Source organism: Phalacrocorax carbo, chromosome 5, assembly GCF_963921805.1.
Source record: "Phalacrocorax carbo chromosome 5, bPhaCar2.1, whole genome shotgun sequence".
Taxonomy (NCBI): Eukaryota; Metazoa; Chordata; class Aves; order Suliformes; family Phalacrocoracidae; genus Phalacrocorax; species Phalacrocorax carbo.
This window is the reverse complement of record NC_087517.1, coordinates 17941954-18479798: the sequence shown is the minus strand read 5'-3', so window position 1 is coordinate 18479798 and position 537845 is coordinate 17941954. Positions and strand designations below refer to the sequence as shown.

General features: G+C 56.0%; 29 protein-coding genes across 70 annotated transcripts in view; 13 read left to right on the top strand and 16 right to left on the bottom strand.

Moving 5' to 3' along the window:
* Positions 1–5882, top strand: part of IHH (Indian hedgehog signaling molecule) — a 13742-nt gene extending 7860 nt beyond the window's left edge. Inside the window, exons 2-3 of the mRNA XM_064451375.1 lie at positions 143–404; positions 3643–5882. Of these exons, the coding sequence (XP_064307445.1) occupies positions 143–404; positions 3643–4304 (924 nt within the window). The 3' untranslated portion in view covers positions 4305–5882. The remainder of the gene's footprint in view (positions 1–142; positions 405–3642) is intronic.
* Positions 5883–18615: 12733 nt separating this feature from the next.
* Positions 18616–27860, top strand: LOC135313678 (motor neuron and pancreas homeobox protein 1-like). Its single transcript, XM_064453314.1, has 3 exons — positions 18616–19222; positions 26601–26761; positions 27343–27860. Exons 1-3 carry the CDS (start codon positions 18796–18798, stop codon positions 27658–27660), a joined length of 906 nt encoding a protein of 301 aa, XP_064309384.1. The 5' UTR covers positions 18616–18795; the 3' UTR covers positions 27661–27860.
* A 4418-nt stretch (positions 27861–32278) lies between these two features.
* CFAP65 (cilia and flagella associated protein 65) lies at positions 32279–66401 on the top strand. The gene is given in 32 exon segments (XM_064451374.1): positions 32279–32503; positions 33052–33154; positions 34588–34754; positions 36175–36374; positions 37043–37191; positions 38269–38491; positions 38837–39102; positions 39595–39795; positions 40232–40594; positions 41601–41738; positions 42633–42878; positions 43292–43516; positions 44186–44338; positions 45242–45407; positions 46776–46904; positions 47778–48003; positions 48757–48885; positions 49205–49381; positions 50065–50131; positions 54005–54115; positions 54905–55096; positions 55862–56020; positions 57361–57504; positions 57987–58103; positions 58711–58848; positions 59391–59456; positions 61158–61372; positions 61754–61903; positions 62446–62733; positions 63415–63548; positions 64220–64299; positions 64302–66401. Coding segments are annotated over 32 exon segments (5361 nt in total). The 5' UTR covers positions 32279–32324; the 3' UTR covers positions 64362–66401.
* Positions 66402–80932: 14531 nt separating this feature from the next.
* On the top strand, positions 80933–83365 carry CRYBA2 (crystallin beta A2). Its single transcript, XM_064453313.1, has 4 exons — positions 80933–81118; positions 81545–81686; positions 82726–82868; positions 83150–83365. The coding sequence occupies exons 1-4, from the start codon at positions 80958–80960 to the stop codon at positions 83295–83297; spliced, it is 594 nt and encodes a 197-aa protein (XP_064309383.1). The 5' UTR covers positions 80933–80957; the 3' UTR covers positions 83298–83365.
* A 2395-nt stretch (positions 83366–85760) lies between these two features.
* Positions 85761–92723, top strand: FEV (FEV transcription factor, ETS family member). Of its 2 annotated transcripts, XM_064451373.1 has the most exons (3): positions 85761–87578; positions 88600–88674; positions 91081–92723. In XM_064451373.1, exons 1-3 carry the CDS (start codon positions 87527–87529, stop codon positions 91590–91592), a joined length of 639 nt encoding a protein of 212 aa, XP_064307443.1. In that variant the 5' UTR covers positions 85761–87526; the 3' UTR covers positions 91593–92723. The 2 variants fall into 2 exon arrangements, with proteins under 2 accessions (XP_064307443.1, XP_064307442.1); XM_064451372.1 differs by lacking the exon at positions 85761–87578 and having other exon boundaries at positions 87598–88674.
* A 6762-nt stretch (positions 92724–99485) lies between these two features.
* Positions 99486–100799, bottom strand: CDK5R2 (cyclin dependent kinase 5 regulatory subunit 2). Its single transcript, XM_064453312.1, has one exon. The coding sequence runs from the start codon at positions 100679–100681 to the stop codon at positions 99719–99721; it is 963 nt and encodes a 320-aa protein (XP_064309382.1). The 5' UTR covers positions 100682–100799; the 3' UTR covers positions 99486–99718.
* Positions 100800–131356: 30557 nt separating this feature from the next.
* Positions 131357–148305, bottom strand: WNT10A (Wnt family member 10A). Its single transcript, XM_064453311.1, has 4 exons — positions 147620–148305; positions 144513–144775; positions 136276–136652; positions 131357–131879 (listed from the first exon to the last, which is right to left on the bottom strand). The coding sequence occupies exons 1-4, from the start codon at positions 147676–147678 to the stop codon at positions 131412–131414; spliced, it is 1167 nt and encodes a 388-aa protein (XP_064309381.1). The 5' UTR covers positions 147679–148305; the 3' UTR covers positions 131357–131411.
* Positions 148306–158711: 10406 nt separating this feature from the next.
* On the bottom strand, positions 158712–171838 carry WNT6 (Wnt family member 6). The gene is made up of 4 exons (XM_064453310.1): positions 171685–171838; positions 163008–163228; positions 159759–160060; positions 158712–159454 (listed from the first exon to the last, which is right to left on the bottom strand). Exons 1-4 carry the CDS (start codon positions 171759–171761, stop codon positions 158993–158995), a joined length of 1062 nt encoding a protein of 353 aa, XP_064309380.1. The 5' UTR covers positions 171762–171838; the 3' UTR covers positions 158712–158992.
* A 12047-nt stretch (positions 171839–183885) lies between these two features.
* On the top strand, positions 183886–189399 carry LOC135313356 (sterol 26-hydroxylase, mitochondrial). The gene is made up of 9 exons (XM_064451363.1): positions 183886–184157; positions 186288–186478; positions 186743–186942; positions 187027–187224; positions 187363–187523; positions 187879–188045; positions 188363–188444; positions 188530–188730; positions 188827–189399. The coding sequence occupies exons 1-9, from the start codon at positions 183918–183920 to the stop codon at positions 188950–188952; spliced, it is 1566 nt and encodes a 521-aa protein (XP_064307433.1). The 5' UTR covers positions 183886–183917; the 3' UTR covers positions 188953–189399.
* An 817-nt stretch (positions 189400–190216) lies between these two features.
* PRKAG3 (protein kinase AMP-activated non-catalytic subunit gamma 3) lies at positions 190217–195692 on the bottom strand. Of its 7 annotated transcripts, none has more exons than XM_064451357.1 (12): positions 195616–195692; positions 194224–194790; positions 193912–194139; positions 193591–193636; positions 193407–193461; positions 193165–193291; positions 192888–193053; positions 192672–192709; positions 192293–192501; positions 192114–192207; positions 191367–191444; positions 190217–190847 (listed from the first exon to the last, which is right to left on the bottom strand). In XM_064451357.1, exons 2-12 carry the CDS (start codon positions 194692–194694, stop codon positions 190431–190433), a joined length of 1929 nt encoding a protein of 642 aa, XP_064307427.1. In that variant the 5' UTR covers positions 194695–194790; positions 195616–195692; the 3' UTR covers positions 190217–190430. The 7 variants fall into 7 exon arrangements, with proteins under 7 accessions (XP_064307427.1, XP_064307429.1, XP_064307430.1 ...); XM_064451360.1 differs by having other exon boundaries at positions 190695–190847; positions 192293–192439; XM_064451358.1 differs by having other exon boundaries at positions 190695–191444; positions 192293–192439; positions 193912–193970; positions 194058–194139.
* A 1577-nt stretch (positions 195693–197269) lies between these two features.
* Positions 197270–226477, bottom strand: TTLL4 (tubulin tyrosine ligase like 4). The gene is made up of 19 exons (XM_064451354.1): positions 226262–226477; positions 215890–217245; positions 215089–215198; positions 214588–214651; positions 212753–212877; positions 212240–212350; positions 211188–211264; positions 210064–210258; positions 209901–209983; positions 208678–208806; positions 207922–208044; positions 206286–206384; positions 205576–205710; positions 204723–204860; positions 202800–202902; positions 201990–202200; positions 199627–199697; positions 198985–199067; positions 197270–198164 (listed from the first exon to the last, which is right to left on the bottom strand). The coding sequence occupies exons 2-19, from the start codon at positions 217221–217223 to the stop codon at positions 198023–198025; spliced, it is 3333 nt and encodes a 1110-aa protein (XP_064307424.1). The 5' UTR covers positions 217224–217245; positions 226262–226477; the 3' UTR covers positions 197270–198022.
* On the bottom strand, positions 224684–240077 carry STK36 (serine/threonine kinase 36). Of its 2 annotated transcripts, XM_064451352.1 has the most exons (27): positions 240019–240077; positions 239630–239742; positions 238490–238630; positions 236880–236957; positions 236369–236499; positions 235877–236126; positions 235391–235484; positions 234955–235124; positions 234529–234728; positions 234323–234449; positions 234068–234211; positions 233620–233799; positions 233303–233400; positions 232841–232946; positions 232285–232426; positions 231868–231995; positions 231154–231258; positions 230837–230935; positions 230533–230627; positions 230150–230213; positions 229855–229965; positions 229638–229712; positions 229041–229218; positions 228490–228637; positions 228102–228261; positions 227070–227816; positions 224684–226980 (listed from the first exon to the last, which is right to left on the bottom strand). In XM_064451352.1, the coding sequence occupies exons 2-27, from the start codon at positions 239711–239713 to the stop codon at positions 226765–226767; spliced, it is 4071 nt and encodes a 1356-aa protein (XP_064307422.1). In that variant the 5' UTR covers positions 239714–239742; positions 240019–240077; the 3' UTR covers positions 224684–226764. The 2 variants fall into 2 exon arrangements, with proteins under 2 accessions (XP_064307422.1, XP_064307423.1); XM_064451353.1 differs by lacking the exon at positions 227070–227816.
* A 94-nt stretch (positions 240078–240171) lies between these two features.
* On the top strand, positions 240172–245923 carry RNF25 (ring finger protein 25). 2 transcript variants are annotated; one of them, XM_064451364.1, is made up of 10 exons: positions 240172–240251; positions 240331–240405; positions 240489–240591; positions 240670–240737; positions 241455–241524; positions 241651–241722; positions 242454–242594; positions 243397–243486; positions 243842–243976; positions 244093–245923. In XM_064451364.1, exons 1-10 carry the CDS (start codon positions 240172–240174, stop codon positions 244816–244818), a joined length of 1560 nt encoding a protein of 519 aa, XP_064307434.1. In that variant the 3' UTR covers positions 244819–245923. The 2 variants fall into 2 exon arrangements, with proteins under 2 accessions (XP_064307434.1, XP_064307435.1); XM_064451365.1 differs by lacking the exon at positions 241651–241722.
* A 2529-nt stretch (positions 245924–248452) lies between these two features.
* LOC104053547 (mitochondrial chaperone BCS1) lies at positions 248453–253485 on the bottom strand. 5 transcript variants are annotated; one of them, XM_064451370.1, is made up of 8 exons: positions 253306–253485; positions 252645–252735; positions 251714–251853; positions 251404–251598; positions 250980–251043; positions 250429–250598; positions 249856–249973; positions 248453–249166 (listed from the first exon to the last, which is right to left on the bottom strand). In XM_064451370.1, the coding sequence occupies exons 1-8, from the start codon at positions 253466–253468 to the stop codon at positions 248914–248916; spliced, it is 1194 nt and encodes a 397-aa protein (XP_064307440.1). In that variant the 5' UTR covers positions 253469–253485; the 3' UTR covers positions 248453–248913. The 5 variants fall into 5 exon arrangements, with proteins under 5 accessions (XP_064307440.1, XP_064307439.1, XP_064307438.1 ...); XM_064451369.1 differs by having other exon boundaries at positions 253368–253466; XM_064451368.1 differs by having other exon boundaries at positions 253264–253400.
* On the top strand, positions 253452–263881 carry ZNF142 (zinc finger protein 142). Of its 4 annotated transcripts, none has more exons than XM_064451349.1 (9): positions 253452–253529; positions 254062–254381; positions 255000–255638; positions 255905–256150; positions 256683–257495; positions 257726–257903; positions 258563–261797; positions 262753–262858; positions 263250–263881. In XM_064451349.1, the coding sequence occupies exons 2-9, from the start codon at positions 254099–254101 to the stop codon at positions 263747–263749; spliced, it is 6000 nt and encodes a 1999-aa protein (XP_064307419.1). In that variant the 5' UTR covers positions 253452–253529; positions 254062–254098; the 3' UTR covers positions 263750–263881. The 4 variants fall into 4 exon arrangements, with proteins under 4 accessions (XP_064307419.1, XP_064307420.1, XP_064307421.1 ...); XM_064451350.1 differs by having other exon boundaries at positions 253502–253697; XM_064451351.1 differs by having other exon boundaries at positions 253502–254381; positions 255908–256150.
* Positions 263882–266228: 2347 nt separating this feature from the next.
* PLCD4 (phospholipase C delta 4) lies at positions 266229–276440 on the bottom strand. Of its 4 annotated transcripts, none has more exons than XR_010372982.1 (16): positions 276348–276440; positions 273718–273770; positions 273213–273371; positions 272415–272643; positions 272070–272199; positions 271227–271458; positions 270620–270821; positions 270122–270266; positions 269510–269662; positions 269018–269158; positions 268494–268650; positions 267997–268113; positions 267533–267711; positions 267240–267375; positions 266998–267109; positions 266229–266876 (listed from the first exon to the last, which is right to left on the bottom strand). XR_010372982.1 is itself a non-coding variant. In XM_064451344.1 (16 exons), exons 2-16 carry the CDS (start codon positions 273740–273742, stop codon positions 266770–266772), a joined length of 2262 nt encoding a protein of 753 aa, XP_064307414.1. In that variant the 5' UTR covers positions 273743–273770; positions 276348–276440; the 3' UTR covers positions 266229–266769. The 4 variants fall into 4 exon arrangements, 3 of the variants coding, with proteins under 3 accessions (XP_064307414.1, XP_064307415.1, XP_064307416.1); XM_064451344.1 differs by having other exon boundaries at positions 266998–267147; XM_064451345.1 differs by having other exon boundaries at positions 266998–267147; positions 273718–273767; positions 276348–276436.
* Positions 276441–277064: 624 nt separating this feature from the next.
* CNOT9 (CCR4-NOT transcription complex subunit 9) lies at positions 277065–291184 on the bottom strand. The gene is made up of 8 exons (XM_064451343.1): positions 291027–291184; positions 286618–286797; positions 285379–285494; positions 283960–284069; positions 283057–283166; positions 282011–282109; positions 279437–279528; positions 277065–278727 (listed from the first exon to the last, which is right to left on the bottom strand). The coding sequence occupies exons 1-8, from the start codon at positions 291048–291050 to the stop codon at positions 278559–278561; spliced, it is 900 nt and encodes a 299-aa protein (XP_064307413.1). The 5' UTR covers positions 291051–291184; the 3' UTR covers positions 277065–278558.
* A 132-nt stretch (positions 291185–291316) lies between these two features.
* USP37 (ubiquitin specific peptidase 37) lies at positions 291317–328643 on the top strand. The gene is made up of 24 exons (XM_064451342.1): positions 291317–291476; positions 292297–292504; positions 295980–296151; positions 296702–296802; positions 297821–298002; positions 298369–298443; positions 299015–299112; positions 300617–300701; positions 301627–301788; positions 302096–302227; positions 304252–304375; positions 304646–304851; positions 305903–306020; positions 307244–307323; positions 308687–308851; positions 310290–310355; positions 311503–311653; positions 315459–315711; positions 318050–318216; positions 319989–320049; positions 322270–322385; positions 323646–323715; positions 324089–324227; positions 325036–328643. The coding sequence occupies exons 2-24, from the start codon at positions 292349–292351 to the stop codon at positions 325085–325087; spliced, it is 2931 nt and encodes a 976-aa protein (XP_064307412.1). The 5' UTR covers positions 291317–291476; positions 292297–292348; the 3' UTR covers positions 325088–328643.
* A 675-nt stretch (positions 328644–329318) lies between these two features.
* On the bottom strand, positions 329319–336994 carry VIL1 (villin 1). The gene is made up of 20 exons (XM_064451341.1): positions 336812–336994; positions 334960–335045; positions 334687–334761; positions 334364–334560; positions 333972–334080; positions 333550–333660; positions 333251–333453; positions 332654–332732; positions 332431–332529; positions 332179–332332; positions 331970–332070; positions 331719–331856; positions 331391–331549; positions 331122–331301; positions 330861–331006; positions 330596–330740; positions 330113–330301; positions 329885–329953; positions 329565–329702; positions 329319–329485 (listed from the first exon to the last, which is right to left on the bottom strand). Exons 2-20 carry the CDS (start codon positions 335032–335034, stop codon positions 329372–329374), a joined length of 2481 nt encoding a protein of 826 aa, XP_064307411.1. The 5' UTR covers positions 335035–335045; positions 336812–336994; the 3' UTR covers positions 329319–329371.
* A 1445-nt stretch (positions 336995–338439) lies between these two features.
* CTDSP1 (CTD small phosphatase 1) lies at positions 338440–344715 on the bottom strand. Its single transcript, XM_064451340.1, has 7 exons — positions 343718–344715; positions 342119–342261; positions 341787–341888; positions 341496–341552; positions 340885–340977; positions 340463–340648; positions 338440–340339 (listed from the first exon to the last, which is right to left on the bottom strand). The coding sequence occupies exons 1-7, from the start codon at positions 343782–343784 to the stop codon at positions 340211–340213; spliced, it is 777 nt and encodes a 258-aa protein (XP_064307410.1). The 5' UTR covers positions 343785–344715; the 3' UTR covers positions 338440–340210.
* Positions 344716–347576: 2861 nt separating this feature from the next.
* Positions 347577–354282, bottom strand: SLC11A1 (solute carrier family 11 member 1). Of its 6 annotated transcripts, XM_064451334.1 has the most exons (15): positions 354124–354275; positions 353403–353536; positions 352567–352689; positions 352125–352244; positions 351217–351323; positions 351051–351121; positions 350874–350941; positions 350585–350740; positions 350288–350446; positions 350026–350115; positions 349731–349850; positions 349055–349204; positions 348904–348977; positions 348294–348447; positions 348009–348206 (listed from the first exon to the last, which is right to left on the bottom strand). In XM_064451334.1, exons 1-15 carry the CDS (start codon positions 354230–354232, stop codon positions 348093–348095), a joined length of 1749 nt encoding a protein of 582 aa, XP_064307404.1. In that variant the 5' UTR covers positions 354233–354275; the 3' UTR covers positions 348009–348092. The 6 variants fall into 6 exon arrangements, with proteins under 6 accessions (XP_064307403.1, XP_064307407.1, XP_064307405.1 ...); XM_064451333.1 differs by lacking the exon at positions 348904–348977 and having other exon boundaries at positions 347577–348206; positions 354124–354278; XM_064451337.1 differs by lacking the exon at positions 348294–348447 and having other exon boundaries at positions 347577–348206; positions 354124–354277.
* Positions 354283–354862: 580 nt separating this feature from the next.
* Positions 354863–357793, bottom strand: CATIP (ciliogenesis associated TTC17 interacting protein). Of its 4 annotated transcripts, XM_064453308.1 has the most exons (9): positions 357573–357793; positions 357190–357402; positions 356996–357051; positions 356612–356698; positions 356291–356461; positions 356000–356124; positions 355834–355910; positions 355640–355728; positions 354863–355397 (listed from the first exon to the last, which is right to left on the bottom strand). In XM_064453308.1, the coding sequence occupies exons 1-9, from the start codon at positions 357646–357648 to the stop codon at positions 355158–355160; spliced, it is 1134 nt and encodes a 377-aa protein (XP_064309378.1). In that variant the 5' UTR covers positions 357649–357793; the 3' UTR covers positions 354863–355157. The 4 variants fall into 4 exon arrangements, with proteins under 4 accessions (XP_064309378.1, XP_064309377.1, XP_064309376.1 ...); XM_064453307.1 differs by having other exon boundaries at positions 356291–356698; XM_064453306.1 differs by having other exon boundaries at positions 355834–356124; positions 356291–356698.
* A 243-nt stretch (positions 357794–358036) lies between these two features.
* Positions 358037–370038, bottom strand: PNKD (PNKD metallo-beta-lactamase domain containing). 2 transcript variants are annotated; one of them, XM_064451330.1, is made up of 10 exons: positions 369905–370038; positions 369329–369548; positions 360725–360840; positions 360406–360518; positions 360092–360150; positions 359859–359951; positions 359440–359603; positions 359241–359327; positions 359018–359133; positions 358037–358820 (listed from the first exon to the last, which is right to left on the bottom strand). In XM_064451330.1, the coding sequence occupies exons 1-10, from the start codon at positions 369930–369932 to the stop codon at positions 358647–358649; spliced, it is 1170 nt and encodes a 389-aa protein (XP_064307400.1). In that variant the 5' UTR covers positions 369933–370038; the 3' UTR covers positions 358037–358646. The 2 variants fall into 2 exon arrangements, with proteins under 2 accessions (XP_064307400.1, XP_064307399.1); XM_064451329.1 differs by lacking the exons at positions 369329–369548; positions 369905–370038 and adding an exon at positions 362005–362164.
* TMBIM1 (transmembrane BAX inhibitor motif containing 1) lies at positions 362453–368562 on the top strand. Of its 2 annotated transcripts, XM_064451331.1 has the most exons (12): positions 362453–362632; positions 365612–365856; positions 365961–366043; positions 366114–366178; positions 366311–366364; positions 366503–366553; positions 366731–366770; positions 366944–366981; positions 367172–367259; positions 367371–367466; positions 367746–367799; positions 367885–368562. In XM_064451331.1, exons 2-12 carry the CDS (start codon positions 365640–365642, stop codon positions 368026–368028), a joined length of 930 nt encoding a protein of 309 aa, XP_064307401.1. In that variant the 5' UTR covers positions 362453–362632; positions 365612–365639; the 3' UTR covers positions 368029–368562. The 2 variants fall into 2 exon arrangements, with proteins under 2 accessions (XP_064307401.1, XP_064307402.1); XM_064451332.1 differs by lacking the exon at positions 362453–362632 and having other exon boundaries at positions 365021–365856.
* Positions 370039–370169: 131 nt separating the features above from the next.
* Positions 370170–374477, top strand: AAMP (angio associated migratory cell protein). Its single transcript, XM_064451327.1, has 11 exons — positions 370170–370311; positions 370627–370779; positions 371169–371288; positions 371445–371584; positions 371699–371843; positions 372001–372084; positions 372368–372483; positions 372833–372936; positions 373407–373497; positions 373779–373933; positions 374198–374477. Exons 1-11 carry the CDS (start codon positions 370224–370226, stop codon positions 374271–374273), a joined length of 1272 nt encoding a protein of 423 aa, XP_064307397.1. The 5' UTR covers positions 370170–370223; the 3' UTR covers positions 374274–374477.
* A 396-nt stretch (positions 374478–374873) lies between these two features.
* Positions 374874–394912, bottom strand: ARPC2 (actin related protein 2/3 complex subunit 2). Its single transcript, XM_064451328.1, has 10 exons — positions 394724–394912; positions 385418–385452; positions 384278–384390; positions 382064–382109; positions 381305–381491; positions 380799–380892; positions 378329–378455; positions 376796–376896; positions 376211–376311; positions 374874–375309 (listed from the first exon to the last, which is right to left on the bottom strand). Exons 1-10 carry the CDS (start codon positions 394795–394797, stop codon positions 375285–375287), a joined length of 903 nt encoding a protein of 300 aa, XP_064307398.1. The 5' UTR covers positions 394798–394912; the 3' UTR covers positions 374874–375284.
* Positions 394913–395115: 203 nt separating this feature from the next.
* Positions 395116–399839, top strand: LOC104051411 (C-X-C chemokine receptor type 2-like). The gene is made up of 2 exons (XM_064451326.1): positions 395116–396682; positions 398462–399839. The coding sequence occupies exons 1-2, from the start codon at positions 395809–395811 to the stop codon at positions 399535–399537; spliced, it is 1950 nt and encodes a 649-aa protein (XP_064307396.1). The 5' UTR covers positions 395116–395808; the 3' UTR covers positions 399538–399839.
* Positions 399840–400992: 1153 nt separating this feature from the next.
* On the bottom strand, positions 400993–407538 carry RUFY4 (RUN and FYVE domain containing 4). The gene is made up of 12 exons (XM_064453303.1): positions 407386–407538; positions 406990–407095; positions 405952–406014; positions 405474–405580; positions 405015–405140; positions 404637–404743; positions 404338–404481; positions 402589–403675; positions 402406–402512; positions 401693–401839; positions 401339–401470; positions 400993–401269 (listed from the first exon to the last, which is right to left on the bottom strand). The coding sequence occupies exons 3-12, from the start codon at positions 405995–405997 to the stop codon at positions 401167–401169; spliced, it is 2106 nt and encodes a 701-aa protein (XP_064309373.1). The 5' UTR covers positions 405998–406014; positions 406990–407095; positions 407386–407538; the 3' UTR covers positions 400993–401166.
* Positions 407539–412847: 5309 nt separating this feature from the next.
* TNS1 (tensin 1) lies at positions 412848–478868 on the top strand. Of its 13 annotated transcripts, none has more exons than XM_064451317.1 (32): positions 412848–412901; positions 416658–416772; positions 417980–418017; positions 433164–433202; positions 435350–435391; positions 437739–437788; positions 438119–438290; positions 438659–438709; positions 439234–439356; positions 439663–439727; positions 439849–439932; positions 440043–440155; positions 440822–440882; positions 442106–442181; positions 442319–442448; positions 442843–442908; positions 443468–443629; positions 452400–454097; positions 460334–460512; positions 460681–460819; positions 463130–463222; positions 467327–467501; positions 468137–469005; positions 470348–470434; positions 471084–471215; positions 471633–471725; positions 472150–472227; positions 472330–472401; positions 472481–472649; positions 472898–472966; positions 473318–473350; positions 474378–478868. In XM_064451317.1, exons 1-32 carry the CDS (start codon positions 412896–412898, stop codon positions 474520–474522), a joined length of 5424 nt encoding a protein of 1807 aa, XP_064307387.1. In that variant the 5' UTR covers positions 412848–412895; the 3' UTR covers positions 474523–478868. The 13 variants fall into 13 exon arrangements, with proteins under 13 accessions (XP_064307387.1, XP_064307384.1, XP_064307394.1 ...); XM_064451314.1 differs by lacking the exon at positions 412848–412901 and adding an exon at positions 413194–413263; XM_064451316.1 differs by lacking the exon at positions 412848–412901 and adding an exon at positions 413197–413308 and having other exon boundaries at positions 460681–460756.
* The last annotated feature ends 58977 nt before the right edge of the window (positions 478869–537845 follow it).

The window sequence follows — 537845 nt, the reverse complement described above, 5'->3', positions numbered from 1 at the left end:
ATCTTCCTCTGCTGGACCAGCCCCCAAAGGGTCTGGGGACCCAGAGGGGTTTCGTGGAAGAATGGTGGGATAGAACCTGCCAACCAGGCAGCTAACTCCCCCCTCCAAAAAGCTTTTACTGACTTTGCCCTTCTGCCCGCAGCGCTGCAAGGACCGCTTGAACTCCCTGGCCATCTCCGTCATGAATCAGTGGCCAGGGGTGAAGCTGCGGGTGACAGAGGGCTGGGATGAGGATGGGCACCACTCGGAGGAGTCGCTACATTACGAGGGCCGAGCTGTGGACATCACGACCTCAGACCGGGACCGCAACAAGTACGGCATGCTGGCTCGCCTGGCCGTGGAGGCTGGCTTCGACTGGGTCTACTATGAGTCCAAGGCGCACATCCACTGCTCCGTCAAGTCAGGTAAGGCCAGCGGGAGCAGTGAGAAGGGTGGGGGGCCAGCCCCCTGTTTGCAGCATTCCCGGGGAGCCTGGCTGGGTGGGTGGGGTGCTCCCGGGGGGTGCTGGCTCTCACAGCCTGATTTCCCTGTCTGGGGTGGACAGTCAGGTGGGGAGTGAGTCACACACCTGTGGCCAGCAGTGCCATGGGGCAAATTCCCCTTCTAGCTCCCTCGGACCTGCATCCTGACCCACCCTCTCTACCCCCATCCTTTTACCACGACATGTCCCATTCTCCCCTAGCCTGTCCTCTGTCCCCCAGTCTGCCCATCGCACCCGCCTCCCCTGCCTCTGCCCATGCAGTTCCTTAGTATCCAGCTGCCCACGCTCAGCACCATCCAGCCCTGCCCTCCTCCACTGCTGGCTGCTCCCGCTGCCACAGCAGCATCTGGCCAGGGCCAGGGCCAGGGCCAGGGCCAGGGCCAGGGCCACCCAGGCAGGGGCGGGCCGGGGTGCCCTGGGATCAGCTCTCCGCTGTGCTGCGTCTTCTGCGGAGGGGAGCAGAGCTGGGGGGCGCTAGGGGCAGAGGCAGCTGGACCGGAGTGAGGGGTCCTGTCGTCGCTGGTGGTGTTTGCTTCCCCCCGTGCGGTGCAGTGAGGGGGGGACGGCTGGTTTCACGCCCTGCCCGTGGCCGGGACGGGATTGCGTGAGTCGCAAGGCGCCCCGCAGCCCGGGGAGAAGCTGCCCTGCGCGGGAGGCTACAGCCCCGGGCCCCGCGCAGCTCCCGCCGGGGCGGCCGCACCCGCTGCGTGCGGCAGAGGGCAGCAGTGGCCCACGCACGGCACCGGCCACGCAGGGCCGCGCTCAGCCCCGGGGCCGGCCACTCCCCAACGAGGGGCGGCGGTGTTGCTGCTCGGGTGCGTGTGTGCCCATGTCGCGACAGGCTGGGAATGGCTCTGCCTGTGAGTGGGCTTGCGTGGGCGCAGGGGCAGCCTCGGCGGCTGCAAGCACACATACACCGTACTGGCACACGGCTGCCGTGCCGGAGAACTGTGCCCGCACCCAGAGCGCTTCCACATGCATGCACACGCACCGGGAGAGGGCTGTGGCTGCCCACACGTGCCCACACGTGTGCCCACCGTGCCACGGTGCTGCCGGGGCTGGTACACCAGCGCTGCCCGGCATCGCTGGTCCCCGGGCTCGGCTCCCACCGCGCTCTGCCTGTCCTACCGCCGTAGCCCGTGGCCAGCGGCCTGACACCCCCAGACGCCAGCCTGCCCCCCCGCGCTGACTCGCTCCCCCGTGCCGATGCCAGGACGGGCGCAACGCCGGCCAGCGATGGAGGTGGGGCAACCGCACCGCAGAGAGGGAGCGACGCGCCCCCGAAGAAGAGGGACAAAGTGTGGGCGAAGGACCCGGGCTCCCACGCCCCAGTGTGCTATGTGGGGCTGGCCAGAGGAGCGGGGCCAGGCTCCGAAGCAAGGACCATGACCCCAGAGCCTTGGGGCTGGCCAGAGGAGTGGGGCTGTGCCCCTGGAGAAGGACAGAGGCTCTTGAATCTTGGGATGCTCCCCTGGACCCACCGAAGAGGGATGCTGTTACCCAGGCAGCAGATCAGGGCTCCTGGGAGGGCTTCTGGAGGCTGGTCACAGCCCCCTTGCTCCACAGCAGCTTTCCAGGGCTCTGGGTCCCCCGTATTTATACCCGAGGCCATGGGGAGCCTGGGGGCACATGGTGGAGGCTGTGGGGTTCATACCCTGACCCCTCCCAGAGCTGTGTACACAGGGCAGCCGGGCTGCCCCTGCCTCTAAGTAAATGGTTTTTATTTTTGTACGGATGGCCGCATGGCCTGTTGTATGTATTGTGTCTCCTCGGGTCCCCCCCTGCACCTGCACACCCCTTCCTGCCCAGCACCTGTGCCCCCTGCTTCTGCTAGGTGCCCCTCTCGCCTTCCTGCCAGCCCCTCCCCACAGCTCTGCTGCCTGCCTAGGGAAGCAGGGTGCAGGATTTGGGACCTGGCCTCCAGGGCAGGCATGGGGTAGATGCTGCACCTCGTCTGAGCAATAAAAGGATTCTGTCCCAGAGATGGATGCCTCTCTTCATGGGCCTGGGGGCTGGGATTTCGTCTGCCCAAAGCTGGGGAGGGAAGGGGGACAGTGCCATCTGGGTGGGGACACTCAGGGATTTGATGGGGGAACTGGGAAAAGGTCCCAAGGGGGACTGAGGACTCGAATCTGGGACCATGCAGGGCCAGGAGCAGGACCCTAGATGAGCTGCAACTGACAGATGGTGGGAGGGCATCATATAGACACTAAGACGGGTTGCTCAGGCGTGGGGGATCAGGGCTGCTGTGGGAGCTGAGCACTGTTCCTTGGGAAGCCAGGGTTCCCCTGCTAGCGCTGAGCCCCTGATGCCAAGGTCTGGCTGGGTGGGCCCCTAGCAATACTGAGTGACTGCTGTATCTTTTCACCTGGGGAGGGGTAGGACCACCCCAGGGGACAAGCCCCAGAGAGTTTGGGTGCTTTACACTGTGACAACTGCTAGTGAAGCCATGCCCAGGAGGCTGGTGGCATTTGCCTGATGATGGCCACAGGTTGTGACATCTCCCTGCAGCTCTGAGAGGGGTTCAGCCAGCATCAGTGGTGCAGGGAGCACGGGGCAAGCAGGCAGGAGAAGGGAGGAGGGCTACAGTGCAGGGTGGAGGGTGCTGCAGTGCTGGGGGGAGGGTGCTGTAGCCTGCACTGTTCCTTGTAGCATCTTCCCTAGTGGTACCCAGGCCCAGGGCTGCAGGGGATCAGGATGCTGTGGGTATGCAAAGTGTGACCAGGTGCTCCGCTCCTCAGCCTGCCACTGGCTCAGGGCTCTGCCTCCCATCTTTCAAGCTTTGGGTGCCCCCTGGCACTGCTTTGCTCATTCAGGGCCGTGGCTGTGCCCCGCTTCCCAGGTCAGGCATGTTCTAGGACCTGGATCTGCACAGCAGTCCCAGCTCACTGGTGCCACAGCGGGGAGCAGGTGCTGCCATGCACAGCTTAAGCCCCAAGTGCCACCCCCACTGACATGGTAGCTGGGGGAGCAGGCACCCAGGGAGGCTGGATTAGTGGACGGGGGGTGTGTAGGGGACACATGCACATTGGTGATGCCAGCAGGGTCATCCCCAGGTGGGCAAAGCTGGGCAGCTTGGGAGGGTCTCTGTACATCGTGGAAGGGTGATGCCGGGGGTCTGGCAGATGGGTAACCCTCCTGTCCTCTCTCTCCCCGTGCAGAGCACTCGGCCGCTGCGAAGACAGGGGGCTGCTTCCCCGGGTGGGCGCTGGCGACGCTGGAGGATGGTGCCCGGACACCGTTGTGGGCACTGCGCCCGGGCCAGCGGGTGCTGGCAATGGATGGGGCGGGCAGGCCCACCTACAGCGACTTCTTGGCTTTCCTGGACAAGGAGCCCCGTGCCCTCACTTCCTTCCATGTCATTGAGACACGGGAGCCACCCCGGCGCCTGGCCCTGACTCCCACCCACCTGCTCTTCGTGGCTGAGAATGCCTCGGTGCCTGCTGCCCGCTTCCGTCCCACCTTTGCCAGTCGCGTGCGCCCTGGACATTTCGTGCTGGTGGTGGCAGGGGGGGGTGGCTTGCAGCCCGCCGAGGTGGTGGGGGTGCGGAACCGGAGGGACGTGGGAGCCTACGCCCCGCTGACGCGCCATGGGACGCTGGTGGTGGATGGCATGGTGGCCTCGTGCTTCGCCCTGGTGCAGGAGCAACATCTGGCACAGCTGGCCTTCTGGCCACTCCGGCTTTACCACAGCCTGGTGGGGTGGCCAGGGGCTCAGGGGGATGGCGTGCACTGGTACTCAGGGCTGCTCTACCGCCTGGGTAGGCTGCTTCTGCCCCCCGACAGCTTCCACCCACTGGGGGTACCCCAGGCAGATAGCTGAGGGTACGCCTCAGCCACAGCCGGCGCTGCTGGCAGAGGTGGTGGCTGCAGGGCGGCTCACCGGGGCCAGCACCCTCTCCCATAGCTGGGTGCCCATGGGGAGCTGCCTCCAGCCCTGCCTGCTCGGGGCATAGTCACCTGTCTGTTGTGGGGCACCAGTGCTCCCTGGTGTGCCTCCTCCATGCCCACCACCCCCTCCTCACTCTCTGTTCCTGGGGGCAGGGGGGAGGCATGAAGGGTCCCCCCCCCGGACATGGGGGTTCCCCCAGCTGGATCCACATGCTGCTATTTGTGTGTGTGTGTGTGTTGTGTGTGTGTGTGTGCAGAATTAGCAAATGACAGAGTCTGATAGACAAGGGGGAGCGGGGAGAGGAGAGAGTCCCTGGCTGCAGGCTGCTCCCACAGGGCTCCCAGCCTGCCTGCACCAGGTGGGAGGCTTTGGGAGAGGGGCCCCTAGGGCCCTTTGCTGGGCAGGCCAGGCAGGAGGGTGGGCGATGCCATTCCCACTCCTGAGACAAGGCAAATGGGAGGAGGGTGACCCAGGTACTGGGACTGTGCCTTGCCCTTAGCCCTGACTGCGGGTGCAGGGGGGCACCCAAAACCATCCCCTGTAAGCCTCGGGTGTCCAAGCATGGGCAGGGCTGGAGAAGGTGGCATGGCTCTGGCATGAGACCCCTGACCTGGTGACACAAGTGTTGCTAGAGTGAGGGACTGGGGAGTGGGACCCTGAGCTCTGCTCAAAGCCAGCACCATAGACACCTGGCCTGGCATGCCTGTGGGGACGCTGTGACAGCTCAGGCTTGCAAGAGGAAACCGCGGAGGCAGGTGTGTGGGCAGGAGGGTGTGAGTGCCAGCCAGTCATGGGCATGGGGGTGGGAGCAGGGGTGGGGAGAGCCGGGGCTGCAGCCCCAGCCTGCTGAGGATGGGAAGGGAAGTGGCTGGGGAGAAAGTGCTCACTTCCTGGCCTTCCCAGCATCCCACTCTGAGCTGGCTCAGCCCAAAGCCATGCCTTTCCCACCCCAAAGCTAAAAAAACTCCCCAAGCTCCAGACCCTGCCTGGCCTGACCTCCCCAACCCCCCAGCACCCCAAACCCTCAGGGTAACTCATTGCTGCTCACCTGCTCCCGGGACCCGGTGGGAGCCCCGTCAGAGCTGCAGCCACAGTCCCCCCACAAAATCCTAGCTAGAGCTTCAGCCTCCCCTAGCTCCACGTTAGCAGAGGTGAGGGGGCTGGGTGGAGCTGTGAGCCGCATCCCCCCCTGCAGCATCACACGTCTTTATTTATTTATCTGCTCTTTGTATGTACCATAGATGGGAGGCAGCGTGGGCACGTACAGGGTGAGATGGGAGCGGGCGGGGGGGGTAAAGCTCTTTGGGTGGGGGGGTGATTTTTTTTAAAAAAACAAAAAGCAAAAATTATTTAAAGAATATTTTAAAGCACAGTTTTTATGGTGATTGCTGTCCAGGGCAAAATGAGAGAGTGTGAACACAGCCAATGGCAGGGCTGTCTTTGTCTCTTCACTGGATGTACCTTTCCTGGTCGGGGACACAGCCCAATAAATCCATCATCTCCCAGGCAGGCACTCCGAGCTCTGGTGTGGGAAGGGCAGGCAGAGATCTAGGGTGCTTACTGCCATCATAAACAGGGCAGGCAGGGCTAGAGGGCATCTTGCCCTTTTCTAGGAGCAAGATTTGGCCACTCTGGTGCCCTGCACCAGCAAGGGTGAGCTCTCCCTCCCCGCTCCCCCGTACCCAGGGGAGGTGGGCAGCCAGAGGCTGTGGGAGTGACCCAACCTACATGGGACCAAGCTATCATCGGGGCCACCTGAAAACTAGGGCAAGTGGGGCAGAATGTAGGAGGCACAGCCACCATGGGACTGCCAGGGACACCACTCCATCCCAGTCTGGGCCCATCACCCCAGCACCCAGCCATGCTGGGATGCCCTTCCCTACCATCTCCATCACCACAACACCCACTAACCCAGTGTTCCTGGAGAAAATGGAACCCTACCCAGTACACTGTGTTTCCAATGACACTAGAGCTAGTCACTGCTGGCTCTGTCCCCTCGCCCCTTGCCAGCCCTGTCCCCCCCTTCACCCCATCCTCATGCCAGCAGAAGGGAAGACCACCAGCCAGCATTTCAGACAGCCTCCGCATACCTGACCCACCCACGCACCCCTCTGTGCACCCCCTGCTCCATGTCCAAGATGCCCTGCCCTAGTGTCCCTGGGTGGGGCTGGGAGGGGGGTCCTCCCAGCGCTTTCCCTGGACCCCACAGCATGGTGAGTGCAGAGCAATTCGGCAGCAGGCTGTCAGCAAGGGCCCTCATCACCACAGCTAATTTAAGGGCTCTGTGAGGCGGCTGAGCTAATTTAATTAGGTTCTTATTACAGAGAAGGACAAATTGGTCCCCAGGGGGGCCACGGGGTCAGGCATTCGAGAGGTGCTTTATGGAGTGAAATTTCAATCAGGCTGCCGTCACAGGCACGGCGGGGGGAGCTAGAGGCAGGGGATGCATGGGGAGAGGATGCACCCTTTGGGGTACCCCATGATGTTGTGGGCAGCCCATCTCCAGGCCCAAGTTTTTATGGTATCAGTGAGTACGGGGAGAACAGCCCTTTGCCTCATTAGGAGGATGCTGCAGGGTTTTAGGGGGACTGCTTTGGGGTGGAAGTAGGAAAAGTAGGGGGGTCCTTGTTCTGGGCCAGCCCCTGGGCAGCGAGTGGAAGGGAGGGACCCATAAATAAGATTCTGGGGTCTTTCGCCTCCTGAAACCCCATTAACTCCCCCATAGCCCCATAAAGCCCCATGGCAAGGATGGTGAGGACAAAATGATATCCAGCTGACAGGCAGGACTTATGGGGGGCTCTTCCTTCCCTGGATGCCCCCCCACCCCAATCACTCAGTCCCAGGAGAGCCAGGGGAACCTGGGGGCTGCCCCACTGCTCATGGGGACCTGAAGCAGCCCCATCTCCCAGGGTTCCAGCCCCAGGCGGGTGGGTACCCCACCAGGGTCCCCACTGGGTGGTGATGGATGGGGATGCTGGTGGGTGGCCAGCAGAAGGGCTGGGCTGGAGGGTACCACAATGGATGTCTCTCCATCAATTTGTGCTCATTAGCATGTGAATGGTGGGCGGGAGGGAGAGGAAGGGCATGTGGCTGCAGGAGAAACCCCCCACATGCTCCCATCTGGGGTAGTGTGCCCCCCTCCATCCCTCTGGCCCTGTCTGAGCGTGTTAAACCAGCGCCAACAACCCCCGGGCCCCAAATTCAGGGGAGGAGAGGTACCACCCCCTATTCAGAGCCTTGAAAAGGCTACAGGGTCCGTCGCTGTTAACAAGGGGGGACACTGTCCCCATCCCCGCCTCTCCCGTCTGTCCCTCGCACCCTGGCCTTCTGCCGTGGCAGCGCCAGCCAACCCCACTCCCAGCCCCAGGCTGGCATGTTGGGAACTGGGGTCCCATCAAGGGGTTTGCAGGGGACGCTGGGGCTTGGGGAGTGGGAACTGAGCATCCCGAAAGCATCTTCTGTTTGTGAGGAACTGCACCTTTGAGCAGTGTGGGCAGGAGATGACAGCAGGGTGGGGATCCTGTGGGACTCCAAGACCAAACCTTCCCCGTGCAGCGGGGTATATCTTGGGGCAAGGAGGTGGTTTGTCCCCACCATCCAGGAGCTCTGGGTCCAACCAGGTGCCCATGGCCTGGGCTATGACGGTGATGGGGTGGGGTGTCACCCTGAAATCTCTAGGTCTGAGAGCATCTGTACAGCAGGATGCAGAGATCCTCCTCTTGGCAAGGACAGACTGACCCATAGTTGCCCTGCCAAAAAAGCCCAGGAGAGGCTGCCCAGCCCAGCTCAGTCCCACATGCTGCCAGCCAGTGGGTGCCCGCAGAGGAAGCCTGTATCAGCCTCCCACTCTCACTTGCATTAGCTTAATTTAGCTTAATGGCTTTTTGTAGTACTGCTGCTCCGGGGGCAAGGGCAGGACCCTGCTCTCTGCAGCAGTGTTGGGGAGGGGGATGTCCCAGTGCCCTGGCCCTCATCCCACAGGAGCCCCAGGAATGTGTGTGGTGTGGGCTGTGGAACATATCCTGTGCCCCAAATGCCTCCACCACCTGCTCCTCTGCTACAAGCCCCCCACCTCCTGCCCCTCTCAACCATGGCACTTGTGTGGGGACAGCACTGGGACACCCCCCCCCCCCATTGCAGGGGCTGCCTGCCCCTCCCCAGACCCCTCTGCCCGCGCTTGGCAGCTTCCCCTGGGCAGGGATGGAGGTGCTTTAGCAGGCAGCATCCTCTGGGAGTCACACCACCACCCGCTGTGCCTGTACAGACATGGACAGACATGCGCACACATCCATCCCATACACGTACTTTTATTCCCTGGACAGACACATGCCCACCACCTCACTGGTTGGGCTTGGACACCCCCTGGCTCTCAGAATCGCCATCCAATCCCCCAGATTACTCTCTTTCCAGCCGGGATACTATATATCCCAGGCAGTGTCTGGAGCACCCAGGTGTCCCTGTGTTCCTGACCTCTCTCCCCTCTGGAGACAGGCCGGGGGACATGTACATGGCATGAGCACTGTGAGGATCACAGGACGTGGGCACCCCGGGGCAGTGCCCACCTCTGTAGCCATGCCCACCCCACATCTCCCAGGTGCAGAGAGCACCCTGGACCCATGGAGGGGGCTGACACCCTCTCCCCTCGCCCAGGGTGAGCCCTGCCAACCCTCCTGCTGGAGGGGCACCCTCCAGTTCCCTCTCCCACCGCATGGGGTACAGAGCTAATCACCAAAGCCTTTCCCTTCCTGTATCCCCTCCTTGGTCAGCAGGACCCACCCAGCACCCACTGTGGGTCCTCGCTGCAGGGCAGGGAGAGCACGGGCAATGCTGGTGGTCCCCCACTCTCAGTACAAGGGAAGGGCAGGCAGGGGTGGCTGGGGACCATGCAAGGGGTCTGGTGGCCGTCACCAGCCATTACCTCGTACACCATCCCAGTACGAGACGAGGGGTTCCCAGCACTGCAGGAGCAGGATGCAGCCCCTGGAGAAACCCCACTGCCATCTGGCACTGACCTTCCAGGAGTGGATCTGCGGTGCCCCGGGCATCCGGACTGGGGGTCTGTGAGTATGCGCCCTGGGGACAAGTAAGATTCTAATCAGGGTCCTTTTCCTTAATAAATCATTCGTCTTAATCCAACGCCCTCCTTCCTGCTCTAATAACTCCCAGCACTGGGCCCCACAGCCACAACAATGCGGCTAATGGAACTATTTATTTTCATAATGGTGCTGGTGGGGAGAAGGGGCGGCCAGGGTGGGGGCAGCACGCTCCGGGGCAGGAGTTTCTAATTAGTGAATGAAATTTGATGTAAGGCTGGAGGAAGATGGATTCGCTGCCTGACAAGGAGCCTTTCAGCTCATCAAAGTGTCCGAACAGGGAGGTAAATTAAATTATTTCTAATTCTTCACTAACCTCCAGGGAGTCACCCTTCCACCAGAAAAAGGTGGGTCCGTTCCTGAAATGAAGAGGCACTTGAAGGACTGAGATTAGGAGGAAGGGACTGGGCTCTGTAAAGGTACGGGGATGACAAGATTGGATGGGATGGGTTGGGGTGGGACAGCAGAGCGGGATAGGCTGTCACTGACTTTGCTGGAAGAATGGGGAGGGAGAAGGTAGCGATGGAGGGAAGAGTTGCAAATGGTCAATAAATAAACAACTCCAGGGACTAATGACTAATTTGCAGCAAGTTTTCCGTCCATGCCTGTCACCTAACCAGTCCCGGAGCAGCACTGAAATGCAGCTGGTGCTGGGGTGGAGCAGAGCAGCCCCACAGCGAGGAAAAGGAAATGGCATCCCAACCCTCAGGGGGTTTGAGCAGGTTGGTTTTGAAGGGGTGACTGATGCTGAAGCAGTCAAAGGGTCCAGTGCAAGGAAATGCTTCAGCAAACACCCTTGTTGTCATGGCTCTGTATGATTTGAGGCCAATGCCGGTGATGTCAATGCTTATGGCGTAAAAGCTGGTCTTGGGGTGTACAGTGTTTTTTTCTAAATCCCCAGCTCCTGGGTCCTGTGGTAAAGACTTAATTTTTACAGAGAACAAGTGCACTCCCTCCTAGCACTCCTGCTTGCAGAAGAACCTTGCACTGCCAACCTGCTACTAGCCCAGATGTCCCCAATACCAGAGTGCAAAGAAAAAGGCTTGGTGCTATGGGTCAAACCAGCCTCTGGCTCTCCCTGGAGCAGGGAACATTACAAGCTTCTCCAAAAGCACCAGAGGCTGTCTCACAGCCCCCCTCTCTGCAGGGCCAAGAAGGCCTGTTCAGGGGCAGCAGGCAGGTTCCCCAGGGACTTTCCTTACAAAATCATGGTCTTCATTTCCCACAAGATCTCCTGCCCATGCACTAACCACACTCAGCACTGCTGAGCATCTGTGATCGCAGCACAGCCCAGAGCGGGAAATAGGGGTGGTGCCTCTTATTGCAAGGGGCTGGGGCGGCATGGGGTGGCAGGGACCCTGCAGTAGTGTCAGGGGTTTGCTGCAGGCTGGGGAGCACAGTCCCCTCCCCACGGCTGAACTAGCTGCAGCTGGGACAGGCGCAGAGCCGGCTGTGCTTACCCAACACTCCAGGAATTTAATTTGTTTAATATATTCCCTGGGAAAGAAGAAAATAAATAAGTGGCACCTTGCATGCCCCCATGTCTCACTCTCGCAATGGAGGTGTCAGCTTAACGAGCCGAAGCCCTCAGCCTGATTAACCAGCCACTGTTCCGGCTAATAGGGAGCCGCTGAGCAGTGTGATTGATGTACGGAGAGCATTAGCCCCCACAGCCTGGCACTGGACTGCTGGGTGGGGGCACCATGCCTGCCTCAGCCCCCTTGCTTCTGCCCTCTGTACCCAGACCCAGGTCAAGGGCAAGTCAAAGGCTCCTTCTTGCCCTGGGGCAGATTGACCTGCCCCATTGCTCTGTGGCACGGGCCAGTTCACAGGGGAGATGGAGCTGGGGCTGCTTTTACCTCTAGAGGTAAGGCGGTGGCTTCCCACTGGCTGTGGGACTGTGTGACAGCTCCTCAAAATAGGAGCTGAGGGCCAGGGATGTGCAGAGGTTTTGTGCTTTGCTCTAGGTCTCAGCCACGCTCTTCCCCTTGGGCTGGGGTAGGGACACCTGGGCAAACTGAGGCACAGAGATGTGCTGGAGGCTACAGCAACAGCCCAGGGGGACCCCATGAGTCTTGGCAGCTCCGTCAAGGCTTTAATCCAGCAAGCCCTTACCATACTACCAGGAAGAAAATCCAAATGTCCTGATCCCACTTTGCCCCATCCATCCCTTGCTTGGTCCTTCTGCAGTTCTGCTTGTATGTCCCTCCATCTGTCTGTCCTCTCCATTATTGAGGTGTCCCTGGTTCTCACTGCAGAGAGGTCACCTGCTCCTGCCATCCTTGTCCCATGGCATCACCACCCCCTGCCCCCACCTTGGGAAAGGGTTAATCAGCAGCCAGGGAGACAGGGTAATAAACTGCCGTTATCTTGTTAATGAGCTGACATTAATTAGAGCCCAAGGTCCTGGGAGGAGCAGCTGATTTATCCAGTCACCCTGGGAGCAGGTTAGGAGCTGACTCCATGGAAAGGCCATTAACAGGGAAGAGGTGAGACTGTGCTGTTGGGGGGGCCAGCCCCCCCCAGCCATCCCTGCACTGCCCTTAGCCCAGCCCTGGCTCCCTCCCAGGGAGCAGCTTTTGGCCTGGGACAAGACCCAGTGAAGCAACAACAGAAGATCCTGGAGGTGACAGGAAAAAAGAGGGCTGGGGGATCCTCTGGTGTGCCCAGTGGTTGGGGTGCTGGTGGGAGGAGAGTCCAGCTGTACCAAGGACTTGTGGCACTGGATGCTATGTGCTGGGCAAGGGCTGTAGGTGCACAGGGAAGCAGCAGGAAGGGATGCTGTGTGTTCAGTCACTTCACTGCTTTCCTGGATAATGCTGGGCTGTGGGGGATGCTGGCTCTTTAGCATCTCCCCCCAAAAGCCAAGGCCTGGGGTGAGGATGGATGTTGAGGTTGAGCCCAGGTGCTGCTGGAGCTCATTTTGGAGGAGTAAGATGGAGCAGATCTCTGTGTGGGTGCTGTGGGCTCATAGTTTCAGGATCTAAGAGGAAAGGGGTCAGGGGCTAATGGGACTGGAAACGAAGCAGTCAGACCCTGGGTCCTTGTAAGAAATGGATCTGAGCTGACTGTGTGTCCCTGTCTCTCCAAGCCGTGCATTTACAATGGGACAAGCTGTCTGTCCCCAAGCCTGAGCACCTCTGTAGTATGTCTCTGCATGTCAGGAAGCCAAGCCAATGCTAACAGAGGGGAGACCTAGGGCATCCCCGCAGCTGTTATGGTCTGATCCTGCAGGATGCTGGTGCCCCAGCTCTTTGCAGTGGCTGTGTGCTGGGATCAGGTGTGACACTTTAGAGCTGTCCAGGCTGTTTCTTCTGGGGGCAGGTACCTTCACTGCCCTGCAAGCCTTCCTGTGCCGGTTTGCCATTCCCCTGCTCCAGGACAGGAGATGTTAATGTGTTTTTCTGCTCAGCCTTCCCATGCGCCATCAGAGATGAGGCTGCGTATTTGAGGAATTGCTTGGCTAAATAAACAGCTGCTCAGAAATCCCTGCAGGAGGCCTGTCTAGGAGGGACTGAGCTGTGTTTGCTTTGCCTGTTAACCCTTTCACTCAGGGCAGGTACCTGGGGCTCAGTGCAGAGGGACATGTGAAGGCTGGGTAAGGTGGGCAGGAGGAGGTGTGTACCCTACCAAGCCCATGCAGTGGCAGGGGGATGGAGGCATAGGGACTTCTGCCTTCCAGGACAGACCCCTGCCTGTCAGGCCAAGCAGCTGATGAGTCAGGATGCAGAAGGCCTCAGGAGCCTGTGGCTGGCTTGGAAGTCCCTGGGGTGGGCAGGAGCAGGCAGACTCACTCAGCAGCGGATGGAGGCAGGGACAGGGCATAGCAGTGACTGAGCAGAGCACCCCTGGAAGTAGGCAGTGAGGTGGCTTCAGAAGCTTGCCTGGCGCTTGTCTCCTGCCATCACCAGAGCAGGGGGAGACCCCTAAAGACAGATGAGGAGCCCTGTGAGTATTTCTGGGGGGCTCTGTGGGTAGCCACTCCACTCCCACAACAGTGGCGTGGATGCCTCTGCCAGTGTTTGTGCAGAGGGAACAGCTACCAAGCAGCCTGGGACCCCAGGGCTGGCTGTGTTAGGTCTGACACAAGCTGAGCTCAGCTCCCACCACTGCAGGGCTGATTAAGACCCATTATCTGGTTGGTTACAGGCCCTGGGCCACTCGCAGGTGACTTCAACTGTTCATTTAGCCACAAATCACTATGGGGTTGGCAGTTTATTTACTTTCCCCACCAGCCTCCTACAGCTTCCCAGACTCCAGAGATAGTGAGTGGCCCTGCTGCAAGGGGTAGGGGAAGGGCAACATCCTGCTGTGCGTGGTAGTCAGGGCTCCCACAAAACCCAGGACACCCCAAACTAGAGCAGACCAGGGCTGTTACACCCAGTGCTTTTCACCAGGAGCTCGGTCTGGTCTGGGCCAGAGGCTGCAGAGCACAGATGACGGTGGGGCACTTCTACAGCCCTTCTCATGGGGGAATGGCTGGGAAAACACCTGTAAGCAGGCTTACAGCCCATGTCTCCACCGTCAGTGATGCTTCTGGGCTGTATTTCTCCACTAGCTGGCTTGGGACTTTGGAGTGTTGCAAGATGACCTGAGGTGCCAGATGAACAAGATCCACTGCTTCCTGAAAGATGCTTTAAACAAGGTTGTTGCACTTTAGGTCTCCTACAGGGAAGTAATTTCTGAAGATGGAAAGCTCTGGGGGCTGTGACCTGGGGAGTGGTTAATGCTTAGCAAGTGGGTACTGCCGCGCTGGAGACAGGGAGCTCTTTCAGGGCTTAAAAGCTATAGCCTGGACAGGAATCAGGGTGCAGGCCACCTCTCTGGGATGGGCTAAGCATGATGGTTCCTGCACTGGTCCCTGTCTCAAAGGTAACGTCTATTGACTGAAGGCAGGAGGTGACCCAAACCCACTAGAAAAACCTGGTGCTAAACTGTGCATCTAAGAACAGCCCAAATGTCAGGTTAGGTGGAAATTAAGAGAAAGCCCCAGCATGGCTTATGTCTTCATCTGCCTGGGATATGGCTCGATCCTGGGAAAATGACAGTCTGGTCCCAGTCAGTAATTTTTTTATCAGGGTATGGATTTTCCTCGGCACCCTTGGCTTTGATCTTGGGGCAGTTGGGTTTGCCGAGGGATGCACGTTGCTTCCCAAGGTGACACTGAGGAAGTGGTGAGGCTGTAAAACTGAACTGTGCTCCCAAATACTACCTGTGACCCCCATGCCTCATTTCTGAGAACTCAGGCACTGTTGGTGACAGCTTGGGGAAGTCTGTGAACTACTGTAGGTAGTGTTGTGGGTCTCTACAGATGCTGAAAACCTATGTGCACCAGAGCTGGGTGTCTTTGGTGGCCATGTGGGTGTTTGCTCTTCTAGTTTTACTCCTGCTGCTTGACCTTGCATGGATAGAATTTGCATGGAGACAATCCATTTGACTATGGACACAGCAAAAAGAGCTCCAGTTGTCTAGCTAGGCACCTTCACATCAGCAATAAAAGGCTTTGCAGGGCTTGTGTACACCTGCCATGGATTCTGCTGTGACTGCTGCTTTCAGGTGGCTGAAGAAAGACCAGGGTGAATGTCCAGCTGAGGCACATCCAGAAAATCCCCCCAAAATGCCTGGGCAAATTAAAGAGTCCCAGGAAGCCCTGGGCTATGTGAACATTCCTGGTGCTGCCCATTGCCCAGTGAGATATGTTGTGATCATGGCCTTCCTAGAGAGGTGAGGTTGCTGAGGAACCTTGCTGCTGCCTGGGCAGCATGGACCTTCCACTGGTCTGCACTTACTGGACAGGAGTAGGCTAAGTGATTAAGTGTGGAGGTACCTTTAGGGTATGGTCAACATGAGGTGCATCAGGCAGGGGACAAATGGAGATGTTGATGGGGTGGGCTTGAGCAAGCAAGGGATGTGGAGATGAGAGAAGCACCCTGGCTGGTTCAGGGCTTTGAGCTGGTCCATCTAGCTCTGTATGGGGCTTAGGAGATCTGTCCTGGATGTGCCCAAGATCTTCCACAGCAGCAAGGTGGTGTTTGCTTGCCTGTTCACAGAGCTGGTTGCCTTGGGAGGGCTCTGCTATTACTGGGTGAGCAGATGAGGCCCTGTGGCAACAGCACAGGGTAAGCTGTGGGGGGAATAGGAGCAATATGGTGCTGACTGAAAACATCCCCCCATTAAACTCCACCTCCTCCTGAACTGGGGTGGTTTCCTGTGGCAGCTCCTGTCCATAGTGCCCTGCACCCCTAGGCCATGGGAATGAGCTGTCTCTTTGGCTGATATCCTGTGATCTATCTGTGGCTGACGTTTGGGGTTGCCTTAGATACTCTGTGGAGACCCTCCTATGGAGGAAGGATGCTAGGCAGAGGTAAGGGGCCAGGTCACAGTCATGTTCACTTATTACAATCCTCAGATCTAGTTAGCAACCAGGTGAGCTGTCACCAGAGAACCTGATGGATGGGGAAGAGAGTTCCCTCCTTCCTGAGGTGGGAAATGAAGCTAATCAGACCTCGGACACCTTAATCCAGCTCCGATCTGATTAATGACCCTGAAGACTGTGAACTCATCAGTACCCTGGCATCTATCACTGCCTGCATCCCACCCCTTCTGCCGGCCATGGCCCAGCACCGCTCTACTGTGTGCAGTGCTGCATGGCATGGGCTGTGTGCTGGCTGTTCCGGCCCTGCAGGGTCCCAGTATTTGGGTTTGACTCACCTGGAGGAGGGAACCCACCCCATGATTTTCCTAGATTTCTTTTTTGGGGTGTTTCTACCCAGGTTTTAATGCTGGTGTCTGCAAACATTTCTTGCTTGTGCAATTCAAAGGCTGCAGCTTGGCTGCCTGTACTTGCATTGCTCTGGGATCAGCGAACTGGGCACCAGCCTGGGCTGCTGAACGTTGGAAGACTTTCTTGTCTTTGGAGAGACTCCTTGGGTAGTGCAGGGGATTTCCATGAAGACAGTAAGGCTGTGACTCAATGCTGTGACCCAGACCCCCAAATGAGCCTCACTCAAGCTCTTCTTCCACTGCCTGAGCTACAGTGCGTACAGCCACAAATAGCCTCAGGGCTTGGCAGGGGTTATCCAGGCTCTCCTGGACTGGCTACCTGCCTGTCTGCCACCCCATGGTGGTCACTGTGGTGGTGACTTATCTGTTATGCCCCAGTGCAGCAACCCCAGTCTCTGCCCTGGGTCTCAAGGTACGTTCCCTATACAAAGCTAACAAGCCATTGCAATCCTTAGAGCCAGTCCTGGGGACTCAGATAAGGAAACAGTGGCCCCTTGCTGCTGTCGCCATTGCAGGCTGTTGACCTGCAGCAGAAGAGTTGTCCTATGTTTGCTGTGCCCTCTGTTCTTTGGATGCTTGTGGCAGTTTTCCCCCATGCTTGGGAGCCAGGCTGTTCCATTCTTTCCCAAATATTGACCTGCCCATGCCTGCTGCTTGCCAGGGCTGGCTACTCACATGGGGGGAGAGGGAAAGGGCTTGGTGTCCTTTTACTTGGCAGGGACATTGGCTTCTGTCCTGAGGGGGATGGACTTGGGATGGGGACGGGAGCCCTACAGCCTCCCTGATGGTGGAGAGAGGATACAGCAGCAGGAGCAGGGGTGCTGGAGGTGGAAAGACACTGTTCCACCTTCCCAAGTAGGGTGTGTTACAGTGGGGTAACATCCACCCCAGATCCCCTTCTGAGCAAATCCAGCTCTGGGCCGTCCATGGGGCTGACTTCTGCCCTCCTCCCTCCTGGGGAGGCAGCTGGAAAAGGGCTGTTTGCCTCTGTTCCCACACAAGTATTTGGGGCCATGCACTGAAACTTATAGGTGCTGGGCTCAGGCAATGGAAGGAGGAAGTTGTCACACACACACAGGACCTTTGGAGCTCCCTGCAGTGGGGTAATATGTGTGCAGGGAGGTCAGTAGGCTCCAGGTCAGGCTGGATGGGCACGGGGAAGAGAAGCCCCTGGGGTTACCAAGCAGAGAAAGCACAAGAGGCTGAGGAAGGCCCCATATGCCCCTGCCTGCCTCCTTCCCTGAGCATCTGCTTGCAGCCTCTGTGTGACACAGGATACAGTGGGGTAGACCATCTCTTGCTCAGGGAATACAGCAGTGCTGGAGATACTGAAAAGGGAAGAAATACAGGGAGAGGAGCTCCCTTTAGCCATGATAATATTTAGGCAGGGCAATAGCGGCTGCCTCACTTGCCTTCCAAAGAGCAGGACCTGTCATCAGACACAAACACTCTGTCTCACTGTGTAGCATGACACAAAAAGGTGGGACCCAGAGACAGACAGATGCAGACCCTTGATGCTAGGGACCGTAAATGGACTCACATGTACTCTGCCTCTCCCTGAAAGCCAGTGCTGGGGGTCTGGGCCAGCTCTGTTCCTGTTTACCCACATGTCCCAGACCAGCCAAGGCTTTCCTCTCTGCCCTTCCCTGGTGCGCCTCTCCAAGCTGTGTCTTGTCTGGGAAAGATAAAACTGGGCAAATGAGTAGTAATCTGCCTGTAGGCACCTGCTGTGTTGGCATCTTGGACAGACATGGGTGATGGAGGGTGGTGGCCCCTGTGTGTGTCCAGCTCAGGTCCACTGATCTCCCTGGCCCAGAGGGTTGCAATGGGAAGTGCATAGCTGGGCATTGCCAGTGATCCCTGGTGTGTGGGGCATGGAGGAGCCTGCTGGTGAGTGAGTGCCTCTCCTGCCCTCCCAGCCAGGCACTCTGCCCTCCCAAGTGCCTGGGGGCTCCGCAGAGCCACGGCAGCACTGAAGCCTACTTGGGCTTCACCTCGGTGTGCTGAAGTCCGTGTAGTCTCTCCAGATCTCCTCCAGCTGCCGCAACCATGGACCCACTTCCCCACCAAGGGGCTTTAAGGAAAGCAAGATCGGCTCTGGGTCAGGCCGGTGGGCTCAGCACCCTGGGCAACGGGTCCCGCAGGCTGGGGGGACACCCTGGATGGGGACAAGCACTGGGTTGTGAAGCTGGGGAAAGGGCAGAGCGGTCTGGGTCAGGCCCCGGCGTGTCCCCGCTGCTGTGGCCGGGGGATGAGGAAGCCGGAGGAGGAAGGCCGGCCGGCGGGGAGCCAATGGGGAGCTGGGGCAGGTGGAGGGGGGGGTTAAAACACCCCCCCCGGTACCGGCGGGGGAGCGAGTGCCCGGGAGGAGGAGCGGAGAGGAGGGCTGCCCCTGAGGGCAGCCCCGCGAAGCGCGGCGCGGCGGGGCCCCGCCGTTGGATGCCCGCCGGTGCCGGGGCTGGCCCGGGGCTGCCCGGCCGGGCTGTGCCCTGGCAGGGGAGCAGCGGGGTGCCGGGGGGCTCGGCAGCTCCGCACGGGGCCGGGCCATGCACAAGCCCATGGAGAAGTCCCAAAACTTCCGCATCGAGGCGCTCCTGGCCGAGGAGCCGGCGCGGAGCGCCTCCCCGCCGGGTCTGAGCCCCGCGGCGAGCCCCGGTCCCGCCGGGCGCTCCGACACCCCTTCGCCGCGGGCGTCCCCGGCCGCCGCGCCCCTCGCCCCGGCCGGCTTCGTCCCCAAGCCCGGCTTGCTGCACCTCCCCGGCCCCGGGCTCGGCGCCCTGCCTGCCCTCTACCCGCCCGCCGTGTACCCGCTCCCGGCCCTGGGGGGCCAGCACCCCGCTTTCGCCTATACCGGCATTCCCCACCTGCCGCCGCCCGGCGCGGAGCACCTAAAGGCGGCCGTGGCCAGCTCCTTCCCCTTGGAGCACTGGATCCGAGCCGGGATGCTGGTGCCGAGGCTCTCCGACTTCCACGGTGAGTGACCCTGGGACCGACCCTCCCGTCGGGCGGGACGCGGCTCTCGTCCCTTCCAACCCCGGGGCCCCCCGCCAGCACAACGGGGTGCAGGTCCTCTCGGGGACGGGGGACTGAGGCTCGCCCGGGCCGCCCCTTCGCCGCTCCCCGGCGGGTGCGGGGCCGGCGAGCCCTCGGGGCTGTCCCCAATGCGGGGATTTTGCTGCGCCCAGAGCTGCTCCGCAGCCAGGACACGTTTGGGGGTCCCATTGGCGGGGGGTGGGGGGGGGCAAGACCCGTTCTCTGAGGGTTGCGTGTCCCCAGCAAAATCTCGCCTTTCGCCGGCCCGGTGCTGCTGGACGGCCCCGAGGAGCGCTGCCCGCCCCGGTACCGGCAGAGCAGAGCCGCTCCCGGGCCGGGCCAGCCTTGCCGGCCCCAGCTACAGATCCCGCACGGCCGCCGCGGGCTCGTTGGGCTCCGCCGCGGCGGGAAGAAAACGAACATAACGAAGTGGCGGCAGGAACCGGCACCAGAAAACGAATAAATCCCGCCCGGTGCAGTTGGGAACGAAGCCGCCAGGGTCCCTGCGGCGAGGGCCGCCCGCCGGGGCTGGAGTACGGAGGGATGCGCGGCCGGATTCCGGGGGGCGAGCGGCCGGTGAGCCCGGTGCCGACGGGAGCTGCGGGAACCGGGCAGCTCGGCAGCGTGCTCGACTCCAGCCCAGCCCCGGCCCCTCCTGGCATGCAGGGAGGGCGCCGGCTCCGTGCGGAGCCCCTCGCGCGGTGGGCACGGCCAGGGCTGCGGGCAGGCGGCGGATCCTGCACCGCGATGGCGGATCACGGGTGGGGGGGCACGGACGGCACAAGGACCAACATCAGGCTCTTGTCACAGCGGGGGCTGTCACTGGCACCCCTGGCAGTGCGACCCGCACCCTGCCCTGTGCTTGGGGTAAGCAGGGGTCTGGTTGCTGCAAAAATGGGGAAGTGGGCAATAAACCAAGAGTGGCTTGATAATAGACCTCTGGCAAAATATCCAGATTTATTAGCTGAGTTTAGTGTCTTAATAACCTGGGAGCCCATTAACAAAAAATAAATAATAATAATAAAAAAGGGCAGATAAGTCAGTTAATTAATGAACTAGCTGGATGAATAACAGTGCAAAAATGGAGAACTAACATGAAACATCCTGTTCATTGCTCCTTCCTCAAATTGCACCTGGACAGGTTGAAGGGAAAGAGGCTGTTCCCTTCCCCAGGCTGTCTCCCTCTCCCTGGCTCTCCCTGGACTGTAGGATATGTCCAGCTGTGAAGTGGTGGTGGCACCTAAGGGTGTAGAATAAGCCTCCAGTGCTATGGGCTCTGTGCACTCTTCAAGTATGTCATTAAGGGGCAGGCGGGGACGGGACGGAAAAAAAATATTTGTTGGTTGGGTGGTGAAACTTTCCTGTTCCTCTGCAGAGGCCATGTTGTCCTTGCAGGGTCTGGATCTACCAGTGTATCTCAGCATCCAAGTAGTTTCATGCAGGGTTGTGTTTCACCAGAGTGGGATCACATGACTGCACCTACCCCTGTGGCCCTGCTTTGGCTCTCCAGGGCCCAATCCAGCAGATCTTGAGTCAGAGACAGGTGGGGGTGTAAGAAGGGTGCAGCAAAAGCTGCCAAAGCCATAGATTTTTAAATTTAAATCAGTGACCACTGCCCCAAACCATATCCTCAGTGAAAGGTGTTTGTTCCCAGTTCTGGGGAGCCCTTTGCAGTGGGGATTCTCACTCCCCAGATCTTCCAGTTTAGTACTTCAGCAGTTTTCCTGCTGTGAAACTTTTCTTCCTTCAGTTTGATCCCAGGATTTGTTACACCAAACACAGCAAATCACACTCCACTCTGCTTGCCTGGTGTGCACATGAGGAGGGTCTATAGACCCCTTTCAGCCCTCTCCTTTCCCCACTACACAGCTTGGCTGCTTCCATCTCCTCTGAGCCAGGTTTCCATCTTGACTGCTTTCACGGTTTTCTTCCAACTGTCCCCCTGTCTCAAAGCACAGGGACCAAGCTGGATGCAGAGCTTGAGCTGATGCCTCCCTGAAGCAGAAAGATGAAGCTTTGTGTGTTTGCAGCTGCTCTACCTGCCTGTACCTCCCCATGGACATCACTTCTGATGTGGGGGCTTATGCTTATCTTGGAGTCTGTTCTCCAATCCGTGCTTGCTCTCCCAGAGATCCTGCTCCCCTGGTCCTTGTCTCATGTTATTTTCACTGCCATGTAGGCTCTGTTGTCAGACGCTGTTGCTTGTGCCTCTTCAGCTCCTTGTTTCAGTCCATTGGGAACATTTTGGTTCTCAAGTGTGTCCTTGGGCTTTCCTCTTGTGGGCTCGCTGCAAGCTCCAAGAGCAGGTCTCCTTGCAGCATGCCTTGTCCCTGTCATCACCAGGACTGGCCCCACCTGCATGCTATGGCTGTGTCTTGGCTCATATTGTGCCAATGTGCTGGCTGTGGTGTGAGGATGGGGACAGTGGTGTGGGTACACAGGGACAGGAAGGGGCATCTTGCCTAGGACGTGCTGCCTGCCCAGCCCTTCCCCATTTCTCTGAGGAAGGTGGTGGGCTGGGCAGGAGCCTCCTGCTGTTGGCAGGGGTCTCCTGTGCTGCCTACGGTTCCTGGGTGCCCTGTCTCAACCCCTAGCCTAGACAGATGGATGGAGCTGCCTGGCTGAGGTTTCCAGAGTGACAGAGCACAAGTTTCCATGCGGCTGCTACTGGTCATGTTTAGCTCTCCAGGTAGGAGTGGGCAGATATTTCAGAGAGGTGCATGTGAAAGCCTCCTAGGACATGTTCTGGGGCATCCCAGAGGGAGGTCACCCTTGTGATTTATTTCTGGAAGATTCCAGAACTAAATCATTAATTCCTTCTTTAGCAGCCTGTGTAGAGGTGTTTTGTAGACAAGGTCTAGTTTGGTCTCCTGGGGACAGTAAGGGTGGGAGAAGGAACAGGACAGCCCCTGAACTGAAGCCACAAGCTTTGCAGGGATGCATTGCACAAGCTCACCCACTCTTAGCTGCATATGGGGGAGATGGGATGCTGAGGAGACGGTCTGAGGCAGTGGGTACCCTTAGGAACCTGGCCTGGGCTTGGCTGCCAGGTTTGTTCAGAGAAGTGCTCCTGCTGTGGTGCAAGCGGGTGCTGTGCCTTCCTTCCTAGCTGCCTCTGGGGAGCTGCAGCCAGTGCCTGGCTGCCTTTGCTGCAATGCAGAGTGAGAGGGCTGGGTGGGAAGGCCTGAGTGCAGGAGTAGGCATGCCCTCACTGCAGCCGGCGGGATGCTGCCTGCCTGGGCTCTGCTGCTCCCAGCCTGAGTCCCTGTCCTAGGGCTTTGAGCACCTCTGAACTGCACAGGTGGAGCATTTGGCACTGCGGTGCTGTGCATACCAGTATTTCTGGAAGCTGTGATTTATTTGCCCTGGCCAGCAGCCTGGAAATGCTGTGAGATGATGGGAGCCAAGTGTAGAGACTTGCCTGCTGCGGAGGAGAGTTGTAGGAGCAGAGCGGTGACATACAGCTATCTGCAGACTCTCAAGAAAAGCAAAGGATTCCCCACGGAGGACCTGGTGCTCAGACAGCTTTCCTGAGACACCACTTGTCTGCATCACCTGCTCACCACCCTGATGGCTGAGAGCCCAGGCCAGATGCTGCCCGCAGCAGTGGAGAGCTGGCTGATGGGCTGTGCTGGGCTAGGAGAGCTGGCAAGACAAGTCGTATCAAACTGCTTCAAAAAGCAACACCTTCCAAGGCTTCCTGGGTGCACAGTGGTCTGGCATCAGCAGTAAACATGGGCTGGAAAACAGCTGGCAAGCAGCAGTCTGGGGTCAACAGTGCAGCAAGCAAGGGGTTACCAGAGGTAGCAAGTGCCCTTATGCATGGTGCTCTGCAGACAATGGTCAGGGCTGCCGGCAGGCCAGGAGAAGCCACTGATGATGGCTGTTGCGCCAGTGAGACACCCTCCCAGCCCTGACATCTGGAGAAACACCTCCAAAGCAACCCAGGTGCTAATTTCCTCTCCTTTATCTGCTAGGCTACAAAGTTAAGTGAACTGTAGCTAAACAAACCAAATTAAAACAAGTGGGTTAATATCAACCTAGGATTACCCTTGTTATCTGGTAGATGGAACTGTATCAAATAAACCAGCGATTCTTTATAAGCTTTATCTAATTAGCCAGGAGGCATCTGCCTTGTAGAGCTCCTGGCCTCAGACTCAGAGGGCATTCCCGGCTCCAGGCCAAGCAATTTATTTACTGATATTGCAGCCAAATGCTGGCCACCCATCAGGGGGTCTGAGCCCTGCCAGGCTGAAGGGATATTGAGACAAGATCTGATTGTGGATGTAGGATTGGAGGAGATGACTGAGCAGATACGAAATCCTTTGGCAAGCAAAGGTGTGATGCTGAGGCTGTCGCTGGCCTTCTGGTAGGAGCTGGATAAGGGGGAGAGCTTTCCTGAAGGGCTGTTCTTTCTGTGGGGTGGTGGCTGTGATGGAGATGGGTTCATAGGCCAGCTGGCAGGGACTGGGGGAGGCAAGCCCTGGGGGATGATGTCTGTGTCCATGTGGTGGTCTGCCACAGGACCAGGGGAGGACAGGATTCCACCAAGCACACTGGCAGGACAGGCTGGAGCTACCAGCAGCCACAAGGCACCGTTTCCTCTTTTCATGGGAGACTGGAACATACCTCATACTGCCAGGCTCCATTTCCTCCTCCTACCTTTGCTCTTTCCCCAAAGAGAAGCTGAAGACCCTCTCCTCTCCATACTCTCCTCATGCAAAGGAGCCAGAGCCCTTCAGGAAAGCTGACAGCAGGTCTGAGGCCAGACATGTTGGTGGTTCAGGTCCATGCTGAGCTTCTGATGTGGGTGGCTGAAGGTCAGGTGGATCTTAAGGCTGTGCCAGTTTGTGCTCACCCCATCTCATCTGCAGGCAAAATCTTGAATGAGTCACAGTGGGTAGGAGTGGTGATGGGTAATAGTAGCTGCTGAAGGGTGTATTGTCAGCGGAGGTCACAGGTTAGGTGGCTAGCTATACCTGTGTACACTGGGCTTTGGGCTGCTGGTGGCTTGAACTGTATGACAACACCCTGGAAGGGTCTGAGGAATTTTTTGTTCAGCACTGGGGCAGGAAGCAGGGCAGACTTCCAGGGAAGTCAGGATCTGTACAAGGTTTGTAACGAACACCACTGCACTGAGCCTGAACTGGAGACACTGAGATGGAGAACCCGGGGCTGGCAGAGGGACTGTGCTCCAGCAGTTGGTCCCCTGCATTGGCAGTTATTTTGGATACATCACATTTGGATTTATCTGGCTTTTGGGCAAACTTTCTGTTCTTTTCCCTGCTAGACCAAGCAGCCCTCAACATCTTACCTGAGGAAAAGCGAGTCCCTTGTGGGGAGTGGTGTTAAAGCAAGTTGCCTTCTAGTCTCTGAATCTGGACAGATTGAACATGGCCAGCTTTTGGGGTTGAGACTGATTTCTGTGCCTCTGCTCTTCCCACATCTGCTTTTAGTCTGGCCACATCTGGCCTTGCAGAAGGAGGGGCACAGAGGAGCCTTTTGGGGTAGTCTGAAGGATTTCTGTGCTCCACAGAGATAGGATGCAGTGCCCTGGGCTCTCTACTTTGGGGTGGGGAATTCAGGCTGCAACATTATGTTTTTTTCACCCCTGGAAAAACAGTCTTCGGGTTCAAAAAGCACAGAAGTCCTGGACAACTGGATGCTGGGATGTGGGCACACCCTTTTCCCTTCTCTTTTCCTGAAGCATCCTCTGCAGATCATGCCCAGAAAGAGGGACCCTTCCCTGACCCAGTAGAGCCATCCTGTGCAGAGCAGCAGCCCCTGCTTCAGGGAGGGACTGAGGCACACAGTGTCCTGGTGCACCCTCCCATTTCTGGTGGCAAAGGGGTTGTTGGGTGCTGGAGCCCTTGTGCTGCAAGATGCTGCCTGGGGCTGCTTTGTGTTGTGCTCCATGTCAACATCGGATGAATAAATTTCCCCTCCAGTTCTTTGATGCACCTCTGGTCTTCACACCCAAGGAGCTGCAAGGGGTGTTGATTTGGACTGCCCCATTGCTGCAGATGCTGGTCCCCATGGCACCTCCTTTCCTTAGCTGAGGGGAGCCTTCCTGGGTCCATTTGGTCTCATGTCTCTGCTGAGGATTTGTACAGCCAGAGCGTCCATGGCCAGCCAGAGCCCAGATGGCAGCTGAGCTCTGCAGAGCTGAGCCATCTTTCATCTGACATTCATATTTGTCCCAGTAATCCTTTGAGTCTCTCATTTGGTGTTAGCCTTGAATATGTTTTGTGTGCAAAATAACATACCTTGTGCATGTCAGAGCCATTAGCACAGGGTGCCTCTATTCAGTCCATAGTTTAACTGGCCAGCAGCTACAAGCTGGGTCCCATGGGCTGTCTCTTCTGGCATTGTGGGGCTGCAGGTACAGGAGGGGTCATGTCCACCCCTGGTCCCAGGAGGAGTTTGCAGAGCCCTAGCCCAGCCTAGGCTCTGCCTGTTTGACCTGTCCCACCCAGCATCCAGGTACTTGGGATCAAACCTGGATCATGATCAGTTAATGCCCCCTTCATAAATTCCTGGCTCATGAGTCACCACTGTGTTTGTGAAGGGCTCAGTGGACACCTCAGGAGATGGGCAAGTTGAGATCAAAGCTGGAATCTGGGGGAGATAGCGCGGATGATGCCCCATGCCCTGTAAAGAGGGCAAGCTGGAGCAACCCTTGGCAAGCAGGGCACGTCTCTGGGGCCACGATGTTCTGTTTCACCCCCCCACCCCGAGACGCAGCAGCGGGGATGTGCCAAGGAACTTTCCCGTTAACGCCCCCTCCCCCGCCCCCGCACTGGCACTTCACTCCCAGCTGCGAACCTCTGGGTTTGATTGCTGCTGCGGTGCTGGGAGAAGCTGTAAAAGCTGAACCCCGGGGGGACAATAAAGCCAGCAGAGAGGAGATAAGCAGGGATCAAACACGGTGCGGCAGCCACCCCACACTGGACTCTCAAAGGTCCCTTTGTTCCCACTGCCTCCTGATTCAGCGCCGCGCTGCCTTCAAGGGCTGCGGTCACGATAGCGGGGCTCGCCGGCAGCCCTGCTGCCGCAGCCCCTGGCAGTTGGACAGCCACCTGCGTGGCCTGGCAATAAAAAAGGAGGGTTAATTTCAGTCACAGGACTGATCCCAGTTGCACACCGAGGCCCGATAACGTATCTTGCTCGTTCCTATCAGCCAGGCAATAAAGCCATTATTGGAGCGGGAGATGATAGAGAGATGCTCACCTTCCTCATCCCGGGCTTCCTAAGGGGATGCGCCCCGCAGCCCCCAGCCCCACTGTCCCCTGACCCCTGCCTGCTGTCTACCCCACAGCCACCCCGCAGTCTGGCTTGATGGGGAAGTGCCGTCGGCCCCGCACAGCCTTCACCAGCCAGCAGCTTCTGGAGCTGGAGAACCAATTCAAGCTCAACAAGTACCTGTCCAGGCCCAAGCGCTTTGAGGTGGCCACATCGCTGATGCTTACTGAGACGCAGGTACCTTCATCCTGGGGGGTTGGAGGATGGCCCCAGCTGGCTGCCAGGGAGGCAGGGGGCTGCACTGCAAGGTGGGAAGTCAAGGTCATGGGCAATGCTGATGCCCCTCTCTTTGGCTGCCATCAGTCCCATGCTCCACTGCCCCCATCAGCAACCCTTCCCAGGGCATCTCCTGCAGAGACCTGCCTGATGGGCTCCAGGCTCTTCTCTTGTGAAGGGCCTGCCAGAAATACTGCTCATTTTCATACCCACCACCCCCAACTTAGATTTCAGAGCCTTCCCATCCCTTCCCACACTGTAAGAAGGGGCTTTTTGTGGGGCTAAAGCTCCTCTTTTAATGTCCCCATGCAGATCCTTGGGCATCCTGTGGGATTGCTGGTCCCCTCTGTCCCTGCGCCACCCCCTGCAGAGCCTGCAGGCCCACCAGATACTCCTCTCCCTGTGACAGACCCACAGCACCATGGGATGCCCTAAAATAAAGAGGCTTTGGGGGGGGCCTCTATGCAGGGAAGGCAAAGGGGTTAGTGGGGACAGGATGGGGCAGGGGGACATGTTCTCCCCTGGGGTTTCTCCCTTGGCAGGTGAAGATCTGGTTCCAGAACCGCCGCATGAAGTGGAAGCGGAGCCGCAAAGCCAAGGAACAGGGGGCTCAGGCAGAGGCTGAGAAGCAACGAGGGCTCAGCAAAGCCTGCGAGAAGTTGCTGCCCAGCGAGAGCCAGGGACAAGCTGGAGAAAGCCCTGAGTTCATGGGGTGCAGCCCTGGCTCGGGCTTCCTGCACCACAGCTCCACTGAGCTGGGCTACGGCCCAGACTCCTCCTGCTCGGGGGGTGAGGAGGAAGAAGAAGAGGAGGAGGACGAGATGGGTGCCACGGAGAGGAAGATCAGCTCTGTGTTGTGAAAGGCAGATGGAGCTGCCGGGCTGCAGTGTCGGGAGTCTCTTTGCTGGCAGACACAGACTGTGCCTGGGCAGAGCGGTGGGGGCTGCAGGGCACCTGACCCCCCCTTTAACTTATGTGTATTTGGATCCTATTTAACTCGTAATTATTTCTCTGTGTGTATCCGGGGGAGTCCCCACATCCCTTCCCTATAAAGCTGTTATCCAGATGCCTGTACTCTTCCTTAGGGGATGGGAGGCTCTGCTCCCCCTCCTGCCATGGTGCTGCCCTGCTGGGGTCCGTGGGGAGCTGGGTGGGGACAGCAGACTCACACAGCTGGCAGCCCACTGGCACAGCTGGAGGGAAGAGACCCCAGACCTTCCTTCGACTGTGCACTGCCCCTTCTCTGCAGGTATGACAGTGCTTGGAGCAGCGCATCTCTGCATGATGCTGGCTGCCCTTCCCCTTGGTGGCATGAAGGGCAGGGAAGGAGGATGCCCAGGATGCATGCCTGCCTGTTTTGCCTCCATCCTGCATCCCTGGTGGGGCCTGAGCTTTGCTGGGCAAAATTAAGCTGCCCTCCAAAGCAGAGCTGATTAATTGTTTAATGCAGTGGTGCTGTTTTCCATGCTGCAATCAGCCTGGTTGCACTGGTATGGCACTACCCTGAAGTGAGGTGGGAATGGAGCCCTCCTGGGTTTAGGGTGGTGCTCAGGCTGTTTGTGAGAGCTCAGTTCTGTGGTGAGCCCCCTTTTCCCATGGTGATATCTAAACCCCACTCAGCCTGTTTCTGGGCTCATTCCATGATCCTCTAGGGGCCCTGCTCACTCTGGCTGGGCTCAGACCAACCCCTGATAGTGGGATGGCAACCATCACCCTCTTCCATGTCCCTGGAAGCACTAGGGTTAAGTCCTGACCCCCCTAAGTGAGCAGGCTGCCCTTGTCCTCAGGATGCTGGAGAATCCTGGCAGACCCTCTAGACCTCCCATACCTCCCGCACACATTCTGAGCCTTCCCATGGGGATGCTGAGATGCCCATGCAGGCAGAGACCAGCCCTGCAATGCCCAGCCTCTCCAGCGCCCCCTCAGCCCCAGGGGGCAGGCCTGCTTCACCACCCCAGTGCGTGTAGGGGTGCAGGGGCAGGGCAGGCTGGGATGCCCCGTCCTCAGGCAGCCCATGGCGTTTCCCTCCTGCCCCACATCCAGCTGTCCCCTCCTCTCTTGTCCTTGACCCTGCCTGGGGTGGCAGGGAGGGCTGCCTGCCCCCGGGACCTGCTGTGGAGGTGAGAACTCCGAGGGGCAGCAGTCCCCGGGGAGCCCTGGGTCATCTTTGCACCGGCCAGTGAGGGACGGGACAGGACAGGTAAGTGTTGGTGTGGGGCTGTCACACCTCGCAGGGCCGGGTAATGCCTGGCAGTGGCTGGGGCTGCTGTGGGATTGAGGGGTAACACCCAGGGCTGGGGGACAGATGTGATACTTTTGGGACAGAGGGGAGAATAGGGGAAGCAGGTGATGGGAAAGAGGAACACGGGGATAGATGGATGGATGGACAGACAAACGACAGTCCTGCATGGCATGACAGTGACGCACAGTGGCTGCTGGCAGCTCAGCAGCTTCTCCCCAGGTGTGTGGCATCCCCAGTGCTCAAGTCCCCCGTCCCCAAGCAACCCATCCCAGGGTACGGTGGGGCCCAGCCACCCATGCTGGGGGTGTCCGGACCCCTGGCACTGCCCTGGGGGGAGCTCTGGTCCTGAGGAGGGTGCAGCCCTTGCTCCAAGGGGGCAGATGTGAGCCAGGGCAGGAGTCAGGTGCCAGGAGCCTGTGACGGTTGGCATAACAGAGCAGGAGAGGAATAAATGTGGGGAAGGGGGGAAAAAAGACAGGGAAGAAAAAAAGAGGTGAGGATGGGGAAGTAGGAAAGGATGGTACCCAATTCCCACCATTGCCCTGGAGGAACAGCAGGGCAGGAAGACCCATTTTCCAAGGAGAGCTGTGCCCCTCCTCAGCAGGTACACAGGACCAGGCACGGAGATACTGGCAGATGCCAGCCCATGGCTGCAGGAGCCTCAGGGCCAAAGACATCTACCACCCAATGTACAACTCAGTCCTCCAGCAGCAGGGGAGCACTGAAAGGATCACAGGTTGGAGCTGGGCACACCAGGGTGGGGGTGAGATGGAGGGGACAGGGATGGCAAGGGCAGAGAGGGAAAGGAGAGGTAGAAAGCAACAAAAAAAAAGAGCGCCAGGAAGGAGGAGGGGAGCTGAATGGATGTCACAGACTTAAAATGTTCACCTTGATGGGCTGTGACAGGTTTAATTTCCAGAGTACAACCATTAAAGTGATGGATGGGAGGCGTTCATCTTGCGCCTGGTGCACACGGGCCCTCAGTGGCTGCAAGAGGGTTTGTTTTGTTGCTGTTATTTATGAGGTTGTTTCTACATGAGCCAGGCACTCATCCAGCGCTGGGGGGACAGGGGAGGGGACACAACTGATGCTGGGGGAGTTGGGGTGCTGATTTATGACTGGTTAGCCAGATGACTCATGTTGTAAACATCAACAAATGCCATTAAAGCTGCACCTCCTTCCTGCCTCTTCCCTGGCACCCTTCCCACACTGCGGGATGTGGCCAGCCCTGCTCTCTACAATGCTGCTGCCTGCGCACCCCAGAGGGGCTGTCTGGCCTTCCCCATCAGGGGCACAAGGGGTCCCCCCTCCTTGAGGGACATCCAGGGCCCTGGGAAGATGCAAAAGTGACTCACGGTGGCGGTGGTGCCCCATGGAAATGATACCTGGGACACCTGATGGGCTTGTGCAGCCAGGGCTCCCTGGCCTGTGTCCCTCTGACCCTTTGCCAGTCTTGGCCCCAAAACTGCTTCTGGCAATGGTCACCACTCGTTATTTGTGTCACCGATGCTCCAAGGAGCTCGGGGTGACCTGGATCCATTAAGGTGCCACCCCATCCCTACACCAGCACTCTCCAGCCTGCTGCACCCTATGCCCCGTTGCCCCCAACAGCATCCCCACCTCTTAGCCCCGCAACCTCCTCACCCACCCATCCCACACAACCATGTACTCCATGGCACCCCCTTTGCTGACTCAGCTTTGTGCTTGTCTCCCTCCCCTGTAACCATACCCACCGCCACCACCACCTAAGCTCTCCCTTGCACCCCTGCATCACTCCGTCTGCCACCTGCCCCCACCCCTGCCCCTGAACTCCCCCATCTCCCCCTGGTCCCATCTACCCCTGCCCTCCTTGCTCCCTCCCGCCTCCCCCTGGACCCCTCTATCTGCCCCTGACGCCCCCGGCCCCCCCATCTACACCCCTTCATCTGCCCCTGGAACGCCTGACACCCCATCTGCACCCCTCCATCTGACCCGGCCCCCCCCGGCTCCCCCATCTGCACCCCTGCATCTGCCCCTGCACCACCTCAGCCCCCCCATCTGCACCCCTCTATCTGCCTCTGTCCCCCCCGGCCCCTCCATCTGGCCCTGCTCCCACCGCCCCTCTGCCTGCCCCCCGCCCGCCCAGCTCCCCCACAGCCCCGCGCACACCCCCGCCGCCCCCTGGCGGCCGCCGCCGCCGCTCCCCGGGCGCGGATTGACCCGAGACGGCCGCCGTCGTTGCTCTGGGAGACGCCGCCGCGGCGTCCGGTCCCCATGGCAACACGGCCCGGGGTTTCGTGGCGCCGAGTCGCCGGGGCCGGGACCGGGACCGGGCCGGGACCCGAGGTGGCCCCGGACTCCTGGGGGTCGGGCTGGGCTGTGGGGCCCGGCTGTGCTGTAGGGAGCCGTGAAGGGCTTGAGGGGGCCGGGCTGGCCGTGCAATTCGGGGGGGGGGTAGTGGCGGCGGCGGCACCGGGTCCAGGCCCTGCTCCGGCGCCCTGGCAGGGCTATGGGGACCTCAGGGAGCTGGGCAGGCGCTTGCTGTAGGGAACAGAACCGTGACACCCTCGTCTGTGTAGGGTTTTAGGGAGCCAGGCAAGGCTACAGGGCAGGGCTTTGCTATACTGGTCTCTCTGGGGCTGTAGTGGGCTGGGCTGGTCTGGGCTATGAAGGCCCAAGGAGGGTTCTGCCACAGGGGGCTGAGCGGTGAGTGAGGTGGGGGTCGTGGGCTGTGCCAAGGGGACAGCGTGGTCTGTGAGAAGGGCTGGACTCAGCTGGCAAAATGGGGACACAACTGGGGACACTGCAGCCCCTGAAGGGAGGTGTACCACCCTGAGGCCGAGGAGGGGTGGTTGGATCTTTGGGAGCGCCCAGGTCTGGGCAGCAAAGACTGGTGCAGGAGCAGCGTGTGTGAGGACTTTTTCCTCCTGTTTTTCAGATGCTTGCTCAGGCGCATGGCGAGCCCCATAACTCTGACTGTTTTCACAAACTGTGCTGTGGCTGTGTCAGAAAGGTGAGTGGTGAAGCAAAGGGTGCCATTGTCGTGGATGGATTTACTGGCCGGGAAAGGAGAAAATAAGAAAAAACTTTAGCCTCTACTTCCCTCGTTCATGACATTTTTTAGTCCCTGTTGTTTGGGCTGTGGCCAGGAGATGTCCCCTCTCGACTCGTGGAGCAGGGCTTGTGGTGATTCCTGTAGCTTTGCCACAGGGTGGCTCCTCCCATCCTTTTGCGAGTCAGAGACTTTTAGCGTAGAGAAACGGCTGTTTGAGTGATTTCTCCTCCCTCCTTCTCAAAGTGCTAATGTCCCCGTTGCAACTTCCTAAGCAGCCTGCAAGAAAAGCAAAGAAGAAGAAAGGCACATTCTGGGGCATCGAGGTGGCTGAAACACTCAGGTGGCATGGCTGGGAACTCGGAAAAGAGATGATCAAACATCTGATCTTGAAAAATGTTCATAAGAAAACCCAGAAGCTGAGCTACAGGTGCGTGGGAAGTTTCTTTCTCCTTCATACTCCTCACACTCCCACTGCATCTTCATCCCTCCTGCTGTATCACTCACATTAGCACCTTTCCTCAGATGCCTCCTCTCCCCCTGGGCTGTGTGCTGGAGGCAGCACATGCACGCTTATGTAGCAGGACAGAAACCTGCTAGTTCAGAAGCACAGCCCTTGTTCCTGGCAGAAGTATTTTAAATTAAATGCCTTTTTTTTAAAATTCTGTTTTGCCGATACTTCTGCCTGTGAGACATTTCGCCCATGTTTTGCTTACGCTGTATGGCCTGGGAATGTAAAATATTGTTCATGGAAGGGGTAGGTGCTTAGAGCTGGAAATGGGTTTTCAGGGCACCTGGGTTCTGCCCCTGTTTCTGCTAATTTGCTACCAAGGTACCCTTGGGGTCAGGCGTGTAAATTAAAGTGCCTCTAAGTGTGGGGTCTGGAGGTTTTGATCCTTTATTCTCTTTTCTGCTGTCTAACTTAAACACAGCTGTATGCCCTCAGACAAAATATCTTGTTTTGATTTTATTGTCTAGATGTCCTTCCACGCGATTCTTCTTCACAGTTTTTCCACAGCCGATCACTCTGAGCCCTGGTATGTCCTTAACTCTGCCCATCGTTTTCCGGCCCACTGAAAAGGTAAAGCGGCACCATCAAAACTGCTCTCAGTGCTCAGGCTGGCTTCCTGGGGGGCAGTGGGCCTCTCTCTTGTCCTTTCTGATGTGTTTTCACTTGAATGAATGGGTCCTTAGGGAAGATTCTATCTTAGAAAGACTGGGCAGTGTGACCTTCCTGCTCTCCCCACGTCTTTATCACCTAAGGGAGCCCTAATCCCTGACTTCTCTGCAGAGTTTGCCAGTAGTTGTGAGAGGGATCTTCACAAAAAGCATTTCCAGTTTTTCACGTGCTCCTTCTGGCCATGAAATCAGTAAGATAAAGTGCTTGAACTGTCCACACCTGGTTTGATCCCAGGGAACCTCAGCTGTGTGGTTTTAGTGCAGAACCTTGGGCTGAATGACCCACTTTTTGCTTTCTTACAGGAAATTCCAAGCCTGTACATTGAAGGGCTACTGATTTTCTATAAGGGACATGTCAAGGGCCTCCCTTCTTTTCGATGGGGAAGGTTTCTTTAAGCTTTATTTTTAACAGCAATGATCCTTTTTACCCAGCCCCTTTTCTTGATTTTCAGCTTGTTCCTTGTGTCTGTCTTAGCTTTGAGTGTTGATATCTGGCTCTTGTCCACAGCTAGATGTTTTTGATGTGTATTCAGTCCTAGCCATAGAGTGTGATCATTGGGTAGATTCCCAGTAACCTGCTCTCTTAGTATCATGGTTTTCTGATGACTATTCAGTGTTCCCTTTATGAAATAAACTGCTGGCCTTGTCCGTTTTCAGCAAATAGACTGTCTGCACCACCTCAATCACTAAAGCAGGATGCTCCCTTTCTTAGAGAGGAAGCAAAGACTCTGTGGACTACAGTGCCTAAGGTCTCCTTTCCTGTATAAGTGGTACTCTGGAGAGGTGCCGACTGGGGAGCGTTGAAGACACATATCTTGCAATTCTTTCTATCTCTGCTGGTTAGCAGATGTCCTGGGGCTGTTTGTACACAGTGCTGTCAACACTGCAGCTTTAAGTTGTGTGTTATCCACTTAGGCCTCTAACTGACAAAGCACTTAGACAAAGACTAGCATTTCTGTGCTTGGTGGAGCTCAAGGAGAGGTTGTACTTGCTTCAGCTAAGCTGGATGGAGATCTTGAAAACACTGAAATAAATCCATCAGCATCAAAACAAATCAAGTGAAACAAATGTGGTCTTCAACTGCTTTCTCCGAGGGTGTCTATGTGTTCCCTGACAGACTGAGGGGTATGCCTGAGTATCTAACTCACTGCATGCCCTTTCCAAGTGTTTCATATGCTCTCTGTGCTGCACAGAGGCCTCCCCTGATGCCTCTGCTGCTGCTGTTTTTCCCCATGCTCTCACACAGATGAAGGTAATGAGGGTTCATGGGTGGAGCTGCAGTACCTGCAAGACGGAGCCTGTGTAACTGCTGTCTTCCCTTGCTTTTCTGTGCAGAGGGAGTATGAGGACAGCATCTGCTTTAAGAAGGCTGAGGGTGAGTTCTCTGTCACCCTGTGTGCTACACTTCCACGCCCCTGCCTGTCCTTCCCAGCTGCTGTCCAGTTGCCTGTCTGTGCTGTCCACAATGTCACAGAGACAACATTCCCTGTGCGTAACATCGGGTGAGTGAGATGTGGCTGGGAGGCCCTCTTTCTGTTTTGTCAGGTGTTTTGCCACCTCTTAGACTCTCTAATGAATGCAACTTATTTTAGTTTCTGCCTTACCAAGCAGGAGACCTGTGCCTCCTCTGAAGTCACAGCAGAAAAGGTAGTAGAGGTCAGGTCTTACTGTGGGCACACCTTGGCACCTCACATCTGTCTGTTCCCAGAATATGCTGAGAACCATTCATGCACAGGAAATAGTTGGAGACCAGCATGGTGGCCCACTGAGAAGATCCCACATCCACAGGAGAGGCCTGTGCTTCCCGCTAATCAAAGGCAGCCTTCCTACTGTGGGCAGGGAGAGATGAGCTACCAGCTGGAAACATTTTAGTCTTTCTGTGACTTGATCTTTCTTCACTCAGCACAGGAATGCTGTGGGGATGGCAGTGGAGTTGCTGGTGCTTGAGCTTACCTCTTTGATTCAGAAGCAGGCAATACAGAAGTTGGAGAGTCTCTCCAGGGCCTGCCTTTAGGTTCATGGAGCTGCCCAAAGGAGTGGTAGTATTCTGTGGCTTGGACTCATCATTTAGGAGCAAATTGTGCTCCCACTTACCAAGGACTGGGAAGGACAGTAATTCAGTCAGTATTGTAGACAGGAGTGCAGCAAAGAAGTTCCTAGGTAGGAAGGAGGTATGCTTCCAACCATTTACAGCAAGATCAAAATAACCTTTATTACTTGGAAAATGGCCTGTGCTCCCCAAAGCAGTCAGCTGATGAGGTAGGAGGGGGAAAGGACAGAGGGCACGTGTACCTTCAGAAGAGCAAGGTATCAGCCAGAAACCATTTCAAGTGATTCGTTCTCCCCTTAGAGAAATAATTTTTGCAGACTGAGGGGTCTAGGGTGGTGGAGTATATGGACGGTAAGTAACACACAGCTTGGAATCAATAAAATATAAAAAGCTGATGGTATGTCATGTTCTTTGCACAAATCAAACAAGCAGAGGGAGTTCTGGAGAGCTGAATGAGGTATTAGGGAAACTGCTCAGTGCTCTCTTCTCACCCGGGCATATAGCAGAAGAACAAATGTTCATTTGGAATTAAGTAGCAGCAAACTTAGATACGGTAAAAGCAAATACTTCATTGTGAAGATGATTTGTTTGCTGTCACATGATGAAGCTGAGAATTTTATGGTCATGAATAAAGTTCTCAGATGTAATAGCTAGGATTCATTAAAGTGCGAACAGAGCATTTGCAGAGACTAAGACAAATTTCTTCCCAGCATCACATGTTTGGCCAGATGCATTAGGGATTCTACCATTCGACATTGGTTGCTTCACATCCTAACTGAATAGCCCACTGCGGGGAAAGGTCCATCCTATGCATGATTCCATAGGCAGGAAAGAAACCATTTATCTACTTCAAACATATCTCTCTCTCCTAGTGATCTTGTTACTGTGTTTTCCTGGGAGACACCGAGCCCTTTCTACATGATTCCTGACTGTGGCATGCTGAACCCAGGTGCCGAGTGCATGGTCAAGGTGGTCTTCCAACCCAAGGTGGCTGTGGTGTATGAAGTGGCAGCAATATGCTGGTTTGGAGGTGAAGAGAAACAAAAGAGGACTATCCAACTAAAAGCCCTGGGTGAGTCTATCTTACATTTAACACTGAAAGAAATGTGTATCATCCTTAACTGTGGAATAACATTCCACAGAGAGGCTATGCCACAGTTGGCTCAAGGCACTGATGAGTGAGTGAAGTCACTCATCAAAGTGGCCTGTGAAATTCTCTAATATGCTATTGTCAGTTTGGAAGTGTAATCTGAAGAGACAGTAGAGTCAGTAGGGTCCAACATGCCCTGTGGCATGGTTTGGCCAGACTGGCATTCTGAAGCCTGCTTAAGCTGACAGAGGGGAAGAAATTAGATTGGTTCATTGGCAGAATGCAAAAACCTCCAGAAACTCCTGGTCTTGTCTACTCTCTCCTGTCTCTCCTGTCTGTCCCTGCTAGACAGAGAGCCGGAGGGAAATCTCTAAAGCTTTCTGGATGCAAGCTATAATAAGCAATGGTTTCATTAGCAAGTCTTTGCCTGAAGTGCCTTATATGGCTACTGACAGAAGATGTGACTCTGAGTTTAGCGAATTAGGCCTGGAAGGGAGCTAATTTGGTTCAAAACAGGGCCAGCTTTGAAGGTAGATCCAATGTCAGAGTTACCTGAGGTTGTTCAGAGGCTTGTCCCATTGAGCATCGAATATCCAAGGATGGAGATTCTACCTCTCTTTCTTAACCCAGTATATAATTCCCTTTAACAGCCAAATACCCCTACTTGCGGGTGAGTGTGACAGAGGAAGAGCATGAAGGTTCTGGAGAGCCTGGGAGGTTTCAGGATGTGCTATGCTTTGGATCAGTGCCAGTGGGGACAACTGTGGAGAAGTGTGTAGAAATCTTCAACATGTCTGTGGTACGTAGAGAGGGAGATTACTCTTGTGAGAAGTTAGCATGCTGTCATGTTTCTCAGGGGTATGTGGTCTTGAGTCTCCCTTAATGCTGTGAAAATAACCCACGGCAGAGTGTGAATAAAACAGAGCCTTCCCCTACCAACCAGGCCATTCATCCTTGCCTTCCAGCTACAGTGGTAGAAGCTTATCCATTTGCAGCATGGTATGGCAGTTCCTGCCTGCTTCCCACTCTGCTTGGTCCAGATCAGGCAGCCACTGTTGTCCTTCACATCCTGAAGCTCTCCTGTTCACCCTGGATTTGCCCATCAGTCCTGTGTGGCAGTTGTGGCAGTCCCAAACTGTCATGCATGTATCCCAGGCAGCTGATGGATTCACACCTGGTGAATGGCTCTCAAAATCAAGTGGGCAGCATTTGAGCACCTTGTTCTCTTTGCCACCTCAGCCCATCACAGCCCTGTTAAAAGTTGTATGTACTCAGAGGCTGCTGACATGGATGACAGCAGTGCTGGTTTGTCCACCGGCTCTGCAACTTGGGAGCCGCAGAGACATATTCATTTCTTGTACTCTTATTATTCACCCTACAGTGGTGCTTAGCATCTCCAGGCAAGGATTAGGACCTTCTTTAAGGGGTTTGAGGAAGATGTCAGAACATCAGTTGTCTTTTTGTGAAAAGAAAATCCCTGGACAAGGTGGGACTGTGGATGGAGGGAAATAAGTTATCTGCCTGCCAGTCCTCCAGGTCACAGCAGTCACTTAGGCTACTTTGGCCTTTGGAGACACCTTGAGCCATCCTCCCCCTACCAGGAGGGACACTCCAACCCCAAAGATCACCAGGACATTTTGCTGCAGCCCACTGACTTCAGAGCGTACGGTGGGAGCTTGCTGCCAGCAGTGCTCCAGCAGGACGGGGTAGCAGAGATTTGCACAGTATTTCTATGCTGGGCTGCAGTAGCCTTGGTGTTCTCGGTGGTGTTCAGCTCTGCTGAAAACTGCACTTCTTCACTGATTAGCGTCTAGCATTCAGAGCCATTCTGGCTCCTGTTTGCTCCTTTGTTAACCTATTTCTTTTCTGCATGCAGGTAGATGCACCATGTAGGATAGAAAAAGCTAAAGACCCTCTGGTTCGAGATCATGTTTTCTCCTGTGTTCTGTCTCATGGTGTTGTCCCTGCCAAAGGGAAGCTGGCTTTGTGCATACGATTTCACCCACAGACAGTAGGAGAGCACAGTACTGACTATTTCACTATTGTATCTGCTGGATGCCTCCTGCAGACTGTCCTGAAGGTGGTTGGCTCATGTAAAGGTACCAGAGTGAGCACCTGCCCTGTTTCTCCCTGTTTCTTCTTAGCACTGCAGGGGAAGGGAGAGTGCTTGGGGAAGGACTAGGGACTGTCACAGCCCTCAATCATATACTCGCCTTCTGCTGGGATCCAGGCTGTCCCTGGTGCACCGTTCGGGGTGTATACTTGCTTCAGACAGATGTGAGACTGCCAGAAGTGAATGTCTATCTGTTTGCTAGGACTGGGGGGTTTGCTGATGAGGTGATTCTGGTTTGGAAAGATCAGTTAAGTGCATCAATGGCTTGAGACATGTTGGCAGAAACAGCTATGACAGGTCCAGGATCTGTCTTGCATGTCGTTGTGCCTAGGTCCTTTGGTGTCCCTGCACCAATATTCTGTGAACTTCGACTGGGTCAATATTGGGGAAAGTTTGATGCAGATGCTGAAAATCAGCAACATCTCAGATGTCCCAGCATATTACCAGTTTGATATTGATGGCAGAGAGAGCGTCTTCTCCTTGGACCGCCCATGTGGAGTCTTGGAGGGCAAAACAACGCTAGCACTGAAGGTGACCTTTCGACCTACTCACCCCATCAGCTATCACCGCAGAGTGGTGTGCCTTGTCCACCATCAGGTATGAAATGCAAGGGGTGGTTTCACCAGTGTGATAGCTCAGAGGCCTCTTCCAATGTAACCCACCAGGGCTGGCCTCCCTCACTTAGTAGCTAGAAATCCCTTCCTACTGCATTTCCACTGATATGTGTCCTGGGCTCTTGCTGAGCAGAATCCCCATGGTGCAAGTTCCTATCAGTAGCAGGGGGCTGGTGTGGACAGACAAACTGTAATGCCTATGGGTGCGGTGAGGTGCATCCTCAGTAGCTCCTGTCCATTTAGGTCTCTGAGTTAAATTTAGCTGCACAGCTGTCATCCTGAGTGCCTTCAACTTTCATTCCAGTTTCAAGAAAGTTCCTGGGCCACAAGAAGACATAAAGTAAATGGCAGTCTAACATTGCAGGTGCTAAGTGTTTCCCAGGCATGGTTTTGGAAGGCAGGTACTAGGATGGCGTAACTCTCAAAGCAATCACAGAAGGATTATTTCTTATAATACTTTCTGGTGTTTTCCCAGGAACCCCTGTATGTGGACTTTTTTGGTACCTGTCATTCAGACACAGCTAAGCCAGCCATCCTTCAGGCAAGACACCTCTCCTGGTACCAAACCAACATGGCGAGGGGACTGACCTTCTACCCCCCTGATCTCCTGAGTGTGATGCTGAAGGATGGGAAGTTGCAGAGGGATGAAAAGGGAGCCCTCATGCTGCCCCCTGAGGTATGAGCTGCCCTCCCTGGAATCTAAGATACTCCCATGCTGTTCTCTGCAGATGTTGGGCTTCTGTTGCACAGGCCAGACAGAATTAGAAGGACTTGCAGGTGCCAGACTAATTTCTTTGGTATTTCTGCTGTTAATGTTCCCAGCACACACCAACACTATCTACATCAGTTGAGTCTTACCTAAGCTCAGCCAGTAAGCTGCTTTCTAGCTTTAACTTAATCATGGGGTCTTCTTTCGCTTCATGTAGCTTCAGATTGAGGACTGGCTTACAAATAGGAGCCTCCTTGAAGCCTAGACTTTGAGCTGTCCTGGGAACTGTTAGTGAAGGGCATCTTGCATGCCCTCTTGCTTGTGAAGCAGTCAGGACCTTAGTGCCTCGTGTCTCCCACAGGCACACTTTCCGTGTTCACACTGAGATGTTTCCATCCTGTAGATCACTGAGGACAACCCTCCCAAGGAATACTCTGAAGCCAACTCCATGGCTGAATATTTCTATGATGGTGTAAGCAGTGACCTGGCCTTGTTTCACCCTCATGTTAGTGTCAGCCCCAGGGAGTATGATTTTGGCTGCTGCGTGCCGTTTCACAAGGTAGAACAGCTTCCTCTCTGTGTGACCAACCACACCAAAGGCAAGATCACTGTTGCCTGGACTCTGAGGCATGGCAGTGCCTTCCGAGTGAGCCCTGAAATCTGCGACATCCCACCTTTGAAGTCTTCAGCCTTCCGTGTCCTTTTCCAGCCTGCTCAGCTCAACAGTCTCTATTCAGCCGAGCTGGAAGGTTTTGCCTTCTACAAGGTAAGAGTTACTAGAACCAGTTTCCAGAGAGGGCCTGGCAAGAGACTGCAGGCTAAAGGCTTTGTGGCAGTTAAAATTCAAAGGAAACTTTTTATTTTGAGTTTGGCTAACTTGCATCTTTACTGACTCCTTTGGCCACTGTTTTGATACACTTGTGGGTTAAAATTTCTCCTTCACCTGTGTCCTGGCAAAGGTAAATCTGCAAAGCAAGCCACAGCTTGTGCATATGGATGGTTACACTTGCTCTTACCACCAGTGAATGTGAAGTAAAGTACACCTTACTGAAGGAGGAATTGCTGTGAATTACTGCACTTATAAGCATAGATGGGAGCCTGAACAAGGATGGTTGTTGTGGCCTGGGTGATGGGTAGTAACTTGGGTTTTGTGTCTGGCCACAGTAAAGCTGCTGAGGGCACTGTACATCACAGCAGCCTCTCCTCCCATGTGATGTGGGATTCACATCACACAAGGCCGCAATTGCAGGAGTTTTAGCACCTGGAAACTTCCTGGTAGGTGAGAGAGATCTTCACTATGTTGTTGATCACTTTTCTTGCATTTTTTTCCCTTTTAAGCCAGTGTGGAAGATATCTGGGAGTAACCTTAAAGTCAGGAGCTTCTTAGGCTCACGTAAAGGATAGATGATTATTTTCAGTGACTCACTGTTAAGTGCTAACTTTAGCATCTGCAAGTATCTCAAAGTGCACTAGAGTGTCTGTAGACCCTCCGTCCCTAAGGCAGCTCTTGTAGTACCACGGAATAGCTTGGATAGATCCTTCTGCTTGAAAGTCACTCAGTGGTCTTTTGGGTGTGAAATTTAGCTATTTGGGAAAGCAGTATTCATGTTCCTCATCCAGCACTGGACAGTCCTTCTTCCTTGAAAAAGCCAAATCCTCAGCCCAAGGAATGTCATTGAAACAAACTGCTGCTTGTGATGGTATGTGCACTTGAGGGCACCTTGCCATACTCCCTTCCCACATACACTGTTTTGTCCCTTGTGTGTCTGTAGGTACTGAGACACTACAGCAATATTCAGGAGGATGCTACCATCTGTCCATCCTGGTGCCTAACTGTCAGGCTGAGAGCACATACGTATGAGGCAGAACGGGAGCATTTCATCCCACAGTACATCCTGGATGTCCCCAAGGTGTGTAACTCGTTGGCATTTGGATCTTTGCAGAGATGCTCAGTGTTCACCTCTGAAGTCTTTACCTTGTCTCCCATTGCACTGTCCTGAGATGTGGTATAGGTGGTTTCTGGTGGTGTGGAGACTCCTGCTTTGGTACAGAGGTAGGATGCTCTTTATCCTGCATTAGCTTCCCAGCCTTCAGTGTGTCAGGTTGCACTAGGCATCTCATTAGCTCTGAGAGGAAAGCTGTCTGAGAAGAAAGCTGTCTAAGTGGACATAGGCACTGACAGGGGTTCTTGGTCCCCTCCCAGGAGCCTCAGACACTCTGCATGCACTTAGGCAAATGGAGGGCAGCACACAGTATCCACACTTACTGAAGAGAAGTGGCTGCAAGGTAGAGTGGAAGTTTCTCTAACTCTTCCCGCTGTTTATGTAGCACAAGGAAGTATTGTTCCTATGAGGTAAAGTGAGATCTGACCCTAGGAAGTAAGAATAGCCTTGAGAACCATTTAGAAAATCTCCTCAGCTAGCTCAGGACACACAGCCTGTATCTGATATGCATGAGCTGGAGCAAATTCCAGTCTGTTGGAATTCTTAATCCAGGAGGTCACTATTCATGCAGAGACTACAGGCCCCAGCAAGCAGCTTGCTTATTGGATGAACAGAAAGCATTGTATGAGTAAAGTAGCTTCACTGGTCCAATGAACCTATGGAAGATGAAGGCCACTGTGGGAAGGGAAAAGACCATAATTTGTGTACCCTTGGGTGATTTCCTTTCTTTCCTTGAAGAGAAGCAGTTACGAAGTTCTCCATAGGATAGTGCTTATTGGAACGTGGAATTCGACATAGTGAAAGTTTTTTCTTTAAGCTGGTTTTCTAAACTCAGTGCAAACAACCCTCCTGTCTCCACAGACTTTTCCTCCTGTGGCTCCTAATACTGATACCTACTGCAGTATGCTGCTCTTGAACACGGGCACCTCATTGATAACCTTCAGTGTGAACCAAGCTGCTTGTCCCTCTGTTTTGATCAAGCCCCGCTCAGGACACATTGTTCCAGGAGGCCACCAGATTTTCTTTCTCTCCACTCACCCAGTTAACACAGTCTTGCAGCAGCATGTCCTGCTTTTGCAGCTGAACTCTTGTCCTGGATACACCAAGGTAGGGAGAGGGAAGTAGAAGGTGGTGAGAAAGGTTTGTTCCTTTGTAGTCTTCCCTTTTCACAGTGACTTGCACTATGACCCCTGTTACATCTCCTAATGGTTAGTTTGGATTTTTCCTTTTGGAAATAAGAATGAAATAACATTTTCAACATTTAAGGTGGGGTCAACATTGCAGATAGGAGGTGCTTGTGGTGCCAGACATCTTGTACCCTTTGTTCCCTTGTGTTTCCATCTCCTGGCATCACGCTATTCTTAGGGCCCTCCTTGAAAGCCCAACCTAAAGTCCTTCCACTTCTTGAGACCCATTTTTTCCTTGATTCTCTCTTAGAAGGAGCAACATCCTTGCAAGGTCCCTCCAGAGGTAGCAGAGACTTCTAGCTAATGCCTGTTACTTTTCCCTTAATTCCACAGGAGATTGCTCTCCGGAGTTGTGGGGAGTCCCTTCTTTTGCTCTTAGAAGGTGAAGGAAATCTATACTTCAAGCCTGCCTATATAGGGACCTCCTCTACACGAATGTATACCATAAAAAACTGCACAAGGCTACCAATGGTTTTCACATGGAAGATCAGTCAGTCTGACAGCAAGATCCTGTCTGTCAGCCCCACTGCAGGCATCCTCCAGCCCTATGAAGCCATGGCAAGTTCAAGTTCTACCAAAGTTGTATTTTTCTCTCTACAATACAGCTGTGGAGTGTTTAGAGCAGAAATGAGAGGGGTGCCAATTGTTATTAATGCCAAAGGTGGAGTATAGTAGTCAGTGTATTGCCTTGGGTTGCCAGCCAGCATCTGCAGTCGTGGTGGTTCCCATTATGTGGCTTTGCCTGAACGTGATGACATCCTCCTTGACTACATGACCAAATAAGTCTTAAACAGGCACTAGATAATGATACCCTGGATGGGACTGGGTGTTAACACAGCAGCAATTTTGTCATGCACCAGGAGGTGTTAATAGACAGAGGACAAATGAGAGCAAGAGAGGGTTTATGATGATATTCTTCTGTTCTCCTATCTGTAAATTCAGGTTCTAAACTTTTACTGTATTCCCTGAGGGCTTTTTGAGAGTAGTGAGGACTAGCATATCTCCGTAGCCTGGCTTTGAATACCTGAAGATGCATTCCCAATATGCTTTGCTACAGGCAGATATGGTGGAGGACTGAAGTGAGAGCGTCTCGAGAGTTGCTTGTAGTGGACTAGATTAGCTGTAATGGAGGGGGGGGCTGTGCATTGAATGCAACTGTTGTGGTGCATAGGCTTGGCTCTGGTCTGGAACTCCTGCGAGCGCTCTCCTTCCCTCTTGTGATTTCAGGCTCAGGCCTGGACTTTTACTCCTGACAAGGAGACCAAGTATCTGCTGAGAGCTATGGTGTTTGTGAGGAGGGAAAACTCAGACCCTGTGTCTCCCAAAAGTGTCCATTATGACTTAAGAATTGTTGGAGAGGGGGTACTGGGCACAATCAAGGTAAGGAACTGGGGCCCACTGGGTAGTAGGAGGGGCACTAGGGTGGGATGAGGGTCTTGGCCTTCCCCTTTTTGCACAATCTGTACTGGAGACAACCAATAAGGATTTACAGCTAAATTCCCAGACATTGCTTTTGGTGGAGATGACAGAGTTGATTCAGGCAGCCTAATGGCAACAGCATAATGTAAATGTCCTGCCTGTTCATATGTGACCTGCCTGAATCATCTGAGATAACTGCCAAATCCTCTGTTCCAGACTGAACTGAGCAAGCCGTTTGGCCCTTTGAGACTCAGCTCTCTCCTCCCATTCTGTCTGCTCTCCTTCTCCATTTGTTCTGCTGTCAGTCCAATTTCTAAGGGTAGTGGACCTGACTGTTAAAGTTGTGTGGCCACAATGTAGGTTTCCTCCTATTATCTGCAGATCTGTGCAGACACCTTCATTTTCAGGCAGGTTTCTTAAGGAATCAGAGCTAATAATATTTTGTAAGTCATTGTCAGTCTTGTTGGATAGGTGGGTAGAAAGGTCTCAGAGCTATTTAGTCACTATAAACTGCATGCGAGTGGATGACTAGCCAAAAGGGAGGGGACTCTTAATGCAGTCGTGGAAGAACAAACAGATAGAGCTCAGCCAAGTGCAACTGGCCAGCTAGTGTCCTTACAGCCCTGAACGTGCTGCATCTTACCCAGCAAGCAGGCTAAATAACAGTAGGAGAAAGCATTTGGAGGATGGATTGAGCCCCTTGCAACCCTGTTAGAACATCTCCCAGGACATGCCAGGTGCTACACAAAGTAGGGAGCCCTTTGCACTGCACTGTGCATGCCAAGGGGTCAGCTCATGGAGAGATAAGTGGTGGCTATGCTTGACGTGTAACAGTGACCTTTGCATGGCGGGTTTGAATTCCAGGCACAAAAGGAGCACCTGGACCTTGGAAACGTTCTGGTTGGTGACCTGCAAAGCTGCAGTGTTGTACTGCTAAATGATGGGATCTGTTCTTTGAAGTATGTCCTCAGCGTGGAACAACTGATCACCGGGCCTTGTGACCCTGAGGAGGTCCGCAGTGACCCACTGGGTACTGTAAGAAAATTAGCATGGGATGGGGCCTTGGCCTTCCTCTCTTTTCTGCAAAATCATTCTAGCATGAACTCAGAATTTGGGCTGCTTGCTGGCTACATTGTATGGATTAGCTTAAGTGCCTTAAGGTACCCATGTTTTATATGATAAAAGCATGCTTGAGAGACATGAGACAATCTCCGTGTGTGGGTACAGCAAAGCAGATTGTTTTGTGCTGTGCAAGTGGTAGAAACATTTCATTGTCATGCTAGCTTTGCAAAATCTTTATCTGGAAACATAGGTAGCTTCTGTTTCCCATCATTTCATCAAAAATATCTGTGCTGTTCTTTTTATCAAAGTTTATTTTTTGCATACATGTGTGTAAATTTGAGCAAAATCAAAGCAGCAAGGGTTTTGTACATTTATGAAGGACAGAAGAAAATTATTTTCATGGGCTAGGAGACTGTTTTATTTCAAAGATCCATCCTGAAGCACATACAATTAAGTAGGGCAAAACGGGAGTCTCTTCAGAGAGAATTTCCACTGCATGAGCTCTCCTTACAATCCAGTGGTAAAGAGGCTACCCAGACCCTGGGATGTAGAAACAAGATAGCCAGAAGTCAGAGGAAGTTATGCCACCAAGCACAGCACCGGTAAGATGGCAATTCTAATCCTGTGTTGGTGCTTGCACTTTGCAAGGGATGTGAAGGTGCTTTGTATGAGGGTGCACAGGCACGCAGAGGGCAGTTATCGAAATAATGCAGGCAGGGTGTGAACACCCTCACCCTGTGTGTGAGTGTGATTTTCCTCATCTTATGAGTGTGCTGAAGGAAGAGATCCCTCAATGATGGGGAAGTATCTGCTCCTTTGCTTAGGGATTTGCTACAGGTGACTCTTCTATCTTGCTGGAAAAATCACAACCCAGAGCCTGAAAATTGAAGTTAGACCAATTTGGACCTTGAAATAAGATGCAATTTCTCAGCAGAGAAGGGAGTTAAACAAAGGGGCTTCCCAGAAAAAATGGTGGAGTGCAACCCTTAGCTGCCTTTCCAGAGGACCTCATGTGGGGGAGTTCCCTGTTCTTTGCTGGCTGAAAGCAGACTGGGTACTCCCAATGAGCTGCCTACAGACCTAGTGTAGCAATCCCGACTTCAACACCTGAAGCTGGTCCTAACCATTAGGCATGGGGCGGAGCGGGGGCAGTGACTTGAATGCAGGTAGACTTGGGGAGCTGTGTGCTGAACACACATGTGGTTGTCATGGTTTTAGCTGGGATAGAGTTAATTTTCTTCACTATAGCTGGCATAGTGCTGTGCTTTGGACTATGACGTTGGCGTAAGAGAGACCAGTGATACCAAGAGCTCATGCCATCTCTTTTCTCCTACAGCTCTAGAGCTGGAACAGTCCAGAGGCACAATCCCCGCAAGGTCAAAAGCTTTTGTCCAAATAACAGTCAGGCCAGCCCGTCGACTGCATTACACTTGGTCAATCAAATATGCTATTTGCGCACCCACAGGTGAGAAATGGGTATTTGGGGAAAATCATTCCCTCCCAACCAGGCAGACCGTGCCATAACAGGCTCAGCTGCACAGTTCCCAGTCTGAGTCCTGCCTGAAGAAATCCCTGTGCTGAGTAATTCACCAGAGCCAGATCCTATGTTCTGTCTCCTTTTCACTGCACCTTTTGAGGTTAGATATGATTAAACCATAACACACAGGCAGGGAGAGTTCCAAGTTTCCTGCTGCTGTGGTCACAAGATTCCCTGCTCCTCTGCATGATCATGGACTTTTACAATGTGTCCTGAAACACATTCTGAGAGCTCTGTGCAACCAATCCTATGCAGCTGGAATCACTTTTGCAGATCTGGATTGGTCCCTGTATGAGAAAGAAGGCAGTTGAACTAGAAGAGGCATGGAGAGGGGCAACAGGGATGTTCAGAGGTGGGGAATGGTGTTTGTACAAGAAGAGACAAGAAGTTTCCAGCTTGGAAAGTGGAGAATGGCAATGCCGCATGAATGGCATGGAGAAGACAAGATATAAACAACTGTTTATGATTTTTCAGCATGAAGACAAGGGACACTTCATAAAATGACTAGGCTGTAGGCTTAAATCAAAAAAGGGAGTTTTCACATAGTGCAGAACTAAACTGCAAATACACTGCTTAAAAGCACGACATTCATAGTCTTTTGGTGACTTCTAAATGTGGAAGTCAAGGTACAACTAGAAATCAGTGGTTTAGAGGTTTTCAGAAGCTTACAAAGAAAAGACTGTGTGCAAGTCCTGTTTGTTCTTTCTTTGGTCTGGGTAGGGCCTCTCTTCATTTTGCTGTCCCAGACAGCTGCCCCTTAATGGTGCATGACTACTTTTTTGTGTTTCTTTCTCTCCTAAGCTACAGATCTTGCAAATACAGAAGAGGAGCAGCAGCCCCTCTGCTGCATTGTAGCGACAGGTGTCTATCCAACTTTCTGCATCACAGATGCCTGTTCAGCAGGGAGTGCCAGTGGTATCAGCAAGTTGTACCTCTGGAGGCTCTTTTCCTTGGACACACTGAATGAATACCTGGAGCGAGACCCAACTCCCAGAGAGCTCACCTACAGAGTTCCCACAAGGCACAGGTGAGACAAGGAGGTGGCTCAGAGGACCTTTCCGTCACTCACACAAGCCAGACAAAGATGCTGTGGCCATTGGCTTGTTTTGCAGCTCACTGCTGTGTGGCACTCTGTTTTTCTATCCTAGCCCCTGCTGACAGTTGCTTACCTCCACTTTCCTGCTTGCCCTCCCTACAGAGGAGCCACAGGAATGCATAGCAAGTCTCTGGTCTAACCCCTTGCTCAAAGCAGGGACAACTAGATCTGGTTGCTCAGGTCCTTGTCCAGTTCAATACTGAATACCTCCAAGGACAAAGAAACAACAGCTTGTTGGGCATCAGGTTCCAGTGTTGTTCCTAGTATCTAATCAGAATACTTTGCGTTGCAACTTATAGTTTCCTTCCCTGAGCCCTTGCTTCATAAGGCTGAACAAACCCAGATCTCTTATTCGGTCCTTGTAAGTAATGCGCTCCAGCCCTCAACCACCTTGGTGGCCCTCCACTGGACCTGCTCCAATATGTCAGTGACTTCCTTGCACTGGGGAGCTGAAAACAGGCCTCAGCTAAGGAGGACTCTTGGACCCTCCACGTATGCTACTTACTCTCATTTGGCATACATAAAAGATTGTTTGGATAAAATCCAAAAGCCTTCCTTATATCCAAAAGGGTCAAAGACATAAGGTCAGAGAAGAATTATAAAGAGAGACAGTGTAGAATGACCCTTTCTCCTGTCATGCCCTACCTCCTGTCTCAATTTAATCTCTCTCTCTCCTGTGACCAGCACATGCTTGATCCCTCGAGTGTACACCCCTCTCCTGCTGGATTTCAACTTTGGGGCTGCCTCGATAGGTTCAGAGCCTACCCTCGTGGTGCTCCTGCTGGCAAACAAGGGCGTGGTGCCTGTGGAGTGGTAAGAAGTGCTTGCTGGAATTCAGACTTCTTTCTGGGGTCTGTCTGGGAGGATGGAAATGCTCACAGGGGCCATGACATGTTTACAAATTAATAGGGTGGATTTTGTAGGTGTGGCTTGTGTTGTGGAGCTGCAACTGAGACCTATTGGTGGGTCTGGGTGGGAAAGCAAGCAAAGAATGGCACAGAGTTCTGCAGACCAGACCTGATGGAATGTAATGTGTCCCCCAGCTGGCTAAGCCTCGCTGGACTGAATATGCTGACCATGTCCCTGGGGAAGTTGTGTTCCCTGTTTTTTGACCAACTGACTGGTTCCCTAGGGCCTTCTTGTTTCCTTCTGATCAGAAGATGGACATGGAGCACTGGGCAGAGGATGCTGAGTTTAGCCCCCATGAGCTGCACCAGATGAGAATTCAGGATAACCAGCTCTTCAGTGTTTCTCCAAAGTCAGGGAAACTTCTTCCAGGACAGGAGGAATCTGTCCACCTCTCACACAGGTGATGGCAACTACCTGTACTTCAGAGCCTCATGCTGCATGCCAGGACATCACAGGCCATCAGAGTCCTCTCTGTTACCATGCCGGATCCTTTTCCCTCACATGCCCCTTGCCCAGCAGAGATTGGGCAAGTAAAAAGTCCCTGAGCATGTCCAGTTTCTGGACCCCACAAAGCTTGTCTTCCTCAAGGGAATATTGTTAAAGTCTTTTAACACTGCAGTGCAAGAGGCATTTAGCGTGACATGCTGGGACACTGGTCTGCCCTGGTGTGACAGCTGGGAAGATGAACAAGATGCTGCACTTCCTGTGGTTTTGATTATACAGTGGTATTCTTATTTTTGTTATCAACTAGAGCTGCTAGCCCTTGTGTGCCTGTGGAGGGTATGAAGAAAGCTGAACACTTCCCCTTTCACAGCAGACCTGATCTGAGAAGTACTGGCATTTCAAATGGCATTGGCCTAGAAACTTGGGTCCCTAAATCGGTGTGTGACTAAAAACAACATTGCATCGCTCGCTCCCACCTAAACACAACTGTCTCCTTCCCTCTCTCAGTGGTCCATATGCAACAGTGACTCTTTAGCTGGGAAGTGAATTGTCTCTAATGTACTGTGTGACCCTGATTCTATCGCCCTGGGCACAAGGCTGGTTTCTAACATTTTCTTCCCTCTCCTCTTTCACTGCTAGACATGATTTCGTTGGCACCGATTACCTCCCTGTCCTGCTGAAGGTTTCCTATGGCCATGAGATTCTGGTAAGATAGCAGGTATCTCTTGCTTCTGTTTGCAGAACAGCAGCAGGTAGGAACTGAATTACAAGGTGTTTCCCTAGAAGCTGGCCAGTGGGCAGGGGGCTGTGGCCTTCCCCTGGAATCTGCACTGGCCAGGTAGTAACACAGGGCTAAGCAGACACATAAAACCAGCATCCTGACAAACTCATGGTTCTAGCACAGTGTGATGTGGCATTGCACTGGCTAAACGGCCCTTGGATGTAGCATCTGCTGGTTTCCCCAGCAAGGGAATTTTTAAAATTGTTATTATTAACCTTTTTATTTTATTGGTGGTGTTAGTGCAGAATTGCTTCCTCGTCCAAGCCAACTCCAAGTCCAAAACAGCTCTCCTGGGTTTTGCAGTCCCTGCATGCTTTCCACACTCAAGTATATCTCAGGGACAGGATTTCTGTGCTTGCTTCCCTGCGTTTCACCTGCCTCACTGTGAGTTATTCCATGTAGCAATTCTGGTGGTCAGCTCTGCAGCCTCTCCAACTTCTCTCATATGCAGCTTTCCTGAATCTCTGCATCTTCTCAGCTCTCTATGCTCTTCAGAACCCCCTGGAATATGCTTTTTTCCAAAAGTACCACCTGCACTGGCTGCAGTGTGGGGACACACATGGTGGTACAGGGTTGGCAGAACATCCTTCAGCTCTGGAGTTATGGAGACAGCTGCTTCCCCAGGACCAGAAGGTACTCCCTGCTTTCCTGGTTGGCTGTTCCTGCTGCAGTCCTGATGTCTTTGTTCACCCACTTATTTCTTCTGCCAAAGGTGGAGGAGCTTCCTACTCATTCTCCCTGCTTTTCTTCTTGCTAAAGCATCACAGAGCTGATCTGCAGTGTATTTTCCCTGAGCATTTCCTCAGGCTTGGAACTAATTTCTCTCTCTCCCCTTCTCTCAAACTGTCAGTTAGAGTCAAAGTCACCTTGTGCTCTGCCAGGCACAGCTCATGCCCAGCTGAGCCTTCCTGTCTGTCTCTGAAGTTTCCTGTGAGACCATTGTGTTCACACATCTCTTTTAGTTTTCTTTTCTTTCAGGACTGTTGTCAACCCTGAAACCCTTTGACCAAGCTGTTCAAACAGTGGCTTAACTGTGCCTTCCCTCAAAGCCCTTGGACAGGCTCCCTGTGCTCTGCCTGCCTGGCACAATCCTGAGAGTGGATATGAGCATTTCACCAGGTGGCCAGTGAGGGAATAGGCTTTGGAGCACCAGCAGCATAAAGGGCACACATCCTCTCTTGCCACATAGCCAGTGGCTTTGGTGGCAGCCAGAAGCCACCACCTTACCTCATGCTGCCACTGCAGAACAGGCTGAAAAAGTGTGGGAGGCCCTGGGAATGCTAGCAGACCCCAGGTTGCATTGGAGCTCTGGCAATAGGAGGCCAATCCAGAGACCTGGAGCAGTGCAGGTGGTCACGACCTGCAGGGATGCACAGTGGCAGTACTGAACTGCTAATATCAGAAAGCAAAAATGGAAGAGGTTCCTCTTGCAGAGAGGACACTGAACACAGTGTGCCTCAGTTTAATTCATGGCATGAAGAGCGTGGAGCCACCAGGCCCTGTGGCAGAGCCTGCTCTAAGCATGCCTATGTGGCAGAGTTGAACAGATCCTCACCTGGGAATCTGGTGAAATGTGCATAACATATGCTGTCCTTAAGGGAAGCAAATACCATAATGTCACCCCAAAAGTTAAGCTTTGGAGATTTGAGATAGCAACAATAAGCTGTGGAGACCATAGGACTGTGGTAGTGCCTGGTTATTTTGTCAAATTCCAAATTGCCTGGCTTCAGAGAGGTGATGTTAGGCAGCTGCAAGATAATGCATGGATTTTTTGAGGGGCTCCAAACTCACCTCTGTGATGGCTTTACCCACATGGACAGATTTTGATCTCCCACTCCTGCTTCCCCAACTGAGTCTGTCTGATTCACCTTCAGGAGGAGCTGCCCCTCCATTAATCCTTCCCCACTCAGTGGCCACCTTTCAGTCCCGAGATGACTGAATTTACAGGTGCTCTGAAGAACCTAAACTGATTTCCTGTTGGCAATTTCTTCTGTAGGATGAAACTTCTGTAGACTTGTGTGTTACCTGTGTGTTACCCACTTCCTTGTGCAGGAGGGAAACGGGGCCTCCTGCTGCCTAACACTCTCACAGGTTGTCCTTTGCCTCATTGCCATAGCCTGCCTGTAGGAGTGCAGCTGTGACCTTGTTCTCAGAGCTCCAGGATAGTTTGGCCAGGCAGAATCTGCAGCCCTCAGCAGTTTTAGTAGGAAAAGCCCATCTGGCTGTAGGTGTTGCAGGATGAGGCTCCCAGAACTTGCTGAAAAGAAGGGCTGGATCCCAGGGAGAATCACTGAGCACACAGGATCCATCAACTGGAATTGTTTGGACATTGCTTCATAGCTGCTAATTAGGTATTGTGAGATGTTGTCACCTGCAGCACATGTTCTCCAGGCAGCTCTCCTCCCTGGGGAATCTGGCATCTCTGTAATGCTCTAAGTTATCACTGTGGGACAAAATCTGTGCACTCTGGAAGGACAGCTGATTGCAGCAGGTCTTCACTTTTCTCCATTTGTCTCCCTTTAACTGACAGTCCTGTAAATGGTGCATCCTCTGTCTATGGAATCTGATGACACTTCTTCCTTGGCAATTGTGGTCTGGTGGAATCCAAGGTGGCTTTTTGACTCAAGTAATATAAATGGGTGTTTCACTCCCAAAACTCAGGAAGGTTTCTGTCCTTTTTTCCCTTGCAGTTTGAGAGTGCCAGCTCTTGTCCTCCTCCTATTTTGCATTGCATCTGGCTTGCTGAGGACCTCAGGAGGCTGAATGCTCATGTAGTTCTTTGAAAAGGTCCCATGTGGGACTCTTTGTTAGCATTGTATTTCTAGTCTTCTCTCCCTTCTCTGTTTGCTTATGGAGCCAAACTGGAATGGGTTGTTTTAGAGGAATCGGCATCCTCTGCTCTTGTTTAAGCAACTGGCACAGTATCTCCTGCAGGTGTCTGTCCAAGGCATCCACCTGCCATTGCAAACATCCTGTCCATCTTCTGTATAGGAACTTAAAAAAATAGCCATACTTTAGGCTTAGCTGATTGTGAAATGCAGCAACTTAGTTCCCTTTGATCCATGCAGAGACATTACTAGTTCTGTGACTGCTTTACAACCTTTGTCTCTAGGTAGACGGCTCAGGGGTGCTTTGGAGTGATCCTGCAGGAAATCATGCGTCTTGACTCATCTCTATCTTGAGTGCAGTTTTCACAAAATGCAGAATACTGTGTCCTTCCCTTCCATGAAATAGCTTTATAAATCTCTCTGCTTGAAGTGCATGGTAGATGCTTTGCTAGCAGGATACTGTTGATCATTACTTGATTACTTAAAATTCAGCTGGGATCTTTTTGCAGCTTTTGGACTGTTAGACACATTCTTGGAGCAGGATGTCCTCCAGAGTGAGGACATCCAGATGGTCCTTTCCAAGAGGAGGCCATTACTTACCTAAAATCCTGTCTTCCCAAAGGATTTGGCTGTCACAGCTGCACACTCTCCTATGTATGGTCCAGACAATCATTCACAGAGAATTTTTGCCATATACTTGCAAAGAGAAGCACTGAGCCTGGTGCCTGACACAGCAGGGAGAAAAGTACCTTCTCTCTGAAACAAGATGTAAACTTTTCAGAGAAGAGCCAACAGCTGAGTTAGCTCTCCATCTCCTTGCTATTTTTTTTAAGACATTGTCCTGGTATTACCAACTTAAATCTGTAACTGTGTTGCGCTCAGCTTGCAAAGTCCTCCGGAGTTGTTGTGCTGTTGTTAGTGATAGGGCCAAGGCCCTGTGAGAAAGTGATTGCATTTCTCTCCACTGTAGCTGAACTTCAGTGGCGTAACGGTGGAACAGGACCAGCGGTACCTTCATTTTGCATCCACAAAGCACATCTTCACACCCATTGCTGTTGGAACCTCCCACCCCCCCAGACAGGTGAGCATCCTGGGGCTAAATGTAGCAGCAGCGGAGGGAAGGAGCTAGTGTTACTGTGTCCCAAGGACAGGCAGTGTCTGAGGCATTGCCCAGGAAACAGAATGGCCTCCACAGGAAAGCATCACAGCAGAACTTTGAGACTAGTACTAGGCAGAGCCTGGAAACGGCTGCTGGGATGGCAGCAAGGAAAGTACCTCTCACCATCTCCAGTTTGACAAGATTTGGCATTCACTCTAGCCAGAATGCTGATGAGGTGCGTTGGGCTGTTCAGCTATTGTCTTGCATTGGATCCAAGTGAAGACTTGTCTAGCTGCTCCAGGCACTCTGGAAATAAATCCTAATTATTTTTTTAGTAAATTAATTAAACTTCCATAAATACTTATTCAGCAAAAAAGAGAGCTTTGATTCTGTTCTGCCTGATTTACTTGGGAAATGAACAAGTCTGAATTGAATTAAGATTACTTTAATATGAGTGGTTTTTGCATTTCAAGTAATCCACTTTACAGTGATCCCTTTAGCTAATTTGTATTAATTTTCTCCTAGACTGAATTTGCAGGACACCACCTGGAGTGGCACTGTAGTTATCAATGCACGTATGCCGTGATAAACCTTCAGTGCAGTCTCCTGTCAGAGCCTCAGTGATAAGTCCTGACACTATGAGCTCTCCTCATTCTTAGGAGACAAGCTGACTAATTAATTATTAATGCTTATCAGAGTCCTCTGGGGAAGTGTTAACTAGTTTAACTTGTGCATGGTATGAAAAGCACTGCTCTCTCTGACTCACTTCAGATTTATGAACTCTACAATGGCGGCTCCATGCCTGTGATGTTTGAGGTTCAGCTGGACAACCTTGTGAGGATCCAGGAGGAGAATTTTCATCATCCTGTGTTTGTCTGCCTAACTCCTAGAGGAGAAATCCCCCCTGGCACAACAGGCCACATTGAGTGGATCTTCTCACCACTGGAAGCCAGAATGTACTTGGTAAGACTCTTCCCATGACTGCCAGAAAAATTTTCTCTTCTTTTCCTGTTGTGTGCCTAAAATTCTTTATATCTCTTATTAATGGTTGGTGCATATATGCTACAGCTGAATTGAGCTCCATTCCTCCAAGAAGCAGAGAGCTTTAGAGCAAATAAGCAGCTGGTCTGGTCAGGAAACGGAGCAGATGAATTATTATCTCAAACTTCTTCTTCCCAAAGAACACATTACTTCCACAACTAGAGTCATCCCAATATGTATTTCTCAAGCATCAAACAGTTACCAGGGGTATAAACAGTATCTGATCAGATTTTTGGTTCATTGTTGGCCTCCAATAACTCCCACCAAAGAGACTGAAGTTGGTGTCTTTTATCATTGCAGCGTACACTGCTGCAGCCCTCTGGAAACAGACTTCCCAAAGGCCTAGTCCTAGGCTGCAGCAGGTAGGCAGGGCCACAGCTGGAGCACTACCTATTGCCCCACTCTGTGGTAGATGAAAAAAATAAATAAATTGAATTTTAAAACTCCAACTTTTGCTCCAAGAGGGAGTCCCTGCCAATCTCATACAGTAACTGGCTAATTGACTCCTTGACCAACTTTCCTGAGTTAGCAGGGAAGGTCAAGGCCTGAGGGAGCAAAAGAGACTGGATTTCCCCTCACCCATGCATGTGGTACATTTAGACTAATCCGTTAGCAAGTATACTAGCTTCTTGCACATCTCTCTCAGATATGACTCTGGCCTTAATACTCTTGTCTTGTCCAAGGCAGGTTGATGTTCCCATCCACGTCCTGGGGGGTGAATCAGCTCTGATCACCTTTCAGGGAATAGGCTACAGTCCGAATACTGTAGGAGACACTGCCACATCCAGCAAAGTTCTGTCTACTTCAGTCTTTCCAGGTTCTACCAAGCTAACTGTGCCTGGGCAGGTAAGTCCAGGCATGCTGATATGAATAACATGGTTAGTCCAGAACTGTGTGAGAGAGACTGAAATATGGAAGCAGCCCCATCTAGCAGTAGCCTGTGTTGCCGGGGAGTTCATTGCCATGAGATAGAACAAGATATTTAAGATACTTCCCTTTCACTAGGTCATCTAGAGCCTAACTCATAAAAGCAGTTGTTCTGAAAGGTGCCTGCCTTCCAATTTGCTGCTTCCACTGCCATTAGAAATGAAAAGGGTTTAGGGTTTGCATGTTTTCTGAATTTTCTATTAAAAGTTACCCTCCATCACAGCTACCTTTATTATTTGCAGCTGAAACACCTTTTCTTTGGTAATTCATTCACAAAAACACTCCTGACGTACCCTGTCAGGGCTTGGCTGCCTCCGTTTCACAGCCAAACTCAGGTGATGCATAACCTGAATGTAGACTGCAGGATGGTTGCTAATTCAGGCATATCCTGAGGAATGCACTGTTTGACCTGTCACTGGCTCAGCACAAGGTTGTTTGGCCTGGCTAGAGCTGGCCTGCCAGCCTGGACAATCTGTTGTTAAACTCAGCCACGGATCCCAGTGTACTGAAACAGCATTAAGCAGTATCAGCAGAGGAATACTCCGGGCAGGAAAAGGACTCACCCTGTGTGACATTAACATGCCTACATTGGAGCCCAGCCACAGCTATGTATGCTCTTTGGCTTCCAGAGAAGCAATTGCATTCCTGGGTACAGCAAGGAGAAAGTGAATAAAAACCTGTCTCAGGCTGCCAACAAAGATGCCATTCCACAAGACTCTGTTGTCTGTAACCAAGACTCATCAGCTTCTCTAATGATCAGTGTAATTAATTAGAGTTTGCACTGTGCCTGGAGAATGGGAAAGACTAGTAGCATACCAGTAGCAAGGTGTGGTAGGGAGCAAGTACCCAAAACTCGCATTCGGGTTGATGAGGATTTTGCACAACTACCTACCTTGCATTTGCCAACCGAAGTGGGAAAAGGCCTGGATTGCAAGTGCTGCAGAGAGAATCTGGGTGCCACTGGTACTCTGTGCTCCTGAGATCCTCTTCTGCCCCAGCAGCAGCATTATGTTCTATTCATTGCTCACTCAATCCAACTGCAACAGGGCTATCTTCCTGCTGTAAAGAGTCGTTATAACCAGAACAAAAATGAGAGAAATATAACATCCCCCTCAAGTTTTTATTGTAAAGGTAACTGGCAAATATTATCTATGCATTGCTGGATAACTTAAAGATAGTTGTGTGACTGCCCTTCCCCAGTGGCCACATCCCATCTTCCCTCCCTGCTGTCCCTCCCGGTTTCATCTTGCTTCTTGCAGGCAGCCACCTTGTCACACCATAGGATTTGCCTTGGAAATATCCCAGACTGCACCAAAGTCAGTCGACTTGTCTTTCTCAACAATATCTCGGAGAACAAAGCTGTTGTGTTTGCCTGGCAGATAAGCACCTGTAAAGACAAGGGGGTGAGTCTTTCATTCTCTTTCCTCTACAGCCTTCTTGCCCATCTCTCTTGTGCCACAACAGGACCTTACAATTTCATGTTCAGCCAGACAATCAGAAACGATCTTAGGACTTGGCTTTTGTATTAGCCGATGAAAGGAAAGGGCAGAGAGAAGTGAAGACAAGGGTTAGGATAGAGGGGAAAGACAGGAATTCAGAAGGGGAATCTGAAGACTTCAATGAAGATACATGAACCTGGAACTACAGGGTGTGATAATAAACCTCAGGACCCTGTTTACCAGCAAAGACCATGGGTGTTCTTTGAATATATCAGCTGCATGTCTCTCATGCCACATACCTCTCAGAAGGGGAGAGGAGAGAATTCCCACAATCCTGTGTTTCCTGCAAAGAGAAGGCACATAGGAAAGTCCCAGGACAGTGAAACGGTTCCTCTGTGACTTGTTTTGGGTTGTTCTTTTGTTTGTTTGTTTGTTTCCCCCCCTAGATGTTGCACATTGCTCCAGATTCAGGGCTTGTGCAGCCTGGAGAGAGCATCCCTTGCTTTATCACCCTGCAACCTTCAGGGAGTGCTTCCTTCTACAACAAAGATCTGGTGTGTGAGGTGAGACCCAACAGGTACCTGTGTATTAGCATCACCTGGGCATGTCACTGCAGTTCCCAAATGGCTGGCCCCAGCAGTCAGCTGCCTGCTGCTTCCAGCTGAAGGAATCCTTTGCTCCATAATGCTGGCCAGAACTTCTCATTACTGAAGATATTGAGCTTCATCTCTCCTGATGCTTTAAGGGCCTCTCTGTCTGTGTGGCTCACTAGGTGAGGTGTAATTGTGCAACATGTGGCTTTGTGAGTTGAACCCAGCTACTAGAAGTCACAGTTTGAATGGGAGTGGCTTTTAATGAATGTCAGAGACTTAAAGATCTGTAAAAAGCAAGTCTTGCTTCTTTAGTATTAGTAGGGACACAGACTTGTGGTAGTGTCCCTCTGGATGCTTCCCTGGTGTCCTTTGGCAAGAGATTGTGTCTCCTCTGTGTAAGTCTCATAATAGCACTGTTCTCTCCCTTTTCTGCCACTGGAAGGCATGGAAAGGGAGTGGGCTTTGGCTGGGACATTCTGGAAGGGAGGAATGGGTGACAGACATGGAGTTGAGCCAGACACTGTTATTTGCAGCTCCTTTCTGGCCCTACTCCCTTCAATCATGGTTTCGTTCATAGGTCTACATCCAGGAGTCCCTGATTCAGTATGAGAAGGACCTGCAGGAGTGGGAAAGGGCAAAGGAACAGCAGGCGGTGGAGTTCACCATCACAGAGAAGGACCTTGAGACTAAGAAGAAGCCAAAGTCACCTGCAGAGGTAAGTGCTGCTAGAACTTTACACCAGTTTAGCTCAGCTCAGAAACAGCAGCCAGGTGTCAACAAGAAATGTTCTGTAAGAAAATGTAGGCAAGTCGATAACAGGACATGAGGCTGTCATCTACTCAGGATCTCATAGCTGGTCTGTGGATAGTGGAAAATGAGATCTTAGTTTCTAGCCAAGGATCCTCTTGCACTCTCTTTAACATTGAGAGAGGGGACAGCAGGTGGGGACCTTGGGATTAAGATTATTTTTCTGATTACCTTATAAACTCTGAATTTGCTAACAATCATCTGAAAGTTGGAAGTGCATGAGAAGCCTTAGGGGAAAAAAACCAAAACAGTGGCTCTGGAAACAGATGGTTGAATTTTTAACCATAAATAAACACAGGAGAAAAATGTGTACTAACAAGAATGTGGCCTGAGTGAAGAATGGGAGGATGTGATCATTGACTCTCAGCTGCAGTGAAGTAAATCTTAGAGTCTAGTTTTGCTCCATATCTTTCCTACACTCTGATTTCTCTTTTTTTTCTTTTTTTTTAGAGGTCATCAGATTCTGCTGAGACAGAAAATCTTCCTGAATCCTCAGCTGTGATCAGGAAATTCAAGGTAAGTCATGCCTGTCTCACCCATAGTAGAATCAAACTGACTGCTTTAGAAAAGAGGCAGATGCTGGATATCACAGCGTGTGAGCCTGGATGGAAAGCCCAGCAGGATTTGTAGCTTCAAGGCTTTGGGAGACAGACTGTTTGGAGGAGCCAAAAGAATCAGACTGTCTGGCTGTGTCCTGTGGGCAGTAACTTTCCAGCTGAGGTAAACAGGAAGTAAAATTGGAACCAAATGTGCACCTGTGACTGGAGAAAGGGGGAAAGTTTCGAATAAGCAGAAAAGATGCATACAGGCAGGGCAGTCAGTACCTAGACTGATTTCACACTGGGGCTGCAAGGGAATGTGTGCCACAACAGAAAGAGGCAGGACCCTAGCGTGACATGTTGTGGACTTTGTCCTTGCTGCTAAAAGAGCTGTGCTCTGTGCCTCAGGAGAAGCTGCAGGCAGGAACTGCCTTCATTTAAGTGCCTGGAAAGCTTTAAAGATCAATTTGCCTGGTTCATCTCTGTTCCCCCTCAAAATCACACAGGTGTGGCCACAGGCCCACATTAGCTGCTCTGAGTTGTAAAGACAGCTTTTCCAGCAGTGGTGGCACAGTGTGAACAAGATCCCAGTGAATGCTATGCAGAGCTGCCTGGGCCCAAAGGCAGAGCCACGCTGCGCCTACAGCCATGTGTTGTGGGAATGCCCGGGCTTGTGGAGAACCAGCCAACCTGAGATGTGGAAGGGTTAAGAGGAGCTGGTGTGATGTTGGGCCTGAGCAGATTCATTCAGCTAGGAGTCACAGCATGTTATCTCAGGACTGACACCATAGTAAGGCTGTAGCAGTGCTCCTGGGACCCTGCAAAGTGCCTCTGCGTGCCCCGCTCTATCCTGTGTGAAGGTATCGGCTCAGAGCAGCTCTAGCTTGAACTGTCTGCCCTGCACTGTTAGGTGTGATCAGTGATGCAGATTGAGGCATTCATTGGGATGAATATAAGGATGGTTGGGGAAAAGTAAAAGCAGTTTCCTATAGTCCTCCAGGGTTTTAGCTGCTAGTGACAATTTGGAGCCTGCAATGACCTGCTGTGTCTGTGTCAGGAGTGGTAAAGGCCTCTGGCCTCATTCCCAGAGGTTGGACAGCTATGTCTCAAAGGTCATTGAAGTCCTGTGATGCCTGAGGGCTTCTCCAGAGCTTGGTGATGTCCTTCTGGGCCCAGCTTCTGGACTACTCCTGCCCTAAGAAACTTCTCCCAAACTGACTGCTGGTAATACAACCCCAAACTGGCCCATGTTGCATGGCTGGAGTCAGTTCCTGGTTTCCTTCCAGGCTCGGGACAATTTCTGCATGCATTCCTGCACACCTCTTCTCCCATAGCATTCATGGTGTGTTCGGAAGAGCAGAGATGTCTCCCAGAGTTCCACAGGAACAGATTGGAGTACAACAGCCCCAAGTGCCCTGGGGAGACCCTGAAGCCCTGCTGATACTTGGGGCTGGAGTACTAGGCAGCAAAGAGGGAGCAGACCTGATTTCCAGCATGGCCACTCATGCCTGATAGCAGTACTGCCATGCCAAGATCATTCTGACACTTGTCTCCTGTCCAGAATCTGGTGGTTCTGACTGCTGGGCTTTCCAGTTCTCATGCCAGTGCTCACACCTACACCAGCCTGCCTGTGGCCAGAGAAGAAACCAAGTACCTGCCATTTCTTTCTCTCCAACAGACACTACCCCCTATTAAAAACCACCCTATGCCCAATCTGCCTGCTGGACACTTTCAGAGGAGGCTGCTGTTGGACAAAGAAGCCAGCCAGGTGTGGGTCAAACCAGAGTCCCCCAAGCCCATCTTCTTACACCTTGGTGTGACAGCCAGGTCCTACTCTATTGAAGAGTTCTTCAGCAACTTCACCTCGGAGTTCCCCAAATACTTCTTGTCCTGGTAAGACATCCAGCTTTTTGGATTGACATCTTCATCTGAGCCAGGGCTGCGCATGCTGTGAAACATACTGAATTTGGAGTTCTGCTCTACTCCCTCCAGTGCCTCAGTATTAGGTGGGAGGTGCCTTGCTTTCCCCAGTGTTAGCTGACATGACCTGTTTCTCTCCCTCCCCCAAAAGGGAGATGCTGTCAGATCTCAGTGCTCCTCTCTTATGACCGTGTCCCTGCTGCTGTCACAAGTGCAGGAGCTCCCACTCTTGCTGTGGCACCCTGCATCACTCCCTGCTTGCCTGCAGTGCTGCTGCTCAGCCAGGAGGATGCAGGTCTTTGCTAGTTTGGTTCAGTAGTGCTGCTGCTGCTGGAACAACTCCTTCTTTCCTAGCCCCTTCAGCAACTGGCCCTTGGAGAACAAGTTTGTGGACGGGAGTAGGGACAGAGACAGGATGGACATGGACCCCAAATGGCTGTCCCTGGCTGCTGCTTCCAAACAGGAGCTGCAGATAGTGACTGACATACTCACAGGTACCATCAGGTGCGTGTCCCTTCACCCTCAGCTGCTTTGGAGCCCCTGTCCTCCAGGGGTATGCATGCAGCACAGCTGGCCCCTTGCTAATCCCAGAGGAGTCTGTGCACTTGCATTGCCCCAGAACTGGAGATCCAGCCTGCCAAAGGCTGCCTTGGGGGCTATGAACTCAGCAGTCCTGATGTGACAGCCAGAGGCAGGGTCTTGCTCCCCAGCTAGGGGCTGGGCCCATGTCCGTATAGCGATCAGCGTCACTGCCCAGGAACCAGGGCACTCTGCCTGCCATGATCTTGGGAATAGGCTGCATTGGGATTCACCTGTTTTGTTTATCAGCTGCAGAAATGTAAAGAACCAGTGCTGGGGAGGCAAAGGTAGTTTCCGTAGCTCAAGCCATCTTGCTGCCTCCCTTATGCTCAGAAAGTAAGACGGGACAAACTAATAATTGACATCAGTTAGGGTCTTCCTCTGATTTGTACTGTCTTTTAATGATCCTCTGGGATCATACAGATATCTGATTTGCTGGGAATCATCCATTATTTTCTTCCTCTCAGAGGCCTCTTGGAGAACACCCGGTTCCATGATGCAGTGAGAAAATGCCTGGATGAGCCCATTCCGTATTTCTCCCAGTTCCGGTGTGAAGAATCAGCAGAGCTCCAGGACAGGAGACAGATCCCCTTCAGGGTCTCTGCTTCCCCAGATCTTTACCCTGAAAAGGATGGAGAGAGGAAAGAAACAAGGCAGGAAACCTCTCCCAACAATGATTTGCTGGAGCCTTGGGAGAGGATGAGTGAGATTTTGCACCACGAGCAGTTGAGGGAGCAAAAGGAGATGATGAGCAGGTGAGGAAGAGCTCACACAGAAAAGACAATAGCTGCATGGGCAGGAAAGCGATGGCAGCACATTACCTGGCCAGAAATACATTTCTGCTTCTGCCCTGCAGTGTTTCTGCTGGGGTGTTCTGTGTGCTGTGGGTGGAAATCAATGCTACCCTGCCTAGCCACCCTCTCCCAAGTGCAGTTTATGAAGAGTTCAGGTTTGCTGTGTCTTGGGGCTGAGTCCTGGCCAGTGCCAGGATGCTGGTGGTGAGTGAAGTCTGCTTTACACTCAGACAGGCCTGGTCATATTAGAGTTAGTGTGCAGTGGGTGCTTACCTTACCGTTTGTTTTTTACTGCAGTATTTCATCACCTTGCATTTGCTGTGGCTACACCCTTGCACACTGCTACAGGCCATGAGCATATGCACGAATACCAACTACAGCACAGCTTGGAGGGTGAAACCAGTAAAACCACAGTCACCCAGCTCTGTCCAAGGTCAGGGCCTGACACCAGCTGGTGGCAGTTCTGGGAGATGGGTCAGCACCCCATTGCTTTAGCCTTTGGTTTATTGGCCCCAGCGTGTAGGTAACAGTGTGTGCTCCGCTGCTGTGCCTGATGTGTCCTGGGAGGAGTCACAGCAAGCAGCCTGCCTTATCTGCTTTCTGATAGCTGTCCTCTGCCTGTACTTTTGCCCCTCCAGGCAGCCAGCCTTTGGGAACCTGGTGGAGCTGGTGCTGGAAAACACACTGCAGAATATCCTGATTGAAGCCAGCCGTGGGGAGGTGGTGCTGACAGCCCGGCCCAGGGTCATTTCTCTACCCCCCAGCCCTTCCCGAAGGTAGCAAAGTGTATCTGTGTTGTCACGGACTGGTCCTTAATATGTCAAGCTGAAGCACAGCACATTTTCTAGACCATGTGGATTAGCTGGATCACTGTGTGTTAATGCCAAGGCTGCCTGTGCAAAAAGGGGAATCCTCTCCCAAAGCCTCTGCCCTTTCTTTGGCTTATCCTGAGCCGCAGAGCAGAGGTGGTAATGTTACAGCCTTTCTGTGGACCTGAGACCATCATGCAGCTCTGGGGCAGGGCCCTGTGAGTGAGCAGCTGGCAGAAGGGACTGGCCTGAGGCACTGGAGAGCCTGCCCAGCACAAGGACACAGAGAGGGTATCTTAGGAAAAGGGGTCAAGGAGCAGGGGGCAAAGCTTTGGTAGTCTGAGGTGGTGTGTGACCTAGTTAGGCTGAGGGAATGGCCACTGGTAGGGAGGTAGATTTGGGGCTGAGGGCAAAGCATGAGGATTTGCCCCAGGTTGGGGAGGTGTGCAGGGAAATGGGATTGAGGGAGGATGGGAAGGGGGTTGTTGGATGGAGATGTAATCTCCAGAGCTGCAGGAGTCTTGTCTAGATAGATGAGGGCTGTTCCCTGTGATCCTTCAGGGAGGGATAATTTCCTGAGGGGGAGGCAGCAGCAGGCTGCACTCTCCCCACCCCAAAAGCAGTATCTTCTTCTTCAGAATCACCAATTCAGCACCACCACCCCCAAGAGCGTAGCTGCCAGGCACTGTGCTGCTTGAGGTCTTTAAGCACATCAACTGTCTCCACTCTTCATCCCATCCCTGTGATGTCCAGAGCAACTCTGACCCTCCCACACCATGACCTGAGCTCAGTATGCTGGCTGCCTCTGAGAAGGTATGTCCTGATTCTGTCCTCAGCTCCAATTTGAATCCTCTCGCAACTGCACAGCAGAGTTCATGAGATCTCCTCTCCCTGTGGCTGACCACATCATCGGAGAAGAACATCACTGCGCTACAGGAAGCACATGGACAACCTCTGTGACTTCCCACTGCCCCCAGTCTGTACCAGCTGGAAGAGGAGTGGAATCTACTTTGAAATGTAGCTGAGGAAGTACTGGCAGCTGGGCATTGAGGTGCTGAGCCCCTGTCAACATCAGTAGCGTGCAGATATTTATTCTTCCTCCCTTCCTTGCCCTAGTGGCTGCTGCAAGTCCCACGTCCAGAGACCCAGCCTGAGAGAGCAGCTGCAGCACCATCTAGCACACTCGGCAGTCCAATAAAAGGAGCTTGGCCTCTGGGCACACAGACACTGGCATGTAACATATGTAATCGATGCATCTGGGTTTGGGAACACCGTGGACAAGCTCTCCCCTTTTCAAACTGCAAAACTGTCACCTGGGGAAGGGGATGCTATGAGCCTTGGCCTGGCATTGGGGTCTGGCAGGCTACAGGAGTCACTGTGAAAGAGCGGGGTTTGTCACAGCCGAGAGGTGGCGGTGTTAGTTGTGAGAAACCCCAGGTGCCAGCGCAGAGCTGGGCTGGTGCTGGGCACCGGCTGCCTGTTCCCTGGCAGAGGCTGCAGGCCGGCCGTGTCAGGCAGCGGGGCTGGCTTTGCAGCATCTGCCCTCCTCTGCAGCCCTGCTATGGGCTTTGCTCTACAGGGCTCACCCAGCCACCCTCCTGTGGTGGGGATGCAGCTGATATCCCCCTCCAAACTCTCCTGCCTTGTTCCCAGTGCCAGCACCCAGCCAAGACCTTCTCCCCTTGCAGCTCAAGAGAAGACCATGCATGAGGAGCTGCAGAGGGCTTTGCTCGGCAGAGGGCAGATGTTTGCTGTGCCGGGGGGTGCTGCAGCACACCCAGCACAACCCCAGCGCTACACTCTGTGCGGGAGCCCTACGTGCGTAACCGTTGCTAAGCCCCAGGGCCGAGCTGTTCCTGTTTTTAAAGATATAGCAAAGGCACTGCCAGCTCCTGAGCTCAGCCTGGGTGCCTGGGGCCTTCCCATGGGTCCTGGGGCCTTCTCATGAGAAGTGCAGACCCTCTACTCCCTCCCCAACACCCTGGGTGCCAGGTCCACATCACAGCAGCTTCTCTGTCTTACTCTGGGCTTCAGCTGGTGCTGAACAAGCAATGGGGTACCACCTTCTTCCTCTCCAGCTCGAGGCAGCAGAGGCACCTGGCTGTTCAGTCCAGTTGGGGTGACTGCCTGGTCCAGGCTCTTCACTAGGATTTGCCCACTACAGATGCTCTGTAGTCCTGTGACAGGCGTCCTAAGTGGGTAACGCAGGCAGGAAGAGGAGCCTTGCCATTGTCCTAAAGCAGCTTGAATCCAGCTGCCTGCAGGAGTCTAAGGGCAGCCTGGAGCAGTGGAGACAGGATCGGTGAGTTTGCCCATCTTCAGACCTGCTGCGTGATCTGATGCTCTGGGCTGCATCACCATTAACTCCTCTGCCTTGTGGGACAGATGGGTCAACATGGGGAATGCTGTGTGTTAGTCTGGTGTAACAACCAAGGGTGAATGGATGGAGCCTGAGTGCAGACACATGCGCAGGGAGGTAGGGGTTTTTTTGTCATTAAAGCTCCTATCCTCCCCACTCTCCTGTGCTGAATGCAGTCTGGACCTGGGGGAAAAAGAACTCACACTGCGCTTTCCAGTTGGAGCACAGTCAGAGGTAAATTCACTTCTCTGATTAGTGTCTCTAGTAGGAAAGAGCCATGAGACAGTGCCTTCAGCAGTGGCTGAGTCAGGGAACCAGACGTTTTAGAGCTACCTACACATCTGAGAGATAAATCTTCCTTCCCTCGGCTCTTTGCAGGGGTGTGAGATTGTGGTGTGTGATGGTGGTGTGTCACCTCTATTCTAGGTCTTTGCTGGTGCCTGTCAACCGGAACCACTCAGTGTGCACTAAGCAAAGCCATTAAAAGCTGTCACATGCTTTTCTTCTTTTATCCTCATCCTAAGTTAAAAATACACCAGGGACAGCACCTTTCCCATGTTGTGAAAATTCCTGCTTCATCTTCTCAAGCTGGGAATGAGACCCTGGCCCTGATTTTGGAAAACACTCACATGTGTGACCAAGCGATGCTGCTGTCCCTTTGGCAAAGGGAGTGGGAGACAGCAGCACCCCCAGGCACTGCTCGGGGTGAGGCCTTCAGAGCGGGGAGCCTACAGCAATGCGCTCACATGGGGGCTTCAGTGCTTCCCTGCTGCTCCTCCCCACACTGGGATCTTGGGGGGCAGTGGTGAGGTGAAGGGTGGGCAAAGATGAACAGTGCTCATGGGAGGAATTGTCCCTTAGCAAGAGGCTTTGTTGCTACCCACTGCCAAGGGTGAAGGCAGTGAACTGTAGGACTGTAGTAGAGCCAGACCCACAGCCCAGGTCACAGAAAAGGGGAGAAGCCCTGTGTCTACTGACCACAACTGGGTCTCAGGCAGAAAGAAGTCTGAGCTTGTTGTATGGGCTTCCAGGGCTGGGTTTGGCCCCTGCCCCAACACCAGTGATGTTTCTAATGCACATCTCTCAAATGGGGTTATTGTATATACGGGCCCTGCTCCTTCGCACTGGTGTTTGGGTGGTGAAGTGGGGTGATGTTCCCAGGGGGTTGGGGTTGGTGGCTAGGCCAGCCAGGACAGGCTGCCTGAGGTATAGGGCCAGTGTGAGGATGGCTGAGAGTGAGCTTGCCAAGCTCATAGTGCTCCCCTCCTCCTTGTGCTAGTTATCAGGAGTGCTCAGTCATCAGGCAGTTAATGCAACACACAACAGGCCTTTTCTTCTTGGCTGTTAGTCCTGGCTCCTAGGGAGGGGTGAAATGGCCTTGGGGCAGGTGGGCAACAGAAGCTATCCTGAATCCCATTAAAACATTTAACACCTGCTGAATCGTGCCATTGTCTGGGAGATAAAGGGAAGGGAACAAAGCTGCTCTTGGTCTTTCCTGCCAGGGTGTTTGTAAGGTTCTGCTGTCCCATTGCAGCTGGGGAGCCCTCGTGGCCTGCAAAGACCCACTTGGCATGGCTCTGTGTCTATGTGGAGAAGATGGCAGTGTTAGGGGACAGTCCCCTGGGCCCCCTGTTGCAAGTGTGCACAGGTCGGAATCAGCCCCTTCTCCCCCCATACCGAGTGTTAGGTAGGAACCTGGAAAGGTCCTGCCCCAACTAGCCTGCAGTGTCAGCACAGGCAGGGCAAAGTCTGGAGAGCGAAAACGTGAAGGTAATCCTCCCAAAACCCTTGGCAGAGCTGGGCAGAGACCCTTCACCCCTGGCCTCCCACATCCGAGATACGGGGCTTTGCTGGCTCAGCTGTGTTACTTTGGTATTTGGGAATGGGGACTTTTTAGTCCATGCTCAGGTCAGACCAGGGCGCAGTGGTGGCTCCTGATGGACATGGAAGGTGCTCTGAGGTGAGCTAGTCAGTCCTCATGGGACGGAAAGGTAGCACAAACCCTTGGCTGCTGAGAGAGGAGGCTGAGCCTGCCTCTGCTGGGGCCAGTCCTGTTGAGTGCAAAAGCAAAAGCTTGGTCCCAGCGCTGCCTCCAGCCAGGGAAGAGCACAAGCCAGTGGATGCTGCCCTGGAGGTGCCAGGGCAGGTGGAAGGTGTTCCCCAGGACAGCTGTCCGGTGCAGGGCACTCTGTGAGCTGAAGGGACCTGCTTTTCTCCTGTTTTCCAGAGGGGTCCCTGCAAGGGCAGTCTTTGCTGTTATGTGGTGCATGGTGGGGTCCTGCCCTTGCAGGAGAGAGGTTGGGGTGAGAAAGCATTTCTGGCAGAGCACATAGCGCTGTCCTGGAGTTGTCTTCTGGAGCTACAGCAGCAACGGTGTGGTGTTTGGGGGTTTTCTGGCTTCAGAAAGCAAGGGGGCAGCCAGGCAGCCTATGCCAGGAGCTGTGGCTTTGCTCTGCTGGTGCGTGGCCCAGAAGGGAGAGGCAAGATCCTGTCCAGCCCGTTTCCCATGCTGGGAAAGGAAAAGTGGGCAAGCCTGGGCGTCAGGGCCTGTAGCGCATCAAAAGGAGAGGGAGCATCACAGTCCCTCTTAGCACCACAACCAGGGCAGCAGTGGTCCTGCATTTCCTTTGCTGGCAAAAAAACTACAGGAAAAGAGGCTCAGGGCAACCGAGTCCAGCCGGTTGGCATCACTCCAGCTCATCCCGGTGCCAGGCTTTGCTGGGCTGGGAGCCTGCAGCACCCAAACCCCACAGACAGCAGCAGGCAGGAGGGGTGGAGCCTGCCTTTCAAAATCCTGACTCTGAGAGGGACAAGTCTCCAAGGAAGAAGAGCTGGGTGGCAGTGGCTGATACGGATCTACAACTATCCGCTTATATTTGGGAATCCACTGCAAGAACACTTGAGCTCTGGAAGGGACCGTGGTGGCAGTTTCTAAAGCACACCCAGGACCAGGATACCTGGAGGTGTCCGTTGTGGGGGTTAAAGCAGTGTCACCCCCTTCCCCACCCGCAAACACACCCATCTACATAAACAAACACACCAGTGCACTTGCACAAAGGAGCTTCTCCTGCTACCGCAGCTGCACTTCATGCTCTGTTATCCAGGGAGTCGTGGGTGCCAGAGTAACCCAGAGAGATAGCCCAGCTCCTGCTGGCTCTGGCTGAGATCAGCTGAGGACTGTCAGGGCTGAGTAGCGTGGCTGGGTGCTACAGGAGTGTGTCTAAACTTCTTCTGGCCCCTTGGGCTCTGCATGCTGCCCCCAGAGCCAGCATGGGAGTGTCTGCACTGGTTACCCCACTGGCTGGTGACACAGCCGGGATGTGGGAGAGTGGTGTGACTCTGGGATGCAGTGACCCCAGAGGAAGGTACTCCATGTGCACATGGAGTGAAACACAACCTGTTCTTGTGGCTGAGTTGGGAGAGCTGGCTCGTGGCCCATGTGGCCGTGCTGGAAATGTTCCCAAAGGGAGCGAGCAGAGGTGGTTTTGTAAAGCTCTGCTATGCTGCCCAGCTCAGAGGTCTGTGGGTTTCTGTCAATGAAGTGTGCATTGCCCTGCTGTGCCCAAGGCGTCTTCAGCATGAGTGGGGGGATTGGGATGGGGGCAAGGGGGTTCTTGCCATCATTGGCATTCAGTGTCAGGCTGCTTAGGGTAGGCAGTAGTAGCTTTGCTTTCCAGGCCTGGGACCCTACTGCTCCCTCACTTTTCAGCAGCCTCAAGGGTTGCAAGCAAGCAGCCCCTACCCCAGAGCTGCCCAGGTAGGGTACCCCCACACCTGCCTCGCCTGGTCCCCCACTCTTGCCTCACTCCCAGCTGCAAAGTGAGCCAGGCAGGTGGGTGGAAAAGTGACAGCTGGTGTTGTTCCAGTGCAGGTTAATGAATGTCTCCTCCTCTCCCCCCTCCACCTCCTCCTCCTCCCCACCACCCGCCCCAGCACCCAGGCTCCTGGCTCCTGTCAGCCCATCAGGCTCCCATTAACAAAGGCAGCCCTGGAGAGTTTGCATAGAGACCTGCTCTGCCTCTAATCTAGGTGGGCTAATCGCCTCCCTTGCCCAGCCTGCCTTCCCTGGGTCAATATTTGCTCTGAGCAAACACAGAGCTGTGACAGGTGTGCTGGGGAGAAGGCTCGCCGCCGCCAGCCCAGCCCTCTCGCCTGTCTCTGCTCAGTCACATCTCTCCGGCCCCCCGATCATCGGCCAGCCAGCGCTATTTTTATCAGGGCTATAAAAGCCCCATCCAGCCAGCGTCACCCTCATTTTCTGCTCGTGAGCCGGTGGGGGAAAGCGAAGCCGCTCACCTGCCAGCTGCCAGCGTGTCACCGGAGGCAGGTGAGGTGCTGTAGCCTGGCACGCCTGGGCCAGGGTCCTGCCCGCCCAGCTGGGAGCAGGGTGCTGGGCATGGGGGACACCCTGGGGGCTCCCCCAGGACAAGTGCTGGGAGCCCAGTGGCACCTGCAAACTCCCAGGAGGGAAGCAGATGGACTCAGGGTCACCGTCCTGGCTGCCCCCTTCCCTTAACTCTTCCCTTCTCTCTCGCCTGTATTTTCTAATACTTTCTGTTCCCCTCTCCTCCATTTACTTTCTTCCTTTCTTCCTTCCCCACCCTCTCTCCCCACCCTGCTGTGCCAGTTTAACCCGCCTCTGCTCTGTTTGTCTTTCCCAGGCAGCAGGTGTCAAGCATCCAACCTTCCGGACTTTACCCCCGGAGGAGCATGTTCGGAGCAGCGGGTGCAGCAAGGACACCGGCTCTGAGCCTGGAGGGACCCGGCTCAGGAGGAAGGATGGGGAAGGCGCTGCCGGCAGCCTGTGGCAGAGCACCCCTCCAGCCCACGCCATCTGAGCCCGGAGCAACTCTGCACTTGCCTGGCGTCGAGCCCCACGTGCAAGACCTGACCTGAACGTTTTGTTCGTTCGGCTCGCGTTAGGCAGGTCCAGCCCGTCTGCAAGCGTGTGGCTGGTGCGCACACGTGCCGTACCACCCGCACACCGCTGCAGCCTGTCCTGCGCACCCGCGACCTGCAGCCCGCGTAGGGAGTGCACGCTTGCTTGCAACTCACACAGGACACGCAAGCTGCTTTGCAACACAAGTGGCAGGACGGACAAACAGCCTGGGTGCGGAGCGCACAAGGGACGTGCGCACAACTCACAATCTTCACCCAAACACATGCACGCAGTGTATGGCCTGTGCGTGGCACGTGCATGAAGCGATGGACAGGCAGTGCACACATGATACAATCTGCACGCAGCACGCACGAGCGTCATGGGACCCATGTGGCATTGGTACACATGGCATCTCTGACACCCAGCTTTGCAGGCTGTGACGTGCAAGACCCGTGTCCTTGTGCCCATGGCATGACAGGCATGTGTAATATACTAGGCACATGCATCCCGCCTGAATGGCTGACCACTGCCTGCAGCAGCTTGCTGGGGACGGGCAGCCTGGCCCTTGCGCCCTGGCAGCAATGCAGAGCCGTGGCAGACGCAGGGAGCCTTGGCACAGCGCTGGCCCAGGGTGGAGCTCGCCAGGCTCTGCCAAACGCACAGGTAGGTCTCAATGGTCTGCTGGCACCAAGGGAGCTTTAGCTGCTGACACAGTGCAGGCAGTGGGGAGGGAGGGCAGGAGCAGGCAGGGAGGAGCAGGGCAGGGGACGGGGGGATAAGGGACGGGGGCACGGGGGGCGGGGGTGTGTAGCACCCTTTCCCGCACACCTCTGCCCAGATTGGCTCCCAGCAGCTGCACTTCCTGGCCCTTGCAGGATCTGCCTGCCTGCGCACTGGGCTCCCAGGGCAGGTGTTGCCTGCTGCTCACCCTCACCCTGTGGGTCAGGTACCAGCTCCTGCTGGAGGCAATACCCCTGCCCAAGTTTGCTGTGGAAGGGTATGGGGGGGTGGACCTGACAAGCTCGGGGGGATCTCTTCCAGGACAGCCCTGCCCACTGCCTGCCCTGCTCTCAAAGTGCAGTGCAGTGCTTGACCTGGGCTCCTGTCCCATCCCGTGTCCTGTCCCATCCCTGTTCCCTCCTGCCCGCACAGAAACGGTCAGAGCCCGGGGACTGCTCCTAGCACCATGGAGACAGTAGGGAGTCCAGGAGAGCTACGAGAGGGGACAGCAGTGGACCTGCTTTCCTCCCACCCCAGGAGGTTCTCCGGGAGTGCAAAATGCCCCACACCCCCCTGCCTGGCCGTGTCTGCAATTTCTCTGACAGCCCCAAGCACGCTTCTGCCCTGCCCTAGGGATGCCGCACCTGGGCACTTCTCTTGTGGCACAGGTTCCAGCTCCAGCTGCACTGTGCTCAGGGATGCTCGAGTCTACACGTGGGTCCCGAACCCTTCCTGCAACCTCTCCACAAACACTACAAAGGCTGAGCCCAGCCCGACAGTGCAGATGGAGGAGAGGCTGGAGTTGAAGGAGTCCAGGATTGTGCCAAGGGACAGAACAATTCCTGCTGCTTTCCCTCGCCCCCATCCAATCCATGTGCAGGACAAGGCTCAGCAGCCTCTGCCCTGGAGCAGGAGAGCCCTGCTCCCTCCCTGGGATGCCCCTGCAAGGGATGGAGAAAAGGCTTCTCCTGGGCTGCCTGCCTGGGCAGAGGCTGGGAGTTTCCAACGGTGTGGGAAAGCATCAAAACGAAAGAGCATCTCCAGGGGTGCTGAGCTCCCTGTGTCTCTCCAGATGCAAGTGCCCATCCTGGCCTGGGAACAGCCACCACACAGTATAGTGACTGGCAATCACGGTGGCCACAGGCCCCTTCAGGCCATGTCTCTGGGCTCTGTCTCCTGCCACCAAGCCTAGCAAAGTTGAAAAGCCAAGAAAGCACAACACATCCCCTGAGCCACATAACCCCCTGCAGCTGCCCTGCTCAGGCTGGGATCAAACAGAGCACGATTAATAATGCTGAGGAAAGCCAGACCCTGCTGCCCATGCTGCTCCAGCCACCGCACGTGCGTCCCCGTGGGGGCAGAGCCTGGCAGAGATGGTATCTGGCAGAGCAGGGCTGCAGAGGTGCTGCTCAGCTGCCTCACTCTCCCTCCGTGACTCCACACACCGCCGGGCTGCCTTGTGCCCTAGCGTGACCCTGCACCCCATGGGACCCGTGTTTTACCCTGTAGATAGCCCAGGTCAGGTGCTCCAGAAAAGCATTTTTTTGGCTTTTCAGGATATCCGGGGCAGCAGCTGGGGAGCCAGACCCTGCACTGGCACCAGCACCAGGTCTATGCACAGGGCAGCATGTGTGTCCCAGCAGGACAAGGGGACAGCTGCAAGTGGCAGCACTAGAAATTACCGTGCCCCTCCACCATCCTCCCGGACTGCTGTCTATGTCCCAGCTCTGCCTGCCCAGTGGCACTGGGAAGCTGTGAGACCCCTCAAAGCGGGGGGGTCACTCCAGGAAGCCATATTGCCCTATGGGCCGTGTTGGCTGGGGAATGGCCCTTTGGCAGGATTTGCAGCCAAGGGTGAGCTGATCCCCAAGGCGGGCAAAGCCGGGGGCTTTAAACACCCGTATCTCCCACATCAGAGCCAGCACCGGCTCCAAGGCCTGTCCCAGGCTGGGGGTGCTGCTGCCTGCACTGTGCAGTGCTGTCCCCCGACCCCTCAGGCCCTGCATGGCCATTTGCATGGTGTTGGGGTCCTGGGGACCTGGGCTGGGGATTTGCATGGTGCAGCACTGCACAGGGGGGATTTGCATTGGGAGGGCAGGGTGCAGGGGGAGTGCTGGGGAGGTGTGAGTGCCGGTGTCTGCATTTGCATATAGGTGTAGTTGCCTAGAGGGATGTGTGCATATATGTGTGCGTTTGCATTTGCATGTATGTGTTCGTGTGTATGGCTGTGCATGTATCTGGGTTGGGCACGCAGTGAGGAGCTGGTGCATCTTGCTGCTCTATTCACTGCCCTGTGTGTGCGTGCTCCTGCTGAGCTAAACATGTGCACTGGCCATGCCCCTGCCATGCTTGCTGCTCCGTGTCCTGGTGTGTGTGCATCCTACGAAGGCACAGGTGTGAACAGAGGCGTGCACCATTGCTGGCTGCCTGAGAGGTGTCGCCTGTGGGCTGTGTGCCCTGCCCAGTCCGGATGGGGTGTGCCATCCTGGGCCAGGCACTGCTTTGCCCCAGGATGTGGCAGAGGCAACTGGTTAACCTCTGCGCCCCAGTGCCTTGGGAGGATCAACCCAGGGAGCTGCCACTACGCACAGGGCTGTGTGGGCACCCGAGGGGTGAGCACCAGGGTTATGTGGGCACCCCTAGACCCCAGGCGTGACTCTGCTGTGCCTGGAGGAGATGCCCAAGCTGAGCAGGGGCTCCTTGCCCCTGAGGGTCACTCTGTCCCAGCACTGCTGCAGGTACCCAGCCATCTTGCACAAAAAGACAGGCTGTTTGTGTCCCTGGGGCTGAGCTAATGTTGGAGGTCATGGTGCTGCTGAGTACCCCCTGGTTGTCTCCGGCCCCCCAGCCTGCTCCTGGCCAAGGCAAGGACCATGGCAGGGAGCATAAGGGACTGTCCTTGCTCTGTGCTGGGGTTCTGCCCTCCCCGTGCCAGGCTGTAGCTTCAGATACTGAAGGCAATGAGTCCGTCCCACATATTGCCCCCCAACTCAAGATGATGAGGGGAGGCAGCCTTCAGCCCAGCTGGCTCTGGGACAAGCTTATTGCTATTTGGCAGGCAGAGTGGAGGGGAGAGGTGGGTCCCAGGCATGGAGCTGCATCCTGCCATGGTGAAACAACAGGGAGCTCTACACACCCCCAGGAATTCCTGGCCATGGGGAGCATCGGGCGCAGGGTGGTACAGCCTGGCATCCTCCCCACTACACCCACAGGCCACTGGGGTGAGGGGACAAGTTTTTCCATTGCCCTGGGAGAGGGCTCTGAACCCCCATGAGCAAAGGGGATAATGGGGGGACCCTGCTGAAGAGGTGCTGGGGAGAAAAACACAGATCTTGCACTAGTCCTGCATCGTGGAGTGCATCAGCCCCATCCTCCAACAGGGCCTCCAGGGAAGGGGTGAGCAATAGGACTCCCCTCTCCCAGACCAGCCAGCGGCCCCGGGAAGCACGTGGTCACCCTGCCCAGGGGGTGGATGTTGAGCAGGGAGCCAGGGCCACTGCTCCTGGCCCAGCTGTTGCTGGCTTTGGAAGACCTGAGGCAGGCTGTCCTGTTCTTGCTGCAGTGCCTGGCTCAGCCCCCACCTGTGTTGCCTCCTCATAGCTGCTGGAGGAGGGAAGCTGCTGCTGCCAGGCTTTTCATCTGCCTCCTGGACCGCTGTCACCCTGGCTCAGGGCACCTGCCACTACAGATGTTGCCAACATGGTAGTGGAGGAGCACCAGGGTGGAGTGAGACCTTGGCCAGGCGTTGGCTGAGCTGGCATCCCCTGGCTGTGGGGCTGAGGGAGCTGGGGAGAGGAGGTCCAAGGACCCTGTCCTTGCACCTTGCACCCCTATGGCAACACCCCAGGTGCTATAGGTAAAGCTGGGGCCTTGGAAGTTGTGCTCACCCCATGGCGTCCCTCCAAACATGACACAAAATGCTGAAGGAGATGCGCCTGCAACTACATGCAGGATGGGCTGGGCAAGGGGGTTGGACATGCTCCCCCGTCTCCATCACCATGACTGGTCTGCACTGGGCACTGTGTATGGACCAGCATGTTTCTCCAGGACACTGTAGCTGTGGGGTGTCCTAGGGTGCCAGGCTGGGGTCATCTGGGGTAACAGGGAGGAGGTTGCAGTAGCTGGCACCAGTGGGCTCCATTAGGATCAGGATCTGGACCTGAGGACCAGATACCAGCTCCTCTGCCATGGTGCCCAGCATCCCCATCTGGGTAGGGTACGACAGGTCAGGTGGGGGGGCACCTGAGGCTGCAAGGGACCTGCCACACTGGGGCCCCTTCTGGAGCGGCCCAGCTGGGTTTTGTCCCACTGTCAATCCCATACCGGGGCTTGGCCAGCCTCGGGATGCAGCAGTTGCCACCTGCTCACACCCAGGCTGTAATCCACAGCAGGAGGTGAGCAGCTGGCGGAGCCTCCCTGACCTTCAGGTGGGATTAGTCCCCATGGGAACAGTGGGGAGCAGGCAGGTGAGGCCACAGCTTCCCCGGCAGCTCCTGGGGACTGAGCAAGGCTAGCAGAACTGGGGGACTCAGCACACCCCCCTCGCCAGGGGCAGCCCATAGCCACGGCCAGGCAGCATCTGTGCAGGGCAGGTCCTGGAGGGATGACAGGGGGGTGAGCATGTGTCCCTGGGAGTATCCTTGTCTTGGTGGGTCTTTGCGGGTGCATCTCCAGAGCTGTGGGTGCCAGAGGGCAGAGTGGGCACCCACAGTCCCACAGGGATGGGATGAGCAGCGTGCCCAGGTGTGGCCACAGGCTGGTAGGGGCAGGTGGTGGGCAGGTCTAGAGAGCTGGTCCCGGCGAAGGTTGTGTGGAGAGAAGGGAGGCTGGGGTGAGGGGTGCTGCATGGAAGACTATGTCAGCAGGCTGTTTTGAAAACCCAGCTGTGAGCAGGAACATGCGGGCACCCCTTGCACTGCAAGTGGCTGTGCCCTCCATCACATCCCTGCCCTTCTCCAGCCATTGGTGACAGTACCCAAAGACCAGTCAGCATCTTGGTCCCCAGTTCCCATCAGGGTTCCTCTCCCACTGCTTGCTCACCCTGAGGACTCATCCTGTCCTGGGTGCAGCAGGAGCTGGGGCAGGTACCCACCCAGCTCTGCCCCAGGGGAGCCTGAGTGGGGACCTCTCTGGGCACGGAACGGCTGGCAGCCCGCGGCATGCGTGTGTGCATAGGGGAGCTAATCCCAGCAACATCTGCCAGGCTTTTTTGCAATCCTGGGTGTTTCCGGCTGCAGGGAGGGGATGGCCGGGTACATGGGGGACACGTGTGTGCAGGGTGGCTGGCGTATGCCAGGGCCCCCTGTGCAAGGAGGCTTCTGTCATGAGTATGTGCCTACACACGTGTGTTCTCTGGGGCCAGCAAGGCCCCAGGAGGGGACAAGTGGCACTGAGGACCCCAGTGAGCCCCTCAGCTTTATGATTTGGGGGCCCAGGAGGTGGAAGTGGGGATTTTGGCCAGGGGAGATGCTTGGGGAGGGAAGGGGGGGTGTTTGCATCTTTGCCGAGGAGGATGATTTCCCAGGGAAATGAGGCTGGGGGAGAAAGTGGAGGAAAAAGAAGGAGTGGGGCTGGGTGGGGGGAACACACACTGCCCCTGATCTAATCAGCCAGACCCTGCAAATAAAAGCCACCTGTTTTGGCCCTGGCAGCAGGAAGCCATCCCCAGAACAAACAGAGCACCAGGCAACTGGGAGAAAGACAAACAGGGGCTGGCACCAGCTCCATCTGCTCCTGTTTGGCCCAGCCCCTGGACCTCCAGCCCCTTGGGGTGACCATACAGCCCCCAGCAGCATTGGGTGCAAGGAGAAAGGTGCTAGTGGGGCTTGGGGGTGGTGGTGGCCAGGGCTCAGCCCATGGCATCAGCTAGGTGCAGGACCGCACACAGCTGTGCTGGCTTGGTCAGCTAGTCCAGACAGCAGTGGGAAAGACAGCATGCTGCCATGAGACCCAGATGTGTCCCAGATGTGGTATCAATATCAGGATGACTGGGCAATGCCTGCCTCGTCTCCTGTGGGGCTGTCTTTCAGCCTGCTCAGCTCCCCAAGACATGCATCATTCCAGGACCAGCACCTGCACAAGGCTCGGGGTATAACCCCACGGCTGGGCACCATGGATGTCATGGTCTGGGCTTGGCATGGAGCAGTTGGGTGACCCCGGTTCTCCCACCATGTTCCTGGGGCTGCCGGCCACCCGCGCTGTGCCCGGTGGCATGGAGAAACCTGATCTGTTTTGCTAGTGCAAAGAACAGGCTGAGCTGGGAGAGACACAGGGGCCCTTATTAAATTAGCTTATGCAGGAGGCCCTAGGCAAACGCTAACCAGCTCTCCCAGAGCTGGTATTAGCAGCTGCCCTTGAGCAGAGTCGCTGCCTGCCCCCGCACCAGCCTCCCCCTGCCCATGTTCCCAGCCAGGCAGGTGTGGCTGGGGGCAGGCAGGTGACCCAGCCATGGGGATGCTGGTTCGTGACAGGGACTGCCCAGAGGCTCTGGGAGGCCAGGCTGTGTCAGCATCCTGGGGTTCAGTGGGGAAGGGCCCTCGGCATGGCCCCTCATGGGTGACCACCCTGATCCACTGTCCCGGGACGGGTCTGTGGCTCCCATGTGGATGCCTCGAATGTGCCAATCAGGGTGTGAGGCACACCCCAGTGCGTGGGACACGCTGAGAAGCGAGCAAGGGGCATAGCCTGCATCTGGGGGCAGGTTTCTCCCCTGCACCCCCCCCCAGTGCTTTTATCCAAAGGGTTGTATAGGGGTGACTGAGCTGCCTGCGTGCCCCTCGTCATGGCACAACACCAGTGCTCCACAGATCCTGTAGCACACTACGCGGTACTCTGCACACCCCATATGCACATCCCATAACAGCCCACAGCATCCCACATATCCTGTGGTGCCACATGCCCTGGGGCTCTGTAATACACCCCACAGTGCCCTGCACCCCATAGCAGCCCAAGCTAACCAGTGCCCCACATCTCTGTTCAGCCAGCCCAGGTGAGGGGCAGAAGTTGCATGGGGGGACCCTGCAATGCACCGGCTCTGCAACTTGCCCCACCTTCCCCAGGCTGTTGGCTTCCCTAAGGGCTGCCCAAACCTGTGCCCCAGCACTCTGAGGGATGCCCCAGGCCACCGGGCTGCATCCCAGGGGTCTGTTTACCCCCATGCATCCCCTTCCCTCGCTGGAGAGCATCCCCATCCTTCCCTCCATCCTTTGCTCCACTAGGCAGCTCCCAGGGGGTCTCCCCTGCTGCTACAAGCACCCAAGGCATCGCAGGCTGAGGGTCGTCTCCCCAGCGCCTGTCCCCGGCCAAGGGCCACCAACGTCCCTTAGCTGGAGCCAGCTCCAACCGCTGCCAGGCTGCACCCTCTGCTGGGACCTGCCGGCATCGGCGCAGCCCCGCACCGAGCCTCTGAGCAGGGAGGGAAATGCAGTGGGGGGAGACACGAAGAGGACCCACGAGTCCTGTCCCCAGCCCGTCTCTGCTGTCACCCCTCGGTCCTCAATTCTTGCTGAGAACGGGGCAGAGATGCCAGACATCCTAACACCAGCCCCAGCTGCCCGCGCTGCATCCTGGCACTGCCGGGCTCTCTTGGGATGCTGACCCTGTGCTCAAGACCCCCAGGAGGGCTGGGGTTTTCCTGGGAAAGTTTGGGGTGCTCTGGGCCAGGCCTTGCCCGGAGGCCAGTGTGGCTCCTGCCCAGCTGAAGGTGGGGAGTGCCTGGCCTCACCACAGGCTATGCAGGGATGCTGCAAGAAACGCTGCTGCCAAGAGACTAGGGATTTCATGGATCAGCAGGGCACTCTTCTCCCTTTCCAGCCTGTGTTGGCCTCATCCAGCCCCGGTGCTGGTGGGAGGCACTAGGGATGTGTGCATGGCACAGTGGAGTCCCAGGCAGGGATGGTCCTGCTGCCCAGGTGAAGGACACAGCTCTGCCCCAAAGCTGTTCCCCTCCTGCTGTGCACAGCATCCCCTACCAGGGTGGGAGGTGTGCAGGGAGCATAGGGAGCCCTTTGCCAGGCCAGGGGATGTGCCCAGGGCTTTGCAAGTGAGGAACATGTAACTACAGTTCATCAACACCTGGGCCAGAGCCAACACAGGAACCTCTGCAGGGTGTTGCACATCTCCCAGAGCATACACAGACCAAGCTGTAGCTGTGCCAACACCTCCTCCCCCACTGTCACTCACCCTAACCTTCTCACACCCCACACAGAGCCCTGTCCCTGCAGACTGAGTCTCTGCCCTGCCCCTGCCAGCTGGGGACGCGCAAGGCAGAGCCTGGCTGGAGGAGGGACCTGCAGTGGCATAGCCCCAGATGGAAGGGCAGATGCAGCCCTGGGTGAGCCCCACATCCCAGTGTGAGGACATCAGTGCCCCTCAGCTCCCAGCTGGTAAATCCCTGCTTTACCCTGGCACCTCCTTCCCACCAGCCGCAACCCTGGCAAAGGCTGCGGTTGCCCTGGGAAAGGCTGGGTCTCTAATCCCTGGGCCAAGCAGGGACATTGTCCAGGGGCGGAAAGGAAAGTGGCGCGTCAGGCCCTTTGCACATTGTGCCCTGAGCCCCTGCGCAAACACAGCCCAGCACTTTCATTGTCAGCCCCACGGGGTGCGGGGGGGCCGCTCTCGCCACATTGCCTAACTGGAATGGACAGCCAGAGTCTGGGGTGGATGCGCACCCCATCCCCCCCATCCCCTGCCTGCTGACACAGCGCCCTGCCTGCCTGCACCATCGGCACTTCGGTGCCCGCCTATAAAGACCGAGAGGAAAAGCCGGCGCCAGCACCGCCACCTTCGCCTCTGTGCGCTGCCGACCAAGTAAGTACCAGGCTGTGATCCCCCAAGCCCCCCCCACTGCACAGGCGCTGCCACGCTCCCTTCGCTCCCCACACCAAGCCACCCCACCCAGCGCACACTCTGGGGAAGGGCAAGCCACAGGGTGCTGCGTGGCTCAGCAGGGGTACTCTGTGTGTGGGCAGGAGGGGTGCTGGCATCCATCTTTGCAAGAGCCGGGCTGCTCTGCCCCTGGGCTGCACCCCACACCTGTGTCTGAGTCGGGGTCACTGCTACCTGCCCTGCACTGGGTGCAGTGCCACAGCACCCAGCCGACCCCAGAAGTCATCACAGGGAGCTTGGGAGGAGAGAAACTGAGGCAGCCCCGGGTACATCACGTGGAGAGCTGGATCATCACAAGTGCCCCCTGCGACCTGGGGGCCACCGGACAGAGATCTCTCAGCACCAAGGGAAGGGTAATGGGAAGCATCCCCAGTGCCAGCCTGGGAGGGCAAGGGGCCAGTGGCACGGGATGTGTGAGGGCAGCGCCACCGGCACTCCAGGCTCAGTGGCAGGCAGCAGGGTGGCTGGGGGCTGATGGTGGGCACCAGCCCAGGGTGATGCGTTGGGCTCTGCCAGCAGCCGAGTGACCTGCATGACCAGCAGCAAAGATATGGACGCCCTGGGGCATTACAAGATCACGGTGTGGGAGGAGGAGAGCTTCCAGGGCAAGCGCTGCGAGTTCCTCATGGAGTGCCCCAGCATCATGGAGCGCAGCTTCCGCAAGATCCGCTCCATCAAGGTGGAGTCTGGCCCGTAAGTGCCCCGCCAGCCCTGCAGCCCCTTGGCACACTCCGCTCCCGCAAACCCGCTGCTCCCAGGTGACTGTCGGAACCTGCCAGGGAGCCAGGACATCTGGGTCCTTCCTCGGCTCTGACACAGCCTCATCATGAGACCTTCCTCCCTCTGCTCCTTGCATGGTGCCTCAGTTTCCCCATCTGCAAAGCAAGGAGACCCTGCCGAGCCGAGGCGTGGGTCAGAGGCAACGGTGTGGCCCTGGGGAGAGGGGTAGCACTCTCAAAAGGGATGTCTGGTGCTAGCAAGGACCCCAACCTCCATGACAGACCCACACCCTTCCAGCACATCTCCGTCATCCCCTGCATGGGAGGGAGAAGCCGGCCCTGGGCTGAACCTGGGGGCTGTGCCACACATCCCTGAGGGCTTTCCTCCTCTCCCCTCCAGCTGGGTGGGCTTCGAGTACCCTGAGTACCAGGGGCAGCAGTTTATCCTGGAGAAGGGTGACTATCCCCGGTGGGAAGCCTGGAGTGGGAACAGCGGCTACCGAACTGACCACCTCCTCTCCTTCCGGCCCATCAAGTGTGCGGTGAGTTACGGGGATACCACCGCGGTGCGCTCGGGGCAGGCAGAGCCTCCCACCGGCAGTCCAGCACGGAGGCAGATGAGGGACAGACAGGAGGATGAGTTACATGGGATGTGAGATGGAGGGGTGAGGCACACACTGAGGTCCCATGGGGTGGAGGAGTGGCTGCGCCCACTGGCTCCCACTTCCCTGGGATGCTCTTTAGGGCTAAAATTTAGGCTGAAACGCCATCCCAGCTCCTTCTGCTTTGTGCATTGGAGAGCCACCTCCCAGGCTGGGGTCCCCAGGCCTTGTCCCCCCACCCCAGATACAGAGGGATGGGGTAAGCAGAGCCGAGCCGGCAGGACCACAAGGATGCTTAGGGTGCACGTCCATCCCCCTCCCACCTGGGGTACCCGAGCCATGCCCAGGCAGATGCAGCCTCTATCGCTCCATCTGCAGAGCCACTGGTGCTTGCAATAGTGGCACGTCTGCGCCTCCGAGCGGGGGGTCCCCCCCCAACTTTTAATAATCACCAGGCAGATATGCTTGGGCTTTAATAAAGGGGATGCGATAAGATCACTCCTTACTGGCAGGACTGCTCCTCGGTGCAGATAGATGTGTGTGGGGGCTGGGCATGGGGGACAGTGCCGCATTGCACAGTGTCCCAGCAATTAACCCCTCGGTGCCCAGCATCCACCAAAGCTCCATAGAGCAAGGGGCACCAGTCTTAGCAGTCTGTCTTGCCCTGCAACCCACCTGTGGCCTCAGGGAATGCAAGGATGTTGAGGGCAGGAGCCTGTGTGGGTGCAGAGGATGTGGCCACTGTCACCCTCACCAGCAGCTGTGCATTGGGACCACAGGGACATGAGAGCAGCATCCTCTGGGCAGCCCTGGGGTGTCCCGGCGAGGGGTTGCCAGGGTGAAGGGCATCCCCATGCCTTGCACCAAAGCTGGGCATGGCCCCAGGCCTCCCATGGTGCCTTTGTGCATGCCTCTCCCATTCACTATCCCTGCACAAGCCACCCCATCCCCACTGACCCCCAGCTCTCTCCCTCTAAAGAACCACAATGACAGCAAAGTCATCCTCTATGAGGCGGAGAACTTCCAGGGGCACAAGTTTGAGCTGAATGACGACTACCCCTCGCTGCAGGCCATGGGCTGGGGCAACAAGGAGGTGGCATCCATCAAAGTGAACGCTGGAGCGTGAGTTGTGCTGGTGGGGAGAGGGGTGGTGGGGGCTGAGAGTAGGGGTTCAGTGAACAGCTCGCTCCTACATAGCTCCAGGGATGGGCAAGGGGGACCCCAAAAAGGAGGGGTGCCTGCCTGCTCCCTTTCCCTTGAAAATCCAAGCTGTGGGGTGTTTTCTGTCCCTCCCTTCCCAGGGCAAGCAGAGATGGGATGGGATGGGATGGGATGGGATGGGATGGGATGGGATGGGATGGGGGGATTTGGCCTGGGGCTCTGAGCCAGGGGTCTGCCTACAGGTGGGTGGCATACCAATATCCGGGATACAGGGGCTACCAGTATGTGCTGGAGCGGGACAGACAGAACGGCGAGTTCAAGAAGTACACCGAATACAGCAACCAGGCCCATACCAACCAGATCCAATCCATCCGTCGCGTCCAGCACTGAGCAGGGGCAGGGCCATGTGCCCCGCAGCCTCCGGGCTGCTATGCAATAGACCTCTATCTGGTAGCAAATAAAGGCATTTGTCAAAAAAAAAAAAAAAGGGTATTCCTGCCTCTGCTCTGCTCCTTAGGGGGCTGCCAGGCCCAGGGGGATTCCCTGTGAGGTGGGAGGCAGGGTGTCTGCCCCAGCCCTGCTGCCCTCCAGCTCTCAGCAGCTGAAAGGGGTTTCCCCTTGCCCTGGTAGTTTTGGACCCATGGCTGTCTCCACCCTGGGCTGGGCTCACTGCACCCCACCTCTGGTCCATGCACAGCGACTGGAGGGGATGTAGAATGGTTCCCACCCCTGTGATGCTCCAGCTGGGGAAATGGGAACTTACTGGGAACTTACTAGCCTTACTGGGCAAGGAAGGGGCTGGAGCTGGGAGGGGACATCCATGGGGATTGTGCCCTGCGTCCTCCTCCCAGGCTCAGTGCCAGGGAAGGTGATTGCTACAAAGCCTGTGAACACAAGGTCCCCTCTCTCTGCACCCCAGTTTGGAAGGGGGGAGGGGGACCCTGCCTGCTGTGGGCCTGGGGAGGAGAAGGAGTGTTGGGGTCATCTGGGGCGGGGACGACAGTCTTCCACAAATGGGATGTCCACAGCTGGAGCACTCACTTATAGAGGGGGCATGCAGGGGTTGTGTGGGGGCGTCGGGGACAGTGGCAAAGGTCCTCAGGGCAGTGTCCCATAGCTGGCAGGGGGCTCAGCTCACTGCTCCCAGCATCCTTAGGGTCCCGGTCCCCTCACGCCCAGCCTGGCCACGCCAGCACACCCATGCCAGCATCCGGCTCCGGCTCCGCCCGGGCACACCAGGAGCCCCACCCAGCCTCCTCCTCCTCCAGCACCCTTTCCTGGACTCTTCCATCCTGCCCTGGCACGCCAACCCCTCCTGGGGTGCAGGCCTGTGGTCCCAAGGTGCTCCCCACACTCAGGACATCCCCTCTAAAGCTGCACGATGGTGGAACAGTGCTGGGTGGTTTGGATGCCTGGGTACCTGGAGGCTCACCCTGCTAGAAGCAGGCCTGGCCTTGGGCTGTGGGTACCCCAGAAGGATGCTGGCAGACTGGGAAAGACTGGGCTGGGGGTCAGTGCGTGCACGCCCTCTGCTCAGGGCTGCACAGAGACCCCAGCCCTGGCACATGTGTGAGTGGGTGCATGAGTGTGTGCACTGCACACACGAGCTTGCACCCGAGTGTGCCCATGCACGCCTTGCATGTTCCCGCTCCCTCTCCCCTTGCACCCCAATTTGTGCCATGCAAAAGCCCCAGCACCCTGTGCATCCCCATCCTGCAGGCTGTCCCTGCTGTGGGGCTGCACCCCAGGCCTCCCTTGTCTCCTCCATGTCCCCACTGGCCCCACCCAGCCACAGTCCCACGGCAGCTGGCCTCTCCCCCTGCACAAACACATTCCTGCACACCCGGCTGGGCTGCAGCCAGCCCAAGGCCACGTCAGCTCGGCTCTGCTCCACGCTGCCAGCACACAGGTGAAGTTGTCCTGGGCACCTGTGCATAGGGCTATAATGGGGAGGGGGGAGCTGTGGGGGTCACAGCATAATGTGGGGTCCTTATTGCTCCATCCTGGGGTGGGGGGAGAGCACTGGGTAGGGTGGTGGGGGGCAAGCTGCCTGCTTGCAGCCAGAGGGACCTTCTGCTGCTGCCAGCTGGGTGTTCCACGTGTCCAGGCTCTGTCCCCTGGAGCCCCACAGACCTGAACACTCATCTCCCAATCCCCCAGGGACCCGAAGCCCCATCCCCTGGCTCCCCCATGGACCTGGGCCCCTGTTACCTGGATTCCTCATGTACCCTGCCCCCCCATCCTCTGGGTCTGCCCCAGCTCCCCCATGTCCCAGCTCCCCCATGAGCCTGGGGTCATAACACTCAGGTCCCCAAACCTCTACATGGCCAGCCCCAAACTCCCTGCCCTTCTGCACCCCTCAGCCCCCAGGTCACCCATAGCCCCACAGTCCCTTCACACCCCACTGTAAGCCTCCCCACCCACTGGCTTTCCCAGGGACCCAGAAGTGGCCACCCCCAGTGCCCCCTGCAGCCCCCCCATCTTCAGCTGCCGCAGCCCTAAACCTGCTTCTCAGGCTGATCCCAAACTTCTCCCTCCACTCTGGGCTGGTGCAGTGTCTGTCGGCCCAGACCACCCCCCTCCATGTCCTCTGCCACGCAGGTCTGCTGGAGGAGGATTCCAGTCACCAGGGCTGCTGGGGGGAGAGGGGCTCGGTGGGTCTGGCCCCCTCCCACCTCAACCCGCTGTCTCCAGGGCTTGTTTTCCGTTGCCTGCGGTTTGTTCCAGTGACTCAGGCAGCGAAAGCAAGTCTGGGAGGCTGCGGAGCCGCTGCTGGGAGAGCTGCACTTGGGGGGCTGGGCAGGGAGAGGGATGGGGGCGATCAGCCGGGGCTGTTGGGCTGTACGGAGCTGGGACGCCCCGCTGTGGGGTTCAGGGGAGCTCAGCGGACAAGCTGGGTGAAGAGAAACTTTTTAAGGGCTGTTACACCCAAACAGAATTGGTGGGGAATTCGTGGGGGAGTACTGTGGGCTCGGCTCAGGTCTACCCCCCCCAGCATCCGCTCTCTGTCCCCGATGGAGCTGGGCAGCAGGGGTGGAGCACCCGGAGCCCAGCTCAGCACCCATGGGACCCCTTGTTTCCTAAACCCTTTGGACACCCCCACCCAGGGAGGAGCCACCAGCCTCATTGGGCTGTGACACCCCGACTAAGAGTTGCTCCCCGTGGGCTGCAGCTTGTTACGTGGAGCACATTTTGGCTGCAGTATAAATAATAACAGTGGGTCTGGAACAGCCATATCCTGGACTGGATTCACGTCTTGTGATAACCACTTCCAAGAAATTTGGCTAAGTCCAGTGTGAGAGCTCATCCTTTTACTAGACATCAATGAAACACATCAGGAGAGGTCATGGGCTTGGCTGTATGGGACTGGTCTTGTGGAGCAGAGCTGGTGCCTGCTACTAACACGCTGCCTGGCTGCCTCAAGCTTCGATGGCTCTGTCCCCCCAGCCAAGAACGGACCCTCTGCCGGCACCCTGCAGCTGCATGTAGCAGCTGGAGCGTGGGTGATGGGGAAAATCCTGGCTAGATACGTCTTTTGGGAGCTGAGATGACCCCAGACGCTTTCCCTGTTACAATTTTCTCCCCAAATTGCCCTCCCGTCTTCACAACACCCAGGGCTGGCCAGGACAAGCTGGTGGAGATGGGGCTGTGCAGATTTGGGTGGGTGTTGGGGGGTCACCCAGCTTCTACATGTCCTAATAAAGATGGGCAAGAGAGCGGGACAGGGCTGGGGACCCCAGGATGGTCACAGGCTTACCCTCCCTGAGGTAGGGACTGTCCGGAAGGACACAGAGAACCCAGGGAGGTGGCAGAGCTGTGGTACATCCTGGTGCCACCAACCACTGGAGGTGCACTTACCCACCCTGGCACTCTGGGCACCATAAAGGGACCTCAGCATTGGGGTCCCAGAGCTGGAGAGATGCAACGAGGACACAGCTGACCCACCCCAGGGCTCTGGGAGCTGCAAGGTGACCCCAGGACTGTGGCTGAGGACCCTGGAGATGGGGCAGGGGCAGGCAGGGAGCCCCACAGCTGGCAGCATGGGTGGCTCAGAGGAACGGAGGCAGGCGGGACGATGCCGTGTGGTGAGATGGAAAGGGCCCAGGCCATGCCAGCAGCGTGGGGACCGCCATGACCACTGGCCGGCCGTGGAGGTCAGGGAGTGGGGTGCTGGTGGCGGTGGTGGGAGGCCAGGCCCGGGCGGTCTCCAGGCAGTGTCCGAGCCCCGCTCGCAGCTGGGATGGCAGCGCCGTGTTTGCGAAGAGTTAAGGAGGCGGAAGAGGCAGGAAGCGGCCCGAGCTGCTCTCCATAGAAACCCGCGGCCGTGATTAAAGTCTGATGCGGACCGATAGCGGGGGGGGGGGGGGGGGGGGGGGGCGGGGGGGGCAGCGCCCGCTTTAATTACAGCAGAGGAAATTGCTGGAGCCGGGGCCCGAGCCCCTGCGAGTTGCCTGGAAACTCCCCCCCACCCCCGCCTCCCCCGTCCCCTGCCCGTCCCCTGCCCGTCCCGCTGCCATTTATTCGCCATCAGCTGCTCCCTGATAAAGTGGAATAATAATAATAATAATAGGGGCAGGAATATTAAAACATGCAGCCCGCGGGCCGCCCCCACAGCTGCCATGAGACACGGCGCCGGAGCGGTGCCACTGCTGCTCAACATGTACCTGCCAGGTACGGGCGGATCCCCCCAGCTGCTGCCCCACCGCAGCACCCTGCACTGCACAGCACCCCAGCCCCCGCCCGCCCTGACCCGTCGCTGCCCTGGGGCCCTTCTCTGCCCCGTCTCCCTCCAGCACCCACCCTGCCTTCCCCTCTCCTTCCATCCATTCTCCCTTCCTGCCTTCCAGCCCTGCAACCATCCCTTCCTCCTTCCTTCCAGCTGCCCTTGCAATGCTTCCACGCCCGCACACCCATCCTCCCCTTCATCCTTCATCTGCCAACTGTCCCCCTGTCCTTCCACCCCTCCATCCACCCTTCTGTCCTTCCAATCCATCCTTCCACCCACCCACCCTTCCCCTGTGCTTCCATCTATCCTTCCACTCCACCCACCTGTCCCTCCGTCCCGCTTTCCGTCCCCACTACCAGCCATCCCCTGCATCTGCCCTCTGTCCTTTCCATCAGCCCAGTCTTCCACTGTCTTACCCATTGCCTGCCCTTCCTTCTGCCCTTCCACCTCTCGCCCTTCCTTCCCTCCTTCTTCTTATCCTTCCTTCCATCTACCCATCCATCCACCCATCCTCCCTTCTGTCCTTCCATCCATCCACCCATTCCTTCTTCCTTCCTCCCTTCCTTCCATCTACATCTCCATCTACCTCTCCTTTTGCCAGCCATCCGCTCCCCAAACACCAACTCGTCCTTCCTTCCACCCGCTACTCCTGCCACCCACCCATCCACCCACCCCAACCGCCTCCTCTCCTCCTGCCCCACAGCTCGTTCCCTCTCTCCCTCTCTCCTCCCTACCCCAGCCCGCGGGATTTTCTATTCCTATTTAAAAGCTTCCCCGGCTCCGTCGGAAATCGGATTTCCTTTTTCCTGGACGCGTTTCCTGGCTTCGCCGCGGCGGCAGGGCAGGCGAGGGGGAGCGGCCGGGGGCTGCGGGGAGGCTGCCCGCGGGTGGGCGCCGGGGGGTCGCGGTCCCGCCTGGCCCCGGCCCCCCCTGCACCCCCACCCGCGCCCATTTTTCCCCTCCCAGATCCAGTCGGGGAAACTTTGTTCAAAGACGGCAAGAGCCAGGCGTGGGGGTCCCTCAGCCCCGGCGTGCAGAAAGGTAAGAGCGCCGCTGCCCCTTCCCCGGGACCGGCCCCACTCCCCCCGGCCCGCCCGGAGCGGGGACACCCCCGGAGCACATGCCACCCTCCCGCAGCCCTCGGGGACCCGTATCCGTCCATGTGCCGGGCGCTGCCCACGCGGGACGCGGCTACAGGGGAGCCCCGCTCCCTGCTGCTGCGGGCGGCTCGGGCCGGAGCGTCCCGCCGCCGAAACCCACCGGGAGAGCGGCCGAGCCCCGACGGCCGGGAGCCCCGTCCCGTTGCAGCGGAGGGGAGCGGGGTGCCCAGGGCCCCCGGCCCCCCCCGTGGAACCCCCGACGGGGAGGGAGCTGCCAGCCAGCCCAGGAGCTGGGGGGGCTAATCCGGGCTCGGGGGACCCGTGCCTGGGAGCGGGGGAATAAGGTGGGATACAGGCCGGCAGGGAGCTGTTGGTGCAGGGCTGGGGCTCCGGCAGGGCGGGAGTCGGCCGGGAGGTGGTGGGTCCCCGGGAGCCAGAGCCATCCGTCCGGGGATCCCTGGGATCTGCCAAGGGCTGGCCAGCGAGAAGCCTGGAGCCTGCTGGGGAGCGCAGCAGGGCTGGTCGTCGGGCAGATGCAGTGCCAGTGCTGTGGCATTTGGGCCATGTAGCTTGCCCGTCTGGCAAGGAGACAGGGCTCAAGGGGGTGCTCTGAGCAGGAAGAGGGGAGCCCTGGTTTAGGGGTGGGAGGGGGGGCAAAGCTGGGACCCGGGGGGGCCCTTTTCCCTCTGCACTGTGGACTCTGCCCCAGATGACCTCGGCGCCCTGCGCTGCGTTGAGAAGGACCTTTTTGGACTCCTGGAGGCTTCCTCAAGGAGCTGCCAGGCACTGCAGCATAGCACCCTGCGGCAGGCAGGATTGAACTGAGGCACCCCACCCAGCCGCACCCCCCCCCCCCCCCCCAACACCTCCCTGCCCTCCTTGCACGGGGTGGGCAACCCCGTGGGTGGGGGCTTGCAGGAGCCCAGGGTGGGGGCTGCGGGGATGGAGTAGAGGTGAGAGCTGCGGAGAGATCCCCCACCTCGGTCCCAGGGTGGGGGATTTGGAAGTACAGTACCTTGGACAGACCTGTGCTCGTCCGCCTGGGTCAGGATGTCTGAGCGAGGTTTGGTGGAATGGGGATAGATGGGAATGGCTGTTCCCTGCTTCTTCCAGAGCTAGAATTGGGTGGCACAAGATAAAATAGACAGGTGCAAAGCAAGCAGGACAGGTGGTTCTTTGTGGGGAACGGAGGTGAGCTGTGGGACTGCCTTCTGCAGGGGTTGTGGGTGCTTTAGCAAGCACCTTTAGACAAAATAGTGGCAGAAAAGCACAGGGAGGAGGATGAAATGTAAAGACACTGCGGTGGGAAGAGCCTGGGGTGCAAGGGCTGGGGTCAGGAGCAGGGATGTGCAGGGAGTGCTGTTTGGGAGGGAGTGGGGGGAGTAGGGGGTGGTCTAGACAAGTGCAGGGCCACTCCGTGGGATGACTGGATCCCAGCAGCAGGACTGTTCACCACCCTAAACTCCAGGGACCCTCTCCTCACATGACCTCTGGCCGGACTCAGTGGAGCCTGTCCTTGTGCCTCACCATGGGCGTGTCCAGGTGTGCCAAGCTCCTGTGTGTGTACAGCCTGGCACAGGGGCATCTCAGGCACCCACCAAGGGTGCTCCTCAGTGCAAGATGTGAGTGCAATGGCCACAGCTTAGAAAGGACAGTTTTCCTCTGGAAATAAGGAATACTGGTGCCTGATTCAAAGTCACAGCAGGTCCTGCCCCATCCTAGTCTCCCCTTCCCTATACCTGCCTGCACCTGCCAGGGGTGCAGGTCAGAGCAGTGTTGCACCCTGACTTCAGCTCACCATGGAGACATCCTTGCAGGGTACAGTGTCCCTAGAGATGGGCAGGGGCTGTGCTGTGACACCAGCCCAGTTTCAAGCAGAGGTGGCAATGGGGAATACTGGTGCTGGGATAGATCTGGGCACTGCCAAGATACCTCCTTCTTGGGGCTGCAGATCAAAAACCAGACCAGATCCTCACACCAAAGCAAATGAGCAGGTATTCATCTTCAGTGGGGTGTGAAAGAGGATGGGAGGGATGTGGGGAACCTGGATCCAGACCCACTGCAGTCTGTGTTGACCTCTGAACACTCCTACCCCTGTCCTGAGGTGCAGGGGTGTCCTCTCCTCCTCTTGCTTGGGGGACAGGTGGGGTAGGGATGCTGCAAAGGAGACACAACCTCATTACCGTCTTCTATGTCTCTAGAGCAGGGAAGATGCAATGAGGTGCATCTGAAACCTGGGTCCGGGAGGGGGCAACATAACGGGGGGTCGAGGAGACGGGGGCAAATCCTGCCCTGCTGCTTGTGCCCTGAGAGGGAGCTTTAACCTCTCCGGGGCTGGGCTTTGCAGGCAGCGGGCAGATCCAGCTGTGGCAGTTCCTGCTGGAGCTGCTTTCGGACCGAGCCAACCTGAACTGCATCGCCTGGGAAGGCACAAACGGAGAGTTCAAGCTGATCGACCCCGACGAGGTGGCACGGCGCTGGGGTGAGCGGAAGAGCAAACCCAACATGAATTATGACAAGCTGAGCCGGGCACTGCGCTACTACTACGACAAGAACATCATGACCAAGGTCCATGGCAAGCGCTATGCCTACAAGTTCGACTTCCACGGGCTGGCGCAGGTGTGCCAGCCAGCCACCCCTGATCACACCCTCTACAAATTTCAGGGCAACCTGGCCCCGCTGCCCTTCTCGGGCATCTCCAAACTCAATCTCATGACCTCGGGGGTGACGCCGGCCGGCTTCTCCTACTGGCCTGGCTCCAGCCCAACCCTCTACCCTGGGCATGGGCTCCAGCCCTCTGCCCCGTTCAGCGCCATGGCAGCATCTCACCTCAACAACATGAACAACCATTACCATTAGAGGCTCGGCCATACCAGGCGGACCTCCCCATCCCCAGCAGCGTAGGGCTGTGGACCTGGGGAGCTCAGCAGGGAGGGATGGGGGAGGGTGGGATCATGCTCTGCTCTCAGTTGCCCCCTTTTAGATTTGGAGAGTGGTGTGGGGGATGAGGGGGTTCTTGCAGGGTAGCTGGGTTGGTTCCCTGATGTGGGTGTCTGGAGGAGAGAAGCCACCTAAATTTAGGGTGAGGAGGGATCCATGATCCTAGAAATGGGCATGGATACCTAAAGCAGGGTGTGAATGGAAGGAAAAACCATGGGCTCCCCTCCTGGTAGGGACCGTGCGTCCCCTTTCCTTTGCAACATGCTGCCCAGCCCATGAAGGTTCTTAGCTCTGTCCCCAGCCTATGCCTGCCCTCCTCTCTCTCTGTAGAGAGGAGTCAGGAGGTGGGGCCCCAGGGCAGCTGTGTCCCATGAGGGTCCCCATGGCCAGGGACAGGGAAAGGGGACCCTCCTTCTTACTCCTTTGTCTCCAAAGCTTTCCTTTCCTCCATCCCTCCTACACCTCCTGCCAATGGTGGCTTCCTTCAGACTGCAGGAGAAGCCTTGGTCTGGAGAGCAGATGCCCTTCATGGGTTAACTCCTGCCCAGGGCAGGGCTCTGGGGTTGGAGGTGCCAGGGGCAGGTGTGGGGGGCACTGCCAGCCCTCAGGGCAAGGCCAGAACATAGAGGCACCAGAGTCTGGCCGCTGTAACTCTGCCCTCTCCCCAGTGCCCAAGGACCATGCCAGAGTGCGATGGTCCCCACGACCCTGTGAACGAACCCATGTCCTGCTGGTCACTTCCAAGTTTAATGTCCCAGTTTTACTGTGGCTTTAGGCCCTTGCAACCAGGTCTTGGTGGGACAACCTCCACAGGTGGGGACATCCCCAGGGAAAAGGTTGGGTAGAGGTGGAGCAGAGGAAGGGATGACAGCAGGGCTGGGAGTCCCACGCACAGAGGTGCAGCCCTGGGTCTCTCTGCCCAGGTCCAAGGAGATGCCCCCATCCTCTGGAGCAGGACTTTGGCCCAGTGGCTGCAGAAAAGCTGGGCATGCTGGGCTCTGTGCTGGCTGGGGGGAGGGATTGGTCTTTAATAAAACAGAGGTGCTGTGACCTGTGTCCTCTCACATCTGCAGGGGGATGGTAAGAGGGGAAACCACCCAGCAAATCCCCTCCCATCCGAGCCAGACCACCTGCAGGGCTGGGGTGGGGAAGATGCAGCCACCCTGCTGCAACACCTCTGGCTCTTACAGTGCCCAAGAGACAGGGCAGAGCTGGAAACCTCTGGGCTTCTTGAGACACTCCTCCAGGGAAGCCACATACCCTGTTCCCAAGCTGGGAAGGGGATGTGGCAGCTGGAGGCAAAGAGGAGATGCAGTTGTCCTGAGGGGATGTCTGCCATCCTGCCATCATCCAAGGCAATCTGGGATGCCAGGAGCCAGATCTCTTGTAACCCACAGAGCCCTGTGCAGCCAGCTCAGGGCAATGCACTGTGCCCAGAACAGCCTGATTCTGCAGCAGGTATCCCTGCAGGGCTGCGCTGTGCCAGGAGCAGGGAAGTCCCGAGCCATGGGGCCAGGCTCACGTGTGACAGTGATGCAAGGCTGAGTGGGGAAGCATTGCTTTCCTGGCTTTAGGGACATGCCCACAGATCCACTGGTGCCCACAGTAGCTGGTGGGGGGTCATGGGCTGCCCTTTGCCTGCACCCTCCTTGGGGCTGTGCTCCCCATCCCACCCCCATTGCAGGTCCAGGGTGCCAGGGCAGGGGGCCAGCCTTACGGCAGGGATCAGATTGGCCATGAAGGGGGTTCTGTGCAATTACCCAGCCCATGGAAGGGGTGGTCAGCTCCCAGACCCTCTCCCTGTGCCCCTCAGATCAGAGCAGCCCCCAGATCTATCTGGGGGCTCTCTGTTGCTTCTTCTGCATCCCTCCAGGGTCTGGTGACTCCCATGGCCTTGGTGGCATCTGCTCAGACACATCCTCACTGCCCTAATCAGCTTAAGGGAAGGGGATATGATGTCATCATCTCCTCTGGGGAAGGCTCAGGCTGTGGACTGGGGGGGCCTGATGCTGCCAGTGGGGAGCCCGTGTGTGGAAAAGGAGGTGAAAGGACTGGGTGCTTCCCTTCTGGGGGGGTCCCTCCCTCCAGGCTCCCTAAGCATTGCCCAGTCTGGTCCCCAAGGACAGCAGGAGGTGAAGTGGCGGGGAAAGGAGTAGTTACCCCCATGCAACCAGCACTCAGGCTGGAGACCACCCTCACCTCCCCAGCTTGTCCTTGCAAGGGCAAAATGGGGGGGCTGGCCACGGCTGGCTCCCTCAGAGCTGGGGCAGGGGGCCATGCCCCCAGCAGGGGAGCCTGCTTTGGGGCTTAGGTAACTGCATGACGCAGGGCAGGACATGGATTAAGGGATGTGGGTCACTAGTAGCTCCCCCCACACCATGCCGCTCCTATCCCTCTGCCAGTGACTGCACCAAGGAAGCCCAGGTGAGCCTACTTCCTTCCTCATTCCCTGCCCTGAAATCCAGGTCACTGCTGGATCGGAGGCTGAACTTGCTCGGGAAAGGGGAAAGTTATATTTCTGGGAGAGGGAAGACCACTGTACACACCCAGTGCAACAGGCTGCAGCTGAGGGCTTCGTTCCCTCTGCTCTGAGCTCACCTGGCACAATGCCCCTGTTCTGTCCCCAGAGCACCACCCCAAAGGCCAGGAACTAGCCATGCACCACCCAGGAATGGTAGCCAGGAGGGAAGGCGAGGGACACCTGTGCAGGACTGCACCAGTGATGCTCTCACCTGCCTGAGGATACAGCTGATATCACCATAGCAACTCGGGATGCTCCCATCCCCAGGACCCACTAGGACCAGCACCCCCACCCCATGTTGTGCTTATCAGAGGGGGGGACAGAGCATCGCCTCTCCCCCACCAGCCTCCCCCCCCCCCCGAGCCCCGTCTGACCCAACCTGCCAGCAGTGCTGCTTTCTTCAGTCACCAAAACTGCCAGCTCAGAGCAGACTGCAGCAAAATCCTGCCAATGGGTGAGCGGGGCTGAGCCCAGCACGGCTCCCAGCGGAGCATCATCCCTGGGCCTGGCCAGGGGTTCCAGGCTTGGGGGGCTGATGGGGCAGCACCGTCCCTGGCAGTGGGGTGCACCAGCTGGGTGGGGAGCTTGTCCTAGGTGGCTGGCAGCAGGGTGCATTGGCCCAGTGCACCCACATGCTCCAGACCTACCTGTGGGGAGTCCTCAGGTGCCCTGCCCAGGCTGAGATAGAGGAATGTGGTCCCAAAGGGCCCCAGCCTGCACTGGGAAGAATAAGGAGCAGCACACATGGCCTGGCAGCTTCTTCTGCTGCCTTGTGATTAAAGGCAGAAGGGGTTTTTTCCTACTTAAAAAAAAACACCACCAAAAAAACAACCCGCATTTTTGTCTCTGGCTTTGCTTCGCAGGCAAGAGCGCAGGATTGAACCCTGCCCTGGTATCAGCCTCCTGCCAGGATGGTGGGAGGACCCCTCCTGCTCCCCCAAATCCTACCAGCCCCACAGTAAGGGATCAGAGTGGGGCTGGAGTAGCCCCTCTCCTATTTTAGCAGAGCCATGTCACAACTTGCTTCATTTCTCATGCTGGGAAGAGCCTTTGCAGCACAGCTAGGTCACATCTGCGCCAGGGGACATGGGCTGCCTCCCTGCCCACCCCTGCTCCCCCTCCAGCTCTCCCAATTCCCACCTGTTTCCTCCTATCCACATCCCCGCTGTGGTGGGTCCTTAGCTCACCACCACCCCCAAACTGCTGACTCACATCCTCTCTCCAGATGCCACCTTCTCTTGGCCTGGCTCTGTGCAAAGTGCTTCATGACTTAGTGTGGCTCAGCTGGAGCCTGCAGGTGTAGACATTTGGGCTCTGAAACCCCTCTTAAAGCCTCTCCAAGGAACCAACCACAATGCTCCCAAAAGATGCTGCCTTCTCCCTTGCCAGTGTGCTTGGGACTGGGGCCGTGCTGCCACCATAAATCCCCATGGCCAGGACTTCTCCCAGGTCCTGGATGCACCTCGGGGAAGCTTTGTGCACTTTGGGTTTCTTCCCTGCTTGCTGCCCTCCCCCAACACAGGGATGCTCTGGATGGAGCACCAAACCTTGCCCCTGCTGCCACCTGCTCTCTGGTGTCCTGGTGCCACTCCTGCACAGCTGTACACTGTCTAGAACCCCTCGTGCTCTCCCTGCCATTTGCTGCTATCTCTCTGGGTCACTTGGTCCACATCTTCCCCCTAGACATCCCACCAGCAGCTGTGACCAAAGCGCCATGGAGCAGGGAGGGCACCAGAAACCTGCACCCGCAAGTCATCCCCAATCCAGCAGAGAAGCAACAGCCCGAAGCTGCAATGGAGCTGGTGTCCAAGTAGCTTCCACAGAGGCAGGAGAGAGACCTCCCACTTCCATCTGCCTTCAGGAACATGTTATCCATCATCCTCACAGCTGAATGGAGAAGGGCTTGTGTAGAAAACTGGGCTGAGGCAGGTCCTTCGCCAGCCACGTGGGCATTGGGTCTATATCATCCGGAGCAGTTTTCTCCTCACAGAGCACTCTGAGGGATGCTGCCAGCTCTTAATAGCAAGAGCACAGCTTCCCCACTGTTTGTCCAGCAGGAGGAGGCACATCTTGCCAGGCTGGCTGCTCCAGCTGCCCATCGCTCCTCCATGCCCCAGTGCCATGGCCAGCATGTCCAGTGCATGGATTTTGCTCTACAGACAGAGCAGCAGGGCAAGGGGAGTCCCCCAGAGCTGTTACTCCACCAGTTCTGGGCACAGACCCCCCATTTTACATGTGATTACACATCCTGGGGACTCACTGCCACCCAGCCCCATGCACCCTTGGGGAGCAAGAGAAGGATTATATGGCCTGAAGAGAGACCTCCCTGGGGCAGGAAGGGCTGAATCTACTGCAGGCTGCACCATGCAGCTTGTGCCCACCTCCCCTGCTGCAACATGGGGTGGAGCAGACGGCGCATCCACTGTGAGACAGAGAGAGATGTGTTGCTGCTGGAGAAATTTCAAACTAGGGAAATACTGGGATCCTTCACCAAGGCCCTGTGGCAATGGATCCTCGAGTTGGCCCTGCTGCTCTACCTCTGAGCCCCAAACCCAGTGTGAATGCCCCATCCCTGCAACCCCAGACACTGCTGGGCCCTGCGGTTGGCAGCAAGGGGGGCTTCCCAGCCCCTTCTGAGAGGGTCTCAGCCCCTCACTGCTCCTCAGGGAGTTCCACATGGCTGCAGGGATCACAAGTTTGGGGACAAGCTCCATCCATCTCCCTACTGCTGCCCCACAGCTGGCTCCTGAATCCAGACTCTCATGGCATTGGGCAGCAGCACAGGGGCCTGGAAGGTTAAAGCAAACAGCTTTTTGAGAGGGAAAAATTCCAAGCTCCAGGTCTCTCTGAGGAATCTCAACCTCAATATCCACCCTTGTGTCATCCCACATCTCCCCTTGGCCTTGGGAGGAGCAGGAAGCTCCCAGGCATGACAAGGTTAGTGTTCCCCCTACCCCACTCCCCATAGCAGCTGTACAAGGTCCCCTGGGGGAGGGAAAACCAGACATCCCTCCCCTCAGTAAGGCTCTGGCTGAGCCAATGATGCATATTTAAATGCACAGGAGCATCTAACCTCGTCTCTCATTCCTTGACATTTCCAGAGACTCCAAGCTGTCTTCAATTACCAGTCTGCAATTAGCTCTTCCTAAATCCCCCAATGAGGCCTAGCACTCTTAATCAATGAAGCACATGGGAGGAGGGGAAGGGCATGGCCTCGCTGCAGCTGGAAGCATTTTAAAAGCCTGGCTCTTGAGACTGGAAGGACCCTGAGAGCTTCCCCAAAAGGATCTGTAGGGTGGGAAACATCCTGGCAGGTTGTTCAGCTCTGGAGGTGAGACTCTACAAAGCCCCATGGCTGGGTAGGGGTCACTAGATAAACACCCCCAGCTCAGGGTGGAGACAGCCAGCACCTATGGCTTAGGTGCTACCCTGCAATGCTGCAGGCCCTTGCTAGATTGTGGCATGTTGCTTCAGTCTCTTCCTGCCTCAGTCTACCTCTCTGCAAAGCACTGACAGGGGAGAGTCAGGGCTCTCCCCGCATTCCTATAGGAGCTCTAAGGGTCCAGTTCCACCGTAGTTCAAGCCAGAGCAAGTCAGAGCTGCTACCTTCCCCAGGACAAGACATGGATAAGGCCAAATTTGCGGTGGGGGTGGGTTCTGAGTACATTTTGGCCCAGACAGCTAACTACAAGGTCACATGAATGTCAATCTAAAGGCAGGGACAAGAGCACCGATTAGGAAGGAGGCAAGCAGCATAGGTCTGGGTGGGGTTACACAGCCACAGAAAAGCCTTGCACAGCACCCTGCCAGGTCAGCCCCAGTCACAGGGACATCTGTGCTCTCTTCCTGGCAGCACAGCTTTGCCTGAATGAGCCAGATTGGGCCTAATTAGGAGCTCTGCTGATGCACACAAAGGTAGAGAGAATCCAGCTTACCCTCCATGACCTGCAGAGCCAGCACAGTTCTTCCTGGCTGAGGGGAGCCCAAGTGCCTGGCTTAGAGGGGCTGGGGAGCACTGGATACAGACCTCAATGGGAGAGTGTGTGCTGTGGATCCTGATAAAGCAGCCCTGGCAAATTCAGTGGCCTGAAGCACAGCAACCAGTTATGAGAAAGGCAAAGCCTTCCACTTCTCCACCCTACTTCCTGGGGGTCTGCGGAAGCACAGGTCTGGTAACTGGGCTAGCAACAGAGCCCCCACAGCCTGCTGCTGCCGAAGGGAGCCCAGCCCTGCAGAGGAGAGATAGGGGGAAGGAGGTGAGGGGAGTAGGTTTAGGGAAAAAAAAGGGAGGGGGGGATCCTAGTTAAATCCAGCACAGCACACAGGCATCAGACATTTCTGTCTGGAATGGAGGATGCCAGGAATGCTCACAGGGAGCCAAGGGGCACTTGGGTGGACCAGCACTGGCCTTGGGCACAACAAACGGGTGAGATTCTGATGCCCAACTCACACTGGGGAGTAAAACCCCCTCTGAGAATCAGCCCCCCAATCCCTCCTGGGGAGGAGAGGGGGCACGACTGGGACCTAGGGGTGCTCTCCCAATCACCCTTGCACCCCACAGCCCAGCAAGTCCAGGGAGCCACCACCAGGCCCATCCAGGCCGCCTCTTTATTCTCCAGTGAAGCAAAGCAAGAGAGGGGACACGCAACCCCCGCCCCCCACCCCGTAGCAGGCCCCTCACCCCACCGGGCTCCCTAGGCCTCCTGTGGCACAGACCCCTTTCTCCGCAGCAAGCCAAGGGGGAAGAAGGGGGGCGTTAACCCCATCGGGACTCCATTTCGAGGGGCGCACCAGGGAGCAGAGAGCTTACCAGTGGGGAGGGGGTGGGGGCGCCCCCCCTTCGAGCGGCTCAAACAAAGGGGCAAGCGGGCGGCTCCCACAGGGTGTGGGGCAGCGACGCCCGGGGGGGGGGGGGGCGTGTACCCCACGCGGCGGTGGAGAGGAAGGCAGGACCCGCGACACGAAAGCCCACGGCCCCCCCCGGCCTTGCCCGTCCCCCCGCCTTTGTCTGCTCGGCGGCGGCGGTTCCAGCACCACGGACAGCTCCGGGGCCGCCGGCGCGGGGCCCGGCCCGCCCAGCCCGAGGGGGGGGGCGTTCACATGCACCCCCTGCCTGGGGCCCCCCAGCGCCCAGCAGACCCCCACACCCACCTGCCCCGGACCCCCAGCTCCATTCCCCATCCCTTTTATTTTTTTTGACAAAACGCATCCAGGGGCCTCTGCCCTTCGGCAGCCCCACCCCCACCCCCCATCGCGCGGGCGGGAGGGACCCCCCCACCCATCCATCCCCCGGTCTTCGCCGTCTCGGTGTGCCGGAGCGCAGCCCCCAGCTGGGGTCGGAAGGCGGGGGGAGCGGCCGGATCCGGAGCAGGGAGGGTCCAGGCAGCGTCTCCGTGGAGAGACGGTGGGGAAGGCGGGGGGGGTGGGGGGGGGGGAGGTGTGTGTGAATCCGGCAGTCCTTCGCCTCCCCCGCCTCTCGGTGCGCGGCCCCTTCCGCCCCAGGCGCCGGGGGCCCGGTACCTCCCTAGCGGTCCAGGCTGATCGTCCAGTGCTTGGACCCGTCTCCGCCCTCGCCCTCGCTCTTGAGGTCCTGGAAGAGTTGCGTGAAGTAGTGCGGGTCTGCGTTGATTCGCAGCATCTTGGCGCTGAGGCGCTGGATGATACCCAGGCAGCGCTCCCAGAAGCGCCCCTTGTCGCCCTCCACCAGGAAGGGCTTGAGCGGGTAGGAGATCTCGTTGCCCATGTAAGAGTAGGCGAGATAGAGGCAGGTAAGGAAGGCGGCCTGCAGCTCGGCCTGGCTCCCGATGTCTTCGCCCCGCAGCGCTTCCCGGCACAGCAGGTAGACGAACACCAGGTTGGCCGGGGTGATGAAGCCCTGGTCCTGCCAGCCCTGCAGCAGCAGCGAGCGGTCCACGCTGCGGAACCAGGAGATGAGCTCGCCGGGGCTCAGCTCCTTCAGCCGGTAGCAGCGGCGGCAAACGAAGTCCCCCAAGCAGCGCAGCAGCTCGCCGGTGGACGCCTGTACCACCACGCGGCGCGGGGAGCCCGGGGCGCGGTTACCGGCCGGCGGCGGCGGCGGCTTGCCCCCGCCGGAGCCCGGGTGCAGCTCCTGCGGCGCCGAGGGCACGGTGGGCACCGGCACGGCCAGCGGGCCCTGCTTGGCGCCGTCGGCCGGCCCCACCACCGACTTCCGCAAGTTCTCCCGGTTGCGCTGCACCACCAGCGGGTCGGGCTGGCCCAGGGTCCCCCCCGGGACCCCGCCGCCGCCGGGCTTCGGCGTCACCTTCTTGGTGCTCTTCTTCTTCTTGGCCGAGGCGGCCACCAGCCGCTTCCAGGTGAGCGCCGAGATGAGCACGCTAGGGCGCTTCAGCCGGCTCTCGCCCTTCCCCGGCACCCTTCCCGGCGCCTTGTCGGCCAGCAGCCCCCCGCCACCGCCGCCGCCCTTGCCCGAGGAGGCGGCGGGGGAGAGGGAGAGCACCGTGCCCATGCTAACGCCGAGCGGGACGGGCGTGCGGGGGCCGGGGCACCGGCACCGCCCATAGGAGGCCGGGGGGTTGCGGGGGGAGGCGGCCGCCCGCACCGGGGCCGCGGTGCCCGAGGATGCTCCGCCGCGCCCGCTCTGGGCTCCGCGCCCGCCGCTGCAGCCAGCCGCGGCCCCGCCGCTCCCCGCCTCCCCGCCGCCAGCCAATCGCCACCGCACAAGCCCCCGCTACGGCCCGCCCCCTCGCCGGTGGGCGGCGGGGGAACCGGCGGCGGCGCGACCTTCACCGGCGGGGTGCTCGCCCAGTGCTCCCGCCGGGGCGGGGCCTGCCGTGCTCTCCCGGCCCTCTCTGTTAGGGACGTGGGGAGGTGGCAGGACCCCGCGCGGGGTGGGGGAGCCCGGGGAGGCTGGGAGTACAGGAAGGATCTGGGGGGCGTCTTCTGAACTTGGCTGCTCTTACTCGGATTCTGCTCTCTATTCTTAGGTACAAGGTGAGGGATGAACCTTCCCAGATCAGCACACACTTCCCCCGGCTCCCTGCCCCAAAATGGTGCTAGGGGGATACAGTGGGGAACAACAGCCCTGGGAAATGCCAGAGGGGAGGATGAGGAGAGGTGAAGGTCAGGAAGGCTGTGAGCATGTGCTGGAGGGGAAGCTGGAGAGGACTGGGGCTGGGGAAAGGCTGGCTGTGACTCGACAGCTGCCAGGAAGGGCCTAGCCTTGGTGGGAGAGCCCCAGCTCTCGTGAGAACCAGCCCGACCATGGGCACAGCTCTGTAGGGAGTCAGGAGGCACCTAGCCTGGGGGGGAGTACCCTCAGCACATGCTGGGCAAGCAGCGGGTTCCCCCATCTGCCCTGCCTCTTCCTGTTCAGCACAGAGGGGAGATCTACCACCACACTGACATTCACCAGTATCAGGCCAAAGTCGGGGATCTCAGAGAAAGGGGAAGGGGTCTCCTCCAGGTCCCCTAGGCAAGACCAGCCAGCCCTGGGCTCCCAGAGCTCTCGGGAGGAGGGAGGAGATGCTGCACTTCTGCATTGTTGCAAAATGGTATGCGATAAACCAGCCATGTGCACAGAGCCTGCTTCTCTCTCTCTGGACCCCAGCACACCACGGATGAAACCTGCACCCTCTGCTTGTTGCCTCCCTGCCCCTTGCAGGAAGATCCCTCTTGTATTTCTCACGAGCTGGAGGACAGATCCTGCAGCTATGATTGCTACAGCAGATGCCAGGCATCCATTAGGAACAAAACGCCCCAATTGCCAGGGCTGTCTCTGCATGTAAAGTGCTGGGAAAGGCAGTTGGGAAAGGTTTCAGGGAGAATGTCTCAATGATGTATTTTGATACAGCATTTTATGTGTGAAATGAACACATGTTGGTGCCAGGATGTAGCTGCTGCCGGATGGATCCGGGCTAACAGGCGGTAATGAATTATCAACCGGGAGGAGCTAAGCCGGCCCCCCTGCTTCCTCCTGCACTGCTGATGCTGGAGGTGTTTGCAATGAAAGCGCAGGCTCAGAGCTGTGTTTCAGACCTCCAGCCAGGCCCCCTGATGCCTGGGGCTGACGTGCCACATCTGGGGCCAGGGCAGAGGCCGTGGCCTCTGTGCCATGGCAGGGAAGAGGGGCAAAGTCCTATTCCTATATATCCTGCACTGTGGCCAGCCACATCTTGCTGCTTCCTTGCAGGAGGCTGCAGTGGGATCTGCAAAGAATATGCACATGTGCACACAGAGGAGTGGCCAGAATCAAACAGGATCTGGGCTAGCATCACCTACCCAAGGCCAGTTTAGACTGCACTGAAGTAACCAGCAGGATTTGGTAAAGGGGTACAAATACAGAGGGAGAAAATTAGGACAGGGTTCCTGATTAAGATTAAGCCAGCACCTTTAGATATACAGAGCTGGCTTCAACCTAGCTGAGAAGATGTAGGAGCCCTAGGGACGGGATGGGAAGGAGCTTGTGGTCTTTGCTCTCATTACATGTTTGATGATGGCCAGATTTTCTGGTGCACAAACATGGTCTCATCAGAAACCCACAGCTGAATTCTACAGGTGAGGAAGCAGAGGCCTTCCTGCATACCGCTTGCTCCTGCTGGAGTAAAATTACTCTCAGATTGCTTCATCTGAAACACATGAAACCACCCCCACCCTGATGACTTCTCCCAGATTGGCTTCCCCGGACTCATTAAGAAGGGCTATTTGTATTCGATAGCTATGAGCTGGGCTTTGCAGCCTTTTACACAGAGCACCGGGACAGAGACCTCCCCTGCCTCCCCCAGCTGGGCTTGTGGTTACCAGCACTGAGCGGCTCAATGTGTGTACATCTCCTACCGCTCCCAGGGGGCAGATTTGGCTGAAGCCTGTTTAAGAATCCAGCCCAGGGCTGTTCAGTGATGCAGCTTGAGGCCTCAGCTATGAGCAGCCGCTTATTCCCTTCTTGCCTGCAGCTGCCTGTGTCCTGCTGCAGGAGCAGCTCTGGGGTAGAGGAAGTCAGCCCACAGCCTGTCCCCAAGCCAGCACTGCTGGCAGTGGCAAGGGCTTCCTGCAAGCACTAGGGAATTACCCAAGCCCTACAAGAACAGCAGGATGTTTCTTATGCAGGTAAAGAAGCAGCTTTGCAGCTTACTTGGGAGGCAGCTGCTCTTCCACGTGAAAGAGGAGGATCTTTTTTCCCCCTCCTCTTCAGTTTTACCCTTCAGACTCCATCCCTGAGGATGGCAGGCAATGATACAGCACAAGCTATGTTCTTAGGGCCATCTCTGCTTGGCTCTTCCTTTAGGTCTTGGCTGTAAGTGGTCAGTTGGCAGGGAAAGACACAAAGCAGGAGGGCAGGGCAGCATTTTCCTTCCCCAGGGAACTGGGGTTCCCACTCCAGGCACCTAGAATGACATGCCCTTGGATGAGAGGGAAGAATGGAATAGGGCTCCAGGCATGGTCAGTCTCAAAGCTGCTCTCAGGCTCCTGCCCTTGGCCAGATCTTCAGCGCTGGTGGTGTGGCTTTGCCGGGATGCTGTTGGCATACACAGATCCCCTGCTACAAAGGGTCACTCTAGCCAGGACAACACATACCTTACCTACATGCCAGCGCCAACAAAGGGATGGTTTCTTGTCTAGGCTCCTAATTTGGGCTGTGTAAATGGATACTCCTGTCCTGATTCAGGGATATTCCTGATGGGGAGTTGGAGCACTCTTGTACCCAGCACAGCTGGGTGGGCTCCAGGGAAAGAGACAGGCAGGGAGACAGCAGCACCAGGGGAGAGAAGCAGGGGTAAAACCAGGCACTACTGTGCAGAGGCTCTAAAAGAGCTAGTGTTGACCTGCAGGAACCACACAGCTCCCTGTGGGTGCCTGGCAGCCAGTCTCCCGCTCTGCTCCACCCAAGTTGAGCCTCCCACTGCACAGAGCTGTGCCGCTCTGCCTGCCCAGCACAGGTGGGAATGTGGGGGCAGGTCAGGCCTTGGTGAAGCCCATGCCAACCCTTATGTCCTCTCCAAACTGTCTTTGCATGATGCTGCCATGCTAGGGATGTGGTTCAGAAATACACAAGCTCCCAGCCTGGGGCAGGGCAATTATCCCAGCACTGCCAGGACGTGAAAAGGCATTTTGGAGGGGTCCTGGGTCCCCATGTCTGATCTCAGCTCCCTCCAGGCTGCCAAGGTATTGGGCATGGGCTTTGTTGAGGGGTCCTGGTTGAAAGCAGCTGGAATGTCCTCCCGCCTGCTCCAGAATGATGAACGAGTGCGTGTTTGCTGGCTGGCTGGGGCTGTTCTTTAATAGCTCACTTGCTGTGCCGTGGTCTGTCTGCATTGGCAGAGACAGGCAGGAGAAAGGACTGTCTCCCTGGCAGCGGCTGGCCAGCCAGTTCCTGTGCTGTGCTGCTTTACCCGTGGACAGTCTGTACCGTGTACAGTCTTCATACATCTCTCAGTGAGCATGTCTGACAGCTCTGGTGCTCCCCCTCCCAAGTCCACACAGCAGGCAGTCAACCTCCAGCAGAGCTCCTGCCTAAGCTCCAGCCGTGGGGCTGGGAAGCCCCAGAGGACGTGGCTGGCAGGTTGTCCGCAGCACCCACAGAAGAGAAGCCTGCTTGTGCTTCTGAGTGTCCCAGCCCGGGCACCTCTCCATTCTCCATCCCTGGTCCCACCTCCATCTTTCCCCTTCCCAGTTCTGGAGGTAGAGGGGCTACAGCTGTGGCTCCATAGACACAGAAGCTGATCCAGGCTTGCCCTGTGGTACCCCCTTAGTGTGGCTCAGGGTGGGGGACAGTACCTGCTAAGGTGGCTGGAGGAGCTTGTGCAGTCGCTGCCCCAAGGTCAGCCCTAGGTTCATGCAGCAGAGCAGAGCACAGCCAAGTTGAACAGCCCTGTTGCAGCCCCTAGAGAGAAGCTATTTTGGTCCTGCCATTTGCTGAATGGCAGTGCTGGGAATGGCTTGGAGAGGCAGAGAAACACAGCTCCTCTGGGTGGAAACCATGCACAGCAGAGCCAAGCCTTGAATCAACATGGAAACACGTCTGCTTCCTGATCACTGGGCAGAGAGAGGGGTCCTGGAAATGGGCAGCCCCTGGCTTCTGGTGGGAAGGCAAATACCCCTTGCTGGCAGGAGGGTGAGGATGGGGATTACCATTTGGGCTGTTCTTACAGCCTATATCCCTCCTAGAACTGATGCCATTAAAGTCCATAAGGGAAGAAAGCCTTTGCTCTGAGTGTGACAGGAAGGTATAACTGGGAAGCCCAATTACAGCCGTGGACTGCTTAAATGCCTGCCAGCACATCCCTACGCTCTTGTGGCAGGAGGAAACCCGTACAGCCACAGGCTGGTAGAGGTTAATGAAGGAGCTAATTATCCACCCCCCGCAACCAATTAAGGCTCTATTAGGAGAGCTCTGTCAGCCCAGCATGGGGAGGTAGCGGGTGGTCTCTGCGTTGGAGTCCCTGGAGGGGAGGGGAGGGGTTGTGCGAGTCCCTGGGCTGGCGGCTCCGGGGAGGGCTCCGGGGTGCCGCCGGGCGGGTGCCCCGGGCGGGTGCCCCGGGCGGGTGCCGCCGGGCGGGTGCCGCCGGGCGGGTGCCGCCGGGCGGGTGCCCCGGGCGGGTGCCCCGGGAGGGTGCCCCGGGAGGGTGCCCCGGGAGGGTGCCCCGGGCCGGGGCTGTGCTGCCCTCTGGCGGCAGCCGCCCCCGGAGCGCCCCGCTGCTCGGGGTTCCCTCCCCTGCATCTCCAAGTTGTCTGGAGCTGGGCGCAGGCTTGCTCCAGCGGCTCCGCGCCCAGCCCATCACCGCAAATCTTTGCCCCTCCGCTTTGGGGAGACTCTCTCGCTGTCAGGAGCACTGGTGCAGCTGAAGGAAGCTGTCACTTGTCTGAGGGAAGGTGCCTGTTTGCTGTCCTGGTGGTGGTGGTTCCTCCCTGCTACCCATCGCTTGCCTGTGAAGACCTAGCAGCTCCCAACCTGGAGCGTGCGCAGAAGCGGGGGGCATCTTTGGGGCCTCCTGGCAGCAAATGGGCTGTGGGAGAAGGGGCTGAGCTGTCTCTGCTGGCATGGAAGGGGTGCCACAAGGTGCTGTGTGTGAGGAGCATCCCAGAGCAGGGAGAAGAGGGCAGAGGGAAGCACAGGACAAGAAAAGCATTTGTGCAAGTGCTCCTGCATGTCAGGCAGCAAGGATTTGTCCAGAATCATGTAGGATGATGGGTGCTGAACCCAGGACTCCCAGTTTCCAGGTCAGACTTGTCCCCACACTTCCCTGGCTGGCAGGAGCTGAGCAGTCCAGCCCCTCAGGATTGCTTCCATCTGGTAGGGAGGCAGCTCCTTTCATTTAACGTCCTCCTGCAGGCACATGGGAGCCTCATCTTGCAAAGGCTCTGCACCAGCTGTCCCAGCTGCGTGCGTATGGAGATGCATTTGTGTGTGTGCAGCAGTGTGTGCATCCACAAGCTGGTGCTGCCCCAGCATCCCTAAGTGCTGGAGCAGCCCAGACCCCGGGGTGAGGCTGCCATCCCCTGGCTCTGTTTCCTGGTGGTAACAGGGAAGGCAGGGCCATAGGCTCCAGCTCATGAGTCACCTTATCCCTGTTTGGTGGCCAAAGGGACCTGGTGACACTTGGGATGGCCTCGCTGCCCACCAGGTGGAGCTGCACCCTATGTTTTGCTGCTGCTGGGGTGGCCCTGGGCCAGCCCCGGTCTCCTGCTGCATTCCTCTGTCCTGGCAAGAGGGATCCTGGCCTTCCTCAGCCTGCCAGGTAGTGCACGTGTGAAGGACAAGCATGCACGTCCTGTACATGTGCTCTGGCAACAAGTGCTGACCCCCACTAGTCCCACCTGCCCAGCAGCATGGGGAAGTTGCCCACTTGTAGATAGACAGTGGCTATTGACACACTATTTTGGAAGCCTTCTCCCCAACAGACACGCAAGGGGAGACTCAGGAGATTGTCCTCAGTGGTGTTCTGGCCTCATGTTTTTCTGGTGCTTGGGACTGACTGCATTCACTGCCCAGATGAGGATGGAGTCAGTCCCAGCCCCTGCCAAGCTCTCCACATAAAGCAGATATTGCCTGTCCTAGCTGCGTGTGGGTCCTCAAGGACCCCTGACCCTCTGGAGCTGCTGCAGGCCATGCCACCAGCTCTGCTGTGGCTGTTGAGGGGATCCCAGGCTGTGTGCTCTGTGGTCCTGACCTTTGGGTGCATCTGCTCAAGCACTGCAGCCCTGTGAGATGGAAAGGAGGGCCATAAGGGTAAATCCTTTACCTGCCTTCACACTGTCTCTATGGGCCTTGGCAGCTGCCTGGGATCCAGCTGCCCTGTACCTTAGCTTGGACAGATCCAGGGGTAGCTGTTTCTGTGCTGATACCACACTAACTCCAGGGAGCCAGCCTGAGACCCACCAGCCTCCTCTCACAGCCTTAGACATATGTGCTCCATGAAGCTGGGGCCTAGAAGACCCTGTGGTTAAGCAATCCACCACCTTCTCTAGCCCTTTTTCTCCCCTGATGCTTGCCAGCCCCATGCAGGGGTCCCATCACAGACTGTCCCTCCTCTCCCCACAGCACCCCCAGTCTGTGACAGGCAGGGGAGAGGGGACCAGGCAGGCAGGGGGCTGGAGAGGGTCTCTCTGCCCTCAGCTGTGGCTGGGCTGGGGCTCTAAAGGAGGGTCTGCTCCTTGCATGGTGGGATGTTGTCAAGCCTGGTCTGCGGTGGAAGCGAGGGAGGCAGCTGTACAGGAAATAATCATAGCTTGTTCCAAGATTAAATCACTGGCGGGAGTGCGAGAGAGGATAAAAGGAGCCGTCTGTCGTTAGAGGGAATATTAACCCAGCAGCGGGCTGGGAGGGGAGTGAATTTTATTCCCTGCACTTGCTGGCTGCCAGGCCCGCTGTGCACACAGGACTTAGCACTGACAGCATCTCTCAGCGGGATGTGCGCCCTCCCTCCCCAGCTCAGCCCTCTTGGCATGGGCCCTTCTCCCTCCCCTGCTCAGGGAAGGAATGTTGCCATGAGCAGGGGCAGAAGAAGGATTTTCAGAGAAGTGGAGAAACTGAGGCGGGATTCTGCCATGTACCTGGCACTGCACAGAGGTATTGAACTGCTCAGTCCCTCCATGCATCACTCTTGCTCTGCCCAGGCAGGTCTTCACCCAGTTCCTCTGCATGAACTCAGTGTGGCACAAAAGGTTCTTGTTTGGTCTGGCTCTTATCAGGGACCTGCCTTGAGGTCCTTCAGCATGGGAGCCAGGCTGGAGCTGGAGCAGGTGGGGCCAAGGAGCAAGGGAGAGGGCAGAGGGAAAACAAGAGACCAGCTGCAAAGGGGTGAGCCCATGGGGAGATAAGATAGAGGGAGAAATGCAAAATATGATGGGTGGCAGGCGGGAGGGAATGTGGGAAAGTACAGGGCACCTTGGGTCAGCTCAGCTGGGAGAGACACTTAACGGGACAGATCCTTTGGGGGTGCCAGCGGCTGTGGTGACAAGCTCCCAGTACTGCTCATGGCCTCTTGCCCTTGGATCTGGGAGTAGCTGAGATGGGACCCCAAGACTGCTGTGCCCTGGTGACCCTCAGCTGCTCCAGGGATGCTGCGCAGGGACCGAGCGTGGTCCTGGAGAGCTGATGGGAGGAGAAGGGCTTGCTGCTGGCTCTTGAGGATGTGGAGATAGGGACACCTTCCCTACAGCACAGCTGGGTGGTGGCCATGAACCAGCCAGGCTTGGCAGCCGTGCCCAGGCAGTGGCCCACCTCCCTGCCCCTGCCAGCCTGTCCTAGCCCTGCAACCAGGGCTGCAGTGGGGAGGAAAGCCATGCTCTGCAGGCCAGCTCAGGGCTGTGGTTTATAGGCTCTCCCGTGCCAGGATAAACAGACCCATGGGGACCAGGCTTTGCAGCAAGCGGTTCATGAAAGCCTGCGGCCCTGTGCATAAGGCTTCCTTCCCTTTGATGGAAGGGTCCCAGCGGTTTCCCAGGCAAGATCCCGGCTCCTTCCCCCTCACCCCCTTTCTTCCCGCCACCCCCCTCCCCAGCCCATTCCCTCTCCAGCTGAGGCCTGGGCTGAGATAGGAAGATGAGCTATCCTTGGCTGCCTCTTCCAGCCTGGTGGTACCCCACAGAGCCAAGCCCTCCCCTCCATGCAGGATAAGGCCCCCAGTGCTCAGCCTTCCCACGTGGGGATGCCTGGCTGCATGCAAATTGCCTGAGTCTGGCCTGATTTTGCCCAAGCAATTTAGACCCTTCCCTGGAGAAGTAATTCGAGATTGGCCAGCACTGTTGGGAGCAGCCAAGGCAGTGATTTCTCCCACTGACACAGCTGATGGACCTGAGTGTGTGGAGAGACCAGACCCATTGCAGAAACACTTGTTGCATCCTTGGTATGCACAGCCACTGCTGTCACCACCAATGGGTGCTGCTGGTCACTGCCTGTCCCGTGGGCCCAGGGGTTTGCTGCACCTGCAGTTCCTCACTAAGGAAAGGCTCCCATGGGAGCAGCTCCATGGTACCAGGCGTGGGCTGAGATCTACACGTCCCCCAGTAGCTCCCATCCACTCCACTCCAGACAGAGATCCTGGAGGAGATAGAAATCCTCAAAGCCCTACCAGAGCCTGGAGATCTCTGCAGGCTGACACCCAGGGAAGGTCTGGCCCCGGCTGCACACAAACCCCAGCAAGCAGCCGTTGCCAGGATGCTGCGATTTCCAAGCCAACATCAAAAAGCATCTGGGGATTGGCTTGTGAACGCTCCCACACAGCACATCCTCTGTGTTTTATGAGTGATGTTTTACAACATAAGTGCTGCTATATTAAGCCACGCATCTAACTGGAAAAACAGGAGACGGCAAGGCAAGCACAGCTACCTCGGTGCTGGCTGCTTTAACGCTGTGTAAGCGAGTCCTTCTCCTGCTCGGGCTTTTTCCTACCTCTGTTCCCCTGCCTGGCCCTGCTCTGTGCAGGCAGGAGGCAGGCACAGGCACCCTGTGATGCACAGCTGTCCCTTGGGTGCTATGGTGGGGTGTTATCCCACCTGCTGTAGCCCCTATCCCTGCTCCTGGTGTAGGCAGGAACTGCAAAATGGGGCCAGTCCCCATCATCTCAGGCAAAATCCTTGCTAGCAGAAGGATACTAGGGGCTTTGTGGGGTGTTTGGCTTCAGCTGGGGCGTTTCAGTTGCTGAGCAAAGGGTGAATGTTTGAGGAAGGCCTCACCGCCAGGCAGACGGAGGGAGAAGGGGGGTCTCATTTCTGGCGGCCCCAGGAGAGGGTGCTCTGCGCCCGCAGCTGCGCCAGGCCTGCACAGGCCTCCCCGCAGCATCCCCGCACCCGGCTGTCTGGGGCGCTGCCCACTCCCCCCACGGCCCTGGGGTGCTGGGGGAAGCAGAAGACTTGGACCAAAATATTCTATGCCCCCTGGGCAGGCCCTGCTCTTACTCCTTCCCACCCCTCCGGGGTAAGGATTTGCACGGGGAGGCTGGGTTTTCGAGTGCGCCCATCACCAGACCCTGACCTGCATCCCTGTTCCTTGTCCACGGGGATGGATGCAAAGAGTGTGGTGGTGCTGTGCCCTACCTGGGGACAGCGGAGGGAGCAGCCCTTGGCAAGCCAGGACCCTTGCAAGAGAGCAGTGGAGTTGATTTATGCTCCTGACATTTCTCTCCCAGTCGGGCAGAGCTTTTAATAAAGAGTGAGTGATTTATGGCTCCTTTTAAGTGGGAAGGAATGTTACCTAAGGCAGTCTGCCCCTGACACCCCCGCCTCACTGTCTCACTGAACCCCCAGCATCTGGGCTAGCAGGAGGGGAGCAGAGACAATCTCTGCCCCCATCTTCCCCCTAAGGCCTCCCCACAGCTGAGGTGGCCCCAGCATCCTGCCCCATTCCCAGGAGCAGCAGCCCTGGCCCTGTTTGGGGATGTCCTGGCACCCTGCGGGGAGCGGTGCTGTATCCCCTCCAAACTGCCCCAGGCCTCGGCAGCAGGGCAATGCACAGCCCGCATGCCACCCTGCACGTAGCAGCGATTCAAGGAAAGCTTCTGCCCCAAGACCCATCTCTGAGGACCCCTGTGGTGGCTGGCCTGGGGACAGGATGACAGCTCCATGGCAGTTGTCATGGTTACTGGGTATTAATGGATGCGGGCATGAACGCTTCCCAGTGATGAACAGCTCCAGAAGGGAAGGGCTGCCCTCAGCCCATCCAGCTCCAGGCCTCCTGGGGAGAGCTTGATCATGTAGCCACCTCCATTCCCCTCCCCAGCCCCTCCAGACCCTGAACCAGTGCTGGCCAAAGCCAGCTCCAAACCCAGAGGTGGCAGCAGCTTGCAACAAAAGAGGCTTCTTGGGACCTAAAATGACTCTTGGGTCTCCCAGAGGAGATAAGAAAGGGCACCTATCCCCTCCCATCCTAGCCCTGCTGCCTGGAGCGGGCTGGAGAAGGCTGCAGGGCTGGGAGACATGGTGCCCAGCAGGAACTGGGACACAACAGAGCCAGAGGACCCTGCCAGCCAGTCCCTTCCTCCTCTGGAAAGGGCTAATGAGTGAGGACAGGGGATAAGAGCAGGGGCGGAGTGAGCATCGCCCAGACAAAAGCCGCCCCAAGAGGCTCCCAGCTGCTAATGAAGATAAAGTGCCCGGTTCCTTTTCTTCTCCCAGTGAAATCTGGTGGCTAAGGGGGAAAAAATGCTTTCAAGTGTATTCATCTATAACATGGCCTGGGAGGCAGGGATTCCAGCAGCCGGAGCAGTGGCCAGCTGAGACACTGATCTCACACTTCACACATGTGCATGTACACATGCATGTGCAAACACACACATATTTGTGCAAGCTGCACACAGTGTGTGTGAAATACCCGCAGAGCACATGCACACAGACATCAAAAGCCTGGTCTTTCTCTGCATCAAAACAGCAACCATAGATGAAGGCATGTGTTGAGCAAAACACCCCCTGCCCACGCAAAGTGCCTGTGCCCGGCTGCCAGATCCCACACGTGCCCTGAAATACACATGGCAAGCGCAGCACAAACACAGGCGCATGGCATGCCAAGGAGCCTGCCCAGCACTGGCACGTGCATGCATGCATGCACACACATGTGTGAGCGTCCTTCCCTCATCCTCAGGCCCGGCAGTTGTGCAAACGCAGCCTGTATTGTGCGGCCATGGTGGGAGAGGGCAAGTGATGCCCCGCAGGGTCGTGGGTTGGAAACCCTTTGGCATCACTGCGGTGTTTAAGTAAATATGTGAATAAACCTTGTTCTTATTGATGTATGGGGGAGACAGGTTGACGCGAGATAGGCCAGTGTTCTGTGCAGGGGATGGATGGATTCCCACCCCTTCCCACCCACAGGGTCTGTCCCAAGCCCTTCCCCTGCCTGCTGTCCAACAGTCCAGTCCCTGAAATTCTCCTTAACCTTCATCCCAGCCCTGACCTCACAAGATCTGCACTAAAGAGTCCCACTGCTGTCCCCTGCCTGGAGCTCCTCTACCCAGAGACCCTTCCACATGCCTGGAGCAGACATGCCAGGGTCAATGGGGATGTATTTCCACAGTGCCCATCACCAGGCTCTCTGGGAAGGACACTCTACAGCCCTACACTAAGATAAACAAACCCAGGGCTGTTCTCTGGCCCTGAGGACCTCTGCCACAGACCAGCCCACCTCCAGGCGGTGAAATGCATCCTTGCAAATTGGCAGCCTGTGTACCAAATCCTGCTGGGACTGTCCCTGACCCAAGCTAACTACGAAACCACAAGCAAAAATAGCCTGGATCAGTGTGAGCTGGCCCAAGCCAAAATCACACCTAATGCCTAAATTCCCATGGGGACTGTCCCACTGCTGTGCCTGGGAATACCCTGGGACTGTTTGTTTTACAAGTGCAGACAAAACCAGAGATTCCCCACTCCTTTCCTCTGGAGGCTTTGAATTAAGTGGCCCATTTACAGTGAGGCAGCTAGGGAATAGAAGGCATGTGGGAATGGAGAGCAGCTCCTCTCCAACACATCTGGCAGCTAAACGTACCCCCAGAACCACCAGAGACCCTCCAGGCAGCAAAGCATTTGCCTGCAGCTCCATGGGCAAATAGAGGTGCTGGATCCGGTCCTGCTGACAGCCTCCTGCCCTGTCTCAGGATCACATGGGGGCCATACCTGGCTAGACCCCACAGGCTTGCTGCAATCAGCTGCCATATCAGTTTGGCCTGAGGGCTGAGAAGAGGTGCCCCACACCTCTGGGTCAGGCTGGAGGGGAGCACAGCTGCTGAAGGCCACTCTAGCACCATTCAGCGTGACCAGCTTGGGCAGGTACAGTGCTGTCCTACTGCACCCAGCTGCTGGCAGCCAGCTCCTTGGTACCTCCTGGCTCCTGGTTATTGATTCATATGGATCTGCTTGACTGGGGCTGGGGGAAATAAAAGCTAGCTGGATAATTGCACATACAGCCCAAGCAAATAATGTGAAGGGGGAAAGAGAGGGACCCAGCTCAGTGAGAAACTAGGAAAGCTATGGGGAGGGAAACCTGGGAGCAGCAGGGAACTTCTCAGCATGGGGACAAGACCTCAGAGCCAGGGTCGGAGGACTGGGGCCAGAAAAGAGCACCCGGTGAGAACTGAGAGGTCGCATTATCCCTGCAGCGTGGAATGGAGGGAGGCAAAAACAGCTCCTCTCAAAGCTGCCTGTGCCCGTGGCCGGGGGCAGTGCCTGGCCCAGCCCCAGCCCCGCAGCGGCTCAGCCCCGGCGCCCGGAGCCCAGCCCCGGGTGAGCTGCCGGCGCTCCCTCAGCAGAGGGCAGTGGATGCACACGCACACGCCTGCACACCTGTGCTGCACACCCGTGCTGCGCACCCCTGTGTGCCCAGGACACAGGGACACAGCCGCAGGGACCGGCTCTCGGTGCTCCCGATGCTGCCGGCGTGTTGAAGAGCCTGGCACCCCTTGGGGGAGCAACGGGGCCCCAGGGACTGGCAGCCGAGCGGTCGCCGTGGGGTGAGTGCTGGCCCTGCAAAGCATCCCCAGGGTGGCCTGAGTGGGGGACTCGCTGACTGGTGAGGGTCTCTGCCTGCACGACCCCAGCGCTTCCCCATGCTCTGACCCACACTGCTCTGCTCACCCCTGCAGCTAGCTGCCAGATGGAGATCTCTGCTTGCCCTCCAAGGCTCCCCTTGCTCCCTGGGGATGCTGGATTTCTCCCCTGGCTTATTTTCATGGGGCATTTACCACAGCGCCCTGGGCAGCAGGGACGAGGCTATAAAAGCACCCCTGAGGTGTGGTCCACATGACACTGTGGGCTGTTAAAGTGGGACCCCATCTCTATCACTAGGCAGGCGACAGTGAAGAAGTGCCTACATGCATGTAGGCAGCCTCCCAGGTCAGAGTGGTCCCTGTCAGAGTATAAAGGGGTCCCCTATACCTGTGTAAGCTGGGGTCCTTACAGTTATATCAGGAAGGGCGCTATAGCCATATAAGCAGGACCACTATAGCAATGTAAGGCACATGACAGACAGCCACAGGATCTCCATCCAGCTGCAGGAGGGTCCCCGGTGCCAGCTCATCCCTGTGGGAGATAAAGCACCTGGTGCATCCCAGCCTCTCTCACTATCTCTGGACTCACCATCTCTGTGCTGCCTGGCCCAGATGTGCTGGGAAGAGGGAGGGGGCAGACCTGGCAGCTCTGGAGCATTCAGGCCAGATGTGGAAGGTACACTTTGCGACAGCAAGCCATGTGGAGACTGCTGAGCTGGAGGCCTGTACTTATCTGGCCGCGACATGGCACAGGAAGAAAGGACATTCCTCCCTTAGGAACAGCTTGTGCACATGGCGTCATCCCCTCGTTATTAGGAGGCAAGCCACAGAGAGGGTGTTCCCAGCCCCCAGCCCCACCATCCCCCCTCTGCAGGCCAGGCTGGCCCCAGGAAGGGCGGTGGGAGCTGGGCAGGGAGTGGGGGACTTGTGGGATGCTGCCTTTTCCATCCGATCCCCAACTTAGGGTTGCTCTCAACCTCTCGGCTTGCTGCAAGGGCAGGAGCCATCCTGGCCTGGATTCAGCCAACTCAGCACTTTGGGCTGAGCCTGGCTGTCACTGAGCCCAGGCTACGGCTGAGCATGCTGGAGCCTCACCAGATGCTGGGGTACATGTGTCTTCACTGGCCATCCCTTTGCAACTTTCCTGGGTGATGGGGAAGCTTGCAGCAGTGCCGGCTGGAAGAGATTCCCAACCCACCCTAACAGAGGCTGCCTCGCTGGGAGAGGCCTGGTTTGGGGAGCTTGGCTTAGCATCCCTTCCTTGGAAAACCCTCCCAAGAGAGTCCCCTGCCCTGGCCCAAGGCCCCAAGACCCTAGGTCAACGGAAGAGCCCCCAGTTTGGGCATGGCACTGGACCTTGCTCACTGCCCAGCAGAGCTCCTGCTAAGTCAGTGGGAGCTGGGCACATCCCAGTCCCCAGGGCCTGGCCCACCAGCCCAGCCCTGCAATGGGCACAGCCCACTCTGAGCATTCAAGAATTATTACCCTGCTAAGGGACCATGATACAGGGGAACTAAGCCACCCTGTCAGCCCTGCTCAGGATCCTCCTTCCCAGATCCTCCTCCTGCCCAGAGCTCATCCAGAGCCCTGCCATGAGATGGGGCATGGGGTGCCAGAGACACGACAGAATGGGTTGTCTTCAAAGCCGGGAATTAAAAGCTCAGAGAGATTTGCAGAGACCAGGGAAACCTGGAAAGCAGACCAGAGGGTTTGTTCCTGGTTCTGCTGAGGAAGGCTATCAGCTACCAGAGAAACAGCAGGAGGCAGACTCGGTGATTCAGAGCAACAACAGCTTGGGTATACGATGGGACTTGCCTAAAGCCAAAGGATGCTCTGGAGCGGTGGGACAGAGGGAAGGGCAGAGCATCACTGCTCCTTTGGAGCTGGTTGTGTCCTGTCCAGAGTAAAGCTGCCTTGCTAATCTTTGCAAAAACTCTGTGTTTGGTGTCTCATGACCTGTGTCCTGGAAAGGGCAAACCCTGAGCTGATACCCACCCATGGACTCCGAGGTCTCAGAGAGAAACCAACCCAACTCCCTGCCAGGGTTTCCAGCAACCACAAGCCAGCAGTGATGCCGGCTGTCGGGAAACATCAGAGCACGTGTCTCCTGTCCGCACGGGCGAGAGCGGCGTGTGGGCGTCAGGACACGCCTGGCCAGAAGAATCCCAGCAAATTATTTCTCCTTGATGTCTGCCGGTTCGTCATGGCAGAAACACGGCGTGTAAAGGGCTTGGTTTTGAAGGAGCGCCGAGGGATGCCGGAGCCGGGTTGCTGCCAACTCACCTGTCACTCCTTGCACGCTGCCCTCGGGCTTGCGGGCTGGGGGTAGGCAGGTGCTGGAGAGCCAGCTCGGCCATGGAGCTGTGGCTGAGGAAGCGAGCAGGTAGGGAGCTGCCTTTCCCAGGCTCCTTGCTTCTGCTCTGCCAGGTGGTATTTGGCTGCAGAAAGTGCAAGGCACTTCCAGCCTTGGATGTATTCTTTTTTTCCACCTGTGAATTTTATGGAGGGCTTTGGGGTGGTGTCAGTAGGGAGGTTGTCCTGATTTGGAAGTGCTCAGCATGGGCGAGCACAGGACTGTGGGGCTGGGGGAGATCTGCTCATCTCCTGCAGCCAGCATAAAAGCCAGGGGCTGGGTGTGTTGGGAAGGACCAGCAGGCAGGAGAGCTGCAGAGCAGCCTGTTCTGCTCAGGGGCCAGCTATGGGGGCCAGACAGAGATGAGCAGCAGGCAGTGAAGAGGCCAAGGGGCCATGCCTGCAGATGTGGGGATGGGCGGAGACCCTGGGGTCCATGGCAGTAGCTTGGGGAGGTGTCTGGATGCCAAGAGGTGCTGTGAAGCCTCTTGCAATCCATGAGGCCATTGCACAGTGCAAGCCAGACCCTTGTGCTACTCCTCCACTCTGTGTGAGCCAGGAAAGCCTCAGGGCTGGCAGGCTGGGACTCCCCTGCAGCCAAGCAAGGAGCCTGACTCAGGCTGGCTTTGAGCACAGGACCCTGATCAGCAGAAGAGCCCAGGAGCATCTCTCCTGCACTGGGACCTCCCCTGCTGTGCCTGCCTGCAGCTAAGAAGCAGATGGGGACTGGTGGGTACAGACCCAGGGTAAGAGAGGGGCCATGCTGCTGTGACCCTGAGCCCCAGCCTGGCTTGGCAGGGGTAAGTGTGTGAACTGGCCAGGTCCTTGCTTTTTTTTTGCAGGGTTTTAGTGCAGAGACACACGCTGTGTCTGGCTGGTGGCAGGGGATGTGCTGGGGATGGGTCAGAGTGGTGCTGGGGCTGTGCAGCTCAGGGAGGGAGATCAGCAAGGCAGAAAGCAGGGCAGTGTGGGCAGAGACATGCTGGCAAGTCCTGAAGACACTTGCCAGCTTGATTGAGGCACCGGCAAGCAAGGAGGTGGCATCACCGCCAACCAGGTTTGCAGGTGACGCACGGGCTGGAGCATGCTGATGGAGAGCAACACTGAGCCCGGCGATGTGGCTGAGTACAACATGTGTGAGGCTGCGCTGGGATGAGGACAAGGGCAGGTTATACCTGCAGGACAGGAGGCTCTGCTTTGGTGACGTGCAACGGTGGAAAGGGCTATGGGTGCCCAGGAGCCAGCTCTGCACAGTGGGCACCCCACTAGGAGCTGAGGCTGCCCATGGGGAACAGTTGTGCTTTAGTGCATAATCTGGGTGTCTGCTAGACCCCAGTGCCAGGGAGATTTAGCACAAGAGAGACCTGATCTGTTTGTTTCAGGCAGTGATGGGTCTTCCTTTCTTGGCTGGTAGCACTGCAGGCAGAAAAATCTTCCCCTGGCAGGAAGGGGCCATGCCCCAGCACCGTTAGCCATCAGGACATCATCTCTAGAGGCCATAGGCATGCACTTGGAGGCTTGAAGGCTAAAGGAGCTTGTCCCAGCAGCCAGGGCCTGTCTCCTGCCAGACCAGGGGCATCTCTTACCTGCTCAGTATCCTTCCAGGGGACAGTGGGGACTGTGGACTGGCCCAGCAGATGCTGTTAGCTCTCAGCAGCCCTGTGCCCTGGGTGTGAAGACAACGTGGACCAAAACTTCTGCCCCAGGTGGTGCTTTTACTGGTAGTCAGGACCATGATCAAGGTGAGGGGGTTACAGCCTCCAGCCCACTGCTGCTGGCCTCAGCCTGGCTTCCAGGCAAAGGCTGCCTAGGACATGGCCACGCTGTGACCACTGTCCCCCAGTTCAGACAGGGAGACTTCACATCCTCCATACACCCCACACCCCATGCTGCTCTCCCAATGGTTTTTGAGGCTGCTGCTTCACAGGGAGTTTGGCACCGGTGTTTGGGATGGACCTGAGGCACCCCGCCATGCCCCGCTTTCCTCGCCGCTGTGTCCTGCTGAGGCACGGCTGCTGGGGAGGGTTTTGCAAGGCTCCGCAAAGCAGCCGCCTGGCTCCCTGTCATCGGAGCAGCATGGGGTGGTACCTCCCAGCCACGAAACCCCGGGAAGATACTGAACAAAGCCTAACTTGTGTAAACCAAGCCAGCCCTGGTGAGGTGTCTGCTACCTCCCTGGCCTCCTGCCCTCCCCGCTCAGCCTATCTCAACCCACATTTAACAATTACCTCCTCTCCACATGGCTTCCCAAGTGCTCTGACTGATGCGGGCCAATTCCCCGCTGGCAACTCCCGGCTGCCTCCCAGGAGTTACGTCAGTGGGTAGTTGGACTATGCACATCCTCCACACAGCACCTGGCATTGTGGCAGCCAGCACCCCCCCTGGGCCTGCCATAGGTGACGCCAGGCATTGACAAGCACCCCCAGGAAGAATCAGCATCTTTTCTCCCCCACAAAAAATGGCAAAGTGGTGCCCTGCCCTTGAATAGCAGGGAAGGGGGTTCTGGCAGGTGCAGCTACCTGATCTGGAAGTGGTCCAGGGCAGTGGATTTAACTCCTTGGCTCTGGATGTAGGAGGCCATCAAGCCGTCAGGGCATAAGGCAGGGGTTTGCATCCAATGCTTCCAGTAACTGGTCAGTACCCTTGACAGAGTGTGCTGAGATAGTCTGACCCAGCCATAGTATGCCTGCCCCTGGCTAACAGCCTGGCACTGTGCAGAGAGTCAGCCTGAGGTACCTTGGAGCCACCACCTGTGTGCCTAGTGCTGTCCCCTTGCTGCCGGTATGCACAGCTCGGCATGTGGTAGCTGGGCATCATGGCCAGCAGAAATTGCTCCCACAAAACGAAGCGCCTCTCAAAGCATTGCCACTGCGTGTCCTGGGAAAGCCCTGCCTGGAGCTGTACCCGTCTGGCGTGCCATGGTGCTGGACTCACCAGTGCTCAGCGTGGCATTGCTGTGGGGTGACTGTGGCAGCACGGGCTGTTCAGTCCCTCCCTCTCGCTGCACAGAGCTGCGCTGGCACCATGGGAGAGAGCAGCACTCCTCCCCACACCGGCAGGACATGCGCCACCTCCTTCCCCAGAGGGACCCAGCTGCGCTGGGCTCGGTGCAGGAGGCTTCTGGTGACACCAGGCTGGGCGAGCAGCAGGGGCGGGGTGCAGAGGGGAGCCGAGGAGGTGCATGGTGATGGTGAGCCAGTGCTTGGGTAGAGGGGCCCAAAGCTCGGGAGCATCCGCACTCAGTGCTGCATATTGGGGAGCACTGGAGGGACTGGGAGGCGAGGCAGGGAGCGAGGGTCTCCTGCACCCACCTCTCCCAACCGGGTCAATCCTCCTTCACTCCATCACCTCTCCCAGCTCTCTTCCACCCACGCAGCCTCCCCAGCCCCTGCCCTTTGCTCCCCACACACGTCCTATCCTCCTCAGTGGTACCCAAGGGACCTCTGGGTAGGGCTGAGGGACAGGAGCAGGGGACAGGACCGGGGCACACTGCAGGGATGTAGCATCCTTATGCACCGAGTGGGACATCCTGCATGTGGTAGTCTGGGCTTACTCTGCAAAAAGTGAGATCACCAGGGATCTTCTGGTCACCTTTTCTTGTGGGCAGTCATACCTCTCTGGTCTCAAAGGGTGCCCATCACTGAGGTACCTAAGCACTTGCTCTTAGTCTGTTGGCTCTTGAGCAACCACAGCCCTGGAAGAAGCCATGTGAGAGAGCAAGATGGGTGGTGATGCGGCCCAGCCATCCCTTCATTCCTCTGACCACCAGCCCTTCTGGGCATGAGATGGGTCTTTTAGCTCCTGGATGGCTGGTGCCACCCCTGGCCCAGCTCTTTGAGCTTTTGTGTGCCCTCATCCACCCTGACGAGGGAGAGGGAGCCGGCAGCTGGCCCAGGGGCTGGGAAGGGCAAGGACACTCAGCTACCCACCAGGAGGTAGAAAATGGCCTGGAGCAGGCAGTGAAGCAAGGTGGGGTGTTGCTGGCTGCCAACTATTATTCCTGCCCTGCATCAAAAGGCTGAGATGAAAGTTTCCGGCCACAGCCCTTGCCACTGGTATCACTGCAACAATGTGGACCCCCCTTCTGAAATTACTGCTCCCCTAAAGGAGGTTGCTTTTGCCTGAGTGGCGGCAGAGAAAGCCATGTTTACACACCAGGTTTCAAGCATCGCTCGCCAGCTGGTTCACTGTAATTACAGTCGTTAGGAGGGGATGAGTTGCTGGGGCTTGGTGCTGGGGTGTTTGTTTGTTTGTTTGTTTGCAGCCCCAGCGTGGGGCAGCTGGTGAGGGAGGGCCGCTTTGCTGGCAGCTGGAGAGCAGGGCTCCTGCCGAGCCCAGCTGCCTGGCCAAGGGATGCTGTGGTCCTTGGTGAGCATGGAGACAGGCCAGCCCCAGGCTTTGCAGTGGCACAGGGAGAAAGGTGTCTGGTGGGAAAGGGCATCTCCCCAGAAGGGCAGGGGTGGACCTCATTCCCCAAATCCTAAAGTGCTGCGACTGTGACAACAGGAAACCTGCAGTGGGGACGGGGAGTCAGGAGGCTCTGTGAACCACAGCCACCATGGACCAATTGCAGCTGCAACTCTGCTCACAGCGTGAGCAACCCCTGAAGTGTGCATGGGCTGAGCAGAGACAACCTTCCTCTTTCATCCCCTCTCCATCTTCTGGTCCCCAAGTCAAGTGACAAAAGTGCCTCACATCCCTGCCTGCATTCAGCCTTGATTTAGTACTATGCTTCGCTGCAGGGCCCACCTGCCATGGGGGATTCACATCCTGAGATGCCTTCAGGGACATCTCTTCAAGGCATCTCCTCCAGCTTCCTCCAGCAGCAGCATCAGGCTACAGAGACAGCATGAGGACCAGGCTCCCTCTCAGGCTGGGTGACATGTGGCATGGAAGGGGCACCAGGAACAGGACTTCTGGGTTCTATTCCCAGCCTGGCTGCTTCTTGCTGAATTACCCACAGGAGCTCTTGTGCACTGGCACTGGAGCTGAAAGCATCCAACTTGCAGGCAGGTTGCAGGACTGAGCTGCCAGCTGCAAAGTTCTTCCAGGGAAAGACTGCTTGTTGTCCAGTACACCCCAGGTTTCCCATTGCTGCCAGGCTTCTCTTTCAGTCCAACCAACACCACCTGAAGGAAGCCCCTGCACTATCTGGGATATCTGCCCTGCAGCCACAGCTGCTGTCCACTGACCTTGCAGGAGTGGTTTTCACAGGCAGCCACATCAAAGCCAGTCCAGGATGCTCCGTCCCACCACAGGCTTCGGCATCCTTGAACAGTGAGCATGACACACCATGACAGCACAGATTGCTTCTCCTTGTAAGGCTGGGCAGGTGGTGTGTGCAGGGAGGGGATGTGAGGGAGCAACAACCATGCTGCCCCCTTCCACTTCACAGCCACTTTGGGTGTGCTCTGGGTCATACATCTGGAGGAACATGGCAGAAGTCTTCTGATTTTGCACCTCTCCTGTCACAGCCCCCAGTTCCTGAGGACAAATGTCCTCAAAGGTTACCAACCCACCGGGCTCCGATGCCTCCACCACTGCAGACTCCCCAGCACTGGCCAAAAGCGCTTCAGTGTTTTGGCTGTTGGAAATGTGCCTTCTTTCTAGCCCAAATGTACAGAGGGTGAACTCCCAGCCCTTGGCTGCCAGGAGGTCTGGAGCACACCTTTAGCCAGCATGGGAACACCAACACCAGTCCAGACCTGGCTTGGCTCCAAGGTGTCGTCGCTCAGCAAAAGCCCCTTCCTCCAGCAGGTGTTTACCTGAGCTGGTCATGGCACAGGATTTGCACTGGCAGTGTCATGGTGCAGTGTATCGTTATTATTAGGCAGCTGTTGCAAACAGCTGGAGACTTTGGCTTTGGCTTTTTTCCTCACTCTTTGCTTGGAGTCAGCCCTTTAGGGTGCCCTGGGCATATGTGCGTTGGTACCTGGGCAGAGAGCACAAGCGAGCAGATAGTCTGGGGTCCTCTTGGGATGACAGGTGCTCCTGGTCTGGTGCAAGCAGTGTGATCAATGGAGTGGTGGAGGGGTGCAGAGTGACCTGAGTCATAGGATCCTGTAGCAGCAGGGACACAGTGGGCTGTATGTGAACAGCAGGGATGAGGTTCACATGGACGTGTCCCCATGCATGTAACAAGCATGTTGTCCATGCAAGCAGCAAATGGAGCAAGTCCAGGCACCACTACTTGTGCTTCTTTTTTTTCTTTCACTGCCTTGCACATCTCCTGATTTCTTATCCTTGCCCAGCAGCTCCCTTGGCAATTCATTCAAGCAGAAATGTTAAGGCTGAAGAGACCCAGCGAGGCCACCCAGCCCACCCCCAGTCTCAAGCCAGGCTCACTCGCACCCCCTTTGCCAGGGAGAAAAGGGGTATTCCCCTCCACAAGACCCGTGTGCTACGTGCAGAGTGTGATGGGGAAGCGGGTCGCTGGCAGGGGGGAGCTCACCATTCACCAGCACGAGTGGGAGGGCGAACTGGAAAGAGCCTCCTCTCCCAGTGGAGCACCACCGCCCAGGCTTGACGAGGCGTGTGCTCCTGCGCCACTTGTACACGCCTTGGGTGCCTCTAACCGCCTGGGACAGGTATTCATGGTCCGGTGAAGCGTGCCCTATCATGCCTTCATGCCACGGTGCTCAGCAAGCGCCTCCCCTCCCTGCAGCTGCAGCTGTGCTGGAGCATTCCTCTGGGAAGGGCTGGCTTGTACTGGGAGGGATGGGGGGCTGCAGATAGCCATCCCCTGCTCCCCAAGTGCACAGGGCTTTTCTCTGCTGCAGCACCCTCATCACCTCTTCATCTCTGCCTCTGCAGCAAGAGCCCGCTACAGCCATGGAGGCAGCGCTCCCGGCCGGTGTGGGGAGATGTTCCCAGGAGCAATCTCAGGGCTGCTGTGCAGGTGTGGGGAGCACCTGGGATGGCTGCACCCCTTCTTTCATGTTTTTGTGGCTGAGGGTGGTGTGACCCTCCCCAACTGGTGGAGAGCCAGAGCCAAAGTGGCACGGACATGGACAGTGTATTAGGGCTGGGATATGGACAGTGTATTAGGGTTGGGATCAACTTGTCCCATGGAGAGTCTCCTTCCAGCTCCTTGCTGAGGGTGGATGCAACTGCGGGGAGGATGGGGTGGTGGTGGCTTCTGGAGGAAGTCAGACAATCTCCAGATGTAGCTGAAAAGATGGAGTTAGATGAGATCTCCCCAGAGGGGCAATACCTGTGGAGCTGACACCGCCCTGCTCCATGAGAGCCTTTGGAAGGGGAAGGCCCTACGGAATGCCAGGGGCTCAGAGGAACTCCCTGACCATGCTGCCAAGCACTGGTCCTCTTTTGTCTTGAAGGTGGGGTTGGGAAGAGGAAAAGCCCTGAGGCAGGAGGGTAAAACCAGCTTCTGGTGCTGCCCGAGCTCAGTCAGAGTCACTTTTATCTGAACCCACCAGATTTACATAGGCACACAAGAGAAGGTTGTCATGGGCAGAGCTGAGATGAGGAGGAAGGGAGGCATATGGAGGACCCGCCATGGGTGCCAGCTCTGCTGCCCCACCTGCCTCAAAGCTGAGAAGAAAGCCCATCATCCCTGCAGAGCCCAGCATGCCTGCAGTCAACAGTGGTGAACAAGAGACTGTTCAGCAGCAAGGTCACCTGCTATGGGAAAGAGCTCCCCTCCTGTGGCCTAAGCTGCGCACAGAGAACAGAGATATCCCAAGTCACAAGTGCCTTGGAGTGCTGCTTCAGTATCCGCTGTGGCCTGGGTTCTTGGTTTGCTTTTGAGCAGTAAAATAAGTGACCTAGTGACCCATCAGGACAGGTGCCAACTCCGTCTGCCAAGTCCTGCTGCATCCCTGGTACTCAGATGCAAGCCCAGCAGGCAAGAGGAGGGGTATGGCACTTGACTGGGGAAGTAGAGGAGAGGGACTGAGCCCCTATGGCCCCTGCACCCCCCCACCTTCATGCCCTCAGGGGGTGCACCTAAGGGGCTGGCCCTGTGCTGCGGCGGGTGCTGATTGATCCAGGCTCTCCCCAGCTCAACCCAGCTCTCGCCTGCATGTGTAATGACCTTGGAGCTCTGCCCATTGACAGGCCAGGCTCAACTCATTTCACCCTGCTCTGGACCACCTCTCCCCAAAGCAGAAGAGCCTGTGCCTGCTGGCTGGCCCTGACCCCGGTGGACTGCAGCATCCTGGAGCATGCTGTGTATCGGGGTTCCCCTGGACCCTGCGTGCACTGGGGCCTGGCAGGCGCTGGTTAAGTCATGTGTTTTGTGTTGGGTTTCTCCCCCTCCTGGAAAGTCCCAGTGCGGAGTGGTGGGGCTGAGCCGACCGCACACAGCTGCGGGCCACCACATGAGAGGAGCCAGCTCCCCAGGGATTACAGAGCCCCGGGAACCTAGGGAGGAGGCAGGAGCACCCGCGCCGTGGCCCTTTCATCTCTCCCCTGCCTCACTCCCCCTTTCATGTCTGCCTCTTTGGCCACACTCTCTTTTCCTCCACTGCCTTTGCTCTCTTGTACTTGGCCTCTTTCCCCTGCCTTCCCCCCAGCCCTTCCCACTGCACCTGGCTGTGCTGGCTGCCTCTGCACCACTCCTGCCACCCCTCCCCAGGACCCTGTGCTTTCATCCCCTGACTGCCATCCGCCTGCTCCCACCTCTCCTCCACTGGCGTCCTGCCCCCACACCAGTTCTGCCCCTCCATCCTCTCCCTCCCAAGCCCCAGACCTTCCATTTTCATAGGAGGGAGGGGAGGGGTGGCGCAAAGTCCCCCGAGCTGTTCTCCATCCATGTCCAAAAGCTTTTCCCGCTTTGTCCCATTGGTCCTGTTGTCCCCACCAGGCTGCTTCCAGGGTCACCCTCCTCCCTGGCTGTGCCCTGTGCTGTCACTGCCAGGCATCCTCTTGCCTCCTCCATCTGCCTCATGGAAGCAATGAGCTGGGGATGCTGGTGGACCTCAATGTCCCTTTCTGTCATTGGTACCCACCTTCCTGTTCTTCAGCTCCAGCTGGGGAACAGAGAAGAGGCACCCATTCATGCAGCAGCCAGGGTTGGACACTCCTTGTGAGAGGTCTCTAGTCAAGGGATGAAGGAAAGCGGTGGGTGCCCTATTCTCGTGGGTCACAGACCTGTGTCAGGGACCAGTGTCCCTCACATGCTCCCTCAGAGGCCTGGGGTGTCCCTGGTGTTTTCTGGGGCAGGGGACCACATGCAGGACGGAGATAGTAAAGAATATTTGGGTCCAAACCTACCCCAGTCATGGCAGCAGGGGGCACATCACAAGCAAGGTGGTCTAATGGTTAGAGCATTTCCTCTGAGTCCACAGGCTCCCTGGGGAGACTTGGTGACCATCTGCTTGGTGAAGAGCTCAACCACTGGGGTTTGGGCTGTGGAAGACCTCCACATCACCCCCTTCCCAGACACGCTATCAACCTCCTTTCTTGTGCGTCTCCCCTGCCTGCTCTCACACTGGTGCGTGCCCACCCTGCTCCTCTTCGCCCACTGCCTCTGCTCAGATCTTCTGCCTAAGGGGCTCAGTGCACCCCAAACTCTGCTCCTAGCTTGCTCAGCCCCTACCTTTCCCATCCCTTGTACAGCCTCCCCTGGGAGCTCTTCCTACCCCAGCCCTTAGAGTTGGCCTGGCTCCATCGCAGCCTTCAGCACAAGCCTTCCCACTGCTCTCCATCTCCACATCCCACCTATTTCCAGACACTGCTGGCCCTACTGCAGCCATGTGCAGCCCCGTGACCAAGGGTACCCAGCTATGGAGCACAAGGGCTGGTGCAGCTGCAGCTGAGCAAGGAGGCTGCAGTGCTCCCAGCGATCCCGCGGAGTTGGGCTGTTGCCGGCATGTCGGGTCGCTCAACGAGCTCAACACAGTGGTGGCTACAGCCTCCTCACCGGGTAGGTGACCCACCCCTCATCATGGAGGGCAATGCCACCAGGATGCTGTGCCAGGGCGTGGTGGGCAGGAGCTGGGCCAGGTGGGCAGAGCACAGGACTCCCAAGCTCCTCTCCTGAGCCAGCTGCTGCCTTGCTGTAGGTACTTTGCCTTGCCAAGCAGGTCAGTTAGGGCCAAACTTTTTTTTCTTTGTCGGGGGGTTGCACAGGTGCTGCTGCCAAGCATGACATGTTGGGGCTGAACTTCAGGAAAGCCTCAGAGCACTTCTCTGCAGCTCAGATTGCATCACGGTGCCAGCCAGGCTCTCAGGAAGGGTCTCAAGCCATGGCCACCTGCTTCTCAACCAGAGGAAGCATGAAGGCCAGTTGCCTAGACCAAGGCAAGGAATGGTCTGCCCTCTGCTCCCCTTGGACCAGCAGATGCAATGAGGCTTTGCCTTCCAGTGGCACCTGGTAGACCAGGTGCATCTGGCTGCTTTTGTGGGTCAGCAGCACACCAGGCTCTGCCAGCCAGCTCTGCCAGTCCTGCCCATGGCCATGCTCATGCCACCTCAGTGGGTGGGATGGACAGGGGGTGCCAGGGAACCGTCCCCTCGTGGCTCTGCTTCATGTTGGCTCTGCTGGGAGCAGGAATGGAATTTGGATGGGGCTGGGCGTTCCCATGTAGTGATTCCCCCGGGCAGGATCTGGCTCTGATGACTGTTCTGCGCGGGGAAGAAATACCAGAGGAGTTACTCACGGCTCATTGGGGCATGATGTAGCAACTCCTCACCAGCTCCCCCCACCCTCCAGCCAAAGTTCCTCCTGTGATCTCCTGGGGAAAGTCCCAGCCCCCCCACTCTCCCCCCCCCCACCACCCCCAGAGACCTTCCCCACCCTTGCTGGAGCTTTCCAGAAGCAGGAGATCAGCCGGGGCTTTGGGTGAGAGGAGAAAGGACCAGATCAACCTGCCACACTGGAGGGAATCTGCTGTTCCCTTGGTGATTCTGCACTGTGTCTGGTGATGGGCACAAGGCCAGGGTCTGAGAGAGCAGCAGCCTGGGGTACCCACATATGGACAGCCACACATCTGGCTTCAGACCTGGCAGAAATGCAAACCAATCGGGCCAGCTCAGGTCTCTCTATTGTCTTTTCGATGGTCACACTCAGGTCAGGTTTTCCCATCACTCTCCACAACCGCAGGGGCAAGAACTGAGATTTACTTTCAGTTTGCTGGAAGGAGCTGAGAAGCCCTCCTGCTCCTGAGACTGGGAAGTTCAAACTGAGAAAACCACTGGACTTCACACGGCTCCAGCATAGCCACCAGGCTGGTGGTCCCCCCTGCAGCAGTGTCCCTGGGGGATGGAGGAATCCCTAGAGATTGGGTGAAAATACTTGATGAAACTGAAGTAAATTCCACCTAGTTTTGCCAGCATGGACTTGCTGCCATCTTTAGAAGCCTTCACTGCCCTTTTCATGACATGCCATTTCTTTTTCAGTTTTGGAACTTCTTTAGCAGTTTGCTTCTGTGGGGAGATGATGGGAGAGCATTGGGAAAAATCTGGTCCCCTCTGCTGGAAACCACCTCCATCATCTGCCTGGGCTCTTCTATCCTGACAGTCATTCCTCTCTCTTGGGCGAAGCACCTTGAACCTTCCCATTTCAGCCCAGCCCCGTGTGTGGTGCCCCACAGGGTGGAGGTGTCCCTCACAGGGTAGGGGGGCCATCTACCAGAAGGTGCAAGGTTAGAGCAGCTCAACAGGATCATATAGTCCCTCCACATGAGGAAACATGACTCTTTGGTGGGACTGGGGCAGTTCCCACCTGTGGATCAGGAATAAAGTGAGGCAGACAGAGGGACATGGTAGGAGACAAGCCAGTTACACCGAGTGCCAAAGCCAAAGGAGTGTGAATCCAAGCCCCAGAAATCCTCCATGGCTCCAACCACACAAAGCCAGACATCACCCCTCTTCCCAGGCCCTAGCAAGGTATATGGAGCATTTCTTTCTTGGGGAAGGAGGGAGGCTTCACTCAGGCTCCATGGAATACGAGAGGTTTGGGATGCTCAGGCCCCAGGGAGCCAAGTCCTTGCTGGCAACAGGCTCTGGAGGCTTGGCAGTGGCTGTGGGGAGAGGAGGTGTCCTGCACACTCTCCATGCCCAGCGGTGCAGTTGTTAGGATGGATGCCCAGCAGCGGGTTCCCAGTTAGAGAAGTAAGGGGATACTGTCTTCATAACCACAGGCATGCTGGTGTCTTGCCTGGGGCTCTCAGACACTTGGTGAGGGAAGCCACAGAGCAGATCTTGAAGGCTGGTATTGCACTGGGAGGCAGCAGGCCTCAGGAGGGAATGAGCTCCTGTGACCAGGGAGCCTGTGCCCCAGAGCTGCCTGCACCCAGACCTCACTGCCTGCAGCTCAAAGTACCCTGCCACACCACACCCCTACAGCACAGCGCTTGCACCCCTGATGAAGCCACTGGCAGACCCAACAAGATCAAGGGATCTTGTTATGTTTTACTCTGGATGTCCAGACTCCCAAGTGCATATGGGGGTCTCTGGAGAACCAAACAGCACTGGGCACTGTGGCTTGACAGGCTCAATGCAGCAGGCTGTGCTGGGAGTCTCACCCCAGCTGTGTTGGCATTACTGGTGTGCCAGATGTGCCATTTCACAATGCTATGTTCTCAAATTGGGGGTGCAAGGGGAGAGCAAGCTGCAGTCTTTGTAGCCCCACGATGCTCAGAGGTTGTTCCCTTACTGGGAGATGTGAGATGTGCTTGGGGGCAACAGACCGGCCCTGCATCCCCTCTCTGCATCATCAAACACACCGTGTCCACACTCCGGTCCCCTCCCCAGCTCAGCCCAGCCAGAGGAGCTGTGTGCTGGGATGCAGCTGCTGCAGTGCAGGTGGCCTGGGATTGGCAAGCAGGGGAGAGAAGGGACCAGTGCAGCCTGGGGAGAACTCAGTGGTGAATCAGTCATCACCCCAGGCAGCCCTGAGATCACAGGCACCTGCAAAGAAGCCCCGGGGATGTGAGAAGCCAACGCTACCTACAAAGTGCTGAAGCACAACGGATTTGCAGAGCCCCACTGCTCTGGGCAGCACAGCCCTGGGGACACGGGGGTTTGGTCAGCTTGGGAGGGAGCGGGTTGATGAGGTAGCCAGGGGACATCAGAGGGTACAACTAGTGCCTGGAGTAAAAGGCAAAGGGCTTGGCGATTTGGAAAAAGGGTCCTGATATTGCAGATGAATATTGCTGGAGATGGAAAAGCAGGACCTTAGGAGGGAAAATGAACTGCTGGAGCATGCCCTGCCAGAGCAAACCCACTCTGCAGAAACACCACTGCTTTCACACCCCACAGAGTGAAGCCGGGTGCCCTGAGCCCCAAGCAAAGATCCTGTCTCTGCAAGGTCACCAGCCCCAGGTCTTTGCTGCTGAGAGCCACTGAGGTGGCTGCACGCCCCGCTGTCCCTGCTACACTGGCAGACAGAGCTGCACAGGTGCCACAAGGCCACATGCTTCCCTCTATCACCTCCAGCACCCTCCTCTTCTTCTCGGCCCCTAAAACACAGCTAGCTCCAGGGGCAAGGATGCCATCCACCCAGTCCTTCCTGGAGGGGCAAAGTCAGCTGTCCTGCCTGGGGGCACTGGAGGGCAAAGCATCCATCCCAGCTGACCCAGCTCCCTGCAGCTTTACAAAATGAGGCCACGGGGCGTCTCCCTTCTGGGCCCGGGGCGCTTGCTTCCTTCCAGCCTGGTATTTTCCTTCTCGATTTTTTTTTTATTAACTTTTTTTTTTTTTTTTTGCATAGCCCCGAGGGATGCGCAGCCGTTGGAGGAGCTGGGAAGTTATCAGCCAGGAGATACCAGCAGCATGATTCACTGCCTGGCCCCTGCAGGCTGCTGCAGCCAGATGGATGCCCTCCCTACCACCACAGCGAGGTACCGTTTACAGACCCCCACTGCCTGGCCCATCCTTGCTGCCTTCCCCTCTCTCTGCATTCTGGCCCCAGCATCCTTCCCCAGGAGGGCAGGGGACAGCAGCACAGTCCCCAGCCCTGGCATGGCCACAGGCATGGGGCCAACAGCCAGGATTCCCGCAGGATGGATGGGGTCCAGCATGCATCTAGCTGGGCAGGAGCCTCCCAGCAGCCACCTTGCAAGGGCTTGGGGTGCTTGTAGGTGGTCCCCACCTCCCGCCAGTCTGCAAACAGTTACTAGGACTGTTATTATGGGATGACAGCAGAGCACCAGGGAGAAAGTCTCGCACAAGTGGGTAGGCAGTACTGAGGGTCCCCCTCCATCCTTCTAGCCACCTGCAGGAGCGGAGAGCCCCAGGTAGCAGGAAGAGCAGGTTGCTGCACCCCAAAATACTCCATGCTGTCTCCAATCCACTTTTATTCACAATCACAAAATAACTTACCATACAATAACACAGGCACGCACAGCACAGCCCCGGGCACCCTCCCCTCTGGCCACGATGCTACGGCCCAAGCTCTGCCCTGGCAGAGGCAAGCTCCAGCGTGGGGAGCTGTGCCCCCTCTCCATCCCACGGGATGCTCCATCCCCATCCTGCTCAAAGTACAGCCTCGCAGGCGGCCAGAGGAACCTGTGCATGGTGCCAGTGCGTGTGTGTTCCCCGCCCCCCCACCCTGGGCTCCCCATGCCCTGCTGTCCCCCCACCCCACCCTGCCCTGCCCCGCTGGGTGCCAGCAGGTGCTCCCCCACCCCCGTGCCCACCCTCCGCGCCCCCGAGCAGTGCTGGTGTCGGCGGTCTGTACAGCATGGCTGTGTGCTCCCCGGAGCCACGAGCCTTGGTGCTCTCGTGTGGGGCCAGGCAGGCAGTGGGCAGCGGGCAGCCCTGCCCTCCCCGGGTGACGACAAAGTGCTGATTTTGGAGGGTGCCGAGCATCTCCTCTCCCACTCCCCCTAGAGTGGAGGGAAGCGGGTACCACGGCTCCATCTCCCCCCCAGCGCCGATCCCCATCTCCCTCCCCCCCTGCAGGCAGGTGTGCTTGTCCCTGGCACCCTGGGGTGGGCACCCATCCCTGCCCAGCTATTTGCAGACACTGACCCACTCGGTGATACGACACTCCTCACAGGCCACAAAGCAGCACCAGTGGAACTTGCAGTTGCAGCGCTCGCTGCGGGTCTGCCGCAGGATGTTGTGCCCACGGCCGCAGCACAGGCTCTCGCAGTTGTCCATGCCCGGGCTGGTCTTGTTGCACAGGCGCCCTTGGGTGCCCAAGGAGTCCAGGGCTGGTTCCCGCTCACAGAAGTCGGGTGACTTCTCAAAGTAAACCAGCTCGCTGATGCTGGCCCGGCGGCGATGCCGAGCGTGGCCCGGCTCCAGCTGCCCAGCATTGCGGTTGTGGGGTCGGATGAGGGTGGCCCCATAGAAGCGGTCCTTGAGCAGGGACCCCACCAGACGAAACTCGGGTGTCACCTGCCAGCAGGTCTTCAGTTGGCAGCTCCCCGAGGTGCCGTGGCATTTGCACTTCCTCCTCATGTTGTCCATCACCACCTGGGTGGGGAGGGGAGGACAGAGGGGTTAGCACTGAGGAGATGTCTTTTGTGGGCCGGAGAAGCCATCACAACTCTCTATATGGGTTGGCACTATGACAGTTGGCCAAGACAAGCAGCGATCAGAGCCCTGGAGCTGCAAAGCCAGCAAGGCTGCACCCTATTGCTGTGCCCAGGTTCACCTACGTCCCTCACCTTGTCCCTTCCCATTCTGGTAGGACCGAATGGCTTTTATACTCCAGTGAGGGACCAGCCCCTAAAGGAGTGGGTGAGCCACCCAGCCCTAGGGAGGACAAGGAGTCTGGCCCTCACCTTCAACCGCTGCTTGGCTCCAGCAGCATCAACCTGACCATGAACCCCAGTTGAAGCCGGCACAGCTGCATCTTTGCAGCCCTACTGGGGCTCCCAGCGCAGGGGTCCCCCCACACCTCACCACTCAGGAGCACTGCAAGCGGGGCACACAGGAGGGATGCTTTTCCCTCCCCAGAGCTTTCCTTCTTTAAAGCCCCAGCTCTGGAAGTCCCAGGAGCAGCTCTGCTTTTGGCTCTTGCCTGCTTTCCTGAGGGAGCCCTGGGTGCAGCACTGAGGGGCTGAGGTGCTGCCTCCTGCCATCACCCAAATGTCAAGCAGGGATCAGAGATGCTCACAAGTTTTGGAAGGCCACAGCAAGGCTAGTACCACATGTCCACCCACTGCGAGGGCCAGTGTGCGAGCTGGGCTGGGGCTTACAAAGACTATCAGAGACTGATCCCCCACCCAGCACCATGCACCAGGGTTCGGGGTGAGCCCAGGGGACATGTGGCCCTGTGCATGGTCCCATCCCATGATGCCAGCCCTACCCGGCTGCCCAGCTTCACGCCTGACACACGCTGCCTGTTCCTGCGCCCTCCCTGGAGGGAACGCATGTGCAAGGAGTGCCGAGTTTTGATAGGGGTGGGTAGTTTTTACTCCTTGTTTTCTTGTTTTTGAGTAAATCTCCCCGTTGCTAAGCAGTTATGGTAATGAAGGCAGGTCAGGGAAACACGCCTGGAGCTCAGGGCACACGGTGGAGAGGTCTGGGCTGGGCTGGAGTTTGGCTAGAGTCCTGTCTCCTCCTGGGAACAGCCTCCACCTTGCAGGTAACGAGCTGCCTGGCCTCTCTGCCGTGCCCTGGGTGTGCCAGCTGGGAACACCAGCTGTTCGCCACCATCCCTGCCACCATCCACAGGAACACACTGGCACCATGACTCCATCCTTTCCCATATTCCCTCCCTGCTCCCTTGGCTGGACCAGGGAAAATCTGCATATAGGGCTACGGCTGGGATGGTCACCGCCAGGGTGGAGGGGACAGTGGAGTGACAGCTGGACAGGGGCTCATCTGGGGCTATGGCTGGTCGCAGCAGGGGCTGGAGAAGGCAGTGTGTGTATGCCATCTCCGTCACCCAAGCCATCACCATTGAGCATCCCGACCCACAGCACCACAGCACCCATCCATCCCTGCCCAGGGATGGCTTGTTCTCCCTCCAGCATGGGCAGCACAGCGGGTACAGGATCCTGTCAGAACTGGGAGACCCAAGAAGGACCCAACTGAGCCTCAGCCTCATGCTTTTGCCATCAGATCTCCTCCATCCACCCCTACCCGGCCACATCCTTCTCCCATCTCACAGACACCCGGGTTCAGCACATGCCTGGACTTGCCGGTGCTTTCTTTCGCACATTCCCAGCTCCTCCCAGACACGCTCATAAGAGCTTTATCGTAGGTCTTTGTTGTGAGGGTAATGGGTAGTTCCTGGCTGCCTTTCATCCTCTCTTGCTCTCTGATCTGGCAGGTTAGGAGGACCTGCAAAGCCTCTTGCATGCTCCTGCTCCTCCTTGCTCCCTTCCAGGGCTGCAGGACACCCACCTTAGTCTTGAGTTGGAATAGGAATCCCTGGGGCAACCCTTTGTTGGTTGCCCCATGGCTTACTATTCCAACTCAAGACTAAGGTGACCACTGCCACTGTCAGAGGATGCTGCTCATCTCCTGCAGATGCAATCCCCTCCCCAGCTTTGTAGCTGGATGCAAAAGAGTTAAAAATCAGCGTGTGTCTGCCTGGTTTCAGACCAGGGACCTTCTGCATATCAGGCGAACGTGATAACCACTACACTACAGAAACCCACACCCATGGCCACTGGATGTGACCATTGCTGGGACTGTTACCTCTGCCTGGCATTGGAGGGTCTGAGCTGGGAGCCAGGCTTACCCATGTGCAGAGCACCCTTGGGACACACAGGGACCGTGAAGAGGATGCTCAGCGTCAGTGAGATGCTAGAGAGCCCTGGCTGCTGCAGCTGCTCAGTGCACGGAGAGGGATGGCGCATGGCAAGGCATGGCACATGGCGTGCTTGTCCATATCACTGCTTTGCTCAAGGGATTCAAGCCTCGGGACTTGGAAGAGAGGACCACAGAGCTGCTGCATCCAGTATGGCCACTCCTTTTTTGGGAAATCCCAGCAGATTGCTCCTTATTACAGGAGAAAGATGGTCCTAGGAGTGAGGAGGGCTTGGGTGGATGTGGGACCCACAGCATTGCTAAAAGAGCAGGCAGGGAGGTGGAGAACCCATCCCCAGGCAATGTGGACAGCAAGGTGCAGCCCTGGTAATAAGCATGGCACCGGCAAGCACAGACCAGGCACAGCATCGTCTCCTTGCTCCAATGCACGGCACCCACAACCTGACCTGCAGACGGGCTCACACCCTCATCTCAACAGGGTCCCTGAGCTGGGCAGCCTGTCCAGCCATTGCTTCCCTACCTGCTCTGGTACCATCCCCTCCTTTAGCTCTTGGGTCCTCCTCTGCCTCTGCTTCCAGCTCCCAGGCTTCTTCCATCAGTCCAGCTCTTGTCTCCGAAGCCACTAAAAGCTGACATTGCCAGTCCCATGCCTACCTGCCCTCGGGGACAGGCAGATCCCAGGTATTTTTCCTACTGCTGGATCCCACAGGCACCGCATGGTGACATCCCCCCTGAGCAAATATTCCTCTCTGACCTTCCTCTCCTTCTGCAGGGGGCTGTGGGGCTTCCCTTGGGAAACAGACAACACAGACCCCAAATTTCTGAGCACTGCCAAGAGTACTAGTGGTTTGGGGCAGGCAGAGCTGGAGGAAAGCCAGGATGAGCCCTGCAGCCAAAATTGGGATTGGGGGTCTTGCCTGGCGTAGAGCAGAGCAGCCTGCAGAGGATTTACCTGCCTAATGCTGAGCAAGCCTTCACCACATGCAAGCAAACAAAGCCAAACAAGCAAAAAGCTCTGGCTTTCCCCGGGCATTTACAGCTTGGCCAAACTGGGACGGCTTTTCAGGGTGGTAAAGCTCAGCTCCAGCACCAGGGCAGGGCACACATCAAGGTCCTGCTCTGCAGCGTCCCCATCTCACAGCTGGCTTTAAACTTGCTCAAAGCAAGAGGCACGTCCAAATGGCTGAGCCATCCCAGGGAAACACTCCCTGTAGAATTCTGATCTTTAATTACTTATTCCCACAGCCACTACACGCCCCTCTGCATGGCCCTGGCAGTGTGTCATTGGGGTCTTCAGGACAAATGCCCCTCTGGATCCATGGGATGGCATCTCCCTAGAACCTGCTGGGAGCAAAGCCAAGCAGAGAAATGCAGCCATCCTCCCAGCCCCTCCTGCCTGCACGCTTCTTGTCTCCAATGTCAGGCTGCTTTTAAACATCAGCTTCCAGACAGAGAGCGCTACTAATTAGCACCTTTAATGAGACCTGACATCATGAGAATGGAGGGGAGGCTGCACTGCTCGCCCAGGCAGGCTCCAGCACCCCCTTGGAGTTGGGGGATGAGGCTGTGGGATGTCACCTCTGCTCCCAAGGGGATGCTGCACTTCCCAGGTAGCACAGGCACCGGCTGCCTGACTCAGTCCTGCTTACATCTGTTTCCTCAGGGCACAGGCTCCCCCTCCAGAGGCAGAGCTGCAGAGGCTGTGCTGTGTCCCCTCACTGGGACAGTGCATTGCAGCATCTGCCTTCTCAGACCACAGCAGTGACCTTCTCCTCCCCAGCCACAGCTCCCTCACACTGCAGCTGCCCAATGCCAGTTCACCCAGTCCCTCAGTGGCAGGAGCGGGACTCATTGCTGTGCCATCCCCATAGCACCACAGGTGACAGTGGCCTGTGGAAGTGTCCTTTGTCAGAGGAACAGCAGCGATGCTTGGAGCTGCCCTCCCCAGCAGAGATGCTCAGCAGCAGGGCTGTGCCACTGCCTTTGCTCTGGGCAAAACTGGGCAGAGGGGTTGCCTTGGGGGCAATCCCATGCTCACACATGTCCCACCACAGCCAGCACGAGCCCTCACAGACCTCTTGTGTGTGTCCTGGGGACCCTGTCCCTGCCACCATCGACCCACACCCCTGCCCAGTGCCCTGCTTACCTGCCGGCCCACGCGGTTGTTGTGCAGCCTCATGCGGGAGTGGATGTCTCTGTAGGTTTCCCGGGAGTCGAGGAAATCCTTGGAAAACTTCTCCCCATAGTCCACGTCGGGGCTGCACCCTCCCCATTCCCAGGAGTCCTGGAGGCCGGGGGTCTCAGCCGGCATGTGCTCCATGTGCACCCCGTGCACCATGCCTTTGCCGCGGTTCATGGCCTCCAGCTGGAGACGATGCAGCTTGCGCCGAAAAGCCTCCTCATCGCCCCGCCGCTTCTGGTCGCAACCGCAGGCCTGCAGCTTGCCAAGGGCGCAGGCGTTGGAGACGGCGTGCACCACGCCGGCGGCTGCGATGGCGTAGGCGAAGGCGCTCTCCCGAAAGCCTGTGAGGAAGGAGAGAGCGGGACTCAGGCTGGGCAGTGTGATCCCTGCAGGGAGCTGGATGAGCCCAGCAGCTGCTGGGGTGTAGGCAGCTGGAGGTTTGGCTTGTGCCTTGCCTTGTCCTAATGCACCAGGTCTCACCTGGACCACGAGCGAATCCTCACTTCAGTGCTTTCCAGCCCCATCCCCACCAGGACACTCTGCTGCCCTGATGCCCAGCCCTGCTCTGGACGGGACCCCAGCTCCCACCATCACCCTGCTCTCACATGACCCTGGGAAATGCCACCATGGCATTGCTCATCAGAGCGTTATGGCTCTGATGGGAAAGGCAGCTTCTCCTCCCTCCCCTCCACTCAGTTTCCCACTATATTAAATATATTAAATATAATTCTGGCTGAGGAACACTTCTGCTGAGGAATGGGCCATTCCTGCTTACCCACAGGGTGCAGAATTAGGCAATAACAGGAGCAGGCAGCACTGCCTGTCCAGCCCCATCCATCTGCCCGTACCCCCTCCCTCCCCAAGCCCCGCCAGCTCCCGCAAGAAGCTCTAAATGTGATACCACAATGGAAAAATCAAGCATCCCTAGTTAGTTAGAGCATGCCGTGACCACACCACACACTGCCAGGGCTGGCAGCTGGTTGTCGTTAAACACCGGGGAGCAAGGACGTCCACAAGTGTCATTAGCTGGGGATGAGGCGGATGGGGAGAGGGATGGGTCCCACAGCATGGGCTCCACAGGGCTACGAGCGGGGTCTGCCTGAAGGCCACTTGGCTTCACAGCAGCCTGGGGAAGAGCCTCCCCTACCTGCGAATATGCAAAGTAATATTTTTATTTGTGGTTCCTGGGCCAAGTGGGAAGCCCGCAGTGCCCTTTGCTTCAGTGCGCAGTGACTGGCCCCAGCACATGGAGGGGAAGGAGGGAGAGCCAGATTTTGCGCCATGGCTTCACATATGACTAAATAAATAGCTGGAGTTCACCAGCCTCTCCCCCTCCATCGGACAAGAGCACCTTGATCAGCCCTGGCTTTGCTATGGCTGAACAGATGAGGGGTTTGGGGGCATTTTCTCCCAACAGAGCCATGCCACCAAATGGGGGTCTGGGGCGAGTACCCCAAAGCACAGATCCCGGGCAGGAGCTCTGCCAGCTCCCTGCATGCGCTGCAGAGTCATGAGAGGTGAAAGTACAACTGTTCCCTGTCGCCGTCGCCCATCCTGGGCAATGCTCCCCATCACACATGTCTCCTCGGTGGTTCGCTGCCGCCCGCCGAGCAAACACTATGATCTTATTAAAGGGAAATGAAACACAGCTCGGAAACCTGCATTTAAAGTCACGCTGCTCTTTTGTGTGTTAATTTGACACCGGTGCATTTAAAAAATTAACGAGGCGCTGCTTAAAAGCCAGCGGGAGCCTCTCCCAGCTTCCCCTCGGTGTGGGACAAGCTTGCTCTCAGCCTGCTTCTTTCCATGCACAAGTTGAACAACATTTTTCAGTGGGCAGGTAATGGGGCTGCTGGTGCGTACGCTGCGCAGCCTCCCTGGGGAGAGTGCTGGCAGGCAGCGCCTGCAACACACCCACATTGCTGTTAGAGCAGGACAGACCAAATTTGGGGAACTTCAGCCCCCACGTGAACAATCAGGATGGAGAAACAGCACAGGAAGGCCCCCAGGATCCCCAAATCCTCCCCATATCAGTTCTCTGTCCCCACAATCTGGGTCAGCTGCAGCCCTTCATGAGACAAACCCGGGCATGGTCCAAGAGCAGGGACTTGTCACTGCCACCTCACCCAGCATCCCTGGCTCCTTGCACAGCCAGTACCTGGGGACGGCGGCAGCAAATCCTCCACCTGACGCGACACTCTCCTCTTGGCCCTGCCTTTCCGTTAGCCTCTTTCTCACATATTTTTCCAGCCTAACCAATAATTTCCCATGTGGCATCTCCTTAAAATACCTTCTGGAGCCCAGACAGAAGCTCTACCCCACCCAGTTCGTCTAGCAAGCCTGTCTCCTTACAGGTAAAAAGTCTGGGTTCGTTTGGTGCCCTCCATGGCTTGGAAACCCTGGGTCAAGCCCCAGCCCTCCTTCCTCCACTGCTCTCCAGCCACGCACGAGCTGATGGATGAGGCACGGGTCCTTGTCCCTGGAGCTGCCATCCCCCAGGCTGCGGGCAGCGGATAGGCTTATTCTCAGGACTTGACACCCCAGTGCTCTGGGAGTCTTGTTGCCATCTCACCGTAGTCACTTCCCTGCACAGTATCACCCTGCCAAGCCCTGCTGCTCCTCCCTGCCTTCTCCCCTCCTTCCCTCACCTGCTTTCATGGGGCGCTGTGAGCAATGGGGAGGAGGGGGCCAGGGCAGCGTGAGGACCACAGCAGCCATTCCAGTGTGGTTCTGCTTGGAGGTCAGTTTACATTCCTCACTCTACCCCAGCCACACTAGAGCCCGGAGGATTGCAGCCAAGCAGCGAGCAACGTGGCTGCAGGCGACAACCACCAGCCTCACGGGCTTGGCGAGGGTGGGAGCTTCCACGAACCACAGCTGAGCGCGGCATGCGGCAGCCAGCCCCAAGCCCTTCAGAGGGAGGCTCTCCAGCTGCCCCAGCTACCTAAGACCTCAGTGGTGATGTCTGAGTCACCAGATCCCTCCACAGATCGCAGAAGAGGCTGTAGCTGTGGGAGGTGTGAGGGGAAGTATTGCATCCTGCAGGGAAGAGGGAATGGAGGACACCACCCTGACACCACCACCGGCATCCAGCCTGCAGTGTACTTAAAGCACTGTGCTGGACAAGGAGGATGGATCTGAAATCTCACTCCCAGGTCAGATCCCAAAGTGGCTTTCTTAGCAGGGGAAAACTTTCCCTGTCAAGTGCACCCAGGAGATGGGAGGCCATTCAGCAGGACCCCAAGCCCCAGCTGGCACTGGCTCTGCCATGGATGCTGCCATTTCTCCATCTCTTATGTGGATGCGGAACCAAGGCAACAGACCTAGCTCAGGCATGGCTGTGGACAACGTGGTCTGCTGGGGGAGGGAGAGCTGGAGTCATGGCCTTCCTCCCATGGCTCACCAACACATCTGGGCAGTGATGCCCTCCCAGTACCTGCCACCGCGGCACCCAGGTAGCATTGAGGGAGCAGGTGGGACAGCCTGGTCCTGGTGCACCCCAGGGATGCTCAGCAACCCCCTCCATGGGCAGCACCCCCCATAATGCCAGCAGCACATTGTCCCAGCCCCACTGGCTGGCAAGGTGGAGAAGAGCTTCTCCCGCCACCACCAGTCCCAACACGCTGCTTCTCCCCCAGCCCCGCTCCCTCCCCTCCCCTCTCCCTAATTAAACTGCAGGTGAACCTGCCAGGGTCTGGCCCCACGCCAGGTGCTAAACACCTCCCTACAGATCCTGACTTGCCTCCCTGCACCTCCTTGAGCATGCCGGGGACAGCCTGCAGCCCTCATTCCCCATCTGCCCACAGCACTCTGAGCCGGCAGCCCTCAGCACTCTGTGGGCTGCAGGGAGGCAGGCTCAACCCCGCACCTCCAGGGATGCTTCCCAGTCCCCAGGGTCTTGCTTACCACCATCAGCTGGGGGAAGGTCCAGGGAAAGAGGGCACCCACAGGGATGCAGCTGAGCATCTGAAGCACCCACGTGCACTTTGGGGCCAGGTGGGCAAAGCCCTTGGCTTGCCTGGGGGTACTGTAAACCTTGCCAGCAGCCCAGCTGCAGATGTGCCGGGCCAGGCGCTGCAGTCTGCGAGCACTGGAGGTTGGCTGGGGCTCTGCAGAGCTGGGCGCCAGGGTCTTGAGCTTGGCAGCGTCTCCCTGGATAGCCGTAACAGCACCTGCCTCCTTCCCTGCATGGCAAAGCCCCCCCAAGCTCTTGCTCACAGCTGGCTACGTCCCAGCACCTGGCGTTTCCAGCCTTGCAGGGAGTTCCCCGCTCCTTGCTGTACGAAATCAAGGTTTGGCCGTGGCTACACAGACCTGATGGCACCAGGGAGCCCTTCTAAGGAGGGCACAGGGCATGCAAGCATCACCTCCAAAGGCCACAGGAGGAACAGCAAGATGCTGCACTCCAGGGCCATGTCCCCTCCAGCCACGCACCCCTGGGGGCCTTCAAGAACACCCAGCCCCTCTGTGGGTGCCCCATTTCTTTCAGAGCTCCATATAGATGGGGTTGGGATGAGCAGAGGGGAATGCTCAGGGAAGAGGGATCCCTCAGCACACCTCAGCCAGCCCCTGCCTGGCAGCTGGACAGTCCCAGCCCTGCTGACATCGCACCCACCCATGGGTGCACACATACCAGAGAGGACAAGGGCTCGGTGGTCCACCACTATCCGCAGCTTCGTTTTTGACATGCACCCAAGCATGGTTTACCCCAGACAAGCCATACAGTGCCCAGCAGCCTACAGATGCTATGGGGGGATGACATACTGGGGGCAGCTGGCCACCCTCTCCAGCAAGATGGACACAATCGTGCTGGAGCAGGAGCAGGGGACCTCTCTCAGTTACTGGTGCAGATGCATCCACCTGCCTCCACCTCACTGCTCCATCCACCCATGTATGCCCCTGGGGCCAGAAGAGGATGTCTTTGCCAGCACTTGGAGGGAGAGGGAGAGACAGCAGAGAGGGGTAGGACCAGGGACAGGAGCGGAGGGTGCTGGCAGGGGTGACAGTGCTAGGGAATGGGCAGGAGGGTGTCAAGGACCTAGGCAGCTAACTGAGAAGCCAGGAAGGACATGAGGAGGATTTGCAATGGCATTGCTGTGCCTGGATGCACATGGAGGGGACATGGGCCAAGGAGGACTGGGGTTGTAGATGGCACTGGAGTCTCAGCAAGGGGTATAAGGGACACCCCACACCCCAAGGGTGCAGCATCCAAAGACAAAACTAGAAAAACCCACAGCCCATGGGGGTGTCTGAAAAAAAAAATTAGGCTCTGTGAGAGCGGGGGTAGTAAATTCCTGGGCACCCTGCCCCGCTCACCCTCTGCTAACCTGTTGTTGTGCCTTGCAGCCGCTGTGTCCTGCACCTCAGGCATGGCTGCATCTCCGTGCTCTGTCCAGGATGCTGTCAGGATCCCTGTCCCCAGCTATGCTGCCCAGATGCCCTGCCAGATTCCCAGCCCTGACCGATTGGAAGCCTCCCTGCTCCTTCCTGGCTCCCCAGGGCTTGCACTCAAACTTCTGGGATCAGACCAGCAGAATGGGGAGACAGGCACTCATTTGCCACTGTCCCCTGCTCTGTCCCCAGGGGATGAGTCCCCTGGCTCCACTGAGTGCCTGGATCCCAGGCAGAGCGTGGGACAAGCACCGTGTTGCACCCACAATGGCTCACGCCCATGCTAGGGAGGATGCGAGAGATGCAGGAGGACGGAGCGGAGGTGGGGAGCAGAGCCAAGCGGGGAGAATGGGAGGGAGAAGCCAGCTACAAATAATTTAAAGTGAGATTCACGCACGGCTGAACTGATGGCAGAAGAAGTGGGAAAAGGAATGAAAGATTAAAGGGGTCTGTCACTTCTGGTTACAAACAATGATCCTACAAGCACGTTGTGTTCCCAGGCAGGCAAGGATGGGGCAGGGCGCAGAGCAGAGACCTGGTCCCTGGGGATCAGATGCATTAATGCCTGTGGCATAGACCCTCCACCCCTCGCTTCCACTGCTAGCCTCTCCTCTGGCTCTGGGCTCAGGAAATGCACCCAGTTCTGATGGCTGTGTCCATAACAGCTGCAAGGCAGAGCTCAGAGCTCCAGCTCTGTTACTGAGGGACACGAATGGGCTGGAAGCAGGCCAGGGCACCAGCCTCAAGGCTTGCTTCATGCCAGAATGGCTCCAAGCAACCACACGGGATGGCTTGGGTGTTCAGGGCTCATCCTGCACCCTCTGATGCCAAAACAGGAGTGCCACAAGGTGCCCGTCTGCTCTGCTGCTCCAGCTCGACCTCCATCCTTCCCTGGTGCTGGGTGCTGCATCTCCATCTGAGAGAATGGGATCCCACTGGTGCTGGGAGCCTGGGCTGAGCCATACCCAAGAGCTCAGAACTGGCACAAGAGTCCAGGGGCTGTGGGAGTCCCCACACCCCTCGATCACAGCCCTGAGAGCAGGAAGAGTGTCTCAGGCGGCGGTGGCACCTGAGACACAAAAGAGCTGCAAGTCACCAGTCACCACCAGACCTGTTGGGCTGAGGGAGGGATGCAGAAGGTCAGTGCTCTCTGCTGCTGCAGCTTCTCACCCAGCCTGGTGGGACCTGGAGCAGGGAAGTTCGCCTGGGTGTGTGAGCGACTTGAGCCAGCAAGTAGTTGTCTCCTGCCGCCCGAGGAGACTAGAAGTGAACTGCATTCCTCAGAGGACCTGGAAATACCTCGATGCTTATCAGGGCTGACGGTCCCCACCCTCCCTGCCAGGCCCTAACCTGGGTGCTGCTCACAGATGGAAGAAACACTGCCCTCCTCCAGGCACCGCAGTCACTCCACGGCAGGACCGCAGCCCTGATGCCACGCATACTCCAAGGTAGCATCCCTTCCAGCAAGGTTCTGCCCATCTGCCCTGGACGTGAGGGACCTCCTGGCACCAAAACACTTCCGTGCTCCCCTCTGCAGCCATCTCCCCACCTGCTACAGCTGCCTGGGGGCTCCTGCCACCACAATCCCTCAAAGGCATGTAAGACTCAAGCTAGCAACCTCTCTGTGAGACTCTCCTCACAGCCCCAGGGAGAGATGTTGCAGGGTGTGGAAGGATGTTTGGGGAAGTGGGGACAGAGACACATCTCTGCTGGGCACCAGGCTAGGAGGCTTCCGAAGAGGGTAGGTGAGCAGCATCTTTAGTAGTCTTCTCCTTCCTCAGGAGATGGAGGAGTGATGTGCTTGCTGGGCACCTTGCCTGCCCTTAGCACCTGGCCTGCCTGCCACTGGCGCCACATAATTCTCTCCTGCCCACAGCCTGGGACAACAGGGCCTTTGGTGTGTGCCAAGGCCCAGGCTTCAGGAAGGGCACTTAGATGAGAAGATACAATCAAGTCCTACAGAAGGTCCCATCAGGTCACAACACTGATCTGCACTGTGCAGGACAAGCCCCTCTGCACCCCCAAGACTGCCCCTGAGAGGAAGGAGTATCAGCTGGGGAGTTTCTGATAGACACAGAGCCAGCCATACCTGCAAGGGAGACAAGGAGACCCTGCACCAGGGCTCAGCAGACTGTGGAGAGCTAGGAGAGCTCTCCCAGCAGCACAGGTTGGGGATCTGTGGGCAGGTGAGCTCCCAGCCCCACCATGCCACCATGCTCCATGGTCCCATAAAACAGACAGCCCTCAGCTCTCTGCACTGGGGAGCCAACACAAAGGCAGGACACCAGGGTGACAGGCTCACAGAGCTACGTCCCATTAGCTAGGGGCATTTCTGCGCACCATGATGCACTGAAACACCATCCCCAGATCAGGAATGTGCCAAGATGCTCACTGCATCCACCAAACTGAACCCCAGAACATGGCATCCACCTTCAGACTCACCCCACCCATGGCACTGCTCCAAACACCAGCCTACACCGCATGGGGGGAAGATGCCAGAAAGCGGTGGGGCCTGGAAGGAGCCTTGGGGGCAGCTGGGGCTGGGCAGGGAGGAGCAGCTCAGGACAAGGGCCAGCACAGGTACAAAGGTGCATGGAGAAGAGTCCAGCTTTGCCCCAGTGCAGTGCTGCTTGGTCTGAGAGACCCTGAGGTTTCTGAGGTTTCATCTGCCTTCGTCCACGGGGATGCTGAAGAGCTGGCCTGGTCCCCTGGGCCAGGGGAGAGCTGTGCAGGGGCCCATGGGAGCCTGTGAGGGCTCCAGAGAGGAGGGGCTGGTCAGAGGAAGAGGAAGGAGACTGTCCAGCACTTACCTCTGCTGAAGATGATGCTCTCATAGGGGATCTTGTTCTTGGTCTCGAGGCTGGAGCAGTTCCAGCGCTGGTCCCGGAACTGGTGCTGGCACTCATGGATAGCGATCTGGATGCCCTGGATGGCCGAGGCGGTGACGTCGGGGTGGCGCACGCACACCTCCAGCTGTCGCCGCGTCAGCCCGGGCAAGGTCAGGCACACCGTGTTGGCGTTCAGCACCGGCTCTGACGGCAGCTTCAGGCCCAGGATCTCATTGGAGCAGGAGCTGGGAAGAAAAGGGAAACCTGTGAGCTCAGAGCAAGCAACGTGCCAACCACCCACTGCACCTTTGGGGAGGGGGAAGAGCTTGGGGTGGACACCCATGGGGAGGGGAGATGCTCCTCAGCCCACACTGTACCCGCTGCTTATAGAGAAGGCTGGGAAACCCCTGGGCACAACAGCAGCTTAGCCAGGAGGAGATGCCCTGGCAGCACTGGGGCTGCAATCGTCTCAGCCATGACAGCACAGCCTGGACACCCCAGCAGCCTGTGCCCATGGGCAGACAAATTTGGCCTTCCTGCCTCTGTAGCCCAGCATCTGCTAGGGCTGCACCCCCTCTGTGTTCCCCCAGGGATCTGCCCTGGCCATTCAGTGCAGACTCTCGGGCACAGACTGCCCCAGCTCACCTTCCCCAGAGACCGTGCATTTCCCCCTGGGAGAATCCGGAGACCCCAGAGCAGGAGATCCATCCCAGGTCCAGCTTCATCCCTGTTGCAGGCTTATCCCCTCCCTGCATCTCCCATATCCCCTGGAACTGCTGGTCCTCACAAGGGAGGTAACCAGAGGGACCGGCCTTTTCCTGCTAGCTCAGCTGGGAAATTTGGAGCCAAGCACCCTGCTGAACACTGTCAAGCTCCAGCTCCCAGCAACAATCCCAAATCCACTGTCACATCGCAGCCCCACCAGACCTGATGCCTGCCACCACAGAAGCACGGAGACCAGCAGGTGGATGGGTGCAAGGGGAGACACACAGTCCATGGCAGGGCTGCAAGTACCTATACAAGTAAACATGCTGCCTGGGGAAACAGGGAGGTAGATGGGGTGTGGGGAGATGGACAAAGCATGTCCAGAGAGAGGTGCCTGGAGCCAAGACAATGGTACACAGGACACATAGATGGGGAGAGGGAGATGGAAGGGGAGGAAGTGTCTGCCCTGCTCCAGGGAATGGCTTGATGGATCCTGGGATCCATAGTGTCCAAGCATAGAACCTGCAAAGCGAGCAGTAGGCAGCGGGATGCCGAGGAGCATCCTGCAGCTTCCAGCAGGCTCCATCAGGAGCTCAGCACCGTCCTGTGCCTTGCTCAGAACAGCTTGGTCCCTGCTGCGAGCTCTCTCCAGGCAGGGCTCCCTCTTCCCTGGGATGGCCAAGAGCTGGGTCCCTGGGCGGAGCGGGGAGCTGCAGCCCTTTGAACCTTAATTACAAAATGAGACTTGGAGGAGGATGCTGGAGGAAAGACTGCAGCTGCCTTATGGAGCATCCTCCACTCCCCCAAATCCTGCAAGTCTGATGCAAGTACATGGACAGAAGCAGCTCTTGGGGACCAGGGACTGACTTCCCCAGCTCAGCGCTCTCTCGGCACTGGAGGAAGGGCTCAGCCCCAGGGTCCCTGCTGAATTACAGCTTGCTCACGGGGGAAGGGAAGCTGTCAGGGTCAGGCTTTCTCCAGCTTCACAAGGGGGTTATGCCCACCCCACCACTTCCACAAGTGATATGTGGGTCTGCCCCAGTGCAAATCTACAGTGACTCCAACAAGGAGACTTGGGGTGGAGGGAGCAGAGAGAAAGTGACTGGAAAGGGGTGCATCCCTCCAAAGCTCATACAGAGGAGGGGAAATCCTCTGCCCAGCTCCTGTGCTCATTCACACTGTCAAAGAGAGCCCTGGCTGAGAGGAGACAAGAAGCGGGTCTGCAGCTACCATCACCCCCAAGCTCCTGCCCCAAGCACTGCAGAGAGCTTGTCCCCTGCCTGTCCTGAGCCAGCCACAGTGCCTGCCACCTTCTCAGAGGGCATCCGGGGTGGCTGTTATGGCCCTTCTTCCCATTGCACAGCAGGGAAACTGAGGCAGGGTCCCTTGTCTAGGACCCCAGAGAGCAGAGGACAGGTCCTTCTGCCTCTTGCTCCACCCAGGGCTCAGGGAGGCCAGGGACGGCAAGGAGCTGTCACCGTCACCCTCCCTAGGAGGACACAGCGCTCCCCCAGCTCTCTTCCCCCTTGAAATCTGGATTTAAACTTGATTTCACGGTGACAAGCCCCCAGGTCACAGGCTGCAGCGGCTGCTGCTTTAATTAATACAACTCCCAACGTTAACAAATTATATTTAAAGGGGCTGGAGGGAGGGGGAAGGGCGGGCGACCCCCCCACTCACACCAGCACCAGGGTTAACCCCTGGCTGCCCGCAGTGCACAAATTTGGGAGCGGGTGGAGGGGAGCTGCTACCCACCCGGGGGAGATGGAGACGAACAGGGGTGGTGAGTGTTGAGGGGACCTTTTTCCGGAAGGCAGGGGGCCTCCTCTTGCCCCCCTCGCTTCAGGGATCGGTAGAGCCGGGGAGGGGGACACAGGTGGATCGCCCATCCCGGTGCGTGTCCCTGGGGTGCCGAGTCTGAAGGCACCCATCCCGTGGGCACCGTCCCCCAAGACAGTGGCATCCCCGCCGGCACCCCCCCCACCCCCGGACTCCGCGGTGCCCCGCGGCAGCGAGGCCCGTCCTCCGCGCGGAGAGAGCGGGGAAACTGAGGCAGGCTGGGCGGGCGCTGGGGCGGCTCCGGCCGGGGAGGGAACGGGACAACCTCCCGGAGCGGGGGGAGCCGCGCATCCCGCCGGCGCTCCGCCGAGTCGGGGGGAAGGCGGAGGGGGGGAGCAGCGGCCCTGACAGCGCCCCGAGCTGGGGGGGGGGGGGGCTGCAGCCGTGCGGGACCGGGCCGGGGCGGCGGGACCCCCCCCCAGAACCCCCCGGGCAGCCCGCCCCCAGCGCGGGGCTGGGCGCGGCGGCTTCCCGGCGCCCTCCCCGCGGGGCCGGGGCGCTCGGCGGCGGCGGCGGCGGGGCTGGGGAGGGGGGGCAGCTCCTACCTGGGTACCCAGAGGCTGAGCAGCAGCGAGCAGAGTCCGTGGGCCAGGGCCGGGCGCATCCTCGCTGGGGCAGCGGCTGTGCGGGCTGCGGGCGGGCGGGCGCCTTTGGGGCAGGGGCGGCGGGGCTCGGCGCTGCTCTCTGCCCGCTTTGTTTGTTGTGGGTTGTTTGCTTGTTTGTGTTTTCCCCTCTCCTCCCTCTCACTGGCTCCCTGCGCGCCGGGGCTCGGCTCGCCGGGGCGGCTCTGCCATCCTCCCGGGATGCCCCCCCCGCCTCCCGCCGCCCCGGCGCCCGCCGAGCCCGGCGAGGGCTGCGCGCCCCCCGCCCTGCCCGCCGCCGCCCCGCCGCGCTCAGCCCCCCGGCTCAGCCCCCCATGGCGGAACGCGCCGGGGGGCCGGGGGGGCCCTCGGCCCGCGGGGCGCGCTCCCCCGCCGCTCCCCAGGGCGCCCCGGGACTCCGGGGCCGCGGCGGGCGTGGGCAGGGCTCGCCGGGCGAGCGGCGCTGCGGCTCCCGCGGAGCCCGCAGGCACATGGGGAGCCGCGGCCCCCCCGCCGCCCCCCGGTGTCGCCGGGCCGCCGGCGGAGCGGGCAGGGTCGCGGCCGGAGCGCCCCGGGAGCGCTGGGCGCGGAGCGGCGGCGGCGGCGGCTCTGCCTGGGATCGCGCTGCGCCGAGCATTACTCAGCGCCCGGAGCCCGAGTCCCGACACGTCCAGACAGGAGCCCGCGGGGGAAGGACGGGGCAGAGGGTGGCAGCGGGGCGGGGAGCCGGCGTGTCGCACGCAGCCTGCCGGGGAGGGAGCGGGCGGCGGGGGGGCGAGCGCCGGCCAGGGGGAGCGGGCGCGACCGGCGGGGGAGTGGGCGCGGGGAGGGGGGGCGCGGCGTGGGGTGGGCACGGCGAGGGGGAGCGCGCACGGGGAGTAGAGGGGATGTGGGGGGAGCGGGTACGGCGTGGGGGAGCGCGCGCGGGGAGCAGGGGGAGTGTGCACAGCGTGGAGAGGTGTGTGCGGTGTGTGGGCACTGCGTGAAGGAGCGCGCACGGGGAGCAGGGTAAGTGCGTGGCGCGGGGAAGCGTGGTCAGCGTGGGGACTGAGTGTGGCGAGGGCTGAGCGTACGCGGCATGGGGGACTGCGTGGGGTGGGAGGTGGGTGTGCGTGGAGCAGAAGAATATTCACGGGGACTTGGGGGAGCGTGCAGAGTGTGGGAGCGTGCACAGGGCATGGGGCAGGGTGCTATGGACATGGGGCGAGTGTGCACAGGGTGCATAGGGTACGGGGTGAGTGTGCACAACGCAGGTAAGTGCATGGCATGTGATAAGTGTACACAAGGTGTGAATGAATGTGCACAGCATGAGCATGCTCAAAGTGTGTGTGACTGCACAGGGTGTGGGGTGATTGTGCGTGGCGTGGGGTGATTGTGCGTGGCATGGGTGAGTGTGCACAGCATGCATGAGTATGGGAGCGTGCACTGCGCGGTGAGTCTACACTGCATGGGGAGTGTGTGTGCAGGGTGAGCGCAAGGGGTGTGGGGTGAGCATGTGTGGCGTGGTTGAGTGTACGCTAGGTACGAAGCGAGAGTGCGAGACACAGGGTGGGTGACATGGTGCATGGATTGCACGTGGTGGGGGTGAGTGTGCATGGAGCGTGGGGTGACTGCACAGCCTGATGCAAGTGCGCGTGGGGTGTGAGGTGAGTGCAGTGTGGATGAGCGTGGATTGAGCGTGCTTGGGGCATAGGGTGCATATGCAGGGTGTAGGATGAGTGCACATGGCACCGGTAAGTATGCGTGGGACGTGGAGAGAATGTGCACGGTGTGGGGAGTGAGTGTGCATGGAGAGAATAAATACATGGAACATGGACTGAGCGTGCACAGGGAGAAGGGTGTGCATAGCGTGGGATACGTGGGGACTATGAGGAGTGGGGATGAGTGTGCCCATGGTGTGGGGTGCACACAGGAGTATCAGGGAACTTGCGCAGGGGCTCGGGGTGTCTGGCACAAGCTGGGGGTTTGCAGGAAAGTGTGTCTGCTGGTGTGAGGCACATGGGTGCCTGTCTGTGTGCGTGGCAGTGTGAGCGTGACTGGCACATGCTGGGGGTGTTACTCTGTGTGTGTGGGCAGGTGCAGCCCGTGGAGGCACCAGGCCCATTTTGGGCTCCCTCAGCCCCATGGCAGGGCTGGGAAAGCAGCATCACGGGGATGCTGCCTTTGGAGGAGCTGCAGCTGTGGCGCTGGCTTTCCTCGATGAAGCCACTGAGTGCCCCGTGCCTCAGTTTCCCCATGAGCCCTGCCGGGATGGACACCAAGGTCATGCCTGTGCCCTTGGCACCATCACCCCAATGCTCTGGTATCCCTTTCTCTTCTGCGGTCCCGCTGGGCAGGGGATCTCCCATGTGGGGGCTTGCAGGCTGTTTCTGTGTCCTGCTGCTGCTCCCTTGGGGACAGAAAGGTGGCCCTTGGAAAGCCGGGGTAACTCGGCAAACACCATCTGCCCCAATGCAGCCCCTTGCCATGGGGACACTGTCCCCTGAGTTTGGGTCCCCACCCTGGGGCTAGGGGGGCTCCTCTTAGACAGTGGTGGGGGGGAGATGGCAGGCAGTGCCCACACAGCTCCCTGTGTCCCCAGCCACCACAGCCCACGCCAAGCTGGCGTTCGCACTGTGAACATCCAGGCAGCAGCTGGCAAAGCACTCTCCCCCCGGGCGGGCACCGCGCGTCTCCGCGCTGGCAGAGCAACACTGGCGGGGGCTGCCAGCACCGATTGCGTGTCGGTTCCTGTTTGTACTGGGGAGGAAAATGCATTTCCTTTGGGAAATGAGTTACAATCTGGGGTTGGGCCCGAAGGCTGTGCTGTGCCCACTGGGGACTCTGGGTGCAGGGGGGTGGCATCCCCGCTGAGGTCCTCTTTGCAGTCCTGGGGGTGCTGGCTGCTCTCCTGCCCCCGGCTCTGCTCCTGAGCTGTGGGGAGGTGGGAGAACTGGCATGGGGCTGGCATTTACCCTGCAACTTCTCTGCCCACGCAGCTTGGCAAGAGTGGGGTTGCAGACCCTACTGTGTCTGAGGGTGCAGCGCGGTTCCTTGCACAGCATCCCCTCAGCATTGCTGCTCCCATAGCTGCTGCCCTCCTGAATCCCCCCCAGCACCCAGCGGGTGACATGAGGTGTCCCACAGGAGTTTGGTAGTGATGTCAGGACGCACCCCAGCCACACTGCCACCATAGGATACTTGTCCCATTGTTGCAGGCTTTGACTGATGGGAGGTGCGGTGTCTGGGCTGGGCAGAGCACACCAGGGGACGTGGAGCAGTGGCACTCTGAGGCAGGGGAGCAGCCCCCACGCCCAAGCAGCTCCCCGGCTTGGATGTCCCCAGCAGGTCACCACAACCCCTCCTTTCTCAGGCACCCCAGGGATTACACCCAGGCATGTACTGCTCTTGACCTGGACTCACTGGAGGGTGTCCTTGGGGCTCCTTTTGGGGTCCCCCGGTAAGAGTGGGGCTCCTTCCCACTGGAAGGCAACTCCCATGTCTCTGGGGACCCTGGCACCAGGGCTCCGGGAGCGCAGATGTTTGTGTGTTCATTAGGATCTTGCGCACAAATAAATGCCAAGGCAAATCAGAGGGGAAACTCTTTCATCCTCCTCCAGCCCTTAATGACATAATCACTTCCAAGAGCGGGTGTCTCACTCGCACACTCCTGCTGACTTGGGGAGGAGGCCGGCTGCTGCATCCCACCGTCTCAGCACTCACAGCAGGGGTAGGCAGGGGAGGACCTGTTTCCTCATGTCCCAGCAATGTCCCGGGGCTGAAGAAGAGCCAGGTGAGGCCTTTGCTCCAGTCTTCTGTGTCACACCAGCAAATCCCTTAAGCACAAGATTAAGCATCTATTGTGGCCCAGGGAACCGGGGGGGCCTACAGGACAGGATCTGGCCCCTCCAAGCAGGAATGAGCGCAGGCAGGCATGTGAGACTGGTGGAGGATACTCTGGTCCTGATGAGATCATCAATGCTCAGTGCAAAAGCTGGGCTTTCTGTGAGCACCTCATCTGTCCTTGTCACTGCTGCAGCCCCCTGGTTGGGGACACATGGCCATGGGGCTGTGGGACCTGCCACCTCCCAGCTTCTCTCCCATCTCCAGCACCCCTCAGCAGCCCCACACTGCAGAGGCCAGTCAGGGGTGTAGGAAGCAATTGGAGCTGGCACGAAGAGTGTTGCTCCCCAGAGCCAGGGCAGGAAAGGTGTGGGGGGGACGACCCAGCACAGGGCACCATGGGGAGATGTCTTGGAGCTCCCCTGGCCAGGCCAAAGCACCCAGGCAGTTCTTGTCCTTCAGCAGCTCATGGGGTACCCCAGCATGTGCTTTGTGCAGGTGACCAGGGAAGCATCCATTCCTCTTCCTTGCCATTGTCCCTTTCCTCCACCCTTCTATCCCTCTGTCCCTCCATCCCCCCTACCAGCCCTCTGGCCCTTCCCTCCATCTTGCCAACCTTTCATCTCTACAACCCCACATCCTCCTGCCCAGCCCCCAGGCTGCCTGCACTTTCCCTGCTCCTTTCCACTTCCCTCATGCAGGAGCAGGTCCTGCCAGCACCCAACACCGCAGGCTGCACACCCCCAGGAGAATGGGCCTGGCTTTTCTGTTGTCATCTCCCCCAGGACCCCTTTCCAGCACCTCTCCACTCAGCCCATGGCTGTCTGGCTTTGTTGCCTCCTTCCCTCCTGGCAGGTGCCCTTCTTTAGACCCTTCTGCCTTGGGATAAGCAACCTCCAAGCCCTGTGCCCTGGACAATCATGCAGTGGTTTTCATAGGCACTAGACTGAGGGTCCCTGGCACCTCCTTGGAGCCGCAGCTCATCACTCTGGGGCTTTGGGATGCCCAAGGATGACCCCCTAGGGACCCATGGCAGGGAAGGGCAGGGGCAAAGGTCTCTGTGCTTTATCATGCTGCTCTCACTTGATCTCACACACTGGCTGCAGGCCCATGGATGGGACCAGGGGACAGCACAGGGAGAGACCAGCCTGCTCCAGCCAAGCACAGTCCTGGCCATGCCGGAGCCTTGGAGGGCCTGATGGCCCGAGGACCGCCAGGTCCAGCTGCTTGGTGCAGGATGGGGCAGCTCTGCTAACACAGAGCAGTGGTGCAGGGGGAAGCACGGGGGAACCCCAAAACATTGTGGAACAGGAGGATGAACAGAGATGGAGAAGCACTAGGATAGGCACTCAGTCTGATGCCACTGGGACCTGGAGGCCAGAGGGGAAAGGTGCTGGGAGCTGTGTGGCTTGCAGTCTGAAGCAGGGCATGAAAGCCAGTAAGGAGGAGGAGGGAGAGGTTTGCTGGGAGCCCATGCAGCCAGCCACTCACCCAGCCTTCGCCGTCCTGCAGCACATCTTTCCTTGCTCCCCTGCCTGGCAGCACCCATGGGACTGGAGCGACAGCTGCGTGAGTCAGGCCTGGGCGTGGGGTCATGGCGACCCTGCCTTTTGCGGCAGCGTTAGTCACTGTGCCAAGCTGCCCCAGCCCAGCAGCACCGGAGCCCCCAGCATTGCTGCCCTCCTGCTGGCTCACACCCTGTGACCTGCCCGAGTCTGCTCACAGTGACTCAGGAGCCAACCACACGGCCACCCAGCCAGCCCGGCTAGTCCTCCTGGGTGCCCGGGGCTGGGGTGCTGGCAGGGCCCAGGGCAGTGGGTGCACGCCAGCCCAGCACTGGCACTTGGCCACGGTGCCCCTCGTGTCAGGGTGGAGAGGCAGGATCCAGCCGCCTCCAGCCATCCCCGGGAGCATCCTTGCAGTGAGGAAGAACTCCCATCCTTATCCTCCTCTTGGCACCCGGCATGGGGTGCCACAGTGGCAGCAGGGTGTGGGGAAGGAATTGAAGCCCCACTGTGGGTACCATCCTGCAGGAATGTCGGGGCTGGGGCCCCCCCAAAGCACGCCTCATCCCACCCCAGCAGAGGGGCACCGCAGAGACACCCCCCCCACTCCTGGGTCCTGTTTTTACCTACCAACACTTCACCTTATCCAAATCCCCTCCACCCCCACAGCCTTGTTACTCACCCTGTAATGAAGGCAGCGGCCATCCTCCATCTCTGGGGAGGGAGCTCTGACTATGCCTGCCCCGGAGGGGACAGCTGCGGGAGAAGGGGCCACTGAGGCAACCGCGTGACCTGCTCACCCGCATGGGGACCAGCACCCTCCACCTATCCCCGGGGCCGTGCAGCCCTCCCTATGGGGGAGAGGTGCTCATGGCAGCGCCACACAGATGCGCTTGGCCAGTCCTCATCCAGCCACCTTCCCACTGCACCAGCTGGTGGCTTGGCCCTCTGGGGATGCACTCTCCTTGCCAGAGGCAGTGCAAGGGCTGGGACCCCGCGTCCTGGTCACACCAGCACCCCAAACAGCTCGGAGGCTGCCATAGGGAGTCCCCCTGCACAGCCAGCCCCAGTGACATGGGGGAGGCGGTGTGGGTGCCCTAGCCCTGACATTCCTGCAGGATGGTACCCACAGTGGGGCTTCAATTCCTTCCCCACATCCTGCTGCGTGGACAGAGCAGTGGCCAGACACCAGAGGGGGTCAAGGAAGGGAAGGCTGGAGGGGCACAGAGTCCTTGCATACATGGGCAGCAGCTCCAAACAGCACGCCTGGGGGTCTTTGTGCACCCCATCTCCTGCCTGTTGAGGGCTCATGCCCACTGTCCGCACCCTGTTTTAGGTGCCCTGGGTCCCAGCACATCCTCTTGCCTGGGTGCTTGGAGATGCTGCAGCAAGGCTGGCCTGGACACCCCTCCCCATCACCCAGCTCCCTCCTGCCAGAAGCAGGCCATCACACACACCGGAGCTGTCCTGGGAATTGGGCAGAGCCAGGAGCCGGTAGCGGTGGACTGGAGTGGGTCAGCAGAGCCCCCACGGCAGGCAGGGGTGAGCTGGACCCTCCCGGGCAGGTCAGGGTGGATGTGACTCTGTGGCTGCATGGGTGACATCTGTCACTGGGAGCTGGAGTGGGGACAGAGGAGGACAGTTGCTGGCAGCTCCCTGGAGGGAGCAGCAGAGCTCCTGGAAGGAGCGTCAGAGGCCTTCAGGGAGAGAGATCAGGGCTGGGCAGGCAGGAGCCCTGGCCCGGACACAGCTCCACAGGCAGGGCAGCGCCCGGCTTGGCACCCAGCAACGAGCAGGCAGAGGGACTGCAGCCACAAGAAGGGGTTTGTCAGAGGGTTTGGGTGCTGCTGTCTGAGCCTTCCCTTGGATGAGCTGGTATCCAGGTTTCTCAACCTCCCACTCATAGGCCTATCTGCATTACTCCAAACTTTTTAGAAAAGCTTTTTTTTTTTCTTTTCAAAAACATTCTATTTTTGGTCTCAGTCCAGAGGGGTTTTTTTTTCAAGTTTGATTGAATTAATCTGTCCGTCTGTTTTCAACTTGGGCAATTGAAGGAAGAACTGTGCTCTTCCCATTTGAAAAAAATTAAAATGAAGCCATTAATGTTACAGAGGTTTGTGATTCTTCTTTTTTTTTTTTTTTTAACCCAAATATTATAAACTTCCTTTTTTTCCCTTGGGAATATCCTGCGAGTTTTGCAATTTAAACTGCCCAGCACCAGCGATCTGGGCTACAGATGCACGTGTATGGCTACGCCCCCAGACTCCACAGCTACACGTGGCACCCCCATGGACACCCTTGTGCACCCCTGGCTCACACCAGCCTCCCAGAGCTGGGTTCAGACTGAGCATGGGGCCAAGAGTTTGGGAGGGAATCGGGGGGGCTCATACATCCTCCCATGCACACTCCCATGCACTTTCTCCCAAGTACAATACCACATGCCGCCATACGCATACACCCCCATGCACACAAGTCCAGCCCTCCATGCACAGCCACCTGCATATCCCTGTGAAGCCCCACGAGTGCCTGTGCACCCCCGCCCCACTCATGCAGCCCCATGCACATTCCCCCATGCCCACCCCTTTATGCTCCCCACCATGCCCTCCCATACGCACCCCCAGGCAAATTTCCCGGACATCCACATGCCCCCCCATGCACACCCCCGTACAGCCTCCCCGTGCGCTCCCCCATGCCTCCCATGCACACACCCACCCCCGGACCCGCCCTGCCTACCCCCACGCACCCCCCCATGCCCTCTCTCTCTGTTCCCCAGGCACCTCCCCGTCTCCGCCCTACGCATCCCCATGCGTACTCCCCATGCCCGCTCCCCACGGTCCCCATGCACCCCTCCACGCCCCCCCGCATACTCCCCATGCCCCCCCCCGCCGCCCTCCTCCCGCGACACCCGCCCTCCCCCGCCGTCCCGTCACGCAGCTCCCCCTGGTGGCCTCCCGGCGCGCGCCGGCCGCCCCGCATCCTGGGTTGTCACGGCGACAGTGGGGATGCTGCGCCCCCGGCCTGGGAGTGGCGGGCTCCTGAGGGCTCCTGGGGGTCTGGATTGTTGGGGGACTACTCGGAATCTGGGGGATGGGTGGTCCCGGGGCAATGCTGGGGAGCTGGGGGATCACTAGGGGGAGGAGGGGCTCCTGGGGACTTCTGGGGTGCTTCTAGCAGACTGGGATGGGCTCCTGGAGGTCTGAGGAGCTGGGGGGACCCCTAGGGGGCTGGGGACTTGGGAGGTTGCTGACAGGGGAGGCCTCTGCTGGCTTGTTAGGCCCTCTCCAGATTGCTGGGCCAGGTCCAGACTCTGCCTGGATACCAGCACCATCTGCCAGTGCCAGGGCCTCTCTTGGCTATCACAGGAATTAAATTGGCTCTGCCAGCTCAGGGCCAGCAGGGAGCAGTGGCAGGGAGCTGGAAGCCCCCACAAGAGCTAACTCTCCTCCATAGGTGGGCAGGGCACTTGGAGATATCCTGGAGGTGCAGAGGAGTCACCGCACAGTCAGTGGGCATATGCCTCTCTCCAAGTGAGAACCTCTTGTCCCTACGCTAGCTCCATTTTCCTGCTTCTTCCAGCTCCACATTTTTTGCTTTTGCAGTCTCCAGCCTTCAGATTCTGTGATTTGGGGCATGGCAGAGAGGGCACAGGTCAGATCCCCTACTCACAAGAACTACTTATCTTCTCCAGGGTTAGTCCATGATCCAGACCTCCAGAGCCACGTCTATGCAGCCAGGAGCATGAAAACAGCCCATTGTGGGAAAACTGAGATAGACTCCAGAGAAGGAGGTTGGTGAAGGTTAGAGCTGGGAGAGAGCTCTACCAGGCTCAACCCGTGCACTCTGACATCTCAGAGAGATTCAGAATCACCCAGTATAACTGGCCTCAGCCTGGGATAGCTCCAGAGGAATGCAGAGGTGATCCAAAGTTTCACTGGACCTGCCTCAACTGAGCCCCCCTGATGGGCAGCCTAGGGCTTGAGGTGTGCTCCAGTGTTTCTAATTCAAAGGGACCTGCTCAGCTTATGAAATGGGTCTCCACATCTCCCAGCACCTCTGCGGCTCCCTTCCTGCAGGGCCCTCCTGCACCCATGTGGGGTGAAAGAGGATGTGTCCTCCCTGTCCCAGACACACCTGCACAAACAGAGTAAGACACGTGCAAACGAACATGCTCGCGCACAGGCACATGAGGACAGTGTCACCAGCGTGCGCACACACACGCTGACAATTTGCCACGTATTCATAGACATGCTTGAAGACACACAGGCCCGCTTGTTTGCACACCCACAAGGGGCTCACACAAGCTCACATGCACACCTATGGTCATGAACACGCACACACATGCACGCCGAGCTGCTTGCATGCACAGGTACCTTCATCCGCACCCAGCCCCGCTCACACCCACCCATGTGTTCCCACGGGCAGGCACGTGGCTGGGAGTTCCCGGGAGCCCTGTGTGCGTCCCCTCTCTCAGTGCCGCTGTGGGCAAGCCAGGAGGGAATTTCCAGCTGCAAAGCTGCAACTGACAGATTTAGACTCTCCCACCCCAGCACTTGCTGGGCCAAGTTAATGGTTCACCAACACCCTGCTTCCCCTGCCCTTCCCCTCTGGCTGCCTGGGGGTAGGTGAGGAGGGACCCACTGGTAGGCACCGCCAGCGTCCCACTGCAGCTCTCCTTGCCTTGCAGTGTGCCCAGTACTGCAAGCTCCACTCCTGCCCTGACTGCGCAGGGCATTGCTGCCTTGGCTGAGAGCCCTTGTAGCCCTTTTGCAGAGGGGTGGATAGGCAGGGCCTCTGTACCCTGCGTTGCTACAGTGTGGAGGGCAGGCATGGGAAGGTGGGCCTCTCTGCCCAGGCGCTGGCTCTGCTGACATCCCTCGGAGGCTCCTATGCCCAGTGCGGCATTGCCAGCCGAGTGGGCGCTGCACACACACGTTCCCCTCTGTAATTACCTAAACTCCCACACTGGGCAAGGCTGGAGAAACCCATTCCCTTGGGCTCCTTGCAGCATGGGAGGGACCCCCTCAGAGAGGGGTCTCTGCTTCCAGAGCAGAGGGGTGGCAGCCTGCCCTGCTGGGCAGCCAGGTGGGCTGCTCCTCGCCCTGTGTTTGCCCACAAGGGGCATGGGCTGATCAGGTTACCAAGACATGCCTGGCACCATGCAGGCCAGGTGAGGCTGCATGTGGCCCACGGCACGCCAAGCAAATGCCTTGCATGCCACGAAGCTAACAGTGTCTGTGCTGTGCAGGGCTTCTCCGTGCCAGGCCCTGCAGCGGGAACTGCAGCAACGGTGGCTGAGGATAGAGCGAAAAGAATAGAGGAAACCTTCAAGAAGTTCACAGTCCACCACTGTGGTGTCAGGTCTTCTAGCCGTACCTCCTCCATGAGGGGTAAACAGAGGGACTGTGGACTGCACATCACCACAAACATTACAGGCCAGTTGGCGGTGGCACACCATGTGGTATCCCCAAGCGATGATGGCCATGGATGACAGGAGGAGAGCACCAACCCAGCCTGGGGGCTGCAGAGCAGGGCAGGAGAGCACTTGCCCTCATCCACACTCACCTCCTGGCTCTACAACCACAGAAAAAAGCAGAGATTGAATACAATATAAGCCAGGCTCTGCCACGCGTCCCGGCTAGGCCAGCATGAACAGGAGGCTGGAGGAAGTCCAGCTGATCAGAACTCACAGCCACGGCGGGATGGCTCTCCGGCCAGTCCCATCCCAGTATGGTGGTCAGCGCTTCCCAGCCCTCCCCAGGAAGTACTGTGGCACACCGGCTTTAAATAGCTTTATTATTGGAAGCTCTGCACCCGCAGATCCCACTGCAGGGGCTGTGGGGATGCCAGAAAGCCTCACACTGTCCCCTGGGGAAGCCAGGACTCCTTGGGGTGCAGATATGGGCTTACCCACACCGTCCCTGCCACCGGCTCAGCCTGTCTCTGTCCCAGGGGGTGCACAGCGTGAGCCTGGTGCTGGCCCCCCAAATTGTCCTTGCCCGACCCCAGGCCTTCAGACGCAGAGGCTGAGCTCCTGACGGACAGAGCACTTGCGGCACTGCACAACGCAGCACCAGTGGAAGCGGCAAAGGCAGTTCTCCTCCAGCACCACCGTCTCGTCCCGGTGCCCTCGCCCACAGCACAGCAGGTCACACCCGCTCGTGTCCATGGCTGTGCTGTTGCAGATGCGGCCCCGGGTGCCCAGCGAGCCCGTCTTACGGTTAGCCGAGCAGAAGTCGGGTGAGTCGGCTGAGTAGATGAGGTCCTGCTTGTCGGGGGGCTTGATGTTGTCACCCACGGGGATGAGGGTTTTCCCATCATTGCCCCCCATCACCTTGAAAGCCCCGTTGAAGCGCTCCAGCAGGCGGTCCCCCACCTCGCGGAAATGGGGCATCTTCCGCCAGCAGGTCCGCAGGGTACAGGAGCCTGACAGCCCATGGCATTTGCACTCTGTCCTCATGTAGCTACGCACCGCCTGGGGAAGACGCATCAATGCTCAGCCCTCAGTTCCCCACCTCTCTGCCCAGCACCCCCAGCCAAAACCCTCTCTCTTTGTGCTGCCCAGGGCCAGGGAAGGGGAAGGATGCTGGGTGGGGGGGCGGAGGGGCAGCAGGGGTTTCCAAAGCACCTGCAAAGGACTCCTGAAAGGTGTTGGGTCCATATTTCACCCAAAGTTGGTGCAGGTACATGGCTTGGAGGACATAAAGGTGGAGGGTTGAGCTGGATAGGGGCATGGGGATGGTAATGCTTGCAGAGGGCAGGGAGCGCGGGGGCCTTACCAAGCGCCCAGCTTCGTTGTTGTGCAGGTCGATAAGAGCTCGGATGTCATTTTTGCCTTTCTTGCTCTTCGCATCCATGAACTGCTGGGATTTCTCATAGCCGAACTGCACATCGTCCCCGCAGCCCCCCCACTCCCAGGCTGTGCCCTCTGCGCCTGGACCCACTGTGGGTGAGGGGGGAGCCCGGCTCCGCGTCAGCTCACAGCCACACTGCAGCAGCTCACCCATGCTGCAGGCCTGTGTGATGGCATGGCTCACCCCAGCTGCTGTGATGGCATACACGAAGGCTGTCTCCCGGATATCTGCAGGGGAACAGCCAGGGATGGGATGCGGGGTCAGTTCTGGCAAAAGCTCTGCAAGCAAAGCATCCCCCCACCGACATCCCATGGGGGCTTGGACCTCCCCTTCTACCCCTTCATCTGTGCTTAGTGCAGTTCCCCGGGTGATGCAATCCCCCTAGCGCAGGCTGCCTGGGGCAGGAGCTGTCTCTTGCAAGCAGATATGCAGAATTTGGGGGATGGCCAGGCCCTGCCAGTGTTCCTCCACCCCAGATGAGGGTCCTAGGGGCAAGAAATCTCCTGACTCCCCTTGCAATGATGGGTGCTGCCCCATAGGAAAGAGGGAAGCTCAGAGAGCAGAGGGGGTCCTGGGTGAACAGGAGGTACCCACAGCTTCCTCACACTACACTGCAATGTCTCTCCAAGCAGTAAAGATCCCATCCTCAGCTGCAAGCTAGTACCTGGAGAGAAGTGCTGCAAGGGACACCGTGGGTGCCTCTCACCCCTCTGCAGGGTGGCAGCGATGAAGCTGTGCTGCCCACTCTCCCCCCATACTCGCTTTGCCACAGGGTGCTGCCTGCCCCCCTCCCTCTGCCGGCACAGCCTCCACCCTGCAGGATTATTTATTATTAGTATTTGCTCCTGTCTCTCTCTGCTCCGGGACACAAATTCCAAGCATCTTTCCCCTGCCCGGACCTGCCGCTCACAGCCGCAGCCAGCGGGGGATTCTGGCAGCGGGGCTGCGGCGCCCTGCTCAGGGGGCTCCTGCGCTCCCCCTGCCAGGTGAACCCCTGCACACCCCAATGCTAGGGCAGGGCTGGCCCAGGGTGGTGACATGCAGGAGGTGCCTGGGGCATGGGGACAGAGAGGAAGGTGTGTTTTGGGGACTGCCCCAGGTGGGGCACTCTGACTTGGGGAAGCTGTGGGAAGAGGGATTCCTGGGCACTGGCTCCACAAGTGGCTCCTCCACAAGCACATGCAGCACTTGATTCCCACTGGTGTTGGTAGGAACTGGGCACACCAGTGCCTTTCCAGCAGTACTACCCTGGGGACGGGTGTCCCCTGCCCTGGCCCTCCTGCCCCCCCTAAGCCACACCACCACCCGCCTGCTCCTGCCTGGGACTGGCAGAGCCCTTGGAGGGCAGCCCGCAGCTGGCAGCAGTCCCCATGCCACCCTGCCAGCCAGGGCCCCTGGGGGATGCTGCTCCTCTGACAGCTCCTCCAGACACGTGGCTGCCCCCAAGCCAGCCTGCCCTGGCATGCTGTGCCTGGCACAGGCGGCAGGGCAGGAAGGGAGGACAGCCGCGACTGTGCTGGGGAGGCCACAGCTGGGAACCAGAGCCCACAGCAGTATCTTTGAAAAGAGGCTGTTGGATGGGAGTGCCCATCGAAGGCAGCTGGGAACTCCAAAAATGATGGGATGGTTTATACAGTCCCTGCAGGCTTGCAGGGAGGCTGGTGCCTGCTGGCACCTCCCAGTGCAGGGCAAGCTTTCTGCTTCTGACAGCCATGATGCAGCCCTAGGGACCTCCATGCCTCTAGCTGGGATATCCCATGTCCTCAGGGTGCCAGGGACTCCCAAACTCACCACCACCCCCAGGACATTGTTCATCTCCACTGCCCCAGCAGCGAGGTTGGACCAATCAGAACATGGTGGCTCCTTCAGCATCCCCATGCCTGACGCCCCCACATCTCCTCCAACCCAAGATGACCCCAGGTACCTGACAGCTCATCCACCAGCATCACCCACTTGCCACCCGGTCTGGCCCTGGCATCCTGGCACCACCCTGCTTCCAGCCCAGCACCCTGCCTACCACAGATCCCACCTGCCTCTCTGCCAGGTTGGTGTGAAAATAGGTGACTGCAGAGGCAGGAGTATCCCCTGTGTGCTCTGGCTCTTTGGCCCTCAACTGAATACACACCCCTGTGTTGGGGGGAACCCACACTTGCAAACCAGCTTCTTAAACAAGCCTGCCCCCCCCCACACACTGGCCCATGTCTCCTTCAAGGCCCCAGCTCTGCTCCACAGTGGTACCCACAGCTGCCAGGTCCCCAGGGCACTCTGCCCTTGCCAACGCCCCCAGGGAGGCCACTCTGAACCCCCTGCAAGGCCCAAGGGCATGCCTGCTCTGCCTTGGCCTGGCAGGTGCAGCAAATATGATGGCCAAGGAGACGGGGACTTGCTCCAGCATCTTCACTTGCCCCGGCACAAGGACCAATGTGGGAACAGGGGCAGCACTAAACTCACCACCCACTAAGTGGCCCTACCAGCCCAAGGTGCTTTGAACATCCCTCCACTTCCCTATCCACCCCCCAGCCTGTCTCTCTAGGGAACATGGCAGGGCTTTCCCATCCCTTACAGACTCTGTGTGCCCCCTCGCTCTGCCCCTGCCCTGGTTTTGATGCAGCTGGGCTGGGCTTGGACCACTGTATCCACCTGGCTGGGACCTGCCCATCCCTCCCTGCCACCCTGCCCCTGCCCCTGCCCCTTGCAGTGACATCAGGGTGCCCACCCAGGGACACAGGGATGGTGGGCAAGCACTCCTCTCCTCTGTTGCCTGCAAGGCCAGGAGGAGGTACCTGCGGGGCACCCAAGGGGCGAGGGGCAGCTCCCAGTGGCTGCATACTGCCTCCCACCCAGGCCCCTTCCCCCAGCACACCTCGGGGTCTGGGGGGAGCAGCAGTAAATCACTGCCAGACGAGGATGCATTCTTGGGCTTTGTGAAGCCCCGTGCTGTCTGGGAGCATTGGTAATTGCTTCATTACAACACAGGGAGACATGTCCCGGCAGTAAAACCTCAGCGTGACTGCACCGGGGAGCACTGAGCAGCCCCCTACACACACACACACACGTACACACACAGAGGTTTGCACGCCCAGACTCTGCTCCAGGAGTCCCGGGGAGGAGGCGTGTGACTGGGCAGCTGGAAGCTTTTTGGGAGATGGGAGGCCAAGGAAGCGCTGGCCTTACCCTGCTGCAGGATCTTGCCAAAGTACTTGCTGTGGCTGGTGCAGTTCCAGCGGCGGAAACGGAATTGGTACTGGCACTCCCGGACGCCCAGCTTGGTGCCCTTGGCCACCTCCTGCACGATCTCTGGCTCCAGCTGGCACAGCTCCGCCTGCTTCCCCGCCAGCCGCTTCGTCTTGCGGCAGATGCTGTTGGGGTCCATGACCAGGGGGCTCCCCACTGCCCTGCAGGAGGGACAGGGAGCAGAGCAAAACCAGCACCCAAGCCTGGAGGGGACCAGGGTGGGGATGGGCATGGCCAGACCACCTCCCAGGACAGAGCAGGGCTGCAGAGTGGTGCCAGCTCAGCACTGAGCCTGGGTGACAAGGGGACAGGGAGGGGTATGCAGGGAGGGCAGGACAAAAGGTATGGGTGGCACCTGCATGCCAGCACCCAAGGAACACCTTGCCCTGCCCAGCCAGTCAGAGAATGGGAGAGATCCCCAACTCCAGGGCTGGCTGGAGGATGATGCTGCCACATGCCACTCCACACTCCGAAGCCCTGGGGGACATCCCCTGGGGCTGATGGTGGTGTCCCCAGTGGGAGTTGGCAGAGACGCTGTGCTGCCCAACACCTGCTCTTTAGGTCTGGTGCTGGCCTGGAACAACCCTGGCCTCGTGGTGCGACCAATGCCTGCTGCAGCTGCAGCTCCCAGAGCCCTGTGGGCACAGTGGGGAGCCCAGCCAGAGCTCTCATTGTGTCTTGCCCTCTCCAGGGGAGCTCGATGCTTTACCCCATGGGAGACGAGCCGACTGACCTTGCTGGCGATAAAGCCCCTTGGCTGCCGGCCAGGTTCCCATGCTCGCCTCCCCCTACCCAGGCACCAGCCCTGGAGGAACGGAACCATGGGCGGGCACGGGCACGCGAGGGAGGGATGCAGGTGGCATCGCCAGCCCTGCCAATGCCAGCACGGGAGGGCAAGTCTCATCTGGGCCCGTGCCAGAGGCGGTTCCTCCTCACCAGCACAGCTGGAGTGAGGTGCCTGGCTCTCCGGGCTGGGAGGCAAAGTCTGAGCATGACACTGTGCTCCCTGGTGTGCTGCTGGCTACAGAAACTCCTGTACTTTCCCCACACTTTTTGCCTGGAGTGCCCTCCGTGGCACGGCTCGTGCAGCTGCACAGCCCGCCAGTGCTGCATCCCGTGCCAGGGCAGGCGATGCTCCAGCTCTGCCCCGGGCAATGCCAGAGCAGCAGTGGGCAGAGGGCAGGCACGCCGCGCTGACGGCCTCCCGCCCACGCTGCCCATCCCATGGCACACAGACCGTGTAGCCATGGGCCACCCGAATTTAGCACGCCCCAAACACAGCCCCACTCACCCTTCCCTCTCCTCCAGCGCCACTCCTGTGGGCTCAGAGTGGGTCCTGCTCAATAACATGACTTTCCTGGCTGTCGACGCCCACAGGACCACAGGGCTGGACTCAGCATCCCAGAGCGCCTTGGGGTGCCTGAGAACTGCGAGGCCCTGAGAACTGTGAAGAGCAGCACCCGGGCGACCCGTGTTGCCGGCAGCCCCACTTACTGGGGAGCACCGGCTGTGCTGCAGCTTCCAAACCCAGATCTTTATAGTCTGGCCAAGCCCCAGGGGCTTGAAAATCACAAGCTGAATCTCAGTGTTTAACTATGTTCTGGGTTTCCTTTTTGCTCTTGCACAGCTGGGGGGCTGTGTTTGGGACACCAGGCTGCAGGACTTCACTTGCCATCCTGCCCCCAGTGCAAACCCCCTCTAAGCCCCTTGTTTTAAGCTTGAGGTCCTGCCACAGTTTCCCTGCCCCACGTCAGGCTTCCAAGATGCCCCATCTCCTGCCCACCAAACCCCAGCTGGGTTTGAAGAGGACAAGCCCTCTTGCACAGCCTGGAAAAGGAGCCCTTATGCTTTGGCTGGAGGTTTAAAGGGTTAAACAGCTCAACTGAGAGGCGCAGCCTGGAAAAGTGACCTCCAGCAGGAAAACTGAGTCAAGCCCACACTGCTGCTGGGGAGCACCCTTCTCCCTTTGCTCCCTGCATTTCGGTTTGCCTTTACGGTGCAATGCACGGGCATCTCTGCAAAGTGATGGGGCAGCTGGGAAAGCATCATGGGGCTGTGGCTGGACTGGCACAGGACCCCCATCAATGGGGAAACTAGGGCTCACATGGAAAGCCACCAGCGAGCTTGTCCAGTCCCACCCCATGATGACCACAGGGGGATTCAAGCCTCCATGCCAGGGTCCGAGCTCACCCTCCTTGGGGGCCGTGGGGTCCCAATATCCCCAACGGGACAGCGGAGGTTTGGCTGCCTGCTCCGGCAGGGTGGGGAAGAAGGGGAGCCAGGATGGGACTTTCATTAAGATACGACTCTTTGTACTCATATAAAAACGATGCGCCAGCCCCCCGGGGCTGTCAGATCAAATGCTGAACTGCGGCTCACCCCGTCCCACCGGATCAGGCCGGGAAGAAGAGATCAGCCCTGCGGGGCTGGGGGGCGACGGGCAGCTCGCCGGCACCGCGGGGGTCCCCACCCATGGCCCGGGCAGTGGCGAGGCCAGTGGGAGCACGCGGGATCTCACCAGCCATGCTGACAAGGCGTGGGGTGGGCTGCTTAAGTCCGCTGCAATATTAATTTCCGCTGGGCTCCACTTTCTGGTGCAGGGAGGCTGCCGGGAGCCCGAGAGCTGTTTTGCTTTGGACGGTTTGGGGGGGTGGTGCGGGGGGAGACAAGGGCAAGAAAAATGCTGCCAAACTGCTACCGCTTTGGCAAGGGCTCCGGCGCGGGGCCCAGATCTGCCTGAGCTTGTCCTGCTCCAAGGCCTCCCGCATCTACAATTAAGGTGCCCCACCTCTGCCGCTGGGCACTCCTCCCCCTGCCCTGGTGAAGGAACCAGGTCGCCAGCCCAGCTCCCCCCAACCCGCCCAGGGCACCCCAGCCCCCCACCACCTCCTGCCTGGCAGCCCCCGGCCAGGCTCAGCACCTCAGCAGCATCCTTCCCACATTGTGGCAGCCCCCGACGCCCTTCGCCTGCCGCCACGTCGCTGTCACCATGCCCCAAAAGGAGCCAGGATGATGAATCCTGCTTTGCTCCCTGATTCCCAGCACCCCTGTGCAAGGGAAACAACCCTTATTGCTGAAGGGGGAAACTAAACATGGAAGAGGAGCTGCAACACATTGTCAACCTGCTGCTGTCACCCCTTCGGCTGCCAGAGCTGCAGCCTTAGCCCGATCCAGGTGACACACAGGAAACAGGAGTCACTGAGGCTTCTGATGCAAACCCTGTTCTCTGGATGCAATCCCTGCTGCAACGTTGCCGGAGGCTCCTAAAAGCCATAATCACCAGCTTTTCCGGCTCAACTCAGGGTCACGGAGCATCCAGTATGTCCCAGTCCGGTTCCCAGCCAAAATCATAGGCCAAAGAGCCTGGCACGAGTCCCCATCTCCCCCTTGGACACGAGGATGGTGTGCCACAGGGCCTCTCCTCACTCCTGCCGGCGGCCCGTGATCAAGGGGAGACAGTGGAGTCCCAGTTTGCAGGGAGCCAATGGAGATGAGCTGGCAGAGCCATGTGGCAAGGAAGTGGATGGTCAACCTTTACAAACAGCATCCACATCTTGGGTGGAAAAATGTCTCCTTTGGTCCTGATGGCCCTGAAACCCTAAAGGAGAGCAGCAGTTGTGCCATGCCAGCTCCACATGGGACCGGCCAGGTCTGCACCCGTTGCATACTGCTACCTGGGTGTTCCTGTGTGTCAAGGCGACCCCGCTGTGGGGTAGCAAGGGCATGGCTTGCCTAGCATCCAGGTCTCCATCCCACCCCCTAGATGCCTTCAGGAGGAGGATGCAGGGTGCCAGCGTACCTGGCCCATCAACCCAAGCCCACAGGCACTTCTCTACCTGCTTGGAGAGGCAAGAGCTGCAAGATGCCAGCCCTGGAGAGCTGAGCTCCATGCCTGGGGGGACAGGTTACCCTGCATCCCACCCAGTGGTGTCACACTCAATGACAGCCCTGCAAGGAAAACAGACTCAACAGGAGCCTGTCTCTTTCCAAACAAGGCAAGCGGGGGACACACATGAATTTTCACCCATCCAGCTTTCCCTTCATCCCACGCAGGCACCCAGCGGGTACCCGGCCCCTCACCTGGGGCGATGCGTGGGTGCTGCCACTAACTGGGGCAGCCAGGTGTGGAAAGAGGAGCAGGAGATGTGCAGGGGGGTGAGTAAGCAGCAAGTCACTGCCCTGGGGCCACAGCCAGGGCTCTGCTGCTGAGCAGCACTCGGGGCACTGAGGGAGCGGGAAATGCCGTGGGCCAGGGAGAGCAGAGGGACCCCATACCCTGCCCTCCTCCTCACACCTCTTTGACAACGATGGGATGTAAGTAGCTGGGAAGCCACTCAAAGGAAAGGGGCTTTGGCGTGGTGTGGGATGATGTCAACCCACAGACCTGCTGGGTACAGGGTCACACCAAGGCTGGGTACTCACAAACAAGAGCTGCCCAAGCTTGTGCTGCAGGTACCAGGGTGAATGGAGGGAGCATGGGCCCACAGAGGTGGCCATCCCAAAGCCGTGTCCAAGCCCTGGAGGGACTGGTATGAGAAGAAAGGGGTCCACTCACCCCTGGTAATTGCATCCTTCCTCTGGGCACTCATGGAGACTGGAGCTGGGGTGGCATGAGAGCTGGGCCAGTGTATGGCGAAGTGTGGGTGCCACATGCGGTGGCAGGACCCTGTACGTCTGTGACCCACCTGAGTGAATATCAAGGAGCGCCCAGCTCTGCCCAGCACCCTCCTGCACGGGCACGGGGATTTGAAGGGGTCAAGCTTCTGATGCAAAGCCCGGCCGAGCCCTCCAGCTTGGGGCATATGCAGGGCAGGACTGGGCAGCCTGGGCGTCACCGCAGGAGAGTGGAGGTGACCAGGAGTAGGGATGAGTGATGGCATTGGGGAAAGCTCAGTTGTCTTTAGGGGAGGACACAAGTAGCCCAATTGAGCTCGTGCCATCTCAAACAGTGGAAGGTAAATATTTTCCCTTTGAAAAACTCAGTGGGTCAGTGGCGGCCCCAGATGGGACACAGGGAGACGCTGTGCGCAGGGGCACCCATGCTGTGAGGTGCCTTGCTGCCCACATGGCATGGCTCCGGGGGTGAAGGCATGTCTGGGATGGCCGGGCAGCCCAGCTTGCCAGGTGCTGGGGGGGAATGGTCTGTGTGAGGTGGCAGGTGTGGGTCAGCAGGCCCGGGGGGGTGACTCATGATGCTCACCCCAAGGCACACAGGCAGGGCCCTATAGCCCAGCAGCCTGCCCTTACAGGCTTAGCACAGTGTGGGTGCTGGTCAGGGTGGCAGAGGAAAAGGGGAGAACATCGGCCCATGAAAACCACCCGGATGTGTATGGCTTCAGGGGGGCACAGGGCTGGGACCCCCTTGAGCAGGGGTGCAGCCATGGGTGCAGCAGATGGGTTGTCCCTGTGCCAGTGTCTGTAGGAGCTGTACAGAGAGCTGGAGATGCACTGTCTGTGGGCACACATGGGAAGGGGACTCAGGGCAGGTGTCCGTCCCTCTGGGCCCCCTCAGACCCACAGCAGGAGCAGAGGACATCTCACCCGGGATGGTTTTCCCCCTTCCTCTCTCTTCCACTCCCCACGGAGAGCCAGTGGCGATTGGGGCACTGGGGAAGCCTGGCTTTGCTCGCCCCCATCCCCACAGTGCCTCCCACCCTTTGAGCACAGCCCAAACACAAACTGGCTCAGCTGAAATCCTGCCCTGAACCTGCCCAGGGCTCCTGAGACACTACATTTGCCTGCCCCATATCCCTGCACACTCCAAGCTAGTCTGGGAGCTCCAGGTGGTCCGTACCTGTCCTGCTCAGGAAGGAATCACTGTTGCACAAGGAGCCAGGTGAGAAACATGAAAAGCTCAAGGGAGGAGGAAGAAAGATTTTACAGGGCTGGTGGGAACAAGGCGAACCTGTTCCCTGCAGCCTGGCACTAACCAAGGGACTGTCAGCACCTGAATGACACATCTTCCCCATCAGCACTAACCATAGCTGGCTCCCTTCTGCCATTGGAAAGGTCTGTGTGTCTGCCTGTCTCCCTGTCCCTCTGCCTCTTCTTAGACACAAGGGCACAGTGGGTATTGGACAAGGATCATTATATCTCCAGTGAGCTCTCTGGGGACATCCCACCACAATAAGGATGCTCCTTCTCAGGCTATGCTGTCATCAGCATGATGTCACTGCTCAGATGTCACATCTGAACCTTTCCCTGTAGATGCAGCCATCTGCCAAGATCCCAACTGGCGCCGTTACCACCCATGAGCAGCCGATCCCTGTTGTGTGCCTGGGCTGGGGACCATGCCCCCCAGGACCCAGCCCCTCTGTGCCACGCTGTGCCACTCTCACAGATCAGTTTGCTTGTCACCAGCATGGGAAAAAATGCCTCAAACGGGCAGCCCCTGCATCCTCCACCACTACCCAGCCAGTGAACCCAGGGGTGGGATGGGGGTGGGGGGTAAAGACCTTCCTTTCCTGTCCTGGGGAACACACGCCCTTGGCTAAGCACTCACGGGTGTCCCAGGTGAGTGTGCAGAGATGCACATGAAAAGACATGGCATCAAGGTCCCTATGCATTGGTGAGAGGGACAGTAAGGATCAGCTCTGCTAATTCCACCAGCCCCAAGGCTTCTAGTCCTGGCACAGCACATGGCTGCACTCCTGAACCTCCTCCTCACCAAAAGCAAAACCCACAGACACCAGCGCTACCAGACACCGGACGGGTACCAGGAGCAGGCGTGTGGGAAGATGCTCATCTTGAGCTGGCTCGAAGGGCTGAGCAGCGCCTGGACCTCTCTCCCCCGCACGGAAAGGGCTCCCTGGAAATGAGGGATGATCTCAGCTGGGGGCTAGAGATCCCAAGCTGGGGGGGAAGCAGCTCATGAATCAGCTGGCTGCTCTGGTGCCCGTCCCAGAAAGCCCAACACATCCGTTTGGTGGTGCTGGTGGCCTCTATCCACACATCACCTCCTCCTGGCTCGCTGGCTCCAGGCTCCGGAGCAAAGCAGACTGCGTGCTGGTGATCCCCCTGCAGCCACTCTGCTGCCCGGCACATTTGGCTGCGCTGTGTGCAGCTGGGTTATTATTCTTAAATTAAAGGTTCCTTTCCTCCTTCTTTTTTAAGAGAAGAAAAACCAAGTTCGATCCTTTGCCCTTCTCTGCCAAATACTGCTAATCTCCCCAAGCCAGCACTGCCAGCACACACATGGCATGGTCACAGCACTAGCAGGATCTGGACTCAGTGGCGAGACACAGCTCTAAACAGCCGGGCCAGGAGGCAGCGGTACCCCACCACCCTGCCCTTGCTGGTGCCATCTGCCTGCCCCCCAAGTTGAAGGCAAAGAGAGCTCCTGCTTCACCCCTGTCCACTCCAGCCATGGTCTGGGTGTATTGATGCCCCTGGAGATGGGGTGAGGGGAACAAGCTTAGGGTTGAGGGCTCACTGGGTGGGTAGTGAGGATGGGGCAGAGAAAGTGGAGGGAGCTGAAGGGACAGCCTTGTGTGTGGAGCAGTAGTCTGAGAACTAGCCAACGGAAAACCAGCAGGACGGACCGTGCCCCAGCATGGCACAGCTACCCCGAGGCAGGTGGTGAGCAGCAGGGGAACCCTCAGCATGCACCCTGCCCTGTCCAGGGCTTGACCTACCTTGCTTTCCTCTCCCCTAGCAAAAAACCAAGATGAGCCCCTCTCAGACCTGCATTAACCCCTTTTCTGGCAATAAACACAGCACTTGGGCTCTGGGGCCAAACTCTCAGCTAGTGTAAAACCATCCATAACAGCACTGTTTATACCCACCCCACTTTTGCCCTGCACCCCTGGAGCCAGGGCTAGCAAAGGGGATGGAGCCGCGGAATAAATCACTGGTGGGCAGGCAGGGGACCGGGAGGGGAAAGGCTTATGGAGAGCTTTATTTTAGGGGTCAAAAGAGTGTGACAATGTGGAGACGAATAGCCTCAGATAATGAATGATAGCCTGGACGGCACGCCGGGGAGCTGGAATCTAAGCACTTAAAACCGGATAAAGACAGGCTGGGTGAAATTCTTAATAGATTTAAATAGTTCATGTTTCGACAGATACCTGGGCTTTCCGAGGCTGTGTCCCAGCTCTGCGCCTGTAATGAATCCCCCACCCCCTCTGGTATCCTGCAAGGCACTGTCTCTGCCTCTCTGCCTTTGATGAAGGCACTATTACAAACAGGGGTTTTGTCCCCGCCACGTCCAGGCCACTGCTCGGGAGGGGACACCATAGGGACCCTCCGGCTTTTAATTAAAGTTGACTTATTGGAGGGGTCTGGAGGCCCCTTGCCCACCCCACAGGCGCACAGCCCTCCCAGGCTGTGTGCTTGGGGTGTGGGGAGTCAGGCTGCAGCTCGCTCCATAGGACCTGGGTGCCCCGTACTTCCAGAGGTCCCCCAGCCTGCTGTCCCCAACATGCTTGTTCTCCTGAACCCCGACAGCGTGGGGGTGCCCCCGAGCTGGATCCACCTGGCCAGCGAGCAGTGGTCCCTACCCCGGGGGTGCCCCGGGCGTAGGGGACTCCGTCCCCAAGCTGGGGTGGGAGGAATGACCCCCAGAGAGCGAAGGACTCTGAGCGTCCTTCTGGCCCCCACCCCTGGATGTCCTACTCACCACCAGAGCCCGATGATGTTGGCGGGACAGAGGAGGATGAAGAAGAGCCCCAGCTGGGTCCGGGAGGAAGGCAGCATCCTGCCAGGGCTGGGGGGAGCGCCGAGCCCCCTCCGCGCCCCCCGCGGGGAGCCGGGCAGCCGGGCTCGCCGCCGGCCCGAGGGTCCGGCCGGGGCCCCGGCGGGTGGGTGCCCGCTGCCTCCCTCCGCCGGGCCGGGGCGGGCGGGCACCGCGGCCGGAGGGGCTGGGCTGGGCTGGGCTGGGCTGGGCAGGCACCTCCGGGCGGCTGGAGCGCGGCGCGGAGGCTGCTCCGGAGAAGGAGGAGGAGGGACGGGGCTGCGAAAGCATCTGCCTCCGACAGAGAAACCGGAGCCCGGGGGGACGGACAGGGCGGGCCGGGCGGGGGGGACTCTTGGGTGCCAAGCTCGACTCCCGGCGCGCTGCCACGGGCCACGGAGTGGGCACGGCTACGGCCACGGGCACCCTCCGGCAGCGGGACGGTGGCCGCAGCCTGCCCGGCCCCGCGTCCCACCACCGCGCTTGGACGCGCACCACCTGAGCGGGGTCTGAGCGGCACAGCCCTGTCCCCCGCAGCCCCGGGGATCTGGCACGGCCCCGCCTGGCACGGCCCGGCTCAGCGCTTGCGGGAGACCACCTGGCACAGGCCTGCCCGCCTCTGCTCGGGGTCTTGGAGCAGCTCTGCCAAACTTGCCCCGGCCTCGGGGTCCCCCCCCGGCACCTGCCCGTTGCTCTCCTGCCCGACCCTGACACCTCTCGCATAGCCTTGCCCAAACCTGGCACCCCTGCATTGCTCCCCAGCACAGCCCTGCCTGGCCCCTGTCCCTGTACTGGGTCCACATGGCCAGTCTGTCCTGCCTGGGGACACTGGAGGAGTGACCCCCCAAGCATCCCCAGTTCCTCTGGGGCGACATCCCTGGGGCAGGGACACACACAGATGCGTGACAGGAGCAAGCCACAGGAGCAGAGACCGGGAAAAGAGTGCAGGGAAGGCCGGCTTGTTTACGGTGACCTCATCTCAGGTGCAGCTGGGACCAGACAGCCCCCAGCAGCGGATCACAGCAGGCAGCAGGAGCTGCCTGGGGCAGGAGGAAGCCTGGGAGGTAGCAGGGGTGCCACATCAGAGCTGGGCAGCCGGGGAAAGGAGGACCTGGTGCCCATAGGCTGCCATCCCAATTTTCTCCCCCGTGTGTGCGCAGCCTCAGGAATGATTTCCCCAGGCTCATCCCAGGGCCCTGGGTCTCCACTTCCTCTTGCACCATACATGACTCACAGCAGAGCTTGGGGATGCAGCTCCCAGCCCTGCAGCATTGGGGCCATGGACCCTGGGGCTGGGAAGGGTGCCCTGGGGGTCCCTGATCCAGCTGAGCATCCATCCAGCCCACTGGGATGTCTGCCACCAGTGATGGGCAAAGCAGAGCACCCTCAATGCTGGTGAGCTCACCTCTCCCTCCAGGAAAGATCTGGGCTCTGTCCCCCTTCCTGGGAGGGTATCACACCCCATCCTCTGCCCATCTCTAGCCCCTGGCTTGCTCATCAGTGCTCCCCTTGCCCCCATCACTGGGACTTTTCCCCTTCACCCTGGCACATTCGCTCTCCTTCAGCAGCATTTGGTGGTGAATGACTCAGGTTTTATCTGCAGCTTGGCACAGTTCTCCTCTCCCTCCTGGGTGCAGGAGGTAAGAGACTCCCACCACCTCCGAAGGTTTCCCACCTGCTCCTTCCCTGCCCTCCCACACAGGGATTGGGCTCCCAGTCTGCACCCTTGGCATGGTGACCAAGGTTGAGCTGTCCTGGCCACAGCACAGGGACACAGGGAGCGTTCCTGAGCTGTGCACTACATCTGGGCTGCTGCATCATGTCCAGTCCTGTGGTCTTTTGGTTTCACCCACCAGCTTCCATCCTACCTGCCCCACAGGAACCCTATCACCTCGAATCTAGGGGAGGAGTCAGCAGCAGGCAGCTCTTGGTGGGGGGACATCCCTGCCAAGGCTGGGGACAGGCTGACACCATGCCCGGGGCCCCAGCCCCTGCAGGCAGAGCTCCACAGCAGCTTGCTGCAACACACTGCTCATGGGCTGGCGTGTTGAAAGTGCCTGTTGTCCCCCGCCCTGAGTACCGGCCTCCTCGCAACGGCAGCGCAGGGCAGGTGAGAAGCCTTTATCTGATTTCCTAAGGGCAGAAAAATCCCTTTGATTTTGTCCCGAAGAGGGGAGCGGGAGGAGGGGGAGCCCCATCCCAGTGAGCAGGTGCGGCTGGTGCACAGCGACTCGCTTTATCACGTCCCAGGCCCATGCGAGGCTGGAGGGGGATGGGGGTGGGCATGATGTCCCCAGCATCTACATGGGAACATCGCCTAGGTCCTGTGGTGAAACCGGCCAAGAGGGGAGAGGGCCTGCTGGTGGAATGGGCAGAGTCGGGCTCCTTGCCTTATGCTTGTAACAGGGGGGCTGGGACCAAGGGGGTGCCTAGAGTTCACCCCTGCCTCCCAGCTTTTCTCACAGTTGCATAAAAATCCCCCTTTAGCAAGAGGGAAATAGAGGCACAGAGCTGCTGAGACCTGCTTAACCAGCCAGGGTGTGATTGCCTGCTCCCCCAGCCCCATGAGTTTGCTCACCTCCCCCATTCTGCAACATGACCCAAAGGGCCACATCCTTCAGGGGACAAGGCCACAGTGGTGACACTGAGTCAGGCCTATGGGCGACGGGGATGCCACCGCCAGCCTAAAGCAGCCTTCTCTGCCACGGCTGATCCTTTGTCTCTGCCTTCCCTTGCCTCTCACAGCTCGCGCCCCCCACCCCCCCGGCTTTTGTGTTATTACAAATTATAAAACAATTTTTTCCTGCCGTCCTGCATTCTTCTGCCTCCTGCAAGAATTTTAATGTATTTATTTTTGCTATCAGGGGAAAGCGCCGTGTTCCTCAGCCACCCCCGGGCAGCCCCGGCCCTGCTTGGCCACTGATGGAAATTAATGATGGGGGATGCAGGGGGAGAGCAGGCACCCCTGCACCCCTGCAGCAGAGAGGCAGGGGAATGGGTGTCTCCCCAACCAGACGTGGTTTCCCCAGTGGCAACGTCTGAGTGTGGAGGATGGAGAACCGGGCTGCAGCAGGGAAGGGTGATGGGGTGGTAGAAGCTGATCCCCAGGAGATGCTGCTGGGTATGGGCTGGGGAGGGAACAGCTGTTGGGTGGCTGGGCAGGACCAAGGGGTGCTTTGGGGTCCAGCTGCAGGGTGCTGTGAAGGGGAACTGTGTCCCCACATAGCAGCATGGCTTTGGGCTTCCCCTGGGGAAGAGGAGACCTCTCCCAGACACGAACCCACCCTACCCATGTGACAGCATCCCCAGAAGTCCCCATCCTGCTCCTGGGACAAAGCACCCCTTGAGCGGTCCCCATCCTGCTTGGGGACACATTCCCCCCCACCCCTGATCCCCCTCTGCCCCTAAGTTTGTTCCCTGGTGCTCTGCTGAGTTCCAGCTCTCGTTCCCCACCACATGGCCCCAGAGGCAGGGATGGGGGTGCCCCGCTCCCCCAGCCCCCCTGCCCCACAGCCGCAAGGCTAGGGGGTCTCTGGCCGCTGAGAGGGAGCGGATGGGGGGGAGGAAGGAACGGGCCTTTCCCGCTGCGGGGAAAGCGTGGCGATTTCCAACCCAAACACCCCGGCGCTCAGCAGCCGCATACTTTCCCAGCGTCCCTCCCCTCCTTTATTCCCGAGGACATTGGCGATCAAACCCAGGTTGGCCCCATCTCCTGCTCCTGCAGTGAGGTCATCGAGCTGTGTTTGTGACATCCCGGCATCTCCATGGCAGCGCGCTGTGATGTCATAAGCCTGGGGTTGCGACCTCACGGCAGGAGGAGAATGATCTTATTAAAACAACATGGTCCCCATCCGCGGCCGGGGGGGACTCCGGTGCAGGTTAACAGCTGGCAGAAGGGCTGGTGGCAGCCGGGGGTGATGCTGGGGACAAAGCCCTCCCTGGGCTCACGTCACCAAGGGGAGCTGGTGGTGACACAGGACACAATCTGGTGCCCAGTGCAGAGGGCAGCCCCCAGGGCTGAGCTCTGTGACTGATGCAAACACACAAGCCCTATGGTGCTGGGGTGATGGTGAATTTGGGGACAGCCACGCCAGGCCTCACTGCTCGGGGGTCCGCCAGCCTCAGCTGCAGCACTGCCCACCTCCGGGGCTGAGCGTCTGGGGCCTTATCGGGGCACAGAGCCCTTTCATGTCAGGCCGGCGAGCGGCGAGCGGAGCTGATGAGGACCTGTCCCCAGATCAGAGCCGCCTGGCGCTGACAGCGGCCGCGGGGCCTGTTCTTAAATTAGATGTGTCCCCCGCCTCCCCCTGACCGGTGTTCCTGGCCCCTGCCCCACAGCTGGACACAGCCCATGGTGCTCCGCATGGCCAGCATGTCCCACACACACACACGGGCACACACCATATCCCCGAGGAGGGCTGTTCGGTGGCTGGGAATCACTCAGGCACCACCGGGTGGGTGATGGATGTATCGAGGGGTGAATGGGAGGATGGACAGACAGATGGGTGGGTGGCTACCTGGATGGACAGGCAGGCAGGTGTGAGGGGGATAGGTGGGAAGTGTGACGCACTTGTTTGTCGATGGATGGATGGGTGAGTGCCCAGGCAGCTCAGCAGATGGATGGAGAGATGGCTGTGGGATCGAAAGCTGTGTGCAAGTGTGGATGGATGGATGGATGGATGGATGGATGGATGGATGGATGGATGGATGGATGGATGGATGGATGGATGGATGGATGGATGGATGGATGGATGGATGGACGGAAGGACAGACAGATGGACGGACAGACGAGAGAAAGGATGGCCCTAGCACTCCTTAGTCAGCTCCTGTGGCTCTAGATATTGTTGTTCTTTCCCAAAAACCTCAGTTTCATGCAACAGCAGAAAAGGCCCAGCTCTGCTCTGGGAGAGAAGGGAACATCCATGTCCCAAGGGGAGAAAATTTGCCTTTCTCTCTGCACAACAGCTTTAGGGCCTGGCCTTGTGCCACTGCAGCAGTGCACCCTTGCTACTAGCACAGGATCTGCTCTCCACTGCTCAGAGGGGAAACTGAGGCCGGGGGGGACCAGCTTGCAATGCAGTGAAGCTGAAACCACCCCTCTCCAGGCAGGCATGGCATTGTGGCCGGCCCTGCTCCCTCCAGCTCCCCACACGTCCATCTGTCCAGCCATGGGAAGGACACACATTGCTTGGGCTGGGAGTGATGCCACCGGGAGGGGGTGTCCTTGGGCCCCCGCAGGCCGTAAACATGATGTCATGTGGCAGTGTACACAGCCCGCTCTGTGCACGGGTCCACGAATGGGCTTCACAAGTTCTGCGTGGGAGGCATCGACTGTGGCCCACAGCCAAGGGAACTGGAGTCAGGAGATAAAATCAGGTTTGCTTTGGGCTGGAGCAAACAGCCTTTTTCAGGAGGAGTAGGGGACAGAGAGAGAGTGGCTGGAAGGGGGGACACACCTCCTTGCCTCAGAGCACTTGGCGGGGAGCAGAGGTGATGCGGGACTCCCCAGCAAAGCCCGGCGCTGGTCTTGCCTGTCCCAGGTCAGCTCCCTTCGTGCCTACTTGACTTAGAATAACTCCATAGGCACTTGAAGTCACTAATCAGTCGGGACCACTTGAAAGCAGCCTGGGGCTGCCTCCTGTCTCCTGTGATAACAGGCTGCCAGCCCCGAGCTCGCTCCAGCGTCCTGCTCCCACGTCCTCAGGGAAAGGTCCTGGCCTGCCAGGATCCCATGGGTCGCAAAGCAGGGGGAGCCCGGAGCAGAGCTCACCGCCGGATGCTGAGGCCCACGGGTGTTTGTGGGGGGATTGTCATGTTGGTTGATTTACCTCTTGTTTCAGAACCTTTGTGCTGTCCCCAGGCCTCTGCTCAGGTCCAAGGTGTCAGACAGAGGGAAACAAGGGGATGGGGACCTTTGGGAGAGGGACAAGAGGGTCCCACTTGAACCCTATGTGATATTATGTGGGAGAAGAGCAGCTGTCTCCAGGCCTGGGATCTGTCCTGGTCCCTCAGGACCTCCCCATGTCCCCACTGTGCAGCCCCTCTGGCCCCAGCATGGTTCATGACTCAGGCAGTGACAGTGTGGTGACACACAGCTGGCGTGACAGACCATCTCCAGTTAAATGCTTTGGGCTGTTTACTGTCCCGGGGACCCTGAGCTCAGCCTTCTCACAGCCTGGGCTTTTCCTGGGGGTGAGTCAGGGGATGCCCTCCCCTGGGACCCCCTGCTCCCCCCCCATCTGTGGGAGGGCAAATGGGGGTTAGTGGATCAGCCCTGGGAAAAGTTTTCAGCTCCTGGGTGATACTGTACAAGTCACGTAAAGAAGCTGCCACGCCACCCCGGCAGCCACGGACCTCCATGTCAGGGGTAGCGCTCTATGAGCAGCGGGTGGTGGATGGGCTGAGGGGCAGAGCAGCAGCAGGGGGTCCCACAGTACCTGCCTCCTCACCCACAGGTCCCACCAGTGAGCTGAGGTCAGACCTGATGGTGCGGCTGTGGGATGAGTAACAGCATCCCTGCCGCAAAGGGACACACAGGGTGGGACCTGCCACCCCAAGCTCCCCATCCCCAAGGATAAACGCAGCATTTGCTCTCCTCCCTCTGCCCCATTTGTCACCAAGCTGGAGCCAGGGCTGGCCCTTCACTGGGGGACCTCCAGGGAGCTGGCGATGCCCCCGGCTCCCCACAGCATCCTTCGGCTGCGGATGTGTCATGGCCCAGCCGCTTCCCTTCGGAAGTCCCCACCGGGCGGCTCCTGGGGGCGGTCTGACTCACCCGACCGCCCCCTTCCCGCACGGTCCTCCCCGCCCCAGCCCCAGCAGCCGCCCCGGCGGAGCCCCCGCCGCCGCCGCCCGCGGTCCGAGGGCGGGGAGCACAGCCTAGCGGCGGCAGCTGGAAAGAGCCGGGATGCCGGGCCCCGGCCGGGGGGCGATGGCAAAGCCTGTCCTTCCGCAAGGCCAAGTGCGAGGTCCTGCTGGTCGGGGCAAGCCACGGTGCCAGCACAGGCTGGGGGAGGGATTGACGGGAGGGTGGGATGGGTGAGTGGGTGGGTGCATGGATGGGTGGATGGAGAGCAGCCCTGTGGAGGGGGATTTGGGGATCATGGTGGATGAAAAATTTAATATGAGCTGGCAATGTGCACTCACAGCCCAGAAAGTCGGTTGTATCCTAGGCTGCATAACAAGCATGGCCGGCAGGTCGAGGGAGGTGTTTCTTCCCATCCACCCTGCTCTGGTGAGAGCCTGCCTGGAGGACTGTGGCCAGCTCTGAGGCTCCCTCCACAAGAGAGACACGGACCTGTTGGAGCAGGTCCAGAGGAGGGCCACTGTGGTCAGAGGGCTGGAGCACCTCTCCCATGAAGAAAGGCTGAGAGTTGGGGTTATGCAAGCTGGTGAAGAGAAGGCTTGGGAGACCTTTTAGCAGCTTTCTAATATATAAAGCATTTTATATGAAAGATGGAGAGAGACTTTTTACCAGAGCCTGCAGTTTTTACTGTTTTTGCAAGGGACAACTGTTTTAAACTGAAAGCTGTAGTGGGATCCCACTCCCCAGCAAGGGGAAATGCAGCCTCAGCAGGCTGGGGGAGGCCGAGGCATCCCCTGCCATGGGGAGCGAGCTGCAGGGTCACTCGGTGCCAGGCTGGAAAGGCCAGGGCAGGGCTGGGGCCTGGGCTTCCCTGCTGCCCCGGCTCTGAGCTGGCTCAGGGCAAGCTGCAGAGCTGGCTGTGAACAGCCATGAGGTGGCGGCAGGCGCTCACGCTTGGCTGTCCCAGCTCGGGGTGCCTCACGGGTGTCTGCAGGCACAGGGGTGCCCGGATCCTGCACCGGCAGCCTCCGCAGCACTGGCAGGGAGCGTGTCAGGCACCACCAGCCTGGAGTCCAGCCTGGGACATCCCTTGTCCTCCAGTGAGGCAGAACCAGGAGCACAACAGCCACTCACAGGACTCTGAGAGGTCTGCCCAACCTGGGGACAAAACCGCCCCCTCCAAGACCTTGAACCCACCACCTGATAAGGATGGTTAATGATCAGTGGCTGAGATGTCCCAGGCAGATGCACGGTGCTGGCTGCCCCAGGAGTGACACCTGGGGAGAGCAGTACCCTGCCGCACAGCCCCAAGACCTGGTGGCAGTGCCAGGCTGGCCAGAGGAGATGTACACCACACCCATGGCCCCAGGCACTGCCACAACAGAGCCCTGCTTGTGGCTGGACAGCCTGGACTGCACCAGGTTGGGCAGGAGCTGGTGTCATGCTCTCCCTGGCATGAAGACAAACCAAAGCTGCCTCTGGCTCAGTTGCCAGCAGCCACCCTGGGCATGCTGAGGTCTCCCCATCTGGGATCCCAGAGGAAGCACTGAGAGAGGCCCTGGGACAGCTTGGACCCAGCTCCCTGGGGCATCGTCCTGCACTGCAAGGGGACAAGGCAGGGACAGGGGTATGACAGGCGGGATGGAGACAGGGCAGCAGGGCCTAGGCCAGGAGGGGCAGTGCCCTGAAGAGCCAGCCCAGTGGTGAGCCTGCGGGGTGTCCAGGGTCTGGGGTGTGGTTCACAGAATCACAGAATGACAGAATGGTAGGGGTTGGAAGGGACCTCTGGAGATCATCTTGTCCAACCCCCCTGCTTGAGCAGGGTGCACAGGAACACGTCCAGGCGGGTTTTGAATGTCTCCAGGGAAGGAGACTCCACAACATCTCTGGGCAGTCTGTTCTACTGCTCTGTCACCCTCACAGGAAAGAAGATTTTTTTCATATTTAAGGTGAACTTCCTGTGTTCCAACTTGTGCCCATTGCCCCCTGTCTTGTCGTTGGGCACTACTGAAAAGAGTCTATTCCCATCCTCTTGACACGCACCCTTTAGATATTTATAAGCATTGATAAGATCCGCCCTCAGTCTTCTCTTCTCCAGGCTGAACAAACCCAGGTCTCTCAGCCTTTCCTCATATGGGAGATGCTCCAGACCCCTGATCATCTTCATAGCTCTCCACTGGACTTGCTTGAGCAGTTCCTTGTCCTTGAACTGGGCGGCCCAAAACTGGACAGAGTAGAGGGGGAGGATAACCTCCCTCGACCTGCTGGCCACACTCCCTTTAATGCACCCCAGGATACCGTTGGCCTTCTTGGCCACAAGGGCACAGTGCTGGCTCATGGTCAGCTTGCTGTCCACCAGCACTCCCAGGTCCTTCTCAACAGAGCCACTTTCCAGGAGTTCAGCCCCCAGCCTGTACTGGTGCCTGGGGTTGTTCCTCCCCAGGTGCAGGACCTTGCACTTGCTCTTGTTGAATGTGATGCGGTTCCCCTCAGCCCAGCTCTCCAGCCTGTCCAGGTCTCGTTGGATGATGGCACAGCCTTCTGGCGTTATCAGCCACTCCTCACAGCTTGGTATCATCAGTGAACTTGTTGAGGGTACACTCTATTCCATCATCCAGGTTATTGATGAATATATTGAACAGGATTGGACCCAGTACAGACCCCTGGGGAACACCACTAGTGACAGGCCTCCATCCCGACTCTGCCCCATTGATCACAACCCTCTGAGTTCTGTTGATGAGCCAGTTCTCTATCCACCTCACTGTTTTCTCATCTAACCCACACATCCTCAGCTTGTCTATGAGGATGCTATGGGAGACAGTGTCGAATGCTTTACTGAAGTCAAGATAAACAACTCATTTATCTCCCTTCATCAACCCAGCCAGTCACACCATCACAGAAGGCTGTCAGGTTGGTCAAGCATGATCTCCCCTTGGTGAACCCATGTTGACTACTTCTGATAACCTTTTCCTCTACATGCCTGGAGATGACCTCCAGGATGAACTGCTGGATGAACACCTTTCTGGGGATGGAGGTGAGGCTGACTGGCCTATAGTTCCCCAGGTCCTCCTTCTTACCCTTTTTGAAGATGGGAGTGACATTTGCTGTCCTCCAGTCCTTGGGCACCTCTCCTGTCGTCCATGACCTTTCAAAGATGATGGAGAGTGGCTGAGCAAGAACATCCACCAGCTCCCTCAGCACTTGTGGTTGCATCCCATTGGGGCCTATGGATTTGTGGGTATCTAGTTTGCCTAGGCGATCTCTGACCCAGTCCTCCTCAACCAAGGGGAAGTCCTCCTTTCTCCAGATTTTTATTCCCTCTTCTGGGGGCTGAGATGCCCGAGGGCCAGCCTTAGCAGTAAAGACCAAGGCAAAGAAGGCATTCAGTAATTCTGCCTTCCCTGCATCCTGTGTCACCAGGGCCCCTTCCTTGTTCAGCAGAAGGTCCACTGTATCCCCAGGCTTCCTTTTACTGCTGATGTATTTAAAGAAGCCCTTCTTGTTATCTTTGACATGCATTGCCAGATTTAGCTCCAAGTGGTCCTTGGCCTTCCTCGTCACACCTCTGCACACCCTGACAACATTCTTATATTCCTCCCTTTTTCCACATATTGTGAACCTCCTTCTTCCATTTGAGTTTAATGAGAAGCTCTTTGATCATCCATGCAGGCCTCTTGGGTCCTCTGATTAATTTCTTCCTCCCAAGGTTGCACCAATCTTGAGCTCAGAGGAAGTGGTCCTTGAACATTGACCAGCTCTCTTGGACACCTCTGTCTTCTAGAGCCCTAGTCCATGGGATTCCTCCTAGCAGGTCTTTGAAGAGGCTAAAGTTGGCCCTCTTGAAGTCCAAGGTTGTAACCTGACTCATAGCCCTGCTTCTATCATGCAGGATCCTGAACTCCACCATCTCATGGTCACTGCAGCCAAGGCTACCCCCAAATCTCACATCCTCAGCCAGCCCTTCCTTGTTGGTCAGTATAAGGTCGAGCAGCACATCTCGCCTCACTGGCTCCTCCACCACCTGCATCAAAAGGTTATCCTTGATGCTCTGCAGGAACCTTCTGAATCATGCATGCCTTACCATGTTGCTTTTCCAGCAAATGTCAGTGTGGTTGAAGCTCCCCTTGAGGACCAGGGCCTGTGATTATGAGGCTACTTCCAGCTGCCTGTAGAAGGATTCATCAACTACCTATTCCTGATCAGGTGGCCTGTAGCAAACGCCTACAACAGTGTCACCCATATTTGCCTGCCCCTTAATTTTTTTACCCACAAGGTCTCAACTTGTTCTCCTTCCACTCGAAGGCAGAGCTCGATGCATTCCAGTTGCTCCCTCACATAAAGAGCAACTCCCCCACCTCAACTTGCTGGTCTGTCTTTCCTGAAAAGCCTGCAGCCATCCATGACCACATTCCAGTCATGTGAGCTGTCCCACCATGTGTCTGTGATTGCAATCAGGTCATGGCCCTGTGACTGCACACAGATCTCTAGTTCCTCCTTTTTATTTCCCATGCTGCGTGCGTTGGTGTACAGGCATGTCAGAAAGGTACTTGAGCACACAGGTTTCCCTGGAAGGGTGCACGAGGACCCACTATAGCCATGCACACCCTTGAGGTAGTTGGTCTCCTGGTTGCCACCGCATGAGGCAGCTAAGGCACCTTTGTCACTGCTCTGGTTGGCCTGGCTTATTCCCCCATTGTATGTGATGGCACTAGCATTGCCACTTTGGCCCCCAGCCCCCAAGTCCCAGTGCCAGAGCATGGCACCGGTGCTTGCACACAATGGCACACGGTGCCTGGTGCCTGACGAGCGGTGCCCAGTGCCCGCCGCCCGTGTGCAATGCCTAGTGTGCAGTACCTGGTGCTGGTACCTGTGCCACATGCTACATTGTGCCCAGGGTGCCGTACCTACCGTGCCGTGCACGTGCCACCCAATACATGGTATGTGGCACTGGGTTCTGCTGGTACCAGTTCCTGGTACCTAGCACCTGGTGCACGGTGTGTGGTGCTCGGTGTACGGTACTTGGTGTAGAGCACATGGTACCTGGTGTGCCAGCGCCAGCACCCGGCATGCCGTAGCCTGTATCCATGGCCTGGTAGCAGGTGTGCAGTAGCTGGCACAAGATGCCCGGTACGCGGTGCTCGGTCCCCGCCGCGCAGCACCCGGTACTCCATACCCAGCACGCAGCAGCAGCCGGTACCGGGTCCGGTACCCAGTGCGCAGCACCCGGTGCGCGATGCTTAGTTCCCGGTGCGCGGTGCCCGGTGCCGGTGCCCGGTTGCCGCCCCCGCGCCGCCCCCCGCACCGCCCCCCGTGCCGCCTCCCGCCTCCCCCGGTCCTTCCCGTACCGCACCGTCCCGTGCGCTGCCGACAGAGCATGGCGGGTCCGAGCGGCGGGGCCCGTCGGCCGCTGCTGCCGCTGCTCCTGCGCCCCCGCCCGCCGCCGCCGCCGCCGCGCAGCAGCCCGGGGCCGCCGCGCAGGACCGGGGGCTCGGCGGCGGCGGCGGCGGGGCCGGCGCGGCTGAAGGGACCGGAGGAGCTACCGGGGCCGGGGCTATTCCGGACTTTCGTCTGGCTCTTCCTGCGGGGCTACCTGCTGCACACGCACCGGCTCCAGGTGCGTCGGGGCAGCCCGGCCCGAGGGCTGCGGGGGGTGGGGGGCCGGGGCTGCGGGGTGCGGGGGGGGGGCCTGGGCATCCTGCACGGGTGCGAGGGCGTGAGGGGGCTGACAGGGGCGCGTGGGCTGGAGGGGGGTGCAGGGTGGGCGGCAGGGAGGGTGCTGTGCGGGAGGGGGGGCTTTGCAAGGGGGGAAGCGGCTGCGTGCTGGGGGCAGGGTGCGATGGGCTGGCGGGGGAGCAGCCTACAGGTGAGGGCAGGGGGAGCTGAGCGGGGGCAGCGGGGCAGGGGAGAGGGGGGCTGGGCGGCAGGGAGCCCTCCTGCACCGTGGGGTGACGCAGGGGCAAGCAGCACGGAGAGGGGCCCGCACAGAACCGGGTGGCCCCTGGAGGGTCCTGCCAGCCCAGGGCTGCTCCGGCATCCTCGAGCCAGCTGGGCAGCTGAGGGCAAAGGTTTGAGGGCGGCTCATGGGAGCCTGGCAATCCTGGGCAGCCCAAGCTGCCCCGGCCACGACCAGCCAAAGGAGCCGTGGTTTGGGGAGCAGGCAGCCAGGCAGAGGTTTGGGCAGATGGTACGCAGGCAGGCAGGGGAGGGATAGGCAAAGGTGTTTATTTTCTTCTGTCAACACTCCCTCATACGTCGAAGCAAGTGACAGCCACGAGCCAGGCAGCATCTTGCAGCGCCCTGGAGCTCTGACCAGCCAGGAGGAGTGTGTACGATCAGGCCTCCCCAGCACCACAGAGCACTGGGCACTGCTGTTTGGAGAAGGGGCTGTCGCCAGGCCGTGAGGTCTCTGGGTGCGGGCACGGGAGCTCCCTGTTGCTCCCTCCTGCCCTTGGGGTTCCAAGCACAGCCTGTCCTTGTGGGTAGATCCCCACATGCTCTGGAAGTGCCTTTCCCCAGATCCCAGCAGCTCTGGTTTCTCTCAGCCCTGCTCTCCCAGGCCTGTGCCACGCCAGGTCCTGGCTGCCAGCAGATGCCAATGGGCAGGCTTCAGCCCAGGCCACAGCTGCCCACGGCTGCACGCAGGGTGTTCACCCAGAGAGCCGCCTGCGGCACCTGGGTGGCAGTCCCTCCCCCTCCTTCTGCCACCACGCGTGAGGAACGTCTCCCCGCGGTGACGAATCCAGCTGAATCCGGGCACAGGCTGCGATGCAGTCAGTCACCAAGGGAGATTGTACCACGTGCATCCTCGCAGCTGCGGGGAATGGGGACCAGGGCTTCCCAGCAAGGTTCCCTGCAGCACCCCAGCCTTAGCCCCACTCTGCAGGGGCTATGGGAGTGCCTGGATGGGATGGAAGGCACCCCTTGGACGTGCCCCTGTGCATAACCACTTGCAAAGGGGTGCCCAACTGCCCCCGAGGGATGTGCTTGGGGTCACACTGCTCCCCAGCAGGGAGGCAGGCATGGTTCCCTTGGGTGCAGCCCAAGGGAGAAGAGAGATGTGACTGGCAGAGCCCAGAGTGGGGCTGATACTGGTGGATGTCCCCTGACTGGCTTGTGAGCCCGTGGCCCCAGGGCCATGCCCGGGGGGTGGCAGCCTGCTCTGGGAGCAGCCCAGTCCTGCCCCAGCCTGGTGCTTCCCTCCCAGCACTGATCATTAACCACCCTTATCAGGTGGCAGGTTCAAGGACTTGCATGAGGACTCTTGTCCCCAGGTTGAGCAAAGCATGGCTGGGGCCATGCTGGAAGCAGCACGGTTTGGACCTGCCAACAGCCTCTGCAATGGCCCTGCATCTCAGCAGAGCCCTGTGCTTGGCAGTTTTCCCTGTCCCCGCTGTCCCCTTTTGGTCTTGCCTCCCCCAAAAGACCCACCAGGCCCTCTGTGCATCTCTAGGGTGGGTGAGGGATGTGCCAGCCTGTGCCAGGGTTAGTGCCTGTTGTGCTTAGTGCTGGCAGAGGACATGTGCCTGGAGACACCAGCCTAAGCCATCTGCACAGCACTTCAAGGATCGTGCCAGTTTGGGGGGGTCAGAGGCAGGTGCTTGGGCCCAGCTGGTACTGAGGGGTCCCTGGGGTGGGTGCAGAGCATGCTGGACACATGCAGGTCAGGGTCGAGGCAGGGAGGGACTGATCCAGCCCCAGCGTTGCCCCTGTCCCATTGACCCTGCCGTGCTCTGGTGCATCGCAGCTGATGTCCCGGCGCATTTACGGCCCCATCTGGAAGTCGACCTTTGGGCATTATGAGAACATCAACATTGGGAGCCCAGTGGTGCTGGAGCAGCTTCTACGGCAGGAGGGCAAGTACCCCATGCGGAGCGACATGGCCCTGTGGAAGGAACACCGGGACACCCGGCGCCTGCCCTACGGACCCTTCACTGAGTGAGTCCTTCCCTGGCTGCACTCTGCAGGGCAGCAAGCAGCTCCTGTGCCTTCCTCAGGTGTAGGGTCCGGGTGGCAGCTTACATTGCTCCCTCTCCTGCAAGCAGTGTGTTCAAGCAGAAAGGCATGGCCATGGGGGGAGGAAAGACCCCTGGGGTGGTTCCAGCCCAGCACTGGGAAGATGCCACCGGGGATTAGGAAGTTGCTGACAGCCACTGCTCCTTGCCTGGCCATGCCCCGGCACTGAGCCCTGTCCCTGCACAGAGAAGGGGAGCGCTGGTACCGCCTGCGCCAGGTCCTCAACAAGCGGCTGCTGAAACCGTCCGAGGCGGTGCTGTATGCAGACGCCATCGGGGAGGTGGTGTCAGACCTGATGGTGCGCCTGCGGGAGGAGCGGAGCCGCAGCCCCTCAGGGGTGCTGGTGGGGGACGTGGCCAACCTGCTCTACCGCTTTGCCCTGGAAGGTAGGGGAGTTCTCCCCCTCACCCCTGCTCTGCCCTGCTCTTCCCATCCCCGCGGGGGTCTGGATGTGGCCTTTCCCCCTGCAGGGATCTCCTATATCCTCTTTGAGACCCGCATCGGGTGCCTGAAGCAGCAGGTCCCCGCTGACACCCAGCGCTTCATCGACTCCATCAACCTCATGTTCAAGAACTCCATCTTTGCTACCGTCCTGCCCAGATGGAGCCGCAAAGTGCTGCCCTTCTGGGACCGCTACCTGGACAGCTGGGACACCATCTTCGCCTTTGGTGAGTGGTGATGATTGGGGCCCAGCACAGTGGAATCGGACCCTATAAGGACCCTCAGAAGTGGGGCAGTCCCCACCCACATGTCCTTCTGGCCGCCCTCGCTCTGTCAGCACTGGGTCCTGCTCTCTGTCCCTGCAGGCAAGACCCTGATTGACAGAAAGATGGAGGAGTTGGAGGGGCAGGTGGAGCGGGGCAAGGAGGTGTCCGGCTACCTGAGCTATCTGCTGGCCAGCGGCAGGCTCAGCCTGGATGAGGTCTATGGCAGTGTCGCCGAGCTGCTGCTGGCTGGTGTGGACACGGTGAGAGCTGGGCAGCCACCGCTGGGGGATCCCTGCTGAGCTCCATGCTGGGGAAAGCATGAGGTCATGCTCAGGCATGTTCCCCAGCACCTGCGAGCTCAGGGCTCGTGGGCTGGGGGGCTGATGCCCCATAGGGCAAACCCTCAGGGATTGGTCAGTGCAGACCCTGTCCTCCGCTCTGCTCCCTGCCCTGCTCCCTGCCTCAGTTTCTCCCATGCTCGCTGCCCCTTACCCCTGATTTCCCTGCATGCTGGAGCAGGGGCTGCCTGCTGCCATACTAGTGCCATGCTTGGCACAAGGCTGCTTAGGTACTGGCCCTATCTCCCTCACTCCCCTCTGCGCTCTCCTCTCCCAGACCTCCAACACGCTGTCCTGGGCCCTGTACCACCTCTCCCGGGACCAGGGCATCCAGGAGACCCTGTACCAGGAGCTGAAAGCTGTTGTGCCAGCTCACCGGTTTCCTGGTGCTGAGGATATCACCAAGATGCCGATGCTTCGGGCCGTTATCAAGGAGACACTGAGGTACAGCCCAGCCCTGCCCCTGCCCCAGGGTCCTTGTCAACGGCCCCTTACCCAGGCTGGTGGCAGCCCTTACCCCCCCCCAGCCAGCGGATGCACCAGCCAGGGTGGCTGGTGATGGGGGACTTGGAGGCACAGGCCAGGCAGGGTGCAGGGCTGGATTTCAGTCCCTCAGGGCCACATCCATCCACGTCCTTCCTGGGGAGGGGGACAGAGCTGCTGAGCAGCAGGAAATGCTCCCCGTTGTCCTGCCTGTGGCTCTCCCCCTCTGGGATCCCCAAATGGGTCCTGCTTCCCCATGAGCTCTCCCCATATCCCAGGGTCTACCCCGTGGTGCCCACCAACGCAAGGGTCTTCTATGAGAAGGACATTGTCATCGGAGACTACCTCTTCCCCAAGAACGTGAGTGGGGGCCGTGCTGCGGGGACCCCCGCTGTGCTCGGGGGGGCCAGGTGCGGATCATTAAGCCCCGCTTCTGGCCCCGCAGACCCTCTTTGTCCTGGCACACTATGCCATGTCCCACGATGAGACCTACTTCCCTGAGCCTGAGCGGTTCCTGCCCCAACGCTGGCTCCGGGGCCACGGCTCCCCCCACCACCCTTTCAGCTCCATCCCCTTCGGCTATGGGGTCCGTGCCTGCGTCGGCCGCCGCATTGCTGAGCTGGAGATGCACCTGGCCCTCGCCAGGGTGAGTAGGGACCCCCCACCCCAGGAAACTCGCCATGAGCTGGGATGGGGGCCCCAGGCAGTCCCTGAGGTACTGCCACCCCCTCTTTCCCCACAGATTATCCAGGCGTTCGAGGTGCGGCCGGACCCCCGTGGCGTGGAGGTGACATCCGTGTCCCGCATCGTCCTAGTGGCTGACAAGCCCATCAACCTGGAGTTCATCGCTCGCCCAGAGGCCCCCTGACTGCGTGCTGACCCCCCAGCCCTGGGTGCCAAGCAGGGACCACCACTGCCCCACGAGGAGGGGCAGGAAGCCAAACTCACCCCAGCACCAACCCCCTGCCTGACCTGGGCAAGGGGGCCCTCAGCCCCACTGTAGGGAAGGTAGAGGGGGATGAGAGATGCCTCCAAATTGCCCCTGGGGCACTAGTGTCCCCCCTACCCCGAATCCGGGAGGCTTGGGGAACTGCTGTGCCTTTCACATGTTGCAAGGGGTTGTGTCCCCCCTCCTTCCCATGCCCAGCTGGGCTGCATCGGAACTGGGAGAGCTCTGCCGGGGTTGGGGGTGGTGCGGGGAGGGAGCTTGCAGCCATTCAGTGTCTCCTTCGTCCCGTCCTTGTGTAGCTGCGTGTGGATCTGTGCCTGGAGCCAGTACGTCTGGGTCCTCTCTGAACAGCTGACCTTGGCCTCAGCCATTTCTCTGTGCCTCAGTTTCCCCTCCAGCCTCCCTGGGGACAGTTGAGCTGCTGGCGGGGGTTTGGGGTTTGCACCTGACAGAGCCAGCCCTGGTCCCAGGCAAGGAGAGCAATAACACAGTATGTCCCCCGCAATGAGGAGGGGGCCTGTCACCACCCAGCGCTGGCACCGCATCTGCTGGCAGAGCCAGCCAGCACAGGGCGGGTGTGGAGCAGCCGGGACCTTTTGCTATCAGCCGTTGTTACACCAAGACGCTGATATGGGGGTACAGGAACAGGGGCAGGCCCGCTCCAGGCAAAGTAGCTGGGAGATCAGCTCAGCTCCCACAGTCCCCAAGAGGGGACACAGGGCTGACGCCCAGGGCTGTTACAGGGGCTCAGAGCTGGCAGCAGCCACAGGCAGGGGATGCACTGCCACTTGCCCGGGCTCCTGGAGGTCTGGGGTACAGGACACCCCCATGGTGAACCCCCCTCACTTTCCTGTTGCAAGGGAGCCCAGCTGGACTGAAGGGAAGCAGCAGGCAGAAACCTTGCTGCCGCCAAGGCTGCCATGCCCAGAGTGTCCCCAAGGGGACCTGTTAATCACTGTCGCAGTGGAGCCATCAGGGCTACATGACCAGTGGCAGGCCAAGGTCCCCCTCACCCTGGCTCTGCCCACAGGGCAGCGGTGCCACCCTCTACCCACACCACCCTTGCTGCAGCAGGTCCCTGTGGGCGTCCCAGGCTGGGCGCCCCAGCCCTGGTGAGAGCTGGCAGCCCGTACCCAGCCCGGCTCTCTCCAGAGGAGTCAAGCCCAGCTGCACCCCAGGAAGGTGAGGCAACAGTGCCTGGAGCAGGCTGCTTTATTACAAGGCTGAACAGACTAGCAAATAAATAAATACCCCCTGCCCACCCCAAAACGTGCACAGGGTCCCCATGCAAGTGCCCATCCTGGCACCAGCCCCGGTGCAGACTGTGCCTCTGCAACAGAGCTCCAGCCCCATGTGACCCTACAATAAACAAGCCTGTGTGTGCAGCAGAGTCTATGCTACCGGGCAGTGGGTGCAACCGGCAGGACTGTGCTCACCGAGCAGGGGGAGCCACAGCCAAAGCGCCAAATCCAGCAGCAGGATGGGAGCAGGGTGGCCATGCCGGTCCCTGCGCCCAGCTGCGGACATGACACGGCTCCTCGCAGCACGGTGCCCATCAAGCATCGCCATGTGCTCACTGGCGGGAGGCACCCCTGGGCCCTCTTTTCTCCGCTCCCTGCCTCCCCGAGGCTGGCAGGATCTGGCCCTGGACTCAAGACGAGCCCCAGGACTAAGGCAGGCAGGCAGGCTCTCCCCATGGAGAGCCTCCAGGGCCCAAGCCTCCTTCCATGGCCCCAGAGCCCCGCAAGAGACCCCCGAGCCAGATGAGACAACTGCACTTCCCTGGTGTCTTCAGAGTGAGGCTCGGTCGATGCCTGCAGAGCAAGAGAGCACATGAGGCAATAACCCCCCCAGAGGGCACCAGTGCTGGGCTGGGCACCCTGTGGCATGGCCCTCCGACCTGCCCCGGCAGCCACGGGCACAGCAGGGTCTTGCCTCCATCCCTTGCTTGGATGCAAGCCCTGGAGTAGGACGGGGGCGCTGGCCTGGAAGGGGCCATCCTGGTGCCCCCCTAGCAGCTCCTGGCACAGCCACGCCTGTGGGCACCAGGGATAGGGTGAGTGAAGGCACCGTGATGGGGAAATATGGGGATCCCATGTCTGGTGTCGTTAACACACACCACTCCCAGTCCCAGCAGCTGGGCACTGCTGGGGGAACTGGTGGGCTTGGGGCTGTCCCAAGACCATTCCCCATGACCATCACCCCAAAAAAAACATCATTGCCTTTGGGAAGCAGCTGGGCACCGGGGCCAGCCCCCCCTCCCCAGTTCACCCCTAAATGGGTGCCACAGTGGGTGCCAGCACCGTGCCCACCCATCACCAATGAGGACTCACCAGGCAGTGGGTGAGAGGAGCCAGGTGAAGGTGGCCGGGCCGTGTGCTCCCAGCGCGGCCCAGGAGTGAGCCCTGTCCCTGGAGCAAGAAGTTTTGGGGTCGCTGCAGGTGGAGGGGCTGGTGGGCTCTGCCAGCCATGGCTCATGGGCTGGCCATGCTATGCACATGGCTCGTGGTGGGCAGCATGTCCAGGGAATGCAAGTGGGGGTCTGTGCCCTCTGTGTCCCCCGGGAATGGCACTGGAGGGGGCTCAAGTCTCAGGGGGGCTTTGAAGTGAGGTCAAAAAAGGGCTTTTTTCTTGGGGTGCATCACACCCCAAAACCCTTACCCAAAGCACAGGGACCTGCAAAACCTGCATCCTGCCTGCTGCCTGGATGGAGATCTGGGGGTGTCTCCGTGGCAGGTTCCCCCATCCTCACATACACCAGCGATCAGGACCCCAGAAGGGATCCCCTGTGATCCTTGTATCCCCAGGGACAAGCAGCATCCAGGTCCTGCCATCCCCACCTGGGTACCCAGCGCTGCAGGACCCCAGCCCCAGCCTCCTCAGTCCCCCAGGGCCAGTTTGGCTGGGGTGGAGATGGGTAGCCTGAGCAGGGAGGTGACGAGGTGCAGGAGTGACCCAGCAGCAGGGAGGGGACAGGCGCGCTGTGGCAGGGGACGGCGCCTACCTGAAGTGGAGAGAAATGGAGGGTGCAAGTGGAGAAAGATGGAGCGTCGCGGGCTAAGAGTTAAGAGCATCGATACCTGCGGGAGTGAGCACAAGGGCCTGGAGGATGTCTGAGAGGGAGACGATGCCCCGTGGGTACTGGTTCTCGTCCACCAGAACAAGGCGATGGACCTGTGGGCACAGGCAGAGCATCACAGGCAGGTTGGGCAGTGAGTGGGAGGGTCTGGCGCTGGCATGAGGCACCCCGGCCACTCACCTGCTCCTTTGCAATGCGGTCGATGATGTCCTCCATGGTTTCATGGGGATAGCAGGTGAGGACCCCCTCCAGGCAGGTGGTGCGCTGCCGCAGTGCCTCCCGCACGCTGATGTCCAGGTTGTTGTAGGTCTTCTGGGCTGCCAGGTGCTGTGGGAGACGTGGCCCCGCTCAGTGCCCCCGACATGTCCTCGCACCCCATTGTGCTGGCACTGAGGAGGGAGCACCAAGCACCAGTGACACACGTGGCAGATCTGCACTGGCATGTGCATCAGTGCACGTGCGGTAGGTTTGCATGGGCACAGACATGTGTGAGTGCCCCACCAGCAGTGTGCAAGGGGCCCCAGTCATGCCCAGGTGTGCAAACACACAGTGTACTCACAATGACGTCGAACCGGGAGTAGAGGCCGACCACTTGCCCTGCAAGGAGAGACAACACAGGGGCTGGAAAGGGGGCCCTGAGGACCGCCTGCCATACTCCCTCTGCACCCCAAGAGCCAAGCTGGCAGGAAGGGAAATTTTTGGGTGAGGATGGGGCTGGGGCCAGAGCCACCAGCAGAGGAAGATGGTGGGGGGTCGCTGGTCCCCTCCCAGGTACCAGCATCATTGATGACAGGCAGGGCAGAGACGCGGCGGTCCACAAAGATCTCCAGGGCGGCATAGATGGGCGCAGTCTCAGGCACGACAGCCACGTCACGGAAGGTGCCGATGCACAGCTCCTGCACTGTTTTCTTCAGGAAGCGTGGCTTGGGGATGGTGGAGCCCTGTGGTGGGGCAAGGCAGAGCTAGGCTGGCACCTACACATCCCCCAACACTCTTGCTTGTACCCGTACACACCCACTGTGTGTGTGTGCACATGCAGCCCCAGCACTCACAAAGATGTGAAGGAACTTGAGGATGCGTTTGTGCGTCAGGATGTGAAGGACGTTGCCCGAGATGGGCTCGATGACAGGCAGGCGGTGGATCTTGTGCTTGATCAGGGAGTAGACAGCGTCGAAAAGGCTGTGAGTGATGGAGACACCGTGGAGCGGAGAACAGGGCTGCATCCCAGGCACACACACACACACACATCCCCCCCGCAGTGGGGTGTGCTCTCCCCCAGCAGGCAGGTGCTCACCTATCACTCGGGGAGATGTAGACCAGCGGCTTGAAGGAGCCCTGCAGGTACACCTCTGCCAAAGGAGAGAGGTGGGAGTGGGGGTCCCCCAGGCCCCTCATGCAGCCCCATATCTCTGGACCCTACCTCCATGCCCTGTGCAACATTCCCAGCCCAGCTACCCCAATTGCCCCCTGCTTTTTACCTCGCCAGGTCTCAATCTTGTGCTCCTCCACCTCGTAGATCTGAACCTGAGGGCAGGGAGATGCCCTGGTCATGGTGGCCCCATGGGGGACTGAGGGGGCTATGGCACTTTCCCCTTCCCTGGGCATCCCACCCCATTGCCCTGAGCACAGGGGTCATATGCTGAGTGCTGGGTAGAGTGGCACCAAGTGGATGCTGGGCTGGCCCAGAGCATCCTCCAGTCATGGTCTAGTGATGAAGTGGGGACCAGGAGAGGGAAGAGGGGCCCAGGAGAGGTGACCTGACCTGACCTTGACCCCCGTGCCCTCCCTGCCACACTCACCAGGGGCGAGCGGTAGTAGCGGTGGAGGATGTTGATGAAGTCGGTGATAGTCAGCATCCCTGCGGAGACACGTGGGGCTGGCAGCAATGCCCACACCCCTTGCAGGCAGGTAGGGGAAGGGGCCAGGCGGCACTGCTGGCACTCACCCACAAAGCTCTGCGTCTTGCTGTCCCAGAGTGGGGCAGCACGAACCCCATTGGCCACCAGTGCGACAAAGGCTTTCTTAATCTGCCAGTGGAGTGGGGAGTGGGGTCAGGGTGTCCCTGACCCTGCTTCCCCCCACCCGTCCCTGCTGACCTCCCACTTTGTCACCTCCAGAGAGATGTCGAAGACAACCAGCTTGCAGCTAGTGGGGATGGCATCGTAGCAGCAGTGGCTCCTCATGAAGTGCATGTAGACCTCAGCATCAGGGCTCTGAAACTCACTCTCCGGGCCCAGCCCCAGTATCTCGTTGCCCAGTGTAAAGGTGACAGGTCTTGGGCTCCTTTGCCTGTCCTCTTCCTCCTCCTCCTCCACCTCCTCCCTGGGGCACAAGGCCTCTGGGAACCCTGTAGGCAAACCTGCCCCAGTCCTGGCTGGTGAGCTGAGCTGTAAGGTCTCAGAGCCCTCCTTCCTGGGGGGAGTGGGGGTGCTCCCCACAGAACCCCCCATTCCCCACCCCACAGGGGCAGCACAGAGCACTGCTGCTCTCCAGCCTGGGGGCACTGGGAGCTGATGGGAAGGAGCTGATGAGTGGGGCAATGAGGGGTATGGGCAGGATGGCCAGAGAACCAATGCACTCATTGCACGAGTGAGCCAGCCACCCCCTCCTACACACCTAGGCCCTGCCTGCTACCCACCTTCTTCCTCGGGGCGGGCAGCAGCATCCAGCAGCGCCACCTGAGGGGTTACACAGAGAGCGGGGTTCAGCAGGAGCCAGCCCAGCCTCTCCCCCATCCATGGGTGCTGCCTGCACCCACCTGGCTGCTCTGCCCCTGCCAAGCCAGGCAGAGGGAATCACCCTTTCAGGGTGGGGATGCCCCATGGTGCCTCCAGCCCAGGACTCCCAGTTTGTGCCCCAATGCTGGGGGGACAGCGGGGGTCCTCGGGTCAGGGGAGGGGATGGCAGGGCCCCCTGGCTCCTCTCTCTGCTGTCAGAGCCGAGCACGCCCCACAGCAGCTCTGCACCTGACTTCTTCCTTCTCCAACCCCAAGGTGTAAATCCTGGTCCTGCTTCCTCCCATGCCGAGAGCCCTGCCAGCCCCACCTGCTCCCCCGGGGACCAGGTCTGCCCTGAGAGACCCTACAATAACAAGGGAGGCAGCCCCAGGCAGAAGGGAGGCGGGCACAGCTGGCTGGCTGACCCCATGCCCCCTGGTCCCCAGGAGATCCTACCATAACAAAGCAGCACACCTGGCAGGAAGAGCGACCACGAACCCGCTGGCAGAGCCAATGTTCTTGAGCCACCCTACAATAACAAAGGCACAGGGACTGCTCCCCAAGGAGCCCAGAGCCAACCCTGAGAAGGAGGCGACCCTATGCTGACATCCCCCAACCCTTCCCAGGGCCGGCAGGTGGGCTAGGCTGAGCTCTGTGGCCTTGTCCCCATGGCTGTCTGGCTGTGGGAAGGGGGTCACCGGCCCCCCAGGCTCCCCTCACCCCAGGGGTGGCTCAGACCCAAGTGGGGGGCTGTCAGGCCAGTCCCCTCACCCACCCCGGCAGTACCTGGGGCGCAGTGGGTCCGGGGAGTCGCTCCATGCTGACTGCAGGGCAGTGCTGCTATTCTGGGCCCGCGGCTGGCAGGGGCCTGGCAGATAGGGTGTCAGCGAGCAATGCCAGCCATGCCCCCCCCCCCCGCCACGGGGGGGGACACCACCGCCCGCAGGCACTGCGTCACCCCACAGCACCAGGCTGGAGGGGGTGGCTTTGGCCCCGGCAACAGTGCTGGCCCTGGACAACACGAAGAAGGGGGTGATGAAGATATGGCTGGGGGCAAAAAACCTGTCCTCCAACCCCACGGATCCCAGTCCTCCAGGACCGGTGCTCAGTGTCTGCCAGGATGTGGCCCTGCCCACCCAGGTGCTGCCCCCACCCCATCCTACAGCAGGAGCAGGCGGAGGCACAGCCCCCCGCTGCCCCGGGAATGCTGGAGGAGGGCCGGATCCATCCCCAGGCTGGGCAGCAGCCAGAGCAGCTGGGGACCCTGTTCCCCCCATGCCACCGTGGCCCTGCCTGCCCCTGCCCAGGGTCCTGCTGCGGGCCTGCCATCCCCGGCCACCCCAGGTCTCACGACAGCAGCAACCCACGCCTGCCGGGGAACCTCTTCCCTCGCCCGCAGGGCCACCCCCTCCAGCCTGCCCTCTGGTCGCTCCCAGCCCCATTTCTATTTCAGGAAGGTTCAAATAACTCCTTGGCCGTCTGCCGTGCCGGCCTGGGAGCAGCCGTGGGCGAGCGGGCTGGTAGCTGCCAGGCCAAAGGGACAAAGTGCCTCTGTCTGACTCCCAGGGGACAGCTGAACCCTGGCCTGTGGCAGGGTGCAAAGAGCAAAGTCCCTGTCCCCGGGGGCTACCCCAAGGCAGGGAGGAAGAGGAGGGATGAGGCAGGGAGCTCAGTGCTGGGGCCAGGACAGAAGGGCTGGGGTGACATGAGGACACAGTGGCTGCCCCAGTCCCGGTCCTGGGTGGCCCTTGCCCCACAGTGGTGCAGGGGGTGGGATGGGGCCGGGCGCTTACAGCTGCACTGAGCCAGGCAGCCTGGCTCCAGCCTGGCCACGGCCGGGTGCCGGCGGAGGGAAGGGAGCAGGCATCTCCACTTTCGGCAGCTATTTTCAGGTGCTGGAGAGAAGCCGAGGAGCAATGAGATTGTCACCAAGGAGACCGGAGAAACAGGGCCCAGCTCCGGGCAGCAGGGGGCTGCAGGGAGAGAAGGGCTTTCTGCAAGGCCCAGAGCCTGGAACTCACCACCTCCCAGGGTCCTGAGCAACCTGCCCAAGTGCCCAATGTCACCCCCCGCCAGGCTCGGGGGATACAACCCGAAGCGGGCAAGGGACACCTCAGGGGGCCCAATACTTCCTTCCCCTGCTACAGGTCTGGGCTGATCTGTCCCCCTTGGTTAATCATCTGTAGGAGAGACCCCAGGACATAAGGCAGACCCCAGAGCCCAGCAGCTATGCTGGAAGCTGGTCCCCCATGCAGGGGGGGCACACTTACGTGCTGTAGGGCAGCAGGAACCCCCAGCCCCGGGAACGACAGAGGAATGGTGGGGTGGTGGCACAAACCCTACCTGCACTGGAGCCCGTCGGAGTGCAGGGAGAGCCGAGCTGCCCTACGGACCCAAATGGGTGAGGGAAACAGAGGCAGATGCAGGCCAGGAGAGCAGCTGAGTGTTAAAAGTTTTATAGAAATCCTTGAGAAACAAAGGAAAAATACAAAGCAGAGCCCAGGAGAAGAGCACCAGTCTGCAGTCCCCACACGCACACTGCAGGTCACCTGCAAGAGCCGACAGCCTCAAGAAGATGCTCCCTCCCTGGCAGCCCCACGACAAACCAGAACCACACTGGTATCCATGGTCTCTCTCTCGAGCAGCGGATGTGGAAGCCCAAGGTTCTTCCCAGGCCCCGAGGCTGCGGGAGGGCAGGATGTTGGCCCAGGTGTTCAGAAAGGACAAAATCAGTCAGTGCAGGGTGGTGACTGGGGACCTTTCTCCATGGGACAGGCTGCGGGAGCAGACTCTGCTCCCAGTGGCTCAGGACAAACAAGCACAGACACGCAGGCGAGCAAGGGCTCAGCCTGTGCTGGTCAGGGACTGGAAGGCCAGGATGACTCCAAGCTCAGCCAGCTCCCACGCAGCAAAGAAACCACCACCACCATGTCAGGCTTTAAAAACAGCTTAGGACAAAGGCCAGACAAACTCAACTTCCCCTTTGGAAGGCACAGCCTTTGCCATTTGTTTTAAAAACAGAAGTCACACAGCTCTTGCCCAGTAAAACATCCCTCTCTAAAAACAGCCCCACAGGCAAGTGTGCAGCGCAGGGGGCTCCCACAGTCCACAGTCCTTGCTCTCCAGAGCCAGCTCCTGTCTATTCCTTTGAGGTAGGTTTAGGTGTCCCCAGGGAGGGACGGCAGCTGCCTGGTCACATCACCAGGGTGGTGCCCGAGAGGCAGCCAGCACATTTCTGGTTGGTTCCACCAGTGCACTTGTTGAGAGGTAAGCTCTGAGTAGGGCTGGGCTCCAGGCATCTCGTGAGGTCTTCACCAGCTGAAGGGAGGAGTGTGCTGCAGGAAAAAGGAGACCCCATGCTGTTTAGGGACAGTGATAAAGGATCAAAAGGGCCACAGAGCAACATTCACCTGAGGTATCATCATAGGCAGGCTCAGAGACAAGGCTACCAGGCTCACCTACTCCATCCCCCACCATGGGCAGTACCAGTCACCCCAACAGACAGCCAAGACAGTGACGGGACTTTAGGGTCACAGCTTGATCTCCCTGGCTGCACGCAAACCCCACCCCACCCTGGCCTGGGCACAGGAGCAGGTATGCCCTTTCCCTTAACACCAGGGGTGTGCCTGCCCTCCACTTTGGCCCGCCCATATGAACCCCAGTCCTCCACCTCTCTGCCAGGAGGCTGTCGGGGCCAGCAGCACCCATTTTGCAGCCCAGCTTTGCTCTGGGAAGCTGGCAGAGTGCAGCAGACTCAGAGGCCTCACTGCTCCCCCCAGCCCCATGCTGCAGCTGAGAGCCTCTGCTCACTGCTGGCCACATCAGAGACCACAGAAGTGGTATGGGTCCCTGTGGGGAACATCTTGTCAGTGTGTCCTGACCATGACAATCCCAAACATCACCAGTCTGGCTGGTTTGGGCCTCACTCCCATCTGAGCTGGGCAGACGGTGCCAAGGAGACATGCCCAGTCGCATAGACATCATGCCAGCCCCATCAGTTGGCTCTCCAGAGAGCGGAGGTTGGCTTCAGAGCCTGCAACCCAAGCTGTCCCCCATTAAACAAAGCTGCTTTCCCTGCTGCCAGTTCTCTCTCAGTACACCAGCCCTAAAGCCACACTGTAAACATCATGCACGTCACAGCCACTGTAAACTCACCCCAGTCTGACCAGTTCCAGTTTGCTGAAGCCATTTGATTGAATGCTGCTCTTCTGGAGAAAGAAAGACTTTGGCAACGACCACTGCAGGAGGAGAAAAGACAACCAAATGGCTATTAAGTTGTGGCAAAAATCCCTCAAGCCTGCTGGGCTCTGCTGTAGGCTGCCCTAGTGCGCTTCAGCTTGAACTGCTTCACACTGCTGTGCATCGTCACTGCCACCAGACTGTTCCCAGAATAGCAAACAGAGCAGTCTTTGCTCTCTGTTTTAATGAATCCCTCTGCTGTAAGTGGGAGCAGAGCATCTCAAGGTCAAAAGAGTGGGTTTCTTTCACTGGATTAGCCTGCTGTAAGGCACAGGAGTGACAGACGGAGATGGCTCCCTCACAGAGAGGAATAAAGGGCAGGTCAGGGCAGTGCAGGTCAGTGCACTCAAGGATATTCAGATGCAAAGTACTTGCAGATCTGATAGATGGTGGACTTCACGCTACAGAAGTATAGGGTTTTCCAGACTCCTAGAGGCCTTGGCAGAAAGAGAAGAAGAGAGCAAACAAGTAGGGTAGGAGCCACAGGAAGTGGAATAAGCAGGCTCTCTGCCCAAGCAAACAACCACCTCTCCCTAGCTTACCCACAGCCATACGCACCATCTGGGCTGAATCCATCCCTGCCCCAGTGTGGTACCCTTTGACACACCAGTTCTTCAGAAGCTCCAGCCCTAGGAAGTGACAGAAAAGAAGCGAGAACAAATGACCAAGTCTGCAGAGAGTTAAGCCTTCCCAGCTTGGGACACTCAAATATGCTGCACGGAGTGAACTGACAGCGTAGTACATGCTATGCAGTAACTAGCTGAACACGTGCCTGAGTCCCAGCAAACACGGGGTAAACCAAGGGCGTTCACCCTTTGTACGAGCAAACACCAGCAAGTGCCAGCATGTGGGCTGCCGCAGTGCCGGCCTTCCTCCCAGGGAGCCAGACGCGCCGTGCAGCAGGCTCAGTTAAGCAGGGAAACTGGGGCAACGCAGGATTTGCCGAATTAGACCAGACTGGCTGTCCCCCCGAGCCCGGTGCCTGCCAACAGCAGCACCTGATTTGTGCTGCACTGGTGAAAGTTCCTACAGTGCAAAAGTGGAGCAGCTTTGCTGTCGCCAGCCCCTTTCCCAGAGGAGGGCAGCTCAGGCAACCTCCTCCTTGCACAGCACCGATCAGCTGCAGCTTCCCAGTCCATCTTCTCTTCCCTGCACAGATCCAGCTGGAGCTCAATATGGGCCAAGACCTGGTCTCCATCCCTGGCAGAGGACAAGGCTGGCACAGACCGAGCTCACCAGCGGTGTGACTGGAAGGGACCATTCCTCCAGATGCACAAAAGATGTGCTGCTCCAGAGCACAAGGAGGTCACCCTGAAGCAGAGCCAGGTGTCTGACTGCACTGAACAGGCTCCACTTCCTCCAAGGCCTCCTCCTACCTCCTGCTAGCTGTCCCCACTACAGCCAAGTTCCCTGCTCTCTACTAATCCAGAGATCTTGAAAAATCCAAGGCTGCTACCTTCTAATTTTCTTTTTTTAAGAGCCTTAGAGCCACAGCACAAGCTAAGGTGCCTTGAGATTTAAGAACCAGCAGAGCAATGGCCAGGAACTTGATGCTGTTGATGCTGTCCAGCTGGGGTTACTGTGGTTTGCTATATGATACTAGGCCTGGCTATAGGACGAATCATTGCTGCCCAAACTCTGCTCCTCAGTGACCTTTCAGCAAGCCCCAGGACCTTTGAAAAAACACTCCAGGTGCTGGGGGCTGAGGGGATCAGCGCAGCTCGGCAGCCCTGTCCCGGCTCTGTGCACCAGCCCGGGCTTTGCACCTTGCTGGCCAAGGAGAGAGGAGAGCTGCGTGGAACATACATGAATGGGAAGGGGCCAGGGGAGGTTGGGTTTTACTCAGAAGTGAAGAGCAACGAGGGGGTAGAGCAAGTCTGCTTGCTGGGTTGATTCGAAGAAGCTGGAGCACTGAACCAGGACCCCGGCGTGAGCAGCAAAGTTCAGGGCAGCACTTCAGTGCAGATGATGACAGGATCTTTCTTCCAGCTGACAGCAGAGCATCTAGCAAAGGTATTAGCAAGGCAAAGGATGACACATGCTGACAAGTGCAGCTGGAGAGGGCTATGAGGTTACTGTCTTTCTGTGAAAGATTGTTAGCGACCCCTGTGATATTTGCTTTAACACCAATGAGAAGTGACAAAAGCATTTTTTCTTTTTCTTTGCATGACAGCCAGGCTAGGAGCACACATATGGTCGCCTCAGTGGAGGGCCAGCTCCTGCAGAAGCGTCTCCAGCTACAGCAGATGCTGGATGGAGAGCCCTGATCCACAGACTTTTTATGTCCTCTAACCCCTCACATTAGACCTCACTGGTTCTCTCTCCTAAATAGCCTCTACCGCAGCCCTGATAGAGATAGCCCTGGGTGAGAAGGAATTGGTCCAGCCCAGCTATGCCTCATTAAAGGATGCTTTTTATTAAACTGCAGAGTTGTGTCCTGGAAAGGTGGAAATGATAGCTAGATTTTTAGTGTTTAGGAAAAATTCCTCTGTGTGCACGCTAACTGTTTTTCATCAATTAGAAAGCATCAGGAGACCAGGGAGTAGGCCCAATTTTTCCTTCACAGGTCACCTGTAAGGAGCAAAGCCCAGTGACTCCCGTTGTTTCTTCCTCAAAAGAGGACAGAAAAATGCAATAACAGGCCAAAATTACAGGTTGAAGGTAGAATCCCAGCCTGCTTTAGCCCCTGGACACCTAGAAGTGTGGGTGCTGAGCTTACCAGAGCAGTCAGCACCTCTGATCAACTCAGAATAAGCTTTTAGTGACATTCAAAGCAGTCTGGGAGGGTAACACATTTCCTGTGGCTAGTGTGCAGGCAGACAACACTCCCTCAACATGCACAGCTCAGAAGTCTTCTGCAACTGCCGGCAGGCAGCCTGCCTGACTCAGGTGACTGTGCCAGGCTCTCAGATGGCAGTTACCTTTGTGTTTATTCAAGTAGTATTTGAGCTCCCACTGGGTCACCAGGATGTTGAAGTAACGAGGCTGCTCGAAGAAGCGCAGGTACCGCGTGGAGATGTGGGTGGGGAACACCCGCTCAAACTGCCCACGCCGGGAATACTCGTCCTCTGTCTCCACCAGGATGCGAACATCATCTGGGGTCAGGATGTCCAAGACAGAAGAATAAAAATCCTGCAGACAAGAGCAAACCCAGGGTCAGGGAGAACTCAACTACATTTTGTCAGTCCCCCTTCCCACCTCCCCACTCCTTAAACCCTCTCAGGCAGAGGTCTCCATGTGTCTGAGATCTTTGGGACACAGACAATTTGGAAAATAAAGAAATCTAGGCTCAGGGGTGACCTCAATGCTGTACAGAGCTGAGGAGATCCCCAATTCTGCAGCCCAACCTCTCTTACAGGCACTGCCAGGTGGCACACAAAGCAAACGTCCCTGCTACCTGCACAGGGTTGGCAGGCAAAGGCTATGAGAGCTATGCAGAGACACAAAGAGGAATGGGCAGTGCTCAGACTCTGTTTGGGGTCTGGTGGGTAATGTGCCCCTGAGCACGTGTCTATTTTAATGTAAAGATGAGCCAGTGCAGCAGTGGCTTAAGCAAACCCAATTTATTTCTGACCAGCTGTCTTGTAACCCACTGGAGCCCAAGTGCTCCCTGTCATCTGGCTGTCCCCACAGAGGGGCACAATCTGGAGAGGGACAAGGGACAGACGTGAGACTGCTTGGGACAGTGGCTTGGAAGGATGGCACAAGTCTCAGAGCTGATTGTGTCATACCTGGTCAGGCATATTCTGTGTCAAGTAGTAGGCTTTCTTCATCTTCTCTGCTATGAAATGCTCAGATGCTGGCTTGGGCTTCTCCTTCAAAGCACTGCTCAGACTGAGGACACAAGAACAGGCAGCAGAGCATTTAACCAGAGAAAACAGAGTCCTGTCATGGCAGAGCTGCTCCAGCAACTTCTGTGAGAGCAGTGACACCCTCAGGAAGATGCTGTGGAGGAGAGAACGCTTTGTCCAGGATTTCACTAGTTCCAAGATCAGTGATGCACCCACAGCCTCATGCATCAGCTCAGGCCCCAGGCAGGTGATGGGCAGAGGAACAGGGAGGGCCCTGCCAGCTCCTCGCTATGGCACTTCAGCGTTTCTTCATCCAAAAGGTGAACTATCACCTCACACTCAAAGGATGCAAGAGGGCAAAAGACACACTGTGACCCGACTCACAGCTCTTGAAGCCTGGTGGGATCTCATGTTTACATCCTGCTTGGAACACAGCTTCCTAACTGTAACAACAGGGCTAGGGGTATGAGTACTCAGTACTTATACTGTGCAAGGAAGGAGAGAACTCTCAGATCAAATACTTCCTCCTGCAACATCCAAGAACTCTCAAGACTCAAATTCAGCTCCAGCTTCACATGCCATGGGAAATCCTGGCCTTTTGTACGATCTGACCAGCAACCATCTAAACAATTCTAAGCACCCAACTGAACCATTTGGGAATGCCAGACTCTGGGAGATAGCTGTCCAGCACCTTTTAATGCTTATATTAACACAGCTAATTTGTTCTGCTGCTGCTGCAAAAATAATTAGTTGTGTGCAGATCCAAACAGGGAGAGCAGAGTCTCAAGGCTGTGCTGCATGGTGCTCGGGCAACATGCAAATCTACTGGAATTATGCCCATATATAAAAACCCCTTCCTATCCTTCCCAGGGCAGGAGATACGGTTAAGCAAGCTTGACCCTGGATGCAAGAACTCTGGTAATGCATCATCTGAACCACGTTCAGGATCCGCTTAATCCCCTGCAGGTCCCTCCGAGGCCACCTGCCCTTCAGCACCTCTGTTGCAAGCCATAAACGAGTGTGTGATCAAAGCACCGCAGATGAGCTGGCGAGAGGTCTCCGGCTGGAACGGGCCTGTGCTCCAAGCTTCTTCCTTTGCTGAAGGCACAGGGCAGGCGAAGGGCAAGAGTCCCATCTTTTGGCATGCCCATACATCACCGCATGCTGGTGCTCATCCCAGCGAGCTGCTCCTTCAGTGACAAACAGTCAGCAGCCACTATGCTGCAGGGAGCAGGACTGGTTTCCCCTGAACCATCAGGTTTGAAAACAGCATAAGCCCAAACTGTGGACAAACACGGAAGGAGCAGGGGCCTTGGTGGACACATGCCCAGTCATGTTAGCTGCAAGGTAAGACTGTGCACAACCCTGTCTATACGTCTACAGCCTCTGACACCTGCAGTCTTGCCTAAGGAACAGACGACTCCAGCCTTTGCAAAATAGCAGGTGCTCCTTTTGCTCAAGGCAGCAGCACATCAGCCCTGGGGTAGAGGGTAAGTGGATCCAGCCCCAATGCAGCCAGACAGCGCTCCAAGCAAATGGAGGCAGTGTGCCTCAGCATCACATTGGTTCTGGCAGGGGGAAGGAGGGTAGAGTACAACTCGGCTAACTGCAGAGCAAGCACAAATTACACTGGCCTCACTTCTAACATGGACCTGCAGAGAAGGCATAAATCCTTCTGCCTTGAAGAGACTGCAGAAACCAGACACCCCAGCAATGATGCAAGTCCCTCAGACCCATAGCTGAAGAACCAGCAAGCACAGGCTCTCAACAGCACAGAAAGCAGCCTTTCCTGGGCTGCAAGCAGCCCCCAGACTAAATCCCCCAAGAGAAAATCCTGCCCCTCTGACAGAAAAGGGGGCTGACCTGCAGCTAGAGCCGCTTCTTGCCTGTGGCTTTGAGGCCATGCTGTCCGTGCTGGGCAGAACGAAACCGGCGAGGTTGAGGAGGTCCCGGATCATCTGGCCCTTGATGCTCACATCCAGCGGGGAGTTGGAGTGGAGGCTGCGTGGTGGAAGCATCACAGCAGTCTGAGTGCTAGAATGGAGGTGCCAAACCCCACAGCCCTGAGATCAGTCCCTGGGTTAATACTGCCTGGGTTTCAAAAGCCAGTCTGTCCCTCGATTCATCACAAACAGCCATGAGACATTGAGAGAACAATCCTGACAACAGCACTTTGAATAGGGGCTCCCCACCAGAAATGGTTAATTTCTCCACCTCTTCCCAGATTTGCTGGAAACCCAGAGCCCCCCATCTGGGATCACAGTTCTGTGTCCAGCTCATCCCCATCCGCTCTCGCAGGCAGGAGAGGCCATGCACAGAAGGACCGCAGCTCCTGGCCCTGCCTGCACAGCCAACACTGTGCAGCTGGGTGCCGTCAGCAAGCACGAAACAGTGCACAAGGACCCGCTGATCGCTTCTGCCCACACAAAGAAGAAATCTGTGCCATCAACTGTTCCCTACATGACACATCCCTCCTCGCCCTTCCTTTTTTAACATACTCTTCCCTGGCTCTAGCTCGAGCATGCCCAGCAAAGCTTTCTGAGCTGCAGATAAATGTTGCTTTCGCAGACAGGGAGGACTTTGATTCCTGCAATCTGGAGAGGGAGGCTTCAAAGCCCACAGTCTTTCAGCACAGGGTGCCAGGGACATCATGAGCCAAATTCGCTTTGTGGTAAAAGAAAGGCCATTATCTGCTGTGGCTCAGAATCTGCTTTACCTTGGGGAAATGTTGACCTCTAAGATCCAGGGCTTGAGGTTTTCATCCAGCATGATATCAAACCCAAACAGCTCATGGCAACAATACGGCCGCCGCACATACATCTTCACCAGGCTGTTCACGTAGGGCTCAGATCTGCAAGCCAAGGGAAAAAATGCTTGTTTCCAACAGTCAGACAGCAGAACTCTGGCTGTTCACAGCACATGCTGCCAGTTCTGAGAGTGTTCTGAGAGTGTATACAGCCACATGGTGCGGGTGCAGCTGGGCTGAGAGACCGACACAGGCTTGTGAGCTACTGCTGCTGCACTGCGTATGGATCCAGCACTGCATCCTGAGCATCCCTGCTCTGTCAGGCAGGAGCCTCCCCTGAACGCAAGATCCATCCTGCACCAGGGGACCTTCCTTCTCAGGGACCCTGGTCAATCAGGGGAGTGGGTGACAAGCTGGGCAGAGTGTCGGGTGCACCGCACCTGCCTGGCCTCCGCCCCTGCACTGCAGGAAATATACGGTCTATATACCCACTGCAGCTACTGCAGCACGACCATAAGTAACAGGGTGAAAGGAAGGATCCAGAGAGAAATACTGATGCCAACAGCAGTGGCAGCATTTAGACTAAGAGCAAAAGGACCAGGCTGAGAGGGGACTGGAAAGCCAGAGGGGCCAGGGTGCACCCCGCAGCCAGGCACAGAGCAAGGGGTGACAGGACTCACGCAATGATGGTTTTGATAACGATGTCCTTAATCTTCTCCCAGATGGCCTCACTATTAACTCCCTTCTGGGCCAGGTAACTCCAGAGAGCTTTGAGTGCCCTGGGAGAGAGAAAACAAAGGAGGTAGCTCTGTAGCCCCTTGCTGCCCAGCCCTGCTAGGGGAGTGAAAGTGGCAGAGGGGAGCCTCAACAAAGCTTTTCCCTGGCAGGGCTATCCTTCTGCCATCCTCAAACCCCTCAGCTCCTGGTTGCTACCCTCTCCAGCATGGCCGCTCGTCTTGTAGGCCCAGGCTACTAGGAATATAAATCTGTCATAGACTTGTCCAAGCACTGGAGTAATAGGTCCCAAATTAGCACATGAGCAAGGTATGTCAGGCCCAGATCTTCTCTTCCCTCCCTCTCTGTGTCCTCAGCAAACCTCCCCTTCCTGCAGGCCATCCCCCGCAGAACTGCAAAGCAGCTCAGAGCAGGAATCCAGCAAGATCCCCATAAATCTTTTAGTAGAGCCATTTCACTGAGGCTTCGGGGGTGGATAAAAAAATTTTTTAAATTGTGGAGAACAAGATGGTAGGGGGGAGCGTCTCTGCTTTTATAGGAGTTTCCCACACCACATCGAGTGCTGAAAGCTACCCTGACACTGAGCCAAGGATGCTCAGATGTTGCTCAAGTGAGACCATGTGGCTAACAGCCAGGAATCCAAAGGTCACGCTTCCTGCTTACAAGATGGAGTGGATTACAGCCACTCTCATCTTTAACGTGGGAGCAGCCAGCTTTGACTTGAATGGCGGTACCGAAAACCCTCACAATCCCACCCCTGTGGAATTTCAGCTGCTGGGGGGACAGCAGACCCTTCTGAAAGTCCCTGTGGAGGAACAGACCACTGCACAGCAGGTCCAGCTTTGAGAAAGCAATCCTACCACAGCAAACCACCTTCCCCAGCTCCCTTTGAAGTGAAGTAGCCCTGCCCAGGCCCATGAATTGAAAACTCTATCCTGCACTATTTTTAAAAGAGTTCAAGCACCACTGTGGAATCAGAGATAAGTGCCTGGGGCCTTGGATCAGTCCACCCATGGGACAGCAGGGAACAGGAACTCCTGCAAGACTGCAGCCCTCTTCCAAATGCCTAGAAACGGCACCACTGCTCCTATTCGCTCTGAGTAGCACATAAATTGTCAGTTTGGCACCAGAACTGTCCCTTTCTCTGCGTCCACAAGTCAGGAGTGAGATGAGCAGAAGCTCCCATCTAGCCAATTTAAGCACCACAATTATCTATTCAAGTTCTAACAGCAAAATATCAGATTCTGCTTTAACCACATCCCATCACCCGCACAAGAGGGCAAGGGGGCAAATAAGCACAGATGAGAGCAGCGCTGGAAGCAGGGAATGGCACAGACACAGGCAGGATGAACTGCAACCACAGCCCAAGCAGTAGCAGCCAGGATGAGTCACAAGCCAGGGAGACCATCCGGATTCCATCAACATTAACTCATGCTAAAAAACACTCTGTTCTTCCAGTTTCCTCAAGTGGGAGCAGATAATACAGGAAGCACCTTCAAGTTTTGGGTAGGAATACTAAAAAAAAAGCTGACTTAACAGAGAATAGAAAGAGCTGCCCTGTGCCCTAAAAGCAGCACCTACCATTTGTGTCCCTGACAAGCAGTCTCATCTGAGTTGGACTTGTACTCCGTGTTCTTCTTGTTCACACTGTAGTTGGTCAAGTGCATAAATTTGTTGCTGAGGCTCTTCATCGAGGAGGAGTACCTGGAGGAGGCCATAGGAGCACAAGCAGTCTGAGCTTGAACTGACTGTCCCCAAGCCCATGGGGCAGCCAGAAACTCTGTTCTCATCTCATACCACTCTTGGCCACCCACCAGCCCTGCCACCTCCCATTCCCAGGCTGCCTGGACCTCTCTTTCCCCAACAGCCCAGAGCTGATGGGACAAAGCATGAGACACAGAGCAGGCTGCCTTGGGGCAGTGGGATGCAATCCCACGCTCACAGCATGTCCTTAAGAAAAGACCAGAGTGTCAGTGAGCAAAAGCACTGACGGAACTGCAGCAGCCCAAGGCAATTTAGTCAAAACTGGAAATAACATCTCAGTTTCTGGTATGCCAGCTCTTATGTAGTATGAAGTACAGACAGTGTATTTCAGGAACTGCTTTACACTGAGCTAATCTTGCCTTGGGAAAGGGGGATGAATGAAGCATCCTCTCACATTCCCTTTCAACAATGTCACCTGCAGTGACCCCATGTGTTTCCAGACTGCTTCTCAAGCAAGCAAGCGCCACCACATAGGGGATGACTCCCTCCTGCCTCTGCCAAGACAGGTACCACAGCCACATGTGCCTCAGTGCTGAGGCAGCCCCCACAGCACCACTCTCCTGCACAACCTACTTGCAGCTAGCAAAGCGAACCAATCCATCCTTGAACAGGTATACCCTGAGGGGATCGTAGCAAGTGACGTAAACGTAGATCCTCAGGTCAAACTTCTTCCCGCCAATGAGGTAGGGTTTGTGCAGATATCTGCAGAGGGAAGAAAGGACCGGGGGAGGATTATGATTTCCATGTGCAGGAACATCTCTAGCCCCCACCTCTGAAAGCTTGGCAAAACCATGGATCAATGCAGAAGCCCTTTTGCACAGCATATCCAAGTTAAGTGCATCACAGTCAAAATGAAAGAAAAAAGCTCTCCTATGCACGGGGAGATCCTGCAGCACATGAGCAGTATTTCCTTCTGCTCAGTTCCATTTTGATGAGATTCTCCCTGGCTCTGAGGCAGAGTAGGTCTTCCACACCCACAAGACTGATCACAATATCCAGGAACATCTAAGACATGCAGTGGGCCACAGATGGTTTGGTTCAGAGATCAGAAACAGTTGGAAATTTTCATCCAAATCATTTCGTTATTCACCCCCAAAGTTCAGGATTTTCCATAGGAAAGCTTATCACTTTGCACAGGAAGCAGAAAGGGAGAAGAGACAAGCCAACACAGCAATTCCCTGTCTGTCAAACACCAGACAGTTTTCTTGCCCTCACAAGAACCTTCCCAGAAAGCAGCCTCAGGCCAATATGAGCTATTCCATTTTTCTGCAAAAGGGGAAAGAGATTCTGAAAATCCTGTTATTTCAAGAAAACCCTTTGACCAACACCCACACACACAGAGGCTCTTATTGCCCATTCTAGCTTGGATAAAAACAAATCTTTGACAATTGCCACCTCTTCCCTGGCACTTCTCTCCCCACTGTGCTTGTGGGCACTGGATAAGGTTTGTTTGCCTCCAAAGATGCCAAACTCCAGAGTACAAAGCAGTGGGAGCAGGATCACAGCAGAGCTCAAGCTGATCACCTGCCGGACAGAAGCTCCAGAAAGCCCGTGGAGCCAGTTTCTACCTGAGACCTCAAAAATCTATGTAGAGACAGTAGCACTCTGTTAAGCACAGCTGCAGCTGACAGAGCCAGACTTTGAGCAGCAGCATTACACCCAGGCAGCTGAAAGTTTCTGGATGCAAATCAGGTGCTTCTGCTCTGCGACACAGTGACGGCGGCCCAGACCTGGCCAGAGGGACTCGACACTAGGAGGTCCCAGGCTATGTGTCAACCTTGCTTTCCTTCATTCACCTCTGTACCAGCAGCGGCCTCCTTTTGGGGAGCTGGCTCCATTTGTGGATGACCTGGATACCAATACCTCTTGCTGATGCTGGCTGCAAAACACAAACAAGGGATCAGATCTTCTCCCTGCAGCTACAGTGGAACAGAGAATTCAGCTCTGCTTTGCACTTACTGGTTTCACAATCCATTTCTGCCGGCTAGCTCCTTCCTCCCATGCTTTCCTGAGTAATTTGATGTCCTGGGGCAGGATGAAGGACTGTGGAAAGAAGTTAAACTCCTTCCTCCCACAGCGAGCCTGCATCTTCAACAGGTTGCGCCACAGACGGTCCTTTCTCCCAATTTGAAATGAACCAGGGAAGTGGTTTAGCTGTGAAGAAACCCAGATGCTGTGAGATCTCCCTGCTTCCCCACCTCCCTGCCCACCCCTTGCTGCTCCCTGGCCAGAGGATACATCCTTTCTGAACACAGTCCAAGGTAACGCTCTTTGCTCCCCTCCCAGGCTTGCATCAAGACAGGACCCACCTGCTCCTGAAGCTTTGCAGGGACAAACACCCACACGGTGACCCACACTGCTACAAAGCCAGCAGCTGCCAGCTCCTCCCTTCTGATGTCTGAGCAGCTGCAGGGCACTAGCCCTCAGCCTCTGAGCTTTCTCTGGCAGTATCCTCCACCCCAGAGGTTTCCCACTTGCTTCTAAACTGTATGCCAGAGTCTTGCCCGTGCGACACAAGCTCTGGGGACAGAAAGACCCTGCATCAGGACAGGAACAGGGCTGGAGGCTGCCAGCTTCCAAACCTGGATGCTGCCTCAAGACTGAGCAGTTTGGAGCATCATGGTTCTCCAGAACAAACATGTATGTGTGATAGACATCAAACCTCTGGTCCCTCACATGTTCCTCAAGCCACTGGCTACTTCTGACCTTTTTGTGATCTGAGTTAGGTACATCCCCTCTGGCTGTGCTGGCTGGGAGGGCACTGGCCCTTCCGCTCAGTTCTGCCAGAGGAATGGCTGCTTTAAGCAACAAAGGCAGAATTTAGATGAGCTCACAAGTGAACACAGCTTGGCTACAGCCTCAGTCTGTACAAGAGCCACCCTCACAGTGGGGATGCTCACCCAGCTATGCCTTGTGTTCTGGGCTCATCTGGCAGCACAGGAATTCCAGCTGCCATGCTCTGGAACGGACACTGCAGGGACAGCCTGCACAGCAAACGCCTGGCCCTGAAGAGAGGAGCACCCAAACTGCTCCCAATATGCTCTCCATGCATGTGAAGGAGGTCAGCCCTAAACATCCCCTACCTTTTGGTGCTCCCTGATAGCTCTGAAGCTAGGGGATTTCATGTGGTGGCCCCAGCAACCCAACCAGTCGTTGGTTTCTGCAGGAAAAACGGAAAAGTCCATGACCAAGTACCCTGCCACCCAAAATGCCCTCTCAGCCCATGAGTACTCCATCTTCTGGGGCGAGCAGAAGCACGGCAGGGATGCTTCACAGCAATAGCACAAAGCACTCATACTGGCTATGACAAAGCTGCCAAACCAAGAGTTGTGAGTGGGATCCAGTTAACCAGGAGGGTCATATCCTTGCAAACATGACTGTTGCAGGGATCTGAGCAGACATAGGGTCAAAGGAATGGCTTTAATCCCCCAGCACCCTGACTTCCCTGCTTTACAGCAGGTGAATGAAGCAGCTGGCTAAGCAGCACTGCACTGCAGAGGCACATGTAGGATTGCAAGACTTCCTAGGTCTTGCTCTGCCCTGCATGTCCCATTATAGCTCCAAAATGGTCTGTGCAGAGGTCTCCTGATAGATGCAGGAGCCCTGCTAAGTACTGCTGGGAGATCACACTCCAGGGTATGGATCATAGCTGCAAATGCTCAGTGCTTCCCCAGCCCTCTCCTACACATCTCTTACGCAAAAATATCCCAACCCTGAGAACTCTCTGGCTATGGTCAGAGAGGATGGCTTCTTCCTCAGCACATGGGGACAAGGGACAGCAGTGCTGCGGTTGGCACCAGATGAGTGCCAGCCTCCTCAGAGTGGCAGCACCATCTAGAGGCACAGCTCAAACAAGCCAGAGCACAGCTCTGCTGCCCCACAACTCCTGCCAACCCAGGAGTAAGTCCTTGTGGTCCATGCCAGGGGCAAGCCAAGAGGGAGATCAGGCCCTGCTAGGACCCAGAACTTGGATACTGCAGGTCAGACAGGTAGAAATGGGAACCCAGCATCCTGCAGTGCCAAGCCTGTATTGGTCCTGCTCTGCTCTTCGTGGGCAGTCTGCCTTCTCGTGCTCACAGGCTGGAGGCAAGGGAGGACTCGACGTGCTGGATGCTGCCAGCCTCCCAGAGCTTACTTGTGCTGACTCTGAAGTGGGACCTGCCAACAGTTTGCTTCACTATGTTTGGCGTGACTGTGCACATTTTCCATCGCAGCAGCTTCCTCTGCTCCCAAGGCAGCTTTTCCACTAGGAAGGCAAAAAAAGATAAGGACAGAAGGAAACAAACACAATACACAGATTTTCTACAGCTGCACCCAGGGAAATTCTTATGGTTTGCTGCACAGGAACCAGCCCTGCAGAGGAGGGTGCATAGCCACTTTTGCAGAACTAGCATGGAGCAGAAGGGTCCACAGCTGGGGGAGATCCAGGCTGCTGGAACATTTGGTAGCAGCCTGACTCATGCTCCAGGCTGCAGGAGCAGCCTTCATTTTACTCCAGCCCTTTGGACCTCACAGCAGTGCTGGGTCTCATCACGGGAAGGGTGAAGGGGAGCTGCTGTTGGCCAGCTCTTGGCTGTCTGTGGGCACCACTGCTTGCGAATAATGGGCTGGCTGCTCTCACCCTGCACGGCAGAAGACCCTGTCTCACCTCTCTCATCCCGAGTACTGAAGTAGATGGTTGGAGGCACATTAGGGAATAAACTGCAGACAAGAGCTGGTTTGAGCACTTTCTCCTGAGCCTCAGCCGGCTGGGCCAAGCACTCAATGCAATTCCTAGGAGAGATGAAGAGGTAGGCAGTTGGCTAAAGGTGAACAGTAGCACAGGGAGGAAGGAGGAAGCCGGAAGGAGCCTTGATCCTCGTATCGGGAATTTGCATCACTGCAATGTGGTGCAAGCAACGGGCGCTAAGATCACTAACCCAGTGTGCAGTGACGAGGGGTGAGCTTGCAATGAATGCCCATACCAAGTATTACAACCCCTGTAGGTTTTGTGTTTTGCCGGGGCAAGGGGTGGAGTTTGTTACATGACAAACCCTATAACCTAGTCCACAGGTACAAGGGGTGGAGGTTGTAATGCATATAGGATTCAGCTGTTGTAATCCTCTTGGCTTTGGTTTGTTGCAGGGAAGAGGGCTGGAGTTCTACCAACTGTACGTACACCTTACCACAGCAATCCCTAACACCTGGAAGGAAGGCTAGAATTTGTAACTTACCTATTACAGTTGTGATGATGTTAAAAGTAGAGTTTATAATGAACATATATTAAAATATATGCCACTGCAGCCAGTAGAAGAAGCCATGCTAGAACAACCTACTAAGGAACAAAGAGCAGCAGAAGAAAACTAGCCATAACACATTGACCCCAATCTCCCAGGCCACCCCTTGCCTCGCTGAAGGGACAGAGCGTAGCTTGCAATGAGGGGGTTGGAGACCAGGATGGGGGAGAAGAGGTGTTTCCGTAAACCCCTATATATATGTATTTTCTTTCAACATCAAAATTGTTAGTTTTGTTAATTGGCAATAAATTATATTGATTAACATTCCCTGGCACAAAACTGGTTTTGCCCACAACCATCTGAAGGCGGGAGACACCTGCAAAGGCTTCGAGGCCAGCCCAGTGCACAGCCTGCACAGAGAAGTGACCAACATCCCTCCCTCCTCGCTGCAGAAGGCATTTGGCGCCCAGTTGCTTCTTCCCCCCATCTGCTTCCAGAGGCCAGCTAGCCACATCCTGCCAGAAACAGGTACTGGTTCAATTTAAGTCACCTCTGCAGGACTTTCACAACCACATATGGACACCCAGAGCCCTGTAGCACCCTGAGGTTCAATACTTGCTACCCTCATCTCCCAGTTACGTCATGATGGAAAGCAGCAAGTTGTCAGGCAGACAGCAAAGCCCGAGGCAGCCCTAAGTGCAAGGGGCAGCACAGCTGCAAGGACCAGCTCTCTTTGCTGGACAGGCAAGAACAGGTCCCACAGAGGTCTGCCAGGAGTCATGGAGGCAGGACTCAGATAACCACAGGCTGACCTATCCTCCTCAGAGAAACCTCCTTCCAAAAGCTAAAGAAAAACCCAGGCTCCAGGACATGTTTCTAGGATGCAATGCTGAGACACAAGACCCCAAGAAGCTTTTGCAGTCTTTGGCCCAGGGCGCCATCACTGTACTTCATCTGCAAAGCAACAACACTGCAAGAGCACAATTTAATGCAGTAAATCTAATCCAGCACCTGGCAGTGGCAGTGAAATTAAGACCCCTGTTTTGCTGTGGTGGATGCACCCTCAGCACTTTGCAGGCTGCTCTTCGTAGCAAGAGAGGTAGCTTTGGTCTGCAGGGTAGCAAGGAAGCTCATTTTGGTCAGGAAGCCCGTTGCTACCTTTACTCCATTCCCCCACATACTACAGCTCTCCTGTCACCAGGGAGGGCAAAGATGGACAAGTTTGGACAAAGATGCCAAGTTCAATGCACTATACACAGATACTAACCTGGATACAAGAGCCACAGAGCCTCTGGGTGACATGCCAGTGACAGAGGAAGCATCTGAGTTACCTGCAGGAGGGGACAGATGCAAGTTTTGTCTCTGTGGGGAGTGAATGCACAGAGTTATGAAGGGAAAAGAGAAACCAAATGCTTCAGGGGACAGACCCTTCCCAGCTGCCCCAAATCCTTGGATCCTGGGGTTTGCCCGCTAATTGGTGATATAAAAGGCAGGGCAGGGGCTGGAGCTGACAGCCCTGCACAGATTGGAGATGGGTAAATTTTGGAGCAGGACAGCAGTGAACCCTAGCCTGCTCCTGAGGGGAACCCATGCAATTCCTCCTTGCTGCTACATTGCTTTTGGGTTCAGCATAATCTCTAGATCATCCTGAAATGACAGCATCAGTGTAAGACAGGAGGCAGGCGTGTCCACCCCCAGCTTCCAGACAGCCCCACACTCCCCACCTCAAGGCACAGAGCACAGCCCTCCCTGGGGAACCAGCACTCACTGTCCTCATCTTCTTCCTGACTGCACCTCTCATCCAGGCCATCAGGAAGTTCTTCCTCTGCTTCGTCCTGGGGATGGCTCAGCTCCAGCAGCAACTGATCAGCAGTAACACTGGGACAAAGGGAGGCACGTTAGGAGTGGCATGTGCATTCCAGGGCTAAAAGATCCAGAGGCCCACGAGGCGGCAGGCGGTAACACGGGCAGGGGAGTGACAGCACTGCCCTCCCTGGTGCTGATGTACAAGCATTCCTCCCAAGCTAGCAAGATGGAGAGGCCCCAGGGCACCCTGAGAGTGAAGATTTTCCAGAGCAGCCAGAAAAAAAAAGGCATGAGGACACCCCTGCCCAGCAGGAAAGCAGGAACAGGAGCTGCCCCATGTCGTGCATCAGCTCCATATTCCTTTAGGAACCCATGTGTCTGCCCAGGAAAGCCTTGCTGGACCTGGCTCAACAGCAGGCTTCACCCAAAGTATGTGCAGAGCCTGCCACAACAGATAGGGCCCCATGACTGTGTGGGGAGCGAGGCAGAAGTGCCACAAAGCAATTCAGCTACACCCTGTGGTTGAAGGAGAACATGGAAGGCCTCGGAGCCACCACACATGCCTGTGTCAAGCTGGGTGTGGCACGAAGGCTCCCCCTGCACCAGGATGCCACACATGGATTTTGGTCAGGGACGCAGCCCACGCTATCCTTACAGCCACCCCTGTAGTGCCCACAGTGCATCCTCTCCCAACACACACAGACAAAACACCTAGCCCAGCCCATTCTGCCAGAGCCTCCCTCCTCCTCCTGGCTCTACTTACTTGAGCTTTCCCCAGGGCACAGCCTGGACCTGTTCCTCCTCTTCCTCCAGTTGGATGGTGGACATCTGAGTTGCCACTTCAGAGACAGCAGTGAGGTGTGGAGGCTCTGCTCTCACCACCCGGTCCCCGCTGCATGGGCTCAACACACTTGCAGGCCGGCAGTCAGTGTTGTGGTCAGAAGAGCCAGCGTGCGAGGCCAACAGATGGACGCTGACACGCTTAGTGCCGACGATGGCACCATCGGTGCCTATAAGGCTCGAGTTACTGTTAAGGCGATGGCTACCCAGCTCCAAGTTCAGAGGAGCGATGGTTTCTTTCGGGGTGAGCTGCGCTATGATGTGCTGCCCCCACCTGCTGTTCCAGTTGGATAGGCTGCCCACGTTCGTAAGGCCAGAGCTTTCTATTTCACATGCAAAGCCATTGCATGGGGCGGTCTCTCCGGCTAGCTGCTGCACAGCCTCCGTGAGGCTGATCTCTGGTTCCTTCTCTTTTAGGCTGTGCGCTCTCCTCTCAGCGTCCTCCCTGAGGATGGCACTGCTGGGCACATGGGTCACGGAGGGGACCACGGTTTTCTCCAACACAAGGTCACTGCTTTTCACTGCTCCATTGACCAGGCTGCCAGGGAAGCTGTCTCCATCATCCTTAGAGTGGGGCCATGAGGCAGCGGGGAAGCTGTGGGTGGTTTTCACCTTCTTGATCTCCAGTGACTGCAGCAAAGGCACTTTAGCACTGCTTGGCCGTAGGAAGGAGTTGTTATTGAGCACTGGTCTGTAGGAGCTGGAAGCCTGCTGACCTGAGCTAACAGCAAAGCCTTTGACCCGAGTCCCAGACTGCTCCTCTGCCAGCGCAGGCAGCAGGCAGGGCTCCATCACCAAGGAAGACATCACCCTTCCTGTGGCAGACCTGGTGTCTGGAGGGCTTTGGAAAGAAAGCCCGTATGCCTTGGGTCTGAGGCAGGAGCGTCGGCAGAGCAGAGCGCTCCCGCCCAGGTCCAGGCAGGGCTGGGCCAAGGGCAGGCTCGGGAGGGCGTCGTCACTGGGCTGTGCGTGGCATCGCGATGGTGGTAACAAGAAGCAGGACTGCTGCAGAGGGATCCCTGAGGGCATCAGGCTGCGATCCTGGAAAGCACTCACATACTTCTTCTCTAAATTCCAGATGGGTTTTGCCTGCTGCTGAATGAGGTGCCAGGCCTGGCACGGCTGAGCTCTCCCTGCCAGAAGGGTGCCTGACTTGAGCCTGACACTCTTCTCCTGCTTGGGGCCCAGATTAGCACGTTCTGGTCCTGCAGAGGCCATGTAGACCCATAGCACATGAGGCAAAAGCAAACTGGTCATCTACAGCAGCATCTTTGCCGGCCTGAAACAAGACAACAGCATGAACAGCACTGTTATGCCGGCAGGGCAAAGCACCCAGCCAGTGCCCCAAGAGGGGAGCAGGGCGAGCTCCTTTTCCTGCAGGATGAAAAACCGTGTCTATATCTGCTGAGCAACCCGAGAGTCTCCTGGGACCAAGTCAAAGGAAGAGCCGGCGTCTCCCATGAAACAGAGGATGCAAAGGACAACTTAGAGAGGGCCTTGGGAAAAGTGCCGTCTGCTTGAAAGTTTATACCCTGCAAATGGCAGGGGTGCCTGGCTGCCAGCCAGGGCCGCAGGGCAGCAGCCCCAGCGCAGCAGCCACAGCTGCAAGGAGAGCCTGCCTGCCCTGAACCCAGCACAGCAGCCAGAGCCCAATATCATGGGTCTACATCTCCAAACTGCACTGTGCACTCCACCACCAGCTCTCCCGACTCCACTGCAAGCCCCAAAAGATCTGCTGCTTTTTCTTCTGCCCACTCCATACAGGTTCAGCTCCCAAAGTCATACAACTGGCAATAACCTCAGTCCTTCTTTTAAAAGGAACCAGTTTCTCACTTTTGTAACCCCTTGGAAAGCTCAGCGAGGGCTGAGGGCATCCTAAAGAGCTCAGGACTGAGAAGGCAGCAAGGAGCAAATGTGGGGCTGTTCTAACATAAGCACCTCAGTTTCCAGCAGAGACTGGCAGTACCACACACACATTCCTCCCCACTGTAGTTCTACAGAAAAGTTGCTTGTGAGGAGCAACTGGCAGACCACAGAGCAGCAGATGTAGGTGTCCTGAATCCTCCTCAAATGAACTACTGCACCATGCCTGTAAGATCCTCTTGCCTGGGGAGAAGGGAAACAGAAAAACAAGCCATGTGCCAGGTACTTGTCTTGCTTTAACACATGCCTGGAAGGCCCCTGGATACAGCCATGATAGGAATTTGTATGCCAAGCAGGCTGGGTGGGTTGCTCTTCTACCTTCCAGCTCTCACAAACTTGCATTTAAAAAAAAAAAGTATAAAAAGAAGGGTAAGCAAAGCATCAACCACCATCCTCTTAGTTTTCTTCCCATACACATACACACCCCTTTCTCACCTCAGCTGCAGCAGTTAGAGTGTAGCTAGGAGGCCCCAGGTTGCTCTGCAGCACTGTGACAGTGGCTCATACCCACCACAGGGCTGGGTCAGACAGACCTACACCCCACACAGACCTACACCTGCCAGACCTTCTCAACCTGTGAAGCAGGCCCCAGTCTCCAGCACACATCAGGTCAGCAGCACCCCAGCTGGAGGCCATATGAGGTTCCATGCAGGATCCCATAGGAGCTATACATCCTCAAGGAGAGCTGCTGCCCTGCCAAGCTCTGCAAGAAAGTATGGAAGGGGTCAGGTCCACTCCATGCCCGTGCCTGCACTGTTCACCAGTGCCTGTACAGTCACACTGAGCACTCCCAATGAGGATGGGGCAGCTGCGTCCCTCTGCGAGCTGCAGCCCAGAGGGGCTCGGAGTCTTGGGGAAAGGAACCCCACACGCCATACAGAACTGAGTTGTATCGCACTACCAGATCACTACTGGATCCATGCCCAGAAGCAAACCTGAACGTGCTGTGACATTCACAGCGATTAGCACAGAGCAAAGAGGCTGTGGCTCAGATGCCGCCACCCGCCCAGCTCAAGTTTCCCCCAGTAAACAAGCGAGCAAAGCTCAGCTTCCACATGCCATCCCCCCAGATGCACCTAGGTTGCAAGTGTGATCAAACCACAAAGCGACCCTAGCACACCAGCAAATGCAGACCTGAAAAAGCAAAATGAAAACCAAGGAGGTGAATAAAAGTGTCCCCCATGTCCCTACCTAGAGGGGACTGTCACTGCAGCATTGCTGCCAGCTTGGCCATTGCATATGCTCTCACCCAGCTGTGAACGACCTTGCACAACCAGCCCGCAGTGAAAGCCACCTGTGCCTCATCTCCACCTGGCTTTACAGCAATCAGTGGATCACCCTGCTATAAAAATAAAAGCAATTTAGCCTAATGAAGCTGTAACGAGGGACATGAATCCTACAGCCAGCTTAGACACGGGAGTGAGTATGCCATCAGAAGACCTGTGTGACCCTGCTCTGGAGTAAGTGATGACAGCAGCACAGCTGTAACCAGCACAGGCATGGGGGTACCACCCACAGCTGCAGCTGTCAGGGCAGGGGTCTGGCCATGGCACTGCCGTAGCTGCCACCGCCTGCTTGGCCAGGACTGCTCCCCAGCCCTGCAGCGGCTGAGGGGGAACGTGCTGAGGTTGCCCCTCTCTGGAGCGGTTTTGCCACAGAGCCGCAGAAGCAGCTGGGCTGGCACAGGGCTGGGGTGCACTGGAAGCAGTGGATGCAGAAGGAAGCAGCGGATGCAGAAGGAAGCAGCAGGGCCTTTTATACAGCTTCCAGGCAATGACTGCGCTGGGTGACAGCTAGTGACCACTGTAGAGACACAGGAGCTCAGAGATAAGGGCAGGAAGGATGAAAGGAAGAACATGCCCCCGCATGGTGCAGGTCAGGATGCATCCATAAGCTTGTCCCACCTCCTGCGTGCCAGCACAGCTACCTCTGATGTCTGCCTGCAGACTGGCTCCTGTCCTCGCTGCAAGGACAGCTCGGCAAAGCAGCTGCTGAACATCCAGGAGAACCGTTGGAGATGGAGGCAGCTTTGCATGTGAGGCTGTGGGCACAGCAGGACAGCAGCCACCACGTCCCCCTGGCTCTGGGCACAAACGATGTCACCTGCCCCAAGGTAAATCCCCACTGGTTACCTGTCAGGGAAGCTTCCCCTTTATATTTAACTTGGTCAGAATTTTGGGGTGGAGGAAGGTCACAGATTGATGCAATCCCTAGCTCTGCCAACCCAACCCTACGGCAAAGGAGCAGGAATCTGTTCTGCTGCTCACAACAGCAATAAAACTACAGTTGGAAATTTTATTGTAAAAACATGAGTTGGGAAAAGCCCACGGCGAACTGGCCGGGCTGGAAGTCAAACCCAAAACACCATTACTAGTAATTAATGGATTTTGGCATGGACTTATTGACACGCAATATAGAGGCCAAAGTTGTCACTGTTGGGAGTGACTGTACAGTTGCGCTCGCTTACAATTATTTCGCTAGTACCTTTTATTATCGCACAGCCTGCTCGCAAGCTTTAGGATGTCAGCTGGAGCCCTGCCACAGCCTGTACGAATGTCACATCACAGGGGCTACCGCGTGGCCCAGCCCAAGCGCACCCCACTAAGCATCAGTGGAAGTCCCTTCTTCCAGCCTGAGCCCCCCTGCAGCGTGCGCTCCCCTAACGGCAGCGTGGCAGCACCTCACAGACCTGCTTCTAATAGGAAAGGAGGTGACAGTAAGAGCCCGGGTGTGCACATCGTCCCTCCGTCATGTGAGTTTGGCTGGGGAGGTTATTTTAAACGCAGCTGTGGTGACACGCTTAAAATAACAAGAGCTTGCAAACGTATGAGCTGCAAGCTGACCTGATAATGTGCTGTCAGCCTCAGGCAGCCCAAAGTCACAATAGGGGGTGTGTGTCAGATACTGTGATTTGCTATTGTTTTCTGTGCCATTGCAGGGTGAAATTTCCGTTCTTTAGAATTAGAAAGGATAACATCTTTTTCTAAATGAGACTTAAGTTCACACCAAGTTCCTCACTCGCAGCAATGGGGCTTTTGATTAAAGCTTGAACATGCAAGTTAACAACAATGCACAATAAACAGATTTTTAAACCAATATACATTTCAAAATAAGGGTTCGTATCCCTTCAAAAAAATTAAAAAGCTTTCAACAAGATCAAGCATGTTGATCTAAAACCGATTGACTGAGAGTGCCTAAAGCTGCTCTTACACCTAGTAGCTAGGTACAAACTCTTGTGTTTCAACAGCACGGAAACAACCCTCACCTACATCAGCTCCAGGAAACAAGTGGCCTCAAGTGCAGTCACACACGGAGACAAAGCAGCACCCAAGGCAGCCTGGTGTGCTGCTTCACCATGCTGTTACGCATCGCTGGTCCCTCTCAGCTCCAGTATCATCCTGCAGAACCACTTTTTGGGTGGAAGACCGTATTTTGGGCGCAAAACCAGATGCACGGGATGATAATCAATTTCTCTCCTAATCCAGACACCAAGTTTTTGCCTGGCCACTCGGGTCAAAAAAAAGATACCAGTGAGAAACCACCCACCATGGGGATACATCAGCAAATTCCACCTGCATCCAGGATTATGTTTGTGCCTGGCATTTGCGCTAGGGCTAGTAATTTCAATTCAACAGCTGTGGTGCTGAACTCCACACTGAAGAGAGATGGCGTGAAAAGTGCACGGCTGCCCAAAACGATCTTTTCACTAAGCGGAGGGCTGCCCTGCAAGAGCAGCAGAGCAGCTCTGGCCCACATTCCCACTCCTGAGGTGGCAGGGAGGGAGGCAGGCAGAGCTTATGGGCAGCAGGGTGCCAGGCCAAGCCACAGAAGAGCTGGAATCCAGCTGCCGCCTCACTCTGCCGCAGCAAATGCCTCCCTCCACACACACACAGGCTGGGCTGGGGACGGAAGGCTTGTGGGTTCGAGTTCACAGAGGACTTTCTCACTGCTCTCAGGCACTGGAGCACACTATCGGACAAGGTGAGGGACTCCAGCATGGTTAGGCAGAAAATCCAGGGCTGCAGCTTTGCTACACGGAGCGTGCACTGGGGATGTCTAAATTAAAGGGCTGGCTCAGTGCTTGCCCCAGGCAGGCTGACCTGGCTGCGACCAGAGAGCGCCGGGGCCACACCAAAGGGCGAAAGGTCCCAAGCGTGGAGTCACCATCGCTACTGAAGAATATTGACTCTTCTGCCCTGACAGAGTCCCCAGGCGACCACAGGGGACCTGCCACACAGTGACAAGAGACCACACAGCTCTGTATTTCCCCAGCAATGAAGGTGGGAAGCCCCTGCTCTTGCTCCTGCCCCTGATTCTTACTTTCTCATTGTCTGGGCTATGGGAGCAGCTGTATTGCAGCATAAACTAGAGTAGGGAAATGAGCCTGGGTTAAAAGCAACCAGCTAAAGCAGGGGGAGGTCCTTTCAGTGAGGAGGTCTAAAGCACCTTCCTGCAGATCTGAGCAGGCAGCAAACCAAAGGGAGAGCATTCTCAGTTGAGCTTCATGATGGGAGAAAAGGTTCAGGACAATTACGCAGCAAGACCTGGGGAGAGCTTGGCTGCCAGCACAGGAACCAAGAGGTGGTCGGCACAGCTTGGTCTGGTTTTAGGCAGCCTTTGGCACAGAAATCACAGAATCACAGGTTGGAAGGGACCTCAGGGATCATCTAGTCCAACCTTTCTAGGAAGAGCACAGTCTAGACAAGATGGCCCAGCACCCTGTCCAAACTACTCTTGGAAGTGTCCAATGTGGCCGAGTCAACCACTTCCCTGGGGAGATTATTCCAATGGTTGATTGTCCTCACTGTGAAAAATTTCCCTCTCGTGTCCAATCGGAATCTCCCCAAGAGCAACTTGTGTCCATTCCCCCTTGTCCTCTCCACATGACTCCTTATAAAAAGGGAGTCTCCATCATCTTTGTAGCTGTCCCTTAAGTACTGGTACATGGTGATGAGATCCCCTCTAAACCTCCTTTTCTCAAGGCTGAACAAACCCAGTTCTCCCAGCCTATCCTCGTATGCCAGGCTTCCCAGTCCTTTGATCATCCTGGTGGCCCTTCTCTGGACCCCCTCCAGCCTGTCCACATCTTTTTTGTATAGCGGGGACCAGAACTGTACACAGGACTCCAGGTGTGGCCTGACAAGTGCTGAGTAGAGCAGGGTAATGATTTCTTTATCTCTGCTGGTGATGCCCTTTTTGATGCAACCCAACATCCTCTTGGCCTTCTTGCTGCAGCAGCACACTGTTTGCTCATGTTGAGCTTCCTGTCCACCAGGACCCCCAGGTCCCTTTCCACAGAGCTGCTCTCCAGCCAGGTGGATCCCAGTCTGTGCTGAACTCCTGGATTATGTTTTCCCAGGTGCATGACCTTACACTTGCCCTTGCTGAAATTCATAAGGTTCTTGCTGGCCCACTCTTCCAGCCTATCCAGATCTCCCTGCACAGCAGCTCTCCCTGCTGGAGTGTCTGCTTCTCCACTCAATTTGGTGCCATCCACAAACTTCATCAGGCTACACTTGATCCCATTATCCAGATGACTTGCAAAGATGTTGAATAACATTGGGCCCAATATCAATCCTTGGGGGACTCCACTGGTGACAGGTCGCCACTTGGAAAAGGAGCTATTTACCACCACCCTTTGGGTGCGGCCTGTCAGCCAGTTCTCCACCTACTGCACAGACCGCTTGTCTAGGCCATAATGCATTAATTCCTCCAGGAGGAGACTATGGGGGACCGTATTAAAGGCCTTGAAGAAGTCCAGGTAGGCAATGTCCACTGCCCGCCCCATGTCAACCAGGCAAGTCGCTTTCTTGTAGAAGGTCACCAGTCAAGCACGATCTGCCCTTAGTGAAGCCATGTTGGTTTTTCCCAATCACGTGCTTCAACTTGTGATGGCCCCCAGGAGGATTTGTTCCATAACTTTCCCAGGGATTGAAGTAAGGCTGATGGGCCTATAGTTACCTGCATCCTCCCTCGAGCCTTTCTTGTAGGTAGGGGTAACATTTGCCTTCCTCCAGTCCTCTGGGACATTCCCCGTTCTCCACAACTCCTCAAAGATTATGGAGAGTTGGAGAGTGGCCTTGCGATGATGTCAGCCAGCTCTCTCAACACCCTCGGGTGGATGGCGTCAGGGCCCATCCATTTGTAGGGGTCAAGCTCCTGTAATAATTCACGTACTAACTCTTCCTTCACTGATGGTGGGTCAGATCAACCAGCAATTTCATTCCCAAAGCCTGGGATCCTACAGGCTGTGTTGGTAAAGACAGAGGTGAAGAAAGTGTTGAGGACCTCTGCCTTTTCAGCATCATTGGTGACTGACTCTCCTATTCCGTTTAACAGTGGGCCTATGTTTTCCTTCTTTTTTCTGCTTATGGTTGACATACCAGAAAAAACCTTTCTTGTTATTTTTGACATCTACGGCCAGTTTCAATTTGAGCTGGGCTTTTGCTTTTCTAACTGCATCTCTGCACACTCTGGCAGTGCCCTTGTAGCTCTCGACGGATAATCCCCCACTTCTCCATCTCTGGTATGCTTCCCTTTTGGATCTGAGTAGACCCAGGAGGTCATGGTTGAGCCAAGGGGGCCTCTTGCTCTGCTTACTTCCCTTTCCTTTATAGGAGATAAACTGGTTGTGTGCTTCCCATAGAGTTCTCGAAGAACTCCCAGCACTCACTAGCTCCTTTGTCTTCCATGGAAGCATCCCATGGAATTCCTCCCAACTGAGCCCTGAGTGAAGTCAAGTTTGCTCTTCTAAAATCCAGAACCCAAATAAAATAAAGGTGAAAGACTCAGGGTGAGTGGAACAAGTATAAAATATCAATACGTAGCAAGGAGACAAGAAGTGCCCAATTAGTGCAAAACACAAATTCTTTTTCCATCCTCTTTTTTCTGAAACGCATCTGCAACTGGAAGGAAAAGGTCCCAGGTCTGTCATTCAGTATGTGATGAGGACCCTTCCATGCCTTGACCAGAGTGGGAAAGATTCCTCTGGAGGCACTGCAACCACCTTGCTCCATACAGCTGTCTCTTAGACCTTAGGAGCGGAGCAGAAATAGAGATTAAATTTGGGAAGATGCCACCAAATACTCCCAGACTTGCTGCATGGGAGGAACCCAGGAAATGCCAAGGCACGGCACCCAGCCAGGCCAGTATGGTGACCAGGCCAATATGGCAGCCAAACCTCTGATCTGCACTGGTGACACAACATCCCTGCGCAGACATCATTATCTGGGGACGGTGGCGTTTGGCCCCATCAGCGTCCTCCTCGCAATGCGACCCCTGCTATGCTGGGAAGGGCCCCAGGCATGACCGAAGAGTGGGAGGGGCCAATTTGTCACCAACAAAGTTTGCCTAATACAAAACTTAAGGACTGCAGCAAGAGAGCAACACAAGGACAGACAAGTGTCACTATCTGCTGCATAAAACCACTAAGAGTAAAGGAAAAATTATTAGGTAAAACTGTAATCAGACCAACAATTCACTGTTAATTCCCCCAAACCGCCCAGGAGCCACTAAACATCGCACACCCATTCAGTGGGGAGCACACAGCAATGAGAAAGAGAAGCCGCATCACAAGGAGTCATGGAGGGACAGGTTTGATGTGGAGCTGTGGGACTGCATTCTGCTGCCCATGAGATATCCGCAGTCCAGCCAGGCAGGGAGGCAGCACGCTGGCACAGCACTACTGGGCTTCCCCAGTCCTGCACCCCTCCTTCCCAGCCTGGACCCTGGAGGCATTCAGGAAACACTCCAGCTTTTCTCTCGTAGCTCTGCTGTTCACCTTTCAGACCCATCGGCTCCTTTTTACAACACCAGAGCCGCCAAGCCAAGACCCCAGTGGGAGGATTAACAGCCGGGCTGTCCCAGCACCCCGCTTGGGTCCAGCCAGCCCCAGCTCCATCCTCACTGCTGCTCCAAGTGCCGTTGGCAAGGCTCTCTGGGGAGCCAGCTCTTCCTCCTCCCTGGCGCTCGCACAGAGAACACGCTCTGGTTCCCATTTTTTCAGGTAAAAATCTTTGAGGCCAAAGGCACTACCGGGATGCCCGGTCCTGCCCCAGGAGCACTGGCCGGGACGCCGTCCCCAGTACGTCCCCCCAGCCCCACAGGGCCCGCTGCACCCCAAGAGGACACAGGGTAGGGCCACAGCGAGCCCCCGCAGGGAGGCCCGGGGATGGGCACGGTGCCTCCTCGGGGCCCAGGTACGGGCCGGGGGTGCTGGGGACACGGGGATGGGAGGCAGCGGGGGACCGAGGGCCCGACGCCCCTCGGACGGACCCCAGGGACAGCTCGCGGTCGGCGCGCACTCCCCACTGGGGGAAGAGCCCCGCTCCGGGGAGGGGAGATGAGGGGAGGCCCGCCCCTGCCGTACTCACCGCCGGCCTGGCGCCCCTGGGCCCCGTCGCTCCCCGCCGCCTAACCGCCAGCCGTTACCATAGAGATCCGGGGCGGCGCCGCCACGTGACTACACCTACCGGCAACCACCGCGCCAGCGGGCCGACATCGCCCGGTGTGGCGCGCTAGCGCCCTCTAGTGGCGTGGCGGAGCCCCGGGGCGTAGGAGGGGAGCCCCGGGGCGTAGGAGGGGAGCCCCGGGGCGTAGGAGGGGAGCCCCGGGGCGTAGGAGGGGAGCCCCGGGGCGTAGGAGGGGAGCCCCGGGGCGTAGGAGGGGAGCCCCGGGAGTCCTCTTAGAGGCGGTTTCTCGAGGTGTACAGGCACTTTTCGAGGAATGGCTTCCCACGGGGAGGGCCCCCGGGTGAAGCTGGCCGGGCAGGGTTCCACTCAGGGTGGGCAAAGTGAAAAATCCCCCTGGAAGGTCATAGCTGGAGCCCAAGGAAAATGATGAAACCATTTGTCCCGTCCTGCGAGAGGCCCAGCCCTCAGCACCGGGGCAGGGCAGCAGACTCTCCCGGATCTGGGGTGCCAGGGGTGGTTCCAGCCCCACTCCCACAGATGCCGTGCAGGGGTGCGAGGAGGCGGAGGAGCTTCTTGCAGTGGTGAGCAGACAACGGCCGGAGGCTGCCACCAGCAGCGGGTTGCAAGTCACCACCGGCCAGCGTGGCCAGCTTCTCAGCGGCTCTGAGGGACAGCAGGACCTGTGGAGCACGGAAAGGGACAGGAGTCACCCGCCAGCCTGGCCCCTTGTCCCCGCAGCACCATGGGAGCCAAGGTCCCCATGCAGTACCTGCCGTATCCCAGGGTGCTGACTGAGGGCCCGCAGTGCGGCAAGGGCTCCCTCCCGCACGCTCTCCCAGGGGTCCCGGCAGGCCACCTCCAGCAGGACGTGGGGGGCCCTGCTCTCGATCAGCAGGTCCCCCAGCTCCGCTGAGCACCGGCCCAGGTTGCCCAGGGCCAAGGCCGCATTGCAGCGCGTCCTGGCCTGCGTGTCACTCAACAGCTGCGTCAGCCTGGGCACGGCCCTGCCCAGGGTCCCAGCCGGGGAGGGTGTGTGGTAGGCAGCATTGCCCACCGCAAAGCTGGCTGCCTTGCGCACACTCTCCTCCTGGTCTGCCAGGCACCCCAGCAGGCCCTCCAGCAAGCTGGGCTGGCTCTGCAGTGCCTGAGGAAAGCCATGGCCATGTCGGAGCAGGTTGCCCAGCAGGTTGCAGGTTTTGGCCCGTATTGGGTGTTGCTGGTGGCCGAGCAGGTGGGTCAGTGGCTGTTTGGCCATGTCTGAGCCCCTCAGGATCCTCTGGAGAAAGGGCAGATGCTCTGGACAGGCCCGGGCCACATGGGTCAAGAGAGACAGGAGGTCGCTTGTGAGCACGAGGCTGTCTGTAAACAAGGCAGACGTCAAGAAGGCAACAATGTGCTCTGAGGCGGCGGCTACCCTCATCGTTTGGTCGATGACCAGCTCATCACACACAACAAGGTGGCACAAGAGGCTCATGGGGAGCTCGGTGTATGACAATGGCAGATGGTGAGAACAGACCTAAGGAGAAAGGAGAGGCAGCGACACTGAGCGTGCTGTCCTTGCGTGCAGGCCAGAGAGTGGCTGAAGCCTGACCCGTGGCAAGCTAAGCCGTGGCTGAAGGCTGCCAGCAGGTGGGTGCAGAGCTCAGGTGCCAGCCAAGCCGTTCCAAGGGCTGCACAGCACTTCTGTGGGCAGAAATCACCACCATGGTGTGATGCAGTGCCATGCACCAGGGGCTACAATCTGGGGAGGCGTCTCCCCACCCCAGTGTGAGGTGGAAGAGAAACAGAGCCATGAAGGTACCTGCAGCAGCTGGGCAGGGATCTGGGCATCTCTCACAGCCTCCATGACCAATGATAAGGTGTCTCCATCCACATCCAGGGCAAAAGGGAAACAGAGGAGCTGGCAGGCCTGGATCACCACAGCTGGGACAAGCTCAGGGTCCCCACCCTCTCCTGCTTGCCTGAATTTGTTAGAGAGAAAGTTTAATGTGATTAATAGAGGGGTGATTAGAAGAACATCAAGTCAAGAAGCAGAGAGCATTCCCCACAGCAGGTACTAAGGAGAGTCTCTGCAGGCGAGCTGTGCCCTGCAAGTGCCAGGTCAGTAACTTCTCAGCCCTCAGTGTGCTCGTGTCAAAGGCCTGTTCAGCAGCAGAGCTCGCCCGCTTCAGCCCTCCCCCACAACTCACGTCTGTGCCAGGCATGCCAGGAAGCCAGGGGACAGCAGCCTCTTCAACGTCACCATGAGGACACCGTGGGACTGGGTGAGCTGAGGCAGGCACTGGTGGGACTCGTGAGTGAAGACAAAGAGGGCCAGGCTGAGGAAGAGCAGGGTGCCTGCAGGGAGAACAGTGCAGCAGAGGGTCAAAGCTAGGGAAGGCTGAAAAGTCTGCTCTTGTCTGTACTGCCTCAAGGCTGCTCTAGGGTTGCTTCTGTGCTTCCCTGCCCAAGACCAGACCAGTCTCCACCCATGGTGGTCACATCTGCCAGGCCCAATGTTCCCCTGCAGCAGAGGTACCCTTTCTTGTTCCTCCACAGCCAGCTCAGCTGAGCTCCTGCCACCTGGGCACAGCCCAGTCCAGCCCTCTCTCCCAGAAAACAGCAGCAATTCTCAGGAAAAGCCACCTTGCCTCAGGGACTAATGGGGGACAGGCATGGGCAAGTCTGAGGGTAGGATGTAGAGCAGGGTCCAGGAGTCTGGGGGTCCAGGGCAGATGCCCTGCCATCCTGCAGCTCCTACCTTGAGGGGAGAGGAGGTTCCAGTCTGGCTCTGCCACGGCGTGACCTGCCCCTGAGGGGTCTCCCTCTCCATCCAGCACTGCCCTGTCGCTGCCCACATGAAGCACCACAGCAACACAATGCCACACCACGCTCCACAGCTCTGAGTCTGCAAAGCCCTGCTCCACGGCCATGTCCTCCTAAAGATGGGGAGACAGGCATTGCGGGGCATCGTGGCCCCCCACAGCTCCCCAGCGTTCTGGTCTGCATCCCCGCCAGCCCCATGGTCCTGGGGAAGTCAGGGCTGGACAGACATGGCCCATGGGCAGCTGGCAGCCCTGCTGCACTTGCTGACAGTGCCAGTCCCTGGGCATATCTGCCCTCTCTCACTCCAGTGTGCCCATGAATCACTCTCCCTGCCCACCACCCTCCCACCAACCCTCCAGAGTTTCACAGACAACCCAGGGACATTAGGTGACTTTCACAGGGTTGCATGGCTCAGCCAAAGCTGCCTGGTTCCCTGTTTTGACTCGGCCTCCATTTCTGTTCCACATTTGGGCCTTTTTGCCACCATACCTTTTGGTAGGGACCAGGCAAAGGGAGATAGGTAGGCCGGTACCTGGGCAAGGAGCTTCAGCAGGAGGAAAAAGATCCCATCATAGAGACCAGCACCCATTGGCAGGGGGAGCTGCAGCTGTAAGAGTAGGGGACAAGCTGGAGCTAGGTGGTGGGTCCGAGGCAGCAGCACTTGCACCCTTCTGACCCCATCTTTGACTGCACACCTCCTCAGTGGGGTGACAGTATGACTCCCCTGCTCCTCTGTCCCTATCCTGTACCTCAGCGTGCGCTGTCAGCACGTTTGTCACCACCGGTAGGATCTCTTCTCCCCTGAGCTCCAAGGCCATCCCATGCTGACTGAGCTGTGTCAGGAGGAATGCTGCAGCACCCTGTGGGACAGGGAGAGCTCAGCACCTTTGGTACCTTCCTAACTGCCTGCTCAATGCTGACTCTTCATCCCTCAGCCCAGGGCAGGTACAGCCAGGCTGTGCCTGCCCCCATCCCACCCTGAGCAAGGGACATGGGGCCCTGCAGGGCTCTCAGTGACAGCTCTGGCAGGGCAGGCAGCCTTACCACAAGGGAGATGACAGGAGACTGGGTGATGAGATCCATGGCCAGGGTAACCACCTCCTCAGGCCTGAAACACAGGGACCAGGGGAGAGGCACTACGTTCCCACAGCTTTACATCCCACAGAGCAGCAGCATCCAAATAGCCCCAGGGCTGGGAAACAGCCACCTTGCAGAAGGAGCGAGCCCTGGTTCACAACACCTCCTTCCCCATGCTGGGTCCTCATTGCATCACCAGCACCCACCCATGCTGCCCAGCACTCTCCTGATGTGTCTGGATTGGAGGGGTCACTGGGAGCAGAAGCCCAGCTCTAGGCAGGGTACAGCACAGAGGGCTGTTCAGGCAGGACATATTCCTCTCCCACCCATGAGTGAAAGCAGGTACTTACCTTGGAGGGGAGGCCTGGAGCTGCAGGGTGAGCAGGGCCAGCAGATACAGTGAGGCCTCACAGGCTGCCCCCTGGGCCACCCCCATCATGGGGACCTGCCATGGAAGCAAGAGTCACAGGGGCACAGCAAGGCTGGGAGGGGAGGAAGGGACATTTTTGGACCCTGCAGAACTTCACTCTCCAGACTAAGCTCCCCAGACTCTTCTCCCCACACATCCCCCAGCTTGGTCTGTGCAGCACTCAGAGGAATATGTCCTGCTTGTCCAGACTCCCACCCCACCACCAGGGCTGTGGTCAGGCCTACCTTGCCCTTTGAGAGCTGCATGAGGGAACCCCAGAATCGCTGGCTCCTTCCCAGGTGCTGGCACAGGCTCAGGCTGGCATGGCAGCCAGCGTAGAGTATCTGCGAGGCAGATGGGAGAGATGCATACCAGCCCCTGGGGACAGGGACGTGGTGACCAGGTCCATCCCAGTCACACCTCATTTATTCAACAACTGACACCAGGGAGATGGGAGTCATTGAGGGCTGAGCCCACAGTTCCCCCTTCCCCATGCTCCTAACCCCAAACCAAAGGTTCAGGTTCCTCTGGCAACAGCCAGATAAATTGACAGGGCCATTACCTTGAGCACTTTCAGGGAGCAGCTTGGGTCCTCCAGTCTCCCCAGCAGCTTCCCAAGCTGCTGGCTCTCTCCCTTCATAAGCTTTTCAGCTACCTCCTGTGCGACCTGCAGAAATCAGCCCGTTTTGCACCCTGGGCACACGAAGCACTGCACAGACTTAAGGAGTTTAATGCTAGCAACAAATTAGTAAAAGAAGGCATCTGCTTCCTATGTTGCCTGCGTTCACAAAAGGACACCCATCTGCCATGACCCAGTATGGCTTTGAGGCACAGTCCCACAGCTGAGATGAGCAAGGTGAGATTCCTCCTCTGCTTCCCTCCTTGTTGACTCAGAGTTGAGTTAAAGGATCAAATGTAAATCTATACTTTTGTTTTCCCTCTTATTTATTCTCCATTCAATTTCAGATTTCCTGCAGTTCATATCACTGTCATATAAGAATTCTTCAAGTTTTCTTTGCATTGCCTAATTCTTTACTTAGCCCATCCCCCAGTTCAGATTCTAAGTGTGAGTCTCTTAAGTGACTTAGGAGTCCTTAGACTCCAGAAGCTCAGCTGTTGGTTGGGAAGGGGCAGCCTGCAAACACCAGCCTTGCAGCCACCAAAGCTTGAGGACCCAAGCCCTCCGCTCTACTGCTGAAAAAGAGACCTTCCTGCAAAGGGTTGCTATCCCTGCGGGGACCACACCTCCTCACCCTGCAAAGAGAGCTGGTCTGACCTGCTGTTTGGCTTCCCAACAGCTGTTCCTCTCCAGGGGGACACTGCAGGCAGCAGCCAATGCAGCTGTGAAGAGGTCTGCCAAACGTAGGCTCTGGTCATGGGCTGACTTGGCCTCCATCACCGCACCTGCACAGGGACAGAGCTCAGGAGACATGTACTAAGGGTGAGGGATGCTGATGGGCAGCAGGAGGGGGCTGGAGGCCAAGAGAGGATAAGTCAGGCTTGTGACATGAGGAAGGTGAGATCTGGGATCGAGGCAGGAGAGCCCTGGCTAGAAGGAGTTTGGGCAGATAAGCTTCAGCCAATTCCTCTGGCCAACAGCACTGCAATAGCAGTCAGTGCTCCAAGGGAGTCGAAGTGCAGGAGGAAGAGGGGAAAGCCCAAGGAGAAGGTGGCGAGCTGCCACAACTACTACCTTGCAGAGCAGGCTGCTCTGAGATGGATCCCTGGAGGAGTCTGTTTAGCAGGGGCTGATGCTTCTCTCGCAGGCTGGCATAGAAGGGGGCAGAGACAGAAGGGCACGTCGCATCCAGGCTCTCACAGAGCAGGGTGAAGCACTGGGGGAGACGCAGGGAGGGTCATCACGCCAGATCAAGGGTGGAATGAGAGCAATGGGGAGGAGGATGGGGAGGGGCAGCAGAGATGGGAGAAGGACTCAAGTGCTGAAAGTTCAGGGACCTCCAAGTGTCCTCTCCAGCCAGTTTACTGCGTGGGAGCCAGTAACTCTGGCTGAGAGAGGGATACACATGGAGGCACAGCCAGGGAAGGTGCCCCCTCAGAGAGTTTGTCTCTGCATGTGATCCCCCCAAAACCCTCAGTGAGTGAGGCAGCCTGCCCTGACAAGAATGCATCAGACCACATGGCTTGGAGCAGGGTCCTCAGTCTGCACTCCCCCTGACATGGACAGGCAGCCCCACAGCTTCTGTCCCAGGGGGAGAGGGTGGGGAGAAAGGAGACAGGGGCACCCTTACCAGAAGGCTTTGCTGGCAGAGTCTCATCTCGCTGTCAGCTGGCTCAGCCAGCAGCTCTGGCAGCAGGGCTAGAAAGCAGCCAGCACACTCCTGGAAGGCCTGCAGACTGGAGGAGGCAGCAGGGGCAGAGGAGAGCAGAGAAACACAGGCCCTGACTGTGGGGACATTGTCTGGCCAGACCCAAATGGCCCTGGCTAATAGAGCAGGCAGCACACACTAGGACTGGGAGCCAGTGCCAGCAGGCAGCACAGCTGGACTCTAGTCAGCTGTGCCTTCCCTTTAATTAGTCCCACTCACGGAAAGCGCTCCTCTGTGAGCACAGCAATATGGCATGAAGCACTTAGTCTGTAATGCTTCCCCACAGAGACAGCTCCAGCCACAGAGTACGAACAACACCCTCCCACCTACACCAAGTCCCTGCAATGGCCAGAGAGACCTCAGAGCACAGAGGGTTGTCCCTACCTGTCCTTTTGCCCACTCTCCTCCAGGCTGCATTCACTGCTGAAATAAACTGTGGTCACCATGAAGAGGTCTGTCAGCACCGTGATACACCAGGGCTGCTGCAGGATCCAGAAAGAAACAGCAAGTGGGATTGTCTGATGGCCATCCCAACACCACTGCAGTGGGATCCTTTGCTGCTAGGACCTCCCCCTTCTCAAGGAGGCCTGTAAGAGGCACCGGTCCTGTGAGCCAGCTCCAGCAGTTCACCAGGGCCTCCCCAGCACCAGCACTCTGCAGGGCTGGAAGGAGCCCAGATTTCTCCAGGACCCTATACCCACCTGCTTGGTGCTACCACTCTCCAGGATCTGCTTGGCTAGACACAACAGGGACAGAGGCACATTCAGCTCTCGGCAGAAGTGGTCCAGCAGCTCAGAGTCGCACTGGGTAGCCAGGAGGTTGCCCATGACGCGGAGCACAGGACGGAGACGGGACGCTCCCTCCAGCATCCCTTCCAGCACCTGGATACAGAGAAGCCAGAAGCGCTCGTGGTCAGCAGCAGTTGTGGCCTCTCCATCAGTCACAGGACAGCCCTCAACCTCCTCAGGCAGGGGACAGCAGGGGAGCAGATGGCAAGCTAAGTGCATGAGACAGCTCTGGCACCTGAAGAAGCAGAGGATCTCCTTGCTGGCTGGACTGAGGACTCTTCCCATGCTCCTGACCCAATCTTGGGGAAGAAGGCAACATCCATGTCCCCAGTCATAGTTGTCTGAGCCAGCCATCACTCACCTGCTGAGCAGAGTCTGCCAGGCGGGTCTGGACACGGTGCCGGAAGGCCAGATCCCTCAGAAGGCTCAGCCATGTGCTCAGCTGCATGACCAAGGGCTCTGTGATCTCAGTCAGGTGCTGCCACTCCTCATCGCTCTCCAGCTCCTAGCCACAGAGGGGAGACGGCTGGTGCCACAGACCCTGCCTGCCCCAGGGTCTCTGTACCAGCACCTGGGGACTGGGCCCTGCTATCCTCACCACAAGACACCGTCTTACCTCACTCTCCAGGTCCATGGTCTCAATGCTGCACCTGCCCCGGGGCTCTGCTCTACAAATACCAGGCTGCAGAGGGGCCCCTGCTCCAGGAAACTCCCGCTCATAGTCTCCAGTGATGCTGTGCTCCCTGGCCAAGGAAACAGCACAATCAGTGAGCAACCCTGCCTTCCCCTCTTCCTCCTCTCCCAGTCCCAGCCCTCCCTCACCGTGGGTTGAGTGGAGGCTCCTCCAGCTCCCACTCTGCCATGATGCTCTTTCCTTGCAGGACACAGGGGTTGTTCTCTTTGGAGGCAGCCGGTGGATCACCCTCTGTGAGGGCTCCCTTCCCAGGAGCTGCTCTGGGTCTATGCCCTGGGCATCCTTTGCCAGAGTCCTTTGTAGTTGCATCACCTTCCTTCCGTTGTCCCTGGGTGATAGCAGAGATGTTTGGTCAGGGCAGGGTTACTCAGACAGACAGAGGAAGCCCCCCCTAGACCCCACCACACCAAGGACCCCACATCCTGCCTTGTACGTGGCTGTCTCCCCAGCCTGACCCACATTCCTTTTCTGTCTTTCCCACTAGGTCCCATTTCAGTGCCCCTCCTTTGCCCTGACTGTGGACACAGCCAGGGGAATCCTACACTTTTCTCCACCTTTTTCTGTGCCTCCTCAGCCATCTTCTGACGGGCCTTTCTCAGGATTCTGGACTGGCCGCTCCTGGGGGCCAGGGAATGGGCTTGATGCTCCTTCAGAGCCTGCAGCTCTGGGGACAGCTTGGTGGTGAAGGGGTTTGAGATCCCGTGCTCTTCTGTGTCATCGATCACTGGGGAGGCAAGGGGAGAACTTCATCAGCAGCTCTCACTTCATACACAGGGAGAGTGACCGGCTCTGGGATCCCAGGGGACCCAGAGCAAGCCCAGGGGCAGGAGCTAGGGGTCATTACTAGGGGTCAGTGCTTGTAGGAAGCTGAGAGGAGGGAGGCAAAGAACAGGGTAGTAAAAAAAGCAGGACAGGTTGGTCTTCCCAGCCTCCAGGCAGTAGTAGGAGGAAATGGACCTGGCCAGCATTGGAGAAAGAGATGGTACTCACCAGTAACCTGTCCAGCAATGAAGGGGTGAGAGAGCAGCTCTGGCCATGACAGCCGCTGGCGGGGATCCTTCATTAGTAGTCCCTGCAGGAAGCTCTGCAGGGCAGCACAGCACCAAGGTCACTGACACATGCTTGGCACCCTCCAGTGAGCAGTGTACCCACCAGTATCCCCCAGTGACAGCAGCCAGGAGGCCTGCATTCCCTGCCTGGTGCTGAGGAAGCAGTGGCTCTAGTCCTTAGGGCAAACAGGAAGACACTTCCCTTCCCAGCCCAGTAAATCTTTCCTCTGCTGTTGTCCCCAGCTTATAGAGGGACAGCAGTGGTAATGATCCCCCTCCCAGGAGGCCAATCTCTCATCCCTCCTCTATGTTCTGAAATCTGGTAGGGGGACATAAAACATAAGAGTGACCCACCAGGGCAGCAGACAAGGCCAAAGCTGCTGCTGCATTAACAGATCTCACCCCACAGACAGAGCCTTACCCTTACCTTGAAGACTGGGCTTATGGCCTCAGGCCATTTGATGGGGTCTTTGACAATGAGGTTGACAAGCTGGAAGATGCTGCTGGTGTAGAAGGGAGGAGTTCCCACAAACAGCTCATACAGGATGCAACCCACAGACCACAAGTCTGCCGTGTGGTCATATGGCCGCTCCTCCACCAGCTCGGGGGACATGTACAGCGGGGTGCCCTTGATGGAGGTCAGCACCATGGTGTGGATGCTCATGGCACGGGCAAACCTGCTCAGAGCAAAGCACAGATGGCCAGTTCAGGCTGAAACATCTATTGCAGCTCCTGGGGAGATCTCTACGAGTTTACCAACACCTCTCCCCTCTGGAGTTCAAAATCCCCCACCCCTGCTCAACCTCCAAATACACACAGAATCCAGGTCAACTTCCACACTGCCCCCCCACAGCACCCACGACACTCCTTGGCTGCCCCAAGCCCAAATGTCCCCCTCAAGCTGGTCCCCAGCACCGACCCAAAGTCACAGAGCTTGACGACGCCGTCTTTGCCCAGCAGGATGTTCTGGGGTTTCATGTCGCGGTGCAGGATGCGGTGGGAGTGCAGGTAATAGAGTGCAGAGACTAGCTGGGCAGCTATGGTCTGGACCTGCCAGAGACATGGGAGGCTCACCCTATGTCCCCTAGTGCCACCAGCCAGCATAACCATGGGGTACCCCACTACCCCCACATCTGCCCTTGCCCTGTTTGGGGCAGGGACCACCCCCAGCCATGGGCCAGAAGTTCCTCAGAGCAGGCTGAGAAAGTAACCTGGTGATGCTGTCCTTGGAGAGGGAACTGGGAAACTGTCCCCCAGTGCAACCTGCCCCCCTTTTCATCCCCTTCAGCAGCTCTGCCAGGTAAAGCCTCGGAGGCACCCTCACCCTCCTGAAGTCTCCTGGCCCAAGGCAGAGACCTGCTGCCTGCAGACAGACAAATCCTGTTCTCTCCATCCTGCAGCAAACACTGCGTAGCCACCATGACAGTCACCTGGTCCTCGGGCAAACTCCCATCATCCTCCAGGATCTGGAAGAGCTCCCCCTCTGCGTAGTCAGTCACTACCACCACCTGGAGGGAAAAGCAGTAGGGTGGGATCCGGCATTCAGCCAGCCACACCCCACCATGCCCTAGGTGTAAGAGACCGCCCACTTTGGAAAGTGGTATTTGGAAAGGGGTATTGTACATGATTAGTTAGCATGAATCTAGACTCCTTTCTTTTTGATCAAGCACTGTTTCATGTTTCAACATTTAACCTATGCTTATGGATAGGATATCTTGGCCATCAGCAATTACTCATTTAATCAAGGACAAGTACTCCCTTTAGAAGAAAATTAAGGAGAGTTGGCAAGAGAAAATAGCCTTAAATTGTCCTTGCGTAACATGAGACCATATATACAGATTAAAAGGGTTAGGGTACTTAATCTGTAAAGACCACCAAAGACCCCTGAAGAGAGGAGGCACGCGTAGAAGAATCTGAAGTGGAGCCAAGAAGCGTGACTTAATGCCATTATGCAACCTATGTAGATTAGAATGAATACATATTAGATAGGTAGAATATGTATGGACTTATTGTATAAATATAATGAGGTAGCCAGCTTTGGTGTGCTTGATTTGTGGAAAATCACTGAGCACCCAGGCTTGCGCAACCCTGAAATAAATAAGCAACGCCTCTCCTGAGTGTGTGATTATTGACTCAGTGCACACCGAGTGATGAATCCGCTTTTCAGACAACATAGGTACCAGGACAGAGCAGGGCAGTAATCAATGAGGGCGATGCTGGGGTGTCATCATGCACAGCCCATCAGCTTGAACCAGGACCTGGGGCAGGAGGGAGCTCCTGTGGCTGTGTTGCAGCAAGGGCCTGGCATTTAGCAGAGCCCTTGCGGCTGTCCTTATCTCAGACAGCCAGCAGAAACCAGGGAAGAGGGAAGGACAGGACAACCCCTGGATGGAATTTCTACACCCAGAGGGTAGAATAGCTCCCTTGAGTTTGTTTTGAATCTGCTGCATAATTACTTAATTTCATGCCCCCGTGTCCCATAGCATAATCTTCAATCCTCCTCTATCACACTCTCTCCATGACAGTTCAGGCCATTGAAAAGCCAGCCTCTGAAGACCCCACTCTCACCCTATGATCCCAAACCACTCTTCTGACACACACCCCCCACCCAGCTCCTTCACCTCTGTGTATGACCCAGTGCACCCACACAGCCCAGCCAGGTGCTGAATCCCCACACAACACACACTGGAGGGCTCTGAAAAATGCTGACCAGGCTGGCATCCCAGTCTCCTTTTTCAGGAAAACCCCCCCATAAGGTCCCTGTGTGTCCTCAGGGAGGGTGGGAATGCCTGGAGGACAGGGGACCTCAATGCAGCCATCTGAGGGAACGGAGTAGGCTGGCGGCAGGATGACAGCACTCAACACAAGCCAGGAAATGACTGGGAACAGAGCAAACCTGGCTGGCTGGAAGAACTGCTAGAGCCCTGGAAGGGTGTCACCAGCACCTCCTGAGAAAGAGGTCCCTGTGACAGCAGGGGCCAGCCCTTGTTCCCCTGCCCCAGTGAAGCAAAGGCATCTGCCCTGAGAAAGTCCCCCTCACCTCCTTGTCGGTTTCAAAGCTGTCAAGCATCTGGATGATGTTGGGGTGATGGAGGCCTCTCATGATCTCAATTTCCCGCTGCAGGTTCTTCAGCTCCTTCTCAGACCGCCCCACCTTGGGGATGAACTTCAAGGCCACCACCTTTCAAAGCAGGCAAAGCTGGGGTCAGACCAGGCTCCCCCCAGGCCTAGCAAAGTCTGCATTTAACCCAAATGGGACTCAGCATTTTCCAGCTGAGCACACCGAATGAGACATTTGTTCACTGGATCCCTTGAAGCTGGGGCTCCTCCCAGGCCCTTTCACATCGACACTAGTGCTCACAGTACTTTGCACGGTAGCACATAAAGCAAACAAATGTAATCAGTGAACACACACAAAACTGACAGAAACACAGGACAGGAGCTAGAGATGCCGGCAGACAGCAAGCTAAACACGAGACAGCAGTGTGCCCCGGCTGTGAGGAGCACAAGTAGTACCCTAGGCTGTACCAACAGGCAGAAGCTTGAGGGAAGTGATTATTTCCCTTAACTTGACGCTTGTTAGACTGCGTCAGCAATGCTATGGCTTGGTTTTGGCCCAGAAAGATAGGCTGGAGTGGGTATAGCAGATGCCACCAGGATGGCGAGGGTACACTAAAACACATGGTGTACAATGGAGGCTGAGGGAAACAGGCTTGGTTAGCCTAGAGAAAAAATGCTCAGGGAACCCAAATAGTAATCTTGTGATTCCCTAAAGGAGGTGTCTGAGAAGATGGAGCCAGGCTCTTTACAGATGTGTAAGGCGGGAGCATGAGACAGGGATCACAAACTGAAAAAGGTGAGCTCCCAACACGATATAAGGAAAAACCATTCACCCTGAGAACAGTCAAGCACTGGCCATGGGGTCTGTGTCCCTGTGGTTCTGCAGGATCTGAATTTAATGCTGACTCTGCTTTAACAGGGGATGGACTGGAGGCCTCCTGAGGTCCCTTGAACCTGAATGACTCCACACCAGCAGGAGCTGGCCAGGAACATCAGCAGAAAAGTGAAGAGTGCTGAGTCCTAAAGCCCTGGCAGGGCCCTGGATCCCACGAGCCACCAGAAGTCAGTCTGAGCACGACACAGAGACCCCGGCCCTCTCCCCTGTCGCCTATTTCCTCACCTGGGCGCTGTGTTTCCGCCGCCCCTTGTACACGCGCCCGAAGGAGCCTTCCCCGATCATTTCCAGGACGTGGTACCTCTGCATGGCGGGCGCTCGGGAAGGCGACCGCTGAGCTGCCGAGGCAAAGCGGCGGGTCAGGAGCTGCGCCTCGCACCCCCTCCCCTCCTCTTGCCCTCCGGCACCGGCAGCCGCGGGGCGCCGAACCCCGACTCCGGGCCACGACAGAGACGGGCTGTGCCATGCTGGGGAGGCAGGGCTGCACCCTCCGCCATCCCGCACCCAAAGGGCCGGGACCTCCCCACCGCCCTCTGCCCAGGGACAGTGTCCGCCGATGCCCCCCAACGAGCTCCACCCCTGCCCTCTGCCTCCACCCCCACCTCCACCTCCGCCTCCGCCTCCCCCGGGCAGGGCAGGGCAGGACCCGCAGCCTCTCGGGCGGGACGGCCCCCGCCCCGGCCCCGGCCCCGGCCCCGGCCCCCACAGCCTGGCCGCCCCCGGGCCCGCCGCCGCCGCGTCGCCTAGCAACATACACCCCTCCGCGCATGCTCCCCCCCTCCGCTTCCGCTTCCGGGGCGGGCGGAAAGATGGCGGCGGTCGGTGAGGAGGCAGAGGCGGCGGACTGGTAACACCCCCCCCACATCCCCTGTCCCGGCGCCCCGCACCCCTGGGGCCGCCGCCTCACCTTCGCCTGGTCCCCGCAGGGCGCTGCCGATGGAGGCGGAAGTGCTGGAGTCCATCTACCTGGAGGAACTGCGGGTGGTGCGGGGCCGTGGCAGGTAGGTACCGCGGCCGGAGGGTACCGCGGCCCGCATTCCCCCGGGCCCGGCCCCGGCGCCCCTCACCTCGGCCTGCCCCGCAGGTGGGAGCCCTGGGAGATCAGTATCACCCTGCATCCCGCCACGGCCCAGGACCAGGACTCCCAGTACGTCCGCTTCACCCTGGTGCTCTCCGTGCCCCCCCAGGTAGGCTGCCGGCCCCCGCCTCCCCTCCCTGCCGCCATTGTCGTGCTTTGTGTGATTACATTTTTTTTTCCCCCCTAGTATCCCAACAAAACTCCGGAAATCTCAATCAGGAATCCACGGGGGCTGTCAGATGAGCAAATTCAAAAGTGAGTGTCAGAAGGGAGGGGAGAGGGTGATGATTTTGTACAGAGATCCGGGGGGCAGAAGTGGTGGAAAAGCCTTCTCTCAAATTCTAGTGGCTCCCCATGTCCTGTTAATAGATGGATACAGGTTCCTAAATCACCTTGTGTTAAATCTCATAGGAGTCACTGGTGATAAGTTTGACACTGAGAAGTCTGCCTTATGGTTGTTCTCCTGTGGTCCCCTGAATTGTAATCTAAATCCCGTCAGCCTTTGAAGCTGTTGGTCCTGCTGTGACAGAGGTGGGACTGAACCGAGTCCTCAGGCAGCCTGTTGTTGCCTTTGTGCTCCTGTCCTTGGCGCAGTGGAGTGCGTGCAGAGACACCCTTGTACCTGCCGGCAGCACAGGAGTAACATGGCTCCCACAAGACTTGCTCAGGGGCTACGATCAGATAAACAAAGCCTGAGAGTCACCAAAACTGAAGGGTGCTGAGTGAGCTCAAGCCAAGGAGCCAAGCAAACCTACTCTTGCAAGCTCTCTGATCCTCTGAGGACAAAGGCACTGGCTTGTGAGGAGCATGTGAATATGTGGGTGCGCATGTGCCCGTCCCGTGCTGCAGGCAAAGCCTGAAGGCCAGTCTTCTATTTCTTCCTCCTGTCATTCTGGTGGGGTGACAGGTATGTGGGAGAGTGAAAAGGTGCGGCTAAGACTTGTGTTAAGTATTGCTGCTGCTTTGCTGTAGGATTTCCCAGTCCCTCAGAAGCATTGCTGAAGCCAGGCTGGGGACGGAGGTGCTCTACGAACTGATTGAGGTGAGAACTGGAGGAGATGAGGGGTGACCATCCACAGACACTGGTCCCTGACTGCCCGAGGGGTGGGATAGCCCTGCACCCGTGGGCAGGCCAGGCAGTAAAATGCTTGCTTTAATGCTTCTGCAGAAAGGAAAGGAGATTCTCACTGACAACAATATTCCTTATGGCCAGTGTGTGATCTGCCTCTATGGATTCCAGGTAGGAACATGTCCCCTGGCCCTGTGAGCTGGCTGCAAAGTGGGGCAAGAGAATAGGGAGCCTGGGGCTCAAAGTGGCATATTGGCCTGGAACTGCGGTGTGCCTCAGCAGCCCCCTGCTCCTCTGGTCTGTTGGTTGTCCTGCTCAGCACAGACCTTCCTAAGGCAGTATGTGCTACTCTCCCCATCAGCCTGAAGACAGCCATCTACAGAAAGAGGGCATAGGGACAATGAGTGATGCTGGAGCATCTCCAAGGTGGTGGGTAGGGTCTGGGGAGAGTTGCTGGTGTGTCTCAGCTTCCCTGTGTTGGTCACACCTCACCCGGAGTTCAGCACATAGGTGGTCAGGAGGGACTGCAACACATCCCTGTGGGTGCTGAGGTCTGCAGGGACAGGGGAGTTTGCCTTTTCTTGGTTGCAAGGTGAGGCGGTGCCTGCCTGGGAAGAACACATCAGGTGGGAAGATTGCTGCTTACACAGGGACATATGCAGATAAAAACTTTGCAGCTTGACATTAGGAGTATTTCTCACTCTCGGAACAGGGAGCAGTGTTCCAGTAAGAGCTGAGGAGGTAGAGATGAAGTCCAGCAGAATATGTTCTGTGTCCCTGCCAGCAACAGCGCTAGTTCCCCACTGCCAGCACTGACAAGGGAGTGAAAGGCCGCCTCAGCTGGGGAGGCTACACAACCCTGTGCTCAGAAACCCTTTAAAGCTGCCCTTTCTCCTCTACAGGAGAGAGAAGCCTTCACAAAGACCCAGTGCTACCACTACTTCCACTCCCACTGCCTGGCCCGCTATGCCCAGCACATGGAGGAGGAGATCCTCGCGCAACAGGAGGAGGCAGAGCAGCACCAGGCACCATCCTCCAAACAGGTACCAGGCCCTGGGCCCCTCCCACCAGCCCCCTACACAGGCCCTCGTGACATCTTTGTCACCCACTTTGGGATGTGGAGCAAGGGCAAGCCTGACCTGCCAGCATGGTCAGTGTTGTGCCCGTGCTGAGAATCAGAGCAGTGAATAGACCAAGTGATCTCTGAGGGCCCTTCCCAACCAAAATTATCTTGTGAGTTTTTAGTACCTTAGCAGTTGGTTTATTGGATCTCTGGGTTAGCACCTGCTGTGTGAGGGGACAGGGGAATTGGCAGCATTTTTGGACTTCTGGAACTATGGGACTTAGAAAAGGGAGCTCCTTCTCTAGTCCTCAAACTGCAGGGGTGTGCAGCAGGACAAACATGATCACCTGCATTCTGGGTTGATAAAACCTGCCTGAGCTGGTGTTGGCACAGTTGTCAGCCACAGAGCAAACAGCACAGCTGAGTGTGAAACAAGTCAAAGGTTCCTTCCTGCAAAACCCTTTCAAAGAGGCATGCCTGGATGACACGCTCCACTTTGGAGTGGAGATAAATAGATCCTAGGCTAAGGAGGACTGGAGCCATATGTGCTGACAGAGGTGGTTTGTATGGCAATCAGCCACTGGAGCACAAATACCGGTGTGCCTTGTGGTGCAGACACCTTTTGTAGCAGTTGTTGAGACACCAGGCTGCTTTCATGCTGCTGGAACCCCCCTGGGCTTCCTTTCCCTGGCACCCTATTCCACTTCCAGGCTGGAGATTGTCCGGCAGCATGTGGGCTGGGTCGTGGCTGTGGCTTGGCATCACCTCTTGCCTCCCCACAGGAAGTTGGTGTGCAGTGCCCTGTCTGCCGGGAGACCCTGGTCTACGATCTCTGTGCTCTGAAGGCAGCACCGCCCCCACAGCACCCACTGGTAAGAGAGGGGCTCCCCTGCCCTGCTGTGCCCGCTGGGTAGCTTCAACTGGGACAATATAATGGATGAATGAACACACACTGCATGCTTGCAGGTCCTCCTACACAGCCCATCCAAACAGTAGTTCATAAAACCTAGCAGGGTGTCTCCTGATTGCTAGATGTGTCTGCAAAGAGCAGGCTTAGTTATATAGCCCTGAGCTTTCTTCTCCTCTGTGAGCGGAGAATGAGCTCTGTGTCCAGTGTTCCTTGTGTGATCAAAGGAGGGTTTGGGGAGCAGCTCTTAGCACTGCCAGCTGCCTGCCCATGCCACAGATTGAGAGAGCCCTTACCCTGCCTCGCTTTCTGCCACTCAGGAGCCATACAGGCCAGATGCCAAAACGCTGCAACACCAAGAAGAACTGCGCTTAATTTTCAAGAGACAGCAACAGAAAGGGGGAATCATTGACCCTGAAGCAGAGAGGAACCGTTACTTCATCAGCCTTCAGGCGGTACGGCAACAGGGGCAGGGAGATGGTGAGGGGGGCCCTGGACTGCAGGACCACCCGCTGTCATCTGCTGTGGGGCTGCCCTGTCCCTTTCTTAACCAGTGGCTTCTTTGTTTCAGCCTCCAGCTGCTGTCAGTCCAAGCCAAGGGGCTGCTGCCTCTGAGCCACTGGTGAGTGCAAGTGCTGTGGGTGCACCCCAGCCACCCAGCCAAGCCTTGGCTCCAGAGCCAGCTGGGGCACTGGAGGCCAGGGCAGAACCCAGGCAGCCTGAGAGGCCTGCTGTGCCCAGGGAGCAGCAGAGCAAGAGGGAAAGGCATAGAGGGGAAAGGCCAGGCCCCAGAGGCCAGGGCAGGCAGTCATGCAGCAGCTTGCAGGAACCAGCGGAGGAAGCCTGTCATCTGCTCCACGGCTCAAGGGGGCCCAGGGGATTCAGCCGAAGACCTGAGCGGAGACCTGGTGGGAGGCACAGCCAGGAGTTTCCAAAGCCTCACAACAGAAGCAGGGCTGCCACCTTGGCTGAAAGAAAGGAGTTGTGCGCCGAAGACTCCTCACCAGCAACAGAGGCAGTGGACTTGAAAGAGGAGCACTGTGATGTGGAGAGATGGACCCCAAAGGAGGAGGCTGAGGCCCAGGGCAGGGAGAAGGAGAACCTGGCATTCAACCGCAGTGACCACAGAGCAGCCCCCAGCTGGCAGGGCCACCACAGGCCCTGGGATTGCGGGAGGTGGGAGAGGTCCAGGGTCCAGGAGCGTGGTTCCTACCCCAGAGCGCCGAGAGGGCGAGGGGCTTTCAGGCCCAGTGGACGTCGAGAAGCCCATCTCCTTGAGAAGGAGAATGGCTCCTAGCAGGAGTGGTGAGGGGCTGGGCTGGGGGAGGGAGGTGTGTTTCTGGGGGGAGCAGTGAAGGCTCTGGTGGAGCAGTAGCAAGCAGATGCTGTACCTGTTGGGAGGGAGGAGGCAGTTGGCATGTGCACAGCTTGAGACAGGCAGTGTCTCCAGGGTACATGCAGAGTGAAGCATCCTGGTGTGAGCGGCTGGCTGTCACCAGCGTTGGAGAAGCTGACTCCTGACAGATCATGTCAGCCTTGGTCTCGGAGGGCCCAGGGGACAGAGGAAGCCTTGACCAGGGACCTGCAGCCATCATCCCTGTATGTGAGCTGCCGAGAAATGCACATACCTACAGAGCAAATGGACTGAGCCCAGCTTGATGCGATAGCAGAGCCAGACTTGTGGCAGGACCTCCCCTGGAAGACAGCATCCCAGCAGAGCAGTGGTGGTGCCAAGAGATGAGGCTGTGCCAGTGCAGCAGCCTGGAGCTCAGCTTGCTGTGTCCCCAAGTCCTCAGAGTACTTTCTCAACTGCTGTCCCTGTCCCTTGGAGGCAACATTGCTTCTCCTGCAGCCCTGACTGCTGCTCAGCCGATGGGCTTCGCCAGGCAAGTCCTTTGTATGACAAGACACTTCCCAGTCCCAGGCAGGAGAGCTAAATTAAGGTTAAGGCAACACATTGGCAGGTCAGGGCTGTCTGGTGGCTGAGGCTTTGGGTTGGCTCCTGCTCCCCCAGGAAGCTTGAATCTAGCCAGAGCTCCTGCCCTGTCCTTCAGCTGCTTTTGTGCAGTCAGAAGCTGATGGGGGAGACCTAGGAGGAGCACTCTGCTCTGCGACCTGTATCTGCTGGGATCCCCCTCTAAGGCCAGGCTGTTTCTTGGAGCTCCTGACAGCCTGGAGTGAAGACACGCCCCAGTACTTTGGATAATCTTACCCTCCTTTCATCTTCAAGATGACCTTGCCCCAAAGAAATGAGGATTTGCTGTTTAAACTAACTTGGTGCAGTTCCTTCTGCTGCTGCTTCACAGATGTAAACAGTGTCCCGCTCCAGAACCCTGCCAGGTGATCCCAAGCCTCTGAAGTGGGACACTGCTATTAAATTTATTTGTTGGGTTTTCTCCAGAGCCTGCTCCCTTTGTTTTCTCTGCCCTCTTGCTCCGGTTCTTTGCTATTTGGAGCAAAGGTGTTGATCTCTGGAATTGGTCACTCCCCTCCCTGTTCCCTACACTGGGGGCCAGGGCAGAGACCTTCCCCTGGCACTCTGGGGAGGCAGGAGGGCTCCCTGGCCCCTGCTCAACCTGCCTCAGTGTAAGCTGTCTGCCTGACCCAGGCAGTACTGATTCCTTCACACTTGTTTGTGCCTTGTGCCCCCCACCTCTCTTTTGGCCACACATGGGTTGTTACAGTCTTCCTTGTGAGTGCTGAAGTGGCTGTGCTGCAACAGACAAGCCAGAGCTTCAGGTGAGATCCCTGGGAAACCAAGGGCTGCGTGTCAGCTGTGAGGACATTTGTGATGCATCTGCCTGACTGACTTTGGCATGCAAAGGGTGCACAAAAGCTGTTGAACTGGCCCTGACCTGTTGCCCTGCTCTCTCCACACCTGGCCTTGTCCTGAAGAGGTTGATCTAACCTGCTGCCCGAGAACCTTCTGTGCTTAGATTCCCCACACTGGTCTCTTTTCAACCCTAATGCTCTAAAATTACTTTTCCCCCTCCTTGGTCTGAGCCTACGCTACCTGTCCTGGGCTTGGGGATCTGAGAGCCAGATGTTGTGCCCTGCTGGGGATGAAGGCTGAGCACTCGCTCCCTGAAAGGAGCCCTAATTTTAATTCAGTGCTCACTCTGTCCTTGTTCCTGCTGCTTTCTGGGTGAACAGCCTGTCCGTGCTTCAGTGAAAAGGTGTAAACTTTATCTAATGTTGGTGCTTGTTCTGCTGCCTCCTGCCTTCACTTGTGAAATTGCTGTGCTCCAAGAATGGTGTTTGATCACATCCTGAAAGAAAGAAAAAGATCTCTGTCCCTCATAGCAGCTGAAGCTCCTTGGCTTCCTCCAGTGAGCCAGGCTTACTCTCAGCAAGAAAACTGCCATGCCCGGTGTTTGGAGCATGGGAATTCAGCCATGGAAATTGGAGTGTGTGAGGACTTGGGTGACTTCAATCAAATGCCAGATGTGTTAGGGGGAGGGTTTTTTCCTGGGAGTAGGGATGTAGGAAGGGCCCTCACCTTTCTGACTCGCTGCTGTCGGCCTGGAGCAGAGGACATTTTGCAACAGCATGTGGAAATGAATTTGGGCTAAAGAAAACAAACCTCCAGGTCAGAAGGGAGGAACAGAGCACCTGCATCCTGCCCTGGGGCTCCTTGCTTGGTTTCCACCTGTGCCACCCACCTACCACAGGGCTGTTGTGAGGCTTAACTTGGCAAAAGCACTCGGGCCAGGCAGAAGGGCACTGGTGGCATCTGTAGCATTAACACTATTAAAAGCAAGCAGTGACAAATATTGCCTGTGCTCTTGTGTAGTGGCAGTGTCCCCTCTGGCTCTCCCTCACCACTTCTCCCTCCTCCCAAAGTGCTGTGAAGTGTTTGTCAGTGGCTCACTGACCAGTTTTGACCCCCAGCCTTGTGAGACAAGGCTGGATCCCAGCAGCCAACCTTTGCCCGGCTGCCGAGCACAGGGTTTGAGATGCCAAGGCCAGCACCCTGCTCTGGGAGCCACCCTGAGGCACTAGAGACCACCCCCCACAGCCACAGGATCAACCCCTCATTTGCAAAAACATTTGTGCAAGTCTGGGGTTGGACCAAAGCAACGCCTGTTTGTGCTGAAATGCAGCCAGGTGGCATCAGCCGGACCCCTTTGTGTCCTCATATGCTCTCAGCTTTGCTCTTAGCCCCGCAGGGCAGAGCCAAGAGGAACCTGGAACCAGCTCCCCCAGCCCCATCAAGGTGATGCAGCCCCTGAAGCTGATTTCAGGACTCTGGAACAAGGACTGGGAAGGGGAGAGGCTCTGGCTGGCTCATTTTGTGGGTCAGCACGCACACACTGACCCCTGGCTCCATGGTGTTGGGAAGGAGGCACAGAACCTGCCCACTTCTTGATTGCATTTCAGGCACTTGTGGCTCTTCCAGCCCATCCAGGACTTTTGTTCCTGGCAGGAAGGAAGCCCAGCAACAGGGGAGAGTCAGCAAGACTGCCAGCAACTGGCCAAATCCCTCCTTCAGCCACACAGACCCTCTGCTGCTGGAAAGAGTTGTCACCTCCAACAGGCATTTCTGCACCTTGCACCAGACTGACCTAGCTGCAGAAATTCACATTGGGGTTAACATTAAGCTCTTAGGTGATATTCTGTAACCAGCCAAACCTTCTCACCTGCCACCACGCGCAGGCCTGCAGTAGCTGCAGGGCCCCACATCTCCTCTGCCAGGAGGGACAGTCATGCCCTCCCAGGAGCCATGTCCAAGCAGATCTGCAACTTGGTGTCACAGCCCAGCAGGGCAGGAACTGTGACACCAGCTTGCAGCCCGAGGGACAATGAGCTCTCTCTTGGGAGCCGTTTTTTTTCTGAAATGCTCTGAATTTGCTGTACTGGCCTTGCCAGGCCCTGGTCAGGAGGGTTCTGGACCAGCAGCTGGATAGTGGGATAACTAACAGACAAAGGGACCAGAGAGTCAAGAGCCATGTTGTGCACTTCACAGAGGATATTCAAAAACCAGTGAAGACCATTCTCCCTTCAAAGACCAGCATCTCTTTGGCAGGGCAGCACCCAATGTCCTGCCCTGGGGGAATGCCCTTCTGGGGCACCCCCAGGCTGCCTCCTGAGGAAGGGGATTCACCTCCAGGAGCTTTGGCAGCTTACAGCAATCCCAGCGGGAGGCACACGCTGGTGAATGGGGCCGGGGCCATAGCACCCAAGTCTGGGGAGTAGCAAGAGCTAATCCCCTCTCCCTGCAGCAAGGCTGGCAGCTCTGACTCTCCACCTGCTTTAAGAAAAGCCATAGCCTTGGAGGGGTAGAGATGAACAGAGACCTGGCCTGCGTGGCTGGGCAGCTCAATGACGTCCCCAGGATGGTCAAGTCCTTGTCCCAGTCCTTGCAGTGTAGCAGGGGAAAGCTGGCCCCTGGTCACAGCAGGATGGAGCGTATGTTTGCAATGGCTCCTTCAGGGTCCATCTTGTAGAGCATGAAGTGGCCCTGCACTTGGGCAGCGCTGATCTGCTCAGAGACCGCCAGTGCCTGCTCCGCAAACCGCTTGGCTGCAGCTGGGGGCTGCTCGGGGTAGAAGCGCTGGAACATGCGGGCAAGCTGCCAGTGGGAGCAATGGCCCACGTACTGCTTGAGATCCACACGACCGGGCCGCACCAGGGCTGGATCCAGCCTGTTGAGAGACATGGGTGCTTTGAAAACCCAATCAAAGTGTCTCTGCAGGGTGGGTCCTGCAGGAAGCCCCCCCTCCATACTAACACCACCAGTGTCCTATCTGCAAGGTGCTCTGCACTGTGGGATGGTAAAGGTGGGGAAGAGGTTTGTCCCTGGGGAGTTGAAGAGGGAAAATCAACCTAAAATAAATGAGAGCTGGGAAAGGGCTAGCTCTGGAGGAGAAGTCTGTCCTGGGAAACAGCTCTGCCCATCTCTGTCCCATGAGCAACCTGTGAACCCTCCAGGCCAGCTCAGTCTGGAGTGAGACAAGCCTGCCACAGGGCAGCATCTGGCCAGGTGCCATGAGGCCAGGCTGCACCCTGCTAACCCAACATGCTGCATGAGGGGCCAGTGTTTCACTCACAGCATGGCCACAACCCCAAAATCCACAGATCCCCACAGGCAGGAAGCCGGTACCACTCCTGAAGGGCACAGCCATGGCCTGAACAGCAAGGAAGCATCTGAGGCTCCAGCAAAGGGAATCCTGATTAACAATCAAGGGATTTGCATCCCAAGGGAGGATTCAGGAAACCTGAACCCCCCAGTCTTCACGCTGGAGGATGCAAATAGCCCTCCATAAAGGTTTTTCCTCCATAAAGGGTTTTCCCATGCCGCTCTCCCTGTTCCCTCCCAGAGGGCAGCTCTAACCTGTCCACGTAGTTGGTAGTCATGAAGACGATCCTGGCCTCCGTGGAGGCCACACCATCCAGGGCGTTGAGGAGGCCGCTGAAGGTCAGGCGCCCCATGCCTTGGTACAGAGCTGGGTCTGGGGACAGAGGCATCCTGATCATGTCAATCGGCCACTCACCCCGCGCAGTCCTGTGGGCCACCTCCCTATTGCCCAAGGCTTAAGCCAAGCTCCCTGCTCTCTCCTTCCCCTGAGGCTGACCCTCTGCCTCTCCCTGGCTGGCAGCACATTCACCTCTCCTGCCTGGCCGCACCCTGGGAACCCAGAAAGAGAATGAGGGGGAAAGACCACCTCTCCCTTATTCTGAAAATAGCTGGGCAGAAGTGTCTTTGCCTGAGGATCAAGGACCCAAATCTCCCCTTATATGGTCTAGCCAAGACCGGGCAAGGTCCACCTTGGGCCCTGAGGCCCCACAGAGCTGCCCACTCCTGGTCTCTGCTGGTGCGGCAGCACATCCCAGAGTCCAAACCAGCCCCCAGCACAGCCAGCAAACCTCCCTCCCACCACTGGCCCGGGAATGGGGCACCCCTCACTCTCAGCAGCAAGGTCCCGGCTGATGAAGGCAGCATCCACATCCTCCAGCAGGATGATGCTCTGCTGTGGTGCCACGCTCAGGAGGTGATTGAGCCGGTCATCGGAGAGGCTGTGGTCGCTGAGGCTCAGCAGGCAGATACTGTACTGCAGCTCCCCAGCCAGGGCTGTGCTGGGAAGGACACAAACCACAGGGGTGAATCACAGCAAGGAAGCCTGGAGCAGAGGGAGAACTGGATCTCCCTGCCCAGCAGCAGGGAAGAGGGCAGAAGCATCTTCCCCCCACAGGGATCAGATATTGGGGCAGGCGGGAGCCCCCGCTCAGCCCACTGGTGCCACGCAGTGCTGTGCAAAGCAAAGGTGAGAAGGGCTGGCTCATCACCCTGACCTGTCACAGTGCCAGCAGTGACTGCTGAACCAGGCATCACACAGGAGGCACAGCCCGCTCCTGCATTTCAAACACAAACTCATCCACGCCCTCTCACCAAGACTGCTGTGCCCCAGCGCAGGCAGCTGGCAGGAAAACTGCTGTCATCCAGCTGGCAATACTCACATGAAGCTGCTCTTCCCACAGCCGGGAGGACCATACAGCAGGTAGCCTCTTCGGTAGGGGATTCCTAGGAAGACAGCGTCCTTTTAGGAACCAGCTAGGTTGCTCTGAGCTCTCTTCCCCAGAGCTGTGGGGCTACATCAGAGGAAAGCAAGCAGCAGGACAAAGTTTCTCTGCAGCTGTCTCCAGAGAGGGCCACAAGCATCCTGCCTCACCCCACAGCAGCATCGCAGGAGCAATGAACTCTGTGGCTTATCCTGTTTCCAGAATTGGATTGAACTGTCTCTTTGCAGACCCAGGCTTGACCTCAGCACCTGGGCTTGCTCATTTGTGGGATGTGCCCAAGGTGGTGCCCCACAGCAGTGGCTGTGGGTGGGTAAGGAGCCACACTGGGCACAGTACAGAGGACACCACGCCAGAGCCTTGCCTCTCTCGCTGTACCACTTGGGGTTGTCGATGAACTCCTTCACGTCCTGGACCAGCCTCTCCGACACACCTTCCTCCAGCACCACTGAGCTGAGAGGCCGCCGCCGGCGGGGGAAGCCAAACTGCCGCCACTCTGCTCCCATGGCCGTGTACATGATCGTCCTCCCCTCCTGCTGCTGCAGTGCCAGCTCCCGGGCTGCGAAGAGAGGCACAGGGGACAGCTGGCAGGGAAAAGGATCTCCCATAAAGCCCTGGGCGTCTCCAGGGAGCAGGCTGTTCCCAGCAGGGCCACACGCTGCTCCACTACAGACCTTCCTGGAGGATACTAAAGAATATCTCCCTGTTGGTGCCCAGTGCAGTGAAGGTGATGGACTCCCAGGGGGTCCCCGTGTGCAGGTCAATCATCTGCTTCTCCCGGTTGCGCTCGATGCGAATCCACTTCCTGCGATACCTGGGCAGGAAGACAGGGTTGGGGGACGGTGGTCCAGCACCACTCAGCTGAGCCCAGCTTGGGTTGTGTGTCAAGGAAAACACTCATCTTCAGTACAGAAAACACTTCTCACCAGTGAATAGTCTCCTCTTGCTGCCCTCAATCTCCTGCCCTAATCCAGACCCAAGAAGCAGGCAGGATCCTCTCTGCTGCTTCCACGGGCCCTCCAAGTTGGAGTTTACTTGCTAAAATGAAGGTCAGCCCCCAGACTGCTTTCCCCTGCCCTCCCTTACCAGATAAAATGGTTCCCAGGGCTGGGGACAAAGTCGAACTTGGTGCTGACGCGCCCACTTTCATGCTGCAGGTAGGACGTCTGGACGCTGAGGTGCTGCGTGTGCTTGGCGTGGTGGGAGATCCAGTTCAGCAGCCAGTGGTAGCTCTTATCCTTACTGGGCACCTCCAAGGTGATCATGTAATGGCGCCTGAAAGCCACCAGCCCAAACTGGGCCCCTTTCCGGGCTAACGCCAGGGCTGTGCCCACCCCAACAAGGCCAAACCCAGCCCCAAAGTACGGGTTGTCCTTCAGTGCTAAGACCAAGTCCAAAAAGGGCATTGTGGGAGGTTAAGCAGCTCCTTTCCACAGCATCATTTCTGCACTCCGGAAACAAACCTTTGTGGAAAGAGAAGTACTGAATGGCAGTGGGGGACACAACGGACCATCCACATTTCCCTGGCCTTTATCATGGCCGGTTCTCAAGGTGAAAGGCTGCCTGGCACAGTCAGATCTCCCACATCTGTGCTTATCTTATTACCGGGGGCTCAGACAGCTGCTGGCCACAGGAGACTCCTCCCTCTCTACAGGCCACAGGGTGAGACAGGCAGGAGGGGACCAGGAGCTGGAGGCTGTTAAGCAAGCACAAGAGCATCTCATTTCTTCAGCCATGACAACAAACCCAGAGCTTTACACAGTTTTATTCCTTAAACTGCCAAAAATCATGATCACTAAAATTATTTATGGTTTATTGTTTGAAAAAGCTGAAGTGCATCCCAGGCTGAGCTGAGAGCTGGTTCTTTGCTGCTGGCAATGGGGGCACGACTGCAGCAGAAGCAGCACCTCCATGTCTAGATAAAGGGCAGCAGCTGCACACTCGGGGCTTGAAGTTTCTCCAGCTCCCTCAGCAGGGAGCTGTCAGATATAGGGGATGAGGGGGAGGCTCCCCTGACAGACAGGCACACGGATAGGCTCAGCACCCTCAGATAGGGTCCCACCTCCCCCAGAACACGGTCTGACCCCACCGCAAGGCCCGTTCCCAGGGCAGGACCTCCCCCGCCCCACAGCAAGGCCTTGGGCCCACGGCGGGGTCCCGGCCCCGCCCCACAGCGGGGCCCGCCCCGCCCCAACAGAGCCTCCGCCCCGCGGCAGGAGCCCACCTTCCCCCGCAGGAGCCCAGGGCCGGCCTCTGCTCCCCTCACCCCCAGGGCGAGCCCTCTCCGGCAGGAGCCTCCGCTCCGCTCCCGGTGCCGCTCCTCCGCACCTCCGCGCCGCACCGCTCTGGCCCGCGCTGCGCCGCTCTCTATAGTCCCGACCCCCACTTCCGCCCGGCGCCGCTTCCGGCCAGCTGCCGGCTCGCACCATAGAGCGGAGCCGGCGCTGGGCGGCAGGGCAGGGCGGAGTGGTTGTGCCAGCCGCACAAAGGGTGATGTTCCCTCCCGCCCGGCGCGTACCATAGAGATGGGCTGGGGTTGGTGGTGGCGGCACCGGGGCCCAGCTTAAGCCCCCGGTCCGGGGTGGCGGGGACAGGCCGGGGCTGCAGCGCCGTGCGGTGCTGGGGGGCTGGGGCGGCCCGGCCCTGCAGGGACTCGCGGTGAGCACCGCCTCGCAGGGGGTTGGGCCTTGATCTGGCGGGTTGGGTTCGGGTTTGGGCCCACCTGGGCTCGGGTCTGGGGACTAGGCCTGGCTCTGGGCCTGCCTGGGCCTGGGGAGCGGGCCCTGGATGTTGGGCTCAGGGAGAGGCCCCCGGGCATCTGTGGGGAGGGTATGGGGGTGCTTGCACCCCCATCTCCCCCGTGGCTCTGGGTTTTGCCAGTAGCCTGCATGGGGCATGGCAGAGGGGAGTCCATGTTGCAGTACTCAGCTTTATACTGGTGCTGTAGGCTGCCCCTCAAAATCCAGGAGGACCCTGTGGCTTTGGGGTTCTCCATCGTTTAAAGCACTTTCCTCTGTTTCAGACCGAGAGGCCTCCTGCCTGGCACGAAGCCGGCAGCAATGAGTGCAGAAGTGGCTGTTTCTGAGGGTACCAGTGGGGAGATGGAGCCCTTGTGCTCAGAGCTTCTCCTGCCCACACCGGGAGAGGCAGGAGCTGTAGGAAGCCCTGGTGTGGCCAGCACTGGCCTGTCTGGGACACCCCCGCTGACTGCCAGCCAGGACTTGGTGCTGGCGGAGGCATCAATGCCTGGGGAAGGGGCTCACGTTGAAGGAAGCAATGTAGAAATATTCATCGAAACTGTGGCTGGCAACGTGACGCTGAGCAACACAGCCAGTGCCACAGGTACGGGGCATGGGAAGGGTAGTGTGGGGCTTTTGGTGCTCAGCGGAGGGAGAGAGGTCCAGCTGGGGGTCCTGTCCCCTCCAGCTGGCACCCTGAGGACACTGCGGCGCCCTCATCTCTCTGACCCTGTGTGTGTCATGAGTCTGGAGCCATCATTCAGCGCAGACAAGGCATGAGCTGGGTGTGCAGGTGGGGAGGTGTGGCTGTGGGAGCCTTGGGTAGGGTGAGGGTGTTGCTCTGGGCTGTCAGCAGGGACAAGGTTGAGATCTCCACCTTGGAGGTGGCTGTCGCCCGCAGCATGCTTCTCACCTGGGTCCAGTGTAGGGGCATCCTGCTAGAAACAGGGCTGAGCCAGCCTTGCATTGCTGGGTGCCTTGGAGGTGCTACAGGACAGAGCTGGTCATCATGGTCACCTGGGTGAAGGTGTTCCCTACCTGATGGGTGCATGCATCCTGGGATCCTGGGATACCCCCGGAGGGGGAGGGCTGCGGCTCTCCAGACCGTAATTTGTGGCAACAGGGGTTTATTCTCCTTGTCTGGAACTGGAAGTGAACCACCAGTCCCAAGCCCTGGGCCTAGTGACAGCTCTTTCTAATGCTCACCCCTTGGTCTCTGCAGAGCTGCTGGTCAAAGTGGTGGAGCTCTATTTCTGCGAGAGGTGTGGCCAGAGCTTCCCGGAGGCCTCCCTGCTGTCCCAACACCAGTGCCTGCTGCTGGCCCCCAGCAGGCACTTGGAGCTCCCTGGGGCACTGTCAGCTTCTGCCAGCAAGGGCCAGAGTGAGCCAGGGGTCTCAGAGCTGCCTGGAGCCAGTGCGCAGGAGGGCTCGGCTCCCGAGCACCTGCTGTGCCCCGTCTGCCAGGAAGCATTTGTGCAGCCCAGCGAACTGAAGGAGCACTTCAAGACCCACCGCACCCCACCTGGAGCCCTGCCCTGCCCTGAGAAGGGCTGCCACTTTGCCACGGAGGACCGCAAGCAACTGCGTGGCCACCTGCGCCGCCTGCACGGGGCCTCTGCTGTGTCCTGTGCCTACCGTGCCTGCCCGCTGCTCTTCCCCAGCCGCCTGGCCATGGAGCAGCACCACCGCACCCACTTCCCCTTCCACTGCAGCCACTGCAACTTTGTCACAGCCAACGCCAAGCTCTTCTGGCAGCACAGGAAGGGCCACACTGTGGAGCCCCCCACAGAGACACCCGCAACAGGCAGCCTCCCTGGCTCAGCCCCCCATGGTCTCAAGCAGCACTGCGTCCCGCTGCCAGGTATGGCTGGGCAGAGGGTCAGGGCTTGTGGGTGCTGTGGAGGCTGCCTGGGTCCCAGTCACAACTGGGAGGAGTGGGGGTCAAGGCTGTGCTGCTGGAGAGCCAGAGAGCCCTGTGCTCTAGTGGCTCTCTGCAGCTTTCCTTCCTCCCTGTGGCACCGTTTGTGTCCCCCATCTCAATCAGGAGGGTTTTTTGCACGTGTGTGGGTAAGGGGGGTGGCTTCCTCTTGTCTGGAGCATGGTAATCTCTGTCTTTCCCCACTGAAGCAGCAGCAGAAGGGCAGGAGGAGGTGGGGAATTGCCACCCTGGCTGGGAAGACACCGCAGCAGAAGCCAGGCTGGCAAATCCCATGGGCCCCAGTGAGGGCTCCTTGGAGGGGCAGAAAGTATCAGCTGGAGAAGAGGAGTTGGACAGTGGTGGGGACGAGTCGCCAGAGGAGGAAGGCGAGGCCAAAGAAGACAGGAAGGCAGCTCCTGAGAAAGCCAAAGTGCCGCTGGCACAGCACTTCAAAGGTAGGATGCAGGGCACAGGGGTCTATACCAGGAGCTGCTTGGGCTTTGTGTTAACAACAAGCAGCATGGCCTCAAGACTGGCAGGGAAATGTGGGCCAGGCTGGTGGGGTGTGGCAGGTCCTGTGCTGTCCAGCAGCCTTTTTTCTCCTGCATGTACCAGTGCACTGTTCCTCCTTCCTCTGCCCTCTCCCCAAGCAACCATGTCCCTTCTTCTCCCGTTGCCTGTCCTCAGTTGCTGCCAGGCTCGGGCAAAAGCAGGCAAAAGTCTGCCTGGCTCTGGGGAGCGAGGGTGCGTGGGCAGGCCTGATTCAGGCTGTGCTGGATTGTCTTTGCCAGTGTTGAGCTGGAAAGAGCCCATCTGAACCATGCTCGTGGCTTGGGTGGGCACAGTCCCTCCAAGTAAATGGCTGCTATGTGACCACGTATATGATAAGCCCTCACCCTGGCACATCTGGATCAGGGAGAGAACATCTGCCTGTGCTCTCTTCTCTCTCTTCCTTGCTGACGGCTACCCCTCCTCTGCCTCTCACAGGGGATGTCGCGGAGGGCTCCGAGTACCTCTACAAAACCCACATGTGCCCTGAATGCAAGCGATGCTTCAAGAAACGGACACACCTGGTAGAGCACCTCCACTTGCACTTCCCTGACCCTAGCCTGCAGTGCCCCAACTGCCACAAGTACTTCACCAGCAAAAGCAAGCTGAAAATCCACATGATGCGTGAGACGGGCGAGAAGGCCCACCGCTGTCCGCTCTGCCACTACAGCTCGGTGGAGAAGAATGCCCTCAACCGCCACATGGCCAGCATGCACGAGGACATCTCCAACTTCTACTCTGATGTTTACTCCTGCCCTGTCTGTGAGGAGAAGTTTCGGCTCAGCCAGGCCCTCAAAGAGCACTTGAAGACTCACAAAGCTGAGCCCAAGAGGCTGAGCTGCTTCCAGGGGGGCTGCAGCTACTGTGCGGAGGACCGGAAGGAGTTTGTCCGTCACCTCAAGGATGCTCATGGCATCAAGGCAGTGGAGTGCAAGTACCACGCCTGCTCGCTGCTCTTTGGCACGGCCGAGGCCATGGAGGCTCACCGAAAAACACACTATGCCTTCCACTGCCAGCAGTGTGACTTCATCTGCTCCAACAAGCACGTTTTCCGCAAGCACAAGAAGCAGGGGCACCCGGGCAGCGAGCAGCTCCAGTGCAGCTTCTGCCCCTATGCCACTTTCAACCCCGTCGAGTTTCATGACCACGTGGGCAAGATGCATGCCAACGAGAAGATCCACAAGTGCACCGAGTGTGCCTTTGCCACTGCGCACAAGAGGGTGCTCATCCGGCACATGCTGCTGCACACCGGTGGGTGTCTGCTGAGGGGGTCCTGAGAGCCGAGCTGGGATGTGGGGGGTCGGGGCTCCCGGGTCCCATTAGTGGCTCTGCCACCCTAGCGTCACTTGGCTGAAGTTGTGGCGTGCCCTCATCCCTGCTGTTACCCCCAGCTCCTGCTGAGCTGGTTTCCTAACGTGGGAAGGCAGCCTGTGCTGCCTTATCTGGCTGTCATGCTGAGGGCGTTCCTGTGTTGCCTGCAGGAGAGAAACCTCACAAGTGTGAACTCTGCAACTTCACGTGCCGGGACGTGAGCTACCTGTCCAAGCACATGCTGACCCACTCCAATGACAAGAACTTCATGTGCACTGAGTGCGGGTACATCACCAAGTGGAAGCACTACTTGAACGTCCACATGCGCAAGCACACCGGAGATCTCCGGTATGACTCCCAACCCCGCTGACCTGGCAGCACAGTCAGGGCTCCCCAGATCCTGCTCCGGGGGCCTGCTGATCTGGGCTGCATAATGTGCCAGGCTCTCTCATGCCTAGGGGATGGTGACAGGCTGCTCTGTCTGGCACATAAGAAATGTAGTCTGTGAGTTTGCACATTGTTGCCAGTATGGTACTGTGGAAGCAAAGCTGTCTTTGGTGTCTCTGTGCCACCAAGGAGGTGTATTCCTGCATCAGCACAGCTCTGGGCTTGGGTTCATGGGCTCTATTGACGTTTGTGGGCCAAGGCCAGCTTGAGCACACCAAAATGTGTTTTTACCTCTGTATTGTCACCTCCTTTGGGTCTAGTCTGCCTCCAGGAATGCTGGAGGTGCTGCTGGTGTGATGCGTGTGTGTGATATTGGAATCTACCCTGGGATGCCCAGGGAATCTACCTCCCATCCCCAGGCCAGGCTGGGGGTGTAAAGCTGCAGCAGGGATGAATTGCTTGTGGTAAAGGCTACCTAGATGGCAAAGGTTAGACCTGGCAAACTGAACAGTATCTCTTCCCCATGTGTCCAGGACAGAGAAGCAGGGCTCAGCGTGTCTGGCGGGGCTCAGCCTGCCCTGGTCCCTCACACTTCCTGACCGATTCTGCTTTCCCTACAGGTACCAGTGCAACCAGTGCTCATACCGGTGCCACCGTGCTGACCAGCTGAGCAGCCACAAGCTGCGGCACCAAGGAAAGAGTCTGATCTGCGAGGTGTGTGGCTTTGCTTGCAAGCGCAAGTATGAGCTGCAGAAGCACATGCAGGCAAAGCACTCACAGAACTACCAGGTGCCCATCTTCCAGTGCCAGTACTGCACCTACCAGACCAAGTACAAGCAGGCACTGTTGAACCACGAGAACTGCAAGCACACCAAGCAGAAGGAGTTTCGCTGCGCCCTCTGCTCCTACTGCACCTTCAGCAATACCAGCCTCTTCTTCCACAAGCGCAAGATTCACGGCTACATCCCTGGCGACAAGGACTGGCTGGAAAACTACGCCAACAAGGAGCTGGAGATCAGCTCATCTGAGGCGCTCTTTGGCTACGAGCTCGGCACAGCCCTGCATGTGGATGCAAGCTCCCCCCTTGCTGGCAAGGAACAGTGGGCAAAGGCAAAGTCATCCCAGCTGGAGTCCCAGGGGAAAGAGGGCCACCAGCAAGCGCTCATGGTGCCTGTCCTTGGGCAGGGTGCTGCTCCACTGGAGAGCAGCAGCAGGGCAGAGGGAGGTGTGGGTGAGGGGGAGCAGAGCCGTCCCACTGCTGGTGATGCCCTGGGAGATGGCTGCGTGCAAGGAGATGCTGCCACCAGCTCAACTGAGCTCACTGCTTCTGAGGATGTGACAGAGACCTGCACATTGCATTTGGAGGCATTGAATGTCTCGTCTGACCCCCTTCTGGAGCATTTGACTGGGGAAGCCTGTGCAGCGCAGCCAGGGAGTATGGAAATGCTGTCCTGCAAGGAGCCTCCCGCAGCCTATGAGATGCTTGGCTCCCAGGGTGACCTTGGCTTGGAGGTCAATGACAATACGCTTGAAGACATCCCAGACTTAGAGGAAGAGGAGGCAGATGTACAGGAGGAGGAGGTGGTGAGGCTGGAGGACAGGGTAGTAGCAGGAGACAGCCAGGGAAAAAATTCCCTAAGGCAGGCCAGAGGCTACCTTGAGGGGTCATGCTTGGACCACCCCAAGCTGGTGGCAGACACTGAGATGAGAGGGACGAGCCAAGCCAAGCTGCCAGAGGCCTGGCTCAGCGTGCTGAAGACAGCTGACCAGAGCCACCCACCTGTCCCAGAAGACGCAGCCGCCTCCGATGACGATGCCAGAGGCGGCTCAGAGTTGGTGCTGAAGGCACTCCGGAAGCAGGACAAGGAGCAGGCGGAGACACTGGTGCTGGAGGGCAGGGTGCAGATGCTGGTGGTGCAGTCAGAAAGCCAGATCTTTAAGTGCGAGAAGTGCTCGTACATCACACGGAAGGAGAAGTCCATGTCCCTGCACTCCAAGGCCAGCTGCCAGAGCCGCCGGGCCCCGCTTGTGTGCCACGAGTGCGGTGCCAGCTTTAAGCAGCAAAGGGGCCTCAACACCCATCTCCTTAAGAAGTGCCCAGTCCTTCTGAAGAAGAACAAGATCCTCAGACCAGCTGGTCAGGAGCCACCTGGGTTGTGCCAACCTACTGACCAGCCTGGTGATAACAGTATGGAAACAGCAGGGAGTGAGAGGGGAGGCTCAGAGGGGTCTGGCCATGCTGAGAGCCCCTGGGAAGCTGAACTGCTACCTGACAAAATGCAGACGGCAGGCAGTCCTTTGGCTGGGGAACAGGCTTCAGGCTGTCCTGCCCCTGAGAAATCCCTGCTGGGTGACAGCACAGAGGTGGCGGAAAAGCCTCCCCAGCAAGGGGTTGGAGCTGAGCCACCTGGAGCTGCTTGTCCCCCCCAGCCTGGGAAACACTTGGAGAAATACCGGCTGGAGGGAGGGAAGCTGCACTGCAATGCCTGCTCCTTCGTGTGCTCCCGTGTCTCCACCATCACCTCCCACGTGGAGGACGGGTGCCGGAGCCTGGAGCAGTTCTGGTGCTCCCTCTGCCCTGAGGCCTTCCGCTCCAGGCGGGCCCTCAAGAGTCACTGTGCCGAGAAGCACATCGTGCATCCTGAGGAGGATGGACCCCAAAGCACTGAGCTCCCTGCAGGGGGCCTGGCCAGCGCTGAGGTGGGCCAGCCTGGTGAGCCTCCCCTGGATGCAGCCCCCCCAAAATCCACCCTGCCCAAGAGAAGGCGTTTCTCCTGCCCGACCTGCCCCTTTACCTGCCACCAAGAACGAGCTATGAAGACGCACAAGAAGAGGGGCTGCGTGGTGCTGGGTGAGTTTCGCTGCACCTCCTGTCCCTTCACCTCCAAGGTTGCCAAAGCCCTGCGGCTGCACCGCAAGCTGCACCGCAAGCATTACAGCAAGCGGCCGCAGCTGCAGTGTCGCCAGTGCGAGTTCACCTGCAAGCAGGCCCGCTGCCTGCGGCAACACATCCGCATCAAGCACGAGGGGGTGAAGCCACACAAATGCTGCTACTGCGAGTTCAGCACCACGCGGCGCTACCGCCTGGAGGCCCACCAGTCCCTGCACACCGGCGTGGGGCGCATCGCCTGCGGCATCTGCAGCCAGACCTTTGGCACCAACTCCAAGCTGCGCATCCACCGCCTGCGGGTGCATGAGAAGACACCCACCCACTTCTGCCCACTCTGTGACTACAGCAGCTACCTGCAGAATGACATCACCCGCCACGTCAACAGCTGCCACCGTGGTGAGCTCAACTTCAGCTGCCCCCGCTGCGAGGCTCGCTTCAGCTCCGAGACGGCCCTCAAGCAGCACGTCCTGCGGCAGCACGAGGAGAAGGTGTCCTACGGCTGTCCGCGCTGCGGCTTCATGTGCCACAGTGAGGCCACGCTCAAGTGCCACGTGCAGAAGCAGCACCCGCACCTGGAGTGCAGCACCTGCAAGGAGACCTTCCGCACCCGGGAGGCACTGGAGGAGCACAAGACACAGCATTTCAGCCACCGCTGTGAGCTGTGCAGCTTTGCAGCCAAGGAGCGGCAGCAGCTGGTGCGGCATTACGTGGAGAGCCACGAGCCAACTGCCCCCCAGGACAAACCCCTGCAGTGCCCCTTCTGCGACTTTGCCTGCCGCCACCAGCTCGTCTTTGACCAGCACATGAAGGGCCATGGGGGCACCCGTGTGTACAAGTGCTCAGACTGCGAGTACACCACGAAGAACAGGCAGAAGATCACGTGGCACATCCGCATCCACACTGGCGAGAAGCCTTACAAGTGCCACCTCTGTAAATATGCGTGTGCTGACCCCTCACGTCTCAAGGTGAGAGCCCTGCTTGGGGATGGGGGATATATCCTACTGCATCTACGTGGCTTGGGGGGGATCCAGACACAGCGATATGAGGAAGAAGAAACTCCCAAGGGGAAGTTTAGTCCTCTTTCTCTTCTTTGTGGCTCCTACAGGAATAGGAGGCGAGCAGGTAAAACTTCTGTGGGTACAATACATTTCTGACCTAAACCGTTCTCCCTGCTGTAGCAGATTAAGGTGAAGAGGGATTTGTAGCAAAGCAAGAAGGCGGGCAGCTGTCCAGGTTCAGTCCTCTTCCCACTGACATCTCTAGCATCCTCTGGGTGCAGCTGGCTGTGCCCCCATCATGGGGCAGCCTTGCACCATTCAAAGCCAAGTTTGGCTGCCCGCTGGCTAGCAGCATGCCCTGCAGCACCAGTTAGTCACATTGCAGGGAAGGCTCGGCTTCCCTGCAAACAGAGCCAGACCCTGCCCTCATTTCTGTCGATGATTAGCAACATTATGCACGGTAAAGGGCCTTTCCTAGAAAAGGAGGGCCAGGTGTGGGGTAATGGAGGGGAAAGTGGCCTGGTTTTGCTAAAAGAAATATTGACTTTTTTAATGGCCAGGCTGGGCTGGAGCCCTCTGAGGCCACCTGGGCGAGGCTGCGCTACGTGCACAGCTCAGGGCTAGCTCTGTTGGGCTGGGTTTTAACCTGGACTTTGCCCTAAATACCAAACAGGAGAGAAAAGCCGGTGCCCCTCCACAGGCTGGGACAGAGCAAGCTCGGCAGTACGGAGGTCTCATCCTGACCCCGCAGTGGCTCCCCCATGCCCATAGTCTGCCTGGCACGTAGACAGCCCTTCTTGCCCCATGCAGTTTGAGATGTCAGAGCTGTCCTTGAGCCCCTCGCTGCCACCCAGAGGCCTGCACATTTCCAGGGCAGGTGGCATGGCCTCATCCTGACCCTGCTCTCTTGCCCTGTGCCCAGTACCACATGCGGATCCACAAGGAGGAGCGGAAATACCTCTGCCCTGAGTGCGGCTACAAGTGCAAGTGGGTGAACCAGCTGAAGTACCACATGACGAAGCACACGGGTGAGTGCTACCCACCAGGGACAGGCCGTGGAGCACTGGGGAGGGCTCTGGGGCTGTGTGGACCCCAGCTCTGTACTTCCTTTGCTACCAGTGGCCCAGCTGGAAGCAGGGGAGGACCCCAGCAGTTGGGCGGCAGCATGGTCTTTTGTGCTGGTGCGATGGGGGCAGTGGTCCAGGGTGGGAGGGAAGGTGGGGTGGTACGAACCCCAGGGGCTGAGGCACATTGCCTTGGAAATTTGGGGTTTTGAGGTGCCTGCTGGCAGGCTGTGCCCTCCCAGCACAGAGGATGGTGCATAGGAGGTCCCTGGGCCTGATGCCATTACAGGGATAGTGAGATCCACAGGAGGGAAGGCACCATACCCCCATCCCAGTCCCTTCCTCATCACTGCAGGCGTGAAGCCGTACCGCTGTGACGAGTGCGAGTACCGCACCAACCGGGCGGACGCCCTGCGGGTGCACAAGGAGACACGGCATCGGGAGGCCCGCTCCTTCATCTGCGAGCAGTGCGGCAAGGCCTTCAAGACCCGCTTCCTCCTCAAGACCCACCTGAAGAAGCACAGCGAGGAGAAGCCCTATGTCTGCAATGCCTGCGGGCGGGCGTTCCGCTGGGCAGCCGGCCTGCGCCACCATTACCTGACCCACACCAACGAGCACCCCTTCTTCTGCCGCTACTGCCCCTACAAGGCCAAGCAGAAGTTCCAGGTCATCAAACACATCCAGCGGCATCACCCTGAGCGCGGGGCCGGTGACCCCAGCCAGGGGGTGGGCAAAGACCCCAGCACACCCACCGTCCACCTCCACGCTGTGCAGAGGGAGAGGCAGGCCCAGGGGCTCCCTGGGATGGAGCAGGAAGGAGGGTGCCCTGCGGAGAAGGACAGCGCTTCACAGTGAGGCCGAATCCTGACTGCTTTAAGGCCCCAGTGGCACAGGCCTGCTGTAGAGGTGTATGTGTGTGTATAGGCATATATGTATATGGGATGTAAAATATGCAGCTGTATAAAAGGAATCTCTCAGCTCACAGAACCACAGAATCACAGAATGGTAGGGGTTGGAAGGGACCTCTGGAGGTCATCTTGTCCAAACCCCCTGCTTGAGCAGGCACACCCAGAGCAGGGGGCACAGGAACGCGTCCAGGCGGGTTTTGAATGTCTCCAGGGAAGGAGACTCCACAGCCTCCCTGGGCAGCCTGTGCCACTGCTCTGGCACCCTCGCAGGAAAGTTTTTTTTTCTCATATTGAGGTGGAACTTCCTGTGTTCCAAGTTGTGCCCATTGCCCCTTGTCCTGTCATTGTGCACGAATGAAAAGAGCCTAGTCCCATCATCCTGACGCCCACCCTTTAGATATTTATAGGTATTTATGAAATCCCCCCTCAGTCTTCTCCAGGAAAAACAAACCCAAGTCTCTCAGCCTCTCCTCATATGGTAGATGCTCCAGACCCCTGATCATCTTCAGAGCTCTCCACTGGACTTGCTTAAGCAGTTCCCCATCCTTCTTAAACTGGGGGGCCCAAAACTGGACACAGGACTCCAAATGTGGTCTTACTAGGGCAGAGTGTAGAGGGGGAGGATAACCTCTCTCAATCTGCTGGCCACACTCCCTTTAATGCACCCCAGGATACTGTTGGCCTTCTTGGCCACAAGGGCACATTGCTGGCTCAGGGTCAGCTTGCTGTCCACCAGCACTCCCAGGTCCTTCTCAACAGAGCCACTTTCCAGGAGTTCAGCCCCCAGCCTGTACTGGTGCCTGGGGTCCCAGGTGCAGGACCTTGCACTTGCTCTTGTTGAATGTGATGCGGTTCCCCTCAGCCCAGCTCTCCAGCCTGTCCAGGTCTCATTGGATGATGGCACAGCCTTCTGGCGTTATCAGCCACTCCTCACAGCTTGGTATCATCAGTGAACTTGTTGAGGGTACACTCTATTCCATCATCCAGGTTATTGATGAATATATTGAACAGGATTGGACCCAGTACAGACCCCTGGGGAACACCACTAGTGACAGGCCTCCATCCCGACTCTGCCCCATTGATCACAACCCTCTGAGTTCTGTTGATGAGCCAGTTCTCTATCCACCTCACTGTTTTCTCATCTAACCCATACATCCTCAGCTTGTCTATGAGGATGCTATGGGAGACAGTGTCGAATGCTTTACTGAAGTCAAGATAAACAACTCATTTATCTCCCTTCATCAACCCAGCCAGTCACACCATCACAGAAGGCTGTCAGGTTGGTCAAGCATGATCTCCCCTTGGTGAACCCATGTTGACTACTTCTGATAACCTTCTTTTCCTCTACATGCCTGGAGATGACCTCCAGGATGAACTGCTCCATCACCTTTCTGGGGATGGAGGTGAGGCTGACTGGCCTATAGTTCCCTAGGTCCTCCTTCTTGCCCTTTTTGAAGATGGAAGTGACATTTGCTGTCCTCCAGTCCTTGGGCACCTCTCCTGTCGTCCATGACCTTTCAAAGATGATGGAGAGTGGCTGAGCAAGAACATCCACCAGCTCCCTCAGCACTTGTGGTTGCATCCCATTGGGGCCTATGGATTTGTGGGTATCTAGTTTGCCTAGGCGATCTCTGACCCAGTCCTTCTCAACTGATGGTAAGTCTTCCTTTGTCCCAATTTGTCCTCTCTTGTCTGGGGGCTGAGATGCCCGAGGGTCAGCCTTAGCAGTAAAGACCGAGGCAAAGAAGGCATTCAGTAATTCCGCCTTCCCTGCATCCTGTGTCACCGAGGCCCCTTCCTTGTTCAGCAGTGGGCCCACTGTATCCCCAGGCTTCCTTTTACTGCTGATGTATTTAAAGAAGCCCTTCTTGTTATCTTTGACATGCATTGCCAGATTTAGCTCCAAGTGGTCCTTGGCCTTCCTTGTCACACCTCTGCACACCCTGACAACATTCCTATATTCCCCCCTTTTTCCACATACTGTGAACCTCCTTCTTCCATTTGAGTTTTTCTAGAAGCTCTTTGGCATCCATGCAGGTCTTCTGGCTCCTCTGCCAGACTTCTTCCTCCTGGCGATGCACCGATCTTGAGCTCGGAGGAAGTGGTCCTTGAATACTGTCCAGCTCTTTTGGACACCCCCTGCCTTCCAGAGCCCTAGCCCATGGGATTCCTCCTACCAGGTCTTTGAAGAGGCCAAAGTTGGCCCTCTTGAAGTCCAAGGTTGTAACCTGACTCATAGCCCTGCTTCTACCACGCAGTATCCTAAACTCAACCATCTCATGGTCACTGCATCCTTTTAATCCTTTGAGCCGTTTGGAGCTCTGTGCAAGCCTTGGGGCAGATGCCTGTGGGGAGGCAGCGCAAGCAGAAGCCCAACTCCCCATCTCCATCCCCAGCACCACTGCACACAGACCCAAGCCTGCCTGTCACCAAACAATTTATTAAATTGCTTACAGAGAAAGGATATGGCAAGGGTTAGTAATGGGTGGTGCCCAGGAGCGGACCTGGGGGCTGTAGGAGCTGGGGGCTCTGCAGGGTCGGGGGCAGTGAGGACTGACTCCTCTCCCAGCTCTGCCCAGCCCTGGGGTTTGCTGGGCTCCAGCCTTGCTCGCCTGGCCAGGGGGAAACCAGCCCCTGTGGCAGAGCCGCAGTGCTGTGCACCATCTCTCCTCTTCTTCCTTGTGGCCCAGCCGTGACCGTGGGCCAGGGCAGGCTGCACATGGTGCACACAGGGGGCTGCATCAGTGCAGACCCAACACTCTTGGGGAGGCAGCATCCCAAACCTGGGAAGGGGAGATCAGTGCCTTTTCCCAGCCCCTGGAGGCCACTGCAGACAGGCACAGCAGTGACAACAACTCAGGGATGACACAAATGGCTCAACAAGAGGACGATGTGGTTGGCTGTGCAGCCCCAGCTGCCTGGGTCCAGCTCTATGGCTTCCATCCAGGTTCTGCTCATCTCATGGGCTCAGTCCTGCTCGGGGCCAGGCGGTTCAGTGATGCGGATGTGGACAAAGAGCGAAGAGGGTGGGATGCCGGTGCCATCCTTGGAAAGGAGATGGATGTGGCGGTAGCCTGCAGGGGAGACAATGAGGCTCTGGCTGATGGCTGCCCCTACCCTGTTCTCTCACACCCAGCTGAGCCCAGACACACCTGCGGAGCTGCCCTGGCCCAACACTGGGCAGCAGCCACTCACCGGGTTTGATGTTGGCAAAGGCCAAGGTGAACTGGCCCACGAAGTCGTTCCTGGAGGTCTTGTCATAATCCTCCACCACAAAGCGGACGAGGGCCAGCTCGGGCACATGGAGCTGGAACTGGAGTGTCTCATCCCAGCGGGGGTTAAACCCTGGGAAGGGAGAGCGGGTACTGGGAGGGCAAGGGAGGGCAGGGATGGCTGCCTGGGCACAGCAGGGTCCCTGGCACCACCATGGGACTCACCGTTGTTCTCAATGTACTTGGTCTCCTGGCGCGCCTGGTCGGCAGGGACCCCATGGATCTCCACGCGGACCAGCGGGTCGATGATGGCTCCGTCCTTGCTGTTGGCCACTTTGGGCAGCTGCTGCCCGCTGATCACCTGCGGGAAGGGGCAGTGAGCCTGTGAACTGTCAAACTGATCTGCTGGGAGGCTGCTCAGCAATGGCACTCTGCCTGGCAGCGTCCCCACCCAGCTGGGACCGACAGAACCCCAGGACACTGTCATGGGTCCCTGGGGTCTCTCCTCAGCCCTGTACCTGGATTGTCAGAGTGATGGGGCCAGGGCCCTCCCAGCTGCCAGGGTCACTGGGGTTGAAGAGAGTCTCCTCATCCCTCAGGAAGGGTGGCTTGAGCACATAGCCACAGCAACCATTCTGGCTGAAGAGCCCATCACACAGGTCCATCTCCATGCCAGCTGTCTGGAAGTTCAGGGCCACTGGGGGAAGGCAGTAGGGAAAGGGGTCAGGGCAGCTTGGAGACAGTGCCCTGCTTGGAGGTGAGAATCAGCCTCTCCCCATGGCCAGAGAGAAGTGGGGCCATACGGGGACAAGCCACGGATACCTGGGTACCCCCAGGCTCCTCAATGCAGGGCAAGAGCCTGCAGCCAGACCTGGTGCCAGCCAGGGTTGTAGCTGGTACCAACAGAGGTGTTGATGGTACCATTTGGCACGAGATGTGGGGCATCTCCCCGGCCCACAGGTCTGACACGCCCTAGCCATACCTATCTGACACCCCACGTTCCACATCTCCTGGGGGCTGTAGTTGGAGGAGTCGGTCCGCATCCCGCTGGGGTAGATGCGTGTCAACTGCCAGGTGTTGTGGCGGACAAACTCATTCCCTAGGGATGGAGCATCAGGGCCACTTGTAGGAGTCATTCCCTGGCCTGCACTGTCACCCACACCATGTGCTGTCCACCCATCCATCAACTCACCTGCTCATCCAGCTATCCAAACATCCATCCAGCTATTCATCCATCCACCTACCAATTCTCATCCCTCTCCCCTCCCAGGAACCCAGGCGTCCTGCCTCACTTTCTAAGCCAATAACCCCACCTCTCCCACCACAGCTAAAACCCAGGGAACAGCCCCGCTGGACCCTCTTTCTCCTGGACAGGGAGTGAACCCCAGTGTCTGGAGGATCTAGCTCTACACCTGAGGAAGCCCCATGATGCATCCTCCCTGGCCCACTCCCTGCATGCTGCTGCACCCTCTGCCTCACCTGCATCCCGGATGAGCTTCCTGGCCTTGGCCTCGGCGAGGGAGGATATCTCAGAGGGCCGGGAATGGCTGCGAGCCTCCTGGAAGCCCCGGAAGGACACATTCTTGCAGTAGACTACACAGTCGGACAACGCCTGTGCCAGGCTCTCCTTGTCTTTCTGCAAGGCAGAGCCATGTTAGGTCCACCCCGATGGGTGCACTGTCCCCCAGCACTCACCCAGGATGGGGGCAGTAGAGCCCAGGGTAGCTGAGAGCAGCCAGGAGGTGCTGGAAGTGGCAGCATCCCACCACAGGCAGCCTTCCTGCCAGGAACGGAGCAGGCAGGGGACCCCCAGCATGGTTCCACCACAGGGATGCTGTGCAAAGAGGAGGCTGGCATGTCCAGGAGCAGAAAGGGTTGTTCCCCCTCCCTGGTGACACCCCTGCAGTTTCTGCCTCTCCCCTCAGCACTGGGATGTCACCATGACCCATAGCTGTGTCTGGGGCCTCAGTGCTCCCAGCCGACCCCCAGCCTGGGCCACTCACCTTCATCCTCCTCTTCTCCTCCTCCACCTCTGCCCCGTTGTCATCGTCAGACACATCAGGTGCCTCATCCCCTGGCCCATCCAGCATGTCCTCCAGCCGCCCGATCTTCTTCCCTTTCAGCAGGATCTTGTGCTTCAGCTCCTGCAGGGTTGTGGATGGAGGGGTAGGCACCCTGGGATGCCCATCTCCTCCATGGGACCTGCTGTCCCCTGGGACCCTGCACTGCTGGAGCCAGCACCACCAGCTCCCTGCAGCACCAAGGCTCTACCCTGCTGTCCCTCTGGCTCTGCAGGGCATGGGGAGACAACCCTGGGGACAGCTTTGGGACCCCTGTGAACATGAGGGCACAGGGTCCCCAGGGTCCTCAAGTGCTCCAGCAGAGCAGGACAATGCTGGGACAGGGGTGGCCTTTCGTCTGGAGAGCAGAGCCACCTCCTCACCCCACTCCCAGGCAGAACAGCAATGCCCAGCACGGCCGTGCTCTGTCCCTACCTCCGGGGATGGGAGCTGGGTAGGGATGCGCCCATCAGTGGTGGCAGTGAGGAGCTGTTCCCCCAGGATGGCTTTGAGCTGCTGGGCCAGAATCTCCTGCTGCTCCATGCTGCAGTGGTTCTCCAGGGACAGGATTACCGGGTAGTCTGAGGTCTGGGGAGCAATGTGCAAAGCTGGAGATTAGCCTTGGTGGCATTGAGGAGCTCTCACAAGGGCTCTGCCCAGGCGTGATCAGTGCCAGGATGGTGCCCCTTGTGTGTCCTTGTATACCCCTGAGACCTTCATACCACTCCAAACCCCCAGCATCCCCCATATCCCATCTCACTACTGCATCTTCCAGGCCCCATCTCACCCCTGCACCCTCAGCAGACCATGTCTGCTTGAGCCCCCATCCCCTGGCATGGCACAGCACAGGGCTGTGGGTCAGACCGCCCAGTGCTGTCCCCCAGCAAGTGACACAGCCAACCCTCCTCCCCCGCAGTGGGGTCAGTCTTGCAGCAGCACCAGGCATGTGAGTCCCAGCACCACTCCGCCTCCAGAGACACATCACTGCTCCAAATTACAGCCACATCCCCACCCACAACAACCAGCATGCGGAGGAGGGTGCCCTACCTTGAAGGCGTACTTCCCCAGGGTGCTCACCACCTCCCGGAAGGGGATCTTGGATGTGAAGGTGTGGCCGTGGTACACCATGGGCTCCCCGTTCGGCCCATCCCAGCAATCCACCTCCAGGCACCGGCAGCCCCGTTTCAGAGCCCTACGGGTGGGTGGTCACCCCTAGGACCCCACACCCAGACAGGGCACCAGCACCCTGCCCTCCCCTCTGGCTGTGGGAGTCACCCCTTCAGGTACCAGGGGATAACAGCCAAAGGTGGAGACGCTGCTGCAGGAAGAGGGCAGTAAGAGCAGTGAGGGCAGGAAGAGCTGGGCTCAGCATCCCCAAAATGGACCCCCTTGCTGGGCAGCACATGGCACAGCCACAGGGGTGCTGGACCAGGAGGGGGCAAAGGAGCTTCTTCTCTTGGTGGGTTCTCCCCATGGAGCTGCCTGGGACACAGCACTGGGGCAGGAGGGTGCTGGGGGACAGCCAGGAGGATGCAGGCCCTTTACCTGATGTAGCCCTCGATGCTGCTCTGGCCCCGGATCTGGTCCTCGATCAGGTAGGTGTTGTGGGAGGAGGAGATGAAGTAGTGACAGAGTGGCTGGCTCATGTCCTGCCACAGCACCCGGTGCCGGGGGTTGAAGATGGAGCCCTCCGGGGAGCAGAGGTACATGAGGAACCCGTCAGCACTCAGCACATGGCGAGCCCGGGCTGCAGGCAGAGGGAAAGGCTCAGTGACAGCTGGGGACACGGCAGGGACAGGATCAGGACAAATGGGGCTGCTGGCAGCTCCTGGCATCTCCAACCCAGTGGTCATGGCTGCTGCCAGAGGCTGGGGCACACAGAGAGATGTCCCAGGGCAGCAGCTGTGGGAAGGTGGGCAGCATACCCCAAAGCCAGAGGTTGCGCCCCATGGCTGGTCAACCTTCTACACCAAAATGGCCCAGGAATGGACTGAAAAAGGGGAACTGCACCCAGATCACATCATGGTGAGCTTTCTCCCTGTGCCCACCAGCAGCAGGATGGGGCTGGGGGTGACCCTGCCATGGGGCTGTGGGTATTAGCCCCCTCCTTCACCCCACACAGAGCACAGCCCATGTCTAGGCTGGCTCTCACCTGTCTCCGACGGTTCATACTTGTCGATGAGCTCCATGGCCAGCTCCTCTGTGCCCTCATCCTCCAGCTGCTCCTGTCGCAGGAAATCCACCAGCTCCAGCAGTGTCAGCTTCTTCCCATCCTCAGAGAAGTCCTGGAAGAGGCTCAGCACCTCCTCACGCTTCGTGAGGGCCTTGTAGAAGAGCACAAACTCCTCCCCTTCCAGCGTCCCCGACTCTGACTTGTCAGCAGCCTGTAAGGGAGCTCACTCAGCACCCAGCTGGGGCAAAATGGGGTGCCCTGGCCACCCCATGGGGCTGCAGGGGGATTCATCCACCCACAGAAGAGGGCACAGAGACTCCATGCCAGCGGCAGTGGTAGGCATTGATCAAAGCGTGAATGGATGGATGGATGGGTTGGCTGATGGAAGACTGGTTGGGTGGACTGATAGATGGATGGGTCCGTGGATGGAGAGATGGACAAACAGATGGAGAGAAGGATGGATGGATGGATGGTTACGTACACGGATGGACGGACAGCTGGGGGGATGGTTGGATTGGTGGATAAATAAACAGATGGCTGGTTAGCTGGGTGGCCAGATAAGCAGCTGGGAGGACAAATGAATGGGAGAGAGCAATAGCTGCCTTGGCTGGTTGGGTTGAAAGATAAATGATCAGATGGATTTTTGTCGGGGTAAACAGGTAGTTTGGTGAACAAATAAATGGATGGATAGGTGGGTGGGTGGGTGGGTGGATGGATGGACAGACAACAGAAGAAAGTGACCACATCCTTCTGCAGAGGGTTGTAGTGCAGCTTGTTCCAGCCCCATCCCAGTCCCTCCAGGCCCTCAGGTGCAGTGCGTACCTGGAAGAGCCGCAGGGCATGATCCTCATTCATGTCCACGTTCATCATCTTAAGGAGACGCTGCACCTCCTTGAAGTTCATGCGCCCATCTTTATTCTTGTCAGCTTTCTGAAACCAGTCACGAATCCATGTGCAAGAAACCAGGGCAGATGTTAAGGGAAAGGACCTTGGCTAAGAGAGATGGAGCTGGGGAGCATCAGAGGGCTACTTTTCCTTTTTCTGTGGGCTCTCCCTGCCCTGATGCAGATGGTGAGACCCAGAAGAGCTAAGCACATGCTGGGGCAAGGCAGGAGGTCAGGGAAGGACTGAGTATGGAGGGCAGAGTGGTGCCAGCAGGAAGGATATTGGTCTATCTTCTCCCTTTGATCCATGCTGGTGGCCACCTCGATGAGCTGGCACAGGCCCTGGACCCAGCACTGCGCCTCTTCTGCTGAGCCCGCAATGAGGTCCAGGTTGCTCCGGCGGCCATAGAAGACAATGGTGAAGCAGCGCTCTGGGGGGAACTCCTCGGCCAGGCTCTGCAGCACCTCTGACTGGTGCCCTTCCCGCACTGTCTCCACATCGCTGATGGAGACTAGGGCAGAGGGAGGGGAGGCCTGTCTATGGGGACAAGGACTGCAGGGTGGGGGGCACCGCCCACAGACATCTGTCCTTCCAGCCACCCTTTCCTGCACTCATCCATCCATCAATCCACCCACTGAGCTACTCATCCATCCATCCATCCATCCATCCATCCATCCATCCATCCATCCATCCATCCATCCATCCATCCATCCATCCATCCATCCATCCATCCATCCATCCATCCATCCATCCATCCATCCATCCATCCATCCATCCATCGAGCTACTCATCCATCTGCATCGCTCTTTGTCTGCCTACCCCTCCACAGGCACACCACAGCTTCCACTTGTATCAGCTCAAATTTCTACTCAGCCCGTGTGACCCATGGGTCCTGCTGGGGGCAGGACGCTTCATGGAGAGGTGTGGGTGAGAAGAGCCCACACACTCACACAGACCCTCTCTTGAATGCCCCAGCACCCTTTGCTAGCATGGCTCCAAGAATCTCCACACATTCACACTCCTGTTCACTCTGAACACTACTGATGGCCCCATGAACAACACACAGCATCTGGTACTCACAGGCAGACTCAGTTTTGCCTGTCCTCTTGGAATGGTACCAAATGGTCATGCAGTCATCCTGCAACTTGAAGTAACGTTGCTTCTTCCAGCTCTTGGACTTGACTTTGCGCATCAGCGTCCCTTGCTGCATCTGCTTCAGCGTGTCTGTGAGCTGGATGCCTGGGGGAAGCATGGGCTGCATTACTGACGGCAGGGGTATCCAGCCACTGTGCTCTGCTACCTTGCTCCCTCCCACCACCCCTGGCACCCCACACGGTCCCTCTATTTGGGTTGGAGGAGGGGCAGACCCCAAACAAACTCCCTTCACCACAAGAGGGGCAGAAGGTAATTCCCCATCTTCCCACCTGCCCTCAGCACTGCCAAACCCGGTCCCAACGACCGCAGTGGGGTAGGGATGCTCCCGAGTGCAGCAAGGTGAGCTTGACCCACAGGTCAGATTTGCCTTGGTGTAAATCCAGATGGCCCAGTGCCCTGCCCCGCACCTCCCCTCCACCAGGGCACTCACGGGCATTGCACAGCAGCGATGCCATGGCTCTCCTTCTTCTGTGCTGGCAGCTGCTGGAGAGGGAAAAGAGAGCACAGCTGGAGGGATTGGGGCCAGAGCCCCAGACTGCACTTGGGTCCCACTGGCTGGGCTCCGGCCGTGCCCATGCATGTGCAAGCTGCTTGTGCTCCTGGCTGTGTGCAAGCACACCTGCGCCTGTCTCCTGCTGGGTCATTGCTTTCCTTAAGTGTCAGGTTCACCCTGCTATGCTCATGAAATATTAATTTGCATTACCAGGAAGCTGGAGCTCGAAAGGTGCGGGAGGAAAACAGAAAACTTGCGAGTGCAGCCGCCCCACAGCCCGGCAGGTACCAGAGCCCTGCTGCTCCCAGGTCACTGCCCCCAGGGGAGAAGCAGCCCCGGGAGCCATGAAAAACTGCCCTGGGGGTGCCCGGGAGAGCCAAGAACAAGCCCCACTACCTGGAAAATAGCCCCCCAGCCAGGAAATTTGGAAGTAAGGGAGACCCTTACTTGCTGTAAGAGCAAGGAAGGGGACGCAGAGCAGGACCCCCAGCTCGCCCAGCCCCTTCTCCCCAAGGAACGTCAGCACACCAGGGCTGCAACCACACTGGCAGCCCTATGGAGACCGCGCTGCGATGAGTGGGACTATAAATACAACTGGGCTGACAATAAGGCTTGGATTAGGCTTGTTAAGGCTTTAATTAGACTGACAAATCACTGGATGTGCCTCTCACCCAGCTGTTGGAGCTGGGCCCTCGAGGAGCAGGCGCCACAGCCAGTGGGCTGGGATTTGAGTGCAGGAGGGAACCCGGGGGTTGCTGGGGACAAGGTGCTCTGTGCTGGGGCACAGGGGTTGCAGCCATGCCCCAGGCCCCTGACTCAGCACAGGCACCACGGTGCGGGGCCAGGAATAGCCGGTGCCGTCAGCGTGCAAGTAGCTGCCAAGCCCAGCTGCCAGACCCTCACGGGCTCAGGCAGCCGTCCCCCTCTCAGTGTGGAGATGGGCAGGGCAGATCCCCAGCACAGCACTGGCTGGGGCTGTGGCCCTGCTCCTGGGGGACATGCCAGGTGTGGGGCTGGCAGTGGCCATTTGGCTGTCCCCAGGGCAAGTGGGGACTGCCTGCCCATGCTCTTGGGGACCTCACATGTTGCTGAAGACACAGAGCAGCAGCTGGGGTGCCATCCCAGCTGCCTCCCAGCAGTGCCCAGAACTGCATGTTCCCAGCACCAGCCCTTCTTGCAGGGCTCAGACCGCAAGGACTCATTGCAGTGCCTGCACCCACCCGCATCTGATGTGCTGGGGGGGCACCGATCCACCAGCCACAAACAGAAGGGAGGCACCACCGCTCCTCTCAGGCCCTGCAGAGGGAGTGCCCTGATGCCTGCTGGCTTGCACAGCCGCAGGAGTGCCCAGCATGCTCTCATCCCCCCTGCACCCCACAGACTACAGGGAACCAGTGGGGGGACAACCCCTGTCACCTGTCTGCCTGCACCCTCCTGCCTCCTGGCAGCAACCAGCCCAGTGTGGCTGCTTTGCAAGGACACAGCTCCAGGCACCCACCCAACCCGAGCCCCCTCCGCTGCAGTAGGTGAGGGGATAGAGACAGGGATGTTCTTGGGAAACCAGTGCGGAGGGAGAGGCAGCAAGACCGGAGGAGTGGAGAGAGATGCTGGCCTGGGACAGGGTGGGCTTGGTGCCACCATCAGGCCTGTACTCTCTGCACCCTGCCACACATGTGTGCAAGGAGGCAGCATGCAAGGGAGCTGCTTGCAGCCCCCAGGCCTGTAACCGTGCTGAGATTTTGGAGCTAAACTGAACTCCCCCCTTACAGGCTCCTGGCACAAGCCCATGTGTGCCCAGCCCTGTCCCAGCCGTGGAGCTGTGCCTTCCCTGCACACACAGCGAAGAAACGATCGCTTCCAGTGCAGGGAAGATCCCATAAGCATGGACACAAGGACATGCTGTTTGGCTCTCCCCGGTGTGTGAGCGATGCCCCGAGCCCAGTGCAGCCCAGCCCCATGCAGCCCCCCTCTCTCCTGTCTGAGTTAGACTTTTGAGGGGAGCGGGACAGGAGCCAGGGGCTGGAGAAACCCAACCCAAGGGCTTCCCGCAGGGCTGCTGCCTCCTGCCAGGGACAGCCCCAGCTCCCCCAGCACATGCTGAGCCACCGCAGCTTCCCTCCTGGAGGTGACAGTCCCAAAACAGAGCCGGAGGGGCCAGCGGGTGTGAGCGCTCCCCAGCCACTCCAGCACAGAGCCCTCCCGGGGCTGTCCCGGGGTCTGCTCAGCCCCGCGGCCCCGCACAGCCTTCCCACCTGCCCCAGGACACGATGCAGCACCCGGAGATGCAGCCTGGCCCACGCAGGGGGAGCAGCCGACGGGGTCAGAGGGACTCGGGGGCGGGGCGGGTCAGAGAAGGGGCTCCGGGATGGGGCAGCACAACCCGGGGGGTGCGGAGCTGGGGGTCAAGGGACACCTTAAAGCAGGGGAAACAAAACGGCCGGCACCTCTCCCCCCACACCACGCCACGCGTGTAGCCGCCTCTGGGAGGGCGCTGCCCAAGCCCGGGGGTCCCAGTCCGCCCCGCCGCCGCTCTCCCCCCGCGGGGGACCCGGCGCCCAGCCCCGTACCCGCTCTCCGGTCCCGCCGTGCCGCTCCGCTCCGCCGGTGCTCCACCGCCCGCGGCCGCACGGGGCCGGGGCTGCCCGGGCTGCCCGCCCCTCGGCAACGGCTGGGCGGCGAGCCCGCCCCCGCGGGACGCCCCCGGCCCCCGCCTCTCAAGGTCGCCTCGGATTAAGGTCACGCCGCTCCCGAGTGGGGTGGGAGCACCCACAGTCCGCCCCGCCTGGGGCTGAGCACCCCATTTCCACCTCCCAGCACAGGACTCTCCAGCTGGGAAGACATGCAGGACACGGCTGGAGCATCCCATAGCAAAACCCCCACGGGGATCCGAGCTGGGGCACCCTTGGGGCAGGCCGAGTTGGGTCCAGGGGCTGCAGGGCAGGAACGAAAGTTGAGGTGGTCGATGCTCCAACAGACCGGGACGCTGGGCCAGCGTGGCAGCACTTGCAAACACACCGCAGGAAGGCAGCGAGCATTCTCCCCAGCAGGCTCTGTATGGAGAACGCTTGCTGCCTTCCTGTGAAGCAAGACAGAGCAGCACCTCCTCCCCAAAATCGCGTCTGCATTACCTGCTCCCAGAGGGATGGGGTGCCACAGGGATGCAGCCAGCTTCCACCCAGAAAGGCCATGCACTCTCCCCAGCTCACATCCCCCCCTTCCTCCCACCTGCAATAAATTCCCCACTGCCACCGCCTGCCCTCCCCAAGAGATCAGACCAGAAGCAATTTGTGCTAGCTGGGGTTTTATTATTTATTAATCTGAACTTACAAAAAAAAAAAAAAAAAGAAAAATCAAACAGAAGCATTTTCACACCCTGTCAAGGTCAGGGTGGAGGGGAGAGAAAAGAGACAGTTATAAAACAGGACCACAGGGGCAAGGAAGAGGCCGTGCTCTGCCCTCGTTACGCAAGGCTGCGAGGGGAAGAGGGAAGGGCAACGAGATGGGATTTAAGACACTGTTGGCACAACACTGCAGATGATCAGCAAAATGGGCTACTTGAGAGGGAGAAATCGAGTGGCTGCCCAGGCTTGCCTGCAGCCAAGCACAGGCTCTGCTGCAGCAGTGCCCAGGAGCTCCTTGGCTGCTTCCAAGAGCTCACAGCAGCCACACTCACCCCTCAGCACAGGGAAGGCAGGGAAGCGGCTGCTGGTCCATTTTAATTGCAGTGGGGCCGAGGCAGATGCCAAGGCAGGTTTGAAAGCTGAAATGGATGCAGCCTGCTGGCAGAGATGAGTCGGTGGTGGGGCAGAACAGGGAGGGGGGCCAGGACCGAGACGCCTGGCAGGCAGCGGGTGCAGAAGCCAGCATACCTGGAGCCTGCAGGATGTCACTCCCAGCTGTCCTGCAGATGGGGATCATCGGTGGGTGGCCTGCCGACCACCACTGGGCAGGTTCCCTAATGCTGAGCCCCATTCGATGAGCCAGCCCACAGCCTTGCTGAATGGGAGGCCAGCACACATCAGCCCCCGGCCACTGGTTAGCTGCAGGAGCACACTTTTTACAGCATAAGAGCTGCAGCCCTGCTCTCTTCTCCTCCCCCAGAGCCCTGGGAAGCAAGCTTATGACGTGCGGGTTCATCGCAACTAATCCACCCCTCCTCCTAGGGCAAGCATCACGGTGGCCCAGCTCCAGACACTGCCTCCATGCCAAAGGAAAGGAAGAGAGAAGCTGACGACGCCAGCCCGATGCGGAGCCCAAGCAAGGATGTGCTGGCAGGGAAGAAAGCTGTCCCTGGGCTACTTGCAGCTGAGTAGCACTCTTAAGAGGGGACAGAACAACTGGATCAGCTTTTATTTAACTCACTCATCTAAACAGATGTGTAAACAAGAAGTGAGAAGGATCTGGAGGGATGTGGCGTGCGCACCCCATGTCACGCACCCACTTGGGTGGAGGCTAAACTAGCTTGAAGAGCAGACATCTGCACTAGCCCCTGCCCAGCAGTGGGGGGAGAGGCGCCAGCCAAGCCTGCTGGGGAGACAAGCATCTTTACAGATTGTTTTTATTGATTTTATTTTTTTAAGCTGTAGTATCAGCATTTGCTGGTGTTGCAATCCCCAGAGGCATGCTGCACTGCTACAGAGCAGCCCTTTAGCTGGGTGGGATGGTCTGCAGGGCAGCAGCCAGCTGGCATGCCCAGTTTGTTGTGGAAAAGGTCACCTGTTCCTGGTTCTTTGTAAACCTGAGCTGTTTCTTCCCTGATCCCCCACCTCCCCCAGCAGTCATTGTGGAGGAAGAGGGATGCCCCGTGGGTCAGTGACTTGACCCTCTTGCAGGTTCTTGACGAGCTGAGCCAGCCAGCGCTTTGTGGTGGTGTCGTCCTTCAGGACCTGGGCGAAGGTGGTGTCCTTCAGTTGGTCAGGAAGGCACTGCCTGAGAGCTTCACGTGCCCTACATCAAGAGACAAGAAACGGGGCCCAACAAATAAACTCACAGGGGCAAGAGGGGAGCAAACCCCACTGGGGTCACGACGCTCCTTTACCTGGGGGTCTCCCCAGCAGGGCCAGCCAAGGAAAGCACCAAGCAGCAGCACCGCAGCATGTGGCGCTTGGCCAGCCAGCGCTGCTCCCATCTGTCACGCTAGGTGCCACGAGGCCAAACCCTGTGCCCTGACACCTGTCAGCCAACAGCAACACTAGGAGAGACCAAGTCAACAAATACATACCCAGTGGCTTTGGGCAGGGCTGCTGATCAGCATGAAATCAGTTTGTATTCCCTCAACTAAATTTCATCCGTTGGCTTCTACTGCTACAGCCCACATGATGCAGAAGAGGGAGAGCATAGCGTACCTTCCACCTCAGTCCCTCCCTCGTACCTAGTTCAAGCTACGTTTAAGCTCAGGCAGAAGTAATCTGCACAGCTTGAATCTGCACGAGCCCCAAACAGTCACTGTTTCACCCATGTACCATAAAAGCTCCTGGGACTAGCAATAAACAAAAAACCCCAAACAGGCCCCAAACTCACCTGTTTTCCACACTGAGCTAAGGCTGATGTAAGGACAGAAGAGGAACCTTGACTCTCCCCACACAGGCACTGTGGATAGGAGCTGCACTTCCAAGGGAGTGGGAGAAGCCCCTGCCCAAACTCCTAAAATGTTTACCTGGGGTTATCGGAAAGGCGAAGGTAGCAGCGGACAACATGTTTCAGCAGCCGTGCCGATGGCTCCTTGGAGAGCTGCAGGACCATTTTACCCTGTTTGACAGAGGCCAGTGCCACCAGTTAGTCTTTGTAAGAACAACTTCACAATCAGCAGGGACTGGAAAAGACCATTAAATCACTCACTGTGGCTTCCCATGCATCACAGCCCATAACTTTTCATCTAGATACCCCTGCATGGAGCCCGGTGCTCTGCTTGCCAATGAGAATGCCTATGAGAAGAGCAGCAAGCCACGACTTGGAAAGGACTCTCTCAGCAGTTAGGGGAAAGCTTGCCTCATCTCTGTTGGTTTTTTTTTTACCTCCCCAGAACCGTTTAGTAGGTCCAGCTCTCTGCTAGATTGAAGAGAACCTGAGGTTTCCCCCTCATGGAGGAAGGCGAATGTATCCCAAATGCTTTGATAAGCTCAGGCTGAGTCACCCCATGAAGTGTGTTCCCAAGCTCTGTAACACTCCCTCTTCTCACCTGTGCTGTCTTCATTTCAACGCCCTTTAAAAATATTAACATGAGCCTGGGAAGCCACACCGAAGGACTGGGCTCACCCACACCACATATAGTAAGATCCACATCGGGTCTTATCACGCACCCGAGAGTTGTATTTTCTCTTTCTGCTACATCCCTCAATAAGCAATTACTGGGAAGCAAGACCAGGCAGATCTCCCTGGCCCAGCCTCCATTTCTCACGCTATGTAGGACGTTGCACCTCTGAATGCACCCAGCCTAGCGAACGGTGTGGATGCCTTCACACACCTGCTTTGAAGGAGTTTAACGGTCTGCTTCCTCATACTCACATTTGCCCAAGAAATTGGTGTTTTTTCCTGTAAAACTACATCGTCTAGCGCTAACCATTTTCCTCATTAGCCAAATTCACCTGCATTTGGATGTTCAGACAGTTAGCAATTAGCAGGTCCCCCTCATCTGCCCTTTTGCAAGCTCCCTGTTCTCAGCAGTTCCCCAGGATACCAATATTTCTTTATTTCAAAGAATAAGTCAGAGAGCTCCTCAGACAGCTCCTGGATAGGAAATACTTCCTCTTTTAAAAGCATGTAACACTTGCATAACATCTTACTCGGTTATCAGCAGACAAGGAAGTAAATCATCATCCTCATGAGACGGGAGTACACTATCCCAATAGAGAACACAAATGTCTATGAACATTTTCATCTTTCTCCGTAGCATTATGGAACATTAATCACGAGTGCTTCACCCAGTGGTGGGATTATACCACAGCTAGGATTTCTTCCACGTTAACACAGCTTTACATGCCCATATCTTTCCATGGTCATACCCTTCCCAGCCCCAAGTTCTTCTTTGGTCTCCTTCCCTCCCCTACCCCAGGGTTTCCAATTGCGTCCTTCACTTCACCTGTAGACCAGATGTACTTTCATCAAAGTTGATCCTTTTCATAAATGCAAAATCATGTCACATTGGACATTACGGACATCATCTCACAATTGTTCGTATTTTGCTGTTTGTGGGTGGATTAGGAGGTAACATTTTCTTTACATTTGGGAAAACAGACAAATATTGCCAATGAAAGCATCAACATTTAGGCACAGAACCAGCATTACAAAGCACTTCACTTAATGCTGCATTTTCTTCTCCTGAGACTGCTCTTTAAAAAGCAACCAAACACAAAACCACGACAATAGCTATTCCAGGGCAGGCATGTATTTGCCTCAGCAAGCCCTAAAGATAATAAAGCTCAAGTTGGGACTATTACTCCTGGGATGAATAAATTATGAGTACCCAGACTTCTCCTTCACCGGGGACAGGGAATGGACAAAAATTGTCTGCTCTCTCTGTGTTCCAACACAAGAATTAGAGTCATATGCAGCAGCTAGTAGGAGCCAAGTTCAAAGAGGAAAAAAAGGAGGTTGGCCCTCCAGGCAGCGAAGAGGAAACCTGTGACACTCCTTGGTAAAGGACACTGTGGATGCAAAAAGTTTGCACGGGTTCAAGGAGAGGACAGGACAAACTCTGGGGGTTACTGCATAGAAACCCCACAACTGGCCCCAGAAATCCAAAGCTGAAAATAGCTGGCAGCTGCAAGACTGTTATGAGGGCAATTATCATATATGCCTGCCCTGCTCTTACTCCTTTCCTCAACCTGCTGGCTCTTTCAACCTGTTGTGGGAGACATAGATGGGAAATGGATCCATGGCCTGAGCTGTGTGATCATTCTTACATAAAATTAAATCAGTTCACATTCAAATAACAACCCTGAAAACTCTTTCTTCTCTGGAGATGTTTACCTGGTTTATCTTGGGGACTTTGTATATTACAACAAATATGGGTTCTCTTGACATGCGAGCCACAGATATGCAAAGGAAACATGCAGAAAGCAGAGAGCTACAGTGTCACAAGCAGTGAGCCCAAGAACGATTTGCCTCCCTCATTCTGTGCTCCAGCCAGAGAGCAGTAAAGATGCTAAGAAGCAGTAAACCAGCTGAAGAAACTGGCTGCTAGAGCATATTTTTTTTCTTTTTTTTAAAGAGAAGAAACAAATAATCTTACCAGTATCATGGCAACATGGGAAAACCGCTCATAAGTCTGACAGATATATGCCAGCCCTGTGTCATCCAGGAGGATTTTCTGAAGAATAAATGTAGCAACCTAGAAAAGGGAGAAAGCAGAAAAGAAAGCATGTAAGCAACCTCTCTCTCCTGAAAAGGCTTTGTGCTGTGTTCTTTTCAAGGCAGTCCCAGAGCTGAATGGCCTTTCAGCAGGCAGCAAACGCTTTACTCAGTGAAAGTTTAAAGCCAAAATAAAATGCAGGACATTACACAATGCTTGGCATCTCTGGCCAAGGAAAGAGATGGACATAAAGCAGTGTGTACAAGGTGACTGGATACAGGTTGCATGAGACAGCAGCTACTGCAGGGCTGCTCAGGACTGCCTCGGGATTACAGCCACACCACTCTGGTCACAGACCAAGAAGCAGGAGAAGGATCTGCCCCTTGGCCCTGCCGTCTAGAGGACAAGCTGATTTTGGTTTTCTTCTTGAGCTCTACTGATTCATCATGAGAGGCGTGACTTTCTAGAAGAACCTCAGCCAGCTATCTCAGCTGGCTTCACCAGAGAAGCACACACAGACTAGAACCTATGGCCAGCCTACCTGGGTCATAGGACCAGCCTGACCACTGATCTGAGCTCATGGAGGACAGGGGAGACAGTTAAGGGAGGGACACAACAAACTGGTCCAGTGGGGTGAACACTTCCATAACCACCACTAACAACTGCCACCCAATCTCTGCACTGTGTAGCTACAGCATTTGTTCTTTCAGGCCAAGGGAAGCTGATCCTGAAAGTTACTCTGCAGGGCTGCAAAGGAGGGAACAGGTGTTGAGACCAGCAAGATCTTTCCCAGAAAAACTACCAAGCTCAGGAACTCCAGCTTAGTTTGCTGGTTTTGGCTTGTTGGGTTTTTGAGGAGGTAAAAACACCACCCAAAGTTGCCCCAGCATTTGCAACAGGACACAAGCCAACTCTGCAGGTTACTGTCTGCCTGGTCAGTTAGAGCTAAAACAACAAGTCTTATTTAAGACAAAAAGAGTAGGTACCGTTTTGGAGAGTTCACTGCCAGACTCCATAATGCGTAAGCACAGGGGGATAATTTCTGTTGTCAATAAGAAATTTATCACTTCTTGCTCATCAGTTTTCACCAAGGCCCCTTGAAGGAAAAACAAAACTCAAAATCAATAAATGATAAATCGTTTAAAAAAAAAATCTCACCTTTCAAAGAGGGCCTGTGCTGTGTCCTCTTCAGGAATCATTAAGTCTGAATGGCAAGCAGAGCAACTGTCATCCTAAATATGTTGCAGCACATGGCAGGAGAAGAAATCATTTTGGCATCATAAAAGTAATCAAGCTGGGTTTGGGGGTTATTCATTTTTCAGAAAGGGGATGCATTCTTGGCTCTCCCTCAGTGGTAACACAAGCACAAGGGGATGAAGCCACCCATAGCAACCTCTGGGAAGGAGAAATGTGTTTTAAGACCCCCCTATAGTTTATGCATGGAGAGAAGAATGTTTGGGGCAGAAATAAGAAAAAAAAAAAACCAGGATAAAGGGAAGACAGGGCAAATACACCCAAGTCAATCAACAACAAAAACCCAAAGAAAGCCCAGTCTGCACCCACTCATCCCAGTGTCAAGCTGGCCAGGCTGAGGGTGAAGGCACAACAAGCCTGCACATGCTTGTACTCACAGGAAACATATTTTGGGCAATGCACCCAGACTTCAGTGTTTTCTTATTAGTGAAAAGCCCAGTTCCTACACACTAAGAAGAACCTGCCTCCACAACTGATGGAAAAGGAGCAGCTCCTCCTGTTAATACTACAGGACTCAGAAGATCCCAATAAAGAGAGCTCCATGATTTTGGTCCTGCAGGTCTCTATACACACAGCATGAACTGCATCCAACTTGATAAAATAACCAGTGTTCCAGCATTAGCCTGGCTGCTTACCAATCACTCCAAGGCTCGTGAGCCGCAGGTACTCAAATGGACGTGTCTTGCTAACTGTGTGCAGGAAGGGGTACAGGAAGAGAGGGATATGAGCTGCCAGAAAAGCTGACCTGTAGGAAAGGCAGAACACCCGATGTTAGAGACAAGAAAAACAAAGCAATCACACAATCCAGCGGTGCCATGCAGAGCCTCAGACTATTCCTGACAGACACCGATGCTGCTGCTCCTCAAAAGTGCGTAACTGTTAGTTCTCTCATGGAATGATATGAAGTAAATTCTGCACTGGGCGCAGCACAAAACCTAACACCTAAACCGTCAGTTTTCAGCTGACCAGGAACAGAGTGTATCCTACTGTTTCTATTACCTCTTCCTGCCACCCAGACCCTCCGCTTCATAGATTCACTGTTGCATTTCACCTTGAAGGCTCCCACGGGCAGGGACAGTCAGCCACAACGCATGTGCAAAGCCTCTGCGTGACAGAAATCCAGACTGGCTGATCTCTAGGTATTACTACAGTTTAAATGTGCACAGCCACCTTTCCCCAAGAGTCCTCACACTGCCTTCTGATAATGGTGAAAAATACAGACTGCAGGGAGAAACCTGGAGAACACTCTGCTAGGAGAGGGAAGCTCTCTTGCACAATCATCTGACTTTCTTCCTCCATTTTCAGTTTTCAAACATTAAATGTAAAGGTGGGTGGTGTCAAACTACCCTACTTCTTTTTTATATCATCTCATGGAGGGTCGCTGTTTAATGCTACTTTGTGGCAGCTGAAAAATGGCTTCAGCTATGCAGCACTTTCTTCTCAGCAGGAACAGAAGCATGAGATCATGGACCTCTGGGTAGTTTTCTTCCAAGTTTTAGCTACTGATTTTGGCTGAGCCAACACCATCTTTCCCCCTGTTGACACGGGCTGGACACAAATTGAGAAAACCTGAAGTCAGGCGCTGGCTGAGGACTCCAGACATGGCTCTGCTATTGCTGCCTTGTCACACACCATCTCTGGGAAGGACAGTCCTGCTCAGTCCACCCTTTGGACAGCTGGTCTAAATAACTGTAAGCTGTTGGTCTAAATAACTGAAAGCTCATTAAAACAAGTATCCTGCACACAGCACTCAGCACAAAGGCACTCTTATTTCTGGCTGAGCTCCCAGGAGCTGCCACAACCCAGTGTTTTGGGAATTTGCAGGATCTCAGGATGATCCAGGGCATGCAATGCATTTAGGACCACGATAAAGCCGTCACCCTGATAATCCCTGCAAGCAAGTGAAAGCAGCAGGCAGCTGCCCATCTTCCAGCTCTGTCCTCTGTTCCACTTCTCTTGGTGAAAAAAAGAAAGGGGCGTACATGCTTCTGGAGTCAGAGTCTGAGCTGTCAACATCAACAGCTCAGAAAACTCATGCACCTGGAAATGCTTACCTCGTTTCAGGATGTGATGCAACACACTGTAGAAGGGCTAAAGCATTGCAGACTCTGTTGGACTGATGGGCTGTCAAAGTCGGAGGGTTGATTGATGGATAAATATTTACAATTTCCTAAAAATTAACAGATGAAGAAAAGTTAAAGGAGAAAAACATCAGAAAGCTGCACCAGAGCACATGCCCAGCAAGGAACTATGGTGGCAGGAGATAACAGTCTGCTTTCACCAAGCATCACTGTGAAGTTATGTGGCAGCCACCACACTGCCCAGGCAAGGGCAGAGCTGGGTCAGAGGTAATTTGACAAGGAGTCACAGGAATGCATTCAAACCTTAATTTCACTAAAAAAGGGTTAATTTCATTTCCTGGCTCTTTACTAGTATAGGGACTGCTTTGTTTTGAACTTCCAGATCGAAGAGGAGTGTTGTTCCTGTGCCTAAAGACAGAGCACACCCACTCTATTCGTACTGTAGCTGCTGGTACTTTTCTAGCTCAGTGCAGGGGAAGCAGCCAAGGGTGAAAAATCCAATTCAGAAATCTGCCTGCTTCCAACTATAGCCCCCTTCTAATTTTCTTCACTTGTTTCAGGGCCACTCCGAGAACAGTCTGACATTGCCAATCCTGCACTCTCTTCTTTCCCTCTTCTAAAAACATGACTAGATTTGGCACTGAGAGGCAGCCAGTCATCAGTTGTAGAGTAGTTTGCCTAGAGATAAGCTGAGCTGCTTGGTTTCACATGAAACACAAGGACATTCCCTTGCAAGGATCTCTGGAACAGTGAGCAGCATTCCCATATGCTGTCCTTCCAGCAGGCTCCATGCAAGGGCAACCTCCTGACCAGGAAGTGCTCAAGCTCATGCAAAATGAATAAAACCAGAAATCTGAGGTGTAAGACTGGTGTAAGACTGTTGTGGCTCTGCTATGACATTGTATGAAAACAAGCAGAACATGATCCACAGGGAGCTCATACACACAAATTGCCTGTTCCCCTTCCAACTACATAAGGCGCCTAATGAGAAATCTTAAAATTTCTGCACACATTGCCTTTCTAGTGATGATTAACAGCAAATGAGCTTCCCACCTCTGCTCCCCTCACCACACAATCCAGCATACACCGTACTCCCAGCCACGTTGATAAGGGACCCCACCAGCACCTCCCCAGATCTGCCCCATGGACGCCCAAGCTTTGCAACATGCTGTTGCTGTGCCACAGAATAAAGATGCTGCCAGTCCTACCCACCTGAAGGAGAGCAGCAATTGTGCCAAACGAATGCCACAGCATTGGGGCAAGGTCAGGCACAGACTCACGCTTCTTGCTCAGCTCCAGCAGTGCATTCTCCCGCGTCTCAGGGCTAGACAGCTCATTGATCCATTGGTAGATCTTTTCACGGTCAACCTGAGCCAGCGCTGTTGGCACAGGCTGGGAGGGAGACAAGAAAACTTCAGCCCAAACATTTTATCCAAGTCTCACCCAAACCCTTCCCACAACCTGGCAGGTAAGCAAAAAAAGGCTCAAGAAACTCCTGACTAGGGGAGGAACTAAAGCTGCATTAAGATGCTCTGGATATGGATCCCTTCCTTAGACTAGCCTTATTATTTCACCTGTCTGAAATGCAAAGGTTTTACTTTCTGGCCTGACTTGTTAGAACAGTTTTTCTTAATCTGCTTGTCAAGTAATACCCCGTAACTTCATTCAGCAACATAAGAGAGCCATGCTGCTGTCTGTGCCAGCAGAGCTCCTGGGGAGGTTGCACATACTTCAGAGAGCTATCAGTTGCTCCACCCGAAGTTAGCAAGCATTCATTTCAAGCTTCAAGCATAAGCTTCCACAAATTCAAAGTAATGCAGACGCTACCTTTTTCTCTCCAAAACCCTCTGTGACACTGGAGCCTGCCAATGGGATTCACCCAACATACATGAGAAAAATATTCCTACAAATACTATAAAAATTCTCACTACTCCAACATCAGCATGACACTGTCCACAGCCAGTAACACCTGTTGTTAGAGACATCTCATATTCATCCCATGTACCTTGTTTGCATGCATGGAGCTAAAAAGGAATTTTCCAAGACCGACTTTCTGCAAAAATTCCTGTTCAAAATAATCCCAGAGAAGCGAGGGTCTGTATTCACGGTCAAGGCACATTTTCTGCTACTCACGAGAAATGAAGGATTTCTCTTCTGCCTTTCTTGGAACATCAGGGAAAGAACAGCATCAAGCCCAACAACTGAGGGAGGGTTGGGAAGGAAAGGAAGAGAAATGTGGAACAGTAGCATAGTTTCTGTGGAAAGGGCAAAGAGCAAATCCTTCAGTGGAAGCTTTGTCTTATGCCACTGCTGGCACAGCAAGCACTCAAGGTGTAAACAAATGCTCAGCAGGCTTCCAGAAGAGATGGTTTGGGGATTCAGATCCAAAATGTTGAGCGAGACAAATACAGGCATTAAAACCCCTTGTGTGAATGCTTCCGAAAGCTAGTTCAGAATCTATAAAAACATTCTGCTGCAATGTTTACTATTCAAGTAAAGCACAGCCCTGTCTGTAGGCTGCTGCTCCTGAGCTAGCCTGCACACAACCAGCTCAGCATCCCCACGCATATGGCAGTCATGGCTGAGAGCAAAGAACCGACTGTATTTTTCTTGTTAAACCCAGGCTGAAACTCTTCATGCGCTCACCACAACAGATGTGAGCACTGCCTGTACCACACTGACAGCAGCACTACTGCTAAGCAGCTCTTTGTCGAGGAACCAAAGAGAATATAAAGGAGTTCGGGATTGAAAGTGGCTGGAACCAAACCTGAAACCCTATTCCAGAGGTAGGCTCCCAGAACTGCAGGAGGGATGAAGGGAGACTTCATAACCTTTGCCAGATACCTCCAGAGCTTTCCGTCTCTGTTTCTGCAAAGGTTTCCTTCCTCCATTCATCTGCATATTACATACGTAGTTATATCCAAAGAGATTCTTCCCCAGCTGTGGGATTTCTCTCTCCCCCAGCCACTTCCATCCTATTACTTAACTTAAATGGCTATGTATAAGCCAATGGGCTGTTATCAATCCCTGTACTCTAGGGCTCAATTACCTTTTTAGCTGTTCATCTTTACCCCATCCTCTTTTTTCTCACCTACTCTAAACTAGTAATCCTCACACTAAACTAGTAATCCTGACAAATTTATTGTGCTTTTACAGCTGGGAGTGCAATTACAATGGCAACTCCTACACTGGAGCTCTGAAAGAGAGGGAGAACGAACAGAGCTCATTTGTTTTTATTTGGGATGGTAGAGTGACAAGCAGTGCAGCAATAATATTATAATTGTGCTATCTAAAGCTTCCATCTATTTTTCTAGGCTCACTCGAAGTTTCAGTTCCTGTAAGCTTAAATACATCAACCCTTTAAAAGCACAATCATGTGCTTGTGATCCCTAGAGAACACTAAGTATATTTTCCACACAATTAAGTTTATGATGTCCAATATCTGTCTTAGCCAGAACCAACTGCTTTTCACAGGCTCTACAGTTGCTGCTCTCATTTTAGTTTAAATTGAAAGACATATTTTTTTCCAAATTCCTACTTTACTGTTGTTCCCCATTCTCCCTTTGAAACCTAGAATGCTGGGAAACCCTGAGAGCTACACTCAAATCCTGCAAGCTCCGAGACAGAACCCTGCCAGGCAGACTTTCTTTTGCACACAGGGAAAGCAAAAGTTATCAACAGTGTCTCAACACAGCACAAACTAGCCACCTCTGCATCATGAAAGATCTTGTAACACCATCCTCAAGATACACAGCATTACCCCAAACATCCATGCCTGATTACATCCCTAACAATCACATAATGAACTGGATTCAGGCAACTGGCTTTCTCTTCCTAACTGAGCAGTTGCTGCCAGGCACACTACTAAAAGTACTGGTCAACCAAAGCAGAACATTGACTAACTGGATACATATGCTTTCTAAACTGTTTTGATAGATCACCAACTCAAAAAATACCAAAATGACCTTTGAACTTCAATAGCAGTGAAGAGGCTGGTTTGAGTTGGGCTTTCAATGCCTTGCTGCTATTTACAGCTGTGTTTATTGTTTTTAGCCTGTTCTCGAGCCTCTAGTGTGTTATGCCATCTTCAGGTCTGAAATCAAAGCACCAGCTCTGCCACCAGCATCACTGTATGAAGACCAATGCTTTGGCTTACGACAGCATTCACACGCCCAAAGGGATTCTTGAGCCAATTCACGACCCTACTAAGAGGTAATGTTATTTACCACAGCTCCCAAGCACATCTCCAGAGCCAAACAGCCTTCCCTGCCACCTTTAGTCTAAGTATACTAACCAGCTGCGGTGGAAAATGTTTCAATACAGAAGTACCAGGTGGCATGAATTATATATAAGTTACATAGACATTCAAATGAGTCCCAAAATAAAGTTGATTTCTATTCCTGAAACATATTATTTTGTTTAAATTGCCTTTTAAAAAATCCTTTTATAGAGAAATGACAGGAACACAGAAAGAGGATTAATGGAACGACAGTCCCTCACACATTTTGACAAGTACTTCGGAATGACATTGCTATAAAAACATAAATGCTGATTAAGACAGTTCACTAAGATCTTGTACACCCTTTTATGCCCCAGAAAGCGTCACTTTACACCAGAAGTATTTGCCAGCACTCCATGAACTAATTTAAAATCACAAGCACTTCAAGTGGGAAGACTTAAAAAGCTCTCTCAACTCCTGCTCATAAGTACTTTACTCACTCTTGTTTGCTCGCTAGTTCAAGCAGATCCTTGAGCTAAGTTCATCTGAAAACAGCTCTACCTGCTGGTCTGGCAATACAACTCCCAAACCCAACACGCACCAGAGGCTCAAGCAACTCCAGGAAGTCTCCTGCACGCGTATTTGGAGAAGTGAAAACCAAAACACAAACCCGCTCAGACAGAAGATGCAATAACCACATCGCTCAAACTCAGCGCCCATTTCTAAGCCCTGCCAGGCAGAAGCACCCTTCCTCCCCCACCAGCCTGAACACCAGGCACCCCATCCCGCCGGGGCAGCTGCCTGCGGGCGAGCAGGGCGGGCTCCAGCTACGGACGGCGCTATGAGGTGCTGGGCAAGAGTGAGAAAAGGACAGGCAGCCTCTGCCTTTCCTCTCGCTTGCCTGCCGCCCTCGTGAACTTTTTGCTACTTTCTCTCTCTCTCTCTGCAGCCAAGGCCAGAAATAAAAGAGCTCTTCAGAGGACGGAGAAGGCGGCCGGTTGCTCAGGAGGGAAAACCCCAGGCGGTGCACGACGGGCGGAAGGCCCGTGGCGGGGACACCCACCAGGGGAGCCCCCGGCCGAGTCCCCCCCGGCCCCCCCAGCAGCAGAGCAGGACACGGCCGCCCGGGGGGCGCAGGGGCGTTCCCACGGGGGCAGCGGCAGCGAGGCAGCGCTCATCCACCGCCTCCCCTCTGCCAAAGGGACGCTCCGCCGCGCCAGCCGGCCACCGGGGCGCTCAGGGGCGGGAACGAACCGGGGCTCCGCGGCCTAAAACCCCTCCCCCCCCCGACGCCCCACAGAGGGGAAACGTCTCCTCGCAGCTTAGGCGGGCCCCGCTCCCGCCGCGGCCTGAGCGCAACGGGGTGGGGTGTGGTGTGGTGTGGTGTACCGTCCCGCCTCACCGCGGCTGTAGCCAGGCTGTGCATGGTGGGAACGGTGCCGGTGCCGGGCCCGCCTCAGGAGAAAGAGGAAGATGCCGCCATAGACGCGTACCCGCCCCGTCCCCTCACCCCGCCGCGAGGGAGGCTGGGGCGGGGGCGGGGCGCCAAAGGCTGCGCACATGCGCGGGGCGCTGGCGGGGCGGGGCCGCTAGAGGGGAGGGGGAGAACGGCCACACGGGGCGCTTGGGCGCATGCGCACTGTGGGCGGGCGGGGGTCGCGGGGTGAGCTGGGAAGGGCGCCGCCGCGCTGACGTGAGCGGGCGCGCGCGCGCAGTGTCTCGCGCTGCTGGCCGGTTCCCGCCATCCGCTGCCGCCGCCCCCCCTCCCCTTTTTCCCCCCTCCCCCTCCCCCTCCCCCCCCTTTTCCGGGCCTCAGCCTGCCCAGCGGCACCGGGGACGCGCCGGGACGCAGGTACCGGGCCTCACACCGCCCCCCTCCTTCCCCCCTCCGCCCAGCCGGGTCCTGTGTCCGTCTTCCCCCGCACCCCCTCGTGTTCCCTCCTGCGGCACCGCTTCCCCTCGCAGTGGGGAGGCCGTGGGGCGGTGGGGCGGGAGCCGCTGACTTCACACCCCACCCCACCCCCCCACCCCACCCCGGCTCTCTGCCCGGCCGGGCCCTGCCCGGGGGCGGCGGGGGTTGGAGGGGAGCGGGGACTGGTAGGGGCGGGGCGCGGGCGGCCGGGAGGTCCCCGCACCCCCCCAGGCGGCGCCTGTTTCATTCATTCCTTCTGGTTTTTACTTAAAATATGCCCTGCCTTGCGGGGGGGAGGGGGGCTGCTTCTCGTACCGCCGGGCCGGCGGCTTTTCCGGACGGGGGTCGGGAGGGGTCTCCCGGGGACCGACTGGGCCCCTGCCGGCCACCGGACCCCGCGTCCCCGCAGAAACCAGCTCTATTCCGCCCCACAACTTTGGTTTCCATCTTTTAGCGACTTCCCTCCGGCACTTTTTTTTCCCTAAATCTCTTGAAGTCGCTTTAGGGATTTGCAGGAAATTCTGTGTTCATGGACTGCGTCTGCTTGCCTTTCGGCAGTGAGGAATCGGAGCGTGGCTGCCCAGACCGGGAGAGGTTTTGTTAATCTAAGTTTCCTTCACTCGCATCGAACTCCTTCATCGTGTTTAAAAATACCAGCAAAACAGTTCTGCTGAACTTCTACAGATACTTTAAGCCACTCTTGTATCTTCCTGTAGAGATTATTTGGCCTGCCTATTTACAAATTTCTCATTTCTAACAGGTTTTTAAGGTGGAGTACGCTTACTCTCACTAGCTCTTTTCCATGAGAAAGCATGGCTCCGCTAAAGGTGCATGGGCCCGTCCGGATGCGCAGCATGCAGACTGGGATTACAAAATGGAAAGAAGGGAGCTTTGAAATTGTGGAAAAGGACAACAAAGTGAGTCTAGTTGTTCACTACAATGTTGGAGGAATCCCAAAGACGTTTCAGGTATGCCAAATATTAAGGTTTTTGTTCAAGCAGTGCATGGGTTATGCTGTTTTGTGAACAGCTGTCCTCTTCAAGGCTATTAAGTGTCTTGCAAACTTCCCTCTGTCACTGTTTTGTGTTCCTCATTTCCTGAACACTAATCCCTTTGTATAACTCTCCTGTAAATTATTCACGTGTATTGTTGAAGGATCTGCCAAGACCAACATCGAGATAACAGTGAATGGGAAGAACCAGAAAGCAGAGAAAAGTTACCAAAGTATTTAGCATTGTGGCTCACGTGTTCGGATTTTTGAAATGTTTCTGTTACCGGTGCATTTGCAGAATCCAGAGGTGAAGATCCTGAATATTTTGTACTGGCGGATTTCCCAGCTGAAGAGTAGCGGTATTAACACAATTGTAACCTTTTGCTTGTTTATACAAGACTCTGCTGAAGAACAACTCTTAGGTTTTAGGTTTTAAATATGCCAGGCAATGTGATTTCCTCACTGGGAGGCTGATGGCAATCACTGTTAAAGATTCTCTTGCAATATTCAGCCTAAATTGCCTCTTTTTTTCATTCTATAGTTGTTTTCAGCTTAGTCTCCCTAGTTTTTTTGTGCAAAATGCCCCAAATCAAAAGAATGCGGAGTGTTTTCTGTAAGAAACTTTTATCTGATTTAAAAATATGTAGAGAATATAAGAGCAGTTGGAAGGAAAAAAAGGTCCTATCTTATTTAGCAGCTTTGTAACAGCCTAAACTGTTACACTAACTAAACTAAATGTTAGCTTCTGCTTTTTTGTGCAGTTTTTCAGTGGTAGTGTTCACTTCTCTGAGCCATTTATTTCTGTGTGCGCACTCAGTGAAAAGAAAGATTATTTTTGAAAGATCAGGTTTTGCTGCATTACTGTGCTGAAAAATTTCAGCAAAGAATGTGGCCGCCTGTGTTGCCTTGGAATCAAGGTGCAGGGCAAATCATGAGCTGTGGATAGTTCCTACCTCTGTTACTGCAGACTCGAAAAGAACTGTCTGCCTTCTCATGTGCGATGCTGTGACTGCATGTCTGATTTAATCTAGTTTTGGACCATGTTGCTTCTGGGAAGAGTGGCCTCTTTTTACCCCCATACCTTCCCTGGGTGCTTGTTCTCACGTGCTCCTTTCTGCCTGGACAAGTTAACATGGTGTGGCAGTGACTCGAAAGGATGAGCCTGTCGAACAGCTAAGCTAAGCATGGCCTAAAGGGGCAGGTTTTTTCTCCCAGCCTCTCGCATCTGCTGGCTCTGGCTCTCGTCAGATCTCTCTAAGCTCAGTGGAGGGTTTTCACGTGAATTAATTTGGGCAGGGACCGAAGGTGGTATCTGATGGAGGGGGTGAGATGGCACCATGCAGCTAGGACCACAGCAGAGGAGGAGGCATATCTTTAGACCAATTATTTTTGTTTGGATGGTGGTTACTCTTCAGCGGGATCTGCTTTCTGGTCCTGTTCATCTTGAAGTGACAGAGGCATGGGCACAAGAGCATTGGTGGGAGCAGGCAGCAGGCAGGGAGAGCTGCCTGCCCCTTGAGCTGCAGGCTGGTGCTTGGGCGTAGGGGTTTTTTGTGTGAGCTGGCCCCAGTCTGTCACAGTGCTCTTGCATGCTGCTTCAGGCTGACCACTACCTGATAATTCTGCTTTAGAAGTAGCATTCCCTTTTATTGACAGGTTGCTCTGAGAGAACTGTGGGTGATATTCCTGCCTTTTTTATCTTTTTCTAATGGAACATTTAGATGGATCCAGGGTTATACTTATTTCTACAGTGACTGGTGCATCGTCAAATTTCTTATGTCAGATGATATGTTTTACTGATGTTTCAGAGCTTTGACTAAGTTGTCCTAGATGCTAGATATGTGCTAAGAGAAATACTTTGTTTACCCCACCTCCCAAGACTTTGTGACACTGATTGGATCATAGTAGGTGCATGGAGAGTACAGATGGAGCCTGCTCATGACAGCATTTAGAGTTCAAATAGGTTGGTTTGCACTGAGATGATGAAGGAACTGTAATCCCTTTGCACTGGGCTCAATATTTTAAGAGAGGATGAAAAATTTGGAGCCCCCCTTTTAATTCTAAAGTCTTTGAAGACATTTTTAGCTTATATTAAAACACAAGGAATAAGCACAAAGTATTTCAGAGGTGTAATTTTCCCAGCAAAATAAACCCTTAGTTTCCAATTGAGGTGGTTTTCCAGCCTCTCTTATAAACTGCTGTTGTGTCTAGTTTGGCTTTCCAAGAAGCTAGAGATCTGCATGGACAAAAAGAAATCTCACTGATGGATGTGGAGTGCCTTTTACTATCTCAGTCTTTTACGTACCCGAACTAATTTAAATAAAAATCAGGAATAATTTTTATTTTTAAACTTGTGTATAATTTGAAGGAGACAAGACAGGTTCCAGAGCAATGTACAGCGAAACTTTAGCTTTGGAGTGTAATTAGTGTTCATGTCTATTAATCCATCATCGTTATTTAGGTCAGTAGTGTGGCAGTGTGCAGGTCAGGCCAAATTAGAAGACTCCAATCTGATGGGCAGTGTCTTGTGTAGTGCCTCATGACCTTGGCCATGGTTTCCAATCTTGTATGAAGCATCAAGTATAGCAACATACTGGCATGGAGGTCATTGTGTAGCTAGTGCCTGATCTTAGGCAAGGCTAAAGAAGCGGCAGCAAAATGAAAAATTAAGCAAAAAAGGACAAGGGAATTGAAAATGAGAGTATGCTTAGGTATGTATTGTCAAACTTCCGTGCAGTCTGAAGATGTGATATGTTATTTTGCTTCCTCTGCTTTGTTTCCCTCAGCCTGCATGGATAGTAGAGCCTTTTCTGAACAGCCAGTCCTTATAGGTGGCTTAGCATAAAATAACAATTAAGTAATGGTATAATAAAGTAGCAGTGACATAATTAGGGAGCACAAATTCTTATTCAATTTATTTTTGTGCTTGACCATAATCCTGAAAGTTTTGTCACCCCTTAATTGTTATAATGTTGCATGTAGACTAAGCATGTTTCTTATTGACTTATTCCCTCAGTGAATTTTTTAAGCTGTGTCAAATCCGTCTTCCCTGAGAGCAAATTATGAAGTGAGTAGAAGTTTGTACTTAACATTTAAAACTTTCCCCCTCTTAAATTATATTTCAAACTTGACGTGGAAGTTTCAGGCAGCTAAATGGGACTGTATTGAAGCTCTTTACATTCAAAAATGTCACACTCGATAGCAAAGCAAGCTGTAGAAAGCTTATCCAGGACTATAGGGACTCTTGAGCTATTACAATACTGTCCTTTCGGTTCTGTCAGCTTCTAAGATCACAGATTGCATGAATTCTGTGATGCTTAATGTTTGCTTGAAATGGAGCAAGAAGTATTTCAGTGTGAGCACCTCTGTATGGGAAGTGTTTTGTTTGAATTTGTAAGTATTTTGTCCTTTTAAAAATGATTTTGTGTTTAAAGTCACTTTCTTGTTTTCAGCTAAGCCATAACATTAAAACTGTGACCTTACGACCAAACGGTAGAAAACTGTGCTGCCTGATGCTAACACTAAAAGATACCAGCTTCCTGACAATTGATAAGGTACCATTTAAAGACGCGAATGAAATGAGGATGTATTTGGATGCAGTCCATCAAGACAGGGTTCATACTGGTAAGTGCAGTTGTTGTAGATCATGTTAGTAACAGTTTGGGGTGGGGTCGGTGCTATGTTTTCTTTTTTTTCCATCTTTAGCTGTTTTGTCCTCCTTGTGTTTACTGACTTTCTTTGCATTTGTGTAAGTGCTTCTTTCTGGCCCTGAGCCCCAATTTGTGTTATATACCTTTCTCATAACGTGTTTTTGTCATGCTGAACAATAAGCAGAGATTAAACTTGTAGAAATTATGTTACAAGTATGTTGGTATTTGAAACATCTTCGTCTGTTTATCACACATGCCCAGCCTCTTTCCTTTTTATTGTACGTTTTATTTTATTTTGTTCTTTTTAAAGGTAGGAACCCTACTGCCAACTAAGTAAATGACCAATATGAGGGATATCCATAAACATGTGCTTGTCTGTGCATTCAGAATATTTTACTGTCTGTTGGCAAGAAATCTAGTGTGTCCCTTCCAAAATCAACTCCAGCTAAATAATGTCTTACAAATAAGAATGCCAATGAATTAAATGACAATCAAATCAGATGTTGTGTACTTTTTTCTGTCAGCTGGGAAACCCTCTCAGGGATCTGGCAGCTTTGGAGGTGTTCTGGGGAGCAGGACCACACAGAAGGAAGCTAATAGGCAATTCTCTTATATAGAGAACCAGGTTTGTTCAATTGTTCAAATTTTTCCTCTCCTTTAATTTTATTTCATTCATTTCCTCCTCTCATTCTGATATTGTGTTTTGTAATAGCACTGTAAATGCTGAAGACGTTATGGTCAGCATAGGCCTTAATGAGTTTGGCAGGCTTCAGCCAAATGTATATATTGAAAAGCTGCTGACCCAGTTTTGTATCAGAATAAAGTTACCAAATTTGTAGCGTTCGGCTTGGATTTTTCTGTAAATTTTGCAGACTTTTCCCCAAAAGTCATTTTCGCTCAAAATATTTTTTCTTCTTCCTCCCTGCATAACACAGATTTTGTGGTGTACCTACAGGCTTTAATTTAGTTTGTTATCTCTGCAAATATACTTATATTACCGCCCTGAGGGAGAATATTTTTGATGTTGTCCCAAACCAAATTTTACATGTTGCTTAAAGGCAATCTCACAGTAAAAACTCTAAGGCTGTGTATACAGTGGTAAGATTAGACATGTTTAGTTTTCGAGTCTAAAACTGACCAACATTCCTTAGTCAACCAGCTATTAGCTCTTTCCATTGCATTACATGTGGTGCTCGCTTGGCCCAAGGCTGTCAGGGCACTGTTCTAATTGTATGGGTTTTAATACGGTTGTGGTTTGGTGGGTTTTTTTTGTTTGTTTTAAATACCACCCAGGATTGTTCTGGGGATAGTTGGGAATCATGCCTCGGGTTTTTTTAATGTCAAAGCATGTAAAGGAGATTTTAAAAACTGAAGTTCAACTGACGTAGTGTTGGAAAACGAGAAGGGAAATAGGTAACTGCAGTAGAGTTTCATTTTTATGACTTGCATCAATACAGTCAGAATTTTACCTATGTCTATTTTATGTTAAACTCTCTTAATCTATTACAAGTAGCATTTTTCTGCTTTTGGATGCTACACTGTAGCAAGTAAAGCAGTGGTGTAAATGCTAGATTAGACTAAAGGGGGTTATGTTTTTCACTGTTCGGGTTGTCTCTATAACCTCCTCCGCTTGGGTTTTACAGACTCCTCCCAAAAGAGTGACCATGGAAAGTAAGGAGGAAAATCCGTTTCGCAAGGTGCTGGGTACCCCAGCGAGAGTGCCTATCAAGAGTTCCACTGGAACTGGAACACCTAGCAACAGGGTGAACATTTCAGCATCTCCTGCTTCATCAGTCCCTCACAGAACAGGCTTGTTGGAGAATCGGTAGGAGCCATTATCCTCCTCTTATGATACTGTTAACATTTAGCTCTTTGTAGAGCTGCAGGTGGAACTCAGCACACCTAGAAGTAAGAAGGGAACATGTTTCTTCCTCTGGTTTTGCTGTTACTTTTAACAGGATGTTAATAGATGCTTTTCTAGCCTCTGGCTGGTACTGGCACTAGAGCTTTATGAACAACTTAAGAGTTGGGCAGACCAAATTCTTCTCTGTATGCTATGTTATAAGAGTGGAGATTGTGGAAGATAGGTGCAAAATGCACAGAAAGCATTGAGGAGTTCTGTTCAGTTGGAAGAGGATCATTTGCTAGCCTTTCTGAAAGAATGACCACTTGAAAAATTTTCTGTCATCAGTGAAAAGAGGAAAAGAACGCAACCTCCTGGTTCAGAAATGAGTGAAGATTATCCCAAAGAGAATGATTCTTCAACGTAAGTAACCATTGTTTCTAGTTTCTGATCTTAAACTCTTCGTTCATTTGTAAAGGTAAATTTTTCTGAAAAGAATGTTAGGGTATTTCCTGTCTTGTCAACATGGTACAGGCCAGCCACTAGTCAACTTCTGAACACACTGGGTGCTTGAAATGGGGTTTGTGTTCAGGATCAATGAGGGAAAAATAACCTGCTCTAGCAGTAGATTTGCAAGAACTGGCACATCGTCATCTTTCTTTTGTCAGTTTAGTCAGGATTGTCATATGTGCTACATGTGTACAGCAATAGGTACCTTCTTTATTGATTTTGCTTTGACCCTTTTCAAAACAAAGTTCATAAATGGAAATTGCTATTTGGAGAATAAGCTCCAAGTGTTTGGAAATGCATTTGATCATAAGAAAGCTTGTTTAAATGAATTGGTTGAACTTACCAGCAAGTAAAGTTTAACTGTTCCATAGTCAAGTATTAAAGGTGGTAGGAGAGAAATGCTTCAAAACAAGTTGTAAATAGCAAGCAGGAATATCCTCTGTCTTCTATAACTGCGCTGACTTCCACTCTGGTTTATCTGTAGGAACAATAAAGCCTTGAGTGATCCAGCATGGAAGTACTTGAACAGTAGCAGGGAGAAACAGTTGAATCTGAAGCAGGCAGAGGAAAATAGGACATCAGGTAAAAAAAGAAAAGTAAAACCAGAAGATACCTGTCTTTGACCAGTATGATTTTACCCCTTTGATAATAATTTTGAAAGTTGCTGCAGAGGTGGTTTTCCTAATCTGCTTTCCCTGTGCCACTAACATTCTTGCTTCCTAGAGAGCCACATATGAGATGCAAACATTTTCAAAGCCTATCCTGCTCTAGTGTAACCCTGACCTTTATACCTGGGTGCTGATGCCAGTCCATGTGCTGGGTTGTTTGAAAATTCAAGAAGCAGCTTCAAACTTTGCTACAGGCTGCCCTTCCCCTTGGGAGGGGATTTCTGTAAACACCTAAGGATTTCCTTTTTCTTTTCTTTCTTTCTTATTTTTAAAGCTCTCCTTTGCTGTTAATGCCCATGTGAATTGTAGGCTTGTTTTTGTGCTGAAAATGTGTACTGTTTTACTTCCCTATCTCTTCCCCAGAATTTAGAGGGAGAACTTTTTGGGGCCGGTACTTTTGTTCTGTTTGTACCAAAGTTCTGTTGGATGCTGGTGGGTGACAAGGTTTTGTAGGCAATGTAGAAATATTGACAGTATGTACAAAAGCCAGTAAGCAGCACCATTCTTCAGTTTCGCTAATAAATACTGAGCCTCTTTCCTCATAAAGGGGAACTCACTCGAGGTCTTGTTTTTATGGGGAATGCTGCTGAATGCATTCTTTTTTTTAGTGCAGCTCTGATGGTGCAGACATGTTTTGCTGGAGGAGCCAGTAAGGTGAATGTTTATCTCTGAATGAAAGTCTGGTTTGCTCTTTAGAGTCAAAATCAGAATCCATGAGTATATACCTGCAAGTTCAGCTAACAGTATTGCAAAATTCCTTCATATGTCTGCATTTTCGAAAGTTGCATGGCTCAAATGTTTATTCATTATCCAAACTAAATTACGCTGTGATTCACTGTAATAGGTGGGTTTTTTGACTCTTGAGAGCATTTTTTTTTTAATGTGGCATCATCTGAGGCATTTGAGTCTGAGGATCTGACACAAAGCTATCAGAACAATGAAGCAATCTCATTATGCCGCAAGCATGTAGTAATTTGCTGTGGAATCTGGAGTGGGAAGAGAACCTGTTTTCACTTCTGCATATTTACCTTGAATTTTGGGAGCACTGTATTGGAAATCATTACTAAGTTTTCAGTTATGTGTATCTTGTATATTTGAACAAGAAGTGGATATTTATTATCTTTCAGATAGTTAAGGCCGTTCAATGACTTTTTAATGTTTTGTATCGCAGTTTGCGTTTGATGGAGATTATGGTATTAAATTCAATTAAAACTCCAGCATGTCTTTATTTATATATGATTAATATTCACATTAGTACTTCTAAGTATGTATGTTAGTACTTCCCCAACCAATTGTGAAAAACAGCATTTGAAGATTTGTTAGCCTTTTGACTAAATGCATTTAAACCAGTTGTATATTTTATATACAGCTGAGTTACCTGTAACAAAATAACCTGCCTCTCTTTCTGTTTTTTCAAGGTATTTTACCACTGCAGTCATCATCCTTTTATGGTAGCCGGTCTTCATCAAAAGAGTACTCCACTGGCAGTTCCACCCTGGACAGGTAGGACTGATTCACTAGCATGAACTGTAAATGATAGTTCTTTCCCAGGAATTAGGATCTTTAGTTTCCTGTGTGTTTATCACGTGCTATATAGCTCATACGCATAAAATGAGTATATATGTATATTTCCAACACCACCACCCCACCACCCCATCCCAGGTGTACAGTCTAGGTATTCAGTGTGGCTACAATTGCTCTACTTACCTCTACAAACTCCAGTTACTGCTTGCAATAGGTAGACTTTCTAAAATCAGGTCTGTTACGGTCATTGTGAATGACTGATCCAGATGATATCTAAGCTCCTAGATGCTTTAAATTCTATATAAACTCTGGAAGTTTAGACTGAATCCTTGCTTCATTTTTCCCCATGTAGATAAATGGCATGAAACACTATACTTTAACTGTGTTTTAGTAATACTAAATCCTGCTGAGGTTGAGATTCTTCTGAGTTAGGCACTGTGCAATCAAACTGTCAGTCTCTACCCTAGATAGATGAGGTACAAGATCAAGGAAGAAAAGCAGCATTGTCTATGCTTTACATGTGAGGGACTGAGGTCCAGAGTGGTTTAGGTTACAAGAACAAGAGGCTGAAAGTGAAGACTCTGGCCCAGATGTGATCTCATGCTGCACGATCATTCTTCCTCTCATCATACAGTGTGGGGAATTGTTAAATATCTTAAAGACAAAGGATTTGGTTACATTGCATGCACACGTGTGGATGTAAGGAAATTTTAACAAAAATATTTAAGTGTTCCGGAAAGTAGTTCTCTCTCACACCTCTTTTGCATTATGACACATGCCACTTATCTTGTGTGGCTTTACCAGTCCTTGTCTTCCATGACACTGGAATTGGATCAATATAGACTTCAGCTATTTAAGGAAGAGCATTAGAAACCTTACACTTCTAATCCTTTTATGCTTTCAGGTCTACTGTATCCAGCCAGACCCCTTCAACCAAAAGAAGCCTGGGATTTCTTTCTCAGCCTGCCCCTCTTTCTGTTAAAAAAATGAGATCTAATCAAGATTACACAGGGTGGAACAAACCCCGAGTGCCCCTTTCCACCCATCCTCAACAACAATTACAAGGGTAAATTTAATTTCCTTTATCTAGCATGTTCGCTTTGATCATCAGAATGTGCGTATTCTTGTTAAATTATATAATAATTAAAAAAAGAATCCTGAAATTAATGAACACTGAGACAGGGAACATTTTTCATAGTTTGGAAAACAGGTACTCTTAGATTAAGTTCCTGAGAATTTTAGAGATATAATAATTTCAGGTAATCCATGTTCCTTTGATACACTGGGGTGAATGTCCTACATGTTAGTAGTGCCATGTTTAACAGTGGTGTGTTTACACATCAACATACCATGTTTGATCTTCTTCTTTTCAGATTTTCAAACTTGGGAAACACCTGCTATATGAATGCCATTCTACAGTCCTTGTTTTCAATTCAGTCTTTTGCTAATGATTTGCTCAAGCAGGGTATCCCATGGAAAAAAATTCCACTCAATGCACTTATCAGGTAAAATTCACTTTCTGGGAAGGATATTTTCACTTTCGTTACTGAGAAACTAGCTTTGTAATACCGAAGCACTGTTGTAGAGGGTAATTTGCATGCGTAGATAATAAAATAAATCCTAGAGCTCCCTGTATTTTGCAGTTTTACTTTAGAAATAGGAAGTAGGCTCTTAAAAGCGGCAATGCTGAGTTACAGGCCATCTTTTATATCTTCTGTATTTCTAGTGGCAGAACGAAATGCTTCAGAAGAAAATGTAAGAAACTGCAAAATAAATAGATGCAGAATAACTGCTTTTTAAAACACTACCAGCTAGGGTTTAAGGTGGTCGCTAACCTCATCTGATATGTGAGGGCTTATGCCTTTTTGGAAAATGTCTGTCTTGTAGCTCCTGAGAGTGTTCAAGTTCTGCATACTTAATCTTTTTCTAAATTCAGTTGAACTCTTAAGTTCAGTCAAACCTCATGTCAAGAAACTCCAAAGGTTTCAGTAATATGCAAAACTCTCTTTTCCCTTTGAAATGTTTAATTCCTGTGCCACTCGTACTCCATGGTATGTCCATCAGAAAGACAAACTGCTGTTTGCTCTAGATACTGCACTTTCTGCCATTTGGGACTTTTATTATATATGCCCTTGCATACCTCGTTTCTTTTCTCACACTGAACAAGATTCAGGATTATCAGAACCATTTCTGTTTCCAATTCATAGCATTTTATATCTTTTGGTGTCATTTCTATTTTTGCTGTGCTTTCTTGAACTCTTCCTACACTACTCAGGATCAGAGGTTGTTCCACATACCTTTTCAAATGTCCTTTCCCTAATTTTTGTAGAAAGACCTCTGACGCTTGTGCCCTGTGTACCTAATGCTGAACTGTGTGGGTAGAGCTTGTGCCATAGCACCTCTGAAGGAGGGCAGTGTGTGATCCTGTACCTAAGTGCAACAAGTCAGAGTTGATACTCAGTAGCATCTACTTTGCCTTCTATTGGTTTGGGTATGGGCACTTGATTGAACATGATGAATGTTTTTCTGGTTGAAAAGTGATTACCTGTCAACTGCTTTGTGGTGTAAAAGGTGTGTTTCCTGACATGCTTTGCTGAGCAGTTGTAGAGGGTTAGGAGAGCGCACAGTGTTACTGTAGCTCAGCAGAATAGCAGAAGCTGTTGAGCTGCAGGAAACTGATCAGCTTCTTTGGGTAACTGAGTATTAGTTGTTGGTTTAGGGTAGGAGGGGATTGCACGTGTCTTGTCTGTCTTTAGTCTCTTTGTGTGTGTGTGTGTGTGTGATGGAATGTGACATCACCTTCCCAGATATGTACTATGACCAAAACTGTTGTGCTTGGAATATATTGGGTGTGTATTTCCCGTGAAATTGCAAAGTAATTGTAAAAGACAACTAAATCACAATAGCTGAGAGGCACAGAGAAAGTCAATTTCAAGTTTTTTAACAAAGTTACCAGTAACAACACTATATGTAGCCTGAACCAAGGAACTCCTCAGGGCTCTTTTTGTTACAGCTTTTTTCTACCCTGTTGTAATGTTTTGCTGCCAAAAGAAGTAGGGCTTGAAACTGAGTGGAAAGTTAAAAATTAAAAAATGAATAGAAACCAGTCTGACCATGCAAGTTGAATTTAATGATTTTTGTGTTGTTCGTTTTGGTGCCGTGTGATTTTTGTGTCCTATCAGTACAAATGTTTTCAAAAAGCATTGTGGGGTTTTTCCCCTCATTGTAAAAGATATAGCAGAAATAATTTTATGGAACTTTATAAGGCTCTTCTCTTTACCTTAAAAGATTGTGGAATTTTTTTTTGTTCATTTGGGTCCTGTTCCAATGATGGCCTCAAGTGAGATTTCAAAATACTTGAAATGGGAAAGGTTAATTATATATGAGATATTTTCATACAGAACCCCTAAACCACTTATCATAGGAGAAAAGCTTTTAGAGACTCTTAAAATTAGGTATCATGAGTTTTATTTTGTTTCTCTGAAGTCCTGGAAAGCCACTCAGTGTTTCATTGCATTGTCTTCTGCAGACGTTTTGCCCATCTGCTTGCTAAAAAGGATGTCTGCAGCCCTGAGGTTAAGAAAGAGCTGCTTAAGAAGGTGAAAAGTGCTATTTCAGCTACTGCAGAGAGATTTTCTGGGTACATGCAGAACGTAAGTACCATATTGTCTAGAAACAATTACATGTCATTTGTTCAGTGTCTGGACTACATTGAACTCCTGTCAAGCTTCAGCTCTATTCGTCAGTGACTTGAGCTTCTGATTGAATGGCAACGATTGCCTGCTGTTGCTTAGAGCAGAACTGCCTTGGAATTGCTGAATGCAATGAACTTAAACATAATTCCCCCAGTCCATGTGTGTTTGAGAGAAAGATGCTTAATGAAGTTGTACAAAATCGCTTTAATGAGTTTACCCCGTTTCTAGGATGCACATGAGTTCCTGAGCCAGTGTCTGGACCAGCTGAAGGAAGACATGGAGAAGTTAAACAAAACTTGGAAGAGTGAGCCAGTCCCTAATGAGGATAATTCACCTGGACGGGCTTCTGATGACCTCTCAGCCACCAAAGTTTATACATGTCCGGTTATCAGTAACTTGGAGTTTGAGGTTCAGCATTCTATCATTTGCAAAACGTAAGTGTGCTTGAGAGCTTTTCTCATACTTACCTTAAAAGACTGCGAAGCATTTCCATCTTACACGACTTCATCTGTGGGCTATAACTAGAACTATGTTTTTTCCAAAGCTAGATATTTAGAAAATACTCTGTGGTCTAGAAATGCTGTAAATCTCACAGCACGCTGTCCTCTGCTGCAGGCCTTTAAACAGCCTCATACCATCTAGTTCTTCATCACATATTCAGTGGAAAGCTTCTGTGCTTTGCTTTTTGTGTACAGGTTGTATGAGAATAGAGAGAAAGGCCTTCAGTCAAATAATGTTTCCTCTTAAAAAAAATGGGAAGCCATGTTTTTAATTTGTTCTTTCTAAGGGTTTCCAGGGAATGGCATTTTCTTCTGTCTATCTAGGTTATTGCAGAAAAAGATGTAAACCAGTATGTCTGGGCATTCGTTGTGTTTGACCTGTGCAGCAAATTCCCATATGGGATGCTTGCATTCCACAGAGTTTTCATGATTACAGATATTTGGGAATATTACTTTGTGTGTACTGCATTACTTCCCTAAAAGTAAGTTGCATGCAGGTAATAATTATTGAAGACAAATGACTGTAGGGTTGTTTCCCTCCCCCACAAAAAAAGCATAAGAACATAGAGATTTTTTTTTTGGTGGACGCTACTATTTTGTTTCTGAAAAGAGTTTGGAAGTATTTCAAGGCTTTTTCCCTTCTTCTGGGCTGTGCTCACTTTCCTCCTAAGAATGCTGAATGAAGAGGACGTGTTCAGCTACATAGCAGTCACTTTGATTTCCTGTACACCTGATCACCTGCCTCTCCAAAGCAGTCTGTGTTTTTTTTTGTTCTCACCCTTACACAAATGTTTCTTTCAACTTCTAAAGGATCAAAGTGAAATCCTAAAATCCAACTCGAAAGAGTTTCATTCTGATGCGTAAAAATAGATTGATCAAGAGGCATATATTTACTGGGAAGTTACTTTAATGAAAACTTACATTTTTTTAGGCTAATTTCAGGTGTATTTTTCATCAGACTTACGTAAGTGTGTTTCTTTCTTAGGTGTGGTGAAACAGTCACTAAACGAGAACAGTTTAATGACCTCTCCATTGACCTTCCTCGAAGAAAGAAATTGCTTCCTTCCCGATCCATCCAGGATTCCCTTGACCTCTTTTTTCGGGTACACAGTTTTTTGAGGGCGTTTTATTCACTGCGAATTATCTGTAGGTTATGTACCATATGGAAATTTGGATTGTATAGCTGATCGTTAGTTTCTATGGCAGTGATTGCAGGCATATGAAATAATTAACTTTGCGCTTTTTTGAGACTTCTCCATTAACAGTGTACAGGAGTATTTATTGTAAAATGCTGTGCAGAAATTAACTGATCCTTACAATATTGCTGTGAAATAGGTTAACTTCCCCATTTTGTGGTGGAAGAGTTGAAGCATAAACAAATACAAAGGAGGCTGTCAGATTGAGATAATCACTCAGGAATTGCTGCTTCCTCTCCTGGGCTAGGATGCTTCAGCAGCTTATGTACTGGCCTAAATTAACATGGAGGAAAAAGGTCAGACAGATGTAATAATTAAAAAAAGAAGTTGCGATAGGTGGATGCTCATCTTGTAAGTACAGCTTCAAGGTGAGGTTTCTGAAAGCTAAAAATGAGCCTATCGTCTGAGAATTAGTGTCGTATTTTATCATATCTTGAGACAGATCTGTGTCTTTTCTCCACTTACAGATAGTGTTTTCAACAGATAGAATAACTGTAGTGCTTATTCTCCTAAAAGCTGGTGGAGTTCTTGTAGTTATGATTTTAAAACATTCTTAAAATTATAGTGGTGTCATTTGACCTGGGGTAAAGAAAAGGGCTGTAGAAATGTTTGATGGCTAAGTCATGTAATTTCAGAGGTTATGCTTCGCCTTTTGCTGTCTGTTCAAAACTCTGCTCTGGTACAGCACATCCTTCACAAGTTTAGATGAGGATAGCTTTTCAGGAATGAAGGTGAGATTTCGAACCAGAGAGAGAAAACTTCATGGCAAATTATCCTCCACCAAAGGTTATTAGAAAAAAAGAAAACGGACTATGAGAGAGAAAACTGTAAACCTTGCAAGATTGCCCCCTCTCTTCAGAAGCTAATTTTTCTCAACTGTGGCTAATTCACTGGTCTGCAATAGACTTGCAGGACAAATTCCACCTGTATTAGTGAATATGTTGTCAAATTGCAAGCTCTGCTACCTGTCCTCTTATCAGATGCCCTCTTGTTAGGTCATGTTGAAGGTGGTTATAATTTTAAGTGTAACTGCTGTTTTGAAGAACTTCCTTGATGGCCAAAAGTGGTGTGCTTTCTTTTGAGATCTGTTTGATGTGTTCCACCAGTCATTTTTCTGTTCTCTGGAACAGGCAGAGGAGATTGAGTATTCCTGTGAGAAGTGCAACGGGAAGTCTGCTGTTGTCACACACAAGTTCAACAGGCTTCCCAGGTAAATGTTGGCATCTGCTCCTCTCTTTCCTGGAAGCACATGTTACAAAAGTACAAGCAAAAGTCCTTCAAAGAGTGAAGCTGGGAAAATGGGTAGGACAGCATGTACGGTGGTCAGCACATGAAAAAGATGCATGTGCAGACAGTAGTCTCTGTGCTGTTCTTCAGTTTCCCTCTAAAAAAAGCTCTCTTGGGCACCCTCTGCAGCACTTCTTTCTTTCTCCCTGTTGCTACACAAGGAGGGCTGAGTTTTCCCCTTCCCTTTTTCCTGGGGTTTCTGGGATGTGAGGGAAGTGGAACAGTAAATATATTCTGGAAGTTTAATATTTTGTGCTCAGCTGACCTGATTGGCAGGACCGAGTTGGAGGCATTAGTACCAGAAGGTATATAGAGGGTTTTGCTTTGATCAATTAATTCTTCCAGTGCTGACACCTGTCTTCTCTCTCAGTAAGCATGGCACTTTGAGGAAGACGGCAAACTCTTTGAGGGCTCATGGCATGCTCACTAGTTTCTGACCTCATGGTTGGGTTTAATTCGTTATTTAGAGTGGAAGTGCTTGGAGGTAGGGATCATTTTCTCATGGGATGTAGAGCAAAGTCTGTTGGATTACTTTATCTGGCCTGTGTTCTTGTCCCAGGTATACTCATACTGAACCCAGTAACTTGGTAGTTAGCTTGCATTTTGCTTAAATAGTGTATTTATGCTCGCACTGCAAAACCCTCATTGCGGTTTCTGAATATTAGCACAACATACGTGATGATACAGCTGTGTGATCTAAATAGACAATACAAAATACAGCATAAGGGAGAAGACTCAGTGTAAGGAGGCCTTTTCATGCGTTTTATACTGTTGTGATCAAAAGCTCTTTCAAAGAGAAAGTGTTGTGACAGATAAACTAAGTACACACCTTGTGCTGGGCACGGTTCCCCCTCAGTTTTGGGCAGCTGTGTGATCCCTCCATTACAGTCTTGAATATCTGGGAGTAATACACTAGCATTCTGGCCTGTAATGATAATATTTCAGTTGTTTCCTATCTCTCACTGCCCAGTAGAAACAGCTCTTTGGTAAGAGCTGTTTGCTTGTGCTTGACTAAAGAGCAAAGTGATGCAGATTAAAGCAGGAAGCTTCTTGAGTTAGCAGAGTCTGCGCTCTGTACCTTGCACAAAGTTGAGTGACAGACAGGAGAGTAATTACCTGTCTCTTGCCAGATAAGAGATGGATAGTGTTTCTTTACCACCCCAAAGTAATAATCTGTTTTATGGAGTCAGGTGAATGCAGTTTGTTAACAGGGCTTCTTGGATTTTGAATATGTTTTCTCTGACTTCTCTCTTGAGATTAACATTTGTCCTTCTGTCATCTCTCAGGGTCCTGATTCTTCATCTGAAACGATACAGCTTCAATGTAGCATTGTCTCTGAATCATAAAGTTGGGCAGCAGGTGGTTATTCCAAGATACTTGACCCTACTTTCACACTGTACAGAAAGCACTAGGCTGCCGCTGACGCTGGGATGGAGCATCCCTTCTGCAATGTAAGTGTACAACTTGTGATTGATTCATGCCACATTAAGCACGTGTGCCACAAGGTAGGCAGTTGTCAGATCTCCTCCAGATGTCTGGGCAAGGAAACATTAAAATTGTGCAGCTTTAGATGTGCACTGCTAGTTTGTAATGATGCCATCATGAGAACATATATGGAAAGGAAGCATAGAAGCAGCAGGATGAGTTGGTGCGGCACTATCTAGGGAATATTCGGTAAGATAATATTCTTCTGACTCCTTGAAAATAACTTTCTGTCCTTTTTAAGAGAGCTTCTGTTAGTAATTTCTAAAATTTATGGCTCTCGGTCCAAAATAATCTAGATTACCTTTTCCTTCACAGCACACTTAACTCTGCTTAGGAGACATATCATCCCACTTTTTTTTGCTAATTTCCACTTGTACCTCCTGTGCTATCATTCATTTTTCGGTCTTTCCTGTGCCCCTGTAGTATCTGAGCACTTCACATGCTGAAAATACTCTCTCCTTTTCCCTGTGACATTTATTTCTGTACAGCTGCTTGTCCTGAGACACAGATTAAATGTGCCAGTTGTCACATAGGAAGTCTGTGGCAGAATAAGGAACAAGAAACCCTCAGGTCTCTTGTGGTCCCTGCCTAGTGACATAACCGTGGTAGCCATAGTGAGTTAGGACACTTCTGGTATATAAGTTCAGGAGTATGGCGTGTCCCTCTGCTGAACGTTTAGTGGCGTTTGAGATTTTCTTGGATTTTTTCCAAGAGTTTGCTTTAACAAGAGAAATCTTAAGCACAACAAACAGCTTAAGCTAACCAGAGCAGAGGTACAAGTATGTTTGAAACAGCTTTCTTTAGTCATTGAAACCATTCTGATTGACCAGAGAGTAGAAGGGTAACTAGACTGGAGGGAAGCAGTCCTGGTTTGAGGGGGAAGATTAGAAAAGATTTCTGCATTGGCAGCCATCTGGTGGATAGACGTGTAGTGATAGTGACGGACTTTGAGGAGCCCGTGAAAGGATTAAATGGAACAGGAAGTTCAGAAGAATCTAGGTAAGGGAGGAGAAGCGGAGATGTGGGACATGCCAGAAAACCGGCTGATCCAGACACCAGCAGGAGACTGTGGTTTGGGAGCAGGAACTCAAGTGTTGGTGGGAATTAAAAATAAAGGAATGAGTTGTCTTGACATAGGAGCCCAAAGCCTTTAATTTATGAGCTTGTCCCTAAGGGTGCATCACTAAGAAGTGAATCAAGTTTAAAGGATTATGTATGGTTTTGAACAACTGTTGTATATTTATAGCATGATGGAGTTATTACTCTAAATCTAAGCAATTAGCAAGTACATAATGGTATTCTACTTGTTTCTTTGGTCATGGATTTGCGTGCATAGCAGACAAGTAAACACTTATTTTTTCAAAGACTGTAACTGCTGCAATAAATACTTTGCTTTTCTAATAGTTCCCGTCCATTGAAAGCCTCCCAAATGGTGAATTCCTGTACTATAAGCACTTCCACACCTTGTAGGTGAGTTATAGCTCGGAAATGCCCATGGCCTGGTGTTTCATGGGATAATTTTTAAGGCATTTTAAAATTTTCTAATTCTTCTTCTTCAGTCTTTCCACTTTTTGTTTTCTTTTCTATTTTTTCTGTTGTAGTAAATTATTTCAGCTACTGTTGTTTCATATCTGAGTTTTGTTGGTGTTACATGCTAGCTGAAATTAGTATCAATGTTACAATTTGCTTAGCTGACATCATCATCTTAGCATTTCTTTTGAGAACCTTTGGGAACTTGTAAGTAAACAGAGATTATTTTGTTTTTTCAGACAGAAGGCTGAGTATCAGAATAAGAACTGGATTTAATTTTTACGGATGACTTGTCAGTGCCAGATACCTTAAACTAGCTTGTGTTTGTAGTTGCAAGTCACATGTATAAGAAGCAAAATGGTTTCTAATTTTGCAGACTAGCCCTTTTCTCTGTTCTGACTCTATGGAGCCCCAGTGTGTGTTTTGGGAATAGGTGGTTAGTTCCTTCAGTTTATCTGCAAAGATGAGAGGGCATGGTTTTTATAGGCCGTTTTGATACAGTAAGAAATGTTGTGCCACACTGGATAGTTTTGCATTGTGGAATACTTAAAAACCAGATCTCATTGAGCAGAAGTCACGACTTCCCCAGACTCCCTTGTCTTCTCTTCTAAAGAAGCAAGAATTTGTCTTAATGAAAGAGCGAACAGGAAAGCTGAAAAACTTGTGCAGATTTGTGCTTTTTATATCCTAGTAATGTTGTGGGAAGTCCTGTGTCCAGCTTAGTAAACCTGAGAAGTCTGATGGTTTGTGCTGAGTTCTACGTGTTACTGTGGACTGAACTCAGATGAATACTGTCTGGGATTGCTGGATCATAAAATACAGAATTCTTGGCCTTAGAAACAAGAGCCACACACTTAGTAACTTTTAATGTTGTAAATTGCTGTTGCAGGCTTTAAGTAGGTATGTCAGTTAACCTAGTAAAATATTCCTTTTCTGAAAACCTGCCTGCTATGTTAATAAATTGTCATTGTCAATCATTGCAGTTTGTTCCCCAAATTGTACTGCCCTGCGATGTGGAAGTTGGGTGTAACACTTCTTTAACAGTTACAATGCCATGAAGTTTTATAGCCGTGTTTTTAATTTACAGAAAATACACTTTCAAATCAAAGAGCTCTGCAGCGCTCTATGTAGATTCTGACAGTGATGATGAGCCATTGAAACGCTCTGTTGCCCATAGCCAAAGGCTGTGTAACATACAGAGCAGAGATCAGCAACAACTGCAAGAAGAGCCAGAAAAGGTAAGGGAAGAAACCACAGACTTTTGTATACATGTATCCTATATGTGCCTGTGTCTGGGCTGTGCTTTTCTTAGCGTAGACTGTGAGTAAAATTGATGTAAGATAAGTTTTTGGTTTTTTTTTTCTCCTAATTAGCACTGCAGTGCTGGAAGGGAGTGCTCTGCTAATTGACCTCCCTGTGCATTTGTCTTGGGTTCCCAGTGGAACAGAAGTAATTGTGTTGCAACTGCACTTGAGTTTTCAGGTTATGTATACCAACTGCTTAGCAGTTTTATCAGTCCTTTGGGTAACTTTCACTAATTTTGTTCCCAGGCTGAAATATAATGGGCTGTCAATAATGAAATTATGCGGTAAAGCCCTTGATTAAATTAGATCCAGTACAAGTTGCGCAAAGCAAAATGTTCAATTGAGAAAACTTCTTGCACATTCAATCTGTGTTCCTTTCAAGTGTGGCTTTTTAAATACTTTTAGAAACTGAAGCTATTAAGCTTTGGAGGTGGACACATAGAAGTGTGTAGAGATCAAGTTCATTCGTGTAAAGGCACAGTTAACTTCAAATTGCCTTTGAGCTCTTCATTGTGACTAGGATTAATGTCATCAAGATATTTTTTGCCTCTATCAGGGCAGCATATTAGCAGGTAAATGAGTTGTATGGGAAGGAATGATGACCCAGTAGGGAAAACAAGAGGCTTAGAGGATTATCTTGCAATACCACTTTCTTCTATTAAGAGTGTTTCAGGCCTAGTGCTTAGGACAAGTGTCCTGTACCTCTGCTTCTCTAAAGTTTTTGACAATGTTCATGGGGTTATTTTGATCAAGCAGAGACATGTAGTCTTAATTATGACATTGAAGGACGGGCGTAATGCTGGCTGAATAGCAATAGGTGACAAGAGGAAGATATCTACAGTTTCTGATCTGGTAGGAAGATCAAACCAAGAGGGGGTCCTGATCCACTCAGTATTTAATGAATGATAAAATGTATAATGAGTATTAATTTTTCAGAAGACCCAGAGCTGGGAAGGGCTGCCAGTATGATGAAGCTCAGAACTATAGTTAAGAATGATCCTGACAAATCTGAGAGATTGCATAAAAATAGGAGGGGTTGTTCAGTAGCAACAGGCCAAAGGTGCTGATCTTAGCAGGACTAATCACCTGTAAGTGCGGAATGAGAAGAGCTGTGAAAGCAGTGGGCCTTCAGAAAGGGCGTGAAAGGTGACAGCCGGTCACAAAGACCAGCTGGTTGAAAACAGAAGCGTATAGACAGGCATAGCCTGCAGGTTGTGTGAAGTAACCCTCCTTTTTTCCTCAGCATGGAGTTTTAGCTGGAGACCTGTATCCAGCTGTGGGCTCTGGACTGAAAAGGGTTACAGATTAATTGGAGGGGGAGCAGAGGAGAGGAACATGAATGGTCAGAGGTCTAGAAAGGAAGATTTTTGAGGAAAGAGCAGGCAAGTGAACTTGGGTCTTTAGCTGAACAAGAAACCTAAGCAGGGCTTGCATCTTCAAGGAAGGGAAAGAAATTAATGGGAACACTTGAGCTGTTTTCCATGCTCATGATGGATAGACCAAGAAGTAATAGACTAAATTGCAGACAGTAATTTTTAGAATAAATATTAGGGAGAAGTTCCTGATGCTCAGGATGTCTAGGGATGGAATGGATTGCTTTAGGAGAAAGCAGAACACCCTTTGCTTAACATCTCGGGAACAGGGTAGGCAACTGCTGTCCTGCATGGCACATCTATAGCTGGTTGCGGGTGGAGGAAGGCAACTAGCTTGTCTTTGAAGTCCCTCTTATGTACAGAAAAAGTATTCCAAACTGTCCTAAATTATTCTTCCTCAAGTTTTGTTTGTGAGGAAGTGCAGGTAGTCTCTATCGCACAACCCCTGTGAGTGCAGAAATTGTGGGAATAAAGCTTATTAATTTGACTAGCAAATTAATTATAGGCTTTCCAGCCTGTTGGTGGGAAAGGCTGTGGTGGTGATGATTCCAGCTAAGTGACTTCATTCTTTGTGGCCATGCACATTGGCCACTCCTCAACCACAGGCCTGACCAGCCACCTGTTATCATTAACCAGATCCCCTGTCCTTCTCAGTGTTGTCCTGAGAGGTCCTGGTCCTTGGAAGTGACATTAGTGCTGCTGCACCATCTCCCTTGGTATGCTTCTCATAGCAGCTGCGGATGGGGTTGCATTAGGGGCTTGGCAGTCACTTCATACGGCTGGTGTGTCCCCTGCGGGGCACTGCTTGCCAAAGAGTGCTGCTGTGTGAGAGAACAGCTGGAACAGCGGGTGTAGATTACTCTGGGTTGTAGGGGCAAATAGCAGTTATCCAGCTAAAGTGGGCAGAGCTGCAATTTCTGAGATTTCTGCCTCTGCAGATGAAGTAGTATTTGAAGTACTTTTTAAATATACTTATTTAAAGCAGCTTGTCTTAGAGCCTAAGCTACTCAAAGTCTATGCAAATAATTGCAAATAGGCAAGTTGTGTTCAAATAATGCACAGATGCTGCCAAGTCTTTAAAGTCCAGCCACTGAATTAGTGGTAGCTGTTGGCAAAGTGCCTGGAACTAGGGCTTGCTGAAGAGCTAGACCAGTTTTGATGTTAGTAGCCTACAGGTACAGAGAGAGAAATCAGAAAGGTTTAAAAACAGATACTCTGCTTTCCTTATTCAGTGCATGAATAGATGTGAAGAGAGAGGTTTAAATTTGTCAGTTCTGCTGACATGGAGGGCATGATGTCTAGAACGAGCAATTTAGTTGGCTAATTCATTTGTTGATCTTGTTTGATAAGCCAGTTTTAATATAAAATGTTTGGTATATAAAACTAGTCTTGCTCATCAAAACCTTGCTATATTTAAGTAAAAAGCAGCAGTAGAAATATATTTGTGTTCATTTTAATTAAGTTCTGAGGTCCATCCAAATGCAGTTTGAAATAAGGCCTGGATAAGTACATTCTGATAGAAACTATTTTCCCCTTTTTAAAAATAATATAGGAAAAAAACCCTAAGTATATGGTAAGTAGTGTAATTGTGTAAATATGTATACTTGGAGGTTAACCTGCTGATTAACATTTAATATCAAAATGATTGAAATTTCTGTATTAGTTGCAAATCAGTATGGTGTAGGAGTTGATAAGCATCACTTTTAGGAAAGTAACTAACTAAAAAAGGAAAAATTCATATTAAGGTGAAAATATTTTTCCTTTCTTCCAACTTAAAGTCGTTCTGTTCTCCTGAGGAAAGAATAATTCCCCCTTTTCCCTAGTTAACTGTTTTCTTTCTTGGTTTGCAGAGCCCTGCCCAAGATTTTGTATGGCGAGTCTGCAGCATCAAACCTAATTTTAATTGCTCTTAATACCAGCCTGATTTCAGTTCCTATTCTGCCATCCCTGTGTTCAAGTTCAGTTACACTCATGTTGCAGCTTCAGCCTTTGTTAACAGACTTGGAACTTTGCTACTTGTGCCTCAGCACTACTTGCCAGAGGCTTGAGGATTCATCAGAACCTAAAGGTGGAGCACGTGTTGAAGGAAAGGCAGGAGAAGGGAAGAGTTGTCTTGTGTATGTTAACTCACAGGCCTGTAAAAACTGGTTGTAGTTGATATTTAAATATTATTCCTTGGAGCGAATGTAACTACAAAGGTTGTCTCTCCATGGAGTCTCATATGACTATCTGTTTAATGTTGACAGAGCCAAGCTCCCACTCCCTGGGGTTAGTAAAAATAAAAAAAAAAATCTCAGCAGAAATTTAAAGCTGATGTTATATACCTGTTTGTTCAAGCATTTAATCATAGCTCTATTCATCTCTAGGGTTCAAAAAGAAGTAAAATGGAGGGTGATAAACCTGAGCTGGGTAATGCTGGTTTTGATGGGATGAGCGAAGATGAGCTGCTAGCAGCTGTCTTAGAGATTAGCAAAAGGGAAGCTTCTGTGTCTCTGAGCCACGACGAAGACAAGCCCACAAGCAGCCCAGACACTGGTTTTGGAGACGACGAAATTCAGGATTTGCCAGAAAGCCTGGAATCTATGGAGATGGAGAAACCCAAAGCAGCATTAGACTCAGGTAAGGCAAATTAACCATTTTAGTCGTACTGTAGCGAGCTAAAGTGGGTTACTGATAGCAGCAGGTTAGTAACGCGTGGTGGCAGAATCTGGATGCAAGTGCACTCCTGGAACTGTGCGACTTCCTCAGAGTTTTGTTACAGTTTCCCTGTGTAGGAAATGTTTAATTCATTGAACTCTGAAAACGTATTTTCTTGTATGTGTGTGACCTCTCTGATAAAGGTGAGGTCATCTTCAGAGTTAATTTCCTTTTTTTTTTTTCCTCTCCTGATTAACACATGATTTCTCTGGTTCCCATACCAGACAATTCAATTTACTAAGATTTGACAGTGTCTGGAACTTAATCTTCCATAATCAGAAAGTATTTTCATCTCTGTAGCTGTTGCAGCCTGGGCAGCACGGTAGCTGTTCTTACGCTGCTGGTGTGCAAGAGTGATGCCTGGGGTGCATAAGGCTAGAATGCTTTCATAAATGCAGTTATTTTGTCACTAGTTACTAACGAATTTAGCTCTGTCTTTTCTCATATATTTTTTTTATGTGAGAGTAGACCCTTAAGCATAAGACTCAGCATGTAAATTAGGGTCTCTGACCCAGAAACACAGTTAAGTACAAGGAGCCTGAAGGAAATGTGTTTGTCATTTGTTGTGTGCTACATGCTTTCAGTCAGATTTTTAATTCCACTAGCCTGGAAAGACAGGCCACAATATGCTCCCCTTCCCTTTTAAGGGCAGGAGGTTAAATATTAACAAAAACCCCAATTCTATTACCAAAAATTATGCTTGTTTCAATGGACAACTCTTGATGGCTTTCATGTTGGAAGGCAGCGTATGAGGAAACGGAGTCTGTGGTCAGCCTCATTTGTGCCCTCCTTTGTGTACACTAATGATGCTTATGGCTGCGTGAGAGAGTTGTGAGAGTGTGGCCAGATAAACATGTGTGTCTCCAGGTTTTCTTTGGAAAGTATAATGTAGTTATTTGAAAACTGTTTTGGCACTTAAACAAAAAGTATGTTTAATAAAAGCTTCTGCATTTTCTGATTAAGAATTCAGTTGAACACTCAGCATGATGTTCAGCTTTCTATATTTGATGGTGTATGACTGAAAAATACAAGTACTACTCAAAGCATATGGTTTGGCATTCAGATGAGATATGTGTGTATGTTGAGTTACCAGCTATGGCAGCTGAACGTAACACACCATGAGTTCACAATCTATTTAAAGGAAACTTAATTGGAGAGGATGCTTTGCTATATCAGACAAGGTGATTCTAAACATGACGGATTTAACTTGGTCCATTTCTTTTTACCGCTAGTAATAATTTTTTTTGTAATCACTGAATAATTTGTGGTGCTTTCAAAAAAGGCTAATTTAGATGTGGCAGATTATGTCTTTTCTGCTATGTGATCCTCAATTAATGGTTGCATGAGTTGAGCGAGTATTTCTTTTTACGTTGGAAGTTGTCAAAGTGATGTAAGAAATTCTGTTTTGTTTTTCATCCGAAGAGGATTAGACTGATGATTATAGTTCTGATTCTGATGGTCTTGTGTTTAAGAGGTCACGGATACTGAGACTGCCTTGTAAAATCCTGGCTAATAACAAATGAGCAGATGTTGAAGTCTGCGTAGGGCAAAACTATAATTCCACATATTGCTGCATAGCTGTTGGAGTGGGTCCTGACTTTCTGAGCTGCGAACAAATGGGAGAATCAAAGCGTCCGGTAACTGCAGAAGGTGTATGCGGTGGTTGAATGAATGTTCATTCCAAAGTTTTGTGAAATACTACTGCCATAGTGTTCACTTTTCAGTTCACCTTTAAAGTTATAATCTTCTTGGACTTCTAAAGCTGTAGATAGTTTTCACAAGACTGAAGCTCTTACCTGGGGCAAAAAGTTGAAAATTTAAACAGTGCTTGAGATCTGTGCTTCCCTCTGTCTTACATATGATTGTAGCTTCACCTGTAGCACTTGAGGTATAATATGCAATGCAAATTTTTATAATCCATGGTTCCTTGTAGAGAAATTAAAATGTCAGCTTCATGGCTGGAGAAACCTAGTAGTGTGTGACATCTTCCTTTAGTTAAAGTTGCTGTTTCTGGGTAAATATAAAAGGCTAAGAAGAGAACAGGTTCAGGGATTAAATAAATGGTTCATCTTACACCTGTTAAAATAAGACTGTGTTTTGGAGCTTTCTCAATTTGACTCCTCTGTGGTTTTCTTATGGCTGGTGAGCTCTCCTTGTCAATAGATGTCACTGTGCTGCAAGGATTGTGGTGATTTAAAGAGGATTTAGCTGGTAACAAACAGAAGACCCAGGGAAGCATAACTGTACTTTGACTCCTCAGGTCCTGCCAATTTCACAGAGATAACTAAAGATTTTGATGAGAATAAGGAAAACAAAACTCCAGAAGGCTCCCAGGGGGAGGTTGACTGGCTGCAGCAGTACGATATGGAGAGAGAGAGGGAAGAACAAGAACTTCAGCAGGCACTGGCTCAAAGCCTTCAAGAGCAAGTAAGAAATAAAGTTTGCTTCCTTGAGTTATCTTCCCCAACACTGGAAACCTGGTGGCGAAAGGAAAAGCTTGTGTTCAGGTAGTAAACGCAAAGCGATTCTGAAAAAGGGTTTGGGTTTCTTCTAGCTCCAGTGTCAGTAGAGTGACAGCACTCCATACATCTGGGCACATTTTGTATGTGCTTTGGAAACCATATATCACATCACAGATCTGCAGATTTCTCAAAGCTTTCTGTGTACATTTATACACTGGCTTGTAACATTATGTGAAAATGATGATAAACCCAACTAAACTCTTACTATCTGTCACTGAGAACCAAGCCCACCTTTAGCTTCCTTGGCAGTCACTTTTTGCAACACGTCATGTCAAGACCGAAAGTGAAAGAGGCAGGTTTCAAAGCAAAGGCTAAGAACAGCCATGCCAGGTCAGGTTAAAGATCTGTCTGGTACAAGCAAGTAGGGGGTGCTTAGTTAAGAATATAGGAACTGAGCATTTATGTGATCCTTCCCTGTTAGTAAATTGGAAAAAGGATCCCCAATAATTTAATCTAAAACAAGTCCTTTAAATTAGACTTGGGCAGAATCAGTATCTCGAGTTGTGTGCTAACCATCTGTACTCCGCTTGAATTTCAAGACCTGTAACTGATTTCCACAAGTTTAACTGAGCTGCTGAGAGTGAAGCAAGTGCTTAGCCAGGTCTTTTTTTAAATAGGTGCCCTTGTCTGCTCTCTATTAATACTAAAGCTGTAATGGTTTTCCTTATGAGGTCTGATGTTTCCATGGCTCTTGGATTTTTCTCTCCCATTACTCATTATGAGGTGCTGGTTGGTATGTTCCATGCCAGATGTAGCTTTGATTCAACGATGTTGAGTAGTTTAACAAAGGTTCCCAAATGCTTTAGAAATAGTGAGATAAAAGGCCTCACGCTAATAATGTAAAACTGCCCTTTGAGTGTTCTGCTACAGTTCTGAAGTGAAAATCTGCTATTCTAATGATTCAGGCATGCAAATGCAGTAGCTGTGGTTATCTTGATTGAAATACATAGTTAGGGTTCTGTGTTCAGGTGCACTGAAAGCATTCAAAGCCTGAATTAAGAAGCCAGCTCATTAAATATTATTGACTGGCTTACTGTAACTCTGAACTTTCAAGAGTGGTGGGAGGAACAGGGGCATGATGTTATCCAAAGATTACAAGGGTTTGTTGAGTTGAGGTTTCTTTGCTACTTGTTCATGGTAATATTTTTAATACCTGTTGTTTAGTGGTGTCTTTTTGCATCCTACCTTTGTGAATTACATCTGTTACACAGAACCACTGGCTCTACTTTCAAATGGCTCAAAAATAATAAAATCTGCCAGGATTTATCGACTCTGTCCTCAGCTGGCTTTGGGCAGAAGAAGTCTGAATTTTGCCAAAGCGTGAGGAGCTTTGTGTGTAAGTGACAGCTTTCCTTAGCGAAGGGTTGCGAATTCATTTAGATGCTTTTCAAATTAGTGATCCAGAGAAAATGTTCGGTGTTACTAGAGACTCGCCCTGCTGCATACCAAACTTCAGGAGCTTTGACGAGCCTTAATGAAGGTTTGTCCCAGGTTCTGTTGCACGAGAACATTGGACTCTTGCTGGTTGCAAACATTCCTTCACACAGAACCTTTAATTTACAATGTCAGGTTTGTTGTAGAAACCACAGCAGCACAGTTCCAATGGAGAAAGAGCACCACAAGAATTTTAAACAGTGAAGTGTCTCAATGAGCTAAGTTTTGTTCTCTTCCCATCAGGAGGCACGAGAACAAAAAGAGGATGATGACCTTAAACGAGCCACGGAATTAAGTCTACAAGGTGAAACTTATTTAACTTCTTCCAGGATGTTGCTTTTGAGGGAAAATAGATCTGTATGTATGAGTGCAGCTCCTGAGTGTCCGTAAGACAGCTGGGACTTCGTGCTGTCTTCGTGTGTGCTTTGCTGTGTTTGGCTTTGCTCGGGTCGGCTTTTCTTGCTCTTGGTTGTGAAAGCAAATGCCAGAAAAAACTTAATGTGAAAACCAACTTATTTCATTCTCTTGAGTTTTTAATTAGATATAGACCTATATATATATATATATATGTAAAGAGAGATATATGTGTAATATATATTAAATTATAATAAACATTTAATATATAATATTGATACAGAGGGAGCAAAATGGACTTTGAAATTTTGCATTCCCAGCAAAAACCAGCATGCTAATGGCTCTAGTCAGAACATAAGGATTGTTTCTTACTTGCATTGATATTTTAGTGCTAATTAATGAATGCACTGGCCTTGCCCAGGAAAATGAGTAAGTGCTCTATCTGATACAGGATGGGAGGGAGACAGACCTCACTGCAAGGTATAGCTGTTGGGGGTGAAAAAAGAAACCCAGAATATGCTATCCGTCTTTTCCAAATCCACCCAGTGCGGTGAGCCTCAGGCGCTGTTTAACATTTATGTGAGGCTGGCATGCGAGTGATTTCATACAATCTGGCAGAGCAAAGCATAACCGAGAGAAAATTCCTGCTCCAAAGAGGAAGAGGGAGGGGTAATTAAGTATTGTGTTAAGATACTTGTAGTTGCTCAGACACCTTTAAAGGCCCTCGGGGATTACTGGATGGACCTGTGTCTGCTTCTGAAGAGGAGTAAGTTGAATGCTGCTTAAATGTCCCTCAGCCTGAGTCCTAGCCCCTGATGAGCTCTGGCAGACTCGGTTCCCAGTCCCTCTCAGGTCTTCCTTGATTTGTGGCCAGAAAGAGTTCAGCACTAGAAATTCTTCCTCCTCCTGATTTGCAGTCACTTGACTTAAACATGAGCATTGCCTTGTGCTTCTCAACTCGCTACCATGTCATTTTCAAGGCATCAACCAGTAGCTGTTCAAGGAGATGGTAATAATCTTGAGTGTGTATCTGGTAGTATTTCTCTTAGAAAGGTTCCCAGTGGTGCTGCAATCAAAGAACCACTAGTCATCTGAGGACCGTTGGTGAAGTGGCGTTTAGCAATACCTGTGGCAAGTGCTTCATGCAGAGACGTACCTACGTGGCTGCATTTCTTGGCTGTAGTCTAGCTTACAACAGCCCGAATAAGTGTGGAAAGTAGCAGTAAAATATTCTCAGTTAAAGGGACTCATCTATAAACCCCCCAAGAAGATTATGCTAATCCAGCATCTGATGGTTTAATATGGCAAGCAGAGCATCTCTTTGGCAAAACATCTCAATCAAAACTGGCACGATAGTGTCTTTAAGAAAAAAAATATATATATATATACTTAGCAGCGTCCTGCTAATCTCAACTTCACATCCGCCCGGGACTTCATAGCTTTAATTTAGTTGGTGGAAGCATAGCTACTTCTCCTAATGAATACTGTACTAAATCTTAAATTAGTCGGGTAGCTGCAGAATCCCAGGAAGTTTGGAACAGCGTGTACAGGGAGCAGTGGTGCCTTCCGGCTCTTTACAGAGAGCTGCCTGCATTTTGCTCAGCCAAGCAAACTGGAAGTTCCTGCAGTGAGCAGCCTTCTTACCACTGAAAACAATGGAAAGATGCCTGCTGCCAGCAGTAGCATTTTGATGCCAGTTTTAATTGAAAAAAAGCACTTTGTTAATTCAACTTATAGTTAAAACTGTAATTCGTAGCTTCTTGTTGCAGAAACTTACAGTGCACTGACCAGACTGGCCTGTACTTCTTTTAACATTGGCTCTGGCTGCAGATCCGCCAGTGCTCTGGAGCGAATTTGAGCATTTAACAGCTCTTTTGTCACCCAGCTGTCATTGCCATGGTGCCCTTTTGTGAAAGTATGAGAGAGATGATGCTAAAATTAATACTGTAGTCCAAGATATTTTTCTTAATTATCCCTTTGACAAGCGGAGGTGCAGGGGGAGAGAGTTTTTATTTGGGAATTCTAGTATCTCCTGCATTCCTTGGAAAGAAATCTTGAAACATTAGCATTTTATTGTGCTTGTTATGTGGGTAGATAAACCTCAACCTGTTGTGAATTCCTATGCGAGCCACGGCTTCTCACGTAGTATCATTGTCTCTATGCTATCTAGAGTTTAACAGCTCTCTCCTGGACAGCGTTGGTTCTGATGAAGACTCTGGGAATGAGGATGTTCTTGACATGGAGTATTCAGAAGCTGAAGCAGAAGAGCTGAAAAGAAATGCTGAGGTGTGATCCATGATTTCAAAAGCTAACTGGGAAATATACCCCCTCTTTACCATCAGTTTAGTGTTGGAGGTAGTTCTACAGAGCAGATATATTTGTTTAGTGTTAGAAAAGTCTTTTATGTTCATAAGTTAAAAGATAGACTTTCTCTATCTTTAAGGATCTGTCCTGCTGTGTTATTTTAATTTAAAAAAACCTAAACCAAAACAGCTGCAGAGACCTTCTGAGTTTCTCATAAGATGTGGGTAATGGTGAAAAGGACAACAGTAATTTTATACCAGAAATGTTCCAGTACATGTAAAGCAACAGGACTGAAATTTTTACTTATGGGGAGAGAGAACTTCAGCCAGCGTGGTGGTTTATTTGCAACACTATGGGCTTCTAGATCCTGTACCACCAGAACTGGGAAGTTGTGGCAAGATCTTATTCCCATTAGGTGAAATGTAACTGTAACCTAGGGTGTGCTGCGAGCTGCTAGTGCTCTCAGGCTCTGCACAGTGGTGTTGTGAAAGTTGCCTGCCCGCCTCAGTTGAAGGAATACTGTGTAGAGTGGAAAAGGCTAAATAATTGCAGTTTCCTTGAGCAGTTGTTTTCTTATGAATCTTTACCAATTTTCTTACCCTTAACCAGGAGTTGCATTTTAAGTGTTGTCAGTGAATCAGTAGCATTTCCTGGTCAGGGGAGTTTAAAAAATAATTCCTAAAAGCCAACTACCATGATTTAGTTTTATTGTCAGTGAATAGGCAGAGAATGTTTCCTGCATGCAAAAAGGGCTTTGCCTGCTGACGTTACAGGTGCAGGACAAGAGAGCAAGTCTGGCTACATATCTGTGCTTGACTATTAAATCCATATATGATTATCAAGGGTATTTCTTTGATATTTCCGAAGTAAGCGTGGTGTTCCCATTCTTGCTTTTCTATGTTTACTTGATGGATTAATTCTGACATCAGTGGAAGTCGCTCAGGAAATGGTTGTTTAGAAAACTTCGCCGTGTAGAGCTCATGTCAGCATCTGTTCTGAGGTCAGAGCGGCTCCTTTGCATGTTCATTGGCTTGCTGAAAGATTAAATTAAGATGGGAGGCTTTTTCCCAATTCTGGAAGGACGACTTGTTTGGTCTGAACCAGTCTGCTTCTGTAATCTTTGGGTTGCAGCTTTGAATACAGTAGCCAAAACCTGTATCTCAGGTGTATAAATCATCTTGTCCATAAACTACGTGGGACAAAAGTGAATGTCTAAAAGCTTTAATTGGGCTTTATTTTCAGACAGGAGAACTTCCTCACTCCTATCGCCTAATCAGCATCGTCAGCCATATTGGAAGCACATCATCTTCAGGTAAAACATACTCTATGTTATTCTTCGTCTCTTATCTAGCTTAAAAATCTGTGATACAGAACTACTGTAGCAGGATTATTTGCAGACAATTCCAGCAGCAGAGCAATTCTTTCATCATGGCTTGCTGGTAGGGGAGCAGGTTGAGGATGTCACGGTGCCTGACTCTGGCATGTTGACAAAGTTTTGCTTATGGGGTCCATGGAATTGCTTGTCCTCGTTACTGGCTTGTTGACCAGGAAGGATGGAGGGACCAGGATCTTAAGGGTCTTTTAGCATTTAAATCTGACACAGGTTGCTGGACCAGGACATCTAGCTAACCAGCTTACCGGTTGAACTGCAGCATGAAAAGAAAAGTGTGTTCTCTGTTTTTAAGGTCATTATATCAGTGATGTCTATGATATCAAGAAGCAGTCCTGGTTCACCTACAATGACCTGGAAGTGTCTAGAACTCTAGAGGCCACCGTTCAGTGTGACAGAGACCGAAGCGGCTACATCTTCTTCTACATGCACAAGTAGGTGTCTTGGGGATTTTGGTGCTAGTAATTACCTGCTGTTTGTGAGGAAGTGGGCTTCTCTTCTTCCTCTGGTCCTCTCTGCTGGGATGAAAAGTATCTCTATCTATTTGTCAGAAGAAATGGTAGTCAGAATTATATGGAAGAATGACAAAATTGGAGTGCTGTGGGTTCAGAGGCATGGAATTGTATGTCACTAATACATAGGGTTTTAACAAGATGCATTAAATCATCTTTTAAGAAGGGGATTTGCTGTCTCAGCTATGCATTCATTGCACCGGGAATCATAATGGAGCTTGGGTTTTTTACTTAAGTGTTGTGTTATTTGTAAATGCCCTTATCCCCACTCCTAGAGGTTGTGTTGTTGCAGCCACGGTTGTCTCAGGACACGGGCGAGGTGAAGTTTGTAGGTAGAAGTGATACCTTTCCAGGCACACAGAACTGAAGAAGGGGTTTTGCTCCCTCCTTCTGTCTTTGCTGGTTCCTCTAATAAAGGATATTACTTCATCCGTAGACTGTGTTCTGTGTTGCTTCTGATCCTTTTACCAACCAGGAGTTATTTTCACTACTGTTACTGTTCTCTGAGGTTTACCACTGACCATACTAATTGTGATAAATGGTGGGGGGGAAGCGCTGTGGGATGCAAGGGGCCTTGCTTAGAGATGACAGATAAGACACCTTTCTCTGGCAGGATCCATGACGCTTGAGTTTGTGGATTAAATCCAGTTGCCGATTCCATCAGGGCTGTCTTGTTTAGCAGTTTGTTGTTGTACCTATGCTTCACTATTGGTCTTTCCCTCTATTCTAGGGATATCTTTGATGAGTTACTAGAAACAGAAAAAAAATGCACAGCCACTTAGCATGGAAGCAGGAAGATCAGTTCATCGGCCTCTGAAGAGTAAAACACCTTGTTCCTCCTGAGGAACAAGGAAGATCCTGAACTTGTGCCAGACACACAGGAGTAACAAACAGCTCAGGGCTAAAACAAGAGGCAAAAGGTAGAAATATGGGACGCTCGGTTTGTTGAACCATCTGTGCAAATCCTGGGCCTGAACCACACGTTTAAACCTTGACATCCCAGAGCGATCCTCCTGTGGTGAAGTTTTTATTGTTCCTCAAGTAATTTTGTCAGCATGGAGCCTTAAAGAATTGCATCGAGCCGCAAGACTGCAGCTGCTCATAAACTAATTTAAAAAAAATAGTGCAAAAAGAGACTCGACTTTAAAAGCCCATTCACCTGTAAGACGTGGGTGGTGAAGATCTACATATCACTTGGCATTTTTTTTTTTTTTCCCTCCAAGAGCAATTTAAGCAATACATTCTGTAACCTGGCGTGTGTTGTGTTAGTAATATTCACTGGAAACCCAAATCACCGAGTACACTCTTGCCAGTCATCTCGCTAACAGGCGTTTTGGAATCCCTCACGCTGATGAGTTTTGACACTCATGGGTTTGTAAGCGCTCTGCTATTTACATGCGGTTCCAGAAAACAAACTGTTGGCGCTGTGGAATGTATTGCATACCTGGTGGCAGCTCTGTCGGGTTTTTTTATACCATTAACTGTCATCCTCCTTTAGACGTGAGAATTATATTTGTGATTTCTTTTGTTTTACAAGCTCTATTATTTGATTGCATTTTCTTCATAAGGCCGTTGCATATGTACCGTTTGGAGAGGAGAGGTCTCCCTCTGGGTGTGCAGTATTTTGCACTGAAGTTGCATTGCTTAGGGCTGCTTTATTGTAACTCTGGGGGCAGGTGAACACCTGGAGCAGACCGAGAGCAGTAGCAGGTGGTGAGCAGTGGACACTTGTCATCCTCTGGGAGGGAGAGAGCGTGCTAGCAGTACCCTTTCTGCACAGGCCTGGGCCATCATGAATTGGGAACAGCTATCTTGCAGATAGCGGCTGGCACTTGAATCACTCTTTGATTGAACCATGGTCTTGCCTTGGTTGTCTTGTATCCCAGAGTAAGAGGGTTTTTACTGCAGCTATGCCTCTGTTGTCCTTTCTGAAGAGTGCAGGGTGCTTAAACTGTGAAACTAAACCAGGTAGAAAGCTTTCAGAAAGCCCATGTTCAGCATTAACAGAACACAGTTAGGAAGAAGTGTTGCCTTTTATTGTATTTAGAGACACGATGCTCCTTCTATAGCTTGTTTCAGCAGTGGGGGAAAAGCCTAGTGACTTCATTTTTTCAGCACCTCATACTCATTTAGCAGGGGCAGATGTTTCCTTTCACTGGCATTTACTCATTTCAGATAAATTTTTGCTGTTAAGCAGAGTAGTTGCTTTTGGTTTGGCTTCTAATTCTGATTTTTGCAGCTTGAGTTTTAGATGTGAAATACTTCTTTTTACAAAAAAAAAAAAAACCATGAACAAAAAAACAACTTTTTTTGCTGTCTAGATAGTTTCTGGGTTTTTTTAAACTATTGTTAGGAGTTTCTCAGGAATAAATCAGCTGAAGCAAAGCAGATAAAACCATTGATTTAGGAGACAGCGGGCACCTCTATGAATTCATGGGCTCTTCTAAGCTAGAGTTTATCTTAGTGGGCTGGCACGGGGACGCTACCTCAGTGGCCTCTCCTCACCTCTGTGCAGCAGTGAGCAGCAGCTGGCAGTAGTCCTCCCCAAGCCAAGCGAGTACTCTGGGGACCCCAGTGTGGTGAAAAGACTTGACTGACCTCCCAGTCCACATGTCGGATGAGCCCGGTGGACCCGGTCAGGGTGACATCTTTCTGGTTTCTGAGGTAGGAGTGAACGTTTGGTTGTAAACATGACAGTGTGTTTATCTTGTGAGATGCAGCCCAAGTGGGTGTATGTGTTAATTTATTACAAAGCATTATACTTTTCTATTGTCGATACTAATTTTGGTAGAATTCTGGGTGATGGGAAGAGGCGGTGACGTGGGAGTTGTCCTTTGAACTGATCGCCCCTGCGAATGTCATGAAGGGACTGCTCCATCCAGAGGGCAAATCTGTTTTTCCCAAGCACACCCTATGCTAGTGCTGTAAATACCTGGTATTGCTGTAGTATCAGAAGTCAGCTCTGCTTTTTTGGGTGGCAAGGTTGTTTTTGCAAGGCGCTGCACTCCAGTTAATTTATAATAAAAGCAAACATTGCCTGACTTTTCAGTGCAGTAACTTTTGTTTAAAACTGGTTTTTGTTTGGATCAAGGTATGAAAGGTGATGCTTGAAACCAGCGTTCCTTGTTTTTTGAAAAGTTCTTGTTTATTATTCTAGCCATTAAGAATTTGCGGATATCAATTAATTTAAGCGTTTTTGTGTGGTGTACGGCAGCTCAGTTGCACCTTCACGCTGGCAAGAGTGTCTGAGGAGACCCTTCCTTGCAGAAGCCAGCTTTCTCCCTGTCCAAGAGCAGCAGGGAGCAAGACAGGTGTGTAACCCTCACAGGGTGTGCTGCCCACCGGCTGTAATGTTCCCACCGCTCATGCTGTTGCAGCAGCGAGTTCAGCAAGGTCTTCCCCTCCAGGTGGGATACCCGTCCTGGGGTATAGGTAGGTGGAGAAGTCCAGCTGGGGACCCTGAACATGTGCAGGCTCTTCCCCAGGTGTACAGAGTCACAGTTAAACATTTACCCGCTCCTGAATCAGCCTAGTTTAGTCCAAGTGTGATTCAGCATATAAATGCAAGGAACTCCCATCTTGCCACTCCTCTTGCCCCTTCGTTGTTTGACTGCGATAATTTGTTCTTGATTTACTCCCCTACTCTGAGAGGTGCAAAACTGTTCATGTCAATGAACCGAGGCTTGTGTGCACGGGTCCCTGGGGAGCCCCGGCCAGCAGGGCTGCACAAAGAGCCTTTGCAAAGCAAGGACTGGTTTCCCAACTGGAGCAGCAGCCTGAGACGGGTGCGAGGAGCTGAGGAGGAGCAGGACTCTCTGCCTGTGGCCATGGCATCGCCTTCCACCTCCTGCTCAGCACAGCACAGATAACCATCACCTGTGCATCTTCCTTCCTGTCCCGCATCCCGAGGAAGGGCCCAGCACTTCCTGCTGCGGTTCACCCTGACACAGGGCATGTGGGGATTGCCATGCCTGGGGTGGGGGGACAACGGGGAATAACTCATCTGCTTTGTTTTCTTTCTAATAGCGCTCATTATCCCTGTAACTGCCCACCAAAGAGATAAAAAGGGGTGTGGGACCCCTGGCAGCTGCTGTTCATGTAGCTCTGCTGCTGGACTCTAGCCTTGCCTGTCACAGGGTGGCCGCTGCCGGTTTCTGCCTGCACCCTGACTTTCTGGTTCTTTACACTGTTGATGTGGAGCAGCACTTTTCTCTGTGTTTTAGCAGACCTGTTCCTTTCTATCCTTTACAGTTTTTGCTCTTGGGTTCCCCCTGCCCCTTTTTAAATGATGTGTAGATAGATTTTTGTGAAAATAAAACCTCTTTATTAACCCTCTCAGTTTGGCATCTTATTTCCATGCTGCCTGGGCTGCTGCCTCTTGGACACTGCAGATGATGGGCACTGCACCTCTGCCCCTGCATTTGGCATTGGGACTTTGCTTGCTTGCCCAGGAACATGTGTGTATGTGTTCAGTGCCTCCTGGCACAAGCAAATCCCAGCCCACCCTCCCAGAGAGGTGTTGCTGCGGAGGACCCTCCAGCCCCTTTCCAGGTCCCCACGGTTCCCAGGGGACAGGGGGATACCTTCCTCCGCTCCCAGGGCAAGGACAAGTGATCCCTGGTGTCTGTCCCCAGCAGGTGCTGTCCCCACACGTGTGCCATCCTGTCAGCCTAGGGCTTGTTGCTTTTACCTTTGGTACCACACATATTTACTGAGGTTCTTGCGATAACAGAGGGAGCGGCTCCAGCTGTATATGGGACCTTTAGCCCCAAGCTGCAGCTCTCAGCGTGGGACTGGGGAGCCCTGGCTCCTTGGTGGGGGCAGCTTGTGCATCACGTCTGAGCGCAGGGGGGGTAAAGGAAGGACCCAGGGAAAAGGAGCTGAGGGTCCCTCTCTGTCCTGTCTCAGTGCCCAGTCAAGACCCATGTCCCCCTGCATGCCATCTCTGCCAAATAATCCCCACACCTGGGCTGAGCCCAGAGGTCAGGGGGAAGACACAGCCCAGCTCTCTGAATCCACTTTATTTAATAAAAATAACAAGCTGGTGTTGTCCCTGTGCTCCTGCCCTAGAAGAGTCCTTTGTCCTTCTTCAGCTTCTGTTGTTTCCACAAAGGCAGGTTGCTGAAGGTGGAGCGGCTCATGCCAAAAACAGCCTGGAAGTCCTGGTCGGAGAGGTGGTACTGAGGGAGGAGAGAGGAGGAAGAGATAATGCCAGGAGCTCCGCACAGTCCCCACAGCAGCCCCCCTGTCCCATCTTACCTCCTTCCTGCTGGGATCCACACCCTGTGGCAGGTCCTCAGCTGAGGTGTTCACCAGCACGTCGAGGGGCAGAGTCTCCAGTTTGTCAGGGAGGAGCGGGGTGGTGGTGGTGAAGACCTGCTGCCTGGATGTGAACTCCTGGATGGGAGGGACAGGGTCACATCAGGGGCTGCTCCAGGGTTGGAGTCACCAGGCTGGCTCCAGGTGTCCCCTCAGCAGAGGACATGTCCTTGCAGCTCCTCATGCCACCTGCCGAGGGGCCAGAGGGGCCTTCTGTGCCCACTTCTACCCCAGCCACCCCCTTTCCCTATGCCACTTACTGAGGTGAGCTGCTTGAGGCTGCCCTCATCCCCCAGCTCAGCTTTCAGCGCCTCATAGGATTTCTTGTCCTGGGAAGGGGACAAAAGCACTCAGCCCGTCGGCACAGGCAGGCATCAGGCGAACTGCTGCCCACACCCCAGAGATGTTGGCTGGGGCAAGATCCACATCTGGTCCCATCTGCAAAGGGCCCCCCCCTTGGCCTTTCCAGCCCCCCCCCAGTGACTCACAGCCCATTTGAGAGGGTCCCAGGCCAGGAACCAGCCCGTGAAGGTGGGGGGCTCATGGCCCTGCTTCACCACGATGATGGGGGTGTCAAGGTCTCTCCCGCTGGGGTCGCTCCGCAGGTACTCCTGCGCCATCACCGCTGCCGCCTCCTTCTCCGACTCATTGGCATCTTTCCCAATCCAGAAGAAAACCTGCAACGAGGCCGCTGTGTCCGCCACTGGGGTGAGACAGGGCCCTCTGGGGCCATGCCCAACCTGTGTTGGGGGCACACAGCGTCTGTCCACAGGGAAGGGCACCAAGAGTCCATCCTCAGCTATCCCTGGAGCACACGGGCTTTGAAAAAAAAAATAGTGTGGGGCCAGGGACATGGGGGTTTCCAGCCTCCCACCCCACCACCTCTGGCTGCTGCAGGTCCTCCATCCTGCCTGGGGACATCACCTTGTTGGATCAGAGGTGTCCCCCTGCCATGTGCCCCTACAGCTGACCTGGTCCCAGGTGTCAAGCAGATAAACATCATGTTCTTCTAGGTCATCCTGGGTGAAGTCTACAATCTCCGTGGCCAAGAAGGTGCCTGTCTTGTTGGAGCACTCAAAGAGTCGGGGGGACACAGAGGCATTCTCCTCCTGCAGCCTGGCAGGGGGCAAGACGACAGTGGTGGTGGGAACAGGGCTCATCCCGCTTGGGAACTGGTGGCCCATCTTACCCCCGAGGGTGGGTAGGGACAAGGGAGCCCCGGGCATAGGGCTGTACCTCTTGGTGTCAGCATACTGGGACTTGCCCCCCAGGGCCACCCAGAACTCAGGCGGTTCCTGTCCTTCTGCGATCACTAACTTCTCTGTCTTGGAGATGATGTCAGCCACTGATTTGCCCATCTCACGCTCATCCCCGCTGCAGCCCTGCCAAGCAAACATGGCTGCTCCATCACCAGACCCAGCCGAGGAGGAGGAAGAGGAGGTGGGAACATTTCTCTTGGGGGTGGCAGCACCCACACCAGTGCCCGGTGGTACCCACCTTCCCACACCACAGGTAGCAGCGGGTGGGAGTCTTGAGCACGAAGACATCATTGGAGTTGAGGGATGAGGCGCGGATGGGCACCTCGAAGGCCTTGGTGTTGTACTCATTGGTGCCACGCACTTGGAAGAGGCGGGTGGATGGTGTGGGCTCCTCGTTGCCCACCCGCAAGGTGCCACCCTGGGGGACAGGTAGAGACAGGAGGTCACCACCAGTGCCACAGCTACACCCACCTGCCTGCTCCCCACCCCGGGCAGCCCCACACTCACCATGTACACCACCATCTTGCCCTTGAAGATGGCCATCAGGTGGGCTGGCTCCTTGCCCATGGTGACACGGACCTGCACGGGCTCATTGTTGTACTTCTGGTCCAGGGCGACGGCTTGGTAGGCAGAGGCAGCCAGCTCATCCGTGCTGGCTTGGAGGCCCTAGGCAGGGTGGAAGGGGCTCAGCACCCACCACAGCCCCCTTGTCCCTCTTGGGAAGAGGGAACCCTCGTGCTGTTCCCATGGGGGTCACACACAGGGCCAGAGCACCCCCAGTCGGGGAAGGTGCCCCTGTGTCCCACCCCACAAGTCAGTGATCTGGGTTTCTCACCTGCCAGAGGTAGATGATGCGGTTCACCTTGGGCCCCACGAAATAAGTGTAAAGCACCAAGTAGCAGTCCCCACCGTAGAAATGGCCCAGCCACCTCTTCTCCACGGGTGTGAGCTCGAGGTTCTCCACACGCCAGACCTGGTGGGACAGGGATGGGGATGGGGACATGCTGCTGCCAGGGCTGGTGCATCCCCCAGTACAGCCCAGGGGATGCCCCAAGGGGGTTCCACATTCTGCCCTGGCCACCCTACCTCCACCTCCCCAGATCCGTCATCCACCATCTTCTGCTGGGCAGCCATCTGGGGTTTGGCGTGCAGCGTGGTGGCGTCAAACTTCACCTGCTCCACCTTGGCTGCAGGGAAGGGCAGAGGGCTGAGGACCATCCTGCTGGCTGTGGAGGACCCCACAGCTCCCCCATCCCAAACCAAGGAGTCCTGAAGCATCAGAAGGGGACACTCACCCACTTTACCCACGGTGTTGGTCTTGCCCAACCCTCTGGTCTGGTTGGGGACAGTCCATTTCTGGAAGAGCTGCCTGAATATGGTTGACTCGGACCCATCATTCTCTGTCTCCACGCTGGTGCTCTCTGGGTAGTTCTTGGCTTTGATGAAACCCTGGGGGGGGATTCGGACCCAGAGCATGGGCATGGGGTGCCTGGCACCCTGGGGAACAGTCAGGCCACCCCATAACCAACCCCTAACCCATCACCCACCAGTGCCCTGCTCATCGCCTGCTGCTTCTCCTCCTTGTTGGCATTCTTGCCCTTCCACACAAAGATCTTGAGACCTCCTTGATCAAGGATGTAGCAGTCCTTGGAGGAGGGGGACAATAGCAGAAGTTAGGCCTTTTGGCAGCTTTAACCCTTCAAAAGCTGATTTGGTGGGTGAAGCTGCCAAGGAAATTGGGCACCCCCAAGCATCCCATGGGTGACACACCTCATGCAGGAGCATATCTTGAGTCAGGGGTCGAGTTGCCACCTCCTGTATGACCAGGTTCCCACTGGCATTGGAGATGCTGGCAGTGGAAAAGAGAGGAGGAGGAGGAATTAGAAACAGGGCTGGAAAACTCCATCCCCATCCCCATCTTGGGGTGGCAGGGTTGGGTGCAGGTGTCCCCTCCCCATCCCCTTCCCCACCCTGATCATGGTAGAGGTGGCACTCTTGCCTTGCCATGGTGGCAACCTGGTTTGCAGCTTTGCCCTGCCATGCAGCTCACTCATGGCCATGAAGAGGGACAACAGGGTATCAGACATGATGGGGGTCACCCAGGGACATTGCCACTGTGTCCAAAGGTCACACTTGCACAAGCATCTTTCCATCATGTACCAACCCTGTTGGCACCAGGGACTCCCTTGCTCCCCCGGCATCCAAGGGACATGTCCCCACCCCTGTGGTGGCCTTGACCCCTCTTGGTGGCTCTTCATGGCGATGGGAGTTGTGGAACATAGCAGAGCTGAGTGCTGCGTCTCTCTGGTATCCTGTGAGATGCCTCTGTGGGCAACCCACCCCCACCCCCCCCCCCCCGCAACTCACTGGTAGAGCTTGAGGGATGACTTGAGTTTCTGGTCCACTTTGTCATCAGGGGTGGCTGCCTTGATGTCCCCCTTCTCACCCAGCACGTGCGTGAGGACCTGCATGAGCTCTGGCGAGGCACCCTCGTTCTCACCATCCACTACGCCCACCTTGGCACGGCCCCCACGCTCCCGGTCCCGGATGTCCTTGGCCAGGATCATTGCCTGCACCCAGAAGAGAAAGGGTCAGCCCAAATTGGGGAGGGGGTGGCCAGTCACCCCCTTCCTCCAGAGGGGGACCCTGGGACCCCCCAGCTGTACCTTCAGCCTCTCATTTTGGTTGCTCTCAGGGCCGTTCCACTGGATGATAAGCTGGCCCAGGTCTAGCAGGAACACGTCCCCCTGGTTGAAGCTTTTCCAGCTCATCTCCACCTGCAGTGGCATGGGATAGGGTGGGGTGGGGGGGTGGTCAAGCTGCAGGACACCTGGGTCCCTCTGGATCCTCAGCCTCCACCTGCCCTGGCTCAGTGCTAATGCCTCCAGCCTGTATTCCTCCTCCCTATCCCAAGAAGGTCTTTCTGGGGTGAGGTTGCTCCTGAGGTGAGGTGGCATGGTCCCACAACCACTCTGTCCTCTGCTTGAGGGCAAGTGTGTCTGGGAGGGGTTCTGGACTGATCTTGACCCCAGAGAGTGTCTCTACAGAGAGGTTGGTGGCTGGGGACCCCCTACACCCCATAACTCACCTCTCCTGCCACCACATTCTTCTTGCCCTTCACATGCAGCAGGCGCTGGACGTTGTAGGTGTTTGTCTCCACATGCTTCATGCCTGAGGCCACCCCACCCTTCTTATAGCTGGGGGGGGACAGACACGGTGTCAGCCCTGGGGCCCCCCTTCTTGCTGAAACAAGGTCCCCCTCCCACCTCTGTGCACAGGGAAGCCTTTGGGGACCCCCGTGCACCCACATAGATGGTAGATGGAGCGAGACCAGCTCCAGATCATCGTCCTCCTTCCCACACCCCACTGGGACAGGGCTGTCCCCGTCCCCACTGGGGATGTCCCCATGGGGGGCATGCAGAGGACTCCTCCCCACTGTTACCCACTGTGGGAGCAGGTTCCCAGGGGTGACCAACGTACATGAGTCCCTGCTTGAAGTAGGTGCGGAAGGTCTCACTCTCGTGGCCCTGCACCTCGCGATACTGCACGGCCACTGTGCCCAGGTGGTCATCCATCAGGGTGGTGTAGATGGCGGCTGCCCCCTGCTCATCCTGGCTTGACTCCTTGCCCAGCCAGTAGTGGATGTTGTAGCTGAAGCTGCTCCCAGTCTTGCGTGTCTGCAGGACACAGGTCCCCACTAGAAGAGCCCCCATGTCCCCAGGCCATCCTGGCCAGGGACACCACTCCCTGCACCCCAGCCTGCCTGGGGCAGAGCCCATCCCCGCAATCCCAGGCTGCCCTACCAACAGCAGGATGTAGCAATCCCCCTCGTAGAAGTTGCCATAGCTTTTGGTGGGCACTGGCACCATCTCCATGTTCTGCAGAAGGAAGGGAGACATCAGGACTGGTGGGAACCCCCCCACCCCAGCCCCAGCCACTCCGCTGCCCCCAGCCCCAAAACCTGGGCACGTTTAACCCTGGGTACTGCACTGAGGACACAAATAGGGGTAGTTTCCCTCCTGCATCCCCCCCCCAGAGAGCCCAGTGATGGGTGCCCAGGCTGTGCCCATCCCCACCTCGATTCGCCATATCTGGATGCCCGGCGTGGTCTTGTTGAGTGTCCTGCTGACTCTGGTGCTGAGCTCCACCATGGTGACGGGTGCTGCAGGCAAGAGGACCTGCTGGGGCATCGGCAACACCCTCAATAATGGCAGGCAGTATCATTAAGAGCTGGGAGGGAACCAGCCTGCTGTGCCATCTGCTGCCCTGCCCGGTCTGCAGCCAACCAGGCCATAAACTCCCCATCCAGGGCCACACAGGGGAAGGGGACACCCGGGGGCCAGGGCTGCAGGCATGCAAGTGGGGCTGCCATCCCCCTTGGCCTGGCTGGCACTGTGGCTAATGGGGGTTGTGCCAGGGTCTGTGGTGGGCAGGAGTGGGGTCTCCTGAGAACCCCGGTGCCCCGCCCGGTGCCCTGGCACGGGGCAGGGCTGTACAGGGCATTCCCAGCCCAGCAGCCACAGCTGGGTGACACCACTGCGCAGTGGCCTGCTCCTCCCCAGCACCAGCAGGAACCAGCCCTGCTCAGCCTGGTCCCATCACGGCTTGGCACAACATGGAGCAGCATAGCGTGGCCACTGCTGGCGGCCTTGCACACACATGCGTGTGCACACACCGACACGTGCACGCGTGTGCAAGCACATTCTGCCTGCTTCAGCCCCTGCCATTCCCAACCCCACCTCTGGATCCATCCCCCCCCAGACAGGGCACAACCCAGCCCCACAGAGGTGTTGAGTGTGCCAGGGCTCAGTCCGGTGCTGTCAGTGTTGCCCGCAGCCATCCCTGCTAGGCTGGCAGTGCTCACCAGCAAGCGGGCAGGGGGAGTCAGGCAGCTGACATTGAGCAAAGCCCCCCATGTACCCTGGCAGGGGGCTGGCAGGGAGAGCCAGCAGTGCCCAGTGGAGAGATCTCTGCTCCTCCAGACCCGCAAGACCCTGGCTGGTCCCGCTATGCTGCCCTGAAAGCACCCGCATCCCATCCCTCAGCTCCAGGGGGGTGATGTCCCCCCAGCGCAGCCCCAAGGTGGGGCACGGGTGGGCCCCAAGCCCCCTCCCCAGGCCACTGTAGTGCCAGGAGCAGTGGTGGCTGTAGGATGTGCTGCCCCTCCCATGCCCACCCTCCAGCCCCCCACCCCAGCTCAGCTCCTCACCTTCCCTGCGGACCTGGGCACAGGTGAGTGTACCTAGGCAAAGTGCTCAGGTGCCAGCACCCAGCAGGAGACCTTTGTCCCCTCCTGTGCCAGCCTATGTTCACCATATAAGGGCAGGAACAACCCAGAGTCAAGGTCCCCACGGCCCTCCAAGGCTTCACGGCGCCTGAAGAGCCCCGTTACTCATGGGGTGATTGCCTCCTATCAAGTGCTATTGCAGCACAGGGCAACCCTGGGCACCCTGTCCGCATGCTTGCTGTGCCCAGGGTAGTACCTGCTGCCCTTCCCAGGCCTGCTCCCCTCTTGGCCCTTGACACTGAGCCCGTGGTGATGGGGTTTGATGCCTGCCCCCCTCCAAAAGCTTTCCCAAAGTGACAGCAATGGGCTGAACCAGGCCGGGGGTGGGGTGAATGGTGTTAGCCACAAACATGGAGGTGCCCTGATGCCACAGGGCTGGGCTCTGCCACTGCCCTCTGCTCCCCAGAGCCCCAAACCCCCAAACCCTCCCAGCCATGGAGCACTAAACCCCACAAAATGTTTCCCAAAGTGTCAGCAACAGGCTGATGCCACAGGGCTGGGCTATGCTGTTGCCCCCCACTCCCCCAGTCCCATGGTGACGGGGTTTTTGGTGCTACCAGCTCAGAGCCACCAGCAATGCAGCATCATCTTCCAGGGACATCCCCTTCCCACCCCACATGTCATCATGTCCCACCGCCTACCTGGCACATCACTTCTCTGCCCATGGGACGGTCCCAAGGCTGTGCCACTCCCCCAGCTGGAGGCCAGACCCCTGCTCACTACCCAATGGGCTTTGCCTCCCCGTGTTGGGGGGTCTCTGTAGCCCCAGTCTTGAAGATGGGATGGGGCACGGGGCTGGGGTTTGGGGGCATGGGCCAGGGCATAGGATGGTGGCACGGCTAAGCCCTATGCCCTGTCCTATGCCCCTAAGCCCCAGCCCCCAGCAGTGGTACCTGATGGTGCCCTTGGTGCTGGTGGAGATGAGAGGGCACTGGAGTCCTTGCCCAGTGGCTCCCAGCCCCAAAGATGGTTTTGGGGGATGACCAGTGGGTACCTAAATCTGGGAGGTGAGGGTTTGCAGCAGCAGGCAGGCCCCAGGGCTCCCTGTCCCACTCTTATCTCCTCCCCAGCCCTGCAGGATTGCCGCAGCCTTATCTTGTCTGCCCTGCTGAGCCAGCAGCCCTGGCCACGAGCAAGGCAGGCATCACACACCCCGGCCACCACCCGGTGCCAGGCCTGGGCTGCAGTGAGCCCCAAGTCCTGCCTGCACTCCCCCAACCAAGGATCCCTGAAGTGACAACAATGGGCTGAAGCAGGGCGGGGGGGGGTATCAGCCACAAACACGAAGGTGCCCTGATGCCATGGGGCTGGGCTGTGTTGCTGCCCTCCACTCCCCTGGCTCCCAAAACCCTCCTAACCATGCCACCCAGCTCCCATCCCCTGTACGCCACGCCAGTGTCCCCTGTGGGACCCTTACCTGGGTGCAGAGGCCCCGGCAAGGGTGTTAGGCTGAGTTTTGGGTGGGGTGTGACACCCTGGTGGCCGCTCTCTGCTCAGTGCCTGTGTCCCAGGGATGAGCCTGCTGGTGTGGCACACGGGGTGTGGACCCTATGCCAGCCCCAGAGGGCTCGCCCCCTCCCTGGGCCCCCCAGATGGACATGCTGAGCTACTAACGAACTCAGTAATTAGTGTAGCTATTAGGGATGACAGACTTCATTAATGAGGGGAGGCACAGGGCCAATGAGGGCATGGGGAGGGGGCAGCTAAGAGACACACAGACACCCCCCACCGCCTGCATGCTGGCAGCAGGCTGCCCGGGGGGGTGTCACAAATCCCACACACCCCCCATGACCCCCAGTCTATGCAGGGGTGGCTGACAGCTTATTTGGAAGAAACTGAGGAGAAATAGAGTATCTGTAACCCCCACCTCCCCAAGCCGGGGGGGGGCAGTCCACATGGTAAATTCAGCCCACCCTGTGTTAAGGGGCAGGATACCCATCCCTGTGGCATTGGTGTCCTTTTCCCAGGAGGAGGGGGAAGGGGTTAGGATGGGGGTGCCAGGGCAGCCAGGGGGTGGGGGGCCTCCTCTGGAGTGTGAGGGTATCCCCTTAGCACCAGGCAAGGGGTGATCCCCCCCAACCCTGCAGCCCAGGGTACACCCCCAGCACTGACCTGCAGAATCTGCCCTTCCCAGGGGGATTTAGGGGTTCCGAGGACTCTTCACCCCCCCCACCCCCCCCAACACTCTGCACAGCTACTAGTGCCACACAAGTGGCACATGTCTATGCCCACGCATGCACACCCCCCCACACAGGACTACCCTTTCCAAGATGGTTTGACAGCTTTAATCACATGAAGGCACTTGGATCTGGTCCCCCAGCCCTCCCCAGCCCCCCCCAATGCTGCCTCTGGATGCCCGTGGACCCCCCTAAAGGTGTCCAGCGCAGGGGCTGTGCTCCTCAGGTGCTGCAGCACCCATAGGTCCTTGCTGGGCAGCGGGCTTCGCTGGTGCCGTTTGACTTGTCTAATATAAAGTGCTGAGTTCAACCCTCCTGGAGGGGCAGCATCAGGCCTGGGGCAGGCAGGGGTCCAGGGGGTTGGGTGTGCCACAGCGTCCTGCATCCCACCCTCCCTGCCATGGGGCAAGGCCTGGAGGCAGGGATGCAGGCAGGTCTGGGGGGACCCCTGCCTGTCCCTGGCACCCAGCGCTGGGAGAAAGGCAGTGCCGGCAGGACCCGGCCAGACAGCATCGGAGAGCTAAAACCCCTCACATCCCTCCCCCAAATACTGTCCCCCCCCACCTTCCCTGGCACAGCGGTAAAAAGGCACCCATGATTTTTTGGGAAACCGTTGCTTTTCCCCCTAAAAAGATATGAGACATTGTCCATATTGCGACGCTAAAAAAGGCCTGTTGATCTCAGCCGCCCCTCCCCTCCCCACCAAAACCCCTCCCTGAGAGCCCCCAGCCCCTCAAGGCCGGGGGACACCCTGGCACAAGCCCAACCCCCCAGGGGTCAGGGTAACCCCAGGCTGCAGGGAGGGGAGGCCTGCCGTGCCACCCACCCCTGCCCCAGCTGGGGGGCTGGGACAAGGCTGGCGGGGGGGCACACCAAGGCTGATATGGCAGTCCCTCCACCCCTAGGACTTGCAGCCTTTGGTGAAAAGTTGCATATGGATGGGGAGAGGGGTGCGTACCCCCGGCCCCCCCCGAAGGAGGGGACGCTCCTGTTGGTGACTGGAGTGGCTCCCACTGACACAGTGTAACTGGAGGGGGGCGGGGAGGCCACCAGACCCCCCCCTCCATGGGAAGAAACCGAGGTTGGAGGGGGTAAGTTAAAAGCACCCCCAGGCACACCCCTTGCAGGGCTGGGGTGGGTATGGAGACGTGGTGTCCCAAGGCACGTGGAGCGGGGCATTTGCGGCCAGGGCCTCAGCCCTGAGGCCAGGCTGCCCCCAAAACACACCCCCTAGGCGGGGGGCAGCAGAAGGCACGAAGGAGGGGTAGGGACATGTCCCCCCCCAAGGTGATGAGCTGCACCAAGGGCAGAGGTAAGGGTACAGTGGCGGCCCCATGCAGCAAGGCCAGTAAGAACCCCTGCATTTTTTGGGGGTTGTAAGGAGTTAACCCTTCTTGTGCCCTCCTGCAGAAAGGGGCCAAGGGGCACCAGCCCCCCCAGCAGGCAGAGTCTGGATGGGGGGGGTCCAGTCCCCCCCCAAAGGCAGTGGAAAGCAGCAGCTGCTGACCCCCCCCCCATCCCCACTCGGGGGGACACAGAGGGGAGAAGGACCTGAGAACTGTTTTGGGGAGGGGAAACGCAGACTGGGCAGGATGGGACAGTGGGGGAGGACCCCCCAACAGGTCCCCAGCACAGCAAGGCAGCGGGTCACCCACAGCCCCTCCTCCTCCGCAGGAAGGGGGACACCCAGTTCCCTGGTGGGGGCACCCACATCTCCCACCACCAGCAGGCAGGGAGCACCCGCGCCCAGCGGGGCTGTGGAGGCCGATAGGGGGGGCACACCAGGCCCCCCCCAAAACAAGGCACCCGGCTGCCACGGCAGTGCCCCCCACCCCGGCAGCACCCGGTGGGGTGGGGGGGCCACTAGCTGTTAGTCCGCTGCTTCTTGAGCACTGCGTACACGTCTTCCACCTTGCTGAGCCTCTCGAAGAAGGGCAGCAGGTCCAGCAGCTCTGTGTCCGCCATGTTATCGAACCAGGAGGCCACCGGCACCTGCGGGCAGCGCAGCCGGCAGTGTCTGAGGGGGGGCCCTGCCACCTCCCCTCCATCCCCTCTGTCCCCCCCCGCCCCTCCCCTACATGCCCCCCTCCCCAGCCTCACCGCAGGGGTACGTACAGCGTTATCGGGGTGGAAAATGTAGGATGCGGGCGAGTTGTCGACAATGATGATGCGGCGCAGGTCACGGCCCAGGCGGCTCAGGTCCTTCACGTAGTTGCCGCGGTGGAAGACACAGGATTCCCGGAAAAGCCGCGCTCGGAAAGCCCCCCATTTATCCAGCAGGTCGGCCACAGGGTCTGCATACTGCAGGCACGGGTGGGGGGGTCACTGGGTGCCCACCCCACGGTGACGATGGCACCCAGCTCTCCACCCACGCCACCTCACCCCGTGCCTCAGTCTCCCTGGCCAGCGCCTTGGAGGCTCAGGCAAAGGACAAGGGGCCAGTGATGCCCATGGGTGGAGCAGGCACGGGGAGTTGTGCCACCCCAGGGGTGGCCGGGAAAGGGAGGGCATTGGTGGGGGGTGGTGGTGGCACCCACCTTGGCCAGGCTGGCGGTGAAGAGCACACACTCGAAGAGCTCGCCCATGCGCTGCAGGAACTCATCCACGTGTGGCCGCTTGAGCACATACACCTGCAGGCATGGGGCAGAGGGCAGCGCACCGCCGGCAGCAGCGACCCAGCCCCCAGCCAGCACGCCTATACACCCACCCCGGGGGACCCTCGTGCCCCTGGTCCCACCCAGTGGCTCCCTGCTGGGCAAGGGGGGCAGAGGGCTGCCCGTGCCCTGTGCGTGGGGGCCGCCCCACGTGGGATGCGAGATGCCACGGCCCTGCCGGCACGTGCCGGGCGAAGCATTCAGCCAGCTCCGGAGCCAAGTAACCGAGAACAGGCTGACTGCCCAGACCACAGCCTATCCTGGATTACTTGAACCCAGGGCCGACCACTGCAGGAGTGCACTGTGCCAGGGCCCCTCCACACCTGCCCACCCCATTGGGAAGAGGGGCACCCACCTCTGCCCCCCACGGTGCCAGCCCCGGCACCCTGACGCCCCCGACTGCCCCTCGGTGCAAAGTGCTGGAATGGCTCCCAGTTCCCAGCAAGGGGGCAGAGGGGGCCATACCCCCCGCCCACCAGGCCCCCCCCCATTACCTGGTGCATGATGCCATCAATTTCCACGGGAATGATGAAGTCGGCGTTGTTCACCGGCTGGGGAGGGCACAGCAGGGTCAGTGCCAGGCAGGCACCTCCTGCCCAAACGCTGCCTGCCCTCCGCCCACTCTGCACCCCCTGCCCCCTAGCAGGAACCCCCCCCGTGTGCTCCTGCTGGGAACCAGCAGGGTGCTGGTTACGGGTGCCCGGGTGCTGGGCAGCACTTGGCGGGGGGGGAGAGGCAGAGTGGGTGGGGGGTGTGGGGCAGGAGAGGGCCGGGGTGTCCCCCACCTTGAAGGAGCTGTGCACCAGCGTCTCGTCCAGGTCGATGACCACGCACAGCTTACTGGCGTCCTGCGGCTTTATCTCAGGCAGGAGGTGTTTGACAGCAGCCTGCAGGGAAGGGGGTGTGGGGGGGGGGGGCACAGGCAAAGCCAGGGGTCAGCAGGGTGGCGAGGGGCACCCCCTCTCCTCCTGCCCACCCAGAGGAGGGATGGGGGTGCGGGACCCTCTTTCACTCCCCATCCTGGCACAGGGGAAGCACTGGGGATGGGCAGCTCAGCCCCCCCCCCAGCCCCGATGCCAGGCTGGAGGTGTGGGGGGTGCCTGGGGGCGGGGGGTACCTTGGGCAGGGCCCCATTCTCCTCCACCAGCAGCGGGGCGCCGGTGGTGCCAGTGCAGGGCTCCCCCTCATCGCGGCACAGGCAGCAGAAGAGGGACTGGAGGATGCTACGGCTCCGCGGCTTCTTGGTGGGGGCCTGGGTACCTGGGAGGGGTGGAAATAGAGGTTAGAGGGCAGGGGCACCCCCGGTGATCCCCCCCACCCCAGCACAGTGGGGAGGGCGGGTGAGCCGGGTTCAGGGCCTTGGTGCCGGACATGGGAGGTGCTGGGGGGCTCCCATGGAGCCCCCCACGCCCTTATCATCCCCCAGCACCCGTCTGGCCGCCCTTCCTGCCCCGCCAAGCGCTGGCGCCAGGGCAGCGCCACCGACGCGAGTGTCTGGAGACCACCCACAGCCCCTCGCCCGGGTGTGTCTCTCCTACCCCCACGGGTGACCCCTGTGGGCCCCCTGCCACGCTGCCAGAGACCCTACAATAACAAAGCGGGTCCTGCCCCGGGTGGGAGCCGGGGACACTGTGGCACCGCCCGGGGGGGTCGTGGACCCCCGGCTCGTCCCGCTGTCCCACCGCGGGGGGCACAGACCCACACGGGTGGGTGGCCCTGTGGGCGTGGCCTCGCCGGAAAGGCGGGGCTTACAGCCTTCTTTTCCCCGCCCCCAGCCTGGTCCTCTTTTCATTGGCCAGCTCGAGCGTACCGGAGGCGAGAAACCAATCAAGACGAAGTGCCCACCCCTGAGCGCCGTTCCCGCAGCTCCCATTGGTGGAACTGGGGGAAACTGAGGCAGAGGGGCAGCTCCTGCCCGCCCCGGGCGCCGGGGGCAGCGCGGCGGCTCCAGCCCTTTTCCCACCGGCCCCGCGGGCTGGATCCTTCCCTGGAGCGGGAGGGGGGCTGGCCTGGGCCCGCAGCCGCAGCTCCCCCCCGGTTGTGCCTCCCAGCAGCCTTGCGGGGGGCGCCCCATGGAGGGAGCCCGTAGGGCAGGAGCTCCCCATGGGGGCCCACGCTTGTCGCGTCCCCCGTGTGTCCCCCCCCGCCCCGGCCCTGACAGCTCCCCAGGCCACGGCAGCACCCCGGCATCGGGCGGCGGGGCGGGCAGCGCTCGCCGCCAAACCCCCCGCGCGGGGCGGAGGGAGCGCAGGGGCCGCGGAGACGCGCCCCGGGCTGCAGCGGGGTCCCCGGGGCTCGGTTCCCCCCCCCCCCGCCCCTGCCTCAGTTTCCCCACCGGCGCTGCCTGCATCCCCCCGCTCGCCTCCGGAGGAAACAACGCAGATACGCCGAGCGCCGGGGCCCGCGCAGCGGCCCCGAGCACCCCACGGTCACCGACGGGGCTCGGGGCGCGCGGGGGGGAACACGGGGCACGACCCCCCGCGCCCAGCCGGCTGCAGACACCCCCGCTCCCTCCAAACCCCGCCCCCACCCCAGACCCCCGCGCATCCCCCTCCGGCCCTGGAGCAGCGAGACGCACTGGGCAGGCTGAGACCGCCCGCAGCTCATCACACCCACCTCCCTCCGAAAGCAGACCCCCGCCCCGCAGGCCCCCAGCGCCCCCCCGCCCCTCCGGTGCGGGAGAGGACGCCCCCCCCCCCCCCCCCCCGCGCGTTACCTTTCTCCTGCAGCGGGGCGCTCCCCTCCTCCCTGCTAACCTGGGCGATGATGGACTGGTGCTCCATGGGCGCCGGGGGGGGGGGGAGGCCCCCCCCGGCGCGGCCCCCGGGGGGGGAGGCGGGGCGGGGGCGGTGGCGGCGCGGGGCGGCGGGCGCGGGAGCGGCGCCGCGGAGGAAACTTTGTTACAACATGGAGTTTCCTCCGCCCGGGCTGGGGCTGCAAACATGGAACCCGGGCGCGGTTTCAAGGAACCCCTTAAAAGGGCAACGTCGGGGAGGGGGGCCCTTCTTCCTCCTCCTCCTCCTCCCTCCGCCTCCCGGCACCCGCCCCGCTATGGAGGAGCGGGGGGTCCCCGCCGAGCTGCGACCCGGACCGGGGGTGCAGGAGGTGGCCGTCTCTGGGGGAGAGGGGGTCCTAGCGCCGCAGGTTTCGCTAGGAATCATCCCCACCATACGCCATGGTGGTTCTACGGGGGTCCCCGCCACCCCTCGGGCTCCCCCACACCCCCCCCAGCTCAGGGATAATGGAGAGGGGGGGTCAGCCCTGCTGTCACCCCCAGGTGTCAGCCCCCCATCCGGCTGACAGCCCCGAGAAAGGAGGGAAGTCCGTCCCCTCCGCAGCCACCCCCGGCACACGAAGACCCCCTCGCCATGCTGGGTGTCCCCTGCAGCAAAGCCCCCCAGGACCCAGTGGCTCCAGGCGGTGCTTGGTGGGTCCCCGTCCCCCCCAGGGGACACGCTCCCCATTGCCAGGGCAGGCCAGCACACAGGGCACTGGTACTGGGTGGGGGGGCTGCACCGGTAACTGCCTGCTGGTTTATTTCTTTCTTCCCTCTGTCTCCCACAATTCCTTAATTATTTGGGGAAATTATATACATATATTAACAACATATATGATTTCCCCTGCAATTCCTCCCCTCCTGTCTTCGGGAGGATCCAGGGCTGTTTCCAGTTGCTCTCCAAAAAGCCACTTTTACCAGGAACCTGATGATGCACCAACCCCCTCGGGAAAACTCACCCCCACCCCACCCCCCGCCATTCCCCCCCCACACCGGCGCCCCCGGTGCCTCCCCTCACCCCCCGCACCTTCCCTGCCTGCGAGGCCTGGCCGGGCCCTGCCAGGGCACCCTTGCACCACGGTGCCTGCAGGCAGCATCTGGCCCTGGGGGGCTCCTGGGGACCATCTCAGTGACAGGAGATGCTTGTGCCCTCTATCACTGCTGCCCTTGGGGCAGAGCAGGTTGGAAATTCCCCATCTGAGCTTGTCTGGGGTCTTTCCACCTCTCCCAGCTGCAGTTTGGGAACTGCGGTTTGGGCTGAGATTGTCCTTTCGGTCCGGGGCGGGCACCAGAGGCACTGGCAAGGCAGTGATGCCCAGGGCGGCACACCCCAGGTACCCCGCTGCCCCTCCGGCTCCCCGGGGCTGAGCCCTCTCCATACGGTGGCAGCAGCCCCTGGGGAACAAGCCTGGGAGGGGACCCGTCCCTGCTGCCAGCGTGGGGCACAAGGGGAAACGACACCTGCCTGTCGGGACCTCTGCTGGGAAACGGGGTCCCTGCGTCCTGCTCCCTTCCCAGCCCCTCATCTTGTGTTACAGAGGGACAAAACCTGCGTGGGACATGTAGGATGCCCTGTGTCCCCTGTCCCTTGACCCCTGGCTTTCATGACCTTGCAGGGCCAAGCCAGTGTCAGGAGGTGCCCCCCTGAGGAATTAGGATGCTGTGGGGCCAGTGGGACCAGGCAGGCAGCGGAAACACTGGCAGAGCAAAATCCAGGCAGCTGAAACACTGGCAGAGCAAAAGCCAGTTCACACCTGCAGCTCCTGTGCTCCCAGCTCGGTGTGGGGCATCCCAGCACCATGTGGCAGTGACCAGGCTGTGGCTGGGAATCAGGACACTGCGATCTTCCACACCCTCCGCCTGCTCTGCCTGCGGGCAGCAGCCAGCCCCATGCCTCAGTTTCCCTGCCCCTCTGCAACATGGAGGCACGGGGCTCCCCTGGCCAGGCAGCTGGCGCTGTCTCCCTACCTGGTGGAAAGAACAAGCTGTGCTTCCTCCGCTCCTATTTTGGGCTGGCATGTGCCTCTCTTTTAGCCCAGGAGGAGCAGGGCATGATGCCTGCCTCATCCCCAGCAGGCTGGCTGGGCTGGGCTGCCAGCGGGCGCCAGGGGATGCTGCTCACTGTGGGGACGGCTGCGGAGGCCGCACACTGTCTGCACCAAGGTCCCTGTTCCTCTGGCCAAATCCTGCTCTTCCCGATAAGCCCTGTGCAGGCAGCAGCCCTGGCTCAGCCAAGCCCTGCCTGCTCTCTAATTAACGTAATTAGGAAAGTCTCCAGGCCAGACACCTGCAGCAGCAGCTGGAGCATCGCCTCCAGCTTCGTGGCCTGCTCAGGAGCAGATCAGGCAGCCTGGGAGCTCAGGCGGATGTTGTCCCCAGCCTGGGGCTGCCGGACAGGCTGGAGACACAGGCCTTGTGGGGTCAGGGGCCTCGTCCTGCGCCCCCAGGCAGGAGTGGGCAGCTCCCAGCTGGACACGTAGGCTGTGGTGTGAGGGCACAGAGTAGAAAGTCACTGGTCTCCAGCCAGCGGGCACCGAGGCACCCCTTTGTGCCAACCCCCTGCCCCCAAGCTGAGCTCCCATACGCTATCTCCTGTTCTCTTAGCTACCTTGGGCCCTGGGAGTGCTGCCCCACCAAGCGCTGCCCCACGGCCGGGGATCTGGGGCTGGCCACCTCCTGCCGAGAGCTGGGCCCGGCCAGGTGCCCTCGGTCTGGGGGCGCCCCTGGTTGGGGGTCCCGCGCAGAGAAGGGCGCTCCCCGCAGGCACAGCCCTGGCGACCCCCAGCCCCACGGGAACAGACCGTGCAAGCAGAACACCCTTTGGGGCTAGACCCGGACCCTGCACTCCGAAGAACCCAGCACCCCCCAGCTCCGCGCCCGCTGGGGACGACGCCGACCCCCCACCCCCACCCCCACCCCTTCCCCGGCCACCCCCAGTCCCTGGCGGCTCCCCCAGCCCCGTGCTCCCGGGCAGGGGCACCCCGGGCTGGTGGCGTCCCTTCCAAGCACCGTGGTGGGGGAGCGACCCCTGCTTCTCTTCCTCAGAGTTGGTGGCACTGCCGGCGACTGGGGTCGGCTGCGCCCCTTGGGGGGGGATGGGACACCCCGCCTGTCGGTGGGCCCCACCGCTCCGGCTCCTCCTTCAAGCAGCCCCAGGCTGGGCCAACGCGGAGGCAGGGGGCAGGCACCGCCCCACCCCGGCCGGCATCGCCCTTTTAAGGAAGGGGACATTCTTCACATAAACAAGAGCGGCCCCCGGAGCGGTGGGAGGGTCCCCTCCCGGGGGGGGGGGGGCGCGGGGGGCGGGGTCTGGCCCCCCAAATTCCCCACCACCACCCCCGGGCCAGTCTGGTTTGGGAAGGGGGATTTTGGGGCGGGAGGGGTGTTGGGGAGAGGGGGGAGCCTTGAAACAGCCAGGGAGCGTCTCGCAAGTGCGGGCCGCGGCGGGGTGCGAGGCGCGGCGGGACCCCCCCCCCACCCGGGGTGCGGGGCCAAGACCGACGGCCGCCCCCGGGGAGGGCCCGAGTGGCCCCGCATCCGCATCCGGCGGGGCCGGCGGGCGGGAAACCGGGCATCCGGGGCGGGGAGGGCATAGTGGGGCCCCCCACATACCCCCTCCCCCCGGGGGGAACGCGAAGGGTTGGCGCTGAGCTCCCCCACGCCCCCCGGTCACGCGTGGGTGTACCGACCTCCATCCGACCCACTCCCAGCCGGGGGCTAACGGTCCGACCCTGGGTATTGGGGAGACCGTTGGGGTCCCCTCCCCGCCCGGGGCCGCGCAGCACCAGCGAGGCTGAGGTCAGGTTACAAACAGGCCATTTACCAGCCCTGTCCGTGTCCTCCCCCCGCCCCCCCGCAAGTTTCGGAGTCCCCCGTGGGGCTCCGGCAGGGCCGGGGGCTGGGTCCGGCCCCGCCGCCCCGGGCGGCGAGGGATGGTTAGCGGTCCCGGGAGGTGATCAGCGGTCCCGGGCGGCGATTAGCGGTCCCGGGGGCCGGCGGCTCCCGGCGCTGATGAGGAGGGGAGGGCTGCGGGGCCGCTACTTCACTGCAGCCTCTGTGCCGAGGGCTGGGGGCACCTCCCGCGGCCCCCCCCCCCCCGCATCCAGCCTGCACCAGTACCCCTGAATTGGGGGGGGGCTTTTAAAACTCGGGGGAGGAGGTCTGCCCGTCTGCTAACCCCTTCCTTGCCCCTTCCTTGCTGGGTGCATCTCTACCCAGAACACCATCCCCAGGCTCGGTCTGGTATCACACCAGCGCCCGGTGCAGGGGACCGTGCTGGGCAGGGATGGGGGACAGTAATGGGGGATGGGGTTTGTCACTGGGCCCCTGCCAGGGCCGGCGGGTCGATGGAGATGCCAAAGCTGAACCGGTTGTGGTGGTTGCCCCGGGCCAGGAACTGGGCTCCGTGTGCAATGCTGCACGTCCAGATCTGCCGGGGTAAAGAGGGCAGGTCAATGGGCACCCACTGGGACACCATCCCCTACCCGGCCACCCCTTCCCACGGTGCCAGCCCTACCAGGTAGATGACGAAGGCCACGTAGGCGGCCAGCAGCAGGCCCAGGGGGATGTAGTACCCCAGGCCCTGCAGTGTGGGCAGAAAGTCCACCACGAAGTAGATGTTGATTGCACAGACCAGCCCTGTGATGAGGGTCATCAGCACCTTCCCTAGTCTGCAGGCAGGGGAGCGGGCATCAGCACCAGGGCAGAGCCCCCACCCCGTGTGCCACTGGGCACAGCGGTCTGGGGGATCTGGATTTGTAGGGGAGCAAGACCCCAGCCGGGACACCTACGCACCCTGCAGCCATACTACATCCCCGATATGGGGCTTAGGCATGGGCTTTGACCACCCTCCAAATGCAGGGCTGGCAGTGCCAGGAGGATGCTGAGGACCCAGAGGTGTCTGAGGGGGAGCCAGACATGCCATTGGGATGAGGGTGGAGAGGGCAGCGATAGGGTCTGTCCTGGGCACACGGGAATGAAGATGCCCCCTCCTGCCCCCCTAGTGCCATACACCAATTGCCCCAGCAGCATGGTTTGGGGGGCAGGATGGGCTGAAGGGAAGGTGCCTACAGCAGGGGTGCCCTGCTCTGCCCCCCCCCCCCGCCTCCCCCTGCCCTGGCACTCACAGGCCATTGGTGAAATCCTGCATGAGTGGGCGCAGGCTGGTGAAGGTGAGGACGGGCAGGACGGCGAAGGGCAGCTGGAAGAAGAGGGGAGTGAGGGGGGCACAGCCACCAGGTTGGGGTATTGGGGGGCAGGCAGTGCCCCCCACCTTACCAGGATGCTCTGCAGGACATTGAGCAGGTCATTCATGCCTGTGAGGTGGCTGACATCCTTGAAGGCAGCCACGAAGACAGTGGGCAGGATGGCAAAGGAGCGGGTGAAGAGCACCCGGGCGAAGCGGGACCAGCGGAGCTGCAGGAAGCCCTAGATACACAGCAAAACCTGTGCCCTTGCCTCTTGCTATGCCTGGGGCACAGCACCAGGGTGACCCCCCCCCAACCCCTGGCTCAGAGGGACATGGGGGGCATCACTCCCTCCTCTGTGCCAGGGTGCTGGTCTGACCCTTGCAGGGCTGCTGGGCCCCACTAGGTGTCACCTCCAGCTCATTAAGCAAACGAGCTCATTAGGGAAACACTGCATGGGGGACTAACAGGGTGTCTCTAGGAGGGGTTGTCACAGTGGATGGGGGTGGCTGTGCAGCAGCAATACTTGGCTTTGTACCCATACCACTTCCTAGGGACGGGGGACCCTCGTGCCAGCAAGCTGCCACCCACAGGGTGGGCAAAGCCCTGTGCCCAGCTCCCTGCAGGAATGTGGGGCAGTTAACTCTGCCAAATCCCCCTGGGGAGGGTGTGCTACCCACAGGACCCCCCACCCAGGGCCCACCTGTGGTTCCTCTCCCTCCCAGCAGCTCACTGTGGGGGTGAGGGCCAGCATCTCCATCCCTCACCTCCATGACGAACTGCCCTGCGTAGGTCCCGGTCATCGTGGAGCTCTGTCCTGCTGCCAGGATCCCGATGGCCCAGATGTATAGTGCCACCGCCCCGAAATAGCAGCCCAGGATGACACCCTGTGCAGCGACACTCCTATGGGGACCCCAAAGCGTCCCCCACCCTGGGCACCCCATTGGCTCTGGGCCTCCCGGTGGGGTCGTGGCAGACCCCGGACCCAGGGGTCAATGCAGGGGAGCACTACGTCCCAAAATGGGTACAGATGCCCGCTGAGCACAGCCCAGGGCTGCTCACCCCCTGGTAGATATCCACAGAGACTGTCTCGTTGTTGGCAGGGAAGATGCCAGCGTAGTGGCTGATGCTGCTGTTGATGCACTTGTTGTGCTGCAAGGCACGGTGGGCACAAGTGTGACGTGGGGGCCACCTGGCAGCCCCACAGATATGGGGGTGACCCCCCTCATCCAGGGGATGAGGACACCCAGTCTCCAAGGGATGCTCACCCTGCCCATCTCCACAGCCGGGCACAGCTATCACCTCCCTGTGGGGTGACACTCACCACGTCCTCATTTCGTTGGTGGTAGAAAGCCTCGCCGAAGACAGCCATGACAAAGAGGTTGATGAGGAAGGAGATGAATAGGGCCAGGCAGGACTCGGTCAGGAAATACATGTTGGCCTCCTGCACGGCATCCTTCTTGGACCGGTCGATTGCCCGTGTCTGGGCATGGCAGGTGATGTGGGTGTCACGAGGCCAGGTGAGCACCCCCTGTCCCACAGCCCCCCAGGGCTGGTCCCCCCTACATGTCCCCTAAGACACCCCAGGGCGGCAGTGCCCATGGAAGTGCCTTGGTCTCACCTTGACCAAGGAGGAGTGGAGGAAGATATTATGGGGCATAATGATGGCACCGACGATGCCCACGGCCTGGAGCAGCTCCTCTCGCCCACAGCCCGGGCAGTAGGGCAGGAAAATGCCCTTCAGCACCTCCGCCTGCCCCGGCCTCACCACCACGTACTGGGGACCAGTGGAAAGGGGCACTGTGAGCTGGCACCTGCCCTGCTGCAGCCCAGTTCCAGCAGGGTTGCCCCCCAGGGGTCCTCTGCCAGCACCCTGCAGGAAAAGGGGTGTTCCCAGCTACCCCCTTCACCTCGTAGCCGAAGGTCAGGGCCATGATGGTAATGAGGAGGCCGAAGAAAGCCTCCAGTTTGCGGAGCCCTAGAGGGGTTGAGAGACAGGGTGCAACAGAGTGAGGGACACTGGTGCCACGTTGGCACCAGGGCTGCCCAGGCAAGCACCCCCTCTGTCCCGCAACCCCGGCACTCACCGTACTTGTCAAGGAAGAGGAAGAAGAGAGTGTCCACAATGGTGATGAGGACCCCACCCCAGAGGGGGATGCTGTGGGATGGCAAGGGGGGGGTCATAAGCCATGTCTCCCTTGGCAGAGCAGGGTCTTTGAAGGGGCTGTGGGGCTCCCTGGTGGGGTGGCTCACCGGCCGGCCGAGAGCAGACTGAAGGCAATGGCTGTCCCTATCACCTCCTGCATGTCAGAGCCGATGATGGCGATCTCGATCATGAGCCAGAGCAGCACGCGGGGCACCTGGAGAGGCCAGGGCACGGTGAGATGCCTGAGCCTGCAGGGGGTCTTGGCCCTTGGTAAGCAGGCATGACCTCCAGGGTGGAGACCCCTGTCCCTGTCCCCAGGCTGTGCCAGGCCACCCAGAGCAGCATGGGGACCCTGGGAGGCCCCCTCCCAGCTTCTCTCACAACACAATCACAGGGTGCAAGATGGATCCTAAATCCCAGCCTGCTGCCCCTCCCCACCCCTGCCCCAGTGGGAGCTGAGGATAGGACCCAGCTGCCTGGGAATGATGCTCTCGGGGAGGGTCCCAGGGCAGGGGGACGTATCCAGCCCGCCTTTTGGGGACCTGTCATTCAGCCAACATCTCATCACTCTTTCACCCCCAACAGGATCCTGCTGCCTAGACAAGACCCCTAGTTCCTCCCCTCCTTTGCTATGTGAGCCCCTTGAGCCCCCCCAGCTCCCCACACCAACGTGCCCAGGCTTGCCGCGCGTCTCGGCTGCGCGTCGCTGCCCTGACGCCCAGGCTCACCCTCCTGGGGGATGCACTAACGTGTCCCCAAATTGGACCAGGACTCCAAGGCATCTGGTTCCCCCTGTACCCCCATATCACAGTGGTGTGTGGGTGCTGGATGGGTGGCACCAGGGCTGGGGTGACTTTAGGGAGCTCCTGGGAGAGGTAAGGCTCTTGCAGCATCTTTCTGCTCCTCTCCACCCCCAGACACTCCTGCCTTCGCCCAGTCCCTGTCAGGACCACCAGCCCAAGCGTGGGGTCCCCTCAGGCTGTGGACCCTGGGGCGACCCCCCACGGCTGCTCACCTTGGGGTAATAGAGGTAGCAAATCTCGCTCAGGTCCTTCCCCGTCACTACACCCAGCCGGATGGCCAGGCGCTGGCACAGGAGCCCCAGGACGGTGGCCCACAGCAGCACCCACAGCAGCTGGGGGGGCAGGAGGGAGGGAGGCAGCTGGTGCTGGGCAGGATCTGGCTGCCATGGGCTCCCAGTAAGGTTATCAACCAGCCCGAGGACACGGGGAAGGAGAAGCCCAGAGGGGCCGGAGGTGGTCCCCAGACTAGGCAGAGGGTGGCCCTCCAGCGCCCCCAGGTGCCCTCCTCCAGTGTCATTGGCCCCCCCATTCCCTTCCCGCTCCCTGGGCTGGTGAAGCTGTCTTGCCATGGGGCTGGGCAGCCGTTGGCGCAGGAGAGGTTACGAAATCTCTGGCTGCTTCCTGACTGTGGGGCCAAGGGGGCCCAGGGCTCACCTTGAATCCTGCCACTGCCCCACACTGCAGGTCGGACTCCACGTTGCCCGGGTCCAGGTAGGCGATGCTCATGAGGAAGCCGGGGCCGGTGAAAGCCCAGAGTTTCCTAAAGCTGAAACCGGTCTGGGGCGAGGCAGTAGGTCAGAACAAGGAGCTCTCATTTGAAAGCTGTGTCTCCCAGTTGCACTCCCATATCCCTTTAGCTTGTTGCTTGGAAGACCTGTGCTGCCTGCATGGGTGCGTTTCGCACACAGAGGACTTTTCTCCTGCCTGCTTTGGGGAGGGAACCGCTGCCCCCAGCCCCTCTCCATTAGCAGCAGTGCTAGGGGAAGCGAGGTTGGACAGCGATTTCAAGGGGCATCCTGGGGCTGTCAGGCACTGTTAATTGCAACTCGTGGGATCCCATTGCCGACGCCTGCTTTTACCGCCCCTCCGGACAGGGAAACCCCCATTGCTTCCCCTTCTCCCTTCCATCTCCTGGGGCTGGCCGGGGATGGGGGTGCTGGCAGGGCACAGGCAGCCTGGGGGAGCCCTGCTGGGCTGGGCATGGGTGGCCCAGGACAGGGAGCCTGGGAGGTGTGTGAGCAGCAGGGTGATCCCTGTGGCACCTCGCCCTGTGCCTCAGTTTCCCCATCTAGAAACCTTTAAGCATGGAAACATCCAGCCTGGGGCTGCAATTTGCCTGAGACAGGTCTGGGGACACTGAGGTCCCCAGGACATTTCCCAGGCACGTCTCCCAGTCCCCTTTGCCTCCCCACCTCAAGCTCCCTGCAGTACTGGGCCCCACCCCGTCTCTGCCTGTCCTGAGACAGAGGTGGCAGCCTGGCAGCACCTACCCCACTGCCCTTGGGGATGCTGATGAGTTCATCCAGGTAGGTCTGATCCCGGGTGCCAGGGTGCTGCGGGGGCAGGGGGCTCCCACCGGTGCCGTAAGTCTGGGCTTGGCCTCGGTTCAGGGACCCGGTAAGGCCTGGGGGAGGGGGGAGGAAGAGGAGAAGGGGAGGTGGCAGCCCACTGGGGGACAAGGACACCGGTGGGCTGGCAGCCCTGGTACTGGCTTCTCCCCAGTCCCACCGGCCCCTGCCTGGTGAGCCCAATGAGGGATGAGCCCCATTTTTCCAGGGGGGCCGTGAAGGTGGCTCTATGGGGGCTGTCAGTGGCTATCCAAAGGGACTGGATGCCGCCTCCACCTCAGGTGTCCCTAAAAACCCCTGATCCCAGCCCAATCTTTGCCAGTCCAAGATCCAAGTGCGTTTCTGGGCAGGAGGGACAGGACAGGACCCTGCTCCTGGTCCTGCTGCTGGGTGGGCACAGAGTGCAGACAAGAGGCTGATACTGGTCCCAGTTCCCCCCACACCCCGCCCAACCATGTCCTGGGAGTGTGGGAGAATCATGGGTGGGCTTGGGGAAACAGAGGAGGCAGGTGGGGAAACCAGGACAGGCTGGGGGAGAGAGTGCCCACTGTGGGCGGGCATGGGGAGCAGGGCCAGGGGTTCTGGGACACAGGGAAGGGGGTCTAGGGGAGAAAAGGAGGCGTGGAGTGACCCAACAGCTCACCTGGCTCCAGTGATGCCGTGGCTGGGCCCAATCCAGACATGGTGCTGGGGAGCCCAGATCTCAACACTGGGTACAATGCCTGCTTCCCAGCTTTTAAAGGACCCCCCATTCCCCCCCCCCCCCGAGGAGAAGGAGGAGGAAGTGCTCCTTCCCCACCCGTTGACCTGGGCTGGGAAAGGGGCCCTGCCTGGTGGGGGTTGGGTGACATGAATGCGCACGGTCTCAGTTCCCCCACCCTGTGCTAGGAGGGGGGCACCCAGAGCCTCTCTTCCCCTTGCCATGCACATGCACTTGCAAACATGGGGCATTCACACCAGTGCGCCCAGGGGTGTGGGAGTATCCTCCACTGCATGCCAGGGGTCCTGCTCCTTGGGCGGTTGAGGGGACAGGGGACAGGGTCCCCCAGCATGGGGAGGGAGGGCTGGCCCCATAGGAGTAGGGGAAAGGCCAGTGGAGTGGGAGCGAGGAGGAAGCAGGCGTGCATTGCACAAGCTCGTGAGGAGGTCAAAATGCACCCTCAGCTTCTGGGGCGGAGCGCCCAGCCAGGCAGGCTCTGCGGCACAGGGTGCTCACGCCACCCCTGGGTGGGGGGACCCTCACCCCAAAGGTGGGTGCTCAACATCATGGTGGGTCAGCCTGCTCCCACAAAAGTGGGGCACCCCATCCCCAGGACCCTTGTGGCTGTGGAGGAGGGAGGAGGAGCACCCCAGCTGCAGCCATGGGTGGCTGGGTACTGGCTGCCTCTTCAGAGCACCCCTCTGCCACTGGGCTGTGCCCCACAGAGAAGTGGGCAGCAGAACTCTGCCCCCAGGGAGATGTGGGGCACCCCAGCACAGAGATGCAAGCCTGGCTCTGCTCCAGGGTTTGTCCCATAAGACTCCCACCCCAGGTGGGGGTTAGAACAGCAGGGAGGGGGACAGGACACCTGGGTCCCCCCCAAACTGGCATGGGGAGGGGGTCAGCATCCAACTCGGCCCTCACTGTGCCTCAGTTTCCCCAAAGCAAACGAGCCTGGACAGGCAGCGCTGGCAGCTTTATTCCCCATTAGCCAGAGGGTGGTGAGGCGAGGGGCTGGGGAGGGGGATGGCAGCCCCAGCAGAGGTGAAGGGGGTCCCAGTTGGCTGCTGGCGAGCAAAGGGAGCGAAGAATTGGGCAGCGAAGGAGACAGGGTCGCAGGGCTGCTGCAGGAGCAGGGCCTGGAGGAAGTCAGCCAGCAGCGCCCAGAGCTCGGGGTGCTGCTGGACATAGGCAGCATGGGACACTTGCAGCTCCTCCTGCGGCAGGTGGGCAGGGTGGTCACAGGTGCCAGTGTCCCCCGCCCTGAGCACTGATGTCCCCCCCACAGCCACCATGCTAGGGTGGGGGGACAGCATGCCTGTGTACTTTTCCACCCTTGAGGAGCTTGGGGTGTTGCTGGCCAGCCTGATCCCCACTGTGCTCCCTTGACACCCCACGGGAGACCCTGCTGGGGTGGCACAGCCCCATGTCCTCTTGTCCCCATGTCCCCCCACCTCACCTTTCTGTCCAGGAACCAGGAGTAGAGCTGAATGTCCTCCTCCCAGTCCAGGGACTGTTTGGGGAAGGGAGGCTGGGGCTCAACCCCACCTGGCAGCAGAAAGGCCCGGTAGGGCATTCTTCACTCGACTGCCAAAGAGCAGGCAGGAGCTGCCCACGCTGGGAGGCACGAGCCTGCCCTCGCCCCCCCAGTACCTGTCTTGCCAAGCACAGATTCATCCTGCAGAAGCACCAGCGTCGAGCAACCGACCTGTACCCGCTGGGCCAAACGCCTGTGGGGGAAAGAGCCAGTGACCCCCCTCCTGGGTCCCTGCCAGGCTGGCAGGGCTGGGGGTGCCCCTGCCCAGACCTCCACCCATACCCGCTGGGGAGGAAGCTGCTGTGCCAGACTGTGGAGATGCTCGTGCTGGTGTGCACAGCTCGCTCGATCACAAACACCTCCACCTCCGCTGAGCCCACTGCCTGCTGCTGGATGCCCAGGGCGCGCTGCGGGGGCATGGCGAGGGGTCACCCCTGTCCCTGGGCACCATGCCCATGTCCCCTCATGCTGTCATCCACACTCTGCTCACACCCACCTCCTACATCCCACCCTGGCACCCCCAACCTGACCCAGACTCCCCCATCCCATGGGCCCCCCTGGCCAGTGGCTCACATAGCTGGAGGTGCAGAGGTGGCCCTCAGTGTCGATGGCTGGGAAGATGAGGCTGGGGGGCACTGCTCGCTGGCGCGCCAGCACACGCAGCAGCAGGAGGCTGGCACCCTCCAGCAGCAGCCCCTGCAGCCCAGCTCGGCTGTAGGAGAAGCTCCAGGACTGTGGCTCTGCCTGTGGAGAGACCCGGCCACAGGGACAGCCACAGCCCCACCGTCCCTGGGGATGGCACCCCCCAGAGCCTGCAGCACCCCTGGGTGGGACAGGACAGCTGTGCCCCCTGCCCCACCGGGCAGAGGGGAGAGAGCCCTCACTCAGCCTCACCTCTCCCTCCTGGAGGGTCTTGGTGACAATCATCCCATGCTGGTGGCTCACCATGTGGGTTCTCCTCTCCGTGGGGTGTGCTCTGAGCTGCAGGAGGGGTGGGGGGCACAGGGTGGGGGGCAGAGCCAGGGCACACCCTCTCTGAGGTCGCAGGCCCCAGCACCCCTTTCAAACAGCTGCATTGTGGGAAACTCCCCACTCCAGCTGCCACCCAGAGTATGGGAAGGGGACTAGGCTGGTGGGACAGAACTGGTGTCCGAGCCAGGGAGGGGACACCAGGTTGCCCACAGCGACCTTGCACAGGGCACAGCTGCCAGGCGGGCATTGCCACAGGGCACACCCCAGGACATGGGGAAGGGGACTCGCCATCGCCACACCAGTCACCTCCAGGCGCTCCTGCTCCTCCTGCTCCAGGGTCTCCAGCTGAGGGGTCACATACGCTGGCAAAGCAGAGCCACGCTCAGCCACGCTGCTGGCACTGCAGCCGTGCCCCCCAGACCTGCCCTGGGGGCCGGTGGGACCGGGATGCTCCAGCCCTGGGTGGGTGGGGGGCACACCCCAAGCTGCTCCCGGCTCACCTTTGAGGGTGCTGGAGCAGGGCACGCCGTCCTGCCTGCTGCGGGAGCCGGCTTGCACCAGGAGGCAGGTCCGCACCGGCTCGCCCGCCCGCTCGTAAGGTGCCCGCCGGGCTGCCGCCCACCACTGGCCCCCTGCCTGGTCCCCCCGCTGGCCCCCCGCCGCCACCACCTCCAACGTCTCGGCGAACAGGCAGCGCTCCAGCTCCTCCGGCCCTGCCCGGAGGGACGGTCACCCCTGCCTCAGCTTCCCCGCACCGCGCCGGCCGGGCCGAGCCCCTCGCCGTACCGGCTCAGTCCCCCTCCTGCCGGACCCGGTGCCACCTCTGCACCGGGGACCCCCAGGGCGCGGCGTGGCGGACAAGGGGGAGGCCGGGGGCACCCACCGATGAGGCTCAGGAGCTGGGCGGCCGCCTCCGTGAGGGCTGGGGTCTCCTGCGGGCGCTCGGGAGCGGGCTCCATGCCTCGCCAGAGGCCTCCCGCTGCCGGACCCCTAGGTGAGGAGGCAGTGGGCGTCCCCCAAGCTCCGGTACACCCCCCTACGCCCACCTGTGTAACCCCGGTGGGGCGGGGGGCACAGTGACACCCCCCAGGTCCCTGCAGGCGCTCTCATCCTTCCCCACGGAACGCCCCGCACCCCCACGGAACCCCCAGCGGACCACCAACACCCACCCCAGCCCCCGCGGCGCCCCCGGACCTGCTCCAGGACCCCAACAACAGCGGTCTCCGTAGCAACGGTCCGGCCCCGCCTCTTAAAGGGACACCGGCGCCGCAAAGTGGTTTCGCGGGGCGGGGGGCGGGGGGGGGAGGGCCACCGGCCGAGGAGGGAAAGGGCCAAACAGGTACATAATCCGTGCCAGTCTTTTATTTGGCGGGTGGGGGTGGTGTGGGGGTCCAGTCCCCAGTACAGCAGCACTCCCCCACACCCCACTAGTGTGCCCCCAGTGTGTGTGCGTGGGGTGGGGCGGCTCTGGCACCAAGCTTGGGGTGCTGGAGGAGAGCCCGTTGCCTGGAGGTAGTACTGGGGCCCCTCCCTTGCTGGCTCCACCCCCCCACCCCTCAAAGGACGTGTACAGCACTGGGGGCTGCGAGGGGAAGGGGGCACTCCCTGAGTACTGGGGGGGGAGGGAAATTGGGGCTCCCAGAAAAACAGGGGGGTGTGGTGTGTGTGTTAGGAACAGCCCTTGGTGCAGTCCCTACAGCCCCAGCAGTGGGGTAGGGGGCTACAGACCCCCAGAAAGAGGATCAAGGTGCTTCTACATGACAGCTGGTGACCCCCAAGTTTTGGGGAGCAAAGGCTTATCACTTATGGGGTGCCTATATGGAGGGGTCCACTCTTCCCCCCCCAATCCTGCACCCCAGGAGGGAGATTCACAGCAAAACAAACCATATTGTCTCAAGTCTCCGGTGCCTGAGCAGCACCCAGCCCCATGGAAAAGGTGGGGTCTGGAGAGGGGAGTCTAGGTGGCTTTGTAGAGGTCCTTGCGCCTCCGCACCTCCTTGAGGACGCGGGCACGGAAGGCATCTGGGTGCTCCTCCTTGCCCTGCCGCAGCTCCAGCGCTGCCTGCAGCTCCGGCCGGTGGGTCCGCAGGAAGGGGTTGTAGGCCTGCTCCTCCCCCAGGGTGGAGGGGCACTGTGCGGGCAGCCACTCAGCCCCCCCGCTGGAGGCAGCACCCCCGGCAGGGAGCTGGGATCCCCCTCCAGCACCCCCTTACCCTATGGCACCCACCATGCAAGAGGGTGTCAGGCTGCAGCCCCATTGAGGATGGGGAACCCCATGAGGGGCTGGGGTTGGGGGGCTGCAGCCAGGGGGCCCCCCCCCAGCCTCACCGTGCTCCTCTTCTCCTGGCGCTGCTGCATTGCCCACTGCAGCTTCTGCTCCAGCGCAGGGTTGTCCAGCTCCAGGAGTCTGGCGAAGGTCAGGCACTCCAGCGCGTACTCGTGGCCTGTGGGCCCCTGTACCCCTTAGTATCACCCCTGCCTGGCTCCCCTGCTCGGCAGCAGCGGCTGGGGGGAACACCAGCAGATCTGCCCTGCTGTTGGGGACACTCACCCGGCCACAGCAGCGTTTCATCGCCCAAGCCCACGGCCATGTCCAGGGAGGCAAGCATGGTTTCAGGGGAGCCCTCAAACAGCCTGCCTGGATCCCCGCACAACTGCCCGTCATGGGAGGGAATTGGGGGGGGCCCAAGCCCTTCCCAGGGGGCCCAAGCCCTTCCCAGAGTGGGACCCCCCCAGCCACCCACACTCACCGCAGCCAGCGAGGAAGAGGAGGTCCCCAGAGAAGAGGCAGGAGGGGCCACCAAAGGGCCCCCCATCCAGCACGTACACCATATGCCCCACGGTGTGGCCAGGGGTGGCAAGTGCCTCGAAGGTCAGGCAGCCCACACTCACCTTCTCCCTGTCTGCAAGCGGGCTGCACCAGGAACAGGGGTGGACCGTCAGGGTGCCCCGCCCCAGCACCTCAAAACACCCACCTCCCCATACATCCCTTCCCTGGTGCACTAGTGTCATGAGTGTGCCAGATCTCTGCCCATGAAGGGGGCAACATGGTACTTGGGGGATGGACTGATGGGTGGGTGGGTGGTGAGGACGCAGACAGTGGTGGGTGGGGGTGAGGACCCCCCCGATTTACAGGGCTGATGGGGGGGATATGGGTTGCAGGACTTACTTGGTGAGCTCTGGGATGGAATCTAGAGCGCTGCCGTACACCTTGCAGGAGCTGTGCCGCTGGCGGAGCGCCGCGTTCCCCCCGCTGTGATCCCTGCGGACGGGGAGGTCAGCACCCCTACATGTATTCCCCTCGTGTCCCCCTGATGTGGGCTAGGGCTGGCTGGGGTTGCCTCAGCTGGGTCACCCTCCACAGCAGCCAGTGACCTGCCCAGGGCTGCTCTTGACTCTTACCAGTGTTTGTGGGTGCAGAATATGGCCTCCAGCACCACCCCTTCTTCTTCAATGGCAGCCTGGGAATGGGGGACACACAGAGAGATATTCAGGGTGAGCGGACACAGACCCTGAGTACCAGTTTCCCCCTAATGCCCCTCCAGCTCCCCAGGCACTGGATGAGCCCTGCTACTCTCCAATCTTGCCCCAGGCACTAAGGGCTGCAGATCAGGGGCAGATTTGCCCCCATCTGCCTCCCAAAAAGGCCAGACACATGCCACCCCCTCACCCGGGGACACCCAAACACCAGGTTGGGGAGGGCTACGGGGTCTCACCTGCACGGCCAGTGGGTCGGAGGGGTCGATGACGGCTGCCTGGCCAGAGCCAGTGTCAATGACCAGGTAGCTGTAGTTGTTAGAGAGCACGGGAATGGGCAGGATCTTCACTCCTGGGGGACAGACAGACAGACATCAGGGCACAACCCCCCTCCCGGGGAGACAGTGGGAGGCCCAGGCCAAACTCCCCACATCTTAAATCAAATTCTCAGTTAAACACGCTTCAGGCAGTTTGGCAATGGCAACCCCTCCCCACCCCAAAGTGCCAGTGTTGGCGGACACGACAGGGCCACTGTGGGGGGGGCTCGCCAGGACTCACCGAGGAAGCAGCGGGGCTGGGGCATGGAGTGGCCGTGCGGGTACCGCTCCCGGGCCTTCTTCACCTGCCGCTGGTAGAAGAGGTAGCCCAGCCGTGTGTGGGCATACAGGCTGTACCTGGGGAGGGCAGACAGCCCCTGGCGTTAACCCTCAGCCACCCCAAGGAGCCCACTTGGGGAGGGGGCTGCTGCCAGGGCCTAGACCCCCACGGGGGGCACATACAGGGTCACTTTTCCACATGAGGGGGCTGGAGGTGGCACCCCCCACCAATCCCCTGCCCCAGATCTGCAGCGAGGGCAGAATCGGTTCCCCAGGCAGATCCCCCCCCTTGAGCTGTTCCGGGCAGCAAGGACTGGGCAGGGGAATCACTGCAGAGGTGTCCATCTGTCCACTGTGAGGGTCTGCTCTCTGGGAAGGGCTGGAGCCCCAGGGCTTTGCCAGCAGCAGCACTTGGGCTGCCGGGGCTTTCCCGTGCCCAGGCTCACCCCACTCCCGGTGCCTACCCTGGATGCCACGACCCCAGGAAAAAGGGAAGTGGGGGACAGAGTGGGTGAGGGAAAGGGAAGCAAGAAATGCCCCTGCGGTCCATCCCATGCAGGGGTGCAAGAGATACAGGCTGGGGGGCTCAGGGGGGACCCCTCCATTTATAAGGCAGCGTTTTGGGGCTGGGGACTGGTGCCATGAAGGCCATGCAAAGACCCTGGTCGAAAAGCCCACCCCCGGGCTAAAGGCATCCCCCTGGATAGTTACATCCACCACGCCGGCACCGGTGGGTACACCGGGGTGGGATCCTGGCAGGTGCCGGGGGTCCCCGTTATCTGTGGGGGGTCGGAGCCCGAAGCCGGGGCGCGGGGTGTCCTGCCAGCGCCGGGCAGCAGGGTCACGGCCGGGGCACCGGCGTGGGTTAATGATTAGACCCGAGGGAAGGAGCCCCGGGGCGGGGGTGTGTGCCAGATCCGAGGGTGGCCGTCGCCGTGCCGGGGGAGCCGGTGGCTGATTCCCGGCCCTGCGAAGCTCCCCCGGTAGGCGGGCTGACACCGCCTGCCCTCGCCCCCCGCGGCCCGGGCGGGCTGAGCACCCGTGGGGGGCTCTGTGTCCCCCGCAAAGCCCCAGCCCGGCCTCCCCGCGGAGCGGGGCAGCAGCACGCTGGGCCGGCCCCGGTCCCTCCCCGCGGAGCTCGGCACAGGCGGGAGAAGACGGACCCTTCCCGCCGGAGGCCGAACAAAGGCGGGCGGCGGTGGCTCCGTCCCGGCGGGGGTTACCGGAGCGGCGGACACTCACCCCACGCGGAACAGCAGCGGACCAGCGAGGGCCATGAGGGCGGCGGCGAGGCGGCGGAGGGGGGGCATGCGGCGTTGCAAGCAGGCGGCCCCCAGCCCGCAGACACCGTCCCCCGCGCCCCTGGGCCATGCCGGCACGGCCACGCCTCCCCCGCCACGCGCGTCACGCCACCGCCCCGTCCACCACCGACCCCTCCCGCCGCGCCCCCTGCTTGTGACGTCGCGTCACTGCCGCGGGAACCGAGGGGGCGACACATCCACCGACCGCGTCACCGGCGGAGAGGACGGGATTCCCACCCCCCCCCCCCATCGCCGCAAAGGGTGTCCCCCCCCCAGCTGACGTCACTGCGTGGAGAAGGGGGTCCCTGAGTGACGTCAGAGCCGGCAGGAAGGAGGTCCCGGCGGGGGCGTGAGGGAGGGCGGCTGGGACCCCCGCGTTGGGCGGGCGGGGGTCGGGGGGGGTCCGTCCCGGGGAGCACGAGGGGAGGCCGCACCCACCCGGCTCTCCGACCCCACGGGGCGCAGCGGGGCGGAGCCGCCGCGGGGGGGGGGCGGGCGGTGCCTCTCCCACCCCGGCCGCCCCGTCCTGTCCGGTCGCGGTCGCAGCCCGGCGGAGCAACGCGCAGCAGGTAGGGGTTGCCCGGCCCGGCCCCGCTCAGCGCCCCTCACCCCCGATCGCGCTTCCCGCGTGGGGCCGCTGATAAGGGTGGGGAACGGAGACACCCCCCTCCCTCCCCGCCGTCCCCCCCGCCCTCGCCCCCCCCTCCAAACCCCCTGTCACGGCCCCCTTCCGGTGCCACGGCGGGCGGGGGGGTGTCCCAGCGCTGGACAGAGCGTCCCGGGGGGCGGCGGGGACCAGGCGAGGGTGGGAGGCCGGTCCCTGACCCGCGGGGACACGCTGCGATCCCCCCCCCGCACCCTCATCCCCGGGGCGGGTCGGGACACGTCGGGTCGAGGTCCGGCGCGCCGGAGGGAGCGGGGCGGAGCGGGGTCCCACGGGCAGGGACGCGGTGGGACAGGATCCCCACAGGCGGGACCCCGCTGTAGGGCTGGTGTTGTTTTCTGGGATCGCGTGGGGGGAAATCGGGGCGTGGCGTGGGGTGTTTCGGGGGGGGCACCATCCGCTGTGCTATGGGGGGTGTCCCCACGGACTCCCTGGGGTGTCTCAGGAGGTGGGGGCACGGGTCTGTGCCCGGCACCGTGGGGGGTGTGTGGGGACCGGCTCTGCGTGGCGTGGGGGCGCCTGGGCTTGGGCACAGGAGGGCATCTCTGTCACACGCCGCTGCCCCCGGGAAGGAGGCTGGGGGGGACGGCCGTGCTGAGCTCTTGCAAACTCGTGTCGTGTGTGAGGGGCGTGGGGCAGGAAGTGGGGTGGGACAGCGGGGGACCCCGGCCTGGGTGGGCCCCGGCATGAGCCCCGCTGGGCTGGGCTGGGCTGAGCCAGGTCCAGCTCTGTTGTGCTGTGTTGCTACCGAGCCGTGCTGTGCCCGTGTGGAGGAGCTGTGCCGTACCGGGCTGTGCCGTGCCCTCCCCGGCTGTGCCATCCCGTACCAAGCCGTGCCGTATCGGTGGGAGCTTCCAGGCTCTTCTGGGAAGTCAGATGCTTTCCAGGCAGCCTCACCGTAGGGAGCCATGGGGAAAGTGGGGAGCCCTGGCCCCCACCCTAAACCCTGGTACGCACCCGCAAGGTGGCCCTTGGCACCCCAGGGTCCCTGCGGAGCTGGTGGCGGGGCCTGAGCCCATCAGAAGTGCTGGGGTGGCCTGTGGGGCCTCTGCCTGGTACCACCCACAGGGCTGTGACGGGGGTGCTGGCTGCCTGCGCCCCAGGTCCCCGCCATGTGCACCTTATCTCTGCTGAGTCACGGTGCCAGTACAAAACAGCGCCTGTCCCTGGGGACGGCGTGTCGTGCCGGGGCCACCGAGCTGGCCAGTGTGGCCCTGTGGCCAGGGACATCTGGTTTCGGGGCCCCACTGTGCCGCAGCCTATGAAGGGTGCAGAGTGTCATCTGCCTCCCTGGGTGCGGCGGCCGCAGGGACCCGTCAAGCTGGTTCCTTCCCTGTCCCCTAGGCCACCATGCTGGGTTGGGAACCAGAGGGGCTGGGGCAGCTGGGGGACCCCTGCCACGGGGTGCTGGCCATGGGCACAGGGTGGGACCCCCGGATACACCCTGCTTTCTCCAGATGTCTGGGCTCCCTCCTGGGAACTCCAGTTCCCCCTATCTGGGTGCCTGTCACGGGTGTTCCTGGGGTCAGGCTCCTATTTTGGGCCCTTCCCTGGGCCCGCAGACGAGGCGCTGCCAGGGGGCACCAGTTGCTTTTTGGGATCCTGCAGAGCAGCGAAAGTGAAACTTCCCGGCCGGGCGGTCGCTGCCACGCTGGTTATTTTTGGCGCCACCGTCATCGCGATGGCAAAGGGTGGTGCAGCCGCGGCAGCTCTGCCGCGGCTGGGACAGACAGACGGCAGGAGGGATGAAGGGACTGAGCTGAGCTGCTCCCCCTGGCCTGGCACGGCTGGCCTGGGTGTGCCCACCCGGCACTGCTGCCCACCCAGCCCGGCCGCGGGAAGCACTGGTGTCATGCTGGAGGAAGCACCCGGTCCCCTCCCAGCCAGGTCCCTGTTGGGGTCAGATCCCAGTCCCTTCCCAGGGGTGGTCCCAGGGTCACGTCACTGCTGTGGGCAGGGGAGGCGTGGAGGTCCTGGCATCTGCCTGGGGCTCGGGGTGGGTGTCCCCTGGTGCCAGCACTGTGGGGTGGCAGGTGGGTAAAGGCCTGGCAGCAGCTTCTGGCAGCACCATTGTTTTCCTGGCCTTGGAGATCCTGTCTTCCTCCTCCTCCTTCTTCTCCTTCTCCTCCTCCTGGGGCCAAGCCCAGCAGCTGGCTGTGGGCCCGGGCTGGCTGCTCACAGCTGCCGGGGACTCTGCAAGGGGGCCTGGCATGGCCAGGGAGGGGAGCTCAGCCCCAGAGGGTTCCTGGCTCCCCTCCCCGGGGAGGTGACACAGTGGCACTTGTTCCTATAACTCCCTGGGGGACTTAGGAGTTCTGGAGCCCCTGCGTGACCCACTGGGCTTCTGGGTGGGGGCCAACCCCGAAATGGGGGGAGGGGGCAGTGGTGTTTGCATGGGTGGGATCAGGACCAGGCGCTGTGTCTCCATCCCAGACAGCGGGCAGGGTGATGCTTTTTGGCCCCAGGTGGTGCCACCAGGAGCCAGAGGTCAGCCAGGGAGCAGGGGGGTGCTCCCTGCCCGCCGGTGGTGGCAGGGTGGCCTCCAGAGGCCAGAGAGGTCATGTCCCCACCGTGGCTTGACTCAGTGCGTGGCCATGCCCTGCTCACGGCTGGCCACTGACGCAGGTGCTGGGGACTCAGGGTGCAGGAATGCGGGTGGCCCTGGCCGAGGGACAGTGGGGACGTCCCTCACCTCTCATTGACTTGCTGGCATTGAGGCCAGCTTGTCCTTATTAATTAGAAGGCACTATTAAAGTGGGAGGGTGAGGTTTTGCAGCTCTGCTGTCCCCTGTGTCCCTGCACCTGCGGCTCCCCTCACCTGGGACACGTCCTGCTCGGGGAGGGGGACCTGTGCTGGCAAACCCCCATCTTCTCTCCCCTCCAGGTGCCTGTGGAAGACGCAGGGAACTGGCATGGCGCAGCCCAGTGCACCCCCCCTCTATGATGACAAGAACCCCCTGTACCCCCCGCCCCCAGGGGGGTACCCCCAGCCCCCCCACTATGCCAGGGGGTACCCGCAGCCTGAGGGATACCCTGCAGCAGGGGGGTATGCACAGCCAGGGGGGTATCCAGCAGCAGGGGGATACCCCCAGCCAGGGGTGGCCATGCCCACCATGCCTGTTCGGTTTGGTAAGTGGGGGCACTTTGGGGTTGTTTGGGGGGGGCCACTAATAATGGGGGCTATGGGGGGGCTGCGCAGCCCACCCTGGTACTGAGGGGTGTCCCCAATGCAGGTGCTGATGGCATCGGGGACGGTTCCCCCTTCCAATCGTCTGACTGGGACGACAGGAAAGTCCGGCACACCTTCATCCGCAAGGTGAGTCCTGGGGGGATGGGGGCAGCTGTCGGGGTGGGGGGCCAGATGCTGACCTCCCTGTCTCTCGCAGGTCTATGCCATCATCTCCCTGCAGCTGCTGATGACAGTGGGGATCATTGCTGTGTTCACCTTTGTGTGAGTGGAGGGTCCCTCCTTAGCATTGCCCTGAAAAATGGGGGAGCCTGGCCCCATGTCCCATGGGGGGGATCCCAAGGGGACAGTAGTTGCTGTTCCCTCTCCCTCACATTCATCACTCCTGTCCTGCAGCTCCCCAGTCCACACCTTCGTCCGGAAGAATGTCGCTGTCTACTATGCCTCATAGTGAGTAGGTGGTCCGCTGGCTCATCCCTGTCCCAGGGTGCCCTCTGGCAGCTGGCACCCCACAACCACAGCCTCCCAGCCTGGGGGGTGTCCTGGTGGGGGGGTTGCAGGGCTGACACCCGCTGTCTCTCTCTGCAGTGCCGTGTTCCTGGTGACCTACTTGGTGCTGGTCTGCTGCCAGGGTCCCCGGTGAGTCGCTGATGGCTGGGACCCCCCGGGGCGGGGGGTGTGTGGATATGGGGGGGGCAGATCTCCAGGGCATCTGGAGGGGGGTCCCTGCCTGGGGCTGCCCCTGAGGGGTGGGGACCAGGGGGACATGACATAGCCGCTGTCACCAGTTCATCTCTCTCCTCGTTTCATCCCCAGGAGACGCTTCCCCTGGAACATCATCCTGTTGAGCATCTTTGTGAGTGGGCTGGGGCCGGGGGGAGGATCTGGTGATGCCCCCATAGCACCCCAGCTCCCCAGGCGGGCTGGGAGGGATAGGGGGACACATGAGCAGGTGTGGGGCAGCCAGGAGCTGCTGCCCCTCCATGGTGCCGCTCGCCCCACTGAGCCCACCATTCTCCTCTTCCGCAGACGCTGGCCATGGGGCTGATGACAGGGACAATCGCCAGGTATGCCCCAGGGACCCTGTGGTGACATACAGCCAGCTCAAACAAGAAGCTGCTGGGAGCCAGGGGACACCCTGGGCTCGAGGGCAGCAGGGACCCTGCCTGGGATTGGGGCCAGGGGGGGTGTCACCAACATCCCCTGGCAGGGGGATGCTGAAGTGTGGGGTGACTCTGGTGTCCCCTCTGTCCGCAGCATGTACCAGACCAGTGCTGTCCTCATCGCCATGCTCATCACTGCCATCGTGGCCATTGTTGTCACCATCTTCTGCTTCCAGACCAAGGCAAGTAGGGGGACATGCCCTGCCCTGCCCTGAGCGGGGGTTAGGCGTGGGGACCAAGCAGTGGGGACACCCTGGGTTCTCTGGTGACATAGGTGTGTCCCGCTTTGGCAGGTTGATTTTACGTCATGTCCAGGGCTCTTCTGTGTGCTCGGCATCGTGGTCATGGTGACTGGGATTGTCACTGCCATTGTCCTCTCCTTCAAATATGTGAGTGGGGGGAGAGAGGGGCTGTGGGGTGCTACAGGTGTGCCTGGTTGGGTGTCGCCAGGGGTGGTACAAGCAGTGGGGTTTGGGTGGTCCCCCTTTGCCAGGAAGCAGGGTGTGGTGCTGGCCACGGCAAAGGCAGCTTGCCTGGAGGGAGACAGTGCGTCAGCGTCAGCATCAGCAGCGTCTCCTTGGGAGCAGGGTGCGGGCAGGACGTGTCCTGCCTTGCCTGCTGCCTGCCAGCACCCATCTCACCCTGCCCGTGTTCCCTTCTCCGCGCAGGTCCCCTGGCTCCATATGCTGTATGCGGCCATTGGCGCCATTGCCTTCACCCTGGTGAGTTGACGGCTGGGGTGGGCAGATGGTGTCAGGCAGGGACCCCGGGGGAGGATACCCTGCCTGATGCCCTCTGCCCCCGCAGTTCCTTGCCTATGACACCCAACTTGTGCTGGGGAACAGGAAGAACACGCTGAGCCCCGAGGAATATATCTATGGTGCCCTCACCATCTACACTGACATCGTCTACATCTTCACCTTCATCCTGCAAATTGTGGGCCGGGATTAGCCCCAGGACCCTTCCTGTCCCCTGCCCTGCTCCCCCTAACCCCCTCTTCTGGCCTCTCTACAGGATATGGTGACTTACCATGACTCCTAATGCTTCAGCATCCCTACCCGTAGGCTGATAAGGGCTTCCCTTGATCACCCCCCACAAGCCTCCAGGGGTGGTGGTGGGGGGTACCAGCCACCGGTGTTTGGGCAGTGCCTGGCCTTGGCTCTGCTCACCGAGGCTGTGCCAGTAGTGCCGAGCTGGCAGCAGAGTGCCATGGTCCTGCCTGGGCATGGGGAGCTGGCAGCAGCCACTGGGATTGTGCTGGGATTTTTTTGGCAGAGCCGGGTCAGTGTCATTCACTTGGTGCCTTAAATGTGGCTCCGGCCGTGCCCCCCCACCCAGCTGTGGCAGCGCCCAGTGCAGGTAGGGGGGGATCAGCTGGGACCCCTGTGGTGGAACTCATGGCAGAGCTCACGTTACATAGGCCCCACAGCCATGGATGTGGGCAAAGTTGCACTTGCTAAATAAAACACTCTAATTTTCCAGATAGTCCCAGTCTTACTGGTGTGGTAACTCCCCGGAAAAACCTCTGGGCAGCCTCAGCGGTGGCTGCAGCCCAGGGCAGTGCAAACCCTGCTTTGGGGCGGAAAATAAAGGTTGAGGTGCTCCAGGCTTGGCCTCCCTGCCCTGCCTGAATCCCTCCACCCTTGTGGGCAGAACCCTGGCTAGAGAGCAGCTGGGCCTCCCCCACGGTGGTGGCAAGCAGAGCCTGGGGCCAAACGCTGACGGAGTGACTGCAGTGGCACTGAGCCATTCCACTCACCAGGGATGAGGTTTATTTGTCTCTATCCAGCCCCATGACCACCCCACAGGCCGGACAGGGAGGGCAGGTGGCACGTGTCCCTCAGGGCTGGTGTCCCCATGGCCAGTCCCTTCAAGGTGCCACAGTGCCAGGCTGGGGGCAGGGGGGTAGCCTGGCTATGCCCCCCTGGCCACTCTTCTGTATCGCTCCGTCTCGTACTCGCCCTGGTTGGCTTCCATCATCTTCCGTCGGATTTTCAGCTGCTCCAGCCGGTTTTTGTCCACTTCTCGCTTGGCCAGGAGGAAGAGGATGATGCTGGAGGGCAATCCGATGGCCCTGCAGGACAGGCGGTGGGCAGGAGCTGGAGAGAGCCGGCGGGGGAAGAAGGGCCCTGTGCCACCCTGGGGTGGCATGGACACCCCCCCGCTCCGCGCTGCTGCCCCTCGGGACCCCCGGTCCCACCCCAGGCCCCAGAGAGCAGCGGAGCCTCCCAGTGCCACCCGAGCCACTCACCAGGCCACCCCCACGGGCTTCATCGGGTTCTTGCCCTTCTTGCGCGTGGGGATGTACTCCACCCCCTCGGGGAGCCCCCCGCCACCTGGCTCCGGGCCGGCCCGCGGCCCCGCTGGCGCTGGCCGGTGGCAGCTCTGCCCGAGGAGCCGTGTGCCCGGCGGGCTCAGCCGCCCCCAGGGCCTGCCGTTACTCGCCGCCGGTCCTGCAGCCGCCAGCAGCCCTGCGGGGAGAGAGGCGTTAGGAAGGGGCGGCCATGGGGCAGCGTGCGGGCGGCCAGGCCCCAGCCGCCTGAGGGTCCTGCCCTGACCTTACTCCTGCCCCTGGCCGTACCCCTGCTCTGCCCTTGTCCCGCCGGCAGGGGGAGCTCGAGGGAGGGGAGGCCTGGGCCCTGCGGGACGGGGCCAAGGCCGACGGGCGTGGCCGAGGCGCCAGGGGCGTGGCTCTAAGCCCTCTGCCCAGGCGGGCGGGGGCGGAGGCCGGGGGGTGCATGTCGGCGGGGCCGTGCAGCGAGGGCGGCGGTGGGACGCTCCCGCTCCCCCCGCCCCGGGGCCGCCCTCTCCGCCCGCCCGTCGTTACCCCGCAGTCTGCCGAGCGCCGCCGCCATGGTGGGCCGTGCCGGTGCGCCGCAGCCCCGCTGCACGCCGGGAGATGCAGTCCGTGGCGGGGGCGGGCTGCCGGGGGGCGGCGCTGGCCAGGCCGCGCGTCGGAAACTACAGCTCCCAGAGAGCACCGCGCGGGCGGGGCCGGCCTACCCCGCTGGCGGAATAGGGCGGGGTCCGGGTGAGGACGCGGGTCAGGGTTGGCTGATGCTGGGAGGGCGGCAGGCTGGGATTGGTCAGGGCGGGGCGAACGGCGGAAGCGGCGGCGGCGGGGTGGGGTGCGCGGGTAGGCCGGCATGGAGCCCGCCGAGGGCCCGGGGGCGCTGGGCTTCCACGGCGACGAGGAGATCATCGAGGTGGTGGAGCTGGGCCCGCCCGGGCCGGGTGAGACGGGGCGCCGCGCACCGGGCAGGGCCCGCGGGGGTTCCAGCCTCCCCCCGGGGCAACAGCGGCCCCGCTCCACCCCAGTGCCAGCCCCGGGACCGGCCCGTTTCCCCCCGCTCCGGGCCTTCGGCCTCTCCCCACCCCCCGCTCCGGGTGTCCCGGCCGCGCTGGCACCGGGACCGCGCGTTGTGTCCTCCCCACTCCTCTGCCCCGTCCCCCGGGACCCCCCAGTTCCCCCCTAGGACCCCCCGTGCCCGCCGCCGCCTGCCCTGGGAGGTCAAGGCCGCCGCAGCCTCTGACTTTCGTCCCCCGCAGATGACTTGGCCGAGGAGATGGAGGACGTGGATTTTGACGACGGGGGAGAGGAAGAGCCAGACGCTGAGGCTTGGGAGACGGAGGATGACGAGGGGGTGGAGGATGGCATGGAGGCGCAGGACGACAGCGAGGTCACGTTCTCCCTCCACTCAGGTGAGTGGTGGGCACGGGCAGCGGCAGCCAGGGTCCCTCTTGGGACCTGCTCCCACCCTGGCTGTCCCCAGAGGAAGGGCTGCCGGCGTGTAGCTGTTCCCGGGGTGGCCGTCACGACTCAGGGCTGCAATGCTTTGGGGCTTTGCTCGTTTCTAACTTAAGCTCTGGTAGAGATGCCCTTCGAGCCTCCTACTATGGTAGCTCGCCCTGAGCTTGGCAGACAGCCTGTGCTGCTCTTCCCCCACGGGAAGAATAGATTCACCCTGGTTTGGGCTGGGAATTCAGCTCACTGACATCCCACCCAGACCAGCATTTGGACCCCCAGGGCATATTGGGTGGTGCGTGAGCTGCGCCAGAGCCATGTAGCCTCTCTCTTATCTTCTGTGAAGCTTCTGTTTTCTGCGTGAGCCTTGACCCCAAGACCAACACGCTGGCGGTGACGGGCGGGGAGGACGACAAGGCCTTTGTGTGGCGTGTGAGCGATGGAGAGCTTCTGTTCGAATGCTCAGGTGAGGTGCTTGAGGCTGTCCAAGTGAGCGGCCGTGTCCCTTCCTAGCCATGTGTCTCTCGATGTGGTCTTCCCCAGCTGATGATCTGCTGGAGCCGGGCTCCTGACCGTCCTCCAGAGCTCAGCCTGAGTGGTCTCTGTCCCCTGACATTTGTAGGACACAAGGACTCGGTCACCTGTGCTGGCTTCAGTCATGACTCCGTGTTTGTGGCCACGGGTGACATGTCTGGGCTTATAAAAGTGTGGCGGGTGGACACCAAGGAAGAAGTGTGGTCTTTCGAGGTGGGGGACTTGGAGGTGAGTGGCAGGACCCCTGGGGCTGTGAGGGGCTCATGGGCTGGCAGCTGGGACTCGGCTGGGTGGTGGGGGGCTGCCACCCCCGTGACACTGCCTGTCCGTGTCTGTGCCCAGTGGCTGGAGTGGCACCCTCAAGCCCATGTCCTTCTGGTGGGCACGGCTGATGGCAACTCCTGGATGTGGAAGATCCCCAGCGGAGACTGCAAAACCTTCCAGGGCCCTGCGTGCCCGGCCACATGTGGCAGGATCCTGCCTGATGGTGAGGCACAGGGTCTGTCTGGGGCGGGGAGTGCCAGCAGCTCTGTGACAGATACCGCTGCCATCATCTGCCCTCCTGCTTCTGCCAGTCTATGCTGAGCAGGGGGTGAAGGGATGAGGACAGCTCTTGCTCTATCTGCTGGCTCTGTCTCACCCAGGGAAGCGAGCGGTGGTGGGGTACGAGGACGGGAGCTTGCGCATCTGGGACCTGAAGCAGGGAACCTCGCTGCATGTCCTGAAAGGTAGGGAAGAGGTTAATCACCTGGGGTGCTCCTAACTGGGGAATAGCCCCTTCCAGTGGGCTCTGACCTCTGCCTGGGTGGAGAGGTGGAACCCTCCGAGGCCAGAGGCTGCTGGAGGGAGCTTGGCGCTGGGTTTCTCTATCCCCACAGGTGGCTGCTCCTTGCCACTGGGGTGCTGGCAGAGCCAGGCGAGGTGGAGGCTGCAGGAGGGTGGGTTTTGAGGCCCATCAGGTCTCTGCGGGGAGGACACACGGTGCTCATGCCTCTCCTGCTCGCCCCCCAGGCCAGGATGGCCACCAGGACCCCTTGACGTGTGTGGCCAGCAACCAGGACGGCAGTTTGATCATGACGGGTTCTGTGGACTGTCAAGCTAAGCTGGTTAACTCTGCCACGGGCAAGGTGGGTCCCTGTGGGCGGGGACAGAGCCAGGAGCCCCGGGGGACTGGCCGGGTGGGTCAGGGCTCTGCCGGCCCTGAACAGGCCGTGGTGGTCACCGGCGACCATCAGGAGGCGCCCTCGGCCAACACAACTGCTTCCTTCTAGAGGCCCTGGTGGAACCCGGGGCTGGTCCCGCTGGGCTGGTAGAAGGACGTTCCCTCCCTTGTTTGCTCCGAGGAGCTGAGGTTTAGGGGTTGGGCCGTGGTGTCCAGGGGGTGTAGGCTCGATCCTGGGTAAGGAAGGGGATCTCGGTGCGACTGGGGGTCCCCTTCCCCTCCCCTCAAGGACTAGTCAGCCTTCCTCCACCCAGGTGGTGTGTGTGTTCAAGATGGACAGTGTGGCTCCCAAGGCCCCCACCGGCGAGGGCGAGGAGGCAGAGTCCAACTCAGTGGAGTCGCTGGGCTTCTGTAACGTGTGAGTGTGGGGACAGCCTGTCTTCAGCACTACATCTTTCTGGGGTTGTTACAAACAGATCCATTTCCACCCTGTGTGCTCATTCTGCTGTGCTTCTCTCACCTCCGTCCTCCCCAGCTGGCTGTAGCGATCCCGGGTCACTTGGGTGTGACATGGACAACAAGGTACACCAGCTGCTCAGTCTTCCCTGCAACCTGCTGGGTTTCTGGTCTGATGGACCAGTGTTTGGCCAGGCTACCCTCCAGACCTGGCTGCTGCGGCTCTCTCCTGCCAGGACATTGTCTTCTCTGTTGTGAACCTTGGGCTGGTTGCCAACTCTTGCTGTGTTTCATGGCTCTGGCCATCGGGCTGTCCCTCAGCTTCTGCATACACTATAGCCTTCAGCATAGGGGTTGCCTTCCACCTTGAGCCTTCACATACTTCCGTCTGCTTCCCCCACGGCCACATAATGCCTGTTCCCCTCTCTGCAGGATGCCACTGGCTGCTGTGGGCTACCTGGATGGCACACTGGCTATCTACGACCTCTCCACACAGAACCTGAGGCATAAGTGCCAACATGAGGTACTACCCCCTCTCCTAGGCCTGGTGGGGGAGGTCCTTAGGCCCATCTGAGACCTCCCTTGGAGCCCAGGGGCTTTCCTGGTGCCATTTCCCAATTTGTGCTTCTCCCTCAGCCCCTTGGCCTTCCCCAAAGGCAGCTGCAGTCCCTGCAGAGAGGATGTGCTCCCTAGCTCGGCCCTGGGGGCTGGCTCTCCCAGCTGCAGGGGTGGGGGGGCACATGGGGGGAGCTGAGACTTGCTGGGGGTCCCCAGTGCTCACCCTGTGGCCTGCCCCTGCCCCAGTCGGGGATCGTGCAGTTGCTGTGGGAGGAGAGCTCGGCCGTGGTGTACACCTGCAGCCTGGATGGGGCCGTGCGGCTCTGGGACGCCCGCTCGGGGAAGATGATCAGCGAGTACCGAGGGCACTCAGCTGAAATCCTTGACTTCGCCGTCAACAAGTGAGCAGGGAACACCCAGACCCCTTCCCTGATGGGTGGAGGGACCAGGGGTGGCAGGGACTTCCAGCCTCAGGAGCTTGCATAAGAAGCTGTCACTCCTTTGGGTGCCCCTGGGGTCTCCTCCCAAGTGGGAGGACAGACCCACATCCCTGCTGAGACTTGAGGGTCTCAAGGGGGAGGGGGGCAGATCAGAGCTGGTCTAGTGTGTTGGTGAGGGATGCCCACAGGCCCCAGCCCCATCTCTGAGCCCTGTCTCCCCCCCAGGGATGCCTCCATTGTGGTGACGACTTCTGGTGACCACCAAGCCAAAGTGTTCTGCGTCCAGCGCCCTGATCGCTAGGAACCGTGCTGAGGGATGGCATCCTGACTCTGCCAGGAGGCTCGTGTACAGAAGGTTGAGGGAGATGGGTTTCGCCACCCTTTGCCAGTGCGTGCTTTGTAATTTTTCCAGCCTGCCCTGCTTTGCCCTCACCATCTGGGGGCTAAGCCTGGAGTTTTGTATGAAAATGTCTTTTAAGTACATAAATTATTTCACTTAACTGGATGCCATCTACTCTCCTTGTTGTGGGGAGGATGACCTGGTGAGCCGTGCTCCCTCCCTTCTCTGGGACCTCCCCAGCATCCAACCCTAGCCTGAGCATCAATGGCAGACAGTTTTATGCTGGTCAGGGTGGAGGAGGGGATCCCCACCCTGGCTCTCCCTGTTAGGGGGAATGAGGGGTTCAGGGCAGGAGAAGTCTGCTCTGTGCAGCCCAGGAGTTCCCTGACACAACAGGATACTCTAGACCTGGGCACAGCACCCCCACTTCAGCCCCCAAGACAGAGACCACCAGAAGTAATTTGCTCCAGGATACAGTAACTACTCCTTTGTGCCTGTGACCCAAAACACCCCTTCCAGGGCAAGGCTACATGCATTGACAAGCCAAAGCCCCACAGCCCCTTAAGATAGAAAGATCTCCTTTATTAATGAACCCCAACAGTATTTCTTCAGATACAGGAGTTTTGAACTCATACTTAGAAGAAAACAAGTTAATATTGCATTATTCTCATAAGAAATACTGCAACTTATTTCTGGTAATATATTGCAAAGCAAAACAGCTTGAAAAGAAAAAAAATTAAAAAAGAAAAGAAATTAAGTCAATCAAACTGGACTTAAGGTTTTGTTTCTTGGAACGATCGAGTCCTTGCAAGCACAGCTCGTTTCTGCAGATTACTCCCCAAACTGTCGTACAAACAGACCCCGATTGCTTGAATTCCTTGAGCCCACAGAGGTGCAACATTAAAAGCTACGATTATCGTGTAGCAAGTGCCCCAACCTTTGTCCTCCACGGCAGCCCCAGTGACCCTGGTGTTAACGGGTTGTGAATGTCTTCCCCCTGAAAGGATGCAAAGAGAGGTCAGCACAGCCCCTGGCACTGTTTTGGGGTGCCCCAGGGTGGCTACAGGGCTTTTGGTGGGTCACACCCTTGCACTGAGCTCTCAAAGCCAGGCAGACACTGCTGGTTCAGAGCTCACAGGCATTTGTGGCTGCAGAACCAGGTCACAGGGCTGTGGGGAGGTGTGGGGACTTGCCAGGACACACTGAAAAAGGACACCAAGGGGCTCTGGGACCTGAGGGAAACATGTTCATGCAACTGCTCTCTTCAACCCACTTTGCTCTGGGCTGCTTTAGTCACAAGAGGGAGCCAGCCAGCCAGAATGGTGGCCCCAGCCATCTGCTGCCCAAGGGCCACCCAGGGCTCCAAGGAGCTGCAGATGCACCAGGGTAGCAGGAACCTGCTTCAGCACCCGCAAACCCCTAGGAAGGACCTGGTCTCCCCCCGTGAGCTGGAGTTGTCCCCAGAGCTGATCAGCCAGCTTTAATACAATAGGGGGAAAGCCCCATGAATGCCACCATGGGTGCAGGGGGACAAGGGAGACACCAGGGCTTGCAGAGCCACATACAAGCCTTGTTTCTCAAAGGACCTGCTGGCGGAGGGTTTGCCACAGACCCAGCTCCTACAACAGACACATGAGGCAGTAAGTGAATGCTGTGGAAGGAGCACAGGGGTCCAGGAGGCCAACATGCCCAGATCCAGTCTCTTGCCTCAAGGTACCCAGGCAAGCACCTCACTGAAACACCCCCTTTCTCAGATGGGGTCGCTGCACATCAGGCCCTGGTCTTGTCACCCCCACAGCATCCCAGTCCTTCCTGGACAACAGTACGCCATGCTGAGGAGGAGCGAGCTCATGACTGGCAGAGAAGCCCAGAGACCCAGGCCCTGCTTTGCTACTCACGTGATTGTTTTCATTTCTTTCTTCTCTGCATCTGGACGGGCACGATTCAGCACCTTGAGGAAGTCCGATGTTTTTGCCCTCATACGCGTGTGAATATAGGCCTGCATTTCATCAGGACAAAAAACAGGACACATCAGGATCCTGTCTTCATAGCTGAGATTTCACAACACTGTTTAGGAGCTATCTTTCTGCTCCTTGTTGGGAAAGCACCTAGCTCTGCACAACCACGGTGCTAAGGGATGTTCAGGAGGCAACCATGAAAATTGCTGCCTGAGTCCTGGTCAAAGCCAGGTCTCTCTGAACAATTACTCTTATTTGTGTTCCCAGAAAGAAAGGAAACCAGATCCAAAAGGGAAAAAACCTACTTCACTGCTAGGATGGGAAGGAAACAGGTACTGCTTGCGCCACAGAGCAGGGAGAAGGTGATGATGCTCCACTTGCCACCCCTGTGTAACTGGGGAGGGCAATGCCAGACCCTAGTGAGTTCTCAGGAGGGCACCCCTGCCCTGTGCTCCTCCCCTGCAGCACCCAGGTTAGACAGGCCAAAGCTACCCTGTATCCCCCCCTAGCCCGTACCCTCAGTACCTTCGAGCACTTGATGTGATAGTGCAGGTAGTCCCGGAATGTGTGGATCAGGTTTATGGTGTTGTCTCTGGCAGCAGCATTGGTGTGACGGGGGAACAGCACTGAAAGAATAGGGCAACACAAACTGTCACAGTGCCTCCTGAGGCTACCAAAGGGCTTCGGTTTCCTCCAGTGCTGGAGGCTTCAGGGTATGCTTCTCCAAATGCCTACTTTTGCTCTCTACAAAGAGTGCTTTACTGTGACACATACCAAAATTAAGCAGCTCTTGTGATTTTTAAACACAGGGCTTAGCAGCACTTTTCCACGTTTCCTGCAGCAGCCTGGACACAGCTGTGCACTCTGGAGGACACAGGCAAGGCCAAGTGCCCAGAGATGACGGCACTGTAGGAAACTGCATGACGCTACTTCAGTGCTTGGGAAAAGCAAATGGAGGAGAGAGCTGGGAGGCAGACAAGGGCAGCCAGGCTGCTCAACTGATTTCAAGAACCAGACTGCCCTTGGATCTTGAATTCAGTTGTGGATCCCTGCCTGGCAGCTTGCCAGCCCTGTGACAGAGACTTGGTTACTGCAGGGGCCTTGTGGCTCACTCTTTCCACAGGCTGGTGGTGTGCTAAGCATCCTAGATCCAAGGGCTGAAAGACCTTTTTGTACGGGCGATGATCTCACCTGGGACTGTCAGATCAGATAATGGGGAAATTGCGTCTCAACAAGAATGAAGGGTTGCTTGCCATCCAGACTTGCCATTAGACAGGCCTCCCATATATGATGAGCTGCCCTAACCTCAAGGCACCATTCTCAGCACAGGAGGAGGGCAGTGCTAACTTTACCTTTCCCTGCAGTGTTTGTGCTCCACCTCTGAGCTCCAAACTGCAGGAATGCTGGCCTGAGAGACCCTAATAGCACATCCAACCATGACCCCCAACTTCTCTGGAAGAGACCTTTCCCTTTGAACAGGGCAGGGTTTGGACTCCTCAGCTCAGCCCTCAGCATTGCTGCCCAGGAGGAAGTGATGACTTGGTTGGTCAGCACCTCTGCAGGCAGGGGAAAGTGGCTCATCAGAGGCAGAAGTGTTTGGCCCAGAGCAAAGAGGCAGAGCTGGAGAAGCAGAACTCACTGCCTTGCTCCTGCTCTCTGATTGCCTCTGCTCATCAAACACTCCACAGGTGCCTGTAGCCAGACAAGCTTCAAATACACCCACATGAAACATCCCCCAAGAAACCTCCAGTTTTCACAATATTACAGCAAAAACACCCTTCCCTTGCTCCCAAATGCCGAACTTATTTTGTAGGCAGACACTAAATGGCTCACTGTCCACTTCCATGCCTTCTTGTCCACAGCAGAGCTGAGGTGACCTGATGCAGCAAAGGGACCCACCAAAGGGTGCAGACAACATGGAATGCAACTCCAGAGTCCCCTCAGCCCCCAGTGACCCACTTCAACACTTGGGGAAGGTGAATTCCCTGTTATTTTTCATGCAGCAGTGGGAACCTCTCTCCTCTCGAGTGTCCCCAGGCCTCAGAGCTGCCTACTTACCAAAGGTGATGTAGCCAATATTGTCGCCAACAGCCGCATCTGTGTCTTTCAGCTCCAAGGGTGGCTCCCTGTGGCTGAAGAGCACCTGGGGGGCTGTGTGACTGGCCCGGCGACCCTCCTTGAACTCCTGAACAAGACAAAGCGAAGGTGAGTCTCATTGTGACATTTCCAACTGGGAAAGCAAATGGGGCTTTCCCCCTCCCACAGGGCAACTGAGCAGGAGGTTTCCAAGCCTTCCTTGAGTGGGCCGAGTCCATTAGGCCAAACCTCTGGAAGACAATCCTTTTCCCCAGCAAAACCAGACCAAAACACATGGCGGCCCTGGATTTACATGTGGCCCTAGTGCAGCCCCTCATCTGGGGTGGCTTCATACTTCCTGCCACAGGTGTTTTGTGGAAGGGGCACCTCAGTCTGTGCAAGCACATGAGACAGCACAGCTCCTGCCAGAAACTCAACACCATCAATGCTTCCAGTGAAAGTGGGCAATGCCCATCACCCCAGAGGAAAGGAAATTCTCAGAACGGGCTATGATGTCTCCATTGTACCTAGCATAAAGGCTCTGTCATTTGAGAAAGCATCTCCCACCAGGAGTCTTTGCCTAGACATTAAGAGGCATCTATGGGGTTTGAAGCTCATGTGCAAAGCCTGCTCCTCCTATCGCTTCTCTGCACCTTGGAACAATACCTCTAGGCAGGGAGATCCCTTCTGCCGGGGAACCCCTCTGACAGCAGCATGACCTCCACCTCACATGAAATGGACTGGCTCCACATTTCAGGAATTATAGGACTGTCCCCACACAGGGCTGGGTAAGTCCAGACACCATTCTGCCCTAAGGCAGGGAAGCCTCCCCTCTGCCTCACTGACCCCAGACAAACCTACACATCATCAGTCACTCTCTGCCTCACCTCCCTTCTGAGCACAGCTCACTCTGGGAAGGGCAGCAGCATCCATGCCCCTTTTAGAGAACTGAGTAGTTGACTGAAGTTTCCTTAATGAAATGCTTAGCTTGCTCTTCCGCCTGCTTATGCCAGAGGGTGAAATGGTTCAAACAGCTTCACTGGTTAGTTAATGGTCAGATTTTCTCCATGAGAGCCCAGATGAGCAGCCACCATGCCTGACTGGGCTGCATTATGCAAGAGCAATAGCTGGAGGGAAGGAGCCAGCATGACTCAGAGTGGAAATTCTTGCGGCCGGGCAGGAGCAGGGTTTGCTGTTGTAAAAACCGAGAACTTGGGACATGGAGACTCTTGGACAGCTGCTGCCTTGAGGCCCTGCAACCTCCCTGGGAGCCTCACAAACCCTGTTTTGTTCACCTCACACTTCCCTCCATGTTCTAAAAGCTAAATTCCAGGCTGTGGAGTATGCTGGTGGGGAAAATCTCAAAGCCAGAGCAGATGCCTTGCCCATAGCTAAAGAACGCAGACAGCAGAGCTGCGAGATAAAGACTCCCATCACAACAGACCCTGTTCTAATGACCCCCCAAACACAGGTAAAATGGTATCCAGCAAACTAGACCAGTAACTTGCTGTCCATGAGCCTCAGCAACACAGCCTGGCACCCCTGAGCAGATGGGCTGAAGCTCCCCTAGCCCCAGAACACTGTGCAGGGCCTTGCTCCACAGCTGTGCCAGCACAGGAGGCTCCCCAGGTGCTTCAGCACACGCAAAATGAGCCAGGCAGACCAGCGACACAGATGAACACATGTACTAGCATGCACTGAGCACTCCCCAGCTGTAAGCAAATGTCTCAATCTCCACAGGCTGCACACAGTTGCTAACAGTCATGCAAAGTGTTCACTACGGACCTCTGAATGCTTCCAGGCTAAATGGCAGTTGCAAAGGGTAGCTGAATCCAGAAGTGCTCGGCATTATGATGATTGATTCAAGCCTGCAGACTGAGCAAATTTATAGCTCTGAAAAGCTCAAACTTGAGAGCTCATCGCAGCATGTGAGAGCAGCCACACTGAGCTGCTGAGTCTCTGCAGCATTTGAACGTCAGCAGGAACAAACTTCGAGGTGAAGACAAACCTCAGCACCATCCCAGGCACAGTACAACATCGCCTCACCCCTTCTTCTCCCTCTACGGCCTCTTCATCACGCTCAGCTCCTCAGCTGGCTGGCAATCCCTACACGACAGCTAGCTGCACTACAGGGCCTCAAGGTGGATACTGAAATATTCGCTGTGGTGTTTCTCATCAGCAACACATAATATGTTTGATTTTCCATACAGGCAAGACCATCAATAATAAAGATGCTAATGCAAGAGCCTGGATTAGAAAAATACACTGCCTATGCCTATTAACACAGTTCTTCCACCCCAGTGCAGCCTGGAGCCCTGCAAAGCATTTACATGCATTAAACTGCCTGTGAGCTCACTTCAGCCTAACGTCTGCTTGTTCGGCAATGCTGCTTCAAGTAAGAATGCATCTGAATTGAGGACTAGACCCTTTCCCCGTAATTCAGTTTCCATACCTGCATAAACACCTTTCCGATCACCACGTCATCGTCATCCTTAAATACCGTGCTGAACACAACTGTGACGCGGTCCTTTTTCGCCTCAACATACCTGCAGGTGGGTGAGAGAGGAGAACCCAGCTATGAACAGGAGCTAAGAAGTACAACTGGATGAAGAAGCAACCACGTGACAAGGTCAAGCAGATGCAACAACCATTCATAGGCCTGGCTGCTGAAAATTTCCCCTCCCTCAAGACAGTATTCACAGGGAGCAAAATGTTTCTGTTGGGAGTGGCCACAAATGCTGCCATAACAGAGACGCTTGTGTAACATCCCTGAAGACCAAGGGATGAACATTACCCTCACTGGATACTTCTGACAGCCCAGGACTGGCCCTTACTACCCTGCCAAAACATGGAGCAGTAAGATTTCCTGCCTTTCCATCACAACCTACAGCTGTGAGCAGGAGCAGAGAGCGTACCGACAGCTGTCCGATTCCCGTGCTGCTTGATTTGAACACTTACATTGTCTCATCGTCCCTGTAGTGGATGACGGCTCTTTTCTCTCCGTCTTTGCCCTCTTCCTGGAATTTGAAATACTTCTCAAAGACTGAAGCAAAACAGTTGCGCTTCAACATGCCAGCCTGGTGCACGATAGAGTCCTTGTCTGCGGGAAGGTTCTCCAGGTCGTAGAGCAAAGAGACATTGTAACCTGGGGAGTGACAACCACTAACCTTAATCTATGCAGGGCCTTAATGCAGCCGGAGACATTTTCCAGAAAGAGACATCTGCAGTCCCACCTTTGCCTTAAGCCCGCCCAGAAGCCCCAGGGGTGAGTGCTTCCCATTCCAAGCATTGCCAGAAGCCATGCCTGAACTCTGCACGTGGCCATGGTAACGCTCCTGGGTCTCCTTCCTGAGCTCCCAGACACACTTGCTGGCTGAGCTGCTCCCAGGTTTTTGCAGTGAGTAGGAAGAGATGCTGTCACAGGTAACCATGGTTTTCCTGTGTCTCACAAAGCGTCTTTGAGAAGAACAAAGACCCCAGCATGAGGAACAGAGGCTTTCCTGGAGGAGGGCTGCATCAAGAATTACTGCCTGTGCTGCAAGCTACTTCAGCCCTGACATACCTGAGCCACCTTTTAAATTGCCATTCATTGTACAGAGAGCCCCAGATATCAAGCTCATGAAGTGCAGCTTTCATCTGAGCATTTCTGAGGTGACTTAAGTCATTTTGGAATGGCATTCATGCAGACACACAGAGTAAATGTTATAGCAGGGTTACCTGATTCAGGATTTACCAAGTAGTTTCCGTAGACTTTCTTCAATACCTAGAAAATAAATTAAACGTTGAGGGCACAAGCTATCAGAGTTGTTTCCTCCCATGCAGTCCAGGCCGTGTTCAGTGTCTATTTAGAAACATAAAATTCAGCGCCTGCCTCTCCTGGTCTAACTGAACTTGGACAAATATTAAGTCATGGGTTTCTAGTATTACTGTCTGTTCTTACTATAGGCAGAGCTCCCTGAACCCCACTGACAGGGGACGTGCTGCAGGACAGGACTCAAAACTGGAACTTTTTAAAGTTCTTGCTAGTCTTGAACTTGTGCAGAGAAGAAAACCCCTTCCATATGCCTTGTACCTTCAGAGAACTGTTGTGTCAAGCTCTGCTGACAGATCTGAGGACTACAACCCTCCCTCCCCTTCAAAGGCAGGTGCCAAGCATAAAAAAGGCACTGCAAAGCATGCCTTGTCCCTCTCTTTGCGGGAAGGCAAGTTCAGAGCAGTGGTCAGGCATCGTGTAGCCAGGCAATCATTTGTCCTGCTTTAGACTATTGCACAGGACAGATGGGGATGGAGAGGAGGCTGCCAGGCAGCTTGGATGACTCCCAGAAGCAGAGCCGCCTACAACATAGCAAAAACCTTTCTTCAAACATAATCACTGCTGAATTTTACATCAATGGCAATTTTCAGCTGAGCCATAGCTGTGTGTCAATGAGGGGGCCGGGAACAGGAGGTATTTCACAGAGAACACAACAATGCTGTGGCAGAACTGGCCCTCCTGGGATGACACCCACTACCACGCAGAGAGGATGCACGGGCTCTCTGCATGCCAAAACCTCCTCTCAGCAGAAAGCCTACCTGCAGCAGCCCAGGGAGATGCTCTGTCTTAGCAGGAACACCACTTTGTGCTCCTCACAGTGGGGTTTCACCAAAGATGGAGTAGAAGCAAGCTCCATCATCTCCACGGAAACACAGAAAGCAACAGTTTCCTAAATGGCGATTTAAAAATGTACTTTCCATTTAGTGAGCACTCCCAAGGCAGTCCTGCAGAGATCACTTCTTCCTCTCAAAGCTTGGGAAGTTGCCGGTCAGCTGCCTGCACTCTCAGCATGGCCCATGGAGCAACAAGCCTGGCACAGCAGCTGGGACAGGGAAGAACACTGCTCGCCAGCCATCACTGCATTGGCTACTGATGCACGGTGGTGTCAGCCACTTGCCAACCACAGCAACTCTCTTGGGATCAGGCATCATGACAATCCTTGCTAAACACACTGAGAGGGCTTCACTATTTGGGCTGCTTGACTGTCTTGTTTGCCAGCAGCAGTACCTTCGGTGTGGCAGCTCCTACTACCCTGTTACATAGCAGGCAATACTGCTCCTAGAAAGCTCTGCAGATAGGAACCAGGAAAGCATGACACTCGGTCATATTTATTCTGACATTGGTATGTCTTGTAGCAACTTGCAGGAATTCATTTTGGGTTCAAATCCCGTTTATTGCCAGATTCTCAATAAACTTATAGAGCAGTTTCCTCGTTTTCCTCCAAGGACAGACACCCAGAGGCAAAAGCCTGCTGAAGAGCTTTGGGTGAACCTCATTTGCTAACATGAGGAGATTTGAAAACTGACTCGGGAACTGAGTCACACTTCCTGTCTTACCACCCAACCACAGCTCAGTGAGGCTCCTTCTTTCTACCATAAATGGCCCTCCTCAGCCCCAGCCCATTCAACAGGAACTGAACCTGCTACTTGACACAGCAGCGGCAAAAAGGGAACCAGACAGCCTGCAGATCAAGGTCTGCACACACAGCAGGAGCCCATCACTCGCTCTCAAGTGTGGTTAGAGTCAGAAGAGCACTGCCATGGGACTCTGTCTTGGTGCCTTCCTTCACTCACAGGCTCAACACATCAGTCAGGGAAACTATTTTTATACAGTCAGGCCTCACACTCATTTGGACTTTCAAAATTAGTGGTGCTTTTAGACTTTCAGCCTGTAGGGTCATATAGGCTGGCCTCTTATTCACGAGTGTGAACACGCTTTGCCCTTGTCTTGCAGCGAAGGGGGACTCCTAGTTGGCACAGGGCTGCTCCTTTCATTACCATGAGATGGGAACACTGGTACTTCTCTGTGGGTTAGACATTAGATCCACTAACATTGTAAGGACATTGCCCATGCTAAGACAGCATTTGCAGGCTCAAGGCCCAGAGATGCTCACTCACCTCGTCAGCACCGTGTTCCTGGAGTTCCTTGTAGAATTTCAGAGAAATGCTGACCATCACTTTTGTCTTGTCTCCATTGGGGTTTGAAATATGGTAAAGGACTCCATCAAAGTCTATGAAGCAAGTGAGAGAAACGTGAGGAACAGGAACAAGCTCCTATTTCTAAGGAACGTTTCCCCGTATGTTCTAAGAACTACATGAAGTGGCACTGGTCCCCCTGCTCCAGCTCTCACACATACACTGGGAGAGAAACCTGTAATTAAGGAAAACGGTAATGTCATGTAGGGAGACCTGTTATCATTCAAAGAACTGAAACAGTTTTGACACCTGTCCATCACAGAAAGCTCTAGTCTAGTGTCATTTAGCATCCTTGGCAAATTGGCTTGTGCTCAACGCACGAGGATACAAACGCAGAGAGACAGGAGCCTTCTGGATGGCCAGCGCAGAAAGTGACTGACATGCCCACTGGGCCAGAGCTGCAGCCTGGAGGAGAAAATATCTCTGCCAGCAAAGGCAGCTCAGCTGCTGCCTGCTGAGACAGCTTCTACTTCACTGCAGAATGGGCAGGGAGGGCAAATGGCAGGGAAAGGCAACCCTCCAGCTACCTTGCAAGCTCCACTTCGCCATGGAGCTCTGCAGCTTACACAGATTCTTGATAACAGAAGCAAAAAAAAAAAAATCAGCTGTTGAATGAACACTTGAACTTCTTTGCCACTTCTCATCCTGGAGAGCAAACTTCAGGCAATAAATTCATCTTGCCTGTCACCCTGAGCCAGCTTTCTAACAACCCAAACCAGATGGTGCTAAAGACCTAATAACAAGTAGCAACAAGGGCAGGACCAGAGAACAGGCGAGGTAAGAGAGCTAGGTAGCACATGCACACCAAACAAAGTGCTGCCACCACTGAACTCACTGCTGTGGGGAAAGTCCCAGGGAAGGCAGATGGACAGAGAAAATAGTGGGGCAGCTGACAAAGCCCCAACTCTGGGGATGCTGCAGGGTCTCCACACCATCTGCCCCTGCACAGCTCTCCTCCCCCTGCAGTGGTGCTGGGTGAATTTGGGCAAGCCAGGTGTAACTGCAGGCAGGTTGTTTGAGCTAGCCCTTTCTCAGAGAAGCCACAAGAGTTGTGGAGCTTACCTGCAAATGTTACTTCTACTGCCTCTGGTTTATTTCTAAAAAGCAAAGAAAACAAAGGAGGTAAATGATAACCCAAATAGCAGCCTCCAAGCTGTGAAGGAAAGAGGATTAATTTCTAATGCCTTATTTCTCACAAGCAGCTCTACCTGAAAACCCTTCTAACTCCAGCTGTTCAACTAGCAGATAACCTTTGACAAGAAATCTTGGACTTCTCCCCATTCCTATAAGCACCAGTGTTACTCCAGATGGGATAAAATATGCCTCAAAGCTGGCAGAGAGTATTATTTGTAGTTTATTAATAGATTTTGAGCATGCAGGTTTCACAGCATATCTCCACTTATTTTTCAAAAGTGGCCAATATTAAACAGGGTACAGGCAAATGCTGCTGCTAACGGGAATCTAGCCTCTAAAACAATTCATTCACACCTGTCTGAACCAACATGCTGAAATAACTCCCCAAACCAAAGCCAGTGTGTCAAGGCAGCCTTATGGTCTCAACTACGCTGCTGCTGCGCAGAGACCGATTTCAACCTTTTTGCCAAACCTTGCTCTGTCCACACACGTGTATGCTGCTGGGTACCGGCTACACCTCGGTACATACACCAAGAAAGTTGGGGGAAGCAGTAACTACTCTCCCTCACCATATTCTGGAAAGGTTTTAATGCTTCCCCACCCGCCCAGCAGAAAGCACTGTTCTTCCATCAGCCTTTCTGCAGACAGCCTAATTCCTGGAAGCTAGGAATGACCACGGTGTGCTAGAAGTCAGGGAGGGCAATGGCGGGAGACCAAGGCATTGAACAGCACTGATCCCAGACCGTGCACCGGGTCAACAACATTTCGCTCAGGTGGAAAGGGAGGAATTAACCCCAGCTGGAGATCCTAAGTGGAAACAATGAGGAGTTGCTGCTTCTTGAAAGTATTAGCCATGAAAAGCAGCAGTCCTTTTTGTCAGGAGGCTGGAGAGCCTCAGTCTTTTGTGCTGCATCACTGAAGATAAAAACCACACACTTGAAAGAAGCAGCGCAAGTGCACCCAAGGCAGGTCCTTTAGTTTAGGAGCTGTGCCAGCTCCAGCTACCTGCTACCTCCCTCACTCTCATCTTCCCCTCCCAGCTGGGCCTGGGATGGAGGCTCACAGGGCATCCCTTGCTGCATATTCAGCTCAGGCTCTTGGAAAGGGGAGCAATTCCCTATACCACATCCAAGCCACTTCTGCTCACTGAGGACTGCTAGAGTAGAGATGAAAGAAAATCCCACTGATCCCACTCGGTCAGTCAATGCAGACGTGTTCTTCTTTTAGAGCACCACACTCAGACTTGGGAATCAGCTTGGATGGCAGTATAAATTTTTATAAAAAAAGAAGCCTATGTAGGAAGCTTTAAAGATAGCACAGTCAGGCACATGAGAGCTAGGAATATTAAAGAGGACGCATCCTTAAACCTCTGTTCCGTCTTCTCAGAGTTACACTGTTCAAACCCACGTTCCCGACACACACGGAGCCGATGCCTCCCAGAGCCCTGGCTCCCATCAGAGCCTATGAACACAGCACCAGCCTCCGAGCAATGCAGGGAAGCGACTGACAGCCAGCACACTGGAGTGGTTTTGCCAAGGAAGGACAACAACTCCCTGCTTGCTCGACCAGTACCCCAGAGGATCGCAGGAAGATCACTAGTCATGTTATTTAAGAAGCCATGCAAGACCACGTACCCGAAGTCGGTTAATGGCTCTGCACAAGAGCCTTTGTTCTGCACACAAAAGCTTAAGGCTAACACGGCCCCATTTCTGAACCTTTCATTGCGCAAACATGATTTCTTAGGGAAGTTATTTTAACACTGATTTCCCAAGTGACTCGGTCCTTGTACTTGGGGATGGCAAGTGGAGATATTTAAGGGAAAAGCAGGTAACTGGGCAGAACTTCAGGTGCTGAATATTCAATCACTTCCCAGCACAGCCTCAGTGAAGCAAGCGCTCACGTGAGCCGCATACAGAGCTCCTTGCAGCCATGCCAGCCCTGTCATCTGCTGCAGGGTGTTTTTTCTGCCTTGCCTGGCACACACCTAAGTAACCCAAGCCTGGCCCGACCCAGGGGAGGACAGGGAAGGGTGTCAGAAGTGCAGCTGGGAGCAAATGAAACTCTTAGCCCTTCATAGTTCAGCAGCCTCACAACCCCAAAGTTTTAAGCACTTCTATTTATTTCTCTGGCTCACCTCACCAAAACCATCCTGGCTACTTAAAGTGTTTCTACAAGAGAAAAACCACCCCTTTTGCCACCCGAATTGTTGTTCCCCCATCAAGAAGTCCCCAGGCAGAAGAAAGAGGAGGTCTCACCTCCAGCCTCCTGTGGCTTCCGGACGAGCGACAGTGCTGCAGGATGCATGCACACAATCACTTCCCTCAGCCTTCCACAAACCCCATCTTCCGCCAACAGAAATAGCAGCGGGGATGGGCCGAACACTCTGCAGAGGCACAGTGTGTCCCCTCCATGTTTAGGCGCTCCCAGCCTGCCCTGCTCTCGTGCAGGCAAAGGCTTTGCGCAAGGGATGCACGGCAGCCCTGGGACCAGGGCTGTGCTGCTGCAGGGTGGGTAGCAGTTACTGTCAGGTTACTGGCACGATCCTGAAGAGCTCCCGCTGCTCCCTGATGAGACCCATCCACACCCATGGCAAGAATCCAGCAGCTCGGCACAAAGTGCTATAAATCCCAGCCATCCTTTTTGTGTTTTACTTTGACGCAGGGCTCTGGGCAGCCAGAAGCTTGTTTGGGGTCCACTTGCACCCCTGATTCAGGTCCAAGAATTAGACTAAGCCTGGTTACACTTGGAGGATTTCAAACAGGACAGCCCATCTGGTTCCGAGGCAGCGAGCTGCTGGGACCTCTGCAAGCTCCTGAACCATGGCCTCCCCATTGACCTTCCCTCTTTGCTACCCTCGGCCTTGAATGGACAATAAAACCAGCTCATACCAGGAATAACTGAAATGGCTCCTCTCTACACTAAACACCGAATCCACACCAGACCTTTCTGCAAAACCCTGCCTGAACTCAGATGCTAAAATGGCAGCTCTTCCAAGCAGCAGCGGTCCATTTTCTGATAACGCTTATCAGGTTTGAAGTCAAATCCACATCAAATCCCATCTGCCCCTATGCTTGTAACAATAAAAGGCCCTGACAGGTTTTACATCTTCTTGCCCGTATTCCTCCTATTCATCTCCAAATGGCTCCTACACTGGGTCTATCTAATACACTGCCAGATCCAGATCAGATTTTTCAACACAGCAAAACAACCACGAAGAGCCACAGCACCCATGGACAGATGCCAGCGAGCACTTAAGAGCAACAGCAAATCTTTTTTTCTGACAGCATTTCCTCAATTTTGACTCGGAGAACTTCCAAACCTCCCCACTTCATTCTCAGGCCACGATGGCTCTTAGCCATACGTTACAACAAATTTACAAACAGAAAAACGAAGACTGTACTTATATGGAGCCCTCATCTTCTGTATTAAACAGACCTAAACGCAAACTTGGCCGGCAACCGTTTTGAAGCATCCCCCACATCACAATTAAGGCCTGTACCTAATAAAGGAGGATGGCAATTATTTTAAAAGCTGCAGTCATGCAGATATTCTAATCTCTTGCCCCAGAGGAGGGGGGGTGGGGGGAAGAAAGGGGATATTTCAAAGCTGAAAGCTCTGAGTAGAGCTTTCATATCACTTGAGTCAACACACAGTTCGGAAGAGCGAGCCAGATTCAGCGACAGACTGCAGGCTCTTGCTACAGAAAGGTCACCCCAATAAAAAAATTTATGAGCAATGTCTAAAATTATCTGAACAGTTCCTCCACTCCTGGGCCCCGCTCAGCTAACAAAAGCTACTCTGTGTAAGCTGCGGGAGTACATGAAGTCAAAGAACTCCCGCAGCTCTGGCAGCACACCCACCAGGCACTTGAGCAGGAGTGCTCCCTCGGGGCGATGCAGAGTGGCATACGGCAGCCCCCACACATGCTGGCTCTTCCCTTTTGGTTAGGTGACCCCTCCATGCCCGAGCTTCTCCCTCGCAGCAGGCCCAGCAGCCTGAACAAGGCTGACTGGTAGCAAGGAGTTGGGATTCCTAGCGGACAAAGCATGAGCTGGTCCCACAGTGCACAGGTATGAGCAGGTCTGCTTCCAGCCAGGTGTTCACCCCACCCAGCCACCTCCATTCCAGCTGCGGGCAGGTAACTGCAGTTCCCCACCGGAGCAATCCAATCCTGTGGTGAGGCTCTGGGGAAGAGCCTCATTTTGTACACACCATTCACTGTGGCTCTTCACTACAGCAACTGATACCCACTTTTCTGTGGTGTCAAGTGCTGGTGGCTGCAGCAAGAAATGTTCTCAGACAATAATACAGAGCAGGCCCCTCTCAGGAACCTGATATGAGAACTGAGGCTAGAGTGAAGACAGAACAACCTGCAAAAGCCTAACACTTGGCAGATTCGGGATGCTCTTCCCTCCTGTTCCCTGCACTGCTACTTGAAAGCAGAGCACTGCCTAGCCCCAGATAGAGGCAGTTCAATATCCACCATTAATGGAAAGTCACCTCCTCTGGTGGCTGAAGCCCGATGTGCTACGACAGCACGGGAGCTCTGCCCAAACACCTACAGCACGCTCAGTCAATGTGGACAGCCAAGGTTTCCCACAAGTGCCACCCATCCCACGCTGAACCCAAGGGTACTACTTTCTGCCAGCAGCATCACCTGAGCACTCCTCAGAGTCAGGCAGCTTGAGTTTCAGCAGGTGAGGTTATGCCAGGGGAGGTGTGTGGCTCCAGGCTGGGCTTGCAAGGATGCTGAGCCAGCACCTGCCACTGTTGCTGAAGGAAGGAGATCTGATCCCTGCTCTTCCACTGCACCATGGCGAGCAGCCTTCACACAATTAATGGGATGAGGAAACTCATCTCAGCTAAAAATACCCAGTTTTGCCTCTTCAGTTTTAACCTAGGTCACTTTCCCATCCCTGTTTCCCCTGAAGCCATAGAAATGCTTGTGCCAGAAAGAAGAAGGGGGTGGCAAAGGAGCAACCTCTGTTTTTGGTGGGGCTGCTGAGCTCCCCCGAGTGCCAGAGCCATGGATTGCCACAGCTGCTCCCACAGGGGATTTCTCAGTGGTGCCTGGCAGGACCTGAAGCTCCTCTACCCTTGCAGCATGCCCGACAGCCTCCAAGCACTCCTCCGTCTCCTCACGACGAACTCTCTTCACGTGTCACATAAACAAAATTCATGCTACCTGGTTTCACCCAGTGCTCAGCCTCCCTGTCTGAAGGACTCAGCTCTACAGCCAACAAGCACGACAACGACAGCAAATGGGAAGTACCATAAAGTGCATGGGCACAGCTTCAGCCCAGCTCTCCAACCAGTTCACAGGAGCCACTCTACATCAGGGAAGTTCAAGCTTCAGCTGTTTTCCTATGTAGCTGATAGCCATGAAGCCCTGCAGGTTTGCACCTACTAAAGGCTGTAAAGAAACTATAGATTTAATCTGAGATTCTCTTCCCTCCACCCCCGACCAAAGGAAAAGGCACACTGTTCTCCAGCTATGCAAATTTGTTTTCTTTTGCACAGTGGGTAAATACTAAGTAACAGTTTGAGGTAGATGATTAATTTACTGGAGATTTAGGGCAAGCTATGTATGGTTGGAAAACTAAACCCCGTGAATGAAGCCCTGTGCCACGCTTTCACTGGGGTCAGTTAAATTAGAGCAGGACAAAACTGGAAAACTGGATGGCAAATCTCTTTTGGGAGGCAGCTCCTCCCCATGCATTAAACAGAATGAGTATTCACCCGAAACAGTAGACACTCATCAAAATGTTTTACACTGAAGTTGTTTGTTGGGCTTTTGTGCAGTTAATAAAGGAAAGCAATCATGAGAAACAAAATCTTCCACTTGGCAGAGCTCATCCCCTCACATCACGTTTCTATCAGAAATGAGAAAACCTGAGTGTGACTCCAGCTTCCAGGGAACTTCTCGAGTCAAAATGAACTAGTCAAAAGCTTATGGAATACTTTATTCTCTTTACACCTGTGAAAGCTCACAAGTTGCCTCATTACATACCGCCAGGTATTTCCCTACTGCAGCAGTTCCACTCTTAAAAGTTTCACCAGCAAATTCCTAACTCAAGTTATTTCAACAGATTCTGGTAGCTTTAGGCCTTTATTTAAAAATGTGGTTGGTTTAAGGAAATGGATTTAAAACAAGAACTTAGAATATTAAATAAAGAAAAAAATTAGATGCATTCAAGTCCATTACTTGTCACCACATTGATCTAAATATCAATGTTCAATGTTGGCTGTCCAAGGAGGTGAGGTTTCCATGGGATGTGCCCACAAACCCAAACTAAATTTGGAATTACCCTGCTAATGGGTGGATGCTGCCAAGCCCCAAGGACCTCGTCAAGGGTCTTCGACACAGATTAGGCCTTGCCTCAAGTGCTGATCTCTTGTCTGCAGCCTGCCAAGGCACCTTCCACACTGGGAACGCCAGGACATATATTATATGACAATAACGTTATGAGCAGTTGTTAGCTCCAACTTCTAAACATGACCTAGTTCTATATGATATGGTGAAACATGAAGCGTCTCTCACGTGAGGGTCCAGGAAAGCTCAGCAGGGAAGCTGCTGAATCATGGCCACAGCGTGGCCAAGGTAAGCACAGGGGAGCAACGCAGCCCACTCACAGAACAAGTCTCCAGGAAAGGATTTGTAAACAAACCCCACCCTACCTGACTGCCAGGCTGGCACTGAAGCTACCAGGCACACCTGGCTCTGAGATAACCACTAGGGACAAACCTGTGCATTGCAGCTGTCCCACTCCTATTTTAGAGCAAATAACTCAAAGCCAACTCTGTCCAAGTGTCCAGACTCACTCCTCGGAGTCACCAAATTCATTGAGGATTGACCTTGCCCTGACTGTCTTGTGTCCGTCTCCAAGACACGCCTTGGGAAAACCATCACCAAAATAGCAAAATACAGCAAATCCCCTCCTGCGTCCAGGCTCAGCGCCACAGGAATGACCCCAGAACTGTGGCTGGAGAGAAAAGAATTTTCACATGAATAAACACTGCATGACACCCATTCCCTAAATGACTTGAAAGCAAGAGAAAAATACACCTCCCTGCACATCTCAGACCTTTGTCTCCCCCTGCGCTTGCCTCGACAGGAGGACCCCAGCACAAGCACAGAAGAAAATGCAGAAGTAAATCACTTCCTCTCCTCCAGCAAAACACTCATGGCACAAAACTTATCTAGAAATGACATCTACGTAAAAGAACATGCTGTAAATGAGTAAGAGGCAGGAGCAGAGCACCATCAGCCGCACTAGGAATTGATCCAGGAACAACTGCTACGCCAGGCAAGCGTGCCGATGCAGAAGTGAGGAGGCTTTGCAGTACAGCAAAACAGAAACCTCAGGGGCCTGCAGGCTGGTGCACAGTGGGCAACCCTAGCTCTGGTAGCACAGAGCCAGGGTTTCAAGGTACACTTAAGCCTGTAGGCTGCCACCTCCATGTTTACACCAACACAGGGACGCATGTGCATTTTCTCTCCAGCAGGAAGAGTGCCTCAGTACGGACTTGTGATGAACAAGCATTTTTGACACACGCTATTAACCTCCATACACAAAATATTTTTTAATGGATGCAGCTGCAACACCATAGTGATCACCCAGGAGCACTCTCTTCCCAGTGCGGTGCCTGTGCTTTGAGGAAACTTGTTGTGTTAAACAATCAGGCTCAAGAAGAATAAAAGGCCTGCAAGCAGCTTGGCTACCCTGCAAGGCAGTGCAGCCTGTAAGGTTATATTATTTAAAAACCAAACAAAAAACCCAACAACAACAAAAAAAAAAACAAACAAAAAAAAGCGCCAAACCAAAATAAAACCCAACTGAGCAAGAAGTCAACTGAGAAGAGAAAGCAGAGGAAACGGCCTCTGTCAAAGTTCTGCACACAAAAGGCTGAGAGATTCGAAAGCCACTGGAGGAAAAGGTGACACAGTAAAAGACACCTGCCTGGGTGAACTTCCCAGAGCAGCCTTGGCTAAGCTCTTTGAGGCACCAGGGCAGGCTCCACCCCAGAGATAACACCACCATGCTTTGCTTCTCAAGGCTTTGTCTCTGTACAAAGGTGCCTGGTGTTACTCAGGCCAGCAGACACTGCAGCAAGCCCATGGGTAGCTCAGCTACGGATAAGGACATTTATATGAAGGGACTCTCTTTTGAGCTAAACTGTGCTCAGACAAGTGCCTTTACAGCCCTGATGCAACACTTGCAGCAAAATAATCGCTGGCTCCCCAGGGACCAAACTGTCCCAGCTCGTGGTGCAGGTGCAAACCAGCCCCCCCAACCCACTCCATGAGGCCAGGACACCCACCAGGCTGGTACCAGGGGCCGTGATGGAGCCGCGGGCCTGCATCCCTCCTGCTCAGGGAAGCAAAGCGGGGGCAGGCTGGAATCTCCTCCCCACCCCCAAAGCAAAAGGCTGAGGCCAGGGCTCCACACACAGGCTTCCTGTTCCTCGGCTCCCCCGACACGTTCTGTACCAGCACCGGCACCACGCTGGGGCCGTTCTGACGAAGGCTGCTTTACCCGAAGCAAACACCCCTGCAAATCCACCTTCCGCCCAACTCCCTCCTTGGCCAGTCCCTCTTCTCCAGCTCTGCTCCCTCAGCCCCACAGCCTCCAACACCCTCCCTCTCCTCCCCCAGGCCTCTGCGCTGCCCTAGTGCTATCACCCCACCGAGCCCCGCTCGCTCCCCAGTTCTGTCAGTCCAACTTTGCTGCCTCACCGCCCAGTCTTTGCTCTGCCTGAGCTCCCGCCAGCTCCGCCGCTCCCAGCTCAGCGACCCCCACCCAGATCACCCTCCTCCGGCACCGACCCTCCTCCCAGCCCCGTCCCAGCTCCCCAGGCCCCCACCTCACCTCAGTAACACCCTCCACCATCATCAAGATCCTCCTCCTTCTCATCCTCCAGGCCCCCATCCTGCCTTCCTACCACCCCTCCCAGCCCAGCCTCAGCACCCCCCGCCCCGCTCCCGTCCCAGCTCTCCCCCACCTCGGCCCCCCCCCCCCCCCCCCCGCTCCGCACAGCCCGCCCTCCGACCCCCGGGCGCCCGTCCTACCCCGCCACCACCCGCCCGGCCCTCCCCTCCGGCCGGTGCCGACCCACCCGCCCGCCCGAACCTCCGGCACAGCCCTGCCCCGCCCGCCGCTCCCTCTCTCGGCGGCCCCGGCCCCGGCCCCGCCGCCCCCGGTCAGGCCCGGCCCGGCCCCTCCCCGTCCCTACCCGGCGGCCGCGCCCTCGAACTTGAGCGTGAGGGTCTCCTCGATGATGCGGTTGTTGACCTCGAGCAGGATCATGTCGGTACCGGGGGGGGAAGGGCTCTGAGGCCAGAGGGAGCCGAGCCCGCTGCGCGCACCGGGGACCCGCCCGAGCCTGCGCCGCCGCTTCCGCTCTCGCGCCCGACCGTCACTTCCGGACCCGGCCGCGGCAGAGCCGGCAGGCGGTGACACGGAAGCGCCCGCCCCGCCCTGCCCTCCGCGGGACGTCACGGGGCGCCGCCCACCCGCCGGCGGCGGGGGTGCCGGGGAAGTGGGGTGCGGCGGGAGTGCCCTCAAATGGGAGGGGCACAGGCGGGGGGGTACGCCGGGGGCCGGGGGTGCTCCAGGGTATGAGGGTCCCCCCAGTCGCGGGGGCCCGGGGATATGGGGTGCACCTGGGGGGTCCCCAAAAATGTGGAGGTGCCCAGGGAAGAAGGGTGGCCCAGGCAGATGTAGGTGTACCTCAGACTATGGGGGTCTGCACAAGAATGGCGTGCTCCAGGGATATGGGGGTGCCCACAGGAAAAAGGGGTGTCCTGCAGGCTGGGTGATCCCAGGGTTATGCGTCCCTAAAAGTGTGGGGGCACCCAGGGAACAGGGGTGACCCAGCGTGATGGGATTATGCCCCAAAGGGATGGGGGTCCCCAAAAGCGCAGGAGTTCGCCAGGGAACGGGGATGCCCTAGGGGGACTGGGAGGTTGTCCTGGAGCTTGGGGGTGTGTGCCCAAAATTTTGGGGGTGCCCCAGAAGAGCATGGGGACATCCCCAGGAATAAGAGTGTTCTTGGAGCTGTGGTGATGTCCCAGGGGTATGACGGTGCCCTACAACTGTATGGGTGCCCCCAGGGAACAGAGGTGCCCCAAAAGTGTGGGGTACCCCTAAAACCAACAGGAACCTGAAAGCTGTGGGGATGGGGTTGCTCCAAGGGTTTGGGGTGTCCCAGAGGTATGGGGTGCCCGGAGGGTGCCCAGGGGTGTGGGCTTCCCCCAAAGGCAATACTCCCAAACTCAGGGGAGTAGGGGTGCCCCAGGGTTATGGGGGTGCCAGGGGATGGGGAGTCTCCCCCAAGTCTGCAAGACTGGCATGGTGGTCATGGCTATGCATGGTGGCACAGCTCAGCTCAGCGTAGCGTGGCACAGCCAGTGTGGGAGGGATACAAGGCTCTGCCCTGGGGGGTCCTGCACAGCATCCCCCAACAGGGGCAAGCCAGCCCCGCAGTGCCCCTGTGCCCCCCAAACCTTGGCATCAACCCCCCACTCCATCAATGGGGAAACTGGGGCACAGAGCCCTGCCCTGCCTTCGCCCACCGGCCTGCCTGCCAAAGTCCCCATGGCCCCAGGGGGCCTCTGCTCTCCTGGGGGGGGTCTGCAGCACCCAGGGGGGCTCAAAGGGAAGCCCTGCATCCACGGGGGGCCAGGAGACAGGGTGAGGACCCCCTGGCTGGAGACCCCCACAGTGACGTGCCGCAGAGGGGGTGATGCACCCCTGGGTGTGTCCCAGTGTCACCCACTGCCGGGTGGCCTGGGACATCCTGGGGCGGCAGCGTGGCAGGGCTCTGCTGGCTACCCCCTACCCCGGGAAGACGTCCTGGGGGGGGTCAGGAAAGGGTCCCTTCTGGCTGCCACTTCCCCTTCACGCTGGGAGAAGGTTTTGCAACCTCGCTTCCTCCCTGGGTGGCATAAAGCGGGCGGTGGAGCGAAGGGGTGCTGGGAGGTGTACCAACAGCGGGCACAGGTGAGGGACCCTCCGGCTGGCCTGGCGGGACCCCTGGGCCTGGTGCTGTCCTGCATCCAACCAAGCTCTGCATTGGAGCCCTTTGGGAGTGACGCTTGGATCCGTCTCGTGTCTGGGTGCTCCCTGGTGAGAACTGGCTTGGGACGGGGAGAAGACCCCGGAGCTGACGGGCCAGTGAGGGCAGCGAGTGGTGAGTCCCTGGGGTGTTCCACTGGAGACTGGGGCTTTCCTTGGGTTTTGTTGGCCCCCCAGCACCCGGCTGAGCACATGTCAAGCGGGCTGGGCTGGGGGCCAGGGTGGGCTGCTCCGGCTGCCTGAGAGGCTGCCTGGTGGGGGTAAGCGGGAGGCAGCAGGTGGGGGCACCCAGGGCTGTGCTCAGAGCTCATCTGGGGTGCAAAGCCCCCATGGTCCCCAAGGACATTGGCCATGGGTGCCCTGGGGGGAAAGCGTCCGCTCCTGTTTCCTCGCACAGCAATGAGTTGGGAGGGTGCTTCTCCATGGCATGTCCCTCCTTCCTCCCCAAGGGGAGCCCCAGGGCCACCCCAGTGCCCTCCCAGGGTTGGGAGGAGAAATGGGGTACTGCTTGTTCCCCCAGCCAGGCAGGCTGTGGGGTACCTGTGGGTGGGGGATACCCAGTACCAGAGGAACTGCTGAGATTTTGGAGTGGGGAGGCAGAAAGAAGCAGCCAAAAATAGACCAACGAGAAGCACTGATGTCTGGCTCTGCCCTGTGCCTGCGGCGGCCCCACTCGGGGGCACCTTCTCTCATTGGCAAAGTCCCCAGCTGCAGTCCTCTGGGATGCCGGGGCATCACCACAGGAGCGGGGCCGGTAGAGCCAGGGAGGGATTTTTCTGGGCAGAGGCATCAGCCCAGCTGCAGCAGGGAATCCCCATGGGGCAGAAGGGGAAAGTTGCTCACAGGGAGGGTTTGGGTTCAAATGGGGCCAGCTCAGGGCTGGGAACCCCTCACCACTGTAAGGTCTCAGCACCCCCAAGCAGCCCTGGCATCACCAAGTCCTGGAGGGGCTCGGGGGCTCAGAAGCAGGGCAGAGGGGTGAAACTGGAGTGAAACGAGAGTCTGGATCCATACTGGGGGAAGGCTGAAACCCAGTGATCATCAGGGAGGCAGGGGTAGAGCAGGGTGTCCTGCATGTGAGGAGACAGGATGAGTGGCTGCCACCTGTCATTTCCCCATTGCGGTTGAGCATGGGGGACATGGGGATGCCTGGCATTGCCCAGCTGAGCAACAGGAAAACCAGACTCGTGAAATATTGCCAAAGCTGCCTGCAAGATGCAGTGCGTCTTTCCGACCGTGGGGTGAAACCACTCGCACAGGGACAGGACCGGGGAGGGGGAAGAAAGGCATGGAACCACCTTCAGACCTTCCTGAGTGCTGCCTGTCCTGGGCACAGTGACCACAGCCTTGCCACTGGCTGGGGTGGCAGGAGGGGCAGCTCCAGCAGCGGTGCTTGTGGGGACGGAGATGGAGATGCTGGATCCAGAGGTGCTCAAAAGACTTTGGAGGTGCCTGAGGGACCCTGAGACGCCCAAAGAGTTTTGAAGGACCCACAGAAACCAGGGGGACCCAGGGATGCTGGAGGGGCCAGGTGTCTCCTGGAGGGACGTGATGCTGCATTGATGGGGGAGCCCCCAACATGAGAAGAGGTGGTTGGTCTGTGGGGGAACCCCTTCCTCCATGGGGGACAGGGAAGAGACAGAGCTGGGGTGAAGTGGAGCAGACTGAGGGGTGTTGGGGATGTTGTATAAGGGGACATACGAGGGACAGTGTCCACCTGCAGCACTGCCCATTACCTGGCACAGCATGGATACAGTGGAGCAATGGAAGGGGGCTGCCCACTGGCTAGGAGGGGACCTGGGGGCAAAGGAGATGCCAGGGGACCCAGAGACACTGTCACCCCTGGCCCACCCTACCATCCCACCCCACACTCATGCTGCTTTGTGCTCCACAGGCAAAATGGAGTCCTTCTCCTTCAACGGGGATTTCTCCAACTTCTTTTCCAACTACACCTATGACTACAGCACAGCCATGCCTGATACCGCTATCTCCTCCGCCCCATGCCGGCCTGACAGCTCCTTCCTCAACAAGTACCTGGTGGTGGTGATCTACTGCCTTGTCTTCATCCTCAGTGTTGTGGGGAATGGGTTGGTGGTGCTGGTGGTGACTTCCAGTCACACCAACCGCTCCGTCACTGATGTCTACTTGCTTAACCTGGCCGTGGCCGACCTGCTCTTTGCCCTCAGCCTGCCACTCTGGGCCGCCTACAGAGCCCACGAGTGGGTCTTTGGCACGGTGATGTGCAAAGCTGTCTCCCTGCTGCAGGAGGCCAACTTCTATAGTGGCATCCTGCTGCTGGCCTGCATCAGCGTGGACCGCTACCTGGCCATCGTCTATGCCACCCGGGCCGCCACTGAGAAGAGGCACTGGGTGAAGTTTGTCTGCTTGGGCATCTGGGTCTTCTCTGTGCTGCTCTCCCTGCCCGTGCTGCTCTTCCGTGAGGCTTTCCCCTCACCCAGCAATGGCACCGTGTGCTATGAGCGCATTGGTGGCGAGGACACAGCCAAGTGGCGGGTGGTGCTGCGGATCCTGCCACAGACCTTTGGCTTCGCCCTGCCCCTCCTGGTCATGCTCTTCTGCTATGGCGTCACCATCCACACCCTCCTACAGACCAAAAATTCCCAGAAGCAGCGGGCCATGAAGGTAATCTTTGCCGTGGTGCTGGTCTTCCTCATCTGCTGGCTGCCCTACAACATCACATTGGTGAGCGACACCCTCATGAGGACGCGGGCCATTGCTGAGACCTGCGAGAGGAGGAATCGCATTGACACGGCCCTCTCTGTCACGCAGGTCCTGGGCTTTGCCCACAGCTGCATCAACCCCATTATTTATGCCTTCATTGGGCAGAAGTTTCGCAACAGCTTCCTCAAGATCCTGGCACAGCGTGGGCTCATCAGCAGGGATGCTGTGGCCCGCTACGGCCGTGCCTCCTACACCTCCACCTCCGGCAACACCTCCACCACCCTCTAAGCCCTGCTGGGACCTGACCCTCACAGCTTCCAGCAGGTCCCAGCACCTCACACAGCCTAGCATCCTCACCCAGTCCCCTGGGATGCAGGTGACGATGCCATGAGGATGGGCAGGGCCCCCACTGGATGCTGAGCCCTGACTGGAAGGGGGCTTGGGCGGTGAGGGGGTAGGACCCCATTGCCAGGGGAGCGATGCCAAGCACCGCCCACCCTCCCTGCTCTTTGGGACAGAGCCCGTGACTTTGGGGACCCTGCGACCCTGCTGAGGGGATGGTGTTCGTGGCCGACAGCCATCAGGCAATAAAGCAGTTGGTGGGGTGGTCACCCAGGTCTGTCTCCTCTTTGCCACAGGGAAGGATATGGCAGGATAGGGCCAGGGCACATCTCCAGGGATGATGGGTCCTGGACTCCCCACCTCAGTGCCAAAGCAGCAGTGCCAGCTGAGCCCGGCGAGGTGTGGGTAACCTCTCTTCCAGGCCAGGGAAGGGCTGTTGCCGAAAAGGCTGTTGCAGAGGGTTTGGCATCCTGTGTGTCCCCAGAGGGGACCCAAACCCAGGTCTGACTCCCTGCAGCTGCCCGGCCAAGTCCTGGCACTTCCCTGGTGTCTCTGTGCCATGTCTGTCCCACCTGGGGACAAAGCCACCCCCTTCCCAACCCCAATCCAAGCTCCAGTGGAGCAAATCACTGCAAGATCCCTGGACAGCCCCTCGCTGACACCAAACCAGCCCTGTGACCTCTGCCTGAAGGGTGCCAGCACCCAGGGCAACCCCTGCCCCGCCCTGGTGCTGTAGTGCCAGGACATCATTGTGCAAAGGGATGGGAACCTGTCCCTTACACAACTGGGACATTTCCGCCCCAGCTTGGGCAACCGGCGCTGGCACCGGAGTGGGGCAGAGGGACTGAAGAGGGGGCTGGGACCCTGCTGGGGTCCCTCCTGCCACCCTGTGTGCCAGGCGTTGGGATGCCTGCCCCAGCGCACCCAAGAACTTTTCTATGAAGATCCCGTATTGCTTCTCCATCCCTCCTGATCAGGGCTCCTGGGGGTCCTTAACTGCGCGGGTCGTCGGTGCCAGTCATGGGCTGGCTCATGGGTGGGCATGGGGGTCCCCCAGCACCCAGGCAGGGAGCCCTGGGGACTCAGGGCTGGACAGGGTCAGCAGGGGTCCTGGGCAGGGACAGCCCATCACCTTTGCATCTGGGAAACCTCTTGCTCAAGAGGTTCCTTGCAGCCTGGCAGGAAGCTGGGGCTGTTGGCCAAGAGCCATCTCCCCTGCCCGCTGCTGCCTCCCTACTGTGGGACAGGGCGGACGGTGGCTCAGCCTGGCTGCAGCTGGGGACGGTTTCTCCCAGGAGGGCTCAGACACCCCCACACCAGCATCCCCCCACCCCACACCCAGCCTGGGGGTCAATCCGGCGACAACTGATAGACAACGCAGGAGTCACAAGGGTAGCAGGAGCAGGATGTTTTCCTCTCCATGGACCAGCCACAGGAAAGACACATCTCAAACCTGAAATGTTGGGCAGCAGGACCTGCCTGCAGGCCCCGGACACCTGGGTCCCCGGTAAGTCTGAGAGGAGGCAGCCAGGGCAGGGGGTGTTCCAGACATGGTGTGAGGGCTGTGGTCCCAGCTCACGTAGACTGTGTGTGCCTTTTCTGGTAGCAAAGCAGGCAGCAGCGGCCCTGCTTGCCCACATCCACAGAGCACGCATGGCACACCTTGCCCTGGCACAGCCTGCCAAGAGAACAGGCAGTGAGAGCTGTGCTATCCTGGTGCCACCCTCAGTGCCCCCCCATAGCCCACCTGCAGTTGTACCGCCGGGAGAGCAGGCGGAAATCCTTGTGGCAGCGGGCGCACAGCCCTGCATCGCGAGTCGCTGGGCTGGGCACTGGGGCATCGATGCCCTCCGTCTTCTGCCACAGGGCATCCTTCTCCCTGCGGGAGGGGACAGGTCAGCCACGGCAGGAGTGTGCCTGGTGGGGGGGAGCATGCCCTGGCAACCAGGAGCCAAGGTGGGCACCCAAGTCTTTCCTTGGGTCTCCTGAGGTGGCAAGCAGGATTCGTCTGGGCTCTGGTGCCCTCCTCTGGGCAAAGAGGTTTGACACCCCCCCGCCATCACGCGTGGCCCAGCACCGGTGGGGTCCCCGGGGCTCTCACCGCAGCAGCTCCAGCAGCCGCCCCTTCATGTCGCGGATGAGCTCCTGCTGCCGCGCCTGCTCGGCGCCGCGTGTGGCCTCCCGCTCCAGGGCCTCCCGCTGCGCCCGCTGCAGCGCCAATGCCCAGCGCTCGCCATCCTGCCGGGCCCTGGTGCAGGGCAGTGGGGAAATGGTCCCCCTGTTCCTCAGCTGGCCGCCTCTCCAGCCCTCCCTCCCTCCTTCTCTCCCTCCTTCCCTCTACCTGCTGCCCATCCATCCCCAAGGTGGCTCCTCATCCCCACAGCCACTTTGCCATCTCCCGGGCCAACCATGCATCCATTTCCCAGCTATTCATCTGTCCTTCCCCACACTCATCCCTCTGTGCTTCTGCCCATCATCCATCCATCCATCTACTCACTCCAAATTCATCCCTCCATTCCTCCATCCACTTCTCCCAAATTCATCCCGCCATCCACGTACTCCGCCTAAATTCATTCTTCCACCCCTCTTCCCACCCACCTCTCCACCTATCAGTCCCCAAATTGATGCCTACCTCCAGCCCTCCCTCCCCAAATCCTTCCCTCCTTCCCCTGACCCATCCCCAGGTGCTGCTCCCCTGGGTCCTAATGGGGCATCATGGGGGGGGGTGTCCCAGGGGAAACCCTGTGGTGGGTGGAGGTGGGGGGGGACCCACTGTGGGGTGGGTAATGGTGGGAATGGGGATTCCTGGCTGACCTGCCAAGCTGCTCCTGCAGCCGTGCCACCTCCTGCCGCTGGGCCTGGAGCTGCTGCCGGCTCTGCTGGGCTTCCTCCTGTGCTGTGGCAGCCAGGGTGGCCAGGTGCTGTGGGAGAATAGGGGCTCAGCCCTGGCCCCCTAACACTACCCCCGCCATGGGGTCCCCTTGGGCTTGCCCATACCATGGCCATGCTGGCAGCTGTGCTGGGCTCCCCCTCCGCCTGGGCATCCAGCAGGTGATCCTGGGGGCCGCGGGCGAGCACCAGTGCCCGCCGCAGCACCTCCTCCACAGCAGACACCTGGTCCAGGGCATCACGGTCCTCCAGTGCGTCTGTCTGTCCCGCCGTCAGTGCCGCCTGGCAGTCCCGCAGGCGTGAGGCCAGTGCCGCAGCCTCTGCCAGCGCCCCGGCCAGCCGGGCACCCCGCTCCTCTGCCACCTCCCGCCAGCCCCGCGCCTCCTCCTGCGCCCACGACAGCGCCCCTGGGTCCCCCGCTGCCACTGCCGCTGCCAGCGCCTGCCCTAGGAAGATGTTGGTCTCCTGCAGCGCCTCAGCCTCACGCGCCCGCAGCTGGGCCCACTGGGCGCTGGCCTCCTCCCGCCGCCGGTGCCGCCGCTCCTCCCGTGCGAGCCGGGCTGCCAGCGCCCGCGACGCTGCCTCCCGCTGCCCCAGCTCGGCCCGCAGCTGGGACACCAGTGCCTGCAGGGATGCCTCTGTCTCGCCTGGCTCTCTAGGCACAGGTGGCGGGGAGCCTGGCATGCACTCCATGTTGGGTTGCGGGGACATGTCAGGCTCCCTGTCACCATCGGGCTGGGGTGCTTTGCCAGCACTGTGTACATCCTCCAACTCCTCCACATCCACGTCCTCCAACTCCTTCTCATTCTTCTTCTTCCCTTCATCCTTCTCCAACTCCTCCTTATCCTCCTCTTCAACATCCTTCTCTACCTCCACATCCTCCTCCACATCTACCTCCAAATCCTCCCCCTCCGAATCCAACTCATCCTCCTCATCCTCATCCTCCGCCATCTCCTCTTCATCCTCCTCTTCCACATCCTTCTTCACCTCCATATCCGTCTCCCCCACCACTACACCCCCTGCCTGTGGGGCAGTCAAGGTGGGTGGGTATGGGCAGGTTGGCACTCCGTGGGGTGCTGTGGTGGAGCAGGCAATGCCATCGAGCCATCCATGTGCCCCAGTGCCAGTATCGTCTGTCTGCAGGGCTGTCTTTCCCAGGCTGTTCCCAGCCACACGACTGGACCGTACCAGTGTCCTAGAGGGGAAATGGGGCTCAGGGCCACCAGGTCACCCCCAGGGTGAGCCAGGCACTGCCACCCTCCTGCAGGGGATGGAGGCGGCAGCAGGGCTGGTGGCAACTGGTGACAGGGGACCAGGGAGGCTAGTGCCATCGGCCAGAAAACCTGCAGAGCAAGTGGCAGCCAGAGACCCCCATGGCGGTGGCAGGGGAGAATTAGGGGCTGTGTGTGTGCTTGTGGCAGTGCATGCACATGACTGTGCAAGCAACAGAGCAGGCACGAGTATGCCGAAGTGGCTGTGTCCACAAATGCCCCCCTACAACTGTGCCTGGGGGCAAGGGTGTGCATGCACATGCATGTGTCCCCATGTCTCAGATGTCACAGTGTTGCAGCAGACCTGTGTCTGGGCATGTGCTTGGCAGAAGATGGCGGGGTGTGTGTGTGCATGCATGTGTGGCATGTTTGTGAGTGCGGGCATGGTGTGCACGCCAGCATGGGTGTCTGTGCCAGCCTGGGGCCACGAAGAGAGATGTGGCACAGCTGGGGCACCACACGGGGTCTGGGGTGGCAAGGGGATGCTTGTGCGCTGCTCTGCGATGCTGAGCCCCAGGTACCCCTGATGCCCTTGATGGCCCTGGTGCCCCTGATGCCCCCAGTACCCCCATGTTCCCAGGCTCACTCAGAGAACATGGGCCAGGCAATGTCCAGGTCAGCCCTGCACAGGGCCAGGTGGAAGGTGACACCATCCAGCTCATAGAGGCTGCCCAGGATCTCTGCCCGGTGCTGGGGGCTCAGGAAGGGGCTGCGGGCGTAGTACCACTCACTGCAAACACAAAGTGAGCTCATGCACTCCTCTGTGCTCAGGTGGGCACCCGTGCCTGCAGCACCCTTATCCACCATGTGCTGCAGGCTGCTGCCCGCCCTGGCTGTGCCCCCCCCCACCCCTGAGCATCCCATCCCCATGCCCCCTGCTCTCACCGGAGGCTCTCAGGGTCGAGGAGGCAGAGCTGGAGGGACTCTGCCAACTGCTGGTGCACCAGGCAGTACCGCAGGAAGGCTCGGCCCCTGCCCACAGGGGTCTTCAGCTGGGGAGAGAGGATTATCCAGCTGTGCCACACCACTCTGTCCCCTCTGCCTCCCCCCCAGCCCATGCAGGGGGAGGGAGTCCTCAGGGCCAAGGCTGGGGGCAGTGGGATCCCCAGAGGGGAGAAAACCATTTATAATGCCAGTGGGCTAAGCCTTGGAGCCCAGGTGAGTGTGTGCCTGTGCACAAGTGCATGTGCACCCACAAACAAGAACAAGCATGTGTGTGTGTGCATGCATGAGCCCTCGGGCACCCTACCAGCCCATTCCCACCTTGTCCAGGGAGGTGACAAAGCGAACACCCTCATGCTCCTGCCGCCGCCGTGCCAGGCCCTGGCACAAGAAGTCCCAATAGTCCTTGCGCTGCCCGAAGAAGCTCCTCTTCTCCTTGAGATCGAACTGGTGGAGACACAAGCTTGGGCTTGCTCATGTGGGGGTGTCCCCTGTCCCCTCTAGCCTGTCCACTGTGGGGCTGGGGTCCAGCCATCTCCCCCAGCAGGGTGGGCCCTGGTGTCCCCTCTTCGTTGGCTCTGTGTCTCCATTTCCCTTGTGCAGCATGCGCAACTACACATGCGGACATGGGTGAGCTGGTGCGGATGAGGATGCCCAGGGCTGGACAATACCAGCTGGGGGTCATCCCACCCCCCAGAATGGCCGGTGTGGGGTCCCTCTGCTCTCAGCGGCACCCCAGGGGAAACTGAGGGAGCTGAGGGGGCAGTGGAGTGGCCATACCTGGAGGAGGAACTCCAGCTGGGCACAGAGGCTGTGTAGCTCCCGGCTCCCATCTGTCACTGGCAAGTTCTGCTCCCGGTAGCTGTGGTTCAGCTCAGCCACGGTCTCTGTGGGACAGCAGGGCTGAGCTGGCATGGTCCTGCCCAGGCAGCAGGAACCCTGCCCCATCCCATCCCTCCTCCTCACCGCCTCCCGGGGATTTCTGCTGGTGAGTGAAAGAGGAACCTACCCTGGGATGAAAAGGGGGAGCAGGGGGAGTGAGGGGCACAGGTACCCGCTGGGCACTGCTGGTCCCCTGGGGCTGGCAGTGAGGATGGGAGCAGTTGTGGGAGTGGGAGCGTTGACACTCTGGAGCACCCCTAGTAGCAGTGACACCCCCCATGGCCGATGGGCTGGGTGCGATGAGGGACCTGGCATGGCCAGGGTGAGATGTGCCATGCAGGGGACATGCTGGCAAGGGACAGGCTGGCACACTTACTCTGCAGGTCCTTGATGACACGGTTAAGCTCTCCATCCCCTGCCATGGCTGTCGCCTGGGGGTCTGTGAAGGCAGGGGCAGTGATGAGAGGTGCCATGCTGGCACTCACCTGGCATCCCCAAACTCTCTTCCCCAAGGAGAGGGTCCACCCCCTAGGCTTCACCCCGGAGCTGCCTGCTGTTAAGGTAAGAGTGGATGGGCTCAGGCACCCCCTTTCCTTGCCCATGTCCCCCCATGACATGGGATATAGGGTAGGCAAAGGTGCCCCATCCCACACCCGCTTAGTTGTCCATGTGAACTGTCCCAAAATGCCACCAGGCTCTGCGCCCACGCCATGCCCAGCCTCTTCCCCCATTCCTTGGTGGGCTCCTGGAGCTAAGCCCCCCCACCCCAGTGTGTCCCTGTCCTCGTCTCTGTCCCCATCCCCCAGGATTCAGGATGTGGCTTTGGCACAGGGGAAACGCTGCCTTTGCTTCTGCTCTCGCTTCCCTCACTCACGTCACGAACAGTGTGGGGGGCCCCCAAGGGGGTGGGGAAAGGGGGCACACAGCCCCTGACATGGAGCCCCCCCAACTGATCTCCCCCCTGGGCAGCACCCCCTGGCACAGCATGCTGCCTGCAGGGCTGGCGTGGGGTTTGGGGGAGTTGTGGGCATTGGATGGGGGCACAGCGCAGCAGGGATGTTTTGGGGGAGTGCCGGGTGGCACCCTGGGGAGAAGATGAGGGACAGTGCCCATGGAGGTGGCAGGTCTTGGGCTTGTCACCGTGGGTGGTGGCTGGGCACAGGTCTGGGGGAGCACATGTGTGCGCATGGGGGTGTGCATGGCAGGGTGTGTGTGCGCTCACAGGAGTGTGTGTGCACGAACATGCCCAAGTCTGTGTGAGTTCCCGGTGCTCCCTGCTGCGGTGGGGCGGCACAGCCGGCAGGGCAGGACATGGGACTCCGGATGCCTGGGTTCCTGTCCCAGAGCCCTTGGGTGACCTTGGACAAGATGTTTTCCTGCCTGCCCACCCTGCCCAGGAACAGAAGCCCCTTACCTGTGGCTGGAGAGCTGTGGCGTGCCCCGAGGTGCTTGCTGGGTGCTCAGGGGATGCTGGTGTGTCCCTCTGCCCACGCTGTGCCGGTCTGCTTCTCCTTTTGTACCTTGGCCAGGAGGAAGTGTGGGAGGTTGGGAGGGCTGCAGGGGTCACCCCTGCTCACCCCACACCACATCAGTCACTGCAGCTTCATCCCCTGGCACCCGGCTCCCTGGTTTAGGTGATGCGAGTTTTGGGGAGGGGGTCAGTGATGGGTCCCCCTGTGCAGCCCCTGCCAAGGGGGGAAGGACAGTGCCACGCCTGGGGGACGGACGGACTCTGTTGCCCTCCCATGGGAACGGGGCTTGGGATGCCTTGAGGGAACCCCCTGCAGTTTTTAGGGAGGGGGATCCATACCCAGCTAGCAGCAGCAGCCTCTGTCACAAACCCCCACCTCCCATGCACAACAGCACCCGGGGGGCAACAGACCCTGTGCACAGAGACCCCCTCAGGAGCTGCAGCCCACCACAGCAAGGCCCACAGTCCCGCCCGGACATCTGCTCCCCATATGGGGGGTGTGCCCAGAGCCGGGGTGCAAACTCTTCCTGGGGCACCCTGGAAAAGGCCCTCCCCTTCCCTATCTGTGCATGGGGGGGCCCCAAGCCCGGCAGCGCCCCCTGGCCACCGTGCCCGTTCCCCTTTGCCATGCCAGTCCTGCCCTGCGGGATCCTTCTGGGGTGGGGGATAAATCCCCTGGGGGGGGCCGGGGGCAATGCCAGCTCACCCCCCTCCCGGTGCCAGGACTGGGACCCGCTGCCATCCTGCTCCCCACCACCATCCGGCTCGGGGGATGCCCCCAGGGGTGCCTAGCTGTCCCCACACCCTGTCCCCTGCTGCGCTCGCCCTTGTCTGCCCCCGACCTGATGCCCCTACCTGTGCTACCTGGGGGGGTCTGGGGGATACCCGCTGCCCCCGGGGCCAGGCTTCAGCTCGGCACCAAAGCGAAAGCAGGAAGTGATGCTGAGCGGGAGTCTGGGCTTCCCTGCGCCCTCCTGGCTCCTGGGGAGGGGTGGGTGTTGGGTCGTGGGGTGCCATCAAGCAGCTGGGGGGCGTGGGAGAGCTGGTGACAGTGCTCAGGGTGAACCCCAGCCTCTCCAGCACCCTCTTGCCCCCTTCCACCCCGCAGTGCATGGCCTTGTGGGCACGGAGCACAGCACCCCACATCAGATGAGGGAGAGAGACAGGGTGTTGAGGGGGTGGCGGAACATCACCACACTGTGCCAGGAGGGATGCATGAGTGTGCAAGTGTGTGCATGTGTGTGATTGTGTGTGTGTGTGCACGGCTATAGAGGTGCATGTGTAGATGCAGGCCATATAGGTGTGGCAGGCATGGGTGCGGGGCTGAGAGGGCACCCGTGTGGGCATGCACACACATGCACATGCCTGCAGTTGCATCCACCCACTAACATCGCCCACCACATGCCAACCACCCTGCAGGCAGGACCCCAACACCCGAACGGGGCCTGTGCCCCAGCCCTGGCAGCAGAGCCACCTGTCCCTGCCCCAGCCAAGGGCGAGGAGGGGTGACTGGGAGGGCTGGCAGTGGGGGAGAAGATGCTCGCCCATCCTTGGCGCGGGTGCAATTCAATTAACGAGGCCTGGCCCTCGTTCAGCACAGCCAATAAAGCTAATGGCCCCGCACAGGCTGCGGGGGGGGGGGCCTGGGGGCCATCTGCTAATTAAATGCGGGTGAGGGATGGTGGAGCCAGTGGTGATGTCACCTCCCTGGAGGTCGCAGTGGGGGGACCATACCAGGGCACCCAGTGCCCACCAGCCCTCTTGTCAGCCCGAGGGTGCCAGGCAGGGCTATGTGGGACAGCTGTTAATTGTGTGACGCTCCCCTAAACCCCCTGTGCCCCTCCCTGGTGCTGCTGCTTATTAGGAGCCTTCCTGGGGCAAATGCAATTAGTGCCCAGGCCTGGCACTGCTGCTGCCCACGCTTGGCACTGGCAGCTGCCCCGCAGGGACGGGTCCTCAGCTGGCATCACGAGAGCACCATGGTGGCATCCAGGGGTGTTGCTGCCAGCCCCCCTTGGCACCACCACGGTGGGTGCAGGGGGGGTGGGGGTCCCTGGGGAAGCTGCAGGGTGGGGTGCACGCTATTGCTGCACCCTGGGTGAGCCCCATGTTGGGGTGTGGGTGCCCGGGGCCATGTCAGGGTGTCCCTGTGGTGAGGGGTTTCCCTGTGCCCACAGCACAGTGCATCAGCTGGGTGCCCTTTCAGAGAGGGGACCCTGCTGGGGAGGGTTGGGTGGAGGGCCCCTAAATGGGTCCTCAGGCTCTGGGGGAGAGGCTTGGTGGGGTGCTAGGGGGGCTGGTGGAGGGGCAGGGAAGCCCCCCCCCCCCCCCCCCCCCCCCATGCGCAGGCACTGCCATTTAGGGCTTGGGGTGGACAGGGTGTGCCGGTGGGAAACTGAGGCAGGGGCGGGGCGGGGGGTGTCGCACGTTGAGCTGTTATTGTACCCAGGAGTCCGGGCTCCTCCACCCCCAAACCAGAGGGGTCTGGAGGGGCGGGGCACTGTTAGGGTCCGGCATCCACCTCAGGGCATGCCGTGCCCGGGGGGCAGGTGGGTGAGCCCGCGGGGTGCCGAGCCCCGAGACCCCGTGTGCAGCAGCAGGAGGAGGAGGAGGGGGAGCGTGGCGGAGCTGGCTGCCACCCAAGCACTGCAGGACATGGGCGGGCACGGTGCTCCCTGCCTGGCTGCCAGCGCGCAGGCGACGCTGGGGGACCAGCGGGGGGGACAGGGCCCGGTGGGACCGCAGCCCCCCGGCCCAGAGCCGCACGGCCCCGTGCCCACCGCCGGGCACCTCCAGGGCATTGCCCCGGCACCGGAGCTCGTTGCAACCGGGGGGGACGGGGGGGCACGGCTGGATTTGGCCGCCCCCCCGAGCGTGCCTTGTGCAGAGGTCGGCCCCTGCACCCCTCTCCCAGCCGGGTGACCCCTGGGCAGGGGCACCATGACCCGGCTGAGCTGGTGCTTTGCCACCTTGGCTCGCTGGGGAAAGTCCCTGGTGTCCTGCCTCCTGCCCCTCCGCGCCTGCCGCCGCCGGGAGGTAAGCGGGCACCGCCGGGCGCGGCATTAGGGTTAGGGTCTGCAGGGGGGGCGTGGAGCCAGGGCGGGCTCTGGGGGGTGCAGAGGGATGGTGGTACAGGCTGGCACTGGTCCTGCCTGCTGCGGGCAGCGGGGGGTTAAACCGTGCATATGCATGCCAGGGTGCCGGGCATGTCCTCTGCCCCTCCTTGTGTCCCCTCCCCAGCGTAACACTGTGACACCCCCGCCCCCCCCCCCCCCGTAACCCGCACCCGCGGACCCCTGCAGTGCCTGGCTGGAGGGGATCTGCTGTATAGCGTTTCGTGCAAAGGGATCTGCTGGGATCCGTGTGTCCTTACAGAGTGAGCGCGGAGGCAAGGGTTGTCCCTGTGTCCTTACAGCGCCTGCAATGGGGGGACCCCTGTGCCCAGCATGAGGAGAGCCCTGTGCCCATAAAGCACCCGGCATAAGAGATCCCTGTGCCCATAAGCACCCGGCACTGGGGAGCTCTGTACCCTTAAAGTGCTCAGTCTGTGTGGGATCCCTGCGCCCAAGAAAGTGCCCAGCATGAGGGACCCCTGTGCCCGTAAGCACCTGGCATTGGGCATCCCTGTGTCCGTCAGCACCTGGTGTTGTGGGATCCCTGTGCCCAAAGGTTGCCCTGCACAGGGATCCCTGTGCCCATGCAGTGCCCGCCACGGAGGCCTGTCCTGCTCTGCTGCCTGTGCCAGGGAAACTGAGGCAGGGAGGGGAGAGGCTGGTGGAGGGCATGGGGCTCCTGCTCTGGCACCCTCACTTTGTTCCTTAACCTCTGGGAAGCTGCCTCGTGCCCGGTGGAGTGGCACGGGCCACTCTGGCTGCACCGTGCCAGCAAAGTGGTTGCCAAAGTCACTGCCTGGCAGTGCTTGGGGGAGTGTCACTGCAGGGTGGTGACAGGCCAGTATGTGCAGGAGCAGGGACCCAGCCTGGAAGACAGAGAGGCCCCTGGATCCGTGGGGACCCCAGAGCATGCAGGGGACGCAGGACTGTGAGCTGCTGGGGGCGTGGGTGGGTGCTTAGGGCTGTGGGTGGGTGGGTGGCACTGGTGGGGTGTGGGGCAGCAGTTGTGTGGTCCTGTGTCCATCCCTGTGTCTGTGTGTCCCTGATGTGGGTGTGAGAAGAGGGACTCATGGGGGTGTGTAACGCACATGCATGCTCGTGTGTGTGTGTGTGTGTGTGTGTGTGTGTGTATTCATGAGCATGCAGATGGGGCTGGGGCGAGAGTGAACTGCAGCTCGCATGCGTGTGGATGCACAGCAGGTCCCTTGGGAGCTGCCATGGGGTGAGTGACCTTGTGTGGGTGTGGGTGTGAGCATGTGCCGGCTCGTGGGGGGTGTGCATGTGTGTGCCTGCCCCCCAGCACATGAATGCGTGCTGGGTGCAGTAACAGCGGGTCTTTATGCTGGTGTGAGCTGTTAGAGGGGTGTCCCCCTCCCTTCCTGTGCCCAGACAGGCACCCATGCACACGGGTGCCCACCTGCCACGCGTGACATGGGCTGTATGTGTGGTGTGCATGAGTGTGCCCTGGCGTGTGCACCGGAGGGGTGCTTGTGTGATGTCTGCAGGCGCCCTGTGCACCCAAGGGCACTATGGGGACACCTCTGCTGGAAGCAGGTGTGGGGTGCTTGGGGACATGGTGACCCTGGGAGGGGGGACTCAGAGGACTCATGCCAAGGCTGGCCCTGCACTGGGTGTCCAAGCCCACACCAGTGGTACTCATGGGGTGTGTGTCCCTAATCTGTGCCCCCCTGGTGAGAAAATGAGCCCTAAATGATGCTCACGGGTAGTGTCCCTGCAGCCACCCTGTCATCATCGCATGACCCTTGTCCCTGCCCTTCTGAGGGGCCCCAGGCTTTTGACAGCAGTGAATGGGAGGGGGCGATTTATGGGGGGGTGGGGACACCCCGCTCCACTGGGGCTTTCATTTGTGGGCAGTAATGAGGTTGATTAATGAGGGCTGTAATGATGGGGGGTGTGTATGGATGGGCGCTCCCTGCCTGCTTGGAGCTGTGAGCAGGATCAGGCCCCCCAGCCTCCCCCATCCTCCCCCCACTCCTGGGCCTGGCCAGCATGGGGAGGTAGGGGTTGCTGTCCCCATCTGTCCCCTGTCCCAGCTGGCGCATCCCCACATCGGTACCTTTACCATGGGCTGTGTGGCCACGGTGGAGCCGTGGGGTGGAGGGTGGTGGGACAGGGATATTTTGGGGATGGGGTGAGGCACTTTGGGGGGGGTCAGATGCCACCCCAGCGTCTGGGAAGGGCAGCCCCCCCCCCGCCCTTCCTCTCTGGGCTGGGGGCTGCAAGCGGCATGCAGATGGGAAACTGAGGCACAGGGGTGGGGCAATTACAGTGCCCACGTCCCCTCTGTGCCCACGTTCCCATGTCAGCCGTGGCTCATCCCTCCAGCGTGTCCTTTCCCCCCACACGTCCCCCAACCCTGACTCACACCCCCGTGGTTTTGGCCAGCTGAGCACAAGTTTCCAGGCTGGAGCCAAAGTCAGCGCTGTTGGGGGTGTGGGGGGGGGGCCGTGTGCTGCCTGGCCAAGCCCCCCCAGGAGGGGCTGGGGCATCCCCCTGCCAAATCTTTGCCTTGTCAGGGCCAAGCCGCTCTCCGACCCGCCTGGAGGTTGTCCCCCCTTGCTGAGGCCCCCCAGCTCAGCGCATGGATGTCTGCCGGTCCCTCCCTGTCTCTCATCCCAGGACCACCCAGGGGACACGGCTGGGGATGGGACACACACACACACACACACACACACACGCAACCCGCCGCAGGACCCGCTGGAGGCCGGAGGAGGGATGGGGGTGAGGTGGGGGGCGGGTGCCCCCCGGTGAGCGGAGGAAATGGATCCCAAATGTGTGTAAGGGGATAAGAGGGGGGCCGGGACGAGCCAGAGTTCCACTCGGCCTCCCCAGTCCCGCAGCCGCTCTGTTGGAGTGGGGTCCCGGCCGCCCCCGGGGCCACCGCGGGCGGGGTGCTGGTGGGCGTTGTGGGGGTCGGGGATGTGCGTGTGTGTGTTTGCCGTCCCCCTTCTCCCCTGGCTGGAGGGGCGGCGTGGGGCCGGGGCGGGGCGGGCGGGCGGAGCGAGAGGGCTGGGGGGCTCGGCCGGCCGCGGGGCCGCGCCGCGGGCAGCATGACCGGGCTCTGCCTCTCCTGCCTGCTCTGGGTACGGCCCGCACCGGGCAGCACCGGGGGACGCCGAGGGGGAGCGGTACGGCAGCGCGGTGGGGCCCGGCAGCGGGGTCCCGGAGCGGGGCTGGTCCCGGGAGCGGGCGGTGGGGGAGGGACACTGGCAGCGGGGGGACCAGGGGGGACCAGCACAGAGCGGGGGTGTTTGGAGCGGAATGGGCGGACTGGGAGCCGGGGCAACCGGCAGTGCTGGAGCGGGACCGGCTCTGGAGGAACCGCGATCGAGCGGAGACCGGCAGGGACGGCCGGACACCGGGGCAGGGCTGGGGGGAGCGGACCGGCAGCGGGGCCGGGAGGATCCCCGGGGACCGGGGGGAGCGAAGCGGGACCCAGCCCGGGAGAGCGGCTGCGGTGGGCACCGGGCTGGGGAGTGCACGAAGGGGACACCGGGATGGGATGTAGGACAGGGACGCTGGGCTGGGGGGACCCCGGGTGTCTGTGGAGGGGGTGTTGATTTGGGGATGCTGACGGTGGGGGGCTGATCCTCCACAACACCCAGCCTGCAGCACCCGCTGGGGGCCCCCGTCATGCCCCAGGTCGAGGTTCTGCAGCTCCACTGGAGGGGAGGAAAACTGGGCAGACCGGGGGAATCCAGTTTGTGCTGGGGGTTGGGGCTCTGACCCCCCCTTCAGTCACCAAAGTGAGCTGGGCCCCGGGGTGCAGTGGGGTGCAAAGTGCTGGGTGGGCCTGGGCCCACAGGGCTGGATCCAGATGTCCCGGTGCCCCCCATCCACCCGGCTTTGCAGCCTCAGGGGAACTGGGTGTCCCAGTTCCCCCCTCACTGCACCTCGCTGCAGTGCTGGGCAATGAAGCCAGGCCTCCCAGCTCCTGATTAATCTGGCATCTCTCCCCGGCTCCTCTTCCAGCCCAGGACACCTGGGTCCCCTTCCAGCCTCCTTGGGTCTACGTGTTGGGGGGCGCATGGCCAGGGATGCCCGTGTCTCTCCCTGCCCCTCCTGCACCATGTGGGAGCTGGCCCCTGGAGGTGGGTACCCATGGGTGTGTACCTAGGTGGCATCCCCAGTAGGACCCCCAGACCGCCTACACATCCCCCCAGTAGTTCCCAGTCCTGGGGGCAGGGAGGCTAATTGGGATCCTGCCAGTATGGAGCTGGAATGAGGTTGTTTCTTGGGATGGGCTGGTTCCCTGGCCAGTGGGGTGGCACTGAGTGGGCAGGGTGCCCCTCCTGGCAGCAGGGAGTTGGGGGCGTAAAGCCGGGCGCTGGGTTGTCAGCCCTCTGGCATGGGGATGGTGTTGGCAAGGGGACAAGTGGAGGGGGCTCTGAGGGATGGGAACGGGGCGGGGGACAGCTTTTTCCCCAGTGAGGATAATTGTGGTTAATGAAGCAGGCCCACGTTAACGTGTGGGGCCAGGGCAGGGTGGGGGGGCGCATGTGTGGGAGACGCTTCGGCATCCCTGAGCATCCCCCGAGCATCCCAGCTGGCTCCCTGGGAGCGGGGAGCAAGGCCTCTTCCCGGGCACCCCACAGCAAAGATGCTGATTTGCATATGCAAATGAGCTCATGGCATCGTTAAGCCTTGCTATCACCCAGCAACTGCGACGTGGGAGCCCCCGGCGCAGGGGAGCTTTTCCCACGGCTGCTGGATGGGTGACAACATGCCTGTGCACACGTGTGTGCATGCGTGGGTGTGTCCCCAGCTGTGTGCTCCCTGGTCCCTTGTAGGGTGGCACAAGCGCTGGGGGCTGCCAAGGCACCAGTGAGTGGCCATGTGGAAACCATCCAGGGAAAAGGGCCTTGCACAAACATGTACAAACCCGTTTTGAGTGTGCACATGATTGCACACGGACCTGCATGTGGGAACACGGAAATCTGCCCATGTCTGCTGCTGCTGTGGCTGGCAGGGATGCACACACTTGCGCACACTTGCACACACTTGCACGCTTGCAGGTGTGCATGTGCATTCAATGCCGTGACACACACGCCACATGTAGCACACACAGCACCCTCACAGCCCCTGGGGTGTTTGCACACATGTGGGCATGTGGTGTACACATGTGGCCCTTCTGCCTGTCCATGCATGCACCGGTGAAACTGAGGCAGGGAGGGTTTGGGGGGGTGTACCTGGCACGTCTCCCCTGGCTCTCTGGCATGGTGCCGAGTCTGGAGGAGAGCGGGGCGCCAGGGTGAGAGGGGGCTCCTGGGCCTCTGCTTAATCTCATTAGTCTTGGCATGAAAAGGCGGATTTACAGGGGCTCACGTCTTCATCTGGCGGCGGGTGGGTGGGCAAGGCTGGCGTGCTGCCAGAGGATGCGCCCCTCTGAAAACAGCCCGGGGAGGGGGTCGGGAGGGGTGCTGGCTGCCTGCAGCTGTGCCAGGACCCCGCCCCCCCCGGCTCCATTAATGAGCACATGCACACACTCGCACACTCGTGCCCCAGTACCTGCACACGTTTGGATCCATCCTCTGCTTGCACTCGTGGCATTGGCCTCCCCCTGCTGTGGGCTGTGCCAGGCAGGGTGGGGACGGCCGCTCGCGCTCAGTGGGCACTGCACCCCCATGTCACCCTGTGAGACACACCAGCACACGCTGCCTGGTGTGCACCCCAAAACACAGTGTGGTACACCCCCCTGCACGGGCACCCTTCTGGCAGCACCGACACATACCTGGGTGTCTACATGTGTGTTTGCACATGTGTCTGTGTATTCACACATGTACATGCAAACACGTCTGTGCACGCACACGTTTATATATGTGCATTCACATGTGCGCACAAGTTTGCCCACCCATCCGTGCATACAAGCATGTTCACACCCCCCTGTGCATGCAGGCGTACGTACTTGTGCCTGCACACACGTGCTCGCAGAAACACTTGCGCGTAGGCACGCATTCACAGGCACACGCGCGAATGCACCGACACGCAGGGCGACGCAAGTGCGCCCCCGTGTGTGCACGTGCACACGCATACGTATGTGCACGCACACGTGCTCCCACCCATGCGGACACGTGTACACGCAGGTGTGCACCGGCTCACGGGTGTGCACGCACAGTGCGTACGCGAGCCTGCGCGCACACGGCCCTCCGGGGCGCACCGCCAGGGGGCGGCAGAGACTATTTAAAGGGGCCGCTGCAGTGGGGGGGGTGGGGGGGGTGCACTGCCCCTGCCCACCCAGGCACGAGACTGGGTCCCCCCTACGCCGTGCCCACCGCCCCCACGGCCCCGGCCCTGCAGCAGGGGGCACGGCCCCGGGTGATGGGGTGCAGGGACACACACACACACACATATTTCTTCGCATGGGGGGGTGGGTGCAGGATGATCCCCTGCCCAGAGGGAAGCTGAGACAGGGCAGGGGTGAATGCCCAGGCCTGCGTGCCTTCTCGTTCCTGCTGACGAAGCCGCATGTCCCCCCAGCCCCAGGACCTGGAGGCCCCTCCGGCACACACCTTCAAGATGACGAGCTTCAAGAAGGTGAAGGCATGTGGGATCTGCCGGCAGGCCATCACGCGCCAGGGCAGCACCTGCCGAGGTGAGCTGGGCAGCGGGAACGTGCGTGTGAAAGGGGGTGTGCTGGGGGGCGAGGACATCAGGGGATGCTTGTGTGTGCCTGCATGTACAGCTGCGCGCACAAGGGCGTAAAGGTGGGAACATGTGCCTGTGCCAACCTGTGTGCACGCGCGCGTGTGGGCGTGTGTTAGCTGGGGAGCCTGTGGGTGTGCAAGAGTGTGTGTGGTGCCTTTGCAGCGGGAAGGTGGCAGGGAGGTGAAGGTGGCCCATGGAGGAGGCACCTGCACGGGTGCATGTGGCTGTGTGTCAGCTGCGTGTGCACGCAGTGAGTGTGAAACTGTCACTGCACTCATATGCACGCGCATGCAGGTCTGCGCAGAGGTGGGCGCTCAGGCTGCTGTGCTCCCTGCCCATGGCGCCCAGTGGGACACAGGCAGTGCTGCGGCACTTCGCACGTGTGTGGTGCTGCCGAGCCCCGTGCAAGGGGTGGTGGGCGGAAATGCCGCTGGCCATGGGAACAATGTGGCTTCCTGCACCGCAGGAAACAGCCCCAAGGGGAGACAGGGCCCGGGGGGCGGCCGTGGCTGGGGTCACGCTGTGCAGAGACCCTCATGTCCCCTGGGGATGGAATGCGTGGCTTTGCAGGGCTGCCCAGGTAGCGTGGTGGTGCCCTGTATATGTGCATGTCCCCAGCAGTGGCAAACAGATGCCCGCACAGACTGTGTGCAAGTGCCATCGTCTGCAGGGGCATGAGTGTGAGCGTGCAACAGCAGCGTGCGGGCGAGTGGGGCATGGGCACTGGCAGTACCCGTGCAGTGCTCTCATTCATGCCAGTGCATGTGCGAGGCCTCGTGAGACATGTCCGTGCATGGCCTCCCTTCACGCTGTTATTCCCTGGGTCCTGGGGTTTGCACGCGCACACGCTCCCTGGCACGTTGGCCCTGGGGGGGTGGCTCATGGGCATGGTTGTCTGCCCGAGTGCTGCATGCATGTGCACATAGTGCTGTGCCGTGCTAGTGCCACACAGAGTGTGTGTGTGCAAGGCGTGGGCATCCGTGTGCGCATGTGCGTGTCCTGGCTGCCTGTGCCCGGTGCCGAGGTGCTCCATGCCCTGCAGTGTGGGGTGCCACCCCCTTTCCTGCCCTTCATGTGGGGTGCCTGTGGGCTGCCCCCTGGCCACGACCCCTCTCCGGACCCCACTAACCCTCTCTCCCCTCTCCCTCCCACAGGCTGCAAGCTCTCCTGCCACACCAAGTGCCAAGCCAAGGTAAGGCCGGTGCCCTGAGGCGTGCCTCTCCCTGCCTGCGGGGGCCCTGGGGACTCAGGGGGGATGCAACGGTCCATGCCAGCTGACTTCACCCGATGGGCACCCAGATGGGCTGGTGGCTGTGGGCCGGTGGTGGTGGCACTGGTGTCACCAGCAGGTGAGGCTGGCATTGCCATCCTGCTGCCTGGTCCCTGACAGCACGTGCCTGTCCAGGTGTGGGGCTGGATTTTGGGGTGCAGCCCTGCTTGGAGGGGGCCGGCAGGGATCTATGCCCTGGCGCCTGGAGCAGGGTGCCCTTTGCCAAGGTGGGTGCTGCAGCACGTGGGTGCCATGCGCCACGGCTGAGTGCTGCTGGCGGCACACACACAGGCTGAGCACCGCTCCCAATATCCAGCGCCGCCAGGGGCGGATCTCACTGGCAGGAGGGAGCAGAGCCAAGGATGCCTCATGGTGATGTCCGTCTGTCTGTCTGCCGTGCTGGTGGAGGGGGACCCTACGGCAGCCCAGGTTCTCCGGGGAGCTGGAGGTGGGCACGGTGCCTGCTGCTGTGCTGCCGGGGAAGGGGAGGCTGCGCGTCCCTGAATCCCTGGGGAAGCATGCCTGCCAGCCGGCTCTGGGGCTGGCATCTCGGGTGGGAAGAGGCTGGCGCGCCCTGGGCAGGCAGCGTAGGCTGGGACGTGCCCGTGCCCGTGCCCATGCCCATGCCCATGCCCGGCCGGGCAGGGAGGGAGAGGAAAGGCCCGGGGCGGGAGGCCTGTGCCAGGGGCCGGGCACGCGTCGGGCTTTGCAGGGTGCCACGGCGTGGGTGGTGGCACGGGGCAAGCACTGGGAGCAGCCCTGGCACTGAGCCCCAGCTGGGGTGTCAGAGGAGTGGGGGCTGTGGGGGCTCCGTGGGGATGTGCCTGGCACCTTGGGCCCGTAGCAGGTGGGGCAGAGGTGGCCATGAGGCTCGGTGGGGCTGTGCCACCCTTGGGACCCTGTGCCACCCCAGGAACCCTGTGCCAACCTGCGAAACCCTGTGCCACCCTGGGGAACCCTATGCCATCTTGGGGACTCTCTGCTTTCCCAGGTCCCTGTGCCAGCCTCGGGACCCTGTGACACCCCAGGGACCCTGTGCCAAAGACGCCCAGGGCTGAGGCCAGAGGAGGTGGCTTTGCCTCGATGCCTGTGTGCCGTGGGGAGAGGCGACTGGGGGTGTGGGGTGAGGGGATGCCTGCAGTACGGCAGGCGGTGGCAGGGAGTATCTGCCAGTGGTTTCCAGGCAGGAGGGAGTGTCGGGAAGGGTGTGCGTCTGGGTATGTGCCCAGTAGGTATTCTCTGATGTCTGATATGGGGTTGTGCACTGAGGGGGGTCACACCAGGGTCTCAGCATCTGGGTAGCCTGTGTGCAGGGGCAGCCTGTGGCTTGCTCCTGTGGCCGGCTGCATTTCATTAGCTTCCATCACCTTTCCCATGCTCGCTGGAAGCTGGAGTCCCCTTGGTGGGGCCGGCTAACTGAGGGGTGTGCTGCTGGGGGGTTGCGTGCATGGGGCCGGGGCCAGGGGCCTTCTGCAGAGCTCCTTTGGGCCAGCGCCCAGGGAGGGGCTCCTCCAGCTGGGCAAGCGGCCAGCTGACTCACACACCGCCTTATTATTGTAGGGTCTCTGGGGAGGGCGCGTGTGGGGAGGGGGGTTGGCACAGAACAAAAATGGCCTCTTGTCTACCTGAAGCCCCTCACGTTTAACCCCTGCACCCCCAAGGTACTTTGGAGCAGGAAGATGAGCTCATCCCCAAAGTGCTGGCAGCTGCACCCCCCAACACTTCCTCCTCCTGCCCTAGCAATGCTGCCGAGGTCTGGTGTCCCCACCTCTGGTGGCTTCTTGCCCTGGAGCCTGTCCCACCATCATCAAGGGCAGCATCTTCCCCATGGTCCCCGTATTTACCCCCTTGGGACCTGCCCTGACCCCTTGTTCTGCCCCCCTAGCTGTCCCCCAGCACGGCTGGGCTCCCAGCCAGCTGCCTGCTGGCCCAGCTTGAGGGAAGCCCCAGTTAAAGACCCAAATGGACTGGGTATGGTGGGAGGTGGGGGAGAGGGGAGAGACAGGGGTGTGGGTAGGGGGCTGATGGGGTGTGAAGGGTTGTACTAGGGGTGATGGGTGTTGGGTGCCAGGGCCGACATGGGTGTGTCGGGGATATGGGGGGGGACTGGGGTGTTATGTGGGGACACTAGGGAGGTTTTGGTGTGCTGGTGAGTGTCACATCCTTGAGGAGGCAGTGAGTAGGCAGAGCTGTGTCCCAGGGCAGCAGGACCTGCGCCTCGGCAATGACCTGCACCCCTCGAGGTCCCCTCCTGCCCAAGGCACAGTGTGGGGGACAGCAGTGGGACCCGTGCCCTGCAGTGGTAGTGACGCTGGCAGGGTGCCCAGTGCCTGTGGGCGGCTCTCGGGGCGGGCAGGGCAGCCGCACACACATCAGCTGGGAAGTACGACGCCATTCTCATGCCCATGTAAGGCCCTTCTCTCGCACGGCCCCTCCGCTCAGGGATTTTTCCTAGCTTAGCCAACTTCCCTTCCTCCCTCTGAGCGGGACAGATGGATGGATGGACACTGGTGTGTATCTGACCCCTCCAGCCTCCCTCCCTCCCTGCACCAAAACTGCCTGCCCAAAGCAGGGGGGTGTAGCTTCCTTTGAAAAGTGGGGAAACCGAGTCACAGAGCTGTGTCCAGGGGCAGCCAGAGGTGGGCAGCACTGTGTGGGGTGCAGTGCTTTCTGTGGCAGTGGTTAGGCGCGGGTGAACCCATGCGTTGGCACATGCCGGTTGTGGCACAGCCAGGATCTGCTGGTGACACTGCCCTCCCAACCCGGATGAAGGGATGAGGCTGAGGGTGCTCTAGGCAGTGGGGCCATGCAGGCATGTCCCAAATCATGGAGCCAGGGAGGTTCTGGGGGCTTCCCCGTCCCCTGGGATGCAGTAGTTCTGACTGGGACTGGGTTTTGCCATGGTGCTGCTTGGAGAGGCTGAATAAAGACATGATGCTTCTCCTTATGGTGGGAGCTGGCCTGGGGATGGCTGGTTTGGCCGGTGGACAGGAAGGGCTGCGGCAACTGGCTGCTGAATCGGCTGGCTATCTCTGGCGGGGAAGTGGTGTCTGTGCCAGCCCCTGGGCCTGGAGGGGCTCCAGTGTGCCCTGCTTGCCCCATGCCACACCGGGGCCCACAGGTCCTGGGGGAGTGGGGGTGCTGGACTGTGCCAAGAGGGGAAACTGAGGCATGACACATAGCATGGGGCTGAGACGTCTGGGGGCTGCCTTGTCCCCTGGTGTCTTCCCCGAGAGAGCTGACAGCAGGTGCTGGAGCCGTGCCAGGGTGCTGGGCCATGTGTGTAAGTATGTGTGTGTCCATGCATGCGAACATGTGTGTGTGAGTGTGCATGTGTGAGTCTGAACACAAGCGTGTTTTCATGATCATGTGTGTGCATGCATGTGTATGATTGCATGTGCTCACAGATGCACAGATGTGTGCGTGAGCTTGCAGCAGAACGCACATGCGTGTGAGAACATCCATCGGTGTACAGGTGTGCTTGCACACGGGCAGGTGGTCACATGTGTGTGCTCCCAGCTCAGTGCCATCCATCCCTGCTGGCCTTGTGCCAGGCCTAGCTTGTTTATCGAGTGCCCCCCTGCGATGGGACTCCTGGGGGGGTTGTTTGTCCATCATTAAACCGGAGGCTGGAGTGGGGCCAGGGTTGGGCAGCGAGGCGCGTCCTGGCCAGAGCAATGGCTCCTGGTGCCTGCAGCGCCTATGGCCCTTGGAAGTGAGGGGAGGCAATGGGACTTGTGCCGGGGTGCGTGGTGCTGGCAAAGGGGACGTGTGCCTCCTGCCCTCAGCTGGTGCTGGGGACCCCTTTGCCTGCAAAGTAAGTCAGGACCAGGAGGGTAAACTGAGGCAGGGAGTGGTTGGACCATTCTGGGCAGGCTTGACTCATGGTGATGGGCACCCCACAGCCATGCCATGGCTGGGGGCTCCAGGCAGTGTGGAGGTGCTCAGCCAGGCTATGCATGGCAGGCTGCCTGTGGCTGTGCCAGGAGCAGTGGCTGCAGGGAGGGGATATCCATGTCCCAGCTGCAGTGGGCTCGTGCTAAGGGGATATGTGGCTGTCCTGTCCCCTCTCACTGCCCCAGCCACTCTGCCCTGCTGCCTCCTCCCTGCACAGCACAGGGGATGACATGCCAGTCACATGGGCAGCTGCCCATCCTGTCCCAGTCCCTGATGCCCCGTTAAAAGCCACCGCCCCAGTGCTTCAGGACAGCTAATTCACAACACCCCTGGTCTCCACAACAGAGCGGGCGGTGGGGGTGGGGGTAGGAATGCTGCAGGAATGTGTCCTTGGCCCTGGCATGGGCCCAGCTGGGGTAGCGGGATGAGGGGCTGCGGGGGTCAGCCCTGCCCCAGTGCCGTGCCAGGTCATGTTTACGCAGTGGGTCCTGGAGGGGATTCTGGTTTTTTTCTTCTCCCTCTTTCCTTTTTCCCCTTCTTTACGTCACTGCCCAAATATTCGTCCTCTCTCAGCTCCGGGGGTGGTGATGGTGGGGTCAGCTCCGCTGCTTGGAGGAGCTGGGGGCTCTTCTCTGCACCCTCTGGGTGCTGCTGGGTACAGGGAGGGGGGAGGGCAAGCAGGGGAGCGGGGATGCTGAGACTGCCCACGCCTGCTGTGCTGGGAGGTGCCAGCCAAGCAGTGGCGATCACCAGCCTCCCTCCTCAGGGGCTCCCAGGGCCATATCCAGGCTCCCAGGGTCCTGCAGGGGTGGGAGGCAGGATCCAGGCTGGACATGGGCTCCCACTGTGAGTCTCTGCTTTGTTTCCCATTGATTTTCTCCCTTCCTGGACCACTTTGCATCTCCCATGGTCAGCCCTTCTGGGACCTGCCCTGGGAAGGGCTCTGGGTCCCCCAGCACCCGCCGGGGGTGGCACTGACCCCAAACCAGCAGAAAGGTCTGGCTCAAGAAGGGGTTCTACCGACCCTGTGCTGGCATTTCTTCTCCCTATGTGCTTTCACCTCCAGAGATGACCCCCCCACCCCAGCATCTGGGTCCCCCTTTTTCGGCTGGTATCTGGGGTGGTGATGCTCAAGGGTGCTTGTTTTGGGTCCTGGAGGAGGTGGTTCAGGTGGGGATTCTCCCCCCAGTCTCTGGGGCTGCTGGGGGGATGCCGTGGGACTCAGGGGTCACAGGAACACTTGGCCAACCACCAGACCCACTCCCACTGGTGCTTTGGCCCCGATGGCTACCGATGGCTCTGGTAGCTGGTACCAGCTGGTATTTCATAGCTGGAGTTCAGGGACATTGTCAGAACTTCTCTGGCCGTGTCCTGCAAAGGGGACACGTTATCTTCCCAGAGGACAGCTCCCGTCACCTTGGGGATGGGGACGTACTGTCAGTGCCCTTTGCTGATCCACTCACTTCCATCCTGCTTGGCCACTGATACTTTCCCATCTGGCCCTGTTTTTTTCACTGTTGGTGTTTCCCAGGACCCGGGAGCTGTCCCATGGCCACTTCCCAAGGAGCCAGGGCTGGGGGAGTCCATGCAGGGGTCTGTGCTAGAGCTGAGCCAGGGGCTGTGCCTGGCTCCCCTGGTGCGGGGTCTCCATTGCGCCTCCATCCCAGTCACAGCACTCCCCTCTTTTTGAGATGCCTGGTTTTTGGGGGCTGTGGTGCTGGGAGGGGCTTGCTTGGGGGTGCAAATGGATCCTGGTGGGGGGGTTTTGTCCCCAGAGAAGTGGCTGTGGGGTCCAGCCCCGTGCCCTTGGATGCCGGGGAGGGCAGCGGGGCTGGTGCTTGCTCAGGTGGGGGTTGAGGAGGTGCCCCTTGGGGATGTTGGGGCTCTGTTGCTTCGTCCTCAGCTGTTGGAAGGGTCCGCTAGTGTGCCTCGGTGCTCCTGTCCCACGGCACCATCCGGCTGCTGGGGAAACTGAGGCATGCAGGGGCTGGCCAGGGTCTGCTGGAGTGGGATTGCACTTGCAGGGGTGATGCATCTTACAGGAGATTTTGGAGGAGGGCAGGGGAAGAACCCCTCGCCACCGACCCCTTCCTGTTGACTTTTGGAGGGGTGGCAAGGCAGGAGGGGTCCCCAGGGTTTTGCCCCATGCCAGGGCCAGCCCTGGCGTGTTGGCTGAGCCTGCGGCCTGAGGACGGAAATGCAAACAGGAACGGGGAGGTGTTGGGCGAGAAAATGTCAACAGCACTGGGCCGGGTGCCTGGCTTGCCGCCTCCCCAGCTGGCTCGTCACTCTGTGGGTGCTGCTGGGCGGGCTCCCCGCTGGCCCGCACCGCTGGGGCTTCCCCCCTTCACTCCCAGGTCTCCTGGCACTGAACACTTGCCCTTGCAGCAGGGCTGCGGCTGGGCTGTCCCAGGGGTGGCCAAGAGAGGAGGGGTCGATCCATCACCACACAGAGGCCCTGAGGAGGAGGAGGAGGAAGGGACATGGGAGGAAGGCGAGGGGGATGCTGGGCACACCCTGGATTTGGGACCAGCGAGCAGGCACTGGCATGGCTGCATGTGCCAAGGGACAGCTGGGGCTTTTCCAGCATTTTGGCTTTGCTTTTTAATTGGGGCTGGGCTGGTAAATCTTCACATCCCCCCAGCGCTGGGGCTGCGGGGTACCCAAGGGACGTTAATTGGGCACCCCGTCCCGTATGTGGTGGGGGGGACACCAAGTCGTTCCAGGGGGTGCCAGGCAGAAAACGCCCCAAGCAGGGCCCCACACCCCCGTCCCTGCCACCCCCCCGCCAAGGGCACAGGGACGCTGGTGGCGTCACGCGGGGCGATAAGGCCCCGACCCCGCTGCGCCCCACTGCCTGCTGTGGCCCCTCGGCACAGGGTACGAGGCGCTGTGCAGGGGGAGGCAGTGGAGGTGTGCGTGGGGTATTTTTTTTTGGAGGGGGTCTGCCCACTCACCGGCACCCCTCGCCCAGGGCCAGCTTCCCGGGCCGGGCTCCCGGTTGCCTTTAAGGGCATTTTTGGGGGAGGCGAGGGGAGCGGAGCGGGGCTGGACTTGGAGCGCGCTGTGCAGCTGGGGAGAGAGGGAAGAGGAGAAGAAAGAGGGAGAAGGAGCGAGAGGAGGGAGGGGAGCGGTAAAAAAGCCGCCCGGGACCCCCTTCCTCCCCAGGGCCGGGGCCAGCGCCCCCGGGCTCCCCAGCCCCTGGCCGCCCCGGGGGTGCGGAGGGGAGCCGGGTCCGGCGGGACCCCCCTGCGCCCCTCCATCGCCGGGGTCCCGCTTGCGGGGAGTGAAACCCGTCGGTCTCTCCCCCTCCTTCCCTCCCCTCCCTCCTCCCTCCCTCCTTCCTTCCTTCCTTCTCCAGGCTTGGCCCGGGGAGGGAGGGGGGCTCTGCCTGCAGTCTGCCTTCACGCCTGCCCGCCCGGGCGACGCCGGGCTCCCGCCTGCCCCCCCCGGCCACTCCGGCCGCCCTCCGGCCGCCCCCCGCGCCCCCCGGGCCAGGTGAGGCTGCGCTGCCGTCCCCTTCGGATGTAGGCAGGAGAGACCCCGGATGGATTTCGGGAGCGTCATGAACCAGGTACGGGCGGGCGGCGAGGGTACGGGGGTCCCCAGGCCCCCCCCGCCCCGGGGGAGTGGGGTTCTGCGGGGGTGGCATCTCTTCAGGGGGTGGGGGACACGCGTGACATCCGAGCGGTGATGGGGTGGTGCGTGGTTGGGGGGTGGGTGCTGCCCCCTCCGTGTTGGGGGGTCTTCAGTTGTCGGTCGCCAGAGGGGGGTCTCGGGGTGCGGGGGGGCTTGGAGGGGGCGACGCGGTGCTCGCAGGGAGGAGGGTTTGGGGAGGGGGTGAGGGCCGGCTTGCTGCCGACTGGGAACTGTGAGCGGCTCGGGGGGGCCGTACCCACCGTGCCCACCTCCCAACCCCGCGGGGCGGTGACCCGCAGGGTGCCCCGGCGGGGGGACATGCATAGAGGCGCTGGGGTTTGCGTCCCCTCCTAAATGCGCAGGAACCTGTCCCTGGGGAGCGAGGGCTGCGCGGGAAAGCGGGGTCCTCCCCCGGCACCCCGCTCCCGCCCCACGGCCGGGGTGGCGATGCCGGGCGGGTGGCCTCTCATCCAGGGGTGGGGGACACAGGAGAGGTAGCCCCTGGGCCGAGACATCCTGGCAGCCCACGGGTTAACCCCCCCTCCTCGGTCCTGCCGCGGGACCGTCAATGGTTAAACCCCGGGTTAATGAATGGTGAGGAGCCCGGCAGCCCCGGGGGGTGCGAGCCACCCCTCGCCCCCCCCGCCCCCCCCCCCGGCAGGGACCCCCGGCCCCTCGGCGCCGCCGGGCCCGCAGAGGGTTAAATCCGGCAGGGCAGGTCCCGGCGCAGATGTTTTTGGGCTGTGCTCCTGGGAGAGGAAACGGCCGAGCGAGGCATCAGCCCTCTTGGTTTTAAGGGGAAAACAAGCAAAAAAAAAGGAGAACGGCTCCGTTCCCGCGGTGCCTGATCCCGGTGACCCCGCTGTGGGTGCTGGGGGGCAACTGGCAGGGATGGGGGGGTGATGGTGGCTGAACCCCCCAGGTACTCATGGGGGGTGTTGTGGTGGCATCTGCTGTGTGCCTAGTTTGGGGGTGCTGGGGTTACCTAAGCAGGCACCCCTTCTCCCTGCAGCACGGTGGCACTGGGAGGGCTGTGTGTGCCCTGCCTGGAGTCTGATGCCATCCCTGGGGGCGACACCCCCGCGGAAAGCGGGTCAGGAGAAAACGAGCTCCCAGCTCACACCCTCTCTGATGGAGCCTCTCTGTTAGCCATCCCACTGGCCCCTGCTTCAGGAAGGGCAGGGCTGGTGCCCCTCTGTGTCCCCTCCTTTTGGGGTCCCAAGCTGAGCGGTCCATTTGCACCCTGACTTGTTCGGGGGTGGTGCTGGAGCAGACCCATGCCCTGTCATGGGCCACCTTCCTGCTTGCTTCGCCACTGTCCTGTGCCTGGCCTCATGCAGCCCATCCCTGGGGCATCTTGTCACAGTGCTGGCAGTCCCTGATCAGCAGCGGAGCTGCCCCACTGGGTGTTGGGGTGCAGGGAGAAGAGTAGCCCCACAGCACAGCCCCTGTTCCCAACCCCACCCCAACACCATAGATGGGGGCTGCTGCTCAGTGGTTCAGTTTCACTGCAGCATATTCAGCTCTATCCTATGGGGCAGGGACACAGCACTGACCCCAGTCTTCATCTGCTCGGGGCTCTCCCCCATGAGGGGAGCCCCAGAGCTCAGTGCTGGGGGGCACAGATCCCCCCAGGCCAGCCAGGGCTTACTTTTAGCACCTTGACAACCCCTCAAGGTAGGTCACAGCACTGGCAGGTGCCCTGATGCCGTGGGGCAGCCCAGAGCCTGTGGTGGGGTCTCTGTGTAGAGGGATGGAGCTTGCCTGGTGCTCCATCAGCATGGTGGAGGGGATCCATGGGGTAGGGTCCTACACAGGGCTCGTGATGGGGCACAGGCAGCCGACCTGCCTGCTCATGGGCCCATGTGTTGGCAGGTCCCACACGGGTACCCGTGCTCCAGCCAATCCCCTGTCAGAATCCATTTGTTGAACAGTTCCACGTGAGAATCCGTGCACTGACCAATCCTGGGCCGGAATCACTGCTCTGACCAATCCTGCATGAGAATCAGTGCCCTGACCAATCCCACATCAGAATCTGTGTATTGACCAATTCCGTGTGAGAATCTATGCACTGACCAATCCCAGGTGAGAATCCAGTTGCTGCCCAATCCCATGTAAGAATCCATGCACTGGCCAATCCCATGTAAGAACCTGTGTGTGGACCAATCCTGGTGGAGCCCCCTGCAGCAGACTGTGTCCCAGGGCCAATCCTGGCTGCGGGAGCTGCTCCCTGGCAGATCTGGGGGCTGGTGTGGGGCCAGTGAGGGGCCAGGGGGGTCCTACGCCCTCCCTCGGGGCTGGCTGGCTGTGGGGTCCCTGCAGTGGGGCAGCAGCACCCATGGGTAGGTGCGGGCAGCACAGGCAAGGTTGGGGCCGTGGAGCTGGTGCTAGGCAGGCGCTGGCTCGCGGGGCCGGATCCAGGCCCGCTGCCTGCAGATGTTGCCTTTTTAGGCACTGGAGCACAGCACAGCACATCCCTGCCCTTGGCCGGCCCTGTGCCAAGCCAGCGCCCTCTGGCAGAGCCGGGCCAGCCCCTGTCCTGGGTGTGCAGAGGTGCCTCTGTCCCCCTCCTGACCCCCAAACAGGCCTGGGGACGCTACCTTCTCCCCTGTCCCCTAGTCAGCACTTGGCAACCCCGGGGCTGATTGCTCAAACCGCCCCAGAGCTGGGACCTACCCTTATTTGGGTTGAAACCAGGGCTATTTTGGTGCCGCTGCCTCCGTTGCAACCCTTTGGAGCTTCCTCGTGCATTGCCTTCCCTGCCCTGTCCATCCCCGTGCTTGGGCTGCTGGCTTGGCCAGCTGGGGGATGCTGGGGGCCATCACCCTCCTGGCCATGCCATGGGTCCCAGGGTGCTGGTGGTGGCCCCTGGGGCTGCTGCAGGGTGGAGCAGCTGGTGTCCCCTGCGGTATCTCAGCCCTGATCTGCAGGGCTGGGCACACCAGGTGACCTCTGTCCTGGTGGTGCGGCCGCCTTCCTGGCGGGGATGGGCCACAGGATGGCTCCCTGGGGACATACCGGTGGGGGGACACAGGGTGGATGGTGTCTGTCCCAGCTTGGGGGACATCCCTGGCATAGTGGTGGCTCTTTGCTGTGCAGTACCCTCCCTGGGTACCACTAGCATCTCATGGGCAATGCAGGGGTAGGGCAGCCCGGTGGCCTCTGCTCTGGCACAGGCACTGCCAGGCATCCCAGCACAGAGGGGATGGCATGGTGATAGTCCCTGGCCCAGCTGCGGGGCAGGCTGGGGATGCTCAGAGGAAAGCCTGGGAGCAGCGAGACCTCTGTGCCCCAGCAACAGCCCAGCCTGACTCACCCCAAGCCGGCGGCCAAACCGCTCCCGGCCCTTCAGCGCAGCTGCTGCTTGCCCCCAGCCGAGGGGAGAAACCCCAAAAGCAGCAGGGTCCCTTAGCGCTGGTGGGGGCAGAAAGGGGCTTCAGGGAGCTGCCCCCTCCTCCGGACTCCTGTGCCAGGGGGCCAGGGCTCCATGTGGCTTCCCCGCGCCTCCCACACTGGGGCTGTGCTGGGCAGGGTGGAGCTGAGATGGGGGGGAGCGGGTGCGGATGGAAACATGCCGTCCTCCCGCCAGGGACTTGTTGCATAAACAGGAGATTTGCCAGAGCTGTGAAAAATGTGAGGGCAGGAGCAGGCAGCACGTGGTGTGGGCAGAGGGGACCTGACCCCTGTGCAGGGCAGGGAGGTGGCTGGAGGGGCACTCTCTGAGCCCGGACCCTATAGTCCCTTATGGCAGGCAGGGGGGAAGGATGCTGTGGCTGGTTCCACCAGAAAGGGTGGGACAGGGGTGCTGGAGAGGGGAAAACCTTCCCCGATGTCCCCAACTTGGTGGCCCCACCCTGTCCCCTTAAAGTATCTTCTGCCATGGGGTGCCAGAGTGGGGCTCCTGCTCTGTCCCAACACCACAGCTAAGAGTGGGTTCAGCAGATCTTGGTGGCTGCAGCAGGGCTGGAGGGGCTGGCAAGCAGGAGAAGGGCTCTGGGGCTGTCTGGGGGCTTGCTGTGGCCCGTGGCTGTCTCTTGGACCCCCCCTTGCCTGGGTGGGAGGCAGGGTCTCGGTGAGCAGAGAGCTGTGGGGCGCATGGGGAGATGATGCACAGCCCAGCTGGGACATGGGTGGCACGAAGCTCAGGCGACCTTGCTAGGGAGGAAGAGGTCCCCCATGGGCTGATATGGGACCCCATGAGGTTCCCTGTGTGGTGATGTGGGCTGAGCTGGCATCCGTGCTACCCAGCATCGTCCCGTGGGGTGCCGATCTGGCCACTGAGTCACCATCCTCTTTGGCAACTGTGTTTCCTGCCCACAGGGTGGTTTGGGCAGGGAACCCCCTTCCTGGGGGCTGGAGGGCATAGGGTGCCTTGCTCCCCTCTTCTGGGGTCCACGTGCCTTCTGGGTAGTGGGGCCAGGAGGGCTGTGCCTGCCTGATGCTGGCTTGCTGTGGGGTGGGTCCGGGATGCTGGGGGCATCCCTTTAGGCTCTGACCGCACCAGCTGAGCTGGCTTGCTGGTGGCTTGGTGCCTGGCTGTGGGAGGTGGCTCTGGTGTGCCGGGGTCTGGGCATGGGCCGGGGATGGCTGGTGCTGCAGCTGCTCCCGGCATTGCAAGGGTCATCACTGGCCCGGATATCGGCCGGCTCGGGAATGTTTATCGGAGCTCCTGGGGAAGGGAAAAACAAAAAACGCCACCCAAAGGAAGGGATATGCGTCAGAGATGGGCCTGCATTGCCCACCGGCAGCTGGGTGGGCCGTGCTATGGGCTGTGGTCCAGCGCTCACCCGGCTCAGGCAGCCTGGCTGGGGGGGGAACCCTGCGCTCCCCCAGCCCACCCTGTGCCCAGTGCTGCACTGACACAGCCCGTTGCCGAATTGCAGGGCCCCTCCATGAAGGTTTGTCTCCCCCCAGCCCTGCTGGCAACCTGCGGGCTGGGGCTGTACGACCTGTGGGATGCTCCGTTGATGGCCCTGGGCACCTCTGTGGCTGCAGGGGTTATTTTGCTGAGGGAGGAGAGAGGATTTGGGAGGGAAGCAAATGCGAGCGGTGGTTGTGGCGTGGAGAAGGCTCTGGGATGTCTCATCACTGGGTACGTGCTGGATGTCCACATTCCTCCAGCCTCGCTCAGTGCTGTGAACTGGTGCTGGAGTCCCGGCGGGGATCTGAGGTGCAGAGGCTGGTCTCTGAGCTGCAGCCAGAGGGGTTCGGTGGAGGAGGGCAGCTGTGGGCTGCTCTGCCCTGGGGTGGTGTGGCCAGGGGCTGCCAAGGGTTTGCCAGGTGTTTACTTCTGGGCTGGGATATCTCAAGGGTATCGAGTTTCGCTAGGTATGGTGACAGCTGGCTATGAGCAAGCAAGCCCATCACTGCTCTCCTGGGGGAGGCTGCAGGGTGTGACCAACCCTTTACAAGACATCAGAGTCCACTCATGGCAGTGGGGCCTCATTTGCTGGGAAACTGATTTTGCTGCTTGGCAAAACTCGGGTCTCGAAGTGTTGGCTCGTGGCATGTGGCTGCTGGGAGGGATGGTGCTGCGACCTGGGGGACCAGGTGGGTGGGGGGCCTTGGGGGGCTGGCGGGGTGGGTGGCAGACCCCGCTGCGCCTCGTTCCTCGCATTCCTGGGCAGGGCTGCCGGGTGGCGGGGTCGTGGCTGCGGGGGCCGGGCGGCAGGAATGCAAACACCGGTGGGGGGAGAAGAAAGGCCGCTGTGTCTGCTGCAGCAAGGCAAAGCCTGAAACAGGGGTGCACAGGTCCCCCTCCCTTTCCCACCCTTCCTTGCACCGGGGGATGCGGTGGTCCCTGAGGATGAAGGTGGCGGCCATCCTGGGGGTTGCTGTGGTCCTGTGCAGGGTGATGCTCTCACTGGTCCCATGGGACAGGAGGGATGCCCCTGCATCCCTGGGTCAGGAGCTCGACTTCCCTAGGGAATGGTCTGCTGTCTGGGGCAGGGTCTTCACCCTTTTCCTTGAACCTGGGGCATGTTTGAGCCAAACTTGAGAGGGACGGAAGCTGAAAACAGCATTATGTTCCTGCAGTCCTTGTGAAACTGCCTTTTTGGGATGAGGGAGTGCCATATAGCTGGGGTTGGTGCCTCCTGTGGGTGCGAGGAGCAGTGCTGGGTGAGCACAAGCCCATACTAGATGTCTGAGAATCCACTAGGGCAGGGAAATACAACCATGGTCTCCCTGGTTTTCTCCCTTGCCTAGCCGAAGGAGCATTTGTAGTCTGCAAATCTCCTGGTGCCAACAGCAGAGGAAGGGAGGGCGTGGACCCTACCTGTATGTGAGACCACCATGTCCTGTGGACGGGCGAGCTGCGCATGTCCCCCCATCATCACCCTTGAGAGCTGGGGCTGGGTGGGGTCTGGGGTTCCTTGGTTGAGTGTCCTGCGGGGGAAGAGCACGGTGGTGTGCGGGGCACGGTGCGGGACACGGGGCGGCCCTTGCTGGCCCCGTCCGTGGTGGCTCACTGCCGGAGAACATTCCAGGGAGGCTGGCGTGGGGCCAGGGCCGCAGGGCAGGGAAAGGGGCCTTTTATGGAAGCGTTTGTGCATTAGAATAAAATCATAATAATAATGCGCAGGGGAAGGGAGCGGGAGAAGGCGGAACTCCTGAAGAAAACAGGGAGGTGGGATGGGAACGTGCTGGTGGCTGGGGAGGGGGCAGGCGCTGGGCATTGCCCTGTGGGGACCGGGATGTGGTGTGATCCAGGTGCTCCGACAGGGTTGCTTGGGGCAAATCCTGCTTTTTATGGCCCAGGGTAGTGGAGGCTGAGCGGGGTGCAGGGGGTCCCCATGCTGCCATGGTGGGGGACCAACCCCTGAGTGGTTTGGCACGCTGGCTCGATGCTGGGACAGGGCAGGGGATGGCTGGCTGGGGCTCACTGCTCCTGGCATGCATGGCAGGGTTCGGAGGGGCTGAAGTGTCCCCAGTCACACCCTCCCGCCACCACTGGCATCTCTGGGCCAACGTGGAGCTGGAGTGACTGTTCCCACTGCTCCGGGCACCGAAAAACAAGGCACTGCCTCTCCCACCCTGGCATGCTGCTGCTTCCCGGCCGACTGGGGTGCACGCAAAACCCAAGGTTAATTGTCAGTAATTGCCGCTGGTAATTAAGGTAACAATAGCCGGGCTGTTCAGCTGGCGGCTGCAGGAGCGCTCACGAGGCTGGGCTGGGGTTCGTTCCAGGAGCCTCATTTGGCATCAGGCAGCTGCCCCGTGTCATACCGTGCCCTGCTGTGCCCACCCAGGGCTGGGGCTGCCCAGGGTCCATGGCCAAGGACCAGTGGCACTGCCGTGGTGGCTCTGAGCCCACTCCCATTATCAGGGAGCACAGCCTTGACCTTGGGACCATGCCTGTGCTCCTGCCTGGGGCGCAGGGCCGTGGGCCACGGGTGCCCCTGTCACCCCCTTGGGTGGGCGCTGGGTTTGCTTGAGGCGGAGGGCGATGCTGCAGCCCGGCCCCTTCCTATGGCCCATGTGGGCTGGGGACTGCAGGGACTAATCCTGGCTCTCTTTTTGCTTCCTTGCAGGCTGTGACCCCCTGCTCCCCTGCTGTCAACTATGAGCTGGTGAGTCCCCCATGAGCCGTGGGTGGCAGGCAGAGCTCTGGAGATGCTGGGTGGGATGGGACACCCTTTTCTGCACTGGGCGTGGGGTTTCCTCTGCCTGGGGGCTTCAGGGTGTGAGTCCCTCACCCCCAAAACCGCAGGGGACCTGTGCTGGGGGTAATGGCACCCCCTATTTTGGTGCCGTGTCCCCCAGCATTGCTGGCTGCAGGGCATCCCACATCAGAGCAGCATGAGCTGGGGCAGCCCAGTTATCATGGGATTTCTGGAGCTGGAGCTTTTGGGGAAGTGGGTTTGTGGAGTTGCTGGGAGGGACAGGCAGATGGGACGTGAACAGCCTGGGCTCTGGGGTCCTCTGGCACCAAGGGCCTCCCATCCCTGGCTAGAGCTGGGCGGTTTCTTGCACACCCGGAGATGGCTTTACCATATGTGCCTTTGGCTTAGGGCGCCCAAGGCTGCACATTTGCAGCCCTTGTTATTGTCACCCTCTTCTTTTGTCCCTCCTGGGGACCTTTAAGGAGCAGCTGGAGCCAGGGTGACGCACAGCCCTTCCCACCCTGTCCTCTCCGGACACCAGGAAAACAGCTGGGCGTCCCATCTCCATTCATCACGTCCTGGGAAGGACAGGCGCTGGGGTGCTGGGCGGGCAGCCATGCTCCCTTGCCATGCTGCTCTGGGCCACAGCGGGGCTCTAGGGATGGCCGGGCACCAGGATGGCACTGGGAGCAGGACCATGCCTGGGGCAGAGGTCTGGGAAGTGTGGCGTGGTGGTGCCTACTAAGCAGCATCTTGCCAGCAGAGCCGTCCCCCTGCCCTGTCCCCAGCCTGGCTGTGCCTGTGGTGGCAGGCAGAGTGGGCACATGGTGGCAGAGAGGCTGGCATTGCCTGGGGCCAGTGCAGCTGCCCTTCCTTCTTGCTCCAGACGTGTGCCAAGGCCTGCTGGGGCAGGCACTGGGGAGAGGAGGCCCTGGCAGGGTTTCAGCTCTGTGCTTGGCAGCCTGTCAGTGCCAGGGTGGCTGTGCCCCATGCAGGGCCCTGGGCTGGGCACCCCATAGCAGGGGTCTCACCTGAAAAGCGGGTTTACAGGATGGCCCCCTGTGAGCTCATGAAGGGAGTGCATGAGCCCAAACAAGCAAGGGAATGGGGTGGGAGCAGAGTGTGGTGCTCGCCCTGAGGCCCTGCGATGGCTGTCTGCCCCAGGTTTAATCTCTGCCTGCACCCCCACTCCCCTGCCAGCCTCCTCAGGCACTTATCACCAGCAAAAACATGTTGGCTTTGAGCTGGGACCGTTACTGCGGCTTTGGGAGGAAATGGAAAGGGGTTTGCTCTGTCTCGTGGCTGGAAATGGCAGCCTTGGCCCTGCTGCCAGGACTGGAGCAGCCTGGTCTTGGGGGTCCCCTCTGTCTCGCTGGTCCCAAGACCCCCGTAAGCCACCCAGCTGGGTCCCTTTGCTGTGCCGCCCCAGGTACCCCAACCAGCTGTCCCCAGGCAGAGGTGTCTGTCCCCTGCTTCCTGTATTTGGGGTCTGGACACTCTCCCCCACCCGAGAAGTTAATTCCAGTCCAACTGTAGACTCCAGCAGCTTGTCACCAAATTTGCTCCTTTTCTAAGCATCTCAGACTCCCACTCTGCTCCCAACGAGGTCCCTCGCCAGCCCTGTGGGGCCGAGTATATCTTGGGGATCTGGGGCTGTCGGTGGCTGTCGGCCAGGCTGGGTGTGGGGCAGTGCCGGGCTTGCCCTGTTGTTTACCTCCTTGTTGTGGGGTCTGACCATGGAGGATTCAGATGGGATCCTGGAGGTGTCGGGGGCAGTGGGTGCCTGCCATGGAGCAAGCGCAGGGTTTGACTGAGCACTGTCTATCCATGACACCAGTCCAGGGCAGGATGGCAGCGCCCTCGGTACTGGAGCATCGCCCTGGCTCCACGCTCCACGCTTGGGTTTCGAGGGATTCCCGATCTTTAGGAAGAACGGACTTGTTGGCAGGCAAGGAAGGAAATGGGACTGCGGCGCATTTCCTAGGAAGGGCCAGAAATAGCCCAGGGGGAACTTTTGACCCTGGCCCCAGCTCTGTGTGTGTGTGTCTCAATCTCTCCCCTCTCTTGCTTGCTTTTTTCTCACCCTCCCTGTCCTCCTGCCTGCCTGCCTGCAGCCATCCCCAGGGGAGAGCATCATGAAGCAGGTAGATGCCTTGGTAAGTGTTACCAGTCACAGATGCTGATCTTTGCCTTGAGACCTCCTGAGGGGTCACTTGTGCTTGCCCCATTGCCACAAGCAACCCCTGCAGCCAAAATCCTCCAGCCTGGGATGCCCCCGTGGTCCCCCGACACCCCTGTGACCCTCCAGCCTTCCCTCCCTGCCAGCCAAGGTGATGACAGCCACGCCAATGGCCAAGCAAGGTGCCCAGGGTTGGTGGCAGAGGGCATGGTGGAGCCCAGCGGAGGGGGGGGCCAGGGCTTTTGCTGCAAAGCCGGCTTTCCTGTCTCAGAGCTGGGGATATGTTATTTAATCTGTGGACATGAAATTGCTAAGACAGTGTAGACAAACACACTGCCAAAGTCAACGTGGACGGCTTCCCCCTGCCTGCAGCCAGCTTGCCGGCCTCCCTGTGTGCTGGGGCTGAAACCCAAGGGATGGAGGCAGAGTGGTTCCCACAAGTAAGACAGTGAAAACCTTCCTCACCTGGGATCTGGCCGTGCGCCATCCCTTTGGTTGTCCAGGACATGTTTCCAACCTACTCTGAATGAGAGGGGTAATAGCCACAGCTAGAAAAGTCCACCAGGACCATCAGGAGCTGCCTTTGCCGGCTTTTCTCCCTTTTGAGGAAGTTTCTTGGTATCTCTGCAGCCTTCCTTGTGCCTCACATCACCCTTTCAAAGCAGAAGGGACCTCCAGGTTTTAGATGCTGCCCAGAGCCTGGGGACATGCTGAGCCAGCCTGGGCTGGGAGGCAGATGCTCGACGGGGCTGGCAGGGGGGTCTTCAACCCAGTGGAGCTGAGACCAGCCTGTCCTGTGCTGGGCTGGACTGAGACATACTGGCTTGGACGGGGTCTCTGCTCCAAAGGGGACCACCTTTTCAGGGTCTTTCAGCCCGGCAACGGGCAAGAGTGTTTAATAACATGAGCACTTGCTCCTGTCAGCTGATTGCGGGCTTACTCTTCCCTCTGCAGGGGCTGGTGGCAGAGGCAGCAGCGCAGCTGTGGTTAGATCGGGGGGAGAGCGGGGCAGAGCTGGGGGGATCCTGCCAGGGAGCCCCTGCCATGCTCAGGTTCAAGCTTTCTCTATGCACCCTGGAAAGGTTTTACCTCTCTTTTTGCTGCATTTTAACTCCTTCTTTGTCCCCAGCAATGCGGGGGGTTTCTGGGGTGAGCAGGAGATGTGGAGCACCCTGGGGACAACCTGGGTGGGGTTTGTCCCTGCTGCCCGCACACCCCCGGGTGCTCGGATGGGGCTACAGCTTCTCGGAGTGGCTTCAGCTGGGAGGGGAGACTGTTGTCTGTGGCCTGCTTAGCCGGCTCTGCTCCACTGGGCAGCCTGACCTTGAAAGAGGGACACGAGGCTGATGGAGGGTGACGCTGGGTGCCGTGGCAGCAGCCCTGGGACTGCACTGGGTAGGAGATAGTGGGCAAAGAGTGCCAGGGAAACCTCTGCCATCTAGTACCACCACCTCTGGTGTGCCAGTTGCAGGACATTGCAGCCCTGAGGAGTGTGGCAGCAGGTCCTGCAGCTCCTGGGAGCCGGCTGTGGGGCGCAGCTCTTGTTTCTGGATCCTTCCGGGGGCTCGGGATGTGCTGCCTTTCACGAGATGAGTCTTTAAGTGACTCCTGCTTGTTAGTTGGAGATACTAAAACTAATGAGGTGTGAGTGTGTTTTTCCTTAGCGGTTTTTTTTGGAAACCCTGCTTTGTTTTTTGGCTGAGGTCACGAAGTCACCAAGCAAACCGGCTGCAGATGAAATTCTTGAGGCCGGAGAACATGCATAAATAGAAGTTTCCTGCTCCGAGAGCTCAAACATTTCCTCACAGCATTCAGCTCTGCAGAGCCGGGGCCAAAGCAAACCGTTGTGCCTGGTTGGTTCCTCGCTGCCGCTTAGGCAGTAAACCTGCCCCTGTGGCCAAAGCCACTCTGTCCTGCCAGGTGTGTGCCCAGAGCCCGACTGAGACTGGACTATTGACATGCCTGAGACTGTCCCCCCACCCAGAGCATCCTCCTCAAAGGTCCTCTGGGACCCTGTGCCAAGGCACCAGCCCTGCAGTGCCCATGGTGGCTGGTGCCAGCTGCACTGGGGTTGTGAGAGCTGGGTTTTGCTTGTGGCCATGGGGGGGGTGGTGGGTGATGGTGCTGTGGGGCGTTTGGTGCCACCAGAATGCTCCGCAGGTGAGATTTAGACAGCAATATTTTTGGTGTGTTATGGTGCGCAGTGTAGCATGGCAGGGGTGGGATGCTCCAGCAGCACCATCACACCCACCTCTAGCAGGACACCTGTGCTGGCTGCAGGATGGGTCAGGGCAATAACTGGCATTTCCTCTCTGGTTCTTTAGGATGCCACAAAATCCCCCAGGAGCGGGCAGTCACGCCACAAAACATCCAGGTAGATGCCTCAGTCTCCCCATCTGGTGACCATCTCTGCCCTGCCTGAACCTCTGCCTCTGCCAACACTTTGCTTCTCCATATGTGCTAGAGCTGGTAGATGCTCCCCATGGAGAAGACATGGGAGTTACGACATGCTATCCCCAACTTGGGGTCCTCAAGACACTCCAATGGGGCTAGGAGCAAGGGAAAGGCTGCAAGCAGCCTTGCTGCTGCATCCCCATGTATCCCAGCCCATCTCGCTTAACCTCAGGGGCTGTACAGGGAGGGGAAGGGTCACAGTGTCCCCTCCCCACGCTGTGCCCTGATGGCAGTCCCCTCCCTTGCCCAGGAGCATGAGCCTGACCGCGGCCATGGAGAGCAGCTGTGAGCTGGACCTGGTGTACATCACGGAGCGGATCATCGCCGTCTCCTACCCCAGCACGGCTGAGGAGCAGAGCTTTTGCAGCAACCTCCGTGAGGTGGCCCACATGCTGAAGTCCAAGCATGGGGACAACTATGTGGTGAGGGACATGGCTGGGTCTCCTCCAGGCTGGGGAAGGGGCTGGGGCACTCAGGTCTTGAGGATGGGGTGTTGCAGGGGATAAATCCTGCATCCTTGCCTCCAACTGGGCTCGACTTTGGTGAGGGGGTAGTCTTTGCACCAGGATGGATAGAATTTTTTTCCTTCCTTGAAGCTTTCTAGTCCCTTTTGGACCCACTGGGAGTTTTTGGCCATTGCATTGCCCCATGGCAAGGCATTACTTGGGTTAATGTGTTTGGGAAAGCCTCACACAGGAGGATTTGGGGAAGCTTTGAAGTAAGGAAGAGGTGGGAGGTGGCAGTGAGGGAGGAAGGTGTCCCCTCACTCTGTCTCTCCTCTTCCCTGAAGCTTTTCAACCTCTCTGAGCGGAGACATGACATCAGCAGACTTCACCCCAAGGTGGGTTGCAGCTGTGGGGAGCAGAGGGGCTCAGGGCAGGGCTGTCTGCATCACCAGCTCCCTGCTGCAAGCTGTTTGGGGGAGGAACAGCCACCCTTTCTATCCCACCCAGCTGGTGGAAGAGCAGGGGATGGAAAGCACTGGGACTTCCCAATGAGTTTGTGGGATCTCAGCTTAATGCCCCCCCCCCCCCCCCCCCCAACCCAAACCTGGCTGTTGGGACCTCTTGGAGACATCCCTAAGGCATTGTCCCCATCCCTGTGAACATGGGGGAACCTGTGGCAGCTGAGCTGAGGGACCCCACGAGCGGGACTGAGATCTGGGTCTCTGATGGCCCCCCCCCATGGCAGAGGTCTGGGCAGTGGGGTGCAGGCATGGGGGAAAGTCTGGGAGGGGCATGTCAGGGCGACGTGGTGGTGTCCCTCCTGGGTGCATGCCTTAGGCTTTGCATGCTGGCAGGCTAGGGACTGTGGAGGGGGCAGAGCCTGGCGTGGATGTGACCCCTGGCTGTCCCCTGTCCCCAGGTGCTGGATTTTGGGTGGCCTGACCTGCACACACCAGCGCTGGAGAAGATCTGCAGCATTTGCAAAGCCATGGACACGTGGCTCAACGCAGCGGCGCACAATGTGGTGGTGCTGCACAACAAGGTGGTCTGGACCCTGTCCCCAGGATGCACAGTGATGGGGGTCTGGCAGGGGTGGGGAGCTGCAGGGACAGGGCTGGGCAGCCTCAGAGGCTGAGCAGGTGCAGGGAATGTGGCGGTTTGGGGTTTGGGGTGTGTGGAGGTGTCAGCATATATGTGTACTGGTGTGTATGTATAAGGGTTGTGGTGTGTGTGGGTTGGTGCATGTGTGTAAAGACCAGTGTATGTGTGCCCGTGTGTGGGATGGCCGTGCTTGGATGCTTGCAGGCACCACTGCCCCTGTGACACCCCTTTTGCTGTGTGCCTGCAGGGGAACCGTGGCCGGCTGGGAGTGGTGGTGGCTGCCTACATGCATTACAGCAACATCTCGGCCAGGTGAGAGGGATACGCGGTTCTGGGGTGGTCCTGTGGCCCACTGCTGACGTCCATCCTGGAGGTGCTGGGGTGCCGGTGCTGATGCTTTCCTTCAACCTCATCTACCCTTTTGTCCCTGCAGTGCTGACCAGGCTCTGGACAGGTTTGCCATGAAGCGCTTCTATGAGGACAAGGTAGTGCCAGTAGGACAGCCATCCCAGAAGAGGTGGGTTCTGGTGTGCATTTTGCCCCTGTGGTTGGGTGGTTGGGTGCAGGGGAGCCAAGGTGGGTACTTCGCTGTGGGTCTTGCCCCTGAGCTGCCTGTCCCTGCTTTAGGTACATCCATTACTTCAGCGGGCTCCTGTCCGGCAGCATCAAGATGAACAACAAGCCCCTCTTCCTCCACCACGTTATCATGCACGGCATCCCCAACTTCGAGTCGAAAGGCGGTAGGTACCCCCCATGGCTCTCCCCAGCCTGGCCCCACGTACACACTGCCACCCCATGCTGTCTGACTGGGCTTGCTGTCCATGGGGGATATTTTCCACAATTTCCTCAGCAATTTGAATTTCCCCTTCCCTCTCAGGTACTGTCCCTCTCTGTGACTGTTCACGTAGCAGGGTGCCACCCTTTTCCCACAGAGGTGCCCTTGCAGGGTACCCGCCCTGTGCAGGGCTCCTGGGGCTGGGCACTAACCTGAGCTGTGGGGTGACAAGGCTTTTCTGATGGCTTTTTGGAGGATGGCACTAGATTGGAGCTTGGGTTTGGGATGTAGCACCACGCCCAGTGCTGGTTCCCAGAAATGGTCCCTCTCTCAGAGACCAACATCCCCATCATCCTATCTCCATCCCCAGTCCAGCACTTGACCCAGGTCCTACAGGACCCAGACTGGGCTATAGGGGCTTTATTCCTTTCCCACCCTATCTGGAGCATCCTTTTCTGCCCATCCCAGATGTTGCCCATGGCCGGTGTGGGCTGGCCGGGGCGGGGAGTGGCTGTTTGCCTTGGCTCCTTCCCTGTTTGGATTTCTCCCCTGTGACTAATCCCTGCCCCGGCCCCTCCACCCTGCCGGCTAACAGCAGCACGCCTTCTCTCCCCGCCTTGATGTCTTCCAGGTTGTCGGCCCTTCCTGAAAATCTACCAGGCCATGCAGCCCGTCTACACCTCAGGGATCTAGTAACTATCTCCTCACCAGGGGACTTCCCTCCTTCCCAGCATGTGGGGCTTGGCAAGTGGGGGGAGATGGAGAGGGTCAAGGGCACGTTCCCTGCAGTCGCAGTGCCCTGTGCTTACTCTGTCTGTAGCCCAGGGAACCAAAAAGAGGGGTTTCCCTTTCCTTGGAGGTGGTAACTGGCTACACTGGGCCATACTGGGCCCTTCTGGTGGGAGGGCTGTAGTGACTCTGTGTATCAGCAGAGGGAGCCCGGGGCTGTGCAGAGCCTGGGGCTGGTTGTCCCCAGAGGGAGCAGGGACAGGGATGGGGACATCTCCCTGGGGGATGGTGGTCTTTCTCCTTTCCCTGCCCAAAGAGCTGCTCCTGCTGCCCAGAACTGCCCTAAAAGCCCTCTTTCTCTCCCCGAAAAAGTGTTTCCCCCCCATTTTGACCTCCCCATGATTTACTCTGACACCATTTTCTGATGTTGCTCTTGGGAGCTGGTGAAGGCAAAGCAGGAGTTGATTCCTCCAGCCACCCAGATGCTCTGCTGGGGCTGCATCCCAGACTGGGACCCTCGGCTCCTGGTCCCCCTGGAGGGAGCAAAGCCCCTTGCTTTGGTGATATTCTCATCTCACCCCCCTGAACTGGGTTCTCCCTTCCCTGCAGCCAGGCATCCCCATTAGGCAAGATTTACTGCCATCCCAGCCTTGCCTTTCAGCTTTTAATAGACTGCTTATGGGATGCCAGTAATAAACTCCAGGTTTATCTTGCCTGTGAAATCCAACTCCCTTCTTCCCTTGTCCCTTGCTGCTGACGCCACTGCCTGGAGGCAGCCCCGCCAGTGCCCTGGTGCGGTGAGGGCTTCTGGCAGGGAAACTGAGGTAGGGAGGAGAGGCTTCCCTGAAAGCTCTCCTTCTGCATCCTGTGCTCCACTGGACCTGAGGGAGCAGGGTGGATGGCTGATAGTGCAGCCCCAGCACTCAGGCCCTAGTCAAATGCTCCTGTCTGTGATTTTTAGCCTCCTCGTCGAACTGTGCCTCAGTTTTGCCCTTTTGCCCACCATCCCCTGGGAATGGGTGCCCCTGGGGTGGGGGATGGACCCTCCTCTGTCACCGAGAGGGCCAGTTCCATGCTTTGCGCCTTTCCTGGCTGGGTTTGGGTAGAAAGGACTGGTAAAGGCAGCGCTCGGAGCTCTGGGAGGGCTCTGCACCACAGCTCATGTCCTCCCACTGTCCCTCTGCAGCAACGTGCAAGGAGACAGCCAGACAGGCATCTGCATCACCATTGAGCCTGGATTGCTCCTCAAGGGCGATATCTTGGTAAGGAGCCTTGGCTCAGCGCCCTGTGCGGGGAGCAGCCAGGGGACGGGTGGTCCTTGTGCCTTGGGACCCTCCAGTTCCCCCTTGCCCAGCCCCTGGGGCTCATCCTCACAGTTCAACCCTGCTGTCCCCCGCAGCTGAAGTGTTACCACAAGAAGTTTCGCAGCCCAACCCGCGATGTGATTTTCCGCGTGCAGTTCCACACGTGTGCTGTGCATGACCTTGACGTCGTCTTTGGCAAGCAGGACCTGGATGAGGCCTTCAGAGGTAACCACCCCGGCACCTCCCCACTCCAAACTCCCTCCTCCTCCTGCACCTCTGACGCTGCTGCCGTTGCTAGGACATCTGGGTACCCTCCCCAAATCTGCCCTCGATGAAGCAGGGTGCTCCTGCCTCATCTGCACGGTGCAGTGCCACTCGGGGACCGGTGGCAGTGTCATTCCCTTTGTTGCCCAAATCTGGTACTGATCTGGAGGGGCTGCCTTGAGATTGTTTGGGGGCTGAGATGTGCTGCCCCATGCTGGCATATCCTCTACCAGCTCCTGGCCTTGCTCTGGCCAGTGTGGGTGTTCTGTGCTCTAGGCATGTTTAGGGTGGCTGTCTGGGTGCCCTTGGTGGGATAGATGGAGATGATCCCTTTGCTCTGCTCTCTCCCTTCCAGATGACCGCTTCCCCGAGTATGGGAAGGTGGAGTTTGTGTTCTCCTATGGCCCTGAGAAGATCCAAGGTATGTCTGGGTCACCACCATGGGGGTTTGGAGCTGGGTGCTGTGTCCCCTCCTGCTCCCCAGCTCTATCCCCTGCTGCCTCCCTTGCCACCTCCCCCTGCCCCATTTGCAGTCCCTTTGTCACTAGGTTGGGATGAGGTGTCCAGGCAGCGATGCTGATCTAGGAGCACCCATGGGTGCCTTATCACCATTGCTCTCTTCCCTAGGAGGCTGCTTTCTGCAGCACTTTCTGGCGTGGGAGAGGGGGAGGGGTTGCTTGGGAATGGAGGACCCCCACCCCAAAAAGTCCTCTCCCAGGCACGCTCATTGTCAGTCTGTCTGCCTGTCCCTAGGCCATCCCAAAAGCCCTGGCCAGCCCTATACACCATGTCTGTGGGTCTTAATGCACCTCCCTTGCCCATCCATCCCTCTTGGTGCCCCTGCTGCTACATGACTCTCCTGCCTTATCCTATGGCTCCTGCCCTCTTTCCCTTGCCTGCACCTTCTCTCAGTCTCCTCCCTCCATCCCACCTGCACTGGCTCCATCGTCACCCTGACTGACTGTCCTGCCTCTTCCTAGGCATGGAGCACCTGGAGAACGGGCCCAGCGTTTCTGTGGACTACAACACGTCCGACCCACTCATCCGGTGGGACTCCTACGAGAACTTCAACATCCAGCGCGAGGACAGCACAGAGGGCACCTGGGCTGACCCGCCCCTGCCTGGCAAGCACCTGGAGAAAGGTTAGGGCTCCTGGGGTGGTCAGTGGCCCAAGTGTTCCCATGGAAATCCCCTCCACCCCAGGGAAGGGGACACTGGTGGGCAGCAATGCTGGGGGCAGGTGGCCACTGCCACGAGGAGCGTGGCCATGGGATGGGAGAGGAAGATCTTGTGGACTTTCCCTCCTGCTGTGGTGCCAGGGAGCTCAGGCTCTTTTTTCAGCACTTTTGCTCTCAAAGCCCTGTTTGTGTGGAGCAGGGTTCAGCCCTGGTTCACACCCCAGAGCTCTGAGAAACCCAGATCCCAGTTCTGTCAGGAGTGAGACCTAATGGGGGCACCATTAGGTCTCCCAGCTCCTTTCTTGTGATGCAAGCGTGGTGGGATGTAGCCATGTCTCAATTTCCCCTGGGAGAGGTGGACATCTCCCTGGCCCTGGAGGGTCTGCACCATTGCTCAGAGCTGGGAAAAGCCCCTTGAACACCCATTTGGATGCAGCGAGTTGGCTGCCCTTGCCTGCTTGGCAGGAACAGGCAGGACTTGTATGTCAAAAGGTGGTGGGCCCCCATCCCGGTGGCAGAGCCACCTGTGGCTTGAGCAGATGTCTGATCTTTCCTGGCCCAGTCTGGACAGGCGTCCCCAAGTGGGGACAGCTGCGGTCCCCGACATCCCTGAAGGTCACCGGCTGCTCTGAGTGGGAGCTGTGGGTGGCGCGGCTTGCTGGGGAGGGTGGGGGTTCTGGATGCCTGGAGCAGGCGAGATGGTCCCTGCCTGCGATGAGGACGTGGGGCTGGACATGGGGTGGCTGCACAGAGCTGGCATGGGTGCCTGCCTTGGCTCGGGGCAGTAAAGAGGCAACTCGTGACGTGCGGGCTCAGGTATGTTGCTGGGAGCTGGGGGCTGTGGGTCTGGCACCGAGGTGAGAGGAGGTGTGTCCCTACCGTGAGCTCAGACCATAGCTCTGCCCCTGCCCCGAGCCGGCAGGGCTGGCTGGTAGCCCCCGAGTGCCTGCAGAGATCTGAGTGCCTCGGTGCATGTGTGTTCCCCTCTGGTGCCTGGGGCAGAGCCACAGCACTCCCAGCCACTTGCAGGGCTGTGGACGTACCCCAGGGCTCCTCTTCATCCCCTCCCGGTGGTCTTGGCTGGTGTTGGGGCTGTGGAGGTCCCTCCATATGCCAGCCGGGCTGTCCTTCCTGCAGGGAGGGTGACAATGGGGAACGAGGGCACCTTGGATTTGCAAACACTGTGCCGGTTTGGGGATAAGCCAGGACTGCTGGAGGGTGAAGCTGCAGGCAGGAGGCTGTCCTCCAACCCGTGCCAGTGCAGGCAGCTGCAAGACAGCCCATCTATAGCTATAGGGGGTCTCCCCCTGGCTGCGCCATAGGGCACCTTGAGCAGCAGTGGGGAGAGCTGGCATGGGCTCGGGGGCCTCCTGTCTTACTCCCTCTCTCAGCACTATTCCTCTTCTCCAGCCTGTCCCAGACTGGGATGGGGATCCTGGTGCATGGCTGTGTGAGGGGGGGGTCCCTGTTTACGGTTGTTCTCGCCTTATTTGGTCAGGGAATTGCACGCCACATTTTTGGCACCACCAGGCGTGAGCGAGCGGCGGCCGGGGGCGGAGGGGGGTGAGGCTGGCACGGGGACCTGTGGCAGGGTGGGATCAGCCGCTGCTCCTTGTCCCTGCCACTGCCCGTCCTTGCTGCTTGGCGAAGGCTCCCTGCAGACCGGTGCCGCAGCCCAGGCCGATGGGATCGGGATCGCCTGCCAGACGGTGGGTCCCCCCATGACGCACCTCCCCTGGCTTCAGCTGCTCTTGGTGGAGGTGGATGCCCTTTCTCCGGCAGCTTTGGCCTAGTGTGGGGTACCTATATGGGCTGGAGGGGTGCCTGGCAGGGTGGGGGTGACCCTGTGGGACTCTGAAGCCAGAGGGGCAGGTCGATGGCTGGGGATGGTATCTGCCTGGACGTTACCCTTGCCTCCACTGTGCTTATCTGTGGCGGCTTGGGGAAGGGGAAACTGAGTTGCAGTAGGGTCGCCAGCTGACCAGGCTTGCCAGGGCAAGGGGCACGGGAGAGGGGTCTGAACCCTCACATCTTGCTCTCTGACTGAGGAGATCTGCTTGGGTCCAGCAGGTGGGGGCTGCTCTGCGAACCACCCCCATGGCACAGGCTGGCCCTGTCAGCAAGCTCACCCTCCCACCTTACCCAGGCAGGGTCCCTGCTCGCTGCTGGGCTTGGGCTGCCCCATAGTCCTTAGCGAGAGTGGGGTGTGCTGAGATGCGCCCACAGCCGTGTCCCACTGCCCATCATCCATCCCCAAGTGGCACGGGGGAGGCAAGCAGCTCTGCCCACCCTCCTTCCTCCTCCTTGAAGGGGCTTTGGGGTCAGTGGTGGGTTCCTGCTGCAGTCCCCGTAGCCATTGGTTGGCTGAGAGGGTGTTTGGAGGCTGAAGGGTGGTGATGGAGTTCTTCTTCCTTTAGCTATTTTTGGTGGCCAGATGTCCTTTATCCAGGGAGCATGAAGGATGCTTTGCCAGCACAGTGGTGGTTCTCCCTGGGGCCCAGGCCGGCTCCAGGGAGGCAGGAGGAGAGCTGCATTTGGATGCAGCACTGCTGGGTTTGCACTTGGTTGGAAGGCCACTGCAGAGAAATTTTTGGGGTACTGCAGAGGCAGGTGGGCAAATCTGGATGGGGAACATCTATGGCCTGGTTTGGTTTTGCTGAGAAAACCAGTGTTGGTGGAGAACAGGATGCTGGGGCTGGCATGGAACCAGTGGAGGGGTGGTCCTCAGGGTCTGGATGTGTGACCATGGTGGGGGGGCACCAGGCTTTGCCATCCTGGGGCAGTGTGAGACAATGCAAAAGGGCCAGATGTGTGTCCCTGATCCAGCAGCTCCCTGTATGGACCATCCCTTGGACCCACCCTGGCTGGTCCTGCTGCACCCAGCATCCACACCCCTCCCCACCTCCCACCTCTGTATCATTCCTGTCCCCACTGTGGGCTGGCCCTGCCTGCCCCCCTTTATTTACCAGGGATGGAGGGGAGGTGGCCAGGGCCTGGCCAAATCCAACATCTGCAAGAGACTGCTAAATCCCCACCTGAGTCATGGTTCTGGCATGGGGATCCCCTGCAGCTCAGCCCCATACGCAGGGCAGGGCTGGACAGGGTCAGGAGTGGGATGACCATCCCACCCCTCTGGGGATGGGAGGTCATAGCAGAGCCTGAACCCCACGTGCCAAAGCTTGGGGGTTCCCAGAGCCCCCCAGATCGAGCAGGATGACAATCCTTCACCTTTCTGTGGGGCAGCAAGACCCTAGATGGGGTCTCTGTCATCCGTTGGTCCTCCAGGGGGGTGGGTGTGTCATGAGGTACATCATCCCTAGTAGGGCCAAATCCTGTCCCACTTATCTGGGGCTGAGGCTGCCCAGGAGGGCAAGCCAGGCTGTGCAGAGGCAGAGAGCCAAATGGGCCAGGCCAGAGCTGTTAAATCCATCGCTGGAGCTGCCGGCAGGCTGCTGCTCTCCTCCCCGTGGCTGGATCCCTGGCCGGGCTCGGTGGGGAGGGGAGCCGCTGGCTCTCCTCTCGCCTTCGCCAGCTGACTAAAGCTGAAGGAATCTGCTTCCCCTTCCCCATCCCGCCCCTCTCTGCTGCTCTCTGCTGCTCTCTGCTCCGGCCGTGGCAAGGTAAGGTCTTGGCGGGGCAAGCATTTGGGGGGCGGTGGGGACTCGGCTGGGCTAGATTGGGATCCACATGGAGTGTCTCCCTCTTGCTTCTGGTTACTCCCCATGGGAGAAATGCTGGAGCATCTACGGGCTTGGCTAGACGTTTCGGCTGGAGCATGGCTGCTCCCAGGGCAGAGTCTGTCCTCTGACCTGGTATTTGGTGTTGTGATGTGAGGGGCTGATGGGTTTTGGACCCACTGGGACTGGAAACCAGGCGGTGCTGGGATGCAGTGAGAGAGGGACAGGCTGATGGAAGCTCAGCCCCTTCTCTTCCTCATTTAAACCATTTTTGAAGTCAAGACCTGCCAGCACACATGTGTGTGGGGCTGGGGCTGTTCCCAGGCAGCCGGGCTGGAGTGGGAGCTCTCAGCCTGCCCTCCCGCAGGCTGCCCACAGCAGCACAACAGGGGCAAAAAATAAAAAGGCAGAGAAGCAAGCAAACCTTGGAGGTTTTGGGAGGATGCTGACTTGGCATGTGCCACTGTTTGGGAACAAACGGGGCTGTGAGTCAGGGGGCCGGCTGGAAACAGTGCTCTCATCCCCTGCCGTCATCTGCAGGGGTGTGGGAAATGCACGATTTGGGGGATTAGAGTGGAGGGAGCCTCACGCTTTGCTGAGTATGTTGGATCAGTTGAGGAATGGAGGCTTGAGCATGGGTTCAAGCATGGCCCGGACGTGGGGTGGGCTCACCGTCACCTGGACCAGCAAACTGTAAGCACCATCCCCACACAGATTTTGCCTGGGATGGAGCAGTGTTGTTGCAGATGGCTCCAGGGTAGACAGGATCCATGCCGTGGCTCCTGCCATGGGACAGGATGGCACATGCCATCCTGAAACCAGTGCTGGTGCGTCCACGCCGTGCCACAGTGCCGGTGGGGCAGGGAAGGGGGGTTGTGAAAAGGGTTCGGGTTTGGTGCTGGCAGGGTCAGTGGCTTGGCCACGGCAGATTTCCACTCCTCTTTGGCTGCGTATTTAAGATGGAGAAACTCAAGTCTCCAGCAAGACATTTGGATTTGCAGTCCCGGCTGGGTTACAGCATGACGTGTGGCCTGAAAGGACATCCCCACCCCCATTGCTTTTTGGGGGCAAGTGTGACACGTGCACGCAGGGGCAGGGCTCGGGATCTCAAAGGGGGGGAGGGCATCCAGTGGGGAGACGCTCAGCACCCAGTGGCTGGTGGGTAGGCTGTCCAGCTGTCTGTCTGTCTGTCATGCCTATGAAACAGTTAACACAGCGCAGCCCTGCCTGTGGAGGAAGTAGTTAATATTCATAGCTAGGAGCTGTCTGTCCAGCTGTCCTCCCTCCATGGCTCTCGCTCTCACCCTCTCCGCACCTCGCTGGGGTTAACCTGGGCTGGGGCTTATGCTTGGGCGGCCCCCAGACGCCTTCCCCTCCCCGCTCATCCCTGTGTGGTCTGGGGCGGAGGGGAGCACAACAGCACCTCCTCACCTCCAGCCTGTCTCCTGCCTCTGCCGCCTTCCTCTCCTCCGTCCTCTCCTCTGGCACCCCATGTCCTGGGGTACCCTGTAGCTGAGCCACTCCGGTGCCCCACTGCCATTGGGGTGCCCCTCTCGCTGGCCCCGTGGGACACGGCGCGGGTGAAGGAGTAGCTCCCTCTGTGAGAGGGAAAGCGAAGCCAAACAGACAAACGCCAACCAAAGCCAGCTCCGGGCTGTCAGCTCCTGTCCTGGACAGACACACGGAGCTGGCCGCAGACTCCGTTTGAGCTGCCACTGCACCAGGTCCCCCTGGAAGGCCCTGGTGCTGGAAGGGGCAAAGGAAAGGGATTTTGCTGCCTGATCCTTCCTTCACCTGGGATCTTTTCTTCCCCATCCCCTTTGGTAAGTCCTGACTTTGCTTTTCTTTGAGCTGGATGGGATGGGGGAAAGCGCTGGGGGTGGGTGGGTAATTCGTGGCCGTGGTAACCCACAGGTCAGGGGCTGTGATTACTTCTTGCCATCATATCTGGGCACAAGACGAAACCAGAGCTGCGGGGGCTGAGCTCTCCCCCATGGCACTCAGCCTGCACCTTTTATCCTACAAAGGGTCCCAGGACCCCAGGATCTTCCGTGCTGGCTGATGCTCCAGAGATGCCCTGGAGCCAGGGCTCTGGGTGGTGGGGAGTTGAGGTTGGGACAGGACTAGGGGAGACATGGTGGTACCCCAGCCTTATCCTCTGCACTGGTGCAGAGCCCTGGTCAGCGTTTGTGCTGGTGCACGATGCTGTGTTGTGCACCCCACTGGGTTTGAGGTGGATGGCTGGGATTTTGGGGATGCAAGCTGAATCCCCTTCCTGTTGTCATGTGTGCCCTGGACCAGTTTTTCTCCTGGGCATAGCTGCAGTGTGCTGGGGAGGGAGTGGGCAGAGCGTTGCCCTGCTGGGGCAGCAAGCCTGGCAGCAGGGATAGGACCAGGCTGGGCTCAGTGCTTCCCACAGCTGCCTTGATAGAGCCAGAGCAGAGCTGCGTCTGGGGCTGAGCTCTGGGTGAACCCAACCCACACTGGGATGGCACAGCCTGCTGGGCTGGAGCAGCTCTAACCTTCAGGGATGAAATCTGACCTTGCTGGGAGCTGCAAATGCTTTGCAAATGGGGACCTGGGAGCCTGCTGCTCTGGGGACAGCTGCTTCAGATAAGGCAGCCTGTCCCCCCTTCCCTTGCTCTTTTTTGGGGGATTTTAATCAACTTCTTAGGTGACAAGTGATAGTGTTGCCCAGGATGGAGTCCTGGGAGTGGCAGGGAATAGTAGGATTTGGCTCTTGGCATCGAAGTCCAGGCGTCATGTGGGGACGAGGACAGGGTGGGCGGTCAGGTGTGGGGTCAAGCAGCCTTGGGATGAGGGCCTGGCTGATGATGGAGGTGTCATGGCCCCCTCCTTGCTTGCTACCCTGGTACTGCTTCTGGGGTGGAGACCATCAAATTCACCATGTCCCTGCGTGGCTGGAGGGTCTGGGGAAAGTGGAGTGGGGTGCTTGGGGCTTTCTGGCTCTGCCACGAACTGTGTCGTACCCCATCCTGACCCCGCTTTCAAGATGTTTCTCCCAGCTGTGGGGCAGTGCCCAGCCCACAGTCTAATTAAAGCCTTTCCCAGCTATTTTCTCCCTTGGCGCCACGTGCTTTCATTTATATTTATTTATTCCCTTTTCCTTTCTATTCCCCTGCCCCATTTATCCCAGCCCCCACTCTGGCTCTTGCCCTGTTTCCTGGGACTGCCAGCACCCATTGCTGCCATCAGACAGAGGGCTGGGCGATGACCTGGCTCCAGGTGATGTCTCAGCCTCCCTGGCATTGACGCTGCCTCTGGGCATGCTGCTTTTTCCTTTCTCCCTCCATATGAAGGGATTCCCTCCCTCTCTCCCCCTTTTCCCTGGTACGGGAGGTGTTGTGGAGTCAAATGCTCCTGGTTCCGGGCTACACCAGATGGATGAAGGAGCTCTGAGTCTCCAGGAGAAATCATGGATCCCATCCTCATCCTTTCCTGCACCGAGTGCCTGGAGAGGACATCACTGCATGGACCTGGGGCACCTTCAAGCCAAGGGGGGGCTTTGGGGCTTGGCTGCCTCCTTGGGACGCTGCTGAAGGGGATTTGGGAATGGAAAATCAGCAGTGAGGAGGGGGCCCTGATTTGGTAGGACATGTGCTGGGTGTTATTGCCTCCTCTGCCTTATGGAGAGGGGGTTCGGTGGCATGGGAGCTGCTGGGGCATGGGTGCTGTGGTGTGGGACTGGTTAAGCTGTCCCCGGCTCAGGGCTGGCTTTCGGAAGTGTTTTGCTCACAGATAGGAGCGCTCTGATTTCACACTATCGCGTTAGGGCCATCTTCCGTCCCTGAGTCAGCCATCTGGCCTCCCGCCAGAGAAGAGTCATTTTTTCCTCCAAAAGAAAGCGTTTAACACTGCTCGTAAGCCCTTCCAGGAAACCTCAGTGGGGAGCTGGAAAAACAGAAGTCTGTAGCCCAGCCAGTGCTGTGCACACTCTGGCGGGGGGACGCGGCTTGGGGGCTGTCCCCATTGCTGTCTTCGTGGCCAGGGCTCCCTCTGTGCCCCCAAAATCTGGCTGCCCTGCTTGGAAACATTTAAAGGGTGCAGCTGGTTGTGGTGTCGATGCTGTTGGCTGTGGTGGGACCTGGGGGGCTCGGAGCTGGGGTGCAAAGTTGCCAGTGGTGATGCTGCTGTGCCCTGGCTGCCCCTCAGCCTGTTGGAGATGTGGAGTTGAGCTGGCTGCTCACACTGACCTCAAATCCTGGGGACAGGGTGCTTGGTATGTTCCCAGGGAGGAGATGCTGCATGTTCAGGGTTGGGCAGAGGTGCTGCCTGTATGGGAGCTTCGGGGCAGTGTCTGGCAGCAAGGAAAGGTCCGGGGCAGATCAACCCGGGCTGAGAGGGGAAGGGGGAAGGAGAGAAAGGGTGGGAGCTTGTCTGTAGCCAGGGAAGAAAATGTCAAGGATGGGCAGCTGGCTGGATCTGTGATCTGGGAGGAGAGCGGGTTGGGGGGGGGGAAGGTGGGTCTGTGGTTCATCCGTCCTTCACCCGTGGGCTGAGTAAATCCATCCAGCTGGAGACATGCAGAGCTACGAGGCCAGATCCTGACCACCTCCACCCGTCCTCCTACGGCCCACGGTGCATCTCCCCCACCCTCTGCATTCGCCTTCCCGGTGCTGCGTGGCCCTTCAGGGCCAGCTGAGTCCTGTGGAGCAGTGGGGCAGTGAAGCGACAGCCAACCGTGTGGGCAGCCCCAGTCCTCACCAGCCATGGAGGGAAATTTCCAGGAATGGTGCCTGGAGCCGGGGGTGGATTTTTGTGGATCCCAGCGGAGCAGGCGGTTCTTGCAAGACAGGGCAGGATGGCATGCGGAGTGGGGGGCTGCGGGCGCATGGGGCTGGGGGGTTCTGGCTCCAGTGTCTCTGCATGGTGGCGCCCGTGGGATTGTGGAGGGTGCCGAGGAGACAGCGATGCTGGTCGTTAAGTGTTCCGGCGGCACAGAGGAGATCAAAACCACCAGCTAATGGGACCCATTAGCTCCGTGCAGAGAGCCAGCAATTGATCTCGGGTCTCGTGTTCATTTCTCCCCTTTGCAGAGGTTGGGCACACGCAAGGGCCCCTGGATGGGAGCCTCTACGCTAAAGTGAAGAAGAAAGATTCCCTCCACGGCAGCACTGGTGCCGTCAACGCTGCCCGTCTCCCAGTCTCGGCAGTGCCCAACCATGTTGAGCACACGCTCTCGGTGAGCAGCGACTCGGGCAACTCCACCGCCTCCACCAAGACCGACCGGACCGATGAGCCGGGGGTGCCTGGGGTGCCCAGTGGCCAGGCGGTGCTGAGCCCCGAGGAGAAGCAGGAGCTGGATCGTCTCCTTGTTGGCTTCGGCTTGGAGAGTGCGCCACCCATGCACAACCACGCACCCAGCCCTGTGCCGGCACGCCTGCCTGCCGTGCCGGGCCGCCATGTGGTGCCAGCTCAGGTGCACGTCAATGGGAATGCCGCAGTGCTGGTGGCTGAGCGGGAGACAGATATCTTGGATGACGAGCTGCCCAACCAGGATGGGCACAGCGTGGGCAGCCTGGGCACGCTCTCCTCTTTGGACGGCACCACCACTGCCAGCGAGGCCGGCTACCAGGAGGCACCCCGGGTGGGCAGCCTCTCCTCCCTGCCCAATGGCCCCTCAAGCTGCAATGGGGCTGAGAAGCTGCTGAAGGAGGGGCTGTATGACAGCGAGCTGATCTCCAACGGTGGCTACCCTTACAACAACCAGAATGCCCTGGTGGGCCACCACCTCCGCGAGCCGCTGCCTCCCTTGCGACCCTCAGCATCCACTCAGGACCACCTGGCTGGCTACCCGCAGCGCCCACCGGGCTCCCATGCCCCAGGCTGGCTCCAGCCCCAGCCGCTGCCCAGCTCCCAGCCCTACGTGTATGGCTATGACCCCCCCAGCGCCTACCGCTCCCGATCTTTCCCGGCGGTGGACATGGCCAAGTACGATGCGACGCCGGCACTGCCCCAGGCCCCGGCTCGCAGCACCAGCAGCCGGGAGGCCGTGCAGAGGGGCTTGAATTCCTGGCAGCAGCAAGGAGGGAGCCGGCCGCCTTCCCGGCTGCAGGAGGGTGGCATGGATAGCCACAGCCCCAGCATCTCCAGCTGCAGCCCCCAGCCCAGTCCACTACAGCCAGTGCCCCCGCACAGCCACAGCATGCCTGAATTCCCCCGGGCGCCCTCCCGCCGGGAGATTGAGCAGTCCATCGAAGCGCTCGATGTCCTCATGCTGGACCTCACGCCCGCCGTCCACAAATCACAGAGCGTACCTGCTGCTTCCTGCCAGGACAAGCCAGCAGGACCCCTGCTCTCCTCCCTCTCAGCCCAGCCCATCACTGGTCTCTATGCCCGGCCGGCTCCACAAGTAGTCCAGCCGAGGTCCTTTGGCACATCCGTGAGCCCTGTAGTCTCTGAGCCTGGAGGCAAAGCCTATTCTCCTGGGGAGCCAGACTATGGGGTGCATGAGTACCGGGAAACCTATTCACCCTACAGCTACCAGCCAGCAACTGTGCCGGAGCCGAGGAGCTACAGCCATGCCCCGGCTGGAGCACCAATGGGCAACATCCCACTCAGCACCTCCTACAGCCCCGTGGGGTCTCAGCACCTCCTTGTGTCCTCCCCGCCTTCCCCCACCATCCTGCCACAAACTCAGATGCCCCCCAAGGGACCGGAGAGCTATGAAGACCTGTCGAGGTCAGCAGAAGAGCCCTTGAATCTGGAGGGCCTGGTGGCCCACAGGGTGGCAGGTAGGACACTTTGATTCCTCGGGGGGGGATGGGGGGAACTGCATGTCCTGAGACGCCGGAGCTTAGGGGGGTGGTGCAATGTGGAGCCAGAGATGGGAGATGCAGTGACTCCTTATTTGTGCCAGATCCACGCTTGGGACTGGACCACCCACCATGGGGGTTCGACAGGCAGGGGGACAGCCTGTGCCCCTCTCCTTTACTGAGACCTCCCCTTGCAGCTCGCCGTCTTGCAGCAGCATCACCCAGAGGTGGGGAGAAGGGGTGGCTGAGGGGATTGGGCCCCCCCATCTTCCCTCCTTTGGCCTATGGGGCTGGTCTGTCCCCTGCGGCAGGGCCACTTGCTGGGTCCCAGTGGGATTTCTCCCTTTCAGGGAGAATATGGCCAAGTTTGGGAAGACGTTTTCAGCTCCGGCTGAGGGTGTCCTGACTGGACCCCACTTTGGACACGATGCTCTCCCTGCCTGGAGTATGCTCTGGTCCCAGCAGAGCACTTGCCTTGTCTGTAATGTAGCTGGGCTCCTCCCTGATTTCAGACCCCACTTTCCCTGCAGCTTGCTAGGCTTGGTGCTCAGACCTCCTCCCTGGGCTGCCAGAGCCGGGGTGCCAGGGTGCAGGCTGGCAGCAGCCTTTCTGCCCAGGTGGCCCAGCCAGCTTGGCCCCGGGTGGTTTGATGTTGGACCTGCCTTGGGGCTGTGGTCAGGGGCTGGGAAGGCATTTCCCAGCCCTGCGAGAGGGGTTTGGTTCAGTGCTTGGCTGAGTGCAGTGCTGAGCGTTGGTGCCATGGCTGGATGAAGGCTTTTGCTCCATGCCGCGGAGGGGAAACTGCATCCTCTGTCTCCCTGCCCTCCCAGGGCTCCGGCTCAGGGGCTTTGGGGACGCAGAGTGTCCTAGCCCCCCTGGAAGGAGGTGCCATGGCTCTGCAGCAGCTCGGTGCCCTCCCTCCCTGCTGCTTCGGCTGCAGTTGTTGAACGGTGGAGCGACATTCGGAAAGGGTTTGGGGCTGTGGCCAGGCTGTGGGCCAGCTCGTGATGCTGGGGCTTGGCAACTCCGTCCCTTCCAGCTCTGTGCTCAGTTCAGAAACTCGCCCGGCATTACAAGGAGGGGGAAAGGCTTGGCTGGAAAAATCCAACAGCACCAACCTCCCAGGTGTGGGGGCTGAGTCACCATGGCACCGGGCTGGGGGGCATGAGGGGTGCCAGAAGCAGGGAGTGTGGCATGGAGGGGTGCAGAGGTGTTGGGGGCAGTTTGCATCCCTCCAAACCTGACCTCGGTCATCCAGGCCAGATCCACATAGGGACCAGGGCTTGCACAGAGGGTTTAAACAAATGCAAGAACACATGGATGCCCAAAATATGCTGTATGTCTGGACTAAATATTATAAGGAGCAGATCCCCCATCAACTATGGAGGGGAAAAAATGGGGTGGAAAAGAGGAGAGCCTCGGGGGAGGAGGAGATGTGTTTGCAGTGGGTGGGAAATAGATGTTTGATGGTATGTATGAAAAAATCCATCGCCCCAACCCTGGGGTCACATCCTCAAGGCTGGACTGAGGTCACTCTCCATGTGAAGTCCTGCAGCCACTGTGCTTTCTGAGGAGGAGAGGTGTCCTGGGGACGGTCCCCAGCCCACAGCCACCTGTCCTCACTGGAGCCTGGCCGTCTGTGCCGAGGCGAGGACAGCGCAGGCGGGTGACCTGACCTCTGGCAGGAACGAGGTGTCCCAAAGCCAGAACCGGGAGGGGACGGCCAATGGGGATGGTAGGGCATGGACATGTTTGTTTACATTCCCTGCTGCTATAAATTGCCTGTGTGTCCTGGCGCAGCGAGGAGGAGCACCTCACACCTCTTCTGTGCCTGGTGGGGGAGCGCTCCCGTTTCTGCTGGTGATGGAGAAGAGATGGGATGGGGCATTACTGGCACCCCCGGCGCCTTCCTTGAGAGAGGAGCTGGACTTGCTGTTCTTCAGTCCCTATCACCTCCCAGCAAGGCGTCTGGGGTCATCCCTTCTTATCCCAACCCTGGGCATCCTGTGATGGAGGGGACCTGCACAGTGCCATCCCCAAGGGGACACTGATGGGGCACTTGTGGCAGTGCACAAGGCCACGTGTGGCTGGGAGCCACCACTGATTTCCCATGTGGGTTTAAGCGGTGCCTGGAGCCAGGCAGTTTGGGTGATAGAAAAGCAGCTCCAAGTGGGGTCTGAGCTTCCTTGGACCCCAAGCAACCTCAGGCTCATCTGTTGGAGCCTGACTAATATTTTCTCTTGTTTTCTCTCTCTCTCCCTATTGTATCTTGTGACATTTGTCCTGTCTGCCCCTCCCTCTCCCAATGGGGGACTGTGTCTGTCCCCTGTGACCTCCCACCCTCCTTGCACCCCCCGTCCTGGTATGCTGGCAGAGTACAACGCCAAGCTCAGGGACCTCAACAAGAGCACCAAAGCCCCCCGTCCTCCTCTGAACCAGCAACGGTCCTTCTCCTTCTCCGGTTCGTTCATTCCACCTCCCTCCTCCTAGTCTGCCATCCTTCCCCATCCATTCTTCTCCTTCCATCCCTCTCCTCCCTCCTTCCTTTTCATCCTTCCTTCCTTTTCCCTTCCCCCTCATCCCTCCTTCCTCCCCTGTCCCTGCATGCCGAGTGCTCTGTGTGCTGCATGGATGTGGGATGGAGGGAGGCTTGGGAGACCCTCCCCATGCAGGCTTGACCCCCTTTCTCAGCAGGGGAATGTTCAGGGCACCACTTGACCTCTTCTGGTGACGGGGGAGCCCCTGGTCCTTGGTGCAAACTCCCCTGTCCACCCTTGGTTTTGCATCTCATCCAAGCCTGGCACTGCTTTCTGGTGCAGTTTTGTTGCTGGGCTGGATACAGACCCTCACTCCAGCCCCTCTGAGCTTTGCCGTGGCTGTGGCTCACCTCGCAGGGAGTCAAGAAATGGGGTGCAGCTGTGCACACCCCTGTTTCAGCCAGCCCCTGGCCCAGCAGGAGAGACCTGCCTCAGTCCAGGGGTTTCCCCCATGGGTCTGTCTGCAGCTGGGGGGTGGGCGAGGGAGGGGCCCCAGCTGTGCTTGTTTTGGGGTGAAACATGGCCAGCCACATCAGTGAAGTGCCCTGGGAGGAGGGGAGCTGTAGATGTATCTGTGCCCAGTGGGACAGAGTGAGTTGGGCTCTGGTGGAGAGTGGTACAGGGCAATGTCTGCTGCTGTTTCTTGTGTGCAGGCAGGGACTGAGTTTGGATCTCTCATTTCCCTGGGCATCGTGTGTCCCTGTGTGGCTTTAACTGCTAGGTGTCGCATCCCAAGGGCCATGGGATGCTGCTTTTCCCTCTCCTCTCCGCCATGGGGGCATCGCCCCGCTCTTGCCTGGCAGTAGCTCCAGCACCTCATGCCCAAAAAGCAGCTGCCTCCTGATTTGGCCCAGAAAACCGGCTCCCCAGCCACAAAACCACCTGGATTTAAATTCCTCCTGTTTCCTCCTCCCCTGGCTGTTGTGCTCCTGTCCTTCCCCATCCCTAGAGCTGTGTTTAGTCCAAGGACAGGACTTTGCTGGGAGAGGGTTGCTGCCAGATTAGGGAGTTAAATGGGCAGCAGAAGAGGTGGCAGTGCCAGAGGTGGTGGGGGCAAGGGTGGGGAGTGGGGTGCAGGCTGCTGTTCCCCCTTTGTGATGGGGAACCCCTGTTCCTGCATCCAGGCAGGGCATCCGTGGGGGACCGGTGGCAGTACTGTGGCTAAGGGAGGCTGTGTGTCTGCTGAGGGGGCACAGTGAGTGGGGGAAAGGAGAGTTTGTTTTTCAAGAGTAGTTTCCAGCCCATAAATCACCTGGGGGGTCGGGGGAGCCATGATCAGAGCCTGGGTTTTCTCCAGGCTTTGCTCTGGGCAGCCCATGAAGTTTCCCACTCTCGGCTCCTGAACAATGAGTCCCTTTTTTCCCCTCTCCTCCCTCCCCTCCCCATGGCCCCGGCCGCTTTCCACGTCTGGGGAGCAGAGCAGCCAAAGCCTGGTGAGCTTCTGGGTGTCCTGACGGGCCAGATCCAGCACCCTGCAACTGGGTGACACGCAGCCCTGGGGATGGAGCAGGGGGTCCCAAGCTGTAGATGTGTGATGTACACTGACAGCTGGGCTCTGACGAGCTGCTGTTTGTGCTTCCCAAATGAAAACTGCAAAGCAAGGCAGGCGTGCACAACTCAAGGAGCCCGGTCCCTACCTCTCTGCAGCATTCAGTTGCTGCAGCTCACTTTGGGAGGGCCAAGGATGCTGCTGGTGATGCTCTTGCAGTGGGCAGGTCACCCCAGAGTGCGCAAAGTGGAGGGGTGAAAATAAAATGTAAGGGGTTGCTTTATTTTTCCTCCCCCATTTTGGGCTTTGTTCCCTTAAAGTGAGGAGCAGGGAAAAAGATATTGGGTGGCACTATATGATGGTGTCCATGGCCACCGTGCTTACAGGGTGGCTTCCCAGAGACCCTCTCTGTCCCCTTTTCCCTTCCATGGGTCCTTTTAATGGCTGTCCCCCGCGCCCGCGAGCACCTGCAGAAGGGATTGCGGAGTTGTGTTTCAAAGCTGCTCTTAGTGGAATTTTCCAGGCCGCCTCCGCGACTGGAGCCAGCCCTGTTGGCTCACGTCCCCCGCCTTGCAGCCTGCTGCCTCTCCCCCCGAGCTGTGATTTTATTGTTGTTGCCATTCACTGGGCTGATTATTTAGAAATGCACCCGGGCCACCTCCCTCCCTCCCTCCCCTTCTCCCAGCCCTTTCACTGCTCCCAGCCCTTTCCCCGGGGCCGGGAAAGCTCCAGCGCGGGTGCTGGAGCGGTGAAGAGGGGAGGTCAGCGGGTGCGAGGCGTGGGTCCCACACGGAGCCCCGGGGAGCGAGAGGAAGCAGCTGATGGCTGGTTTTCCTCCGCCAGCCCGTGGGAAAGGAGTTGGTGTTTGAAAAGTGCATTTCCTGAAGCATGATCCTGGCCTTTTTTTTTCTTTCCTTTTTCTCGTTTTTTTTTTTTTCCCCCCCAATGTGCTGGGCCAAGGGGAGTGTGAGCACTCCCCAGCTCTGTGGGAAAGGCAGAGGGGATGGTCTTGTCACCTCTGCTAGTAGGGCTGAGACTGGGGTCACCCCACTGCCATATCTGTCCTGGGGAGGAATGGGAGCCCGCTAAAGCTCTAAGCTGTGCCCATGATGGTCTGTGTGGTTCCCCTGCACCGAACCCAACACCATCATCCCTGAGCCCTAATTAACCTCTTCGTCAGGCGAGATGGGATGGAGAGTATGTTTGGGTGCTGGGAGAGTTGGGGTCACACCCCTCATCACAGCCCCCCAAGCCCTCCCTGCCCTGTGCTCGCTTTGTCCCTGTTACTGGGCTTTATCCCAGCCCACGGGGATTGCCAATGGGCTCTACCAGAACCTGACAGCCTGGTGAAATGCATTCTCCTGTGGTGACTTGCTTGCTCCCTTCTACTCCCCAGGGTCTCGGAGCACCTTAGCGCTGCCCCAGGCTGTGGGCACTGGTGGCTCGTGGCACTGGGGTCTGGGAAGGAGGTTTGGGAGAAGATGGAGAGGAGATGCTGGTCTCCCCTTTTAGGAAGGCTTCGTGCTGGGGATAGGAGATCAGCAGTTGTTTGTTGGGGTTCCCTGCACCATTCCTCTGTTGGGGTCCTTCCTCCCAAGCCGGTGCTCCCTCTGCCTTTGGGACTCACAAAAATGGGCTTTTTCCATTGCTGTGGCTGAAGCTGCATGTGGATGTGGGAGCAGGAGTGCAGCAGAACGCAGCTGCCCTGGTGCTGGGGGATTCAGCTGTGACGCTGTCAGGAGGTCCCGGTCCTGGCCAGCTCTGCAGGGCAGGGGCAGGCAGTGTCCCCTTCTTCTAGCTGGTGGGGCTGGGCTGGCTCACTGGTCTGCTCACAGGATGCTCGTGCCCCTTGTACCTAGTGCCAGGGGATGCTGTCTCTGAGTCCAAATCGTGAAGTGCTTGGGAGGGCTAACACAGTGATCCAGCCACTAGCCACAACCTTGCCTTGCTTTTTCACATGGCCCAGGGCCACCGCTGTAGGGTATATCTGCTCCAGCTCAAAACTGACCATGCTGGTCTGCGGTTTAGATCCAGGCGAGTGCTGAAGCTGCCATCTCTGCCTGGCGGAGCCCCCACCGCAGCGCACAGCCCTGCGGACACCTGTTGGATCAGCCCTGGAGCATCTCCTGCTGGTCCCTGTCTTAGCTGGCACCTCCTCACCCATCTCCTACCCTGTGCTTGTCCTGCAGGGGTGCAGTCCCGGGAGAAGCCCCCGGAGGACAGTGCTGTCCCTGCACACAAGCGGACCCCCAGCAGCAGCCACTATGAGAAGAGCTCGCCGGAGCCCAGCTCACCCCGCAGCCCCACTATCCTCTCGCCTGAGGTGGTCAGCACCATCGCGGCCAACCCTGGAGGGAGGCCCAAAGAGGTGTGCTGGGGTGGGTGGTGGGGCGCAGCCAGCTCCAGGGAGGGAGAATTCTTTGAGGGGAGTATGGGAGTTTTAGCATCCATGGTATCCTGTATGGCTGGGGGTTAATCATGTGTTTGATGGTGGTGGTGCCCTGGAGGGTGTGATCCTTTCTCCTGCTCTTCCCAGCCTCACCTCCACAGCTACAAGGAAGCCTTCGAAGAGATGGAGAGTACCTCCCCCACCAGCCCACCCTCCGGCGGCGGTGAGATTTCTCCCTCCACCCCAGCCTTCCCTGTCTCGCCACAAACCCCTTACTCCAACCCCTGTAAGTGCCACGGCTCTGGGAGGTGGAAGGGCTTGGTGGGTGGCTCTTGGCAAGCCAGAAATTCACCAAGGGTCAGACAGCTCTGGGCTCCGGACACCCACCACCACATTAATCACTCCTCCTCTCTCTTCTGCATCCCACCACTCCATGCTGCCATCAGCATCCCATGCTTGGCACCCTCTTGGCTTTTTCCCACCCTCCACTCACTGGGGCCTTTCTTGGCTGGGATCCCAAGGCAGGATAAGGAGAGAGGCAGGTTCCAAAACACAGCATCCTTTCACCCCATCCCAGTGCTACACCTCCCCAAGAAGGGCAGCAAGGCTGTGGTAGCAGGTGAGCCAGGGGGAGGCAGGAGGGACTGAAGACTGTGAGGGGGCTCGGGCAGACCCTCGCATGCAGTGCCACTTCTTGCTTGCTCTTTTCAGGGCAGGGAGGGGAAAGGCTAGGAGATGTCAGCCCTTTGCATGCAGCTTGTCTCTGCTCCTCTGGCGCAGCATGCCTCCTTCTTGACTAACCCTGATTGCCCAGTCACGGTGGGTTTGTGTGGACCGGCTCGATCAGTGAACCCTGATGAGCAGCCTTACATTGGCACAGCATGACTCGGTCTGAGCCAGTGCAATGGAGCAGCCAGTCAACTGGGAAACCCATCAAAAAGATGACAGCAACCTCCCTAATCCCCCCAAACCACTTTTTTAGGCTGTATGCTGAGGGATGCTCTAGAGCTGGGGGTGCTTGGGCTGTGTGCAGCCCCCTCTGATGCCACAACCTTGTTGCAATGGGGCCACCTCTCCCCCATAGCTCAACCCATGGCGCCTGAGGCTGTTTCCTCCTGTGCTGTTGCTGTTCCTCCCCTGCAACCCACTGGCGTTTGAACCCAGTCTCATGGGATGCAGTGACTGGAGTGTGGGAGTGTCTCCAGGGCGTTTGGCAGCTTGGAAATGGCCCTTGTTGTTCTGGGGGACCCAGAGGCCTCGGCCCTGGGGTAGCAGTTTCTTGGCAGTGGAACAGTGGCTTGTTTTGGGGGATGAGTTGCTTGCAGAGGTGAAGGGAACAGCCTGGCTGGGGATGTGGCCCAGAGGCAGTGCTTCTTAGCCAGTGCCAGCTGGGGAGGCCTGGGAGGTTTAAAGCTGCAGCTTGCAGGCTTCACCAAATTGCCTGCTGCAGGGGATACTCCACTGGGGAGACTGCTGTCCTAGGGAAATTCCCAGCCCCGGGAGGACCCCGCTGCTCATCAGCCGCTGGAGGTGCAAGCTGACACTGTGGCTTGCGGCCGACCAGATTTAGGGAAATTGGACACCTGCCGGGGAAGGGGCTGCCATCTTGGTTTCCCAGGGACTTGGCTGCTCAGCTGCTCCAGACCCAGGCTGCTGGGGGGACCTGGCCTTGGGGTGAGGGTCTGGCTTTCCTCCAGAGCACCCACCACCCACCACCTCCCAGCGTCGCTGCGGGACCTGTGCCCATGCCATCAGTCAGGGACGTTCAAATGCTGATGGAGGGATGTGCCCTCTGGTCCCTGTTCGTGGTGATGACACCTGGAAGTCTCCCCCAGGGAGAAGCAGCGTCAGGGAGATGGGTCAAACCCAGGGGGCAGGAGGGGAGAGGAGGCATAGTTGGCTCAGGGAGGTCTGCCCTGCCCTGTGAAACCCTGCCGCCTCTCATTTCTGGTACATCCATACCATAGCCACACATACGTATGCAGCTCCTCCTGGTATGTACATATGGGCACAGGGGTACAAACCTCATGTTTGCATTGCCAGCCCTGAAGGAACATTCTCTGTGTGAACATCCTCACCCACCCATCAAGCTGGTCTGGAGGGTGGGGTTTTTTTTGGCAGTCCTGCTACCCCTTTTATGGGGGTGATGAGCTGCTCTGGGACAGGCTGGTCCCAGCTTAGCCAGACATGGGCATCAGCAGAGGGGGGTTAAGGTTTGGGAGTGCTGGGCTGGGGGGTGGCTGCTTGCACAGGGTCAATGAAAGAAGCTTCATGCCTATGGTGGGACCATTCCCTTGTGGGGATGCTGCTGGGAGATGGGGTCTGGGCCTGCCCTGGTGGGAGTTGCCCCCTTTCTCCATCCTGCCAGCCCTGCAATGGGGCAGACTGCTTCTTCCTGGGCACCTCCTGCCCTGTGTGCATCCCCAAATGGAGGGAGGGATCAGTGCCCTTTCCCGGGGTCCTGCTCCACAAAAGGGCTCTTCCTGGCAGCCCCTGATTGCAGCTGGTGGTTGGGATGGGTCATGGATGCTCCAGCATTTTTGAAGCTTCACCTCCCATCGCTCCACTAATGCTCTTGTGTCCCCCGTGCCCACAGTGCGTTCTCCCCCTGGCCTGGCCAAGACCCCACTCTCAGCACTGGGACTGAAACCCCACAATCCAGCCGAGATCCTGCTGCATCCAGTGGGAGGTGAGTGCGGGCATGGGGGCTGCAGGTGGTTTTTGGGGAGGGATGGTGGTGCCTATGAGGCTATCCCTGGAAAGGTCCCCTGGCTGGAGAAGACACTTCTGCCTCCCTTTTGAGGCCAGGTAGCCCTAGGGCCCATGGGGACTCTGGGACTGTGTGAGGGTGGGGGATGTTTTTGCTGCCCTGGGGAGCTCAGCCTAGGGTCTCCACTGTTGGAGGCTGGAAAATCCCGGGGGTCCTGCCTCCTCTTCAACCCCATACTCCTCCCTCCCTCACCCCCTCCATCCCTTCTCTTCCCCAGCACAGAGCGGGTTTTCTCTCTGGGAGCTGAGCCTGTCAGCCGGGACAGTATCCAGAGCCCACTCCTTCCTGGAGAGTGGTCACTGGGTGCAAAGGCCCTGCTGTCCTGGGGACATGTCCCACAGCAGCCTGCCAAGCCAGACCTCGCTGTTCCCCAGCACCTGGGGCCCCTTCCTGGGCCATCTCAGGGCTGAGTGCAACCCCCCCAAAACCCATCTGAGCCCAGGGGGCATGGCTTGGCTGAGCCTACCTGGTGAGACCCTTCTCAACCTGCCCCCAAGGGCGAGCTGATGCTCTTTTGGTGCTTGCTGGGTTTCCCAGAGCAGCCCTTTATGGTGACTCCCCACTGTTCCCACTTGAAACCAGCCTTTTGGGGTTTGGTCATAATCTCTGGGATGGCCAGGTAGACCCAGGGGGTGTCTGAGGCCAGGGGCCCGGTTTGGGGTGCAGTGTCAGGGAGGTGTGGGACTCTCCTTTGTGGTCTGTGTGCCCCTGCCTGAGTAAGGCAAAGCTGCTTAACTCAGATTTCTCTTTCTTTCTGTCTTGTACCTCCCTTCTTCCTCCTCTCCCCACTCCCATCACTCCCCTGCCACTTCATCTCTCAGAGGTAGAAGGGGAGGCGGGCGGTAGCTCTGAAGAAGGTAAGAAAGGGTTTTCTTTCTCTGTCTCTCTCTTCCCTGATCATCCCCACTGTCAGGACTGTTGCTCAGAGCAGGCTCTATCTGTCTGTGCCAGCAGCCTTCCCTTGCACTGGCCCCCAGGGACGTAGGAGCCTGAGTCTTGCCTGTATCACTCCCTTTTGAGGAAGGAAACATCATGCCTTGTGTTGTGGTTGGCTCCCCCAATGTCCAAATCGGAGCTGGAGGTCTGTCGCGTTGAGTGGCAATCATCCATGGGGGCTGAGAGCTCTTTGTTGGTGCGTGGCATCCTCGCCGGTGACACACTGGGGATGCTGGCATGTCATGGCCAGCTTCAGATGAGCCTGGTGGGGGGCTGGGAGCAGCAGCCCTGGTTTCGGGCTCCTGCCCTCCCCTTCTGGCTTTGCCACTGCTGCTCAGAGTGAAAATAAACCAAAGTGCAGCACAAAAGGTCACCAGGCGCAGAGGTCACCAGCATGCTGCTGGCTCAGCTGCCTGGGCAGCGGCACAGCGCCGGCAGCCGGTGTGTATCCTCTGCTGGCCGGGAGGCTGCCCAAATTGCCCCCACCTCTCCCATTCCTGGCTGGGATGCTGAGGACTGGGCTGAGCTGGGATGGCAGCTGGGGGCACTGCAGGCTTTGGGGTGTCTTATCTTCTTGGGGGATGGAGGCTTTGGGAGGGTCTATGATTCCCCTCAGTGCTGCCTGCTATCTAATGGTTGTTGGGTGGTTTTGCTTTCTTCTTTAGTGAAACTTTGGGCCTTGGGGGCGGGATGGGGAACTATGTGTTCAAGATGGGTTTTGGGGAGATGATTTCTCTTCTCGGTGAGTTTGCAACGCTTGCTGTGGCCCAGGGAGCTGTCAGCTTTTCTCTCCCGGAATTCCTCAAAATGCCCATAACCCAAACCTAAACTTTGTGTAATATTGGAGAAAATGTTGTTTCCAGAGCTGACTTTTCAGCTTCTTGGGTACATTAAAGGATGTCCAGTGACCCTGTGACTGCTGGCCTGAGTATGCCAGTGTGCCACCACCAACTTCTTTTTTGGCGGGGGGGGGGAGGTTTAAATCTGCAGTCCTGAGCAAGGACGAGTGTTTTGGCTTAACAAAGCTTTGGCTTAACACCCTCTGCACCCAGCCACGTGCTTCATGAGGATCCCTGCCCCACTGGCCTCTGCACAGTTGCTCCTGGGACTGGGGGATGCTCTGGCAGTGCGGGAGCTCAGGGCCTGGCTGCCACCTCCATGGAAGCTTTAAAACAGCCTTGTGCAGTTGCAGTGCTAGGGATTTCTGGCTGGAGCACAGCCCTGCTCAGATTCAGGATTCCCGAATGACTGCCCACCCCGCCTTCGTGACTCAAGGCCTCTCTATTCTCCCACTGTCTTCCTGTCTCTGAAGCCCCTTCCAAAAAAACACTAGGAGGCAAGATCTGAATTTTTTCAACCTCACAAAACCCTGCCTGAAACTTCCCATTTTTTCTTTCTTTTTTTCCCATATTGAACCAAGTGACTTAAACACATGCCCATGGTCACACACCTCGCTGTGGTACACGTATGCTTGCACATGCGCTCCCCCGTGAGCTGTCCCCCCTCCCCAAGCCCCAGGCTCCTGCCTTGTTTCAGCCCTTGCTTGCAGGAGGGGCTGGCATTTTTGAAGCTGTTTGGCCTTAACCTCTTGCAGGCTGACTCATATGTACTGTCTGGCTAATTTTAGTCTGGGGTGGGGAGCTGGGGGAGAAAAGTGAGTAGCTGTGAAATTAATTTAATTACCTAAGTGGCAATGAGTTTCTCGCAGCTGCCCTTGGCATCCCCCTGGGCAGTGCCTCATCCCTCTCATTTGAAGCTGTGTGTCCTGCCTTGGATGCTGGACCCAGCCTGTATTGAGGTCCTCGGTCTGGTTTTGACTCAGATCTTTCCTGGAGTGGTTGAGCAGGGCTGGGTAGGGAGATCAGCCTGAGGGATGGATGACTCCTCTCCTGTCTTCAGGCGGATGGGACACAGAGACACAGGGTGGGGGGGAGAAGGGGGACCCATAACAGTCTTTTTTAATTGCAACCCCCTGGTCCGGCACCAAACATGGAGCTGTGCAGTGGCGTTGCTGGCTGCGAGTGGGCCGGCTTGCTGGCAGGCTTAGCCAGAGCCTGGCTGTTATGACTAATAATAACAATAATGTTTGTCATGCTAATTACTACTGTGGAGCTGCCTCGGGCATGGCCAGCCTGGAGCCAAGGACCAGCAAGGATGCCCGGCCCATAGCGTTTGACGCCAGCGGGTCTTGCTTAGGGTGTTGTGCCCCAGCACAGAGGCAGTCAGTGGTATGTGCCATCCAAGGTGTGACACGGCGGCGGGGGCATGGGGCTGAAGCTGCAGCCCCTTCATCCAGCACAGCTTTTGGGGTGGGGTTGGGGGCTGTGGGGCCTATTGTAGGGTTGGGGACTGGCCTGGATGGAGCAGGAGGCAGAGGGGAAAGGGAAGAGGGAAGGCTGGGTCTGGTGGCTGCCTTAGCTGGTGACAGCGAGCCCAGCCTGCTGCTCCTGGCATGGGAAAGCTCAGCAGCTCCAAAGGAAAATTGCTTTTCTTGGTTGTGCTCATGAGCTCTGGTTTCAAGCTGGGCTGGGAGTGAGAGTGTTGGATACTGCAGTGGAAATAGCTGGAGCTGCTCTCTGGTCTGCTGCTGGAGATGTCTGGCAGAGGTGGGCCGTGTGGGGCAGGGACCGCTGGGCACTGTCGTCAGTCCCGTGTGAGTCAGTGCAGGCTGGACAGAGTCACCGGCTCTATTTTTAGGGTCTGGGGATGTGCAGGGAGCACGACGTGTGCTCTGTGGCATCCCGGGTGGGGGGGGACGCTGACTCAGAGCAGGGCGGAGGGGCTGGGGTGCTGGAAGGGACTGCGGTCCCATGTGCTCTGGTCCCTTTTGGGACAGGGGTGGGCACAACCCCTTCCATCCCTGTGCCCTGGCCAGGGTCGTCAGCATCCATTGAAGCCACCTAAAGGCCCAGATGAGCCAGACGTGGTTTTGCACAACTTCTGGGGGAAGAAGGGCAGGGCAAATGTGCAGCTGGAGGAGCTCAGCTCAAGCACCTTCACTGGCTGAAACAGCAATACCAGGAAGGGCATAGCCCCCTTCCCATGGGAGATGTGAGCTCATCCGTTTCCCCTTCTCTTTTGCCACAGAGCCCAGGAGCTACGTTGAGTCAGTGGCCCGTACAGCCACGACGGGCAGAGGAGGGAGCCTCCCCACCACCCAGCCTGGGAGCCCAGAGGTGCCTGCCAGGAACGGTGCCTTCACCAGCTCCTTCACTGCCCCCAGCCCTGTCTCCACCAGCAGCCCCATTCACAGCGTGGACGGGTAAGGCAGTGGGTGCAGGTCCGGGGGGCTGGTGGGGCCAGGGCTGAACCCTGTGTGGTGCACAGGCTTGCTCCCACTTTGAAATTGCCTTTGCAAGGACCCCTGTCTCCCCATGCAGGGTTTAGGGGTCCTGGCTAACCATGCGGCTCACTGCCCTGAGGACACTAATCTGGGTCACTGGTGGTCGCTGGTGCTGGGCAGCATCTTGCTGGGAACCTGGCCCTTGGGGCAGGAGGAGGGATGGGGTCTGTGCTAACCCCTAGGCCTGGGCTGGGCTGAGCATTGGTGCCTTGTGGTGTGATGGAGCCATTGTCCCTGTCCCATCTTCACCCTGCCCCTGGGATGTCCTGCTCCTGCTCACCTGGCGAGGCAGGCAGGGAGGAACGAACATGCCGTTTTGCTGGGAGAGGAGCTGGAAAAAGGCTCTGTCTCCTAGAAAGTCATATTTTGAGAGGGCATTGAGATGCTTGGGGGACTAAAGCTGCCTCCAGTTGCTTTCACCGTTGTTTCTGAGTAACTGAGCAGCTTGCTGGCACCATGCCTTGGCTTCCCTGTGCACCACTCACGGGAGGGGGCCAGATAGCAGCAGGAATGACGGATGGAGCTGAGCCCTCCTTCTTCTCGTCTCTCTTCAGGGCCTCCCTCCGCAGCTACCCATCGGAGGGCAGCCCCCATGGCATGGTTACACCTCCCCACATCTCGGCTGAGCCTGTTTACCGGTCGCCTGTTGGCTCGCAGATGCCCTCTGCTCACAGCAGCTACCAAAACTCTTCTCCATCTTCCTTTGCAATGGTCCAAAGTGGGGTCCCAGGCTTGGCATACTCCAGCCCTGACTACCCTGATGGCCGAGCCGGCCTCCAGCCGGACACCCAAGCTCAGCAGCAGCCACAGGTCAATGTGGTGGGGGTCCATGTCCTGCCAGGAAGCCCCCGCACCCTTCACCGGACAGTGGCTACCAACACGCCGCCCAGCCCCAGCTTTGGCCGAAGAGCTGTCAACTCCAGTATGAGCGGTGCTCCTGGCAGCCCCGGGCTTAGCAGACACACCGTTGTGGCCCATGGCAACCTGGTGGCCCTGCCGGGGAGCCCCAGCCTGGCCAGGCATCAGGCTGCAGTGGCTGCCCCTCCTGGCAGCCCCCTGTACGGCTACCCCAGCCCGGAGGAGAGGCGCCCAACGCTGTCTCGGCAGAGCAGCTCCTCTGGCTACCAGCCTCCCTCCACACCGTCCTTCCCCGTCTCACCGGCGTACTATCCAGGCACAAGCACGCCACACTCCTCCTCCCCGGACTCGGCCGCCTACCGCCAGGGCAGCCCCACACCTCAGCCTGCGCTGCCCGAAAAGCGGAGGATGTCAGCTGGGGACCGCTCCAATAGCCTGCCCAACTATGCCACCATCAACGGCAAAGCGTCCTCGCCCCTCTCCAGTGGCATGTCCAGCCCCAGTGGTGGGAGCACCGTCGCCTTCTCCCACACCCTGCCAGACTTCTCCAAGTTCTCCATGCCAGGTAAGGGGTGCTGTCAGAAGTGCCTCTGTCCCCCCTGCCCTGCCCAGAGCTCTCCCCTCCTCCTCCTTGCTGGCCGGGGAAGAAGGGGTTGCAGCCATGTCCTGATTTACCCCTTTTGCCCATCTGCAAACCGGCGGCACTGCTGGGGCTTGGGCCATTTCCTGTGCTTTCTGGCAAATCCAAACAGGAAAAACACTGACCCGACATTGCTGGTGTAAACAGCGGCCAGAGTTGTGAACGGGGAGATCAAAGCACCCGGAGGCAGCTTTTCTTTGCCGTGGGGATGTGCTGACCTCCCAGCCCCATTTCCGGCAGGCTTTACCCTGCTGAGACCCTGCTGCGGTGCTGCCTCCTCGTTTCAAATGGTGTGCCGTACCCTGGGTGCTGCTGTGCCTGGAACACCTTTGCCGGCTCCCATTACAGGACACCTCGGTGACGCCAAGATGGGGCCGATAGGACGAAGGGAATAAAGCCGTGGGGCAGCGGTGGCTCCGGCTGCCGGGCCAGTTTCATTGCTGAGCAGGCAGCCCTTTGTGAGCGTGCTGGTGCCCGCCCAGGCCCTGTGACTTGCTGTGGCTGGGGACCTTTCCCAGCTGGGAAGTGCAAACAATTAAAAACCGTAATAATTAGCAACTGGACTGTGGAGGGGAGCGAGCCCCCCCCCAAAGGTGACCATATTGCAGAGGCCTCGTAACACATCTCCAGCAGAGATGCTATGCGGCCAGCCAGGCGTTTGCTTGGTTGTTTTTAGACAGCAGGTGGTTGGAAACATTGCCCAAGCAAAGTGGTGGCATCACAGCCAGAGGACTGGCTCCCACTGGGGCCGTACCACTGATGGGCACTGAGCAAGGAAGGGCAGGACTGGGGCTGGGGGCTGTGTTTCTGAGGGTAGGTTGGCCAGTCCAGTTCCTCTGCATGCAGCAAGGATAAGGGAAGGAAATTGTTTTTATGATGGACAAGCCAAATCTTGAATATTAGAGAGCAGCAAAGATCGTCTGAAGTCATGAGATCTCCCCACCACCCCATGACATATCTCTTTCCTCTGACAGCTTTCATTTCACCTGGCCAGCTCCCTTTTAAATGCTGAATTCCCATTTTGTCTCTGCCTGTGTAGCAAGGAGGCTTATCCCACTCAGACCCCTTTGAGGGCCCTTGAGTCTGGGTTTAGCTTTAGATGCCCAGCAGCCCCTGGGTATGGAGAACTGGGTTGAGGTTAAGGCAATGTGTTGGGGCTGAGAAGATGTGGAGGTTTTAATGCTTTAGCTGGATTTGCTAAAAATTCATGTGGAGTTTTAGATACAGCATCTTTTAACTTTTTTCTTGTCTTCTTTCTTCCTTGCAGACATCAGCCCCGAGACTCGTGCCAACGTCAAGTTTGTGCAGGACACTTCCAAGTACTGGTACAAACCAGACATCTCCAGAGAGCAGGGTGAGTAGATGGCATAGGGAGAAGGATATGGTCAAGTGAGCCAGGGTCAGGAGTTGGGGTGTATCTGGGATCACAGGTATTAGCCAGGATTTCCCTTAAGGGCTGGACTAGGAGTGAAGATGGATTGTGGATGCTCAGACCATGGCAGAGGGGGATTGAAGCCCAGCTCAGCTGCAGGCTTGCATAATATGGGCTCCCCGAACTTTTCTTGGTGGAGGAACACTGGTCCCCACAGCATGCAGTGGATTTATGCAGTTTGGAGTGCAAAGCACCCAGATTTTGAGTTGGAAAAGCTCAGAGGTCAGAAAAGGCAGGGTGCAGGTTGCCTTCAGGGCCAAGGTCCCAGCATTTGCCCCCTGGCCCCTACCTGCTCTCCAGTGCTCGGTTGCTCAGAGCTGGGCTGGGTGGAAATGGATGCTCTGAGATGTCCGTGCAAGGGCAGTGGAGGTACAGGGGAAGATGAGCCCCTGTCTGGCTGCAGACCCATTCAGGAGCCTCATCCAGATGTGCAGGGGGGATGGTAACATCATGGCGTCCAGCTGTGAGGCTGCAGAGTTGGGGTGCCCCATCCCAACCCACACCTGCTGGTTTTGGAAGGCCTGTTGGCTCTCACTGTGCCAGCTCTGAGGTCTGCCATTCTCTCCTGCAGCCATTGCACTGCTGAAGGACAGGGAGCCAGGAGCTTTCATCATCCGAGACAGCCACTCCTTCCGGGGAGCCTATGGCCTCGCCATGAAAGTAGCTTCTCCACCTCCCACGGTTGTGCAGCAGAACAAGAAAGGTATTGTGCGCTCTTCTCCGTCCCACGCTGAGATACTTTCTATCATTCAGCTGAGACAAGCGGGCAGCCAGATCTGCTGAGCCAGTTGTGCCCTTGGGCGTGTGCTGATATGGCAGGATCCCTCCCTCCCAGGCCACCGGGAAGCACTGGACACCCTCTGCCCTGAGCTGTGGAGGGCTCAGGGGCATCCGCATCTTGGGCTTTGGCATGGTGAAATAGGCACAGCCTCCCTGGCCTGCCAACACCATGGGAGAGTCTGGCTTGGGGTCAATGCTGTGCAAAAGGCCGGATTCAAGGAGTGTGTGTGGAGTGGCAGGGACCCCTCCCTCAAGCTGGAACACTGGTTTCCACGAGGGACTGCAGAATGGGAGGAGGAGTGGGGTGGCTCTGATGTGAGAACATCCTGTCTCTTACCAGGAGATATCACCAATGAGCTGGTGAGGCACTTCCTCATCGAGACCAGCCCACGGGGTGTGAAACTAAAAGGATGCCCCAACGAGCCCAATTTTGGTGAGTGCCCCAGCGTGCTTCCTGCCTGTGGGGTTGGGTTGGGAGAGCCTTGCTTTGCTATCAAAGCAGTCTATCTGGAAGAGCCCCCCATGTCTGTTTCTCCCTCTTGTCCCTGCATAACTGAGTCCTGTGGGCATTTGGAGCCTCTGGGGTCATGAACACTCAGGAGTGCACACAAATGTGTGTGTGCACAGATATGAGCCTGCCTTCATTGTTCCTAAGGTAGCCCTGGCATCTCTGCCCCTCCCTGAGCCCTCTGTTGGCACAGTGGTTTCAGCAAGAGGAAATGCTATGTGTGGCATTAGGACCACAGTGAAGAAACCCACCAAAAAGCGTGTTACCATCCACCTGGAGCAACAATGACCTTATGCTAGGGAAACCCATGTCCCCAGACCTGTGCTGACCGTTTCCCCTCTCCCCCCAGGCTGCCTCTCGGCTCTGGTGTACCAGCACTCCATCATGCCCTTGGCCCTGCCCTGCAAGCTGGTCATTCCTGACCGAGGTAAGAGCCAGGGCCAGAAGGGCGTGCATGTGCCCCCACAGCCTGCCCAGGACAGGGTAGGCTTCCAAGCAGGGAGCAGCAATAACACCTCGTCTCTTCTAGATCCCATGGAGGAAAAGAAAGACACTGTGTCAGCCACCAACTCGGCCACAGACCTTCTCAAACAGGGTGCGGGTGAGTAGAGAGGGGCTACTGTGGGGTGAATGTAGCCCAGAGTGGTGGCTGACCCTACGCCTGCTGTCTCCTTCTCCAGCCTGCAATGTCCTCTTCATCAATTCGGTGGAGATGGAGTCACTGACGGGCCCCCAGGCCATTGCGAAAGCTGTTGCTGAGACACTGGTGGCTGACCCCACGCCCACCGCTACCGTCGTCCACTTCAAAGTCTCTGCACAAGGCATCACTTTAACCGACAACCAGAGGAAGTAAGAGCCCCCATGGCCACATACCCCTGTCCCCACAGCCAATGGGGCAGTGATCCAGGGACCATGCTGACAAAGGACATTCCTGGGGTGGCATAAGCCTGGTCATGGGCAGGGTTGGGCTTTGTCCTTGGCTCCTGGAGCATCCTAGGGAAGACCTATGGGAGTGTCCTCTATGCTGGTGGGGCTGGGCTGTGATGGGGCAGAGGTGGGGGCTCCTTGGCTCTGACACTCCCTGCCTTGTGTTTCAGATTGTTCTTCCGACGACACTACCCCCTCAACACTGTCACCTTCTGTGACCTGGACCCCCAGGAACGAAAGTGAGTGCCCTAACCCCAGGGAAGCACATCCCCTGCCCCTTTCCCTCCCCTAGGCTCCTGGGCTGGTTGGAGCAGGGTCTTTGCTTGCTCTATCCCTCTTGCTCCTGCAGAGGACAGGGATGGAGAGTCTCCTTGGATACTGTGGGGCAACACCAGCTTCTCCTGGTGACTTCCTGGTGTCTCCAAGCATCTTAATGCTGGGGGAGAAGCACATCAGGTTTTTTTCCATAGGCCAAGCCTGTGCAAAGCCAGGCTAGCCCTCCAGTGTTGGTGTGGTGGCCCCTATCATGGTCCTGTCTCTCTGTGGGGTGCAGGAGGCACCATCCCTCACACCTCCTCTTCTCATTGCAGGTGGTCTAAAACTGATGGCAGTGGCCCAGCCAAGTAAGTACTTTCTGTGCTTGATTCTGCTTAGCTGCTGTCAGGGTGGCTCCTGCTTGTGTTTGAGCATTGGCTGGGAGATGCCCCATGCAAGGCAGTGTGAGATGGGCTCAGCTCCTTGCTGCAGGAACATTTCACCTAAGCATGAGACCATGGTCCTGGGGACTCAGGAAGCCTTTCATTCCTGGTCAGAGCAGGTATGGCCTTTGCTGAACCGGTCTTACTGGAAACTCCCCCAGTGGAGTCAGTGGGAGCCAGGCCATGGAGCCGAGCTGGGGGTTATGCTGATGGCATCTGAGCCACCAGCCGGCTCTTCCCGTTCCTCCTCTCCTCTCCGTCCTGACCCATGGGAGCACAGAGCTGCCAGCTGAGCCCATTTTCAGGGGCCAATTCCCACTAATTTTAGCCATTGTGTTAGCAAAGGGGTTTTTATTAGGATGTCCAGCTGCTGGGATATTTCTCCTCTCCAATTAGAAATGCCACGGCCTGGGCCTGTCTCACATTCTGTTCCCCCGTATTTATAACTTGAGTTTGCATGGTCTAATTAAAAAAAAAAAAAAAAGGGACATTTTATTTGTCAGGGGAGAGACAGACAGAAATAACCACATGGTCTCACCCAGCTCCCTGTGTCCCCACATGGCCTTCCTGTCATACAGGGTCTCCCCCAATGGCCAGCTCATCACACCTCTGTGGTTTCAAGAGTAACCACCCAAACCAAGACAATGCTGTGGTCATCTGGAAGGTCCCTTCTTGGGGATGGTCTAGGGGAGAGTGGCAGGGATGGTCAGAGCAAGGGGGATTTGGGCAAGAGGTGATGGTAAAGCAGTGCTGGTCTTCAAAGAAACTGCAGCAAAGGGAAGAATAGATGGGTCTGTATGCAGGGTAATTTGGGATGTCTCCCTCTGTGTTGCTTGAGGTGGATGTTAAAGAGGGGAAGGTGGACAAGACCATGCTGAAAGAGGGTGGTGATGTTCCCTGGCTCAGCAATGCTGGCAAACCTCGCTGAGCTTCTTGCATTCTCCCCATCCAGGCTCTTTGGCTTTGTGGCCAGGAAGCAAGGGAGCACCACAGACAACATCTGCCACCTCTTTGCCGAGCTGGACCCGGACCAGCCGGCTGCAGCCATCGTCAACTTTGTCTCCAGGGTCATGCTTGGCTCTGGCCAGAAAAGATGAGCCGGTGCTTGCGGGTGATTCTTGAATTTTGGAGAAGGACTTGGAGCTGATCCGAGAAGGAGCGTGAGGAAGTGCATTGTGGGAGAGGGAAGTGAATTGGGGGGGAAAAGGGTTGGAATTTTGGAGGAAAACAGCAAACAAACAAACAAACAAACCCAGCAAAACCCCTAAAAACTCAACACAAGCCAAACACACACATAGAGGAACCAAATCACGCACCTATATAAGAGCCACAAAGTCATGCAGGATGCATGTCCTGGCGCGGGGAAGGTGACCAAAGTGAAGGCGGCAGTGAGAGGTGTGTTCCCAGCTTTCAGCATTACAGTCCCGAGTGGTGACACCCACTCAGGACCCAATGTGGGACCATGACTGGTGTTTTCTATCTGGGAAAAAAAGAGACAACTGGCAAAACCCATGGAAGAAGCTCCATCCCAGCAGCTCCATTGGTGAATGTCTGCTGCATGTTTGAAACAACCTGTAGGAGATAATATGGGCTGGGTCTGTGGGACACTGGAGGAGAAGCCCTTGGAAACCTTCCCTTGCCTGGCTGCAGTGGAGGGTCCTCATGGCTCCCGTGCTTCTCCCAAAACCTGGCAACCGCCTGGCAACTTGCTGGGGGCAGGGCGGGGGCTTGGGCCCGAGCCCTCCTGTCCCTGGGGAGATTGGCTGTGGGCTGACCTCTGTTGCTGACCCCTCTTGCTGACCCAGAGCCCAGCACCGGTCACAGGTGAGCCACTGTGAGTCCACTTGGAGAGGTGGGTCATGGCATTTCCCCACCTCCCCAGGGGTGTTTGTGCCCCCCAGCCCATGGGGAGGTGTGGAGGTCTCCTGCTGCCCCATGCCTGGGGAAGGCAGTTGCTCCCTGGGAACCTCCTGGGAGGATGCAGAAAGTCACATCCTCTCCCACCTTCCCCTTTTCCCTCCCATCACTAGTCCTCTTTGGCAATTTTCTCCTGCAGCCTGTCACATGTTCTCTTAACACAAAAAACAAAACAAAAAGGAAAGAAAAACATTGTAGTAATAATAATTATAATAATAGCGGATGCTGGCACAGATGGGTTCCCTGTGCAAAGCAGTGAACCCGTGGCTACCCCGTCTCGCTCTTTGGAGACATGCAAGCGGTTTTTAAATTGCATGGACGTTCAAGTTGCACGAAAGGCGAATGACTACAAGTAACTCAGGCGCTTTTTTTCTCCTTTTATTTTGGAGGCCAGGTTAAAAAACGGAAAAGGAAGAAAATTAAAAAAAGAAAAAAAAGGAAAGGATTTGCAGTTGCTGGGCAGCTTTGGCTCAGTGGGGAGGTAGCAGGTCCTCCGAGAGCCACACTGCTCGGCAAGCATGTACCCCCAAAACTGGCTGGCTGGAGACTCGTGCCCCCTGAATGCACCATAGTTTTGCAGTGGCTTTGGTGGCATTGGCTTTTCCCTTTGCTCTGGGAGGTGAGGAGGGCCAGCCAGGGGGTGAGAGGGGCGAAGGGCCCCTGTGCCGCTGTGTCGGGGGGTGATTGTGGTTGAGGGGCAGCGGGCAGAATTCCCAGCCCTGCAGTGCCGGGGGGGAGCAGAGGATGTTTCGGTCACGTGCAGGTTTGGGGTGGGGGCAACGGTCATTGCTGAGCCCTCTGCTGCAAATGTCCACCTGAGAGCCTTTTGGGAGAAGTTTTCAGTGCAAAGTGGCCCAGGTGATAGTTCGTTGGGGGGCAGAAATTAGAAACATAGCACTGCAGCTCTCCCTGAAATCTTGCCTCCTTGGACCACCTTTGCCTTGATAGCTATAATATATATACGAGCTATATTGACAAAATATTGTAAGCTAATGAAATTTTAATGAGGAAAAAAAGGTTGAATTTACACTCTGAAAATATTTATTTTTGCCATATCGCTTTCCGTGCATCATATCTCCCCCGTTATATCTGCCCCACCCCCCACACCCCCCTTCCCCTGCCCTGGGGAAACACCTGCACGTTAAAAAAAATCCAGAGCAAGGAAAAATATGGATGGGGGAAGAGGCACGGGAGTCCCCCCATGTAGGAGTGGCATGCGTGTGACCGGTGTGCGTGTGTGTGTGTGTGTGTGTGTGCGCGCGCGTGTGCGTGGGGGAGCGAGCAGCACGGTGCCCGGCGGGGGCTGGCATGGCTGGAGGCTGAACTGATGTACTGAAGCGAGCGTGAAAGGATGCGTAGCGAGGAGTTGGTTGTGAGACAGTGATGGGACGGGGGGCTCTGGAGGGGCTTTTCCCCCTCCCCAGCTCCCTGGCCGCATGGATGTGGAGACCTTTTCATTTCTGATGTTTCCAAAAAAAATGATTCCCTCCTTCTGTGAAATTCAAGCGAGATGAGAGACGATCTCACCTGTAATCTCCTCACCCTGCCGTTCACCGATTAGAGAAAACACTGTGTTTATAGATATATAAAGATATATTTTTGAAAGCCTCTATTTTTCAGACTCAGTTTTCTCACTGCTAAGAAATGAGATGATAATAATGTAATTTTATTTTAATCTGCTGCCTCGGAAAACGGTGCTTGAAACTCCCATTCCTCTTTTTTTCTCCCCATACAAACAAAGCAGATCTAAGCACCCCAGAGATGTCATGTAGAAGCTGATCCCAGCAGATACCTGCTGATCACGCCTGCTTTGGGCCCTGAGCTGCTCACAGCTTCCCCACTAACCTACTAGCTGAAGATTTAGACCGTATCCAAATCTCAAACACTAACAAATTTGTCCGATGATTATGTTATTTTTTTAACACAGAGCTAATCACCTACCAATGATGTAGCCAGGTGTTTATCAGCTCCCTTGAAAGGCACTTTTTTTTTTTCCTTTTATCTCCTTTTTTAAAGTTACATTTTTAGGTGTAACTACCCTTTCTGTCCCCAGGAGAGACTGTCAGTCATGTTAAGGATCACCCAGCTCCTGGGGCTGGAGGGGACCTAATGTTGATATTTTTTCCTTGCCAAAGGGACAGAAAAGACTCTTTGGTTTTTTTCTTTGGTTTTTAAATGCAGTCATGGTATTTGAGATTCGAGCTTGTGCGAGTTAAGCCCAGCATATGTTTCATTGTAATCACACTGCCATTGTCAGCAGCTGGATGGTATCTCTCTCTCACACGAACACACACACACAAACACATCCCTCCTTCCTTGCACAAAGAACTGCATATATTCTTGCCAAAGATATCCTTAGAAACGCACTTTTCCCCACATATATATAAATATATATATATTTTTTTTGCGTGTGTAAATTTATTGTATGTGCCCTTTTTTGTGTCGGTTTGTTCTTTGGAGAAGCCCCTTCCCACCTGTCCTCCCTTTGCTGTCGATGTTGCTGTCTGTTGGGAAATGCTCTGCGGGGGGTCATTTGCTGCCTGTCCTAAACTGTAGTGCCTGCAATGTGCAAAATGTGGGGTTCCCGATCAACAGGGCTGCCTCTGGCTCTACCCCCCAGGGAGGTGTTCTGGGGGAATGATCCTTGTCATCATCTGCGGATGGGATGCAACCATCTCACGGTCTTTGTCAGCTGCCCCATCGCCATTGGAGATGGGGGCTCATGGGTTTAAGCAGATAAATTGAGTAAAGTTTGGGGTTGCTCTGGATGCAATATTTGCTGGCTGCCCCCGGTCTAACCACACATAGAAAACAAACCAGGTAGGGAGAAAAACCCAACCCAACCTCTGGGCATTGATTTTCCAGTGAGTTCAACTCCCTGAACCAAAGCACAAAGTAAATCCCCACCCAGCAGGTCGGGCGGGTAAAGAAACCAGTTGCCCCAAAAACCCCAGACAGCAGCATCTACAAAAGGCAACCCTTCCCGTTGGAGCAGGCAGGAGGATCAGACAGCAAAGGAGCCCGCAGGGGCTTGTTTCATTTTGTTCGTTTGTTTTGCGAATTGCGAGGTTGGTTTGGGGTTACCAATTTTTTTTTTCTTTTCCTTAAAAAGGAGAAAAAAAAAAAAAGAAAAAGCAACCTGACGTTTCTGTTGGCGGATCCTGTGCCGCTGTGTTATACGTGGGTTTTTCTTTTGTTGGTTTGTCTTTGTTACTTTGGGAACGTTACAGATTTATTTGCTAATCAGTGTTAATGAACAGTTTCAAACTTTTAGACTTGCCCATTTTTGTGTATTTATATAGATGGAAAAAAAATACGTTATATTTTGTATTTTTGTGCCCATAATGTTGTTGCACGTGTAAGGATGACTTTGGTCGCACCATGTCCATGTGTGAATGTGACTCCGCTGTTGTCTTCCCGTTGTACAGATGTCGGATTCTTTGCAGTTCATTGTATGGCTTTATAAAATGGTAATAACAACAAAAAAAAATCAGTTATATAAAATATACTGTTGCTTGGAATGCCAGCTTGGTGTCTGGATTGCTGGAAATATATCTCGAAATTTAAGGGAGCGCAGGAATAAATGCTCTGTTCTTTTTGCACAGGGTGAAAAAAACCAAGCCTAAAACCTGGCGGGTGCTGTGTTTTCTCCGGGCTGTCGTTCCCCCTGTTCCTCGATGGCAGATTGGGGCCCCTGGACAGATGCCGGGTGGTGGGCGTGGGAAGAAGGAGGGTTTGTGCTGCTGCTTGTCAGCCTCCAGCCGCGGCTTGTGTTCACCAGATGCTCACTAACCAGACAGCCCCAAAACTTTCTACAGGGCTCCAGCTCCAGCTTGGGCTTTTGTTTACCAGGAGGGTTCTCTCTGGTTTGCCCCGCAGGCACTGGGTACGCTTCAAATACTGCTGCTTTCTCCCAAGTTGCCTTCAGGTGCTGTCTGTCTAGCCCCACACATCCCCTTTCAGTCCATCTCCCACAGGGGAGCAGGATGGGATGATGCTGGTACAGGGTCTTTCGCCTTTGCCGAGGTCTGCTCCTGTTAAATCCTGCTCTCTGCTCCTTTTGGAGCCATACTGCTACCCCATGCCTGGCAAAACTCTCCCAAAACTTTCAGGCCTGGCTTTCGAGATCTCACAGAGCAATTCCCAGCATCTGTCAGAGCCCTCAGCCCCCGGCTCTCTGGCTCTGCTCCTTCCCCTCCTTGCTGAGTTGGTGGCCAAGACCCGGCCCCCGGGATGGATTGAGTTTAATTATACAAGAAATATCAGCCAGAGCAGCGGCAGTTTCTCTGGCGCCAGTGCTGCTGCGGCTCGGAGGCTCAGAGCTTCTCCCGGGAGCCGGCAGCACTAAAAATACCTCCTGCCTTTTTCTAAAATAGCTGCAGGGCGAGGGGCGGATTGAGGGGGCTGCTTGCACAGGGACCCCATGCTGTGGTGCTTGTGCTGGGAGGTGAAGGCAAGAGCAGTAAAAAAAGAAAGGGGAGGAGATGGGATGGTTTCTGGCCCCCCAGAAATAGCTGTGGGGCTGTGGGTGAGCATCCAAGTGACCTCCGAGCCAGGCTGCACCACAGGACCTCGGGAGGTACCTGGCATCTGCCAGCCTTGGCCTTGGCTGTCCCCTGTCTATCTGCTGGCAAGACAGGACCTGCAGCCTTCCTCTCCCTATCTGACACAGTGGGGATGGTATTTTCTTGCCATCTCCTTTTGGTTTTGTTTCTTCCCTGATTCCTGCTGGAATCGATGCCCCAGGAGCTGGCACCAGCCACCTGCCTGTTCCTGGTGCTCCTGCCCGGCTGGGACAGCTGCTGCTGGGTGACCCCTGGGCAGGAAGGAGAGGCGGCAAGCACCTGGTGAGGTGGCATGGACAGCCATAAACTGCCGTGCATTACCACACCCCCCTGGCCCCTTTTCTGCAGTTAATTCCCCATTTCCTTTCCAAAATTCCTTGGGAGCTTCTGGTTTGTGTTTTTTCTCAACAAGTCCTTATCTGCCACCCGCTTCCCCTCGCTGGCTTTCACAGCACAGGCTTTTCAGGGTCTCCCTCTTTGCAGCTTGCTGCTGTCTCCAGGCCAGGCTGGTGGCTGTGGTGTGACCATCAGGAAAGGCAAGTCTCACCAGCTCCATGCCAGGAAACCTTGCCCCCTTTGCATCTCCCCGTGTCTATCAAGCCCCCACCTTCACGTTCCCAAATGAGCATTTCTTTTTTCTAATTTAAGCCCCTGTTCTGGGGACTCTGGGCCATGCAGTGAGTGTTTCTTGTGGGGCTGTGGAAGGCAGCCAAGTTTCTTGCTCCTCTCTGCATCCTGCTCCAGGAGAAAAGGGTAGGCACCTCTTGGACAGACAGGAAACCCTGGGTTGGGGTCAGGCCACCGTGCCTTCACCATGGGCAAATATTCCTAGCTGATTCCGTTGCAAATGTGGTCAGACTTGGAGCAACCTTTATTTAACAGATTTTAAAGCCTAGGCCCCAGGATTCACAGGCTAATTGGGTTGTGGGGTGCTGTTGGCAGAGAGAAGCTAGCTGCAAAGCCATGCTCTCAGTCCAGGGGGGAGTCCCAGCAAGGAGGGGTGCTCCTGGGGAGAAACCCTGGGGGTAGGGCGTTGGTCTGTCCATTCCCATGAGGCATGGGGCAGTTTCATCTTCCTTCACTTTTACTCTTTCCCAGGTTTCTCAGTGGTGCTGGGGGCCCCTCAGAAGTGTCCCCAAGGGTCAGAAACCTGGCTTTTTCTGAGCATTATGTCTGGGCAAAGGCCAGGAGCCAGCCAGCCAACCTCCCCAGGGTGGGAAGGGTGGAGCAGACCTGATGTGGGCAAAAGGCACCCTGGGTCTGGGATGACCTGTGCTCACATCTGCACCCTGTTCAGCAAACAGTGTCCTTGTCCCCTGACCTGCTGCAACCACTGATGTCAAACCACCCCAGCCATGTCCTCCCTGTCAGTCTGAACCTGCATTTGCCCTGTCCACGCACAAGGAAGGGACTTGTCCACATGGAGCTGGGCCTGACTGATGCTTCATCGCTGCCTGCCAAACACCTGCATCCCATTTCCTAGACCAGTTCAGGCACTGCAGTGTTTTGGGCAGGATGGATTTGGACCTGAAGAGAAAAACAGTCCCTGAGTGTTGAAGTCACTTAAGCATGCTAGAAGGTTTGAGCAATGCTCCTCTCTGAGGAGGTGGGTGCACTGGGCAGAGTGCTGCCTGCCACGCACACATGCACCCCTGTGCAATGCTCCACACATGGATGAACGTGGGCACGCACACGAGCTTGCTCAGGGGGCTTTGCACATGGGAATGGCAGCACCTCTCTGCAGGCTGCAAACCCCACTGTGGTGTCTGGGATGTTGCTGCTGAATTACTGCATCCCTGAGGTGCTCGGCCACTGTGTGTGATGGTGACATCCCAATCCATTAGTGGTGGGGCAAGGGCCCCTTGCCCAAGTGCCTGGGGCTCCTATTGACACACAGGCTGGGGCTGGACAGCATCAAAGCAGGAGCTTTAGAGGTAGAAAAGAAGGGTCAGCCAGCTTCCCTTGCCTCAGCAGCCAACTTGGATCTCTCTCTGTTCCCTAGGCCAGTCCCTCAGCCCTTTCCTGGAGGGGACCAGGGCAGCTGTAGGGGACACAATGTGTGAGTGCTGCTATCCAACCCAGCAGGGCCTGGGGAAATCCATCATAGGGCTGGTGATAAGAAAAGCCATCCCAGAAATGGCTTTAGGGACCTCATTATCATGCCAGGGGGATGTTACTGCTTGGAGAGGGGCATCAACATGCAGCCTGTGGTGCAGGAGTTACCCACTCTCCATGGCTGTGGTGGACAGGAAAAGGCAACAGAAAGGGATTCGGGTTAAATATTGAATAAAAAGGGACAATGTGACACTCTGGAATGGTTTACCTGGAGAGGAAGTGGAGTCAAAACGCTGGAGGTGTCTGAGGGCAGGGAGGAGAGGGGCTGGTCTAGTCCTTCATGGCAGAGTGATCTTTAGGAGGTCTGGTCTGTCCCTTGGAGAAGGGCAGTGCGTAGGACTGGGCTGTCCTTCTGCCTTGTGAGGTTCTGGCTCCATCTACAGGGATGTGCCTTCAAGTGATGGAGGCCTTGGACTGACGCATGCCCAAAGCAGTCTGGGCAGGGTGTGATGTCTCCTTGCCTGCAGCCAGCTTCTCCTGCGGTTCCTTTCCTGCAGTGCACCTCCAAGTTGTGCTCCTGCTGCTCTGCGATGGATGGACAAGCTCAGATGCAGCTAGATTTGTACACCCCTGAGATAAAGGAGCTGGAAGCTTGTCGGGTGGCTGCAGAGCTGGGGTGCAGTAAGAGCACCCTGAGCTGGGCGCAGAGTGCTCCCAGCACTGCTGGTCCCAGACTTGCATGCTCCGCACAGCCTCTGCCAGACCCTTTGGGTGCAGCCCAAAGATGTCCCTGTGCAGGCCTGCAGTGCCAGTGACTCTTTCCACCCCACAGCAGTACCACGCAGTCTTGTCTCCCATGGAACTGTGTAGTACAAACAAATCAGGCAGGCAGCCTAATTCAAAAGCTCAGGTGAGTAAAAGCAGCATTAGCTAGGTCTGTTCTCCCTAGTTAGCTGATGCTCACCATGTCACCATCCTTCCTTGGATGTCCCTTACACCAGCAGTTTTATACAGGCATGAAGTAGTGACAAGTAAGACTCCAGACTGTCCCAGCATGCTACAGCCAGGCTAAAGAAAGCAATATGGATTGAAGGGATGTGAAGCACCTTGTTCACAATGTTTCTGTCCCAGCCAAGGACAAGGGAGTTCTTTTAACATGCTCAGTGGTCCTTCATTTCCCACCTCCTTCATGCTCTGCCTTGTGTCTGCTTCAAACTACACTGATGGCCTCCATCTGGCTGTACCCATGTGTCCTAGTGGTGGGATAACCTGAGTGGAACTGTCCTCTGCCTCCTCATGTCTTGATGGTCTCAGGGTGACTCACACCCTCCTCCTACCTCTTGGCTGTCACCCCACATTTGTACTGTCCCATTCCTTGCACCCCTCATTCTTACACGGGGCTCAGGCAGTTAACCTCCTGTCAAAACCAAGCCTTCCCCACAAGTCACCTGGGGCTCAGGGCAGCAATATATCCTGACAGCAACTAGTCCCAGCAGAAAATTCCCAGACAATGGCAGGGAAAAGAGTGTTTGGCCCCAAAATGGGGGGTCTTCCTTTTGGACTCCAGGGTCCCTCCTCTCCATGTCTCTGCCAGACTGACGGCACAGAGGGATGTGTCTCTGTACTGGTGACACCATGACAGCTGTGTGGCCTTAGCATGTAGCATCTTTCTGGTGGTGGTGATAGTGGTCCTGCTCTGAGCTTTCCTGCCTGAGTCAGGGCAACATACATGTGCAGTTTGTAATGGTGCCAGACAGCTGGGGGAGTCCTCTGAGAGGGCAGGTGTGAGACACACGTAAGTATGCTCACATGTGTTAGTATTCACAACAGGACAGAAATACCCTTCTACCCTTCTGATCTCTTTTCTCTCATCCCTCCTAACCCCAAGTTCCAGTGCTATCTGCTATGTGTTCCCTGCTTTCTCCTCAAAATAAATAAATAAATAAAAGAAATAAAATAAAAGAAAGAAAGAAAGAAAGAGAAAGAACAAGCATGGGGGAGGAATGAAATATTTGCAAGCTCATTGTTTTAAGCCTCCAACAACTGGATAAAACAAGCCACCAGTGAACAGCTTCTCGTGACTGTGCACAGCATCCTTGCCAGAAGAGCTGGGCTCTAATGAAAACAGCATGTGGGAGGGGAGGTTGTGTTGAATCAAAGCAGAGTACAGCAGCGACCTCAGCCCTGATGTAGCGGAGTTCTGCTGGGATGCACTGCAGTCACTCAAGAGGACTGGGGAAGAGAGGAGAAGAGCAGTTTATTGCTGAAGCACCTTGTTGTCTTGGCTGTCTGTGGGATGGTTAGTGTGAGAGCAATCTGTCTTAACAGGAGGTGCTTAGCAAAAGCCTTTGTCTTTACCAAGATCTCAGTTTTTCCAGTGCTGCTGGGTATCTTTGCTGAGTTACCCCTGCCTCTTCTTCCAGGAGAGCAGGGGGAAAACACCCACCAGCATCAGAGTAATCTCGAAAGGCTTCTGCTCATGTGGACTCCCTCTCTGGGCTGGGATTTCACAAGTATGCTAGGCTGAGAAGATCAAAAACAAGGAAGAAAGCCTGGGTGTGGTGGGAGAAAATGGTTATGGTGACTCAGGATATAGTCTTCTCCCTTTGAGAAAGCTTGTATTGAGCCAGTATGCCAAGACAGCATGAAGGGACCCTGTCTGGTCCCTCTAGAATTTTACTGTAGTATTTGTATAATCCCTGGGAGATCACTCCATGATTTATATTTATGGAGCAGTTTCCAAAATACCGCAGGTTTGCCAACCTCTGGCTTCTCATGAGTGTTCAGGGCCCTTGGACTTCTATGGCCATGATTACCTCAGCTGAAATCTCGTCTTCCGCTTATACTGGAAAGTCAAGTTCATTCCCACCAGCTTTGCCTTGTGCTCCTTGGTTCCCCATGGATCCCTTGCTGTCACTCAGGGCAGGAGGAAAAAAGGGGGTTCCTGCACACAATTTGTTGAATGCTGTGTTCAGAGACCTTTTCATGTGTGTCTCCAGCCCTTGTTTCTGGCACTTCAGGAAAAACAGTCCTCTTGCTCCTCATCTGAGGAGGTGTCACTCAGGGGCCACTGGGACCCTCCACAGCTGAGAGGAGAGACTGCATGTGGAGGCAGCGATCTCCCTGGGAGCACCGGAAAGGTTTGTAGGACATGCCTGGATGCCTGGGACATGTGGAGCAGCCAAGCTGACATTTTGGCAGAGTGCCACTCAGTAAGACATGAGGAGAAGCAGGAACCCGTGCCAAGGTCCTATTTTAAAGCAGACCCCCTTGAACTCTTTGATATGGATATCACTGGAGATAGGGTTTCGCACGTCTTTATAGCTCACACTTCCACGTGAGAGAAACCTCAGCCTTGTTCAGGCCGGCTGCTAGCTGCCTCAGCTTGCTGGGTTGCAAGCGATGGCTGTCCCTCACTACCAAGTGTCCCCATCTCCAGCCTCAGCCCCACTCAGAGGGAGATCCTGAATACCTTCCAGCAAGGAGAAAGCGCTTGGCTGTGAGCTTTCTCAGGGCTTTGGTGCTTATTCCTGGCTTTCTTCCTCTTCACACCACTGGGAAATAGGGAGACACCCCCTCCTTAGGGACTGCATGAGAGAAACAAAAATGATGGTGTAGAGCATGGGGCATGAGCCCAGGGACCCTAACCATAGTACATCTTGCCTCACAAGCCCCCTCCGAGGTCAGAATCCTGCTGTCCCACCTCTGCTTTCTCCCTCAACCTCGTTTTGACCAAACGTCCCCTCAGAGCCACCAGCCCTTGGGGAATATCTCTGGTGGTGAGGCTGAAGGGTTTGGTAATGCAAGTCCCAAGGCAATCTGAGTTCTTGCGGCTGCTCTCCTCTGGCCCCCCCAGATGCTCTACCACCTGTTTTTTCCCTTCTTGGTTTCTCTAGTTATGTGGGACCTTTTATCATCCAGGGCAGAAACCCATGCACATGTGAGATACTCTGCTCTGGTTGTAGGCTCCCTCCCTGCCTGCGAGTCTTGTTACTAGCACCGTGGGCTCACACCACTAGAGGTCGGCCGGTCCCTACCGATGTGACTGTTGAAAGCAGAAGGGAGCAGCAGGCCAAAGATGACTTCAAACAGCTTGCATGCTGGAGCCTTGTGTGTGTGTGTATGTGACAGACACTTCCTTTTGTATTGACATTTCTCCCGGCCCCGGGCCAGCTTTCCAGGCTTGGTGCTGCTCCTCTTATAGATCAGTGTATTTGACACGCTAGAAAATATTCAGGTCTTTAAGGGCAGGGGAGTGCTGGAATAGACAGAGTGCCAGCTTTTCCTGGAAAAAAAAAAAAAATTCAAGCAGGCAGCTGGTGCACACAGAGCTCTGGCAGCCTCAGAGCCAGCCCCAGCCATTGGAATGGTGAAGAGAGCCTCATGGAGAGGGGTCTCAGCACTGGTTGCACTTCCCCATTGCTCAGTGACCTGCAGGAACTCAGGACCTGGTCATGCCCTCAGGACCTTTCACTGAGCATGAAACCCTTATAACCACCAGGTCTGGGTCCCATCCCCGCCAGTGCAATTAGGATTAGGATTTCATAGCAGGGGAACAGCCAGGGACTTTAACAAAGACCCAGCTCCTCCTTTGCACAGTTCTGTCCATCTATAGAGCAAGGGAAGAGGTTGGCCTGGTGTACTGGAGAAGGGAGGTTACAATTAAACTGCATGTATTATTTGGAGTTCTTCTTCAGTTCAGCAGAAGTGTGAACGTCAAGTGACAGGTTTGTTGTGAATGATGCATTAACTGGATAATGAAGTGCAGGAGTTTTGGTACATCAGCCACTCCCCCTGAAAACACCTTTCGTGCAGCCCTCCTGTCTGGCTGGCTCATGGGACCCAGGTCTTCTTGTTCGTGCTTTATTCAAATAACATGTGAGACAGGCCCAACACAGCTGCATTGCTCTGTGAGAGCCAGAGATTAAAGTACACTGAGGCAGAAAACACCAGCAATACTGCAAGCAGCTTCTTGAGCCAGGACCCAGCCACCTTCCAAGCTGGTCGGATATAGGATACTGCTATAGGCAGCCCAGAGCCACACTGCTTTGCTTACATAGACACCATAACAATCTTTCTCACCAGTTTTTAAAATTCAAGGGCTCTCCCCTTTCTAGAACATTTTACCCCCAAGTATCTGCACAGGGACTTTCCTGTACTGTCTGCCCACAGCTAGACTCAGCTTAGAAAAGTCTGGTTTTACTTTTATTTCTTCACAGGTTGCTGGTTTCCTTGCACATCTTAGCTTGTATCTATTACACTCATCATTTTCTTAGTTGCCTTGCAGGACGCTACACACCCGCAATGTCAATGAACCACGGTTCCATGAAGAGCCCATGGGATGATTTTTCACCAGATTTTCAAGTCTCAGGGAGTTTTTGGAAGGGGGATGTAGTTCCCTCATTTACCTGTCTAAGTTTTAGGTCACTGCAGGAGGCAATGCGGAGGATGTGCCTATATCCCCTGGGTAGTAGCCAAAACTGATTCCATCCAGATGCTCTTTAAATGGCTTTCAGATGTCTCTCCTTTAGGAGAAAGGCTTGGTACCTAACACCCACTTTGATGTGTGGCTCAGACAGGCTGCTCCCTGTCCAGTGTTTCCAAGAACTCAGTGATGCCGTGGCTTCCTCAAGTCACCAGGCGTTCAGTCTTGCCAAGCCTTCTCTGAGGAGATGGTGATGACAGAGTTCATCGCCATTGGAAGGGGAGAAGCAAGCCTACCTCCAAGCATCGTCCCTGCCAGCTATGGAGAAGTGGGTGAAAGAAACGGCAAAGCACTGGAAAATCAGACCTCCACACTGGTCGTGACCATCCCAGCAGCAAAGGGAACCTCGCTGGATGGAAGTCAGCCTTCGGCTGCTGGACTTGGCTCTTAACTTCAAAAGGGGCTGAGCCTTAGCTGGTTTGAACTCAGTATCTCAGTTCTTCCATTTGTTACCTAAAGTGGGTCAATTTTTGTAACTTTTGGAAAATCATTTCATGTAATCATAACTCTACGGTACAAGAAAAAATACTTTAAATAAATACTGGCATGTTTTGTGACACAAAAAACAGATACAGTGTATGGAAAATATAACCTCCTTCCATCTGGAAATGGCTTGGGATTGTCTACTTTTTCTTGTAACTCATTTTCTACGTGTCTCTGCTTCGAGGGTGTTTTACTGCAAACATCTCTGTGTTCCCTTTGCTGTATTGATTCATAAGAAATCCTTCCACAATGAAATCATATTTTCCATGCACCAAAAAAAAAAAAAAAGTCAGATAGAAGATGAAGAATATTATTGTAACAGAAAATGGTTAGGACAAAGAAAGCTTATAATTTTGTAAACAGAGGTTGGGAGGAGGCATTTGGGACTGAGTTTCTGGGCAGCAAGTCAGAGGGTTATTCTTTTCTTATTTTGAAGAGTCTACTGGCAATGCCTACAATCCAGAAGAGATAAATATAAACAATTCTCCTCTCCAACATGGCTCTGATAGCTCAATTAGCAGAATTAATAATTTGATGAAGGCTGTGCTGAGGAACCTTGGCTGTCTTGGAGAAGTGTTATAAACTTAGAGGTCTTGTCCCACCACTCTCAGTTTGCCAGAGAGGACTTAGCCAGATGCTGTCTTCTACTGCTGAATGTTTACGTGACCAAAAGGTGTGCCACAGATGCACTGGTGTCACCCATCCTGGGGGGCAAAGAGGAGGCAAGGAGTGCAATTTCCAACTAAAATGAAAATTTTTGAGTTAAAATCCATTGGAAAAAAAGGCAACAATCTCTTTCCCCTCCCATTAGTCACAGTGAGTAACTGGGAGAAGGGGGTGATGGTTGTGGAAAGGAATGACATTTGGCTAAGAAAAATAGTTTATGGTATTTGCAAACACTTAGCAAAGCAGGTGATTACTGTTGTTTTGCTTGCTTAAACCATCCTTCTCTTTTGGACAACCCAACATTTTTTTGTGGAACAATCAGAAAAAATGTGCAGGAAATTGTGAAATTTTTTCCTGCTATTTTTATCCATTTCTACATTTGCCAGCGATGACCAATTTGATTTCTAAACACTGCCACTCTGCTGGGATAGCTTATTGGGAAGGCATGTGTGGAACTGCTCCTCCAGAGGGAACCGTTCTGCATTGCCTGTGAATCCTCAGCTTCAACGTGTTTTGGCAACAAGGAACAGGGATAGAGAGAGAAACTAGCAAGCAACTTCTGGGCAGCTCCATGCAGCTCACCTGGAATTGATTTTCAAGGGACCCATCTTCATCTGGTGCAAATCAGCACAGATCCATGGTCTTCGCTTGGTTGGGTATTTTCCAGAAGTCTTGCATTTGGACAGGCAAAAGCTTTGCATGTCATAGATGGTCTTTCTGTCCCAATGTCCTGCTTGTACTCCCTGAGGCTGTGTCCTCCAGGAGGGTTGGAGATGCTTATGAGTATGAACATCTATTTCGGGTTTCTACACCAGTGGGGGCGACAGGTACTTGGCTGGGAGATTTTATCTGTGTGCAAAAAAAATTCTGCTTGGGCAGAACCAGTGAAATTCCTTTTCTGGGCACATGGCTCTTCTAGGTTCAGTGCCAGTGACACATTTGGAGCTGCTGATCTGGGGATCTGGGGCCTTGTAAGCTCCAGCTCTGGTTTCACAGCTTTTGTGAGCTGCCTTGGAAAAGCCTCCAACCCTCTCGTCCAGGTTCACCACCTCCTTTCCCAGCTGTAAAAATAACCCAGGGTGGGAGGGAGAGCTACACCCTCTCCCATTCCTGTGGACCTCAGCAGATGTCGTGATGGATGGTGAAAGCCAACTCTGTGGAGGTGTCAATGGAATTTGGCTGCAGAAGTAACTTGGTTTATTCTGTCATTCATCAGGGCTGTGATTGCTGCCTGACAACTGGCAAAATCAGCTCATTTCATTCAACCAACAGTGAAACTCTAGATCTTTCCTTGAGCTCTGCTTGGGGGTCTTTCCAACTGTCTGCATGCCCCTGTTCTCTGGCTGGCTCCAGTCACCGAGGGATGGCCAGCAAGTGAGACTTCAAACTGGTGATGAGGTTTAGCTCTGACCTAGGCAGATACAGCCTTAGATCAGTTTGGCAAAGTTGACAAATCAAATTAGTCCTTCTCTTTTGCCTCCTTCCCTTCAGACAATATCTGTTGCTGTCAACTCTGATCCAGAAGGATGTGGGTGTTTCAGGACTGCTTGGAGAAAGATTTGGACCAATGGAAGTAAAATTCCCATATCCATGTTTTCTTGGACCATGTGTCTCTGCTGCAGAGCAGCAATGAGGAAGAAAGTGTTCACCCCGTGCATTGAGACAGCAGTGATCTCTTGAGATCACTGGTCACCTGGAAACACAGGACAGAGTTCCCTGCACATTTGGGTTGAATCTGAATACAACTGTGCTTTCTCTGCAACTTTCTCTAGTTTCTTCTGTTATTTTCCTAATTTTTTTCTGACCTTCCCAGATGTGGAGGCTGGAATGTCGAAGAAAAGCATCTTGAGACTGGGATATGGGGGACTGGTTCTACTTCAAGGCATCATTTTATCTTCCTTGGAAGAGTCTCTGGATTAATCTGGGACCTCTCTCTTTTATTTCCAGTGCAGGATCCATGCTCAGGTAGAGGACTGGAAGTCCTGAACTGCGGTAGGAGCGACAAGTTTCTTCTAGTATGGATCTCATCATTAGATGCTGGGCAAAACAGTACTTCCCATGGTGACTTGCCAGGACTTTTCGAGACAGCAGTCAGGTTCCTCTTCCCTGCTCATCCATCTCAAATCACAGCTGATACACCTGGCTTTGACTTGATGAGACAGCTACAGCTGCAGCGGGCAGTCCAACAGAGAGCTCAGGGAAGCTGTCTAAGTCCTGTGCATTGACAGTGTTCATGCCTTTCACCCTCCAGCTCCTTTTTCAGTTGTAGCCTCTGTCCATGACATGACCAAGTTTCTACATCCTACCTTAGTCCCTGACAAAGCAGTGAAGCAAAATGCAGTGTTACAAGGCTTCTCAATTACTCAGCCCATCCCAGTGCTTATTTCATCTTTCACTTTGTACAACCTTGGAAATGGTGATATTTTGCTTTGTGAGGCTAGGCTGCCTACTCTGCTTACCAAAGCTTGTAGTCTCATCTCCAAGTTGATGGTTATCCTCACCCACTCTCTTGTCATCACTTGTGATCAACACCTGGGACTTCTGAGAGATAAAAATACCATAATGCATATAATTGAGCAGCACCATAATATAGGTATAGGGAAATCCCATGACGCTGCATCTTGAGCCCAGGCTAGTAGTTTGGAAAATGTTCATCAGCTTTGGACGGCTTTCAGGGTCTGTCCTGCTACCAAGATCCCTGTTCATGTCAGAAGATGTGTCTCTTGGTGGAAGTGACATGCAGTGTGGGCTCGTGGTCAGAGCACTTCCTCATAATTGCCTTGACTCTACCCATGACCCCATCTAGGCCAGAGCCACTCACTGAACTCCATATTTCCTGATGCATCTCCTTGACTCAGTGGCCTCCAGCTCTGAGAAATGGGGCTGCTCAAGCCATGTGGTCTCTTTGTCTACATGGCAAGGGCTGACATGACCTGGCATTCAGCAGTAAGGGAGAGGTTTCAGTTGTCCTGTCCATTAAGGAGACAATGGCTGGGGCAGAGGAAGAAGAGTGCTCCTGTGCTAGGTGAATAGTTCTGCCAGACCTGCCTGTACACCCTGGTTGTGAAGATCTGCTGAACTTTGCTTGCTCATCTGAAACACTTCCCTTCAGTTCTTTCCCAGTCCTCCCAGTCCTGCTCTTCTCCCACTTCCCGTCCCAACATGTGTCTGTCGGGCTCGCTGCCTGCACAGACATTTCTGGCCATCCCCACAGCTGTACTGCAAACAGCTGGTTGAGGGGTGGTGGTGCCCGACTGGGGGATTTCTCTCTGTGTTTAATTGCATTTCAAACACAGACGTCTCTCCTGACCTGGGGTAGGACTGAGCAGGGAAAGAAGGGTCAAATATGGGGGATTTGCACAGGTGATGGGTGGCAACCTCCAGGCCCAGGACATGAAAAATCCTCTTCTCATGGGACTTAAAACATCAACCTACATGGCACCAGACTGATGTTCTTGACCTTCACCCAGGATAGGGTTGGGGTGAGCAGCCATGAGAGGTTTTGCCAGGGTTTCAGTGGGATTGGAATTTCACTGAGATTGAAAGTCCTCATTCTGCTACCACTGCTTTCTGTTTCGTCCCCCAAATACTTCTGTACCCCTTCCCCTTAAGCACAGTTCCTGCCCTTCAGCTTAGCCTAGGGGCTATTGCAGTGTGTGTTGTGTCATTAAATATTAGCAAACTTGTTGTGAGGTGTCAAATATCTTTTTGGAGATCTCCATTAATTCAGGCCTGACTTTCACTCTAGACACAAACTCCTGGTCACCTGTGGAAAGCCCTGAAAACATCACGTGGAAAGAGGAGCCCCACACAGGAGGACCTCCTTAACACTGAGGTATGTCCTCAATGCCCAACAAAGTCTTTGAGCATTGCATTAATATAGTGGCAAAGCTGAGAGTTGGATGAATCTCTCCACGGTCCTCAAGGGGTAAGGATTCAAGTTATTCATGCCAAAGGAATTGGAATTTCGTGGACTTTTCATCTGATTGCATGGCCAAGACCAGGTGTGAGCCCTTCAAAGGACAGGTGTTGAGCACAGCCCATTTATCTTGAATACAGCAGGCTCCAGGATGGTTAGAACGTACGGTGCCCTTTGGAGTCAAGTACTGTAAAGTGCCTGCAAGGGGAAGAAGATTAGAGTGTTCAAATCACTGAAGAAAATCATGTCTCCATCACTCTCTTAGGCATTGCTGGAAACCCTGCTGTAAATTAAGGAAGGATAACTGGATATACATCGATGGGTGAGGGTAACGAGGTTGTGGGTAAAAGCAAACTCTTCAGGGCACAGCATGGTGTAAAGGAGAACTGGCAGTCAAGAAATGATAGATCAATGTCAAAGGAAGGACAGAGGAATGGGATGCTGTGGATAGAACAAAGGAGACTGAGGGTTGGGGAACAGCTTTAGGGAAGGGGGAGGATGGCTGGTGAAAGCAGTGGGATGGAGGAATGTAAAGGCAGCAATTTTGTTCAGGGTAAAGGAGTAGTAGATGTAATCTGCACCCTTGCAGTCAATACAGGAAAATGGCAGGAACTGGGTTGGGAGACGTTCAGTCTCCTGTGGGGATACCTGAGATAGTAGACGTGCCACATTATGAGGATCTCTTTGCTTTCAGACCCCATCCTATCCCCACACAGGACGGAACGGAACCTGCTGACCCCCAGCTGCAGAGAGGGGCACCCTAGCCAAGGAGCACCCAGCAAGCTGGCAATGCCATGGTTTGGAAATATGTCCCAGGAGCAGATGCCTTTAAAGAAAAAAAATCCAAGAGAAATCCTACGGGTGGGAGGAGGAAAGCAGAGAAGACCCTTCAGCTGTTGAAAGTGCCTTGTCAGCATCCATGAGCGGTTGGCTGGCTTGCTAGCTCTGAAAAAAATTGATGGGGACCATGTGGCAGTCAACACGGGAGAGTATGGGAGGGTGCCAAGTTTTCCTACGTATGTGTGTGTGTATATATATGTGAGTGTGTATTTATTATCCCATCTCTTCTGCAGTTGCCTGTGTGACTTGTGCCAGCAAGCTGTGGAGATGTGGCCTTTCCCTGGAATGAGGAATGCGTCAAGGAAAGTGCGGTTGCATATACTTATGAACATATGGAGGCCCTGGAGTCACGCCACACGGTTTGCCACTAATTGAAATAGGCTGGCTAACCTCTTATTGTGGCCACCAGGAGCAAGCCTGGAGGAGGGATGGCAGAGGGGGAGGGGAACACAGTGTATGGGCACAGTACATCTTCCAAAGCATGACTGCAAGAAGAAAACACCTCCCCTTTCTTCTCCACCTCTTCTGGAATAGAGAGAGGAAGATGCAGGGATACAGTGGGTCCAGAAGCAGAATGAGAAAGCTGTGCCCAAAGGGTCAAACATAGATTGGAGGCTGCCCCAAAGTAAGCTCCTTTTGCACCCAGAATAGAACTGGGCCCATTCCTGGCCACCTCCTTCAAAGGCGAAGTGCTGCGTGGGCAATAAGAGGTGGAAAGAGGTTCCCAGTGGGAGGGGAAGGGACACAAAGAGGGCAAATAGGTGGTAACTTGCAGAAGCAACTTGGGTAGTTTGAATGACCTGTCCTTAGGCTATACTGGTGGTGTGAAATCTTGGAGTGAAGACAGGCAGAGAGAAATACCTCTGGGTATTTTAACCCAGAGATTTCTGGATTGCCCTGGACCCAGCATCACACCCTGTTCAGCTTTCTCCCAACTATGGAGTGGATTACCATCTTCTGACTGTGGACTTCCCTTGAAGCTTGCTCGTCAGCCCTCAGAGGTTCAGTCTACATCTCTTGGCCATGCGGAGATTTGGGTATCCCAGAAGGCTGGCTGCCTTGGGGAAAAGTCTTTCAAGTTTTTGTGGTATGTTGATCACGGTGAAATACACAGCTCACATCACCCCTACTTCTTCATAACTGTGTTGAGGGATGAATTCCCACCAGCTTCTCTGCTATGTTTCTTTCCCCTTCTTGTGTTAGTTTCAAAAGAGTTTAATCTTTCTTCAGGAACAACTGTGGAAAAACATGGAGGGGAGGACTATTAGCACCCTTGTGATTTTGTCAGATATTTTGCTTCAAAGTGGGAGAGCTCTGATTAATACTTCAGGCCAGATAAACTGTCCAGGTTCAAGGCATCTCCAAACCCAAGTCCAGGATATTTTTTCTTTAGAAATGGAATAGAGATAATACGCTAAAATTGAGGCAAGTTCTGAATTGCCTGTGCAGTGAGGACTTAGTGTGCAAGGAAGTAAAGAAAGATTGTGTGGTTTTCTAGAAACAAAATTCCCAGGAACACAGGGAACTTACAAAGGGAATTTCCAGCAATAAAATTGGATGTCACTGTTTTTAAGGGAAACTAGACTTTTAAAAATATATTTTCAGCAAAAACAGTGTTTACAAGATGACGTTAAGAATATACTGCTCTTGTATCATCAGTTTTTCTAATGGAAACAATCATAAAATATCCTGACTGTTGTTAATTGTTTGGGTGTAGAGGGAAACAGTATGCAATATGCTTTTCTATCTTATTTATAGTCCTTGTAATGAGCTGAATGAGTATTTTCATTGAGTTGCTCTAGGAATTTGCTTACTGAAAAGAATAATGTCTGATTTTGATGTATAACATTGTTAGAATATTTTAATGAAAGTTCAAAGGGTTTTCTAAAACATATGCAGGCTGATCCATTCATCAGCAGACACTCAAGATGTGCCCAAAATATCTCAGGGTACGTCATTGCTAGTGGTGTGAATCTGTACTTTACAGTTCCTTAACTCCATGTTTCTTGGGCTGCTGAGTCTTGGCCAGATCCCTAACTTTCTGTTTATGTATATCAGCATACAAAGTCAAGTTTAACAGTACCTCTGAATGGTAATGAGCATGTAAATATCATTACAAATATGTATGTTAGGAGACAGCTGAAGAGTCCTACATGGCTATAGTCATCCTAATTGAAACTCCATGTCCCAGACATCTAGAAGATGCGAGACACCACTTGGATGATGGGGTAAATAGGAAGGGGGAGGTGACAGGATGGGTGACCAAAAAATATGGTAGGAGATGTGCAATTCGCAGGTGGCTGGGCACAGTAACCGCAATTGGCTGTCTGTCCATAGCTCACCCTACACTACACTTCATCACCCACAGCACACATTGACAGAGTTTCTTTCATCATTGAAATCTTTAGATGATATAAAACAAAGGAAAAGATAAGAAAAAAACCATTTAATCCCTCCTTCTCTTTCCACACATTTGTGCCAGGTCCAGAAAGAGATCAGGGAGGAAAAGGTTTCTTGCACTTGACATAGCTGGGCAAGGAAGCCCAGGATAAAGTAGCAGAGGTGGCATTCCAGACGCTAATATGTGAGGAGTATTGGGTATGTGATGAGAAGCAGCAGGTGGGATGAGGAGATAAAGTCCTGTGCTGTATATGGCCATGTGCTAACTCTGATGGGTCTCCTCTTGCATCAGCCTCTGGACGGAAAACTGGGGAAACCTGTCCTCCAAACCAATGATGTGATCAGTGGAAAGAAGGGTGCTAAGAAGGGGAGAGAGACGACTGTGGCTGTTTTAAAAATAAGGAAAGAGTTTTGTTTGGCATCAGTGCTCCTGCACCTCCCCAGGCACGTAGTGCCAGATACTACCATGGGAGTTGTGCTTTAGTGTTCCTGTGTTAGCACCAACTACAGAAATTGACACCATTCTGGTCCCTTCGGCCTGCAGCTTTTGCTCACCTTTGCATGATTCCTTCCTCACCAACCAGATCACCATTTATACCAAGGAGTGCATGCTGGTGGGTGTGCATGCACATGTGTGCTCATGACAGGATGGCACGGTGGTTCTGCAAATGATGGTCTGCAGCACCCATTTTGAAAGCCCTTTTCAACCTTATTTAGATTGTTTTTTTTTAAACACTGCTTTTTGTTCTAAAGGAAACTGCACTGAATGTGTAAGTACACGTTTTTTAGGCAAATAGGTTCCTTTACATTAGAACTTGTAGGATGAAAAGCAAACAAAGTTAATACACAAAAATGAGATGAGTGTACCCAAAATTGCGTCATTCTTTTGGAGTTTAAGATTTATATGGATTTTTCCCTTGCTGCTTTCCTAACACAAGCTCCACAAGCCTTACCTGCTTGTGACCTTACATGTCCTACATTCAATATTTTTGGGCAGGCTTGGTCCATCTCTGTCCTGACCTGAATGGACAGATGCATTGCATGATAAAGGGGACAAGGGCATCCATTTATTCAGAACCTGAAGTCTCAAGATGTCCTAAACAATTGTGTGAACAGCAAAACCAAGGAAGCTTTGTTTCTCATGTGACTCGAAGGTGAGCACCTCTGTGAATTCTCTGAAGCCTTGCAAAGGGTTGAGCTCAAGCAGCATTGGATGTTTTTTAGACCTATACTTTTCTTTTTCCTTGCACTTGACCAATAATTTTCATGAAACTCATAGAAAGTTCCTATTTTGGAGACTTATACTCTTCTGTTATACTTTGTTGAAACTGACCTGTGAGTTAAAAAGCTATTAGGAAGGACCCAGGCAAATGTATTGGCAAGCAAAAAGACACTGTGATCTCACATGACTGGTTTCCTAAGTGAACCTGCCTAAAGCCCCAAGGATCATTAGTATGTCATCTGTTACTTCCATCAGCATTTTTTGAATGCAGTACTGTGATTTCTTGAAGAGAGGATGGGACCTGGCACCTCGTTAGAAAGATTTCTTTGTAGTGACCTGTGCAATATTCACTTACCCCAACGGAAAGAGCGAAGAGGAAAGGTAGCTCTATTTTCCACATGTCCAGTTATTTTAAACCCAATGATATAGTCAGCTTACATGAAAAATGCTGCAGCTCACCACAGGCTTTGTGATAGCTTTGTGATAGCTCAGTGGCCACAGGACATGTTTCCTTGACCTTTGTGACACTGGTAAGCCAGCCCTCTGGCTCTCTCTTGTGTCTGGAGATTTCCCCATCAGGCGTATTTTAGTGTTCTGTGGATTTCTTTGTGGGAAAAGTCCCTACAGAAGTAGTTCAACAAGTGGCAAAGGTAAGGCTGGCTGACAGGTGCCCCCATAGGGAATTTTAACTGCCTTGGATGCAACTCCAAGAAAAACCATCTCTAACATCTCTGAGACATGTTAGGCTGCATTAACATCTCTTGATCTCTCTCCAAGCAGGGGGTTCAGATGGCTCAAGCCTAAAGAAGGCAGCTTTTCACTGATCTCAGTAGGAGCCAGAGTAAGTAGCCCCTGTCACTTAAAACACACAGGAGGCCCAATGGTGGCAAAAAGTTAAAATGGAAATATTTCCCATGGCTTTTGCTGAGGTTTGAGTTGTGTTGTGGGTAAAGCTTGTTTCTGATCTTCTGATTGTTTTTGTCCCTGCCTGATGACCACATTACATAGCAAAGCCAAATCCTTAACCCTCTGGCCTGACACTTCTCCTCTTCACCTCTTGTTTCTTCATACGCAGATCGCCTCAGTTCCCAGCCAAAGAATGCCTCGGTCCAAGCTTTCTCAGGAGGTGCTTTCTGCCAGAAACTTCCCCTGGGAGATTTAAGAAACAAACAAACAAACCAAGCAGCCCTCACAACATCCCGCTGACAAACAAACAAACAAACAAACAAACAAGCACCACCACCCCCTCACCATGTTCCTGAAACAGCATCTGACCCTGCTCTCCAGAGCCCAGGGGCAGGAGGCATATGTTTGCGATAAACACAGAGCACTTGTGTCAGGGTGAATACTTGGAGCAAACTACAATCTTTGACTTTTTCCCAGGGGAGGTAAGAGGAAAACTCCAGCAGAAGCTGTTACATGGGTTGAACCCCTCTAAACCAGAATGGGGTCAGGATATTGTTCCTACAGTTGCCATTTCCTACTGGACCAGTGCTTGTTTCCTTCATCTCCTTCTTCCTTCTCCGTGAGCAAGACAAAAGCCATTTCTCCAATGCTGTTGGGTCTCTCTTGGAAGCCTGCCTCTCCACCTGTTCAGGTGGAATTGACAGGCGGTGTGTCCTGGGTTCATGAGCTCACCCGTCATGACTGTGGGCTACTTGTGTGTTTCTCCTGGTCAGAATTGCCCATGCTTTATACTGAAAGTGCTGAGAGTCTGCCAAATGGCTCCGCCTCTGAACCTTGCCTCTTGGAAGAAGCCCCGTCCTTGGACACAGAAAGATAGTTTGGACATTCAGAGTAGTCCTGTCTCTGCCTCCTGAGTCCAAGGTCCATGAATGGAGGAGTCCCCATTGATTTGGTCCTGTGCATGCTGGATGGATGAATGAATGTATTACGCCAGAAGAGTGGTCCCACAACTTCTGCATGGAGGACTACGCTAGCTGGATGCTGTGGGGAGGGTCAGACAGGGCAGACTCTAGTAACAAGTCAAGCAAATGGTTGTCTAAGGCAGGGAGTTGTGCAGAGCAGAAATGCTAGGCTGGCTGCGTCTGGAGAAAGAGTGAGGTTTCTGTGCTTGAGGCTTTTCTATAGCTCATCTCTTCCCAGAAGGGCAGTCACTGCCCCTACCTTCCATCTCCCAGGGCAGCAAGAACAGAGTAATCTCTCTATGGTTTGCCCCCAATTCTGTGAATTGTCTCTGCGTGTCTCCACACAGCAGAAGCAGCCCAGTCATTGGCGTGGCAACACACAGCCATGCTCCTGAAATGCTTGGAGCCAGCTGTGGGTTCAGAGGAACCAGGCAGAAGGATGCAGTTGTTCTCACTGTTGTGCTTGAAGGCTAGGAAGACACTGTGTGTAGGAATTCATTCCAGATCAAGTAAGCTGACTCTCTGGAGGATGCAGGCTGATGGAGAAGGGAGAGGAGACAGTGAAGAGCAAACCTCACCACGTCAGTAGTGCTATTAAAGTTCGATTTCCTGCATGTGGAAGATGCTCTTGAAGAACACCTCTTGTAAGCACTTCTCAGTATGCCCAGTTATCCTTTTCACAGCCATATATATAGGGAGACACATACATTACATATCACTTTCTGAAGTCTAAAAGGCTTCTTCTTGCTTGGGGTGGGGACAAAGGTGTCTGGTCTTTTTTGGAAGGGGTGACAGAGTTACAGTATGTCCGCCTTGACATGGTGAGGTAGGAGATGCTTACATCTGCTCAGGGTTTTGTTTATCCAAATGTTAGCCTGAGATTGGAAGGGGAGGTTAACTTTCCTGCAAGCCCTTTCAGGAAAGAATATTTCAGATTAATTCACTGCTGTGGGAGCAAGCTGAAAGGAAGGTTACTTCTTTTAAAAAGCATGCCCATTACAGAGGTTTGAGGAGGGGGCGTCAGTGAAGCCACTACACAAATTAAAGCAGGTGGCCTTTACTGATGTAATGCACATAGGTGAAGCCATGGCTATGGATAGCATGCCTTGTGTGTCCCCTTTGCTCTCATGGCCACAAAAGATAACGAGCTCTATTCCAGGTGGCAGCTGGAGTGCTGATATCAACACAAAGATGTTATCCCTTAGTTTCAATTATTCTCCTTGTGGAAAATAAGACACCCATAGAGGGAAGACAATTTCTTCTTTCATATCTAGATGGGTTGTGACATTCTGGGTGTGTTGAGCTCTGTGGCTAAGTGTCCTGGGTCTGTTTTGATCTGTTACATATATGTAGGAAAGCACAGGCAGGGACCCTCTTGCAGGTCTAGCTGGAGTGCTTGGAGATTATGCTGAGATGAAGGAAATGATTCTGTGAGTTGTTCCAGTGCAGACTCAATGCTTTACTGAAATCACCCCTCCTCTCACAACACCCCTATCTCCAACCTCCCTTGGTACCGAAGCTCTTCTGCCAGGTCCCTCAGTGTGCTGATAGGCATTTATTGCCCTAACTAGCCTCACCTGGGACCTCTACCCACACCCCGTGTCCATGCCCCAGGTGCCCCATTTCAGCTCAACGCAGGGTCTTTGGTCCTTTCCTGAGCTATGTTGTAGGTATGCCTGGCTGTAGCCTTGCCTGTGATCCAGTCTCCTAGACAGAGCTTGAAGCTATGCTCCAACTAACTTTTCTCCTATATACATCCCTCTGATGTGGATTGTAACTTGTTTCCAGCCCTGTCCTTGGCCCTGTATCCTTTTGATCTTGACTGAGGTCTTTGCGTGAACCTTGGGCTGGTTATTGTTTGCCTCATCTGGGGCTGTAGTTGGACTCCGTAATCAGCACGTAGTCCTAAACTTTGCAATTAACAAACACAAAGCCTAGTCCTATTTATCTTTTTTTTTAATTATTATTTTGTTGTGGTGTTTTATTTTATTTGCTACACAGAAAAATCTTTTCTGTGCATATTTGGAGGATTTGCTGTAATACTTTTAATGAAAATTTTGATGCCTCTGCATATAGGCTTTGTATTGATAATGTAGTTGTGTTATTCCACTGGGGCTGCCTTGGGACAATAAATCCCTGGTGGAGTCTGTGCTTGGTATCTAGACACGACATGTGAGTCCAACACCTCCAGGAAATGTTGGACTTATTAGGCTAGTGTTTATTGGGGTTGTGTCCTTGTCTTTCATGTTCCTTCTGTGATGCTGATACCCTCCATGCTTTTGCAGTGTGGGGATGCAGCACAGGACATTAGTCTTGGGATCATGCTGCTGTGGCTTGGGGTGAAAAAGCCTGGAGTCCCTGGTCCAACTGGGTTTGCTAACTGTGTGTGCTTTAGGTGTGCTGTGGGCACTGGGCAAGACTGAAAGTGGGGATGAGGTAGAAAGATGAGTGGTTTATATTCAGAGACAGACAAAGAAAGTGAATGCTGCAACAGAAATCCAAGCAGGGATGGATAGAAGGCATGGGGATAAATAAAAAATAGGAGGGTGCACAGACAGATGTGTAACGTGGGAAAAGCTGATCACTATCACCTAGAAATCCTACACCAGCATAGACCCCCTACACCTCCCCCAGACCACACCCCTTCCAGACTTTGAGTCTCAGCCAGTGTTGCCCTTTAAAGGGGCAAGCAGGAGATAAGCAGATGTGAGGCACACAGTGGATTTTATAATAACATGGTGGTTATAGACAATTGCCTAATGAGAACCAGATGGTCAGTTTTATTTTAAGTTGCCCTTTAACAACATTCCCATCTAAGCTGTGTTTTTTAAATAATAGGTTTTTAATGAGATGCCCATAAGATCTTACAACACATAGGGTTTTAATCACGCCGACCTGTTTAAACAGCAGTGTATGTCTTTAGCACTCCTATGTTTTTATGGTGTTTAATTCCTTCTCACCACCATTCCTTACTCCAAACCTCAAATAGGCTGTGTCAAAGGGACTGTTCCTCCCAGCACTGGATACTGCCCCTGCTGAACTTATCTGTGCCATTCCAGATTGAGACCGAGGACAGACCTCCTTGCAGGAGAGAGGAGGCATCTTCTCCCTCCCCTCTCAAAGGTTAGGGTGTAGCTGTGCTTCACAAAACAAAAGCTCTGATTATAAATGCTGCTTTTGGATGGGGAAGGCAGGGAGCAGTGTGATTTGTCTTGCAAAGATACTGTTATGAAGCCAAGCAAGAATTTGCATTGGAATGATGCCTCTAAATCCCCTGGGCAGCACCATGTGGCTATCCTACAGGAGACAACTGAGATCCCAGACACACAGCAGACATTTCAATGGTGATAAATCATGAGGAATCTCTGAGAAAATATGCAAACCCCTTGCTGTATTTTAATTTCAGGAGGGGGATGTAACTGCACAGGATGTCAGCAGATCATCCACACTTCTTAGATGGGGACACCAAGGTGAGCTACCTGCCCAGTCTATGAGAACAGAGCAGAAACCCAGGTTCTTAATTCTCTACCCCCTGTCTACCAGGTTAGGTCCTGGATAGCACAGGTATCCACCTCAACTCTGGGAGCTATATTACAGTAACCCCATGTCCAGTTACCCGTTGGACAGACTGTCCTGGCTAGAGCATTGCTCACTCATCTGGGCAGGGAGAGGACAGATGGAGACAGAACTGGGAAACATGGCTTGATGACAATCCTAGGTGAGCAGAGCTGGACCAGACCGCAGCTCCCCTGCTTTTCATCTCAGTGTGAGGCCCATGGGTTCCTGCTGTTCAACTTCACAATCTGTGTCATCCCACCAGACAGCCAAGGCTTCCATGCCCTTCCCAGTAGAGACAAACATGACTTGGGCTTCCCTTTGGTGGTGCTCAGCCCAACAACGAAAAAACACCCTGCAGTAAGAAACCAGTTTGCAGTCAGGCAGAGCAAAAAGCCTGCTGTCAGGACTCAAAATATTAATTTTCTTTTTCGACCAGGCTGTCCTCATGTAATATTTGTGGGGTCCTTTCCTGCCTGTCCCACTCCTAGACAGCAACAAACATTGGACAAAGCAATGCATGACTTTCACCTCTTGCCCATCTGGGGACTTCATTTTTCCTGTTGATGTCAGACACACTCTGAAATTGCAGACAAGATCAAGGTCTGCTTTCCTTCCTGGAGTCCTCATTGCCCTTTGGTGGAGCTTATACTGAGACTGTGATTGTGTTAGTTAAATTACATCATTATGTTTCAAGTCGTTATTTGTTTTCTGTTGCCCCCTGCCCCCTGGGTATTTTGCATATTTACCCAGTCACCCTCCAGCAGTTGCAAACTGGGGAAGGCATGCTGGTGAATGACACTGAGGTTTGGGGGCATTCACAGCCTTTCCTGTGTTTGAAGTAGTTCACTCAAAGTCAGGTCCAGCAAAATACAACTTCCCCTTGCCCCAGACTCAGCCCTGCTTGCTTAGTAGTTCTGTATTTGAAAACTCTCATGGGTAGGTACTGGGAAGCACCAAGAAGCTCATCTTGTTTGGGGCATAAAACAAAAGGAGCAGAGAAGAGGCTGTAAGGGATTATTTACTGAGGAGTTTAAGTCCTAATGTGACCTTGACCTCACTAACAAGTGTGGATCTGGTGGACGCTGTGTACTCACTTCTCAAGTCTCACTGTAGAGCTTAAGTTATTAGGTGCTTTCCTGGAGAAACCCAGGCTTTGCTGATTCAGCTCTGAGAAATGGCCATGGTGCATAAACAGCAATAGAAGATACAACAATCCAGGCAGGAAGAGCTGCGGTGTGAATCCAACTAGTAAAGGTCTGCTTAACACCAGCCTTGACTACCCTGGGCTGGGCTTGACAGCAGTATGTGTATATAAAATGTTTCAGTGGTTTTGGGGGAGATACCAGCTTTTGCCTTTTATCTGTTTTGAAGGAGGCCATGAGTACACTAAAAACATATCTCTTCAGAGCTCTCCTAGCATCTCTCCTCATGCCAAACTTATGGGCAAGACATTTCACCTGGTCCCTCACAGTAGGAAGGAAGGGAGACTGGAGTCACCCTTGCTGTTCAGTTTTAGCCTGGCAAGTAGGATAAGTACCCCAGATCTTCCTCTGGAAGAATAGACTAGACAGTGTTTCTAGTAGGTGAGTCCTTGATGGTTAACGGTTTTTGTCTTTCCAAGGCTTCTACCTGAAACCTCTGCCCTCAGTTTCAATTCCAGTAACATCTGTTTGAGGAAATAGGAGAGAAGCAAAGCTCCAAGCTCTGAATCTTTTCACAGCCATTTGGTGAAGCAGGAACAAGAAATGCTCTTCTCCATCCTAGAGAGGCCAACAGATGCCTTCTGTCCCAGGAAAGGGCTGATGGGATTCACCCAAGTTACAGAGCTGTCCCAGGGAAGGAGAAGGAAAAGGAAATATTGGCAGTGATGGAAAACTGCTAGTGTGGGGAGGGAAAGTGGCTACAGATGAATACTTGTTCTTGAATCAGGCCATCAGCGAGGTGGTGAGAGGTGGCCCCTGTGGAGGCACCTTGGCATGCAGCACTGCTCCTTGCTGAGAGGTGCACTCAGCCCAGAGCAGCTGCTTGCCCTGGAGCAAATAGCAGTGCCAACATCTTCCTCCACAGCATCCCCTTTCGAGGTTTGACGACTCCTGCACCCTGGTCTTTGGTTAGCTAAGCAGCATCTGTATGAAGTGGAAAGTGCGTGTGAGCACAGGGGTTGGGGCACAGAGCCACAGCTGGGCTTAGGGCCCTGAAGCCATGTTGTCTGAGCTGGCAGTTGTTCTGTGGGTTCAGGGAGGTTTCCTTGGAGCTGTAGCAGCCTTGCAGGGAAACAAGGCAGTTAGAGGGAGCATCGTGTGTGTGTGTGTTTGGCACAGAGCTAACACCCCTTTCTCCTCTTCCCGCCCACCCCCCAGTGATAGGGCATGTTTCCTGCAGACACATGGAGTCAGTAATTTGTGGTGAGCTCCACCTCCTGACAGCGGATGGAGGAGCCTCAGCACAGCTGGGAACGAGACAGACACACGACAAAGTGGCAACTAGGGAAATGGAGTTTGGCTGGCAGGGACAGAAGTGGGAAAACATTGGGGTGCAGTACCACTGGGCTACCCCTTGCCAGGAAGTTGGCTTTTCTGAACAATGGAGAGCCACTTCATGCCCACAGCACCCACTCCTGGGGTGGTGCCAAAAAAAAGGGCTGGGTTGCTCAGCTTTGCACTCCCAAGGTGGTGTGAGACACAGCTGATGGGCTCAGCTTCTTCCCTGAAGCCTAGGCCTGTTCATCTAGCCTCTTGCTGCTGCAAGAGGGCATGGCAGCTTGAGAAACTTGGCCTTGTCTGGTGATTCTCTTTGGGCATATCAGTAATGTCCCCAAGGCAAACAAGAGCGCCTGAAACAGTCTTGCAAAATGAGGGAGGCTGTAATGAATCTAGTGGTGCCAATCCCAGTGTTGCTGGGACCTGCGCATTGCAGCTGCAGGACCAATAGGATTCAGAGGGCTTTGCTGGAAAAATGAGCCATGGAGGGGCTGGCCAAGAATCATTGCTAACAGTACAGGACCTCTGGCCGAGTGGCTCCAAGTCCAGCCATGCCATAGATCCATGTGGCAGCTTGTTTTCCCTTTCTGTGATGATGGAAACATTGCACCATCGTATCCTCCTAGTGGGAAGAGAGGGGAATCAGCCTCCCATCAGAGAGACTGAGACCACCAGACACAGCCCTGAGGTACAAGCACATTAAACCAGTCTGTGAGGGACATTACTATGAACTGTTTCCTGGGGGCCACATCAGAAGTCTCAGTGGATAGTCTTTATTCCCCTTGTCCAGGACTTGCACTAGAAACAAATCTCAGAGCAGAGCACCCGTTTTCAGCCTGAGCTTTGTAATGCTTTTGATTCTGCTCTGCTGGAGATGACCTCCCCTCAAAGAATGAGGCCACCCAAATACAGCCACCAACTTCTGCCAGGCTCTTTGTAAGGAGCTGGCTCTTCCTGTGAGAAGGGGCAACCCTAGCAGGGTAGTTGGGATGCTCAGGGTGAAGCCTTGCAGGCTGTGACTGCTTTGGCACTGAGTTCAAGTCCTGCCTGTGGCTGCTGGCAAGGTTTTGCTAGCTGTTGTCCTCCAGCAAAGCCTTCTTGTGTTCCTATGGGTGTCCCAGAGACACCTCCAAACCCAGCAGTGTCTGGGCTCAGAGGAGCACAGCACCTCAGACACTGTGGGGAGCATGTTTTGGTTTTGGCTTGTTGCATATTAGCTCTTGCTACTCTTTGATCAAGGCTGTGACCCTTGGGCAGCCTGGCTCAGAGTCTAAACGTAATGAGTGATGGTGCACCAACATGTGGATTGGTACAGCTGAGTTAACCTCTCACTCTACCATGCAGTGAAATCCCTAATACAGGCTGTGCCCTTTCTCTGGATGCTTCTTTTCACAAAGTAGTTTCCTATCTTTGAGATCTCTTCCCTTTGAGCAAACTCAGTGGACAGAGCCTACATGTTCCAGAGCTGCTAAGGGGAGGGAGAAATGGAGAGAGTGTGACACCCAGGCAGTGAAATTGCATGAGCCCATTGATTTAGGCAACCATGTTAAAAATAAAAGGCACTTTGTAAAATAGGAAAGACTGGAAAGTGGAGTTTGTATGTAGCCTGGCAGCCATCTGGATCCTTGACTGATTGGTTTCAGAAATAAAAGAAAAGCTGTCAGCAAACAATAGACTATGAGCCCTTGCCACACGCTCCTCTGTTTATCCCATGAACAGGGATGCGAAAACTTTCTCTTTCTGTTATTATTTCAATGGAAACACTTTGCCCCTTCAACCTTTGTCAGAAAGGATGCATCATGCATGTAATTAAACCTCCACACAAAAGTTTTTTCCTTTCCTAGCCGAAGCTTTTCCACTGCAGTTTGACTTGACTGGAAGGAGCCTTTCTGCCCTGCCTCTGTGGCCCTTGGGCTGAGCCACTTGAGGGCTGGTTGAGTATCTTCCCATGCAGGGCTCTTTTTTTCCTCTTTGGGTATGTTCTGGTGCTACTACTACTTCCCATGCTCTGCCTTATCCTGCTTCCTTCTAAGAGGTGTTTCTGGTCTGTGTTGGAAAGGGAAGGCTAGGGCGAAGGGTACTTGACCACCTGCAGAGCTCTGTCTCACAGCTGGTTGACTTTGGTTTCTCAGAAGGCATAGGTTCCTGCTGAAACTTGTCTCATGGCTGAGGGTCTTCAAAGGACATGTGGTGCCTCATGTAGATGCTCTAATGGCTAATTAGGGTTGAACTCCCCTCAGCCATATCTCCCTTATAAAAGTAGGATTCAGTTCAAGATGAACACTCCCAAATGTTGGTGTCTAGATATGACTTTGAGCTGCCGTTCCAGAAGCTGGTTGAAAGTAAGAAATTGGGTTAAAAATTGCCTGTGGCAGAGCAAACATGCATGACACCAGTCGTGTTTCTTAGGAACAGGAGGTGGCAGACAAAGAAAACAGGCAAGTCCTGGCTATGGTATGTGGCTGCATGGCACAAGGTGAGTGTCATTCTCCGATGAGATGCCTTTATAACCCTCCTGTGGTTAGAGGTAATGTGCTCTTTGTCCAAGCAGAGCAAAACCATGGAGATTTTTGTTTACGCTGTGTCCTCAGGGACACATAGGATGCTCTAGTTCCCACCTCAATGATTACAAGAGTGGTTTAGCTGGTGCAGCTAGTCATGACAGCTGGGGCTGTGCTTGCATTGCATGCAGGACAGAGAGCAGGTACCAGAAACTTTAAGGAATGTGGCGGCTTGCAACATGGTGAAGTGCATATGTGCGTCTCTTCATCTCACCTGAGGGTGCTTGCAAATACACTGCAGCAGATCTGTATTCATAACCTTGGGTCTATCTGTGATTGTGGATCAGCTGATGCCTGTGTTATGTGACCACTGGGATGGAGCGTGCCTGTGAGATGCATCTGAAAAATATTCAGTACATAAGGAGGACTGGAGTTTGTACTGACAAGCTTGGCAGGTTCTTGAGACAGGTTTTGTCTATACATGTATAAACAGGAAGACGTAAAATCTTTTGGCTCCAGAACTGGACAGGGGAGGCTCTGGAGTTCTGGGTTGTGTTCTTGGTCTGGCTGTTCCTCCTGTTTTATCAGAGACACTTCTTTTTAAAACACGCCTTGCCTCAGTTTCCCCTGGCCTACTCTCACAGTCAAATCACAGCCATATTGACAGCCTCCCTCGCTGGTGGTGATGATCAAGATAGCTGGTGTGCTGGCAGGCATCTCTGCGACATTCAAACCAGATGGCCTCTGTCTGTGTCTTTAGCTCAGCATACATTTTAGATAGAAATGGGCAACATGTTATTCTCAGAGGGAGTTCCGGACCCCTTCCAGGCATAGCTGAAAGCCATTCACCAAGCCCTTGCAGAACATTGCACATGCTAAGGGCTAGCTGGCTGGCTCTCATAGCTCCTCAGATACTCTGACTCAGTTCCTGGGCCTCGTCTGATCACATATGCTTCCTCTGCCTTTGCTGGAATCCTATCCAGGACTGGATGACTGCGTGATCAAAAGAAAATTGATAGGAAACCTTGTCATGGGTCTGGGGAGTGCCTGTCTTAATTTTGAATGGGGTTTAAGTCTCTAGACAGAGGAAGGTGCAGTTGGGTCAGAATCTGTCCCCTCCAAAAGGCTCACATTCTTGGAGCAAAGGTGAACAAGAGATGATTCATTTAATTCAATGCAACATTCCTGATGCAAGTTCAGCAGTGTGGCAGGATAAATACTGGGTCAGAAACATTTGGAGCCATGCAAGGAAAGAGGAAAGTAATGAGATCTCAGGCATCGGCAGAGGGATCATCCTGGGAGCCAGGAAGGAATTAGCCCCTTCCTCTGCTCCCTTCAGCCACACAAAATTGGCCAGGTGCATTGTGGCAGCTTATTGCTTTCCTCTGAGGCATTAAGTTTTGGCTGCCATCAGAGAAAGGATATCAGCACACTGGTTTGGGATGGAAATATCCATTCCTGTGAGTGGAAGTGCCAATATTTCATTGAATAGGAATGTATGGGGGCCAAAAAAGCTTTTGCCTCAATGAATTCGCCTTTCCCAGGAAAGGTCAGTCTGAGGGGAACATCCATTTCCACCCTGTCACTTTCTACCTGCCTTGCTGTTGGATGAGTGGTTGTAGAGCATAGGGACAAACAGTCCCAAGCCTCAGTCCTTATCCAATCCTAGTTAGCCACGTTAGCTATGAAACTGATCCCCTTTGGCTCCTGGTAGGGGCCGTATAAACAGAGTTAAGCTCAATTGCCAAAGATCCCAATGCTTTGAAATACCTCTATTTTAATGAAAAATGTCTGTGTTTATGTTGTGGGTTCAAGGTTCAGGCCTAGAGATGATCAGAACACAAGGGAAACCACTGATTGGGTTTCCCATTCTACTCTTCTCACTTTCTTTGGCTGTTTGACATTCTTGGAGTTTGTTTGTTTTCTTCTGTTCTGTGAACCAGATTCAGACTTGGTGTGATTGTGTAGGAGCTGATGGAGTTACTCCCAGGCTGAACGCTTATTTCTTTAGCCTTATGTGAAGAAAACAGTTCGTGTGCCCCTAAATCGAAGCTTTCTCATGTGTTTTAGTTCAGCCCTTTAAAACAAACAAACAAACAAACAAACAAACAAACAAACAAACAAACAAACAAAAGCTTTGCTGGGAAAATTCAAGATGAGTCAGATGAGTGCTCCAATGATTCCTTTTCACTGTAAAATTCATGGCTCCTGACTTTTCCTCCCATTGTATATTCACCCTGTGAAGCTGCAGATTGAGTTTGTTTGCACACTGAAGAGTCATATTGCCTCAGTTAGAAAGAAAACAGTGAATGCTAGAAATCAGACTTTGCAGGTGGCTCATGTTCAGCCCTCAACCTCTGCTACCAGTTGGCCCATTGAAGTGGGACAGCACTAGAGAGAAGCTCAGGTCCTACCTCTTCAAAGCAAAGGGGCTAACTGTTTCCTATCACCTCTTCTTTTAGTTAAAGAACAAGGCCCAAACCCCTGTTTCAGTGGTACTGGAAATAAAAATGCCCCTTGAAAGTGATGGAAGTGTCATTCTGCACAGCCTGGAATCAACAGCATGGGATTGATGGTGACATGAAGTGGGCTTGTCCTCTGTCACCTCCCAGGTGTCACTGCACCAGAGATTTTGGCATAGCAAGCCTGAGAACGACCTGCTCCCTGGGTCTGGTCCCACTTAGCCTGGACACACTCCTCATCCAAAATGTTTGCCATTGGTAGAATGGGCATGAAATATAGTGGACCTGGGCATCTGCTTCCTTCAGTGCCTGCTGGGTTGGGTGAGGTTCACCCTTCCTGCTGGCCAGGGCAGCAGTCAGTAAAACTCCTGTCTGGACTAAGCCATGAGGGCATAATTAGTGAAGTACTTGGGACAGAGAGATGAGCTGCAGTGTGAGGTTCCTGCCTAGACCTGGCTTATGGCTCCTTGGGCAGAAACTCTCTCCTGTTATAGCAAAGCTCAGTGCCTTACTGCAGCAATGAGCCAGTGAATTACATATCACTGATGACTGGCAGTGAACAGGTTAAAAGTCAAAATGCCAGCACAGCTTTGACTGTGCCTCCCTCTGATTTAACAAGGTGGTGGAGTGCAACACATATACAGACTATATCAGAACATAGCGATAATGTCATACCATCTTAGAGCAAAGGAAGGTAAGAAGGAAAAAAAAAAGGTGGGTAATGAGGGCTGAAAGGAAGAAAGGACAGAGTAGGCATGGAAGAGAGCAAAAGCTGGATTTTGAGGAAGAAGAGTTGGCTTGCCAGGTAAGGGTATTTTTTTTCCCCTCCAAGTGTTCCCCAGCTCTAATTTATACAATATAAATAATTAAAAGCTGTGCAGGCCCAGTGCTAATCCTTGTGGTATTCCACAAGCAACTTCCTTCCCACTTAGAAAAGGTCCCATTGAGAATTATCTGATGGTTCTTGCTCTGCAGCCAATTTTCTGCTCCCATCCATGAGTCAGCAAGTGGAGTCTGCGTTTTCCTTTTCCTTGGTTCAGTGTCCCCAAAATGCATGGCAGAAAAAAGCCATTATGTGAGGTCTACTTCATCTCGTTCTAGAGCTATCTGTGCTAAAATCTCACAGCAGACCTAGAGGGAAGAGAAGGAGATCTTGTGGAAAAGCTGTGATTTCTGAAGACAGATTCAACCACACCGCATCCATTTGGCCACATAAATCAGTTCTGCAACAGTCCTGCCATACCACAGCAACTAAAGTTTGACAATCTAAATTGATATGGTATTGTTGTACTCTTCCACAAGCACAGGGCACTAGTGGTGGACAGTTTAACCTCTTCAAATGCATTGTGTGGGAGCAGCAATAATAGCATGGAGACCTTAGAATGAAGAAGAACTAGTTCTTTCTTCCCTTCCGGGCACTAAATTGAATGGATCGGCCTTGCTATTACCAGGAATATGGGCTTAGAAGGAATTACAGAGACATGGTAAAACTCAGTGGCATGTATACTTTGCATAAGATGGAAGATTTCTCCGGTACTTCAGGCAAGACTGAATACTTCTGGCTGAAAAAAATCAGGAAGTGACTCTGAAAAAGACTGTGTAGGTGTAATCCCTGCTCCTCAGCTTTGGGGGCAAGATCAGTTCTAGGCAATCTTGCCCAGAGAGGGAGCCAAGCCTCAAAGACTATCAGCCACGTGTTGATGGAAGGGCATAGATCCAGTATAGATGTTAATATTTTGCAATGGGAAGAGAGAGGAAATAAGAGCATATTTTGGAAGATGGGTTGTAAAAGCTGAAGGAAGCTTTTTCATGCAAGAAACTACCTGACTGTGAGCAGAGGTGGATGATTATCATGCATTCAGAAATTCAGGATACTTATAGAACTACTATGCTCAGGCTTCCTAAGAGAAAGGGAGTAAATTCCTAATCACTGAGTTAGAGATTAAGAGTCAAGAATTTGATATGAACAGGCTCAATTGCAAGAAGTGTTTTCAACAGGAAGTCTGAAAACCAAGTATCGCTTCAACAGCCAGTTCTACAGGACTGCACCAGCCAGCATTGTGCTACTTGTATTACCCTCTGCCCTTATTGATTTAATTGCATTTCCAAAGCAGAACAGCCCAGGAGCTTGGTTTTCCATCTAGGCTACCAGGCTGTTGTGGTGTCCCAATAGGTACAAACAACGGAACACATACTACCTACAGACCCTGGGTAGTGTCTGCATCAGCACTCATCTGACCTCAGATAGATGGTCAGACCACCACATCGTCCCTGCAGATGTGGCAGGTATTTGGGAGAGGGGTATGAATATTTGAATTTCTTGCCCAGTGTGAAAGATACATGTGTGATTTAAGGAGGAACTGTGGGTGCATGTTTTGCAAAGTGACATTTGAGACTCTATTGTTTAATGTCACCAACAACAGACTGTGATCTGCTGGTCCAGCTTTGCCCTTGGCATTCCATTGCCCTTTAGATGCTTGGGAAAGCAAATGTAAGGGGAAGGCAAGATCTTCCAAGTGAGAATTCAGTAAGGACAGCAGTGAGGCAGCTGTGAATTGAAAAGCACCAGTGCTTCTACAGCGAGGACAATACAACTACTCCCATAAAAACTCAGGAGGTGTGCTGTTGCTGCATGACCTGGCCAGGCGCCGCTAATGAATCATCCAGCTCCTGGATCACTCCCATGAAGGGGATGGAAAATGGATCCAGTCCAGAGAGATCTTGGGAGTTCATTGCAATGTGATAACCCTGTTTACTGCTTTAAGAGCTCCAGAAATTCAGGAGGTGCTGGCAGAACATCTGCTTCTTGCAGGATCTTGCCAGCCACTCTTTGGAGATACTAGCTCTGTGCTTCATTTCAGATGCCTCGGAAACAGCACATTGTTATATCCTAAGAAGACTAAATGGGTCTAGGAAGAAGCAACTCTGCTTCACTTCCCAATGGAAACTGAAAGCTCTGCTAAACATTCAACAAGTTTTAGCTCAAGTAATTATCCCAGGGCAGACCAGATGGGAGCCAGGGGTCATACTGCTATTATGGTTCCTACTTTTTTTTTTTCTTGCTGATCCACCAACAGAAGCTCTGAAATTACTGGAGAAAACATATCTGTGGAAGGATCCTAATCAAACCTGAAAAACTTTCCTAAGCGTGTGTAAAAAGCTGCTGGTGCACATGTTCTGCAGGAAACAGATACAGAGAGGAGGTGAATGGGGGTGAAAATAACCTTGGGGTTAACCAAAAGAAGATAATATAGATGCACTGGGAATAAATGAAAACCTTGGTTGCACAGTTACCGTTTTACAGGTACCCAAGGGCAGGGGACCACCCCACCATGCTGGGCAGCTCCCTGCACGGATGTCTCTGTACAGTACGTTGGGGAAAATGTCTTTCTGGGACCTTTGGTCTAGCTTCAGGTTCCTGCTTTGCTGCAGACATCCTGCAGGTCCTCCAGCTCCTCTTCTGAGCCTGTATGGATACTGAAATGGGCTGGGGAATGGACTTGAGCTCTGCAGCCAAATGGTGTTTGTGCAGCTTTTCCCTCCAGGGGGCCCATACCCTGTCTTCCTCCTGGGAATAGCCCCTGGTCTTCGGCTGATATTGGGTGGGTGTCAGTGCTGGGAGCTGTGTACCATGAGGTCACCTGCACAGTCTCTGACCTGCTCCACCTGGATCCGGCAACTGCAGGCAACACCACCTAAGAGCCTTGCTCTGGCCTCATGCAGGGCTGGCCAGCCACCTGCATAGTGCTGTTGTAGTGGAAACCTCTTTCTAAGTTCCTGGCCTTTAATTTGTGATTAGGAGTTGAGAAGTACAGGCAGGACTCTGACTGGGGGCCATTCTGAGGGTGGTCTCATGAGCTGTATTGTCTGCTGCAGCCATGCAGTGACCAGAGAGAGACATCAGTCTGCTTCCAGGGAGAGGGTGGTGCAGAAGCAGAGGTGGGACCAGAAAGGGAACTGCCTTGTTGCCTTCACTCTGCTCCTGACCCTTGCTCATTCCCCATGGATCATGGGGACAGGCTGTGCCAATGGAAGGAGGAAAGCTGCAAAAAAGGCATAATCTTCCATGTCCTGAGCAGTAGAGCTGCAGTGGAAGTCCCTGGAGGAGTGAGGAGATCCTGCTGCTGCAGTGGAGGGAACAACAAGGGCTGGTTGGACAGGGCTTGACCCTAGCCTCATGTCCTTTAAGCCCCAAGCCAGAAGCAATGCCATGCTCCACCAATATGCCTGTCCCCTGCCCTGCTGCCAACGGCCGAGGTCCTGCTTGCTCCCAAGCTGCCGAGGATTTGGATTCCCGTCAGCCACAGCTGCAAAGCCAACCCGATGCCTGCAGGCAGTTTTTCTCTCTTGGGGAACTGATGGCTGGAGGCAGGGCCCCTGCAGGCAAGTTTCACAAAACCCAGGGTGACACAGCCTGATGCGTGGTCCTCCCTGCCCCACAGCCCGGGAATGGGAAGCTGGAAGCCATGGGGTTCTGTGGCCATTTCGGGGAGCTAACGTATCATTTAAGGTCAGCCCTGGTGCCATTTGGAGAAGAGCTCGTATTTCCTTAACTGAAACAGCAAGTTCTGAATGTAATTACAGGATTAAAGGCATGTTCTGGGGCTGAACACATGATTTATAAGCAAAGGTTACACTTTCAGTCTGTTTACAAGGCATTCTTGGCCCTGCTTAACTCTTTCTTTGCTGAAGAGGAATGGTGGTTGTGTTACTCCTGTTATGGTGCTCATGCATGATGGAGAGATGGAATAGAGGGGGGGTCCCCAATGGGCACACATCAGGGAGCTGTTGGATACCTTCATCCCACAGAAGGGTGAAGTGAATGTTCTGATTTTTCTCTCTTTACCTATCATAACTTCTTAGGAAACTAAAAGGCCCCAAACAGACTAAATTTTAGCCTGATGGTCATTTCTGTAGTTGAAAATCTCTGTGGCATTCCTCAGTTCTTCCCAAAGGCTTTCTGCATGGTGGTTCCTGACCAGTAAGGTTGGAAAGGAAAATTATGAAGATGAAGCCTAACATGTGGCAGATAAGCCAAACCCAGGGGAATTTTCTCTGATGATTCCGCTGGATCCACCAGTTTGAGGTGAAGCCAAAGCCTATTGTGCAGAAAGGCAACCACAAATAACTGCAGGCCAACAATTCTAGGAAGCTAACTTCATTGTCACTACTAACTCTCTTCACTGACTGCATAGGGATCCAAGGACCTCATATTTCTGGAAATAAAATGACCAGAATTTCTTGAGTTTTTTTTTAGTGCATAACATGTGCAATGATTAAATGAGGCATCAAGAGTAGGCCATCTGAATATGGGCCCAGTCTTGCTCTGAAGACTTCAAAGGATGGAAAATCTGCAACAGTCCCAATAAAGTTATTCCAAAAGTGAGGGTACGGTATTCAGAATTTGCATTTTATATCCAGAAAGGTGTCAAATTTAATTTCCTGTTGTTGGCTCTAGAGATGACTGTCCCACTTTGCTGCTTACCATAGCATTTCTTTAAGAGCTCTGGTGGATTCAGAGCTACCCACAGCTTACATAACTGATGCTTGAGATGTAAGTGGAGTTGTTGAAGACCTATGTATTGCATTTTTCCAAGCATGTACACAGACTAGAGTTGACACTGATTTTTTTGGTCTAGCTTGTAATTTGCTATTTCCAGTGGATATGAGATACCAAAGCAACTCAAGTATTTTGCTGCAGGTCCAGGGCTGCGAGTTCAAATTTTCTTTCACTATTACAGCAAAGGCTTCCTGCCAAAATGTGAGTAAAAATGTACCTTGTTGCTCTGACTGGGCAGGTCAGAAGTGGTGGGGATGGTGTGTGTCATGTGAAATTGGGTATGCATGTTGTGGAGCGGTCTATGGACATAGTCCTGGCCATAAAGGGTTTATAAATTTAATAAGCAAAGAAGGTCTGAAAAGAAATATTATCTACAGTTTACAAGTGGAAATGGGATTTACGTACATTCCCCAAAGTCGTTTGTGGCCCAGTGAGGAATGGGCCTGCTAAACATCGGTCTTGTGTCACCAGAACCAGGTGATCCACGATCCAGGATTGCAGTACATGGTGTGTGCAGACAGATAATGAAACATTCCTGTGGGAAGGTCCTGGCTAGGCCAGGTAGGCTGGGCACCAGATGGTAAGAAAAGAACAGCTATGACATTTTCATCCCAAAGCAATTGTCTTCTTTCTTCTTTCCCTCCCTTGAAGATGGACCTGCCAATTCTACATCACACGTCTCGAGCTGCTGCTAGCCTTAGGGAAGAAACAGCCCTGCCCTTGCTCTGGCTTCCTTTGCAGTCTTTGGGGAATGGGGACAATGTGAGATTGTGTGTAAGCAATAACCCAAGAAGCAAAAAGGAGAGAAAGATGCAGGCCTAGGAATTCATGTGACCACTGGGCCAAATCGATGTCATGCTCTAAATGTGAGAATTTTTGTGTGGAACCAATGCCTAGAGCAGTTTATGGTCTGCTTAATGTGTATTTTTTTCCTTGTGTCCTTACAAATGGAAAGGATTTATGGAGCTGAGAAGCCTTGACATTTTTATCCAAGATAAAGAGCATTGCCAACACAGGAGAGGGGGCTGTATCTCATGTTCACTTTCTCTGTTTAGATTTTTTAAGGTTGACTAACAGGCAACCCAAAAGTTGGATGCAGACACCAGTATCCAGTTCACAGGTAGACATACCATTCTGGGTGTATGTTTGGTGTGAGAGCAATATAGACCCATGTTAAGTCTGGTAGGGTTTATAATGAAAGTTGCAGCATTAAGCTGCATCTGCCTGGTCCCTGAACACCTGGCTGGGAATATAAGAGTTTCTCAAGAATTTAGAATTTATCCATTCTTGGATTAAGCTATGGCATTGTTTTTGTTGGCTTGGCAAGTCTCCAACCATCTAGCTACCCATCTATATTGTTTCTATAGTACCAATGCCCCTAGTAACATGGAGCACCAGCTTGCAATCTAGAAGACCTAGACTTCTAGGGAATGAAGAGGCAGAGGAGATGAGAAACCCTATCATTTGTGTGCCAGGGCAATGCTGTCATTACCACAAGTTTGCAGTGCTATGTCCATCTGGCTCAACCCCTTGGCTGCTAATAACCAGCTGAAGAGCAATGGTTGAACGTGGAAGTGGGTTTTAACAGGGCCACATGCATATATCTATGTACATATTATCTATGAACAAAAAGGAAAGGCGAGTTGGAAAAAAGGAAAAGCTGTTCTCCCAAAGATGGTGACTATGCAAAAGACATAGGGTTTACAGTGAATGTCCAGCTGAATACACATTCCTAGTACAATGATGTGGTTAGAAGAGCTGACACAATCCTTTGAGTAACAGAGGCATGAAGGAAGTCTGCTGTTGTTACACCAAATAAAATTAAGTGAATAGAGTGTTCTGCTTAGAAACTTAAGGTCAGGAGATCAGGAATACATGGAAATACCAGTATTGTTTAATACCTTAATCAATGATCTGGATGAGGGGATTGAGTGCGCCCTCTGTAAGTTTGCAGATGACACCAGATCAGGCAGGAGTGTCAATCTGCTTGAAGGTAGGAAAGCTCTGCAGATGGACCTGGACAGGCTGGATCGATGGGACAATATCAGTTGCATGAGGTTTAACAAGGCCAAGTGCCGGGTCCTGCACTTTGGTCCCAACAACCCCATGCAACGCTACGGGCTTGGGGAAAATTGGCTGGAGAGCTGCCCAGCAGAGAATGACCTGGGGGTGCTGGTTGATGGCTGGCTGAACACGAGCCAGCAGTGTGCCCAGGTGGCCAAGAAGACCAACGGCATCCTGGCTTTTATCAGGAATACTGTGACCAGTAAGATTAGGGAAGTGATTGTGCCCCTGTACTCGGCACTGGTGAGGCTGCACCTCGACTACCGTCTTCAGTTTTGGGCCCCTCACTACAAGAAGGACATTGAGTTGCTGGAGCGTGTCCAGAGAAGGGCAACGGAGCTGGTGAAGGGTCTGGAGAGCAGGTCTTATGAGGAGCATCTGAGGGAACTGGTGTTGTTTAGTCTGGAGGAGTCTGAGGGGAGACCTTATCACTCCCTACAACTACCTGGAAGGAGGTTGTAGTGAGGTGGGTGCTTGGTCTCTTCTCCCAGGTAACTAGCAATAGGAAGAGAGGAAATGGGCTCAAGTTGCATCAGGGGAGGTTTAGATTGGATATGAGGAAAAATTTCTTTACTGAAAGAGTGGTCAAGCATTGGAGCAGGCTGCCCAGAGAGGTGGTGGAGTCACCATCCCTGAAGGAGTTCAGAAACCATGTAGATGTGGCACATCATGGGATGGTTCAGGAGGCATGGTGGTGTTAGGTTGACAGTTGGACTTGATGATCTTAGAGGCCTTTTCCAACCTTAATGATTCTATGATTCTATAAATAGGCTTTCTGCGCAATTTCCATTTGAATGTAGTGGCATATGTTTTTTCTTTTTTTGTTTCATTGTTGTGAGGTCCCTGAATGATTTGGTGTACATTGGACATTGCTCACTGGTGTATATTTTGTGCCTGGTTTCTCTTGAGTTCAGCTGCAGAGTGAATGCTTGGCATTGCACTAACCCAACACCTGAGTGTTTCCAAGGGACTGTCAGGAACCAAAGAGAACACATGGTGACTGTTGGTGAAAACTCTTTTTGATGGACTTGCCCAGCTTGATGCTTTCCTATCCAGGGTACCATGCATTTCAACTTCCAATTGCACCTCTCTTACTCCATGACATTGACAATGTGATGGTGTGCAGGATCGATATCTTCCTTCTCTGAACATGTGAATGAAATGGAATGGTTGTGTTTTTTAGTGGTGTGGGAAGAATCTTTGTACAGGATGGAGGAACCCAGACTCCATGGGTTTCTTGATTCTGAGAAGGGAAGCTGACTATCTGGAAGGTGGAAGCAACTGCAGCTTTCCAGGCTTCCTCGGGCCCTGCCAGCAAGCGTGGCACAGAGGTGCAGAGCGACTATGTCTTGGCTACCAGTGAGAGCACCTTCTCTGCCATGGGGACAAGCCCCAGCATCACTTCAGCTCTTCTGGCAGGGATGTTTTGGAAGCCTGCTCTGCCTGCAGTGTCCTGGTATGCTGGGGAGCTTGTAGGCCCTCGGGTGGGGCAGTTGCTGTGATTGCAGGAGGGGAAGAGGAATGATCCTGTGGCTCAGCCACTAGTCTGAATCTTGGGAGATGTGGGTTTATTTCCTGGCTCTGCCACTGGCTCCCAGTGGGCAAGGCTTGGAGTGGCACTCTCTCTAGCTCCATTCCCCAACTGCTCATTGCATGGTATCATGTTATTTTAAAACCCCAACCTGGCTGCAGTAAAATGCCTCATATTACATGACAGCCCACAGCTTTGGTTGTGTCTTCAGTGGGCAGTTTGCAAGGGAAATAGGCCCTAGCCAAAACCCTGAAGCCCCTGGCCCCCCGACATTGGAGTCTGAATCCTGCAGCTTTCATGCAATTGAAAATGAAGTGCTGCAGCGGTTGAGTCAGCGATCTCTGATAATGCTTTTGTGGTGAAACTTCCCTCTTTGCCCAGAGTTTGCATAAAGCCTGCTCAGTACTTAACTCCTATTTAATGCCACAAAGTGTAGCTTGAGTTGGACTTGAAATGAAGCATAGCCTCTGCTGGGATGGGGTATCCAAGGTCTGGGCTAGTGAGGTGGGGTTCTCCCTTGTAAGTGCAAGAGAGGCAGGCAGTTTGAGGGTTGTTCTTATTAATAACCACTGATCTGGAGGGGACACTGAGGAACCTGATCCATTGCCTTTCTCCAGTCCTCTCTCCTTTTGCCCAGTGCTATTTAAACCCCCAAATTAAGAGTAACATCCCATACCAGCAAGTTTACAGTCTTAAGCAAGATGCCATAGGTGGATATGGAGAGATGAAATCAAAGGGACAAGGTCATGTGATGTCAAGGTTTCATGACGATCTTTGTGAGCATCTCAGTCTTGGAGAAATTTAGGGAAGGATTTGTCAGGGCTTCTGGTACAGGCACACCTGGATCACAACACTTGGCCTTGGGCATGCTTTTGGCTAAAGTGCATAGCCAAAGTGGGAAGACAGATAACCAAAAAATCTGGAAGTGAGCTGGAGAAACTGTGGAAGAATAAGATCACCAAATAGCAGGACAGCTGGCTGGAGAGAGAAGTGACAGAAAGCTGTGCTGCGAATAAAGGGCATAAACTTATTCAGGAGGTTCTGACAGTCCTTGGTGCCTTGGTGGCACAGCCAAACTTCCTCCAGTACAAAATGTCCTCGTTGAGACAAGGGTATTTTTGCACTGTGGCACAGTACCTGTAGACCCTAAATGGGACCGGGGCGCTTTGCAGCTGACGCTGGGACACCCCACAGCTCTGATACTCCAACATGTGAGGTGTGACCCCATCAATGTGGGAGAAAGATGGGGGAGGGAGGAGGCTAGGCTTTCCCAACAGACACCCCAAAAACTTGGCCCTAGCACACTGTCAAAAAGAAGCTGAGAATTCTGAAGGTAAGGGAGTAACGAAGCCTTACCCAATGGACAGAATCAGAAGGTAAGTCTCCAGCCATTAAATTTTCTGCAGAAAGTCTCTCTTTTTAAGGGAACCACCATCATTTGAGCTATTTTAAGACCAGACTGGATTGAGCTCTAGGAAATATACAGTAAGAAGCTGCCCCAGGACTGGCAGGGAAAGATGCCAGCTGGTCAAAGCCTTTTCAGTAATGTCGCCATTTGTACGAATGTTTATATTTCCTCGCCAGCCCTGTGGACAATTAAGACAAGGCTTGGCTGAGATGTGGGCTATCATTATTGGTCTAGATGCTGGATTGGCTGAACATCATAAAAATCTTAAAGATGGAGAGAGCTGTATGAAGCAGTCATTTACAAACTGTAGAGAGCATTCTGCAAATCTATAAATATGACTGGTGAAATAAAAGAAGGAAACAACCCTTGCACATCCATGGCCAATGGATTCACTGAGTAGTTGCATGTCAGTCACTGGGAGACCAGTCAGCAGCTCCCCTCTTCATACACACGCTTCAACTGGAAAAAAAAAAAGACAGTTGCAGCTCAGTTTTCTCCTCTGGCTTTGTTTTGAAAGTTTTTTGAGTCTCTCTGACTCCTGTTGCTGTCAAATGGTGCTTAACACTTCCAAAAAATTGCTAGCACAATTGCTGGAGCCTTGGAAAATGTCAGCACTCTTAGGTCTGACCACCGGCGAGAGAGTTGTATCTTACCTCCATGAGCCCAACACCTAACTATACAAGGTAGAGGAAAATTGGAAGGGGAGGCTGAAGGGAAGTGACTCATCAGAAGGCACTCAACCATGTCAAAGGCACTGCTGGGGACCGGGAGATAGATCTGAGATAAAGGGGAACCTGATCTTTTCTCCCCCACTTGGCTGCCTCCTTTGCTTTGGGGAGAGAATTGTGTTAGCACTCAATGGTGAAATTCATGGTTCAGAGGCTTGTAATTTCCTATTTCCACTGCAATGGTTAGCAAAACTTCCACCCGGAGAGGGGTCCAAAATTTGCCTGGGGTGAATGACGTCAGCCTGATCTCATCTCTGCTCATTTATTCATACTGGTTATCTCTGGCTTCGGTCTTAACTCATTCAGATAATTGCATACACTCTCCTTTGGGACTCAGGAGTCCTGCCACCAGCCTTGCCAGCAACCCTCCTTGTGTTATCTCGTTATTTTTCATACTAACAAGTATGGGGAGGAAATAAACTAGGGCAGACTGAGGCTCATGAACTGCTTTCTCCCTGCCAGGCCCTGTCCCAGCACCAGTTCATCCCATGGAGAGTGCTTTTACAGTGCTCTACACCTATCCACTTTTAAGACCTTGCTTTGGTCCAGGAAATGGCCTTGGTGGCTGGCTCCGTTAATGTTCAGATAATATATCTTAGTTATTTGTTCCATTAACCTACCCTGCAAATAGACATTGAAGGCAACAGGTTAGCTGACAAGATACCTTGCCCTCTGAATTATGATTTGGGTCTTGTCTTGTTCCATCCAGTGCCTATCTACATTGTAAAATCACTGGGGTAGAGATCCCCTTTATAGATACATTTGTGATAGACAGACATATGTTGTGTATGTATAGGTACAAGCTCTGCCACAGTGGAAGTACGAACAGCCTTGCCCTGCTTGCCAGACCCACCAGGTGGTGGGATTTACTGATGGATTTCATACCTGTGGCTCATGCTTCTTTGACAGGGGTGGCCAGAAGCAGGAAAGAGCTTTCATAAGGGAAATAAGCAGAATAGAACTCTTCAGCTGGGAAACAAGGTGGCCAAGGGAGGATTTTATAGGTATCTGTAAAGGCAGGAAAAGTATGAAGGAAGCAAACAAGCAAGCAAACAAATATAAACCCAAAAAACTCCCAAAAGTTAACCAAAGGAGCGCCTTGCCACAGGAGACTATGAAGGCTGAAAGTTGGCATGGGTTCAAAAACTAACTGGATAAATAAAGGGCTTTTGAGCACAAAGCTGCTGTCTTTGATCATTGGACGGTGGGGGAGCAGTCCAGGGAAGCATCGCTGTGCACTTGCCTGGCCCTTATATTCTTCACTGCCCACCTGTTACTGCCTAATGTCAAAGAAAAGATATTGGGCCTTTTGGGCTGATCAGATCTGGCTGTCCTCATGTACTAATGAAATCAGCACAGTCCTGACCATGGAGCAAGTGCTAAGGGTCTGGCCCAAATCGTGGTCTGCAAGGTAGCTTGGAGCAAAGCTGGGAAATCAGATCTTGCTTGCTTAAAATCAAAACCAGGCTTAGTATGCAATCCCAAAGCAGGAGCACCGTTCTCCAGGAAAGTTTCCAAAACCAACTTCTGGCCTTGGAGAATAACATGGCAAACCACCAATAAATAAATAAATAGATAAAGAAGTAAATGCAAAACCTATGTAGAAAGCTCCCTGAACAAATGGCAAAATATTTCCAGTTTTCAGGCCACCTGCTTGTCATCTATCACTTAGAAAAAAATGAGTGTTCTTTAAATATTTATATGGGGAAAACAGACCCACCCTCCTGGGTTTACATGGTGATTTATGCTGCGGCATTTTCAAGGTCATCCGTTGCCTAAATCCCCTGTCTGTCTGAGGCCTGGGTCCTGCTAGGAACCCGATCCCCATGATCATCTGGATTAGAAGGGGTAGGGCCTGTTTCCATATGTGTCTTAGTGCTGGCATCTGAATTTCAAATGAATTTGCTGATTCCTCAGTCTGTACTCAGACACCAGCATTCTCCTTTGGCTGCTCCAGTGAAGGTTTTTATATGAAGGGTTTTCAGTTGAGGGGCTTTCAGTGGCAATATTCTTAAAGACACATCTTGGAGTCACATTTCAGGCTCTTACAGACAGCTCATAAAGTCTCCCTGCAGGTTGGAACTTGATACTTTCAAGTTGTGCTCCTCTTTCATGAGGAATGGGGGCTACGTTAAAGGAGTCTTGCCACTCTGGGGAATCAGGCGTAAAATAAAGTAAATATTTGCATCCACTAGTGTTTTGCCTGTTTGTTTGTTTGTTTTTTTTGACCCAAAATTAGGAGTATATAGAGGTATATAAAGACATATGATGCTTAGCATAGGAAAGCTTGGCATCAATGAATACAGAATAGATATTTTTAGACTGGAAGGGTTCATTGCCTTTCAGGAATGAAGCAAGAAGTGTGGGATAAACTGATCTCTGGAGATGCTGATTTCCCTGTCTACAGACAGAGCTTGGGCAGCCAGGCATACCATAATCAATTCTGCCCTGGGTGATGGTAGGTCTTGAGAGTACTACCACGATCAGGGACCTAGAACAGGTCTAATCAGCTTAAATATTTCCTGTCTTCAACCTCTACTGGAACATCTAGAGGTTTCTTCTTCTCTAGTATGGTCAGGGTGTTCATAGACCAGGCTTTACCCTGGAACTCTCAGGGAATGGTGAGAGGGCTTGGCCAAATTCAACTACACACTTAAAACCCACTGCTGCTTGTAGGATTTGAGGTTGGCACATGAAGCATTGCCAAAAGACTAAAGAGAAACCCTGTCTGCATTGGTTTCAGACAGCACTTAACCATCTTGATTAGAAAAACCCCAAATGCTGTACCAAAAGTTACCTTGTTTCCTTCACTCAAGTGGAAAATATAATGGGAGTAAAATGGAAGGGGATTCCCCAGGGTTTCCCCCCTCACCCCCCCCGCTTTTTCCCCTCATTAGGCAAAAACTTGCCTTGTCAGTACTTTTTCTGAGTGCCCTAATGAGAGACAAAACATACCTGTCAGCAGGCTTCTCAGCACAGACTTTTGTGTTTTCCTTGTATGGAGGAAAAAGCCACAACACCACAGCAGAGCTATTAACTCTTTTGGGACTGACTAATGCATCAGGTTGTGATGAGGTGCACAGCAAGGGGACCTGCAAAACACATCCCAAGGAGCTGATCAGGGACAGGGGGAGCAGAGTAGCAAGGTGGCCTGAAGAGCAGCTGGGGTGTAGGTAGACCTGGAAATTGCCTGCTCAACTACAACTTCCTTTGCCTTCAGCATGGAGGTGCGGCCAGAGCAGGCACGTGACTACAGGCATACTCTTCCCAGGGCTATTGTTTGCAGATGAACAGGAAGAATCTTCCTTTGAGTTCTGCACCTCTGTATTGTCCAGCAGAAGGCACACCACAGGCATGGAGGAGTGACAGCATGCTTTCTGTATTATTGCGCTCTCTGAAATATTTTTCCTCCTTCATAAAATTCAGCTTTAGAAAAATTGGCTTAGTTAGCTGTGTTCAGACCTCTGGGCCTTCCAGCTGAAGCTGGCAAAAATGAAGGAATTTGTTCTCAGCAATGCTTGGCCTTAGCAGCAGAGCTGAAGCAAGTTGAGAACAAAGGAAGGGAAATGCTCTTCTTGCTGGTTCTGTACCTGCTTGTGATGTCCACATAAATAGACTTGACTTGGTCTCCCAGACTACAAGTCTATCTGCTGCCATGAAATTCCCCACAAAAAACATGAAGCCACAATTGAATCCTGATTTATATTGTCTGAAATGAATGTATGTCCTTGTCTACCAGGCTACCCATGTCCTGGTGGAGGAACTTTTACCGCCTTTACTCTTGCTACACCATGGTCTCCCCACCAGATTGCCTATTTCTTCCCTTGATTCTGTCCTGAGCTGGATTCATGATGGCAACCATCCACTCTGCTTTCAAAGTTGCAGGTATGTCAAAACAGAAAGAAACGATATTCAGGTGTGAACAAGAGAGTGTGTGTGTGTAAATCAGCAAAGGACGAACAGAGCTGGCAGAGAACCCCCTGTCCCCCCATAACTTTAAGAAACACAGATTACTGTTCCCACCATGTTGAAGAGCCAGGGATCTTACTCAAGACTTGGAATTACCAAGGCTAGCGTCCTGTGGGAGCATGAGCTGTAGACATCAGGCACCACAAAATCAGTCTCCTCTCCTTATCCAGGTTAGGAGGACATAGATTCTCCTGGTATTCCTCTGAAATGTACTTTACTCTGAGCCATCTGCAAATGATGGAATGGTCTAGTGCAACTGAACTTCATCAAGAAAGCTGAGGTGGGATAAGATTATGATTGTGCTGCTTGCCTTGTGAGACTCTGAAATTCCAGTTAGAGTAGCAAAACAACATACTAACTGTCTGCCTCCTGTATTTATCTCTTTGTCTTTATGTGTATGTGAAATGGAGCAGAAGCCAAACAAAATAATCCAAAAGCTTTCTCCACATTTTTTTTCACCTTTTTCTATCAAGGATACACTTAGAAAGACAGTTCCTGGTTTGTGTAATATTGGATGGAAATCTGAGCTGAGAACTCATGTTGGGCTGTAAATCATGCAGGTATTTGGTCCATAGATGCTTCTGGTATGGCATTATCTTTCACTATGAACACAACTATCGGAAAAAAACCATAAAGGCCAGTTCATGTTTTCTTCTACACCAAACCATTGTCTTTGGTTTCCTCACTTGTCTGAGTTTCAGCTTTTAAGAAAGATCTCTAGAGCGCTGTGTTGATCCAGCCAGGCCAACATGAAATGAACATGGCCTAGAACACCCACCTCAGAAGTAGGTTGAGTTACCTTGCACTGAGCTCTGCGCTGGCACAGCCAGGTTGTACTAAGCACTCTCCCTCTGCACAACACTGCAGTCACCATAGGAAGCTGGTGGCCATTGCTTCAGAGCAACATCAGCAAAGATAGGCCAGTTCCCCAGGGAACCACACCAACCTCAGATCAGTGTGTAAAATACATGGACTAAATTTTCTGCTGGCACGTGCTGAGCTCTTTCCACTGGCTGGAATAAGTGCCTGAAGATAGGCCATGGCTGAGCACTGGTGATAGAGAGAACAGCCCTCTCCTGGGAGCTGAAGTGCCTGTCCATGTCTTGGAGGGGCTGTGTGCTCTCTCAAGGCACCCAGGATGCTCTGGAAAACCTGATCCAGGGAAGCAGACCAGTTTCAGGAGGCTGGAAAAGATAAAGGCTTAAAACGTGTGAATATTGAGTTTGAGACCAGGTCACCAGGCCCTTCTCAACGATAGAAGGAAAGCTGCTCATGAGATAGATCCATCACACTGATGAGAGGATCCCTGGAGATGGCAAAGAGGCACAGAGTGGGGTCAGCAGACAAGTGGATGTCTTCACCCCAAAGCACTCCCATCATACAGCGGAGACAGGAGCAGAGGCATCAGAGGCAGGTCCCCGGTGTGCCTCAGTGAACCTCGCCCTGCTGACTTCCCGGGCTCCCTGATTTGTTTTCCCTCCAGCCTGGGACTTGGCCCAGATTGTGCTTGGACTGCGTTTGCTTCCAGATGTTCTCAGCCCTCGAGGGGACAGAGGCGCGCCAGGCTGTAATTGGTATGCAAGCAAGCCCCATGCAAGGGGCATATAAAACATTACCTATCCCTTGGCCAATGCCTCCTGCCTGGAGGCCTGCTGGTCGCCAGTGGCAAAGGGGAAGGAAAACATCACACAACAGTGGAACAGTTTCGTTTATTGCCATCTCCCTGGGCAAAACGGTCAGAGCGCTAAGTGGCACCTGGATGGAAAGGCAGAAGAATGCAATAGGAAGAAGCAATGAGAATGCAGTCCAAGCCAAAAGCATTAAAAACCTGAAGGAAAACATTGCTTCTCTCACCACTGCCAAGTTTATTTCAGTATGTGGCAACCTGGTGAAGTACGTTCCTTTATAGGCAAGGAATTAGAGAGGACAAGACCTTAAATTCCTCCCATTTGCTCAAGAACTCCAGCAAACACCTCCTCCTTCTTCCCCTCCTGCTGGTCCGATTTTAAGGAGATTTTAATTTGAGCCCAAAGTGCTGGAACATAGACAGGAAATGGCTTATAATTTGCAAAAGTGTATATAGTTTCATGGAAAAGCAACATATATACCAAAGCCTATGCCTTTCAAATTCTCCCCAGCAGCCATCTCTTCTGGCCTCGGGACAATGAAGTCTCTGTGTTCAGGTCTGTTTTCGGTCGAAACAGTCCATGACTGCTCTTTTGTGACCAAACAGAATGCGAGAGCAAGCCGGCTTGAGTACTCAGTGCCTTAATTACTTTGGGTCATGTGGCTGCCTCCGCTGCGGCAAGTGGCAGAGCACATGCAACTGAGGAACATCGTTTCTGCTAAGAGGAGACTTGAAAAAAAACACAGAAGGGAAATTCAGGCATCTCCTGGAAATCAGAGGCAAGGCTTCCATCAGCTTGGACAGGACCAGCACTTCAGCCTTTGTGCGGGGATGGATGGATGTGTGCTTGCATTCAATGTGATAAGGTTGTTGTGAGTTAGAAATGTGTTTGGCTTTGGCTGCTGACTAAAACAGGAGTCCCAAAGGCTCTTCTGTCCAGCCTTTGCATTTGCCCTAGAATTTTTGCAGGCACAAAGACAGGCTAAGCAGACAATGGCTTGCTTGACTGGCAAGGACAAATGCGAGCTTTGCATGTACAAAGGATTGTTTGTGCAAGCAAAAATGTCATGCAAAATGAGGAGCATGTGGTCATGACAGGAGGGTCTTCAGACTGAAGAAATCACATCCAACCCATCACCAGTTTGATTAAGGAAATGAGGGCAAAATTTTGAGACATGTAAGATGGTTTTGGAGTGTGAGAGAAGTCTCTTGCCTTGGGTGACCGGGAGACACATTAGCTCTTGGACAAGGGGGCCTGCAGGGAGCTGACAATGCTGTTGTTTGGATGGGACATTTAAAAGAAACCACCCATGTAGAAGTGAGACATATCATGTAAATATGGGCCACACTGCATCCTGCTCAAACACTCATGGCCTGATACTGTTGGCAAGCATTAGTCTGGAACCAGATTCTCAGACAGTATAGATGTACAGTTGTGCATGCAAAATGCATGTCTAATTGCTCAACTAATTTCTGTGAAGCTATAAGAATTGCATAAAATGGGGAACAAACAGAGACTTTACTTACTCTTTGTCACTGTACTTGTAGTAGTGGCTCAACTATGCTAGATGTCCAACTGTGTCCAACATTAGACATCAGTTCAGACAAGATCTGGTTGGTTCAAAGCATTGTGCTGTTGGTCAGGAGTGAGAAAGACTGGTCTGGTTTTCTGGGCTGTAACGTTCTTTCGTTTGCCAAAGATACTTGCCTGGAAACCCTTTCAAATCCCAGTTTTGAAAACAGTGCTTTAGAGTCCAAACTCAAAATGCTGGTCTTTGAAACACTATGTAACATGAAGTGCCCTTGGGCAAAAAACTTAACCTCCATGTTTTCCTCCCTTCTTTTGGAAATTGAGGGTAATTATGTCTAACTATCCACGTCAATTAGGCACAACCCAATTGTATGTGGAGTCCCATGTTTTCCCTTTGGAAGGGGCCTATTTCTCTTCAGTTTACAGTCTCCTCTTTTTGCAGCTGAGGCTCATGTGGCTGCTGTTTAGCTATAGCCACCCATGATTTTAAGCTGCTCTCTGTGACCCCAGCAGCCACCTCTGAGGCCACACAGGTAGCACCATAATCTCAGGCCTATTTGAAGGCATGTGCTGAAACTCAGACAGAGGAGGCTTGGTGTTTGTAGGTGACATTTCATGGGTGAGAATTCAGGACTGCTGTCTTACCTTGACTAGGAAATGGTGGCATTGGTGTTCTATGGCTGTCCTTGAAAGTGCTCCTCTGCCTAACCATGGGTAGAACATCACTAATGTGTGAGCTTCAATTTAGGAATTTAAAGCACACATCAAGAAGAACTTGCCCTCTGAAGTGTTCAAAATCAGATGCTGAGGATGCCTTTGACTTTAATGACGAGGTACAGAGAGCTGGATCAGGAATATGGTAACTCCTTATGGGCCTTGAAAAAGACACTGGGAGGTATTGGCATTTCTCCAGCTAATTACCTGCAAGAAGAAAGGCTACAGCTTGGCTTTTGAAATGCAAAATGAAGCATTATGCAGAAAAGAACACAGAATTTAAATCAAAAGTAAAGTCATATCCCTGTGGTTTGAGGGGCACTATTGTCTGCCTGGATTTTCTGCCACTGCTCCCTGTTGGGATGAAAGGCTTTGTCCAGCCTGGGCTGTGATCAGAACACCTGCTTAAGGGATAAGTTGCATAGGAAACTAACTAGGGATGAGCAGCTATCTGTGTATACAAGAGATGAGCAGGGCATCTATGAACCTGGCTTGAACGAAACAGCTCCATACTCTGCAGCACTGAAAAATCTCAGGATGCTTTTCTTGTAGCATGCAAATGGTAGTGGCCTCCTGACTTTCTCAGTAGCACCAGGCATTGTGTCCCTTCAGAAAATGTGGTGCTTTTGCCTGAGCAAGCAGAAAACTGCCTCCAGGTTATCGTCTCTGTTCCTCCTGGCTGACTTCTGCATTTCTGTGGACTGTTGTGAGAGCATGTACATGATGTGGGTAAAGCAGTGGTGAAGTTTCTGGCCTCAAGAGGATGTAGAGACATTGTCATGTTCTGCAGATGTACCCCTGTATCCCAGCATTACCACAGGAGTCTCTTAAGTGCAACTGTGCTGCAGGGAGCATGGTCCATCTTTCCAAGATGCAAAATGCATGTTAGAAGTGAGATACAAAAGGAGTCACATGGGCCTTTCAGCATATGCTGAGATCCAGAGGTTCTGCAGCTGGGAGAGAAGACAGATGCCATCTGTTTGGGTTTGCTGATATGCAGGAGGAAAAACAATGGGACCTAATGAATCTGCCTAATGAATTTTCGTGTTAACCTATTCTTGCAGCTGAGAGGAAGCAAGGGTTGTTCACAGTTTTGGACATGAGACCAGCCAACTCACGAGTCAGGTCTAATTCCAGATTTAGAAGCTTTGGAGACCCTGGGTGTAGCTGTATCATTTCTAGTTATTATAATATGGTTCATATCTCCAAAGAAGCCAAATGGGTCCCAGCTTTCAGAAAAATTCAGATTATTTTTCTGCTGAAGAAAAGTCCAGGGACAATCAGTCCATTTGCAAATGTCTATTACAATGACAGAGAAAAACGGCATCAAATCCTAGGTCTGGAAAGCCACAGAATGGGTTTCCTGATTATTATTTCATTAGCCTGCCTGCCCCTCAGAAATAGAACTGAAATGATACAAAATTTCACAAGAAATAGCTCATTGACTTCTATGGGACTTTTACACAAGTCACCAGGTGCAGCAAGATGCTGGTGTTTCCTGACAAGGAACATGGCTTCTTTTGATGCTTTACTGACACGTAGCTGATCACAGAGCTATTGGATGACTGAATGAGTGCCCTTGAAAAGAACGGCAAGATGGCTTTGGTCCTTTCATGGTGAGGAGCTGGAGCTGGACTTTTGGAAAGTGCCATTTTACCTTTTTTTGTTGTTGAAAAATTGACAAACATACCAATTCTGTTCTAAGCCAAAAACTACTGATTGCCCATTCTTTCCTCACCTATTCCAAATCATTTACTTCTTGGGATTCAGCAGGAAAAGCCAAGGCATTTCAGTGAATATACACACCAGTGAGACATTGATTAAGCTCTCTAGATTTCTGTAGGGGATTTTCCTTTCAACCTTCTCTAGTAGAAAGAGTTGAATCAAGAGGTTGAACATCAGTTTCTTGGAGACGTGTTCTGTGAAGTGTTTTAAACACAGATAAGGAGGTCTTCTGCTACTTTCCTATTGTAGTGTCATTAGCCATATCTACAGTACCATTTAATTCAAATATTAAATGATGTAAATCCCCTGCCCCCCACATTCAAATAAATAGGCTTTCCTAGTCATCCTTAGCCCATATTAGCCACACTCCACCCTAATCTGTTTTATTAACTGCCTTATGCTCACCTGTTGTCGAGAAAAGCTGTAGAAAGGGTTGCATTAGGGTCATAAAAAGTTTTAGCTCCTTCATCACAGCTAGAATATTCTCGCATGATAGGTACTGATAATTTTATGAAAAGGGTATGACTTGGTGGCCTGCCATGGCACAGATCTTGATTCTGCAACACAGTAGGTCCCTTCACATCCTTGTGCTATTGCAGCTCTCCACTATGGCCCTGGATGTGAAATTCACAGTATTTTCTTGTGACAATCAACAGAGGCTCTGTGGACCTGCAAGGAGAGAAGTTCCTCACTGCCTCCAAGATCAGATAGAAGATGGAGGAAGAGCTTTTCTTTTTGTTTCAAAACAAACACAAAATAATTTAATCTTTAATACAAGCAGGATACAAAACAATATTCGTATGGGAAGATGGGAAGGGGTGTGGGGAGACTAATAGCTGTGCTCCTTGTTCCCCAGTCTAACAGTGTTTCGTTGTTGCCATGAAGCTGCAGCTTTGAGATTCATGTGATCTTCATAAGACAGGGCTCTTTGCTTTCACTTTCTGAGAAAGAGAACAAACTTCTAACTTCTGCAATAAGGAAGAAAAACCTGAGTTGATGACAAAAAGCACCCAGAGTCCAATAAACAAATGAAATATCATTTTGTATTCATGTGAAGTCTCATGACATTCAAGACAACCCTGGGATTTTTCTGATCCTCTTGGTGTAGAAAAACCCACCTTGTGGTGCTCCAACACTTATGTCGGGAAACACTGCAGCAATTACAGAGTCTGACCAGCTCTTGAAACTGGTACAAATGCCTTTCCAGATCAGAAGTGCAATGAACCAAAGTGACCATCACCCTCCCCTGAACCCCAGGTCCTCTGGCTGTGGAGACACTTGCAAGCCTACATGTGCCTTGGGCAGGCTAAGCTGGTCTGCTTAGCAGGTGTGCGAGCACTGCAAAGGGCCTGGAGGCTATGAGGAGCCAGGAAACACCTGCGACCTGAGGGTCATTTGGTGCTTTGGCGCTTCTCCCTGAGACAGACCGGGCTAGAGGCAATCCACCCTCCTTTTCCCAGCCTGTCTGTGCTCTGAGCGATAAACTGTAGAGGGTGCTCTTGCTCTGCCTGAAAACAAAAAGTTTGTCCATATCCTGTCCCATCTCCTTCTTTCCTCCCTTCCACCCCCTCCTTTTAAATATAAGCAAACAAGTGAGTCTGCTGCGACCTGAACTCTGCATTGGAACCAAGCAGTCAACGGTGAAGAGTCATTTCAAAACATCCCCCTCCCCTGCTTGGCTGGGGGAGGCTGGGGTTTATGGCTGAACTTGGAGGGGCTGCGCAGATGAAAGCCAGGCAGGGAGGGCAAGAGGCTGCTTGTTGAAATCTGCACCAGAGAGAAATGCTTTCACTAGCAGTGGCAGACAAAAGGAGAGCTGCTGCTGCTCCATCACTTCTGGCCTGGGAGAGAAGGGGTGTGTTGGGAGACCTTGAGCTGGCAGCTCAGACCTGGGGCTGAGGGTCTCCTCCACTTGTGCTGTCATCCTATTGCTGCTGTATCCCAGGGAGGTCCAGCATGCTGTTCTACAGGAAAATCAGGCTGTTTCTTAACCAGAATTAGGCCAGGATATTTGCCAAAGCAGCCCAGGGGTGCCTCAGCATTTCTAGGTGCTGGACACAGAGGTGGTGTGCATCCTGCTGTCAAATGCCCAGTGGGTGAGCTGCTGCCTCTTCACCAGGCTGGAGCTGGGACTGGTGTCAGTGCAGGCCGTGCTGTGCTGGGCTTTTGTGTCCTCAAGAGAAAGAAGTATGAGTCACTCACCCACATGGATTCATCAGCATTGAAACTTGTCTTAGCACATCATGCCTGTTCTGTAGATATTCAGTCCAAGGATTGCTACAGTAGCCAAAAACCCTACCTGTGGTGGATTTTGTGTCTCCCTTCATGATAATGTCTGTCTTTCAGTCACCAGAAAGCCATTCAGCTTTCCAGTAAGGCAAGGCAATCTGTCAAGAAAGCATTTACTTGATGTGCTGCTCACCTCTGGAACGCCTTGGTACATGGCAGCTCTGGTGTGCAAATACACCTCAAATGTTTCAGAGAAAAGGGAATTTTTAGAGCAGAAAACAGATGGGAAGAATCCTGAGAGGCAGTCCACTGCACTGACCTTCCCCAAGACAATGGCAACTCAGCTGAAAGCAGTCTTTGCCTGGACTGCTCTTAAAATCCCCCAGCGATGGAGATTTCACAAACTTTCCAGACCATCTGTTCCAGAATTTCACTCTTCTTGCTTTGGTGGTAGTATCTGGATTACATTTCTCATTCCTCATGACTCTTGGCTAATCATTCACCAAAGATAAAGAGGATTTTCTCTATTACTTCATGTGAATCTGTACAATAATTAGTAAATAATAAATCAGTGTTGTGTTTTGGAGGCAGGCTTAATATGCTTTGTTCGTACCAGCTACTTGCATTTCTCCATGTGGAAATGGACATGCAATTGAAATGCAGTGCTGCTGGCAGCAAGGACACCAGCTGGCAAAGGGGCCAATGTGGCAAGGTGCTGAGGATCTCCCTGAGAGTTGTGGAGGCTCAGCCTTTCTTGAAAAGGTGCTCGGCAAAGATCTCAAATCAGTTAGGGGCAATCTTGTTTGATGATGGCCATGTAATAAAACTTCCTTTCAGTGCAAATCCACTTATAGCTAGGAGAGAGAAAATGCAGCATAGGATGAAATTAGGGGTGGAATTTGTTTCACAACACTTTATCCTAAGCTTTAAGAAAATGTAAACTTTTCTCATTCTCTGGGCTCATGCTGTAGTCAAAAGTGAAGGACTGGTGCCTCTAGAGGATCTGTTTCTCCCTTCTAAAGTGAATGTTTAAGTTAGGTGGTAATGGGAGAAAAATGAAGTCACTTCCCACCTTTTTTTTTTTTGTTTTACAATACAGACTTGCAAAATTCGTAAGGCTTCCCATACACTAATGTCAGGCTAGCCAAATAGTAAAAAACAAACAGTAGTCTAAAAAAGTTGGAGATATTAAAAATTTGTGGAACAGAATTTGCTTGCTTAAGAAATTCACAAATAAATCCCCCATACTGAACACTTCTGAGAATACTGAAGTCTTGGTCATGACCATTTGCTAAGAGAAAAAGCCGCAGTCACCAAGTAAATCTCTTGTGCATCATTTGAACTTCTATTATATGTAGCTAGCCCTTGAAAGCAAGCTGCTTTCTACCATCCCCTGAAGACCTGTGGTCATGGAACATTTATCCATTTTTCTACATGATTTCAAAACGCATTATTATTTACTTTGATGAACACTCAACATGAGTAGCATGTTTATGAAATTACGATAACAAAGTAGAGATGTAATAAAGCTATTAATCTTCTCATCTGTTCTCTCTGTCCACTTAAAGGGTGAATCATTAATTAACACAGCTATACAATTAGTTTAGTTTGGAATGTTTTAGAAAATGGGACCAGTGTTTTTTTTTTCCATCCTGGGAGACTAATCCAATGCCGAGTCATTAAGTCTAAGGATGTTTGTCTTAGATCTTTTACCAGGAGGAACACTATGCTACTTCTGGTTAATCGATTTTGTAAGTAAGTGGGACAGATTAAAATATTGCTTCCAGAGAAGGGGATTCTTATGGAGGCCAACATTACACTTTTGAATCTTCCACTAGTCCACTGCGTGCTCTCAACTTGGTTTTATTTGAAGAAATAATGAATTGAAAAAACAACAGGACCATTTTTCTCCTCCAAAATTTTCCTTGTCAGCTGTGACCAGCTGGCAATTTCCATTTGGATTTATTTCTATGTATTTCCGTCCTGGTGCAGAGATTATGTCAAAATATTCTTTTATATCCTTTTACACTGCAGAAAAAAGTTATGTTCTTGCCAAGTCAGACACACATTTATGGCAGAAACAGTCACACCTACCTTCTCTCAGCAGCTTTCAGACCATCATGTGAGCTGTAGCCAGTAACATACACAGGGCAAACACCTCCTTTGTATTGTCAAATTTTGTATACCAAAGTCTTTAGCTAGAAAGTCTTAATTTAGCAGCCTGAGGCAGGACATGAAACACAGATTTCCCATGGATATCTACCCAAGCAGTAGCTCAGTTTTGTTCAGTGTCCCTTCTAACAAGTAGATCTTTGGACTGCCTATGCAGAGATCCGAGAAAAACATAATGTGGCATTTTTGATAGATGGATGGATAAGATTGCACATTCTAGGGGGATGCTAACTGCTTAAGGATGTCATGACATAAAGACACCTGTTGTATCTGTCTATTTGTCTAGAAGAGGTGGCTGTGAGAAAGTCACATCTGGAGAGCCAACACAGGCTTTGTCCTCTCTAGTTTGGGGATTGGAAAAAAGGTGGAACAAGCACCAGAAGAAAATATTTGGAACATGGTCCTGGCCAAGATCAGGGCTTTTTATAAACCTCACTTAGCTTTGATCTCAGTCGAGAAGGTTTCATGTAATTAAAGACCTCCCATGAATTTCTGAGACTGTAGGAAGGAGAAGATTAAGGGAATGTTTCCTATCCTACTCTAGCTCTTTACCCTCAAGATCTTTGTACCCTGGGTCTGTAGAAGCACCATATCAAAATGTGGTCTTCCCCTACCTTTATGTCACCGCATTGCCAATTCTGGCCAATGACAGATGCTTCTTCACAAGACAAAATAATTTCCAGATGAACTGGTCACTGGGAAGTCAGAAAGGCTTTGAAGAATTGAAGCCTGGTGACTGTTCTTGCAACATGAAGTACTTCAAGTACTTCAAACTTGACTGTACAAGTTTACCTGCTTTCTTATCTCTTCAAATTTACTGTAGCCCTTCTAGCAGGGGGAAGAATTTGGTATACCTCACATTTCTAGCTCAAGTTTTTTGCTTTTTGAGTCAGTTGTGTCTTAGACAATTTTCTCCCCACAGCTTTCCAAAAGTAAAGATCCCCCATGAGCTCCAAACCCCCCTAAGGAAACACAGGGAAGATGTAAACATTTCTGAATTTATTCACCCTCTGCCAAAACTCGTGCATCGCTAGGGCAGCAGAACTGTAGCAGCAAAATCAGTGAGGTCGACAAACAAAAGCAACACAAAGTCAGTGTCTTTTACTAAGTCCTCTGGCACAGGTACAGGTGAAAGTTCACTTGAAGTTGGCCAGGTTCATCTCTCTCCCATGGGAAACATTTGAGTAAATCTTGTTAGTCTGGGTTACTCAAGATCCTCCACGGTGTGTTTGCATTAGTGAGATGGAGCTGGAAATGTGACAGAACAGACATGGGCTTAAATTGTAGGCAGAACAACTTTTTAAATAAAATGTTCCTAGAAGAACTTTTCAGTCATCTTCTCTGTAGCAAGTTCTGAATTCTACCCCATCTGTCCTGTCCTAGCTTCAATTTCCATGCAATGTTTCCTCAGGCATCTCTGTAGCTGGCCTCCAAACTGCGGTGTTTCTATGTCCACCACAGCCATGGGAGAGGACAGAAGGACAAGCCCTGCAGGTGAGAAAATCTCTGCCCAAGCTTTTTTGGACCAGGATGACCCTAAGGAAAAGGGATGAAGAAAAGCAGCTGGATAAAGCATGGTTGTTCTTCAAAGAAAAGAGCAAGGGGGCATGAAGTGTTTGCCATGGGTTTTTTGTCTGCTGAGAGAATGTTCTCACCTCTCAGGCAAGTCTCCTATGGGCAGATTCCTGCCTGCTCCCAGCTCCCTTTAAACTCAGTATCTTTTTTTTCCTCAAGGTGTTTTGTCTCTTTCTCCCTCCCTCATATAATACCCTTATGATCTTTGCATGTAGTGGGCCTGTTTAATCAGGTTCTCATGCTCCTTCTCCTCTTAGCAGTCTGTTTCAGTGATTAATAAGAAGCAAACTAAGCAGGGATTTTTCCCCTCTCCCTGTCCTTCTGACAGTTGAATATATTGCTGAGGTCTGGGCACAAAGATAAGAAATAAATAAAAGGATATTTAGCAATAAGGCATTTATCTTGCTGAAGGACCTCCCACTCTCTGGATGCACAAATCCCTTTGCAGAATGGAGAACTGCTGCTGAGTGGAATGTGTCAGCTGCTTACCAGGTCACGGGCACGTTACACAGCCATTGGAGAAGCATGCTGAGACGGTGGTATGAACACAACCATATGCTTAGCGTTAAGCCAGTGAGAAATTCCACTGAAGTCAAGGGGGTTTTTGCACGTGCTTAAGGGCTTTACTGGATTGGGGCCTATGGAGGGAAGAACAGACTGTTGGTCCATCAGATGGGATTGGACCAAGAATCTTGCACCCCTCCTCTTGCCAAATCCTGAAGGATGCCTCTGATTCACAAGTGATAGGAGTGAATTGGGTCATTGAAAAGACAGGAATTCAGCTGACCAGCTGGCCATAAGCTCCCTGGTTGGATGCTGCTGTGAAAAACGTGACTTTCTCTTACAGCCACTTAGGTGATTGCTGTAGGGTTTTTGTGCATGTGTATTTTTTTTCGGTCCAACTACCAAACTCAGGTAACTCACGTGATGGAACAGGATCCCTGCTCATGGTTGTTTAGCTGTCATTATGGATGAAAAGCCATCAAATCCTGATTAAGAACAATATTTGCAGAGTCAGCAGCTAAGTTCCCTGACCTGCTACAGTTGCAGAGCAACAACATTGCAGCAGGCAAAAGATTAACCACAAAGACTGTTGAAAAGAAAAGAAAAAAAGAGACTGGATTTGTCAGATCAAAGAGAATAAAGTTGATGATACTTAGAGATTA

Excerpts from the sequence above, each read along its gene's own strand:
- TTLL4 (XM_064451354.1), bottom strand. The coding sequence starts at position 217,223 with ATGACCAGTTTGCTTTTGCCTCATGTGCTATGGGTCTACATGGCCTCT. Across the intron at positions 214,652-215,088 it reads TCAGGAAGAAGATGAGGACA|GTAACTCAGATGCTTCCTCT; the intron begins GTGAGTGCTGGT and ends CCCCTCCTGCAG. Across the intron at positions 211,265-212,239 it reads CCACTTCAGAGTCAGCACAA|AAACCAACGACTGGTTGGGT; the intron begins GTAAGCTCTGGG and ends TTTTTCCTGCAG.
- WNT6 (XM_064453310.1), bottom strand. The coding sequence starts at position 171,761 with ATGCTGCCTTCCTCCCGGACCCAGCTGGGGCTCTTCTTCATCCTCCTC. Across the intron at positions 163,229-171,684 it reads AACATCATCGGGCTCTGGTG|GGCAGTGGGGAGCCCCCTGG; the intron begins GTGAGTAGGACA and ends TCCCTCCTGCAG. Across the intron at positions 160,061-163,007 it reads TGGCAAGATCCTGCAGCAGG|ATATCCGGGAGACAGCCTTC; the intron begins GTAAGGCCAGCG and ends GTTCCCCTGCAG.
- WNT10A (XM_064453311.1), bottom strand. The coding sequence starts at position 147,678 with ATGCGCCCGGCCCTGGCCCACGGACTCTGCTCGCTGCTGCTCAGCCTC. Across the intron at positions 144,776-147,619 it reads CTCAGCCTCTGGGTACCCAG|CTCCTGCTCCAATGAGATCC; the intron begins GTAGGAGCTGCC and ends TTTTCTTCCCAG. Across the intron at positions 136,653-144,512 it reads GAGCATCATCTTCAGCAGAG|GCTTTCGGGAGAGCGCCTTC; the intron begins GTAAGTGCTGGA and ends CCTTCCTCACAG.
- PNKD (XM_064451330.1), bottom strand. The coding sequence starts at position 369,932 with ATGGCGGCGGCGCTCGGCAGACTGCGGG. Across the intron at positions 369,549-369,904 it reads GGCGCTCGGCAGACTGCGGG|GGCTGCTGGCGGCTGCAGGA; the intron begins GTAACGACGGGC and ends CTCTCCCCGCAG. Across the intron at positions 359,604-359,858 it reads TCCATCCCAGAGCTCACCAA|CCCGCTTGCAGACAGGGAGA; the intron begins GTAAGTCCTGCA and ends TTCCTGGTGCAG.
- CTDSP1 (XM_064451340.1), bottom strand. The coding sequence starts at position 343,784 with ATGGAGCACCAGTCCATCATCGCCCAGGTTAGCAGGGAGGAGGGGAGC. Across the intron at positions 341,889-342,118 it reads AGAATGGGGCCCTGCCCAAG|GCTGCTGTCAAACACCTCCT; the intron begins GTACCCCCCGCC and ends CCTTCCCTGCAG. Across the intron at positions 340,340-340,462 it reads TTTTCCACCCCGATAACGCT|GTGCCGGTGGCCTCCTGGTT; the intron begins GTACGTACCCCT and ends CGCTGCCCGCAG.
- FEV (XM_064451372.1), top strand. The coding sequence starts at position 87,798 with ATGCTTCCACGCCCGCACACCCATCCTCCCCTTCATCCTTCATCTGCC. Across the intron at positions 88,675-91,080 it reads CAGCCCCGGCGTGCAGAAAG|GCAGCGGGCAGATCCAGCTG; the intron begins GTAAGAGCGCCG and ends TGGGCTTTGCAG.
- SLC11A1 (XM_064451333.1), bottom strand. The coding sequence starts at position 354,232 with ATGGGGGGTCCTTTAAAAGCTGGGAAGCAGGCATTGTACCCAGTGTTG. Across the intron at positions 350,942-351,050 it reads CCTCTTCCTTGACAAGTACG|GGCTCCGCAAACTGGAGGCT; the intron begins GTGAGTGCCGGG and ends CAACCCCTCTAG. Across the intron at positions 350,116-350,287 it reads ACCAACGAAATGAGGACGTG|CACAACAAGTGCATCAACAG; the intron begins GTGAGTGTCACC and ends CGTGCCTTGCAG.
- LOC135313356 (XM_064451363.1), top strand. The coding sequence starts at position 183,918 with ATGGCGGGTCCGAGCGGCGGGGCCCGTCGGCCGCTGCTGCCGCTGCTC. Across the intron at positions 184,158-186,287 it reads TGCACACGCACCGGCTCCAG|CTGATGTCCCGGCGCATTTA; the intron begins GTGCGTCGGGGC and ends GGTGCATCGCAG. Across the intron at positions 187,225-187,362 it reads GGACACCATCTTCGCCTTTG|GCAAGACCCTGATTGACAGA; the intron begins GTGAGTGGTGAT and ends CTGTCCCTGCAG.
- LOC104051411 (XM_064451326.1), top strand. The coding sequence starts at position 395,809 with ATGGGGAGTCTCCCCCAAGTCTGCAAGACTGGCATGGTGGTCATGGCT. Across the intron at positions 396,683-398,461 it reads GCCAGTGAGGGCAGCGAGTG|GCAAAATGGAGTCCTTCTCC; the intron begins GTGAGTCCCTGG and ends TGTGCTCCACAG.
- VIL1 (XM_064451341.1), bottom strand. The coding sequence starts at position 335,034 with ATGGTGGAGCTCAGCACCAGAGTCAGCAGGACACTCAACAAGACCACG. Across the intron at positions 333,454-333,549 it reads ACCAAAATGAGAGGCTGAAG|GCAATGATCCTGGCCAAGGA; the intron begins GTACAGCTGGGG and ends TTCTGGGTGCAG. Across the intron at positions 330,741-330,860 it reads CAGTATGCTGACACCAAGAG|GCTGCAGGAGGAGAATGCCT; the intron begins GTACAGCCCTAT and ends GCCCCCTGCCAG.
- USP37 (XM_064451342.1), top strand. The coding sequence starts at position 292,349 with ATGGCTCCGCTAAAGGTGCATGGGCCCGTCCGGATGCGCAGCATGCAG. Across the intron at positions 296,152-296,701 it reads TCAAGACAGGGTTCATACTG|CTGGGAAACCCTCTCAGGGA; the intron begins GTAAGTGCAGTT and ends TTTTTCTGTCAG. Across the intron at positions 318,217-319,988 it reads CTCAAAGCCTTCAAGAGCAA|GAGGCACGAGAACAAAAAGA; the intron begins GTAAGAAATAAA and ends TCTTCCCATCAG.
- LOC104053547 (XM_064451367.1), bottom strand. The coding sequence starts at position 252,445 with ATGCCCTTTTTGGACTTGGTCTTAGCACTGAAGGACAACCCGTACTTT. Across the intron at positions 251,854-252,125 it reads CCTGGGAACCATTTTATCTG|GTATCGCAGGAAGTGGATTC; the intron begins GTAAGGGAGGGC and ends CTTCCTGCCCAG. Across the intron at positions 249,167-249,855 it reads ACTACCAACTACGTGGACAG|GCTGGATCCAGCCCTGGTGC; the intron begins GTTAGAGCTGCC and ends GTCTCTCAACAG.
- STK36 (XM_064451352.1), bottom strand. The coding sequence starts at position 239,713 with ATGCAGAGGTACCACGTCCTGGAAATGATCGGGGAAGGCTCCTTCGGG. Across the intron at positions 238,631-239,629 it reads GGCGGAAACACAGCGCCCAG|GTGGTGGCCTTGAAGTTCAT; the intron begins GTGAGGAAATAG and ends CTGCTTTGAAAG. Across the intron at positions 229,966-230,149 it reads CTCCTGTCATCTCCCTTGTG|GGTGCTGCAGCATTCCTCCT; the intron begins GTAAGGCTGCCT and ends CCTGTCCCACAG.
- PLCD4 (XM_064451344.1), bottom strand. The coding sequence starts at position 273,742 with ATGGCATCGCTGCTGTGCAATGCCC. Across the intron at positions 273,372-273,717 it reads ATCGCTGCTGTGCAATGCCC|GCATCCAGCTCACAGACACG; the intron begins GTGAGTGCCCTG and ends TGCTTCCCCCAG. Across the intron at positions 266,877-266,997 it reads CTTTGCCAACATCAAACCCG|GCTACCGCCACATCCATCTC; the intron begins GTGAGTGGCTGC and ends TCTCCCCTGCAG.
- CDK5R2 (XM_064453312.1), bottom strand. The coding sequence starts at position 100,681 with ATGGGCACGGTGCTCTCCCTCTCCCCCGCCGCCTCCTCGGGCAAGGGC.
- AAMP (XM_064451327.1), top strand. The coding sequence starts at position 370,224 with ATGGAGCCCGCCGAGGGCCCGGGGGCGCTGGGCTTCCACGGCGACGAG. Across the intron at positions 372,085-372,367 it reads CTCGCTGCATGTCCTGAAAG|GCCAGGATGGCCACCAGGAC; the intron begins GTAGGGAAGAGG and ends CTCGCCCCCCAG. Across the intron at positions 372,937-373,406 it reads TCGCTGGGCTTCTGTAACGT|GATGCCACTGGCTGCTGTGG; the intron begins GTGAGTGTGGGG and ends CCCTCTCTGCAG.
- ZNF142 (XM_064451349.1), top strand. The coding sequence starts at position 254,099 with ATGAGTGCAGAAGTGGCTGTTTCTGAGGGTACCAGTGGGGAGATGGAG. Across the intron at positions 255,639-255,904 it reads GCACTGCGTCCCGCTGCCAG|CAGCAGCAGAAGGGCAGGAG; the intron begins GTATGGCTGGGC and ends TCCCCACTGAAG. Across the intron at positions 261,798-262,752 it reads CTGACCCCTCACGTCTCAAG|TACCACATGCGGATCCACAA; the intron begins GTGAGAGCCCTG and ends CCCTGTGCCCAG.
- CRYBA2 (XM_064453313.1), top strand. The coding sequence starts at position 80,958 with ATGACCAGCAGCAAAGATATGGACGCCCTGGGGCATTACAAGATCACG. Across the intron at positions 81,119-81,544 it reads ATCAAGGTGGAGTCTGGCCC|CTGGGTGGGCTTCGAGTACC; the intron begins GTAAGTGCCCCG and ends TCTCCCCTCCAG. Across the intron at positions 82,869-83,149 it reads ATCAAAGTGAACGCTGGAGC|GTGGGTGGCATACCAATATC; the intron begins GTGAGTTGTGCT and ends GTCTGCCTACAG.
- CNOT9 (XM_064451343.1), bottom strand. The coding sequence starts at position 291,050 with ATGCACAGCCTGGCTACAGCCGCG. Across the intron at positions 285,495-286,617 it reads CAATTGCTGCTCTCCTTCAG|GAAATTGTAAATATTTATCC; the intron begins GTGGGTAGGACT and ends GTTAATTTTTAG. Across the intron at positions 279,529-282,010 it reads CCCATGTTGCCATGATACTG|GGTAAAATGGTCCTGCAGCT; the intron begins GTAAGATTATTT and ends TCTGTCAAACAG.
- CATIP (XM_064453305.1), bottom strand. The coding sequence starts at position 357,648 with ATGGAGCCCGCTCCCGAGCGCCCGCAGGAGACCCCAGCCCTCACGGAG. Across the intron at positions 357,403-357,572 it reads CCAGCTCCTGAGCCTCATCG|GGCCGGAGGAGCTGGAGCGC; the intron begins GTGGGTGCCCCC and ends CCCTCCGGGCAG. Across the intron at positions 357,052-357,189 it reads CTGCTCCAGCACCCTCAAAG|CGTATGTGACCCCTCAGCTG; the intron begins GTGAGCCGGGAG and ends CTGCTTTGCCAG.
- RNF25 (XM_064451364.1), top strand. The coding sequence starts at position 240,172 with ATGCTCCCCCCCTCCGCTTCCGCTTCCGGGGCGGGCGGAAAGATGGCG. Across the intron at positions 241,525-241,650 it reads TGCTCTACGAACTGATTGAG|AAAGGAAAGGAGATTCTCAC; the intron begins GTGAGAACTGGA and ends ATGCTTCTGCAG. Across the intron at positions 243,487-243,841 it reads CGCCCCCACAGCACCCACTG|GAGCCATACAGGCCAGATGC; the intron begins GTAAGAGAGGGG and ends TCTGCCACTCAG.
- RUFY4 (XM_064453303.1), bottom strand. The coding sequence starts at position 405,997 with ATGGCAGGGGATGGAGAGCTTAACCGTGTCATCAAGGACCTGCAGA. Across the intron at positions 405,581-405,951 it reads TGTCATCAAGGACCTGCAGA|AGACCGTGGCTGAGCTGAAC; the intron begins GTAAGTGTGCCA and ends GCTGTCCCACAG. Across the intron at positions 401,270-401,338 it reads TCCCGGCGGTACAACTGCAG|GCTGTGCCAGGGCAAGGTGT; the intron begins GTGGGCTATGGG and ends TTCTCTTGGCAG.
- TMBIM1 (XM_064451331.1), top strand. The coding sequence starts at position 365,640 with ATGGCGCAGCCCAGTGCACCCCCCCTCTATGATGACAAGAACCCCCTG. Across the intron at positions 366,771-366,943 it reads TCATCCTGTTGAGCATCTTT|ACGCTGGCCATGGGGCTGAT; the intron begins GTGAGTGGGCTG and ends CCTCTTCCGCAG. Across the intron at positions 367,800-367,884 it reads GCGCCATTGCCTTCACCCTG|TTCCTTGCCTATGACACCCA; the intron begins GTGAGTTGACGG and ends CTGCCCCCGCAG.
- TNS1 (XM_064451311.1), top strand. The coding sequence starts at position 413,231 with ATGACCGGGCTCTGCCTCTCCTGCCTGCTCTGGGTACGGCCCGCACCG. Across the intron at positions 413,309-416,657 it reads GGGGACGCCGAGGGGGAGCG|CCCCAGGACCTGGAGGCCCC; the intron begins GTACGGCAGCGC and ends ATGTCCCCCCAG. Across the intron at positions 442,182-442,318 it reads TCCTCAAGGGCGATATCTTG|CTGAAGTGTTACCACAAGAA; the intron begins GTAAGGAGCCTT and ends TGTCCCCCGCAG.
- ARPC2 (XM_064451328.1), bottom strand. The coding sequence starts at position 394,797 with ATGATCCTGCTCGAGGTCAACAACCGCATCATCGAGGAGACCCTCACG. Across the intron at positions 385,453-394,723 it reads TTCGAGGGCGCGGCCGCCGG|AAATAAACCAGAGGCAGTAG; the intron begins GTAGGGACGGGG and ends TTTGCTTTTTAG. Across the intron at positions 384,391-385,417 it reads AGTAGAAGTAACATTTGCAG|ACTTTGATGGAGTCCTTTAC; the intron begins GTAAGCTCCACA and ends CTTGCTTCATAG.
- PRKAG3 (XM_064451355.1), bottom strand. The coding sequence starts at position 194,694 with ATGAGTGCATTGGTTCTCTGGCCATCCTGCCCATACCCCTCATTGCCC. Across the intron at positions 194,140-194,223 it reads TCTTCGACATCTCTCTGGAG|ATTAAGAAAGCCTTTGTCGC; the intron begins GTGACAAAGTGG and ends CTCCACTGGCAG. Across the intron at positions 193,637-193,911 it reads GCTACTACCGCTCGCCCCTG|GTTCAGATCTACGAGGTGGA; the intron begins GTGAGTGTGGCA and ends CCCTGCCCTCAG.
- LOC135313678 (XM_064453314.1), top strand. The coding sequence starts at position 18,796 with ATGCACAAGCCCATGGAGAAGTCCCAAAACTTCCGCATCGAGGCGCTC. Across the intron at positions 19,223-26,600 it reads GAGGCTCTCCGACTTCCACG|CCACCCCGCAGTCTGGCTTG; the intron begins GTGAGTGACCCT and ends TCTACCCCACAG. Across the intron at positions 26,762-27,342 it reads TGATGCTTACTGAGACGCAG|GTGAAGATCTGGTTCCAGAA; the intron begins GTACCTTCATCC and ends CTCCCTTGGCAG.